This window comes from Meleagris gallopavo, chromosome 21 (assembly GCF_905368555.1).
Source record: "Meleagris gallopavo chromosome 21, MGAL_WU_HG_1.1, whole genome shotgun sequence".
NCBI classification, from domain to species: Eukaryota; Metazoa; Chordata; class Aves; order Galliformes; family Phasianidae; genus Meleagris; species Meleagris gallopavo.
In genome coordinates this window covers 5,053,630-5,604,803 of record NC_139424.1, presented here as the reverse complement: position 1 = coordinate 5,604,803, position 551,174 = coordinate 5,053,630, and the positions used below count along the sequence as shown (strand labels likewise).

At 48.7% G+C, this 551,174-nt stretch overlaps 26 protein-coding genes, 4 long non-coding RNA genes and 4 other non-coding genes across 64 annotated transcripts in view; 20 read left to right on the top strand and 14 right to left on the bottom strand.

Annotated features, from left to right (window-relative positions):
- POLDIP2 (DNA polymerase delta interacting protein 2) overlaps nt 1-2,539 on the top strand; it is a 7,483-nt gene extending 4,944 nt beyond the window's left edge. For both annotated transcript variants that reach the window (XM_085240526.1, XM_010721879.3), the window contains 3 exons: nt 12-137; nt 559-638; nt 2,063-2,539. In XM_085240526.1, coding sequence (XP_085096652.1) covers nt 12-137; nt 559-638; nt 2,063-2,177 — 321 coding nt within the window. In that variant the 3' untranslated portion in view covers nt 2,178-2,539. The remainder of the gene's footprint in view (nt 1-11; nt 138-558; nt 639-2,062) is intronic.
- Nucleotides 2,540-4,526: 1,987 nt separating this feature from the next.
- TSR1 (TSR1 ribosome maturation factor) lies at nt 4,527-10,673 on the top strand. Of its 2 annotated transcripts, none has more exons than XM_085240511.1 (15): nt 4,527-4,690; nt 4,770-4,873; nt 5,065-5,281; nt 5,359-5,493; nt 6,006-6,427; nt 6,749-6,908; nt 7,256-7,410; nt 7,696-7,898; nt 8,201-8,363; nt 8,469-8,579; nt 8,932-9,064; nt 9,473-9,589; nt 9,879-10,019; nt 10,131-10,205; nt 10,297-10,673. In XM_085240511.1, the coding sequence occupies exons 1-15, from the start codon at nt 4,591-4,593 to the stop codon at nt 10,473-10,475; spliced, it is 2,415 nt and encodes an 804-aa protein (XP_085096637.1). In that variant the 5' UTR covers nt 4,527-4,590; the 3' UTR covers nt 10,476-10,673. The 2 variants fall into 2 exon arrangements, with proteins under 2 accessions (XP_085096637.1, XP_010720019.2); XM_010721717.4 differs by having other exon boundaries at nt 4,528-4,690; nt 6,006-6,433.
- Nucleotides 7,968-8,060, top strand: LOC116217370 (small nucleolar RNA SNORD91 family). Its single transcript, XR_004161827.2, has one exon. It is a non-coding gene; the product is annotated as a small nucleolar RNA SNORD91 family (small nucleolar RNA).
- LOC116217369 (small nucleolar RNA SNORD91 family) lies at nt 9,115-9,207 on the top strand. The gene has a single exon (XR_004161826.1). It is a non-coding gene; the product is annotated as a small nucleolar RNA SNORD91 family (small nucleolar RNA).
- On the bottom strand, nt 10,610-13,067 carry SRR (serine racemase). 2 transcript variants are annotated; one of them, XM_010721718.3, is made up of 7 exons: nt 12,856-13,066; nt 12,649-12,784; nt 12,333-12,436; nt 12,129-12,248; nt 11,989-12,063; nt 11,590-11,799; nt 10,610-11,315 (listed from the first exon to the last, which is right to left on the bottom strand). In XM_010721718.3, the coding sequence occupies exons 1-7, from the start codon at nt 13,012-13,014 to the stop codon at nt 11,118-11,120; spliced, it is 1,002 nt and encodes a 333-aa protein (XP_010720020.2). In that variant the 5' UTR covers nt 13,015-13,066; the 3' UTR covers nt 10,610-11,117. The 2 variants fall into 2 exon arrangements, with proteins under 2 accessions (XP_010720020.2, XP_085096654.1); XM_085240528.1 differs by lacking the exon at nt 12,129-12,248 and having other exon boundaries at nt 12,856-13,067.
- On the top strand, nt 13,061-103,780 carry SMG6 (SMG6 nonsense mediated mRNA decay factor). 3 transcript variants are annotated; one of them, XM_085240510.1, is made up of 20 exons: nt 13,061-13,216; nt 14,171-15,935; nt 17,410-17,602; nt 18,294-18,404; nt 19,143-19,249; nt 20,360-20,438; nt 21,673-21,783; nt 22,443-22,655; nt 36,460-36,521; nt 39,530-39,675; nt 56,322-56,426; nt 58,182-58,298; nt 58,768-58,936; nt 66,138-66,339; nt 87,969-88,145; nt 90,043-90,192; nt 96,591-96,744; nt 99,617-99,828; nt 100,052-100,133; nt 101,853-103,780. In XM_085240510.1, the coding sequence occupies exons 1-20, from the start codon at nt 13,123-13,125 to the stop codon at nt 101,981-101,983; spliced, it is 4,380 nt and encodes a 1,459-aa protein (XP_085096636.1). In that variant the 5' UTR covers nt 13,061-13,122; the 3' UTR covers nt 101,984-103,780. The 3 variants fall into 3 exon arrangements, with proteins under 3 accessions (XP_085096636.1, XP_085096635.1, XP_085096634.1); XM_085240509.1 differs by lacking the exon at nt 56,322-56,426 and having other exon boundaries at nt 90,046-90,192; XM_085240508.1 differs by lacking the exon at nt 56,322-56,426.
- Nucleotides 103,781-104,031: 251 nt separating this feature from the next.
- Nucleotides 104,032-108,286, bottom strand: HIC1 (HIC ZBTB transcriptional repressor 1). 4 transcript variants are annotated; one of them, XM_085240514.1, is made up of 2 exons: nt 108,080-108,286; nt 104,032-107,393 (listed from the first exon to the last, which is right to left on the bottom strand). In XM_085240514.1, exons 1-2 carry the CDS (start codon nt 108,129-108,131, stop codon nt 105,418-105,420), a joined length of 2,028 nt encoding a protein of 675 aa, XP_085096640.1. In that variant the 5' UTR covers nt 108,132-108,286; the 3' UTR covers nt 104,032-105,417. The 4 variants fall into 4 exon arrangements, with proteins under 4 accessions (XP_085096640.1, XP_085096641.1, XP_085096643.1 ...); XM_085240515.1 differs by having other exon boundaries at nt 104,032-107,363; nt 108,080-108,284; XM_085240517.1 differs by lacking the exon at nt 108,080-108,286 and adding an exon at nt 107,833-107,931 and having other exon boundaries at nt 104,032-107,363.
- A 10,860-nt stretch (nt 108,287-119,146) lies between these two features.
- Nucleotides 119,147-120,282, bottom strand: OVCA2 (OVCA2 serine hydrolase domain containing). The gene has a single exon (XM_085240529.1). The coding sequence runs from the start codon at nt 120,254-120,256 to the stop codon at nt 119,576-119,578; it is 681 nt and encodes a 226-aa protein (XP_085096655.1). The 5' UTR covers nt 120,257-120,282; the 3' UTR covers nt 119,147-119,575.
- Nucleotides 119,919-133,805, bottom strand: DPH1 (diphthamide biosynthesis 1). 6 transcript variants are annotated; one of them, XR_014887501.1, is made up of 13 exons: nt 133,685-133,805; nt 132,683-132,832; nt 131,761-131,824; nt 126,733-126,854; nt 125,447-125,601; nt 124,873-124,994; nt 123,000-123,068; nt 122,289-122,445; nt 121,450-121,550; nt 121,121-121,199; nt 120,930-121,040; nt 120,611-120,758; nt 119,919-120,056 (listed from the first exon to the last, which is right to left on the bottom strand). XR_014887501.1 is itself a non-coding variant. In XM_085240522.1 (12 exons), exons 1-12 carry the CDS (start codon nt 133,740-133,742, stop codon nt 120,672-120,674), a joined length of 1,275 nt encoding a protein of 424 aa, XP_085096648.1. In that variant the 5' UTR covers nt 133,743-133,805; the 3' UTR covers nt 120,533-120,671. The 6 variants fall into 6 exon arrangements, 4 of the variants coding, with proteins under 4 accessions (XP_085096648.1, XP_085096649.1, XP_085096650.1 ...); XM_085240522.1 differs by lacking the exon at nt 119,919-120,056 and having other exon boundaries at nt 120,533-120,758; XM_085240523.1 differs by lacking the exons at nt 119,919-120,056; nt 133,685-133,805 and adding an exon at nt 133,529-133,673 and having other exon boundaries at nt 120,533-120,758.
- A 989-nt stretch (nt 133,806-134,794) lies between these two features.
- Nucleotides 134,795-163,125, top strand: RTN4RL1 (reticulon 4 receptor like 1). Its single transcript, XM_085240507.1, has 2 exons — nt 134,795-135,240; nt 160,162-163,125. The coding sequence occupies exons 1-2, from the start codon at nt 135,228-135,230 to the stop codon at nt 161,496-161,498; spliced, it is 1,350 nt and encodes a 449-aa protein (XP_085096633.1). The 5' UTR covers nt 134,795-135,227; the 3' UTR covers nt 161,499-163,125.
- A 24,314-nt stretch (nt 163,126-187,439) lies between these two features.
- RPA1 (replication protein A1) lies at nt 187,440-208,939 on the bottom strand. Its single transcript, XM_010721720.4, has 17 exons — nt 208,784-208,939; nt 208,545-208,592; nt 208,376-208,454; nt 207,288-207,396; nt 206,446-206,534; nt 202,538-202,624; nt 201,400-201,532; nt 200,472-200,574; nt 199,330-199,398; nt 198,993-199,185; nt 197,682-197,821; nt 195,901-196,049; nt 194,534-194,666; nt 193,313-193,489; nt 191,923-192,030; nt 188,776-188,862; nt 187,440-188,454 (listed from the first exon to the last, which is right to left on the bottom strand). The coding sequence occupies exons 1-17, from the start codon at nt 208,814-208,816 to the stop codon at nt 188,347-188,349; spliced, it is 1,845 nt and encodes a 614-aa protein (XP_010720022.1). The 5' UTR covers nt 208,817-208,939; the 3' UTR covers nt 187,440-188,346.
- A 25-nt stretch (nt 208,940-208,964) lies between these two features.
- On the top strand, nt 208,965-215,532 carry SMYD4 (SET and MYND domain containing 4). Its single transcript, XM_010721886.3, has 10 exons — nt 208,965-209,173; nt 209,241-209,382; nt 209,558-209,647; nt 210,602-211,766; nt 212,042-212,224; nt 212,520-212,683; nt 213,374-213,506; nt 213,940-214,056; nt 214,408-214,531; nt 215,213-215,532. The coding sequence occupies exons 1-10, from the start codon at nt 209,043-209,045 to the stop codon at nt 215,361-215,363; spliced, it is 2,400 nt and encodes a 799-aa protein (XP_010720188.2). The 5' UTR covers nt 208,965-209,042; the 3' UTR covers nt 215,364-215,532.
- Nucleotides 215,533-216,017: 485 nt separating this feature from the next.
- Nucleotides 216,018-222,915, bottom strand: SERPINF1 (serpin family F member 1). The gene is made up of 8 exons (XM_003211742.5): nt 222,760-222,915; nt 220,129-220,214; nt 219,515-219,713; nt 219,281-219,436; nt 218,319-218,522; nt 217,382-217,524; nt 216,791-217,001; nt 216,018-216,430 (listed from the first exon to the last, which is right to left on the bottom strand). Exons 2-8 carry the CDS (start codon nt 220,204-220,206, stop codon nt 216,171-216,173), a joined length of 1,251 nt encoding a protein of 416 aa, XP_003211790.1. The 5' UTR covers nt 220,207-220,214; nt 222,760-222,915; the 3' UTR covers nt 216,018-216,170.
- A 2,177-nt stretch (nt 222,916-225,092) lies between these two features.
- Nucleotides 225,093-236,004, top strand: LOC146543025 (uncharacterized). Its single transcript, XR_014887527.1, has 2 exons — nt 225,093-225,626; nt 231,283-236,004. It is a non-coding gene; the product is annotated as an uncharacterized LOC146543025 (long non-coding RNA).
- SERPINF2 (serpin family F member 2) lies at nt 226,068-235,420 on the bottom strand. Of its 3 annotated transcripts, XM_085240667.1 has the most exons (10): nt 235,378-235,420; nt 235,078-235,169; nt 232,472-232,535; nt 231,707-231,769; nt 230,294-230,693; nt 229,849-229,992; nt 229,458-229,661; nt 228,471-228,613; nt 227,707-227,911; nt 226,068-227,119 (listed from the first exon to the last, which is right to left on the bottom strand). In XM_085240667.1, exons 3-10 carry the CDS (start codon nt 232,529-232,531, stop codon nt 226,794-226,796), a joined length of 1,545 nt encoding a protein of 514 aa, XP_085096793.1. In that variant the 5' UTR covers nt 232,532-232,535; nt 235,078-235,169; nt 235,378-235,420; the 3' UTR covers nt 226,068-226,793. The 3 variants fall into 3 exon arrangements, with proteins under 3 accessions (XP_085096793.1, XP_010720187.2, XP_085096794.1); XM_010721885.2 differs by lacking the exons at nt 235,078-235,169; nt 235,378-235,420 and adding an exon at nt 233,613-233,725; XM_085240668.1 differs by lacking the exons at nt 235,078-235,169; nt 235,378-235,420 and adding an exon at nt 233,003-233,074.
- WDR81 (WD repeat domain 81) lies at nt 234,741-246,919 on the bottom strand. 4 transcript variants are annotated; one of them, XR_014887526.1, is made up of 12 exons: nt 246,246-246,569; nt 242,192-245,767; nt 241,739-241,846; nt 241,471-241,661; nt 239,795-239,985; nt 239,436-239,601; nt 239,091-239,256; nt 238,090-238,788; nt 237,785-237,930; nt 237,401-237,580; nt 235,378-236,504; nt 234,741-235,169 (listed from the first exon to the last, which is right to left on the bottom strand). XR_014887526.1 is itself a non-coding variant. In XM_085240665.1 (11 exons), the coding sequence occupies exons 2-11, from the start codon at nt 245,757-245,759 to the stop codon at nt 236,178-236,180; spliced, it is 5,742 nt and encodes a 1,913-aa protein (XP_085096791.1). In that variant the 5' UTR covers nt 245,760-245,767; nt 246,776-246,919; the 3' UTR covers nt 234,741-236,177. The 4 variants fall into 4 exon arrangements, 3 of the variants coding, with proteins under 3 accessions (XP_085096791.1, XP_085096789.1, XP_085096790.1); XM_085240665.1 differs by lacking the exon at nt 246,246-246,569 and adding an exon at nt 246,776-246,919 and having other exon boundaries at nt 234,741-236,504; XM_085240663.1 differs by having other exon boundaries at nt 234,741-236,504.
- A 707-nt stretch (nt 246,920-247,626) lies between these two features.
- On the top strand, nt 247,627-255,347 carry LOC116217342 (uncharacterized). Of its 2 annotated transcripts, none has more exons than XR_014887525.1 (4): nt 247,627-247,772; nt 249,188-254,130; nt 254,600-254,777; nt 255,005-255,347. It is a non-coding gene; the product is annotated as an uncharacterized LOC116217342 (long non-coding RNA). The 2 variants fall into 2 exon arrangements; XR_014887524.1 differs by having other exon boundaries at nt 254,906-255,347.
- On the bottom strand, nt 251,525-257,270 carry LOC104913847 (apoptosis-inducing factor 3-like). The gene is made up of 18 exons (XM_085240662.1): nt 257,129-257,270; nt 256,861-256,970; nt 256,664-256,773; nt 256,076-256,120; nt 255,913-255,994; nt 255,680-255,792; nt 255,203-255,289; nt 254,982-255,073; nt 254,627-254,757; nt 253,991-254,106; nt 253,570-253,641; nt 253,177-253,240; nt 252,701-252,777; nt 252,502-252,619; nt 252,307-252,405; nt 251,980-252,055; nt 251,663-251,767; nt 251,525-251,555 (listed from the first exon to the last, which is right to left on the bottom strand). Exons 1-18 carry the CDS (start codon nt 257,188-257,190, stop codon nt 251,525-251,527), a joined length of 1,590 nt encoding a protein of 529 aa, XP_085096788.1. The 5' UTR covers nt 257,191-257,270.
- A 3,432-nt stretch (nt 257,271-260,702) lies between these two features.
- Nucleotides 260,703-266,094, top strand: TLCD2 (TLC domain containing 2). 2 transcript variants are annotated; one of them, XM_085240655.1, is made up of 4 exons: nt 260,703-262,829; nt 263,268-263,350; nt 263,900-263,982; nt 264,892-266,094. In XM_085240655.1, exons 1-4 carry the CDS (start codon nt 262,477-262,479, stop codon nt 265,267-265,269), a joined length of 897 nt encoding a protein of 298 aa, XP_085096781.1. In that variant the 5' UTR covers nt 260,703-262,476; the 3' UTR covers nt 265,270-266,094. The 2 variants fall into 2 exon arrangements, with proteins under 2 accessions (XP_085096781.1, XP_031412259.1); XM_031556399.2 differs by having other exon boundaries at nt 260,722-262,758.
- A 957-nt stretch (nt 266,095-267,051) lies between these two features.
- On the top strand, nt 267,052-285,074 carry PRPF8 (pre-mRNA processing factor 8). Its single transcript, XM_003211741.5, has 43 exons — nt 267,052-267,192; nt 267,282-267,391; nt 267,471-267,639; nt 268,247-268,411; nt 268,508-268,726; nt 269,296-269,508; nt 269,779-269,904; nt 269,982-270,087; nt 270,530-270,720; nt 270,908-271,027; nt 271,105-271,294; nt 271,462-271,581; nt 271,890-272,024; nt 272,137-272,266; nt 272,648-272,844; nt 272,952-273,158; nt 273,248-273,411; nt 273,743-273,869; nt 273,998-274,190; nt 274,538-274,725; nt 274,950-275,188; nt 275,279-275,425; nt 275,674-275,884; nt 276,162-276,278; nt 276,365-276,612; nt 276,793-276,972; nt 277,456-277,591; nt 277,807-277,976; nt 278,279-278,408; nt 278,564-278,710; nt 278,929-279,089; nt 279,368-279,559; nt 280,060-280,297; nt 280,547-280,675; nt 281,246-281,359; nt 281,502-281,675; nt 281,929-282,122; nt 282,309-282,548; nt 282,632-282,773; nt 283,124-283,264; nt 283,533-283,672; nt 283,828-284,030; nt 284,757-285,074. Exons 2-43 carry the CDS (start codon nt 267,292-267,294, stop codon nt 284,909-284,911), a joined length of 7,008 nt encoding a protein of 2,335 aa, XP_003211789.1. The 5' UTR covers nt 267,052-267,192; nt 267,282-267,291; the 3' UTR covers nt 284,912-285,074.
- Nucleotides 285,075-285,128: 54 nt separating this feature from the next.
- On the top strand, nt 285,129-289,256 carry RILP (Rab interacting lysosomal protein). The gene is made up of 8 exons (XM_010721724.2): nt 285,129-285,435; nt 285,723-285,846; nt 286,076-286,197; nt 286,359-286,550; nt 286,627-286,793; nt 286,924-287,046; nt 288,334-288,417; nt 288,661-289,256. The coding sequence occupies exons 1-8, from the start codon at nt 285,187-285,189 to the stop codon at nt 288,803-288,805; spliced, it is 1,206 nt and encodes a 401-aa protein (XP_010720026.2). The 5' UTR covers nt 285,129-285,186; the 3' UTR covers nt 288,806-289,256.
- Nucleotides 289,257-289,407: 151 nt separating this feature from the next.
- Nucleotides 289,408-295,124, top strand: SCARF1 (scavenger receptor class F member 1). Its single transcript, XM_010721726.4, has 11 exons — nt 289,408-290,129; nt 290,811-290,872; nt 291,068-291,169; nt 291,249-291,774; nt 292,137-292,355; nt 292,433-292,561; nt 292,632-292,735; nt 292,857-292,968; nt 293,044-293,168; nt 293,271-293,408; nt 293,722-295,124. Exons 1-11 carry the CDS (start codon nt 289,684-289,686, stop codon nt 294,696-294,698), a joined length of 2,940 nt encoding a protein of 979 aa, XP_010720028.2. The 5' UTR covers nt 289,408-289,683; the 3' UTR covers nt 294,699-295,124.
- Nucleotides 295,125-297,231: 2,107 nt separating this feature from the next.
- SLC43A2 (solute carrier family 43 member 2) lies at nt 297,232-326,622 on the top strand. 2 transcript variants are annotated; one of them, XM_085240628.1, is made up of 14 exons: nt 297,232-297,334; nt 298,965-299,162; nt 305,357-305,546; nt 306,462-306,517; nt 307,224-307,300; nt 312,168-312,260; nt 312,459-312,592; nt 313,002-313,204; nt 313,798-313,941; nt 317,281-317,419; nt 317,837-317,969; nt 318,899-318,972; nt 320,656-320,779; nt 321,633-326,622. In XM_085240628.1, exons 2-14 carry the CDS (start codon nt 299,003-299,005, stop codon nt 321,792-321,794), a joined length of 1,689 nt encoding a protein of 562 aa, XP_085096754.1. In that variant the 5' UTR covers nt 297,232-297,334; nt 298,965-299,002; the 3' UTR covers nt 321,795-326,622. The 2 variants fall into 2 exon arrangements, with proteins under 2 accessions (XP_085096754.1, XP_031412260.2); XM_031556400.2 differs by lacking the exon at nt 297,232-297,334 and adding an exon at nt 297,906-298,041 and having other exon boundaries at nt 305,331-305,546.
- Nucleotides 326,623-327,097: 475 nt separating this feature from the next.
- On the bottom strand, nt 327,098-328,621 carry LOC146543024 (uncharacterized). The gene is made up of 2 exons (XR_014887517.1): nt 328,451-328,621; nt 327,098-327,542 (listed from the first exon to the last, which is right to left on the bottom strand). It is a non-coding gene; the product is annotated as an uncharacterized LOC146543024 (long non-coding RNA).
- PITPNA (phosphatidylinositol transfer protein alpha) lies at nt 327,733-353,310 on the top strand. Its single transcript, XM_085240634.1, has 12 exons — nt 327,733-327,891; nt 333,120-333,150; nt 339,156-339,301; nt 339,865-339,956; nt 343,687-343,694; nt 344,618-344,692; nt 345,020-345,103; nt 346,477-346,554; nt 347,488-347,598; nt 349,002-349,124; nt 349,837-349,906; nt 350,549-353,310. The coding sequence occupies exons 1-11, from the start codon at nt 327,872-327,874 to the stop codon at nt 349,882-349,884; spliced, it is 816 nt and encodes a 271-aa protein (XP_085096760.1). The 5' UTR covers nt 327,733-327,871; the 3' UTR covers nt 349,885-349,906; nt 350,549-353,310.
- A 150-nt stretch (nt 353,311-353,460) lies between these two features.
- INPP5K (inositol polyphosphate-5-phosphatase K) lies at nt 353,461-369,791 on the top strand. Of its 4 annotated transcripts, none has more exons than XM_085240629.1 (13): nt 353,461-353,667; nt 356,135-356,242; nt 356,523-356,631; nt 359,247-359,363; nt 359,634-359,806; nt 360,646-360,757; nt 361,279-361,388; nt 361,948-361,974; nt 363,624-363,816; nt 364,055-364,192; nt 364,700-364,783; nt 366,011-366,115; nt 367,116-369,791. In XM_085240629.1, exons 1-13 carry the CDS (start codon nt 353,615-353,617, stop codon nt 367,212-367,214), a joined length of 1,428 nt encoding a protein of 475 aa, XP_085096755.1. In that variant the 5' UTR covers nt 353,461-353,614; the 3' UTR covers nt 367,215-369,791. The 4 variants fall into 4 exon arrangements, with proteins under 4 accessions (XP_085096755.1, XP_085096756.1, XP_019477433.1 ...); XM_019621888.3 differs by lacking the exon at nt 353,461-353,667 and adding an exon at nt 355,675-355,985; XM_085240630.1 differs by lacking the exon at nt 361,948-361,974 and having other exon boundaries at nt 353,462-353,667.
- Nucleotides 369,792-374,642: 4,851 nt separating this feature from the next.
- Nucleotides 374,643-427,920, top strand: MYO1C (myosin IC). 4 transcript variants are annotated; one of them, XM_085240625.1, is made up of 32 exons: nt 374,643-374,798; nt 406,415-406,570; nt 407,191-407,306; nt 410,537-410,735; nt 411,646-411,726; nt 412,454-412,633; nt 412,838-412,936; nt 413,174-413,287; nt 413,602-413,673; nt 413,848-413,967; nt 414,191-414,273; nt 414,907-415,012; nt 415,395-415,475; nt 415,860-415,951; nt 416,487-416,581; nt 416,809-416,855; nt 417,119-417,199; nt 417,375-417,480; nt 417,977-418,094; nt 418,336-418,449; nt 418,633-418,709; nt 418,800-418,868; nt 419,318-419,402; nt 419,716-419,875; nt 420,346-420,429; nt 421,424-421,517; nt 421,616-421,671; nt 422,045-422,180; nt 423,117-423,187; nt 423,581-423,678; nt 423,905-424,004; nt 425,034-427,920. In XM_085240625.1, the coding sequence occupies exons 2-32, from the start codon at nt 406,445-406,447 to the stop codon at nt 425,058-425,060; spliced, it is 3,087 nt and encodes a 1,028-aa protein (XP_085096751.1). In that variant the 5' UTR covers nt 374,643-374,798; nt 406,415-406,444; the 3' UTR covers nt 425,061-427,920. The 4 variants fall into 4 exon arrangements, with proteins under 4 accessions (XP_085096751.1, XP_085096750.1, XP_085096752.1 ...); XM_085240624.1 differs by lacking the exon at nt 374,643-374,798 and adding an exon at nt 398,015-398,171; XM_085240627.1 differs by lacking the exons at nt 374,643-374,798; nt 406,415-406,570 and having other exon boundaries at nt 407,191-407,317.
- On the bottom strand, nt 384,704-395,412 carry LOC146543023 (uncharacterized). The gene is made up of 2 exons (XR_014887516.1): nt 394,422-395,412; nt 384,704-394,278 (listed from the first exon to the last, which is right to left on the bottom strand). It is a non-coding gene; the product is annotated as an uncharacterized LOC146543023 (long non-coding RNA).
- YWHAE (tyrosine 3-monooxygenase/tryptophan 5-monooxygenase activation protein epsilon) lies at nt 427,181-447,000 on the bottom strand. 2 transcript variants are annotated; one of them, XM_031556401.2, is made up of 7 exons: nt 446,792-447,000; nt 437,825-438,024; nt 433,181-433,287; nt 432,290-432,496; nt 431,421-431,557; nt 429,600-429,646; nt 427,181-428,112 (listed from the first exon to the last, which is right to left on the bottom strand). In XM_031556401.2, the coding sequence occupies exons 1-6, from the start codon at nt 446,853-446,855 to the stop codon at nt 429,639-429,641; spliced, it is 723 nt and encodes a 240-aa protein (XP_031412261.2). In that variant the 5' UTR covers nt 446,856-447,000; the 3' UTR covers nt 427,181-428,112; nt 429,600-429,638. The 2 variants fall into 2 exon arrangements, with proteins under 2 accessions (XP_031412261.2, XP_010720031.2); XM_010721729.4 differs by lacking the exon at nt 429,600-429,646 and having other exon boundaries at nt 446,792-446,999.
- Nucleotides 447,001-448,707: 1,707 nt separating this feature from the next.
- Nucleotides 448,708-464,162, bottom strand: CRK (CRK proto-oncogene, adaptor protein). The gene is made up of 3 exons (XM_085240631.1): nt 463,919-464,162; nt 457,595-458,130; nt 448,708-452,072 (listed from the first exon to the last, which is right to left on the bottom strand). Exons 1-3 carry the CDS (start codon nt 464,160-464,162, stop codon nt 451,935-451,937), a joined length of 918 nt encoding a protein of 305 aa, XP_085096757.1. The 3' UTR covers nt 448,708-451,934.
- Nucleotides 464,163-468,163: 4,001 nt separating this feature from the next.
- NCBP3 (nuclear cap binding subunit 3) lies at nt 468,164-482,218 on the top strand. Of its 2 annotated transcripts, none has more exons than XM_019621890.2 (13): nt 468,164-468,447; nt 469,907-469,972; nt 470,694-470,799; nt 471,737-471,862; nt 473,292-473,420; nt 475,530-475,603; nt 476,518-476,626; nt 477,354-477,453; nt 477,782-477,888; nt 478,368-478,653; nt 479,448-479,605; nt 480,669-480,833; nt 480,918-482,218. In XM_019621890.2, exons 1-13 carry the CDS (start codon nt 468,241-468,243, stop codon nt 481,151-481,153), a joined length of 1,869 nt encoding a protein of 622 aa, XP_019477435.2. In that variant the 5' UTR covers nt 468,164-468,240; the 3' UTR covers nt 481,154-482,218. The 2 variants fall into 2 exon arrangements, with proteins under 2 accessions (XP_019477435.2, XP_010720193.3); XM_010721891.3 differs by having other exon boundaries at nt 468,167-468,393.
- Nucleotides 482,219-485,181: 2,963 nt separating this feature from the next.
- Nucleotides 485,182-485,256, top strand: LOC116217364 (small nucleolar RNA SNORD49). The gene has a single exon (XR_004161821.1). It is a non-coding gene; the product is annotated as a small nucleolar RNA SNORD49 (small nucleolar RNA).
- A 780-nt stretch (nt 485,257-486,036) lies between these two features.
- LOC116217368 (small nucleolar RNA SNORD65) lies at nt 486,037-486,110 on the top strand. The gene has a single exon (XR_004161825.1). It is a non-coding gene; the product is annotated as a small nucleolar RNA SNORD65 (small nucleolar RNA).
- An 8,585-nt stretch (nt 486,111-494,695) lies between these two features.
- On the bottom strand, nt 494,696-541,682 carry LRRC75A (leucine rich repeat containing 75A). 2 transcript variants are annotated; one of them, XM_085240640.1, is made up of 4 exons: nt 540,340-541,682; nt 526,243-526,371; nt 513,773-513,885; nt 494,696-496,995 (listed from the first exon to the last, which is right to left on the bottom strand). In XM_085240640.1, the coding sequence occupies exons 1-4, from the start codon at nt 540,598-540,600 to the stop codon at nt 496,434-496,436; spliced, it is 1,065 nt and encodes a 354-aa protein (XP_085096766.1). In that variant the 5' UTR covers nt 540,601-541,682; the 3' UTR covers nt 494,696-496,433. The 2 variants fall into 2 exon arrangements, with proteins under 2 accessions (XP_085096766.1, XP_085096767.1); XM_085240641.1 differs by lacking the exon at nt 540,340-541,682 and adding an exon at nt 537,073-537,117.
- Nucleotides 541,683-551,174: the final 9,492 nt, after the last annotated feature.

Genomic DNA, 551,174 nt, shown 5'->3' with positions numbered 1-551,174 from the left:
CTTCTGTCCAGTGGCGCTACTGTATTCGCTTGGAGAACCTTGACAGTGAAGTGGTACAGCTCCGAGAAAGGCACTGGAGGATATTCAGCTTATCTGGCACCCTGGAAACAGTCCGAGGCCGTGGTGTTGTTGGAAGGGTAGGTATTGTGCAGCTGGATTGATTGCCAGTGAATTGCTTAGTGGGCAATAGAAGTAGAATAGGAAACAGGAATGGAAGAAAAAACAAAAGAAAACAAAAACAAACATACAAACTTTTTATGTGATGCTTGTATGTGTGAACTGAAACTTCACACAGAATGTTCCTAAATTACTGACATTGGGAAAACTGGACTAATACATGAGACTGGTGTTACTCTCTGGGTGTTTTGTTTTCCATGGAGTTGGGAGTGATGCCGAGCGTTAAGAAACAGAAAAGAGGAACTGGTGCCAAATAACATTTTTGAAGGTTGTGTATGCATCTCTGGTTTTCTTCTTGGTGTGTAAATTTCCTGTTGACACGTGTCTGTGGAGGAACCATAAGATCCTTTGCTGATGTAGAGTGGCCTCTTGTTTTCTCAGGAGCCAGTGTTATCCAAAGAACAACCAGCATTTCAGTACAGCAGTCACGTCTCCCTGCAGGCATCCAGTGGTCACATGTGGTAAGAAACACTTATTGCTGCAGTAGTGGTTTAGATATGGGATCCCACAGCACTCGACTGGGACACGGTTTGCTGTCTGAAGGTGTGGCTTAAAGGTGGGTGGAAGAGAACTGGATGGGATTTGGTAGTTAAGTGGGTCTTTGTATAAGCTTCTTCATAGTAGTAATCCTAGTTAGGGGTAAGAAGATCTGTTGATTTCCTGCACTAAGAAGGCTCTAGGCTAATTTATCCTCCTTCTCTGATCTTTGCTGAACTGGATTTGAAAAGACATGAAGCAGTTTTCTATGAGCTGCTGTACTCAGTTTCCCTTTCAGTCCTTGGCACAAGGCTCCATGCTGGCACTCTCTGGGCAGCAGAGGTGGTGTGCAATGGTGCTCCCTCTTTGGAGGGGGCTGCTCTTTCACTGGGCTTGGATTCTGCTCCTGCAGTGCAGTTCTGTGTTCACAAACAATTGGCACGTGGGGTTACTCCCAGTTTAGGCCAGCTAAGACCTTCAGTTTAACTGGCATCCAGGTTCTCTCTTCTGTAAGGGCAGGTGGGGAAGTGCTCAGCCCGAGTTGTTCTGCTGTATTGCATGGTTAAAGCAGTTTCTTTTTGTTCTGCATTTCAACTAGGTTAGTATATCTAGTGTTGTCTCTGGACAATAAATGTGCAGCCACCTCTTGCCTGCTGTGTGACAGGTCTCTGGCTTGTGTTTTTTGAGTAAATCTGTTTCAGATGTTAAGCTGCCTTGAAACTGCCTTTGTCTGAGTTGGGAAAAGCTTAAGAGCAGCTCTTTACCTATAGGCTATACCCTTGTTTGACATATTATGCATTTTTAATTGCCTGAATTATGCCCTGGGGAATAAAAGTAGTTGTAGTGTTTTTATTTTCCCCTCTTTCATGCATCCTGAAAAGAAGGCAAAGGTTCTGAAGTTCAGGGCAGTGAGAATAATAGGGACGTGGCAAATTCTTTTTGCGTTCGGGAACAGGTAGATTCAGTTCCTCCACACCCTTTCTGAAGGGCAAAGTAGACATAATTTGCAATTGCTTCTGTAATGGGATTTCATATTAACACAGACAACTGCTGGAGCTTCTGCCAAGAAATGCAAATCAGAGTTTACTTGCAATCATTTTGTAAAAATAGTTCAGATGGTTCCATCTCCTCTGGGGTGGGTGTGAGATAAACATTGCTGCAGATGCTTGGAGTGCATTTACCTCCAGGAGGCTCCAATCATGACATCTTTATTCAGGAAATGTGTATTAGAGATGTGATGTAAACTGCCCAGGAGTCTTCCAATAAATGAGTCATCCTGGCAAACAGATGCTGAACCAGCCCCAGTCCCTCTGCAGGACATGGAAGAGCTTGTTTCTTACCGCCTAGCTGATGATTCCTAGCTGTGTCTCTTCCTGGCCTCAGCATGATCTCTACCCTTATTTTGCAGGGGTACTTTTCGATTTGAGAGGCCTGATGGCTCCCACTTTGATGTCCGAATCCCACCCTTTTCTCTGGAAAGCAACAAAGATGAGAAGACCCCCCCCTCCGGCCTGCACTGGTAGAGCAGATTGAGTGCTGAGACCCACAGAGAACTGTGTGTGTTGTAGATCTTTACCTCCCCCCTCATGCTGCAGCCAGGAGAATGGAGCTTTTAAACATTTTAAACATTTCACTTTTAACCATTGTCTAACGAGGAGGGCTCTTTTTTGAACTTTAGTACTGGCTCTCTCGGGCTGCTTGTAAACATAAGCTGTGCTACAATTAACCCTTCCCTTCGTGGCACCTGCTGGGGTTGGACCTGGGCAATGTAGATCTGTGTGGCTGCAGAAGACTGGCCCCCTCGGCAGGCCTGGCCCCTTTCCAATGTGTTGTGAATTCTCTGCAATGTGAGGTTTCTCTAATAAACTGGCCCTTCCAGTTGCAACCAGTCTTCCTTTATAAACTAAGGCCTAGAATTTGCCTCCAGCTCACCCTGGCTTGTTGCTCCTCTTCACCCTTGTGCAAAGCAGAGTCAGCCCAAACTTCTTGCTGCTTCAGAAGTCAGCAAGGAGGATGTCTTAGGGAGAAGAAATGAACTGCTGTACTTCCTGACGAGGCGCAGCCTTCTTGCAATGCTGCTGCTTTCTGGGCTTTAGCCAGCGTGTGGCAGAGCAGCCTGTAAGCTATGCTACTTGCTGTGCAGCTTGCCTGAGCTATGCACTGAGGGGGTGATGCAAAGCCTGTTTTGTTGGAGAAGAAGCATAGAGGGGGAAAGGTGTGTTTGCAGCTGGTGCTGAGCAGGCAGACACAGTGCCTTTTGAGCGTGCAACACTGAGCTGCATGATGCAATAGTCCAGGGGAGCTGAAGGGCACGTGAACAACAGCCCCCTGTGTCCCGAGGGCTTACCTACCTCTAGCAATACATGATGTAGCTCTGTGTTTTCTTGGCAGTTTTTGCTCTGAGAGGAATACTTTGTTTTACCCAGAAAGCAGCAATGAGGTAGTCCTTGGCTTTTGCTCCTGCTTGCTCATCTCAGTAGGGTGAGATTATTATTATTACTTTTTTTTTTTGGTGGTCTGCACATGGGGCCCTGCCAAACTGCAGGCACAGGTTGGTGAAATATCTATAAGCTTACAGTGCATGGGTTTGTGGGAATTTTGCTTTTACCTGTGAAGGGCCTGGTCTACAGTGCACATCAGGTGTTAATTCTCTTCACCAGCTTCAACTGCTCTCACTAGCTCCAAGGATTGCAGGGATTAGAGACATCAGCCTCTTCTGCTGCCCCTGGATGTCCTAGACCTGGCCCTGCGTGACTTGTAGGGGCAGAGGTAGCCTTGTGATGGGAAACCTAGGTGGAAAAAGTTTCAAACCGTGCTCCTTTCCCTGGTCTTGCATTAATGGCAAGGGATAAATAACTTACAAGACTGTTTTTCCTGCTCCAGAAGTATCCCAGTTACCTCATGTCCTCTTCCCTCCACATTTGGCTCTATATGGCAGTGCCATGTGGTCAGACAGTGGGAGAGACTGCGTGCTGCCCAGCAGCTAATGAACACCTGTATAGGGAGAATTAATTACTAATGCTTAAACAGTGTTTATTTGTCACTGGTCTCTTAATTTTGTGACTTCTTTCCTGGCAGGCAGGACATGTGATCTACATTGCTTTTAGAGCTAGAAAGTTTGGACAGCTTGTTTTAGGAGTAGGTAAGGATTGGTAAAGAGCAGCTCTCAGTTGACCCTCCCTCATGTACCACTGTTGTGCTGCTTTCTTTGCAGGAGAAAAGAAGGGAATAACATAGTGCTGGGGGCGGGGGGGTCGTAGCTTTTTTTTCTTTTTTCCTCCTTTGCAATCGTTCAGTGGAGAACAGAGAAGCAGCTGCCCTGCTTCTCAAGTTACTGCCCTTGAGTTACTGACTTCATCTTTTCTGGCAATTGCAACACTATTGTAAATATTTAACCTTAACAGCTCACCTGCTTGTGTTCTGAGGGTGGTGTGGGCCTAATGCTCCCAATAGCACAACCAAGGGCAGTTGTGCTTCTGACAGATGGTGTGGGCCTGGGGGTATGGCAGAACCTCAGCTGTGCCAATCAGTGTGCAGTGCTGCCCACAGCACACGGGGCTGGGATGGGGAGCACGGAGCGCTGCTGCCCAATCTGTGTGTGGAGCAGGGACAGGAGCAGCCCTGGGCCTGGCTTTGGGGCTCTTCCTCAGTCCCTCTTCCCACACCCAGCGGCTCTCCTGAAAGGGGCTTTCCTCTCCTCTGTAAATATCTGTATAAAGAACTCCTCAATAAAGCGCTGAAGGAACGGCTGGGCGTCCTGCCTGTCATTTTCCCCGCGTGCAGCCCGGTAAATGCCCCGCCATGCTGCACGCCCACCCCCTCCCGCCGCCATCTTGAATCCGATCTGTGCTTTGCCGCCTACGCCCCCCCTCACGTCGCCGGAAGTGACGCAAAACTCACGACCGGAAGTGGCGGCGGCGGCGGCGTGAAGGCAGCATGGTGGCGAGCGGCGCGCACCGGCCCGGGCCCTTGAAGCAGCAGAATAAGGCGCATAAAGGCGGGAAGCACCGCAGGACGGCGCAGCGCCGAGCTGGGGGTGAGGCGGGGCGCCCCGTGGGGCTCCTCACCGCGTTCCCGTTGGGCCTTATCGCCGTCTGACCGCTCTCTCTCCGCAGGCCGAGTCTCCGTCAAGGCCCTGCCGCACCGTCGGCTCCGAGATCTGAACAGAGTGGATCGACGGCACCAGGCGCTACAGCTCCGCAGACAGCGCAAGGAGGCGGTGAGGGCTCGGGGGTTCTGGGCCTGGAGTGGGGAACGGCTGGTGGGATGAGGATGTGGGGGTCGCTTTGGGTTTAGAGCTGGCTAAGCCAAGCGTTATAGGGCCGAGCTGTGGAGCTGCAGTCTCGATCAGGGGGGTGGGATAGGGGCTGGGTCAGGGATGGTTTTCACGCCATGAATCTTTGCCCGTAGGTGCTAGCAGAAAAGCGGAGCTTGGGCAGCAGGGATGGGCCCCCACATCTCGTGGTCGTGGTGCCGCTGCACGCCAAGGCTGCAGCACACGATGCCCTCCGCCTGCTGCAGAGCCAAGATTCGGTCGTTGTCCACGTGGATGAGGGAAAAACCGGCAGCTTTGCCATCCTTTGTCCCCGGCTCAAGCAGCGCTGGCGGTTTGTGACGGCGCAGGCAGGTAAGGAAGCATCGTTTGTGTGGGTCTCAGTTCTGTACCCCCCAGCAGCCCCAGTAATTGAGGTGTTTTGTATGCAGGGGATCTGCATGCCGTCATGGACCTAGCAAAAGTTGCTGACTCCCTCCTTTTTGTCTTGGATCCTGTGGATGGCTGGGACAGCACAGGGGAGCACTGTCTCTCTTGCCTTTTTGCCCAGGGGCTGCCTAGTTACGGTGAGAAGAAAATTCAGAGCTTCTAGAGGGGTACAGGTTGAGTGGGGTGACTGAGGGGGGGCTTACTGTTGCAGTAAGTAGAAGCTCTGTATGTTAATAAGTAATCACAGGCCTATTGGCTGTTCTGTTTCTGAGAGCAGGTCAGGTAAATGCTGTCTTATTCTCCTGGTAGGGCAATGCTGGAGCTCTAGGTTTAAGTCTCAGATGTATGATGATTATTAGTATTGCAATAGTTGTCCATTGTGCAGAGCAAAAGGAGTGAGTTGGTTTCTTGCTGAGTTAAATTCCCAGACTTTTATTTCCATGGTCACTTTTAGTCTTAAAATCTTTTATCTAAAGACAGATTTTCTGTCTTTTTTTTTTTTAATGAGTGAAACTGCCTTTGTAACTTGTGTTATCAGACTTTTTTGGTTATTTGAGTTGCAGACATCGAAGTTAGCATTAATGCTTTGTGAAAGGGGTATAAGGAGGTTTGTGCTCAGATGGGGAACTCTGTTCTGTGTCCTTTGTAGTTCTTGCTGTCCCAGGGGGCACTGATGTGCCACCAAAGAAGCGGATAGATGCCAAGAAGAAACTCACCAAAGCTATTGAGAAGTGGTTTCCAGAGGTCAAGCTTTTTCCCCTAAACACAGAGCAGGAGTCCTCAGTGCTGCTGAGGCACCTTGCTACCCAGAAGCAGAGGCATCTTGCTTTTCGGGACAGGCGGGCTCACCTGCTTGCCTATGCTGCTGAGTTTGTGCCCAGTCAAGAGAGTGACCAGGTTGGGACCTTGAAGGTGTCTGGTTTTGTCCGAGGACAGACCCTCAATGTGAACAGCTTGGTGCATATTGTGGGGCATGGAGACTTCCAGATGAGCCAGCTGGATGCCCCCCCCGACCCTCTCTCTTTGAATCCCAGAGTGGTTAAAGGACAGAAGAGGAGTCAGGACATGGAGGTGCAGGTTTGTGGGAGATCATGGCATTGCTGTGCCCATTAAAACAGTGTTTCTAAACTTTCATTCAGAAAGTACGTTTGGTTATGGGTGGTAAAGGGTGGGGGAAAAAGGGAGTTTTATCAAGAGAGGCAGTAGGTTCTTGTTCTGCTGAGCTGTGGCTCCCTTACAACATAACTGACGTTGACACTGGAGGGAGTTTCTGCTGTTTCTTGGATATTTTCTGGTAGCAAGGGCTGTGGGAGGAGTTGTCCTTGGCTTTAAACTGGTTATTAGTTTCAGATGGATAGTTTTATAGCTGGGGACTCTGCTTTTGCTCTTCAGGAAGACTCTGCAAATGGTACTGATGAGATGGAAGAAGATGTTAAAATCCTGATGAAGGCAGATACAAGCAAACAGGAATCTTTACAGTCAGAAGTCGTTCCTGATCCTATGGAAGGGGAGCAGACGTGGCCAAGTGAAGAAGAACTGCAAGAAGCAGAGGGTGAATAGCAGCAGTATTTCTGTACCTTTTCCTTGTCCCTGTTACAAAGGCTGTCAGAAACCATCTGCTGGTGGGATAGCTGAAGGTGGCTGTGGAGAAACAAGCTAGCTGGGAACCAAGGATTTTTTGTGACTTCTGCTCCAGGTTCCCCTCACCTGATAGCAGGGCTGGCTGGTTTGCCTGACATCAGGGTTACATTTTAGCTGCCTTTCCTAGGCTTTGACAAATTCTGTCCTGGGAAATAGTGACTCTGGGCTTTAGGAGTGGGCTTGGTTCTTCTGGTGTAAATGCTGCTGAGCAAAAGGAGATTTTGTACCTGTATTAACCATTGGTGGGAATTCCCACAGCATCTCAGAAGGAGAACAAAAGGGTGGTGAAGGTCCCCAAAGGTACGTCGAAGTACCAGGCTGCGTGGATTGTTGATGATGGAGAAGAAGGCAGTGAGGAAGAAGAAGACGATGATGATTTTGGTGATGATATGATGGAAGAGGCAGTTTCCCAGGTAACCCTTAAGAGCTGATACTGCAATTGATCTTCTGGATACTGTTGTATATCCTAGCTCAGTCCTGTCCTCATAGCTTTCCCTGTGCAAGAACACAACACTGAGATAAGACTTGCTTGGATTTCCACTGTTAAGCCTCTCACATCTATCCTGTTACTTCTGGTCTGCTATACCAAAATGGGGGGCTGTGTTGTAGCTTGGGCTATGAATCACACTTGCAAATACATACGGGATTTGCAGTGCTGCAGAGACATAACAGAGTGCATGTACTCTCCTATGTGTCAGGAGGGAGAAAGCAGTGGGGAGGAAGAAGAGCTTGCAGAGGAGGAATGTGAGACCATGACCGTGTCTGAGTGCATGCGGGATGACCAGTATGATGAGAAGGTGGAGGAAGATGAACAGATGCTGGAGAAATACAAACAGGAAAGAATGGATGAGATGTTTCCAGATGAGGTGGACACACCACGTGATGTGCCTGCCAGAGTCCGGTAAGAAATGACATGCAGTGATGGGAGAGGAGCTGGAAGGGGTTCTTGTCTCTGGTTTGTTGAGGTAGGGCAGGAAGCTTGTGATGTCCTAGCCATGATGTCTGAACCTGACTGAAGGACTCTTCTGAAGATGAACCCTTAGGCTCTGAGGCTTCCAGGGGAGATACTAGCTGAGGCATTGTGCCACTCCCTGGGGCAGAAAGAACATCCTGAGCTGGGAGAGAGAGGAGAAAGGCGAAGTCCTAGCATTAGTCCTTGTGGATTTGTGAATCAATTTGTTTTTCCTGTTGTCTGTCCTTAAGGTTCCAGAAGTACCGAGGGCTCAAGAGCTTCAGGACTTCTCCATGGGACCCTAAAGAGAATCTCCCAAGGGACTATGCAAGGATTTACCAGTTCCAGGACTTCTCCCGAACCAGAAAGCACCTCTTCCGGCAAATAGAGAAAGAGGAGATGGAAGGAGCTTCGGTAACTCCACTTGATGCTGTTCTTGCTTCCCTCTCTAATCCTGGCCTTGTATCTGTCCTTTTTTCCTACTGCAAGAAGTATTCACAACTGATGCTCTGTTGGCAGGTTGGCTGGTATGTTACACTGCATGTCTGCAATGTCCCCGTGTCAGTGATGGAGAGCTTCAAAGAAGGGAGGCCACTAGTCCTGTTCTCACTGCTTCCCCATGAACAGAAGGTGACTAAGTTTGGCTCTGCTGATTCCCTGTATGTGTGCAGCTCTTCATGTGATTCCCCTGATGCTGCATGGGTTGGAGAGGTTTTGGCTGCAGAAGGTTTGGACTAAGATTTCCACGTACTGCTTGCATTTTGAAACAAGATCTTCCTTTGGTCAGAGCAGCCTGAAGCTTCCAGAGGTGTTCAGACCAGAGCATCTGAGTCTGGCTGGTTTGCACTGATGACCAGCAGTCACCTGGGAAGCCAAAGTGAAGGGAATTTGTGCTTGTTGCAATGTTTGCTTTCTGCTCTTGATGTTATTTGCCAGCCCTGCTGTCAGCGTCTCACAGCTGAGAGCTGTGTCTCTCCTGCAGATGTCTGTGTTGAATTTCCTGGTGCGGCGGCATCCAAGCAACAGTGATCCAGTGAGAGCAAAGGAGGAGCTGATCTTCCACTGTGGGTTCAGGCGCTTCCGAGCTTCCCCGTTGTTCTCCCAGCACACATCAGGTTTGTGAGGGGACTGACCAGGAAGTGGAAGTGGGGCCAGGGTTTCTAGGGCAGGAAGCCTGTGATGTCTTAGCCACAATGTCTGAACCTGGCTGAAGGATTCTTCTGAAGACACACACCTGGGCGCTGAGGCTTCCAGGAGAGGCACTAAAAAATGGAGAGTGGGAGTGCTTGGGCAGCATGGTTTTCTGGTTCTGGCAAGGTAGTGACAAGTTCCATGCAGTGAGCTGGCAGCTCAGAGGATCACATTCATTCCCAGATACTCTGTGCCAGTAGGGAAGTGCTGTGTGTAGCCTGCTATCTTTCAATACAGAGCCACTTTACTAGGAAAGAAGGAATTCAGTGGGGTTTCTCAGAGCTCTGAGGACTTTTGTTGGACTGAACTTGATCACTGCTGTTCTCTCCTAGCTGATAAGCACAAGCTGGAGCGTTTTCTGCGCCCGGATACTGCCCTGGTGGTGACTGTTTACGCTCCCATCACTTTCCCACCTGCCTCAGTGCTTGTTTTTAAACAGAGAAGTAATGGTAAGTTGGATTAGTGCTGGGAGCGTGTTAAGAAATAAATGTTAGCAGGCTTTTCTTATACTTTACCAAGAGTGCATCTACTCATAAAGTATGACTTGAAAAAAGAAAAATACATGCTGTTTGAGAAAATTAACTGCTTTCCTTCTCTGTTACCACTGGCACCTTTCTTCCTGCTGAGGGGCTGCTCTGGACCTTGACCCATTTGGTGAAGGGTGTTGTGGTGAGGGAGGTGGTAACGGAGTTGCATTTGGTCATGCTACCCTGGTGTGTTAATTAATCTATCTTGCAGGAATGCACGACCTCATTGCTACAGGTTCTCTGCTGGCTGTGGACCCAGACAGAATCATTATCAAGCGGCTCGTGCTCAGTGGTCATCCTTTCAAGATCTTTACCAAGGCAGCTGTGGTGCGATACATGTTCTTTAACAGAGGTATGGCCTGTCTATGCAGTGGGAAGAGGGGATGTGGAAGCAGAACAACTGTGCCTTGTGTTTCTGTGGCAAAGCCTGTTGCTTACGTGCCGTTTGTGTTTTGCTCTCCAGAGGACGTGATGTGGTTTAAACCAGTGGAGCTAAGGACAAAATGGGGTCGTAGAGGGCATATAAAAGAGCCATTAGGTAGGTTTGGTTCTGTGTTTGTTACGGTGAACAGTATGTGGTTTTCCTGGGCAGGAGTGACAGCTAATGGCCTCTTCTGCTCTCTGCCTAGGGACCCATGGTCACATGAAGTGCCACTTTGATGGACAGCTGAAGTCCCAGGACACCGTGCTGCTGAACCTCTACAAGCGTGTTTATCCTAAATGGACTTATGACCCCTACGTTCCAGAGCCTGTACCGTGGGTGAGGAGTGAGAGTGCACTGCCAGGGCAAGAGGTGGAAATGGAATAAGCCTCCAGGCACAGTGCTAATGCAGTTTGTGCCTCTCCGGCTGCTTTCTCAGCCTAAGCACACCCTGCACACTGATGTCCTGGACATATCAGTGCTAGGGTTTGTACTGGAGCAGCTGTCTCAACAGTTGGTGCTTAGGATTGACTACAGTTATTTATTTTAATGGAAATGTTTTTCAAAAAATATTTAAGTCTCTAAGTCTTGGTGGTGGCCAGCTGTAGAGGCTAAATGGGAATCTGTTAGCACCTTGCTGTTCTGTGAGCCCTATGGCTTGCTGGGGCTTTTGTCTTGCTCTGCTGCAGCAGTAGGTGAGAGGATTTTGCTGTATCAGACAGGAGTTTGTTGGCAGCTGCTGATGACTGAGAAAGGTGAAACAGCAGCTGGGCAGTGGCTGAGTGCAGTCTGCTTCAAGGTCTGTTCCAGAGCAGGATGGCTGGGAAGGGGAGAAGCAGCAGTGCTTTGCTTTCAGGCTCCCTGTAGTCACCCTTTGCTTTGTAAGCAAGTGATTCCGGGCTGTAGAGACCACCTCCATCTTTCCTTACCCCTTCACAGAAGCTTTCAAACCTCTGGGGTTGTTCATCTGGTTTTTAGTATTGTAAAATTCAAAGCCAGGTTCCTGCCACTGGATGCGCTCTTCTGTTCTCAGTCTCCATCCCCAGGGAGGTCTGTGAGCCAGGTCAGGGAGCTCAGGTCCACGTTTCCTCCACACAGCACGATGCAAACATTCTCCACCTCCCGGGGGACTGCCTGGAACTGCTCTGAGAGCACGGCTGCAACTCCCACACCCGCTGTTGGCTCAATCAGCAGCTTCATCCTTTCCCACACCAACCGTGTGGCTCGCTGTTGGGACAGAACAGCAGCTGTCATCCCAGCAGCAACTACGTGCTCCTCTAGGGCTACGGGGGGCACTGCATGTGCATCTGGCTCTGCAGCACTTTGGGGAGGGAGAGCAGAGTTTCCGCCAGCTCCTTCCAGCTGGAAAGAGTGTTGGTGTTTGCACAGCTGCTGTGGTGTGCAGGGTTTGCCCTGAGAGAGTGCAGGGATGAGAATGGAGGAACAGAGCTTGGATGGAGCCAGCTGACAGCTACTGGGAGGAGAGGCAGAGAGTGCTTACCTTGATTTCTTCCTCTGAGACAGTCAGAACATCGTCGACCAAATCCCTGATGATGGGCCATGTGTTTTCTCCAATGCTGGTTTTAACTGCATCAGCGATGGTGACTGGGGTGTGTCGGTTGGGGGTCAGTTCCCCTCTCAGCTTGGACTGGTAGCAGTCATCTGCATTGTGGGGTTCAGCAGCAAACACTTTCACATCTGGTCTCAATGCCTGCAGAGAGTAGGAGAGTCACTGGGTTGCTTTGAGTACCTGCGCTGTGTTGCTGTGCTTGCAGAGGGCTGTGGTGCACACCCCCAGGCAACCCGGATTTCTGTTCTTAGAGACAAGCTGCTACCTGCCTTGGGCGCCCTGACAAAGGTGGAGATACAACCATCATCTCTAAGCTGTGCTGTTACTTACCTTGATGGCCACTGCTATTCCTGCAATCATTCCTCCGCCCCCAACAGGAACCACCAGTGCATTCACCTCTGGTGCCTGTGCAGAAAAGAAACGTGAGCATTTCTATAGCAGCTCTGTACCCTCGTGCTCCATCCCCTCACCTGCTCCAGCACTTCCAGGGCAATAGTTCCCTGCCCTGCGATCACGGCTGGCTCCTGGTTGGGGTGCACCATGACTCCTCCTGTCTCTTGGACCACCCGTGCAGCTGTCTCTGCTCTGGACTAAAGGCAAAGCACAGCAGTCGGCCCAGCAGGGTGGGAAGACGTATCCTCAGCTTTCTCCCCTTCCCCCCCCTCATTCCTTACCTCATCACTGGACTCGCACGGCACCAGCGTGGCCCCATAGGCACGGATGGCAGCTTGCTTACAGCGCGGGGCTGTGCGGGGCACCACGATGTAGGCAGGAATGCCTGTTGGGACAGCGAGAGTTGCGGAGGGAATTTGCATGCTGCACCAGGGGAATGGAGCTTGGGCTGTGCCGTGCCTGGAGAAGGGAGAGCCCTCCTGCTGCTCCTAGGGCTGGGGCCGGTAGTGGAGCGGAGTTAAGCGTGCTGCTGTCTGCCCCGCACGGAGACGCGTCACATCGCGCGCTCTGCGCGTTAACCTTTCCCCCCAGCGTTACCTTCATCCCGGGCCGCACAGGCGAGCGCCTGCCCGTGGTTCCCGCTGCTGTGTGTCACTACGGCTCGGGGCCGCTCCCGCCCCGCTTTCTCCGCCTCCTCCACGAGGCTCCTGACCGCGTTCAGCGCCCCGCGGATCTGCAATAAGACGCGCCGCTGGGATCCGCTCCCCTCCCCCGGCGCCCCGGCACGGCCCCGTCCCCTCACACCTTAAAGGAGCCGGTGCGCTGGAAGAGCTCGCACTTGAAGAGCAGCCTGCGGCCGGCCAGCCGCTGCAGGGACTCGCAAGTCAGCACGGGCGTGCGCCGCACGCGGCCCCGCAGCCGCCCCATCGCCAACCCCACGTCGGCCGCCCGCACCGAGCCCATGGCTGCGCCGCTCCCGGCCGCGTGCGCATGCGCGCGGTCAGCCGCCGGGCTCCGCGCGAGGAAGTTTGGCCCCGCGCGGCCGCCGTCCCCGCCCCGGCGCGAAGCAAGATGGCGGAGGGGCTGGAGCGCGTCCGCGTCTCGGCCGCAGAGCTGCGGGACATGGTAGCCGCGCAGGCCCGCGCCGGGGCGGCAGGAGGAGCAGGTGAGGCGGGCAGAGGGAGGAGGAGGCGGCGGGGAGCCGCCGTTCGGCCTTTTTGTCTCCCCTCGCCTCGGCCGTGCCTGCTTTGTGGGTGTGTGCTGGGCCCGGGGCCGCCGTTGTTGCTGCGGTGAGGGAGAGCGGGGGTTCAACGGCGGCGGCGCGGGGCGAGCGGGCGCGGAGCGGGCGCTGAGGGCGAAACGCAGCGTACTGTGCCCGGGCTGAGCTGTGTCGCTGTGTCGGGGCGGTGCGCTGCGTTCTGTGAGGGGTTTTGGTTATGGGGAGAGGGAGGAGGATGCTGTGGGTTGTGAACACGGAGGGAGAAATGCCACCCTGAGAGCAGAGCGGTGGGGCTGCGCCTGGGGTTGGAGGGTCCTGCTGTGCTGAGCTGCTCCAGGAGCCCCTGGCGGTGCTCCGCTTTGTGGCACAGAGCAGATTGGGCCGGGCTCTGTGCTTTGACTGTCTGTTAACTTGTTGGTTCTCTGGGGCAAAACCTGCTGCGGGATGTTTTGTAAGCGAGTCGGGTTCAGGATTTGGTCAGCTTTGTCAGGCTGCTTCATTTCCTGCTCTTGTTCACTGGTTTCCTGTGAGCCTCAATGGAGCGTTTCACGTGCGTTCTCTCGAAGCAGCTTTCAGGGTGTTTTTAATACTTTGCCTTCAGATAATGTTTCTCCTTGAATATTTGTTGTGAGCTTTTCTCATCCTCGTGTGGTTTGTTGTGAGAATAACTCTCTCTCACATTGGATATCAGGAACAATTTCTTCTCAGAAAGAGTAGTGATGTATTGACACAGGTGGTGAAGTCACCACCCTGGAGGTGTTCCAGAGCCGTGGAGTTGTGGCTCTTGGGGATGTGGTTTCTTCAGTGGGTGTGGTGGGGGTGGGCTGATGGTTGGATTTGATGATGTCAGAGATCTTCTCCAGCCTTAACGTTCCTATGTTTTTCTCTATTTTTTCCTAGAAAACATGAAAGAGGTGAAGGAGCCACGACATCGCAAGGACAACAGGCGCCCAGATCTGGAGATTTACAAGCCTGGCCTCTCCCGACTGAGGAGCAAACTTGTGCCACCAAAGCACGAGGCCTCTGAGGAGAGGAGCGGAGCTGAGGAAGGCAAAGGGGAGAATGGCCCTTCAGGAGGAGGATCCTTCAGGAGAAGGGCCTCCAGTCATGGAGAACTTCAGCATGGTGACAGCCACAACCAGAATGGTCCTTCACTGGGAAATGAAGAGACAGAGACTAAAGGTGATCTTCAGAGCCAGGAGAACTCATGCACTCCGCTTGCTGTGGATGAGTCAGGTGCCAAGACCACGAGGAGAATCAAGAAACCGGACCAGCAGATCTATCAGCCAGGGAAGCGCCTGCATTTGGTTGCTAAAGAAGTCGCCCTACGGTTGGCTACTGAGGAAATCACCTCTAAAGTAGAGCAGCTGAGAGTTGAAGGTGGTGAAGAGACTGAGAAAGGTACTGCAGAAGATAACAACAGGAAAACCAAGTCAATCAAAGAGGACAGAGAGGGAAACCAGGCAGGGGACGGAGTGAAATCCTCTAGGGCGGATAAAGGAAGACGACTAGAGCGAACTGACAGGGTGAGGAGGGCACACGATGAAGTGATGCAGGGGAAGCTGGGCGCTACAAAGCGGTACTCCCGCTCTGACAAGCGGCGGAGCCGATACCGCACGTGCAGCACGAGCTCAGCTGGAAGCAACAACAGTGTAGATGGAGCCCCGCTGGTGGATGGGATGGAGAGACGGCAGGAGCGTGCTAGAATACGTCCTAGGAAGCAGCTCTCTGCATCCTCCACTGACTCCTTGGATGATGACAGAATCGATGAGGCAGAAGCGTATGTCTCTAACAGGATTTCAGACAGGAAAAAGCGTTTAGAGCAGAGTCGAACTTCTAGGAGTGAGAGTGAGCGGAGCAGCAACGGCAGGGAAGCCAAGGGACACTTCCGAGTCACTTTCGACAGCAAGACTATGAACAGGGATGTCATTCTAGCAGACGCAGATAAAAAAAAGCCTCTGAAGGCGTTTTCTGGTTGCAATGACTCAGAGACTCTGGACGCGAGGAGCCAGAGCAGAGAGCCCCAGGGGAGGGGCCGTGGGATTCTGTTCCTGCCTGCCAACACAGATCTCTCTGCCAGCTCTGCAGCCTCCCCTGAACCCAGTCACCCTGGGCCCCGGCTGCTGCTGGGCGGTGCTGGCAGTAAGGGCTCCCGAAGCCGGGGTCGAGGTGGCACCGCTCGCAGGTTGTGGGACCCCAACAACCCGGACCAAAAACCCGCCCTGAAGAGCCAAACCCCACAGCTTCACTTCCTAGACACGGACGATGAAGTGAGTCCCACCTCCTGGGGGGAAGCCCGCCAGGCCCAGACGTCCTATTATAAGTTCCAAAACTCTGACAACCCCTACTATTACCCTCGGGCTGCCGGCCAAGGTCCGCAGTATCCTTACGGCGGGTACTCCCTGCAGTATCCAATGGGTCCAAGCAATGGTGTGTACCCAGGAGCCTTTTACCCCGGGTACCCTGGCCAGGCAGGGCAGTACATGTGCGGCCCGCTCACCCCAGCTCCTCTGAGTCCTGAGATGGAGCAGCAGATGAGGAACATGCAGCAGCAGGAGCTCAGCAAACTCCTCCGTGAGGCTGGGAACCAGGAGCAGCAGCTCAGCAATCTGCTTTCCAGAGACCGCATCAGCCCAGAGGGGCTGGAGAAGATGGCCCAGCTGAGGTTTGTGGCTGAGTCATTTCAAGAGTAAATTTCTGCCAGAGCTGTTGTCCATAATGTTTTCTCATGGGAATTTGGGGGATGGGGGACATTGATATCTGAGGGATTGTGGCTATGGTTCACTATCTTATGATGTGTTGGGGATGTTAATCACGTGCCAGCGGTGTCTGGATATCAGAAAGACACTGTGAGCAAATATCTCTTTAGCCTAGGCTGAGGTTTAAATTGTGGCTTCTCATGGTTGTGCCTGTGCTGAAGGCACGCAGGGGAGCAGGACAAGCACCTGATGCAGTTCTTGGAATCTTCTTTCTTGAGCTGGGCTCTCTTGGCTCCAGGACTTTCATGTGCTTTTGGTATTTGCTGGTGTACTTTTGCTTTATTACCTGCCTTTGATTGCTGATTTGCATTGCTGGCTTCAGCATGGCAGCTCTCAACTTGTGCTTGCAAAGCGTTGTGTGGATTCCTGGTGCTGTGTGGCAGTGACGGCACTTTCTAAGTGCTGGTAGTTTTGTTCTTGACACTGTTCAGCCCTGTGACATATGGCAGTTCCCTGGGGGTGGCCTGGTGAGAGCAGTCTAGGAAGAGGAAAGTGACTCTGGCACTCTGGAGGGCAGTTAACATGACTGGAGCAAGTTTCTACTTGGCATCTACCACATTTACGTGTGGTCTTTGGGGCTTCTCTGCAGGCTTATTTCAGAGCTGACTGGCAGTAAATCTGGCAGCTGAGTTCTTTTCAAATGCTTGTTCTGCATTTGAGGGACTCGCAGTAGAGACCACAGAGAGGGATATGTATGCACTGGTAACAGCACTGGAGGTTTCAGGTTAGGATGAGAGAGGCTGTGCTGCCATGGCTGGTGAGGGCTGCCCTTCCCCAGAGCACGGGTACAGTTGGTCCCTGCCCAGTATCCATTTCATCAAATTGTGTGTAGGAGTTCTGTTCCAGTGTCTGAGCTGGGCTCTTGTTAGTTGGTGAGGGGAATGTGGTTTGTTATTCCAACGTGCATTTTGGTTGCATGAAGTGATATGCAGTCGCTGTAATGGCAAGATCTCTTGCTCTTAGGTGCTTTGTGTGCTTGTTCCTGGCCCTTAGTAGCTAGGCTTTGTTCTTGGAAGCAGCAGAGCCTGGCAGTGTATGCTGTTTTCTGTATTGCTTTCAGAGATAATTAGGTCTTGCTCTTCCCAGAGGAGAGCTTTAGCAGAGCCTCTTTGCTCTTTGGTAAGTTCTAATCCTTTTTTACGCGTGCAGAAAGAGAGATGGTCCTTTCAATTTGCTCTGCTGGAGCAGAAGGAGTGTTTGGTTACAACAGCTTCCATCTGGGGCATGTGTGGAAGCGTCCATTTGCCATAGCGCGTGAGCCAAGCAAACTGCTGACATCTCATGCCTGCAGGATGAGAAGCAGCAGCAGGTGGTTCAGCACGTGCTCCCTGCCTGCTCTGCCAGGCTGTTGTGTTGACCACTGGTTGTGTCTCACTCTAGGGTGGAGATGCTGCAGCTGTACGAGCGGTGCATTTTGACGGATATCGAGTTCTCTGATACCCAGAATGTGGACCAGCTGCTGTGGAAGAACGCCTTCTACCAAGTGATTGAGAAATTCCGGCAGCTCCTCAAGGATCCTCTGGGGGAAAATGCCCAAGAAATTCGGAACAAACTTCTCCAACTTCTAGATGAGGTAAGAGGAGAGAAACGCCCCCAGGCTTTTCTAAACCTTTGACTGGTTGGTGTTTAGAACAGGTTGGTATAACTGGACGAGCTAGCCTTTGTGGTCATGCTTATTGCTGTTTGTGCCTAAGGCCATGCTTATGCAAAAAGAATGCACAGACAGATTACAATTTAGTGTAGCGGGTGTTAGTCCAGGTGGATATTTGTTATAATTTAAACCAGGCTTGTTGTGGCGTGTTCTGCTTTGATGAGAAATTGATTTAAGCTAAAATGAGCTAAGCATCTTTAAATGGAAAGAAACAAGAGCATTCACAGAGGTGTTTGTGCTATCTTTATCAAATTTGCTGAAAAGTCATTCTGTTAGACACTCAGCACCGTTACTCATTGTAGAAGGTAGGCTGACAGATCCAAGAGGATGTGTTTTACAGGATTGTGTTGGCAGGAAGAGACGGCTGAAAGGCTTCAGTCCAACCTCTTGCTTGGAGCAGGACTGTGGCTAACATAAAATCAGGTCAGCCTTGAGTTTGTCTAGCTCAGCCCTAAAAAACTGAAGCTGGAGATCCTCTTGCCTTATTGCTTTCTGAAGAGAACAGCGCAAACCAGAGGGAGGGGGACCTTTCCTGCAGTAACCGAAGGTCAGTGTTAAGATTTTCCGCTTGTCTTTGGAGAAATTGTGGCAACCAAATACATGTGTTCTGCAGGGCACTTCCTTTTTTGATGGCTTACTCCAGAAGCTGCAGGTGTCATACCAGTTCAAACTGGAGGATTATATGGATGGGATGGCCATCCGCTGCAAGCCTCTGCGGAAAATGGTAGGTTGGCTTTCTCCTGGAGTCTTCTCCTCCTGTTAGTGCTATGCTGCGTGCTGCCCTTGCCAAGAGGTGGGCAGCTGTAGTCTGAATAGACAGCAGTGTGTTTGCAGGGAATCTCAGCTGTTAGAGAACATGTTGAACTAACTCCAGTGTATTAACGTTTCTCAGCTTCCTTTGCAAAGACAGAATTTTTCTTTTTGTATCATCTCTTTGACTAGAGCTAATAAGGAGGTGTCAGAGGTACCCTGGCTTGGCCTTAGATACTGAACAACTCGTACTTCTGTATATAGAATTCAGAAAAATGAATGAGGAAGGCTAACAGTTGGGCTCTCTCTGATGCATGACAGTGACTGCCCTGAGCTGTGAGTGCAGGTGTGAGAACAGTTGGAAGAGGATATTTTAGTCAAGCTCCATTCCCAGAGAGATGTGTTTGTTTTAAGCAGTTTATCTTCCTCACATTTCTCTTGAACTGAATGAACCACAGATTCTGGAACCTACTTCCTCTGCACGAGAGCTAGGATGTTGTAAGGGAGTAGGATCTGGGGGGTTGGGTTGCCTTTACTAATGCTGAACCAGTGCTACTGAGCCTTGTCATTTAATTCTGCAGCCTTTTTTTTTTTGATCCTCAGTTTGTCAGTGACTTCCTCTTAGCTCTTCACAGTCCCCATGAACTCACAGGGTGTTAAGGTGAGTTGGGATGTGCAGCTCCCACGTGACGTACCGAATGCTTTCTTTCAGGTGAAGTATGCACTGATCAGTGCCCAGAGGTGTATGATTTGTCAGGGGGACATTTGCCGATACAGAGAACAAGCAAATGACACTGCAAACTATGGAAAGGCACGCAGGTATTGTGTTCTTCACCCCAGGGCTGAGCAAAGCTCTTCCTCTATCTACTTACAAGGGATGCATCTCATTTCATGCTTAAGCTTGCCTCTAGCCAAAGGAGTCTTTTCATGCCTCCTTATTGTACTGCAGTCCTGTGTAACTTAAAGGTACGATGTGAACTGCTTTTCCATCCAAAAAGCAACCCAGCAGATCCATCTTCCTCCAGCTGTGCGTTGTGGAAGTTGTCCTGTGCTGATCCTGCAGCATGGAGTGTTTATGCTTCTGAGGCTGGCAAACTGATATATTTTCTGCTAGCTTCCCAGCTAGGAGAGATTCCCATATGTGCCCATATGTTCTGACTGCATCAGAAGTTATTGGCACCTGTTGCTTCCTATCACTCTTGTTTTGCCTGGCATACAGTTCTTTTTCTGATCTTTTTTATTTTCTTGGAGCAAAGAGTGGTAGTGAGCAATTGAGCCCAGCATGGGGCCCTGAAACCCATGGAAGGTTGAAACAGGGTGGGGAAAGCTGCCTGTTTATGAAGTGAGCACTGTAGAATGCACTGATACCTTACAGGGCTGGAAGGAGCACACATGTTCATTATGCATCTGAACAGTGTTGACAGATTTGTGTGGCATGAAATAAGCTGGATAATACAACTGAGGGGAAATAGGAGGAAGGAATGGGCTGCTTCTTAACGGATGCCCCTTCTTCTGGGATAATTAAATAATGAGCTAAGCAGCCAGGAAGATTTGGTCCCAGCTGCCAAAAAGGCTAAAAAGGGGGAGGAGAAAAAAGCGTTCTGCAAATAGCCTGTTTTCTGCCTGAGGCTGCACTGGAGACAACACTTAGTGGAGCTGGCTAAATGCTCATCTTCAAGCTGAGCCAAGAACATTTCTTTCTCCAGCTGTGTCTGCCTCTCCCTCTTGTCCTGTGCCCTGGCTCTGCCTCTCTGCACTGGGCACAGACTTAGTAGCTGTGCACACTCGTGCAGGCAGAGGGCACTTGTGTAAAGGGCCTGTTCAGTGCTGGGCTGCCAGTGCTGCAGAGGGAACTTTGTGCCCTACGCAGTGAGGAAGGCAACCTGATGTCCTTTCAGTAACTTTTTCCCTGGTTCTTCCATTCCTCAGCTGGTACCTGAAGGCTCAACAAATCGCCCCCAAAAACGGCCGCCCATACAACCAGCTGGCACTCCTGGCCATCTACACGGTAAGATGTTCATCATACAAAGATGTAGCAAGCACAGGAAGAGCCTCTGAGAAAGCTGTGGGATTCCATCTGGTGGAGAAAGACATTGTTTAAGGCAGCACTTCCAGATGTTTTTTGTTGTTTGTTTTTTTTTTTTTTTAGAAGTTGATGGCAGGGTGTGTTCGGTGGATTCCAGCTGTTGGCTTCTGGCTGCTTTGCTAGATACACATTACTGCCCCAGGCTATCTACGTTTTTGGGACTGCTCTGTGGGCTGTTGAGAGTGCACTTGCATCGGAAATGGGCTGCATTTAAAGTTTTGCATGAGGTTTTTGTACTTGACTAGTCTAAGTGACATCAACATGCAGCTCCCTTCGGTTTTAGTTTTGCTGGCTCCTGTAGCCATGCAGGAAAGCTTGTTTCAAGGAAGATTTGCAGCAGATAATGGGGGCATCAGCATGGGGCATGGGGGCTGGTAAGGATCTCATTTGCAATGCGGAAAAGACTTTTTTTTGTTTTGAATAGCAGTTCAGAACTGCGTGGTTTAGAAATGCAGTTTCCTTGTGGCTGGGAATGACTTTTCTGACTCCCCAAGTGGGACTTAAGGCTACCAAGTATCCTGCTCTGCTGTGCTGTTCTGTAAGGCCCTAAATGGCTGTGGGTCTCGATGGGATAAAGACTCAAGGAGTGATGTCTTACAGCATTCCCTGTGGCAGGGCTGTGGGAGAACAGATGCTGAGAGGTGGCTCGAGTGGCAGACTGAGATAAGGAGGGCATCTTTCACCACAGGCAGGAGTCTGGCAAAACTTCCTGTATTCCCGGACCTCTGTGGAGTAATTTCCATATTCATTACAATGTTGAAAGGAGGTGTTTTTTTCTCCAAACTGTCAGGAATTCAGAATTTATACTGATGCCCTTTATTGCTATGTCTGCTGAGAGATTTTTTTGTGAACTTCTGGGTTGGTGGCTTCTGTACCAACCTGAGGGCTAGAGCAAGGTCTGCAAGCTGTCGTGTCGGCTGCCCTCCCTAATCCTGGTGAAATACTTGTGCTGAATGTTGTAGATAGTCGTGAATGTGGATGGAGAAGGGTCCAGCTTGCTTGTAGGACTGCTCTTACTCTGTGAATATCTGTCTCCGAGGCATTGCTGAGGGAGAAGGAAAGTGTATTGAGGAACATGGAAAGTGAATGGCGTGGGGGCTTTGCCCTGAGTTTCCCAGAATGAATGCCAGCTCTAAGTCTGGTTGTGTTTTTGCAGAGGAGAAAGCTGGATGCTGTCTACTACTACATGCGCAGTCTGGCAGCTAGTAACCCCATCCTCACAGCCAAGGAGAGCCTCATGAGTCTGTTTGAAGAGACAAAACGCAAGGTGAGTCTTGGAGCTGGGCTGTGGGATGCTGCAGCTGCCTGAGCTGACCCACAGCTGGAGAGCTGCAACCTGGGAGAAGGGTGATGGTGGCTTTTGGTCTTGGAGTTTTACGAGTCTTACTTGTTAGAAATTCCATGTTGGAAGAAAAAGAAAGCCTTCCAAATGACGGTATCTTTCTGCCTCTCCACAGTCTGATTTTGGGGTTGCTTAGGCAGCTGAATCTCTTAATTCTGTGTCACAAACTGTAAAATGGCCGAGCTCAGTAAGGGCTGAGGTCGCTGCGGTTTGCAGCATGGCCTCAACATGCAGTTTGATCATTGCCTTATTCCATAGGTGTCCCACAGAGGTAGGAAGGAGAAGCTGCAGTCACTTTGTGCCTCAAATCAAAGATGCGGCGTGTTGACTGTTAAACACTGCTAGGAACTGGATACAGCTTTTCCTTCTCCCATTGAGCAATCAGAGTTTAAAAAAAAAATATATATAAAATAATAATCTCTCAGCTGCACTCTCTTGTAGTGTCAGAAATCAAATTCTGGACTGTCAGTGAGTTACTGTGGTTTTTAAGCTGGGACAAGAGCCAATTTCTCCATGTAAATAAAATGATATATTTGTCTTGAACTTTTATCCCCGGATGATCTAACCATGTCCTATCTGCACAGGCAGAGCAGATGGAGCAGAAGAAGCACCAGGTGCTGGAGCTGAGCCCCAGCCATCGAGGGAAAGGCAAGAAGTCCACATTGCGACAAGTTGGAGACGATGCCACACGGCTGGAGATCTGGATCCATCCTTCCCACCCCCGTTCCTCTCAGGGCCACGAGTCCGGCAGAGATTCTGAGCAGGACAATGGTCTTGGGAACCTCAGCCCCAGCGACGTGAGTACTGCAGGAGGAGGCTGCTGGCTTTGGTGTCATGTGTTTGGAATGCAGTGGAATGACACTGGATCTGTTTTGCTTTCCTGTTGCTAAATTTTCCAGTGTTTTGGCTTCCCCTATGGGAGCTGTGCCTGGGTCAGGCTGAGGAGTTGGTGACCTCGTGCCTCTCATGTTTAAAGCATGTTGTTACCATCCATTTCTTGGCAGCGTGCGCTGGTGTGGCTGATATAGAATAGGAGAGGCACAAACAGAAGAAGCAGAAAATGCCTCTTCTGGAGGCTCTAACTTGGGTGAGGTTGCCGGTGGGAAATGAGGTCAGATGCTGGAGACCAGGGTTAATGGTGACCAAGTAGCTCTACTGCATGTTATGGAAGCAGGTCATTTGTCCCGATGCCAGGTGGTTGGAAGTTTGCATTGGGAATGTGAAAACTGTGGTTTTAATTTCCAGGGTATGTGTTGTATTTGCATTACCTGTTCTACTGAGAGGCCAGACTCTCTCGTTTCTTCTGTAAGGATTAAAAATGTGAGTGGCAGCGTCTCTCATCGGTCTGTTTGAGCTGTGTACCTTGTAAAAGGAGCCCGAGTGAACTCTGTTTGTCAGGCACTGGAATGTAGGCAAAGACAATGATGGTTGGAAGCTCATTCTCTAGGAATCCTCACACTGCTTTGGCACATGCGGCCTGCAAGAGGACTTGCCAGGGAGCTCTGGACTGCCTGTCCTAAAATGGCTGTTAAGGATGTGAGTTTAGCAGAACTGGGAAGGCCTTCTCTGCATACTGCGGGGCCCAGAGCTTCTCAAATATGATTGCACTTTTATAACTAGTTTGTGACTTCAGCTGGGTGGAACTGGGGCGAAGTCTTAGGGCTTTGAAAGATAAGCTCTGGCACACTGCAGCAGCATTTTTTGGATGTTACTGCCCTCGGTTGTTTTCCCTCTCCTCAGCTTCTCTTCTGGAGACCTTTGCTGCCTCAGCATCATTGAAAGGAATGTGCCAAGCTTTAGGGTTTCCATAAATCACTGATGCAGAGCTTTTATATAAAATGCTGTGAGTGTTTTTGAGGCACTGGGAGTTTCTCTTCTGCAGTACTGCCACGTGAGGTGGTGTAGCCACTAGCAAAGTGGGGGGCAGTGATGTTTGGTCGTTTACAGTGTGATGATGTTTGCTAGAGCTTGCTCTTGGTCTGTTCTGTGAGGGCTGTGCTCCCTGAAGTGCAGGAACTGGCAATGCATGTTCAGATCTCACAGCTGATTACTACCCTTACTCTTCATCTCTTCATCAGTTTGAAATGTTGGCTCATGGAAAGGTTCTCTCACTGGCGCTGAGAGGCTGCAAACCAGAAACACAGAGGCAAAAAGGCAGGGGAGTGGAGGGTGCAGGTTTGGGCGCTGTGTTCTTTGCAGGCAAGGTTTTTCTACTCGGACTGCAGTGCACCGTTCCACTCACGTTGTTGGTGCAGCTGTTTGTGGAGCCGAACTGCGACTGTGTCACCAAACTGACCTGGATTAAAAATAACCAGGTGAGGAAGACATCTTACATCTGCATCACTCCCAAAGTTCCCTTGTGCTGAAGGTGGGAGCCGGATAAAAAGCTGCAGCAATTTAGGAGGCTTTTCTGTGCTTTCAGGGGGCTGGAGAGAAGTTGAGGAACCTGCGTGTTGCCACTGTGTGGCACTGTTTGGCCTCGGAAGGACCTGCGTGGGCCGGAGGAGGCAGCAGCCTCGGACCTGGCAGCACCTCTGCCTCCAGCAGATGCGTTCCCCATGCGGGCTGGGGCAGAAGGGAACTGCTCTTCTCACGGGGGAAGTGTGCCAGGGCTTGCGTGTCATCATAGGGAAACGAGTCTAAACTGTGTCTTTGCCTCCTGGTACCTTCCTTGGTGTTTTTAGCCCTTGAAAAGGCTGAAGCTGTGTTCTTTTATCTATTCTGACAGTTGAGACCTGCAGGTAGCTCCTCAGGCGTCAGCTATTGCTGAGCCAAAGAATGGAATTGTGGAGGGTAAAATGGGTAAGTGTTCAGCTTTCAGGAGCAGATCAACGTAATCACAGAACTCAACAGATCTGACTGCATTCAGGCAGAGGTGTGGGGAGAGGCTGGGCAGGGAGATGCTGAATGCATCCCTCCTGGGACCTGCACATCTGCACACTGTACCTGTCAGAGTCTCCTCTCTCTGTAGCCCTGTATAAAAACAGAAGCATCACAGCTTTATTTCAGGGTTAGAAGTTAGCTGAAAGGAGTAAATAAAGTGTGACCTCAAGGCTGCAGAAGGGCAGTTCGTGCTGCAGCTATCACTGTGACGAAGTCAGGCGGTGTGCAGGGCTGGCAGTTTGCCTTGGCTCTCTCTGTTTAGGTAGAGGATTGGCATAGATGCTTCTTCCACTGTTTGCTATGTCGTGTTATTGTAGGTAGATGGAGAACTGGAAGCATGTGCCACCTATCTGCACCAAAGGCTGTGTATCTTCCCAGTAATGATTTGGCAGTGCTGGCACGGAGGACATGGGACAAAGCAAGCAGGAGAAGTGTTTGGGTTGCAGCCCCCTTTTTGTGGTTGGGGTTTGTCCGTTATGTCTGCAGCCTTTTGGAGTTTCATTCTGTTTTTCTTTTGGCTGTTTTCTGTGGTCTCTCATACGTTGTGTGCTTCTAGGTGTGCAGTGACTTGAGAGTTCAGGGTGACCCAGTGCCCTGCTTACCTGACTTTGTGTAGGAATCCACTAAGAAAAGCAAAAAAAGGAGACTGAATCAGTGGGCAGCTCTATTGGGCAGCTCTATTGGGCAGCCATATAGCTGTAGAGCTATATAGCTATCCAGTGTACTGGAGAGCTGAGTCCTACTTGTTCTGTGCCACTAGTTTCATTTGCCTTGGGTCTATATTGATCTTAAACATGATAGTACTGTCTGCAGCTTACTGCGCAGGCTGCGAGTTGGTAAAGTAAACAGGGCATATGTGCTGTCAGTCTCTTGAGAAAGTGTTAATATTACACTAAGTTTGAGATTTTAATCACCCCTGTCAGGAAACGCTGAGTTACGGTTCCCACAGTTGCAGTTGCCTGCTGCCCGTGCTCTGCAGTAGATACTTCCTAATGTTATCACGTAGCATGAGTGCACTAATAAAGATTACTGCATAGTTGCAGCCGGGATTATGGAAGAGAGGTTTTCCCTTGGCATAACAGTAATTGAATAATACTTCTCTCCAGATGCCTGAATGCTTTGGAATCATTAAATAATTAAGCCTTCTGGGCTCTGTGTGAGAGGTCAGTCTTGCAGAGCCATCAGAAGGTTGGTAGAGCCACCAAAAAGGCTCGTAGGAAAGCTAAGACCAGAGTTGAGATCTGCTGTCCCAGCTCTGTGCACTGGTGCAGGAACCTTCCTGTTTCTGGTTAGGAACAGAGGTGTTGCTTTTGCCTGGTGCTGGGTGCTCTTGGAGCAACAGCCCTTTTTCATAGGGTCATAGAATATCCCAAGCTGCAAGGGAGCCATAGCAATCATCATGTCCAAGTCCTGGCTCCACACGGGACCACCCAAAAATGTGTTGAAGCTGTAAGCAGCGTGTATCTTTGAGTGTTTGTATTTTCTTTCAGGTGAATGGTGCTGTTTTTCTCAGCTGCTTCCATCTACTAAGTCCTAGAATATGAGATGAGTGTTAAGCATGCAGGGAGGTGGTCCACAATCTGAAACCTTTTGGGAGAAGGATGAGGTCACTGTCTTCATAAAGCAGGGGAGATTGTGAGACTTGCCCTTTTTTTCCTCTAGGTTTGGATTTAGACAACTGAGAACTTATATGACAGTGCCTGCTTGGAGTTATCCTTATGATAGCTTTGGCTGTGATTCTTTTCTTTCATTCTGAGATAAGACATTTGCAAGGATTCTCAACTTTCTTTCTTAGTTCTTCTCCTCTGCTTAGCTTTATGTGACACCATTTGTCTGTACACCATGAATGCTACGTCCACTTACATCTCTGCAGCCTATTCATGGTCCGAGGCAGGAGAAAGGCAGTTAGAGAGCAACTGTCCTCCTGGGGGCTGTCTAAGGCACTGCCTTGATGGGGGGCACGTGTCATTAGCTGGGAAAAGGGTCACTGTCCCAGTCAGCTCCTGCGCTTTTCACATCTGTTTTTCCGTGGCCATGTTTGTTGTTTGTCCTCTGTGTCCTTGTTCCTCTTGGGCAGCAGTTGCTCTGGGCTGGCTCCTTCTTCCAGCTGGTTTCAGGCAGTGCAGCTTTTCCTCTGGGGTTTTCCATCTGGAGAGGAGTGCTGCTAGGGCAGGAGTGGGATCAGACCTTCTGTTTATCCATTAGAAGTTCTGGATAACTTCTGGTGGGTGGATTCTGGCCATTGTGCTCCATCAACAACATGTCCTCTGCTGGGGCCAGTCACACTGAGTAGCAGTAGTGACCTGTGCTCAGTGCTGGGGTGGCCCTACTGTCACTGCCTGCAGTCCTTAGGAGTGTCTGGTTTGTTAAGAGGCTGCTGTGATGCGAACTGAGCATCTGCAAGCATGGCCCAGCTTACCTTGTGCAGATACCCCACAGGAGCATCCCTATTTGAGAGCAGCTCCTTTTGCTCTCAGCTTTTTCATTATTCACAACGAGAAGTTAATGACAGACTGAAGTGGAAATGGTGCATTGCTGTAATGATGTGATGGCTGCTCTTCCATACAGCTGGACAAGAAGCCACTTGGGAGACTCATTAATCTGAGGATCTGCCCCCCCATTCTGCTGCCTGGCTGATGGGTCCAGCATGGCTGGGCAGCACTTCTGGCAGTGTGAAAGCACAGGCATGCAATACAGCAGGCTCTGCATTCACTGCCTGCCTTCCTCTCACTGCTGGGATGCAAAGGGTAACCCTGCAGGCTTGCACGGCGCTCTGAAAGCTCACAGGCTAACTTTTATATGTGTTATTTACACCCAGCATTGCACACATGTGCGGAGAGTGGAGGGAATAGAAACCACGGGACCAGCAGTGCTCTCTGCTGAAGCCTTTTCTCACGCCTGTTATACATTCGAGCCGCACCAGGGCGGTGACATAGGTGTGTCCCCAAAGGGAGGGGACACAGGGGGTGGGTTTCTCTCACTGCAGGGTATACCCAAAGTCTCACAGTGGGGCGGTGGGTCAGGTTGCCATCAGCACCTTTTTTGCAGGAAGGCAGCTGCTCTTAGCTCAGGAAGTTTGTCTACGCTTAGGTGATGCTGTCTATGGTCTGGTGCAGAATGGTCTGCCCTCGCCGTCAGGGGAGGGCAGTGCTTCCCTTCCAGCCTGCTGCTCGCTGCTCTGTTGCCTTGTCTTTGACTGGAAGCTTGGCTGTGCTGCAGTCCTCCTGTGAGCCTCCCCTATGGCACAGAGAGAACCTGCGGGGTGGGAACGTCGAGCGCTAGCAGTCAGCAGAGGGCTGCCCCTCCTTATTCCTCTCCTTTACCCACCACCCACGTGAAAAGGCAGCGGGAGACGCTGAATCCCTAATTTTTATGCCCAAAGCAGTACTTGAGAGGGAGAAACCTGGAGTTCCATCTGCCCTGCCCAGCAGCCTCCTTCTCTCACCCCCACAAGCTGGCAGGAAGCAGTTGGGTTTGGTTACTCATTCGTGGAGGTCAGGACTAGGTCTGGGTTTTTTTTTTTTCCCCTTTGTGTTTAGGAAACGGTTTACAAACTGTTTTGAGCACGGGGGAGCTGGTAGCGTGCGAAAGAGGCTTCTCAGCCTCTTTACTGCTGGACTCATGTTAATACTCCGCCTTGCCTCCTTTCCTGCAATCTCTTTCTTGGTTGGCAGCGTGAGTATTTCTGAGTGCTTTCCCCAACCTGCAACCCCTCCACCTCCTAATACGACCTCAGGTCACCAAACCACCTCGGGGCTTTATTTTTACTCGAGCCGTTTGGTGTCATGCGGTGAGATTGGTTTCTTCCCCCAGCAGTGAGGAGCCTTCGGTGCAGAGGAAGTAAAAGAGTGCCAGGCTGCAGTTGAAACTGGTTAAACACTAAAACCACACTCGTAGCCTCTCTGGGCTTGAGACGTGACATTCAGCCATGCAGCTAGCACTGACATTTTTGCCGACCAGTTGTGCACCCTCTCTGCTTGCATTTATAACTTCTTTAGAACTCTGATCTTTTTTAACTTCTAAAACCTCCTCAGCCGTGGTTTATGCGTTAGCAATCCAACCAAAAAAGCACGAGACAGAACAAGACCCTACAGATCTCCCATTGATGCTCGGCACCGCTCTGCTAGAGCTCCCAGAGCTCAGGACTGCTCCTAGAGCCTGCTTACCCATAGAACGTGTGTGTGCATGTCATGTAGAACCCATGTGTTGCTTTCCAGCACAACCTGACCTTTTGCCACTACCCAGATAATGAAGGCTAAGCTATGGGTAAGAGTTTCCAGAAGTTGGTGCTGATTTTTATTTATTTTTTATTTTTTTTTTACTTATTTTTAGACCACATTGGTGGTTTTATCTGACTGTGAAGAACAAGGCAGGGTCTGATGTTACTTGAAGGGGAGAAACGTCGACGTGTTCTCCTTCCCATAACAAGCATCTGGTGCTAATGTGGAGGAGGGTGGTGGATCGGAGGTGGGAGCCCTACAAAGACATCAATGACTTACCCCTGGGTGAGGGGCTCTGCTGTATCCCAGTGCTCAGAGAGGCTGTGGGGAGTAGGGGGGCAAAGCTTCAAGTTCCAGCAGGCTTCTCATACCCTAAAACCAAGCACAATCAGCCAGAAACCGCCGTTCCCTGTCAGTCACTCTTTCCTCATTTCCTCTCCTGCTGGTGCTGATCAGCCAGGGATTTGTGTGTAACCAAACCCCCTCCTGCTGCTGCACATGAGCCCTTTCTCGTAGCAGCGGGTTGGATGATCCAGGCACTGCAGAGCAGTGCTGGGAAGGGAGGGTTTGCACTTCAGACAAGAATGCTGCAGGAATTGGCAGCACTGGTAAAGGAAGTAAAATGTCTAATAGCAGGACTGGGAAATTTCCCAGAGCAGGGTGAGGGCTGTTAGGCAGTGATTGCTCTTGAGCCTCTCTTGTTAGTCTGACCTTGATCTCTGTCTGATGTTGGCCCAGTTCGACTTTTTCTGTTCTACGCTGGCTGGGTTGGCATCTCATATTCCACAGCCAAACCCTTATTTCTGCCACGGGGAATATTTATTTCTTTCCAGTGTCGAATGAGGCACTTCCAGCCAGATTCCGTATCCACTGTGGAGGTGGATATTCGGAAAGAAACTTCCTTCCGGAGGATCAGGGAGTGGAACCTGCTGGAATCTGTGTCATTTCCTCTGTCCTTGGCTCTACTCTTCCTCCCCAGCAGATTTCATTGCTGTGCGACTCAGAGTGGAGAGGGAGATGCCTGAGTGCCCTGCATTGCATTTCCAGGTAGGAGCAAAGGCTCCGGATGTATCCGAATGCAGCAGGACAGCTGTGTGATGCTCACACGTGGATCCAGCTCAGTCCTGTGGGAGCTGTGCTGAGCTCAGCCTGGTTGCCACCGCCCTGTCCCTCATTGCTGAGCACAGCTGGGAGAGCAGGAGTATGGCGAGCTGCTGCTGCTAACGCTGTCATCCTTCTGTAAGGCTGCGCCTCTGCTCAGCCCGTTGTCCGAATGCCTTCTCTGTTGGCCTAACTCCTGTTAGAGTTACGTCTTTTCTGTCCTCACCATTCTTAATCTCTCTCATTGTCTTCCCACTTTGTGCTTGAACCCCACAAATAATCTGCTCTGGAATAGCGAAGAAGGCTGACAGCATCCTGAGCTACGTGAACAGGAGATTTCTTATGGCCTGAACTCATCGCACGTTTCTCAGTGTCAGTTTTCTATCGCAGGAAGAGGATGCTGTTCACTCCTGGCACACAGTATGTATTTGAGTATGAGCTGCTTTTGCTGCTTGGAGCCGCTTCAGCGCACAGCATGCAGCCTGCCTTACCTGCTGGACAGAGAGCAGTGCTGCCTGGGTCATCTCTCAGTGCTTAACCAGATGCAGTCTGGAAGAGCTGAGCTTGTATCCTAAATGACCTGCAGCACCAGAGCCAACTCGTGAAAAGTTTTGTGCTGAAAGTTAACTTGATATCTCAGCTGAGGACCCTCTCTGGCATGTTTGCATAGATTCATAGAGTTTATGGCCAGCAGGGACCATTAGATCATCTGGTGTGATCTCCTGTATATCACGGGTCCTTAAATTTCACCCGGCTACTCCTGTATGAAGCCAAATAACTTGCATTTGGCTAAAGCAAAACTTCCAGAAAGACATCCAGCCTTGAGAGTCCACCCTCTTCCTGGGGAGTTTGTTCCAGTGATAACTGCACCGGTTCTGAAACGTTTGTGCCTTATTTCCAGAGTGAACATTTCTCGTTTGTTCTTGTGCTTTGCATTCTGCTAAAGGCCCTTAAATGCCACGGAGGTACTTTGCACGCTGCAATCAAACCACCTCCCAGGCTTTCCCGATACACTAAACAGATTGAGCTGTTTAAGTTTTTTCACTGCAAGACATTATTTCTAGTGTTTGAATTGCTTTTATGGCTGTTTGTTGGACCTTTTCCAGTTTTTCAGCATCTCTTTTAAAAACAAGGGCACCAGAACTGGATGTGGTATTTCAGTGTCAGTCTCGTCAGTGCCGTATATAGATGTAAACATGCTCTCCAGTGCCTGCCCTGTGCGAGGGACGCGTTAACCCTTCTGCTGGACGTTGCTCTGGGAATCCCTGAAGCCTTTCTGCAGGAGCTGCCCTGAGCGCAGCCTCCAGGAGGCTGATTTCCCACCATCTGAGATGTATGATGTGGCACTTAGTGTCGGGAAAACCCAGATTATGAAACTGTTATAATAACCTGATGTGAATGCACTGTAACCATCAGTGCTTGTTGTTCCCTGTGTACCATAGGCGGGGGCGACTGGGTTTACTTTCAGTTCATTGATAGCAACCCTGGTAGAAAGCCTCTGCTGACCTACTCCCATCCAGTTTAGTGAGGGTTACCTGAAGGCTGTTACTTTTGAAGATGTTAATTCAATCAGGCTTTAACCTATTTAATCACCATGTACTCTTTTTAGTCTAGTTTTTTATTTGAGAACGTTGCAGTTGCTGATTTAAACGCTCTACAAGCAGCTTAGGTACAGGTCTGGTTGAAAACAAAATCACGTGCATGTAAACACTCTAGCTGACCTGTTTTCTGTAAATCGAATGTGCTACTAGTGGCTTCATGATTAAATCATATCAAATGGCCTTATAGGCCAGGTGTTTGTTTCAGAGACAGCGAAGTCACCGCTGCTCAATTTTGCATTGCTAACACGCACCATGTTCTTGCTTATGTTTCTCCTCTCACCTGCTTCCTGCAGTGATGAAGAGGAATAAATCAAAAGCTCATCGGCTGTGCTGAAGGGCTTCCTTGCTGCCTCTTTTTCTCTTGCTGGGATGCTGCCTTGTAACTCGTAAAGCCAAGAGATGCGTCTTGGAGCCACAGCTGCTGCAGCCCGAAAGATCAGGAAGCTGCAGGAGTGTATCAAATTTTCTTAACCTGCAAATGAGTTTTCTGTGCCTCAGGACCACGGTACATCAGGGTTCCCTCTTTTTTCCACGTCATAGTAAATTGGATTTTCATTCATGCGGTCTCTCATGTTTAAGTATTGGGATTCTCAACTGGAGTTGCTTCTATTGCTACAAAAATGAATCGAATTCAGGGCAGGACGTTGCGCTGCTCAACAGATACCTGCACTAGAACGTGTGGCCAGGAGGAGCAAAGTGAAGCTCTGTATCCATATGCACTTGCAGGTGGTACATGAAGAGGAACTATGCAGCGTCCTTGGTTTCAAGAAGCAGTCTGTGCTCAGTGCTGCTGCGCTGAGATACTGCCATGGGGAGCAGCATCCAGAGCTGGACCTTGTAGGGTAGGGACAGCGTGGGCTAAGAGCTGGGTCGGCATTTAGCTGAAGGATATAAGGGAGCAATAATGGTCAGTATGGGATATCCAGCCCTGGAGCTGGGAGGGAGGTACAGCATGCTTGAGGTGCCTGGATTCCCAGCAAAGCAGCTGTGCCTGGAAAACCCTGGCTGCCCAAGAAACCCTGCAGATACTTGGGATGAGTGTGGTACGTGTTTTGGAGCTGAACTGCGTGGCTCTGTGGTCTGTGTCCCAACCCCTCATCACTGAGGATACCCCAGACTTCGGGGAGCATCCCGCAGTGCTCCAGCCCCTTCCACTCTGGTGGAGGCAGCGTGTTCGTTGCAGGCAGTTTTGCATCTGGTCTCTTGATTAATGGACTTGTCTTTTTGCAGCCTATTTTGACTCTGACACTGCTTTCTGCTCCACAGATGCTTTGCTGATGTTGAAGAAAGTTTGCCTCGCTTGATAAAGACCAGATCCTGAAATTTACTTCCAAACCTGAAGTAACAATTTTTAACTTGAAACGCTTTTTTCCCCAGGAGTCGCTGCTCCAGAATCCTTCCCTTATTTGGTGCCTCCTTCACAGCTGGGGCTGATGCTCAGGTGCCAAACTCTGTGCACTCCCTGCAGCTAGCCAAATGGGTCCGTGGCTCTGCTTCTCGGCCCGCCTCGTGGCACTCCTTTTCCTGTGCACCCTGCTGGCATTTCCTGTGTTTCTGCACAAGGGTGGGAGGCATTTTCAACCCTTTATAATCGTGGCACAGTCTCTTGAGGTTGGGTCTTGCTTTCTTCGTTTCTGGCTCGAACCGTGCCAGACCTTCCTTTCAGCTGTCTGACCACCTCTGTTCTGTGTGCTGTCAGGACATCCTTGTCATGGCTGCTGTGATTTCAGCTGGCCGTTGAGGGCCGTTGCTGTCTCTGCACTGAGGTGCTTGGAGTGGAGTTGTTAGTCACTGTTGATTTCTTCCATGGCAACAAATCCACTTTGGTTGGAGGTGCGGTGTGTGAATGCTCCCCGAGCAGCAGTGGATTGCTTCCTCTGGTGAGGTTGCTTCTTCCCAGGTGGATTTAGTCTGTCTGCACATGCTGACTCATGACAGCCAAAACAGCTGTTTTCAGCTTCAGGCACTACTGTGTGCAGGGACCCCTTCTTCTCCTTGACAGCTGGTTTGTTTTTATAACTAATGCCTTCACTATATGCTCATAACTTCCATATCAGTGATGCCCGCTGTTCAGCTGGAAGGGACAAAGTCTCTTTTTTTTTTATTTTTTTGACGTAACTTTATTGATGCATCAGCATTACTTGGTGGGCTCTTCCCCTGCAACCGACTGGGACCTGCCCCGAGGAGCAGAGCAGCGATGTGCGTAGGGAGCCCTACATCCCAGCATGGCACCAGGACCACTCCGAGGAATCCCTTGGAAGGGACCCACTCTTGGATTGCGCAGTGAGTCAGATGAAACCGATGGAAGTGCTGCAGGTCTCCTGCTAACGGCTTCGGGGCAGCCAGTGGGGCTTTGGGGAAGTGTTCCTCTCCGCCGTGCAAATGCAGAACAGCGGGTGATGGGACTTCCTCCTCCTCCTCCCTGCTGCGGGCTGCTCGGTGGAAGTCGCTGTTTCCCTCCAGCCGTGAGAAGCAGCATTTGACAGGAGGAGCAGAGAGGGCTCCTGCAGACTGAGGGGCAGGTGAGTCACCAGGGAAAGAGTCATTCGGAGAAAAGCCCAGTCAAAGCAGCCCGTGGCCCTGGCGTGAACTCGGAGATGAAAGGTCCAAAGTTAAGTGATGAGCTCATCAAAACCTTGAGGCTGTGAGAGAAAAAGTGATGAAACAAGCACGAGAGGTGCCTGCGTGAGGTGCCACAGCACTGGGGCACACAGGTCTCAGCCTGGGCTTGCTGCTGCTTGCTGAAGTTGGCAAGAGGGATAAAATGCGCTTCTTTCCTAGAGGCGTGCATCCTGCTTCCTTTAGAAAAAACTTGTATTTATGTATGCCCATATGCATGTCCCAATTCAGCACTGATTCCTGTGTTGTCCTTGGGATTGGTGATGAAAAGACTGAGCTGGAAGCTTCCAAAGGATTCAGCTCAGGTCCTCTGGTCCTGCTGCAGCTCTGTCCCTGGGTGAACGCTGTGTGTGTGTCCCTGCTGGGTGCAGAGCACTTCCCATTCAAGGTGGGGAGTTTGGATTCTCCCCCGCTGATGGTAAAGCACTGCAGGCACTGCAGAGCAACTGTTCCCAAGGCTGTGGTCTGTATGTGGGCCTAGGGGAAGGACTGGTGTCCTTATTTCTTATTTTCCATATGTGTGCCGCCTTTGAAGCTCTGAGCTGCCTGGGTGTCTTAAAGAGGATGGTAGAAATACAGCCCTCCTAACATTGCTGGCAAAGTGAATAAGGGCTTAGCTCAGCTGTCCCAGTATTCCCCAGTCTCTTTGGGTTTCATCTGCAGAGTTAATAAAATGGTGGCAAATAAAGTCAGGTTCCAGTGGAAAAGGGCTCTTTAGGGCAGCAGTAAAATAGTGAGTAAGCAAGAACCCCTTGCTGCGGGGGCCAGTTTAATTGGTCTGGCTTGTTTTATGAGACAGGTTTTATGTTGAAACTTGCACATGGCCCAGGAGCGACTCTGCAGCAGGGCATCATTCTCCTGCATGGGTCCTCTGGGAGTGCAGCCTGGGTTAATTACACCTCACCGAGCCGTCCCACCTCGCCAAGCTGCTTGCATACAGAACGATGGGAGCTGGGGAGTTGAGCAGATGCAGGCAGAAGGCAGCTGCCTCGTGTTCTACCCGGTGCCACTTGGTTGGGCACTGCCCTGCCTGCCAGCTCTCTGTCTCTCTGACCCCCCTCGGAAATGGAAAGGATGCTGCTGAGCTTTGCAGAGGGATTCGGGGTATAAAATTGATGTGGAATGGGAGCGGAGTGGCGGTGCTGGACCGGCGTCTCCCCGTGCTGTGCTCTGTGCTCAGGGTCTGGCTTTTCTCATCGTGGTGAGGCTGTGCAGGCGCTGGATGAAAGCTGCCTGCTGGGGAGAAGGTATGAGAGAGGCTGGGCTGCTCCTGGGTGACACAGCCACCTCCAAGGTCACACAGAGTGACTCTCTGCCACCCACAGCCTTCTTCAGAGCAATTCAGATAAGGATGGGGAAAGCCCAGCTTGCTGCTGAGCTAGCAGAGGTGGCCTGGAGCAGCAGTAAGGAACGAATCGAGTTGGATTTTGGTGTTGTTGGACCTCAGCGGGGCAGGAAGCTGCCATCACGCAGAGTGCTACAGACAGCTTGCTCTGCTTCCACTCTGCTCCGCGCTGTGCTGGGAACTGCAGAGAAATGCCAAGCCCTGCCTAGCATCTCTGCCGCAGCCTCGCAGGGGCTTTCCTGAGAAACCCAGGCTCCCTCTTTACAGTTGCTTAAGGCTGGGTTTAAATGAAAGGGGAAAGCATCACCCCCAAACCCTCATGCTTACGAAAGTGGCACCAGCACGGCACAAACGAGCTCCAAACTTTGCAGCTGAGCTCGTTGCAGCAAAGCGTTAAGGAGGATTTCCCTCCCCGCCTCGACCAAAGGCTGCTTCCAGCCTCTGCGGCAACCGCTGAGCGCTGAACCAAATCGCTTCTGTTTTTCCTTTTTCTTTTTCCCATCAGTGGGAAGCGCTGCGTTCCGCTGGGTCCCGCTCGGGGAGCGGAGCGGTGCCCGGGGCTGCAGCGATCAGCCCGGCCCCAGCAGAGGGTGCTGTGCCTCCACCGCCCTCTCCCCGCTCGCATCCAGCTGTTTGGCACTTGCCCTCGCCTGTGTGCATGATGTTTGTAAGAGTTTGGGCATGTCCATTTGGTTCCCATCTCCAGTGCCACCCCCAGCATCCAGGCCAGGTTCTTCTGTCACTGGGGACATTCTTAATTCACAGGAAATCGGGGAGAGTTTAATTGTTTTCTCCTCTCTCTCTCTCTTTTTTTTTTTTTTTTCCCATGCAGCTGAACAAAAGGTTCATCCTCAGTTTTCTCCATGCCCATGGGAAGCTGTTTACCAGGATTGGGTAAGTGTGCAGGATGTTTATTTTATTTTCCTACATTACAAGTCTTTTTGGAATTTAATATTGTTAGCAACTAAGCTGTGTTTGGAGCTGAGGGCACAGGGTGTGAATTCTTGCAGGCCTAGCCTCCTGGTTCCTATTCTCCCTACCCGCCCTGCTGTCCACGATGATTAGTGTTGGGGCTTTCTTCCTCCATCTCAAGGCCTCGTGCACCAGGACCCTCTGGCGCAGGCTGGGCTCAGCCAGCTGATGTGCACCCAGTAGGGCCCGGAGGCTCTTTTAGCCCTTTCTTGCCTTCAAACCGTGCTCCCTCCACTTCAATCTCTGGTGTTGTCCCCTCCTCTCCCACCTCCCCGCTCCCAGCCAGCGGAGTGGTGGTTCTGGGAGCGCTCAGTGAGGCGCAAAGCCAGGAGCAAAACAGCACGGTGGCAGGGAGCTGCTGTCCAGTGGCAGCCTGTTCCCTGAGCCTGTCACCTTCCCTGCATTGGGAAGCAGAAGAATGCAGCACAGCAGCACTGATGCTGTGATGCAGCCTGAAGCCACGGCTCTTGCTCCATGCAGTGCGCTCTCTGGGGTGGCACGTGCTTGACCTTGCACCCTTCACAAAGCAATGGGAAGCAGAAGCAGAGCCTCCACGTGAGGTTTGGTGATGGCATCGTGTCTGTGCTGCAGGGCAGAATGTCCAGGGAGCTGCCGGTCCACAGCTCTGCCAGGCTGTGCTCGCGGCCGAGCTCTGGGCTGAGCACATGCCAGCAGGGGGATTAATGGGGATGTTGCAGTGATTGCTCGCACATTTGGCTCCCGAGACTTTTGTGAAATTAAGATGTAGTGTTAGAGGCGGTTGCTTCCCAGGACAGTCATTTAGAAAAACCCAAGTATGTTTAATGGCAGAAGATCCCCTGAAGTACTTAGAAGGGAACTAGAAAGTAATAACATGACACAGGAAGAGAAATGCGTCCAGCCCTGCTAAACAGCTTCCGTGCTTGAAATAGGTAAAAGGTGAGGAATGGCTGAGTTCTCTCTGGGCAGAGTCTATAGTAATTTATCTGTGAAAAGTATGGAAAAGATGGTGTTGAGCTAATTTTGAGCCATCTTGCTCCTAAAACCACAGGTAAGTATATAGTTAAAAGTTTCTGCTCGGTTCTTGACCTGCTGGTTCTGAACTCAGTGGTGTTACTGCATGCCATTCCAGATGTGCTGTGGTATCCAGGCACAGCTGGCGGGGCTGAGGAAGCCCTCACTCTTCCTTGTTGTTATTCCATGGCAATAATCTCCATCTCCTCACTAATGACCCATCCCACAAAGGGCTCCTCCATCCCCAGCGGCCCGTCTGCCTTAGGAGGATGTTGCTGGATATGTTGGATGTGGTCTGAGATTTCTCAAAATTAGGAAGTATTTAGAAGCAATCATTTTGCTCTCAGTCCCTGGCTGTGCCCCAGCTCCAGGAAAGTTGCTTCTTTGAGAGGGAGCAATGCTTTTGTGCTGGCGGAGCTGCTCCGTTCTGGAGGGCTACTGAGTACAAGGATCCTGTTTGTTACAGCCCACATCTGTGGGAAGGTAACGGAGGCTTTGCATCGCTCCAGCAAACAGTGCCAAGGCAGAGGGTAGCCCTGCTGCTAGGTAGAACCAGTTGTTGAAAGGCATCTGTGAAATATGGTTAAGCAGAAAGCAATTCTGTCATTAAAAATAGACCCTCCTGCTGTCCTGAAAGTCTGTTGGGGAAGCCCAGCAGAATTGCCCATGTGGGTTACCAGAAGTGGCTTGCTAATCCAGTCTGTAGCATGCTGATATCACAAGATCTGAATCTCTCAGGGGGAAGATAGAGGAAATTGCTCTGGAGGCCCTTGAGGTTGTCTGCCCTGGCTCCCGGCGCTGTACCCACTGCTCCCTCCCTTCCATTGCGGGCACATGAGTTACGCTGTCACAGATAAGGAGCTGGCACTTGCTGCAGACCACTGCTCATTTTCGCTGAGTCCAGCTGTGACTTTTTCTAGTGCAGGACCAAGAAGGAACAGAGCAAACTCAGCAGAGGAGGCAGCGGGAGAGGAGAAGTATTTTTTATTTTCCCCACCAGTTTGCAAATTTTTGGCAGCCTCTTGATATAAAGATGCCTTCAGGGGATACCAGGTGAGGGCTCCTGGGAGGGCTGTTGCGGGTCGCCACGTCACCGCCGTTTCTGTGAACTGACTGCGCACTTTGCAGTCGGTTCCATTGCTGACCATACTTCAGCTGGGGAATTGCTGAGGATCCATCAGCTCTGTAAGTAACCTCGGCTAATTCCCCTAGTGACGCCAGATGAAGAGCAGGATAAACGTGTCAGCTTTCCACGGGTGCTTGTGAGCGGTGTTGAAAGCACACCTTGTCCCCGGCGTGGCACTGCAGCTGTGTCTGATGAGCAATAGCAGCTAGCGGGACCAGAGGACTGCAGGTTCCTGTCCCCTGGGCGAGGCAGGGCTCCAAATAGTGAGAGCTGACAGCTTTCTCACTGTGCTGGGAGTGGGCAGCACCAGCACAGGAGCTTGGGACAGAGACTGTTCTCTGGAGGCAGCATGTTCTTGGCCAGTGTTCAACGCACTTGGAATTGCCACATCCGCAATGTGGCACCAGTGTGTGCCGTTTGCTGCAGCCCGTGTTTCTTGGGAGTCCCATGGGCTGCTCCTGGTCCAAGCGAGCTGCTGGCCTCTTGGCACCCCTCCCAGCTTGGTAGAAGTCAGTAGAAAAAAATGGTTGGTCAGAAATGACTCATAAAGGCCGTGTTTTCCTGCCAAAGGAATGCTGCCTGTTGGTTACAGAGCAATCCCTCGCTGAGGAAGGCTTCGGCTGTCTCCCTCGCACCGCCTGCACCTTCACTCCAGAGGCAGCGATTCCCTGTGGCTCTGGGATGGGCAGCAGCCCCTCAGCACCTCGTGGGGGGTCCCTGTTCCCTGGGCAAGGTGACGCGGAGGGAGCTGTGCCACCCTCCCCAGGGCACAGTCTGCGTTCTGCTCTACAGCATCTCTCTCTGTCTGCAGGATGGAGACGTTCCCTGCGGTGGCCGAGGAGGTCCTGAGGGAGTTCCAGGTCCTGCTGCAGCACAGCCCCCCTCCCATCGGAAGCACCCGCATGCTCCAGCTCGTGGCAATCAACATGTTTGCAGTGTACAACTCCCAGCCCAAAGGTACCATGTGCTGCTTTAAGGGAAATGGGCTGGGGATCGCTCGTCTTTCTTTGAGCTGCGGATGGAGAAGGGTGGAGGGCACATACCCAGCTGAAGTCCAACTGGGTTGGATGCCTGGAGGTTTCGGTGTGTGTAAGGATGGCAGAAGTGCCGTAGCTTGTGCTGGAAGGCCTCAGTGAGGTGTTTAATGATGTGGAGTGAGGAGGCATCACGTCCCCCTGGAGCCTGAGTCATCAGGCACAGACAGAAGGCTGTGTTCTACGGCTCTGCCCTCCCGGCGCTTCGCCCGGGTCCTGCTCAGCGCCCACATTGGCACCGTGGGGGCTGGGAGGATCCGGGAGGGCCTGGCTGAGGGCAGAACGTTGTTGTCTGTGTCTATGTGGGTGGCTGAGCCGTGCCATGGGAGATGCTGCTGGAGGCTACGCCCTGTGCTAAGGCACCTGGAGGATCTCGTGTCACTCATCCTCCTCCATCTGCCCAAGATGCGGGCACTGTCATTGTTGGGTTACTTAGTAGGGATGCTACCAAAGCAGAATCCTTGCCTCTGGGTTTGAAATCGTGCTTCCAAGGGGCCCCAGTGGCCACAACAACTGGGTCAGCCTGAGCTACATTTTTGGGACCGGGAAAGGGGCCACACTCCCTAGTTGGGGGAAGCAGCACGTGGCACACTGATGACTTGAAATTTAGCTTCCAAAAACAGATGGACCTCAATCAAAGCTACCATGTGAGCAGGAGGGCCGAGCCCCGCTGTGCTGCTGCTGGGTGATTTGTCCCTTGTGAGTCAGTTGTGGTGCTTGGTGGCCAAGTGGGCTGGGCCACGTGGCTCCCCGTGCTGTGTGCTGCACAGGCACCATCCCTTGGGGAAGCCCTGGAGAAGCCCTGCGAGCCATCAGCCCTGCTAGTGAGGACGTGCCCTCCTTCCTGCTAGGTGCCAACCAGCACCAGTGTGTTTATGTCTGAGCTGCAAAGTACTTTCTGATGATGAGCAACGCCTGTGTGCGGCCCCCCAGTAGGTATATTAATAGCTGTGTCTGTGCTCTCAGGAGCGGGTGGTAAAGAGGAAGAAATCTGTCTGGGCTGTGTAGAAGCCCCTGTGGCAAGGCTGGAAGCAATCCCAGCTCTCAGACCACTGGGCTGTGCTCCTCCATCCGCAGCCGAGCTGTGGATGTGAGTGAGTGAGTGACAGAAAGGGAGCACTTCTTATCTCCTGTGCAAAATATGTCTTCTTGGAGTTTCCTGTCTCCCATGCGAGTAGTTGCCAGCTGCTCCCAGCTCTCTTATCTCTGGAGAAAGCAAACCTGCTCCTGCTGGGGACCTGTGGACCGTACAGGGAGCAGGTGGCAGTGTTGGAGAAGTGCTGTGGGTTGGATGGCACTGTGGCTGCCATCTGATGCTTTGTGCCCCCGAGGGCTCCTTGCTCTGGTGACCCTAAAACGTTGCAAGGAATATTGTTGGCAAAGCAAATTCTGTTGTCAGCACAAACGCTCTGGTGGTCTCTGAGCGCTCGTGTGCTGAGTGCTGGCAGAGCCCGTGTTGGGCTCAGTGCCGACGCAGTGATACTGAGAAGTGCTGGGAGCTGGGTGCAGAAGGGGAAGAGGGGGGGGAAAAAGCAAGCAAAGAACCTGGAGTTTAAAAGGCAAGCAAGAAAGCTGGCTGAGTTATTATTACCGATTGCCCAGCACGGAGCAGTGAGGGTGTTGGCTCCGTCCCCGCTGTGTGGGATGCTGTGGGCAGAGGGCAGACTGGAGCATGTGGCAGAGGGCTGTTGGGAAGGTGCGGGTTTCCATTTCCCAGCACATGAGTCACCTCGCCGGGCTGCAGCTGCATGGGCAGCAGTTGGGTGCAGAGGGGATGCAGGGAGCAGTTCTGCCTTGCGTGCATCCCGACTGCCAGGAAGCCCTGCCGGGAGCAGCGCTTGCTGGAGGCAGGGCTTGGCTGGGTGAGCTCCGTGGGGCTGCACCTAACCCTGCAGTTGGACCGAGTGACCTCTAGAGATCCCCTCCTACTGCAGTCCTCCTGCAAATCCGGGATCGGAGCTGCTGTGTCCTTCCCATGGCACGGCTCTGCCTGACGGTCGCTGCGAGCTGTCGGCAGCAGGAGATGTGTGAGTTTGGGAGGTCTGTCTGAGAGCCTCCTCTCCTCGCTGTCCAGGGGCAGATACCTCTTGAGGCAGGTGCTCCTTCCCTCCCCTCCCATGTTTTTCCTTTCTGTTGGGCCGCAGCTGCTCCTGAGAAACTTGAGGGCTTACTTGCTTGCCCCCTCTGTGTTGTCTAATGAGTCCCTGGTGCTGGGACTGGGGGGTTCTACTAGCACTTGTGGGGTGGTTTTGACGTGGAGAATTTTGCATACTTTAATTCATTGCCAATTAACAGAAATGTCTAATCTCTGACTTGGGTATTGAAAAAATACAGAAGTATTACTAATCAAACTCACTTCAGTAAATACTTCTCTTTCTTCCTCTGACTGATGCCAGACACCCACCCTGCCATTTCCTTACTCTCTCTTCCCCCAGTTTCACTGCAGGTTGTGCTCATTTTGTCCCAAGTCCTTCAACGGCATGGCAGGCTGGTGGCTCGTGCAGAGTGGTTTCTATCTGCTGCTCTTTGCTTTTCACTCATTTTCCTTTGCCCCTGCATTGCAGTGTTTGCAATAATGTCTCCTCCTGCAACTGCTGCTTTCTGAAATCTGTCTTTGCAAAGATGGCCCTGTGCCCATCTGACCATTTTTGGGGGGTAGAGCTGAGTACAGCCCTATGGCTGGTGCTGGCAGCAGGGCTGTGCTCATCCTGCCGGAGCAGGAGCCGGTTGCAGCTGCCCTTGCGACGCTGGGAAGACCCCAGGAAATGGATTGGGGCTGTTGTTTTCTCTGCCAGAGGAAGCCAAAGAATTCCCACATGAAGCATTCCCCTGCTATTCAGCACCAGACAGCACACTGCTCCCTGGGAGCCCAACCTCCCTGTTGGTGATGGGGACGTGCAGCTGGCTGGTCCCCTGACCTCCCGGCTGCCTTATGCCAGGGCAAAGGTGGGACAAAGGTGCTGGTAGCCTGTGGAGCAAGGAGAGCCCACCCGTGGGATGGAAGCAGAGAGATGGTGCTCTGTGTGGCTGGGATGTGCCATTGCTGGAGCAGCCCCACACTGCCACCAATGCATCGCAGGGCGTTGGTTGTTACCAGGGGTTTGGGCTCTCCTGGGCTCCAGCCCCTTCACGGGGTGGCCCTTTTAACAGTTTGGTAGCCATCTGCACCATCAGCTAACAGAGAAGTTCGGATCCCTTTATCCCAACCACAAACACTCCAAGCATTTTAATTTTTTTTTAATTCTGTAATTTGGGGAAATAAAACTCTGGTTTCTGCAAAGACTAATTGAAGCCGTGCTTGCGGCAGGGGCATCTCGGTGAGGGGAGAGAGAGAAACCCCCTCCCAGCCCATCTGTGCCCAATTTACTCCGATCTGGCCTCTCTGAGGCTTTTTTCTTTCTCTCTCTCTTTAATAATTTGTTTTATAATTCCTGGAATCAAACCCATCTCAGACACACTGTTTTATTTTACTGTATTATTGGATTATACTTCCTATAAATCACTGGATGTTATTCATAGGCCACCACCAGAATAACTTCCCCTCTCCCCCCAACAGGCCCGCATTCCAAACAAGCGCACACCAAAGTGGGGGTGCAGCACGGGGCACCCTAGAGACACTTCCCGGAAATCCCAGCAAATTTGCCTGGCTGTGGGTGTGAAGCATCAGGCTGCAGCACCTGGATGCCTTCTGGCACTCCCAGGCCTGTCGCATTGTGCTGTGTGCAGTTTGTTAGGAGGTCGGGCTTAGGTGGAAGGAGGGGGGGCTGCCATATGTGCATCCTCAGCACATGCCGTTGGGGGGGGAAGTCGCATCCCCTGGGGCTGAAGGAGCAGAGGCATGAAGAGAGGCTGTGGCTGAGCACTGCTGCCAGAGGGGGCTTTGGGCAGAGCAGGGTGGCCGTGCTGGTGAGTGGGGAGGGAAACCTGTCGCTTGGACAGCAGGTCGCAGGGAGCATCTGTGAAAGCAGCTGGGGTCAGGCTGCCCTCTGGGAGCAGAGCGAGGTCTGGCTTTTGGTGCTAGAAAATAAGTTGAATGCTGGTGAAGCAAGGCAGGAGGATTCACAACCTGCTCCCTGCTGCAAGGTCAGAGCAGCGTGTGTCCCTGTGCACTGCCACGCTGCGTGAGATCGGTCAGTGCTGCACAGCCCATTGCTGCAGAAACGCTCAGGTTTGTGCAGAACTGTTCTTGTGTGTCTGAGTGCTCACTAATTATAGCTCTTGCAAAGGTTTTCAAATGTTGTACGGTCCTGCTTGATGCTTAAAGACCTACACCAGCTTCTTGCCCAAATCTCCCTGGTAGGTGGGATCCGCACGTTGGTGGAGATCAGCTCCTGCAGCTCCTTACAGGCGTAGGACTGTCCTCCCTCCTCCTGCTGTGGATGCTCAGCCCCAGCCTGGCTGCAGAGAGGCACTGGACCCCCAGGATTCAGACCATGTTTGCTGTGAGCAGCTGCTCTGCTGCCGTCCTGCCACCGCACAGCCCTGCTCTGCCTGCAGCGCGTTTCGCTTTGCTGACCGCAGCTGCTCAGCCTCATAAGCTAAAGCATGAACCCTTAAAATATCCCCGGAGACACTGCGGATGGTGGTGGTGGCAGAACTGGGCTCTGTCTCTGACCATCTCCACAGTGCTGGTTTGGTTTCCGATGGTTGGACCCCAGCTTTTCTCAGAGCGGAGCGCAGCATCAGAAAAAGTCTTGGAGGGAGCGTGTAGCACTGTGCTGCTGCACTCACGTCTCAATGGCTTCTTGTGAGATTCTGACCACATCTCGCATGTTGGAGCGGACTGAGTTCTGATTGCAAGGGAGTCCAGAGTGAGGTTAAAAATAAAGCAGTGCTGTGGATGGCTGCTTCGGTTTGGTGGAGTTTTAAAATTAGGCACAAAGCAAAGCTTAATAAACCTCAGGCTGTAGATAGCAGAAGCAGCAACTTGATCTTCCCCTGTCTGGGGAGCAGAGCAGAGTCATTTTCTCATCATTTGCTTACTTGCATGGTTAAATATGTGTTTCCCCATTGTCTGGGCAGCTCTGCCATCTGTGCCAGCTTAGGGCATGGCAAACGGGAGGTGAAGGCTTTCCTAGGGCTTATATGAGCTATTATCCCATTGGCAGCAGTGGCCCTGGAGCTTGAGGTCCCTCCGCTTCCCCCTGGGGCCTCGTATTTGTAATGCAAACCCCCGCTGCAGGGAGGATGGAGCTGAGCGGCGGTGGGGCTTGGCTTGTCACACAGCGAGTGTGCACTGAAGTGTCTGCACTGAGGTCACCAGCGTGCAGCTGGCAGTGACAGCGTGCCATCGCTGCAGAGCTGCAGCGTTAGCGAGGTGTTGGCAGGCCGCAATGCTTCCCAAGGCCTTCAGTGGAAGGAAGCAATCCTTAAATTCATCCTTCTCCTCCTTTCACGTTGCTGCTCTTCTTTGCTTCAGGTTTGAGTTTGAAGCAGGAGAGGATCCATCTTCCTGTGCATTGCGGTGCTCGTGTGGAGGCTCTCCGAAGCTGCTGGTGGCCACGTCCAGGTTTGCAGGACGAGGTTGACGTGACACAGGCGTGCGTGACACCCACACTGCTCGTGTCAGCCTGCTGCTTCCTGTGCTCACACAGCACCGTGGGGACTACGCACATGTCCGGAGGTGGCAGCTGGCCCTCCTGGGCTTCTCTGAGTGCCTGGAGAGGCTGGCACGGGAACCGCAGGCGCCTTTCCTTTGGGGGAAGGAAGCTGTCTCGGAGTTGAGACTTTGCATCAGCAAAGTTCAGGTAGCATGCATTTGGCCCAGACGTGTCTCAGAGCCTCGCTCCTGGGCTCTGGAGGCTGGTGGCAGCAATGTTTAGACCAAAGTCTTCCTTTGCTTATTCCCCTCTGTTTCCTGTTTAAAAGGCAGATTGTCACATATTTGGGGATTTATTTACCGTAATTGGAGTTATTTTCCTGGCTGCTGGCTTCTGCCCTCTGATGCAAGACTCCTCAGCGAGATGTGTGTCCAGAAAGCCATGTGACTTTTTTTCCCCTTGCCCCAAGTGCCAGCAGGAGATGCAATAAGCACCGCGCTGCAGGGAATTTCCACTTGCAGTTCAGGTTTCTGAAATGTAGCTGTCAGCTTCGGTGGCAGGAGATGGAGCGGGGCTTTGTGGCAGGGAAGGGGAAGGTTTCCAGTGAAACAGAGCACTCACTGCTGTGTGTGTGTGTGTGTATGTGTGTATGTGTGTGTGTGTCAAACTCTCCAGCCTGAGTGCAGCAAAAGTCCCTGTTGAGCAGTGCTGGATGAGCTCAGCGGGGCTCCTGCCCGCTCTGCCTGTCACATGAGCACATCCTTACTGCTGCCCTTGAAGCCGTTCCACCAAACGATACCGAGATCTCATTTCAGGGTAGCAACTAGAGGGAAACGATTTGTAATCCCCAAGCTCGAGTCCGCTTTGCAGCCAAGCTTCTGCCGCCCGAGCAGCAAGTCGGAGCAGGGCCGGGGACGCGCCGAGCTGCGTGCACGTGGCTGTGCCACCAGGCCATGGGCTGGAACACATGTGCTGCCGCTCACTGCGACGGAGCAGCTCTGCTGTGTGCAAAGGGAGGGCAGGAAGCAGAGCGTTGGCACGTGGTGTCCCCGGTGCTCCTGCTGCGTGGTGAGGAAGGAGGTGCCCGCTGCGGCCGTGCTTCGGCACAGAGGGGTGCTGGGGAGCGGGGTCTTGCCAGGTGCAGCGGTTGGGTGAGGCTTCAGATGTTTGTGCCGTGACAGGAAATCCTCTCACTTTTAAAGAGATGTTTCTGACTCTTTAATGTGAGTTGCGCCTTTGATTTCCTCGCGCTTCTAAGCAACGCCGAGTCAATTACTGTCTTTCTATTTAATTCTCCGAGAGAACATTGTATAATTAGGCTAATTATGGTGCTTTGTGAAGTTGTAAAACTCTTGATTGAGCTTGCGGGGTTGTTTTAAAGCGTGCCAGGTGCAGCAAGGCGGGCTGCCCGCCCCGTGCCCGCTCCCCGTGTGGGCCCAGCTGCATTGTGCCAACTCACTGAGCTTCAGCTCCTGCCCCAGGGCTGCCCACTGCGAGCTCCCCTCCTGCAGGGCCAGCCCTGGCCCTGCTTCCCCCTGCTCATGGCACAATGCAAGTGTCCAGCACTGGGCAAGCTTCTGCAGGGAGTGAGCGGCCCTCGGGGGCGTGGGGGGAACTCGTTTTTTCCCAGTGCTCAATCCATAACAGCAGCATGAGTGGGGATGTGTTTCTACTTATATGAGTGTCTGAGGATAGGAGGTGTCCCCCATGCAGGTTTATCTATGGAGACCTTTGATTTTCCATGGTTCGTGTGTGCCCTTGGCTGTGTGGACCCGCACATTAGGCTCTGCCCGTGTTATCCAACGGGCTTTGCATTGGAAAAACGAGAACTGGTTCCATTTGACTCACCTCTCTATGGAAGTGCCTGGTATTGCAGCCAGGACACAGTAGGGCCATTGAACCCCAGCGTGGAAGGTTTGCATTCCAGTGAGCTGAAGGCGCTGGTTGCCGTGCCTTGCAGTGGCTGTGCTTAGCGTGACCATGGGGCAGCATGCAGAGGGCACAGTGACCATCCCACGGATGGAACAGATTTGACATGCGTCGTTGCATCCCACGTGGGCAGCAGTCACAAGCCAGCCCGCGTACCCCATAGACAACCCCATTATCCCCTTCCATACCAGGTACCCACAGGGGCAGCCCTGCCCGCGGGCTCCCTTCTCCCATTCCCTTCCGCATCTCCAACCCCTGAGCTCCCGATGCTCAGAGAAGGGCAGCTTGCGCAAGCATCGCCTGCTCTCCAGATAGCATCCCAGAGAGGAGAGGCTCCAGCTGCCAAGCTCACTTTGGGAACAGCACAAACCCATCCTCACAGAGCCCGGGGAGCCAAGCTCTGACCCGGCCCTGCACAGTACAGCCAGCGGGGCCCCCAGCCCGCCTTGGGGAGCGGCTCGGCCACATGTGCTGTGCCTCGCGAGGCCAGCAGGCAGGCAGGCAGGCAGAAGAGGAGGAAGTGATGCTCTCAGGCCCATCTGCGCGGGGCTGAGACGCGCTGCAGCTGGTGCGAGGCCCTGGCAGCGCTTGGAGCTGCCGTCTGCTGGGGTTTGCTGCTGTCTACGTTGAAACGCGGCGTTGGGGAGGGGGGTCGGTGGCACGGTGCCAGGCCCCGTTGCTTGGCCTTCTCTCCTCCTCCTCCTCCTCCCTCCATGCTTTAAAGTCACATTTCCAGGCCAGACATAGAATTAATCTCTGGGCACTTCACATTGCTGGCAGAGCGAAGCAGGATGTGGGATCTTTTTTTCTTTCTTTTTTTTTTTTTTTTTTCTCTTTCTTTTTGCTCGCTCTCTCTCTCTCTCTCTGCGTCTTGGCTGACTTTTTTACCTCTCGAAGAATTTGGAAGGGCCGTGAGATTCCCCCCGCCCCCCCGCCTCGGTGCCGTGCAGTTTTTCAGCACGCTGATCACCCTGCTGTGGCTTCACCCTAATAGATTTCATATGCTGACACAGTTGACATCAGTACCAAACTATTTTACATGTGATCTGGTGTATTTCCTGAGGAAATCTGCAAGATATTTATTAAGAACTAATAAAATAAACCTCTCCATGAGCTTTTAGGTAGTTTTCAATTTTTCATGTCTCTCTCGTTTCCTCTTATCAATGAGTTTCTATTTTCTCCCTCCTCTCTGACCATCGCGAAAGGAAACAAAAATAAATGTTTTAAACCGTTCCTGAATGGACACTGGGAATATTTCTGTAGTGATGTATTAGCAAAGTCGTATTTTTAGTGCCGTATTGTCAAGACTAAAAATATCCCGCCGCAGTGCATCCTTTTTATAGGTCTTTGTGTGTGTGTGCACGTTGAGTTTGCACCAGCGTGGAAGGGTCCGTCTTTGTACCGCTGCAGCGTTCCCTCCCTGTCGCAGCTGGACTCCATTAGGCCTTGAAAATTAAAGTAATCCTGCTTAAGAAAGAGAAATTAATCACCGCGGCAGAGCCGCGTTCCCCCAGCTGAGCCGGGATACCTGCGTGGCAGCGCTGCTTTGAGACTCTCCGTCAGATGGTCCAGCGCGATGTGCGAGGGCTGCGGGCACCTGTGGGGCTCCTGTTGGTGCTGGAGCACCAGGATGGGAGGGCTGGGAGCTGGGATGTTTTGCGTTGTTTGCAGGAATTTTTACATTTCTGCACATGTCAATTAACTGTATGGGTAGCAGAGAGATGAGGTGGGAGCGGGGCTCGGGGGGCTGCCTTCCTTCTGTCCCGTGGGCTGGAGGAGCCTGCTGCGAGGGCAAGCAACCACACGGGGCTTTCAGATTTCTATAGTGGAATGTATTCACTGCTCTGATAGTGGTGGCCTTAGGGCTGGCTTGGCACTGCAGGCAGCAGGCATCCTGCTTTGGGGATACGCGTCAGTGAGCCTGGGGACACCTGGCACTGGGAACCTCTCGTGCCATCTGCTGGCACACGGGGCTGAGCGTTCCCTCGCCGCCCCGCAGCGCGCCGCTTCCTGTCGAGCAGTTCAGCGAAAGCAGTAATTAGGGCCCGTAAAATTTTATTTTATTAGCGAGAAGTGTTGGTGGGTAATTGGCCATAATTTGAACCCAGCCAGATTGGAGATTAATAAAAAAATAGGAGCAATCTCTTTACCAGAAGCGGCAGGGCTGTTAGCCCTGATCCCTGCCAGACCGGGTGGGATGGGATGGCGGCTGCGCCTGTGCTGTACCCGTCCTGGAGGGTGTTTGACACTGGCATTGGAAGAAAGGAAACCTTATTTTCCAAGAACTCTGCTCTTTCTCAGCTTGATAAGTATTTAAAATAAAAGCTGCACAATTGGAATTGGCAGAGCATCCTCATTCTTTTGTCTGTCTGTTTATTTTTTTCCCCTCATCCCTCGACATGTGTGCTACAGCCCACGGTTGCTACACCCCGAAGAACCGCAGCCCCGCGGCTCGGCAGGCGCTGCCCACCCCGGCCTGGCTCTTTGAAGCCCAGCAGAGCAGCGGGGCCCTGGACCCTTCCCAAAGTCAGGGGGCACGGAGGTAACGCTACAAAACGAGCTTTTCCAGCCCCTTCACTCGCAGGGCAGCAGAAGCAGGAGTCGAGCATCTCGCTGTTTGCAGGCTTTGCGAGAGCAGTCAGAACGCAGCCAGCAGAGGAGCACCCGTGTGTCCACTGCAGCAGCAATGTGAGCAATCAGTGCTTTCTCCACTCAGTGCATGTGGCTGAGCCTGCACGCCCGGCTGTCACGCCGGGTTAACGCTGTGAATCACACCCGGGAGCTGCTTCAGGTTACTAGTCCTGGGTGTTGCTTCAGGTTAGTAGTGCTTGTTTGCGCTTGGCAGCCTGGGCTGGAACCCGGTGGAACCGTTTCCCAAAGAATATTTTTGGTTTGAAAACTGAAGGTCAGCAGTTCGCAGGCGCCGCGCTCGCAGCCAGCTCTGTGGTTCTCCTCGTGCCACCGGGCCAGCAGCACTTGAAATCCCGATCAATCGATCTGCAACAGTATGAAACCACGAGCGGGGCTGCCAGATAAAACTCCCCGTCTCGCCCCTTTTTCCCCACCCAAAGTGTCTTGCTGCCCGTATCCCCTTTCTTGCTGCCTGTCTCCTTCCCTCCCTCTCGGCTGTGTATTGGACTTTTTGTCTATCTTTTTCCATCTCTCTGTCTCTTTTCATAACAGTTTTTAATAATGTTTTAGTTAGTTCCAGCCTTTTCCCTCAATGGATCCCATTGGAAAATGCATTTGAAAGGAAACAGTTATACACTTCCCTTCCTTTGAAACTCTGTTGGCACCTTTTCCAGTGCAGTAAACCATACAACATGGATTTTCAAAGTTTCCAAACACAGACATGCTGGCGTTAAATTTATGAAAAAATATTTTATTCGACTGTATAGTAACTGTGAGTCTCTGAGCTGCTGGTCACAGTGAAACCAAAGCCCGCTTTGGAACTGCAGCAGGTTTTTGAATCTGTGCAGGGAACGTCGCAGTGCTGGAGCTGGGATGCTGCTGTGAGCTGAGCACGGCGGGTCGGGGCTCTTCTCCCTGCACATGGGAGTGGTGTAACCACGGCATCCATGAGTCGTGCCAACCCTGGCTCAGATCGCAGGAGGAAAGAGGATTTTGGCCCGGAGGCAGTGCCTGCCTCGTGCTTGCTGGTGGTGAGGAGGTTAATGGTGGTGGTTAATCCAGGTGTTTGGGGGGCTGTGGCGTTTGGGACCCGAGGTCCGGCTCCGTGTGAGCTGTTGGAGCACTGAGATCATATTTTCTAATATCGGGGCTCGGATGTTAGACTTCCTGGAATCGGTTCCCTGTGTGCTGTGGGTTTGTGCCTGCGGTTTCAGCCTTGCCAGCGGGGAATTGCTCACCCGACACCTGAGAACCTTCCTATGCGTGGCACTGCTCGGAGCAGAGTTTGTTCCAAATTTCCACAGGAGGAGCACACAGCCCCCATTCACCACCGGTGCTTGGATGGGTGAAGCTGGCCGTGTGCGTACCGTTGCAAACCTCAGAGTGTTCTGCAGCTCCTCACTCGCCAGAGGTGTGCTGTGATGCAGACAGGGGCTCTCTGGCAGAGCAGATGATGACGTGGCCAGAAGACCCTGGGCTCCGTTTTGCAGTTGTGCCATCACTTGTGTAAAACTCCTTTCCCTTCCCATGGGATTTCTGCAGAGAACTCGTTGGTTGTTATCACCATCCTCAGGTCCGAACAACTGGATGGCAAAAACTTCTGTCTTGGTTCATGCCTTCTGCATGGTGTCTCTAATGTAGAGATATATATATCAGTAACAGATAATGAGTTTTCTAGATTTAGAGTGCTCACCTTGAAATACAGGAGATGGAGGTGTCCTGAATGCGTTGTCTTCCACTGGTTTTATTCACCTTCAGTGCAGGGCTCTCATTAGCCGTGGTTGTAGCTGCAGTTGCCCAACGTCTGCAAATCTGATCCCCTCTGTGTCACTTCTGAGCTGTTAGGGATGTGCAAATACCGATGTGGTGTGACGTGAGTGTGGGCCAAGTGACTTCTGGGTCCGCTTGGGAGTGCGTGACCAAGGCAGAGACAGAATTGAGTTCTCCTGTAAAGCGCTGAGCCATCTCCATCCCCCAAACACAGAGCTTTTCTGCAGTCCTCAGCCTTACTGTGTTCATGTTTCAGCACCTGAGAAGGGTTCTTCAGGAGGGTTTCTGGCAACCATTCATTTCTGTGTCAACTGGAAAAGCCAGCGTGAGGGCGGATAAAGTGATATGCCAGTAGGGCAACCTTGTAGTGTCCAAGTGTGATGAGCCTGGCTTGAACTTGCAAAGTCTGCTCTAAATCTGGTATTGCTGACATCTGAATGCTCAACGCTGTGTCCGCTGGACATTTATTTTCTGCAGGGTGGGTTGGGGTGGCAGAAGCACTCCCAGACCCCTCAGCCAGCCCCTGCCAAGCTGTTGGGTCCTGCTCCAAAGCGCGAAGGTGCTGGGGATTTCACTGCAATGGTCGAAGAATTTTGAACTTGAGAAGAACAATATATTTTCCCTAACCTCATTCTGGCAAATGGCTGAAGTTTTTTCGATGAAATTTTCCCAATAAATTTAGCTCGAAGAAAGCTTTTGGCATGAGGGATCGCAGCCTAAATGGTTAAAGTTTGGCAAAGTTGTTAGGAACTAAAAACAGGGGCTTATAATGGAAAGTGTTAGGTAAGCCTCAGTGTAGGCACTGTGTCTGGGCTGTGCCCTTCTCACAGGAGTGTCTGAGTGCTGGGAGGGTACAGCACGGGACTGTCAGCACCCGGAGGGGCTGCTGCAGGGGGCGAGGAGGCATTTTGGGTCTGGGGATGAGGAGTCTGGGCTTTGCTGCCTGGTAGAGGAAAGCAGGGGCCGCAGACTTGGCTTTGCATTGTGGTTTTGCTTTGCAAACTGACCCAGCAGAGCTTGGGTCCCTCAGGAAGCTGTAAAAAGAAGAGCAGCAGCAAATGAGTGAATGTGTTGAAACGGAAGCTCCTCACTTTGCTGTTCCTGCCCCATCAAAGGCGGCTCTCTCCAAGCGCTCCTGTCTGCAGGCTCTTTCTCTCATTAACTTTCCCTCCAGGCACAGAACGCTCACACCAGCAGAGGCACGTTGCAGGCTGCCTGCCCCAGCTCAGCGATTGTCCTGCTACAACTTCACTCCAGGCTGGAGTAAACCTCTTGGGAAGCCCTGTTCACACCTCCTCCCACTGTAAATAACATCTGACACAGTGACAGCCGGGCTGGGATGCGTGCAGCGCTTTGTGGTGCTGCCTGATCTCTGAGCACGAGGACACAGGGATGCATGCTGCCCTTGCTGCCCGTGTGGGTGAGGCTGTGGCTCTATCTGTGTTTGGTCAGGAAGGATGAAAGATTGTGCAGACTAAGGGGTTTTGTCTATCAGGCTGCATCGTCCTGTTGCATGTGTCTGTATCCTGCCTCACTGCACTGTGCCTCGTTCCTTTTTATGCTTCTGGTGTCCATGTTTGTTCTCCTTTTGGTGTACCCTCACAGTGTGCATCGATTCGTTCAGATGTACTCTGTGCACAGCCCTGCTCGTGTCTTGCACCCTTTTGCCCTTCAAACCACTTCGGCCCCATTGTGCTCAGGCATCCTGCAGTAAGATAGGCGGCTGGTGCCGGGCTGGTTTGGAGCTGTATTGCCGTGCCAACCTGGATTAACACACTTTTTAGGAGCTGTTCAGGAGCCGTGCACATTTGGGCTGTTTCTGACCCTGCACAGGATGGTGCATATCCAGAAGTGACTCTGCAGCCTCACCGGGCTGCAGGGTGCAACCCAAGGTCCTGGCCCCGCCGCCCGGGTCAGCACCCCAAGCACATTGAGCTCTGAAGTGCTGCTCAGTGCAAGTGGAAATGGCTTCAATCTGTGTTTTGACTGATGGGTCTTTTCAGGAAATTTCTGAGAATAACATTTCTAAAAATGGCTGCTTCTTTCCACTGATATTTCCTGGAAAAGGCCGCAGTTAATTTTAAACCACTATCCTTTTCCCTTTTCAAGTGGAAATGGCTTTGAGCTTGTCCCCGAGGCTAGTGTCATTCTTTGTGCCCTAGCCTGAATCGTGCAGCTGTGGAACAATGTGCTGCTCCCTGGACTCCACTTGCAGGACAGGTCAGTTTGTAGGGCTGCAGAATTGGGGAGGTTTGGGGGGCACACTCAGTGCATTCATCAGCCATCCCTATATTGGAGTGGGCTGGCAGCAAGCAGCAGCCCCAGGGTGCTGGGAGAGCGTGGCTTCCTCTGTGGCTCTCGGGCAGGCTTGTTGCTTGGGGTGGGAATATGTCATTAATTTTTATACCTTCCCCTGTAAACCATCGACCCTTTTTATGATGTCATGAGGGATTCCTTAATTTTGCAGCTGCTTCCTGGTTACGTCAGAGAAGAGCCTCCCGTCCTCGAGCCCAGCGCTGCAGTCCAGAATGGCTGGAAACAAATGAAGTGTTGAATATCTAATGGCTTCCACAGGGAGAGCTGCTCCATCCTCCCCAGGCCCCCAGCATTCCTCACCTCCCTCCCTCGGACAAGATGGGGTTTCAGTGCAGAGCAGAAGGAGCTGTGTGCTCCTGGGCAGCTCTGGGAGTGCATGCAGTGGGTCTGGGTCCTGTGGCTGAGACCCTTGTGGGGCTTTCTGCCTCTCTGTAGGACTGCTTGCTGCAGGGAGATGGGATGATGTGAAGTGACTCTGGGAGGGCTTCAGCCCTCTGCATGCAGGCGGTGGTGTCTGCTTGGCTGTGGGGCTGCGTGTCCTCACTGCTGCCTGTCCTCACTGCTGCCTATAAATGTGGGGTCGGGGAGCATCCTTCCAGGAAAGCTGCCCGGTGCTCTTTGCAGGGCATCAGCCATGGGTGTGTGAGTGGGTTCCCAGGCTGCTTTGAGGGCAGATGAGTGCGTGTGTGACTCGCTGTTCCCAGCCAGATCTGGGAGTGCCCGTGACTCACTGCTCCTCTTCGAGGGGGTGGCAGGGAAATGCCCCGCATCCCTGAGCATCCCTGCTCTGCTGGGTTGTGTCCCATTCCCGGCAGTGCTGCTGTCCTTGCCCACTTCCTGCAGCCGGCCCCATCCCGGTGGGCTGCCAGCAGTGTGTCTGGCAGAGTGTGACTCACGGGGAAAGCACTCACACTCGTGGGGCCGAGTGATAAGAGAGCAACCAGATCGCCTTCAGGTGGTGTCAGCATGGTGGTCACCAGGCTCTCTCCTTCCCCGCAGGGCAGCAGCTGGCTGGTGAGTCAGCTGTCTGTGCTGAGCTGCTGACACATCCACCAGCGAGCCTTAGGCAGGGCTCATCCACAGCCTGTATCGTCCTCAGGGCTGTGCCTGGAGAGCTGTATGCTCAATTGCCTTTGCTTACGGTCCTTTAGAGCATCACCGTGGAAGGTGGGTTCAGCTATTGCTCCCACGGAGCAAAGCCCATCCCTGTGCCAGCACCACTCCAGGCCTCCCAGCTCAGATCAAAGCTCAGGGTAATAAGGATGGTAATAAGGATGGGGAGGCCAACATGGAAAGCATCTTGCAGAGCCCTTCTGACCCTTTGCTGGAGCAGTTCAGTTCCCTGAATCAAAGCGACCTGCTCTCCTTTGAGCCTCTGCTAACGCCTGGTGGCAGCTTGTGTTTTAGCCACGCAGGATTCACCACTCCTCATGCTGTGTGCTAGCTGGGATGGAGGCAGGAGCACAAACACACCATGTGCTGCCTGGGAGCTGCCGCAGCGCCTTGCCCCTCGCTTCCAGCAGCTGAGGCCACGTGGCTCTTGCAGGATTTCCTCCTGCACATGGCACTGGAGCGGCTGTGAGCAGCTTCCTCCAGCAGCTCCCCTTCCCCAGCCACGGCCATCCCCTGCACCGCCGCTCTTTTCCCATTCCCATTTCCTGTGCCTGGTCGTGTTGCCCTAATAGAGCTTTGGCATTGCTGTTTTGCACACCCTAGTGGGAGAGGGGATGTGTTTATCACTTTTCCTGGAGATTATCTGTTTAAGCACTCTCTGACAGTTACAATAACAAGGGCAGCGCGTTGTGTTTCCCAGCAAAAGGACACTCGCTGCTGAAAGATGTATAGCACTAATTAGAAATACATAACATCCGGCCACATGGCAGCCTTCTCCCGGCCGCTCCATTTCCTGAGCTCAGACGACTTTGACGACAGTTGGTTTATGTTTTCCATGAATATAATGTTCTCAGAGAAACACAAATTTCTCCCCTTTATAAAAGTCCCCGCGCTCTCCATCTCTCTCCTTGCTCTCCCCGCACCCTTCCCCTGCAGAGCAGGTAGATTTATGACTGCAGAAAGCCTGAGTCGGATCCTGAGTCAGAACAAAGCTGGCAGCTCAGGCACGGGTTGCATCCGGGAGCCAGGTAGGTGCTTGCAGATGGAGCTGCAAAGGAAACTGCCCCTGCTCGTCGTGCTGGAGAAAGGCCTACACGTGGAGGAAAACAGGAGGGCTTTTCTGCAGCTCTGCAGCTCAGTGCTTTTGTGATCTTCAGAACCACCAGCCCGGCTGTGGTTCCTGGTTGCAGCCTCCGTGTTTGCAATCTGATGCTCATCAGCTCCTATTTTTTCCCATTCCATCTCCCTCGCTGTGCTCTTGGGCTCTCAGCAGGGTCCGCCCTCACAACCAGCAGCGGGGGGCAGGACAAGGACATGGCTTCGGAGGTCCCCATGCATTGGATCCAAACAGTTTGGTCTGCTGAGCGTAACGCAGGCTAGGTGTCAGGGTGGAAGATGGAGCATGCTCAGGGAGCTGAAATCTTAGAAGGTTTTAGCTGCTGAAATGAATTCCTATTGAATATGGAAAAACTGCTGTATTTGAGATGTTTATAGCTTGGCCACGCATGGACAGATTTCTAGTAGGTCAGGAAAACTCTCTGCTAAAAAGGTTATTCTGCAGCTAAACCTCAGATCCCCTTTCCAGGATTTGCAGTTGCTAGATTAGCTCTAGGAAAAGGTTGTAAGGTTTGTTTTTTTTTTTTCTAAAAAGGGTAAGCCACTGTCTTATTTCCTAGCCTCATTCTCACAAGTAGCCCAGCAGTTTTAGCTAAAATATTCCAGAAGAATTTGGGCTGAGAGAGGTATGGAAACTGCAGATCCAATGGTTCAAGTCAGAGCCAAGTGGAAAATGGGGTCTGAGGGCTGCTGGTGCCCACAGTGCAGTGGTGAGGCCAGCAGCCTCATTTGGGGCTTCAGGGGAGGATGCGGGGTGACACCTGCAGCTGATTAGGTGTCAGCAGCAGCACCTGAAGGCAGTTTGGCACGGGTCACCTGAGTATGGGCTGCGGGGTTTTGTTTTATTTGATAATGGGATGAGCTGGAACCATAGGGGAAAGCAGTTTGGGGTGCCTGCACAGTCCTGGGGTGCTACCACTCAGCATACTGTGCCCTGGGGACACAGCAGTGCTCAGGTGGCAGTGGGGTGGCCTCAGTCTGTGCCTGTGTAGGATGGGAAGCGAGGAGTCCAGCACTGAACCAGAGTGACGGGAGGAGGGAGCGTGGTGAAGACGACTGTAATTTCTTGAACTGGACTGTGGCCAGAGCGCTGGGACTAACACTCTTAATTGTGGGAAAGGCTTCATGAAAGAGATTTACTGTCCCGGAGTGGTCACATCTTTAGTTTTATGTTTCCTCCCAAAGCTGACAACCCTGCAGGCAGGCGCTTCCTACCATCGCTCGGCGGCACCGGCACGAGGAGCAAAGCACCCTCGTTGGGCTACCAGAGGCCTCTGGAGGGGAACAGGGGCAGAGGGGATTTGGGGCCAGGGGCTGCCTGTGAGGCTCAGCATCTTCTTTTGCCCCAGCGTGGGCAGCCTGCCATGCCCGTGGTGCCATGCCCACGGTGCCGCAGGCTGTGCTAAATGCAACCCACGCCCGGCTCCAGGCAGCTCCCTGCAGCCAGCGTCCCGCTGCTCGCTGCAGCCTCAGAAGTGGTTTTTGGCTGGGTGTAGATGTGCCGAGGGGATTTGCTGTCGCTCGGAGCCGGCTCTGTTTGGAAGAGCTGTGGTCGTGTGGCATCTACTTGAGTAACAGCTTCAATTAAGCTCTCTTGACAAGCTGTTGTGTGACGGCTGAACTAAATGGGAGGAGCCCCCTCCTCAGCTGCTGAGGTTAAAATTCCAGCAGGGACAGAGATCAAACATGCAGCTAATTACCCTTTTAGCACTTAAACATGCCCTTCTCCTTCAGGGGAAGGCATCAGCTCCAAGCAGCAGCTTCTGTGCTGAGAGCCCCGAGCACTGGCTCAGCACGAGGGGTATTTTTGGGTGTGATGAGGACAGCGTGGCTGCAGCCTCACCCTGCTCCCATAGCCACCTGCTTCTCCCCATATGTGCAGCAAGTGGGCCTGAGGCAGGCGTGAGGAATCACCCATTCCCTGCTGTGCGGGATGCACAGAAGGAAGCTGTGTAGGTGAAGTAAAGAGGGATCATCTGGCTGCTCCCCACTAAAATCTCTTTCTTTCTCATAGAGTGCATCTCTGAGGACTGCCGCTCTGTCATCCAGGAACAGGCCACGGCCCTGGGGCTCTCCATGTTTGCACTCCTGGTGAGGAGATGCACCAATCTGCTGAGAGAATGCATGCAAGGTAAGGGCTCACCACTAGGATTCCATGCTCCCACTCCTGGGGCAGCACTGGGGGGAAGGCTGTGACCTCATTCTTTGCTTTTTTGTGCATCCCTTCCTCTCTGCTGGGGTCCTAGGTTTCTTCTCCAGTATCTCAGGCTCTGCATCACTTGGCATGAGGTGCACTATAAACTGCTAAAAATATTTGGAAGAAATGGATGGATGCAGGGCATGCTTTCTGCCAGATATTGGGAAATCCCAAATCCCAGGGACCTCAGGACCCTGCCTCTGTGATACTGACAGTCCTCATAGATGGATCGGACCCATCCTGGCTTGCTCCGTAGGCCACTCCATGTAGGAAAAAGAGCTCTGCCTTTGATCTTGCACCTCCAAAGCTGGGATGTTGGGGTCTGTGTTGTGCATTCCTTGTCCCTACCTGAGATGGAGGGGCTGCATGAGCCTGGCTCAATGAGGTCCTCTTGTCTTTGTAGTTCCGCCACAAGAGGAGGAGCAGGAGGATGAGGAGGATGACATCAAGATCTCTGCCTTACCCCAGGACCTGAAGGAGCTGCTCCCCAGTGTGAAGGTCTGGTCAGACTGGATGCTTGGCCACCCGGACACCTGGAATCCTCCACCAACCTCTCTTGAGCTCCCCAAACAGTACGTGCATCCTCTGCTCTGTCTTGTAGTGTCTCCTCCCTACTCGGGCTCCTCGTGCCACCTTTCCCCTTCACTCACACTTGTTCCTGGATGTGGCACTCTGCGTGCAGGGGACGCTTGGTGGGGACTCATCACCTTCAGTGTCACAGTGACAGGTGTCCAGCTTTGGACACTGGGGGTGTTAAGGGATGAGGGGGCTCTGAAGGTTCTGGCATATGCCTATTTGCTTCTGGCTGTTAGGAGATGAGCCGTGAGCTGGATTTTTACCTTGTGCTTGGGGTGTGTGTCTGCTTTATTAGGGTACACCTCCTTCAAGCCCAACCGGCTCAAAGACAGAGCCTTCTTCTCTGGAAGGAGGAAAGTCCATTTGCAGCATGAGCATTTTACTGCCTGTTTTTATCTGAAACAGGCAAACCTTGGTCAGGCTGGGCTGGCCTGGAGCCGCTTGCCTGTTCCCGGAGCTCCAAAAGTCGCCTCCCTTCAGCTTCAGACACAGCTTGCCTCTACCCCCGCATCACAAAAAAGGGTTAATTTTCTAAACTGGCCAATTCCAGCCCATTAGTCCATAATGCGGACTAGGCAATTTGCATATTTTTGGACAGAAAATCAAGTAAAAGGGCCAAGTATGGAGTATGCGAAGCAGTGTCTGAGCATGCTCCGTAGCTGCTTTCCCGCAGGATTTTCCATCTGCCTCCGGTACTCCGGATCCAGAGCCTGAAATCACGTCTTATTGTTAATCCAAAGGAGCCAGAACCCAGGGTGATGGGAAGGCGCATTAAGAGTAATCCAGCAAAGTGGCTTAACCATTAATGGGTCCCCGCTCCGTGCGTCAGGTCCAGTCCTGCTCTCCTAGTTTATTGCCTCTACTCCAGTTCTTTTTCATTTGGCTGAGGAAATGGAAATCTCACACAGGAAGTTCTGGGCCTCATTTTGTGGAGATGGAGTCTGTTTTCTGTTTGTCGGCTGCTCGGTGTGGGACCGTTGCCTGCTCATGTGAACCGCTGCCCATCTTTGGGCAGGAACTCAAACTGGGATCTGTCACGTGCGCCTGTTTGCACCAATCCCCCCTTCCACTGCGCAGAGAGCCGCCGAGCCCTTGGCGACGGGCAGCCTCGAGATGGAATTTCTGATCGGGCTCGCGCAGCCGGCGCTTGGCGCCTTCCAGGGATGAGCTGCCTCCCCTGCTGTGGGTGAGGGCTGTGGTGTGGGCGCAGGTCTGCCGCGTCCCCCTGGGGTACTGGAGCAGGTGCAGGCTCCCGGTTGCCCAACAAGGCGATGGGCTCTGCTCCGTCAGGTCTTGGGTCGCCCAACCCAGGGAGGGTCTTTGTCGTGCTGCTTGCCCGTCTGGCGTGGAGGTGGCTGAGCTACCCTCCTCGTCCCGTCCCTGAGTCTCCATCAGGGTATGGGCGGCTTTCTTGAGGGCTCCCTCCGCCTCTTTGGTCCCCCAGCCCTGCCCATGGCAAGGGGATTAGCTGCTTTCTCAGCCCAGAGCTTTGTGCTGACCCAACCTTGTGTACCCAAGTGTTGGTGGTCCGGGAGAAGCTGAGCTTCCCTGGAGCTGCAGGGAACCAGCTCTGCTCTTGGGCATGACCTGGGACTTGCAACGTTTTCCCTAGAGGTAGGAAAGGAAGAGGGAAGCACTCGTTTAGAGTTTCAGCTCTCTATTGACAGAAGCATGCTGCCTCGCCTGGGGCTGCTCAGTAACCAGGTAGAGTCACCAAGTCTGGGGGTTTGGATAGGAACGGCTTCAAAGGAGCTCAGAAGTAAAACATGGGTCAGAGCAGCAGGCGCGCTGGAGGAAGCCAAGGTTTGTGGGCAGGGTGAGCTCAGAAGCAGGGAGAGCATGAAAGGAGCACGCACAAATGCCAAGTTGCAGAACTCCGAGCAGGGGCCTGCTGGGCTGTTGCATGTGTGCTCCTTGGCTTCTGGCAGTGGGACGTGCCACCAGGTCCCCTTAGCAGGCTCTGTTCTTCAGCAGTGCCAATGGAGAAGCTTTGGGGACGTACTGAGACCGCCTCCCAGCACCCTGATGCCATGACTCAGGAAGGGGACAACAAAAAAATCCCTAAAGCACAGCAGCACCCTGCAAGGATGCCACAAATGTGCAAATGTTTCTGGAAAAAACAGGCCCCATACCCACCTGGCAGCCCACCAGGAGCAAAAGGCCTGGCTCAGAACTTGCATCAAAGTGCAGCTCATCCGGGGCCAGCACTGCTGCCAGAATGATGGCCTGGGCTCGGGGCCAGTAGGGCAGCTTGTCAAGCCTCCACCAGAGCCGAGGGCCTGGGCTGCTGAGGCTCTACATCCCGAGGCCTCCACTCGTGCTGTGTTCGCCATGTTCGTGATTGCTGGTTCTTAGTAAGTGAGAGAGCTGGGGGACATTGAGAACGTCTAAACTCAGCCCAGCTGTGGCAGTTGGTTTATTGCTTTCAGCTGGTACTTGAACCCAGGTCCTGGTCTTGGAGTCTTTCCCAGGTTTAATCCCCGGAGCTTTCTCTGCAGCTGTATGACACTGCGCTGACCCCGAATGAGGATAGGAAAATAGAAACGGTGCCAAGCCAGAGTCTCTTTTTCATTTGGAGTCTGGCTGTCTGCCCATGACCAGGGTTACATAATGGGAAACATAGCTGGGGCTCTGGAGAGCCCGCGTTTCACCACGCTGCCCAGACCTTCGCATTCTGATGCTATATATCTTCCTAATTGTAGCTCGGATGCATTTATCACACTGCTGGATTTGAGTCCATACAATAAAAAAAACACCAAATTCCTCTGCTCTCTGCTTTCCCTGTTGGACAGACGAAGGGAAAGGTGCGAGGGGTGAGCGCCGCATGCAGCGCAGAGCCACGTGGGCTTCGCAGGGCAGGAAGGGAATTTTGGAAGGCTCCATCTGTGGGTCTGTGTCCTGGCAGGGATGTGGGGATGGAGCTGGCTCTGGGCAGGCATCTCCTCCCAAGCTGGGCACCGGCAGCCAAGAGGGAAAATCTTTCCCCAAAAGCTCTCCTTGCTCTATCACGTGAACCCAAGTGATCACACCCAGGTGTGACTCAAAGGATGTGTTGAGAGTTGTTTTTAAAAGACCCAAATTGAGATCTTGAGTGTATCTGAGAGGCAGGGCTGTTCATTCCCTCTACCTCTCTGGGAGAGGAGGGGCTCAGCAAGTTTTGCATGGCTCCTCTTTTCTTTGGGTTTTCCAGGATGGGAGCTGAACCCAACTGTGGACATCTCTGCCTCAGGGCTGGTTGCTCCGGACCAGACTACATGAATGGAGGTGTTCCCAGGTCTTCTGGCTGCTCACAGCTCTCACTTCAGTGTCTTAAAACACGTGTGACTCATGGCGAACATTGCACTGAGGTTGGAACAGGAGGTGTTGGAGCAGTGTATGCCATAGCCCTCGGCTGGTAGCATCTCTCAGACCGGCTGTCCTCAGGAGAGCCTTGCAGAGATGGGATGACAGCAAAGCCTAGGGGAGCGAGACATTTCCTAAGGCAGAGATGAGTGGAAGGTGAGCCTCCAGGGAGCTGCTGCTGTTGAGGTGAATGTGTCTCCTTTTGGGGTGTATGGCTGAAGAGCTGAGTTAAGCAAAGAAAGCTTCTCTGTGCTCTGTTTTATTGCTGCAGTGAATCCACTGCTTAAAGCAATGCAAGAATTGATAGGGAAGTCAATGGCTGGACAGACTTATCTGCCACTGGGCTGACCCTGGAGAATCTGCTCTCCTTCCACGCTGCAGTGAAGGGCCTCTCAGTTTGCAGAGACTGTCTGCAAGCATTTAAAAATGGTTAATTTAAACCAAGTATTAAATTGAATCCAAAAGCTCTGAGCTGAGCGCTTTCTGGAGCTTACCTTCCCAGAGAGATCTGCCAGATCTCTCTCATCACATCGGTCTTGCAGAGAAGCGTCACTGAGATGGCAGCCCCCACTGGGAGGGATGGACACAGTCTTGGGCAGGGGTGTCAAGAGTTTTACTGGAGACGGAACGGAAAATCCCTTTTGCAGATTTCAGCCTTGATAGTAATGCTGTCCACCAGAATTTCTCTATCAAGACATCAAAGTGAGGATTCGGAGGAGTCTCGGTAGTGTAAAGCTGGCTGAGAGTGAAGGTAGAGCTGGGTGGAGCAGGAGCCAGAGATAGGCTGCGTGTTAGTGCAGGGACTGGGAGCAGCCGTGCACCTCAGGGAGGAGTATGGTGGCACTTGGGTGACCAGAGGGACCACATGTAGGGCAGAGTAGGGAAAAATCAGTGATGCCAAGGGGCAGAGCGATTGAAAGAGTGTCCCGCTCTGACCCCAAGGTTGTCTCCGCTGAGCAGGGCGAGCTTGGGGAAGAGCTCCCATCTCAGCCTCCTTTTTGTTCCTTGCCTTGAGCCCTGGTGAGGCAGGCTGGGAAGGAGGGAAGCTGGGAGCAGGACGTGGGCTGTGTGTGGTGCTGGGAGGCTCCTGGCAGCGGGCGCATGGCCCCTCAGCCCCCAGCCCACACCGTTTGCCATCTGCACGGCAGCGCGGGCCTCGGGAACACAATGCAGGGCTTCTTTTGCTCCTCTCTTTCCGGGTTTGTTCTGCAGCTGTGGAGTTTGACTGTTAGTGTTTAAACAAGCTGGTATTACACAGGAAATGGCCACCTCCACAGGCCCCCGCAGGCTTGTAACATGGGGTCATTGTACTTGATATTAATCACCAGGCAGCCCGCTCCCCCCGGCCAAGATGGTGGTGGGTGTGAGGGCCCCACTTTGGGCTCTGGGCCTCAGTGTGCATCTCCACGTGCCCCCCTAAGGCCCTATGGGCATCATCCTAAGTGGGGGCCGTCCTCATTGGAGCCCTGGCCACACATCTCGGCCTGCACTTGTGCATGGCCGGGCCGCGTCCCATCGGCGTGCAGCTGGGCTGCGCTCGCACTGACAGCTACATTAAACCTGGAATCCTGAGGCAATAAAAAAGAAATTAACTCTTTTTTTTTTTTTTTTTTCTTTTTCTTTTTCTTTTTCCTTTTCCCCCCCCCCCCCTCCATCCTGGTGGAATAAGCAAATGGAAATGCGTCTGTGGGGAAGTGAATGAACCCCCCGTTCTGAAGGAAGACCTCGTGCTCACCCCCTCCTCGCTTCCTTGCTTAAAAGCTCTGGGATCTGCAGGGCTGGGCTCAGAGTCAGAAAGCATTCAGCCGTGGCCTCAGCGTGTTGGGAAGGGGCAGCAAGGAGAGGGCTTTGGCCAACGAGAGCGGGGGAACTGCTAGGACCCCTCCTCAGGGGGTGGTGCTGCCCTGCGGAGGGGGAAACGAACCAAGGGGAGAGGCAGCAAATGGTCAGAGGTGCAGAAATGTGGTGTGTGCTGGCTGCTGTCGGGCTGCTCGGGGTTGTGTTGTTGCGGGAGCTCGCTGCCCGCCACAGCAGAACTGCGGTTGCATTGAAGAAAACCCAGGGTGGAAACCTAACACATCCAGCCCAAATGACAGATGTGGCCAGGCCCCGCGAAGCTGTAGGGAGCTGAAGATGAAGGGGATAAAGTGACGGGGAATGCTTGTATAGGGTCCAGGGCTGGGGGACTGCAGGATGCTGACAGTGTCAGCTCACAGGACAAGCAGTGAACCTTGAGGAGGGAGATGGCCCCCGTGCAGTGCGTTCCTTTCTTCTCCATCCTTGCCCCGTGCACCTGGGAGCAGCCTGTGCATCGCTGCAGCTCGTCCATTGCCGCAGCCCCTGCTCTGTGCCCCAGCCCTGCGATGTGACTGGGTGCATGCAGCCCAGCCTGGCTGCCAGCAGGGCACTGGGGGAGGGCTGAGCCTCCCAAGCCCTGCGCATCTCCCATGGGCAGAGCTCGCCTTGGAGGTGGCCCAGAGCAGCCCTATCGCATCCGGTGCTTGTCTCTGCAGCCCGGGCCGGAGGATAAACTATCAGGGCTGTGGGGCAGTGGATCATTCCTCTTATTATTTTCTTCTTTTGCAGATAGGGGTCGTGGAAAGTTCAGTTCCTTTTAACCCTCGCAGCTCTGTTTATTTTCCAGCTGGTAGCACAAACGCAACGTTTCCCATTACATCACAAAGGGCCTCGGACAGATCCCTCTGAAAAAACGTGTTGCAACTGTTTATTTTTTTCCATATTTAAACATTTCTGACAGCCAGACCTGGCCGAGCCAAGCGATGGAGCTTTGTGAATGAACCCAGCTCCTGGTGTCTGTGTGCAGAGGGCTTTGAAGGACCTCTTCTCTGCAATGTGCTGGCTGGGGCTGGCTCGGGGACGTGGGCGACTCTGCGTTACATGTGTGCTGATTACGTGCCGGGCTTTGATTAATGGCTGCTCATTCTGCCTGGCTCCCAGGACGCTCTTGAAAACAAGATGTTTCATTTCAGTGCGCTTTCCTGGTACATTGATTCCCGTAAATAACCGAGCGCAGATTCTGTCCACCTGGAGCAGTTCAAAGAGCAGGGGGGGGCCTCCCTCCAGCCCTTGGTCACTGCTGCACCATGGGTGATGCTGGCTGCTCTGTGCTTCTCGGTGCTGCCCCACCTTCCTCTGTTCTTCCCAGCTCATAGGCTGAAAGAACCCTCCAGAAGCGCTTCTAGAATTGGGGCCGTGCAGTTGGCATGGCCCAAGCCACGGGGATGTGTGATGGGGATGCACTCCAATGGGCTGCCCGTGGCCACGGTGCTACCAAGGAAGGTGAGACAGTGCAGGGACAGCTCTGCAGGTCGCTCTCAGGCGTTGAAACCATGGCCAAAAGCAAAGCACGAGTTAATGCCACGAGGCTGAGGTTGAGCTGCAAACTTTCTCAGCTTTAGAGCGTGGCTGCAACGCGTGCTGGCAGCAAATACCAGCCCCCAGTGCTGCCTTTGCCCCCGCAGCAAGATGAGTTTGTCTTCCCAGCAGGCTTGGAAATAGAGCAGCGAGAGGCATTTCTCCCAGCTGGAACGGGCTGGGCTCCCTGGGGCTGCTGGGGAACCGCTTCCCGCGTGCAGCGTGGGGCAGAGCAGCGGGAAGGGCCGAGCCGTTCCCATGCAGGGGGCAGGAAGGGTCGGTTGGAGGGCTGAGAGCCCTGTGGGGTCGGTGCCAGTGCAGCTGTGTGCAGAGCCCTCCCCGTGGGCACGGCTGCAGCGGCGCGGTGCGGGGCGGTGTGCGTTGCCTCGTCTCACCTCTCTGGTATTCGCCGCAGCGTCGCGAGGCAACTCCCAATGCATTCCAGCCCCGAATTGCTCACGTCTCTCCTCGTTCTCCCAGGGTCTCAGTAGATGTGTGGGCGACGCTGGCTGACTTCTGTAACATACTGACCGCAGTGAATCAGTCGGAGGTGCCCTTGTACAAGGACCCAGATGACGACCTTGCCCTGCTTAGCCTGGAAGAGGATCGGCTGCTCTCGGGCTTCGTTCCCCTGCTGGTCGCCCCCCAGGAGCCCTGCTACGTGGAGAGGACCTCGGACAAGGTCAGCAGTAGGCCAAACATCCCCCCTCGATTCCTCCAGACTTTTATTCTTGGGAAGTTTTCTGTGCAAACGGAACACGATTAAGTCATTGAGAAGGGTGTTAAGGGAAAATATCGACCTTTCAGCCGCTGACATCCAGCTCTGTGTCATGAAAACCCCTCTCGACTTCCTCTGGTGTGTGTGTGCTCGCTGGCATGTTGTATATACGATCATTTCCTCACTTGTTTAAATAGTGCAGCTTGTGTTGGCAGTGCTCTCAGTGCACTCCAAATGGTTTGCATCATGCTTAAAGCACCCTCCCCCTCCCCCCAGCCACAAAACTCTGCCTTAGGAAAGCAGCCAGGACTTTTTTCCTTCTCTAAAGAGGAGAGTGATAAATAGGTGACTAGAGAGAAGCAGACACCATGTGTTAACGTACAAAAGGCTTTTAGGAATATGAAGCATTCCCCACTGCCCGCTCTCTATTTTCCTTTCTTTGCTCTAGGAGCCCATTCTAGCCTGAACTTTCCTTCGGCTGTTTGTTTTTAGAATAATGAAATCAGTTCCCTTGTTGATGTGGGGTTTGGGGTCTGCTCTCTGCCACCACCTGGCCAGGAGGGACCTGGGGGCTGATACCGTGCCTGAACCTGGGAGGGGGGGGATGAAGGAGGCACAATGGCATTTGTTTTGCACGCCCTCGGAGGCACGGCAGGATGAGAGTGGCTCTCAACAGTTTCCTGCTCGCAGGCAGAACTGCAGCAGCAGCAGTGTTGCTGTGCCGCTTCCCTGGGCAGTCGGTGCTGTAGGAGGAGAAGTGGGGTGCAGGGCTGGTGGGAGCCTGCTGGTAACAGTGGCAGTGCGTGCTCCCATGTGCCGCATCTTGACATTTTCCTGAAATGACCGTGAGAAATTGAGGACCTTTGTCACAGGGGGGACCCAGGAGGTGCGAATTTCTCTTTCACTTCTCTGTCTGCCCTGCCCGTGCTCACAGTGCTGCCCGCAGCCCCACTAAAACTGAAAGCCTTCCAGTTTTGGGGAAGCGTTTTAGTTTAGGAAGTCACTGGCAAAAAGGATTTTCAAGTCTTGTGTTTGGAGAGGTCAAACAGCGAGCACATCTCTGCCCTAAGGTAGCACAATTGCGCCGTGTGTGGCGTTGTTCCTTTGGGGACAGTCCCATCACCCCTCTCCCTATGCATGGGCTCCTTCCTCCAGGCACTGGATCTGGGCTGTGCCCCATGACGTGTGGGAGGGAGCTGTTATTCCCCAGGGTCTGACTGCTGTAACCACACAGCAGTTCATTCAGAGTGCCATCTACCTGCCCTGCCAAGCACTTGCGCTCACGTGTGTGAAAAAGGAGAAGCATCTCCTGCTGCACCTGAGCTGCAGGGCTGAGATTTGTCACCGTCTTGAGTCCCTTTGATTCTAACACCTCATAAAGAAACCGTGGGAGCTGGTTTCCATCCCAGTGCAGCAGCAGCCATGCAGGGTGTGATGGGGCTGAATCAGTTACACTGAGAAGATTGCACATCCCAGAGAGAAGGAGCCAGGCTTGGATGTCCTGGCCCGTCCACAGCATTAGGATTTCATTTTATTTTTTTGCCTCCTCAGTGGGTTTTGTTTGGTTTGAAGTAACTGACATTAGAACAGCGATCCCACCCAGCACGTCGGGGTGTTGGCTGGAATTTGTGCAAGTCTCAGAGCCCCTGTGGAGTGCTCCTTGTGTTGTGCTGCCTGCTGGTCCCTCTGCCTCAGCACCGGGCACATCACACCCAGGTGGGTTCCTTTCACCCAGCAGTGCTAACGCTGCCCGTGCTGAGCAAAAGCATCGTTGCTACAGGGGCTCTTCTTGATCCAATGTGAAGCAGCAGGTGTGTGTATGCCCTTTGAATACGGGTGGGGGGACAGGTGAGGTGGAGCAGAGAACCCATCAGCCTGACTTCCAGGAAGGAGCTGAAAGAATTGGGGCATTTTAGTTTAGAGAAAATATAGGGAAAATGCGGCTTTCAGCTGGAGAAAAGGCTGTTGTAGGAAGGAGGAGAACAAGCTGTCCTCCAGCTCTGTGCTGAACAGCGCAGGAAGGAATGGGCATAAATTGCAGCAAAATAGATGAAGATTAGGCTTGAGGAAAGGCTTCATTCCTTAGGGTAGTTAAGCACTTGAAAGTAGGCTTCTGTGCGATGTTGTAGAATCTCTTCAGCATTAAGAGACTTGTAAAAGCAGGGTGGGTGGCTCTTCTCGTACAGCTTGGGTGGAGGTGAGCTGCCTTGGTAGCAAAGTAACCTCTTTGAACCTTCCTACCCCATTAGATGTGATTTGGTAATGCTGCAGAAAAGGCACTGGAGTGGGAGCAGTTGTGTAATGACAGCACTGTGACGGCTGTGTTGCACTTTCCTGCAGTTCAGGACCTCGGTTCAACTTAACAAGAGGATCCATGAGTGCAGTCCTCAGTCTCCCACTCTGCTCCCTGCCCTCTCAGTGTGCACAGCCCAGGCAAAACCTCACTCTGCAGCAGTCCAGTCGTGTTGCAGGAAGTTTCCTGTTTGTGTGCTTTTGTCTGTTCCTGATTGACCAAGCTGCAAGCAGGTGAGAAATGGTATTTCTGTGCAGCAAGAACTCTCTTTTCAGTGCCGATTTTACATTGCTGGTTAGCAAGAGTTATTTTTCTGCACCTGGTTGCTTTCGTGTTCTCAGGCTTGGCCCAGTTTCCACGCTGTGTTCACAACAGGTCTTCGCCAGAGAGGCAGACAATGTTCTGCTCTTTGTGTTGTCAATGTGCTGGGAGCTGGGAGGAGAATTCTGGTGTACCATAGTGGCTCTGGGAAGCTGCTGTGCTACCTCTCCTATCGCCTGCATGGCTAGGAAGAGACCGTTTCCTCTTTGCACCAATCTCACCTTGCTTACTGATACTTTTGCACTGCAGTTTCTCAATGAATTTGGGAAAACTCAGGGGAAGGGAATCTGTTCAAAAGCAAGAGTGGAGAGTATTGGGCTTAAAATGGTGTGAGGTTATTGGCTCCACCAAGAGGATGGCTGTTTTGTAAGCTGTAAAGGACAAAACACTGTGCTTCCCACTTCTTTTTGTTTTCCGTGACCCATTTAGCAGATGGAGTGCACAATTCAGCCAGAGTTTCTCAGCAAGTTTTTGAGCATTTGGCCTGGCTCTTATTTTGAGTGAAAATGTTCTGACTCCGTTCGTTGCCATGAAGCTGTGCGTTAGGATTCCTGCTGGAGCCAGTGTGATACTTAGAGCTTCCCGTCGTCTCCTGCACTGTCATTGAGGCTGTAACCAACAAAAGCTGTCTCTGGGGTGAACATAACTTGGTGATGTTTTCCTGGGCGTATGTTGGGCAGATATCCATTGCAGCTTGTGTGATGGAACACCACCGAATGTACCAGTCAACAGCAAACTATGCAGCCTGGTGCCTGGGCTGTCAGACTGCGTCTGCAGCGTTCACAGCCGAAAGAAACGCTGCCAGTAATGGGAGCCCATGGTAAAAGGGCCTCAAACTCACCCAGCATCGTGCCCTGCAAGAGCATGGAGCAGCAGCGTGGCTGAGCTGGGCTGCAGGAAGAGGTGATGGCTGTGGGTTTGCCAGGCAGCGCTGTGTCTGAGCTGGGAGTGGGTCTGCTCTGGGTACGTTCCTGGGAATGTGGGGCACGTCCTGGATTCCTCAGCTCTCATCCTGGTGTCTGGGGAGCATCCTGCTGTGTAGTGTCTCCGGAGTGCTGGTGGCAGGGCTGCAGGAAGGCTGTGCAGTAGGGAGGTCCTCGGTGGCATCGTTCATTGTTTGCAACCCTGCAAGTTCCTCCTGTGCTCAGCATCCCCCTCTGAAAGCTGCCCGGCCCAGAGGCAGCTCTGCCCCATTCCCCAAGCAGGGAGACATGGGGGAGAAAGTGTTAATGTCCCTTCCCACAATAAACCTCCCTGCATGGGGGGTCCTGAAATCTGAGCCTCTCCCTCCTCCCCCAGCCCTGACACACGTTAATAAAAGGTTTTTAAACGCCAATAAAAAGGCAGCAGCCCCAGCTCACCAGGTCCGGGGCCCAGGGTCCTTGGGAAGGCACTTCACAAATGTGTTTTTTGCATTTTCAGGCTTTTGGCTGGTGAATAAGATTGAGGAGAAATACTCCTTCCCCTGATAACAATACAGTGAGACGCAGGATCAGCAGTGTGTGGATTAAAACCAGACGGTGCATGATTAATACGTATGCTTATAGGGCTAGTCACTGTGGTTCCCTCCTCTGAAACAGCGAGGCACTTTTTTTTTCCCCTCATGTGCATGCTCATGTGTGCAGTGGACTGTCTCAGATACTCACCACTCAGCTCGTCTGAGCCCTGCCTCATCTCTCCAGGCAATCTAAAGCCCTGAGCTGAGAGGCTCTGAGAAATTATGAGCAATATTCCGTATTGTGCTGTGCCAGCCCTGGAAATCAGGTCCTGCACAGCTCCTCTGAGCTTTGCACGCTCGGTGTGGTTCTTGTTTCACAAGTTCTTGCTTCCTGCTGTTTGCACCACTCACCTGTCCAGAGTGCCTCTTCGCAGCACACAAATCTCTTTCCTTTGCACTCTCCACCTAAAGGATGGTTGACATTCTATCTTCTCTCTAGTTTCCCCATCAAGCTCTAGATTTGGTGACCTGCTATGTTGTAGGTGAGCTATTTCGGATCCTTTAATTATAGGCTTGGGCTAAAATTAGTCCTTTCTTGTTACTCAACGTATTTACAGTATTTCGGTCTTCTTCAGGCTTTTAAGATATCTCTTGTCAATGTGTAGTAGTGTGTGTGATGCTTCTTGGACAGGGAGCCCCAGGTTTAAAGGTCCAGAAGGAGCAGCAGTCAGAGTGGCTGGGCTTTGCCATGCCTCCACAGACCCAACATTCTGTCCTTTCCAAGGCTGGATGCCATATCAGAGCGGTGGCCTTACAGTGATTTGGGGAGGACTTCTTGCAAGGCAAGAGGAAAAGTAGTGAGACCAGGAGTCAGAGAGCACAGACTCTTCCTAAGCACAGAGAAAACCCCGGTGAGGGAATGTAACTGTTTTCTCAGCATCCTTTCCATATTCCCATTCCATAACCTTCGAGCTTCTCCCCTCCAGCTGGCAGGAGAATGCTCTCAGCCCATGAGAGTGAGAGCTTCCAGCTCAGAGCTCAGTCCAGGGAGGAAAAGGGAAACTGTGAGCAGAGACCGGAGCCCCAAGCGGGAGAGTCCAAGGAGGAGTCATCCTTGAAAAACTCCTTCCGTCCCTGTCTGCCTTTCCAAACGAGCATCCCTGCCACCAACAGTGGGCACTGGGCAGGAGCTGCTGGGGTCGGAGATGGGCTCCATCCCAACCTCCACCTTCCCTGCTGCATGCTGTCCCAGGGACTGCTGCTGCTCTCCTGGGGCTGTGCAGGGCACGTTGTGGTCACTCAGCCTTTGGGTTTGGCTGGCAGTCACTGTTAAGGCAGAAAAAAGTTCGAGCGTATTTTTAAAACTCTTTTCTCCAGCTGAAGGTAAAGGGAACTCATTGCAAACAAGCACTCGTACAGCGCAAGGACGCTGAATACAGCCCTGGAGAAATCTGCAATGTGGAATAATAGTTCAGTCTCTTAAAGGAGGAGGGGGAAGGGGGGGGGGGGGTGAGTTAAAAAAAAAAAAAAAAAAAAAGCTGCAATAAATCTAGTGAGTGGAATCTGAGGGAAATGATCCCATCTGGAAAACTCCAGCGCTGGTGCTGCTGAAGGCTTAAGGAGCGGTGCAGATCGCAAAAAGCAAACCCTGCAGTCTGAGGATGACAGCCTTCTTAATTGATGTCCATTGCAACTGGTACTCTGCCAGTTTACGTTGGCCCCGTTCCAGCGTGCTGTAATTTTGGGGCCAGGTGTGAAGCGTTTCTGTTCCATCTTGTTCCCAAGCACCTACAGAAGCCTCACACATCTCACTCGAGGCTGCAGCCCTGTAGGAAACAGCTGTACAGGTATAGGTGAAAGGAAATGTCACAGCTGGGCTCGCAGTACTCCCCCGTGCTGTGCCTGGGGCTGCGCTGGGGAGGGCGAGCGGGGAGGTGGCCGCTGTCACCCGCACACCTGCCTGTCTGTCAGCAAGCTGCTTTGAACACCCTGAGCTGCTGGGAGGGACGAGGGGGTCCGAAGCTCCTGCTTAAAGAGGAGCACGGGGTGTATGCGTCAGATCTGGAGGTGGGGGTGCAGGGGGAGGCGGCACGGAGGTGGCACATCCATCTCGTGTGACTGCTCCCGTGGGATCACGTGCTGACGGCGCTCAGCCTCCTTCCAGAGGCCGAGAGTGGCACAGTCCGAGCGGACACGGTCTGAGCTTTCTGTCTGGTGGCAAACGGGGGCGAGCAGGAGCCAGTGTCTAATCTGCGGGTTTGATCAGTAAAGGTTTTCTTTGTCCAGGTCACTATTGTTAAGCCCAAGCAAGCTTCCCCGCCAGGACTGCCCTACTGTTCACCCTGACATTTTAAGACCTCTGTTGACCAGATATGAATCCACACCAAATCCTGTGCGCCGTGATCTCTGGGGATTCTCTCCTCCTCCTGTCCCATTCGTATGCAGTGCTGGGGCAGCGAGCTGCTTGCTGGGACCCCGAGCTGTGATCCGGGGCCAAGGGCAGACGCTGCCAGCCCTGCTGCTGGAGGATGCGGCGCTTTGGGCATCGTGTCACCTCAGAGGGAGTCATGCTGGTGGGTGTGAGCCGTGCACGCGTACCAGCATGCGTGCAGTGCTGCTCCCTTCGGCTGTGGTGTCAGCAGAAGGCTTTTTTCAAGTGTTTTCTGGAAGTGTGATGTGATCTTCAGCTCAAGGCGCAGACTGACAGAATAAATCAGCCTTGTCCCATGCCTGCCTTCAGTCCGTGCTGGAGCTTTCTGTGCAGATCAGATGACGCTCGTTGTTGAGCATCTTTGGCTTTTGTCGTCCCCAGGCCAGGTTTATGTAATGAGATGGAAAACTTGTGTTTGGCCCTTTGTCCTCGGAGCTGCCTCCGGAGGTTTGGTGCGGGCTCCTGGGACACAGGAAATGTCCCGTTCGTGAAACTGGCAGAGCACGTGCTCCCAAAGCCAGCGTCGGTGCGGTGACCTCAGAGATGAGTGAGAATGGGAAGGGTTGTGTTTGCTTTGGGTCCTTTAGCAGGTAACAGCCTTGCTTCGGCCACACGAGCACCCATGTGGCACAAAGCCACGGCTGGGAAGGGCATCAGGCCCAGCAGCGCACGGCCCCAGCCATGAAAAAGGTATTCACCGTGGCTGCAGTGTATGCAGAATGACATATTAGAGTTCAAACCTCTTGGAATTTGCTGATTAGTCTGTAAGTATATTGAAAGGCCTCATTAAAGCACCATTAATGCTGGATCTCCTCCCAATGAGCCATCTCTTATTGCTGCCCAGAGAAAGCTGGAGGAAATGGAGAGGCTGCTCCGGCTGGCCAAGCCGTTCCTTGGGCATGGAGCGTGGCTGCAGCTGAGGCACTCTTTTGTGGTTGCTGCAAGACTTGACGTTGTGCTTCTACTCTTGCAGGAGGGCCTGGCTCTCTGCCTGCCTCTGCCTTGTGCCTTGCCTGGTAGATGGGCACTGGAAAAGCTGTGGGTGCCCCATCCCTGGAGGTGCTGTGGGCAGGCTGAGCTGGGTGACAGTCGTCTCACAGCAGGGGTTGGAACTGGGTCATCTTTAAGGTCCCTTCCAACCCAACCATTCTATGATCCTGTGTGCTCCTACTTGGCTCTCAGTCACCCAGCTCAGCCCTCGGCCCATTGTAGCTTCGTGGCATATCTCTGTTGTGTTTCTGACCAAGCAGAATGCTTAAAACTTCCCTGCAGAAGAAGGTAGTGGCTGTGGTATCCACCAACGCAGCTATTGGAGGGACCTCAGGAAACCTGAAAAAAGCCCCAATTACTAACTCCTCATTGTTATCCTGAATAAGAAAGATCTGCATCCTGGGAAGCTTGCCAGAGCAGTAGACTGAGTGGAATTCAGGGAGTGGTCAGCCCAAATAACAGATGGGGATCTACTCTGTCTCTAAGGGAGACGGAAGGTGACCTCTGTCATTGAGCTCAGGGGCTGCCTGCCACCATTGCGGTGCGTTGTTTGGGGCTGTGCCTGGGTGAGGATGGAGAACCCAACGCCCTTGGTGGGTTATGTCCATGTCCTGTCCTGCTGTCCCATCCCAAATCAGGACAAGATATGACTGTGGTCTTATTTACTGTTTCTTTTCTTGCTGTCATTGAAGCCTAAGCGCTTCCCAGGCATTAATGAACGTATCTCCACAACACGTTGCAGCATAAGGAAAAGCAATTTCCTCGTTCAGGATTGGCAGCAGAGGTACACGAGGCTGAGGGACCGGCCTGGGTCCCACAGGAAGCATCAGCTTCAGGATGAGAACAGGCCCCTGATACCCAGCACTTGGGGCCAGTGCCTCAACCCCAGGCCACCCTTGTCCCTTAGGATGAGGGAGAACGAAGGGAAGGGTCACGCAGAGCCTTTGGGTTCTTCCCACCCGTAGGCAAGTAACCACAGGCAAGGAAAGTAAAAATGCTGGGTGTTTAATTCAGATCATTTCTTTTTTTTTCCCCCGTAATATATTTGCATATGTTGACTTAAAAAATAGGTTAAGGGACGTAGTTTTTCAGAATGAACAAAATGTACCCTAAGGTTTTGCACACGAGCATTTTACGTGAAGCATTTTTCCTACTGTGTAGCACTTGTGAGAATCCGTATCACAAAGAGAGACAATAATAACCATCCGTTTCTGTCTATTTGGTTGGCTTTCTGAAAAACATTCTCCAAACTGTGCTGGGGATAGATGGGTGCACATACAAACAGATGAAGGTGTGCACTGAGGTCTGACCACGTGGCCGGTTGCTCCATTCCTGGGCAACAGAATGGATTTACAGTTTGGTTCTCTGTTTATCTCAAGTGTAAATGATGCAGTACGTATGATAGAGCTCATTATTGTTGAAGGAATTAAGATTTATGTGTGTGAATGGAAGAAGGTGGGATTTGCTGACACAGAGCCTATTCCATGTGTGATTTTGCAGAAATACGAAGGAGGACATTGAGATCCATTCCTTGTTGTTCCTTTCGATGCCTTCAGCCCTTTTCTGCCTGGCAGGGGAAGGTCATTCAGCTGCCAGGGTGGCACCTTTAGGCTGTGTAAAGATACAGAGTTTGGCTTGGTGGATCCTTGTGTCCCATGAGGTTTAGAGTTGGGATCTGAGCATCTTTGTGGCTGGATCTGAGCACTTTCAGTGCTGCACGCATGGAGATGGCGAAGCCGCTCTTTGCTCCACATCCTTCCCTTTTCCATTTCCAGGATAAAAGCCACCAGTTGGGAGGATGATTTATTTAAATGAGTTATTTTATGTGTTGGGCTGTGTGTTGTTTTTTGGTTTGTTTTGTTTTTTTTCTAAAATGAAACATCTTGGGCTGGTGAAATGTGAGGAGAGAATTTGCTGGAACTTTGGCTAGACTTAGAACATATGTCCTGGCAATGCATGGACACAGAGCCTGAATCTCATAGTGGTGGAATCCCCACTGCTGCTCTGGGTGACCACATCAGGAGGGGACACCTGGCACAGTGTCACCCCTAGGGATGCTCCGTGTGCTCCCATATCCCTGGGGCAGATCCTCCCTCCCCACGGGCACCTCTCTCCTCTTCTGTAGCTCACTGGGCTCACGTTCCCTCAGGCAGGATTCCCGCTTTTCAGCTCTTCCCAGCTTTCACCTCGGTTTCCCCCTTTTTAATAGGAATGCTTGGCCTCTTGCACTCGGGCTCGGGGAGGAGCAGCGTGTTTCTGCAGCTGGCCTGCTGCCAGATGTCATCACTTCAGGCAGTGCCACGCTGCACATCTTCAGCAGTTTGAAATGGAGAGACAGAGGGAGACAGATAAGATCAGCAGCTTTAGGTGATGGCATTGTTTCAAATAAACCATGCATGACCCAAAGCTTCCACTTCAAATGGGGAATGAAATTGCTTCATCCTTTGACAGCTTGCTCCATGAAAGAAATTTATCTTCACTTAATTGCTTTAGATCCCAAGAGGCTGTGTACAGTAATTTCTAGGAGATAATTATATCAAATTAAAAAAATATGTGACTATCTGACTGCTGAGCCTGGATGTGGTGGCCAGAGAGCAGGAAGGGAAGGAGCAGTGCGTCCTGCTCACAGGTTGGTACTCCCATTCCTTCTCATGGAGCTGAGCTGGGCACCGGGCACCCTGATCCACATCTGATGGGGTTTCTCTGCTCCCATCTCATTGCTGGAGATGGGCAACTTGCTGGGCTCAGCCTGGCACTGCTTTTGGGTGTTCCTTTCTGATAGTGGTACGGCAGCGCTGAGGAACAAGAAAGCTTGTTGATTTAAAAACATGTATATTTAGAAGCAGAGCGTAAACTTCCTGCCCAGGCAGGGGTTGGATTCTTCACTCTGTTTGAGTTTCCAGCTTTCATTTCCTTTGCCCTCATACTTAACATTGTGTATCTCCCAGAGTGTGCCCCAGACTAATCTCCTTAACCCGCCCTCGCCCCGCATCTTTCTCTCGTTATTTGCACATCAGTCCCACTCGGGGCAGGATGCAGTGCATCTCCTGCATGGCTGCTCCTTCGGGTCCCTCCATCCCTGTGGGGCTGACCCCACACCACAACGGGCAGCAAACTCAAGCTGGTTGCTGCAGCGGGGCCAGCAGTTGCCACGTGTCGGCAGAAGACACTCTTCCATTGCTGGTTGGAACCCTCTTTGTGACTCTGGGGCATTGCTCAAGTAATCAGCTCCAGGAGGGGCAAAGCGCTCCATCAGCTGAACCTTCCTCCATCCTTCCCTCTAGGCTTCATGGGGCTCCTGTCCTCCTCTGCTTTCACCCCTATGGGGATTAAGCTCATTCCCCGCAGCTCTAAGACCACTTTGGTGTGAGATCCTGCGTGGGCTCTCACATGGCTGTCGACAACCCGGGGCCAGGAGCGAGCTCCTCCCCAGCCCTGTGATGTGCAGGCTGGTTTTTGAAGTGCGGCGCTGCTTCAGCTGTTCCCAGGAAGTCTGCAGGGGAACTGTGTTTGTACTGAGGAGGTGAAGTCCCTGTGTGTTTCTGGAGGGGATCTACTCAATGGGCTCTTTGATGTCACTGCAGTTTTTGGACTTACATCAAGTAAGTCTGAAAAAGAGAAAGAAATGCTTTGGCTTAGCCTGAAACATTTGCACCTGAGTGAGATGACCTGTGGCTGTCCTTCCCGGTGGCTGGGGGGAAGTGGTGGAGGGTTCTGCTCCTAGGAGCTGCCCACGAATTGGGGTGGTGAGGCAGAACTGCAATTGGAAGAGCGTCTCTTGAAGGCAGCCCCGCTGCTGGTGGCTTCCGTCACCCCACGCTGCAGCCTCTGGGGTGACTGTCCCCAGCTGTCCCTGCCTGCTGAGCCTTGTCCCCTAGTTCAGGCCCCAGGGTTCTGCCACAGGACTCTCGTGTTATCTCCGCCTGCCCGGCGTCAGCGCTCCCGCAGGTCACACATCCTGATCCCGAGCTGCCCGCTGCTTGGACTGCATCTTTTTTTGGATGAGATGTCTGGAGCTTGGCACATGGCAGTGCTTAGAGGCATCCGCTGCTGTGACCTCTGCAGCCCGGATAGCCTTTGCCCTGCTGCGTCCTCGCTCTGGGAACAACCCGGGGCTACTTTGAGGTTTGGCTCCCTTAGTCCCAAGCTCAGGGAGGGGTTTTAAGGCAGCGATGTGTGGTGCAGGGAGCTCAGCCCCAGGGCGTGTTGCCCCTTGGGCTAAAACCTTTCCCACTGTGGGGTTTTTCTATGATTTCCCATACAGGTTTTCTCAGCAGCAGCCTCTCAGTCCCTCTGCTTTTCTCTGCTTTGCTCACGTACTTCTTCACTTAACTCCTTTTTGTTGCCTTTATTGAAGAACGCGTCACCTAAAGCCGTTTGAATTGCACTCTCTGCTGCTAATAGCTCCAAAGGCTGACTGCCCTGACTGCCAGAACGAGGGGCCTGAGGGGATGGGCTGCAAGGGGGTGGGCAGCCGTGTGCAGGAGTTGGCACCGGAGCATTCAAGAAGCTGAGAATGAGAGCAGCCCCCATCTGGCTCCGCGCTGCAGCTCGACGTGATCGGCATTTTGTTTCAGAGGCCGCGAGTGAATGAGTTAATGATGATCCCAGATGGCTTTGGAGTTTGCCTCTTGCCACCCCTTCCCGTTCCCTCAGGATCTCAGATGGTGGCGGAAGATGAAGTAAAATTCTACAGTTTGTTGTAAAGTTCATCTCTCTCCCCAAATCGTGCTGCAACTTGTGCGCGCTGCGTTGGCAGCTTCAAGGGGATGCTACCTGGTAATTAATTAGTTGTCAAAAGACAGCCCAGAGGTTCCAACTCCTTACATCCTTGCTAATAGAAATTGCTCTGATTACATTTTCCCCCTTGGCTGGAGGGCTGCAGCACAGGAGCGTTGCTCCATGGGCAGCTGGAGGAGCCTGAGCGTCCCACGCTGGGACTCGGAGCGTGCTGGCACACGCATGGGTGAGCATGACCCCGGGCTGAGCCCTGGCTTATCTGCTAACACTGCACTGCTCTCCCTCTGCCTTCCTCTGGCCAGCGTTCCCCAGCAGCCCCATTTGTGTCTGACACCTCCAACAGCTTTGTGCTTTCTCTGATTTAGCATCATTCACCATCCCTGGAGCTGTTGGGAACCGCGGAGATGTGGCACCGAGGCTCATGGTCAGTGGGCGCTGTGACAGTGGGATGGAGTTGGACTTGGGGATCTGAGAGGTCTTTTCCAACCTGAATGGTTCTGTGAGTGGGCATGGTGGTCATGGATTGATGGTTAGACGTGATCTCGGCAGACTTTTCCAAGCTTGATGATTCTACGGCTCTGTGATTTGATGAGTGGCCATGGCGGTGATGAGTTGATGATCTTGGTGGTCTTTTCCAACTGTAATGTTTCTATAATTCTATGATCATTGCCACCAAACCCCATCAGTTCAGCTGTGGGTAGCCTGGTGCGAAGGCACGGGGCTGCTGAGCAGCTCTGCGGACCTCCAAGAGGTGCTGGTGGCAGTGCTCTGGTACGGTGGTAGGATCTCAGCTCTCCTGGTGCACTACTGTGCCTCACTCCAATGGAGACACAACCAGCTTACCCCAGAGTGGATGGATGCAGGAGGTGCAGCAGGCAGCGTAGGCACGTGATGTGTGGCACAGCACAGCTCTTCCCTTGGCAAACACGTGCTGGAGAGAAGATCCCGTGGGCAGGAGGGCTGTGTTCACTGCTACCCCGATCCCAGGAAGCCTCCCTCCGGGTGCCGTAAATCCAGCAGTGTGCCGGATGCTCTCACGCCCATGGTGCTGTGCTGTCCTTCCCACCCCCGGGGAGCAGGCTCCAACCCACCTGGTGCTCGCAGCCATGTGGTCCCTTCGCTTTGTGTTTAGTTAAGTGTGGGAGGACGCGATGCTTGAACTCCCAGAGCCTTTTGGCTATTGTGTTTGCTGATACGGCCCCGCAAGCAGACGTGGCATTGCACAAGCGTGGCCCTGCCCCTAACAAAGGCAGCTAGGATTTCTGGTGTTGGAAAGAGAAGCCTGGAAAGGGCATCATCTCATGCCAAAGATGAAGACAAAGGCATTTGGGAAGCAGGAAGTGATGAAAGCAGAGGGCAGATTGCAGGGCACCCGGCACTGCGGATGGGTGGCAGAGCCCCACGACAGCAGCAGGGATGGAGATGACAAATGGGACAGGAAGGCACGGGGCTGCAGGGCCACCTCGGAGCTGGACGTGGTGCAGGAGGGCTCAGGGGACACCGCTGCCATGGTGTCATTACCAGCATGAGCCAGGAGGCTGTGTGCAGTCACAGCGCTCGAGCTGCGTTCCGTGCTGCTGGCTCCCGCCCCACTTGGCTTTTCCAGCATCTGATCTGACTGTTTGTTTGCTTGCAGTGATTTCAGTTGTTTTCTATTTTAGCCCGTGACTCCCAGAGCTTGGGCTGGGGCAGGCAGGCACCGTTTGAAAGCCGCCACTTGGCGGCAACAACTGCTCGAGCAGCACCCATCTAACCCCTCTTTTCACACACTCGGAACTTCCCAAACATTAACCTTTGGATTAAAATTTTCCATGCTTGGTCTCTCCCCAGATGTGATGTCTGAGCTTTGGTTTGGGTTCATGTTTTTCGTGTTTGCTGGGTTTGTGTTATGGGAGAATGAAAGAAATACTTTTCCCATTTGAAAAAATAATACTCATAATTGTAGTTTCCTTTTTTTTTTTTTTTTTTAATATTATTATTTTATTTGAGGATTCACCAAAAATGGCCGAGGTTTGGAGGCTGAATGGGCAGTAATTCCTGGGCTGCATTAAGGCACGCGGTGAGGTGTCCCAGCCCCAGGTGCGCAGTGCCACCAGCGGAGCCCACTGGGACCAGGACAGCCCAGTGTGAGTCAGGCTGAGCAGCTCCGGATTTGACAGAAGGAGAGTGGCTGCTTTTTTGTTTTCTAGCAAAGAAAACAAACAAAAAAAGTTGTTTCTTCAGCCTCCACGTGTAGGATCACAACACACCAGGGTAGCGTGGGCCGCACAGTTCTCTGCTCTGTGCCGTGCCACGGGCTGGTGGCCGTGGTGTTTGGGGTGCCAGAGGGCACAGACTCCGCCTTGTGCCCAACGCTTCCAAATTCCCATTCCTGGTGGCTGCACCTCTCACTGTCCTGAAGCCAAACGCTGTGCTGCTGCTGTTGACACCTCCTCGTGGAGTTCAGGACACGCTCGAGCGCTCGGCGTTTCCCTGCATTCTTTTTTTCTGGCCGCTCCGCTCCAAGTCTGTGCGCTGCTCATCGGGTGGGGACCTGCTCTGTTCACACCAGCGCTTGTAATGTCTGGCCTGCAGCTCTGCCAAAGGCCAGAATTGGCTCTCCGTGCATGGCTGGATCGCAAGGACAACGTTAGATGGAGGGTGGAGTGAGCGAATACCCCTCTCTTCCTACTGTGCTTTCAGGAAATGTCTCTAGCGCAGCTGTAAGTGTGAATGAAGTCAAAAGAATGGATCGGTGCCCCCGCTCCAGCCCACCCCACTCGTCGGGGCCCATCCAGAGTCCCCACCCTATTGTTCTGGTTCAGCTCCCCCGTTTCAGGGCTGGGGCCCTGCTCTGTGCTCAGCATCCCGCTCCTGGGAGGAGGAGCTTTGGAGAAAACAAAGACGCAGCGAAGAGCTGCATAGTTTTCCTCTCGCTGCCAAGCTGCGGTTCTGATCCATCGCTCCTTTCCCGACGTGTGTGAGCAGCTCAGAGGTTTGAGCCACGTGCCAAAAGAGGAGAGCACTGGGTACGAGGAGCTGAGCCCTGCTGGAGCTTGGCTCAGTGCGAGGTGACCTCTCCGGAGCACGGCATGCTCAGAGCAGCCCCACAGTGAGGAGGACACTGAGGCACACGGCTCCTTCCAACATCACTGGGATCACCTTCAGTGGCTGGGAAGCAACGTGCAGCTTCAGCCCTCCCTGCAGCGGCTGTGGTGTGAGCTGCTGCCCTCTCTGCCCCAGCACTGCAATACCTCCGGGCTGCGGTGGCATTCCTCTGGTGTCATTGCATTGCGTCCGTGTCCCCACCCCTCTGTTTTCAAGGGAATTTCGTGGCAGCTGACACTCAGAGGGGCTGCTCCCTGCTCACGTGGCTTTCGCCTGCTTGTTATTTCAAAGCAGAGCTGCTTCTCCTTCCATTCCTGAAGTCGCTTCTCATGCAGGGCAGCTGGAGTGCTGCACCCTGTGATGTGAGCAGCACTGCTGAGCTCCTGCCCTGGGTTCCTGAGGATGGCAGTGGTGATGGAGGCAGCGTTGCAGGAGCACGTATCTCGTGTTCAAAAGCTCTCTTAAAATCAGTGGGCTGAGCATCCAAATTGTGTCCTACGCTTAAAAGGGCTGAAGGAATGAAGCACACACAACTTGGCAGAGTAGAACAACGTGGAGCCTGGGTCCAGGCGTGCTCATGTTAATGCAGAGTTCAAGATGTGTGCTTAAGCATCCTCAGCTCCTCATCCAGCACAGCAAAAGGGCGGCTCTGAGCTCTTTGGCTCGGGGTGCTTAGGAGGAACCTTTGTGGTGTTCCTTTTGTTGTGTTTCTCCTGTGTTCCTACCACCGAGACTGCCCACCCCGGCCAGTTTCCCTACAGTGGAATCCCAGTTCAGCAGCTCTGGACTGTGACCCTCTGAGAACCACTCGTGTTAGAGGAAGTGAAACCCCAGCAGCCAGGTGGGAGCGGGGCAGCCTGGGGGGGTTTTAGTGGTTCTCATTCAAACAATCCTCCTGCAGCCTCAGAAATCCCGAGTTTCCTAAAAGAAGAGGAGAAAATTCCTAAGGCTTTCATCCCAGTTCAAATATCAAGCAGGGTAAGGAGCTGGGGAAGCTGCAGTGGGATCTCAGATGACATTCTCTGAAAAGCAAACTTAATGGAGTGCGAGTATGGGATGGCTCAGGCTGTGCCCTGTACAGCTCTGCTGAGCCTGGGGGCCAGGGGGGGGAACGGATCTGGGGGGGCTGCCTGAGAGCCCCCTCCTCTTCTGCAGCCTTTGGCACCTCTGTGAGATATTTAAATGACAGACAGACATCCAGGGATCTGTAAATACTCCATCAGTGCCAACTCAACCACAAAGAAGATACAGCATTTGTGGTCCAAGGAAGTTTAAATATTTGTGGTCAAACTTAAAATTCGACATAAAACTCTCATCTGCGATGGAAGGCGTCCAGGAACTGCATGGAGAATGTATAAGCTGTGCAAACTCCCAGAAAGGGCTTCGCCGTCGCTCTGCCAGGGTGAGGCAGAACCTTCCACCCTTCCCTCTCCTCTCTCCGTGCCGCGGAGGGCAGGTATTGGTTTTGCATGGTGCACGCTGGGTGCTGCCCAGGTGCTGGATGAGGGCTGCAGGGCAGCATCCTCAGAGCTTTCTGGAGCAGGGAGCTCTTGGCAGCTCTCTTCCTGCAGCCCATGCATGGCTATGGCCACCAGCAGCTCGGAGCAGTCCCCTTTCCCTTACTAAGCAATCCTCCCTTCCTCCACCGAAGCGCCTGCTAACCACTTTCTTATCTCTCTTAACTCTGCAAAACAATCTCTGGCAAGGCAGGCATCCTCTGAAATGGCAGAGGAAATAAATTCCCTCCGTCCCTGAAAAGGAAAAGATTGGAAGCTTGCAGCAGGGAGTTCAGTCCGTGGTCCCAGTTGGTGCCACATTGGCTTCAGTGTGATAGGGATCGTGCCTTCCTCCTCCCGTAGTGTGGGATCTTGGTCTGGGGGCAGATGTACAGGGCTTGATGTTGTCCCTGCTTGGTGTTTTCACCTGCCTGGTGGAAAGCTGTGATTTTGCAGTTCTTCTGTGCTCAAAGACCCCAAAGAGCAGGAATGCCCCAGGTGCTCCCCCCAGCCGGGGGAGTTCCCAGCACCATGCAAAGCAGTGTGTGGCAGTGTGGCACTGGAGCACTTGGCTATAGGAGGAGATGTGAGCGTTTTCCCCCATGGAAATCCCTGCAGGCTTTTCCCAGAGGCGTCATGCTAACAAGTGAGCACATCATGGCATCTTCCAAACATCAGCAAAAGCCGAAGGCTTTGAACCCATTGGAAACTTTCTTCTCCAGGGCTATGGAGCTTTGACTTTTCCAGCAGGAATTGTTGTAGTCACAAGGGATTCTGCGGTACCCTTGGGTGCATTTTGGGATGCACACCTTTCCCCAACCCCATCGCAAGGTGTGACCTAGGAGGGGAAGGAGCTGGCTGTGTTTGGGGTCTGCAGGAGCCATGTGTAGGGCACTGCCAGGCTGTGCCACGGCACGAAGGGTTTGAGGGTGCAGAAGACCTGCAGTGGTGTGGGTTCTCCATTTGGATTTTTCATTTTCTCTCGGCCTAGATGAGTGAAAACTCCGTCTGTATTCCTGCCCCACGGCCACTAGGTGCCAGCCAGGGAGGGTGAACTGGCCCTGGCAGCTCTGGATGCTCCTGGTGGGCATGCCCCATGTTCCTGACCTTTGCAGAGGGGCTGTTGGGAGCACGTGTGCTCCCAGCCTGTCTGCAGGGTCAGCTGAAATCAGCCGAGAGCAGCTGTGGCTGAAAGCCCTCAGCTGCAGAAACCAGGGTGCAACCCAGCTGTGAGCGTTGCTCCGGGCTGTGAGGGTGCTTCAGTCCTACCCAGGTGGTCAAACCCCTGTGACCTGAGTGTGGGGCCACATCCTGGCAGCAGAGGCAGAGCTGGGGTACAACAGGGTTACACCCAGCACAGCTTTTGTGCAAACCCATAGGAGGTGGTGCAAAGCCACCGTTTCTCTTTGCTTTCCTGCTGCTTGCTGTGCTGCCTGCATGCTCCAAGCTGGTCCTATGGGGTACCGGGAGGCATTCAGCCCTGTGATGCTCGGGGGGTTTGTGTGGATGTTTCACCTGGTTTGTTATACGTTGCATGGTTTGGGTTGCTTGGGGCTCACTTGGTTTGGACATAGATCATCCACTTCACACTAACTAAGCTGTGCTTAAGTCAGTGTGGCAAAATTCGGCACTATCCCCATGCTGGATCACAGGTTTGGCTCTGTCCTCCTGGTCCCGACCCATTCCAGTCTCTGAATGTGGGACCTCTCTGTGCTGTGACTCAGCCTTCTCCTGTCCTTTTCTCCTTCAGACTCCTGCTGCTGGGACATGCTGGTGTCTCCCCTTCTCCCCTTTGTACTCAGGAATGCTGAGTGGCAGCGGCAGCTCTGAGCAAACCCTCTGCAGCACCACTGCTTCCTGTGCATGCCGAGTCCAGGCTTTCACCAAGCAAAGCTCAGCACCCCACAGTGAGCACACGGTGGGAGCAGCCCTCCACGTCCCAGTCCTTGCGGTCCCCAAGCAGCTGGCCCAGCTGCCACAGCTCCTCAGGCTAAATGCAGCTGAAGGAGCTGCATTCCTGCTTCACAGTTATTTGCTCTTTAGGACGCTGCGTAAAATTAACAAGTTGTAAAAGCCAATTGAAGGCAGCGATTCGCCTGGCTGCAGGGAGATGCTGAGCTTCTGACCCCCAGCAGGAACGGGGCTGCTCCGTGGCACCCCAGGTGCACGTGTTCCCCCAGACCCAGTCCTCCAGGAGACTCCGATCTCAGCTTCACCTGGAGGCACCACGAGCACAGGGTCCTGAGAGGACTCAAACACAGCAGCCTGGTGTGTCTGTACGGGCAGCGAGCGTGTTAATGTGCGTCCTGCTGCGTCCTGCCCAATGATCGGGGACGTTAACGGGTGAGCCAGGAGCTGGCAGCACTAACGAGCCGTCTCGGCGTGCCACCAGCCTGCGGTTAGCGTGTCTGATCTGGGGTCAGATTAGAAACCTCGCACCTCCAGGCACAGCCGGGTGACACAGCCGGGTGACACAGCGCTGGCACCCAGCACCACCGCAGCCCCAGGTCCCACGCGGCCCCGAGAGGCACCGCAGAGGAACCGACCCGGGTCACGTCGGAGGGCACCGGCCCACTTCAGCAGTTCTCGGTTTCGGTTTTCCTTTGAGAGCTGCTGTGTGCGTGTCAGCCCTATTTTAATACCCGGCGGCGACACGGAGCCAGGCTTTCGGTTCCTGCTGGCTGGCTGCTCGCTCGCAGGGGGAAGGGTGCATGGGGCCGAGGTGTCACGGCAGCATCACCAAATGCATCAGCGCCGTTCCATTTCAGATTCAGCTCTGGGAGAGCGCGCACAGCTCCTGGTGGCTCTGCTGAGCTCTCCCTTAAGCTAGCGCGGAGCTAACGCTGTGCACCCCATGACTATCCCCGTGGTTCTGGGAACGTGGCACTCACGTTTCTACACCGAAACGGGAAGTTTGGTGGCATGTCACGCTCTGCCATTGGCTGCCACTGGTGGGTCACTCCTTTCCCAGCACCCCAGCCTGGCTCCAGGCAGGCAGCCCCGGGGCTCTGGCACGGTCCCGGCACACACGTGATGGAGATGTGTGGAGCGTTCGCTCGGTGCCTGTTTTTCGTTCATGTGGGCTGGAAAAATGTGTTCATGAGACAAGTTGCTGTGGCATTATGTCATGGGCCTTCGGTTGGGCTCTTTGCTCCCTTAGCAGATGATCTGAATTGGAGCATCGGGCTGCACCGGCTTGGCAGGACATTGGGAGCTTACGTGAAAACCTCATGGGTCGTAAGCTAAGTGCAATTATTTTATTTCGGGAGCAATCGACCTCTCCTGCATCCCTTTCCCTGCTGCTGCTGTACGCCCTACGGTGCACAAATGCTCACAGGTGGGTCCCTGTGGCCGTACCCATGTGGGCAGGGATGATCCCAGCACCTTTGACATGAGGGAACTGCAGTCACCAGAGCTGGAAAACCCCAGGCTGGAGCTGCCCTGGCTGAGTCAGGCCGCTCCCTGCGTGCTGTTACCATCCGGCTGAGGGTGAACCTGGCCATGAGGTTTCCACCACTTCCCCTGGGGCCGCTGCAGCCAGCAGCTTTCACAGGGGGTGTTTCCCATGACAACCATTCTTTTCTCTTCCCTTTGGATTTTCCCCGTGGCAGAACCATTCCTACAGGAGTGCCAGGAGGATGGAAAAGTTCCTTTTGTGACATTCGCTGGGCTCACTCCAGGCTGGACGCAGCACAGAGGGGACAGTCCCATTCCCACCTCACCTTGTCCTATAGGGCACCCTTTTTAGGGGCAGGCATGGGGCAGCTCCAAGCACTCTGCTGCCTGCTCCAAAGGTGCCTTGTGTGGGCAGTAACCGGGGTGGGAGGTTGCAGGTCAGAGCAGGGTCAGGTCTTTGACACGCACGGCAGCGACGCGGTGGTTAAAATTAGCTCGTGGAGAGGAAACTGGCAGCATTGTGGAAGAGCAGAAGTTTCCTCTCACGGCAGCATGGTGCTGCGCTGCAGGACACTGCCAGCCCCTGCCTGTCCCCATCCCTGTCCCCGTCCCCACCCAGCATGGGGTGACCCGGGGTTGGCAGTGCCCTGCTGGGTGTCCCAAGGATGGGGTCTGCTCCACCTAGGAGTCAGTGGGGATGCTGGGGATGGGGTCTGGAGCCTGCTTTGCCCTGGGTGGGAACTGCAGCAGAAGGTTCTCAGGCATGAATGTGAATTTTGCAGAGTGGGTGACACTTCCAGGCTCCGTTTGCTTCCCCATGGCTGACTGCAGGCAGCAGGAAGCACCGGAGGAGCAGACTGCAGGTGTGGAGCCCCACGGCGATGGGGGATGAGGAGGGTCATGGTGGAGGCACAGGCAAAGGCCACGGAGGCACCGTGCTCCTGTGCTCTGGAAACTCCATTTGAGAGCCTCATAAATGGATAATTACCTGAGCTATTGAGTTTCCTTCTGGCCAGATCCATCCCAGCCTCCCTGACAAGGGCTCGCCTAACGGCCTGTGGGGCCAGCCTGCAGGATGGGGTCGGGATGGAGCTGGTGTTCATGCCCCTGCCCGCCTGCCCCACACCTGCATCCCTCTCTCCTGCTTTCAGCTAGGGGGGTGCTGGCATTTGAGCAAAAACAGAACGGTAAGGACTGACTGCATCATTCATCCCTCCCTGGGGACGCTAGGCAAATCCCTTTCATCCCCATCTGTAAGGCAAAGGGGACCCCAAACAACTCAGTGCCCTCCATGTGCTGCAGGGCTCTCTGCCCCCGTGCTCCTCTCTGCCTGTTGCTTCCCCTTTGCACTGAATTTGTTTTCCTTTCCCTCTCCCCAACCCCCTCGCCCTCACCCCACAGGTTATTGCAGCCGACTGCAAGAGGGTCACAGTTCTGAAGTATTTCCTGGAAGCCCTTTGTGGACAAGAAGAGCCTTTGCTGGCATTCAAGGGTGGAAAATATGTGTCAGTGGCACCCGTCCCAGACGCCATGGGAAAGGAAATGGGAAGCCAAGAGGGAAAACAACTGGAAGATCAGGTACCGTGCGGGAAGAGCGCGCCTCAGCGAAGGAAGAATCACCCCAGTGGGGCCCAGCCTCTGCCTGCCCCACAGCTCCCACTATTTATAGCTGCATGTGCATTTTATGGGGAGAATCGGGGGGGGCAAATAGTGCAGGGCCCTCGAGCGTGCTTTACTCGTGCCCTTTGCTGCCAGCCCGGGCCCTGAGCCTCTGTCTTCCGTGCTGCTATGAGTTCCAGATGCTGCTTGGTACTGCGTGCAGGGGGGGCCTGGCCTGAACGCCCCTCCCAGGAGGGGAGGTGGGCGAGGGAGCGTCAGGGTTCAGCCTCAAGATCGAGTTGAGAGCCGTGGAGCTGCTTGCAGCAGAGGCCCGGGCTCCAGCCTCCAGCACACGTACAGGAAGAGCTGACATTGGCGCCCCGTCCCTCCCCTGCCTCTCACATCCTGATGTGATTAAGGAATTCAGCTCTTGTTTTTCTGCCCTTGCTTGTTCCTGTAGGCCTTGCTTCGCTCCAGGATCCATGTGTGTGTTTAAGGGCCCTGCCAGCCGCGCTGCAGGTTGACTCTTTTCTTGTGTTTCATCTTGCAGTTTGAAAGGCTGAGGAAACAGCGGTGTGGGGCAGAGCCACCCAACTCCCAGTCTCCTCCCAGTGCCGAGGGAATCGCCCGCTGCCTCCACTGGGTGGCCTGTGATGTGTGTCCCCTGTGCCCCATGAGGCTGACAGCCATGGGGACCCTCCTTGTCACTCCCAGTGAATGGCTGGGGCTGAGCAGGGCATGAATTTTAGGTGTTTTCACAAGTAAAGGGGACCCTGGAGTCCCAGACCCCTGTCCTCCTCTGGAGGCTGCTCAGGAGGTTTTCATGCTGACACTGCAGCCCACGTAACATCTGGGATCTTCAGGTCCCACCAAGGTGACAGGGGCACTGCTCTCTGTTGTAGGGCTATGCGCTCCTGTTTCTGCTCCATAACCACAGCCTCCACGTGGCTGTGGGAACCTCTCCGCGCTTTCCTTGCACAACCCTGGAGCTTCCTCCTTGGGGTCTGAGCACAAGGCAGCTCCCAGCTTGCCAGTGTGACCAGCCCTGAGCCCTGGCAAGCAGAGCCCGACCCGAAAAACCACAGCGGATCTGCACCCGACGTGCCTCACAGCATCCCCCATCCTCTGTGGTCCAGGCTGTCCCAGAGAGGGAAGTGAGCCCGAGGGCTCCCTCTTCCTCCTTCCCAGGGCTCAGAAGTCACAAGCAGAGTGGAGCGCTTGGTTCTGTGGCCAGGCATGTGCATGGCTCTGGGTGGAAGGACTGAGCGTGCAACTGAGCGGTGCTGGGATTGCCGAAATGAAGACTGCAGGTCCTTGCCCACACGTGGCAGCCTGCTCTGGGTAGCAGTGCTCTCTTGTTCTTTTTCGGGATCATCTCAAGATCTGTTGAGGTGCTCCACATGTGTCTGCCCTCAAGCAAGGCAGCAGCGTCGTGGCTGCAGGGCAGGCAGGTGGAGACCAATAGCCTCCTCTCACAGGGATGTGCCAGGCAAAGTGCTATTTCCCTAAATACCGTGCTTCCTACCTCGCAGAGCTGAAGCCTGTAAAGCATCAGTGAGTCACTCAGGGCCGTGGGAAGAGTTTTCCAACACCAGGCAGTTTGCTTATAGAACAGAGTTTTAACAGGGCTGCCCCTGCCCTGCCTCGTGTCTGGCATCTCTGCTCCATTCCATTGTGTCTCATTTTCCTGCATGTATGCCATGTATTTGTGTTGATTGCTTCTTTTAAAGGTTTAGGAATAGTCTCCCATCAGTGTGGGACAGACTGTAATGGGTGGGGATTTGTGTGCTGAGATGAGGGAGAACCACAGCCCCTGCCGCCAGCATCCCTTACAATCACTTCTGTCCTGTTTTTGTCTTTGTACATTTCCTGGAAGAAGGAAGATGATGTGAGGATTGAGGCATTTGAAGATGACTCAGAGGCTGAAGGCAGTGGAGGAGAGATGGACATCAAGGAACTCCGAGCCAAGAAGCAAGCGTTGGCCAGGAAGGTGGCAGAGCAGCAGCGTCGGCAGGACAAGATTCAGGTAGGATGGGCCCACATCCAGCTGAGGAACTGCTTTACTTTTGTACCTGGGCTGATCCTATCTCACTGTGCTGGGTGTACACAGCTTTGTTTAAGGTTTCTTGGGATGTCCCTTAGTCCCACTGCAAAACCCAGCTGCACTTTCAGAGCACAGAGCCAAACAGCATTGCTGAACCACCCCGGGGTAAGCTCTGCCCTCCCAGTGCCTGGGCTGAGCATGCTGGGCCTCCAGGAGCCCACAAGGAGCTGCACAGCGCTTCTCATGGAGTTGCTGGCGCTCCCTGCAGTGCTGACAGAGCTCCTGCTGGTGGCTGCAGTGCAGCGGGTGCCAGGCAGCAGGCTGTCCCGGGCTGGGACAGCAGCTTGGTGGCCCCAGGGCTCAGTGAGGAGGCGGCTTTCCCATGCAGCAGGGCACGGGCAGACTGGGGAGAGGGTGGGACGTGAACGGCAGAGTTCATGTGGGAGCCAACAGCGGGAAAAACAGCCTGCGGATGGCTGCCGCGGCCAGAGTGCTGCTTGCGAAGCGTTGCCATCGTTATGGGGACAAACAGACGGGATACAGGTGATGCTGTGCTGGCCCTGGCCTAATCTTAGCACATCTCCCAGTGGGAGCCTGTGAAGCGAGCTGGGGAGCAGCTGCCCAGCAGTGCCTTCTGTTGCTTTAAGAGAGAGCTGACATGCACGCTGCTGGCCGCCTCGCCGCTCGCAGCCCCTCTTCCTTCAGCCTCGTGGCCCAGATGAGGATTTCTCAGCAGAGGAAAATTCTCCCTGGCTCCCCTCCCCCTCACCTCCGCCCTCTCTAATGCCCAGGGCCCTTCACTTCCATAATTCTTCATTTTCCAGCCTTGAACGTAAGCCAGACACATCTGTCTGGCCATATGCGTGAACTCTGCAGTGTGTGCCGAGGTGGTTGTAAAACAGGGCTGCTGAAGGCCCTACTGGGAGAGCGCACACATGTGTACCCTCCGGCTATTGGCGCCGGGCCCAGAACCACTGCGCTTCACTTTTCCAAACCCACCCCAACCTTTTCAGATTTTGCCTTTTTTTTTTTTTTTCCCCCCTTTTTTTTCATCTTCTTCTTTTTTTTTTTTTTTTTTTTTTTTTTAATTTGCATTTGAATTTCGAGAAATTCTTATCAAGGCAAAGGTATAAATTGTGCCGGGAGGGAGGGGCCGCCCCCGCAAGCGAGTCCATTATTGTTGGCAGGTACCTGGGTCACATTAATACAATAAGGAAGAAAGCAGCAGCGAATGAGTGAGAGATTGGAGAGATGGGCTGTAAATTAAAGCGGCCTGAAGCCTTCCAGCCTCCCAGGGTTGTTAAGCGGGAGGTGTAAGTAAATTCCCCACTTCCCACCGCCTTGTACAGACACAGCAAACAGGAACTGCACATGTTCGGGGAGGGCAGTGCATGCAGATCCCGGCCCAGCTGCGCCGGGGCCCCCGGGATGGCCGCTGCCCCTTCTGCGGGGAACGTGGGGGCTGCCTGATGTGTCAGGGGCTTTTCTCCCCGGCCCACTCCTCCCTTCCTCCTGAGCCTCCTCTCGCAGGCAGAGAGAGGTCAACACGAGGGTGTGGGCAGCTTCGGGGGCTGCACAGCTGAGAGCTGAGGTGCAGTCGGAGCCTGGGTGGAGGAGAAAAGTCCTTGGGGGCTTTGCTAAAGTCAGCCAGGCCACGGCTGGCTGGGAACAGCCCGCAGCAGAACATGTGTGCGGCCCAGAGCTGGGATGGGGAGGCCAGGCTGAAGCCAACCCTGCACCGCACCCCTCGGATCTCCCTGCCTTGACCTGTGGGTCTCTGGTTTTCTTGCGGGATTTGTGCTTCCTGGGACCTGCTGCCTTCTAGGTTTCATCCTGTAGCTCTTGCTCTTCTCTGGGATTCTCGCACTGGCTGCTCTCCAGTTCCCCCTTTCATTACTCAGGGGATGAGCTGCAGTCCCATGTATTCACTGGAGTCCAGCAGATGCAGCTCCTGTGTTAGCACAGCCATGACCCTCAGCTCTCTGTGCTCATCTGTGTGCACTGATGGGGTCACGGCCCAGAGAGCCCAGGCACCCCAGAGCCTCCTGCAGAGCCTGGTAGTGCAGGTTTCAGGGAGAAGCCTCCATCTTTTGGCTACTCGTTCTCTTCCTGGGTGTTTTGATACCTCTGAGGTTTCCCACTGACATCCCTGTGCCATCCCTTGGCAGGGTTTGGTGTGCCCATAGGGAGCGTGGTGTGTTGGCCTCATCTGCACCCTGCAGAGCTGTGCTTCTTTCCACCTTCTCTCTGATGGGTTTTTGGCCACTGCCTTCTTCCCTTCACTGTGCTCACCTCCTCTTGCTGCCCACCTGAGCCACCAGTATGGAACATCTACCCACTGCTTGTCCCAGACTCTGTGCTGGCCAGGCAGCCCTACTTGTCCTTCTTGTGGCTCCAAAACACTGACATTACTGTGGTCATTGCTGCAGATTGAGGCTTTATTGTGTTTCTCTCACTGCTCTGGCTTGACTTGCTCAAGCTGGTGGGGAAGCATGGGTCCAGGCAGAGTGAATAGTAAATAGGGGTGGCCCTTGGGGCCAGCAGAGAGAGCTCAGCTCCAGAACATCACACTGAGCAGATGAGATGGGGTAGAATGGCTTTAGATCTCAGCCTTTTGCAGCCCTCTTTGCAACGGGCAGCCCTTTGCTGCCTGGCTGGGGCTTGCAGGGAGGCCGGGCAGGCAGGTGGAGCTAGGCCACGTCCTGTGCCTCCATCCACCCCCACGCTTGGCATGGCCCTCGGTCCGCGATGCTCGGTGTCCCCTGTCCTTTGTGCCTCTGCTGTGCGCTGGGAGCGGTCGAGTTTCCTGAACGGTTGAAAACATCCCACCTGAAACATAACAGGCTCTTCCTCTGGATGCTGCTATTGTTTTGCTGAGCATTACAGAAGCAGCTTAACCGGGCGGCCAATTATGACATGTCTTCCCAAAATAGCCCCGCTCCTGTCCCTTCTGAGCCCACGGAACGGCCGCCCCCTTAAGATGCAGCCGCTCCTTTGTGGCGGTGCTGTGAGTAACCCGCTAAATATAGCCGCATCCCATTCACGCTCTGCTCCTGGCGCAGGAACAATGCTGCGGTGCACACGCGCTGACACGCACCTGCCTGGGATCGGGTGCCTGCCGGCTGCGGAAGACGCACACCCACCCACGGCGGCTCCGCCACGGCGGCGGCCCCGGCTTGCTACCAGGCACGGGGCACGTTCACTCCTGAGGAAGACGCTGCTGCGGACGAACGTTGGGAGGAGGAAACCTTTGGAGCGAGATGCGAAGGAGGCATTGTTTTCAGCTCCTGGAAAATTCACCTCTTGTCCCCTCCGAGTGCACGGGGACCCAGCGGGCAGCAGCGCCCGGTTGTCCCGCTGCAGATGGAGGCTCGGGCAGCAGAGGCGGTGGCACGGTGGTGACAGCCGTGGCACGGCGGTGTCAACCCAGGTGACCCATCCCACACCCAGCCCTACGGGGCTGCGTCTCCTGGTCTGTCTGGCAGCCTGGCATTGCTCAGGCGTCCAGCGCAAAGCCCGTGCTGTGTTCCCAGCGGACATCTCTCCGCTGTGGCATCGCAGGAAATGCGGCCTCGCGGTTTGTGCATGGTGAGGAACGGTCCCCTTCTCGAACTTGAATCCCTCGGCCAGGCAGCCGGCTTCCGGGGAATCCCCCAGGTGATTCCAGCTGATGGATGAGTTGGGAATTTGGGACTGTGCGAACGGGAGTGTGTGATCTCAGTGCTGCCACCAGCTGGGGCAGCCGGGGGAGCCACCTCCGGCTCCTGCCGAGCTCCTGGGAGAAGTCCCGGCCCAGGGAACCGCAGCCGGGTTAGGGGCTGTGGGTGGACGTGATTCGGTGCCTGCAATGGGAGGAGAAAGGAAAGCTGGGTAGTGCCGAGAAGAGCAGCGGGCTGCTGCTCCCGTGGGTGCCTTGCTGCGTGCCAGCCCCGCAGCGTCCCTTCGCCACGGAGCCGTGCAGGGAGCCAAACCCCAATAAGGACCGAATCCGTCTGTCTTACAGCACTCAAAATAGGGTTGCACCGAGGGTCTCCCACCCCCGCACAGCCCCACATCCTCTCCCAGCATGGAGGAAACTGAGGCACAGCGGGATGGGCGGCTCAATCACTGCCACGACACAGCATCCAGCACCCCGAGCCCCATCCCCGTGCTGTGGGGCAGCGGCCGTGCCCAGCAACCAGCAGAAGGGTTAACGCCGCGCTCGCTCCCCGTCCCGTCCCGCACATGGGCTCCCTTTCATCTCTGGCCGGGGGCCAGCCGGAGTCTGCATGAATCACAGGCCACTCCCCTCCCCCCCAAGCCCCTTGGCCAGAGGCTTCTGCAGCCTTTTACTCACACAAACAAAAATAAATCTCGCTGCCGGCCTCTGAACTCTGCAAAGGCGAGTTTCCCTCTGGCTCCCCGAGCGGCCCGGAGCTGTGCGAGGGGACTTGGCACGCTCCCTGCCGACCTCGCTCTTTCACTCCCGGCGCATCCTGTGTCCTTCTCTCACCGGGCGGCCCGAGGAGCGGAATGGGACGTGACGGCCGGCACAGGCGTCGCTCACAGCTGCCAGGAATCAGCCGGGTACGGCCTGCGAACGCCGACGGGGACGGTGCCACACACGAGGGGCCCAGTGCCGGTGTCGCCTGCGCGGTCAGCCCGGATGGGGAGCATGCAGGGCTGGCCCCCCTTTGGTCTTTGGGATGGTCGTTGCCTGCTGCGGGGTGAGGTTTTGCTCTGGCTTTCTGTCACTTTGGGTCTCTGCGTTGGGTTCTTCTCCGTCGCCTCGTGGCAGTGCCTGGTTCTGCACTGGGCGCTTCTCCATCCCGCCGTGACAGGGCCTGGTGCATCTCCCCACTCCGCTCCCAAACGTTGGGGAGGAGCCCCACCAAACGCCACTGAAACTCTTCTTGCAGCTCCATGGTTGTTGCCATCAATTTTGTCCCCATACCACGCTGTCGTCCCCTCGCCGGTCAAACTGTGTCACCCAGGACAGCAAACCCCTCCTGACTTAGTGTTGCCCCAGCTTTCCCCAGGTTGGGCAAAGGCATGAGCAGAGGCAGCACCCAGCACGGGGCTGTGATGGTGGCCCTGTACCAGGATGCTGGTGCCACCATAGCTGCCCCTCAGTTCCCTTCTGAGCCCATGGGTGGGAGGCACGCGGGGAAGGCTTTGGTTGCTGCCTTGTGGGAGGTGGCAGCATCAAGGCGTCTTGATTTAAAGCCAGATGACAACACTTGCAAATGGATTTAAAACCACTTATTTCCACGGCCACTGCTGGCCTGTGCAGCTCAGTGTTCCAGTGCGCCTCTGAGATTTTGGCATGACATATAGAAGGGTCAGATACACCCCCATAATGCTGGGCAGAGCAGGGCTGGACTCAGCAGAAAGGGCTGGGCAGGGCTGGGCTCCCCTCCTGGCCCTGGGGTGTTCCGTGTGGGTGCAAGCCCTGTTTCACAAGAGTTCACGTGGTGGATGTGTTCCATACAGTGCTGCTGTGCTCCATGGGTGACCGGTTCCTATTAGAGGCAACAAACATCAGCGAGTCAAGGGAAGCTATTTTTAAGCAGAGGAAGCACTAGAATAGCATCCTGAGTTTTTTACGCCTGTGACTTACTGAAGAGTCCAAGTCCTTCGATAGCATCAAAAGTAACACATGAGCTTTTTGATCCCATTTTGGCAAATAGTGTTGTGCAAAGGTCCAGGTACAGCCAGGGAGGGTTTCTAGTAGGACCCAGCAGACTCTCCACATGTGTGTGAGCACCTCTGGTCTCCGGTGGGTGCATGGGGCTCTGTCAAGGACAGCCCTAGGACTTTGCAGGGCTGGAACCCACCTGGTTTCCCAGCTGGATGTTGTTGGAAAACACGCGGCGTGTGCAGGACTTGGTGGGACGGAAAGTGTGGTGCTCAGCCAAGCGTCCCCTCCCCACACACCTCCTGCTCGGGGTCCCATGATTTGGATGCTGTTGGCATGCCTTGTGTCCCAAGCTGGCTCTTTTTCACTGGTGATCTTGTCATCTTGAGATGTTTTCATCCACCCTTTTCCTCCCTGCTGTTTTATATCAGGGTGGTGCGGATAGTCTTGGCAACTGCCAGCCCTATAAAATGGGACAATACCTGAAACAAATCCACTTTCAAGGCTGGTAGAGCCAGTCCAGTGCAGGGCTTGGGCAGGACTGTGTTTTCTTATGAGGGTGCTGCTGGAGTTTTTCACCATCCCACTGTGTCCCCACAAGAGTTGGTGCTTGCAGTGTGCAGGTGGGATGGACACAGCCTCCTGTACACGCCGTCCTTGCTGCAGGAGGCATGTGTGCCAACTAGGCTTATCTTTTGCTCCCAATGTCCACGGGTCACAGGGTTGACGTCTTTCTTACTCATCACATGTCCTTCTCTTCCAGGCTGTGCTGAAAGACCAGAGTCAAATGAGGCAGATGGAGCTGGAGATAAGACCTGTCTTCTTGGTCCCAGACACCAACGGCTTCATCGACCACCTCAGCAGCTTGATAACGCTGCTGGACTGCAGGAAGTTCATCCTGGTGGTGCCCCTGATCGGTGAGTAGCACAGGCACCAGGCATGGGCTTCCTGTCCCTCGGTGCAGGCTCGACCCTCCATGCCAGCTCCCACTCTCCTGCCCCACATGCCCTTTTCTGTGGTCCCAGTGCTTGCTGTGTGTGCTGGACACAACCCTGTTGCTTTTACCTGTTGGAGCCATTTCTCATCCCAGCTGCTCCTTCACCCCATACCATGCTTTTCCCTTCCCTTCCCTTTCTGCCCAGCGTGAGCTCCTCTTCCCATGGTGCATTTAGGGGTGCCAGGGGCTGGGAGAGGCACACGGGTGTTAGAAGGGATTTGGAGGGAATTTTGGAAGGAGCAAGGAGGAGGAATTGTTAAACAATCAGAGCAGATAGCTTATCCCAGCAGAGCTGGGGCTTAGGCAGCCTGAGCAAATGGCCGGCCTGTGTCCCAGCGTCTCAGAGCTGCTCAAGCCCAGCCCTTCTTTTTATCCTTATAAAGCTTGCAGTAAAACAGCAAGCTGGTTCCCGTTATTGGTAAACACTCACCCTGGCAGATAACGGCTGTGCTGCTGGGTGGTCTCCCAGGGTGGCGGGAGGATTTGGTGAGATGCCTTTGCTCTGATTGTTTGATCACTCGCTGGGCTCGCGGTAGCATTCCTCCGGCCGGTGCTGCGCTGGGGCCGGCTGCACCCCAGTGCCAACCTGGCATGGAGGGGAGCTTGGGGGTGAAAGAAAATATCAGGGTAGGAGTGGGGCTGAGCCTCACAGATGCCTCAGGCTGCCCTCATCCCAGCTGCAGCCCCACAGGCACCTCCAGTCTGCAGGCAGCGAGGTGTACGCTCGTGCTGATCTCCTGCCCTGCAGCACACTTCATGCCTGCCCTCTGAGCAGGTGCGGGGCTTCCTCTTCAACTCCTAGCTCCACCGGCCCGAGAGCCAGCATCCAACAGGCCCTTCCTGCAGGGTCTGGCTCTGGAAGGACTCTTAGAGCTGGGGTCGGGACCTCCGGACAGGGGGAGTGGGGCTGTCAGGGAGCTTTGCAGCTTGGCACGGCAGTGGCAGGGCATTGTATGGAAGCAAAGGGAAGGAAGCTGGCAGAGCCCTGGGGGCTGTGGAGTGTGCTCACACCTGGGAATGCTGGCGCCTTCCCTAGAGCCATGGCCCTGCCTCCTCTGTTCTCTCACAAGCATGAGCTGCAGGAGAGCGGGAAGCTCTGTTTCCTTCCCTGAGCCAGGTGCTGCCACGCTGAGCCTGCATAATGAGGGCTGGGCTGGCCAGGATAAGCCAGGGGCCAGTGGCCGTGGTGCCACATCCCATTGCCAGTTCCAGGTGTGAGCTGTGCCCCGTCCCCAGCTCGGGGCACTCCTCACTGCTTATCCCACGGATGCAGCAAGGGGTTAAGCGTGCAGCTTCGCGTTCCGTTTGTTTCTCTTGCTCTTTAACCTGCTCCGTGCTCCTTAAGGCTGACCCCACCATGGAGAAGCCAGGCCTGGTGCAGAAGCACAAACAAGCCTCCCCTTTGAAGCCTGTTTAGCTTGGAAGCAGGAAGGCGGATTTCGGGAGGGAATACCAGCTTTTCCTGTTTGATGTTCCGTTCTTGCAAGGCTCCCCCCACCCCTAACCCAGCCGTGCATTGTGTGGAAATGGCAGCATCAGGTCGCTGAAAGCAGTAGCAAGAGGAGCAGTCAGCGAGCGAAGAGCAAAGCAGCTCCATGCAGCTTTAATTTGAATACCCAGACAGTGAGTGCCAGTCTCACCATGGAACAGAGCGATCACGCAGGCTCCCTGGGCAGTGATTCACAGCACTGGGGAGAGGCCTCAGACCCCGAGCTCTCTCCTCGAACCCCCAAGGAATGCATAGTTCCCACTTGAACTCAGGACTTGGCTCCAAGCTCGGAAACAATCTTCAGAAATGAAGCCATGGCTAAAACACACACTGCGCGCACAGAGGCTCCCTCGCACACACGTGCACACCAGCCCAGCCTTGTGCACACGCATCCCTGTGCACGAACACATGTGAGGATGCTCGTGTGCACATCTGGACACAACCATCATGTGCCCAGCCTCGCTGGGAGCTGCCTTGGCCACACTTGGCTCGCACACGCAGAGCAGCTCTGGGTGCACTGCAGGGTGCGTTCCTCCTGGCGTCCCTTGGGCACTGCTCAGCCTGGGGGGCTGCTGAGGCTGTGTGCCTGCTGCTTGGCAGCCGGACAGGAGGCTCCGAGCCCTGACAGTCTCCAGTGAAACCAAACGGGCTGGGAATCTGCCTGATCCCAGGCTCGAGCTCGGCTTCAGCAACATGTGTCAGGACAGATGTGCAAACTCTGTATCAGCCCCAGATGGGAGAGGTGTTGAAGAGAGTGTCTCCCCTGCAGGCAGCCTGGGGCAGTGACTTCAGGTGTGAAAACAGGGCCAGGACTTGGTGGAGCGGGGGCTGCCTGCTTCTGCATGTGACCCTACTTGCACACGCAGCTTTCTGCATCTGAAAGCAAGCCCAGGGGGCTGGGAGAAGGAGCAGAGCAGGGCGGCGTGGCACGGATCAGGAGGCATGATAGCCAGATCCCCGGACCCATCAGCTTTCTGACGCCCCCCAGTCACACGTGAAGGTGCACGGGTTGGGCTCATGGCTGCATTTCACAGGGCACGGTGCCCTCAGCGAGTGCTGCAGGGCAGAGGTCCCCATGCTCTCAGGGCTGAGCCAGGTGACACGCAGAGGTGGAAGGCAGCAAAGCTTTTCCAGACCTGTAGCCAAGTCCAGGAGCACAGGGACGCTGCGGCAGCTGAACCCAGATTTCCTGAGCCAGCTCCCAGTGTCCCAGCCCTGAGGCTTTGGCAACACGTGCGTTTCAGCAGCGGGTCACGAGAGCACCTTGTCCCTTAGTAACTGTACCTCCTCTTCCTGTTTGAAGTGATAAACGAGCTGGACGGCCTGGCCAAGGGCCCGGAGATGGAGCACCGGGCTGCAGTCTATGCCCGCCAAGTGCAGGAGAGAGCCAGGAAGTCCATCGAGTTCCTGGAGGAGAGGTTCGAGGGCCGTGACAACTGCCTGAGGGCTCTGACCAGCCGAGGCAACGAGCTGGAGTCCATCTCCTTCCGCAGTGAAGACACCACCGGCCAGCAGGTAGGGGTCTCAGCCCCACGAGGATGGAGGCACTGAGGCAGTGCTGCCAGGGCACGCTGTAGGGCTGGAAGCTTCCCCAGGGACCTGTCTCTTTGCAGGCTCAGAGCAGCCCTGATCTCCGCTGAGCTGCAACACCATCTCCAGGGCAGTGCAGAAATGAGGGTGATGGGGCTGCAGGGTTTGGGTTTTTTCTGCTGAGAATAACGTTGCCCTTTTCTTCCAGGGAAATAATGATGACCTGATTCTGTCCTGCTGCCTCCACTATTGCAACGACAAGGCCAAGGATTTCATGCCCTCTAACAAAGGTAGATCATCCTCACATCCTCTTTGTCCCTTCTCTGTTGCAGCCCACAGACTCTGCTCATTTCTCTTTTTGTGGCCCTTGGAGCCCATACCTCTGCATTTGGCCTCTTTCAGCACCAAGGTGTCACCTCCTGCCCCCACTCAGCCCCAGGCTGTGGCCCATCCTGCTGTGTTTCCAAATGCTCACCTCTACGTGCACCTTCTGGGACTCCCCAGCCTGTGAGAAGACCCCTCCATACGCACACAGAGCCACTTTGTAGTGCTGGCAGCACAACTGTTAGTAGTTGTTGTCCCCCAGAGTATGCATCGAGGCCATAAAACCGCGTGTCAGGGCCTTTTGCTTTCCCTTCATCCTCCTAGAGTGGAAAGAGCAGATGCAGATCCAGCTATCTGCCCAAACAGGGACATCTCCTGCCACTGCGTGCCACAGCCATGGCTGCAGCAGAAGGTCAAGGGCTCCTTCTGAAAGCCCCAGTGCCTCCTCGATGGAGCCTTTTTCCTCCTGGTGCCCTGCTGGCAATGGCAGCATGTGCTGGGACCAGACAGCCCCAGTGTGCTGCCAGGGCAGTGTGGATGGGAATTAGATCAGCAGCTGCCCAAGAAATCAACCCACATTTGTCAGCGCGAATTCTTAGCAGCTTAACTTGTCAGATTCACAGAGAAACCGTCACCAAATGTTTATGTGCAAATGATGCTGAATTTTGAAATCATGTGGATTATGGCGAATGGGGCCTGACAAGCTGACAGCCTCTGGTTTGTAACAAGGAGACGCGTCACCAGCTCGGAGCAGAGGATGTTTATTGTTACACATTTCTTAAAGTGTCCGCACAAAACCTTCCGATCCTGCTTTCATCAGCCCTCGGCCCCAGGCCTGCCCTCCCACAGCTGCCCCACGGCTGCCCCACAGTCCCCTTCCTCCCATCACCTCCTCACCATCCTCAGCCCCAACACCACCAGCTCGTGCTTGTCGCTAACCTCCCCTTCCCCTTGGCTTGCTGCTCCTGGCGCGGCCAATCTGGGCCCATGTTGGGCTCCCATAAACTCTGTTTTTTCCATTCCAATCCTGGCTCAGAGGCACTGTGTTTCCTGTGCTCATAGGAACAGTACTCTGGTCACAGGACCCAGCTGCTTACACATACCCCATATGCTTCCCCTGCTCCGCACACACGTAAGCGTGGCTCCCATATCCCCAGCCTGGCGTGTTGCGTGCGGGGCAGCTCATCCATCTGGGGGCAAGATCCCTTCAGTTATTTCTCAGCCTTCAGCTCTGTCTGAGCCTCAGCCAGAAACGCCTCGGTGGCAGTGGCTACTCCAAAAGCTTCTCGAACGAAAGGTTCGTTTTAGATCTTATAATGAGATCACCAGAATAATAGCACCAGCTTCCTGCTGGAGCCAGGGTCGCGGGCTGTCTTCCTGGCCTGGGTCAGGCGAAGGCACCTCCTGTTCCCAGTGCTGAGCACCTCCCTGCTTTGGGCAGCGGGGTTTCGCCTGCAGGGGATGGGCAGAGCGCACAGATTGTCCCCAAACCAGAGCAAGGAGATAGCAGAAGGCCTCCGAAATGAGGCCTCGTCTCCGAGCCACGGTGAGAAACCTCAGCAGGCAGCAGGGAGCCTGGAGCACCGGGAGGCTGCGGGGTTTCGGGATGCAGATCACGCGTGGGGACAACAGGGTACGACAGCCCAGCTCTGGGATTCACTCCACTCTGTTTTTTTTCCATCCAGACGATCCCATCCGTTTGCTCCGCGAAGTGGTTCTGCTGACGGACGATCGCAACCTGCGAGTCAAAGCGCTGACCCGCAACGTGCCCGTGAGGGACATCCCCACCTTCCTCAAATGGGCCCAGGAGGGCTGAGGGGGCCGAGCAGGGAGGAGAGCCCCTGAGTGAGTAACGCAGAGTGTTGCGGTGGGAGACCGGCTCCGCAGGCAGCCCTCGCCGCCACCGCCTTCCAGCCCACAATGAACAATAAACGCCACGTCTTCAACCCACCCCACATGGCCGTGCTGCGAAGGGCCCCCCCCCCGGGGGTGCAGGCGAGCTGGGAAGGTCATTGCCGTGGATGGTTCACGTGGAGGCTGGGATGTTGAGTGTCCCCGTGGCCTTCGGGCGGTGCTGGAGCAGAGCTGGAGAGCCCTGCTGTGTAGGGAAGCTTTGGGTGACCCCGTGCCGGATCGCCGGCCTTTCGCTTGGTTTGCTTGGTTGCAGAGAGCTCACGTCGTGAGTCGGTGTCTCTTTGGGTTTGTAGGCTGTACAGGGCAGAGATTGGGGACGCAACGGTGCAGACTTTGGGATTGCTTGGTCTCGCTCAGCCCCAAGAGCTGAGCCTTTAGGAGATGCTGTGGACTTCAAGGGCGGGTCCCCAGCTGTGTGCCCCGTGCTCTCCATCATCCCTGCCCAGCCAGTTTCTCCTGCATGTCTCAGGCTGCATTGGTTCCCCATCCCATCCCTGCTACCACCCCACAGAAAGGAACGCTGCCTGCTGCTTGCAGAGGTGCTCGTCCTCTCTGGTGCAGGGTTTGCTTTTTTCGGTTTCATTTCAGACTTCAGCATAGGATTGTTTTCAGGTGTGTGCCCTGCCTGCTTTGTGGGGGAGGAGGGCTTTGAACACCCCTGATTCCCCCACAACTGCTTTCTGTTCTGCTCCCTTCCCACAACAGACGTTACCTGTTCCCACCTCTCTATCCCCTACCCCTGCTTCCCACACTGATACTTTTAGCCACATTTTCAGCCCAGGGCTCAGCGTGAGGCCAGCAAAGCCCTCCGAGTCCCCGACGAGCCCAGGACAGGCTGTTTGGGGACAGGGCTGGCGAAGCCTGGGCAGTGCCTGGTGCCGAGCCCAACTGTGAGGGTCCCCTCTTGAGTCACCCCGAGCCCTGCAGCACACCGCTGTCTCCTACACCACATCACGTTGTCCCCACCGCCAAAGCCTCATCCCCATGGCACTACAGATACAGAAGCCACGAGGGAGCGTTTGCCCATGAACTGGCATCCCTGAAGCTCTGTCACGCCTCACTCCCATCAGCACAGAGCAGGACTGACCCCAGGGCCAGCTCCAGTTCCCACCGGCGCACTGCAGAGGATGCAGCAGGACCGAACCCAGTGTTTTCCTTTCCTGCGTGGGTGGCTCAGACCTGGTGTTTGCAACACAGCACGTTCAAGCAGGAAGCTCACTGTCACCCATGCCATGGTGAGGACCGAAGCAGGGCTCAGGGCCTGAGCGGAGCACATGGACAAGCAGCAGTTGTGCTCACCTGTACCATACACGTGTCCTGGCAAAGGGCTCAGCGCAGGTGCAGAACTGCACGGTGCAGATTCGAGGTCCCCAAGCAGCACAGCCACCTGCAGGAGGACACACGGAGTGGCCGCGGTTTAACACGAGCACCCAGGACCCAGCTCGTGCTGCACAGCGCTGGGTGTAAGCAGCGTGCAGAATTCTCAAAGCTGAGTGCATTGGAAATGTGTTCTCACCGCCCTGCACGCTGTGCTGGATGCCCACCCCGTGCAGGGCTCTCTGGGCAGCACAGAGGGGTCTCACCGGGCTGAATGTGCCGGGGCCACCTGCGTCAGCCCTTTGTTGGGGAGGTGGCCGCGTTCGGGTGATTTTGTTAAGATGGTTTTAATCATTTTTAGTATTAAACACTTGTCTGTGCAGCCCGTTGTCTCGCTTGCCATCTGTGGGCACATCTCTATCAATTGGGGCAGTGGGGATGTATGGCAGCAGGATGTGTCCCTGCTGTCCTGAACCTTCCCTGTTAATGAATGGGATTCCGGGCAAACAGAAAAGCTCCTCTCCTCCCCTCCCACAGCCCCACACCACCCACCCGGCGCAGCCCCATGGGGTACATCCCCGCTCCCCATCCCAGCCCCACACATCAGGGCCACCAGAGAAGGACACGAGGCTCTGTGTGTTAATGTCACTTTATTGCTTGTTCCGTTTCGACTATAGAAAAAAGGGCGAGGAGCCCGTGTACAAATTGGACGTGATACAGACCCCGCTGGGCGTTTCCAGCTGTGTTTTGGGTGCAGCTGCTGCCGGTGCTCAGCCCCCAAAATGGGCACAGATGCCCGGTGGCAGCTCTGGCCAGATGCTGGCGAGCCCCGGGGGGGACCTGGGTGACCCCTGCCCATCCCTGGCTGGAAGCTGGCACTTGGGGGCACGAGGCCTCGCCACAGAGCAGCCAGCACAGGTAAGGCACAGTGGCTGCGAGGCTGGGGACAGTCACTGCCCCGGGGCCTCGTGTGCAAAGGAGAGGAGGGGGCACGGGGAGGGGAGAAGCTTCACATTAACCCCAGGCAGAGGGGTCGTGGGCCTGGGTGGGGGTCCAGACTTAGGGAGGGGACACAAGAGGGGTGCTGCGGTGCCAGGGGTGCCCCTTGGGGGCTCGACCCGCTGTCATTGCAGCCCAGGCCGGGGGCTCAGCTCTCCCCAGGGCTGCTCCCGGCCCCTTCCCGCGGCCCCGCGCCTCCGCTGCCCACGTCCACATAGCTGACAAACCCAACCGCTTTGTCTTTGTCATAAACTCCCGGCCCGAGGTTCCCCCAAACCCGACCCGACCCAGCTGTGCTGGGGACGGGGATCTTTGGCAGTAAAAGAGGTGGGCCCGAGGGCACAGCCACCCCACGGGACGGCGGCTCCCGGGGGTCCCTCTGCCCCACGGAGCCCCGGGCATCCCTGATGGCGAGCGCTGTGGGGCAGGGTGCAGGGGCTCAGTCTGTGACAAGGCCCTGCCCCACCTCCCGAAAACACTGGCAGCTGAGGGCTGAGGCCGGGAGCTCAGTGCTGCTCCGAGGAGCATCGTGTTTCCCTGGTCACCGTCCCTGACCCCCACCAAAACCCCGCGTGATCCCTCTCCATCAGTCTGTCCCCGAGCTCCCAGCACAGCCCCGGGGAGGAGGAGGCCCTTCGCTGCGGCCGCGATGGACGAACTACTCACGGCCCCACGGCAGTGATGGCGGCACAGTCTGGGTTCCATCACAGCAGAGCTGAGCTCCATTGGGTCCCACCACGGGGCGGGCAGAGATGGGGACAGCCCCGAGGTAAGGAGCGGGCTCATGTCCTCCGAAGCCTCAGGGTTCGGGCTGGCGGCACAGCGGGGCGAGCCGGGAGGTCAGTCCCTGAATATCGGCTTCTCCCCACCGCTCATGGCAGGACGCGCCATCCAGCCGGCCCGGGGCAGCTCTCATGGGACCCCCTGCTCCGAGTGAGTTCTCCGGGGCCGACCACCTTGCCACCTCCATCCCTGCCCTGGAGAGGCACGGGAAGCCCCAGGGCCACCCCCCGGCGGGCGCTACGGGGGCGAGTAGCGCTCTATGGTCCGCGCGGCGTCGGCGTGGAGGTGCGGAGCCTGCGCCAACACCTCCGCCGCTTTGTCCTGGCTCAGCCCCAGGTGCTCGGCCGTGAACTTGGCCAACGGGTAGAGGCTCTCCATCGCCTTGGGGTCGCTGAGGAAGTGCGAGGTGTGGGACAGCAGCTCGGCCGCCTTCTCCTGCTTGAGCCCCAGCTGGTCGGCGGTGAGCCGCGCCATGGCGTAGACGCTGTCGGGGAAGTCCAGCTTGGCTTTGCCATCGGGGCCGGCCGCGTGCATCTTCATGTGGCTGATGAGGTTGCGCTGTTGGGCGAACTTACCGCCGCACACCTGGCACTCGTAGGGCTTTTCCCCAGAGTGGATGCGCATGTGCTCGGTCAGGCGGTACTGCCGGGTGAAGCGCATCCCGCAGGCGTCGCAGGCGAAGGGCTTGAGGCCGAGGTGGCTGCGCATGTGGCGGGTCATGGTGCCGCGCTGCGTGAACTTCTTCCCGCAGATGGTGCAGGGGTAGGGCCGTGTCAGCCAGTGCGTCTTCTCGTGCTGCCGCAGCGTGGCCGGGTCCTTGTAGGACTTGTCGCAGGACGAGCAGCGGTACGGCCGCAGGATGTCCCCCAGCCCTGCGCCGCCCTTATCCAAGAAGGGCACGGCCTGTTCGGCCGCCGCTTTGTGGTACAGCTCCTCTTCGTTGTGGGCCTCCACGTGTGCGTTGAGCTGCTCGGAGCTGGGGAAGCCCTTCCCGCAGGGGATGCAGACGTACAGGTTGTCGCCCAGGCTCTCGGGCTCATAGCCCAGGTGGTTGCAGTAGCGGTCCAACGCATCGCCGGGTGACGGCCCCTCGCTGCTGCCCGTCTCCTCGCTGGTGCTGTTGTCGGGCTCCAGGTCGTTGCTTTCCACACTGGGATAGCGCGGCTGCGGGGCGGCGGGTGGCGATTCGGCTTTTTCCTCCCTCTCCAGCTCCTTCTCCGCCTCCCCTTCGTCCAGGTAGGGCCCCAGCGGCTCGTGCTTCATCCAGCGGTACATCAGCTCGCGCCCATCGCCGCGGGGCAGGGGGGGCTCGGTGCAGGGCGGCGTGCCGCGGAACGGGTCGGTGGCGTGGGGGTGTCCCCCCGGTTCCCCGCCCGGTGGCGAGTCCTTGTAGGCAGCGGGGTGGCCGGCCAGGAGCCCCCCGCTCACCGGGGGGCTGTCGTGCCGCGGGGGCAAGGAGGGCTCGCGGGGCTCTGCGGGCAGCAGGCGGTCGGTGGGCAGCAGCTGGGCGGAGGGGCCGGTGGGGCTCTTCTTGGAGAGGTCGAGGCCGCACGGCGGCGAGCAGTGCCGCTCGGGGGGGCACAGCCCGTGGGGGTGCAGCGGGGTGCCCTGCGAGGCCGAGGCGTAGAGCTCCCCGCACTGTGTGTTGAGCGGGGTCGCCGGCTCCACGGGCTGCAAATCGACGGGTCGTGGTGTCCCCGAATAGCAAGCCTGGATGACCGGCGTGGCGGCACGCAGCCCCCGGCCCAGCTTGTAGGGCGCGTACCCCCCACGCAGGTGACAGTACTTCCCGCTGCGCTTCAGCTTCTTCTTGCACAGTGCCACCAACCCGGGGATCTGCAGGTAGCTGGCGGCTGCCAGCACAGCCCCCAAGCTCTGCTCGCCGCCCGGCTCGCATTCACCCAAACGCCCGGTGTAGATGAAATCGAGGATGAGGCGGAAGATGCCGGGGCTCACCATCTCGTGGTCCAGGTTGAGCAGGTTGTCGTGCACCACCAGCGACTTGAGGTAGGCGCTGCTGGCCGCCAGGATGTTCTTGTGAGCGCGGAAGAGCGCGTTCTGCACCACGATGATCACGTCGCACAGGAAACCCTTCGTGCGCTGCGTGTTCAGCTGCAGCAGCAGCTGCCGCGAGTGGCTCGGCACCTCCATGGCCTCCAGCATCGCGCCGCGCACCCGCCGCCCTGCAACACACGGCCCCGTCAGCCCAACGCCTAGAGGGGATGTAGGGAGGGTAGGGTACTTCGGGGGCGGGGGAGGGCGGGGGGGGCTCAGCCCACTTCAACCCCAACCCCGGTTCTTTCTCCCCCGCTGCGTTCTGGCTGCTCTGAGCGCAGCTTTCCCTGTGCCACGCTTATATCGGGGCTCGCTTCGCGCCGGCCGATGGGGCGGGGAGTGGGGTACAAACCCCCAGAGGCTCAAATTTAGGCTAAAATATTATTTTTATTTTTTGGGGGGAGAAAATGACATCATCCCCCTCCCTCCCCCCCCCCCCCGCCTCCCCGCCCCCGCTCGCTTCCAGCACCCCCCGCTCCCACCTGCCGCTGCCCTCACCGGAGGAAACGGGGGGGAAGCGGAGAAAAGCGGCCGTCCCGCAGCCCTGCGAAGCGTCCCGGTGCCGCCCGCCCCCCCGGGGCCGCCGCTCGCCGTTACCTGCGCCGCTCCCCGCTCCCCGCAGCGCTCCTCCCGGCTCTTATGGCCCCGCTCCCGGGAGGCGGCCGGCCGTGCCCCCGGCGCCCCCCGCCCCCGTTTCCTGCGAGGTGAGCGGGGGGGACGAGGGAGGGTAAGGAGGTGGGAGTGGGGGGGGGGGGGAAACGGGACCTCCCCTCCCCGCCTCCCCTCCCGGTGCCGCCCCGGTGAGTGCCCCCCGAGCGCCGTCGGAGCCGCGGTGCCGGTTTACCTGCCCGTCCGCTGCCCTCCGCCAGCCAGCCGAGCTCTCGGTGGACTCTCATGGCTCAGCCCCGGGGGGGCCGTCGCCGGGCGCTGCCCTCCGCCCTCCGCCGCCGCTCCATTCCCGGCGCTGCCGACCGCCCGTACGCCCCTCGGAGCGGTCGGCGGCGGCGGTTCCTCGGGGCTCCCGACGCCGCCAGCTCGGAGGTGAAACCCGGGCTGCGAACTCCCCCTGACCCCGGCCTGAACTCCGAGCAGCGCCGCTGGCTGTTAAAGGGACGGCGGGAGGTTTCCTCCTCCCCTCCCCGGGCGGGGCACGCCGCAGCCGGGCCCCCCCTTCTCCTCCTCCTCCTCCTCCTTCTCCTCCTCTTTTCTCCGAGCCCTAATTCCCCTCCGCCCCGGTGGGAGCGGGAGGAACGGGCGGCGCCGCCTCCCGCATGGCCCCACCGCCCCTTCGAGGGTCTCAATCCCGGCGGCGGCTTTGCCCACCCCTCCCCGACTCTCCCGGGCTCCTCCGTCGCTCCCGACCCCTCTTATCTCCCCCATTTCGCCGTGTCCAGGCTCAGGCTTCCCCCCTCCCAGTCCATCAGCCCGACCAGGTGAGCCCCGACGGCGCGTCCGCCGCGCCCCGACGGCACTTACCCCGCAGCGCCCCGTCTCCTCCGCCGCCTCCGCGGCCGCTGCCCGGTACCGCTCGTCGGGCTCCATCTAGCGGCGCCCGCTGCGCTCCGCCCCCGCCGTCGGGGTTTTGGGGTGGGAGGGGAGGGGAGTGAGGTGGGGGTGTAGAGCTCCTCCCCGTGCAGGTGCGCGGTTCCCTCGACGGGGCGTCCCGTGGAGGTGGTGGGAATGGGAGTAGAGGTCGATGGGTTTGGTTTGTGCTTTTTTTTTTTTTTTCTTTAATTTTGGAGGAGGAGAAGGGGAGCGGGTGGGAAGGAAGGGTGGCCCCGGGGGGACACAGCGACGCGGTCCCCCGCTCCTAGCGAGGCGGGGAGAGCTTCGTGCTTTCGCTTCTCCTTTCTCACGGCCGCGGCCATTTGTGTAACCCCGGAGGGCGGCACAGCACCGGGCATCTCCGCCCGGGGTTCACCCCGCAGCCGGGCGCGGCACCCCAAAGGTCGCCGGTCCGCCCGCCCGACCCCCAGGGGTCTGCCCCTAAATCCCATTGAGCATGAGCTGGCGCAGTGCCGGCCCTCCCACTGTTCCCTACGGGCGTCTAAGGGGAATTTTGGCCACAGCGGGGTGGCATCGCGCAGCCCCGAACCCAACCCCGGCGACATCGGGATCCTGGGAGCGGAACGAGCGCTGACCCTCATTGCGGAGCAGTGATTTCATCCCCCCACCCCACCCCCCGGGCACTGATTTCCCCTCGCCCTCCTCTCTTTATATATATATATATCTATACACTTTTTTTTTTTTTTTTTTTCCTGTTCAATTAACGGCTGGAAGTGTTTCAGGTTCTGGCAGGGAGCTCTGGACGTCGCTGTGAGCGATGACTCCCGCGGGCTGCGTCCGCGTAATTTATGGGGCCGTGATGCATCAATCACAGCGGCTCCCCGACAGCTGCCCCCCCCCCTCGGGACCCCGGGCTGCCCCCGCTACCTGCTGAGTGACTGAGCCCGAGGTGGGGGGGGGGGGAACCTCCGACTCCTCCACCTTTTTCTCGCATCCCAAAGGCTGGGGCAGGTGGTGGAGGGGGTGAGCTGAGCCCCGCGGCCCCAACATCTCAGAACGGAGCTGTCCCTTTGCCTTGTTACGCCGCAGGCAGAGCTGGTGAACAGGAGTGCTCAGGAAGAGAAGGAAAAGGAAAAAAAAAAAAAAAAAAGGGGGCATTTTCGCCTCAATGTGCAGCGCAGATTGGAAACAGCTCTGCTTAAGTCATTGGCTCTGTTGGGAGGTCTGAGCTGGAGCGTCTCCCGCCTGTGCCCCCTCCCCACGATCAATCACGGCGCAGCAAATTAGCCCAGATGCCGGGAGATTGGGTTCAAATCCAGCTGTGGTTTGGATCGCGCTCGCACGCCTGGCTTCATGTGGGACCTGGGCTGTTGGACAGGATGCAGCCCCCCGGTCTCCGCAGGGCCCCGTTTCCCAGCGCAGCCTCTCCCCGTAGCCCACACACATGTGTTCGATTACGGCGTTGGCCAGCCGGGCCGCATCCGGCACCGCCAGGAGCCTGGAGCCCCGCTGGCAGCTCACACTTCATTTTCCCGGCGGTGCCGGGGGCACGGCAGCCCCCACAGCCCCTGTGTGGCCCCTTTACAGGGGCTGGGTCCCCTCCCAGCACGGTGGCACTCGGTCCCATTCGTGCACCGGCTGAGGCCGTGAAACTCGTGACAACAGTGAGCTGCCCTCCGGTTGGGTGTGGGCTGTGGGTTGTGGGGTTTCTCTGTGTGCCTGTGCTGAGCTCTGCCAGGTGTCCCCCAGAACCACGGGCCCATGTTCTGGGGCCAGGGGCTGCACTGTGCTGCAGGGTGGGCGAGGGGAGATCCGAATTGTGGGGCGGTGCTGGGGTGGGTGAAGGACTTTTCTCTATGGGGTGATGCTTTGTGGGGCAGTGGGATCTCCTCCTTGTGGGGCAATGGCATGGAAAGTGATGGGGCCCTTTCCCTGTGGGTGGTTGGGGGACACCTCCCTGGGAGCAATGCGCAGATGAGGGGTTCTTCCCCTGAGAGGCAGTGTGCTGAGAGACCCTCTCTGTGGGGGGATGCTCAGGTGAACGAGGGGCAGAATCCCACGACGGCTGAGGTTGGAGATCCCTCTGGTCCCACCCTCTCCCACAATGCAACCCCCAAAGCCAGTGCCCAGCACCACATCCAGATCCCCATGCAGGACACTCCTGAGTCTCCATGTGCTCCCACCAGGACACCGTCACCTTTCATTGTGCACCAGGACCCCAGGGCTGCCAGGCTGTATCCCACACCCCGTGCCCGAGGTTCCCAGCACAGGGCTCTGCACGGCTCCTTGTTGACCTTCAGGAGGTTCCCATCACCTGGATGGGGAGATGGGACTTCTTTATTTGTGGGGTGACACTTGATGGGGCAGTGGGTTCCCCTTCAGTGTGGGATGATGCTCACCCATACAAGCAGAACCCTTCTCTGCCAAGTGATGTTTAATGGATCATTAAGAGCCCTTCCTCATGGGGTGATGATGCTCAGTGGGATGGCAGGATGCCTTTAGGATGACCCTTAGGCAAAGGACCCCATTCCTTTGGCACCATGTTTGGTGAGGTGATGGGACTCCATCCTTCTGGGACAATGGTGATGGGATCCCATCCCTTTGGGACGACGTGTGATGGGATGATGGGACCACATCCCTTTGGGATGGTGCTTCGGGGAGATGATGGGACTCCATCTCTTTGGGACGATGGTGGTGGTACTGCATCTCTTTGAGATGGTGCTTGGTGGGGTGATGGGACCGATTCCTTTGGGATGATGATGATGGGACCCCATCCCTTCGGGTCGATGCTCCGTAAGACAATAGGACACGTAGGACGATGCTCGATTGGATGAGGAACACTTCCAGCAGCTTCCCAGAGGCTGGGATCACCTTTCCATGTCGGGAAGCGCTTCAGACCCCACGGACGACCCGAAACCCCCCCTTCCACCACTACCCCTTCCACTATGGGACGCTTATAGGACAGAGGGGCTGCGGATGGGCTGCCTCAAACCCCACTAGATGGCAGCAACGGGCTGCGCTCCGGGACACAACAACCCCCCCCCCCCAGCCCCCCCTACCGCCTCCCCCTCGGGGACCGGGGGCCGCTTTTCGTCCCGAAAGGATCCCAACGGGGGACCGCGGGAGGGGTGGGTGAGGGGTGAAAAGCGGCCCCCGGTCTCAGAGGGGGCGGCAGCGGCGGCTCCGGAGGAGGCAGTGCGCAGCCGGTACCGGTGGGCCGTCCCCGGTGCTGACTAATCCCGGGGCTGAGTCACGGCTGCGGCGCGGAGCGCTGCGGCAGCGGAGCCTCCGAAAACCGGAGAGAGCCCCGACGGGGCGGGCGCTGAGAAAGGGCTAAAAGTGGTGGGGGGACACGGAGGGGGGATACGAGGGGGGATGAGTGAGTGTGGGTGGCGGGGTATGCGATAGGGTTTTGGGTAGTAGCGGGCTCCCATCGGAATGGGAACCTGGGGGAAGAGGCGGGGGGGGGGGAGAGGGAGGAGGGATGGATGTGGGGTGTCAATGGGAAGTGGGGTTTGGGGTGGGTGTAAGGGGGGTCGCGGCCTTACGCAGCGGAGGGTGCTGGCGGCGCGGTGCTGCTGTCAATGACAACGTTGCTGTTGCCGTGGCGACCGCTATGATGCTTCGCCAGAGCCCAGTGAGGTCAGAAGGCTCCGGCAGGAACCGGGGAGGGGGGTCTATGGGGGGTATGGGATGCGTACCACCAGAGAAACTGTCCCCCCACGTCCTCATGGCTGTGGGTTTAGTCTCACTCTGCTCGGGGTGCTGGCACTTGGGATGGGGGGAGTTAAATTTCGGAATTCACCCAAGCGGGCTCATTGGGAACACAGCAGTTTTGGGGTCTCAGTGCTCCCCTGTGGGATCGCGCCCCCGGCCTCCTGCTAGGCTGCATTAGGGCAGCATGGTGCTGCAGTGGGGCAGCTGCAATATGGGGGGGGGGAAAGCTCCAAACTCCCCCCCAGTACACACACACACACACACACACACACACACACACGTATTGTTGTGCCTCATCCTTCTACAGGACACCCATGGGTGCTCACTGGGGGCACAACGGGGGAAGTGACACCATGATATGAGGGCGAGTGGGCACAGTGCAGGTGCATAGGAGGCACCCCCAGGTTTGGACGCCTCCCTCCCCCCCCCCCCCCGGGTTTCTGTGCGATCCTTTTCTCCCAGAGTGCAGCCCCACAACGCGAACTTATGGGCACGGGGGGAGGTGGGTATCCGTGGGGTGACCCCGTCCAGGGATGTCGGATCGCTCTGTGGGGTGCACCGCCAACGGGAGGAGGGATGCGGGGATCGGGGCTGCCCCTCTGCGCATCCCCACAGGAGATGGGTGGCCGGGGGCGGTGGGGGGATGTCGGGGTCCCGGTGCAGCCCGGACCCCTCTCCCCACCCTCGGGCCGTTGCCCTCCCCCCGCCCCGATATAAATAGTAGCGTCTTCCCGTTCCCTAAATTTCCTCGCTGACGTAGCGCTCACGTCATTGTGTAGGTTGATGCTTTTCTATGAATGAGCCGAGATCCCCGTTACTACGAGCCCGATCCTATAAAAGCTCCGCGCTCTGCGGACAGCGCAGCATCTCCACACCGGCGACGTCCCCGAACCGGGGGGGAACCGCGGGGCTCCGGGTCCGGACCGGGAGGTGTCGGGGTCCGGGGGGAGGTAAGGCTGAACCCGCCCCCCCCCTCCAGGTAAGCGGGGACGGGAGGGGGCAGCGCAGCCCCGCGGCATCGAGCGCTGCACCTGTATGTGGGGACGGGGGGGGGAATGGGATCGAGACGGGGGGGACTCTGCGGCGGGAGGGGGGGCGGATCGGGGCCGCCTGGCGCAGCCCCACGTGCGGAGGGGGCGGTGGGGTCGGGGCGCGGCGCCGGTGGGGGCGGGCGCGGGGGCGGAGCCGCCCCGGGGAAGGGGAAGGAAGGGGGGGGGGACCCGACCGCCCCCCCCACACTTTGCGGTGTTTATGTGAGCGCGTGTGTTTGGACACCGTGTATCCCCCTCCTCGCCTCAGCCCGCCCCCCCCCCCCCCCGCGCTGTTTGCTGCGGGTGACATTGGCATCCCACTGTCTCCGCATCCAGCCCCGACGTGGCACCCCCCGCAACGTCCGTCCCCCCTCCCCCCCCTCCATACCCCGCACCGGGACACCGCACCCCCGCACCCCGCGCTCTGTGTCGCTTTCACCCCGACCGTCGGAAAAGCGTGGAGAGACCCCGTCGAGGAGAGCCCGAGTCAGCGCATCGGCACCTTGGCTCTAGACTGCTTACTGCTGCGTAGGGACAGGACAGTAACAGTCTACAGTCATGGCTACTGAAGCATGACCCACCGGCACCGGCACCGGCACCGCCGTGGGGCGGGGGGAGCGGTCCCGGGAAATGGGGGGAGGGGGAGGGGGGGGTGCAGGAGCTGTCCCGCGTGCTGAGCCGTCGGGGCGGCCGGCAGCGTCCCGCGGGGTGGGGATGGGATGGGATGGGATGGGATGGGATGGGATGGGATGGGATGGGATGGGATGGGATGGGATGGGGATCCGATGCTCGCCTGACCCCTCTCTCTCTTTTCCCCTTCCTCCCCATCCTCCTCCCCTTCCCACAGACACTGAGACCCCACGGCGGACGCCCCCCGCTGCAGCCCAGGTAGGGGTTTCCCCCCGACGGGGCGGACACGCGTGGGCCGGCGGGAGGGCCGGGTTGTGCTGGGGAGTGCGGGGGGGTGGGGAGAGGGCTTCCTCCGCACGCCGACAGTCCCCCCACGCTGCGGGTTGGGGGCGGGCGCGTTCGCTGCGGTTTTGGGGGCCGCCCCCTCGCTGTCTCCAGGCACCGCCTGCGTCCCCTTCTCCTCCACCCCCATCCCCCCCTCCTCGACGTCGCCCGGGCGACCGTGGCTTTAGATTGTTACTGTGCTGCTGGGGGGGTAACAGTCTACAGCCATGGTCGCCGGGCCCGGCGCACTAGCAGCGCGGGCAGCACCCCCCAGAGCCCCCCCACAATGCCCGGGGCAGAGAGAGGGGAGGGGGAGGGGCGCGGCGCGGCGTGGGGGTCCCGTCGGGTACAGCCCCGCCTCCCGCGGCAGTAGGAGCTCACATGCAGGCTGCGTTCGCCGCACATCAACTCTTACTGTTCGGGGGGGCGGGCGCGGAGCGGCTCTTCCTCGGTACAGGGAACAGCGCGGACCCCCCCTTCCCTCTATTCCACATCCCCTTCTACCCCCCCACCCCGCATTATCCCCCCGCCCCGCAGCCCCTCACCTGCCCTTTCGCCGCCCCGACGGGGGCTTCCCCGCTTCCCTGTGCCGCGTCGCGATGCGCACCGACGGCTCCGAGGGGGAGGGGGGTTGGGCGGGAGCACCGGGATCGGAGCGCGGCCCTACGCGGGTGCGGCGGCGGCGGGGACTGAGAGCGGCCCGACGGGGCGGATGGTGGTGGCCGGGGGCGGGCGCAGGTTGCACAACTCGCCCGTCGCGGCCAGGAGATTCCTGAGAGGCGAAGTCAGAGCGGCCCGACCCGCCCCGTTACCGGGCATCGGGCCCTCGGCAGCCGGCGGTGAGCGGTGGCAGTCGGGAGAGTCGAGGGGAGGGGTGGGTTGGCACGGGGAAGGGGGGGGGGAACCCGCAGGAAGCCCTGAGGGATGGGAGGTGCTGAACCCGTGCAGATGGGTGCTGGGGACAGAGGCGATGGGGGGTGACAGCAGCAAGAGGGCAGGATGGGGACAGGGCAGCTGCAACCCAGTGCATGGCTGCATGAGGGCTCTGCCCTGTTCCCCCACCTGAGGCCAGAGCAGCCCATAGGGAACATCCGTGGGCACTCTGTGCCCCTCCCCAGCAGTTCTGCCTGTGCCTGGGTGGGATTTGGGGCAGCCCCATCAGTGGGGGGAACCTACAACTGTGGCAGCCACAGCGGGGCTGCAGTGCAGGGAGGGACACCCTGAGGTGCTACTCATCTCCAAAAGCACCCTTTGCCCCCCAAAAAGCCTGGGGTCCTGTGGTGGGGAGTCTCATGGCCATGGGACGATGCCCAAAATGCGTCCCCAGGTGATGGTCCCCTGGGACAGGGACAGCCCCCAACCTTCATCTCCTCAAAGACTCAAAGCGGCGCTGTTGTTATTTTGAAGGCCAACTTCTGCTCCCAACTTCTGCTCACACATTGGAATTAGTTTTTCTTCCAAAAAAACTTAAAAATATCTCAGATTTCTGACACTGGCTTCCAAGGAGCCTGGCTTCCAAGGAACCGAGCCCAGGGCCAGCCACTGAGGGACAGGGGCCGCCCTGCTCCCGTGCTCCTTGGCCACAGCGGGACAGAGCTTGTGGGTGAATGGGTGCTGCACAAACACTGCCCTATGTTGGGTTGCTGGACGAGAAGCAACACGTGCTCCCAGCCCTTCTGCTGCCAGGATAGGATAAAGCTCATCCTGGGGAGCTGTAGCCCTGCCAAGCCCAACGGTGGAGAATTTGGATGCCTCCATCCTGCTCTCCCCAGGTGGGATTTCCCCATGAAGAACACGTGGCCCCAAAGCTCAGCTTCTGCCCAAAGCCTCACAGCTGCGCCACAGGGACCTTGTGCCACGGAGCTGGTGCGGGCAGCACGTGCCTACAGGGCTGGGAGGGGGGCAAAGGGGGAGAAGGGGTGCTGCTGCTCTCCAGAAGGCAGCACAGCCCCTGGATGCCCCTCACCGTATGCTATTGTTACCATCTGACAGCTTTTGGCGAAACAATCTTTGTGATTCAGCCGTGTTTATCCCAGCCTGTGGCCCAACCCAGCGTGGGTTTCCATGGAAAACTTCCATCGAAAACAAGGAGAAAAGGAGTTACAGCAGGAGTGACTCAGCCACAACTGGAAGCTTCTGCGGATGAGGCAGAGAAGGGGGGGACTCTTCCCACCAGCTTGGTCCCAATTGGGCAGCGGGGCCCAGGGACACCCCCGGACGTGTCCTGCAGCTCTCTCGTGCCTAAATCCCAGCACACTGCAGGTAGGAGCCAGGCCCAAGGGAGATGCATTGTGTAAGCATCCACAGAAACGCACCACCTTTCAGGAGCACCCCCTCCCCAGCAGTCTGCACCTGGCCCTGCTCGCTGCTGGCCATAGGGGAGGAAGAGTGAGATGAGTAAGGCTGGAAGGACGGTGAGACCCGCTGTCAGCGCGGCCCACGGGAGCCCCTGTCTGTGTCTGCCAGCCCTGCATGGGCAGTGAGAGTGGGGAGGGAGCGGAGGAGGGCCTGAGTCAGCAGCAGCATTGGGGAAGGGATGCAGGGAGCAGGCGGTGGGTGTTTGTCAGTGGGAGGATGCTTGGGATGCTCACAGCATCTCTAGTGCTGCTGGTTGTCTCAGAGCTTGCAGCAGGAATGGCAGCATGCAGGGGTGCAGCTGCTCTGCAGGCTGGCACTGCTGTGGACACAGTGGGGAGATGCAGAGAGCTTTGAAAGCCGCTTTGGGGGGGCAGAAATAGGGAGCAGAAGGGTGAACTGCATCCCTGTCACAGAACCCCGGCTCACATTGCCGCTGGGTAAAGGCAAGGTAGGGGGGAAAGCAAAACCCCCACAGATAATGCTCTCAGGGGCAGGAAAGACATTTGCCAGTCTCTCCTTCAGGCTCACATCCCCCCCGTTTTCTTCCCTACCCAGCTCACAAGAAGGTAGATCACAGGAACTAGACCTGAACCAGCAAAAGGTACGTGGCATGGGGCTGAGCTGCTGCCGAGGTGGCAGAAGGCAAGCAGAGGTCAGAGTGGTGCTGCCTGGCATGGGGCAGACATGGCCACGTTTGGAGGGGCTGTGGTGGACAGGATTCCTGGGGCACCCTCCTCTGACCGGCAGGTGATGTCTGCAGGAGTCACTTCCCTCCTCCCATCACAGCAGGTGCAAAAACCACGTTCCTCCCGCACTGCTGACACGTACACCTCATGCAGATTAAGGGTCGGGTTTAATTGTTTTTATTATTTTCTTTAAGCTCAGGGAGAAGACACCTGGCATTTTTTAATTTTTTTTTTATTATTATTATTTATTGAACTCCCTGAGAACGAGATGCAGGTGCTGAAGTATCAAAAAGCCCCCAGAATTCAAGCCCACCCACCCATCAACCTTCCCCCTCCCCTCCATTCTCCCCAAAGGAGCTGTATGGGAAGCAGCAGAGCCCATTCTGCTCACTCACCACGCACACACAGGTCCATCCCTGTTTCCAACGCCAGCGAACCGCTGCGATGCCTCCGGCCGGTGCTGCTGCGGGACACGGGGGCGGGGGAAGCGGCTGCGGGACCGCAGTGCAGGCTGGACCGCGGCGAGCAGACATCACTGCAGTGCCTCATCCGCGCCGTCCCGCGGTGATGGGCTGCGCCGGCGAACCGCCACGGCGAGCTGCAAACTCGGCAATAATCAAACAGCTGACGGCGGGCCGGCCGAGCTGCCTGCTGCTGTCTTTTCACAGCGCCTGGAGGCTCAGGTGGGAAAGCAGAGAGACAAAGGCCCTGCTGCTTTGTCATCACGAGGTTCAGCCTCGCTGTTTTGGCTGCATCCACCCACCCCCTGCTGCTTGGCAGGGCAACAGGTGTGTAGATGCACAGCAGCATCTCTGCTCCTTCCCCACCTCCCTGCAGGCCAAAAGGTGGCTGTCATCCCCCCAGCTCTGCATCAGCCCAGGAAGCAGCCAAGCAGCACCGTGATGCCGGAGCCCCCAGAGCCTCCACACCCTTCAGTTACCCAAGGGCAACATCAGTGTAAATCTGACCTGCAGGGGAAAGCAGCCTCATGCTCTTACTGCTGCCTCCATCGTGCTGCTGCCACACAACCAGCAACAAACCAGAGAGCAAAACTCACACGAATTAAAGCTGCTCGGTTAGTTTTGACCTGCGGCGGTTCCCAGGCGTGTTCACGGCTCAGTGAATGCTGGAAGTGCTTTGGTCTACTGATCCACTCCCTGCGGTTGCCTGAGGCTCAGAGCCAGCCTGGGGAAGCATGAGGAGCCCACAGACTCGGGTGGGACCTTCCCATCCCGTCCTGTACCACAGCAGTGTTCTCTCCTCCTGGTGCTCGTGACCCACCACAGGATTGCCCAGCACCATCCTCTGCTCAGCCCCACCTGTGAGACCTCAGTGCAGCAATATAGAACAGCCCTGACAGCAAGAGCAAACTACCATGTTTAGCATCTACACTGCACTTCATCACTGAAGAAAAAGGGGATCAGAGACCAGGCTGTGAGCTGAAGTCCCTCTGGGTACAGACCCGAGGCTGGTGTACCCCAGCACTGAAGCCACGTGGCAGCCAAGCAGGATGCCTACCAACAGAGCGACAACACCAGCAGCACAGATTTCTGTGTGCTTCTGGAAAATATCAGACAAAAACCTAGCAACAGTTGAGTTTTTCTCATTTGTGAAGGCTCTTTGCACAGCAGAAGATATAACAGATCTCTTCACACAAGCTGAACCAGCAAAGAAATTTAATGCGTGAGGCAAACACCAACCCTGGCACAGCCAGGAAATGTCTTTTCTAGGCCCAGGCCCGCTGAAAAGTTGGCTTCATTTATTTAGTAGGGGATACTGAAAACACAAACCTTTATGGATATAAGAGCTGCAAGCACTGTGTGCTCTGCAGCTGCTTCCTCTGACTGAGATCATACTTTTGAAGGGACTCAGAAAGTCCATCAGGCACAGCTGCATCTCTCTCCTGTCTGCAATCCAACATCACATACATAATAAAGTTGCAAAGAAGAGACCCGGAAGAGTTGACTGCGTTAATATAGCAAAAGAGCACAGAGAGATCGTGACAACCTCTCCAAAGAGCGCAGAAACAGCAAGCTCTGCACCAAGATGCCCCACCAAGCAGCCCACCACAAACTACAGACACCGCTATCACACTGCTCCAGCCCCTGGCTGCTCAGCCCAGCCCCGCCCAGGGCAGAAACGTTCCAAGAAGCGCAGGTAGGCCTCCTTTTGTGCCGCAGCCACGGGGACGAAGTGCCCGCCGGGGTGCGTGACGACGACGGGCTCCACGAAGCACCGCGCCAGCTCAGCGCTGAGGTGCGCGGCGATGACAGCGTCGGCGTCGCCCACGACGTGCAGCGAAGGCAGGGCGATGGGCTCCCGGTAGAAGTGCTCGTGGGCCGGGGCGCGGCTGGCGAAGGCGGCCACCAGGATGGCGAAGGTGACGGGGAAGCGCGGATCCCCGCGGGCCCGCAGGGCGCACACCATAGCGGCCAGCGCCGCACCCTGGCTGAAGCCCAGCAGCCCGTCGAAAGGCCCGCGCTCCTCCAGCGCTCTCGCCACGGCCTCCAGCGATTCCTCCAGCCCTGTCGGCCGATCCGCTGCCTCCGAGGCCTCAAAAGTTCCCGGCCTGGAAAACCACCACCCACGTGGGGGGTCGTCGCTTGTTTCATCCTCACTGCCGGGCACGAGGTGCGGAGCATCGAGGGCTACGAGCTCAGCGCGGCCTCGCAGAGCCTTGCGCAGCGCGCCGGTGCGCTGTCGGAAGCGGCGCTCGCTCTGCCGGTAACCGTGCAGCGCCAGCAACCGCAGCGGCCGCCCCTCCGACATGGTGCCCGCCACGGCCGGAAGTGAGCGGCACTTCCGGCCGCCCTCCCCTTCCCGCCGGAAAGCTACGCGCTGATTGGCTATCGCCTCACGCAAGGAAAGGCTCGGAGAGGACCATCCGCCGGCGCGCCCCCTTGCGGCGGGAGGTCGCGGGGCGGGGACGTGGAGGGGGCGGCCCCGACGGGGTGCCCGTGGAACCGGCGCCGTGCAGTGAGGGGGAATGCGGGGCGGGAGGGGCTGCGGGACCCGCTTCCAGCAGGCAACGAGGCCATACGGGCCGTCTTCAGTTCCACCCCTTTCCATCCCGGTGCTGGTACCAGGGATGCCTCAAATTCATGTGGCCCCGATGATGCTCACCCTGGTGCAGCCGTACCCATGCCAAGTCCCACAGGTGGCAGCGGGGCCACCGGGACTCTGTTCAGGAGGTGGTCGTGTCCTCAGGCGAGTGGGCACTGCGGGACCCCTCAGTGCTATTCTTCAGGCTGGAGGTTGTGAGTGGCTTCTCCTGTGGGGACAGACATGGGGTAAGCAGAGAGGGGGCCACCTGTGCCCCGACCGAAGGCACCGGCTGGGCACCGGCCCCGCTCTCCAGGGAGTAAGCCACTGGGTGGCGCTTGTGACACACGGCACCGAGCACCAAGGGACACAGTGGGGACTCCCACCCCCCAGCGCCCACCTGGGCTGGCCGTGCTGATCGATTGGCCGTCCACGGTCCCAGGGACTGACTGGCATAAAAGTCCATGGGGTACGGCTGTTGCCACTCGATGTCCCCAAGAGCCACCGCTGCCTACGGGAAGGGGATAAGGGGCTGAGTGCCACACGCGGTGCTGGGAGGGGTCCTCCTGAAACGCACCGGGGGCTGCTCACCTCATAGGGTGTCAGCAGTGGTTTGTTGAAGGCCTCCCCCCAGTCGATGGAGAGCCGGGGACAGGCGATCTGCACCCACCTGTGAGGAGAATGGCAGCAATAAAGCCCCTACGGCCCCGTGTGAGGAACCCCAGGATGGCTCTGAGCACCCCCATGAGGAGCTGCTCCCCTTCACCGTGCTGTGTTCCAGGACCAAGAAACATCACTTGGATTTGGGGGCACCACGGAGGAACTCTCCATGACAACAGCCCAGAACTACCTCAGGCCCAGCACCACGTTCCCAGCACGGCTTTGGGGCTCCCCACAGGGATGGGGCCGGGAGCACTCACGCATCCACGCTGTCAAAGAGCTGCAGCTTGCTAGGGAAGATCTCAGACAGCAGCACCCGCACGAATGGCCGGCCCAGGGCACGCAGCCGTGACTCCAGGTGCTGTGGGGAGAAAAACAGCACCGTGGGTCAGGGGCTCACCAGCCTTAATAACCCACACAGCACTTTCCATCCAGAAGGCCATACAGAACCCAAAGCTCAGGCCTCTTGGGAACACAGCTCTGTGTCCCTGTCACATCCAGGGGGGCACACACGGTGACAGGGCCGCAGCTCCAGCTCGCACGCCGCTTTCCCTAGCGCGTGCCTTGGCCTAATGAAGTAATTACTGCTCAATGACAACAATCTGTTCTCGTTAGCGGCTGCCAGCCTTGGGAGGCCTGCCTGCTGCAGGGCTGAAGGCTGTGGGAGGACGCGAGCAGCGTGGCCGTGACCTCAGAGCCACCAACTATTTTCCGTGCCTTATTGTGCCCATCACCTCCCTGAGCCGTCCCCCAAAATCACTCCCAGGGTCTCTGCCCCACATCTCACTGCTGATCCCCCAAATCCCTCCCAACGTCAATGACAGCACCTTGGCTCTGCTCCCCTTGACCGTAGAGACAGTGAACTCAAGCAGGAGTTCATCCAATTAAAACCAAACCAGCGAATTAATTGCTGAGCTGCTCATCCAGGGGGGTCTCCACGGCTGGCCAGTGTTTAATGAGCCCTTGGCCAACCTCCCTCATCTGCTGCTAATTGCCCTGCCCGCACGGCTCGGGGCGGATCGATGGCAGCAAGAGAGGGCAGGCGCTGTCCTTGCCCCTTTCCCAGCCACGTCCCCAAGGTGAGGGGACCCAGCAATACCTGTAGGATGGCAGGGGATCCCTGTCGCCCCAGGGTGCCCAGCAGCAGCCCCCAGCACTGGGCACGGGCGGCGGAGCGGATGGCGGCCTGCCGGGCTTCTCGCATGCGGTCATGGGCATAATGCTCCTGTGAGAAGACCTTGCTGTAGGGATCGTACCTATGGAGCAGACCCAAACTCAGCCACAAGCAGCCCCCAGCCCCACAGATGGCCCCCAAACCACTCCGTGCCCTCCTTCATTTGCACTAATTGGCTCACAGGGCCCAGTTGGTTCATCAGGAGGGCAACGGGACCAGCCCCCCACGCTCAGCCCCTCCCCATCCCGGCTCATCAATTATAAAGGAATCTTTGATTTGTTGCTTTGTTTGACGAGGAGAATTTTAATCAAATCCCACTCGGGTTTCGGCAGCTTCCCCAGCGCCATAAAGCTGACGCGCGCCTCCCGTTCGTAACAAACGACCTACTAAGAAATTCAGATTTCACCAAATGGGCCCTGCCTTTCGCTCTTGATATTTCATCTGCTTTCAGCAGCCTCATCATCGCGCTTTATGGCCTCTGCCTGCAGCAGCCGGGGAGTTTAATGGCTGCACCTCAAAGAGCTTTCACAGGTACTTGTCAAAATGTTTATATTCAGCCGGAGTAAATGGCTGGTGTTCACTGCATGGAGCGTGGCTCCCTCTGCCCTGCTGGGATGGGGGAGGAGTTGGCCCTACCTGTAGGCGGGTATCCCCGGGTTGGAGATCATGATGGACTCCAGGTGGAAGCGGCCGTCCCCCAAATAGCTGTGGGAGAGAGGGAGAGCAATGGGAGGTGGTGGAGTCGGTGTGTTCCTTCCTGCATGCAGGGTGTGGAGGGGTGGATGGATGGATGGATGGATGGATGGATGGATGGACAGATGGATACATGAATGGACAGATGGATGGACAGATGGATGGACAAATGGACAGATGGATGGGCAGATAGATGGATGGATGGACAAATGGATGGATTAATGGATGGACAAATGGACAGATGGACAAACGGATGGACGGATGGATGGACAGACATGGAAGGATGGATAAAGAGATGGAAGGATACACGGATGGATGGACAGATGGATAAACGGACAGACAGATGGACAGATGGATGGATAGGCAGGTAGACGGATGGACAGACAAATGGATGGACACGTGGATGGATGGATGGATGGACAAACAGACGGATGGACGGATGGATAGATGGTCAGATGGACAGATGGATGGATGGATGGACGGACAGATGGACAGATGGAGAGATGGACAGACAGATAGACAGATGGACAGTATGAAGAGAAAGACGGATGGATGGATGGATGGACGGACAGATGGACAGACAGACACTTTTGGAGCAAAAATGGACATGAAGCAGCAGGGCCGGTGCTCCGTCTCTATGGCTGGTTATAGACGTTGCTGCTTCCATTTCTAATCGGATTTCAAGTCAGCAATTACATTTCAAAGCCTTTCATTCAGCTGCCCTAATGGAGTGAGGGCTCGGAAAATGAATTCAGACGTAAAACTTGACTAGATTTTTGCCCTTAATTGGAGAATGACATTTTGGAAGATCAAAGCTAATTTGTCGGCAAAAGTTAGCCCCAGAGACGGGCTAAATAAGAAAATAACAACGCGGGGAGGATGCAGGTACGTCGGGCGTGAGCACCTAGGAGGATTGCGGGTACCATGCTATGGTTCCAATGGCAGCAGAATGGCTCTGCTCATGCCTGTGCCATGCCAGCTTGGTGGCCTTGGGGACAGCAGAAACGCAATGCCTCTCCCCCAGGTCCTGGTGCAGGGCAAAGTCACAGCCCCATCCCACCTGGCTGCCCCACGGCTGGGAACATGAGGATGATCCTCCATCCCACCCTGGGTGGGTGAGATGGGGTTTAAACACCCCCAAGGGTGGGGTCCTCGTATTTATTTATTCTGCAGCGCACTGTATTCACAGTACATTAAGCATTTCCATTACCTAAAATAATTAGGTGATAGGAAGCGAAGTGCTCCCTCTAATTTGCTGTCCTTAAATAAAATTAATGTTGCTGTGATGTTGGGCCCCGGCCATTTGTCTTTTCCAATTATCCACCCGCCCTTCCATCTATTATCTATTCTGATATACGACTCAATTATTTCCTCTGTGCTACGAGCAGACGCCAATCAGAGCAGCTTTAGGAGCCGGAGGGACCCAGCCCAGCCCACGTACACCCCAGGCAGGGCAGGAGAGGGATGGGTAATCCTGGCACCAGGAAAATGTACCCACGGATTTGGGGAGGGCATGGAGATGGGATTGAGGATGGAGTCGGGATTGGAAATGGGGAAAGGATTTGGGATAGGGTAGGGATGGGGATGGCACTAGGAAGAAGAATGGCATTGAGGATGGGTTTGGGGACAAGGTTGGGAAGGGGGAGAGGGCCGCAGATGTACTGGGGATGATGATCGAATTGAGAATGGAGACATGACTGCGGATGGGTTTAAGGATAGAGACAGATTTGAGGATGGGGATGGGGTTGGATACGGAGCATGGCTCCAGCCTGGCTCTCTGCACTGCCATGAGCTGCAGGGTCCTTGGGGTACTTACACAATGGCATCAGTGTCCCGTGCGAGCCGGGGCGATGTGCAGCCCAATATCTCACCAGGGGACAGAGGCTTACACTGGGGCACACACACCTTGTACTGCGACTGCAGCTCCTGTGAGGCCGCCTGCAGAGACATGGGGTCAGCCAGAGAGACGAGATACAGAGCCCAAACCTGGCCAAGTCTGCGACAATTACAGTGCTGGGGACCCTTGGGGCACCTCAATCTGGAGAGCCACAGGGTGCCTCAGTTCACAAAGTAATGGCCCTGTGGAGCAGAGATGCTCTGCCACACTCGAACAACATATCAATTAGAAGAGAAGGGAAAATGCTTAACGCTCCAACAGCCTCATGTTTGGATAGACGTGGCTCAAGAGGCTCATTCATCTCCGCTCAGGAGCAGACAGACAGACAGAGCTGCTGGAGCTTCCCCCAGCACTGCACCGAAATACCACGTGCTCCTCTGCCTGCCCTGACATTTACAGAGCAGCTCCCAGGGGAGCTGGGGAGTGGTGCTGCTGTGAAACATTGATCAGAGTTATCACAAAGCTCTCCATCAACGCGATCGTGGCTGCCCACCTGCACTGCTGCCACAAACTGGATGGTGCTGACCAGGGCCAGGGAAGAGCCTGCGGCGAAGTTGAAGCGGATCGTGTCGAGGAAATGGGACGTGTCAATCTTGATGTCCACGAAGACGTAGAGCATCTTCAGACCACGCGTGGTATCGATGGGGACTGCCAAGAGAAAGAGTGTGAGGATGATTCTGGGGGGCTCTCCTTATGTCCCATAGCCTGGTGTAGGGCAGATGGGGGTCTGTTCACTCCAGGCAGGGGGTGCAGATGGAGCACCCATTCATTTCTCTCTGGATAACGGCAGCCCGGGGGGGATCAATGAACACAAATCTAATTACCCCCGGTGCTAAGAAGCCTGTGTCACCACGATTAAGTGAATAATTAAAGTACACAGAGTCCACATCGATCTGCAGCTCCGCATTCACTTCCCATTTTGGTGCGCTTCGCCTGAGCACAATTAAGTGCAAATTACTCCCTCCTGCAGGGCCGGAGGGATGGGGATGGTGGCTCTGGGGTGGCAGCCCCAAAAGTACCATGGGGATTCCACAAGGATAGCTGTGCTGAGCTGGTGTCAGGGTGGGCAGCCCAATAGATGCCCCCTGGGGTGCTTAATTCATAATGTGGTTTTGAGTTACAGATCTCAACCAGGAGGTCAGTATTTCATAAGGAGCCCAGAGCAATCCTATGAAGCATAAGCATCCCCAGAGCCCCTGCCCAGGCTCAGAGGGGCTGCAGGATGCTGGGAAGACCGAGGTTGCTGCCCAGCACAGCAATTCTACCGATCCACCTTAAAACCCAGAGTGTCTTATTGTTATTTTTGGGCTGATTCCATCCTGGGTGGACTTCAAAGTTAGCAGCATCTGGGACAGCAGCGCAGTTTCCATGGCAACCGGATCCAGAGTACCGTCCGCCTGGGGAGCACACAGCCTCCTCCTCCCTTCCCCTTCCAGCCAGCGCAAAGCCACGTCCCCATTGTCCCCACCGTCCCTATTGTCCCCATCCCCACCAGTAGCTCCCAGGCACTGAGGCTGTGTGCTCTGCTGATGTCAGGCTCAGGGCTGTGATTCGGGCAATGCCACTGCCAAGCAGGCACTGCGGCGCTGCGATAGGGACACGCTCCGCATGCACTGCTGCTCCCCAAATCCTATCCAAAGGCAGCAACCCAATCAGCCCGGCCCTACCCAGGCTCTCCGGAGATCACTTGGTGCCACGGCCCCAAGCTGGCACTGAGCACAGGCACAATACTGGCAGTCCCCAGTGCCACTACACACCCCAGAACCCAATGTCACCTACTCAGGCAGCTGTGTCCATAGTGCACCAAGAAGTCAGCACCCAGAGCCCGCGCCGTGTAGTCATCCACGCAGCACGCGCCGTACGTCACATCGCCCATCACCACCGCCTCAGCATCTGTAAACCTGCAGGAGGGACAAAACAGTGCAGGTGGCATCGAGGTGGCATCAGGATGGCACCGTCACGGCGCACGTCCTCCCTGCCCTCTGCCGGTGTCCCCAGCCCCTCTGTGTCCCCGCCGGCACGTGATGCGGTGCGAACGGGGGACCCCTCGGCACGCAGCGGGGAGGACGAGCACTGGCCACTCTCCGAGATGTCAACATGATTAAAGTGGAGAGCGCTAATCCGCCTCTTCAATTGGGTAAAGCTGTTTGCAATTCAGCGGATTATCCGCTCATCAAATAATACGCTGCCAGTTTCCTAATGCAGCGGCACGGAGAGACCCAGTGCAGGGCCACCGAGCTGAGGATCAGAGCCATTCCGAACCGTGCCAACCCCACAGCAGAGGCCGTGCCCCCACACCCTGGGCACTGCTGCTGCCCTCCAGCCCATGCCTGGCTGGCACTTGGAGACGGACAGCACAAAGTGGCACTGTCCCCTGGAACCCATACCTGGTGCTGCCATTGGGAAATAAAGCCCCGTCGTGTGATTTAAGCGTGCCACCTTCACCGGTGGTTTATTGCACCATTTCGGGGGATTATTAACTTGGCCACGTTCCCGTGGTGTTTTAATTAGGAAAGCAGGTATCGCAGCGACAAAGCCCCATGACTGGAGGGCTGCTTCAACCAGATGCTGATGCCTTATTTACACCAAGGTTGTGCCCCAGGCTGGGTTGGAAGACCCTTCTGACAGGATGGTAGCTGTGGTGCCATCGGGGTCCGGGTGCCGGTGCGGTCCCAGTGACACCAATGCAGGGTTTGGGGACAGCAGAGGCGTCACCCCCTGCTGGCACTGGCTGAGGGCCAGGGTCCCCCTCCCTGAGTGCCGTGCAGGGAGCGTTACGTCGGCGGCAAGAATAGAAGTGGTGGGCAGATCTGGGCAGATGGCAGAAGGTGGAGGAATGGCGGAGCGTGCAGAATATTAACAGCTCCGACCCAACGGCAGCGCTCGGGGAAGGGGACAGGGCACGCAGTGTCCCCAGTGCGGGGACAAAGCCACCATCATCTCCATCATCTTCGTGTCCTGCCCAAAGCGGACATCCCATGGGCAGGGGATGCGTTGGGGACAGCTGGAGGATGGGTGTCAGCACCCAAAGCTGCGGTCTCAATGGCACGGATGGGCACACGGCCACCCCACTGCCCATATGGCAGTGCCATAGGGCTGCTGAATGATCCAGAAGGCTCTTTCCCCACCCCCCGGTTCCCCCCAGCCCCCTTCTTTAATGAGAGGTGATGAGATGAACGTGAATCAGACTCCACACATCTCAGCAAAAGTGGAAAATTATTCAGCTCCTTAAGATTCAGGACGGGGAGGTCTGACTCAGAGCAGCAGCCAGCGCCGCTTAATTTTTTATAGATTAAAATGTATGCAAATTGGCCCAAACCCCAGAGAAAGTCCCTGGGGGTGAAGAGCAAGAAAGTGAAATAGCAACGGTGGAGGGAGGGGATGGCAGAGGGGCACTGTGCTCCCACCCATGGCACATGGCCATACGGGGATGGGGCTGAGCTGCCTGACCTCATACCACACTCCAGCCATGGGGACTGGACAGGGGACATGGGACAGACCAAGGACATTGAAGGACGATGGCAGCAGGCTCCCCATGGTGACGTGGGGACAGCACATGCCAGGGTCACCCACTCCGGATGGGCTATGATGGAGCAGCCATAATCTCCTGAGACAAATCAAAGCAGAGCACGGGGGCCTCCCCTTGATGTTTTAATCAGTTCGGCGTCGCCGGAGCCTTTCATCAAACTACAGAGGAAGGAAATGTCAATTAGCATCCACCTGCCCGCGACACGGGACGCTGCACTGCAATGGGACACAGTCCTTGCCATGCTCCATGTCCCCACTGCCTGGTGGTGTGGTGGCACGTCAGGACGTGGTGACAGGGCTGTCCCCACGGGGCTGCGAGCCGTTCGCTCCCGCCGGGAGCTCATGAATATTGAAGACAAGGGGAGGTTATTCATCTTTTCCGTCCCGCAAACCCCGTTCATTCTGAAAAACAGCCCGGCCTTAGCGTTTTCCTCATCTCCCCTAATTCATTATTTCCTCCTTTAAACAGATGGCTCCCAAAATGCCATTTATAAAGTGCCACGCTCAGCACTGGCAGAGGGTTGGGACCCCCCGCACTGCTCTGCCACGGCACGGCGCAGAGGTGACACAACCCAGTGACAAACACGGGGACCCCATCCCTTTGCCAGCACCCCCCTGGTTTTGCTCCTGCTTGACTTTTCCCAGCAAAACTTCCCACATCCAATCCCTGAGAAGGGTTGGAGGGGAGCCCCTGATCCCAACAGCACCATGGGTGCCCAAGTCCCTTTGGGATGGGTACATGGAACTCTTCACTCGACCCCAACCTTCCATCCCCCTAAAAGCATTGAGCGCAGCCCCAGCATAGAACAATGCGATTAATTAGCAGAGAAGCCCGTCGCCGAGCCCCATTACCAGGTTCCCAACTTCATTAGCACAGGAAAGCTGCACATAATTAAAATAATGAGTTTGCAATTTTACTGCAAGCGGCTCTGGAAGAGCACCGCTGCAGCTGGGCAATTATTGCCTGCGTGCAGCGCGGGGACCCGCAGAGCACCTGCAAGTGGGTCAGGATGGGGAGGTGGCAACAGGGACAGGGTTCCCATCCAACACAAGGATGCACAGCACTGTGACCCCATTGTTGGCCTTTGGTGCATCCTAGCTCTGTGCTTTGCTGGCCTTGAAGCTGGAAAACCCCCCAAAAGACAAAGCTATGGAGCAGAGAACAGCGGTGACCAAGCCACCATGGCTGTCCCACGCCCATCTGGTGCCCATCTCCTTGGTGGCAGCTTCCCCATGGATGGGCCATGGAGTTGCCAGCTCCCCAGGCTCTGCAGGGACACAAGGACATAGGACATGGACACAAGGACACAGACACAAGGACGCAGACGCCACAGCAGGATGGCGTTGGCACGTTCTGACCTCAGGAGGTAGCAGCCCTTTGCCCCACTCGCCCCACGTCGTCACCGCCCCAACCGAGCTGTTCACCATCTCCACTGAAGTGAGAACTTCATTCTCCCTAATGATGCTGTTGTGTGCTTAATGAGGGTGATTAAATCCCCCCTGTGCAGCACCATGCGCTCGAAGGACAAAGGGAACAGGGAGGGCAGCGGTGGCTGAATCCTGCACCCCAAGAAGGGTCCTTTAGGGTTGACACCACAACAGCATGGCCAAGGGACGTGGTGTCCTCATGGTGCCATCCACCAGGATGGGACAGCGCGTGGCACCTGGGGGCTCCCCTCCTTTGCTACTGTGGCCACCAGCTCCAGGGCAGGGAAGGGGCAGAGCGGTGCCACCAGCATGTCCCTGACTCCATCACCTCCCCTATTAGCAGGAGACAGGGGGGATTAGCAGCTGCACAGCCTGACAGCTGATTTTATTAACAAGGAATCAAGAGCCCAGCTGAGCCGCCTGCCATGCACGGGGAAGGAGAGGGGGTGGGGGGGTCTGCTCCTAACATCCCCCTCCCCAACACATGGAGCTGGTGGGCTGAGGGCTGCCCCCCGATCCCGAGCTGTTGTCCAGGCTTTCCCCCACGCTGCCACCCCCTCACCGGCACGAGCTCCCCTCCACCGAATTACATCAGCCACCAGAAACGGAGCCAATTTGGATGCTGCCTGGAGAGCGTCGTGATGCGGCTCCAGCAGCGCACGGCCCCGCCAGCTCAGCAGCCTGCAGGCAGCAGCGAGACCCCCACCTCAACGGGGGCTGCGGACCCCCCACCCCCCTCCACGCTCCACGATAACGACAAACCTATTAGTGCTAATTAACAGGACTTCACACCGGTCAATGCTGTCAGCGTCTCTATTTGAAAGGCTCTGTGTTAAGTGCCCGACGCTTTTCCATGTTGCTCCCATGACATCTTCATCCCTGCTCCCAGCCAACATGATGCGCATGGACCAGGAACCCAACCCTGCTCTTGTCCTCACCATCTGGGTCTCCAACCAGCAGCCCCCTGCCCTTGGCCCCACTGCTTCCCTGCAGTGGGGCAGACAAGAACCCGGCCAGCACCATGTGCACGTTCTCACTCTCATCCCAGCCCCAGGGGATGTTTTATCCAAAGCAAAAAGGGAGAAAAACCCCAGGAGAGCAGAACAGCCCTGGCTACAGAACATGGGACGTGTCACTCTGGGGTTGGTGGCAGCTTGACTCTATCCCCACTGGGACTGCACAGATTTCCATCACATCAATTCCCACCACACCAGAGCATTTGTCCCCAGCTGCAACACGGATGTCACCCAGTGCCCCCAACCAAGGGACAGACCTTGGGGTGCCCCCGGTCAGGGTGCCACCACTGCTGGCAGTGAGGGCGAGGCCGGTGGGGCTGCTGCAGCTCGGGGAAGTGGGGCTTAAGGTTTCATTCAGATGAAAGAGCCCCTTAATCCGCTGCCTTTGAAGTCAGAGACATGAAAGCGGCTGGGTGCCAAAGCCGGGGAGAGGAGGCAGCGCTGCTTAAAGGGACAGACCCACGCAGAGCCACCTGCACTCTGCACCCATCCCCTGCATCCTCCCACCCCTTATGCAGAGATGGGACAGGTGACAAAGCCGGGGTATGTGCCATGACTCCCCCCCCAGGTGCTGTCACCTCCCTGTGAGCCTCTTCACACAAGGTGACAGCGTGCTAACAGGTGCTGTGACCCCACTGGTGGTGACACTGAGGTCACAGCTCCAGGGGATGCGTCACCAAGGGCACTGTCACCCCGACAGCAGGGATGTGTGACAGCAGTGGGGACTGCAGGCGTTGGGGACGTGGTGTGACCATGCTGTCCCCGTCCCCAAGGCACAGATGGTGCTGCATTAGGTTGGGACCCCCCCGAGCCCCAATATCAGGTCAGATCTTACCGCTCAATGATATCTGCAATGGTGCAGGCAAACATGAGCAGCCCCTCCGGCATCTGCAGGGCCACTGGGAAGAGAAAGGCTGTGGTTAATGGGGGATGCTCCTAACTGGGGCCCACCCCATAGCACACCAAACCACTTCATCCCTCCCCAAAACTGAAATCGGGCACTGTGGCCTCAGAAAGCAGCAGCACAGCACAGATTTCCCAGGAACAGCTCACCCTCTGCTGCTCGCACCCACCCCGTGCGAATGCATTTAATCCCTTTCTGAACCCGCCGACACTCCTTGTCTCTCCCACTTCCCGCTGTAATGAGTTCTGGGTTTTAATTAAGCGCTGCACAGGAAGAGGTACTTTCTTCTGTTTATTTTAAACCTGCTCCTAATAATGTAAACGTGTGCCCCTGGTTCTCCAGCTACAAGAAAGAGTGGATAATCATCGCCTTTTCAGCTCTGTACCATTCATAATTCCACAGCCCTCTGTCATATCCCCCCTTCGTTTGTCTCTTTCCCAACAAAAAGAACTAAATCTATTTAATCTCCCATTGTACAGAGCTGTTCCAAACCTTTGATCGTCCTTCACTGCCCTTTCCCTCGCTGCTGCTCTCCCACTTTGGAGGTGCCAGCACAGCTCCACGTATGGCATGCATTTATTCAGTGAGATGATGCCTCTTAGCCCCACTGTCCCCACCTGGGGCTGCCTTTACCCACTGCCACCCAATGGCACTGGTGGCCAAGCACACAGCAGGAGGGTCCTGGCTGCCATCCTGAACCCATCCCAGCACTGACAGTGACCACCCCATAGAATCATTCAGGTTGGAAAAGACATCCCAAATCCCCATCTCCAACCCCAACCCAGCCCCACTGTGCCCACTGACCACATCACTCAGAGCCACAGCCCTCCCACGTCCCCTCCCCACTGCTCACCTTTTTTGGCTCCTGCCTGCCGGATCCTCCAGATGGTTTTGGGGATCTCAAAGTTGTAGTTGGAAGGCAGAGCCCCCACTGCCTCCCGCAGCTCTTCATTATTCAGCAGCTCCTCGGGGACCTGGCGGGCAGTGCGACGTGGGGCTCGACCTGGGGATACAGTGGGAGTCAAGGGGGGAAGCCTATAGGGCATCGGGTCCTTGGGGCCATAGGGACATTGTGTCCTAAGGCCATGGAGACATCACATAGGGCATGCTGACCCAGCAGTCATGGGGACACCGTGTCCTAAGGGCATGGAGACATCACATCCTGGGGCTATGGGGACACTGCAACCGTAAGGCCGTGGGCACAGCATCCTCAGGCTCCAGGGACACAGTGCTCCTAGGGCCATGGGGATCCTGTGACCCTAAGGCCATGGGGACACCAAATCCCTGAAGCCACAGAAAGACCCTGTGCCACATCCCCAGGGATGAATTGCAGCCTCCTTCGCCCAACATGGGACAATAATGCTGTTTTGGGGGGGAAAAAACACCTTTTCTGCCCATTATATCTCAGACCTCTGCATCTATAAGGCCATAGGAACAGTGTCCATAGGGCCACAGAGATGTCATGTCCATAGGGCCACACACGGGGGGATGCCACCCGTGGGGATGGGGTCGAGGCACTCTCAGCCCCCACCATCCCCAAGGGCGATACTTTCTTTTTTTTGGGGGGGAGAGAGGACATAAAAACCAACCCCAAACCCCGACGCTGACACCCTTCCCACCAGTGGGGATTCAGCAGCGTCCTCCCCCACATCCCGGGGGGGGGAGACGGGGGGGAGGGGGGCAGCGCTCCGTTATTCACCGCCGCCACGTCGATCATCGCCCCCCGACGCCGTCATCCAGCGAGCCCACGGCACAGTCGGGACGGGCACAGCCCCCGCCGCCTTCCCCCGCCCGGAGGCCCCGGTACTGGCCCCAGTTCTCCCCCACGAGGCTCGGTTCTCCCGCCGGTGCCCACCTGCGCTGCTGGCGGAGGGCAGAAGGGCCGCGCCGCCGGAGCGCGGCGGTGCCGCCATGGCGCGGGGCCACGTGGAGGCGGGCAGGCAGAGCCAGCCGAGCCCCGAGCGGGCGGGGCGCTCAGACCAGAGCAATCGATAGCCGAGAGAAAGAGAGAGAAATGGAGAGCGGTGCGCACCGCCCCGACGGGACGGGATGGATGGGGCGGGACGGGTGGCAGGGCTGGGTGTGGAGGCTCCGGCACGATGAACGCACCGGTGTTGGGCTGTACGTCGGGATGTGCACGGCGTTGAGCTGTCGGGTTCGTCCCAAGACGGACCGCGGTGATTTTGGGCTGTGCACCCTGTGCTGAGCTCCCTGCGCTGAGCGGGTGCCGCTCGCAGCTCCGTGGTGCGGTTGCCATGGTGACAGCCGCACCCGCCATGGGGGTCCCCCTCCTCTAGTATGCAAGTGCCTGCGAGTCGGGGGACCGCGGGGGAGCGGAGTGGTGGTGGTGACCCCCGAGGGGTAGCGGGGCCGGCAGTGGGATAACGTGGGATAACGAGATCTGCGGTGGGGATGGAAAGAGCCCCAGAGGACTGAGGGGACCTCCGCGGACAGTAAAGCGCCGGGGGGACATCGGGATGCCGGTGTGGGACTGGGAACCCGATGGGGTGAGGGAGGCAGCGGGAGGCGAGGGGTACAGAGGGGACTCGAGGGACAAAGAGCGGGGAAGGAGCGGGTGGAATGAGGGCGCTGGGCGGAGGGGCAGCGGGAACAGCGGGGACAGCGTAAACGCGGGTGGGGCAATGGAAAACAGAGCTCCACGCTGGGACATCCAGTGTTCCGATAGGGGCGGAGGGGACGAAGAGGAGGTGTTTCGGGACCAGCGGGGACGCGATGTGCTGCCCGGCGGGGCGGAGGGGACAGCGATGCGACATGGTGCCAGCAGCTCCCCGAGGCCAATAGAGCCCCGATGGGGCGGGGGGGGGGCACCGGGAGGCGGCGCGGGGAAGCGGAGCAGCGGCACTTTCACGAAGTGTCCACGGGAGGCGGGAGAGGCGGCGGCAGAGTAGGAGGAGGAGGAGGAGGAGGAGGAGGAAGAAGGGGGGGCCCGGCCGGGCTCGCCCAGCCCAACCCAGCCCGCCCCGTCGCTGCCCCGCCCCGCCCTGCCCAGCCCTGCCCGCCGCTGCAGGCACCGCCGCACCGGCCCCGGGCTCCCCTTCTTTATAGGCTCTGCCCGAGGGGGTGGGGGGCGGCGGCGGCCCCAGCCCCGAGGGGGCGGCTCCCCCCTAAAAGCCGGCGGCGGGACGCGCGGCGGGCAGAGGCGCGGCCGGTGCTCCCGGTGGGGCTCCGCGGGGCGGGCGCTCCCGGTGCCGCTGCGGCTCTGCCCGCCATGCCCCCGCGGGGGCCGCTCGTTCGGGCTCCGCGCTCCCGGTGCAGCCGCCGCTGCCGCCGCCACCACCGCCGCCACCACCGTTCCCCGCCGCCGCCGCTCTGAGCGCCGCCGCCGCTCTCCGCCGTTACCGCCGCGCCGGGAGACCGCGCCCCGCACCGGCACCACGATGCTCCGCCAAGGTGAGCGCCGCAACGGGAGGGCAACGGGTACCGGGGACGGCGGGCAAAGCGGGGGATCCGGTACCGGCTCCGAAGTTTGCCTCCCGCCGAAGTTGGGGCCGCGACGCCGGGCGCTCCCCCCGCAACCAACCGTTACCGGAGCCGCCGCCGGGGTGCGGGCACCGCCGATCCCCGGGGAACGGAACCGGGGAGGGATCGGCGGACGCACGGCGTGTCCCGAGACGACGGTGCTCGGTGCCCGATGGAAGGCAGACTCTGATTTCAGCTCCGCGCGGCCGCTCGGGGTTCGGTGGGGGAAGTTGGGGCGCGTTCTTCTTGTTCTCCCCCCCCCATCCCCTCCATTCCCCTCCCGTCGACCCGAAGAGATTCGCTCCGCTGTGACATCACGCTATTTCCATGGCAACCGCCTGGGACATCATAGGGATGCTTTTTGACATCACAGCCGGGGAGATGCCGACCCTCCGGGGGGGGGGGGCGGGAGGGGTCCGCTTCTCCGGTACCGCCGTGCCCGGGTAGGTGCGAGCGGGGGACGGGGAGAAGCAACACTGCCATACAGAGGGACCTCCCCGGATCCTCGGAAGTGGGACAGCACCGGCCCAGCCCACGGACCACCACATGCCCCCCTCTCCGGCGATGTTCCGGCACGGGAACGCGCGGTGCTAGAGGATGCGGGCGCTGTGCCACTGCTCCAAGCAGCCCTGTGCCGGGGCAAGGAGCCCCGCTATCACCCCAGGGATTAATGTAAACACCCGCGGGGTTAATGTCACCTTGCGGCTGCGGGGCCTCGGGCTCTGAGCCTCTTCTCTCCATCTCCGGCGTCGGCTTTGTTCGGTGTATTAACTCAAGCGGGCTGGGTTCGATCCCAAATCCCCGTGCATCCCGCTCGGAGAAATCATCACTTCCCGACCCCATTTCCCAGCACCGAGGGGTGGAGGCAAAGCAGGAGCCGGGCTGGAGAAGTGGAGCTGGAGGTGGTTGCGTCCCACCAGGGGTTGCAACCTGCTTAAGGTCAGGATCTACGGCTTTTTTTCGTTTCTGGAGCTAGAAAAAACAAAATGCAAATGAACAGCCTCTGGGCTCATACAAAACCTATCCTTAAAGTTTTTGTCTTGTTAAGCAAGGAAATAGAGTGCCAAATAGGCTTTGTTAAGTGGCAGTCTAATTAATAATTTAAAATCTTGTAGCTGTCTTTCATTAGAATTTATCTGTACATCAACCACAAAATCAGTCAAACACACTCATTTATAAGTTAATGCCGTTTCTGAATAATTCAACAGGCAGTTAGGGGAGGGCCTCCGTCCCGCCCGGAGTCTCTCCCTTCCCTCCTCACCACGGCCCAAGGGCTCTGGATGGGAGTCCCGGACCCTGCAGCCACCCCAAGGGAGGTGACGTCGTGGGGACAACGGGACAGCAGCCACCAGAGATGGGGACGCTTTGGGGCCACTCTGGGTTTCGATGTGTTGGAGGATTTGGTTGGTTGGACTGGTGCAGGTGGTGATGTTGGTGCTGTCTCCATCCTGCTGCCAGGCAGGGGAATGTGGTTTGGGATCATATGTGCCATCCCCATGTCCCTGGGGGAAGCAGATCTGTGTGTTTGATCTCCCCCCCCCCCCCCCCCCGGTGTCTCCTCCTGCCTTTTTGGGAGTTTCTCTGGTGTCCTCTGAGAGGATGCAGCCCCTTGGGCATGGTGCAAGGCATCACCACCAGTGGGATTTGGGGTGTTTTGGGACGCCAGGACATTATTGGTGAGAACATGGAGCATTGTGCCAAACCTGAGCAAGAGTGGCAGCAGGGACAGCATCCTGCCAGAGGTGGCAATCACCAGGAGTGCAACATCAGAGGTGCAAGAGGAGATTTCCAGGTCAAGGATGCTACCAAGGTCACGGCTGGCCGTATCTTGGCATGGCTGTGGGGCTCCCAGCTCACAGTGCTGTGGGGCCAGAGGAAAAATAACCCCAGGGTTGGGAGAAAAGGGGCCGGGGGCAGCTTGGGGCAGTGCTCTGTGGTCCCATTCTGTAGTGCATCCCACCCAATGAGACCCCAATGAGAAGGGGAATGAGAAAAACGCATCTCCCCCCTCCCCCCTCCCCTGCCCGGGAACAGGGAGGCTGTGCCCTGCAGGGCCAGGCACAGCGCAGGCTGGGCTGCGGTTGCTGCACCGAAGAGCTGAGAGCCCAGAAAACCTTTTTGCTCATCAAAGTTTAATTTCATAAAGAGCAGGGAGGAAGCCACAAGCTCTCTGCGCCCGGCGGAGCTGGGGGGAAGCGGGCAGGACGCGGCGCTGCCTGTCCCTGCGGTGGGGATGGGGGGTGAAGGAGCTGCTGTGCTGTGATGCTCATGATGAGAACTGAGCTGGTGGTGGAGGGGTCATTGCTGCTCAGTCACCTGCAGTGATGGAGCCCAGAGTGGTCCTGGTGGTCCCGTCCACAGTGTCCCCGTGTTGCTCCCAGGGTGTCAGAGGCTGTGGGTGATGCTCCAGATGGCCTTGAAGCGCTGCCCTAGAAACAGCGGTGAACCTGGCAAGGAGGTGTAAAAATGGGTATTTTTGGGGTGTGACTTCACACCACCTCTTCCCGAGGCACCTGGAGGCAGCGGTGTGGGTCAGAGCCTGTGGTTGTGCTCAGGGCTGAGAGGTCTCCCTGAGCTTTGTGGGGTGGGGATGAGGCTGTGATGTGGTGACCCTGGCTCTGGGCAGTCTTGGGATGCTGATAAGGGGCTCTGGCAGCACAAAACTTGAGGGCGATACTGGGCTGGGGAGCACAGGGCCTTGGGGACGCAGTGGCTGGGAGCATTTGGGTGTCCTCCAGGAGAGCATCCCCAGTGTGAACCAAACCCATGCTGTGAGATTAAGCAGCACCAGCATGTCACCACGCACAGTGTGCATGCAGCACCCACGGGTGATGCCCCCCAGCCCCGAGGAGCTGCCACCAACCGGCCGACACTGAGAGCTTTGTTTGCAAAGTGCAATCCTGGGGCTTAGCAGCGTTTGGTATCAACGATGGTTATTAACTGCAGATTATGTCTTTAAAAGCGCTTTGGTGGAGCAGCAGGCAGCAGCGGGCTGGCGAGGCGCCGGCACTGATTGTCACGATCGTTTGACGTCCTCAGGGTGGGACATGGCAGGTGCCACCTCAACGTGTCCCCCAGCCCGGCCCCCGCTGGAGGGGGCTGAGCTCTAATTTAGGATCAATGCAACAAGTGGGGGGTGGTGGGGGCACCGAGCATCATCATCCCCTCCTGCACGGATGGAGCGGCCCTGAGTAGTCCTTCTTTGGGTGGCCAAGGGTAGGGACAGGGGATGAGTCGTCCTATGTCCCTGTGCCAGAAGTGTGGTTGGTGCCATCACCGCTCCAGATGTCACCGCCGGGTCCGATCTCTCAAATCCATCCCCTATCCCCCGTACCATCCCCGCTCACGGCATCTCCATGGAAACCCGCAGCCCCGTGCCTGCAATCAGAGGGGGCCACTTTTAGGAATATTATTTTTACTGATGACAAATGATGGAGGTGCTGACGGAGGAACGCCCGCGCCCAGCATCACCTCCCCAGCGGCCGTCCTTTCCCTTCCGGAGCCTTCCCATCCCACTAAGGGCTCGGCACGTGCTGGTCTGGTGGCAGATGCAGGACAAGGCAGATAGAATGGGGAATCTTCTTTGTGCAGATTAGGATTGTGGGGCTATTAAGCCGAAAATGCTCCATTTGGTGCAGAAAGCTCCTTTTCCCTTTAATAGCACACTGCCTGGCTGCTGCTCGCCTCCCTGCTGGCAGGGCGAGGGCTTTGGCAAGCGGTGCTTTGCGATGTTCCCGTCGGGTTTGTAGGGCCATGACCTCCTGGCTCCGAGCACCCACAGCTGTTTGTGCTGGAACGGTGTCTTAGCCCCTCGCTGGACTCCAGTTGATGGCATCCCCTTGGTATCGTGGTGTGGGCACGGTGGATGCTCCACATGCACCCAGGTCCCAGCGCCGAGGGGTACCTGTGGGCACCAGGTCCTGATTCCCGATCCCTCAGCCGTTGTTTCCCAGCGAGGAGGAGAGGCAGCAGTGGGTTCGACTGCGAGCTGGCAGAGCTCCGTACGGAGGCAGCCCTGCAAACGGAGGGGAGGTGCCAGTGCGGCTCCGCCAGCCCCGTGCCGCACTTGGGAGCCGCGGATCTCTCCTGCTGCGTTCGTACGGAGGCTCTGCTCGTGCACGCTGCATCCCTGCAACCAGCACCAGCCAAGGGGTACAAACCCTTTCACATCACTCAGCGCTTTTTGGGCTCTTCCTTGGCCCAGATGAGCTCTCACCCATGAAAGAATGCTCGGCACTGCTTGGGGATGTGCTTGCAGTGGGGGCAGAGCCCTTCTTGACCACAATATAGCCCCAAAGGGAAGACCCCCAAAGCCAGCCCTCTTGCAGATATAGAGCAGCCCATAATGCTGAGTCCATAGTGCTGGACCAAACGCAGCACAGCCTCTGCCCATAGCCCCTCTGCAGGGGTCTGCGGGGTGGTTTTGCTAACAAGAGTGCCCTATTATAATTTCAATGGGATTATAAAAAAAAAACAAAATAGTCCTCACACAAATGACTCCGCAGTGCCTCTGCCAGGGCCTAAGATCTGCTGCTATCTATTTTTTAATAATTGAGGGTAATAAATATGTATTTCTCTCTCCTTTTTCTCCGTGCTCTGCAGCTTGTCAGCTCCCTGCGTCTCTTCCTCTGATCAGACCGCATCTTTGCTGAGCGGGAAAAAAAAGGGAAAAAGGGAAGAAAAAAAAAAAAAAAAAAGGAAAAAAAAAAAGAAAGAAAGAAAGAAAGGGGAGGGAGGGGAAAAAAAAAAAGAAAAAAAAGATCCTTTAAGCAAAAAGGATTAAAGCCTTGAAAGTAGGTCTGCCCGAGCTGGCTGCGCTTTCCCTGCTCCCATCCACTGCATCCAGGGAACGGGAGCGATGGGGAGAAGGGGCTCTGCCCTATGGCTAGGGATGGGGCAACTTGGGTAAAGCCTTCTGTAAGTGGCTCTGTTTCAGCAATGCATTTTCCCTTGGGTTTTTTTCTTTCTTTGTGTTAGGGGATATTTGCGTGGGGATGGTGAGCGGGGGCTGGGGGCTATGGGGATCCCCCTGGTGCCATCCCAGAGCCACGGCCCCGAGGCTGCAGCGGCCGCGGGGCGGAGGAGGCACAGAGCTGGTGTGAAGGAGGCAGCTATTTATAGCTTCCCCTCCGCTTTTGTTCCTTTTCCAGCAGAGCTCCTCTTGAAATAGAAATGCGATAGTCGGGCAGCTGCTGGGGCGGGGGGCTCAGACCCGGAGGTTCACCCCATAAGGTGATGCCATCAGGGTGAGCATCATCCCCCTCTGTGTCTCTTGGGATGGGGTGTGCTAGGGGTGGGAGCAGCCCCGCTGCGGTGCTGCTGGTGGCCTCAAACTGAAGGTGATGGGATGGGGATGGGAGAATGGAACCCACGGGGTGCAGTGGGTGCAGCCCTGCGGGGTCCCCTCCTCGTCTCAGCCGTTGCCTCTGCTTTTCTCGCAGCATCCGACTACACCCTCCCTCCCTCCTCTGATCAATAGAGCTGGGAAAAAAAAACAAAACAAAACAAAACAAAGTAAATATTTAATACGATCCAGGGAGCCGCGCGGAACGCTTCCCTCCCCGGCCCCCCCCTCCTCGTCTGTCTCCTCTGCCAGCCGCTCGCAGCAGCTCCCCAGCCCTAATGAGCCTGAGTGCAGCAGGGATCGATGGCCGAGGCAACCTCCACACACGGACCAGGCCTCTGTGTCCTCCCTCCATACAGTGCCGGAGCCGGGGCTTAGCCCCTCTGTGCCCCCCACCCCAGCTCATCCTCCTCCTGTTCTTCTTTTCCTCCCTGGTTCATTCTCTTGGGCTCGCAGGGCTGATGAAGGCTCTGTTGCGCCACTGGAGCCATCCCTTGCCCTGGTGTTTAGGGGCTTCTTCTGCTCTTAGATGCAGGGGGGAGCTGGGGTTGCTGCTGCAAGCTCCTTGGATATGGGGACGTGGAGCCCGTGGGGACTCTGGGCACCCTCAGAGAAGGCACCAAGCTTCCTGCATGGTGCCAAAGTGCAGTGTTGCATATGGGGTGACTGGACTTGCTTCATCCTCCTTCTCTCATCCCATCTTAGTGCATCCAATCACATCTCATTTCATCCTGTTCCATCCCATCCTGTCGCATCCCATCCAATCCCATCTGTTCCATCCTGGACATGTCCCACTCAGCCCCTAAAAAACACTTTTTTTTTTTTGCTCCAGATGTGTGGCCACATGATGTAGTGCACCTCTGCTCCTGCCTAAAAGTGGGTCAGAGCCAAATGCTAGCAGCAGCTGCGCTCTGGTGGCTTTGTGGACATTGGGAGCCACCAAAGGGAATATGGCACCAGTAGCTGTGCAGGGCTGGGAGTCCCCACTGTACTCCTCCCCATTCTTTAACACATTTGAGAAGGGGAAGCACCACTCCAGGAGGGGCACAGGGGATAGAAAAGTCAAGTGGGCCTTGTGGTCAACAACAAGGAGATCACCTTGCTGTGCTCATCCTGTCAGGCATGGGGTTGGAATCATCTTGCCAGGCTCATTCTGGTTGGGATGGGGCTGGGAGTGGTGAAAAACCCCAAGATGCATTACTTAGGGCTGATGATTGGATTTCAGAGTGGCCACAGGTGGAAAAAAAACCAGGAACCTCCCGGGGACTGCGCTGGGTCTCCAAGGTGACATTTAGCATCTCATCACCTCTTCGGGCTCAGCAGATGGGGCAAGGGCCAGGGCCAGGGTGGTGCCATGGACCCAGCATCACAGGTACACAGTGGTGGCAAGGTGCCGAGGAAGTTTTGCAGCAGCATTAGAAAATGTTGACATGTTTTTTGAAACAATTTCAGATCTGATATCTGCGCCAGATTGAGTTTGTAACCAGCTTTATTGTTTAAGCCTGCTGGGATTTCATCAAAGGCGTCTGCTGTTTACCCAGAACCATTTCATTGGAGAAAACAGCAAACAGACCTGCATTTCTATCTGATTTCACTTTTTCCTTTTCCTCCTGAATTTAAGTGCTTGTGAAAAGCATGGCTGATAAGGCAGAGCAATGTGGATAAATCCTGAGGATGGACTTGGCAGAGGCTTTCCAGCTGCTCTGTGCTCATTACTAGCACATGGGCACAAGAGCAGCAGCACTTGGGCACATGGGGATCCTGCTGTCCCCATCCAGTTTTGGATCTCCTTCCTTGCTTCTCAGGATGTGATGTCTTGGGATCCCTGCTGGCTTTGCTCCCACTTTCAGCATAACTTTAGATTTAAGCTACAAAGGAGAAAACATCCATCCCCACACAAGGATCGGCAGTGGCCAGGGCTGGAGATGTGCTCAGTGATACTGACAAGGCTCACCAAAGCAAGGCAGCAGATAAAGATGAAGGAGAAGCCAGACCAGAAAGGGGCCCAGAGCAAATCTCATTTATCTTCCCCACACTTGCATCCTGTGGGCTCTGTGTGATGGACAGGAGAGCAGTGGCTGGAAAAAGCCCAGAAATAGGATTCTGCAAGGTGCTGCAAGCCTCCCTATCGTCAAACCCAAGAGTTTTTGAGATGCTCTGTCCTGTGCACCCTTCCCAGTGCTGATCACTGGATGCTCCTCATGATCAGCCATCACCAGGGTTCTTTTCCCCAGGGTTCAGCAGTTTTGCTTCAGAATGGCATTGGCACCTTCCCCTGGCCTTTGAGACCAGGATTGGTAGCCAGCAGCTTAGTGCCAGGAATTGGTCCCATGGCTGATGCTGTGATTTTGGGCAGTGATGTGTTCCTGGCCAAGCTCCCCTACCCCAGTGGCATCTCGTGTCCATCCCAGGGCCAGTAGTTCTCTGCACAAAGGGCTTGTCCATGATATCCATCACACCTGCACAGTGACAGTGTAATTTTTATCTGCGGCTGTTTATTTCTCAGACAGAACTACTTGTAAATTCTGGGAAGAATATATATCCCTGTGCGTGACAGATCCAGCACACAACGATTAATCTGCCCTCTTAAGACCAGAATGCAAAAGTGTCCCAGTGTCACTCCTCCATGGGGCTGGTGGCCATATGCTCACTGACCCTTGGCATAGGGTCCCAACCATGCAATGAGGTCTCCTCTTCCTCCTTCAGCCCTGGATGCCACCTGTGATATCCCCACCTTGGGACAGGACTGGCTCCAGTATTTCCTGTAGGTTTATGCAAATTTTTCTTCTTTTGTTATTATTATTATTATTTTTAATTCCTCGCCGCTGCTGCTCTGTGGTGCCCCAGATACTGAAAGTGCTGAGGGTATGTGTTTGCTGCAGATCCTGCAGGTTTGCTGCGAGAGGAGGATGGAGATGGAGAGGGGACACAGGGGGTGTCCAGGTGGGGACAGAGCAACCGTCAGCACCACGGACAGCATTAGCACCATGGACAGCAGTTAGCAATGTCCCTTAGTGCCACCAGTTACAGACCTGTGGGCAGGGGAACCAGTGGACACAGGGCTGGGCATAGGGCTGTCCTCAGAATCCTGCCCAGGATAGGGATTGGGGTGTAAATCTTTACCCACAGTCCCGCCGGCAACACCCCGCGTGCCATAAAGCTGCTTATTTACAACCGCCTGCTCCAAAGCAGCTGGGAAGCGAAGCGCGTCATTTTCCAGAGAGAGCAAAAATGCTGCATATTTCAGTGTCTTTTGAATTTTTTAGGTTTCCCTGAACTGTGCTAATGGGTTGGCGGTGGAGGGGGGAGGCAGGGGCCCAGCCCAGCTCCCGGCCTGCTTTGCTGCTCCGACGCGCGGCCATGACTGCATTGCTGCTCTTAAAATATTCAGTGCTGTTGGCCACGATTTCACAGTGGGTCAAAGCGCGCCGAGTTAGCAAGAGGAGGGAAGGTGTGACAACGAGATTAACCCTGGCCCCGCAGTCCCGCCGTGCTCAACAGGCTGAGCACGCCACGCTGCGGCCACCGCGTCCCAGGAGGCAGAGAGAGCCTGGGGGAACGGGCACCTGAAATGCTTTGAGTCATCCTGTGAATGTGGCATCACCTCCAAAATGCCGCAAAGGAACTATGGGAGTATCCTTGGGATGGTTGAGAATATCAAAGAGAGCTGAGCATCCTTGGGATGGTTGAGCATCCCAAAGAGGGCTGAGCATCGCGAACAGAACTGAGCATCCCCTGGGCTCCATCGGCCTCCCCAGTTAGGAATTCTGCCCTCCTTGCTGGCACAGCATACACAGTGCCTCATTTCACTGGGCTCAGGGCTGTGGATGTCCCTTGGGCATCCCAGATGCCATGGGTGTTCCTGCACCCCACTGCGTCGTGCTTACCAGGCACTGCACAAACATTAGTTAATGCTAATGATGGAGCAGCAGATTTACGATGCAAAAGAGCAGCAGTTGGAATCCAGAGAGGATTGCGGACAGGGATTTAATAATTCTGCGATTGGCCCTGAGTTTGTTCTGCTGTTGCTGACATGTCTGTGAGGACTTCAGCACTCTTTTGAAGACAGCTTGGTCTGCGGCATGTGGTATGGAACAGAGCAACGATGGAGTGGGGTTGGTAGAAGGGTGTCTGTGGTGTCCAGAGGATGAACATGACTTGTTGAAGAAGCATGCAGTGTTGGCCTGCCATGAATATAAGAGCCAAGGAGGTTCGATTAAACATCTGAGCCAAAATCAGGTGGATGCAATTTCATATTGCATTATACAATGCCAACAAATGAAAGCATGGATTCTCTGCATGGAAATTCCAAAAATCCCTCCTGCCAGGGAAACATTTATCCCCTTGTCCCATTCAAGGGGACCAGAGGTTCCGCCTGAGTTGGTTCCCTGAGTGTCCTCTACACCCAACACCATCACTGAGCAGAGCAACACCCAGCTTGGTGGGGCTGCGCCTTAATTCTGCCTGATCCCCGCTCATGTAGTGGCAGATGTTCTCATTATCCATTTAAACATATAATCCTGCCCCGAATCCTGCTAAGCTCCTGGCCTTGCTGATACCTCATGGCAGTACATTCCACAGGTTAATTACGCATCACTCATTAACCACTGAGCAAAGGGTGACCCATGAATGGGGGGTATCAACCCTAGCCTGGGTGGAGATAATTCCTGATCAGAGCCACCTGGCCCCAAAATGAGCCTTAAAAAGAGCCTTGTCCTTGTCTGGCATTACCCTAGAGCGTGGTCCATCAACTCCAAATAAAGAGCAACCACTTCCCAGAGCTCCCATCCTACCTGGACGAGAGCGAGCAAAGTGGGAGTAGGAGCGAGGCAGAGAGGGAAAAATCACATGTTGTTTTTAAAAGGCATTTTTGAGTGAATGCTGAATAGGGTTTGGGAAAATTGCCTTAAAGGCCTGTTCTCTGCAGGGACGGCGCTTTTCATGGAGCACAAGTATTTTGAAACTTAATTGCACATTTGCACGGGCTAGTGTTTTTATTTCTCTCAGGTCTCCGAGGTGGTCTTTGAAGATTGCTGTCTCTCTGTAATGGTTTTCTTTATCTCAAATAAATTCCACACACCTGCGAGGTGGAGCTGCTTGAAAGAAATGATGTCGAAATTGGCTCTCGATTTAATAAATCTGCAAATGAAGCTGGAATGCAGGGAGACGACACGGCCGGCTGTGCATCTCCCCCCTTCTCCCCATTTATCCCTCTCCCTTCCTCATGTGTGCTGCTGCACCATCTCTCTTTGATCCTTTGAGATGGACTGTGGGGATGCTTCCAGCTCTCAGGGATGCTCTGGATGCTGCATTTCTACCATGTCCCAACACCAATGGCCGCATCACCATGAGCTGCATGCCAACAATCCAACCTCTTCTTCAGTCTCCTGCCTCTACGATGCCCACACGAGCCTCCTATATGATTTTTTCCAGCCATGAGTTTGGCTGTTGTTGATGCTTTTCAGAGCACTAAGCCACACCATGGCTCTCCAGCTCATAAGGTGGACGATGAGCTTGGCGTTGCATTGGAAGCACTGCATCAGGGAAACGTCTGTGGCACAGTTCAGCGTTTCTGTGCTGTGCCGCTGCAGCATGGAGAAACAAATCCCTTTATGGCCTGGGCAGAGCACGCTCCGGGCAGTACTGGCTGTCAGCGGAGAGAAATGGACAGCCTCAGAAGTACACAGACAGGTTAATGGCAGCCGCAGATGCACTACAGCACACAATTGGATTTTGCCTCCTCATTTCTCAAGGAATCAGCAGCTCTTTCTTGCTTAGAAACCCACAGTGGGACTTGGGCACTTTCGGGACTGGGACCATGGAGAGGACTTAAGCCTCTGGATGCTGCAATTCTACAAGAGCAGAAAGCCCAGCTCCACACATACGAAGCACCCAGCAACTCTATTGCATTGCAGCCTTTCCTTTTGCTTCTCAGCACTGTTACATTTGCTGCCAGGAAGAAGCCAACACAGCTCTGTCGCCTCCAACCACTGCCATATCTTGGGCTCAGGCCATATCCCAAGCCATCTTCCCTTCCCAAGCCCAAAACTCACACATGTTTAATTGTTGACCTTGTAGATGCTTTCACGTAAAGCAAGCGCCTTCCCATTTCTCTTCTCTTCTTTCCCGATTGATTGTGTACCTCCGCACTTATCTCTCTGAGTGTCTGTCAAAGTTTTTATGTTGCGCTCATCACCATGGTACCTGAACACCTTGGCAGAGCAGAAAAGTGCCTCCCCATTATGCAAACCCTCCCCAAGTTTTAGTCACGCTTGCCGGTTCATAATGTCAGTTGGGAAGCGGCACTTCAGCTCCTTCTTCCTTGCTTCTCGCACTTCTTGGGCTTACATAAAAACACCTTGGATTCTTCTCATACTGCAGCTTCTTGGCCTCTTTTGTCTGTGTGCTGAAGACAAGGGGCTGGGATATTGTGGGGCTCCTGCTCCCTCTCCAGCAGTGCAGGACTGGGAGCATCCTGCCCCCTCCCTTTCCCCTTCCCCACTCCCTTTGCCTTCTTCCTCTTCTCCTCTCCTTGAAAGGAGGTTGTAGCAAGGTTGAAGTAGGATGAGAGGTAATGGCCTTAAGTTGCACAAGAGGAGATTCAGGTTGGATATTGGGAACAATTTCTACTCCAAAGAGTGGTGATGCAGTGGCACAGCTGCCCAGGGAAGGGAGGGGTCCCCATCCCTGTAGGTGTTCCAGAACTGTGGAGATGTGGCACAGAGGGACATGGTCGGTGGGCATGGTGGGGGTAGGTTGGGGTTGGACATGGTGATCTTAGAGGTGTTTTTTAACCTGAATGATTCTATGATTCTTTCTCCTCCTTCTCCTTCTCCTTCTCCTTCTCCTTCTCCTTCTCCTTCTCCTTGCCTTCCTTCCTCTTCCCTTTCCCTTCCCCTTTTTAAGCCCCTTTCCACCCCAAGCCCACATTCAAATCCCACTGCATCCTAACGCCATAACAGAACCACACAACCATTTCCCAGGGCATTGGGACACTCATTCCCAATCCCATGAAGCTGTCTCCATCTCTACCCGACGGCACAGGTGGCCGAGGGCTCACCACTGATAGCGACAGCTCCTCTCGCCGTCCGCGACATCAGCTGTGCCCGTGATTGAATTATGGGGCTGCAATCCGCTTCCCTCCTGGCTGCGGTGTGCGTGGCATGAGGCTTAGATGGTGAACCCGAGCGCCTTAATTCAATAAGGAGCAGGCAGGCAGTGCGCTCAGATAGCTACTGGGATTTCTTCTTCTACCCAGCTCGCAATGCACTGATTTGTACTGGGGTGCCCAGATGATGCCCAGATCCTGCCTGAGGGTTTTGTTCCTATCAGAGTCTGCTCTTTCTCTAAAGCAGAAATTCAGTGTTTCCAGCCTAAAGCTCGTGGGGGACGAGGAGGGATTTGGTGTTACAGTTGGTGCCATGGCTCATTGATTTGGGTGGGGATGCAATGATGGGAAGCAGAGGATCCCATCCTCCCAGTCACTGGGAATTCACAGTTTCTACCCCAAAGCTCTTGGGGCAACCATTGGGGTGAAGAGGGATTTGGTGTTGTTTCAGACAGTGTCACTCCTTGTCGCTCTGCCCTTTGATTTTGGTGGGGATGCAGTGATGGGGTGCAGAGGATCCTCCCAGCTGCCGGGATGCAGGAGGTGGCAATGAGCTAAAAGTCACAATTAGTAAAGAGCTCACAATGAGAAGGTTCTGTGGGAAGAGAGAGAGAGAGGTGCTAAATGAAACCTGAAAGGTTATTCCAATACGAGGCAGCAGCCTTTCCAGCCCTGATCGCTTCCCTGGGAGCTTGGGGATGAGTGCTGGGAAGGGAGGGGATGGAAGGAGAGGAGCAATGCGGGTGAGGGGGGAGGCTCAGACACCCGCAAGGCTCTGGGGGGGGTGCGGCTGCTCTGTGCCCTCTCTGGGAGCGTGACAGCATGAGGAAATTTTGCAGCAATTTCTTTGTAACTGCACCAGAATGAGGCAAATGGGAGCTCAGCACTTACTGGAGTGAAAAATATCGCTGGGGAATCAAAGCGGGGAGGAAGGGAGGGCCAGTGCTCCCTGAAACCAGACAGGGGGATGTGATACCAGACAGGGGGATGCTCATCAATGCACCGGGCTGGGAGTGCCAATCTCTCCCCAGGGCCATGGTGCAATTGTAAGGATGGGGTGAAGAGACCCCAGTGTGCTCATAGGGCAGCAAATGTGGGGTGTGGATTCAGCCCAAGTGGAGTGCAGCAGCCTGAGATGGAACAGCAGCAAGGAAAGGGGATTTGTTTCCTATTGAAAAGAGGGTTTGACTGATCAGGAAGGCATGGAGAAAGGGCTGGAGGGGAGAGCTTACGGTGGTGGCACAAAGATGCTGCTTCATCCCACCCAGACACCATGGAGATGCAAGGGCTCTGTGCACATGGAAATCATTTAATTCTATAGAATTGCTCTGAAAAATTGGGGCTGTGGCACACAGGAATGTCCCTGCAGGGCTGGGCTGGGGGACTTCCATGCTCCCCCCACTGCCTTCCAAACAGGGTGGAGGGGTTAAACACCTTTTATGTTGCACCTCAAATGATGAAAGGCTCCAAAATGGGACTAACAAAGATGAGTTGTGCTTCAGAACAAAAAAAACCCATGAAAGCAGCAGATGCTGTCATAGGAATAAATTGTATCAGCAGCAATCAGATGAGGAGTGAAAAGTCAGAATGGAGTTGCTCCCTCTTCCCCATTTCCAGCAGAAATGACTGGGCCCTGAATTTAGCTGGAATGGGATAGGATGAAAGGCAGAGCCTGACAACACGTTTCAAAGCCTCTGGGAGCCTCCAGAGGAGATGTGGCCACTTGGATGGGGATCCAGAGCCCCTCAGTTTTAATGAGCATCTCATCGCCTTCCTTTATCCTTGTGCCAAGATCTTCTCTTTTTCAAGAAGCATGAGAGTATTTCTACGGCTCGCAATTTGTTTTAACTTTTGCAAAACGTGCATTCAAGCAACACGATGGGAGGAGGCTGAGGGTAAAGCATTCCTGTCATTTAATAGATGCCGGCGTGCCGCTTGCTGCCTGACTCCTTCCCTGCAGCGCTGGGGATGGCCAGGATGGGGCTGCTGCTGGTTTGGCATCGAATTCCCAGACACAACCACAGCACTGACGTGGCTGCAGCCCCAGAGCCATCTCCAGGGTCTCCTTTGAGACAGGGCTGTGTGTTTTAGGAAAAGGGCAGTGGAGCAGCAGTGAGCGGCGCTGATTTCCCAAAGGCTGAATCCCCCCAGACCACTCTGCACGGTGTTCCAGCAGGATGCTGGCAAGCTGGGAGGGGAGGAAGGGATGTTTACTCATCACACGGGGATCAGGGTTCCATTCAAACCCTTCCAACCACTGTGAGTGGTCATGCCACGTTCCACGCAACACCACCCCATATCTCTGCATCTGCTTCTTCTGCTGACTTAGCACCTCCAAAAAATGGGCATTGCTGCACCCCAGCATCCCCATCCACCCCATCTGCTTCCCCGGGCACACGTTCCCACCACGTGGCCACATCCCTGTGTCCCCAGCCAGCGATATTTCTCCCCACCAGCATTGCTGCTGCGAGTTATAGCTGCCTGCTTCAGGAACAGCTGTTCCTGGAGAGGCTCCGGCATCACCGGCACAGTAATGCACGTGTGCCAGCACACATGTTCACCCCTCCCCACCGCTTCCTTCTTCGGATGCTGCTACAATTTCTTTCATTACATCCCTAATACAACCCCCTCCTCTTGGAGGAAATGGATTGCGGGGGCTCTGATGCCCTATTGCACACAGGGACTCACTGCCATGGATGGCTTTGTGCCAATCCCGAGTCTCCATACATCTCGCAGTAACCGTTATTACCTAGCAAGGAAGGGATCGTAACGGGATTTATAATGGCTTACAGAAGAACAGGCTCTGATTAGCTTGAAGGGAAGGGACTGGAGTCACATGCGGGGTGTGCGTGGCCCCACAGTCACAATGGGGTCCTGCTAGGCATTGATGGATGCTTCCGGGCATGGGGGAAGCTAAAACATCACCTTTAGTTTTTCAGTGTGGATCTAAGTCAGTGCGAAATCACTGGGGCCAGCAGTTCCCATTCACATTCAGGGGATTTTGGTGACTTTGAGGGAAGGACGAGGACAGGATCCAGCCCTGCCGATGGGTAGGGGCACAGTGGGGCCATTTACACTCCTTTGCTTTTATCACCGAGCTTTTCACGAGCTTTCTGCCAGCAAAAAAAAAGTTGAGTGTGAAGCAGAAGTCTCACAGAGCTCTGCTCATCCCATGGGCATGGCTCAGTGTCACACACCCACCACAAGTAGAGACCAGAGGCCTGGGAAATGGTGCTGTGCCCCCATTCGGACTTGGAGGGAGCGACCTGAGGCTGTCCAGCTCCAAATGACGCCATCGCTTTATTTTTATGGGAAGAAAATGTGACAGAGAGGAGTGCTTTGATGCCCGCCCGCCAGCCTCTTTCCCCCCTGCTGCCGGTGGAATGATGTGCTGCTGAAAGGGGAAGAAGGCGCAGCGCCGGCTCCAATTTGCCCTCCTCTCCACAAAACGCAAGGACATGCAGTAAGTGGGAAAGGCTGAGAAAGGGATGAAAGGCAGCGTCTGCAGCACGGCGCGTAATTGGCTCGCCGAAGCTCGGTGGCACAGGACGCGGCTGAGGTCGGGACGTCGGTGGGATCGTGCCTTTGTCGAAGCGATGCTCTCCCTACAAGCTGTGTTGGCACCCCGCAGAAGGGCTGCTGGTTTCGTGCCGCCATCCGGTTATTTGGATATCTGCCCCAAAGCTTCGCTCTGTGCACAGGGAGCAGGCAGCAGAGCGAGCACCCAGAGCCGGGGCAGCTGTCGCTTTCCTCCTGGGTCTCCCGTTTGCTTTCTTCTGGCTGCGTTTCCAGTCCTAAATAAACCCTTCGCAGGTCCGAGCCAGCTGCTGGCAAAGGGAAGGAGCGGGTGAATCTGCTTTCTCTGCGCATTAGCTTGTGCAGCATCTGATACTGATCTGGCTTGTGCTAATCTTGGGTGGTTTTTGTCATTTCATCTGCAGTTGTTTCGCTGTCAAGTGCCGCCGAGATCTTGGTAGCCGCACTTTCACAAAGGATGCCGTCCTTATTACGCCTGTGAATGAGCTATTTTGCATTTCTGTGAATGGGAAGGAAAACTTGTCACCTCGGGACAAAAAGGGAGTAGAAGCATCTGATGATCCCTTGAGAGCCTCAGACAATCCACTAAGCTTAAGTCATCCTCTATTTCTCTCTCCTTGGGGACAGTCGCAATTAGGAGTCCCTTCTCAAGGACCTAAGGAGCTCTCTGTCCTCTGCCAATTCACCTCCTTGCACTTGACTGCTGGTATGGCCGTGGGTTGAGCTGGCAAAGCCTCCACCATGCTGTCACATCAAAAATCTCACAATAACCATGCATGGTTGACTGGATGAATCCCCTTGGTCATACCATCCTGCTGAAAATCTCAGAATAATCATGCTTGATGGTTGGGGTGCATCCCCTTGGTCATGCAAGCACACCAAAAATCCCACAATAACTACACTTGGTTGGCTGAGTGGCCATGCCATGCCATGCCCTTGGCGATGCCATCCTACTGAAAATCCTGCACTAGCCATGCTTGGTGGACAGGGCGCATCTCTAGCTGTAGATGTCCCTGTTCATTGCAGGGGAGTTGGACTAGATGATTTTTAAAAGTCCCTTCCAACTCAACGATGCTATGATCCCCTTGGACATGCCGTTCTGGCCCAGAGAAGCAGAAGCATCATCAGCTTCTTCTATCAACATGGCGAGACCTGATGACTCCATCACCCATCCGCAAGCCATGGATGCTTCTTCCCTGCCATGCATCGGCCTCAGGATGGTCTAAGTGACATGGTGGGACCTTTGTGTGTGATGGGACGAGGCATGGGACCGCAGCCCTGAGCCTTGTGCTTGGAGGGCATTGCTGCAGCGGGAGGAATACGGCAAAGTGGGGTTAAGTAGAGCAGATTACATGCGGAAACATGCTCTACATTCCCTCTGCTTCTGCATAGATCAGTCCTGAAATGAGCATTTAAATTAAACAAGTTTCTATATCCGACTTTCCAATCCCACAGCCGCTCTCACCGTTGGCTTCTTTTCTTCAGCTTGAGCAGAGCGGGGAGGAGGTGCAGCCATGGAGAGGAGTGCTAATTAAACAGGGACTTCCACATTAGGGTACAAATCCTCTGGACCAGCAGAAACCCTGCCAGTTTCTGTATTTATTTATTATTTTTTCAGTACAATTGTAATTTCCAGCGGTGCCTCCAGCACAGGGAAAGAGTTCAGGGGCTGCTCTCGGAGAGGATTAGCGTGCTGGAAGCATTATTGCTTTCCTTCGCTGTGAATTCAGGAGCGATTCCCTGATGGCTGTACTCTATATAGAAGTGAATCGGTGCTAATTTGTTTTTGAGGATCACACATCCACCAACACGTGAAAGACAATCCTGCCTCTCGATGTATATTTCGAGTTGGTGCTACAGCAAACAACGGAAAATAAGGAAGAAAACGAAGCCAGACCTCCCTCGCCCAGAAAGCCAGAGCTGGAAATGAGCGGACGTTGAGATTTTTGAGCTTGAGCCGCCCCTTGCCGAGAGCTTTGGCTCAGCTCCGTGCCTGTGGCGGATGGGCAGAGGGAACAGAGCATCTCTGGCTGGTCCTGGCTTTCTGCAGGCATGGAAAGCCTAAGGGACACCACGTCGGACAGGATGTCAAAGAGACGAAGCATAAAAGGCTCTCTTCTTGGCAACACGTTGGTTGTTTTTTGTTGTTTTTTTGCTTGTTTGTTTGTTTTTTCCTTTTAAATCATCCTCAAGTTTAACTGTGAGAGAGGAATAAATGGCTAAATGGACTAATTGAATCTGCAGAGCCCAGGGGCCGCACACCTGGCGGGCCAGTAGCCGCCCCGCCACCCGCGTCCATCCCTCTGTCTGCATGATTCAGAGGGACGTGGTCCGTGGGGAGGGATCAGCCCCGGCTGAAATGGAAGACAAAGCTATTGTTTCAAACAGAGTTATTGATTTTTACATTATTACACTATGAAATTTATGGTCTGGTTTCAAACTGCAATAGGAGTTAATGATCACGATCCAGAAACTTCCAGGTGACCTTGGCCTCGACTTTGGTGGTGGAAGGGAAATAGCTCCAGATATTGGGTCAGCAAAAGTGAAATAAACCTGCAGTGTCCTAAAGGACTTCATTTTGGGGTTCCACTGACCCCAGCTCTGCACCAAGCTTTGGCTCACAGCGAGCTCCAGGCTGGTTGGCAACAGCAGAGCAGGCAACGGTAACTGGACCTCACCAACTCCAGACAAAGGCCACTGCTGCTGATAAGAGTAGATGTGGCACTGAGGGACATGGTGGGCATCGTGGGGATGGGTTGAGGTTGGACTTGGTGATCTTAGAGGTCTTTTCCAATTGTAATGATTCTTTGAGTTGGTATGGTGGGGATGGGTTGAAGCTTGGACTTGACGATCCTGGTGGTCTTTTCCAATCTTACTGATTCTATGATTCTGTGATTCAAACCATGAGATTCCAGGTTGCCCAAAAATCACTAGGATGGGAAGGAACAGGGCAAGAGGAACCTCAACAGAACGGAGAGCTGCTGCATGCAGAAGGCATGGCCACTTCTGCCACCAACATGGCTTAATGGGCATGCTGGGGATGGGTTGGGGTTGGACTTGTTGGTCTTGGAAGTCTTTTCCAACCTTAATGATCCTATGATTCAAAGAGGGGTTGGGGAGGCTAACAGAGGTCTATACCATTAGCACAAGTGGCACTGATGCTGCAGAAGGTTTTTAGGGACAACAGCATCCCCAGACTAAAGCCTTATCCTGAGTTTTCTTTAAAAGATGCCTCTCAGCACATCTACTGGCAGCAGCCCCTTTCTGAGGCCTTCCCTATCAATATTCCCTTTGAATTCCCTTGCATACATCTCCACCTGGGAACACTTGCTGGCAGAGAGATGGGGCTCCCAGCTGCGGGGGAAGGATTTCTCCTTGCAGTGCCTTCTCCCTGGAACATCCCCAGTGCTGCACCTCAGCTATAGTCGTGTGATGCTGGTAGCCTCCGAGCTCAGCTTCTGCCTCGGAGGTCATAATTGCCATTAAATCACAGCTTGCCTAACCAAATTATGCAAAACCGAAATTATCTCCAATGATTTTTATGTTGCTGAAATGTTCCAGAACTGCTGGGGTGATGGCTGGGGGATTGGGAGCAGCTGTCACTCCATCAGAAACCATAACTCCAAACAGCTGGGATCTGTCAGTTATTTATGATACCGTTTGCAAAAAAAAAAAAATAAATAAAATAATAATAATAATAAAAATGAGGGAAGTGGATGGGTGGTTGTTGTTCTCTGGCTGAAAGGCAGTTCTACCGCATGCCGATGCTGGAGGGAGCAAAGGCAATGAGGATGCCAATGGAGCGCTTTGCACAGAGGCTAGAAGGAAGCTGCTGCTCGCCAGGGGAATTTGATCTCTGTCACAGTCAGGGACGGTTTGTTTATTGCAAAAGAAAAAAAAGAGAAAAAAAAAGAAAATAGGCAGCTCCCAACCACAAGTCTGACACTGCTGTGTCGAACTGTCCCAGATCTGAACTGCGCTCTCAGCTCACGCCCCGTGGCGGTCTGTGCTCAGGCATTGCCTTTCTTCGTCCTTCAGCTGGTGCGTGGAATTATAAACATTTGAGGCTCCTTTTTCCCCCCAAACAATTTGTCATGGTGAGAAAGTTCGTTTCTGAAGTAGGGGTGGGAGGGAATTTTGTCGCAGTTGCATACAATACCAAGAGCATTTTTGAGCTTGGTTTGAGCTTGATTCGCGGAGAAAGGTTGGGTGGATGATGGCAATTCCTGCCATCACAAAAGGGAGTAAGAAGTGTGAGGCAAAGAACCGTGTGACAGTTGGGTTATCCAATGAGAATCTTCCAAAGACCCATCCTCCTGTGGTTTGTCCAATGCAGGGGGTGGCTGAGGTGAGCTGGTGATGGCAGTGGCTCCTCAGAATGATATTTGTCCTGATGGAAGGACGTAGCCCATGAAAGTGGCTGCTATTAGTTAGGAGGAGGATGGAAGTTTCAAAGTGTATTTTCCCCTCAGGTCACAGTTGTATTGTTGTGGCCCAGTGACAACTTAGAAAACACCTTTGAAAGGTGTGGGTGCAAATGGGGCAGGAAGATCTCTCTGTCTACGGGTGGTGCTACACAAGGTGCGAATTTGGCTTCAGAGGAGTGAGTGATGAGTGAGCTTCTGCCTCTTTGATAACACAGAGTGCGAACAGAAGGCAGATGCTTTGTCCCCACTTGTAGCTTGCTCTGGTTAAGTATTATTATTTATATTATGTAGTAGCTATACATAGTGTTTTATGGCAGTAAAGACCCATAAATCAGCAGCCAGAAGATGAGGGCTTTGCTCTAAAGAGCTTATAAATCTAACAGCCTGAGCAGAACCGGTAATGGACGGAGTGAGCAGTCGGACAAGTTGCGTGGAGACATGAGCTAAGATTGGGCTCCCCAAGCAGATGGCGGTTTAGGAGAGATTTGAGAGAGCTCCATCCCAAAGAGCAGATCCTGCTGGGGGAGCGGCAGCCGTGACCCACATAGCAGAGAGGTGAAATGTGGGGCTGGAGGTGACCCACCAGGGCCAGTCCTAGCTCCCAGCTCCAAGCTGGGGACTTCTGATGGAACTAAGTGGCACTGCTCCTTCAGCAAAGTGTTAAAATGCTGGAATGTCAGGTACCAGCATCTCTGCTGCTGCACTGGAGCGTTGCTCTGTCTGGATGAACTCGCTGTCTCTGGGTGTCTGCATTCTTCTGGCCGTTTCGGCTCTTGCACAAATGAAGGCTTCATGCTAAATGCATTACGCTGTATAACAATTAATCCCGCGCTGCATATAGAAAGTCCTTACTCATCAATAATGCATTCAGGAGGAGTGATTTTCACTCTCAGTAATAAGGCTAAGACAATGGAAACAAGCAGGTAATGGGGAACATTTATAACGATGTTAATCTAATAACGGGTATAATGCTGTTAAAAGTAAGACTGCAAACTGGACACATCCAAAGATAAATTATTTCAAGCATTCATTAACTAATGCCTAATTAATGCCCAATTAGGGAGATGCTGCATGGGAAATGATTTGGACAGCCCGATGAATTCATTCCCATCACTAAAACCTGAGATGGGAGGCTGCAGAAGGACAGCGGAGCCGGGTGACACAGCACGGTGGTGGGAGAACGCCAGCAGACAAACACGGCCGTGCTGGTTTGATCCGTGTCGACAAAGCTTTGGTTCTGCTCACTTCACTGGCAGATTTCCATCGGATTTTTACTTTTTGAAGCTCTCCCTCCCTGGTGAGCACCGCCACGCACGCCCGTGACCCTCCATCTGCTGCACAGCCTTTACAAGATGCAGTCAAAAGGTTTGCACTAGGAAGAGCAAGCTTGACATGTTGGCTGCGATCAGACACTGGGGGAGCTGAGGGGTATCATCCTGGGAGGGACAGTCCCACTGATGGCAGCCAGGGACCCAGGTGGCCCCAGCTGCCTTAGCCATCACACCACTGGTCCAGCAGCATCAGGGCTGCTCTGTTCTTTGGTTCAAGGGATCTCATCCCCATATCAAAATGGCAACCAAACCTGGACATCCTGGAGCATCTCATAGCAGTGTGCAATTTGCAGGTCTGTGGGCTGTGGGCTCATCCCTGATGGGACCACACGCCCTGAGCACATCCGCTGAGGAGGATTCCTCTTTCCAAGTCCTGCTCACCATGTTATCGCTGCTTCTGAGCATCCTTCCTTTTCGTTTCCACATTCTCTTTGTCTCCAAACTGCAGCCTGTAGGTAGGATGAAATCCCTGGCCTTCCCTCCTACCATCATTTCTTCCGGAAGAGGAGAACCACCGGCAACACCCATCCCAAAGGAATCCACTCCTCTTCCCTTGGCGCTTCAGCCATTAACTCACAACTCTAATTAAAGAGACAGGCTCAGCTCCTCCTGCCTTTCACCTCCAGAGCCATCGGGGACCATGAACTCCATTCTCCCTTCCAACAGTGCAGCTCCATGCTCCCCATACATCCCATCCATCGCCAAGCATCGCTGGCAGCCGCCTGCCATCACCTCTTAGACGTGAAATTCGGGATGCTATGCAAGCCCTGCCCAGCTCCTCCTCCCACCAGTAATCCTGTTAGCCTGGCAACTATCGTGTCACGGAACAGCGCATAAAACCGGCATTGGGAAGCAATATGTAATCTTCCAACCTGCTGCTCATAGCTGGGAGATGGTTTATTGATTCAAACCCTTGTGATTTGGTATTTGCAATAACAGACTCTGCATGTGGGAGATTGTCACTGTGCTTGTGCTTGGCAGGATGTTACTAATAAATATAAGAGCTACACCACTCTTTGTGGCTCAGTGTGACTCGGGTGGAGCTGGGAACATGGAGCTGTCCCACCACGGCAAAGCATATATGTGGGTTAAAAAGGAACAAGAAGAGCAGAAAGCAATTCTGCACATATCTGCAACTGTAATCAGGATATCCCTGAGACAAGAACCAGAGGGGTGCTTGGCTGGAAATACAGGACAGCCCAGGAGCAGTCTTGCCTGAGTCATGGCCCGTTGCCCCATGGCAAGTGCACGGTGGTGACTTGGAGAACATTCCCTTTCCTACACAGCCGTAGGAGTTGTCGTGAATGAAGCACTCCTGACTACAGCCCTTTGCTGGCAGCACTGCAGGAATGAGCCATCCCTCCCTGCAGCCTTCACTCCTGCAGGGTAGAGCCTGTAGAAAGCCCAAATCCCCATCTGTATTTCTATCCCCGTTTTTATCCCCATCCCAGCAGAGGCTTGGCCCAACAGTTTGGCTAGCAATGGTATTCTTTGGAAAAAGTAGAGCAGTACAGTCAGAGGTGACTGCCTCTCCCCGCTAATTTATGAGAGCCTGAGTAACCAGTTTATCTGAAAACATGACAACTTTGCCTTGAAAGAGTGGGTCCAGATGGACAGGTCACCTGCTATTAGCTCCCCAGTAATAGATCTTTTTCCCTGCAGAAGGCGATGCGAACCACAGAGTTATATTTCAAACAACATTAATAAGAAACCAGTGAGGTTTTTTTTCTTTTTTTTTTGCCTCCCACTCGTATTCAGCTGCAGGCGCTTGAAAAGAAGGACTGTAAAAGCCCAAGGGGTCCAGCACCACAGCCTGTCTTGTGGTAAGGACATGGAGTAATTAGAGGTGAACTCCACTTCCACTCTTGTTTTTCAGATTATTACAAGCAAATCGCGGCACGAGGACTCTGGGGTAGGATGGCACTGGCAGCTGTACGCTGCTCTCATTTTACTCCTTTCTCCCGTGAAGTCCAGAGGCAGAATTCATTAGACATGAGCAAATTTTGTGTGTAAGAGGGAAAGCAGATCCGGGAGGAAATCTGAATGAGAAATGACAGCCTGGTGCAATGAGTCTGAAAAGTCACTCCACGCAGAAGGAATCGCCTGAAAGCAGGCATGGTGTGAGGAGTGGGAGAGCGACGGGAGCTGGGCGGCGAGGCTGGCGCTGGGCGCTGAGCCGAGGAGGGATGATTGCTGCCTGCTCGCTTCCCTGCTCCGCAGCCAGAAAGCCCTGGCCACAGGCAGGCTGTAGCATTGCCATAGGACATCCATTTAAAATGCGTCTGAGCACCAGCTCCCAAACTGGGCGTTCAGCTCAGTCCGTCCCACCAAGTGCCGAAAGCGTGTTTCTGTAAATCACTCGTTTGCAGGGGAATGTGCTGGTGCTAACAGGGTATGGGCGTAGGAACGGTGTGGAAAGCAGCCAGCTCCTCCAGAATTCATGGAATTGTAGAATGGTTAGGTTAGAAGGGATCTTAAAGCCCATCCAGTTCCAATCCTTGCTGTGGGTTGGTTGTACACGGCAGATCAGGTTGCTCAGGGCTCCATCCAACGTGGCCTTGAGCACCTTCAGGGTGTCTTTGCAGGTGAGGAGCCGCAGCCTGCTGAGCATCCTTGTGGCTCTCATCTGGACCCGTTCCAACAGCTCCACATCCTTCTTGTGTTGGGGGCTCCAGACCTGGACCACTACTCCAGGTGGTGCCTCACGAGGGCATAGCAGAATGGGTCAATCCCCTCCCTGCCCTGCTGCCATCCCTCTGTTTTTGCACCCAGGATGCAGCTGACCTAGCACACACACACTGCTGGGTCATGTCAAGCTTCTCATCCATCAGAACCCCAAAGTCCTTCTCCTTATTGCTCTCAGTGCGTTCTTTTCCCAGCCCATACACCTACCTTGTATTGCCCCAACCCTTGGGCTGTGCTGAGATGTGCTGTGTGGTTGCATGGCACAGATGTAGTTTGGGGTGATACACCAGGAGGTGAATTCAGCATGAAGAGGTGGGCGACACCCCATAGATCATGTTCAAACTGTTGCACACAGATAATTCACATGGGCACTGTGTCCCCAAAGCTGGCCTGACACCACTCTCCCCTCTCTCCAAACAGGGGCCCTCGCGGAGCTGCTGCTGGTGCTGCTGGGGCTGAAGGTGCCTGGGGCTGCCAGCTGCCCCACTGACTGCGTTTGCTACCCTTCACCCATGACCGTCAGCTGCCAGGCCCACAACTTCGTCACCATCCCCGAGGGCATCCCTGAGGACAGCGAGCGGATCTTCCTGCAGAACAACCAGATCACCCTGCTGCTGCGGGGCCACTTCAGCCCCTCCATGGTCACCCTCTGGATCTATTCCAACAACATTACCTTCATCGACCCCAACACTTTCGAGGGGTTCGTCAACCTGGAAGAGTTGGACCTGGGGGACAATCGCTACCTGAGGGCTTTGGCAGCCAACACTTTCCAAGGGCTGGTGAAACTCCATGCCTTGTACCTGTACAAATGCGGGCTCAGCTCCCTTCCCAGTGGGATTTTTGGTGGCCTCCACAACCTACAATACCTTTACCTGCAAGACAACCACATTGAGTTCCTCCAGGATGACATTTTTGTTGACTTGGTGAACCTCAGCCATCTTTTTCTCCATGGAAACAAGCTTTGGAGCCTCCACCAGAACACATTCCGAGGGTTAATAAACCTGGACAGGCTCCTCATCCATCAGAATCAGCTGCAGTGGATTCATAGGCGGGCGTTCCACGACCTCCGGCGACTGACCACCCTGTTCCTGTTCAACAACAGCCTCTCGGAGCTGCAGGGGGACTGCCTGGCCCACCTGGGGGCCCTTGAGTTCCTCAGGCTGAACGGAAACCCCTGGAGCTGCGACTGCAAGGCCCGCTCGCTCTGGGAATGGCTGCACCGTTTCCGGGGCTCCAGCTCCAACGTCATCTGCGAATCCCCCGAGCGGATGCACGGCAAGGACCTCAAAGTGCTGAGGGCGGAAGATTTTAGGAACTGTTCGGGCTCGGAGTCGCTCCACCAGATCAAAACTTTCTCAGCTGCAGACAGAGGAGCCTCCAAAGCCCACCATCCCCACCACTCCTCCAAGGAGAAGGGTGGCGAGAAAGGTTTGCACAGCAGCCATCCTGCAGCCCGGCCGGGACCTCGCCGCCCTGCCAAGAACTGCACCAGCCACAAAAACCGCAACCGAACCCTTAAGCCGGGATCGCTGGGGCCGCGCAAAAGCGGGCACGAGTTTCCCGACTACGTGCCTGACTATCAGCACAAATTCAGCTTCGGCGTCATGCCCACCGGGCTCCCGAAACGAAAAGGGAAGTGCACCCGGCGGACGCCCATCCGTGCGCCCAGTGGGGTGCAGCAGGCGGCGGGTGGCTGTGCAGGACTCGTGGCCTCGCGCCTGGTCTTTGTGCTGGTCTTGGTGGCCATCATGCGCTGAGCTTGGCCACGGCGGAGCGGATCTGCGCTGCGACCCGTCTACGAAGGACCAGAGTTTCTTTTCTTCTTCTTTTTTTGTACGTGGAGAAGTCTGCGGGCGCGGACTGCGGCGGGCGGGCGGATGGAAAGGTGTTAGCACACATTGCGGCCAACAGCCGAGCCCTGCACCATGAGACAAAGCCAACCTTACCCAACCGGATCGTGGGGACCGCCGGTGACGACGGCCGGACAAAATGGAAAATTGCAAATTCCCGTTGAGCGACCCTGCCGATGACAGAAAGGAACATAATTGCTGTAAAAACGATCACCAATTAAGCCTACACTGTTTCTCTGAAAGTGAGTGTGTGGACACTTCTACTCATTGTAATAAGGACATTGGTTCTCCCACGTTTTAGCCCTTTTGGCTCCAATCCCCCAGGCCAACGTTGGCTGGAAATCTCTTAGAAGACAATCTCAAAACCCTGAATATCTCAGGCACTACAGCAGAACAAGGCTTGCCTGCTGGGCTTGGAGTAGCCAACTACCAAAGGAAAGACTGGTTAGAAGTGGAATAATTAAAACAAAACAAAGCAAAACAAAAACACACACACGAAAAAATGAACCTAAGGAAATGAAGTACCTGCGAGGAGGTGCGTTTTTTGTAACCGCGTTCACACATCCAACAAACAAATCCGACAAATGCACAGGCCCTCCCCTCTCCTCAATTATCCATATGTATGTCTTATAATGTTTATAAACTATATGGAAACTATATCTTCAGAACTAAGGATTGTATTGTTGAATTTATAGCAGAACAGTATATCCTTTTCTCAAGACCACAATCGGCAGCAGTGCCTACAAATGCTGAAAGCCATCCGGCAGCCTCGGTGCGCGCGGGGGACCAATGTTCTTAGCAATTTAGAGCACTAAACTTTGGGAGGGGGGGGAGGGGCTGTATGCAACGCAACAAAGACCATAGGCAGAGAGCCAGAGCTCACCCTTATGTCCTAATTTCTGAGTGAGGGGAGAGAGAGGCGGCTTAGCAGTGTCCAGTCCCGATGCCATGGGGATGTAGGGGCTGAAGGCTTCCAGCCACATTGGTTACGTGAGGACCTTTATAGCTGGACTAAGGTTTTCACTCAGGCAGCAGGTCTGTGGGATGCAGGTGGCCCTGACAGTATCAGGAGCAGTTTGGTTTGTTTTTGTGTTTTTTCTTAATAGGAACAGGTTTTGGCATGGGGAGTCGGAGAAGTGAGAAGTGCAGCATGCACGGGACCTGTCAGTAGCACTGTGCCCAGTGCTTCTGGTCCACGGTGGGAAAGAGAATAGCCCCAGACAGCTGCAGGAAGAGGTAATGGCCAGCTGAGGGATGAGGAGCAGACTGCACGTTCCCCTTGGCCCTAAATAAGCCTCACATGCGATGCTGGGGTGGGATGCGCTCACTGGGCTTTGTGCACTCACTGGTCCAGATGTGCTCACCGGTCCGCTCTGCGTCGGGGCCACAGCACAGCTGGCAGCAGCACGCAGTGCAGCCCATGGTGCTGCTCCAGTTCTGCAGTCGGTGTCAGTTCCCTGTCAGCGTGGATATTGGAGATAAAACACACTGAGGTTAATGCAACAAGGGAAATAAAAGTGATCTTGGATGAGAACTGGCTGATCTTCATTTTGTGATGGCATCCCAGCTCAGGGGGCACACTCCCAGCATGCAGTCTCTGGGCATGAATACTGTTCTTTGGGGCAGATGCTGAGTGGCTGAGCTCACACCATTCTCCCTGGGACCCCAAACTGGTCCTGGGCGGGGAGGGGGCAATTACACAGCACCTGGTCCCGTGGAGGGGTCTGGAGATGCCCGGGGAAGCTCCAAAACCAAAGGTTGAGATGCACAAAATGGAAAAAGAGGTCCTGGGAAACAGCAGGAGGGATTCAGGGAAGAGGAAGGGAGGGTTTGCTCCATTGATCCCTCTCAGTTTCAGCTCCTATCCAAACTTCTCCTTCTACAGGGCTCTAAACCTCCACTAAAGGGATGTCCAATGCAGCCAGAACAAATAATCCGTGATCCGAAATAGCTCCCTCACGCCCTACTCTCTATAACCAATAGCAACTGAATGAGTCTGGCACTGTCCCTTAGAAGTGGAGAGTGTTGTTATGTTAGTTATTTTGCTTCGTACTCTGGAAATCAAAGCTCTCAGTGGGAGAATGAAGAGGAGAAGCACTTTATTAATTTTTTTTTTTTTTTTTAAGTCTGTGCGTAACTCCTATAATATAAGTGAAATGTCAGCATAGGAGATGCTAATGTTTTATAAATGATTTGGGTGCAGCAGGCAAAATGGAGACTCTTTGAGATGAATTATATTAGAACCGCCTGGCTTCAAGTCATAATTGTATTTTTAGTATCTTTTCCTTTAACATGTAGGAAAAATAAAGGCAACCCCAACGTGTATTACGAGCCTTGTCAATCAAGTGCTCTAACTCCTAGCAATAAAGGCTACTGTTTAAAAACCAGAAGGGAGACATGATACACTGCTAAATAGGAGGTGTCACTTGACACAGACTTCAGGTTTCCGATGTTCCTTCTGCCTTCTCCCGGCCTCCATCCCCCCTGCGCCCATTCTTCCTCTACAACCACAGCTCTCTGAGGATAAACTAAATCTTTATGGCATGCTCTGACACTTCTCCTCAATAACTACCTTCCCATTTGCATGGTGCAGCTCTGCTACGGCCCCTAGTTGGCTCCCGTGTGGTTCTCACGATCTCTTCGTGCAGTGTTGTCTTCATGCATTGTGAAGGTTGATGTGAGGCTGGCAGAAATCCCATCTTCTCACAGGCAGCGCTCCCATAACCCCAAAGTAGACATCTCAAGGCATCCATCCCAAAGAACGCATCCTAAGGTGTCCATCCCAAAGCGCCCACCCCAACATGCATGTCCTAAAGCATGCATCCCAAAGTGCCCATCCCAAAGCACCCATCCCATAGTATGCATCCCAAAGCACCCTTTCCAAAGCATGCATCCCAAAGCATGCATTCCAAAGTGCCCATCTCAAAATGTATATCCAGAAATGCCCATTCCAAAGTGCTCATCCCCTCAGTGGAATCAGGGATGACCAGAGCTGGGCTAGAGGTGACAAGAGGAGGTGGCACTCCAAAGAGGTCAGAAAAGAGAAGGCTCTTCCAGTGTGCCTGCTTCCCCTTTATTTGTTTGCATCACTGAGCTTTAACACTCTCACTTTGGGCTGTTCATGCAAATCCTTCCCATAAAAAAAAACTAAATGAAAGAGAACCTAGAAGAGACCCCACACTGTGCCTCTGGAAATGCGCTCACGGCTGCAGAATCCCGTTTCCTGAGTCGGAGCCAATTTTCTAACCATTGTAGCATTCTTCCACAGTTTCATCCTGTAATTGCTAATACACAGCTTTTCCTACATGCTTTGGAAACACAAAACACGCAACGCTGTGTCTCTCATCCTCCAGGCAGGACAAAAACCAAGCACTTCTCAGATATTGAGAATAAATTTTCAGTGCACCAGGCGAAAGCAGCATCACATGGCACCTTCTCCATTGCTGCCTGGACAACGCTGTGCGCCCACGTTATCTTTTCCAATTTACCTCCCTTGTCTCAGCAAGTTGCTGTGAAATGCACTCCCCACTTCAGAAGGACTGCAGAACTAACATTTCGCTTCACATTTCTCCTCAGCCAAAGTAATGGACCAATGAACCAATTTCTGTCATCCATCAAGTGCAACCTCCCCTAAATCCATCCTGCACCAATGCTTTCCATCACATTTTGCCTTAGTTTCCAGCACAACCCCACAAACACAGCCCAAGATCACACTTTCCATTGCATTTCCTTTTTCTACTGCTTACAATCTCCTTGAGATCTCGTGGGATGATATAATTCCTCTTTGCCATCCCTTGCATCTCGCCCCAGTAAAACACGACTTGGCCAACACCAACAGATGGGAACAGCGATGGGAAACGTGCTTGCATGGCTTGCCACGTTGAGGTCTGTGGGCTGGAAGAGAAACAACAGCAAATACAATAAAAGGACACACGGCCACAGCAGTGACAAAAGGTTTTCTGGGAAGGTGGTGTGGTGGCATCGCTGAGAACCCAACCACCTCCATCCCCACGTAGAGGACGCACCACGATCATCATGCTATGCACATTCATCCATTTGTCCTTCTACATACTCCGTCCTCCTCCAAAAGCAGAAGTACTTTTTGTCTCTGGGTCCACCTCGATAGCTCTGGAGCTGGAGGGCCAAAGCCAGCTCTGTGCAACCAAACGACATAAATAAATCCAATTTCCCCCCATCCGATGGATATGGGTGAAATTCTGCCCACACCTATCCGCTCTACAACAAGTCTTTTTTTCTCCTTGGTTCATTCCCTGTTTCATCTGCTCAGCTTGAGTCCTTTCCTGCAGTGCCCTCCATCCTCTTCCTCCTTTCTGCAAACAGAATCAAAATAACTGTTTAACAAATCAGCCATTACCTTCTCCCATGTCACCAATTCCCCGCTATCATGGCGTAATTGACCAATTTTCTCCTTTACCTTCTCTCTGCTCTGGATACGTCTCGGGAAGCTCTGATTGTGTGTTAAAATATCCTCTCTAATTCACTGCTCAATATCTCTTTCTGCTCTTCTAATTGCCCTTTTAACTCGCTTCTAATTTTTTATAAATCTCCTAATCCTCTTCCTGCGCAGGTTGTTTACATGCACCGTAGAATGTATATGTATTAGCAGATGTTCCCGGGTAAATAATGCACAAAAGGATATTACTGCTTCACACAGACTGCAATTACTCCCTTCCTTCTGAATAAGCCCTGGTTAACCCTCCTGTTTAGGGTGCACACCCCTGCTTGCAATGCTCATCTCCCAGCTATTCCATTTCTTCTCTCCATTTGCTTGCAGTGCTCACCACACCCCATCCAACACAGCTTTACCTGCCAGAGGCTCTGATTTCTGTATTTTCTACTTGAACAACGGAGCTAAATGGCAGGTTTAGAGCCATGCGTTCTGTTTGGATGGAAGGGTTTGATGCAGCAGGTCCTCACCAGTGGCCAGCAGCCCTGGGTGGAGGCATGGAGCCTGAAGTTGTGTTGGGTTGCTCTGGGGGCTCATTCCCACATGCCCAAAAGGCAAAAATCAGAAGCAAAAACCGATCAGAACACTGAGAGCTCACCTTCTCCTCCACTCCAAGCCTCAACTCCATGTTCTTTGTTCCCTTACAGACCCACAGGAACTTGTCTCAGGGCTGCTTTCTCAGTAGTGCACGCAAATTGCTCTCTCTGGGACAAGTTTTCATGGCTGCTGCCTCTGTCAAACTACAGCTGAGCTATCCAGGAATCAGAGCATTTGGATCCTCACTGGTCTCCAGACTGGCTGTCGGGTGAACTGGCTTTTCTGAGCATCTCTCTTGTTTTTCATTCATTCTTAAAAAAGAAAAAAAAGTCATAGTAATAAAAAAGGAAAAGCAGAGTGACACTTTCCACGTGTGGGCTGCCCTGGGATCCCGGGGATCAGGCCACCATCCCATCACCATGCACGGTGTCCTCGCAGGCTGCTGGCTGCCTCCTGCATGTACTTAGCACATCAGAGTGAAGGAGATGGGAATGCACAGAACCCCCACGAAACCAGAGCTAAATATACTGCAGGAGGCTGACAGCCTGACCTGTGAGCTGGTGCAGGGTGCCAGCACCGACACGTTCATGGTGGGGATTTTGCAGGGTGAATGTGGGAAGTGGGACTGCGAGCAGCCCAGGGTGCTTGGGGTGTGATGGTTGCTGAAATTTTGGTGTGAGCTTCCTGATGGCAAACACAGGCAGCAGCTGTGCTGTGTAGCATTCTCTGTGTGTGCATGAGCCCTGTGTTGTGGGCTGCCAAAGTGGGGCAGAAGGCAGCAGTGAAGCCCCATAAAGGGGAAAAGGAAGGAAAGGAAACAGGAAAGGAAAGGGGGAAGGAAAGAAAAGAGGAAAGGTAAGAGGAAAGGGGAGAGAAGAAAGAGGACAGGGAAAGGGAAAGAGGAAGGGGAAAGGGGAAGGGGAAGGGGAAGGGAAGGGGAAAGGGAAAGGGAAAGGGAAAGGGAAAGGGAAAGGGAAAGGGAAAGGGAAAGGGAAAGGGAAAGGGAAAAGGAAAAGGGAAAAGGAAAGGGAAAGGGAAAGGGCAGGGGGAGGGAAATGGATGGGGAAGGAAAGGGAAAAGGAAAGGAAGAGGGAGAGGAGAGGGAGAGGGAGAGCAAGGGGAGATAAAAGGGAAGGGAGTGGAGGGAGGAGAGAGGAGGGGAAGGGAGGAGAGGAGAGGAGAGGAGAGGAGAGGAGAGGAGAGGAGAGGAGAGGAGAGGAGAGGAGAGGAGAGGAGAGGAGAGGAGAGGAGAGGAGAGGAGAGGAGAGGAGAGGAGAGGAGAGGAGAGGAGAGGAGAGGAGAGGAGAGGAGAGGAGAGGGAAGGAGAGGAGAGGGAAGAAAAAAGGGAAGGGAAGGAAAGGAAAAAGGAAAGGGACAGGTAAGGGAAAGGGAAAGGAGAAGGGAAGGAGAATGGAAGGAAAGGGAAGGAAAAGGAACAGGATCTCAGAAATTATTGTGGCAATTATGTGAGTGCAGTACGTGAGAAGTAATCCCAGCTGCTGGGAGCTGGGGGGAAGAGAAATCATGGTGTGATCCAAAGGGGCCCCAGAGAGCGCACGCCAGCAGCGGTGACCTGGTTTGCAGATGGATCCAACGCTCCTCTGCTTCCAAGCCCAACACACCGCCCTGCTCCTGGGTGTCAGCACTGCTATCATGCACTAATCTGTTTATTTCTGTTTGCTTCCTTTCTTATTTTTCCTGTCTTCTGAATTAAAAGCTAATCCACCGTGCTGATTCTCTTAATTTTGAGCTATGCAACAAACAGAGGAATTCTAGAACAGGTTTTTGCTCCCCTGGCAGCATCACTTTCTCCAATGCACGGGAAACTAAAGGCAGACAGCAGAGCAAGAAAACACGACACAGCTTCTGCATCACGCCAGCTCCTCGGGCTTCCAGCACATCTCAACACAGAACTAGAGCAAAAGGGCAGATTATTTAAAGCCGTCACATGTAGGCCAATTTTCGCTGCAGTTCCTTTTGGCTCTGATTTTGCAGGCCCCAGCGGAGTGGTGAAGTCATGAATAAATGCAAGCAAACCGAGCTGATCCACTCTCATTTGAGCAGCGGAGTTTACTCGCCCCATGCTGCTTCAGCTGGAACACCAGAAGGTGAGTTCATAAGGATGGGGGATAATCCAGTGCTGCCCTTGCCCGGCCATCAACATTTCCCCATTGAAACAGAGGCTCAGGACCAAATCCCGAATGCTGCAGCCATGAGGACCCTCCCCAGGGATGCTGCTCTGAGCTCTGTGCGGAGCCCTACATGGATGGCATGCGAGAGCTGCAGAGATAATGTGATAATCATAATGGGTTTAAAAAAAAAAAAAGAAAAAAAAAAGGGAGGAAAAACACCCTGCAATTTTATCTCCCTGCAGCATCCCTTCCGTTTGGCTTCGACCGGAGCTGAGTGACTGCCGTGCTTGTCATCGTGTGGTCAAAACAGTGGTGAGAGCCAGATCCTTCAAAGTTGGAAAAATCATAATAATGGAGTCCCCGCCATCCTGCTGTGTTTATAAAGAGATGTTTTCTTCCTGAGCTACACAGCATGGCGGGCTTAATCTGAAATTTCTTTTTAATCATAGCGGGAGTCCCAATTAACGTGTTGGGTAATCGCTCGAGTAGAACCGGAGCTTCATGGCTGTGGGGATGAGCAGGAATGGACCCTGGGGGCTGGGACCAAGAACACAGAGCATCCCCTGCCACATTTCAGGTGCACAGAGCTCTGAGCATCCCCTGCAACATTTGGGGCACACGTTGCTCTGAGCATCCTCTGCCACATTTTGGGTGCACAGAACTGAGCATTCCCTACAACATTTGGGGTGTACAGAGCTCTGAGCATCCCCTGCAACATTTGGGGCATACAGAGCTCTGAGCATTCCCTGCAACATTTCAGACACACATTGCTTTGAGCATTCCCTGCAACATTTGGGGTGCACAAAGCACCGAGCATCCCCTGCAATGTTTGGAGCCCTGGGCTCACTTAGCTGCAGCAGGGCACAGGGCACAGTTCTGGGCACTGCGGGGCTCCATGTTCCCTCTCCATGCCCCTTCCCAGAGGAGACACACGGTGCATTCCTGCTGCAGGATGCAGCCGTGCTCCAGCGCGTGCCGGCGGGACCGGCCCTGACCTACTTTCCTTTGTTGCGGGAGCTGCAGGCAGGATGCAGGATGCTGTGTGCAGGCAGCGTGCAGTCAGGATCTGGCTTTGCTTTGCTCCTGCACATCTCCTGACATCACCATAACTGCCGTTTCCACCCCAACCTCAATCTATTTAGGCCAATCCCAATAGCAGGACTCTCCAACCCACCCTGTCCATCCGGCACAGAAAACAGCAGCACCCCGCAATTTGCAAATGTTGGACCTACATGGACAGCTGCCCTTTAGCTCTCCAAGGATACAGCCACACTTCCGTGGCAGCCAAGCCTGGCATCCTTGAGCATAGAAAGCTCACGCTACGTTTCTATCCTCCATTCATGCATTGGGGTTGAACCCGGCGCTGCGCTGACCTGGAAAGTGAAGCTCTTTAAAATTCAAACACGTGCACCCGTGGCGGATTTCAGCAGTGCTACGGAGAACGCAGCCCTCCTCCTGCACAGCTCCAGCAGCACTTTGGTCAGGATGCTGAGCTGCAGCCTCGAGGTTCGGGGCTCAGAGGCTCGCCGCAGTCACTGGGGTTCGTGCAAATTGGTCTTCAGAGGGAAAGAGCTCCGCCGCCGCATGCACAAACACTCCTCAGCAACCAACTAAAGAGCTCCACCGGCCACCTGGGTTAACACAGCAGCTGGATTTTGCAGATTTGGAGATAAAAGGCTGCGATGCTTAACTCGCATCCTGCAGCCCTTATAAGGCAGCCATTCTGCACGAGGCTTCCCTCCTGCAATGCTTTAAGGACGGAGCATTTTAATTGATTAGCTCCATTATGGAGGAGCAGAATAGCAGCGGTGCAATTGAACTTTGGTCCTTGAAATGCAGGGAGACATCAGCTTGCAGCGTGCTGGAAGCCTTGGGGGCTCATTTCTGCTGCCCCGTGCTCTCAGCCTGGGACTTCCCTTAAGTACACGAGATGCATCTATACATGAGTTAGGGTAGGAAAGGGGAACTGCTTCACATTGGCATTCAGTCAACAGATTCTAATGATAAAACCGTTTCAAACCTGCACTTTGATTAAAATCAAAGCCATGGAAAACTCATGCTAAGGTTCATCTAATGAATTCTTCCTCCCAGGACTTTAGCAGCAGTGTGTCAGGGACTGAATTCAAGGGGGTGAGCTCAATGTGATCATTGTGGTCCTCGTTTTCACCTCGGTTCCTCAAACAAGCTTAGCGGGATGAATAAATCTGGCATGGTCACCACAAAAATAATCCTTTCTATTGAGCAGCAACAGTCTGCTGGGGAGAGGAGAAGAGGCACTCAGAGACAAAAACAACAATCTCCAACCGCATATATATGAAATTAAAGGATGTACATAATTAATTGTTTGATAAGATAATGTAATCTGCACTAAGATGGGGCTGCATGAGTCAGAGATGCAAGAGATAGAAAACATGTTCATCACTCAGTCCACCTCTTTACCAACACATGTTTTCTAGCATTTGTCCAGTGTAGGTTTTCTGTTGTTTTGAAGTCAGTGAATCAACTTTTCTGATATTCAGCCCGACGCCAAACAGGAGCTCTTGGCATTTGCTGCGGATGAATAACCGACGGGTAACAGTGCCATTGCGTGAGATCATCCAAGAAAAACCAAGGAGAGGTTTCCCCAGGACACAGCTGGCACAACCACGCTGCCTTTCCCCGTGTAGAGGAGCTCACGTCCCTACACACTGAGCTGAGACAACCGCCCGCCCTCCGGCGTTGTGCTTTTGTTGGTGGCTCCCATCTCCCCCAATACCCATCGCCTTGTGTTGAGCGAGCTCCGTGCTCTCACCACCCTTACCTCACTCTTAGCAACCCTGCTATTTAAAGTCGCAATCTGTTGCAGCGAAGCAGCCTGGCAGTCTATAAACAAGCTGTTATGACCCCACTGCAGGAAGAGGAGGAAATGGCCTATGCTTTAAAGGCAGCTGCCTCCAGTAATTAGAAGCGAGGAGACAAACATGAAAGCAATGACGTTTCAATGTGCTGTTATTTAAAGGGTACGCCGGTGCCCCGAGCCCCTCGTTAGCACCCAGGTATGCAGATCGTGTGCAATTAGCCAAGCATAGAGGGGCGGTGGCCGTGGCAGGGGGTCAACACTCATTTTCATTGCCAACAAAACAGGAAGAAGGAGATGCTGGGGGCTTTATTCTGAACCAGCCTTTGTTTTCTTAGCGTGCACCATCAGCTGCTTCTGCTATCAGCCGCCCTGAAAGGTTTTTATTAGTCCTAATGCTCCGCAGAAAAACGAAGAGGTAACAGCACATATGTTCTGCTCTGCCCAAAAGGGCGTGAAAGAGAGAAGCGGTGCTCTGCAACAGCACTGCAATGCTCGCACTGCCGCCAGCTGCTGCACAACCCAGCACAGCTGTGCGTGGCATTGCTGCAAGGCGCAGAGCCGGGGCAGGAGGGGCAGCAAAGGGGAAGGTCCCATCCGAGGAATGAGAGCGTTTCCTTCGGTGCAGTGTAGAGGAGATGATCTCCTTGCAAAAGATTCTGTTCCGCTCCATCTCCCAGATGGGAAGGAGGGAAAAAGGCAAAATCAGCAGCAGCGTCGCACCTGGGAAGCTCACGGTGCAAAACCGTGCACGGCACGTATGTCCCATCAGGCTGCCTTGACATTAGGCTCACAAATAACCCCGAGTGTTTTTAGGGCAGAGCTCTGAAATGGATTTGCTGAGGGCTCCAATGACACCAACGCACGGAGCGGTTCCTCCGGATGCCTTTGGGAACAGCAGCACCGAGGGGAGCAGGAGCTGAGTTGTTCCAGGAGAGATTAAAGATGAAAATTAGCAGAGTTACAGCTTATGCACATACCAATAAAAGCAGGCATTTACCACCGCTTGGATAATTAAAAAGATTTTTCACCGGTGACCGGGCTGACGGGGCTGCATCCCACTGGCTCCCCAAAAAAACAACCCCAATGAGCAAGGAGAGCAAAGCTGCTGCTTCTCCCAGGGCACTCTGACACATCCCTATGGGATGGTACTGAGGTTGGGTTTGTGTGGAACCATTTTTAGGTGGATCCTGTATGGCCAACTACATAGAAATGCTGAGATTCTGAGTGCAATTATCCCAAAAAATAGCATGTTGGGCAGAGCAGTGCCAGTCACCAATTAGTCTGGCTGCATGTAAAGAGGCAGAATATAGGCAGTAGCACACGAGCCAGAGAGTGAGGGATGCGTACTGCATTAAGTGTATTTACAACACATGAGCTAATAGTAAAAGCAATAATTAGCTACTATTAATACCACTGGAAAAAAAAAAAGAAAAAAAAAAGAAAAAAAACAAGGGAAGGGAAGCTGCACCGCTGAACACAAGTTATTTATACGAGGTGCCTAACACAAGCAAGCAGCAAAGTAGCACAGAAAGCGAGGACAGAACAGCAAACAGGGTGGGCTTTTGTTGAATGGCATCGAGCCCATTGCATCCTCATTTCCACACTTCGCATAGAATCATAGAATCATTCGGGTTGGAAAAGAGCTCTAAGATCATCCAGTCCAACCTTCCACCTTCCACCAACGCTGCCCACAGAGCACGGCCCTCAGTGCCACATCTCCACAGTTCCTGAAGACCTCCAGGGATAGGAGCATCCCCATCCTGGGCAGCTGTGCCACTGCACACTGCTTTTTGGAGGAGTTCTTCCAAATCTCCAACCTGAACCTCCCCTGAGGCCACCCTTCTCATCCTATTACTGTAACCAGGGAGTAGAGGCCAACCCTAATCTCACCACAACCTCCTTTCAGATCCTCTGCTTGGAGAACCTCTCGCAAGACTTCCAAGTTAGCCTAACTCCAGCAGCACAGACTGCATCCCTGGGGGTGCTCATGGTTGGGCTGGATGGGGACACGGCCAACCTGACCTGGTGCCTGATCCAGTGTATGTCAACCCTGGCTGCACCTGGATGACCTTTGAGATCCCTTCCAACCCAACCCATTCTACAAAATTTCTCTACGAAATTATGCAGCCCATGGTGGCTGAGAAGGAAGGAGGGCATCCCACCACACCACCCCAAACCCTCCCACAGGCTGGGCAATGCAACGGCACAGAGCAGGAGAAAGGAGCAAGGTTGGCTCCGGCGAGACACAGAGCTTTCATAATGCAGCCCTTTGTTCTGCTGGAAGAATTCAACCGCTATAAATTCATTCCCCTGGTAAATGCAGCAGTTATCAGGCATTTTACCACAGGATTCCTGGTCTCCTAGTGAAGTTAAATGCAGTGCCATTATGGCAGCACTTTAACGTGTAAATATTACATTCCCGGTTCTTTAGGAGATGTTCATTTAGTGAAATAAAACCCTGCTAGTAAAACACCTGATCAAACCCTTCAGCCCAACTGGCCCAGTAATTGCTCCAGGACTGGAAGGAGTCCAATGACTGGTTGCAATTTATGGCCACTTTAGAAAAAAAATCTACCTTGAAGCATCCGCTAAGGACTGAGTTGTAGATGAGCTCATGGAGTACATTTACATCGCTGCCTGCTGCAACATTAAGTGGCCGCTAATTCGTGCTGAGCTCCTTTGTAATCCTGACGGAATCGCATTTGACAATCACATAAATAGCAAAAAAAATTCCTCGGGAATAATGTTACTACAACAAGGAGTAAAAGGCAAAAGAGTGATTCATCTTTCACGGTGAGACATGGCCTTTTCTATCATCTCTGCTCACCCAAAAGAATTCGCCCGGCCCAAATTTCACAGCCGGGGCTGACAGACGTGGAGTTGGATGAGGGTCACTCCGGAGCCACCGCTGTGGTTTGAGGGAAATAGAGGGAAAATAGGAAGCTGTGAGAAAGTGTGAAGACAATTAAACAACAAGATAAGCTGCTGGGGAGAGGTGGGAGGAAAACCTTGATGAAGATTGTGCTGCAGGCGGGGGGTTGCGCTAAATGGCCATCAGCACTGCTGCCCAAAATCCAAAGGTTGGCCATGGAGTTGACAGAGGGAACAGATGCAAAGTGCCCCCGTTTTTACCCATTCCTTCCAGTGTAAAGGACTGAGATGAGAAAAGAAGGGAGGAAAGCACCATGTGGGAATAAGCAGGGAGTCGTGAATGCTATGAGGAGACTGGGATCCAACTGGAAACATTTATCTGTTAAAATGGTGTAAGTGCAGAATAATTTCAGGGTGATTGAAGGTGGGATCTACTCAGCCTGTAAGGGTGTGGTGCCTTTCCCCATTCATGGAGTTGGGGTCAGTGTGAATCATAGGGCCTTCCTTCCCTGGAGGCATTCAAGGCCAGGCTGGATGTGGCTCTAGGCAGCCTGGTCTGGTGGTTGGTGGCTCTGCATACAGCAGGGGGGGTTGAAACTGGATGATCATTGTGGTCCTTTTCAACCCAGGCCATTCTATGATTCTATAGAACATCCCAGGTTGGAAGGGGCCCATCAGGACCAGCTTCTGAAGTCCAACTCCTGTGGGCTCTCTGCATCTCCCCAGCATCCCATGTGAGCCAAAAATTCAACTCCAGTCAGAGCTGAGGACTGGCAGCTCTGGGGACAATGGATTCCCCTTCTGTCCCCAGGGAAGACACTGGGTAAGTGCCCAGATCTCCTTGAGCCTAAGGAGCCCAGGGATTGCAATGAAGGAACCATATTTTGGCTGCCTCAATTAACCAAACAGATTCAAACTTTGTTATTTGCCTGGCGCTGGTAGAAACAGAGTCCATATGCTGAACTAGAAGAAGGATTTGTTTGAGGAGCTGCTGCCTCAACTGCACCATGCCAGAAGGCAGATAGGGGATTCAGAACAGAGCAGGGACGGATCCAGGGGCATCAACACAGTGTGTTGCTGGAGAAAGCAGCCCTGACAAGGCTGGGGAAAGGGTTAAAAGCAGGCAGAGCAGCTCTCTCATCATACACTCCTCGCCTGCCACTAAATTAGCATCAGAATCAGAAATCAGACTACATTCCAGGCTGCCTGAAAATTGTTTTTACACTTCTGGTATGCCCGTGGCCAAAACCAGACAATACACATTTGGTGTGAGGTGATTATGTAATGAACTCAAGGAGCAGAGCCATTAGGAGGAGCAGATCCTCCCGGAGCAGCGGCCAGCAAATAGGAGCAGCGTTGCTGGAAAGCAAACTGTTGTGCACCCCAACCCAGCCGGCACACAGGACAGCACACACAGCCCTCATCCCTTGCTGAAGCTCTGCTGTGAGGATGCACGGTGTGAAGTTGCATTTTCCAGACTCCCATCAGTGCAATACCGATGGGTACGGAGCAGCAGCTGCACCTCTCCTTAGGGCCGTTAATAAAGTTCACCTTCACCAGTTGAGTCCATTCCTCTTTCCTAAAGGGCTGGAAGAGATTTTATAGCAGATTCATCACCTGCACCCTTTAATTCTATTTTTGGAGTCTATTGAACTTTTGCATATGTTGAAATGAAAAGAGCCTATATTAACACAGCCACTTTTTTGTTACTGTAATGAGAGCCTTGAAACCACCACAAAGAGAAACATGCCTTTTAGCAGCTGAAACAAATTATTACAGCAACTGAGTCTTAAAAGGAATTTCGAGTGAAAATATAGTATTGCATGAAGTTGTTATGGCAACTGATGTTGTAGAGTAACTGCACTGGGGTAAGTTTTCCTCCTTCATCCCGCTCAGCAAAGTCTGGGAAAAACTTTGCGATAAAATTATGCCTTAATTAGTCAAATAAGTCATAAATATAGCTTATCCCCAAATCCTTACCATTCCAGCCCCATGCCGTCTGCGTGCAGTTAGCCTGTTAATGAGAAAATATATCTACTAAAGCTCCACTTACCATTAAAAATCCCATCCGATGTTTTCCTAATACAATTTATCAATTTAAACACATGGCGCAATGTAATATTCCACGGCGTTCCATTAAAATGATAAATAGCTCTGGGAAAAAAAAATAAAATAAAATAAGAGAAAAACAAAAGGAAAAAAGCGAGGGATTAAACAGCGTGTAACGTCACAGGGTGGTGTTTCAGTGTAAATAAAAACTTAAGCACGGAACGGGGAGAGAACTGTATGGGGAGGGATGGTGAGTTGGGCTCTGTTGGAGCGTTGGTGGGACGGAGGGTGTGGAGCACTGAGGAATGGCAGGCGACTTCAGAGGACAACAAACCTCCGTTTGGTGTTGTGATGAGGTTACATCGTTGGTTGGCGTGCTTTAATCTGGGGGAAAGAGCAAGCGGCTCCTCGGGGTCTGTGCCGCTGTGCGCCCAAGCAGAGCAAAGCGTTTGGGTCCCAGCGGCATCGCAGCGCTGAGCTCCCGCTCCATGGGGCTGCAAGTGATGCTATTCTTAAAGCTCCACCTGCTGGCTTCGGAGGATGCGCCAACGGCTCTCGGTCCGTTTTTGAGAGGAGGGACGGCAGGTTGGGCTCCTTACAGCGAGCTGTTATCACCAGAACCCAAGCCCAGATTGCGGAACGTTTCCCTTTCCGCCTTAAAAACAAAGCAAACCCCCTGAGCCCCTAAGCGGGGTCTTTTTGAGCTGTCCCGATAATTGCAGCTTGCTTAGGAACAGCAGCAGAGCTCAGAGAGCAAAGGTGTGCGAGCTGCCAGCGCCTGCCTGTTTGAACCCACCTGATTAAGGAAGGACTGCAGGGAGTTCCCCCGTGCTCAGAGTGCAGCCCAAAGGGCAGCACAGCCGGGGAAATGGCTCCATTTAGCGTGTGCCTCCTGCACCATAATTACTTATTTAAATTTTACTCCGCTGCTCGATCCATTACGGAGTGCACTATAAACAAAGGTGATTTGATGCAGACAATAGCTGAGCCAGTCATTTTTAAAGACGGGCACGGAATGACTTATCTCCCAGGATGAGCAGCACTTAGGAGATAGCTGAAACGAGCTTTATAGCTTAAACTCCATTTCCAAAGGTTATTCCAGTGGCTGCAGAATAACCCCCAGCAGCACTGAGCTCCGTGCCCCTCTCACACACGCTGTAGGGTCACTCGCAGCTTTGGGGATGGGGTGAGCACAGACAACACACAGCTGCACGACTCTCTGTGCTAAATCCTGCCACCACCATTCGAAGTGTTGGAAATCTGCACCAAGTGAACAACCCTGGGTGTGCTTGCAGTGTTTCTGCCATGGCGTTGTGTTCTCCTCCAGCAGCAGAGCTTCCTGCCCAAACCACTGCTCCTGGCTGCTGCCAAACCCTCTGCCTTCCTCCAATCTCCAGAATAAAGACAGCTCCTTTGTAATCTGGGCTCTCCGTGCTCCCTCCATGCCTGTGACACCATGAATGCAGAAGCGCTGCCTTCCTGCTTTTGGCTCATCTGCCTGGAAGCCTCAATCTAGATGGCTGCGTTTCACCACCAGTCCTGTTTTTGCTCAAACCAGAAACATTCTTTTATCAATTTGTCTGACAGCAATCCAACAAGAAGGGCGTCTTGGAGTGCAATGCTAATCCGGAGGGACCGTTCTTCAGTTCAAGCATTCATGAAGTCTAATGATCGATTGGCAGAAAGTCATTCCTGTAGTGCAATTAAAACTGAGACACAAAACGTTGCCATTGGAAGTCAGCTGTGCCAAGCAGGAGGGTGGATCGGCTGAAGAAGCAGTGAGGAGCCCCCACCCAAAGCCTCGTGCATTAAGCAAAGGCAGGATGATGGATATGCATTGCAAGGAGTGGGGATTTATGGGCACGGTGGCACGGCTGGCACACGGGGACTGGTGCCCCCAGCTTGATAGGGAGAAATACCAGCAGAGCCTGAATTTCTGTTGGTGGTTGGACTTGAGGATCTCAGTGGTCTTTTCCAACTTGAATGAATGCGATTCCAGAGCGCAAAGCCTGGCACTGAGCACCTCCCTACAGACGTGGCAGGGTAGCAGGCAGTTTGCTGCTGGGGTCTGGCCCCGTCCTCACTGCCAGGTGACACCTCATTAGTTAGGGAGCAACACTAGCAGGCATCATTAAAACACTGTGATCTCTCTTAGCTGAGGGGAAAAAAAAAAAGAAGCTGAAAAGAAGTATGAAAGTTTCGAGAAGGAAATCTACAACCGTTGCTTTGTGATTTTGCTATTGTTTCCAACCACGGTGATTAAAAGGCAGAATTCTCATCAAAACGCAGGTTACTCTTTTCTTTTGTCTCGCTTTGTAATGAGCATGCTCTCTACACAATCTGATACGAGACGAGAGCATAATGAGAGCAAGTCAAGCAAAGCTTTATGCAAGGTGAAGGCAGCTCCTGGAGCTTTGTCACCAGGAGAGCACTGGGACGGGCAGCGCCTTCTGCAGAGGCTGCTGTTAAAGGATGTGCCCAACGTGATGCATTAACACCATTCCTGCCTGCAGTGCTCCTTGGGAGAAATTGGAAAAGTGAAGATAGGGGGTTGGGGGTTTTTTTTGGGTCTTATTAATCTCTTTACACTTGGAGGCAGCACGGAAAATAGGTTAAGGCTCACAATAAGCTGAATGAGTTAAATCAGAGGCAGGCAAGTATGCTGACAGCCAGTCATCGCCGCTCTTAAGCTTACAGGCCAAGGTAAGAGTATGAAGGAAACTGCACTATCAAGTCAGATAAAATGAATGCATTGCTCCTGACTACACTATAAGGAAGGGTCAAGCACTGGCTGGCTGGTGGGACCCGGTGCCGACGTGAAATGATGGGCTGAAGCAAAGAAGGACTGACACTACTTCTCCAAATTATAAATTCGACTTCCCCATCTATCTGAATGGATTAACCTCAAAACATGAGATCCGGAATTTAAAGATTCAGAATTCAGAAGCTATTATGAGTCAAGAGCAGGAATTAGCATTTGAGTTATAAATATGCTCTAACAAACTGACAGGAGTCGGCTTGCTGTTCCTTCCCTTTTTGAAGATGGTGGCATCAGGCTGGCAATATTTAGAGATACAAACCTACGAGTGATTTTCACATCCCAGCTGGATGCTAACAACATTCCCTGTTGGAGGAATGCTGCTTCTTGTCTTCCACCAGCAGCAAGGCGGGTGTTTGTCCTCAGCTCCGGGGTTGGGCTTGGACCACAAACCGAGTCTGCTGGAGCCGTGCAGGGCAGGGAGAACCTGGCACATCACTGCCAGCCCCCCCGGCCCCAGGGAGAGGCAGGAGGGATGCGGACAGCACCGCTATCCCAGCACGCCCTGAATGAACAGGAGCCAGGAATACCGGATGAAGTCTCAAGGCAGTAAGTAATGAAGGCACTAAATAACAGCGCCGGCTCCTCAGCTTTTCTGCCAAACATTAGCCAATTTAAAAGGTAGCAAGAGGCCTCTTACGCAGGGAGAATTTCTTTGAGTGCCGACTTAAAAGCCGAAGTTTGGCAGGGAACTGTCTGAGAAGGATGGGGGAGAGGGAAAAGCCAATTTTACCTGGTAATCTGCAACACTATTTGTGTCCTACCCAGACCACTCTTCATGCATTAGGAAGGCGTTGCATCCTTGCCATGCGCTGCAGCGCGCGGGGAACGGCGGAGCTAATGGTTCTATTATGGGCATGTGCAGAGGGTGGCTGTGGCACACACATCTGTCTGCAGAATGGATGGGAGCTTTGTGAACTGCCTAAACACCTCCGCTCCCCAGCAAAGCTGCGGGGCTGCCGAACGACAGGGCTCGGAGCTCACAGCCTGCACGTGCTCCCACTGCAAATAGCGGCGCTGGGGAAGAGAAGATTTCACAGCCTTAAAGTCGGTGGCTCTAATGAGGATTTCCACACTGGAAAAGAGAAGAGAAGAAAGAAAAAAAAAAAAAAAAAAAGATAAAAAAAAAAAGGAATAAAGTCATCTACACATTCCTCATGCAAAGTTGGGGGGGAAGAAAAAAAAAAAAATCCCATCGAAATAAACAGCTGGTGAAGTGAAATACGAGGTTAGAGCCCTCTCTGATTCAAGTGAAGATTATTAAAACAGCTATAAAGATGGTGTTGGCATCTCTTGAAATGAGTTTGTTACATTCAGAAGAGGCAGTTACACATGACAAACCATTTTCTGTTTAATTAGAGGGTTCTGCGTGGAACATTTCCAGGCGGAGGAGGGGAGCAGATTGCCACCCAGCATCTCAATTACAGGGCAGCACCTCGGCGATCCCACATGCAAATGTTTTTAAGTGACCGCAGAGGAAAAAAAACAGGGCTTTGTCTGTTCAACGGGGTTAAGGAACAGAGCTTCACAGCAGTAACCTTTAGCAGAGAGCTGAAGGTTTTTTTACAGCCCAGAGGAGGAAGAGGGGAGGCCTAATGGCAGCCTACAGCCCCTCTCCATGGCGGCCTATTGCCCCTTTTCCATGGCAACCTACAGCATCTCTCTATAGTGACCTATTGTTCCTTCTTCATGGCAGCCTTTTGCCCTTTCTTCATGGCAGCCTACAACCATCTCTCCGTGGAGGCCTGCTGCCCCTTTTCCATAGCAGCCTACAACCCCTCTCCCTGACAGCCTGTTGCCCCTTCTCCACGGCATCCTACAGCCATCTCTCCACGGTGATCCATTGTCCCCTCTCTGTGGTGATCCCTTCGTTCATGGCAGCCTACAGCCCCCTTCATGGCATCCTACAGCCATCTCTCCATGGTGATCCATTGTCCCTTCTCTGTGGTGACCTATTGCCCTTCCTTCATGGCAGCCTACAGCTCTCTTCATGGTAGCCTATAGACATCTCTCCATGGTGACCTATTGCCATTCCTTCATGGCAGCCCACAGCCCCTCTTCATGGCAGTCTACAGCCATCCCTCCATGGTGACCTATTGTCCCCTCTTCATGGCAGCCTACAGCCATCTCTCTATGGTGATCCATTGTCCCCTCTCTATGGTGACACCTTCCTTCATGGCAGCCTACAGCCATCTCTCTATGGTGATCCATTGTCCCCTCTCTATGGTGACACCTTCCTTCATGGCAGCCTACAGCCATCTCTCCATGGTGATCCATTGTCCCCTCTCTATGGTGACCCCTTCCTTCATGGCAGCCTACAGCCATCTTTCCACAGCAGCATACAGCCCCTTCTTCAGGTGGCCTATTGCCCCTTCTCCACGGCAGGGCAGATCTCTGCTCTCTGATGACAGCAACAGGACCTGAGGGAACCTTATGGAAAACTTGGACATGGAACAGACTCCCCAGGGCACAGCCAAGGGTTGCACTTGGTGATCCCTGTGGGTCCCTTCCAGTTCCATGGTTCTGTGGCTCAAGGTTGATTTCTTTCTGAAGCTTCTGCCTCAACTCTGGCTGTAAAAAAAAAAAACAACACAAAAAAAAAGATTTCTACAGGAGAAGCCATGAGAGCCAGAGGGCTGCCCAGCCCTGGTTAAAAGCTTTCTGAGGTGGTGAAATCACACGTGGCTCGTGAAATAGAGGAGGACCTCAACATGCACACCAAAGCTCTGAGAGGAAGCAGCCATGGGAAGGAAATTCTAGCTAATACAAGTTAAATATAGGTTATGTTAGCTGCATTTTACAAGCACTAAGAATGTTATTGGAGAAAGCTGTCATTTTTAATGACAGCACAAGCGCCAATTACCAGATAGCTGATACACTTGGGAGTTGGGAGTTTTTTTTTTTTAAATCACTTGAAATCTAAAAAAACCTTCATTATCAGCTTCTGAGCTCGATGTAAATAACTTCACCTGGTGCTAAGAACTTTAACATTTCACAGGGCACACGAACAACTGAAAGCCATTTATAAGTGGAGCTCCAGCTGCCTGGCAGTGTATTGCAGTTTATGGAGACTCAAGCAGTGAAGGAGGCACAACTCTGCATCACCAAAGTGAGGGATGATGCAGGACCACGTGCTGGCCATGCAGACCTTCCACCTCGCTCCTTCATCCCGTTCTTCAGGTTGTGTATTAGGAAATCTTCTCCCAAGGAGCAGTGCTGCAGGGCCACAGCTGCACAGGGGGGTGGAGGAGTCCCCATTCCTGGAGGTGTTCAGGAACTGTGGAGATGTGGCACTGAGGGCCATTGGGCACGGTGGGGTGGGTTGGGGTTGGACGTGGGAACCTGACAGGTCTCTTCCAGCCTTAATGACACTGTGATTCAATTCAAGAACAAAGCCACATGTCACCTTGACCCTAAGGCAGGACACACTCCCTGCGCACACCCATCTCACACAAGGGATGCTTTAAGTACACAAATATACAGCGATGCTGGTGCAAAATCCTCAGCAGTAGCACCCTCCCAGGTCTATCAGGATGCCCCTTGGGTTCGCCGTGCCTTTTCACCACCCAGCACTACCAAGTCAGGAGCAAATTCTGCAATTTCACTCACACACACACAAAAAAAAGTAGGAAGCCGATTGGCAAAGCCTGGTTTCCCAGCTGTGAGAAATAGCACTGCGCACATCAACGCCGCAGCTCAGCGCTGAAATCTAATACAATAGGCAGAAAAGCTAAATGCTGAACATTTTAGTTCCCCACAGATAAATGAAAGCCTTACAGTCAGCAAGAAGAACAGCAGCCTTCTAGCTTGTGGCAAGCAGAAAGTGGGATTGAATCATTACTTGAAGAACGTGTTTCAATTTCTATAAATAAAAACCTGCAAGGCACATTGCCAAAGAAGCGCAAGTCAATATAGCTTTTCTATATGCGCTGTCAAACTTTACTTTTAGACAGTATATTAATTACATAGTCAATAATTGTGGGTTTCATTAGTGTATTAAATACCTCAATCAATAATATTTATCCTTCTCGGAGACAGTCTTTACCCCAAAAAAAAAAAAAAAAAAAAAAAAAAAAGGAGTATTTTTTGATCCTGCAGTTCAAAAAGTCAGTGCAGCACACCGGCAAGGCTCTAATGGAAAACATAAAACACTGGAAACGGACAAAAATCAGATTATTACTCTTATTTTTCAGCCTTTTCTACAATAAGCCACAAGGGAATACCAAGAGCTCAAGTGATGGCCAAAAAAAATTAGATTTCTTTCTCTTAATTGCTCAGCAGTGATGTCAGAGCGGACATGACAAATGCTCCCATCCTTCATTTCTCTATCAGATAGCAGCGTACCCAAGGGCTGCTCGGCCAGCTTGCTGGGGGGCACACGTTGGGAGCAAAGAGCCCTTTGCAGGGGCAGCTCTGCCCGGTTGGCCATTGATGTGCAGGGCTCCAGGTGCCTTCCTCATAGCCAGGACCAACCCAGGTACACGGGCATTCCCCATGGTGGCCCATTCCCCATGGTGGCCCACTCCCCATGGAGGCCCACTCCCCATGGGAAAAGACAGGCTCATATGGGACCTTTGTTGGGCCCAACCAGCTGCGTCACATCAAGAAAGAGGAGTTGGGAAGGATTTTATTTAAGCTGTATTGAAACACTGCCCCATAGCCGTCTCGAAAGGGCAAGAAGCTTGGAACAAATTAAAAAAAAAAAAAAGAAAATGCCTTTGGAAGGATGCAGTCTATTTTAAATAACTTGCAAGAGCGGTAATATACAAGGATGGAAAAAAGAAAGCACTACAGCAGGCTAGGAACACTCCCAAAGGCACGCTTTTGGCATGGTAGAGAGGCTGAATTTAACAACAAATCAATGCACTATAAACAGGGGAAAAAAAAAAAAAAAAAAAAAAAGCCCTAAAAACAAACAACACCCCACCCCCCAAACACAGACACCTAACTACCCAAATAAAGGAGAGAAATGCACAACAGTCCTCACAAAAGATCCATCTGGTGATTCAAACCACTTTTTTTTTTTTTTATGTATATGAATGAAATGTAAAAATGTAAACATGAAAAACAGAGCAAGAAAGTGAGACAAGGTCTCTGGGCCTCTTTGCATCCTAGCAGATAATATATTAAAGAGAATTTCCTCTCCCCTGTAATGAGATTAGCAATATTTACTGCGCTTCTCTAATATTTATAAGGTGTAATATGGCACAGAACGTCCTTTCCCAAACAGGATTTTGGAGCTGTTGGAGATGGGGAGAGCTCCTGAACAGCTTCGCTGCACTTTTTGGGGTCTGTTTCACACAAGATGCACAATTCCTATTTCCCTCTCCCATCACAATCAGCACCAGGGATCAGGGCACAAGGGAAGCACCCCCTTAAAAAAAAAAAAGACCTCAAAAGTAAAGGGAAGATGACAAAACAGGACATGGAAGGGCAGAAAGCCTTCCTCCCCCCCTCAAGATGTTACGCTGCATCTCGGGCAGCAAATGCAAATATCACGGAGTATTAAGAATCAAAACATCAGACTCATCAACTTCCACTCTCACACCCGTTACACTAAAAGGACAATCCTGCCGTGCTGGAACATGAATCCCACACACACACACACACTCATGCAAGCTGCCAGGCGTAGCATACACAGTGCAAAGCAGCGACCTACCAAAAACATGCAGAGCGTTCGCTTCAGATCAGTGCAAGAAGACCGTTTATTTTTTACAACAGCTCTTAGAATATATGACTGCTCAAGGCTTTATTTTGGGGGAAAGAAAAAAAAAAAATAAAAGACAAAGAACTGATGGATCTTAAAAATAAGACCTGACTCGAGTGCAACCTCTCCTCCAGAGCCTCGTAAGGGTCACTGTGAATTAATTTCAACTTGATGTATGGTGAAAACTGTTAAACCGTAATGGTGGGAATCCACACAAACAGCCGGATAACTGAGTGCAGCACGATGTCAAAGCACGCTCCACATCTTCCCTCAACCACACAGAACTCCATGTTCCCATCTAATTGCCTTCACACCTGCCTGCCCGAAAGCAGCAGCTGCCCAGTTCCAGCTTTGCTTTGTATGACTACGTTAAAGCGAAGCATTAGCAGCCGTGGGACTCCTCACCCCATCGTGCAGAGGTACCCCAGCATCCTTTCACTCCACCAAACACGCACTCACATCCTGCTTGGATAACAGCTGAAGCCACCAGGCACTAACCCAGCCTTTGGCAGGGGAGTTTTACCATGAAGGGAAAGAAGAGCAGGGTTTGCTTGCCAATAATCCCAATTAGCACCGGGAGCCCACAGACTTCTACTTAATTGGCACAGGCACAAGAGCCCAGAGTGAAGAGCTCCGTTTTCCATGGTCCCGTAGGTGAGGTTGTGGGGATGGAGCAGGCTCTGGGATCGGTACCAGGGCATGGCCACAGCTCTCCTGCTGTCCTCCTCCACCCAAAGGCTGCTGTGGGACCCCTCGTTGACAAACCCCTCGTTAACCAAACACCTTCAGCAGCTCCAACCTGCGATCAGGGGAAGGCAGCAGCCAAGACCTTCGGCTACACGCTCCTTCATCTGCGTTTGCCTTCATCTATGTTTCCCTTCATCTGTTTTATGTAAGGAGGAAGCCATACCCCCTTCTCAGGGTTCATTTTGCTAAATTAGCTCTTCCAGTCCCCTCCTAAAAAAGATCCTCGTTCTCCTACTCAGCGCATAGTCCTCCTCTGTACTCGCCCCAGCTGAGATTCTTTTTTGCCTCTATATGCAGCAGACCAGAACCGTACATTGCATTCGAGATGAGATCTCACACCAGAGGCTTATATAATCCCATCGTACTTGTATAGCTACACTAGAAATACCTTGCTTTACATAGCTTGATGTTTTTTATCATATACTAGCTGATTAAAGCGTGATTAAAACCCTCCAACTCTTCACTCACTAATGAGCACCCACTTTACAGCACGTTTCTTTTTCTTTTTTTTATTAGCCCTCAAATAAATGACTTTTCACACCGACTGCTAAAGTTGATTTTCTGTCGCAGCTCTCAAGGTCACCCAGCTCCTCCTATAAGACACCTCAACGCCCATCAGCACCGATACCTGCCACCTCAAACCCAATGAGAGGGATGTGCAGCCGTTCCCCAGGAGAACGAGCCGCCCCAGGTGTGCAACCTCGGCTCATAAAGCTGCAGAGCCAGCAGCTGCACGCCAACCCCGCAGACCTTCCCCCTGTCTATGGGCCTGAGACATGGAAACGGCCTCAGGGAACGTTTGTGCATTACCCACAAACAGCTCTCAGCTGCCCTCCAAGTGGAAAGGAGGAGCAGAAGTAAAAGACTGGTTAGCAGAGTGGAAAGATAGATGATCACGGCTAACCCACCATTTGTCAATCCGGGGCTGTGCTGAAGACGGTGATTTCCTCGTCAACGCTTTATAAGCAAGGTCAGAGGGAACAGATACTTGGAGAAAAAAATTCAAGGCATCAGCAGAAGGACCCAGCCACCATCCTCAGATCCTGAAAAAGAAGAAGGGGTTGTTTGTGCAATTAATGGGCCCAGGATAACGTCCTCCGTGTCCGTCAGTGGCAGTGGCATTTACAGCTCCTAAGCATAAAGACTTGAGAAGGCAAATAGGAAATCAGGGCACTGCATGAACACACGAGGAAACAGTGCAAAATAAATAAATGCCAGTTTTGCTACCAGAGACCCACTGCAGTACTGCCTGGATGCTCGGAGCTGTGCAGCAAATGCCAAGCTGTGAGCTGCAGCCAGGGAACACATAATTAATGTGATTAGGAGCACACAGAGCTAGCATGCTCTGCTGACTGAAAAGCCCAGTAGCATAATTACTGTTTTCTGTACTAGCTCTATGTCTGAACAAATCTCAAAGCCTGGTTAGTTTTAGACTGCTGTGTAAACGTCAATAAAAATCCCAGAAGTGCCAGCTCATCAGCATTCTCAGGCACAGAAATGGTGAAAATATCACTGCATTTCCATACCGTGAACATCAGGCAAAGAAGACTCCTTTCTTCAGTCTAACCTTAGAGTTAGTAATAAGGTAACGTCTCCCCCAAGTGAATGCTTATTATGAAAGCTAATTAATTGCTTTCCAGTAATGAGAAGTCTTTGGTGTTCAAAGAAAGCAAAATTCACTACACAGGAATTAAGCAGTGTTTATTCAAACAAAGCTCCCCCCCCATTGAAAGACCAGGTTTTGATTAACATCGTTACAAATAAAACCTAACAAACTGAACATACATACAGAACACATATAGGAAGGAAACGCGTGCTAAAAGCAGCCCAAAACCTATAGTACTAATTGAAGTGAAAACTAAAGCAATGCTTTGTAGTTGCCTAGATTTCCCTGGGGGATGGAGAGTCAATGCTTATCTGCCTTCCTCAGAAGAGACAATTTTGATTAATATCAGACCCATCTGACTCAGTCTATTAAACCCTGAAGGAAGGATATTCTTCAGATATAAAAGATATGTCTTTGATTAATAATTCTACCATATTGCCATTCCAAGCATTAACTGCATGGCACCTGTGGAAAGAAAAAGCCTTTGAATTCTACAGAAAATAACTAACTCGTGCTAATAGACCTGCTCTCCTTCGTCCAGATCTGAAGGCTGCATGACACCCTCCCTCCCATCCTCTGCAGAACAAGTCCAAGTGCCAAGGTTGTCACTATTTTCTTGCAAAGACGACACAATGGTTATGTAATTCAGGTTTATGTATAGCAAGAAAGCAGAGTTACTTCAGATTTTCTGAATGCTTTGTCTAAAGATACTGACAATCTGTCTAGAGGATCCTCTATTGTGCTGTCACAGTTTAACAGACCACAAGAGTCTACAGCATCATGGCCATCGGGTGCACTCTTAAGCTACCAGGGGCACATCTTCAGAGAAATGCATTAAATCACTCAGCCCACTACACTGGGCTACCATGCGTGGTGTAACTAATGCCAAATTGTCATACACAGAGCGGGGAAAAAGTCAATGTAACATCCTCTGAGTTTTTCCTGGAAGCCTGTAGCTTTGATCAAGCAGCACGAGCCTTTTCATCCTAGCTGAGCATTTCTCCTGATGCTCGCGATCAACCTCTTGCTGTATTCTCTGTAGTTTACAGGTTTGACGTCCAGTGCTGTAGCCTTAATACGAGATTCATCCTGTGAAGGAGAAAAAAAAATGGCATGCAGAAAGAATACTCGGTGCCCCGAGGCATTTGGTTCTAACCTCTCTGCCCTGGTAACTCACTGTTCGTGGTACCAGGATTAGCTGGGAGAGCAGACAACTCCCAGAGCAGCTACACTGCTTTCATTTGGATCGAGTCACGCTGGAGGAACCAGAGAGGAAATGGCTTTAAAGGCAGCAGATCATCCTCTGGTGCCCAGGATTGACAGTGGTTGCTGTAAGTCATTTGAAACTTCACCCCACAAAGGCGAGAGGAGGAAGCCATCTCCTATGGCAGCACTGTGGACGATACTTACGTTGTACGTCTCCAGTTTTACTCTGATCTTGAACTCATACGTGTTGAAATTTGCATTTTGAAAGACTTCTTCAAACGCCTGCTCGTTCTGTGAGGAGGACAAAGAACAGATACCAGCTGCACACACTCAAGCTGCTGGTAGTGCCACGACCCTTCGCAACAGCTTATCTTTTGCTTGCATTCACAAAATATACGAACTCACTCATTCATGCACACAGATCCCCAAATTTCACACACCAACACCACAGCTTAAAGCTTCTGAAAGTATAGTTCAAGGTGAAAAAAAGACTTTTAGAGATCTAAACAAAATAAGGCAGAATTTGCAGCGAGCCTGCAGCCAAACAGACAGAGCTAACTAATTCACTGTTAGTTGTCTTATCAGTCGTTCAATTTCTTATCCATTGAAGCTGTGTGCATCCTTCATATCCTGACTGACCCATTTAAACAATGATCTATAAAAGAGCGGATGCATGTTTTGAACATCTTTTATAGCCATTAGAAGGCCATGTCACATTTACAACATAAGCTACTTCTAATTGCCATACGAGCACTAAACATAATCATCATTTATTACAGACAATTTGTCAAAACAATAGAAAAATCAGACAAGTTGAAGACCGGAAAGTTTGTTGTTGTAAAAAACACGTTAAAATCTTTGCTGATGTTCCACAAAAATGCTGCAGCCCCACTGTGATACAGACGTGTCATTATTAATACATTCATCTACCAAACACACTCAATCCGTGCATCCAGGAGAAGGTGGAGCATCCCCTTCACTCTCATTCCAAGTGCTAAAGCTGCTGCTTTGAATGTGTGCAGTGCTATTTTACACCACATTGCGATTCTTCTAAGGTTTAGAAAGTGCAACAAATGAAAGCAAACAGAAGCAGCAAGCTGCAGACTGCAAAATTTTGACATATCCTTCCTGAATATTGAAAACCCTTTCCTGAGACCATCACAAGGATTAGAGGATAAGGAAGGTCACTTTATCAAGGATTTGGCTTCCGTTTCCACTCCTGCCACAAGCTGTACCAGCCATTAGTGAGTGGAAAATGCTGCTAGCATACCAGTCACCGCCCCACAGTACTTTTTTGAGTAACAAGTGTGGTAGAAAAGGAGATTAAAGACCTGGCATGCACATGCTTCACACAGTCCCTGGCTGTACGTGGACTCAATAGACACTGTAAGCAGCAGAAAGATTTCCACTGACTTCACAGGGCACTGGATGAGGTCTGCAGAGAAAAACCACTAAGACGAGCTTACTGAAAACACATCAAGTACCAAATCTAAAGCTCGTAAAAGTGTCAAATCAAAAACAATTTCTCCCAGAACACAAAGCATTCCTGCTCAAGGGCTCGTTCCATATTATGCTCCATTTTCTATCTCTGGCCGTTTCCATTAGGCAGCTCTTCAAAAGACATTACATGTTTGTATTGTTGCATAGGATCTGCTGTCTCTCCTCCACTCTCTTTGGCATTAAAAGTGACTAAGAAGTTTTGTTTGAACTCTAGCAGAGATTAAGCATGACTGAACTAAGACAATATTGACAAGATAATAATGTCTGAAAATGGAAATTCAGAAGTGCAGGCACACCTAATTAGAATGTCCTAGGAATACATCTTCCTACAGAACAGAGGTGTCCAGCCTGCAGGATGCCACAAAAACTTGCAGCATACAGACCACAAGCTTTGCATCACTTACAATCCAGAATAGAAGTGTGGGGTTATGGGGAAACTAGCCCTGCTTTACTGAAATGGCTCAGGACCACCAGGTTTACAGCCTCCTGGGATCCCAGAGCCAAGCAATGGGCTAACCAATGACTGGAACAACTGTGGAGCCCTTCTATCAGCCACGCCATAGCCTCAGCGTTGGAGCACAGCAGCATTCATAGGCAGTACAATAACTTAATGCATTTTCCACAGTATTAAAAAATATAAAACAAAGCCCCACAGATATTGTGTAGCAGTCAACTAAAAGCAAGAGGAGATTATTTTGGTGGGAAGAAAGGAAAACGCAGCAGAGAAGCACAGAGACAGAGCGAAGAAAATACTTTCTGTTAGCATTTAATGGCTTACAGCCATGTTAAAAACCATTCTAATCTGCCAAAGAAAGATTACTTAAGCATCTCTGCAAATGACCTATTTTAAAAGTCATGGTTTTTGTACTGCCCTCAAAGTTTCTGGTAATATGTGGTGAAAAAAGAGCCTTCAGAAATGGCCTGACAAGTCCAAAAAGCTTCCTGCCTACTTACAAAGATACATACAAAGTGTTCCGAAGCTTTTTGGTTTTGTAAACAATTTTTTGGAACACATGAGGGATAGCACTGCTCGTATTCATGCCTAGAACTGTTTTGTGCAGATCTTTCCAATCTAGGTACAATAAAACAGTCTGTCCTTTCTACTGCAGTCAGTGTGTTACAGCTGTCAGTCCTCTAAAGGTTGTAGTTCTATGGACAGGAAGACAGCTGTCCCTCAAGGTCCAGATGACAGGGACAAGCTGATCTTCAGTCTAACAGCCAAAAGAGCTCAGAGGTAGACAGACTGACTGTGGGAGCAAACTATGGGGGAAACCAGGCAAATCTCTGTTCTCCAGGCAGATGGCCTGTGGAAAATAATCCTGAGAAGAGTAAACAAGTCCCTGCCAAGAACTTCAGAATAGGGAGAAGCGATGATTTGTGAACTTGTAAAAGATTCTGAAGTCCAACATCTGGAGAAAGCCTTTGGTCACCAGACCCCTGAGTTGGCCTAACAGCTCAGAGCACGAGCAACATCAACTTCTTCTCAGATAAATCCCTTTTCTTGTCAGAAAATCCCTTCATTTCACATGAGCCTTTTGTATTTGTTTTAATAATGCTATTGATTTCTACCACAGCAACATGAACACAACCCAGTGCCCTTGCACAGAGTTATGAGTACAGCAGGTATGAGCACACAGGGATGAGACCATGCTCCCTGCTGCACCAACACTGGTTCTCCACAAGCAAACTGCCATCTTGCCCAAGTTATGCTTTAAGTCAACATCACAGGAATATTTCCTTACCGGGAGGATCACAGAAAGCAGGAAATCTGAGGTCTGCTCAACAGCAAGGTGTAAAACACAGACCCACTTCTCGGCATTTACTACAAATGTAATAAGGTAACTGACTGACCTTCTCCTTCAGCTCTCCCAGGAAAGTAGCACTTTGCCCAAGAATGAATTCTGCTGACTCTTGGAAGCAAGTCACCCACTGGTAATCTAGAGAGTCTGCAATGGTCACCTAAAAAAAAACAAAACAAAACAAAACAAAACTCCACAACAACAAAAAAAAAACAGAGTAATTCCATCCAGTTGTACTGTCTTCTTTGAGCAACAGATACAAGTGGTATTTATTTCAGAGCTCAAGAACCCTGTGCACTTTCCATCACTGAGGGTGGAAGATCCCAGGAGGCTGTAAACCTGGTGGTCCTGAGCCATTTCTGTAAACGACTTTAAACGTACAAGTCGTTTAAAGCACATTAATGTTGTCAGCACGTTGTATCACAAGAAGAGGCCAACAAGATCACTATGAAAAAAAACACTGATGGATATTCAGTTCCTTTTCCTCTATCACGGATGAGCTGCGAGCATGAATAGGTAGCCCAGAACAGTAACAGCCAAGGGTGACACCAGCAAGATTGAGACCTGCATTTATTTAGAACCTGGGCATAAATACCTGTGATGCCACGCTATGAGACAACTATCAAAACGTTCAAAAACAAGACAGAGCAATAAACAGATCAAGTACCAGCCTCAGCCGTGAGGCTGCATTGACAATTAGGAATGCAAAAATAGGAGACAAACTGTTCTTAAGGCCTTGATAACCTCAGTATCCCCTTTATATTCTAGGAGAGTGATTCTGCTACATCAAGTAGTTCATGTATTCCTAGAAGTTATCTGCTAGAAATTATTCAGAAGCAGTTTGTGTTTTAGTGAGACTGCAGGGATAGTTCTCTCTGCATGCCCACCTGGCACAGCATTTCTAAGAAGCAAATACAACTCAAATGTACAGTATAAAAACAGAAGAAGGTTCAATGCTTATGGGGTAAGCAGGCATCACAATAATAATCCTCACTGCCTTCCGAAGCAGGCTCCATTAAAGCCTGAGACAGAACAATACCTACAAAAGAAAACGTACTAAATATAGGTAGCAGCTGTAAAAGTGCAATTACTGCTCTCCAGAAATGCCATTTTACTTCAGTTTATCTTCACTACTGAAGAGGCGTAGGCCATCTGTACTCTGCACTGCATAGTACACTTGGAAACCAGAATCAACTGAGCTAGCATCAACTTTTTGGCAAAGAGAAAAGCTTTTAATTGGAGCACTAGGAAAACAAACTGCTTCTCAGCTCAATGAAACATTCCTCACCCAGGTACAGACACGAGTCACTTCTAACCCACAGGCACCTTTGACAAACACAGCAGCCTAAAAGCCTCTCTTTCTCTCTCTCAAAAGCCTTCAAAGCTGCAGTGCCCACGGAGAGCAGGGAGAAGCCCTGCCTGCCCCTCACCAGCTCACTTACCAGCAGCATCATGCGGTACTTGAAGTTGGGGAACTCACGGTCGCACTTCTCACAACGATACAGTCCATTCTGTTGGTCTATCACTTTCTTATTGCAATCCTGAGAGGGACAGGCCTGGTACATGCAGTTCTCTTTGCGCAGATGTACTATTGTGCCCACACAGCTAAAATAATCCGCCTAGGAGAGTGAGTGTGCAACATTAGCCTCAAAATACTCAGTGTTTTCCAATTCTGAATTAACTACAAAGCAAGGCGTCCATACTTGGATATTTAGGATTAGGAAGCTTAACAGCTATGGATTATCGGGAAACTGTAAATCAACCCCTGTCGCAATCATTTCCAGGCTTCCATTATGTTAAACAAAGCCCCCAGAGCAAGATTATTCTGTGTTTCCATTGGGGGGAACTCCGATTGCTAGGTTTTCTTCAGATAAAGCACATTGGCTTCTCCATTGTGTCTGTTCAAATCTCTACTTTTTCACAGGATTAAGATTCTGCACTTTCCTCTGCTTCTTTTAGGAGTCGGTACAAAAAACCAGAAAGCCTACTGTGTAGTATTACAGATAAGTGTTTGATTAAACTATAGCCCACAGAACAAAATACCCACTCACCACACTACAATCATCACCCTAATGGTTTAAGACCACAGCCAAGTCTTTCAACAGATGAACAGGGGTTAATAACCACATGCAAGAAAGGCACCAGTAATTCAGCTATTTCCTGTGGAAGTTCTTTATCTAGATCAAAGTTTCTCTCTATCCTGAATGGCTTAGTACTAAAATTTTGGAGAAAAAAAAATTAAAAAAAAAACAATTATACGTTTTGAAAAATAGGTTGGAACAAGTCAAGAAGCATTTTAAGCCTAAGAATGCTAGAACACTAGACCTGGGTCTAACTTTTCTATTGAGCAAGTCTGCCTTGAAAACCCTTCCTCCAAATGCACCTGTTTGCCCTACAACACTTTGTGCTGTTCACATCAGCATCTTGGGGTGCTCTATTCATCACTATTTATCCAAGACTTAGAAATCTCTTGCACACATAGGATCATGTTGCAACATCAGCAAGGGACCTGGATTCAGTGCTTTGGTTTGTTTGGTTTTTGTTGTACACAGAGCAAGCACACACAGCCCAACAACTGCACCCTCCCAATAGGCAGAACAGCAAGGTTTTCTTCCCCCCCCACCTCGAACACACAAGGCTTGCAGTCAGCTGCCATGCCTTACCTTATCTCCTTGTCCCAACCTCTCCGATTTGGCTTCATACAAAGTTTTCCAGTTGGTATTCACCCCTGATGCCGACCCACCTCTCACATCAGAGATGGAGGCACATTCCAGAAGCTGTCCCTCAGAGTCAAACCTGGAACCACAAAGATGCACTGCTATTTTTGGATGGCAGTCCAGCTTATCATAAACTTACGTTTAGTTTCATGTACTTAATACATGAAGGATTTTTTTTCCTTAGAAATCAATGATTGCAAAGGAAACAATTACAGTAATTTGTGCATACTGCAAACAAAAATAGCATTTCAGAATAAGTTAATACTCTGACTTAATTAGCATAGTATTTTATAAACCCACAAAAGGAGGGCAGCTTTGTTCTATATAACTGCAATTTGTTTGCCAGCTAGTGGTCAAACCACGCACTGCATGCTTCTTAAAGGCAGTCAGATAACAAGATTTAAGGGCATCAAGATATTTCCATAATTAAAATTAAATTACACGGTACCATTATCTTTGCAGCAGCTTCAAAAGGAAAAGCAAATAGCATTGAAGAAATTATGCCTCCTGTGTTAAAATAAGAAAGCACTCCTCTTCTGAAAAAGGTTGTACTATCATCCCATTCAGCGTCTTTTGTGATTTGAGAAACGCCAATAGAACTCAAAAACAGAATGTAATTAAAATGTGACAGCAATAGCTAAGACCCACAATCAATTTCATCTTCAACAACCCTCTGAAGTATAGAAGCAGCTCTGCTCAATCTGAATAATGGAGAACGCCAACAAATATTTTATGCATGTTTAAAGGATTGAGGCAGAATGAGAGCCCAGGATTCACAAGAAGTGATGCTGTAGGGACTTCACCCCATTAGCACACACACCAAATCTCACTGTGTTAGTAGCTGTAGCAGATAATTTAGCAACTACCTACGCTAGAAGCAGCAACGAAGCACTGAGAAGTCACTTGGTTTTCCTGACAAAAATAAAAGTGTTATTTCACTAATTGAAAATATCTGTTAAGGAATAGACACTAAGAAGTCGACACGGTTCCTGCAGTTCACATTAACAGAGGACAGAACAAAACTCTGTCCTCTCTGTTAATCAGAAAATAGAGTTGGTCAAAAGCCTGATTTCATGCAGTCTTCCAAGACTTTGGGTCAGCATGAGCTACACTATTTTATTTCTTCCAACATCTGACATGGAATTCCAAGTTTTCAAACTGAACAGTGCTTTCAAGGAAGAGAAGTTTCTACAAGCCTGGAACCCACACCCTAGGCTCCCCTTCTTCAGTGCTCTACAGACTGCTCAAATGTAGATAAATAGAATAAAACAAATATTCAGGAGAAACGAATCAACACAAACACACAGTCATACCATCCTCGGAGCTTGAAAGCCTCTGGGCTATCAGGGTTGACAACCACTGTGCTCGATGACATGACAGACAGGCTTCTACCACCAAAATCAGAGACCCGGGCTCCTTTGATGGCTATCACAGGTTGTCTGGAACCATCAAACTTCTCAGCCTGCACGTGTGGAAAAAGCAAACAAAAAAACAAACAAAAGAGAGCATTTGTAAGCATGCTACAGTATACTTGTAGTCATAGTTCACAGATGATGACAGAAGACCAAACCCAAGTCAGACCATCTTAGTGTAGTTGGAAGGTATGATTTTAGACAGCAGCACTGGGAGTTTAGGAAAGGCAGCTAACAGTTTTATAATCCTAACACCCCATTTCTTGGGGAACCAAAGAATCCTACCAGTGCAGCAGCTGTGCACCTCCAGTTTAAAGAAAAGGGACTGATCATCTCCATTAAGAGTTTTAAACAAGGATTTTAGAAAGGGAGATGGGCTATGGGAACAAAGGTTTCTCCAAGCAGGAGTTACTTGGTCAAATTAGTCTCTATGGGACATCAAATGACTCACTTGGCTTGACTGAGCCAATCGTGTCTCTTCACCTACAGCTTAAGCAGCACAGGTATGCTGACCAAACACTTTCCTTAGCTTTCTATTTTCTGTTTTTAATCTCATAAAGCTGCTTTAATGCTGTTCAGTTGCTATCAGTTTGTTATCCAACTAAAGTCTGACACTAACAAAGAATCTCTTGGCACTAGAGAGGTTTTGAAAGGTATAGATTTCCTGGACACCACACCACTTAACAAGCAAGGAAAGGATCATGTGCTTATGGACCACAAATGAGCTGGAGTTAGCAAAAGCACTTGCTGTATCCATGAGATACAAAAAGAACACACATCTTGACAGATAAGGCAATGAGTTATTGGGGAAATATGGATTCTAAAGCTAGGTGTGCCAGCTGCAAGCAATAAGTCACTTCCCCTTAATGCTTACATTACCTTTACTCTACAACAAAGCAAACATTTAACTTTCTAAAATACAGATCCCTGATCTGACAGTTACACAAGATGTTTGTAACTGGTAACCTCTCCAGTAACAAGCTGGTTCAACCCCATAACTTTATGATACTGAGCCTCAGTTTACTTTGTTTACATCAGCAGATGGTTAACAATGTACAGCCACCTACAGTATCAGAGCACTTGATCATTTAGCCACGAGGCACCACTGCCAGGCTGGCAGGATGACTCCCATTTTATAGACCAGAACATAAAACTCAAAGTATCTACCTTGGAAAAGAAAGCAGTTTGTTATCAAGATAAAGGAGCAGTTCACAGTAACTACACAAACTTTCCATTCCCAAAGCTCTGACATTTTAAACTCTTAATCTGAAATACAGCCTTTCAAACCCCTAGTTAAGCAGCAATTTATTCAGGGTAACAAGTACCCTACCCTAAGAATAAAACTCCTCACAAACAAGACATCTGTAGCCATCGGGCTTCTCCATGATCAAACCCCAACTCATATTCTTTTCTAAACCAGAAACCTGTTATCTACAGTCTTTGTGCCTGAGACATCATGTCTGCAGTTGTTCAGAACACATTAGTCAGATCATGTCAGCAGTCTGTCAGAAAAAGGTTACGAACATCACACCTGAATGAAACCAGTCTTTCACCTCCTTTCTACCCCTGATCCTCCAACACCTAGGAGTCTGTCTCAGTACTATGCCCATCTTAGATGACAACGGTGTGTATTTCTTTACACAAAGAAACCTTTGCTTAGGAACAGGTAAGAGAGCACATACCTCATTTCCCCATAGCGTAGCTGTCACCAGTTTCCCTGATGTATCCATCAGATGCACATTCCTCTTCGATACCTCCCTATTGTTAGCTTTCACTACAATTTTAGTGACATCTTCATAGCTCTTACAAATTCCAATTACATCTGAAAAAGAGTTACAATTTAGTTAGTCGCTCAAGGGTCACAGTTGGGGAATACAATACCACAAGAGAAGAATTCATTCCTAGTGTCAGATTTTTACCTTGTAATATCCCAGCTCCCTATTCAAATCAAATCTGATATGGAAATTAAGTGTATTATGGCAGGAGTGCTCCACTACAGAATTCTTCAGTGCTTTAATTTTGTTGACGAATTCATTAAGATATTCATGAATGCAAGCCTCACCACATTAAAGAGATCAAGGCATCACAATCTCTTTTTCCCCTCACATTCTGCCAAAGGACTTCAGCCCTGATTCCTGCTGTGCTTAAACATACCCTTGCTGGTTAAGCAGAAGGCTCTCGGGCACATGGCTTCAAAATGACTAACACAAAGAAGCAACTGGCTAGTGCTCTTGCTGCAGCCCCCTAGACCAGAAGCTGCAACTTGAACAAGTTTTGGAGGCTGAACTAGATGACCTCCAGAGGTCCCTTCCAATCCAAACCATGCTGTGATTCCTGTGAAGTCGGCAAGTTTTGGCAGCAAGAGCTAATGCAATGCCCTCTGCACTCCCTAATAAAACCTATTTTGAACATCATAGGTCTACCTTTAAAATTCCTAGCTGAATGCCTCTGAATCACATGCATCTTGTGCCTGTGAAACCTGAGCTCCCTCGCCCCCACCCAAGCCTCTGATTTTTCCGGAGTACTCTGCCCAACAAATTACAGAAAAACAAACCTCCAATACTTCACAAAGCAAGCCAAAACAGTCATGCAACTTGGACTCGGATGCAATGCACTATGCCAAAATCACTACGAGATAATTAGATAGTGAAAGCAAGCAAGACCATGGAAGGTATGAAACGCACACGTGCTGGGCAAGGACACTTTTCTTTCAACCCTTTTCTGTGGAAAACAATGATTGTAAGACAATAAACAAGTAGATTTACTGTCTTTTGCTTGAAGCACAGTTTGCAGAGAAATCAGTATATATTGTTAGCAGAAGAGGATAAAGACACCTTAACCATAAAATTGCCTAAGGCATTTTTAACAGCAACCACCACAAGCTAAATCCACCCAAAAGTTCCCCTCCTATTGCTCACTGCCTCCCCAGCATTCACAATACTAAAATAAAGTTTCAAAGTCTGATAGCATGTCATTTCACTACTCAGACTGACCGACAATTGAGTCTTTGGGTGTGTTCTCCAAGTCAGAGATGGATACAAAATCAAACTGAACAGATGGAAGATGCTGGGCATCATCACAGGGCACAACCGAAGTCTCATTAGTGAATGTAATCTCATAATCATTCTTAACAGCTGTATATTGCTTGTTAGCAGTCTTCAAATTGCCTTTGGTAAAATAATATACCTAGAGGAGAAAGCAATGAAACAGAGGATATTATCAGAAGTCAGACAGAGAAAATAGATTGTGTTCACCTTTAAAAATCCTTGCTATGCTGAAGTGCCTCTTTTCTAGCTCATGTCAGACCATGAAAGCACAACGCTACCGTACCTTGTTCAGTTCAATGAGAGGAAAGAACTTGTCTGCTTGATCATTGAATGCTGTAGCTCTAATCTCACCCTGCAGGAGAACACGAGAGGCAGTCAGAACTGAAATTCAGCATAAGTAAATAAACTACATTAAGAAATCCCTAACAGTGTTTAGTGGCATCAGTTCTATAGACAGCATGTGCTGCCAGACACCTGAGAAACAGATAACACTCTCCTTACATTTACAGTTATGACATATTCCACACCTGACCATCAATTCTCAGATTCAATCTCATTAGCATCCCTAGAGCTCCAGAATTACTGTCCCACAGACAGCACTGAACTCTTGAAACTAGCATTAGTTGATACTACAGGAAAGAAAAGTTTGAACAGATCACCTAGCTCCACAAGTTAGCAAGCAGTATCTTGAGCTAAGTCCTGCTCATAAACAATGTCAAGTCCTTAAGTAATTATTAATAACAACTATAAATTCCCTAATTTTTTTGTTTTTACATTTGACTACTAAGAGCATGCAGAGAAAACAAATGGCTGATGACAACATGTTACATTATTAACCTCACATTTTATACTAAATATAATCTTGCAGAATCTTGTTTGTTTTCACGACAGAAGGAGGTAATTCGATAAGAGGTTTGACAAACTGCAAGTTTAGTTGGATTAACCAGATACCATTCCCCAAACAAACCACAGATGAAATTTTCAAGAATTACAATAATTTATAGCCTGATTTCCTCACGAAAATGAAAGCTTATAACTTGGAGGCTACGCTCCTTTCACTCCTTGTTTTGTACCGTGTATCTAAGAAAGGGTGAGAGCTCATTCTCAATCTAAAGGAAATGATGACAAACAAAGTATTAGGTTGTCTGTTTCCCTAAACAACCATATTTTGAAGCTGCAGAAATTGAGTCACACACTACAGACTTTGATGAAAAATAATCAGCAACGCCATACATTTAAGACTTCATTCTGGATAAGGACTGGATCAATGATGTTCGAGTTAATGAATACAGAATATGAACTTCAGTCATAATAATAAAAAAAGCCACATTTTCTATAACACGCTTTATTTCTTCTATTCTGTCTTTATGAAGGGTTCATCAGCATCTGGCATCCATTCTCTTTTTCTCAATACAGAACACTTACGCTCTCATCAACCAGCTCTATAGAGAAGAGCTTCCCTTCACCACGGGAATTGCTCCATGTGCGGATCTGCCCTTTTTGGGTAACACGAGCACAAATGGTCCACCTGAAATTGTGCAAGAAATAAGAGCTGTTCCATATCCTCTTTTATTTATATATCTATTTTTTTTATTATTATTTTTAGAAGACATTGAATTTACCAACCTTTGGAACTGGAATGACACTATTTAAAAAGCCACAATTTTTTCCACTGCACCTCAGCAATTCTAACCTGCCTTTCTGCTGCTATTTTAATGTCCTCGACCATTAAAGGCAGAAAGTTATATAGAAAGCAACAACAAAGCCAATCATAAAACATCCAGTAGGACACAGCAGCAAACAATCTTTCTGCAGAGCAGCACGCCTCAAATCTTTCACTCTTCTAGGGTAGATTTCTCATACAACAGCTTGCCTGTTCTGAAAATCCATGCTAGAACTCAAGAGCCCAATTATACGATTTGCATTTAAACTTAGGTAATCAAATCACTCTGCATAATTTAAAAACTGTCATTCACAAAATAATTACATCCTCAAGCTTCTTCAACAAAACAGTAGCCACAGTGAATAGCTTACCGAGACGTTCTGTCATTACCTTACCAGAAAGATCACTTTAGGAAAAAAGGTGAGTCAAACTGCCTCTCAACTAAAATATTTAAAAGCTATCAAGCTCAGCAGGGTAACTTCACCAAGTTTTCAGATTTTCAAAGTGCTGATAAAACAAAACCTGCACTGCTATTTCTGTAGGTTTTATGATTTTGTTGCCCTGTTCTTCTGTACCTCTCCCCTATGTCAAGAGATAAAGATCAAACTTAATAAAGAATGATTCAAGAGATTCATACATCTCTGTAAATATGATGAAGCCAGAAATACCTGGCAAACCATTATAACTCACTTAGATTGGTATGGATTCAAGCTGGCAATGGGCACTACTTTGGACTGCGTTCCCCCTGGTGTCTTCACTGAGCTGGGAGCACTGGCTTTACTAAACTGGTTTGAGGGAGCGTGGTACTTTGGAGCAGCAGAACCTTTCAAAAAGAGAAAATAAAACAAACACAACAAAGCACAGAGCATTTCAGCCATGCAGACAAAATGCAGGTTAAGATCAACTCATTCAACGTGCCATAATATAAAAGTTTGTTGAATCACTCCTACTCTTGGTCACACCAGTTTTCCAGGCTGCAAACGAGGCTCACTCAGACTTTAAAAGCACACAGAGTGAAGACGAAGATGTGGTCAGAGTCAATCTGGTGGCAAACAACCACTTGCCAGTAAATATGGCACACTACATTTTGAATCTACACTTGAACCAACAAGTAAGGAGTGGTACCCAACAATCAAAGCACCTCCTGATGTAAGGCAATACTACTAGTTCTAAACAGAACCTCGTTGACGTCTAGATGTAGGACTTTTTTCCTCCCTGTCCTTAAAGCTGATGATAACTTGTCTTCTGCTGGAATAGCAAGTGTCGAAATTTTACAATTTCAAAACACCAAAATCATTCCTAAACACCAGGGTGAAATCAGCACCAAGGGTTGGATTTCGATAACCTCATCGCTTTAAAAATAAGCCTACAGGTTGCTTGCCTTTTTCAGCATCTTGCTATTTAAAATCTTGATCAAAACATGTCCTGCACCACATAAGCTGTTTGGCCTCAATAGCTCAGCACTGACAACAAAACTTTCAGCCAGCTACAAATTGTAGCTGACTTGGGTGCCCACAGAGCACCTTTTCAAGACTGCAAAATTGCATCAGAGTAGATGTTCAGTTCATGCTGCTTTGTCAGAGCTGTTTCCTATTTGTTTTACCTGGGGAAGGGAGGGAAATGAGGCAGATTTTTTTATTTTTAAGATTCAAATGACAGTGGCCTCTTGAGACAACTCATCTCTTCAAGCTGCAAGTTTGTCTGATGTCGTTTCTCTGCAATATTATTATGGAAAGGGCCTTTTTCTTTTTTTTTTTTTTTAATTTTTTTATTTTAAGTTTTGCTGTGCACAAATAGAAAGAGAAATCCCACCCAGGATTATTCTTACCTGCTACTGACAAATTGCCATTCTGTTGCTGTGGCTTGTTGGGTGCTGTGTTGGCTGTTGGAGCTGAAGAACGTTGCTGTCCCTGCCCTGGTAATCAAATTGAAAGGAACCATTTAGGACAGCATGGAGCAGAGTAATTAAAAACCACCCTTCAGCATTTTCAGGAAATTAGGTTTGCATGAAAACAAGATTTTAAACACAGAACACATGCTAAAACTCAGGTGTTAAAGGACACAGCAGCAGTAAGCTATCTGTTAAACAATATTAACATGGAGGAATTTCAGTCAGATCTCTTTCCTCAAGCAACTGCTTTCTACTTAAGAAGAATTCAGCGTTGACAGTTATTTAAAAGGACAGCACTGAAGTAATCCTGACAACTTCTCAGTTCTTATAGGCTTCTATTGCTCTGACAGGTAGTTTCTGCTACTATCTAACAGACAGCATTTAAAAAAAAAAAAAAAAGTAGGGAGAACTTAAAATTCAGAGAGGCCAAAAAACCAGTGGGTGAAGTCAAACCTGTAGTTATAGAAAACAGTTGCTACATTTTGTTTCCAAAACATGAAGAAGTGATGGGAGGTGATGGGTGTTCTTGGGATACAATGGCACACTGCATAAGGAGCATGCTACAGTGAGTACATCTTGTGTATTTTTTAGGCTACAGGGCTTTTACTTGGATTGTATCTGTAATAAACTACAAGAGAAAGTACAGTGACATACGTAGAAAAACATTACACTACAGAAATAATCCATAGGTCAAAAACTGGAGTAAGTTTACAAGAACAACTATTTTCCCAACATATTTTGCCTCTGTCAGTCAATACCCAACACCATTGTCTCTTAGGACACAGCCACCACTTCAGCCACCAGTTTGCAGGAGATCCTTGGCCAAGGTAGGCAAAGCCTCTCTGATCTGGGGGTGTGGAAAGTGGAAAAGCGAGACTGAATCCATAAGCACTGCAAGGAACAAAGCAGAGAATCCCAGAACAGAATGGCAAGAATTATAGCGCAGAAGGACACTACTACCCTGGTAAAGCACAGCCTGATGCTGCTTGCTCTACACAGGCTGTAACTCTGGTTACTTTTAATCCAGAGCAAGGTAACAGCACAAAACCACCTTGCTCCTCTCATCCCAGCAGAGACAGAAGTCTCCCTAGCAACAGTGTGACGTCAAACAGCAACGTGCACTTACTGCAGAATCCACTAGATGGAGAAACCAGAGTTCCCCCTCCTTCAGCTGCCTCACTTCCTCAAAGGACTGAGTCAGTGCTCAACCCCAAATTCATTGCGAGTAAGAGAAGAGGAAAAAGACACCACTTCAGAGGAAATATGCCTGGCCAGGGAAAGAAGTTATAAGAACAGAAGTGTGCAAATGAAGGAAACCCAACACTAAAAACACCTCATCACTTTTCTGCTATATAGATTGGCTTCATAGAACCCAAGACTTTGGCTACACAGCCCAGTCTAATGTGGAAGCTGTAGTCCCAGCAATCTGTTATCAAGAGGCCCTGCTATGTCCCTGTCCCAGGGCTGAGCTGCAGCACGAATGGAGGAAGTAAGAAGAGATGCACTTTGAAAGGACACACACCAAAAAGCAATAGTGGAAAGAGCAGGAAGAAAAGCAAATGTATAAGTATACAAGCATGTCAACACTGAAAGATTAATGACAGAAATTAAATATAAGTAGCAAGTAATTGTTACAGTAAGAATGAAGTCCAACATCAGAGCAGTTTCAATGAGATTAATGACAGTAATAACATTACCACGTAGCTTTGTGCAAAGAACTAAATTGCTCCATCTTAATTTTCAATACTATAATGAAAAGCTGCCTGAGAAGTTTTTATGGTATGTATCAAGAAGATTGCATCTCCAGCTTCCTCGTTAGGCAGATTAACCACCTACTGCTCAACTGCAAAGTGGCCAAAAGCCACTTTGGAGATTTCCTCACTGCCTGGGTCCTTCTGGGGTAGGAAAGAATATTATTTAATCCTAGGTCTGGCAACTTGAGATCAGTATTTAAAGTAAGACTTGTTTTCTGTAACTGAAATATTATTTAATGTTAAAAACAAACAAACAAGCCCTAACACCATCACTGTGTGTATTCTGTGTTGGTGTTAAAACAGAGCATATCCTGCAGCAAATTTGGCATCTCTTAACCATCTATATTTGAGGCCTTCGTTGCTGAGTACTCCTGTGTGTCAAAGCGAAGAACAGAACTTTCACCAAAATATCTTTAATTTTACCAGAATTTCTACTCTTAAAGATGTATTTTTGGCTCAGTTCTGTAAGACAGAAGATTCTCTGTTGTTTCTAAGCAACAATACGACAAGAACAGCAGAGTTCACAAGAAACGTGCTCCTGTATCACACAGGCAAGTGATACGAGGAAGACAATACAGTCTGCTCAAAAGGTGTTCCAAACATCTTGGTCTCTACAGCAACTGTGAGATTAAGCCATAAAATCTGAGATGTCAACACATTTTTTAAACAGCAATTAGCTAAGTAACTATCAGAGGAACAAAGGATTCTTTAGGCTCATTTAACAAATGCATCTCTAATTCCCCAGGAAAAAGAAAAGTTGATGAAGAAAGATGTCTTGGCAACAAAGTCTTATTTCTACTTCAGTTAGCAAAGCAGATCTTAAACCAGAATTGCAGTATGTACCTCCATTTGTCCAAAATATCATACAGAAATTGCTGTCACTACTGTGTGGTTCCTTAACAGTAAAAACAAATTGATTCATTTCCACCAGGAGAAAGACAAACGGAAAAATTCCCTGAAAAAAAAAAAAAACTATTTGCTGTTGAATTTCAGTCATTATCCGTACGTGTGCCAACAACAGAGAAGCTCAAATATTTTCTTTAAGCATTTATTATCCTCCTTCTTGTCAGGAAAGAAAACTCCAAGAAGGGAGCATACATCTGAACATCTCAGGGGAAAAAAAAATACATTATTTTGAAACAAAAAAAAAAGAAAAAAAGAAAAAAAGACATTTGCCTGAGAATTCATTTAGCACGTGAAAATGAAGAACACAGTTATTCACACAACATAAAACTAACAATTCACAGTAGGTCAGACCAAGGGCCATCCAGCACATCATTTTTCAGATGGCAGGTACAGGTACTCAGGACAACCTGCATGCTGGCCATGTTTTCATAACCATAAGTCACTTATCTACTTTGGGCAATTTCAGTTTCAGTGCTTCCATTCATGCAGAGGATGTATCGTTATGTTTAACAGCCTTTAATGGATTTTTTTTTTTTTTTTTGCATGTAATTGCTTTTTGAACCTGTGCCAGTTTTTGGCACCTACCTCATGCAGCAACGTGTTCTATAATTTAGCTGTGTGCTGTCTGGGAGGTGCAGTACAGCCTTTGTTTTAGAGCTGTTAGTTGATAATATGAGAACTGAAGAGTATCAAATGGATGTAGAAAAGAAAGAGATTAATCATTCTTTACTCATCCCCTCTGTGCCATCTTACAGTTTTATAGATCACTATTATGTCTTCTTCCAGACATTCTCTTTCCAGATAGAAGAAATCCTACCTTCCTTGGTTACTCGCTATAAAGAGATACAGAACAGCTTTCACATGCTCACTGGATCTCTACATAAAGCCCACTAACACATAATACAAACCTGTCAATGCTAACACAAAGCACAGACACTTCTCAATACTCCTTAGAGATGGAAGCTTCAGCCAAGATGCAGAGCTTACAAAAATATGAACAAACCATACTTTGTGTCACACAGACAGCAAGGATTTTCAAGATGGGAACATTTCTGTTCCAAGCATAAGGGAGTCGCACATGCTTGACTGCTTCTTTTTAAATGAGAAGAAAGAAACAGATAGCTGAGAGAGTGTGATAAGAGGCAGCCTGCTCACAAGAGGTTTTTGTTTATAGAGGATACTCACCTTCGTTGTAAGGCACTGGGTTGCCAACAGTCCCACCAACCATATCAGCAGTTTTCAGGACATCTAAATCCATCAGTATAACCACTCTCCTACAAACACAAAATAGACAGTAATAAAGACTCACTCCCTCTGTAAGTCTATCAGGCTCTGAGTATCCTCTCCGTGCAGATATGAGAACCATCCACTAGGGGCTGATTCTTTGTACAAGGGAATATGGAAAACAAAGCTCTCCACTATCAATTTAACCTTCTCCTGTTGTACAAGTAGATTTGAAAAAGTATCCCATTTCACCAAGGACACTGACAGCAGGCTGAATGGGCACACAGAAATGCCTTGAAACAACAGTGTTCTAAAAGAATTAAAACCATGCCAAATTTCTTAAGAGAATCCACTCTGCCTCAAAAGTTGTTGTATTTCCTATACAAAAACATGGAATAAAAAAAAACAGATTCAGAAGTTCAGATCGTGTTCTCCCACACATACATCATTTGTAGTCAATCACTTCTCTCAGATCACTTCTCGTTTTACAGTACCTACCTCAATTCTCTCAAAGTCTCACAAAAGATCAAAGATTTCACACCACGTAACCTTCACTGCTTCTTTTCCACAGCAGGTAGTTTTAAGTGAATTGAAACAAAGCAGTACAATTTGAAGTATTCCACCTGGAGGCCTTCAATTACTGAATTACTTTCTGCAAGTGCTTACGCTGTGTGCTTTCCTTCCTGCACTTATTATTTTCAGAAATACCTAATCAAAAAGATTTGGCCTTCACTTAGTCCCACAGGACAGAGCATCCATTAGCACAGCTGCCTTTGTGTAGAATCACACTTAAATGCATGTACCTTCCATCTTTCAAGCTGTTGACAATGAATCTGTTAACCTGGCAAATACAGTGTGCTGATAAACGTTCCTCTTCCACAAGGGGGTTCAGCTGTGTTGCCAGCATGAATGCTACAGGGACAGAAGAACATTAAAGACATTAACACATGCTGGTATTAAAGGGACTGCCCAGTCCCAGTCCACAAGCATTACATTAGATCTACAACTGGCTCAGTTAATTAGCACATAGAAAACAGAGTAACAGCTAATTTATGTTCAGGGTTACAACTTATTATGTTGTATTCGTTCCCCAAATTTCTAAGAGTGCAATGACTGATCTCATCAGTGTTTATATATATTGAAAGTGTGCAAGCTAAATGGGACCAGGCTTTGTGTAGTGGTGTGAAGCAACAGGACAAGGGCAAAAGGCAAAAACTGGAAAGGAGCACAGGAAGTTCCATACAAACACACAAAAGAACTTCTTTACTGAAGGTGCCAGAGCAATGGAACAGGCTGCTCAGGGAGGTGGTGCAGTCTTCTCATCTGGAGGCATTCAAGAACCACCTGGACATTTTCTTGTTCAACCTACTGTCAGGAAACTGCTTTAGGAGGTAGGATCTCCAGAGATCCCTTCCAACCCCTGTGATTCATAGAACGGTTTGGGTTGGATGGGACTTTTAAGATCATCTAATTCCAACCCCTGTGCAATATACAGAGACATGTCCCACTAGACCAGGCTGCTCAAAGTCCTACCCAGCCTGGCCTGGAACACCTCCAAGGAGGGAGCATCCACAGCCTCTCTGGGCAACCAGTGCCTCACCACCTTCACAGTAAAGAATTTCTTTCTAATATCTAATCTACACAATATGATTTCATGATCATATTCTAACATCAGAAGACGACTGAGCTAGATTACTCTAAAAATCAGTGCTACAAAACCACACCTAGAATTGCCTGAGCGTTACAACGCAGCTGCACACTTCAGGCAGAGCCTGTGCTCCCCATACACACCCTACTTTCTTCAGCACTGGCTTGATTGCTGTGGAACCTGACATTACACTGAAGCTGTAGCACTGTTGGCACACCACACTTACAAACCCCTCATACTCACAGGAGAGCGTGTTCACCCCATCGCTCATCAGCACTCGGTACCGAGGAGGCCCATTTCCTGTGGCGATAGCCCGTGTGTTCTGTGGGGAAACACCAGCTCGTCACTTCTCCTTAATTCCCCAAGCCCTTCAAAACCACACATCGATGCCTTTAGCAACCCCAATACTCACAATAACTTGCAGCACGGGCTTGCAGACGTTCTCTCCCTGCATTATGGCCTGGAAAAGAGAAAAAGAGCCTGAGAACGGTGCCACGCTGCGCTCTGAGACCGAACTCTGAGGGGAAACGGCCCCCCTCCCCCCTCCCGGCCCTCCTCCGCAAGCCCAGACATGACGCAGTCCTCGTGTTCCCCCCTCAACCTTTACACCCCGGACCCATTCCGGCTCCCCCCGCCTTCAGGGCCCCTCACCGCGATGGCGCCTTCGCTCAGACGCCCGCTCATGGCTGCGATCCGCTCCGCTCTCACGCTCCTCCGCTGCTGCCGCCAAATCCTCCCGCCGCCCCGAGCCGCGCTCCTCCTTCCGGCGCGTCTCTAACGTCACGCCGCGCGCGCGCGCACAGTCGCGCTCCTATTGGCTGCCCGGTCGCCGTACGGCGGAAGTGCCTTAAGTGAACGCCGTGCTGCCCCACTGGGCGCCGCCATTAGAAAGTAGAACGGGGAGCGGTCCATGGCGCTACCGGTGGAGGAGTGGCGGCGGAGCGCTGCCCGGCGCTGGGCCGCGCTGGAACCGGCGCTGAGGGAACGGCTGGCGGCGGCCCCGCTGGGCGACGCGCTACGGGTGGGCTGCGGCCTCTTCGGGTGAGCGGGATGGGAGAGGGAGGGTTGGGGTGGGGTTGGCCGCGGTGCTGATCCCGGTGTCCCGCAGGCCCGAGGAGGCGGCCTTACGGCGGCTTTGTGACCGGGTTCGCACGGGCAAGGAGCCGGGGGCCGCTCGCTTCTACCGGGAGGAGGGAAACCGGCGGTTCGGCCGCCGCCGCTACCGCGATGCCGCCAGGCTGTACTCGCAGGTAGGAGAGAACGCCGGTGATGAGAGGGGCTGGGGTGAGAGCTGCTGCCCCGCCGGGCGCTTCGTGCTCCAAACTGCTGGGGAGATTTCTGCGAGGAGAAGCTTTGGGAGCTGCCCTCCTTCCCCCCGCCCCGAGCTGTCAGCCCGCACTGACGGATCCACTCTGCTCCCTGCAGGCCGCGGCCCACGAACCCCCCCGCAGCCCTGAGGTGGCCCTGTGCTTCGCCAACCGCTCTGCAGCCCTGTTCCATCTCGGGCACTTTGAGGTAAGTTGGGGCAGCGGTGGGAGCTTGTGGGGAACGGGGTAAAGAAGAGCATAAGCAGAATCTGAGGTGTTGCCTCGCAGTGTTTGCACGCCAGATTTCAGGTCGCTGCTCCTGCAAACCCCACAGTGGTGTCTCTTTGAGAGTGAGAGCTACAGATCAGTGGCTGACTGGGTTGCGTGAGCAGAGGGTGGCAGCAAGGAGAGGGATGGGATTTTCTCCCTCTGCTCTGCCCTCGTGAGGCCCCATCTGTTGTGCCGTGTTCAGGTCTGGGACTCCCGGCTCAGGAAAGATGTGGAGCTGTTGGAGCGGGTCCAGAAAAAGACCACAAGTATGATCAGAGGGCTGGAAAACCTCTGCTACAAAAACAAGTGAGGGAGCTGGGCTTGTTCAGCCCAGAGAAGGCTGAGGGGATACCTGATAGTGGCCGTCACTGCAAGTGAGCTTATAAGCAGGTAGAAAATAAACTTTTTACATGGGTAGATAGCAATAAGATATGGGGGAATGGTTTTAAACTAAAAGAGGGGAGATTTAGATTAGATATCAGGGAAATTTCTCACTAAGAGACTGGTACGGCCCTGGCACAGGCTGCTAAGAGAAGCTGAAGGTGTTCTTGGCCAGGTTGGTTCTGGGCAACCTGATCTGGTGTCTGATTTAGTGTTTGGCAGCTCTTCCCACAGAAGGGTGGTTGGAGCTAGATGATTTTTGAGATCCCTTCCAACCTGAGCCATTTAATAATCAGGTGTGCTTCTGAAGCTGTGCTTAAAGCTTCCATCATTACCTAGGCATTGCTGCTTTCTTTCTAGTTCTATGTTAGGAGTTTTATCTGCTCAACAGATTGGCAAACTTTCTGTCCATGGCCAGTAAAGAGTCTTATTAAAATGTGCTGAATCTTAAATGGAATAAAAGAGTACATCATTTTCAAGTGGCCTTAGAAGTCCTTATCTTTGTTTCTAGGTTTGTTTGGAAGATATTGCCAGGGCTGAAAGTCATGGCTATCCGGATAGGCTGCTGCCCAAGGTCTTGCTGAGGAAGGCTGAATGCCTGCTGCGTTTGGGGAGGTTACAGGATGCAACAGACACCCTCACTGCAGTGGAGAATAAAATGACTGTAGATGGGATTATGACTGGTCCTACCCACCTTATGCTACTGAAAAAGTTAAATCAACTGAAGACTGAAATACATCAGGGGAGCTGTTCAGAACCTTCACGAGAAGCACATGGTGATATTCAAAGAGAGTCAGAGATTTGGGAAGAGAATGGCAGTATTTCAGGTGCATCTTCATCTCTGAGCTTGAATTTCAATACAGAGAGAGGACGTCACTTGGTGGCCTCCCAGAACATCCTGCCAGGACAGAACCTGTTGAAAGAGAAGGCTTTTGTCAGTGTGCTCTGCCCAGGTGAAGGGGATAGCCTTCTTCTACAGGACAGCAGTGAAACGGTGTGGGATACTCAAGTCACTAATGCAGATCTTTATTGCCACCATTGTCTGAAGCAGCTCTTAGCCTCTGTCCCATGCTGTGGATGCAGTTATGCAAAGTACTGCAGCCAAAACTGTGCAGATGTGGCATGGGAGCAATACCACAGGACAGAGTGCCCCTTGGGAGCACTGCTGCTCGTGTTAGGGGTCTTCTGCCATGTTGCCTTAAGAACTGTTCTACTAGCAGGATTTTCAGAGGTTAGCAGACTGGTGGAATGGTCGCATAGCATAGATGATAGCAACAAGGACCTTTGCAATGCTGAGGCAGGAGATAAACATCCCAGTGAGGCACTGGATACAAGAGCTGGAACAAAAGGTATCCCTGGTTGTAATGATAATGGCCAGTACCAGAGTTCTTACCAAGCTGTGTTCAACCTTTTGCCACATGTTGAGAAGCATAGTCCTGAACATAAGTTCCTTTGCATGCTGAGTATAGTAGCTATGTGCAAAAAATTGCAAGAAACTGGTCTAGAGGCTGCTGTTCTGAACAGGGAGTCATCTACAATGGGATCAGAACAGAAGATGTGTGGAAAAACATTTGAGGAACTGTCTCCAGAACTGATGATTATAGCAGAAGCAATGCTGAGGCATGTGTTGCAGCTACAGTGTAATGCACAAGCGGTCACTGTAATGCAGGAGTTAGGTAAGATAAAAAAATTTAACCTCTTCCTTGTTCTTCATCTCATTTGTGTGAAGCAGAGAGTTGTAAAAAGCTCCTGTTGCAGATGGGAATGAATTGTTTAAAATTTCATGTCCTGTCCCGTGTCAGCCTGTTCGTTGGTGCACGTGTAGATGGTATTTAGCTATTCTTTGGTGTAGCAATATACCAGCTATCTATCTGGTGGTATCTGTAATTGCATAATTGGCATGGGTTACAGAGCATTCATTCTCAACGCAGTGTTTTTTCTCTGTCTTTAGAGTCTGGAGATGGTGCTGTTGTAAATAAGAAGCCTGTGCGCCTGGCAACAGCCTTCTTTCCTGTCCTCAGCCTTCTGAACCATTCGTGCAGCCCCAATATCAGTGTGTCATTTAGTGGGACAGTTGCCACAGTCAGGGCATCCCAGCCAATCCCAAGTGGCCAGGAGATTTTCCATTGCTATGGTAAGTATTAAGACTCTGTCTCAAGACACAGATATCCTTTCTCCCCTCCTTGGCGTGCCTACTGATTGCTAATAATATCATAATTCCCAGTGTAATGCTGCTAGAGTCTTTGTTTATGTATGAGCCTTGATCAGAGACATCAAACCAAGTATTTTTATCTGCTGAACCCAACATGCTTTCAGTCTCCAGTTCTGTGCTATCCAAAAGATGTTGCATTTTGTCTTAGTTTTAACAAAGATAGATTTTTAGGAACTGTACTTGTTAAGTGCTTTCTACCCTTGCTGTCCTTTTGCAGGGCCTCATCGGTGTAGAATGAGGGTTGCTGAGAGACAACAGCTTCTCAGTCAGTATTTCTTTGAGTGCCGCTGTCAGGCATGCCTTGATGAGTTAGAGTCTGATGTCGAGAGTGTGTCCATGAGAAACTCATTCTGCTGCCCTAGCTGCCAGGCTTCAATGCAGGTAGTTCTTCGATGGTTATGATTGTTTAACTTTATCAGGATGTGTAATGTTTGGGCCTCTGGGAAAGTCAAGATTTAAAGGCTGAGTTTATGACCTCTGCTGCGTAAGTAAAAGCCCCTGCAGAGTAAAAGCAGTATTTCACTGTTCTTAACCAGCTTCCTTGCAGTGTTCTTGCTTTCAATCTTCCAGCATTATAGTGAAAATTCTGCCCTTAACAGGGAGTTAAAGTCCCTTTGAACTTGCAGAAGGAATCTGATAATATCATGGCCATGGTTTGTGGGGAGGACGATATTTGGGAAAGAAAATGGATCCTGGAGTCTAGAGCTCAAGATGTTACCTGCAGGGTTTATGTGTGGTCAGAATCACACTCTCTGCAGTTCACAGGATATAAATGGAAAACAAATGTAGCATAGATGATAAGTCAACAGAGTCTGTATTTTGTACGAACAGTAGTTGTATACTTCTTGACCTTGCTTCAACCTATGGTGGGCTGAGACTGGCCTGCGTAGCAGTCATAGCTATTCCTGGAGGCTTTACCTAAAACCAGAGTAAGTTAGCAGCAGTTTACAAGCAAGCCACCTGGTTTCTCAACTATATTTAGCATCTCTGTAGCACAATACGGAGGTATGGAGATGGTAAGCAAGTTTGAGTTGAATGTGAGCAAGAATGATCGCAGGGATGTTTTCACAGGGGGAAGAAATGCTTTGTTGTTCAAACGAAGCCTGTGCACTCTCAGTCAGCAGAGAGAGATTGTCACGGCGCTTACTGGACCTTCAGCAGCAAATGGAGAAAGCATTGGAGCTGCTAAGAGACAGCAACGCTGGTAAGGCTCAGCTTTCTGTTTTAAGGTCAGCAGCTCTTGGTACGCATCAGGAGGCTAGTTATAGCCATGAGATGGCACTGTTGCTTATGTAGTTGGGATCTGCTGGCATGAAGCCTGATGTCCCTGGGGACTTGAGCTTTATTTTTTTTTATACCCCTGATCCGGGTGTTAATCTAGGTCACACGTTGTTCCACGGTGACTAGAAGAACTCAGGATAACTTTGGAGTTATGCATTCTTGGGCCTCACTTTCCTGAAGTGAGTCTGGCCAGCTCCGTGTTAAGAGTAAGCAGGGCTGCAGAGGAAGTAGATGCTGAATCCTAACCAAATCCAGATATAGTTGTGTAAGATGCAGGAATGACTGAGTTTATTACATGACTCATGGCAAGCTGGGGACTGGCCAGTAGGATGAATTTTTCATATTCTGTTTTATAGATGAAGCTATCAGAATGCTCCTGAAGTGTCAAATGGATGCTAGAAACTTCTTGTCTCCAGAGCATTTGCTGATGGGAGAGCTGGAGGACCATCTGGCACAGATCTATGCTACTCTTGGTACGGCATTGTCTTCTCACTCAAAATTGTCTTCAGTTTTCTGAACTGGGGATTTAATTTGGCTAGTGTTTTCCCTGACTAGCTTTTTCTCTTTTCTACTACTCCATTTCTCTAGTTTTGACAGCAGAGCTCTCAGAAGGACTGCTTTTGCCAAAATTACATTCTTAGCAGGCAATGACCAATAATGTGATCTCATGTTCTTGTAGTTTCCTTGTCCTGGTTCAGAGAATAGCAGCCTCCCAAGAATACTGGAGACACTGTTCACCACGTTTTGCACAATGCTGTCAAACTCTTTGTATGACAGTAGCTGTAAAAAGTAATTATTAATAGTTCTGTTTGTTTTTCTATTAGGGAAGTGGCAGGAAGCAGCCAGACACTTGGAGAGGAGTATTCAGCTTGTGGAAATGCATCATGGGCCATCAAGTGTAGAAATGGGTCATGAACTTTTCAAACTGGCACAAATTCTCTTCAATGGGTAAATTTGCTTTCATTCTCTCTCCCATCCCCGCGTCTCATGTGTGTCCAACACAGCACTGTGGCAGTTAGTCCTTGGCATGTTGCAGGGCCCTGGGCAGTTTGGTCCAGGTACAAAAGTTGTCCAATACTCAAGTGCAAGTCAGTGGAACCTAACGGGGTTCACTTATGCCCTATGACTCTCTTTGGACCCATTCCTCAGCTTTTTATCTGTCTACTCTTTTATTCCCTGACTTTGTTTATTCCCTGTCCTATTTTATTCTGACAACTAATCACCCTTGGTGTTTGCACTTCAATTGAACAATGTTGTTGACATCTTTTCAAATAAGGAAATAAAATCTTGCTCTATTTTGGCCCTCCAGTTAATCTCCTGATTACTGCAAATCTTCTAACAACACATCCCTTTAACTGTTTGAATTTTAGCATGAGCTACAGTGCAGAAGAAGTGGGTACATATACTCGAAGATAATGTTTTAACTTTTTATCCATTTCCTTTCTTTATTATTTTTGCCCATCCTCCCTTTGCAGCTGAAACACTTTCTACTTTTTCTGTTGCTGAAGGGTGGTGGAGGGTGGGATTCATAGCCATGAACAGGGTGAGGTTTCTTGGGGGGAAGGTTTGAAGTTTGTGCAACTTCAGGGAGCTGAACTAATTATTTTGTATACACTTTCCCTATTTCAGATTTGCAGTTTCTGAAGCTCTGAGCACAATTCAAAGAGCAGAGGAGATTTTATCAGTGCACTGTGGTCCGCAAAGTACTCAGATCCAGGAGCTACAAGAAATGAAGACCTGTCTGTTAGAGCTTCCCAAAAGCATCCTTCAGAGGACTTAATTTCCCTATCAAAGGAAGATTCAGTGTGATCTTTCATCAAAGCTAAGTTTCATGTGGTAACATTGCCATGTAGTACAAGCTGGAAAATTGTGTGTAACAATAACTCGAGTGAAATCCAAGATGCTCTTTAGAGATACAATTGCAAATAAAATGACCAGTTCTAACATGAGAGCTCTGCGTGTGGTACAGTGGAAATAGATGCTGCTGTAGGATTTCTGCATGTGGGTGAAGCAAATGCTTGGGATGCTTATGTGTATGTGTGTTTTTAGAGGTATGAACCTCCCATGTGTGGTATTCTGTTGGTCATGAACATTCAGTCATCCAGACCAAAGTGCCTTTTACTTCTAATGACGCGCTTCCATTCTTGTCAGCACGAAACATAAATGGTTGGGATGGATGAAGCAGCTGGCTGGGAAGTGCAAACTCACGAGCTGTAAGAGAGGACACTGCAGAACTTGGAGGGCTACCAGAGCAGATCCAGCAGTGATTAACAACTGGCTTTGGCTTGGTAGATGTGTTAGGGGAAAATGCGGTATACACTAAAGTAATGTCTGTATATAGGAGGGAACTGTACTGGGAATCCATCTAGGGAAAATGGGAGTGTGAAGGTATATGACATAGACAGGACAGTCTCTCAAGGGAGAATACAGGGGCTTGTGGAGAGTAATAGCAAAAGCTCTTTTATTGCAGCATAAAGGCATAAGATTTGCAAGTTGTGTCTTTGTGCAGCAGAGCAGGGAGCCAATATCTCTCCCAGTACCATCCTTTCCACTCAAGCACTACCACTGCAGATTACTGTGAAGGGATCTAAACACTCCTGGGGTCCAGGATTTTGCCAATGAAGAGGAGGGTTCCAGTGGTATCATCTCGCAGCACAAGAAGAAATGGTCTGTCCACATGATACTCTATGGGGAAGGTCAGACGAGCAGCATTCACCCCAGGATTTGGTGTGGATTTTTCCCCATCTTCATTAAGCTCCAAAACTGCCTTGTGTTGCACATGAGATAGCTTAATAGGTTTGGCAGATATCTTAGTAAAGTCGGGTGATGTGAAAAGTGACTGGAGCCCTGGAGGAAAGAAAGAAAATTCCATTAACTAAAAGCAGGTGGGAAAGCAGCACTGCTAATGCTGTGATCCATGAGGACATGGCTGTTCAGGCAGAGCTTAATGGGGGTAACAGAGAGAAGCTTACATCTGTTTGTACTGTGCTTCTCCCTCTCAGAAACACTGTATGAGCTTGGTGGAAATATCTGATAAAAAGCTGAGGAGTCCTGGACTGAAGTGGTTTAGTTGTTGCTGAAATCTGTACAGACTGAGAGTGGTACCAAACTAATAACCCACCAGCATCATATTCCCTTGTAGGCAGGAAGCAGCTTGCCTACTGCTTTCAGACCTGACAGTCTGCAGAGAGAATGTAATGTACATACTTGTCTCCTTTAAAGTGTTGCCAAGTGCCTCTTCGTAGTTCAGCTTCAGTTTGGGCAAGCTTAGCACAGCATGCACTGTCTTCAGCTCCCTGTCTACATCGTGAATAAACTCAGAAGTGAGGCTTTCCTCAATCAGAGTCATATTCTGGGTCACCTTCGTAGGCAGGAAGAACATGGCGCTGACTCCTTCTGTCAGTGGCAGCTGGGCAATCTGGAAGACCAGTTATAAATAAGAAAGGGACATACCCCATGGACCAGTACGCCTTCTTTGAACTCATACTACAGCAAAAGATTTGTTGAAAGAGGTAAAGATTGAAAAGTTGTCTGTCCTGCCCCTCTTGCCCAGCTTTAAGTAGACCAAAACAGGCTAGTAGGATCTGTGCACTGTTTGAATTCTGTGCTGGTTATCACACAGCCAATGTAAAAGCAGAAAGAACATTCTAAGAATCAACAAACTGCCCTTCAAAATAGGGATTGCAAAACTAGCCTGATGGGTGGAGCAAAGCTGTCTTGTGGAATGGCTTAACAGCTAAGTGTAGCTGAGCCTGTTCCTCAGTAGGTTTAGATCTTGTGCAATATTTGCTGTCTGACCTTGCAGTTGAGCTCTGAGTCAAAACCGTATCGCAGTATGGCTTTGGGGTCTGACATCATGGACACTTTCACAGTTCTGTCCTCATCCAGATGGAAGTCGTTCAGGACGGTCCTCTTGGTGTCAAACTTGGTTTTCCAAGTCCCTGTTTTTTGAAAAGATAAAATGAAAGATTTTCTGGAATGTTAAACCAGTCTTATATGCGGCTGAGAAATCCTGTGCTTTATCTATGATGTAGTATTTGTTCTTTAAGAGTTGAGGCACAAGTGAATGACAGAGATGGAAGCAGGCTGATTGAGCTTATTGATTTACTGCCATTCTTAGGCCCCTCCTTTTCATCAGAGAATTGACTAAATGGGAAATAAAAAATCAAGCCAGTATATGGGTGGAGTAGCTGTTGGGAAGTTGATGTCTACTTATGTAATTACAAAACTATTTTAAAGGATAACAATTGTGTCAATGCACAGAAAGCACTCCTCTCTCCACCTTTGTTTTTCTCCTTGTCTCTAAGCAATAATTCTCTGGGACACTGGATTGTGTAGGTGCTGGCTTGGAGTGTTCTAGAACATCTCTCCAGTATTTCCCTACATGCCTTCCACAGCAACAGTAGGGCTCAGCACAGCCTTTAACCTTTGCCTTCCCTAAATATTAATATTCTATCTTTTGCCATTGAGTTTTGCAAGTTTAAGCTTTCTTCTCTGGTCTGTTACGCCAAACAGGTCAAGTTTCAGCTTCCCAAGAGCAATAATTCCTCCGCTGACAACTAGTTCTGCTCAGGTAGCATGAATATTTTTCCTGCTTATTAAACACGTGTTCAATCACTTTCTTATATTCAGTACTTGGCACTTTATTTTCACTGATGGCAGTGAGGTCATTCCTTCACATATCTTCTAAAGTGTGCTCAATAGACCTCTGTAACAAAGTGCACAGCATCCTTACCCTTGAAGTATGCAGCCCCAGCAAGGAGAATACTGACATCTGTGGGCATATCTTTCATGAACCGCAGAATCCTCCCCCTTGTCTGCTGCCGTACCCAGTTGTTGATTTCCTGGAGGTCTAACTGGGTGTTGCCACTTAGTGCCCTCAAACGCATTTTGTAGGACTTCTCTAGTTGGCTGTGGAAAGTAGATTTCACCCTCAGTCCTGGGAAACGAAAAGATGGATGTTGCAGTTAGCACCCTTCTCAAAACAACCTCGAGGCAGCAAATCGCAGCCTAAAGCACTGCAGCAGTTCTCCCAAAACAGATCTGTGGCTGTGTGTATGCTGAAGCCTGCCATGAAAAGGAATGACTGACGGTGCATGGAAGAAAGTGAACCAAATCCTAAAACCAACCATGCTGGAGTATGGAATAACTGTACTAAAAAGTAGAGAGGTATGAACAGAAGGCTTGGGTACAACTGCATCACTCTTCTTTCTCTAGCTTGCTGTATGAGCACAGCTTACTCAACCTATTAGATTTTGGTTTCAAAAGATAGCTGCTAGTTTTTTTCAGATGTTCACTGCATATCTCAAATATTTCTGCAAGGAACTAAACACAGAATGCTGGCTGAATGCTGTCACCAAATAGGAAAATGTAATTTGTGATTCCTGATAGTTAGCAGCATCTGCCAGGAAACCTGGAGTGAAAGCAGAATCCGTACAGTGAGTTTCTTCTGGGTCTTCTGCATGCTAGCTGCTCTCTCACCAGTATCTTTTGGTGCATGTTTGGTCTTCTCATTTATTTGCATGTACGCAAACTTTCCAAGGCTTTATCTGAAGCAGGAATACGTTCCATGCACTGCCTGTCTTGTGGCTCAACGTTATATCAGAGCCAAGCTGTTTGTGTAGTGTTACTTGTTCAGTGTTTTCTACCTGCTGCTAGTTATGTAGGTAAATTCTGATAGAGGGAAAGGACTTTTACTTTTCTCCACGATGATACGGGAGGCACTTTTCAGGCTCTTCTCTGGCCCAGTCACACTGGCCAGTAGGTCCTTGTAGGTGTTGTGGACCTCAGCTTTGTTAAGCAGATCATAGAAGAGGGCACGAGAAATCACATCTTCTGTTCGTTCTCCAGCCCCTGCCAACAAGAAGGACAACAGCATAAAGGAAGGCCTCTCAAATCAAACAGCATGTGAGGAAAAGGGGCAGAACTCACCAAGAGAGAGACCAGAAAGAGCAGTAGCCAGGCTGAATGGGGACAGCAGCACGTTGGCAGTGGCTGTCCGGCTGGATTGCTGGCGGTACAGGTCATAGCCAAAGTTGGAGACTGCAGCTGCCAGCTTGTTTACAGGGGTCTTATAGAATGGATCTTCCTCCTCAACCTCACCAACAGTTCCATCAGTGGTCGGAGAGTTCTAGCAAGTACAGGGAGCACTCTGTTTAGACTTGAAGTTTGCAAGAACGAGTACAGTTACTATAAGCATTTCAAAGGCAAACAATCTGCGGATACTCTCTTGTAATCCACAGAAATATTAGCTTGATCTTACTGATACAGAGAGAGTGTAGGAATAGTGACTTCACTTTAAAGTGTCCCAATAAAGCTGAAGGTGGTGCTCAGGTTAGAATCCACTGTGTCTGCCTCACATTCATCTCCTGATGTAAGCACTGTGGCTTTAACTCCGTAAAGCAGTAGTTAGTCTCATTATGTTGCTAAATGAAAACCTAGTTAATTTAGGAGGAGGGTGCTTAATCCTTCCTTAAGACTTTCTAAAATTAAATAATCTTCTTCAAGTATCTCTGCCTCATTCTCTGTTGCTGTCTTCCACTTACCTGCCCAGTAGGTGAGTTCTGGGATTTACTTGGGATGGTTAGAAGACCCAGGAGAAGGAGAATCGCTGGAATCTGCATGCCTGAACCTACAGAGTAAGAACATGACAGTTAGTTTGAGTAACATTGAGAGGAATGCATCTCCACCACTACTGACTGCTGTATCTCGCTGTGACGGGAGGAGTGATGACATGCTGCTGCTTGTCCTTCTTGATTGTGAAATGCACACCTGATTTTTGCTGGGTTTTCTTCTCCTCTGGCTTGAAGTATTCAGCCAGCCTTGGCTCTGAGAACTTCAAAACTGGGCAAGCACTCATGCCTGGGTGTGTCTAAACACATAAGCAGATGTGTGTGGCCCAAACCACACTGATGCTGGCAGCTAGTGAGTGCTAGGGTCCAGAAAAGCATTAAATCATAACTTCTCAGTTCTAGGCTAAAAATTAAATACATCAGAACATATAGAAGCTAGCAAATCTATACTGTTAAATGAGGCAGAAGACAAAAACTATCTACTGTTCTGGGAAACAAGTTCCTGTCTCAAGCAGTAGTTTATCATGATTCTTGTGTCTGCAAGTACTTAGAAGGCTATAGAGCCTATACGAATCCTTTGCTTCTTATTTGCAGTTGGACAAAGGACCAAGAAGAGCTTTCTTAAAAGCCAGTGAAGAAAGGGCAGTGTGTAAATACCTAATGCTGGGCCAAATCTGGCGAACAGATGAAAGTCAGAGCTTGGCTTATTCAGTATTTTAGAGGTGAGAGAGAAATACCCAACTATCCACGGCTGGTAAGCTTGTTCCTGCTGGAGAATCCACTTTTAATCACTCCATTGTTGGCATATGTGACTCTTCCAGCCAGGTCTGGTGCAAAGGGCAGTGTGTAAGCCAGGGTTTCACTGTGGGTGCAGAACTACTGCAGAAGTGTCATGCCCTCATGCCCCAGAGAACAGACGCCACTGCGGCTGCTCTGAAGCAATATTTATACAGATTCCCAGAAATTAAAGGAAGAGAGTTGTGTTTAACTAACCCCTGTGATCCAGGCATCCAGTGAAGCAGCAGAAAGAACATGTGTTTCAGATTAACTGCAGCTATAAAGGAAATACGCCTACTGGTAGAAATACAACTTAAAGCCACGTGGCTGCAACAGCCACAGGTCAGGACCTGGTCTGCTCAGGCAGAGGCTTTCCTTCAGTGAAAGGCTGTTCACTGCTGCTCTTTCCTGCCAAAACCCTTTTCTTCTAGAGGTAGTTCTGCCTTGGAGAAAACCGTATCACAGTGGAGGTCATAAGTTTTCACATACGCTTAGACAGCGTAACATAGCAGTGCCTTCTTCTCCCTGTGCTCCTGTACCTTGTGGCCTCTTGCTGTACCAGCTGTTGAGTAGGTGAGATTTTTCTGGTGCAGGAAATGCAACTCTATCAAGAGGATTTACCACGCTGGAAGAAACCAAGGTATTTGGTGGTATGATAGTGGTTACAACGTTGGGATTGCTTCTACTGTTGCAGAGTTCTAAAATGAACAGGCACCATGCTGAAGCAGAGAGGCTCAGTGTGCACCTAAGAGCAGGTCACTGGCAGGGCTCTGGGAGGATGCCTGCACCAAGCAGTCCTCGCACGCTAAGCGGAAGAGGTTTGGCACAGTCCAGTCTGGAGATGAAGGTTTTCCATAGACCATAACCTTTTCTCTTGAAAAATAAAAAAAAAAAACCAACCTCAACACAATCTCTGCTTCCAGCTATACTGAGCTCCTGGGAGTACAGCAACGGAGATCGGTTCTGCAGATCTGTTCTGTTTTTGCCAGTACTGTCACCAGCTTCGTATTTCTCAAACTTTGCCAAAAAACAATTTCCATTTTAGAAAGACAAAGCCTTTTTGCACTTGAATTAGTCTGAACATCTGGATTCTATTTGCATGTCCTTTAGCGCACAGCCAGAAATGCAGAGAGAGAAGAATTTGGTGGAGCAAAGGTGGGATGGTTTCAGGGGTGCTATTAAAATCTGTAGCTGCCTTTAGAAAGAAGAGAAGGAGCAACAGCATGCAGTGTCTGATGTTACAGTAAGAAAGATACAGAAAGAAAGTGCTGATAAATGAGCTGAGGAGGAACTTTGTGCCAGGCAGTTGTCCATCTGTGCAGGCCTGCAGGTGCTGAGTGAAACGTTTTGCTTTCCTTCTATAGTGATACAAGTCTCAAGTCATTTATAAACACCTCTGATTTTAGGGGTCCTAGGAAGAAGCACTGATGAGTTCAGACTGTGATTGCTCCACCCCTCAGCATTGGCTACTCCTGAAGCATCGTGCGACCACTAGATTTAGAGGATCTGACTCCCACCAAAATTGCTACCTTTGCAAAAAGAAAAAGCCTCTTCCCAGCTGCAACACAGGTACTAGCAGGGCAGAAAAGGGAGGAAAAAAGGACTCCCGCTCCCTGAGCACACCTCTGCTCCAGAAGCACAGTGGTGCCCAAGGATGCTGCTGGCTCCCAACCCTTGGTGATGCTGCTCACCTGATGGCACTGCCGCTCTTTGACACCTGTGCCCCAGGACCCACCCAGAAGCCCCCAGCCTCATCCTTGTGCCCTCTGCTTCTCTGGCTGCTGGCTGCCGAGCTGGGCAGCACACGCAGCCTCTGCTGCCCCTTACCTTGGGCTCCTCTCGGCCGCCACTGCCGCAGGATCCCAGTGAGTGTGAGCCGGGGACGGTGCAGGCTGAGCGCAGCCACATCTGCTTTTTGCTGCCTCCCCAGCCCAGCCTTCAGCAGGCTTCAGGTTACAGCTTCCCAGGGCGCTCTTAAAGTGCTCTGCTCCCATTTTCTTTTGCTGTGATCCTCTTGCTAAACTTTCCAAAGCAAATGTGCCTTCTGTGATAAGGGCTTTCTAACAGCTGAAACGTGGGACTGAGCCAAGTGTTCAGCCTGTTCTTCCCTGCAGTGTCGGAGCAAGTCTTTTATTCCCTCACTACTGCCCTGTGTCACATGAGGGAATTTCTTCTCTCTGCTAATGCAGCATTGTTTAAAGATTTAATGGAGAGGCTTGTGAAGGGGAAGCAGGATTCATCTGCAGCTTAAAGCAGTTAAGGGGAAGAACTTCAGAAGTGATTCTACCCAGTGACAGTTGCTGGTGAAGAAGTTATTAACGTATGTGTCTCAAAGTTTTTGGCCAAAAAAGAAAAGAAGGCTTGGTTAAAAAGAAAAAAAGAAAGTTAATGAAGAGAATGTTGTAGGAGCTTATGGAGTGTTAAGTGATCGGGAGGAGGGAAGAGGCAGAGGTCGTTATTTTTCATAATAGAAGAGTCATGGGGAGCACTCATCAGTATCAGTATGGTTTTGGTGAGGTTTGTTTGTTTTTTTTTTTCTCCTAAGTATTAAACTGTAAAACTCATTGTACCTCAATATTGAAGAAGATGAAAGATAAATGGATTTTTAAAAAGTAAATGATAAACTAATGGACGACAGGTTCATTGAAGTCTAATGATGGTCGGACATCACATCGTGCTCAGCAGCTGGGAGACACAATAAGAGAACAGTTGTTTTTCTGTCCTGAGTTCTACTTTCTTGGTTTTATTCCTCAGTCATTTGTTCCTAGCTACTAGGAGAGACTGACACGTCACTGCCTGATCCAGTACAGCTGTCTGGAAATGCTGAAAGTAAATTGTGCAGTAACATCAGTGTCCCCAGTCTAGGTTTGTAGTGGGACATGTTTTGGGCTGCCAGCCTTGCTGCTAGGAGGTAACAAGGAGTTACTCAGGGATGCTTGCATTGGCCTTGTACAGTCCCTCAGATAAGAGGAAGGGGTGGTTTTGGAGGAGCAGTAGCAGCTGTTTTTGCAAGTGGGAAAAGCAAATCAGAGAGCCTGCTCTGCGATTAGTCACTGCTTCAAAGGTGGCCCTTTGTGACACGAAGAGCTACAGCTCTGCTCTCAGCTGCTTCTTGGCTTGTTCACTGAGAAGTCATCAGCAGAGACGTTTGTACTTGTTAGACTTCCATCGTCTGCTGGAAAAGGAGAGCGTGAGCTGTGGAGATAACTTCTGATGTTGTCTCTTCTTGATACAAATACAGTATTAAAATACATTTTATGGAAGAACGTAGAGAATGTTTTTGTATCTTGTCTGTGTCTTCAAATGAAAACCCTTCTTTTTAAATAAAATCTTGGTGTAAAACCATTTAAATTGGAGTAGCGATTGCTTGGAATGCTATAGCCTAAAGCAAGCTTTACTCCTGCAGGTAGAGCAAGCATATCCCTGAAGTGGTGTATTTGTTAACCCCCTGATTCTCATTGCATAAATATCAGTTCTGTTAAATCAATAGAAATATTTTACTGTTGGTTGTTTTGGATTCAAGAGAGCAGGCATTATCCTGCCTGAACAGCGTTGTGGAAGCTCTGATATTGACGTGAATTTGGTTTAGTAAGAAAAAAAAAGTGTGTAATATTAAAGATATTCAGGCTTATTTGGTATTCTCAGCCAGTGGTGCAGGTGAGTTATGGAGCAGATGCTCTGTGCTAGTCATGTTGCTTCAGAACAGAGCTCAGTCAACATGAAGGCTTAGGAAAGCGAAGTGGAAATTCCTGAGTGGAGACATTAATATTACTTTGCATTTTACAAAGTGCCTCTTCTGCAGAGTCAGTGGAGTCTTAAGGTTGGTGTAACCCATCATTTGTGCACCAAAGCGCAGTCATGGGAGGCTGCTCTACTGACAAATAAGATGAAATTAATAGTTTGACAAGAATAGCTTGGAGGAGGAGGAATGGCAGAAAGAAGAAAGATAGGAAATAAGAGCCAAAGCTGTTCAGGAGCCTGAGAATGAGGGGAAAAAAACTTTACAAAAGAGAGGGGACTGGAGGGCAGAGTTGTGTAAAGGAGGGCTTGCACTTTCGCACAGGTTGCAGTGCAACAGAGTGGAATGACATTGCATTAGGAAAGCAAGACTTACCCAAGGCATGGGAAGGTATTTCTGAATGTTAGAGATGAATCTGTATAAATAAATGAGCTGAAATGTACCCTGTGGGCTAGAGCTATGCCTCTAGAGTAGAGCTAGATTCTTGTGGGTTTTCTTGTTGGAACTATGTGGCCCCATAATTACACCCTCATTTCGAAGGGGATGTGTCATTGCATTGGTCACAGGGGTGGGCATTAACTTTAGCCATTTTTCCTCTTTTAGACTACAAGAAATGTGTAATTGCAGCTTTGAGCCAGTACTTTTTATTCTCCAAAGTCTCCTGCGTCCCTGAAATTCATGGTTAGTGAGTCAGTCCTTCTCTTATTCCAGCAGATGGTGCAGACTATTCAGGGACGGAGGCTCCCAGAAGCATTCTGCTCCTTCCTTTGAGGGAAGACAGACTTCCCGTGTTAGGAAAACTCTGCCAGAAGGATGGCCCTCGTGCTTTGTAACTCTTATTTCACAAAAACAGAGCACCGTACTTTTTATCCAGACGCCGAGGGAGTTTGGAAGCAGAATCTGCTATGGACAACCATTGTGTTATATATAAATAACTGCAACATGGCAGGCAATGGTGAGTTGGTCTAACATTTTCAAGTGGTAATGGATAGCTGTGTGGGGTGGAGGGTTCCCAATAATTTTACATGGGAAGTTGCTGCAGCTGTGCACAGCTGCATTAGAACAAGAAGCCAGGGAGCTGTGCCTTAATTCAAGGAATTCTGCCCATTTCACAGAGCCAGCTCTGAACAAGTGAGTCAAGCACACTCTGCAAGTGAACTAGCAGTTATTAGACTCATCCTTTGACAGTCTTTACTGATTAGCAATTGTACCTCATAGCCTCCCTTATCCTCTGTGACAAAGCATAGCAAAGAGCAGCTCCTTTGCAGGGCCTCTCCTAACGTTGTATCTTTCATGCCCAGACTATTTTTTTCTCCTAATCTTTGCAATTATTCAAGTTGCTTGCCTGTTCCCTTTCCCCGTTGAGTCTTTCAACGCAACACCATAAGCAAACGCATTCTGCTTTACTCTTTATTATTCTGCCAACATAAAAATTACTAAAAAATGCTTTATAAAATAAGCCTTGAAAAATCTAGCATTACTCAAGAAACTAGAATTATTTTCCAGGAACAGGACTGGAGATAAAGGGACTGAGTCCCTCGTTGCAGACCCTCCCACAGCAGATCCTAATAGCCAAGGAGTGGGAAAAGGCAGCGTCTGAGAAGAGCTTGTGCCTGAAGTGGCTCTGACTCATCCCAGAGAAGACAACTGGTTACTAGTCCACTTGATTTAGAGGTCATTTCCTAGGTGGGTACAAACAGACAGTTTATAGAGGAACACTGTGAGGAAGGCATGTTCACAGGAACCAAGGAAGGAAGAGCCATATTAATATTTCTGGCTGCTGTCCAAGCTGCCAGATGCTAATGATGATTTCAGGCTATGCTGGACTCTAATAAGAGCTTAATAAAGACTCTAATAAGAGTCTGGGGACACAAAAATCTCCCTTCCAGGACTGAGAGGCAAAGCAAGCTTTTCAGGATCAGCAGAGGGGAGCTCCAGCCAAGAAAAGCTCATCAGGGCTGGAATGGGATATCCCAGGACTGGTCTGTAGGGATCTGGAAAGGAAAACAAGCAAGGAATTGCCTTCTGTGGCCTCAAAGGGAGATCACCAGTGGTAGGAAGCCTCTCTTAGCTGGTCCAGAGGGTCAAGTAGCAGTCCCAGAACACAGGTTTTGCTCCTCTCTTATTTGGGCATGGGGTACTCATTGTCATCTGTTGCATCAGGCAAGTCCTGTAGCTCTTTTATCTGGGGAGCAGCATTGGGGTTTGGGTTCTTTACACTGCCTATAAAAAGTGGGATGCCCATTTCTTCTTCAAATATAATGAAGATAAATGGCCGGTCTAAGTTGAAGGCCGACAGCGAGCGTGATATCATGACGCTGGTAGCAGCAGAGGCTTCCACCCCATCTTCTTTAAGCTCCATGGCAGACTGATGCTGTATACTGGACACAAAGAGAGGCTCATCTGAGATCTTCTGTAGATTTGGGTTTATGAACAGCTCCTGGAGACCTGCAGAGAAATGAGCCTAAGTTAACCTCTCCCACCAGCTCTGATTTTTGCCAACGCTGGCTGAAGAAAGCAGCTCCCTCACCTGTTGTTACATGTATTGTTACGTGTTGTTATTTATTTTTAAGCAGCTTGCAAAGCAAAGTGAATTCTATTTATTCTCACGCTGAGACTCATAGCACGGTGTTTTATTTCAGTGAGCTCTCAGTTCTAAGTTTTGTGATCTGCAATCTCTTCTGACAGTTTTTATGCTCTGGATCCATTTTCAGTTAGAAAAAAAAAGAGATAAGTTGACACATGGCAGGAAGTTGGTCTTGGCTACGAATAGGAGAAGCTTGTAAAGATGGGAAGGAAGTGAACACTGCCTTCCCTATAGTATCATCTCATTGAAGCAAAACATTTGGTGCGAGGCAAGCAAAGAGTAAGGAGGAGGAGAGGAATAAGGAATGTGAAGGGGTTTGATGTTATCTGGAGCAAGCTGTGAGGCACAGCTTTCGAAACAAGGATGTCAGTTTTTAGTGCTAGTGAACATATGCCACAGAGATTGATCAGATTCACTTATTCTACACAAATCCTGTTAGAGGCCTTACCCATGTGACTGAGAACACTGTTGAGTTCCAGGTGGTAGTCCAGTTTTAGTTTGGGTATCTTCACTGTGGTGGGCACCTCTTTGGGGAAAAGCCTGCATAGTTGTCCATAAGGGAAGTTCTCCAGCACGTGAGAGGTATTCCAGATGTACTGGTTTGGTACAATGACCACAAAACTCATGTTACCCTTAAAGGGAAACTTGGCCACCTGGAAATAAAACCAGCCAAAAGAATTTATGGAAGAGGAAGGAAACACCAGAAAGTGACGCTTTAAATTCACTCTGATTTGTCTACAGAGCCAGCCTAGACATAGGACAGAAACAGCAGCTGGGAAAGCGTCCAATTTCTTCTAGGGGGGGAGGTTTGGTGGAGTAGCAGCATCAGATTTTGGTATTTGGCCACAGACTGGTCAGGAAGGAACATGTGTCAGGATGGAAGCTCACAGACACCATAGCCGTACTTTTAGCTGCATCATGAAGGATTCCAACAGTAGATTGTTTAGGGGAATTCCATTATTTCCTCATTCATTTTTAATTCCGAGCTTTAAAACTCCATTAGTTCTCACTTAGTGGGAATACCTGTTTGTGTTTTTTTTCCAAAAACTGAAAGCAGAAATTCAACGTTCTTACTGGAAGCAAGGACAAAGGATGCTCACTCAAATGTTATGTGTGCTATCCTTGTTAAAAAGTACTTGGTTTTTGGAAAGAATAGCTGGAGACTGCGAAATAAAATAGCAAGAGGAAATTCCAGTCAAAATCTGTATGCACCTGAATGTCCTGGGACTCCAGTGTAAACCAGCTCAAGGGGTACCGCTGGGCTTTCATCATCTCAACCGAAACCACAAAATCATCATCGAGGTGGAATGCATCTGGTGCAGTGAAGCTCGCATCAAACTTATTCCTCCAAAACCCTGTCAAAATTCAAGTTGAGAATCCAATGAAGTTTCCTTTTGGGTAGGAAAACGGGACCTACAAACTGCTTAGCTGATACTCTTCCTGTCATGAGTTCTCAGACAAGGCAGCAAGTGGCCAGGCACGTAGGAATGCAGCGAAGGCAGTACCAAGGTGCAAGAACCCTAGCAGCTGGAAGCCCTTATCTTCCAGAGGGATTATGGAATTACAAAAGGAACTAGGATTAATCCTGATGCCTCAGCGTGGGAGATGACTGAAGGCTATGGAGATAAGCAATGTATGTTTAAGTGCTTTGAAAAAATGAAGAGTGTTGCCTTTGTGCTGTGTACAGTGAAACAGTGCTCCGAAACCAAGCAAAAACATTTGCAGATTTACCATGGAAGTGTTTGGCCTTTGTTTTGATGCACAGCCCTCAGGAAGTTAAAAGAGGAAGATGCACCCAACCACCATCTGTAGTCAGGAATCCAAAGAAGCTGCCTCTGAGCTGTTTGGTTGGTGCACAGTGGGTTGCATGTGACCTGGTTTGGTTAAGTTGAGCAGTGATGTGCTGCTGTCTGGGATCCTGAACCCAGGATGCAAAAATACCACAGGTTCCACCTGCTGTATTCTGGCTCTGCAGTCAAGTAACATTTTTAGCACTTGTGAAACAGTTGGGGATCATTACTGTAAAGAAATCAAAGTAAGAGGAACAGCAGAAGAACGAGAAAAGAACAAGCAGATTGACTATCTGGAAGCAATAAAAGGGGATGCCACGCAGCTACAGCGTTGGTGGAAAAAAAATAGTAGATTTCTAACTATTCCTCGAGATGATCAGGCTTGAGATGTAAGACCTATGGAGCTCACCGTGGAAATGGATTGCATTGAGCAAGAGCATCACTGTGTCTCCAGGGAGCTGCTGTAGGAAGGTGGGTATTTGCCCATTAGTTGCCTCCTTTACCCACTTGTTTATGGCTGTGAGGTCATTCTCACTGCTTCCAGAAAGGGTCACAGGCTTTGCCCCATAGAATATCTCCGACTCCTCCAGGAACTTCTCTTTGACCTCAGATCCTGGCAGAGAGGAAGAATTGCATATGAAGTCACAAGACCTCCTAAAAATGCACTCAGTAAGCCAGCCAGTGACATGCCACTGCCCAGGGAGAGCACCCAGGGAAACAGACATCTCCCCAGGATGGCACTGCACTCTGTCACCGAGTTTTGTCCTGCATCCCTGTGGCTGCCCTGCGCCAGCTCTCACCTTTCTGCAGGTACACACGTGATGCAAGGCTGAGCGTGGCTCCTGCCAGCCTCCTGCGAAGGCTGCTTAGCATGTGGTGGAGACAGGGCACGGATTCCAAGTGCATCACCTCCAGCAGGTGCTTCTCTGTCTGATTTGCTGCTCCTAAAGCAAAGTTAAATCCCTGTTAGTTCATGCCTATGTAGTAGAAAATAGAGACATTAATTTGAGTGCCTCATTCTAGAGACATACTGTGTCGTGCAAGAGATTAGAGAAATCTGGAAGTAGGAGCCCTCTGAGGGCAGCTTCAATTGTAATAGTACCTAATTAAAGCTGCAAGAATGAGATTAAGTAGAAGGTGACGTATTTAATCTTTGAGTTTTGCACACTGGTTCCCAGTGCCTCCATCTGGGAGGGAGGGGTACAGGGAAGGGCAGAAACAAGTGCTGTTATAGTGAGTAAGTACCTAATGCCAGGTTAGACAGAGCAAGGGCAATGCTGAGGGGAGACAGGATCACGTTGTTCCTGTTGGACTCTTGCTGGACCTCTCTCAGGAGATCAATGCTGAACCTCATCAGCCCATTTGCTAGCCTCTGGCTCTTCTTCCAAGTTATGTCACAGCTTTCCTCTTCATCTTCTCCCTCCTCTTCAGAAGAGAGGGTTTCCCCAAAGGGTTCCTGTTCATGACATCTGCCAGCCCCAGCTGTGGCTTTATTTCCTGGGCTCTCATCATCCCCAGTTTCATCTGATGTGGAGATGGAAGGTGATGTTCCATAGATCTCCCAGGTGTCTGCCAGCTTTGCATTTGGCAGGCTTGGGATGGCTCCTGGCAGAGCAGATTCTTCATCTCCACCATTTTTCAGGTTCTGGGGAGAAATGAGAAGGTTACAGTACTGGGAAAGCAGGAGTCTTACCTCCTTAATAGGTTTGACTATATAACTAAACAGGTTGAGAAAATAACATCTCTGCTCTCACAGAGTATTTGCTTCAATTTGTCTTTTAACCCTGATGTTAAGAGCACCTTGATGACTTTGGAAAACCACATCTTTTATGCCAGGAAAATGGACTTGAGTGGGGGTTCCTCCTCTCCTGCCCTCAGGACCCCCTCCAGGCTGTGGGGGTAAGAGCCACCACCTGCTCAGCACTTGTCCTATGCTTCACTGTTTATAGATCCATCTTCCTCAACCTTGATTTCACCTTCTCACATATTTTGGGACTGCAGATCTGCCTCATGCACTGGTCAGCACCCTGTGCTGCTGTCACAGCCTTGATCCATTTTGGCTCAGATCCTCCTCCAGGCATCTGTCTCTTCTTGACTTGTCTGGTTTATTCCATCCCTTTTCTCTCCAGATTCCTCATTTTCCAGTTGTCTAAGCTTTAGCCTATAGCACTGCTGCTGCTGTCCTCACTTTTGTATGCCCTTAAACACATTCTTTTTTTTTTTTTTTCCCTCAGATCTTTCTGTTCCCACCAGTATCCGGATGACTTTCCCTTGCTGCAGGAGCGCAGCACTATCAGAGCCAGGCACAATGGGTAGCATCAGCTATGAGTCTTCCTTCTTCTCACCCTCATATCTAGCTAATTTCTTCGTCTTCCCTTATCAAAGGTGAAATAATTCACTTACCCAGCCCTGTGCAGTCAGACACTGACATTTACTCCATGTGCTGCCCAACTGCCTAGTCTGGAGCTTCCAACACAAAGGAGCAGAGCAGCAGTGGGTGAGGCAGGAAGAGAAGTCTGCACAAAATGGACTTTCTCATTGCACTGACACTGCTCAAAATGGACTTTCTTATTGCACTGCTTGGGCTCATCCTGGAAAACCACTGCAAGTATTACAGTATAACAGCAAGTCCTTTGGATGGAACCAGTCATTGCTTACCTTCAGATCCACAGCTTTGTCTGAGGAGAGATGCTGTTGCTCAACGGCTTGTGCCAAAGGAAGCTGGAAAGAAAAACAAAGTCAGCTTTCAGATATTTCCTCTGAATTTCCAGAGCCAGCTGACTCTGCCTTCACTCCTAACACATTCCCCTGGAGCCAGGTCAGAAACTGGCACCAGTCTGGCTGCAGCAGTCCTAAGGTGCTATAGGAACGTAGGGGCAAGCTTTAGGATGCAGAAATGGAGACCCCCCAGAAATGGGGTCCACCGAGGGGACGTGGAAATGAGCAGGAGCTGGGGGAGGCTGCAAGCACTGGGTTTATTTAGAAAGAGACTGGGTCAGAAGGGTACAAAATAATGTATTCTGTAGACAGTTTTGCAATCTCAGATCTGACAGGGATCCAGGTTTAAAACAGAGAGAGAGAGAGAGAGGGAGAAAAAAAAAAAAAAAAGCTGTTATTAAAACAATGTCCTGCTAAACTCTGAATGTCACGGTCACTACAAACAATTGAAGCCAAGTTTCCAAAGATTTTCTGCGGAAATTCACTTGGGTAATGGAGATATCTACAGTAATTATAGATGGGAAAACCTGAGAAACCTTTCCCTGCTGGGGTGCAAGCCTACTGCAGAGCAGAGGAGCAGTCTCCTCCACCACTCAGCAGAAGCACTGGGCAGTGTTTGCCCCGCAGGCTGGAGCACAGCTTCTCTGCCCTTGCCCTGTGCTGGCTTGGAGAGAACCCCAGGATGGCTGGAGGGGAACAACTTACCGTTGGATGACTGTGCAGAACAGATAGGGAGAGCAGCAACAGACCCCAGAGCAACACCATATTTCTGGAACAGAAGGACCAGCCGAGAGAGGAGTTATTTCCAGCTGCCTGGCAGCAGCAAGCTGAGCCTAGTCAGGTCTACAGGGAGAAAATTATCAACCTGGCCAAACAGGTTGGCGCAGGAGCTTGCAGAAAGCAATAAGGAGATGAACAATGCTGCACAGAAACAACACAGGACTCCTGGGTCCAACGCCAAGGCAGCGAAATCAGAGAGGAACAGGGACCTGCACCAGAGCAGAGCCGTAACTACAGCCGGACTCTTTGCATGACCCTCTTCTGCTTGGAATCTGTGCTTCTGACCCCAACACCCTCATTCATCTGGGTTGCGAATGGTATTTCCCTAATCAGTCCTACACACACTGTGCATGTGGGAGAGGACAAGAGCTTCTGCTCCTTCCCTATGCAAACCACTGAGGTGTGGGCACAGCATCGTGTTGGCTGTGCCCAGCTCTTGGGAGAAGAGATACTGACCTGCCCTAGCAAGTGCTGCCTGGAAGGGGCTTTGCAGGTAGAAAGCAAGATACCAGAGGGATTTACCAGCAATTAGTCCTGGAATAGAAAATCCTCCCCTTCCCAGCACTTGCCTTCCCCCTTTGCTGGCAAACCCAGCCTCTCCCACCCCCGCGCTCCAGTTCCAGTATGGGACAGTGGGAGCTTCCAGGGCAATCAATGAAACCCCACCCACTCCCTGGCCACAGCTTTGACCAACTACTTTTCCTGCTCAAACAGAAATAACCCATCTTCTCCTTAACATAAACACTACATGCCAAAACCCAGGCGTCGGCATGGCTGCTATCCACTTAACTCCTGGGGCTGCTTTTCACTCCCGGAGCAATCCCAGCTTCAACCCACAACTCACTGGGTTGTGACTACTTGCCCAGCAGAGGCAGCAAAACTTGAGACCTTTTCATTCCCCCTTCACCCGAAATCCTGCTGCCATAACTCCCTCCAAACACCCCTATCCCCCCCCATGGTACCAAACCTTTAACTCTCTGCCAGTTCACTCTCTCCCTGATAGAACCACTAATGCTCATTGGAAGAGCCCCCATTTACCATCGAATTCTCCTTCTTTTCTCCTTACCTGAGGCTGTTGGTGTCCACGTTGGAGCTGGCACCTTCGTTAGCTGGACAGACAGCTCTGTGTGGGGCACAGCCTCCTGCCCAGCCCAGCCCTCCTACCCGCCGACCTTCAGCACCACCTCCTATTTCAGAATTTGGCAGGCAAATATTGACTTACAGCATCCTGTTAAACATTTGTTTGGGGCAGGAGATGGAGTTTGCGGTGTATTTGGGGATGGGGAGATACTTTATGATGCTGTCATTGCAAGGCAACGTTAACCTTGAGTTTACCAGCACAAATCACATTTGTGCTGATGGGAAATGCCAGCTGTTCCTAGCAGCAGCAGCTCTGCTTTCCACTACTCCCTGTGCTGGGAACGCACCCTTTTATTCATAACTCCAGTGCAAATCTGGGGCTTGGTATTTACTGCCACAGGGCTCTCTGGTTTTGGAATTTTCATTGCAGAAAGCCTTGGATGCTTCCTCCCTCTGGCCTAGATGCAAAAACGAGGCTCTGTGTTCAGCAGATGGTGGGTGCCCAAGGCCCCACAGCAGCATACCCAGGCAGCATGCATGGGCATCTGAGAGCAGCTGGTGCCTCCCCAGGGCACAGCAGGAACCAGGGCCCCACAGAAGTACAGGAGAAAAGGCTCAGGGCCAGGCAGAACTCCAGCAGGGCTGTCCAGGCATATGTGCTTTTGTGCTGCATGCAGAAAGAACAGTAATCCCTTCCCAGCATGGGATATGGCTCTGGCCATGTCCTCGGTGCGATGGGAGATCCTAAGGAGGATTTTAGCACTTGCTGTGATCCTTTTCGTGCGATAGGCTCATGGTTTCCAAACACCCCGAGCAGTGGGAAGGAATGGAAAGTACAGATCTGTGTTCTGCTACCAGAAACTACACCAGGATGTAGCACTGCAACACGGGGAGCTACTTCCCTTTGGAAAGCAGGTCGTTTGCAGCAGAAAATCCTACCTTACATCCATGGCATCTTCACAGCATCCCTCCTCCAGGAACACAAGCGATGCCTGAATGCAGAGCTTTAGCCTTGGGTGCCAGAGCACAGCTACAGCCACTGTGCAGCATCGCTCCTGGGCTCCCCCAGCACACCCAGCCCTGCACGCAGTGTCCCCACACGCACTTCTCTGCATCTCTTTCAAAGAGTTTATTAGAAGTCAATATTTACATCTATTGCAAATGGTTAATAGGCAACACGGGACTAGGAGCTTCCCTTGGATGGGGAAGGATAGCCAGAGCCAACTGCTCACCACCACACCCCTCCCTGAAAGCACAGGGCAGCTTCCCAGCTCCCTGGCAGCTGGAGGGTGCCCCTCTTTCCACTCTCAGGACAAATCACAGCAGACTCCTCCCCTGCTCAAGATAAGAGCTTCCCGCTCCCCTGATAACAAGAGGGATGGATGGGAAAAGGGCTGCAAGAGAAGTGAGGCAACTGCTCCTGCTGCTGGGTCGAAGAGCACTCTCCTCACCTTTGGGTCACACAGGAGTGGGAGCAGACAGTGCTGTCCCTAAGGGAAGGTCAGAGGAACGCCATTCTGGTTTGTGATCTCAGGTTCTCAACCTGTGGTGGGAAGGGGTAAAATTGAGCACCTTTTTGCTGTTCTGTCTTCCCCGGAAGCCTGACCAGCACAAAGGAGATTGGAGAGGATGAGAAAGGAAATTTCTTGAGGAATGCTGCCAATGCATAGCACACAGAGCATTCCTCAACCCGCTGATAATAATGAGATGCAGTGCAGCTAGGGTAGGAACCAGCAACAATCCATCCCTACCTTGCAGCTCCAGAAGCAAAAATCCTGATAGAAGCATCCAGTTCTGGCCTTCAAAACCACCCTTCTGCAGTTCATTCCTAAATCACAGGATGAAGCAGTACAGCAGAATGGGGGGTTGTGCCTTGGCTGACTTGCATTCCTGCATTTGCTCTGGAGCCAGTAAGGCAACAAAAGAGCTCTAGTTAACCTCTCCTCCTCCTATGCAGGCTCTCTCTCAAACAGCAGAACCTAAAGTTAACAGAGTGGATCCTCTGGGCTTTGATCCCACCCCAGCAGCACGCAGCTCCAAAGGAGGCAGTGCCCACTAATGCAATCCTTGTAGGACTATTCAGTGGTTCAGGAGCAGAGTGTGAAGGGTAAGTGCAGATGGCAGTAGCTATACGTTTCTATTTGTGTTGAGGGCAACCTCTTACCCCTTAATGGAAGGGAGGGGGATGCCCATGGTCCACGTTTCTCTGGAGGGCAGCTCACAGTCCCCTGGGGATCAGGCACACACGGTACGGAAAGCTCCAGACCTCTCTGCAGGAGTGACAGTGACCTACAATGCCCAGTATTTCTCCCAGCAGCAGTGGAGGTTTCTCAGCTATGGCTTTTTTTTTTTTTTTTTTCTTTTTTCTTTTTTCTTTAAGATAGAGAAAGAGGTTAGGGATGCTTAACCGAGTGCTCACTAGCAAATACACCTCCCTCCTTCATCCTCCGTTCAGAAACACCTAACTCTGGCTCTTCTATCAGCAACACTGCTGGCTTTCAGCTCTACTACCAGAGCTGTGGGACAGCTACAAGCTTCTGGGCTGGGGTTGCTATGCCAGGAGGCGTATCACACCATTGTCTGAGCCCAGCAGGAGGTGACATTTCATGGGCAGCACTGCCAGGCTGGTCAGAGTACCCCGGAAATTCTCTGAGCTCAGCTTGGTTGTGCTGACAGGCAAAGCTGAGGACTCCAGCATGGAGTAGACACCAATCTTGTTGGCCACGGTGCCAGTCACCACTTCATTGCCATAGAGATCAAATGCATGGATGGGTTCGGATGCAGATTTGTAGTGGTGCAGTGGTTTCTGTTCCAGTTCCTTCCAGACGGTCATGGAATGATCTGAAGAAGAGCTGATTAGCACGTTGCCCTCTGCAGCCTGGGGGAGAAGGAGAGACACTTAATCAACGTTCTTACAGTAAAAACCCCTAAGCTCACCCTGGAAATGAGAGGTAGCTGCCAATTGTCCAGCAGTCCCCACTGCAGTCCCCTAAGACAGCCCCAGCCATTTCCAAGCAGCTGGTAGTACTAAACAGTATTAACAAGGCACGCAGGTGGACACCACAAAGTACAGGACTCTGGTTGCTGTTAACCTCCTCCAGCACTATTCAAAGTGTTCAGGAGATGGGCCGCAGCTCTTCTCATCAAGTTGCTGACACTCCTCTGATTTATCACCTGTTAGTACCGCAGCAGGAAGAGATTATTGCATGGCATCCCTCTCCATTAAGCCACCTGCCATGTTATTTTCCTTCTCATGCACAAGGAACTGGGGAGCTAAGCAGAAAACACTGCCGAAGACAGAAGCCTGGCATGCTTATTAGCAGAGCTAGTGAGAGAGTAAACAACCCACCCCGGTGAACTTTGTTTAAACTGCATTGGGTCGAGGACACGAGCCCAAACCACTGCTCCCCAAGTGGGTAAATATGGACAAGAGTTATTCATTAGAGTGATGCTCCTCACAGGGAGCTGACAGCCCCAAGCAGAAAGCCTCCACCAGGACACGTGGCTACTCCCTGCCCATGCTGCAGACCTGCAGATGCTTGGGAGGGCTATTTCTGTCCAGCACAGGTTGCACCGAGAGCATCTGCTCATAGCATGAGCCACAGGGCACGAGAGCCTGAGCAGACACTTAGGGGCACAGCAAAGAATGGAGGAAAACCCTGAGCTCCGCAGGATGGACTGATAAGCTCTGCCAAGCAGCACATGTCAGAAGGATCAGCAAGGCCCAGGAAGCAGCCCCCCCACCCCGATCCCTGCAGGGATCACCTTGCTCACCTTGATCTGCAGGATGTCTCCCTCGTGGGCAGGCCACCCCCGCATGATGAGTCCCGTCCTGGTGTCCAGCAGCACGATGAAACCAGAAGAGAAGCCAGCCATAACGCTGCGCCCGTTGGGGCTGACAGCCAAGCAGCGGATCAGCCCAGCATTCACCCCGCTGGCCAAGCGAAACTCATGCTGCAAGACAGAGAGAGAATCCAGCTACCAGTGGGCTGAAATCTTGGCCATCCAGCATTTATAAGATAAAAGACTCTGGGGCACAGCAGGCTTTCATGGAGTCACCACATCTGGCTTTGGACCAGCCACAATTGCATTATTCAGCACATGGATGCCATGGGGGAGCCCAAAGGAATGTGGCTTGCAAAACAACAGCCTCCATACCTGTAATCCTGGCTTCCTGTGGTCAATGAAGCGCAGCACAGAGTCTGCACTGGCCACAGAAATGCTGTGATAAGGAGGTGGCATGGTGGTCACAGCTGTGATGGGGGCTTTGCTATCTAACTCATCAAAAGTCCGGATAAGTTTGCCTGTGAATACACGAGAAAGACGATAGAGCTGTAAACGTATGGAGAAACAATATGGCAGATCTCCAGTCCCTACGGTGGGGAGGCATCAGAATTAAGGCCCCCTGTCTACAAGGACTGGACCAGTTCATTCCAGGCTGCCCTTTCCCTTTCCCTTCTTACCTGTGAACTGGTCCCAGATGTGCACAGTCCCATCACAGCTCACTACGTGCTGCGATGCCTCCAGCTGGCTCACGTAGAAAACAGACTTCTTGTGTTCAGAGTAGGTGAACCGCGGTGGCACCTCGCTGGTACCATCCCCATAGTTGTACAAGGGCCAAAGGCGGACAGTTTTGTCCTTGCTGCCACTAAGAAAGAAGTCCTCACTGCTGAGTGGTGCCACGCACTTGATGGCCCCCGAATGCCCTGAGAAACTCTGCAGCTTGATCTGATGGAAGTGGAAGCGGGGGTCATGCTGGCTCACCCCAATCTCATACTGCCAATATGCCAGCCAGTTCCCACACAGCATGTGGGTGCTGCGAGGAAGGTCGTGCTTCAGAGTGTTTTCCTCACAGGATGAGCTGGGAATGAAGCCATCAGTGCCAGCACTGAGGCGAAGGAAGCCCAGACCCTCACGCTGCGTGTCCACAGGAACTTGGATGCGGTTCCCTACCAGCACGCTCCCAAAAGTACCAGAGTGACTGTCCTCCTGGGGGCTGGAGAACACTTCTGTCCCTCGCATATCTTGGTCTGAGCCTGCCATGCTCGGTGCTTGCTCAAGGCCAACCACCTGCAGGTTCTTTGGGTTCACATTCTCCAGGTAGAGACTGGCCAACTTCTCAACCAGCGAGTGGTTGGGCACAACCGTCCGGATAACATCACCTGAAAAAGAGATAAAATAGCTCCCAGGGAAGGAATCTCCTCTTCATCTCCTGCTACCCACAACAGAACAATGGTCAGCACATGGCTATTGAACACAACTTCCCACCAAGCCAGCCACACGCTGCTCCCAGCCAAAGCAGCCTGAACTCCCAGTGGGCTTCCCGACTCCACAAGCAGACCAAACCACCATGCAGAAGCTGTGGGTTTTCCCAGCCAACTTACACCCTTTGACTTCCCAAGTTCAGGTCAAGCATGAGCGCACAGAACAAGGAGCTCTAAGAAAGAAGGTAGCCAAGCCATACCTAGCAAGCAAGAGAAGGGGATGTAGGTGATGTAGGCCATCTCAGGGTTAAACACCTTCTGTAACTCCATCAGCACTGCCGGATCCAGAGCCAGCAGCTTCCCTTCCATGAGGGGCACCTCCATCACCGGCACCTCGCAGCCACTCAGCGACTCCACTGTCAATCCCTGGTCAGGAGAAAACAGGAATATTCCCAAGCTCAGATGCTCGAACCACATTATTACATAAGCACAGCCTGGGCTGGGCATTGCTGACACCAGTGCTGATGTGTGCAGCAGGTATGCCCACCACATTTCTGTGGCTGTGTGCTGGGATGTGGCAGGAGCACCCTGTGCATATCACTGACCTGGTCCTGCAGCTCCTGCAGCAGTGAGAACGCTCCAAAGAAGGTTCTCACCGTGTCACTCAAATGCTGCTGCACCATCTCCTGCCCGATCCGCAGGCAGATCAAGGCAATTAGGCTGATTGTCTTAACACACAGGACAACACGGGCCTGGGCACCACTGGGGAAACTGAAGAAGACATCCATTACCAGCTTGTCAGACACATACCCCTTTTTCCCTCTCTGCCTCCCGCTTTGTGTTTTCTGGCATTATCAGAAGGTCTTGAGCAGCACAGGTTCTACAAATGAACCATATCCCAGAGCAAGGACAAGCTCATCTGGGTGCAAACAAACTTGTGCAAACTGGGGCTGAAGGCACTCACCCGACAGACAGGGAGGTGAGGAAGCCCAGGACAGGGAGCAGCACCTCCTGGCTGATCTTGGGGAGAATATCCATGAGTGTGGTGTCTGACAGACACACCACGATCTTCTGTGTCAGTGTCACAGCAGCCAGCAGCCCTGCCTCCTTACGGCTGTTCAGCCGGCCGCCGCTGGACCCACCACCAGGTGCAACCTGCAAAACAAGTTCCAGGATCATCTGAGCTCGGCCTCAAAATCCAGCATGGCAGTGGTAATGGGAGAGGAACCCAAGCAGCAACTCAAGGCTTGCACTCAATGGATGAGCCTGAACCGACGGATGGATATCAGGAGAAAAGAGGAGCCTGGAGAGTGCTGAATTACAAATTACATGCACGATCTGGGGGGAGTCTCCCTGCAGGCTGTTTCTGCAGTTGGGAAATTCATAGAGGAGATGGACAATCCTGAACCAGCCCAGAGCACCGCCAGCCTGGACAACACGGGAACAGAGCAAACCTATGACGTATGAGTGCCTCACTGCAAGAATGAATGTCTTCATCGCACGCTACGGTAACCCTGGTGCACAGATTGCTGAGGAACAGTCCGTGCATGAAACATCCAAGGCAAAGTCTGGGCAAACGTACCAACTTCTGGAAATCCAGCTGCTAAGAACTTTGTGAGACAGGAGCACATTCTTTTTTTTGGTCGAGAACCACCACTGGTTACAGCGATGCCCAGCAGTTCATAACATCAGTAGCAAGACCAGAAGATTTGTCTACGTTGTCCTCATCCCTAACTCCTCAACAAACCAAACACCCAAGAAAAGAGTGCCAATAACAAAAGCTACAAACAATTCCCCATTTCCTCTCTATTTCTTGTACACCTGCCATCTTCCAGCTCATCACAGAGGCTCTTCCCCTCGCAAAATATCCACTCTGCCAAATGCTCCAAGAAGGACTGACTTTATCCTATCTGCGATCCTCCAGCTTCATCGCTTTCATATCAGGTTGCCAAATGCTATTCACAAGAGCATTAACCCCCCATCACCCCCAAGCAACAACTTGAGTAAAGCAAAGCACAACAGCTGCAGCTATGATTGCAACTGGGTGGAGAGTGATTCTGCACAAAAAATGGGATTTCTCCCCCACCCCATCAAAAGTCTCCCCTTCCACACTGGAAAAACTGACAGTGCTTTTTTTGTTTTTAACAGCTGTGGCCTTTTTCCTTCTAAGTTTTAAATGATCAAAAATCTATTGAAGTTGTGTTTTTTTTTTCCCCCCACATTTAAACAAGCGTCAGCAACCAAAGCGTTTGCAATCGCTAAAAAGGAGCAATAAAAAAAAACAACATGCCTGTTTAAAACATTCAAAAAAAAAAAAACTTTTTTTTTAATGAAAAATCGGTTTGTTTTTCAACCAGCTGCATTACACACATTTTCTTCTCGCTATTCAGCAAAGAATTTCAAGCTGAAAAAATTGTAAACTTTGCCAGTATTTTTTTTTTTTTTTTTTAAATACAGTTGAAAACCCTCCTTTAACCTCTCCCAGCCTGTCCCATCTACCCACATCTAACCCTGCTTGCTCCAGCAGCCTGAGCTGCCCACGGTCACCAGCCCACCCCACGCCAGCTGCCCTGCAAAGCACGGTTTTTCTCCACGATCACACATGCCAACAGGCACAGAAAGAGAAGAGCTTACACTAACCAGGTAACTGATGTAGGGCAGGTACTGGTAGGTGAGGACGGGCTCTCCGTACAGGTATGCCACGTGCAGAAGACAAGCCAGCACCGGCTTGGACACCTGATCTCCCAGCACCGGGCGCTTTTGGTAGATGTTCCCAGTGCTCAGGGGGCCGTTCTCATCGTTGCTGGGGACAAACTGCTGCCTGGTGGGGCCTGCAAGGAGTCAACAGCAAGAGCTGAAGCAGCAGCCAGGAGGCACCCAGCACAGCCACCCCAGGAGCAGACATTACCGACGTAGCAGGACGTGAGCAGACGGAGCAGGTTCCTGGCGATGAAGCGGGATGTGACAGTGGGGCCCAGCTTGGCCGAGAGCCACCTCACCATCTTACAGGCTGTGTCTGCAAAACAAAACCAGTCGCAAGGACAACAGCCTGGCACAGTGCAGATTAGCTGCTGCCCGCTGCTTCCCAGACCCTGCCTGCCCTGCGGGCAGCTCCCTGGGTCTCTGCTCTGTTGGCAAACTGGAGAGAGCTGTGCTCTCACCCTACAGCAGCCCTGCAGCCACGTAAAGCCTGCACTCTTTAGTGAGGATTGGACCTTTTATGCTGGTTTCACTGCTGTCCCCAAGATGGGACTATAGACACACCCTGGATCCACTTCTTCCCCTACGGGTCTGGCTCTTCCCTTTTCCCAATCCTATTTGCCACACCCAGCAGAAAAGCAAAACACTCGCAGGGCCTTACCCAGGAGTATTGTCTGCTCTTTGTCATCCGAGTGATCTGGCAGTTCCTCTCCCTCTCCATCCTCCGGCTCACTGCCGTCATCAGCCAAGGTGACGTCCACAGAGGTGCCAGCATCCACCGAGACACCAACATCCACAGCCCCTGCCAGCTCTGCGTCAGCCCCAGTGTCATCGTGCTCCTCTTCTTCACGCTCCTCTTCCTCCTCCTCCGAATCCTCGCTCTGTTTCAGGTCCTGGCTGCTGTCCACTGACTTCAGGCTGCTCTTGTCCTTCTGCGAGTCCCCGTCTGCAGGCCTGTCCTCTCCCAGAGACACCTCACTAGCACTGCTTTTATCACTCAGCCGCCCCAGGCTGAGCGACTCCTGCTCCTGGGGCTGCAGGGACTCCCCGACGTAGAGACCACTTTGGAAGTCCTCGCCCTCAGGCAGGTAGGCCTGGTCGTGGAAGCTGACCCCGGAGGTATAGTCAAGGAGGTCAAGCGCAGCGGAGCTGTGCTCCACATCCATTTTGATCTCCTCCCCGAACACGCACGACATGGGGCTGCCCCCTCCGCTTTCATCATCTTCAGCCGCACCGAGGAGGGATTTGCTCTCCTCCCGTGAGCTCTCGATGCCGACGAGAATCTGCAGGATGTGTGGCAGCAGGTTCAGGATGAAGGACTGCAGCCCCAGGCGCACGATGAGCTGGGCCACAAAGCAGTCCGTGTACAGGTAGAACCGGCCGTGTCGGGAGCAGGGGGTCTCATAGGCTCCGATCAACGGCTTCAGGAGGTATTTGTTGGCATTCTTTGGACCTAGAGATTTAGCTATAGGTTCAAAGAGATACCACGCCGCGTAGACAGCGGTATTCTCCTCAGACATCAGAGATAATATGAAGGGCAGAAGAATCTCCAAGCCTTCAGGAGTGATTTCAGAAAGAATCCCTTCCAGCTGCTGCCACAGCTGGAAAACAAGCTCCCGGCCCTGACCTTCATCTTCTATCTTCTTCGCCTGATAGGTGAAAATGAATCTGTGCAGAGCTGGGAAGTACGTGGGGAAGGGAACGATAGAACTGAAGGGACTGAGGAGCTGCGTGGGACAAGGTGGAGGGAGGCCCTGGGAAATGGGTTTGTATTCAAACAGCTGTACAGCGTCCTTGCCCAACCTGGTCTTTAGAAGCTTCTCCACCGGCACGCTGAGCTGCAGCAGGATGTGCAGCACGTGCTGCAGTGGGGCCGGGATCTCCTTGGGGTGGTAGCGGCACAGGTTACGAACCATCAGGAACCGCTCCAGCAGGGACGCGTCAGGCTTTGAAGGACGGATCCTCGGTGCAAATATTATTTCAGCAATCAGAATACCCAATGCTTGCATATCCCTCTGGAAGAGGTCAGAGAGACCCAGCAGTGGCTCTTCCCCAGGTTGCTCCATCAGCTGCATATCGCTGCTCAAGCCTTTAACCAGGAAATTGTCCAGTTTCTCCAGTTCTTCCAAGGCCTGGAGCGGATTGAAGCCTTCAGGAAGCGTGATCTTCATGTCATCCCTGTCTGCCTGATCTGCAGCACCTGCCTTGCTCCGACGGAGGGGTCGGACACCTGAGGCTTTACCTTCAGTGGGATAAGCAGGGATGGTGGAGGGCTGTGCTGAAGAGCTGCTGGGCTGATCAGGAGCTCTGCTACTCACGGAAATGGAATCCAGTGCTTCCGTGCCTTGCTCTAAATCATCTTCACCAGCGATGGGTTTCTCCCCAGACCAAGTGGTTTCAGTAGGAGTAGCCTCCAGGACCAGCCCATTAACTGCATCAGTCACGGGGCACTGGATGTCCTCCAAAATCACAGTCTCTTTGATATTCTGGAGGAGAGGCCGAGCAATGGCCGGAGCTTCAGCAGGAGTGTAGGCAGGTCCCACCATGCGCCTGGGATGTGGCTGGTCAAAGAGCTGTACGACCCCGTAGGTCGTCAGATGCGTGTGGTTGTCTACCAGATGGAGGCAGACATTCTTCTCCTTGACAGCATCCTTCCCTTGCAGCTTGTACCCGAAAGTAAGATCAATCCAGTGATGGAGGTCCTGAGACACTTCCCGACTCTCGAGCAGCATGCGGTGGACTTCGATGAACTCCTCGTAGGAGCTGCACCATGACGGCACGTCCAGGTCAGGCATGTCGGGATGGATGGATCTGAAGATGGATGGGTCTGTATAGAACTCTGGGATACACTCATCCGGGGTCCAGCTCTGCATGCGTTCCATGCTGGCTGGATACTCGTTGGGCTCCCACTGGGACCTCACATGACAGCACAGCACTGACTTGGGCGTCCTGCGAGCTGTGTACACGTAGTAGGTGATATCTGAAAGGACATCAGAGATGTGGTGGGGGACATGGAGCTGCTCCCCACTTGACCCGCCAGCAACAAATGCTTGCTTGGTCATCTCATAGGTGAAGTCCAGTTGCTTGTCCCCCTTATTGAGACGGAATTTGGATTTCCTTAGGTCCCTGAACTTGCCATTTTTGGTTGTGAAGTCTACCACCCATGGAAGAACCGGGTGATAATTGGGGTCTCCCATTCTCCTCCCAGCCAAACTGTTCAAACGCATAAGGTAGTCGAAGTTGCTGACCCGGCCGTGCACCCACTGCAGCACCAGGTCCCGTAGCTCCTGCTGGCAGGTGGAGCACCTCGCCGTGTCCCCTCGCATCCCAGCACCGCTTTGCTCACTCACTCGTTCCAGATCGCTTCCTGCATTTATTTCCTCCTTCCTGGGACCTTCATACTCCCTGAAGTTGACCCGGAGCCGGCTGCAGAGTTTCTCATCCACAGCCACGTCACGAAGGGAGAATGCCCCACAAGCCAGTCCTGCCTGGTGACATGCCCTCATGGCCTGCAGCACGTGAAAGAGCAGGAAGAGGATTTTGGCATGGCTGTTGGTGAGCTTCGCTGGGCTGAAAGTCACAATGTCATGCAAGCAGTACTGGACGTAGGGATAGATAACATAGAGCATCTCAGCCGACTCCAGCAGAGCTTCTGCTTGCAGCACGTTGGGGCAGGAGGAGGGCACAGAGGATACCCCCTTGGCCGGGGAAGCGCAAGGCACGCTTCTGCCCACCTGGAGGATGGGACAGCCGTACGCTTTCTGCAGGGCCGCTCGGAGTGCATCCAACACCGGCACAGCGGGCGGTGCGTGAGCGTGCCGGTAGGGCCGCACGTAGAGGCAGTGAGCCCGGCCCCACAGGTTGCGGTAATTCTGCGATGCCACGCGCTGCATGAAGCCGTGCAGGGTCTCGGCGCTGCCGCCCCTCGGGTCCGCAGCAGGTGGCACACGGAGGGGCCGCATCAACCGTTCCTTGCGCAGCCCGTGGATCTCCACCCGGGTCCATCCTGCCGGCAGCTTCTGCACGGAGCGTTGCAGGAATGTCCTCACTTCCACCTCGCTCAGCCCCTCCGGACGCGGGCAGAGGGTGGGCAGCGCCCGGCGTTCCCGCAGGTTGGCCAACCATTTGTGTGGGACCAGAGCGGTGACGTGGGTGCCCTCGGAGGCGGCTGCCAGCTGCCAGCGGTCGATGCTCAGGTCCTTCTCCACGCTGCGTAGGAGAGCATCCATGGTGGCTCCTGAAGAGGGGAAGGCCAAAAAAGCCACAGGGGGTAAGCGGAGGATTGCAGCACTGACCCCATAAAATCCCAAATTTCACTCTGCAGGGGAGATATTCCCATCCCACCCAAACACTGTGTTGTGAGAAGGGGGTCAGGAGGGGACGGGGCAGCACTAATGGTGGTGGATGGGGCTGGCAGGGGAAGCTCAGATGGAGATCAGGAGAGGACGAGTGCACCACAGGCCTTTGGCAGCATTAGGGTGGTGGACAGAATACTGGGGAGGCTTTCGCTGCCCTCCTGCCCCCTACAACTGGCCCAAACCACCGTATTTGGGGGATCTGGGACGCAGAGGAGACACAGCAGACACCGAAGGAGTCCCCTGGGGAAAGGGCCCACGGGGAGAGGCAGCCGCATGCCGGGGCCGGGCACAAAGCCACTCCCGGAGCTCCTCCGCATCCCCGGGCTCCGCCGCCGCCGCGGAGTCCCGCACCGTTACCTGGCAGCGGCCCCGCAGCCATGTTGGTCAGGTGACGGCGGTCACATGCGGCCGCCACCACACCATGTGCCCGCCCGTACCCCCCGCACGCCCCGTACCGGGCTCGGCTCAGCTCAGCCGGGAGCACGGAAGCAGCCCCGCGGGGAGCCCCGCTCGGGGCCGGGCGCGGAGCCGGGCTCCCTCCAGCGGTCGCCGCCCGCGGAGCCGCCGCCGTCGGTGGGGGGGAAGCGGGGCCGGGGAGCGGTGCCCGTACATGGGCAGAGCGGCGGGGCCCCGCGCGGCGGCTGAGGTCACGGTGACGTCAGAGCGCCGCGAGCCGTCAGCTGGAGCGGGGAGAGGCGCGCCGGCGGGCAGCAGCCTTAAAGGGGGCGCGCGGGGGGGGTGGCGGCGGGTGGACCCCACCGGCGGCAGGTGAGTGCGGGGCGGCCCTGAGCCCCCTGCCCTGAGCTCCGTGCCCCGAACACCGCCGGGGGGAACGCAGCGGAGCTGGTTCTGGCCGGGTGCTGCGTGGCCCCGACCCTAGCTCTCACCCCTGTCCCGGGGTGTCCCAGTGTCGGGCACGTTCCCGCAGCCCCGCTCCCTCCAGGTGGTCGGGGTTGCTAAAGGCACCCGACAGCCAGCACCAGCCTTAGCTTTTCCCCGCGCGGCCCCTTTAAGGCCGCGGGAGGTTCCCGCCGCATGTCGCGCGTGGGAGTCACGTGGGCGGGACGTGGAAGCAGCATATTGGCTCCCCGCCCCCCTTACATTGCAATCAGCTGTTACTGGGGCGAAGGGCAGGAAACTGCCTTAAAGGGGCAGCGCGGCGCCGCCCGCACCGCACTCCCAGCTTCGGGGCGCGGCCCCTTTAAGGAAGTTGCCCAGTCATCGCGCGGCGCTGCCAGCCTCCGGGGTCAGGCGGGTTCCCGAAGCCCCGCCCCCCACGCGCTCCCATTGGTGCGCGGGCCGTGCGCTCACTTCTGATTGGCCGTCGACTTGGAGCAACTTCTCGGAATCGTGGCTGTGTCACCAGTGCGAGCGCTAAAAGGCGCAGGCGGCGCCGCCCCGGGCGGGAGGGGGCGGCCCAACGCCAGCTCCGCACCGCGCCGGGGCCGGGCCCTTTAAGACCCCCCTTCTCCCCGCCGCCTCCTCACCCTCTGGAAAATGCCAACTCACAGCACGCGGGGCATGCCGGGAGCGCCGCGCCGCACTACACATCCCGGCATGCCGCGCGGCGGGGCGGGGCTGACGGTTCCCTAGGCAACCGCCGGCCAGCGCCCAGCGGAGTGGGCGGGACGGACTGCCGGCTCTCTCTCCTTATTGGCTGAGCGTCGGGTTGAACTCGTTGCCTATTGGCAGCGATCGCGAAGGGGGCGGGAGCGGCGTGCCGGGCGGTGATTGGTTAAGGGCGGGGCCGGTGGGTGGCTGCGTCATGACTCCGCCAGCTGATCCGAGACGGGAGCCGGCGGCGGCGGTGCGGTGCGGCGGGGGGAGCGGCGGGGCCGGGCTGGGCCGCGGTGTGCCGGTACTGGGCTGGGCCACTCCGCTCAGGTGGGTCCGGCGGCACCGCGGGGAGCGTTGTATGGAGCCGGGGCACGGTTGGTGTTCTGTGCCCCGTTCTATCCGCTGGGAAAGGTCACCTTTGCCCGGGGTGCAGAATGGGGGTTCGATGGGGTTCGGTTCTATGTAGGGCTGTGCGGGCGCGGTCCCCGCGTCGGTGCGGGGGGGGCGCGGTTACCTCTGCGGGGGGTCCCGGTGGGGCGGGCGGGGCTGTGGTCGGGGCCGCCCCGCGCCGGGCGGTGGCCGCCCCCGGGGGTGACCTTCAGTCCGGGTTCGGGCGGGGCAGACTTTGACCCGGGGCCGCTCCTCGGGCGGACACCGAGCGGAGCATCCCGGGGGGCGGAAGGGACCGTGGGGACCCCGGGGATGGGGGGGGGGGGACGACGACGAGGAGGGAACCGAGTTCCCCGTAGGGCGGGAGGCGAAGCTGTCCTGGCTGCGGGGATTGCCTTTACCAGGCTTGGGTGGGCCGGTTAAATCGGAGCTGGGCACCCGCTGGGGGTACGGTGGGGTTTTACAGATGGGGGCGAACCCCGCTGAGTCTCCTCCTGGGCTGGGAGTTTCCTCCCGTTACCGGCAGAGTTCCCCCCCGGTGCCGGCGGGGCCCCTCCCGGGTGCTGATTCACGGCCCAGCGGGGGTGGAGCAGGGCCGGGACCGGCGCTGGAATCCGGACCAGATGTACCCGGCACGCCAGGAATGCGCGGCATCCCCGCCGCCCCCACCCGGGACACCCCGACCCCGTGGGGAGCCCCGGGACGTTTTTTGGGGGATACATCGGTGGGAGGATGCTGGGGGGTGTCCCCCGTGTGCTGCCTCTGGTTTAAGCCCGGTTATCCTCAAACTGGGGCTGACTGCCCTTCTATTGCTTAGGGGATTCCCGGAGCTCGCCCTATAGTTCAGACAAAGTGAGGGGGGGAAAAAAGAGATTTTTCCCATTTGGAAGAGAGAAGAATTGGGGCCCAACGCACCCACCGGGTGACTCCAAAGTTCCCCACATTCCCCCGGTGCTCCTTTGGCACCAAATCTCTCCCTTGGCTGAGTGCTGCTGGCCCCCGGCCCGGTGGGACCTTGCCAGCACGGTGCTGGAGGTGAGAGCCTGGGGAACACCATACCCACCCCATCCTGCCTGCAGAACCTCGCAGCCCCATCCCTGTGGTGGCAGCCTCTGTGATCTGGGCTTCTTATCTCGTGTTTTCCAGCCGGAACGGCCTTGGTTCCCTGTGTGGTAAAGGGGAATGCTCTGTAGCACCTGGCTATGGGGAGAGGAGGGATGGAGCTGCCCCCGCGTTCCCTGGGCTGTTGTACCCCCCATGGGATGTCAGCCCCAGCTTTGGAGGGCACTGGGAGGGTACATTTGGTGTAGGCAGTGCTGTGTGCTGGCTCTGATGTGTTGTTTCCTCCACAGCTGCTGCCCCTCTGCCCGCTCCTGGCTGCCCGGCAGCAGTTCTTCAGTGGCAAGCTTTATGTCCTTCTCTAGTAGCTAAAGCTGCCAGTTGAAGAACTGTTGAATGTAGCCACGCTCATCGCTGCGACGTCGGATGTCAGCTGCAGCCGTGCCCTGAGCCAGCGGGATGAGTGAGCCAACAGCATCCCATGGAGGCACCCCCAGGGAGCTGAGGATGAGCCCAGTGGGGATGACGAGCCTCCAGACAAAGCCAGGGCTATAAAACAGGGAATGGGGTCTCACCCCATGGTGAGGTGGCATTGAATTGAGACAGCCAGAGACATTAAACTTTGTGTTTTCCTGAATCACTCATTCGTTGCCTGTGGAGTGGGAGGATGGTGGTGACTTTGGACTGTGGGGTGGCAAGGAGGGGTGGCAGCTCTGTCCCACGGGGGTCAGTGGGCAGAGGGTTGTTTTTTAGGTCCGTCACAGCAGGGCTGATCTGTGCTGTTACAGGGATTGGCACTGCAAAGAGTTGGGTGGTGGGATGGGGCTGCCTGGGCGGGATGGGCTGCGGAGCTGCTGACTCAGGGCCGAGTCATGCACAGCCCAGGGAATGGCTGCCCTGTTCTATGACCTGTGCTGGGGCAGTGCCAGGGCTTCAGGTATGCTGGGTGTGCTGTGTCCTCCCTGTTTGAGCTGCTGATGGTAGCACCAGGAAGGGTTTGGGTAAAGCCTTCTGGGATCCAAAGTAATGGGGTAAAACGTCTGTGTGTGGACCCAGCAAGGACAGCAGGAGCCTCGTGCTGGAGGCTGCACAGTTCTGGTTCAGTCTCCCTGTTTGGGTGTAAGGCTGCTGCTGGATTTCTGCACCTGGTGATGTGCAGAAAGCAGTTTGGTGTCCCTTAACTGGCAGAAGTAGGGCAAATCTGTTGCACAACGTCCTTCATTCTGATAAGAACTTGGCATGCATGTGCTGATGGCTGCAGGAAGTGGAGTTTTTTGGGGGGCTACTGCTGCCTACTGCAGGGAATAGGGCTACTGAGCCCCCCTGGACCAACTCCTGCTCAGTATTTGATGATGGAGGAACGCCTCTGGCTGCAGGCAGCACCGTGCTCTCCCAGCCCAGCTGCAGAACTGCAAGTTCCTACAGAATCAGAGGAAAGTGAGGGGCACAAAGCAGCTGCAGTGAGTGCACGGGGCGGGAGGAGGGGCAGCTCCAAGGCATGGCTGTGCCAGAGCTGTTGGTGTGTGGTATGGAGGAGCTGTGTGTTCCTTCCACTGAGTTTCTGCCCCTGTGTGTGTGTGTCAGCACGTGGGGAGTGCTTAGGGTTGCTGCTTCCTCCTGTTGTTGTGACGTGCTCCCCTTGGGTAAGTTGGGGCGGTTTCAGGGTTGAGAATTGCCCTGCACAGCAGCACTGAGCCCAAAGAGTTTGGGGATTTCATGCTAGCTTCGTATGTGAGAAGGTGCTGGGGTGCAACTTCGAGTGTTTTACACAAAAATGGTGCAATGTTACCTCACTTGCTGAGCAAACCGGCTCAGCTCTGCACTGAGCAGAAAAGCAGAGGGATTGAGGCTGACACGGTGTCCCTGTGGGAACTTGCCTGACACTCAGAGCTTACCCTTCCTCCTGCAAAGTGCCATGTGACCGGTGAGTAAGTGCAGTGCTTCCTGTAGAGTGCACAGCCTCACTTGCTGCTGCCTTGCAAAACCATGCAACTCTTTCCTCCAGCACTGAGGCTGCGTTTCCTGCAGCATCCACCCTCCTCCTTGAAGCAGCCAGCACTGGGGATGCCGTGCTGCGTGCAGCTGGGCTGGGGTTGCTGGATTGGAATCAGTCGCTGCAGCAGCTAATGCAAGATTCACAACAGCTGTAGCAATGCCAGCAGGTGCTGCATGCTCAAAGGTCGGCTCGCAGCCTTCTGTCCTTAGGGGTGAGTTATTTGGCATCAGCTCTTGCACACAGACTGTCTTGTTCCCAGCTGTGAGAGCAGCTTGCCTCACTCAGAGTTCCCCTCGCTGGGAAAATGTGCTTCTGCAAAGCAGAAGGTCAGCGTGACCGGGGTGTGCTGAATGAATGCTCCCTGCCAGAAGTGAGCTGGAGGTGGTGGATGGAGGCGGTGGACTGGGGACCTTGTGTGGTCTCCTCTTGCTCAGCCCAGCAGGTCCCTGGTTAAGAAAAAGCACATCTCTGTTTTGCCCCGGAGTGCAAAGAGCAGCTGAGGGCTGTGCAAACACAAAATGCATGTACTCAATCCACTTGCTTCCACTTTATTTCTCTCGCAACAACTTGAGCTTTAACTCCTGGTTGATGCTGTTCCCCCTATGGCAGTGTACAGGTGAAGCTTAGCTTGCTGTCACAAGGGTATGCTGTTGATATCGTAGGCCCTGCAAACAAGAGGGGCACTGGGGAACTGCAGGAGCTCAGTGCTGTGCTTATGGGCTCTGTGTTTGTAGGGGGAAGGCATCACCCTGCTGCTCAGGGCATCACTTACTCTGCTTCTTCTTTAGATATTTTTTTCCCCAAGTATAAAACTTCAGCAATCAGAGACACCATGGGGTCGCAGTTTAGGCTGGCAGCTGCCGTTACAAAGCCATCCCTGGAAGAGAAAACAGAAGGATGCAGAGCTCCTTGGTGCACATAACACAGCATAGCAGCATCCTCCTGCAGACAGTGGGCTGAGGAGAGCTTGGGGCAGGGGGACGTGGGGCACCAGGCATGGGAGCAGTGGGGCAGAGGGAATGGGAGTGGGTGCCAGAGTCCCTGCATTGTTGCCCCATTCTGGTTACACTGTAGTGTGGCTCCACTCACTTGAGGTAGAAGATGAGGAACTTCTGTTTCTCCAAGCTGCCCTTCAGAACGGTGTCTGTGTAGCCCTTCCCACAGCCTGCAGAAGATGATCATGGGGTCGGGGAGCTCTGGTACAGCAGTGCCACCCACCCCACCTCAATGCCACCTGGGGTCCAAGAAGAAGGAGAGGGGATGTGACTCTGGCATGGGGCTGGGAGCAGGTAGAGAGACCCTGGACAAGCAGAGCTGACCCAGAGGAGCAGGACTGCACGTGGTCCCAAGTTCCTCCTTGGCTTGGAGAGAGACAATTGTGCCCTTTCATTCCTCTCTCTCTCTGCCCCATCCTACCTGCATAGTGGATGCTTCTCCCAAGCATTGTGGTCCAGAAGAAGGGGACAGTGTACAACTCCTTCTGTTTCTTCAACATGTTGAAGGCAGCAATGGAACCTGTGGCAATGGACCATCAGCGGGAACGTTTTTGTTTCCTGGAGGTCCTGAAGAGATTGCTGATTGTGTGAGGGGAGCTGGGAAGCACTGCCTCACCGTGGGCCTCAGCAACCTGTTGGTGATGGATGCTGGAGTGGTCCCCGTTGAGCAGCGCTACGGGAAAGGAGACAACATCCCCCCCAGCAAAGACGTTTGGGATGTTGGTTTGCATGTGCTAATGGGACAAAAAGCTATTAAAGCAACACTGAAAAGGAAAGGACTCAGAATTAGCTGTGGGTACTCAGCTGGCACGCACCAGGTCCACCAGGATGGCACCACTGTTGTCTTTGGCGATGGAGGTGCCCTTCAGAAATGCAGAGTTGGGGGTCACCCCTGCAAGGAAAGGAATAAGAACAAATGCAGCAAGGCTCTGTAAAGGCAGGGAGTAACTTTGGCCCTGAAATGAACATGTGGCCTTGGTACCTGCTCAGCCTGCCTGGACCAGGGCAGCTTACAGCAGTGACCAGCAGTTGGGCTGGTGCTGAGCTAACCCAGCGACAATAAAACCAGGACCCAGAACAAGACGTGCTCTGATAACACAGCATTGACCTACAGAGCTCAGCAAGCATGCCAAAGTCATATCAAGGCTGTAAGTCATTTCTTTCCTCTTGCCTATTTCTCATAAGCCCCTCAAGTGGGTGGGACCAAAAGGAAGGACTGGGTAATGGGAATGGACTGAGATGCTCTCCCCATTTCCAGAGCTGCCTCCCTCTCCAGCTGGGCTCACTTTACCTATTCCCACCACCACCACATCTGCAGGTAGTTTTTCTCCACTGGCAAGAATGGCTTCTGTGACCTGGAGAAGAAGCAAGGATCATTAACAAAGGGCTAAAAACGGTGTCCTCATTCCCGTAGCCTCTCTGATGCCTTATTCTTTGCTCTCCATTTTCTTTCTCAGGCTGAGATGACCTTGTCCAGTTAATGTGTGTTGCTGGGAACATAAGAGAAAATCAAGGAAAGCAGCATGCTGTTGCCCTCTGAGCTCAGAGCTGTGCTCTGTGCAAGGAAACACGAGGGTCTAGACATGGGAGGAGCTAGCCTAGACATAGACACTGGGATACACCTCAATTTGAGGGGGGTGTCCCCTAAAAATAGAAGTTCAGAGACCTCAGTGGCATGACTGACCTTTCCATCCTTCCCTTTCAGCTCATGGAGTTCTTTTTTCATGTAAAACTTGACTCCTTTACTTTGCAGCATCTGAAAAGGAAGAGGAAGCTGCTTTGAGTGTTCTCTAGGAAATTCCAAGCTCATAAAAACAGCAGCATCCAGCCAGAACCCAGGCAGACAGCTTAGCTGCTGCTCCGTGCTGCAGGAAGATTTTATTTGCAGGGTACACTGGGAGTCTGCCTCTGCTCTGCCATCCCAGTTAGGACCAGCATGAGATTGGGCTTAGGGAGGGAGTTGAGCTAGGAAATGTAATGTGTGCATGAGGGAAGCTGGGGGTTTACATGTGAGCTCTGAGCAAGGTGGCCAGGCACTACCAGGCAGCAGCTCCTGGGTGGTGGTGGATAGCAGGGCTGTTTGGATAGCACTGGGTTTTCCTAACCTTCAAGACAACACCTCCGACCTGAGGACCCAGCGTTTTCTGGAAAGGGAACTCATGTTTTTCCACCACCGAGATGACAGCAGCCTTGTCTGAGAGGAAGGCAGCTGCCTCCATTCCTGCAAGTGAATGGCATGTCTCAGGTAAGTCTGCTGCAAGTGGGAACCTGCACCCTCCTCCTGGGGAATCTTTACCCCTTCCAGACAAGAACAGATCTGATGGATAGCCAGTGCTTAACTGCTTTTCTTTGTGTTTATGGGCTGTTATATTTCACTTTGTTCTTGTGCACTATGGACCCAGATATTAGGAAATACAAAGAGCAGCTCCTAGCTGCATAGCTCCCTTCTGTACCTTACCCCCTTGCTTCTGGACAGTCCAGCTCCTCTGACAGACCTTTTCACAAGGCACATTTCCCTCTGCCCTGGTCCAGGAACTGTATATGGCTCAAAGTTTCTGGCCATCAAGAGAAAGGTTCTGCTGTGTAGCTTATAAAGCCCCAAGTACAGGACTCTGGTGTGGGACCATGACAGGCAGTGGATGACCCCCTTCCCTGAGGACCCCTAATTAATAAGCTCACACAGCAGAAGTGCATTTCAAGGCCCACTTTTTCAGGACCTAATAGCCCCTCCAGCATGGTACCTATGAATGAAGCTCCTACAATCACCAGATTCTTCCCAGATGCCAGCTCTAAGACCTTGCTAGAATCCTCTGGGGTTTGAAGATGACACACGTTCTGCAGGTCTGCACCTGGGACTTTGAGGAAGCTGGAGCTGAGAGGGAGAGAATCCAGGTATGGCTCATGATTGTAAATAAAACTGGGATGACAAGAAGGGAGCACACAACCCCATGCAGCCTCTTGGCCATTTGATCCCATCATTTTCTATCATCTCCTACTCCCTCCCCTGTGTGTGTTTCTAGAAGAGCTCCATCCCCACAAATGAACCATTTCATCCCATCAGAAAAGTCGCATGTGACAAATGCTTTGTGAACTCACTTTCCACCTGTTGCAATGAACAGCTGGTTGTACTTCTGAGAGGATCCATCCATGAAGCGAACCTTCTGCTTCTGGAAATCCACTGACACTGCCTGCAGGAGAGAGGAGGTAAAGATCAAGGAGGCACTTTCCTGGTCCACTTCTGTCCTGCCACATCAATGCCCCTCCTCATTGCAGGAAGAGAACCACCCACTGAGGACTGATCTCAGCTGCTTTTGCACCTCTTTCTCTGTCCAGAGCTCTATGCCATGAGCACAGAAGAATTCAGGTTTCCTCAGGTAGATGTCCTCAGCTTTTAAATTCATTTCCTGGAAGCAAAGCAGAAGTATGAAATAAAGCAGTTCCTATAGTCAGCAGTGCTCTTGCAGTTTACTGGGAAGTAGGTTTGCATTAGAAGTAAATCCTGCACTAGTATATCACTGCTACTCGCACTGTCCCATCCCCATCACTTCCATGCTCCTCCTCAAACATCTAGTGGGAAGAACTTGGCCAGAGGATAAAACCATTTGCTAATGGTGTACTCTGATCAAAGACGTTTCAGGAGGAAGTGAGACATTAGCTGGAAATGACAGCCATTTTCTTGCCCAATAGCTGCCTTGCCAGAATGGATCACCTGATCCCTCAACCTGGTTCTGAGCATGGGCTGTGCCCCTAATTCACACACAGTACCCAGGCAGAGTCCTTTCTCACCGACAAACCTTGCTCAACTTGGACTTGTCATACGGAGCATGTTTCTCTTTGGTGGCCATGATGATCCTGCCAGTAAAGCCCTCTTGGCGAAGTGTCTCTGCACAAGCCAGGGCAGCCACACCTATGAGAGATGCTCATCTCAGCCCTGTTATGCATCACTACAGAGTGGGAGGAAAAAGATGAGTCCTCCTTAGGGATGGAGTGTCTGTGGTGAGGATGTGCTATAGACCACTTCACTGACCTCCCCCCAGGAGAAGCATGGTGTTCCGGTTGAGAAGGCATCGTTTGCTCATGTCCTTCACCCTCAGGCTGCTTTCAAGATCCTAGAAGAAAGTGGAAGACAATGAAATTGTACCCAGCCCACGGTGCTGATGGTGCTTACTGGCAGCAGGTGTGGTCAGTACCTTCTTTTTGGCTGTAACAAACACCTTTCCATCTTCCACTGTTACCTGGGGAAGGGGGAAGAAGAGTATATTTAGGCACTGTGCTGATAGGGTGGTGATAAGAACTCTCATGGGAGAGCCTGTTCAAATGGTGACTTAAGAGCTTTTGCAGGAGTCTTACTGTCCTGGTAACAGTAAGCTGTTGGGAAATTTGGGGTCTGGTTGGAAAAGGATGTAGGATGCAAGGGTAGAAAACTGTAGAAAGATAATGGAGCCCAGCTCTAAGGAGAGAGGATCAGCATCAATAGGAACTCATGGTCCTGAGCTGTTGGAGGACAGCAATCTCTGACGCATCAAGAGCGGCATGTGGGGTTCTTGAACATCAAGTGAGTGCCTGTTGGTGCTGGGGAGCTCACGAGCTTTTCTGGCTGTGAGGGATATCAGGATGTGTTGATTGAAAGGATCTGTAGGATGCCTGAAGTCATTCCATGTGCAGCTCTGTGTGACCAGCGCTGTGTCCAGGGCATGGCCTTTTCAATCACCATGCTTGTAGACAGTGGGTAGCAGAGGGGACACGGATCAAGCAGGGGGGAGGACACCAGATATCACCTTAAAGCAAGGTAGGCAGTCCAGAGAAGGGTACTCCTCAATATCTCCAGTTTTGATGTTGAAGCAGGAGCCGTGCCAGGGGCAGCGCAGCCTGTGCCCTCTCAAGACCCCTGCAATAGAAACCCCCCCCCCCAGCCAATTGGTGAGAGCTTCCCCAACCAGCATGGCTTCTCCCCACTACCCCCCATAAGCACTACCTTTGCTGAGCGGTGCGCCATAGTGTGGGCACCTACTGCCCAGGGCGCTGAACTCCATCTTGTTCCTCACTAGCAGCACCGGATAGCCAGCCACCATCACCTCACAGAGTCTGGGCACAGCAGGGAGCGGGGATCAGCCCCTCACAGCCATGGCGATGCTCCCTTCACCAACAAGATGGCGGCAGCCAACATGGTGGTTGTTGCCATGGCAACGCTGGCCCTGTGGCCTGCATGGCTCATGGTGGTGGGCTCTCCATGGGCTACTCACTCTCCATCCCCAATGTCATCCTCCTTGCAGACTTCTGCGGTGACGGTGTCATTGCAATCCATGCTGATGGACACAGGGAGGGGTCAGCCTCTGTTCCTCCGAGATCCCACCCCAAAATGTGCAGCCACTGCCACTCAGAGGGTTCCACGCTCAGCTGAAATAAAAAGGCTATGATCAGCAGAAAGTACACATTTTCCCTATTTCATTTTATTTTTTGGTCTCCAAACCCATCCATTCAGCCATTCTTTCTCTGACTTCACCCAGGTCCTGTTTGCATATGGCAACCCATTAAATTCGGCTCATATAGCGAGTAAGCAAGGAAGGCTTCCAGCAGTTGTGTCAGAAATCAGTAAAATGACTTGAAATTATTTATGGCCACTCTGGGCACGATGCTGTCAACGAGGCCTGCAGCCACCCTGCCCTGGGGTCTGCACCTCCAAAATCCCTCCCATGCTGGTGTTGAGGTGGTATTGGGGTAAGCAGAGAAGGAATTAAGATAATAATCGTAATGAAAAGCAGAAATCCCTGCCTGAAGTGGATGAAAGAGGAGCAACAAATCTTGGTTCTTGCTGTTGTACAGCCTCTTGGCTGTTTGCTGTGTGTTTGGAGATTTTCCACTCTGTTTTGGAGGAAAAAATGGAGATAGAAGGGCTGCTCTTGGCATTCCCATGGACAAGTGGTTGGCAAACATCAGCAACTTCACCACCAGCCCCAAAACCTCAGGAAATCCCCCCATCGCCACCCCTCATCCCAGGAAAAAGCTCTGATGGATACTCACAGCCTCGTCGGGAGGTGCCACCATCCATGGATCTCTTTCCCATCTGTGTGTCTGTCCCCAAAGCCAGCTCCCCCAGCCCACGCTGGGCGATGCTCTCCTGGCCGTGCCCACCACCCCCGGCTGATGGGCGGCAGCGGGGACGCGGCAAATCTGATTACTGCAATCACTCCACACTTCATTCCTTTTTTTTTATTATTTATTTATTTTCTTCCTAATTGAGGTTTAGAAACTGCTCGCCGAGGAATTAAGGGCACTTAGGGCTGATGGGGCAGGTGTGGTCTGAGGGCTGTGCCCTTTCGGAAACAAACTGAGTCAACGCTGAGACGTTCCTCCTGTTTCTCAGTGGGAAGAGCCGTCGCTTGGTGCCCGCTGGTTTTGCTGCACTTTTCTCTGCTCCTGTGTGAGTTTGTGTTGGTTCCTGGGCGTCCCAGCACCGCTGTGTCCATGTGTGTTGCACGGGGTTGGGTGCTGCTGATGGTGCTATTTTTGCAGCCGGGTGGGAGCTGTGAAAAAATGGGAGTGACGCCTCCGCTGTTTGCGTCTCCTCCAGTTCTTATCTCTATTTCACAGTCAAGATGTTTCAAAACCTTTAAATATGCCTCGAAACGCAGAGTGGGGATAAATCCCCATTACAGGGAGCATCATCCTGCCACGCAACGTGCTCCCAAACCCAGCACAGGGGGGCTGAAAATCCTCCTGGAGGTGGGCACAGCCCTGAGAAGAGGATGTGCACATGGATGCTCAGTAAGTACACAGCTGCTCCCAGCAAAGTGCTCTGCTCTGTTGGGCCTGCAGAACAGTAGGGACACTTCGGGTGCTGCAATGCCAGGAGCACTCCCAGCCCACGGGTGCTGCACACCCACGATGGGTGCAGGTGCAGAGTGTTTTCTCGCAGTGCCAAAAAGCAGCTTTTGGACTCTGCCTCGCTGGCCAGGCGCCTGAGCGTGGAGCAATTTGGCTGCCAAACGGCCCTGTTTAAACTCCCTGTAATTATTCCCCGGGAGCACATTCCCACGTGGAGAAGCGGCAGCGGCCCTCACAGAGGCATTCTCTGACTCAGCAGAAATGGCTGGGAAGTGTTTGCTCGGGGATGGGAGCTGCAGTGTGCAAAGGTACAGGGGTGAGAGCCAGGTGGGACACAGTGCTGCCTGGTGGCATTGACACAGTGGGGCTGAGATGCTGCTGGATGCAACCCAACAGCCTGGCAAAGGACTCTTGCAAAATGAAAAGCAAAGCAGAATCCCCACCTCCGCTGGTGCAAAGGTGATGGTGAAGGGATCTCATCCTGCTCTGAAGGTTGGGAAGGGCACTGAGCATAAAGATTTGGGGTTGTTGTAGGATGCTGCTCTGACAGCTCACACCTAGGAACATGCAATACCTCCTTGTGGGACTCAGGGAATAGGATGTTATGCCATACTGGTAAGGTGCTCTGTAAGCATCTTTTGGCTCTTTGTTAGGCCTGTCCCCTCCCTTTGAGCCCCTGCTGCACGCTCTGGCATGCCATAATGCAGCTGTGACTGTGCAGATGTGTTCTCATCCCCATCGTGCTCACATTGGCCCTCCCTTGCAGCACACAGGGTTGAACATCTCCGAAGAACAGAGAGCAAGCGAGGTGGGGAGGCAGCAGAGCTAAAATGATTAATGGGACACCGTGCTCAGAGCAGCTTGGTTTGTGATATTAATAATGAGAGAATTCAGGAGGGAACATACTCCATGCCCAGCTGTGCAGCCAGCAGCAGCAACTGTGAAGATCTATTTGCAATGCAGGAGTGATTGAGTGGGCTCTGCAACATGCGATGTGCATGGAGGGAGTGTTTGCACCCTGCAGGGCTCATTCTGAACCTGTGTGAACTGCAAAAAAAAAAAAAAAAAAAAACCAACAACAAAAACACAGAATCATAAATACCCCATAACAATGTCACCAGAAAGCACATCAATATCTGTCAGATATGGCTTCAGGTATGGCTTAAGCTTGAAGACTGTAAACTGGGCATGGAAAGTGTATTTAGCTTACAGGGGGAGAAGGCATGAAAAATGAAATATTTAGTAGGAATTGATTTGCTGATAGGGTAAAAAAAATTATTTGTGATGTTTCATGTATTCTTCCTGAGCATTCAGGCCTGGCATGGCAATAAGGACTGGGCTTCACCACTCACCATCAGGTAGAAAGGAAGGGATAAGTGGTGGATGCAGAGCTTTCCTGCATCATCTGACTTGCTGTGGGCCAGCAGAGCAGTGACACACTTTGGAGAGGAAAGATGACAACTAATTATAATCTGCAAGCCAGGAGGAGCAGACAGACTTTACACCTCCCTGGCTGGAGTAAAGCAGATGAAGGGAGCAAAGCTTCCCAACAACTGGAGCAGGGCTTTGGCCAGAGGGATTTGGGGTGTCAGGAGCTGCTGCTGTGAAGTCCCTGCCATGGGACGAGCTGTGTCCCCACAGCGTTATGGGGTGGCGGAGTCCCTGCCCTGCTGGGAGCGGTACGGTGTGAGCTGACCCGGCGCAGAATGAGGCTTTCGAAGGAACTGATGGAAAACTTCACTAAATCCGGGTGAAAAAAGGCAATATCTCCAAATAAGGTGAGGATGGATGCTGAGCGCTTTCGGAGCGCGTCGCCCTGAGCGGCTCTTCCGCGGGTGTGCGGGGACCTCTGGCGGCAGCGCCTGTCTCTGCCCGAGCCCGTGCGGGGCACGGGGGGGGATTTGGGCTCCGGTCCGGTGTCAGGGGACTGTTTGCAACCGGACTTGGGAACTTGTGTCACTCAAAGTATCTCTGGTTAATGGCATCGCTGCAGAAGGAGGGAGAAAAGCATTATCTGAAAATTAGGGGTTTTGTAGGAAACGCCGTGTCTTTGGAAAATTAAGGAAAATCTAAAAAGCTAAAAGCAGCTGAAAGATAGAATGTGTGTGGCTGCTGCTGGTGCTCCAGCAGTGGGATCAGAGCCCCGGAGCCAGAGGTGCCCTTATCAGAGCTTAAATTCCTCCCACGAGGAAGTGGCCGTGAGAGCCCTCCAGTGCCCGGAGACACGTTCACTATTCCCGAACGGGGCCAAAGTGTTTCATAACCCAGAGAACAAAGCAGCACGTGGGGCAGCGTCACAGCCAGGACAGGCAGTGCCAGACCCACAGCGTTTCAGGGGCCGGGGCACTGCAGGGTCAGAGCTTCCCTTTGGAAAGGGACAGCGTTTCTGAGGCTAAAACATTGTCAATAAATGAGTTTCCTACTTGGTACCCCGGGCAGCCCAGCAGGTGTACAGTACAGCTCCATCTGGGTGCAGGCAATGCACCCATCCCTCTGCATCCCTTTATGCTAAGCAGAATGAGCTCTGTGCTTGGCTTTCCCACAGCTGATTAGCCTGTGTGATCCCTCTGGTCCTAATGCACGAGGTTATATATAACCTCCCCAGCACTGGGTCTGTGGATTACTCCAAGCAGTGTCTCCCTCTCCACTCAACTGTGATAAAATTCCTTTGTCTTTCTGGCTTTTAAGCAAATTTCTGCAGCATGAGATGCTTTCCTATCAGCAAGGACTATCTCACCCCTTTCCCTTGACACTGATTTATTCCCTCTGTAACATTTCTCCCATCAGCCCATCACTTGTTGCAGTTTCAGTGCTCATTGCCCCAGACAGCAGTGACGGTGAGCTCAGACTCCACGCTTTTGTACTTAAGCAAAAAGAATAGATGATCTCCCAGATTAATACCTCAAAGGAGAGGCAGCCCCTGACATTACTCAGTGTGCATGCTGTGATTCATCTGAATACGATCTGCGTGGCATCCTCGCTCCTGGCAGAGACGTCAAAAAGCAACAAGAGATCATCAGATCATGAGCAGCAGGAAAAGCAGTGCCATGGTGGGATGGAGCTGAGGAAAGTGTGGGTATGTGACCCTGAATTTCTACACAGAGCAGATCTGGAGTGTCTCAACAGTAGGGAGCTGCTCGTGGGATGGGATGTAGGACACAGGGATGGAGGGCAGCAGTGTGGTGGGTGCAGCATTCATATTTCTTTTTTGGTAGAGGAACTGGAGCTTTTCAGTCAATAAACCCACAGTGAGACTCGGTGTTTGCATAGGGTCTGTGCCCGTAGTGAGGGACGGGACAGTGGGGCAAGCACCAGGAATACTTTGGGGTGAAGCGTCACTGCATTGGGGGGTGGAGGTTGTTGAGTCCCCTGATGCCACCGGGGTGCAGGAGGAACCTCGGCAGGATGAGGAAGGTGTTCCTATCTCCCAACCTCCCCCTCTCCAGATGTTCCCATCTCCAGATATCCCCATCACCAGGCATCTTCAGCTCCTAGCGTCCCCACCTCCCAGTTTCTCTGTCTCCAGGTGTCTCCAGCTCCCGGTGTTCCCCTTTCCAGATGTCCCCCTCTCCAGATATCCCCATCTCCAGGCGTACACATCACCCGCTGTCCCAATCCCGGCGTCCCCATCTCCAGATGTCCCCACCTCCCGGTGTCCCCAGTTTTGGTGCTGCGATCCCCAGCCCTCCTCTCCACTTTCACTCTTGCATTTCTCTCTCCTCACTTCCGGACCGGGCGATACCCGGTAACGGGGCGAGGCGATGCGATGCCCGGGGCGGTGCCGGTGCCCGGGGCGGGGGCTATGGGGCGAGGCGGAGCCGTCGGTCAGCGCATTCGGTGCCCCCCATGGGAGACAACGGATGCCCATGGCTCTGGGACCGGACTTGCTACTGGTCGCCGGTTCTTTCGCCGCTTTCCGCTTGTTGAACCGCGGGGTGGAGCGGCTGATGCCCCCGCCGCCCTCGGCTCGGCGGAACCGCTGGAAGTGGCGGAACATCTGGACGTCGCTGGCACACAGCGTGCTGAGCGGCGGCGGGGCGCTGGCGGGGTGAGCAGTCGGGATCGGACAGCGAGGGACCGCGATGGGAACGTAGGGCCGAGGGGACAACGAGGGAGGTTGTGCGTATGGGGAGGGGGAAAGGGCGTCGGGAGGGCTTTGGGGGCGGAGTAGGGACGGGTTGGTGGAGCCCTAGGAGGGTGTTGGGGAAGGGAGGGTTGGGATCCTAGGGAATAATGGGGATGGGGTGGATGGGATCCTGGGGTGGTGTTGGGGAGAAGATCCTAGAGGGAAATGGGATGGGGTGGGTGTGGAGATGGGGAGGTAATCTGGGGTACAGAGGGATGGAGGAGGAACTGAGGGGTGCAGGGGGATACTGAGGTAGCAGGCAATAGGAAGACTCGTGGAGGACAGGAGGGTAACATGGCTATGGGGGGAGGCAAAGGGGAAAGAAGGGTTCTAGGGTGTCAGCAGTGCCCACTGAGCAGAGTGGAAGGAAGCCTTGAGGGAAGTAGGGAGCCAAAGGCACTGCCTGGCACTCACAGCTCATCTCCCCACAGGTTCTGCCTCTACCCTGGGCTGCACGAGGATCTGGTGGGCACACACCCACCCGGGGCACACAGCCTGGTGGCCGTGTCTGTAGGTGAGGTGGTACCCGGGGGTCCCTGTTGGTGCCTAATGCCAGCCCCCCACCCACGTCCCGGGCAGCGACGTCTCAGGCACCACAGACAATTGCCTTATTCTTGGCAAGGACAGAGGCTCCTTTTTGTGCCCACACACCCAGAGCTGGGAGGTACTGAGCTGCCCATCACCATCCTCATCGGGCAGCCAGGGCTTGGAGCATCCCAAAATTGCCTGTGATATGTGATCGGTGTAACTTCCCCGCAAATCCACATGCTGAACTTGCTAGGAGTTTTGAGTCCAATGGCCATCCCTCTCTTTGTCACCTTGCTGCGTTTCTGTCACCAACCATGTGGTCGGTGCTAACAAGATCCCCAGCACTGCTATGGCTTAGCAAGGAGGTTTAAGTACATGAAATGCTGATGTGGGGTTGTTCTGGTAGGAGTAAATCCTCCACGCTGCAAGGAATTGGGATCCAACCCTGGGGTACTAACATGGGTAAGGGTCCAAGTGCTGCCATACAGATCTTCCTGGCCATCCCCTTCCTTGCTGAGAGCCTCTCTGTTCCCAGGTTATTTCCTAGAAGACTTTGTGGACATGCTATGCAATCAGAAACTCCACCAGTCCTGGGAGCTGCTCTTTCATCACTCCGTGGTGAGTCTGCTGGATGGGAGTGGGTCTGGGGAATGTCCAGGGAGATGGTAAGGTGGGAACAGACAGATCCATTACCTTAATTTTCCAGCAGGCTGCAGGGGAGCACAGGATTCTGCAGGGCCCAGGGAGGGAGAACAGGAGAGGTGGTGGTGGGACGCAGCTGGGGCAGGTGATTTTCAGCCCTGCAACTCTGCAAGCCACTATTCATGAGTCAAAAGGTCATCCACACAATAGAGCTAATTCAGGCTGAGACAGTGATTTAGCAAGCAGATAATCTCATTATAGAACCAATACACAGAACAGCATTAATGGTATAAACTGAAGAAAAGTCTGAGTGGTGTAAGGCACAGGCAGGCAGAGCCTGTCCCCTGTCACCACAGGGAGGATGCAGGGCAGGAGTTGTACCCGCTCTGCCCCCACAACCCCATCCTGAAGCATCCCTGAGCTTCCTGATGGGAGTGCACAAGGGCTGTCATGCAGCAAAGCCATTTAATCCTTGCAGTGTACCTGTCTGGGGAGGATTTCTGAGCCAGCAGCAGCTCTAGCCCCGGGCCACACATCTTCATCCCTACTGCAGTGTGCAGAAAAACCTGCTGGGCCACCATCCACTGCATGCCCCAGGCCATAATGGCAGGGTTAGGGCTGGCTGTTGGGTTTCCTCTTTCAACCTGGAGTTTATAGAAGTTTTTTCCACTTGCCCTGCTGGAAAATAACAACATAGTATGGTTTTGTGCAATGGTGGGGAGACTTTATCTTGTTTATGGAGCTGCAGAGATGTGTGAAGTGGTGACCAGTGGCTTGGCTCCGACATGACAACTGTTTCCAACTCTGCTTCATACTGTGCCTGAGCATGAAAGGCTGTACAGTAAGCAGTGCCTGTGCTCAGCCTCCCTTCTTTCTCTTTCCCAGGTGATTGTCTGCTTTGGCATTGCAGTGCTGCTCCATCAGTACGTGGGTTTTGCCCTCGTGGCCTTACTGGTGGAGATTAACTCCATCTTCCTCCACCTACGCCAAATCCTGCTCATGGCCGACCTGGTGCACACCACCTGCTACCGCCTCAACAGCATCATCAACCTGGGAACCTACGTGGTGTTCCGCATTGCCACACTGGCCTGGATGACACACTGGCTGTTCCTCAACCGGCAGCACGTGCCCCTGGCCACATACACTGTGGGCACAGTTGGCATGGCAATCATGACCCCCATGAACATCATCCTCTTCTATCGCCTGCTACGTAGTGATTTCTTCAAGTCCAGCCGGGACACGCGCAGGGAGAAGGAGAAATAGCATTGAGCAGCTATGAGCTCATGGAGGAGGACAGCAAAGAGCTGTGGGGAATAAGAATGGCTGTTTCAGTGTTGCTTGGACTTATGGCTGTGGATCCTGGGCAGAGAAGGTGCTGGTGGATCAGGCACTGGGGGCTCTGCCCTCCAGCACCTTTGGATGATGTGGTCGAACAACCAGGAGCTGCTCAGACAAGCCCTGAAGGCTCTAACAGTCCTGAAACAACACTGAGAAGGGAGCAGGGAGAAGAGCATTGTTTCCCCATTGCTTTTCTGGATACACAAACACCACTGTGAGTTTCTAACCTCTTAGGCGCTGCACCCTGCGGGGTCCTATTGCCTAAGGGACTCTGTGATACCTCCACCACTTCCCTTGGGAAAGCACCAGGCAAGAGAAGCTCCAAGGCTTTGCCCTTGAGGCCAGGGCTGGCAAAAGCCAAATCCTGCATCCATCCCCGATGAGATTGTGCCAGGTGAGCGATGAAGGCTTGGACTTGTCCTTGTCAGATGCTGCTGGCACTGGACTAGGGACAGTGGGAGCTACAGTGCCATACTTGGGGACTGCTGCTAACTTCAGACAACTGGAGTTTTCTAGTATTGTTTTGTTCCCAGATCTATTAATTCCCCATAAATGAGTGTGGGAGTGCGTGAGTTGCAGACTAGGATGGTGTGTGATAGTTGCTTCCTGTAGATGAGATGTTTTCAGATGGGCCAGATATGGGCATCTATGAGGAACGAGAAGTCCTGCTGCAGAGCCCGGTGTAATGCTCTCAAGCAGCAGCAAGAGCTCTTACTAACACAGGCTTTCAATAAACGGCAAATGAAAGAGCTCAAGTGGAAGAGGCTTAGAGGGAAAGAAAAACTCTGCATCCTAGCTTGCTCCAGACGTGTCACTGGCTTCCTGTCCTTCATCTCCTTGCTCTGGGATAAAAACACACAGTGTGCTGGCTCATGCCTGATGCTGTGTGCAGCAAAGCTGGTGCAAGGAATTGGAAGATTTGAATGCTGTTTCTCTTCACATTTCCCACTGATTCCCATACACTGAACCCTTCCATCAGCCCAGCAGCATGTATGAGCCCACCTCAAGCAGGGCTACATGTAGTTGCTTTGAGAAATCCACTGGATCTGTCGTGTTCTCTGCACAGCAGGCAACTTTTTACCCCCAAACCACTCATTTGCTTTGGAAAGCTGTGGGAGAGGCTGAAAGTGCACAGAGTGCCCCTGTCAGCAGTGTTGGCTGCCCACACCGTGACTGCTGCTCAAGGCCTCGATTGTCACCACATTCCTGCTGCCACGCCAATGCCTCACACTGCAGGCCTGGTTGGGAGCCTGCAGGGATGTCTCACAGTGGTGGCATGGCAGCTCTGCACAGCCCAGTATGGGGGAACACACTGTGGGAATGCCCTGTGTGTCTGCCCTGAAGGAAACAGGGCCCTGCTTTGGGAGAGGAACCTTCCCCTCCTATGGGGACAGAGGCAGAAGGACAAGGGATGGCCTCCCTCTCACAAAGCAAACCCAGGTACGAGGAGGGGCTGCCCGAGGAAAAGCCCACACGGCCTTCGGGGCTGTTCGGCCCCATAGCGGGGATCTGCAGCCGCAGACTGATTGTCCAATCAGAGCCGGCGTCACGCTGTCACCGCTTTCTCTCTCCACCAATCAAAACCGGCAGAGGGCGGGACCGGAAAGGAAGAAGCAATCAACCGGAAGCGCACTCTAGGCACAGCTTCCTTTTCTTTTCCGCGCTTGATCCTGCCTCCTGCCCTTTCCGCGCTCTGATAGGCTGTTCTCGCCGTCTGTCAGGCTGCCCGAAGACTGATTGGACGAGCCCTCTGGCTGCGCACGCCGCCCACATCCGGGTCTCGCAGGCGCGGTGGCGGTGGGCTGCGCCGCCATTGTTGTTGGGAAGTGCGGGACGTCGCAGCGGCCGGTGTGTGCGGGTGGGGTGGGCCTCAGGGACGTGGGAGGGTCCGGTGGGAGCCGCGATCCCGCTTTGAGCCCGTTCTTCCTTCCCCGCAGGTGCGTCGCCATGGCCGCCGTCTTCCCGTACCGCGGCGGCTGCGCGCCGGTGCCGACCCCGATGGCACCGCTGCCCGACTACATGTCTGAGGAGAAGCTGCAGGAGAAAGGTGCGTGAGGCCTTTCCCCATCCCGCCTAGCCAAACGGGGCGCGCCTGACTCCATCCCGTTGCTTCTCTGTTCCCGCAGCCCGCAAGTGGCAGCAGCTGCAGGCCAAGCGCTATGCGGAAAAGAGGAAATTCGGCTTCGTGGACGCGCAGAAGGAGGACATGCCTCCCGAACACGTCCGGAAAATCATCCGCGACCACGGTGACATGACCAACAGGAAGTTCCGCCACGACAAGCGGGTCTACCTGGGGTACGGAGCTCCCCCTGAGGGGCAGCGCCTTCAGCGCAGGGCTCCCGGGGGCAGCTGTGCTCAGACAGCAGCATCGCAGCACGAGGGTGTCAGCGGGGTGCAGGAGAGGATAAGCTGAGGAAGTCGATGCTTGGAGTTCTTAAGGGAAAGCATAGTTCTGAATAGCATATAGCTTAAAACAGATTTTGGGGGGAGATTATGAACTAATCAGCTTTTTTTGTGTGTGTGTGATTAAAATGTTCTGTGGGTGTTTCTCTGTTGTTTGGGCTCAGAGAACTGTCTCGTGCAAAGCACAGACTGTTGCGTTAATGTAGAATTACCCATAAAAACTCATTCAGTATTTTTTAGTGTTATTATTCTTGAATGTTTTTAATCTATAACAATCTCTCTGAAGCCAACCAGTAGAAAAAAACCCTTTTGGTAGTGGAATCTATGAAGCAGGATAGTAAAAAAAATTTGTGGGTTCATCACTGGAGGCCTTTATGAGCAGGTTAGCTGAGCAGTTTTTAGGAGTGGGAGGTATACAGGTGACTGAACTTGCTGCAGACAGACAACTGTTCTCTGGAGATGCCTTCCAACTATGATCTTCCTTGATTTCTGGTTGTAGTGCTCTGAAGTACATGCCTCACGCTGTTCTCAAGCTCTTGGAGAATATGCCTATGCCCTGGGAGCAAATTAGAGATGTTCCAGTCCTGTATCACATCACAGGAGCCATCTCTTTTGTGAATGAGATTCCCTGGGTTATAGAACCAGTGTACATTGCACAGTGGGGGTAAGTGCTTTTTCCCTAACTCTGGGGGGACACTGTGAGTGAATAACTGTGCGTCCACAATAAAGGCAGCGTGTGATGGTCTCTGGTTTCTGCCAGGTCCATGTGGATTATGATGAGGCGAGAGAAAAGGGACAGACGTCACTTCAAGAGGATGAGATTTCCCCCATTTGATGATGAAGAACCTCCTCTGGATTACGCTGATAACATCCTAGATGTGGAGCCCCTGGAAGCAATTCAGCTTGAACTGGATCCGGAGGAAGATGCCCCAGTACTGGACTGGTTCTATGACCACCAGCCACTGAAAGACAATAGAAAGTATGTGCCTGCCTGATAGCACAATTCACTGTGGGGATTTAAGAAATTAAACAACAAAATCTTTATGTGCTATGTAAATTACACGTATGCAGAAGTGCATTACTTTTGCTTGTATAATGTTGGTCTATGAGTGATGTTGGTGGGATGAGAAGACCTTCCCTCAAGGATAGGAGGGGCAATCTGACTGCTGTAAAGTCATCCCTCTGTCTGAGGGAAGGCAGTCAAGGCCTCTCTGTTCAGGCAGGTAAAAATCTGATGTTTCTTGCCACGCCATAAAAATGAAAACCTGGATCATCTAGTTTATATTTGAGTTTATATATTAAATATGGAGTGTGCTTGCACGCTGGAGGCTCTTGAATCTTGTCAGACATTAGTTTGGATATGGAAATGGAGGAGAGCTGGGCAGATGCAGTCCAAAGAAATCTTCAACAAGCCTGTAAATTTTACTTTTCTGTCTGAAGGGGGACAAGAGTTAGCTGTCCTTAATATTTTCTGCAAGTAGCAGAAAGGTAAAGGACCAGTTGTCTTCTGGCTGTGTAATGAGTGCCCTATGCTTTGTTTCTCTGCAGGTACGTGAATGGTTCTACCTACCAGCGCTGGCAGTTCACTCTGCCCATGATGTCCACGCTGTATCGGCTTGCCAATCAGCTGCTCACTGACCTTGTGGATGACAACTATTTCTATTTGTTTGACCTGAAAGCATTTTTCACTTCCAAGGCTCTGAACATGGCTATTCCTGGAGGTCCCAAGTTTGAGCCTCTTGTTAGAGACATCAATCTGCAGTAAGTGTTAAATCTCGGAGTAAAGATAGGCAGTTATCTGGGAAAAGATCATGAGGGTCACTGATCTGTTATCATGCACCTTTTGTTGGGTTAGTTAATTCTGAGCATTTGCTCTTTTAGCACTGTGATATGCTTGTTGCTTTGGACAGTGGTTCTTACTGTGAACAATAAGCTAAAGGAAAGGCACTGATACTGCATCTTTGGCCAAGAATATTTGTCTTTTTGTCTCCCCAAATGCTTGTGTGACAATTTCTTTTTGCCTTATTTGAGGGATGAAGACTGGAATGAGTTCAACGACATCAACAAAATTATCATCAGGCAGCCAATCAGGACAGAGTACAAAATTGCTTTCCCATACCTGTACAATAACCTTCCCCACCACGTCCACCTGACCTGGTAAGCGCAACAGTCTCAAGGGTGAGGAGAGGAGGGAGAAGCCACCAGCATGCTCTCATACTCGTTATGTGTTGTAGGTATCATACTCCAAACGTTGTTTTCATTAAAACAGAAGATCCTGATCTCCCAGCTTTTTACTTCGATCCACTGATCAATCCCATTTCACACAGACATTCTGTTAAGGTGAGTCACTGTCCAGGAGAGCCTACGATAAAAAGTGTGTGGAGGCAATGGGACTTTGGCATCTTTTTGTAACCTTGTTTCTGATAACGGCATAGATGCATACCTATTTCAGGAGAAAGCACAAGTGCTTTCACAAAGAAAAATCTCATGCAGTTATCAGCTGCTTTCTGTCTTTTGTAATTGCTCAAAGCTGTGTCCTGTGGTCTCTAGGATAAAGTTCAGTGCCTAAATTGCAGTGTTATTTTATGGTCTTCTGACAGGTAGCCAGAGGTAATTCTGTCTGTAGGCACCTTCTAGAGTGTTTTTTTGCTTCTCAGATAATCAGCATTGTTGCACTTATTCCCTGACAAGAAAGAAATGCTTTTTACTCTATTAACTTAGAAAACTAAGCTGAAGCATTGAATCATCCAGGAAACAAGTGTTGTGTGTTTTCTGGTTTCAGAGTCAGGAACCGCTGCCTGATGATGATGAAGAGTTTGAGTTACCAGAGTTTGTGGAACCTTTCTTGAAGGATACCCCACTTTACACAGACAACACAGCCAATGGCATTGCCCTGCTGTGGGCCCCACGGCCATTCAATCTGAGGTCTGGGAGGACTCGGAGAGCTCTTGACATCCCACTGGTCAAGAACTGGTGAGTTCTTCCTGTGGGGACGGCATATTCTAGCGATTGTGACATTAATATTAGTGGTATGTTACAGTGAGGAAAAAAAGGGATCTTGTGAAGTTTGCTTGGTTTCTAGAGATATTAAGAGAGTCTGTAGACTCATTTTTGAAGGAATGTAAGTTATCTGAAAATTTGAAGTCTGTTTCACCCCTAGGTATCGTGAGCACTGCCCAGCTGGCCAGCCAGTGAAAGTACGAGTCTCCTATCAGAAGCTGCTGAAATACTATGTTTTAAATGCCCTCAAGCACAGACCCCCTAAGGCCCAGAAGAAGAGGTAAATGGGACCTATTCAGTGGGGAACTGCTGAGCTGGGTAAAGGATTCAGCTAATTAAAGACTATTCTCTCTTCAGGTACCTATTCCGCTCCTTCAAGGCTACGAAGTTTTTCCAGTCAACAAAGCTGGACTGGGTGGAAGTAGGCCTGCAGGTGTGTCGCCAGGGCTACAATATGCTGAACTTACTGATCCACAGAAAGAACCTGAACTACCTTCATTTGGACTACAACTTTAACCTGAAGCCAGTGAAGACCCTCACCACTAAGGTACAACCCGTGTTCTTAACAGTAAAGTTTACTTGAAGATTTAAGTAGTAGCTAATGTAATACTGACTGCAGTGACTCAGTTGTTCTGTTGTTGTACAGACTAAATTGGAGCTGTTTGACTCTTAGGCAACATTGTTACAGAAATACTGAATCTCTTTCTTTCCCAGGAAAGGAAAAAATCCCGTTTTGGTAATGCTTTCCATCTGTGCAGAGAGGTTCTGAGGCTGACTAAATTGGTGGTGGACAGCCACGTCCAGTACAGACTTGGAAATGTAGATGCATTTCAGGTAGGCCTGATTCTTTCTTCTTTTCTTTCAAAGGTAGGGAGGGGAAGTTGAGAGAAGGAATATCAGGATGGGCTTATACAGAATGCACAAAATGACTGATTGTTGCAGTGTTTTGGAGAAGAAGGCAGTGGAGAAAACATACAGTGTTGTGTGAAATTCTGCTGTTAGCTTACATTAATTGGTTATCTCATGAGTGACTGGTAGGAGCTTTGGATGCACTCTATTCCTAGTTACAAAATAAGCCTGGCTTCTTGAGGCAATGTGTGTAGCTTTTATTGTTATCTCTGACTGTGTCCATTGTGTTTCAGTTGGCAGATGGCTTGCAGTACATCTTTGCCCATGTTGGTCAGCTGACAGGGATGTACAGATACAAGTACAAACTAATGAGGCAGATTCGTATGTGCAAGGACCTGAAACATCTCATCTACTACAGGTTTAACACAGTAAGTTCCACTTTTCTAGTGAGGTGGTTGACCTCAAGTAAACTGAGCAACAAGAGAGGTGTTTTGGAGTGTCAGCAAATGAGTTGTTGTTACCATGTCTCTCTTCTTCTAGGGGCCTGTGGGCAAAGGTCCAGGCTGTGGTTTCTGGGCTCCAGGCTGGAGAGTGTGGCTGTTTTTCATGAGGGGCATCACGCCACTGCTGGAACGCTGGCTGGGGAATCTGCTGGCCAGGCAGTTTGAAGGTCAGCACATTGTGTAAATCTTGGACACGAGGGGTGTCTGGTAAAGATTAATGCTGTTTGCTTGCCAGCTTAAACTTCAGATTTCTCTTCCAAGTGGTGGTCTATGCCTGTATTCCACATCAGTCCCAGTGGCTGTTGTTCTCTTTAGAGCTCTTACAACACCAGCGTATCCACAGTAGTTTCCAAGTGGAAATGGGATTCTCTGATCCATAGCACTCTGGAGTCAATAGCCTCCTGATCATGTATTCCAACATCTCCAATGATGTAGCAGTTGAATTTCTTCTGGCATCCTGCACCTCTCTGGAGGATGCTCCTTTAATACAAAGAAGAGCAGCACTGCTCAGTAATGTCTGAACTGCTGAAGTATTTTGCTTTTTGCAGGCCGTCACTCAAAGGGTGTAGCAAAGACTGTCACAAAGCAGCGTGTGGAGTCTCACTTTGACCTGGAGCTGAGGGCAGCTGTTATGCATGACATTCTGGACATGATGCCAGAAGGGATCAAACAGAACAAAGCCAGAACCATCCTGCAGCATCTGAGTGAGGCTTGGCGGTGCTGGAAGGCCAATATCCCCTGGAAGGTAAGTCCCTCTTTTGGCCTTTCTTTCAATTGTAACATCTGTCAGGCTGAACTGCTCTTACAAGGGCTCCTACTTCTCCTGCCCTGATGTTACTTCTCCCTTCCCAGGTTCCCGGGCTGCCAACTCCTATTGAGAACATGATCCTGAGGTATGTGAAGGCAAAAGCTGACTGGTGGACAAACACAGCTCACTACAACAGAGAGCGTATCCGTCGGGGTGCCACTGTGGACAAGACTGTCTGTAAGAAGAATCTGGGCCGGCTGACCAGACTCTACTTAAAAGCTGAGCAGGAGCGGCAGCATAATTACCTGAAGGTACTTCTGTATTGCCTGAGGTTGCCCAAGTTGGTGCTGTATCCACAGGCAAACTTTCGCTGACTAATCATGGTGTTGTGGTTGTGCAGGATGGGCCTTACATCACCGCAGAAGAGGCCGTTGCTGTGTACACAACCACAGTGCACTGGCTGGAAAGCAGGAGGTTCTCACCCATTCCATTCCCCCCATTGTCCTACAAGCACGATACCAAGTTGCTCATATTGGCCCTGGAGAGGCTGAAGGAAGCTTACAGGTAAGCACTGGGAAGTGACCGATTTCTCTCAAGGGTCAGACATCTGCTCTGGGAAAGGCTTCTGAAATTATTTTGTTATCCTTTATTCCTGGAATTGAGTACACTGTAACATTTATCCAGAATGGGCAGGTTGAGACTGTAAGGTTGTTGTACTGCCAAAGCTGCCTGGGCATTCTTAATGTACTCTGCCAATTGGGGCTGACTGTGAATTGTGAGGAATTAGAGATCTTGTTTTGAGCAGCTTGGTTGAACACTTACCTTTCATCAGTTCAATGCAGCAGATATTTGTTTGTGCTTGAGTGCACAAACTGTTGTTCTTTCTCACTTTCAGTGTGAAATCTCGCCTGAATCAGTCACAGAGGGAGGAGCTGGGCTTGATTGAACAGGCTTATGACAATCCTCATGAAGCTCTGTCCAGAATCAAACGACACCTTTTAACTCAGAGAGCCTTCAAGGAGGTAAGTAGCGTGGTGAAAACCAGAGAATACAAAAAAACTTGTACTGTGTTCAGGTACAGAATGGCAGCAAGGCTATCAAGAGTGTTCTCTGTTAGGTATAGGCTTCAAATTTACCTTCTCTTTTCCAGGTTGGCATTGAGTTCATGGATCTCTACAGCCACCTGGTTCCTGTTTATGATGTTGAGCCCTTGGAGAAAATCACAGATGCTTATCTGGATCAGTACTTGTGGTATGAGGCTGATAAAAGAAGACTCTTCCCTCCTTGGATCAAGCCTGCTGACACTGAGCCTCCTCCACTATTAGTGTACAAGTGGTGCCAAGGTTAGTGAGGTCTTGTGTTCCATGGTAAAATGAGCTTATTTTTTTTTTATCAGGAGCTTGCTGTTGAAGAGTCCACTCAAAAGCTGAATTTTGATACTTGCAGCAGTAATATAATTTGTTGCTGCACTCTGAAGCTGAATTTTGTAGGTTAACACTGGGGAGGAAGAGAAGTTCTGTAACATTTGTGGTTGATTACATATTTCTGTTCCAATTTCTGGGTAGACTGGAAGGAAGAAAGGAGCTGAAAAACACTACAGAAAATATGCTGACTTCTCATGCCTGGAAAGCTGCTTCTGCACTCAAAACTTCCACGTCATGTAACATGACTCATTTATTTGTCTCCTCAGGCATTAATAATCTGCAAGATGTTTGGGAAACAAGTGAAGGTGAATGCAATGTGATGCTGGAATCTCGATTTGAGAAGATGTATGAGAAGATTGACCTGACATTACTCAACAGGCTGTTGCGTCTTATTGTTGATCACAACATTGCTGACTACATGACAGCAAAAAACAACGTGGTGATCAACTACAAGGTGATGATTATTGTCAGAAAATGTGTGGACTGTATAATTGAGTGGTTTGTGACCCATGGGTGGTGGTGGTGGTGCTGAAGGGGGAACTGGGATACAGGACTTGCTGGGGAAAGATGTAATTAGGGAGTAAAAAAACCCTGTTGGGCCCTGCTGAAAAGCAGCTCCTCAGATAAATGTTTTTGGGGTTTGTGACAGTCAGGTTTCTCACACTTCTTTTTCCTCAGGACATGAATCACACAAACTCCTACGGGATTATTCGTGGATTGCAGTTTGCTTCCTTCATTGTCCAGTATTATGGGCTTGTGATGGACCTGCTGGTGCTGGGTCTGCACCGTGCCAGTGAAATGGCTGGACCTCCCCAGATGCCCAATGACTTCCTCAGCTTCCAAGACATTGCAACTGAGGTGGCCCATCCCATTCGCCTTTTCTGCAGATACATCGACCGCATTCACATCTTCTTCAGGTGAGAGCTCTCTGGGTCCTTACCTGTGTGGGCAGTCCATCTGAGGAAGATGTTTGTGTCACCACAGATCCTCTTCTGTTCATTTTCTAGGTTTACAGCAGATGAGGCAAGGGACTTGATTCAGCGGTACCTGACAGAGCATCCAGATCCCAATAATGAGAACATTGTAGGCTACAACAATAAGAAGTGCTGGCCTCGGGATGCTCGGATGCGCCTCATGAAGCATGATGTCAACCTGTAAGTGATGCAGCCTGGAAACACAAGGAGTAGAGTGGTGGGAAAATTAGTTGTGATGAATAAGTATTCGAGGTTGACAGGCAAGTACTCAAGAAAGGATGAAGAGATGAGGAGATTTTTGTCATAGTTTTGACAGAGAGCGATTGATGTGAGAGACCATAGTGCTGAGAAAGCAGTGAGAACTTGTCCAGTTCGCATTTCACCTTAGTTTCAGGGCCTGGCCTCACTGTGCCTGCCTTCTGTTTCAGTGGCCGTGCTGTGTTCTGGGATATCAAGAACCGCCTGCCTCGATCCGTCACCACAGTGCAGTGGGAGAACAGCTTCGTGTCTGTTTACAGCAAGGATAACCCCAATTTGCTGTTCAACATGTGTGGTTTTGAGTGTCGCATTTTGCCCAAATGCCGCACCAGCTATGAGGAGTTCACCCACAAGGATGGTGTCTGGAACCTGCAGAATGAGGTAGGGGGAGAGTTTGGCAGGCTGGGAAAGCAGTCCCTGCTTTGTCTGTACCCAGCATCAAAGCAAGGCTTGTACCTGTCTGGGGGAGTGCTTGGCAGCATGTGTTTGTCAGCTGTGTAGCTGAGCACATCGACAGGTGGAACTAAAACTAATTTGGGAGCTTTCTTTCCTGTGAGGGATGGGAAATCATTGAGGAGCGATAAGGGAGGACACAAAACTGCTTGGACTGTTCCCTTCCTGTGCTTTGTAAGTAACCCATAGCCCTGTGCTCTCGCAGGTCACCAAGGAGCGCACAGCTCAGTGCTTCCTGCGCGTTGACGATGAGTCTATGCAGAGATTTCACAACAGAGTGAGGCAGATCCTCATGGCATCTGGCTCTACAACCTTCACTAAGGTAAGGTGGAAGCGAGCTGTGTGACAGAACTTCCTGCAGATGCTTGAAAAACGAGCTGAGAACTGATCCTTTGCTTTCCTTTTTAGATTGTCAATAAATGGAATACAGCTCTGATTGGCCTGATGACATATTTCCGGGAAGCTGTTGTAAATACTCAGGAGCTGCTTGACTTGTTGGTGAAGTGTGAGAATAAAATCCAGACTCGAATCAAAATTGGTCTGAATTCCAAAATGCCTAGCCGTTTCCCACCTGTGGTGTTCTACACCCCTAAAGAGCTGGGAGGTCTGGGCATGCTCTCTATGGGACATGTTCTCATCCCACAGTCTGACCTGAGGTGAGTAATACTGCCCTATCTGAAATGCCCACGTGATTTAAGTGTTGTTAGATATTCTTTCCCATTAAAATATTTGGGAATGTTAAGCCACAACCTGCTACACAGATAGGTCTTTGCTGTAGGTCATACCAATGTGACTGGTGATGTCCCATTGCTCATTCTTCTGCCTCTGTGCTCCAGGTGGTCCAAGCAGACTGATGTTGGCATTACTCATTTTCGCTCAGGGATGAGTCACGAGGAGGACCAGCTCATCCCAAATTTGTATCGTTACATCCAGCCGTGGGAGAGCGAGTTCATTGACTCACAGAGAGTGTGGGCAGAATATGCTCTCAAGCGACAAGAGGCCATAGCCCAGAACAGGTATATTTCCATGTTCAATTAGATCTGTGTTTGTCTGCTGGGGGGCAGGCAGAGTTGGGAAACCTTGCATTGCTTGAGTTGTGCAGACCTTGCTGGGCCTCTGATATATGGTACAAACTGCCTGCAAAGTGCACTCTTACCTCTGGAGAAGGCATGAACTCTGCAAGCAGTACAGCCTCGGCAAAGCTGAAGGCAAATGATATGCCAGGTGGTGCCAGGAAAAGCTGATGTCAGACCCATTTCCTTAGTTCTGCTCTCTCACAAGGGCAGGCTTTTCCTTTTGGCTGTTTGACATCAGCCTGTTTATAGTGATGGCTATGGATGCTTTTCTGAGCTTCTGAGTGTCAGTCATTTTAGAACCTCTCCTGCCAGAGTCTTGAAATCTGTATTCTTTCTGTGATCTCTTGTGATCGCCTGAAATATTAATGCACTGCCATAAAATTGAGAGGTAACAGAGTGTGGGGATGTTTTTTTTTTCTTCAGGCGTCTGACACTGGAAGATCTGGAGGACTCTTGGGACAGAGGAATTCCTCGTATTAATACCCTTTTCCAGAAGGACCGGCATACCCTAGCTTATGATAAAGGATGGAGAGTCAGGACTGACTTCAAGCAGTATCAGGTATTGACAGGGAATTTCTCAGTGTGAATTTCAGGCATCATCTTAGATACTGCCTATGAGGTACTAGCCAAACTTGTAGATGAGCTGTGTCTTCCAGAATTGGGTGTATGAGGCTTTTTACTTGTTAGCTGACATCATCTTGGTTCCTGAAATTAGTGCAGCATAGTTAAATGATCTGAATGCAGAGCTGCTCACTGGTGGGCTGTTGTTTACAGGTCCTGAAACAGAACCCATTCTGGTGGACACATCAACGCCACGATGGGAAGCTGTGGAACCTGAACAACTACCGCACTGATATGATCCAAGCACTGGGTGGAGTGGAGGGGATCCTGGAGCACACTCTCTTCAAGGGCACTTACTTCCCCACATGGGAGGGTCTCTTCTGGTAAGAGAAACCTTGATCTGGCTTTGTGCAAATTGGAGCTTAGCGATGCACCAGGAGGAATTCTTGGCTCAAGCTACACTTACTCTGCTGAGCTGTCCTGTTTTCCAGGAGCACACCATATAGTTCAGTTTGAGGGTACCTGGCATTGCACCGTAACTAGATTTATGCATGTGATTCCATGAAAGTTCTTTACACTAAGCAGTCCTTGCTCCTTGTATGCTAGTGCCTCGCTTCTGTTTTATGTGGTCCATGAAAATCAGCTGTGATTAGGAGCATCTAACACGGTTGATTGTCTCTTCTAGGGAGAAGGCCAGTGGCTTTGAGGAGTCCATGAAGTGGAAGAAACTGACAAATGCCCAGAGGTCGGGTTTGAATCAGATTCCAAACAGAAGATTTACTCTGTGGTGGTCTCCTACCATTAACAGAGCCAATGTAAGTATCTGGAATTAGCCTTTAGGAACTTGTGCTGAGTTGAGAGCAGTTAAACTGGTTCTTTAGGTGAACCGTAGATCTAAGCCTTCTGTTCTATTTTCTAAACTTCACCAATTGTGCTGTTACATGTTCTCACACCTGTTTTTCATTTGCAGGTATATGTTGGCTTTCAGGTGCAGCTGGATTTGACAGGTATATTTATGCATGGCAAGATCCCCACGCTGAAGATTTCTCTCATTCAGATTTTCCGAGCTCACTTGTGGCAGAAGATCCACGAGAGCATTGTAATGGATTTGTGTCAGGTGAGCAGTGTGTTAACTAGGTTTGTTCAGTGCACGCTCAGTCCTTGTGTACTGACAGCCTCCTGGTCATGACCTTAGCAAAGCAACTCCTCTACTCAGTTGACAGAGAAGGGGAGGAAAGTGGATTTTCCTGCATACCTGCTTATGTCTGCATTGTGGATAGGCTCTGTTAGTTGAACTGTTTGAACACAGCTCGCCTTTGACTGCCTTTTCCCCAGGTGTTTGATCAGGAGCTGGATGCCCTAGAGATTGAGACAGTGCAGAAGGAGACAATCCATCCTAGAAAATCATACAAGATGAATTCCTCATGTGCAGATATCCTCCTCTTTGCTTCCTACAAGTGGAATGTGTCACGTCCATCATTGCTTGCAGATTCCAAGTGAGTGTTTCCCTTTTATCTCTGCAGAGAAGAGCTGCTGAGCTTGTCCCTGAGCAAAAGGCCTTATATCTTGGCAGCCCAGGGCTGACATTGTTCTCTGGGTATGCAGGAGGACATAATCATGCCTAGAAAGTGCAGGGCTGGTATGGGTAGATGTTCTCTTTTCAATAGAGTGTATTGTACCTGGCTTCAGTGATCAGGCTTGGTAGCAGTTACTCTCTGCCAAAGAGATGTGCAGCAACTGTAGGAGAGTTAATTACTCTGGCTTGCTTTCTTAGAGATGTGATGGACAGCACCACCACTCAGAAGTACTGGATAGATATCCAGCTGCGCTGGGGAGATTATGATTCCCATGATATTGAGCGCTATGCAAGAGCCAAGTTCCTGGACTACACTACAGACAACATGAGTATCTATCCATCTCCCACTGGCGTGCTCATTGCCATTGATCTGGCCTATAATTTACACAGGTAAGAACTGCACTGTCTGTATTTTAGCTGTAATTGATAGTTTATGGATGTCTCTTAGTGCATCTTCACACTGGGCCGTGTGCCAGGCAGGAGTTGCTGTGATAATGGTTCAGCTCATAATCATTTGTGTTCTTAAGAGATCTCTGTCAGATGGGGTTCAGGGACAGGCCTTGTTTAAAGGCCATCTGTAAGAGGAGAAACAGCTGTTCTTCATGAAAGAGCAAGGCAGAGGTGTCCCATCAAGCAGACCTCTCTAGTAAGACACTTGAAGAAGATGCAATTCTTGTGGGACTGCTGCACGTGCATGCTGTGGTTTCCCACTGAAGGGAAGAGTAAGGAAAAGAAGTAGCTGAACAGCTCCAAGAACATCACAAAAGAAATCATCCACTAGTAGACAGCAGGCAGGAAGGTGCCTGTCCGCTGCACATGAAGACTTGTGCTGTTGTCCTTTCATCTTAAACCTGATGGCAACAACTGTTTCTCTCTGTTTTCCTCTTCAGCGCATATGGGAACTGGTTCCCTGGTAGCAAACCTCTGATCCAGCAGGCTATGGCTAAAATTATGAAAGCAAATCCTGCACTGTATGTGCTGAGAGAACGAATCCGCAAGGGCTTGCAGCTGTACTCATCTGAGCCCACAGAACCTTACCTTTCCTCTCAGAACTATGGAGAGCTCTTCTCCAACCAGATCATCTGGTTTGTGGATGACACCAATGTGTACAGAGTGACCATTCACAAGGTAAGGCCAGAGCTGCATCTTAAGGGGGAAGGATAGGGGCTGTAAATGTCCTTTGCTCAGGTGATTGAGGAGGTGTGCCTGAGGGAAAACTAGGAATTAACACGCACCCAAATTTTCTGCAGTGTGCACAGAGCAGTCCTTGCATTTCCAGCGTAGTTCTTGTTCAAAGCTTTTAACAGTCAGCTGTTGTGTAAATGCTTGGATAGGCTGCATTCATCTCACTGGACTTTCCACTTCATATTTTCTCAGACTTTTGAAGGGAATTTGACCACAAAACCTATCAATGGAGCCATTTTCATCTTCAACCCTAGGACCGGACAGCTCTTCCTGAAGATCATCCACACATCTGTGTGGGCAGGACAGAAGCGTCTCGGGCAGGTGGGACCTGGCTGCTTTTTGTGCTTTTGGCAGTGAGGCAGGGACATGCACTGATGTTTTGAAATACTCAGTTGAGCAGAAAGCATTGCTGAAGGTCTTTCTTCCTGCCTTGAAACAAGTTTGGAGCCCCTGCTGCTAGTGCATAACCTGTGCTCTGGCAACCAATAGCATGAGATAAAAAAGTGTAAGAATGCAGACAGTGATGTCGTGATGTTTTGAGCTGCAAAGAGCCTGTGTCAAGCAGCACTTGAGAAATGGTGCTGTGCTCACTGGTACAGCAAATCACAGCCGAACATCCTGTGCAGTGCAAAGACTGTGAGGTGCTGAAGCCAGGGAGGTGGTGTAATCAGCTGTTTTTGCAAGCCAGTCAGGAGTAACTGAACTCTAGGAATGGGAACTGCCCTCTGTGATCACTAAGAGGGAAATGTTAGGCCTTGTCACAGGTCTGGAACAAGCCATAAATTTCTGTTGTATTTTTAGAATTTGGTTTGGGCGTCTCTGATTCCAAGAGATGCGAAGACTTTGCTGTTAGCTAGGAGATATTCTTCTAACCCAACTGTCTCTTTGTAGCTGGCCAAGTGGAAGACTGCTGAAGAGGTGGCTGCCTTGATCCGCTCGCTTCCTGTGGAGGAGCAGCCTAAGCAGATCATAGTGACTCGAAAGGGCATGCTGGACCCACTTGAGGTAACAAAGCACACAGTGCAATGCAGGGGCATTATAAAATCTTGGTGAGGTTGCAGAACAGTTCTGTGTTCCCGGGAAGGGCTTAATCTGGACTAATATTTTGCATAATTGTGAATTAATTCCTCTTCTCAATAAACTCCAGGTGCACTTGCTGGATTTCCCCAATATTGTGATCAAAGGCTCCGAGTTGCAGCTACCTTTCCAGGCCTGTCTAAAAGTGGAGAAATTTGGTGATCTCATCCTGAAGGCTACTGAACCTCAGATGGTTCTCTTCAATCTCTACGATGACTGGCTGAAAACCATCTCTTCCTACACGGTGAGGATGTCATGCATAATCTGCACTTTGCTTTCCCACTGGCACAAAACAAGAGCCAGGCTTTCAGAAGTCCTTCCATGTTTGCTCCAGAGAGCTTGCTCTTGGTCTGCCTGAATTCTTGTTCAGATTGATTTACTGATAATTCTCACGTGCTCTCATTGCGCCCAAGCAGAGGAGTGGTGTGATGGAAGAAAACCAAATACATTGCTCTCTTTCTGACAGGCTGCATCTTTTGTTTTGTTTTCTCTCCAAGGCATTCTCACGTCTGATTCTTATTCTCCGAGCACTGCATGTGAATAATGATAGAGCCAAAGTTATTCTGAAACCAGACAAGACAACAATAACAGAGCCTCACCACATCTGGCCAACCCTGACAGATGAGGAATGGATCAAGGTGGAGGTGCAGCTGAAAGATCTGATCCTTGCTGACTATGGCAAGAAGAACAAGTAAGCTACTGTCCTGCTGCAGAATCCCATCAGCCTTTCCTTATCTTTGTATCATGTGATTTTTTTTTTTTGTCCTTCCTCTTGTCTCGTTTCATTTTTCTGTAGTGCCTTGTGTGTGCCTTCTGAGCTTTTGTATTTGTGAGATGGATCTGATGTGTGGCTGACATGAGGGATTTTCTCTTTCAGTGTGAATGTTGCATCCCTAACACAGTCAGAGATCCGAGACATTATCCTGGGCATGGAGATCTCTGCCCCCTCTCAGCAGAGACAGCAGATTGCAGAAATTGAGAAGCAAACCAAGGAGCAGTCACAGCTGACAGCCACACAGACCCGCACTGTTAACAAACATGGGGATGAAATCATCACCTCCACAACCAGCAACTATGAAACCCAGACTTTCTCCTCCAAGACTGAGTGGAGAGTCAGGTAGGAGGGAAGACAGAGCTGTTACACAGTTGGAAAAGATGAGATCTGTGGGCCCTGTTATAACCATCTCCTTTTCTTCACAGAGCGATTTCTGCAGCCAACCTCCACCTGAGAACAAACCACATTTATGTTTCATCAGATGACATAAAGGAAACAGGCTATACATACATTCTTCCCAAGAATGTGTTGAAGAAATTCATCTGCATCTCAGATCTGCGAGCCCAGGTAAGTGTGTAAGAAGGCTGTTAGGGTGTCTGTGCATGCACCAGTCCTAGGCAGGCAGCTCCCAGGGCCTCATGATGAAAGGCTGGGAGCTTGCTGCTGTTTCTGGGCTGGAGAAAGACATCCATTCTGTGGCTGAGTGCATCCCAGGTCGAAAAGGCTTTTTCAGGCCAGATTCAGTGGCCTGAAGAGCTTTCAGTACAGAGCATAACTATGGTGTGACCTTACTCTAGTGAGGAGCTGCTGGGCAAGAGAAACATGCTGTAGGACGTAAGGTCTTGCCCACCAACTTTCACATGGTTATAGGAGGTCTCTTCTAGGCTTGTAAAGTAGGTGTTTGCTTGTGTTCCTAGATTGCAGGTTACCTTTATGGAGTGAGCCCTCCTGATAATCCCCAAGTGAAGGAGATCCGGTGCATTGTGATGGTACCCCAGTGGGGAACACACCAGACTGTGCATCTCCCAGGGCAGCTGCCTCAGCATGAGTACCTCAAGGTGAGTTGAGCTTCTGCTCCCGGGGAGGGTGGAAGGTCATCACTTCCATAACAGACCCAGGTGACAGGGGAGTCTTGCTGCCATTCAGTTCCAATGTGTTTGCCTCAGTAACTCACATCTGAAGTCTGCCCAGTCTGGGATCAGGTGAAAGGGTGAAGCCTTTAGTCCCTGTGTACTTTGTACTATACTTAAGCACTCTTAAAATACCTTTCTCTTGGCTTTCAGTTTCTTCTTGTTGAGTAAATGGTTTTCACTTTCCATTCTGTAGGAAATGGAACCTCTGGGGTGGATTCATACCCAACCAAATGAGTCCCCGCAGCTGTCACCACAGGATGTCACCACCCATGCCAAAGTCATGGCTGACAACCCCTCCTGGGATGGGGAGAAAACTATCATCATCACCTGCAGGTGAGAGGCAGCAGGGCTTCTGTGCTGTGGTCCCTTCTTGGGAACACACTAAGGTCTCAATCTAAAAATGTGGCAGAAAGGGTCTGTTTACTCGTTTCTTGTTTTCCTCTGTCTCAAATTAATGTAACCCACATCGTCTCTCTGCTCTCCTTCAGTTTTACACCAGGTTCCTGCACACTGACAGCCTACAAACTGACCCCAAGTGGCTACGAGTGGGGCAGGCAGAACACGGACAAAGGGAACAACCCCAAGGGCTACCTGCCATCCCATTATGAGAGGGTGCAGATGCTGCTGTCAGATCGATTCCTTGGCTTCTTCATGGTTCCAGCACAGGGATCCTGGAACTACAACTTCATGGGTGAGCTGACTGCCCAGGGAAGGGGCAGGAAGAGAGGCAGCATGAATAGCTTGGGGGAGGAGAAGGAAATAGCTCTTTAAGGGGAGCATTCCTTATGTGTCCTGAAGCTTGACCTTCTCTGAGTAGCTGGCAGGGTTATATTAGCATTGTAGTTTGACCTTCCCTTGGTGGCCGTACTGGGATGTCAGTTCTTAATGATTTGAGGCAGCAAGAGAGCAAACTCTGATACAGGGGAAAAATCAGACCTGAGACCATCTTCTGTTGCTGGGTTGTAGTGTCTGGTATATTGCCACCGAATAATTAATGTCTGTCAGGAAGAAGAAATGATAATGGAAAATGCAAAAGAAAAGCTGTGCCCAGCAGGGGAGGGTAGTGGGGGTCCTGGAATGAGTACACCAGTTTGGTGAAACCACAGACAGCTGCAAAAGGGATCAGGAAATGAAGAGATGGGCAGACAAAATGCTTGACTTCCTCTACCAGAATGGATCATGGTGTCACTGCTTCTAAATCTCTGAGGGAGGGAGCCGTGGAGCACAGTGTGATGATTTTGTGAGTTTGAAACTTCCTGCTGCTCTGCTTAAAAATTCTCTCACGAGTGTAGAGGGCTCCATTAAGCTCCTGATGGGCGGTGAGGACAGGAGGAGCTTCCATGTGGATAAAGGATCATAGAATATCCCGAGTTGGAAGGGACCTGGAGTGCTGGCTCACATGTGAACTCTCTTCCAGGTGTTCGCCACGACCCCAACATGAAGTACGAGCTGCAGCTCGCCAACCCCAAGGAGTTTTACCACGAGGTCCATCGTCCTTCTCACTTCCTCAACTTCGCCCTGCTGCAGGAGGGGGAGGTTTACTCCGCCGACAGGGAGGACCTCTACGCCTAATCCTGCCATCCCGACAACTCTTAGTACTGTTGATATTCAACATCCTCTCCTGCTTTTCGTGCCCCCCTTCGCGTGTTCACGTTGCCCCCCATCTGTCCCAGCCGCGACGTCCCGTTGGTTGTACCGTCTTAGAGTGGCTTAATAAATTTTTTACAAAGCTGAACGCTGCTGCCTATGGAGGTTGGTGGGACGGCGCCCGCCTCGTCGGGGCGGCTCCGGACGGGGCGGGACGGGGCGGAGCGTTCACGGGGCCACGTCCGGTGGCGGCGGGGCCGATGGCGGAGCCAGCGCAGGGCACGGAGCCGCTGTGGCGAACGCCTCCGGGCCGCCTGGCCCCGCCGCACGTCTACCGCATGGCGGAGGCGTTGGGCGCCGAGCTGCGCCGTCTCTCGGGCCGCTTTGGACCCGACGCCGTGGCCGGATTGGTGCCGCCGGTTGTGCGGTTGCTGGAGCTGTTGGAGGCGTTGGTGGCGCCGGTGGGCTCCGAGGGTGAGGCACTGCTGGCCGAGCGGCAGGATGAGGAGGTGAGTGGGGCGGTGCTGGGAGCCTTGGGGAGCAGGGAACTGTTCCCGGTGCCTCCCCGGGCGCCTTCCCTCAGGGAGGTGCTCACCCCTCTGCCGTGTCCCTGCGGGCAAGTGCCTCGCGTGGCTCTTCTTCCTTGGCGTTTATCCTTGTGAAGGTGTCCTCGGGGGCGGTGCTGTCCCTTGGGGTTGGCTTAGGGCTGACTGTCCTTCGTTCCTCGGCGTGGCTCAGACCAAGCTGTCGCCAGCCCCCCAAGCCCGGCCCTGACCCAGCTGTCCCTGTCCCCCAGGACCTGGAGCAGAGGCTGTGGGAGGCCGAGCGCCGGGAGCGAGCCCTGCGAGGCCGCCTGGCCCAGCTGGAGGAGCAGAACCAGCAGCTCCTGGGGCAGCTGGCGGAGAGCCACCACCAGGAAGGTGGGTGTCTGGTGAGCTTGGGGTGCTCTCCCACCACCGCCTGTCCCCGTGGGAGCGCTGCCTTCTGCAAGCCACGGAGTCCCCAAGACTCCCATAGGTTTTGGGGCGGAGTATCTTTGGCATGAGTTGAGATCCCAGGAGGTGACAGGAGGGTGGTGGGGACGGGCATCCCAAGGATGTCTTTGGGTCCCTGGAGCTGCTCACACTCATTCCCCCGTTCTGGGCACAGACAGCACAGTGCGGAAGGAACGAGAGGTGATGCTGCGGCTGAAGGAGGTGGTGGACAAGCAGAGGGATGAGCTTCGTGCCCAGGCTCATGAGATCGTCTGCAAGAGCCGAGACACGGAGGCGGTGAGTGCCTGGGGACCTGCTTTCATGTCACCTCCCCTGGGGCTGATGTTGCTACTCGTGATCCCGCTGGGGCAGATGCCATTCCCACACTGCGCTGAGGTCCTGGGTGGTGGCCAAGCAGTGCTGCTGTGCCTCACTCCTGGTTGTCATTGCCCTTCCAGCTGCAGGAGCAGCTGCACCGCTTCATGTCCATGAACGAGGAGCTGCGGCACAAAGTGGCCGTGGTGCAGGCGCAGCTCAAGAGCACTCTGGAGAAGAAGTCGGACCTGGAGGCCGCTGTGCTGCAAACCCAGAGGGAAATGAGCAGGAGGAGCAGGGCTGCCCCCGAGGCACCGCTGCCACAGCCCAACCAGGTGAGCTGGAGGACCTGGGGCTGCCAAAGCACGGCTCTGGGGGCTGCGCTTCACCCCTCATGCTGCCCATCCTCAGGAAGGAGCAGCACCACTGCCTGCGGAGCAGCCGCCGTGCCAGGATGCGGGCAGGAGCCCGGCTCAGTGCTGCTTCTCCATGGAAGAGCTGCAGCAGATCCTGCAGGAGCGGAACGAGCTGAAGACCAACCTGTTCCTGGTGCAGGAGGAGTTGGCCTATTACCAGCGGTGAGCCCTCCAAGAGCCCCATCCCTCCTGTCCCTGTAGCACTTTATGGCCCATCAGAGTGCTCCTGGCAGCCCCAGGCAGCATTTACTTGCAAAGCTCTCAGCTAACCCGTGGGCAATCCCTGTTCCAGGGAGCTGCTGAATGAAGAGAGAATCCCCAGCTTCTTCCTGGACGCAATGAAGTCGACAATCAAAAAGCAGAGAAGAAAAATCAGAGCCAAGATGCTGGGGACGGCAGAGGAGTCAGCAAGTAGGTGAGTCGAGCTGCAGGCAGCATGGAACGTCCTGCACACTGCCCCTGGTGCTTCTGTGCACTCTGGCACTTGTGAGAGATCAGCCCTGGGCTCTGGCCTCGTCCCTGCCTCCTGCCAGAGAGCAAAGGTTCAATGCCTGTGCTGGGTGCCCTGGCACAGTGCTGCGGGGCTGGGCTCTTTGCTGATGCTTTCACATCATTGTCACATGTCACATGCCTGCTCCATGTGTGCTGCTCTTCCTTGTATGGATATGACAGCGGGGAGGAAAGGTGGTGGGGCACGTAGTCCATGAGCTGTGGAAATCGCACTGGGGATGTTCCCTGCAAGACATCTTTGGGTAGCATTTGTTCCAGATCTGCTCAGCACCAGGAGGGGAAGCAGAGCTGTATCTCACTGCCTTGCATGGGTTTTAATAAAGGTCTCAAGAGGGCTGAGCTCTTCTCTGCTATTCCAACCTCCTGCAGCTGCTGCTTGCATTGGGGTGCACGGGGGGTCTGTGCAGCCTGGAGCAGATCTGTGGCTGGAGCTGAGGCCACATCTCAGCCCGTAGTGGTCCTGGCTCTGCTGTTGGTGCTGCATGGAGCAAGCAGGGCAGGTTTGCTTGGCAACGCTCATGGCTGGGGCTTGCTGGTCTGGGCTGGTTGGGGTAGGGATGGATCCTCCCCACCTGCCCAAACCCTTTATGAGAGCTGTGGGAGAGGCAGAACAAGATTTTCAGGAGAGCAGGGGGTTTCCCCCAGTCAGCACAGCTTGTTTTTTCCTTATTGTTTTTCCCTCATTGGTGGGAGCTGTGCCCTTGTATGCCCAGAAGTCTGAGACACTGCTCACCTTCTGCCCACCCAGAGTGTCTCCTGCTCTATGAGTTCCTTCCCTGCCATCCTTTGGGGTGCCATCCTGCTGTTTTTCAGGTCTGGCTGTCCCCAACATCACCCCATGCTGCAGCTGGTGTTGCTGATGGTACCCCTGAGGCTGAGCTCGAGCACAGCCCTGGCATCTCTGCAGGGCTGGGGATGCCCTATTGCAGCCTCACCAGGCAATGGCAGCAGCCACAGTTCCCCGAGCAATGTGCCAGGGCTGGGTGCCCACAGGCTGCAGCGTGGGCTGTGGCTTCTGCTGCTGCGGCCAGCTGGGACAAAGCAGCTGCTGAGCAAGTGTTGGGCTTTGGAGCTGCCTTCTGAGAAGAAATCTGTGGGCTGGAACAAAGCAGTGGCTTTGGGAAGCGGCAGATGGTGAGGAATTGGGGAGGACAGCACTCAGTCTGGGTTTTGTTCCCACTTTGTGCTGCAGCGACGAAGAGGAGGGCGCCTGGCTCCCTGCTCGAGGTGCAGACTGTGTGGATGCTCCGCCTCCAGAATCCAAAATCAGGAGCTTGTAAGTTCCATCCCACACTCAGGTACTGGTGGGGTGGAGATTTTTGGCTCAGCTGTGCGCCCAATCCCTGCTGAGCTCAGTGCCTATCCCAGGACACTGCTGCAGAACAGGGTGTGCTTGGATCCTGGGGGTGCCCCTTTCCTTGGGGCTGCCGCATAGCTGCACACATGGAGGGAGGATGGGATGCAGCTGCTTCCCAGAAAGACTCCTCTCCCCCACGCCTGCTATCTGCTCTCTCCACAGCTTTGGGTTATGGTATCAGGGCAGCAGCAGCAAAGACCCCCCCATACCCAGCTGCTCCGGAGCCTGGGAAATCATCGACTCACTGGACACACAGCAGGAGCAGGTGGGAGAGCACAGACCAGAGCAAGCCACACCAGCACTCTGACCCTGTTGGATCTGACCATGGCATCACCTGCAGCCACAGAGCACAGTGTGGTGCACAGCTGGGATGCTCAGCCGGCACAGAGCAGCTCGGCACCTCCGGGCACCTTGCCCCATCCTGCCCCACGTGGGTGTTTCACATCATCCCTTCCCAACATCTTCCTATCCCTGCAATGTGAAGATGGAGGGCTGTCTGGGTGCTGCCCTGCGTTCCCTGCGCCGGGCTGAGCACGCACTGGTGAGGGCTGGGTGGCCTTTGGGAGCACGTTTCGGATGTGGGTAAATTGGTTTTGTGCTGGGACTTGTTCCTGCTTCTGGAAATTGGAAAAATTCAGCAATCTTCGTGCTTATGGGGGCACAGCCATCCACATGGATCAGGTTCTTCCCAGCTCTGAGACTGGAATCAAAAATAAACTGGGCTCTTGTTTCTCTGACGAGGTGCCCACTGCAACCTCTGCTCTGTCTTTGTATTGGAAGGAGTCCGGCAAGCAGCTCAGTGGGCTTTGGGGGCTGTTCCCCAGCACAGCTGTGGTTGTGCCATAGTCCATACACAGAACTGGGCTGGGGACAGAGGTTCTGGGTGCTCCTAATGAACCATGATGGGAATTGGGGCCACCGGGGCACAGCGTTGGAGGCGCACGAGTTAAATCCCATACGGGGAAACCCCGGCTGGCTGTGCTCAGGAAGGAAAAAGGTGTTTCCTGTGCATCTGCTGACACAAAGCTCCTGTGGGACGTGCAGTGGGATGGAGTCAGCAGCGGCAGCAGGCCCCGGAGCCTGCCTGGATTTAGGCCAACCCAGGGCACGCTGCGTTCCTGGGGGACACCCAACTCCATCCTGGACCTGGACTGCAGAAAAGGGGTTGGCTGTGCCCTGGGGTGGATGGCAGAGGGGAGGGGGATGCCTTGGGGACATGAAGGACATCGGCTCAAACAGCCTCAGGGGGCAGTTGGGTGGGCCATGGGGCAGTGCCCGGCGGGTGCTGTTCCCTGTGTGAGGGGGCTGAGCCCTGTGCCGTGCATTCCCTTGGCAGCAAAGGTCAGAAACAGACAAGGCCATGGCATTCTCTGCCTCCTCCTTCCCCCTGCACCCTTGGCATGGGGCTGGGACGCCTCCTCCCGCGTTTCCTCAGGAAGAAACCAAGGCTGGCGGGAGGAAGAGGCTGAGCCACAGGAGAGAAACCCACGGACAGACAGACGGATGGACAGACGCAGCCCCGGCGGGATGGCGAGCACCCGCCTGCTGCTCTGCCTGCAGCTGTGGCTGTGGGTGCAGGGCTCTGCCCAGGAGCTCGACCCCAACGGCAGGAATGTCTGCAAGGTGGGCAGGTAGGTGAGACCGCATCCCCTCTGCCTGCCCCTGGGCCTTCAGGTAGAGTGATGTGGGATCCTCCGTGTGTCCTTCTGTGCGTGGAGCCCAGCAGCTCAGGGCACGGGGAGCACGGCGATGTCGGGGGCTCTGGGCACCCAAATCCCTTCTCTGTGGGGTTGTTTCCCATAGATCAGGAGAGCGTGGGGACCATAGATCAGGAGAGCGTGGGGACAGAGGGGGAACGCGGAAGTGTTGGTAATGCTACCACCATTAACGCTGTCAGAAATGCAAAATGGAAGCAAATCCTAAATGGGATTGGGACAGATGGCCGTGCTGTTTTATCTGTTTCCTCTCCCATTGATCTCCATCAACGCAACGCATTTGTGTCAGTGTTTTTAGGTACTAGCAAAGCTCTCCCAAAATACCGGGGGATCCATTTGGGCTCTGTAGCTGCAGTGCCAGCAGTATTAAGCACTGCTGCTCCAGAAGCCAGCCCTGAAGCTCAGCAACGACTTAAATTTCCTTCTATTTTGCTGGCTTCCTTCCTGAGCGAGCCCCCGCAGCCTCATGGCTTCCCCGTGTGTGAGGCCGAGCCCGAGGGGAGCGTTCCTCTTCTGCTTCTTGTTCAAAGCCCTGAAGCTGAAGGCAATGTCCCCAGCCCTGGGCAATGGCTGATGTGCCCCCACTCTGTCCCACAGCCCTGCCGTGAACCTGGCGTGCTGCCCCGGCTGGAAGCAGGAAGGGCGGGAGTGCACAGCCGGTAAGTGATGGGCGACACTTGAAATCTTTGTCCCCTAAAAATCTTCATCCCCACCTTTTTCCTCCTCGCTGCCCACCCTGTGGTGTTGCAGGGAGCCCCGGGTGCTCTTTGTGCTGGTGGTGAGAACGGGGGAGACCCCGCAGTGGATGGGGTGGTGGGGTCCCACCCGGTGACATGCCAACCCTGCTGCCACAGCTCTCTGCGAAGGGGAGGACGCCTGCGGGCCGCGAGAAGTGTGCGTGAGACCTGGGCTGTGCCGCTGCAAACCAGGCTTCTTTGGTGCAGATTGCAGCTCCCGTGAGTGCTTCGTCTCCCTCCTAGCAGCCTGCCCTGGGTGCTAGGTCATCTCCTTATTGTTACCTCCTTCCCTCCACAGCCTGCCCTGCACAGTACTGGGGTCACGACTGCAAGCGGCTCTGCCTGTGCCACCCCGGTGGGACGTGTGAGGCGGAGAGCGGGCGCTGCACCTGCAACCCCGAGCGCTGGGGAGAGCTGTGCCAGTTCCGCTGCCCCTGCGGCCCCCACGGCCGCTGTGACCCCACGACTGGAGCCTGCCGCTGTGAGCAGGGCTGGTGGGGTCCTGACTGCAAGAGGCAGTGCCAGTGCAACCTCGCCACCTCGCGCTGCGACCCTCTCACCGGGCACTGCCATTGCCGGCTGGGCTGGTGGGGAAGGAAATGCAGGTTCAAGTGCTCCTGCAACCTCTCACCCTGCGTCCAGGAGACGGGCAATTGCAAATGCAAGGCTGGTTTTTGGGGGTTGGCTTGCCAGTGGCACTGCGACTGTTTGCACGGCTCCTGCAACCCTCTCAACGGGCATTGCAGCTGTGAGCCAGGTTTCCAGGGCAGGAGCTGCCAGGACCCCTGCCCAGCAGGGATGTATGGGTCCCAGTGCGTGCACAGGTGAGCTTGGTGACAGCAGGGACACGGGGTGGGGGTCGGTGTGGTTGCATCCATCCCTTTGGCTGGGCAGGGAGATGCATCTGGAGGTGGGGGTTCAGAGTGGTTGCAGCGCTGGTGTTGCCCCTAAGAAGCATCCTGCTAATGCTAGAGGAGAACTCTGGCATCATCCTAAAATCCTGGCACCATCCCTAGAGCAATAATACAGTGTTTATCCCTGCTTGGCTTCTGCCCTGGGGTTATTATAGAACCTTAAATGCTGTCAGGAATATTCACAAAAACCCAAGTGCTACTGAATGCAACTGTGGGGGGAGAACTGCGTTTGGGAGGGGTGTCAAGGCTTCACTGCCCCTGTGTCCACGCAGCTGTGGGAACTGCAAGCACAACCAGCCCTGCTCATCCGTGGATGGCTTCTGCCTGGAGTGCCAGCCTGGCTGGAACGGGACCCTGTGTAAGGAACGCTGTATGCCTGGCTTCCATGGCCAAGGCTGCCTCCAGCCCTGCCCACACTGCCGGCAAGGGGATATCTGTGATGCAGAGACCGGTTCCTGCCCACGCTGTGAGCCTGGCTGGACAGGACCCAGGTAACCCCGTAGGAGGGGCAGGATGTGGTGTTGGTGCTGGTGATGGGGGTCCTGGTGACATCTCTCTCTCCCATCAGCTGTAACAGCTCCTGCCCTGCAGGGACATTTGGTGATGGATGCCAGCTGCTGTGCCCCGAGTGTGTCTGGGGGAGCTGTGACCCTGTGTCGGGTGATTGCCTCTGCCAGGCTGGCTACTGGGGAGCCAGGTAAAATGGGGAGCAGGGCTGGGAGCTGCTGGTCCCGGGGGTATTTCCCCTCCTTTCCTCTCTCTTTCAGCTGTAATGACACCTGCCCAGAGGGCTTTTTTGGGGTGAACTGTTCCTCCCCCTGCCAGTGCTCACGAGGAACCTGCCACCCTGCACAGGGCAACTGCATATTGAGTAAGAGCAGCCCTAAATTCACTCCTTGGTGCTGGGTGAGGGTCCGTGACATCCTCATCAGGGATGGGGATGCTGCGGTGGATCCATCTGTGGACACGCTGATCCCATCTTCCCCACACAGGTGTGACAGACCATGCAGCTCTGGCTGCTGCCATCCTCATCCCTCTCCTCCTGCTGCTGCTTTGTGTTGTTTGCTGCTGCTGCGGTGCTGGCCCTGCGGATGCCAGAGACAGGTATCAGTGCAGGTATTCCCCTTCGCTGCTAAACCCTTTTTCCCCTTCTCCCATTCATGCCACATCCCCACACAGGGCGGCCGTGCCGGATGACGATGTGGTGGCCAGGATGAAGCACCATGTGCATGTCGTGCTGGCCAATATCAGTGCTATGATGCCTTGCTTCGCCCTCAACAACTCCAAGCTTCCCAAAGTCACAGGTGAGAAAGCAGACCTGCTGCCAGCCCTGTTTTGTGGCATGGAGCCTGCCCGGCCCCTCTGCATGGCCACCAGACCTCATCTACTTGTTGTCTCCTCCCCAGTTTCCCACCACGATGCAGAAATCCCCTTCAACCCCAGCTTCATTGAGTCGCCATCAGCCGCGTGGGCTTCAGACAGCTCCTTCTCCTCCTTCGACACCGACAACGAAGGGCCAGAGTACTCCGTCCCTCCCAGAGAAGGTGAACATGGCTCCATATCCCCTCCCTGCTGCACAGTCCCGCTCCCCACAGCCCTTGTGCTTTCAAGGATATGCACTAGGCCCAGGCCATTATTTTTATTCCCCCATTTTCCCCTCCGCAAGGATGAGCCAAGGCCATACTTGGCCTCATGCAGTGTGATGTGCCCCGCAGCCCCATTTCCTAACGTGCTCCTGGAGGCGACCCTATGGCACCAGCATCCTCGTCCCTGAGCCCTAATGTATCCCCATCCCCAAGGCCTAGGGCTGCCCGTATCCCCACCCCTGGGGTTAACACCCCCTCCTTGTTCCCACAGGGGTCCCACTGCTGTCAGGGGCCGAGCTGCAGGCCGGGATGCCCCCTCCCAGCGAGGCGCTCCCTGACCCCACCGCCTTCAGCTCTGAGGATGTCTCGCAGCCCTTCACCATTCCCCGCACCTCCAGCATCGCCAAGGCCAAGCGGCCCTCTGTCTCCTTTGCTGAGGGGACAAAATTCAGCACAGCGGAGACCCCCAGCCCTGGGCGGAAACCGAAAGCCATGTGGGGGCCATCCAAGCTGTCCCTGCAATCAGGAGATGTGGGGATGGAGATCTCCGCTGAGCAGGCAGCCAGCGATGGTTACGAGAGCCCTGATCCCCTCAGCAAAGGGGACGAAAGCCATCGGCCATCACCTCGGGCCACGCCGGGGGGCCGCCGGCGGATGATCACCAACACCAGACACGTGGCCCAAAGGGTGGAAGCCCTGGAAGCGGCTGCAAAAAGGGGCAGCTGGGATGGGAAGAGGAAGGAGCCCAACGTCACCACCATCTACATGACGGTGGGGACGGCTGGGCAGGACCCCAAAGCTGAGGGGGGTGTTGAGGGTCCGGTGCAGGCCGTGCTGAAGCGACTGGGCAGCTTGCAGAGAGGAAGGTGGGCTGCCAAGGAGGAGCCCATGGTGAGGAGGAGCATGGAGGGCATCCAAAAACCACCCCGCCGGGCCCTGGCACAGCGTAGGGATTCGGCAAATGGCTGCAAACAGAGGGAGAGTGTGCCGGGGGCTCCTGGTGAGCTGTGCCCTGGAAAAGAGCAGCATCCTCCTGGGAAGAGACAGTCCTTCCCACTGGAATCGACAAAAAGCACTGGGGGCCAGGATGGGGTTGGTGAGGGCCTCGGTGCTGCAGAAAGGGGCAAAAGCCTTGAGCTGGCCCTAAGTGTGGAAACGAAGGGCCAGGTTGCCCAGGAGGAAGAGCCAAAATATGAGAATGTGAGCAGCAGAAATGAGGACGCACCAACCAACCCTGCGACCACCTGAGCCCCCAGACCCGAGGCTGAGGCACAGGGTGACTCACAGGACCCTTTGGGTTGTTCCCAGCCTGGGGGAGCTGAGATCCCCCCAAGCTGGGCATGTGGAGCCTTCCCCTTATTGCCCTTCCCTTCGTGCCGTGCTTCATGCAGCATCCAGCTGTGTGCAGCCCCAGCAGGTCGTGGTGCTTCGGAGCTGTTTTCCACCTCCTCCATTCTTTGTCCTCCACAAAAGCTGGATGGGAAATGACTTTTTGTGGGTGCCCTACCCTGCATCGCCACGGTGCTGAGAGGTGGTGAGGATGCTGCCGGGTGCTCGAGGAGCCACAGCCCTCCCAGGAGCTGGGTTTGGATGTATATAGGTGCTACAAGTTTTGTGTACATCCTTCTGTTATTTCAAGTGGCACAATGTGGAAATAAAATGTGGAAATAAAAAGGAGTTTGGTTTCCCAGCTGTACCCAAAATCAAGACACGGTTAGGAATATTTCCCCCAAGTGGGGCAGCTGCCAGCACCTTTAGGCTTTTGTTTTATTGTTTCAATTTCTGGTTCCGCTCAAACAATTCTCAGCTCTCAGTAACAGGGATGAAGAGCACAGGGTGGGATGGGAGGGCACACCTTGCTGATTTGGGGTTCGGGACAGCTGGGCAAGGAGCTGCTGTGCAGAATGGGCTTTGCCTCTTCTCCTTTTGCTTCCCATGGGAGCCTGCCTGTGATGTGAGGCACCCGATCCCCATAGGCTCACACAGAGCAGCTTCCAGCACTCCTCCTCCTTAGGATCTCATCAGCATCGTGTGTGTAGCACCAGATATTCTGGGACACAAACAGGACGTGCAGCCCTCAGCTCTGCTCAGGCCACTCCTTGTTTTGAAGCTATTTTAAGGCAAGGAAAGACCCACGGTTTATTTGGATGCAGCCTTTAGCAGTTGAATACGTTCAGCCTGAAGTCACCACCATGTTGGGGATCCACTCTGAGCACTGCATGCAGACAGCTGGCAATGTCCCAATGTAAGAACAAGTGTCCTGTTTTGAGAAATCACTACTGCTTGCAAAGCTTGCACACTGATGTGCCCAAAGCTGAAGTACCTGCACCCCTCAGTGATGGCAGGAGGAAGACAAGCAGATTTTGGCCACAGCACAGCCCTGCAGTGCCTCCAATGCCCCACAAAACTTTATCTCTAGACGTGGAGGTGTGAGCCAGCCAGCCAGGATGCCACATCCCACTTCCAGCCCCAGTCACTCTGTGTCTCTGTGCCAGCACTGCTTTCCCTCCCTCCCTGCTGTTTACTCATTCCCTGGTGTATTTATAGAGGGCAGCAGATCACCCCACAGCTCCTCGTTTCCTTCCAGAGCAGCAGAGCCAAGTCCTGCTGCGCTCCCTCCAGCACAGCTCCATATCCCTTCACCCTCCCAGCACCTCCCGTGTTTCCGAGCTCCCGTGGCCTCACACCAACACCCTCACCCCTTCCACCAGCCCTGCACGGCTCTGTTTGTTTGCTTTGTGCCTTTTCTCTCTAATTGCTCTGGCCCAAAGCCACCACCCCGCTGTTATAATCCTTATTTCCCCAGCAGGGAGCTTCATTTTGCACATCCACCGCAGCCCCATCAGCCCTGGTGGGTGCACATCTGTCTGTCTGGACTCTCTGCATCCATCTGTCCCTTGGCATCTGTCCATCCAGACCTTCAGCTTTTGCTGAACAAACCCGTAGACGCTTTCTTGCTCTGAGCTCCCTTTGGCCAACAGAAATCCCCTCCCATGGTGTTTTCTCTGGGGATGGGACCTCAGATGGCAGCAGGGCCACTGAAAGATAATAGAAGCTGGGAAGTTACTGCAGGCAGTGTCCAAGCTATGGGGCTGGTGGGATCACAGTCCCACAGTGCCTGGTGTGGGAGCACACATCCCTATGGGATGGGGTTGGTTTTATCCCATTCATTCTGAGGGTCCACAGAGGGTGCATTTTCCTTCCTCCATTCACTTTGGAGTTCCAAAATGGGTCAATTTTTCTTCCCCCAGACACTTTGGGAGTCCACAAGGGATGCATTTTCCTTTCCCCATTCATTCTGGATCTCCATAAGGGATACATTTTTCTTCCCCAATTCATTCTGGGGGGTCCACAAAGGGTGGATTTTCCTTTCTCCACTCACTTTGGGGGTTCACAAAGGGTACATTTTCCTTTCCCCACTCATTCTGGGGGTCCGCAAAGGGCGTGTTTTCCATTACCCACTCACTTTGGGAGTCCACAAGAAGTGCATTTTCCTATCCCCATTCATCCTGGGGATCCACAGGGGGTGCATTTTCCTTCCTCCACTCATTCTGGGGATCCACAAAGGGTGGCTTATACTTCCCCATTCATTGCAGAGGTCCACGCCCGGCTTCGTCCCGCCTGCGGATCCCCGGGGGCTGTGTTGGAGGGCCCGCTCAGTGCTCCCCACGTGCAGCCCCGGCGCGGTACCGGGAGGGGCTTTTGGGGAGAGGGGGAGGGGGAGTACCGGGGGCGCGCGGCCCGGCACGTGCGGCGGCGGCGGGCTCTGCTATTGGTCGAGGCGGCAGCCAATGAGCGGCGGCGGCTGTTTGCTCCGGAGGGCGGATAAAAAACACCGGGTGGAACCGCGGCGGCGCGCACAGCGGTGGGAGCGAGGCTGGGGGGTAAGTGGGGGCGCGAGATTTTTTTATTTATTTATTTATTTTTTTAATCATCGTTTTTTTTTATTTGCTTCGTTTTAGTTTTGTTATTAGTGTTTTCCTTTTTTAATTATTTTATTTTTTTTCTTTTTTTCGTTTATTTATTTATATGTATGTATATATATTTTATTTTTTTTTTCTCTGGGAGGGCAAGATAAGAAGGGGATGTGCGGAAGGAGTTAAGAAGAGCACATCCTATAGGAGACGTTGCACGGTGGGAGTGTTCTGGGGGGGTTGCGTGGGGTGCGGTGAGTGGGGTGGGGTTTGCATAGGGGAGAATATCGAAGTGCAGTGGGGTTGGGGGTAGAGGGGTGTATCTGTGACGGGGTTTGGGGATGGGGAGGCAGGGTGAGGTGTGCTTTAATGTGGGGAAGGGGAGTGGGGGGGATTGGCAGGGGGCGTGGTGTTCTGTGGGGTGGATGCGTTAAGCAGGGGAAAAGGGATGCACGGGGAGATTTGTGCGTGGGGGGCAGCGTGTGTCGGCGGAGAGAGACGGAGATTGGTGGGGAAATGGGGTGTGGGGGGGCTTTGGGGGGAGATGAGGGAGAGGGGAGTATGTAGCGGGGATTGTGCATGTGCTGGGCTGGGGGCGGTGGGCGAGTGGCTGCATGGGGTGAGGATGAGGAAGAGGAGGCGTGGAGGAAGCGCGTTGTGGGCCTGCGCACTGATGGGTGGGTGTGGGGGGGCTGCTGCTGCTGGGGGGGCTCTGCAGGGTGGCCTTGTTCTCCTGCTGCCTTATGCTGGGGCCTCAGCCCCGTGGATGGAAAGCCCCGAGAAACCTTTCTGGGCTGCAGCGTGCAGATCGCTGATTTCCCCATAGCGCTTTATCAGGGCATGCTCTAAGCTGGGGGGGGTGGGAAACAGCTTGTCTAAAATGGCCACTTGCTGTATGAGCTCAGTGCTGAGTTTCTTGGGGCTCTCTGGAGCTCCCCCGATTACTCAGGGCTGCTCCTCCATCTGCTTTTGGCCCCAGGAACTGGGACAGGTGGGGCTGGAGCTGTTAATCCCCAGCATCTGTGGGCAGCCTGGGATGCCAGTGTGCTGAGATGGAGCGGCACGTGCTGCTATCCCAGCCCAGTGTGCCCAGCCATCTGCACGGCTACTGTGGGGCAGGATGCATCCCGCTGTGCTGATTAGCAACAAGGGCTTCTTGCCCATCCCTCTGTGCTGTAAACACACATAGGAGTCATGCTCACAGCCACCTCTCAGCACTGATCTGTGCTTCTGACCCAAAGCAGAGCTGCTGTAGAGCTGCAGCCTCCACTCTGGCACACAGTTCCTAACTACCCTATAAATGGATGGAATATTGGAGCAGGCTCTTGCTGTGCTTTCGTACCTGTTGTTCAGGAGGTGGAATGGTTCCCTGCATGTGGCTCTGGCACACTGAAGGGCTGCTCCAAGGGCACCCATGCTCCATCTGCCTTCCTGGTCACCCAGCAAGCCACTACCTGCAAATTTACTCTTTATACCCAAGTGCCTTTCATTCATTTCTTATTTTCCAGTGGAGAGATTTCCTTAAGGCAATTTTTTTTGCACTCTTAGCACAGCGTATCCTGTGTTTGTCAACTCACCACCATTGTTCTGCTCCCTGCAGGTTGAGGCTCGGGACAAGGCTGCACTTCCCACACAGCCATGGCACCCACACTCGCTACCGCTCACCGCCGGCGCTGGTGGATGGCATTCACTGCCATCATAGAGAATCTGCTCTTCTCAGCTGTCCTGCTGGGCTGGGGTTCCCTGCTCATCATGCTGAAGGCAGAAGGATTTTACTCCTACCTGTGCCACGAATCAGGTAAGGGTACTGCGAGGAGCTGGTGGTAGAGCTGGAGGGATTTGGTTGAGTGGGCACACTGGGGATGGGTTGATGGCTGGACCAGATCTTTCCAACCTTAATGATTCCATAAGAAATGGCTGCTGGGGTTCACTGGTATTATTCCCTGCCTTGGGGTGCTGTAGGTTGATTGAGGTCTGAGGCCTTGGTTAGTTTTGGGATGGAGAGATGGGATGTGTGCTCCTTTCCAAATTGGTTGGCATCCTTGTGATGGTATTGTGTGGCTGGGGTTGCTGCTGCTTTGCAGAGTGAATGGAAAAGGAGCTTTTCTGGACAGTCTCTTCCACTTGGCCATGGGTTCTCCATCTGCGTGGACACCTGGCTGACCTCTACAGGGAAAGGCCAATGGAACACTGAGGGGTTCTGGGGGATGATGGTTCTTGAGGAGGGTTAGTGCCCTGAAAAGGGAATGGAAGGGCAAAGGGGAGGCAGGGGCTGAGTACTGGGGCTGCATCCAAATGTGGGCTGGCTGCATAGGAGGAGGAAGCAGCAAAGGGAAGGGAGCTGGAGAACAAGGGTGTGGACCCAGAGTCACAGTAGGTAGTGGCTGAGAATAGGGGGCAAAAATCTGAGAATGTGGGGAAACCAACTTCAAGCAACAAGGGGCTGTGAATAGGTGGGATGATACTTTGTTCCTTCCCTTGCTCACAGTGTTTCCTGTTCACCAGCTGCTTGTGAGGATTGTTTCTTTGTGTGGCTGCGGTCACTGAGCCTGGGTGGCTGCACCTGGCCAGCACACACAGCGCTGGTTGTAGCTCAGGGCTTGGTTGTCTTCCTGCCCTGTGTTCATGGCGTGGTGATGCCTTCGCATCTACAGAGCATACAAGAGACAGCCTGTCATTCCAGGCCTCTGTGTTTCCACTAAGGAATGGTGACTGTCACAGACCTGCGTGAAAGACCCCATTAAACCCAGGTGGAGGCTACGTGGCACCAAGATAAAGCACAGAAGAGCTGATAAGCAAATGCTGACCATCTCCAAGCACAGTCGCTTTCCTCTCTGTGCCCAGAGATGGTAGCCATGCTTTGCTTGAGTCCCACGTTGCTGCTGTTTGCTTTGGTTGCATTCAGTTTGCCCACTTCTCCCAGATCAGTGAGGTTTGCCTTGGCCTCTCCTTGCTGACTGCAGGCTGTGGTCTACCTATGCTGCAGGGAGGATGCAGACATGGGGCTGGAATTATGCCCTGGGGGTAATGGCTTCTCCTAGGTGCCAGACTACGCCCTGGGGTGGGACGGCTTCCTCCTTAGGAGGAATTCAGGTATTCAGGCTTTTCCATTGTCCTCAAATACTTGTGTCCTCAGATGTCCTCTGAGGCAGCGATGGGCGTGGAGGACCAGTTCTGCCAACTTACCCTTGCTTATTCATTTTCCTTTATTTGTTTTTGTCCCCACTGCCCTAATCTCGGGGATTAGGTAGAGAGGAGCCAGAGCTCACAGTATTGGGGACACGCACCCTTGGTGCAGCCTTAAGTGGCTGCAGGGCTCTTGGCACCCAGCTGAGTTTGACCCCTGCTGAGTTTAGGGCATCCTAGTGGTTTCCTTTCTCAGCATAACCCAATGACTCGTGCAGCCCTTGGCTGGCAGATTGGTAGAAAGAAAGAAATTATAACTAGTAGCCTTTGGGCACTTGTTGTTCCTAATGCTGCTGTGTGCATGCGTTGCAAAACAGAGAGGGGGGGGGGGGGAAAAAAGACTTTTCCTAATGAGCCAAAGGTTCTTGGCAGAACTTTCTGTTTGTCAGCAGAAGCTCTGTGCTTCGTGGTATCTTCCAGCAAAAGACAAAACTAGACCTTGTCCTTCCTGCAGTCTCCTCTCTGCAGGTAGCAGCAGCTGCCCAGGAAGGGACTGCTGTTCGTGAAGGTCTCATGGCCTCCCCTTTGAGATCCCCCTGTCTCCACCTGCCTTCAGCTTCTGGTTCTGAATTATGCTCATCCACCCCACAAACACAGCATGTCCATTCTGTCGTATGAGAGTGGAGGTGGGCATCCACGAAGCTGACACTGAAGTAGCAAGTATTTTAAAGCAGCTGTGCAACAGGGTTTGAGTGGAGGGCTCTACCCGTTCCAGCAGGCAGGTCTGACCACATTGAGAAGTATGCTTGAAATTTGCTGACAAGGAGTCTGGTGGTGGCACTTTGTTCCCATTTGCATTTTACTACACTACTACTTGGCCTTTAACCAGCTGTAGCAAATGCTGATTCTGCGCTCTTTATCATCAGGATTTGGGCCTTATCAGCTGCTGGGAACTTGAGCCGTTCGGGGACTCGCAGTGCTGGGATGTGGATTGGGAAGCTCAAGTCTTGGGCATTCCTGGAGCATGTTAAAAAGAACACTGAACTTGATAATTAGTTCACAAAGAGCAGAGATAAGGAGCCAGTTGGAAGGGGACCTCTAAAATGGGGCTGTGGAAAGCCAAAGAGATGGGATAAGCTGATTCACTCACCACAGGTCAACAACACACCTTAATGCAGGCAAGGGCAGAGGGTGCAGAGCTTTGGCTTTGAGCTGTAGCCAAGGGTGGGAGCTTGGGATCTGAGGTGGGAGATGCGGCCTGAATCATAGAACCATGGGATGGTTGGGTTGGAAGGGACCTCAAAGATCACTGAGCTTAACCCCCCCTGCTGTAGGCTGGGCACCCTTCCCAATTTAGGCTGCCCGGGCTTCATCCAGCTTGGTCTTGTGCCCCTCCACGGATGGGGCACCCACAGCTTTTCTGTGCAGGGAAAAGAATCTTTGTACAGCTGCATTTCACCTATTCAAGCTGGTGAGATGTGATGAGTGCTTGTGGAAAGGTTGCGTGTGCGACCCTGTAAACAGGAAAAGCGTGAGCGTGGTGGATGTTTGAGCTCCGCAGGAAGCACGCCGTGCTGAGCTGCAGCTGCTGGCTGTGTCAGCGTGGGGTGAGAGCTGCTGTGCAGTGGGGCCACGGCCAGGGAGCGGATGGGGGGGGTTAAATACCCCAGCACTGTGTGAGGTTGGGAGTTCGCCAGGTGCCTGGAGAGGTCCTGGAGGTGAAATCAGAGGGAAACCCAAATCGATGGTGTTTGCAGCGGTGTAAAGCAAGAACATCTCCTCCCAGTTCCCAGAACTATGACACCATCCTGAAAAAGAGAAAACATGTTCTTATGTGGGCAGGCTGCAGATCGGCTGTTTGCACATGCCTTTTGCTTTGACTCTTTTTAACCGGTGCTCCCAGACTTTGCTCCTGTTGGTTTGTTTTTCTCTTCCCTGCTTTTTTTTTTTCTTTTTTCTTTTTTTTTTTTTTTTTGCTCTTTTTCAAAAAAGAGGAAGGTGAGGCCCCGTGTGCTGTGGTTGTTACTGGGGTGGCTGGGGCTGTCTCGCTCTCTGATCTAAGCTACAAGATGAAAGGGATCCTTGGTGCTGGTGTGAGATGGCAGCAGCCCCTGGAACAGCCAGGCTCATTCCTGCAGACTCAGAGAGGTCGGCAAAGAGCAGTTAATAATTGACCCTCTGCTGGAACCGACAGCTCTTAATTTGGGAGGAAGGATGGCTTTAAACGTTGCAGCCTGAACAAATCCCAGAGATGAGCTTGACAGAAATGATTACCAAGGCAGCCTTCCTCTCACCTAAGCTCTACCATGCTTTAAATAGTAACTCCAACTACTAATTGGGCAGCAGAAATCCTGCTGCTTGCAGGGGAGAGCTGTAAAAGCAGGCACTTTGCTCTTGTAATTGCTGATAAAGACTTGCAGCCTCTTGCTTGTTGGTCAGAAAGCAGTGACCGTGCATGGCCTGAGCCTCTGTGCTGCTGTGCCCAGTGTCAGTTTGCATGGCACACAGGTAGGCTTGCATCTACACCTCTCCACAAATGCCCTATTTACAGTGTCAGCTCCAAGAGGATGAGAAGGTGCCAAGGGCTGCTTGAATCATTTCCATTACGCCTCGCTGGATTTTCTCTCATTGCTCAGGGGCTGCTGCTGTTTTCACAAACAATTTGTATTTCCACATCGCCCAGCCCCTCCTTAGAACTGGCAGAGAGCTGCTGTAAACAAGGTGCTGGGTGCCCTGCTCCATCCTGCTGCAGTGCTGCCTCTGTCTCTTGCTGTTCCTTGGGGTCAGGTTGTGACTGTGTCCATCGATATGTTAACATCAATACATTTGCTCCAGCTCTGAGCGTTTCTGCTCTGAGGTCCCTTTAGGTTTGAGGGCTGGTGACACGTGCTGCTGTAAGGTCACTGCACTGCCTGTGTCTCCCCACCCTCCTTCCAGGCTCTGCAGAGTGCTGACACATGGAAATTGCTGCAGTTTTGTCACTCTTTCCCCCCTCCCCTCCTTGTTTGTCTCAGTTCAGCCTGTAGTCCACTTCTGCTTGTTACGAACTTGCAGAGAGCTCGAGAAACTGAGATGCTGTGGGTGAAGCCCCTGTCCCACAGGGATGCTGCCAGGCAGTGGTGCTCAGAGTCCTGAGCCCAGCCTAAATCCAAGGATTTAGGGGCTCTGTGCAAACTACAAAGGCTCCCAGCTCTGCCTAAAGCTGACTTTTAAAGGCACACCTCAGGTCTGCTGTCCACCCTACCACAGGGATGCTGATGGTGGGACATGGGGCTTCTGAGGCCTCATCTGTCACTTTGCATATCCACAGCTAGGATAGCTAGAAAAGAATGGATTAATTATCCACCAGGAGCAAATGGCGAAGGGAAGGAACAGTGATCACTGATCACAGACAGTTTGAGATCACCATGTTGCAGCAAAACGAATGGGGACACCTTGCAGAAGTCTGGGAGGGGGGAGAGGAAAGTTTGATATCACCTCTGAGCTGCTGCTCAGATGTGACGTCTGCGAGGTGGTTTGTTTGCCATTGACACAGAGCCGGGAGGATTGTTTGGGCAAGCAGGGTGCAAATGGGAGCTGGGAGAAGCAGGATGAGACCAGTCACTGCTGTGATTCCAGGGCTGGGCAGATGGGGATGGGGTGGTGTGATCCATGGGGACATGGGTTGGCACGAGGGGATGCTGAGCACAGCAAGCAGAGAGCATTTAGGCACTGGGATATGAGGGATTCCTGCTAATTAACTGCAACTCGTTGGGAATCTCCTGTTTTGCTTCATGCACGTAGGTGTCTCCTCTCTCTAATTTTCCTTTAGTATTGAACTTTCTCAGATCAATTATTAAATATGGAGGAGAGAGAGTGCTTTCTGTCACTGGTTTGCTGCAGCAGTATTAAAAAAAAAAAAAAAAAGAGCAATTGCTTTGTCATCCCAGCAAAGGTTACAGAAACGTCAGATAAGTGCAGGGAGAAGGAGGGGTGGAGTACATGAGTGCTCTGGGTTAATGAAAGTCTAAAGGCACACATGCTTGCTGTAGGGGATGTAAGCATTCTTGGGATGGACTTGTGACAAGAGGCACTGAAACTGCTGCTGCAGGGGAAAGGGAGCTTCTCTCTTTTTCCTATATTTCCCCGTCCTGTTTCTGTGCCTGTTACACAACACGAGCTCTGCGCAGCGTGGGAGTCTGCATGCGCAGCTCCTCATGCAAAGGCATGACCAGAAAGCCAGAGGTGTAACCGATCTGCATGGCCTAGACCTTCTGAGAAAGAAGAGAAAATACTAACGATGGGGCAGAAGCTGTGGGTTCATCAGTTCGTTAGTGACTGGTGAGCTGCATGCCTGGAGGAGTGGAGCTCGTCCCATCCGGGTGGCTGTGCCACCATGTCCCTGCATGGCGAGGCCAGGAGGCTCGTCCTTCGAGCTGTGCCAGCTCCTGTCAGCTCAGTGTCAGGGCCTGAAATAGCTGATTTGGATGCCGTGAGATCTTCCAGTTTAGCTCAGAAAAAAAATCTGTGATGACACACTGCTCAGGGAGGGCTTTATTTTTGTGTTTATCCCTTCCCGTCCTACCGAGGCAGTGCCCTGTGACTGCAGGGGCCTCATTTGATAAATGAACAAAGCTCTGTCCTCAGGTGGTTCTGCCCTGTCCTTAGGTTGTTGCCCTGCTGCTCCTTGGTGGGAGATTTGTTCCTGGTGCTCCCAGCTGAGCTCATCAACTTCCCCTTCTCATGCCCCTTTTTTCTCTCCTTTTTCCATTTCTTACTGATTGTAATCAGAATTGAGTATCCCCATACGTTCAGTGAATCACAGGGTTTATCTCTATCTCCCCATCCCAACACACTGCAGCGATGCTCCTCTATCACCCCGTGCAGGAAACTTCACCGACAGCCCCGAGTCTGAGAACAGCACCACGACAGAGCACAAATGGCCCTCGTGCAACGCGCAGGATGAGATGCTGAACCTGGCCTTCACCATTGGCTCCTTCCTGCTCAGTGCCATCACGCTGCCCCTGGGCATTGTCATGGATAAGTACGGCCCTCGCAAGCTGCGACTGCTTGGCAGGTTGGTGTCCTGGGCACAGGGTGGGCTGGGGGTGGATGGGTGCTGTTTGGGTGCTTTGCTTGTTGGCATAACCCTACAACCTCAGGAACAATGGGGTGGGGGGGGTTGTTCTGGGAGTTGCTGGCTTTGCACTGGAACAGCTCCGGGATGGTTTGGGGCTGCACGGTGAGTTGCTCCATAAGGGAAGGGTTTGAGACTCGGTGTCCGAGCTTCAGCTCCCTGGACAGATGGAGCCTGGGGGAAGAGAGGAGTCACTTGTGAGTCACAGTGGGTAGCTCTTTCCTTGGGCTGGGAGCTGTGTCCTGAGAGGCACAAACCCAAGATGTTACATCAGAGCTTGCAAGCTGGGGACTTAACCCCAGGATAGGCACGTCCTGCCTGCCTTTCCTAGGTCCCTTTTTTTGCCAGTTGGCATCCATGTTGCTTTCTGAGTTGGATAACAAGATCATCTGCAGGTTTTGTAATAGCATGTGGGGGTAACAGTGACTTGGACCCCAGCATTGCTGGGTTTTCAGAACTAGAAACAAGGCAGGGTGGGGAAAACAGCGAGTCTGACTCAGAGCTACCTGAGAGGAGCTGTGACTGCAGCTGAGTCGCAGGACCAGGGCTGCTGCTGCCTTTGGTCACCTCGAGGGGAAGGCTGGTAAAGCTCTATGCTGGAAAACCAACAGTGCTTTTGGGTCCAGACAGAGCTGTGTCACAGCCGTGGGAGGGAATGTTGCTGCTTCAGCCCTTGTGCAAGGCTTCTCTGTAATCTTTGGGTATTTCCTTAGGTTTTTCTTTCCAAATCACCAGCTCCCTCTTACACAAATTATACAGAGCTTGCTCAACGAGGTGCTAAGGAGGGAGAGGGAGATGTGATTTAGCCCATGTCAAGCATTCTGCAGGAGACTCATAGTTCTGTTTCCCTTTCAGTGCCTGCTTTGCTGTGTCCTGTGTGCTGATCGCATATGGTGCCAGCAACCCCAACTGTGAGTCGGCCTTAGTGCTGATTGGGGCAGGTTTTGGGGCTGGGAGGAGGCCTCAGGGTGGGCTTTGGGGCCATGGTTGCATTTTTGGGGTGCACAGAGCCGTGTGCTCTATATGCAGATCTGAGATCCTCCTCATGATGAGCTCATGAGCAGGAGGGAAAGCAATTTTTTTACACAGTCTGGTAGTGATAGTACAAAGGCAAAAGGTTTTAAACTAAAAGAGGTGAGATTTATGTTAGATATTAGGTGGGAATTCTTTACTTAGGGCAGTGAGGCCCTGGCACTGCTGCCCAGAGCAGTGGGTGCCCCATCCCTGGAGGTGCCCAAGGCCATGGATGGGGCTCTGGGCAGCCTGAGCTGGTAGGGAGCATCCAGCCGTGGCAGGGCTTGGAACAGGGTGGGTTGTAAGATCCCTTCCAATCCAATCATTCTATGATTCTAGGACCCATTCAGACAAGCTATATCAGCAAACCTACTCACCACAGAATAGAGACCCATCCATCCAAGAGGCCATTGCACCCAAGCCATCCTTCTCCATGTGACTGGGAAATGGGTGCTGGTGGGATGAGCTGGGTCAGGGGCAGCATGGCACATCCCAGAGTGCTGAACTACTGCTGAGGTTTTGTGTCAGGACCAAAGTCCAGGGGGCTCAGTGGTCTCCCTTCCCTCCCCACCCCATAAAAGCACTTGGCCTTTGTCATTACAGCTCTGTCTGTGCTGATATTCATCGCGCTGGCTCTGAACGGCTTTGGTGGGATGTGCATGACCTTCACATCACTCACGGTAAGCAAAGAGTTAACACCTGACTCCTGATTTATTCCTTACCGTGGCTGGGAGCTGGGCTAGCAGGAAGGAGCAACGTGGATCTCTTGCCTGCAGCTTGATGAGCACGTGGGTTTGCTTGGTACAAAGGGTCAGTCACTCTTTTAGCTGAAGGACTGGGTGTTAGCTGGTTATTCCAAGGCTGCTTTTCCTTTACTTCCCCCCCTTCTTGCAGTGGGTTAGAAGCAGCTTCTTGCGAGTGCTTCTTGCATCCCTTCCCTAGGAGAATGGTGGTTCTTTGGCACAAAAGGGTGAAAGTCCCATCCAGGTTTCCTTAGAAATGCTGAGCCACCGAGTGAATTGGGCTCTGTCTGCCCAGCCACGTCAGTCAGCTCAGCCCATGGGTTGTGTCAGGAGCATCGGTCTACAACTGTCAGCTGTGTTTTGGGGTTCGTGTTGCCTGGAGATGGGAGCAGTATCGTTCTCCAAGTAGCTGCTTCATTTTCCACCTCATTACCTATGTCAATGAGGCTGAAAGAGGGCTGGGCAGAAAATCTCCTAGAAAACAGCCTGGGAAGCATTGGTTGAAAACTCTGATTTCAACTGCATTGCCTTGAGCTCTCTGTTAAAAGTTAAACTGCTAGTTAAGGTTACCTCTAATTTAACATGAGTTAGGTGCTGCCTGACCTCCTGAGACCTAAACCTGGCAGGGGCTGTTTGCAGATCCCTGGGTGCACTGTGATGTTGCTGCTTCTGTTGCTTTTGTATTCAAAGCTTTCAAAACTGTGTGCAGATGTCAGTCTCTTGGACGTATGTAATGTTCTTCACTGGAAGCCTTGGCCGTGCTCCCAGAGATCTGTGGGGCAAATGTCATCCTGCTTCAAATACAAGCAAGGAGGAGAGAAGCACATTGGTGCTACTGGGGGGAGAGGACAGAATTCCCATCTCATGGCTGCCAGCAGTGCTTCTTGTCTCTCTAGGTGGTTATTAATGGGTCACTGATTATTTTGGAGCCACTGGTGATGATGGGAGGGCAGGGCAGAGACTGGATGTGCTGTTCTGCGGCTGTTTAGCAGCAGCAGAAATAAACAAAGCCACTTATTAACACCCTCATTAATGAGCCAGTTTCTCAGCTCTGAGGAAGTACATCTGCGGGGAAAAAGGCGAAACCTTCCGAGAAATGATCCAAGTTGCTGTCACAAGCTGCTTTCCGTGATGATATGGGGCACTCCTGCAGGTCCCTTCCTGCTGTGACCTATAGGGATGGAGTGTGATGAGGGAGACACATGGGGACAGCAGGTTGCTGTGTAGAAGTGGCAATGAGCACACGTCAATGCCTGCTGCCAAGCAAGCTTGGGCTGGCTGATGCAGGTCGCAGCTGCTCGGTGTGCATGAGTCAAAGCAAGGTGACTTTGTCCTGCTAGCAACCTGGAGCACTCCAGGAAATGGGTGAAACACACTTGTGCTGTTCCCTGTCACCCCAGGGTGGTGAGTGGCTGGCATGTTCCATGTGTGCAGTGGTTGGGTGCTTTTTTGAGTGCTGGGGACTGGCCTGCATGGGCACGATGTGTTATGATGGAGAATCTGACCCTCTGTGCTCCTATAGGAATTGAGGGATAAATGGGATTGCTGAGGATTACAGCGTGGAACTGCAATCCATGATAGCTGTCTCTTGGGGTCGGAGGTGTTTTTGGTGCTGAGTCCCCAGGGTTTGCTGACAGCACGTGGCGTGCTGCAGGGCCGGGCTGCCGGCCGGGGAGGAGGGGGAGCCGTGATGTTCCTGCTTCTGGGAACAAGGTCAGGCTGTGCCTGCTGTTAAAATGCAGAGGGGAGCTTGCTGCCTCGTGACTTGCTCTTAGCCAATATACGGTGGAGATTGGAAATGGAAACAGATCCGTATTGGTGGCTCTGACAGCAACGCAGGAATCTGGCACTGGTTCTGCTCCGAAGCTATTCCATGCAAAGAAATAAACATGTGTGATAAATTACCACAAAGAGCCTTTTATAGATTGTTTTCTGTCCTGTTTTCCTTTCAAAGAATTGCAGCTGCTTTGCTCTCATTTCTGCTACAAACAGCGCCCTGTAGTCGGAGCGGGGGGGGCATCTCTGTGCAGGGAATCTGCTCTGCTCAGAAATATTAGCAGCATTTAGGGCTCTGTGATCTTTTGTTTGTTGGAGGACGGGAACAGGAGTCTCCATATGTGTAGGACAAAGCAGGCAGTTTGAGGCTTTCCTGGAGAACATGTTTTTATTGTCTGTATTATTTCCAAATATACCCCCTGATAGGGAAAACAAAGCTTAGCTTGAATGGAAATACCACTTCCAAGTCCAGTTCTCAGTCCCTTAATTTTTATTTATTGATATATATTTTTTTTCTTTCTTCTTCTGTTCTTTCAAACAGTCCCTGCAATAGGAGGGAAGCTGGCTTTGGTAATGCCACTGTGGTGTTTTTTGTGGTACTTTTTGTATAGGGAGTGTGTCCAGGGAAAAGATGAAAACATATAAAACTAATTAAAGGCCTTATTATAGGGCAAATGAGGAGAAGTCATGCAAGAGGAAACGAGGAAGTGATTTTTATCAGTTGAGGATTGCACACCTGTAGTAAAGGGCTCCAGGAAAAAACAGCTCCGGTGTGGCAAAATCAAGTCGGTGTCTTTCAGACAGGGCATGAAGTTAATTATACCTGGAGTGTTAATGACCTTTAAACAGAAGATGTAAGACATTTCTTCATGGTAGGTCTTCCAGAATTGAGACACTCATACCAGCATAGGCAGAAGTCAGTGGAGGAGTCAATTCTGGCCTGCAGGAATAAGGTCAGACTGAGGATCAGATCCTTCTGTTGGCAGAAGGCAAAGATCCTACTTGCACTGTGGTTTCTGTGTTTGTTTTCTTTCTTTATTTTCTCATCCCTAGGGTTCATGTTTTTCCAGTGCTCGCTGCTATGCTGGAAATCTGGCTTAGTAAATACTGCCTGTTATTTTAGTAGCTGGTCTTCAGCCTGGAGTCAGGCAGGCACTGCCAGTGCTAACGCTTGCAGGCTGAGGGATTTTCTGTCCAGACCCAGGCTGTTTTCCCTTCCCTCTGTCCCTTCAGCTCTCAGGTTTCCTTTCCTCCTGAGTGTTCGGTGTTAGCAGTTGCACTTGATAAGATCTTATCCAGCCCACTGAATCTCCTCTGTCCAATTTTCTTTAATCCGGCCACTTGCTTGCTGCCAAACAAGATTTTCCAAAGTCTCAAGCCTTTCTAGGACTTGTCCCCACCGAAGCAGAAGCAGATTTGGGTTTCCCAAAAGTAGCTGCTTGCTTTCAGGCTCACTCTGGTTCTCTGGTACCCCCAAAGCTGAAGGACCCACCTGGGAGCTGCTTATGAAAAAGGCTTTTTGTCATCTCTGAGACTTTGGGGAAGAGCAACCCGAGCCAAGAAGCAGCTGTGTTTGTGCAGCTCTCGCCCTGCTCACAGCTCTCCAGCAGCAGCAGCTGTTTGTTGTAATTTCTGGAGATTATTTTCGGTTTGGGGTATTCAAGATTATACAAACACCCTGCCTGCTGACAGTGGCCAGTCCCTGCAACCTGCAGATATTTATTTCATCCTGCAGATGCTCTTTTCTAGGATGGTTTTTTTTAGGCTAGCGCTTTCAGGGAGGGATTTCTATGCCTGGTAACAGACCTTCTGGATCCTTGGCCGCTTCCTGCCTGCAGCTCCCAAAAGCAGCCTGCTGGCAGCTCTCCCGGGTGCAGGGATGTGGGGATGGGTGTGGGGTTCCTTGCTGCAGAGAAGTGCAGCGTTTTCTGCCTCTGCCTGCCTGCTTGGGGCTCAGCGTCTGCTGCTGCTGTTCTCTGGCTGGGGTTATCCGAGGACCTGGAGGCTGTGCTGCATAGAAAGCTCCGCAGTGAGGCAGAGGGATGATAAACAGCCAGATGGATCCTCAAGTGTTCCTGCGCAGGAATACTTGTGCTGTAAACACGCCGGTCCCGCTGTGACACAAGCCTGATTCACTTGCCTTATATGTTGCTCCTGGAAAAGATGGATTTGTTTTCCAGCACCGAAATGAGAATGAGATGAGAGCATTTGCTTGCTCAGACTCGATCCAATATTCTCCAAATCATTTTGTTGTCTTGAAAACTGCTGTTTAGCTTTCAGTGCTTGAAGGCAGCTGCAGTGTCCTTGGAGACCCCCAAGGCTGACGTGGTAGTGATGCCTGAGTGGATTTGGGGACTCTGTGACCTGAAAGAGCAGGAAGGAAGCAACAAAATCTCACTTACACAGTCTGTCTGCATGGGGGAACCTGGCTGGCATTGGCAACGTAGCAGCAACACAGTTCGTGTTAGTTCCTATTCCTTCTTGTTATAGCAGGAGCTTTCCAGTCTACTGCAGAGATTATGTGCTGACCCAAGGTGTATAAACAAAGCTGGCAGCCCAAGGTGTGTTAGGCATTGTGCAGCTGTCACAGCCCATCTCTAGCAACTCTTGGCTAAAAGGAGAGTGATTGGCAGAGAACCTGAGCACGGATTTTTGGAGAGAAACAGAGGTGGTGGCTGTAGCCTTGGGGAAAGGAATCTTTAAGGAGAGCACAAGGACTGGAACAAAGGATCCTGTGCTAAAGGTGACCAATGCAAAGCATGCTGTCAGTCTGGAAGGAAGCAGTATTGTTAAGCACATAAGTCGTGGATTGTAGACATTCCCTGACACTGGAGATACCAATACAGCCTGCGGATCTTCATCCTGATGAGCTAAGCCATTCTTGATCAAAACTGCTTGTTTTTTTTTGGGTTCTGGTATCCAGAATTCTTAACTCTGAATGCCAGCATCTTCTCAAGAGGTTTCTCCCCTCCTTTCTTCCTCCCTTACCTGGTCAACAACCTGTTCCAACTGATTTTTCTGTCCCCAGCTGCCCAATATGTTTGGTGACCTCCGTTCCACGTTCATTGCTCTAATGATTGGCTCCTATGCTTCCTCTGCTGTGACCTTCCCGGGAATCAAGGTGAGTATGTGGGATTGTGACTCATTACCGGTTCTGTTTAGCTGGAGATTTGTACCATTTAGCAATGATGTCGAAAGAAAGAGGGATGAATTGTTAAAGCACTTTTTTAGAGATGTGCTTTTGCAAGATTCAGTTCCTGTCTATGTTTACAGATTTTCTGCTCTTACAGCCAAAATCATATTTCTTTCTGCTTTCTAGGTTATATATGACTTTGGGGTCTCCTTCATCCTTATTCTGCTCGTCTGGGCAAGCTGTGCAGGACTAGTTTTCCTCAACTGCTTCTTCAACTGGCCACTGGAGCCCTTCCCGGGACCAGAAGACATGGACTATACGTAAGCATCATCTAGATGAGCCCTGGGGGCTAACCTTCCTCACAGCCAATATAGAAGAGTGGGCAGGGAATTCCCTTACATGTTGCTTATTGCTGCCAGCTCTTCCGAGGGTGAGGATTTATGTCTCACATTAGCTTTATATCTTGACTGGTGAATATCTGTGAAAAGTTTTACCTTCCAAAGCATTGGAACCATGAAGGAGAATGATGTGCCTGTAACAATAAGCATTCCTATACTGACTTGTGCCAAAGTGGTCCAGGTACATCTGTCTGCTCTGGATCCAAATGACTTGTGGATTTGTAGGTGGAAACCTAGTGCCTTGCATCCCCCCACACCCTGATTCCCACAACTCTGCTTCCTCTAACTCCCACCCTGTGTTGCAGCCCTCGTTCTCTTTACTGCCCAACAGGGTGAAAATAAAGTTCAGCTGGCTGGGATTTGACCACAAAATCACTGGGAAGCAGTTCTACAAGCAAGTCACAACCGTGGGACGCCGACTGAGCGTGGGGAGCTCCATGAAGGGCCCCAAAGAGTCAGCAGCCTTGCAAGAGAACAACAAGCTCTGCCTGTCCACAGTGGACCTTGAAGTGAAGTGCCAGCCTGACAGCACAGGTGTGGTTCACCACGTGCCCTGGGGGATGCTGGTGCATGCAGGAGCTGGTGCTCTGCTCCAGGCCTGTTTACGTGAGACAGAGTGATACGCGTTCCGTATGTTGGCAGGGCCACATGCCAGGCACTGCTATATAGATTTCAGTTACACAAGGAATCCTGCTTGTGTACACCTGCTGAAGTATGCTGTTGCCAGGTGTGGATGACCACATGGGTAATGGTATGGCCATAGGGCAGCACATTTGGTCACTGCTGTCTCTTAGACTGGCTGCTGCCACCTTCCAGCCTTCCTTCCTCAGGGATATGGCAGAAGGAGGTGGCTTGAAGTTTCCTCTTGCTTTGCTCACCAGAATTGGGTGAGACTTACTTTGCCGCAGTTTGTGGTGACCAAACTCCTAGCATCTATCACTGTTCAGTAAGGAAGTTTGTAAGACAGCAGAACAGCTGCTCTCAGCAGATTTGGGGGCTGCCACTGGACCATGCTGGGATGATTGGCCAGAAGGTCTGCTAACCCAAGATCTGCAGCCTCTTCTGAAGTCATGCCTGTCTATAAGACCATGCTGCCTTTTTCAAATACTCTGTTTTTCCTTCTGTAGCTTCTCCTTCCTTCATGAAGAGTGTCTTCAGCCCCATCTTGTTGCTCAGCCTTATCACCATGTGTGTCACTCAGCTGCGGCTCATCTTCTACATGGGGGCCATGAACACCATCCTTGAGTTTCTGTCCGGAGATGAAAGCCAAGGTAGGGTGACTTGGAAGCCAAGTCAAGAAGGGTGACTTTAATCTGCTTCCTTGGAACTGGGTGCTGACCCAGACTTGATCCTTCCAAGAGGTCAGCATGACTGATTACTCAGCAAACACACCATGTACAGCAATTACTGGTGTGGCTGACTGATGGTGAGGTCCAGTGGAAGGCTGGAGGTGGCCCAGGACAGAGGGACAGTGAGGTGGACACTTGAATGTCAATCTAATTTTAGCCCAGCGTCTGTTAAATGCTATTCCATGATATTCCTTCCAATAGCTTGTTGAAAGTGGTCCTCTCAGGGTGGACTGTGGGTTTTTTATTTTTTTAATTGGGAAACCTATTTCGTCAGGTATTTGCTTTACTTATCCTAAGCAAACACAGCATACAGAGCAGCTGACTCTGTGACCATTGGCTGGGCTGGGTGTCTGGTCCCAGCAGCAGGGTGGGAGAAGTGAAGTCATGGCTGTTTTGTGCAGCCTGTGTGTGTGGGGAGGCTCAGGGGCGCTCACTGTGCTGGACTTGTATTTATAGCTCTGATTCAGTACATGGAGCAAACAGGAAAGAGTACATTAGTTGACTGTTGTTGGAAATACAGAGGATTGCAAAACAAGACTTAGCTTTTTTCTTTTTTTCTTTTTTTTTTTTTTTGTCCTTTGTAGTAAGATCCAGTTTGAACTTGTTAAATCTGGATTGCATGAAGCTGATAAATCAAGAGGCACTCCTCTGAAAACAGGAGTGAGCTCTGGGGGAGGGAAGGAAACTCCAAGCCCTGGCATTCCCTGAATTGCTTTGTTTGAGCATTTGACAGCCTGCAGCATTCAGCTCTTTATCTCCTGGCTCAAGAGCCAGTTTAGGCATTAAACAGTAAACAGGACAAACTTCATGCTGCCTACCTTTCTCAGCACAGCTCAGTTTTCTGCTTACCTTGTAATTCTTGTACTGTGATTTTTTTTTTCCTTTTTATTTTTTTTTCCTCTGGTTTGCTCTGTTTATTTCCTCTCCCTCTTCCCAGTATTTTAAGATTAATATCAATTTATGCTGCCAATTCTGTTTCAATCAAGTTCTATGCTTTAAAAAAAGAACTTGTGTCTATTGGGTGAATTGTCCTTTTATGCCACCTTAAAGATTTCTTCCCATTCTCTCCCTCCTCCCCCAAATGCAGCCTGGGCTTGCAGTGCAATCCACTGTCTTGGTGTTTCCATGGCACCAGCAAAACAGTGGTTTTGTCTGATCACAGCAGTGTCAGGCGTGCAGATCTCTAGAAATGTAATTCATGCCCATCAGGAGAGGATGGGATGCTGCTCCTTCGGATTCCTTGTTTGTGCACTGTTTACTTGTTTGCTCAGAGAGCTCCCCCCACCTGCAATACTCAGCAAGGGGAGAAAAGAACTGACAGTGTTGTTATGGTCAAAGAAAACTGAAATATACCCAGGAGAGAAGGATTTAAGGGCAATCAGAGAGCATGAAGTCTTGAAGCTGCAGTGAAGCACTGTGTTATTGGAAGTCCTGCTTCCTGTGCATCTCATGTTGTGAAACACTGAGGTGGAAAAGCAGTCAGTGTGTGGCTCCTTGTCTTCTGGAAACCCTCAAAAGGTGGAGGGGAGAAGCCAGAGAACACAGAAGCTCTCTAAACAACCACATAACTGTACCATGGGAAGGCAGGAGAGAGGAGACCTGTTGTGTTTGAGACTTTTAATTTGGCTTTGTCTTTCATAAATTGTCACCTCGCTTCCAAATCTGGTTGTACTGGGAGACCTTGGGAAGAACCAGGACAGGCTGGAAAACTTGGCTGTATTCCTCAGGGCAGTTTGACGTAATGACTTATAGAACAGTGGGTATAAAGGGTTGTGCCCACGTCTGCAAGCCTTTCTGTTTGCTCTGCTTCTGCTGTAGCTGCTGGTGTTTGCTTCATATTCTTTCCTCCTTAGGAAGTGACAGTTTTTATGATAGATAAATTGAGGAGATTGTTCCTATAGGACCTCTCCTCTTGCTGTCCCCATAAACTTCGTTCCCTGCTTGAAGCTGGCTTCTGCTCCCAGAGTTTAGAGCCTAAGATTAAGTGTTCAGAGTAGCACAGAGAAACAAAACTTGACAGCATGGCTTGCTTCTTACCCTCTGTTAAAAAATAACCACGCAAGAGCAAATCAGCTTTGGGAGTGTTTGTAGAGGGCGATGCCACCTGTTTCTTTTGGCTCCAGCAGATGGGATATGGGGCCACGTCAGGGCTTGCTTGTGCAGAGGTAATGGGGGCAGGAATGTGAGTTCAGAGGCTGGAGCTGGAAGTTCCTCTTAGTTTCCCAGCCAGCAACTGGAGCCAGGAAGGGATCATCTGGTGCCATGCCTGGGCACTACGAGGCAGCCCTGCTGGGGTTTGCTATGACTGCATAGGAGAGGAAGGCTTCTTGGAAACCTCTCTCCCAATACCACCTTGATTTTTGGTATAAGTCATGGCTGTACTGTTTTGAGAGCCCCAAGCGATGCACTGGGAGGGATAAACTAAAATTCTTCTTGGCTGCTTTTGCTTACAGTGCTGTAACTCATGAGCGCTCTGTGCTGAGATAGTCAGTTTTGGAATCACATCCTTATTTCAGAGCTGTGGTACAGTGACTCACCAGCCCTTCTGTGTGATGCCTGCAGATCCATCATGTGCAGAGAGGAAGTGGGAAAAGCATTGTGGGGTGGGGGAACTGTCTGATAACAGAAGGGGAGAGGTTTCTTCTAAGTCTGCTGGCATCAACTTTCCCCTAGAGAGCCATGTAGACACTATTCCTATGTTTAATACGCAGGGAATTGTTACCAGTTTGAAATTTTAATGATTGCTCACAGATGCTGTGTTACTTGCTGCTGATTTCCCCCCCATAGAGGCACTTCCTAACTAATCCATTCTTCACAAAATGGCATAGATTTCACCTTCCCAGCATGGCTTGTCCTTGCATCTTCTGCAGATCAGAAGCTCCAGCATCTGGAGATCCCTGCCAGGCAGCAGAGGAGATGACTAAGGCAGGGATGCTGTGCAGGATGCATCACTTGCAGAACTTTCCCTGCTGCTCCTAGCCAGCAGAAACCTCACTGGCCCAAGGCAGTTTTTTGGGTGCCCCTGCTGGTCCTGCCTGCTGTTGGGCTGATGCTCCTCTAACAATACAACAGAAGGAGGACTTCTGCATCCCAGCTGCTTTCAGCCCTGCAGGTTAATCTGCAAGTACACGGAATCTGGGCTTCTAATAGGAAAGGTGAACAGCGAGGAGGAAGTTTTTGTCCTTTTTGTTTTTCCTGCCAATGTTTATCCCTTGAACTGACACCCTTAGCATCTTTTCTTTATTTTTTTTTTTCCTGCAGTGAGTCTTTACACTTCCATTTTTGGGGTACTGCAACTGCTGTGCCTGCTGACAGCGCCTGTGATTGGGTACATCATGGACTGGAGGCTGAAAGAATGCGATGATGGCTCTGAAGATAACGAGGAGAGCAACGCTGAGCAGTGAGTAGTGTGCACCACGCAGGGCATGCAGCCATGTAGTAGGCCTCTTCTTCTGATGATATATAGAAGACTGAAAAGGATATTGGTTCACCACTATAGAAAAGAAAGCTTGAAGGAAGACTTGATAATTGCAAGGAAGAAGGGATTGCATCTTCCATGTTTGCTAAGATCAGTTAAGAGGAGCAAATCTAAATTGTAGCACAGCGACTCAGACTTTCATTCTAGTATGACAGCAGCAGCACTGAAATAATCGCCATTTGTTCCTTACTTTTCACCGATGGAGATCCCTTCATCTCCATAGCCAGACCTCTAGACAAAGTGGTTTAGATAGTTGATATGACATGCGGAGAATCTTGCTGTGAGTTTCAGCAGCTGCTGAAAGTGCTTTTCCTAATGTAGGTTTTGTTATCTTTCCAGAGGCGACAAGAAAAAGAAAAAACGTGATCGTCAGATCCAGAAAATCACCAACGCCACCAATGCCTTTGCATTCACAAATGTCCTGCTGGTTGGATTTGGAGTCACCTGTCTCATTCCCAATCTACCGCTGCAGGTGAATAGGTCTCAAATGGAGGTGTGCTGGAGGGGCTGGTGGCATGGGTCCAAATGCCAGGCACAGCGATGCTGGGACAGCTGGCAAACCAGCAGAACCAGCTGATGGCAGGAGGGTGTTCTGGCATTGCTGGGAGATCTCTGTGCTGCTGTAGGAACCCCAGCCTTAAAGCTGAAACAAATAGTACCATTCAGTTTGCACGTTGTGAGATAACTACATTTGCTTCTCTAGGTTAAAATGGCAGAGTTGATCTGTGGTTTATACATAGAGTTTGTGCAGCTGAGCTCTGTAACTGCACATACTTCCCTATTGAGGTGCTCTTAGCAGTGCCTATGCTTTTGACCTGGACTTGATTTAAGCTGCTGACTGTGACGCCAGTATATACAGCAGGTTATTTCTGCATCAAATGCTATGCCCAATGGTACCTGTGGGATTATAAACCTGTTATAATATTTATTTTGTGACACCACCTGCTTTTGGCAGATGAGTTCAGTGATTATTTTTTTTTTATACTATCCTTAGACGTACCCTGGTGACATAGGCAAACAGATGTCATTTGTTCATATTTGCATATTGTCTGCAATAACTTGTGGAAATTTAACTAAATTGGACACAAGTTCAAAAAGAGAATGTTGTGACACTTGCTACTGTTTCCTGGGTATGTGTCTTTGCAACAGTGCCATCTACAAAAGGGAGAGGTCTTATGCTCTCTGAGGTTAACTATACATGACATGTCAGCAAGTAAGGAAAAACACTGCTTTTAGAGATGAATACAAGTTATTTCCTTGTGCCTGTCTTCAGGTTTGGGCTCTGGGCTGCTTAGGTCTGCCTATGTACTAGAAAGGAGAGCAGCTTTTAGGAATGGCTGTGTGTTGGGGTCTGATACCCCTTGGCATCTAGCACTTGACATTTTATTCTTCTCTTTGCAGATTCTTTCCTTCATATTGCACACGATTGTGAGAGGATTTATCCACTCAGCAGTGGGAGGCCTCTATGCAGCTGTGTAAGTCTCTGCTTACCTATAACATGAGGCTGGACAGATAAACTAGTTTGAGGTGATAAAAAGTCCTGGTGAGAGGAGATCGGGAATTGAAGTCTGTCAGAGGGGAAAAATAATGCAGTTTTCATTCCCTGTCCCTGCTGGGCATGATAGTAGCTGGACGGAAGTCCTGGCTGATACATTCCTTCTTTGGAAACTGATAACCCCTTTGGCATAACTACTGCCAGGACAAGAGGCATAACTTATCAGTTGTGCAGGTGACACTAGGCATTGGCACTATGGTTATATAGTAAGAGCTCAAGGCTTTTTTTTATTATAATGGGTAGCTATGTGTATGTGTCTGGGTAAAACATTGTAAAACATTAACATAATTGAGCATATTGCTGCTGGTCTGCTCTGAAATTGCACTGGTAAAGCATTGCCCAATTAGTGAGGCATACTCCCTTTCCCAGGTGGATCATCCATCCTGCTTCCAACTGATCAAAGCTATCGATAGCTGGATCTAAATACTCTCTTCTTTAGTAAGCAATGTTTTTCAGTCTGAAAACAGATCTGCCTCTCTGTCCTGAGCTGCTGGGCAGAGAACAGGAAGAAACTGTTGGCTTTCAGAGGATCACAGACTGGTTGAGGTGGAAAGGACCTCTCAATACCATCTAATCCAACCACCTGCTCAAGCAGGGTCAGCTAGAGCAGGTTGTCCAGTCCTGTGTCCACTTGGGTTTTGAATATCTCCATGGATGGAAGCTCCCCAGACTCCTTCTGTGAAAGGCTTTGGTCTCAATGCCTGTGTATTCCAAATTCAAAAACCCATCTCAGACATTAAATCAAAAACATACAAACTTTTGGTTCTATGGTAGCTGGAAGCAAAATGTTTTTGTCCCCATTGTGGTAAATGTCTGTTGTTGTAGATATCAGCTTGTTTATAAGCTAAACCTCTCTCACCATTGCAGCTCTTTCCAACTTCTTTATTTTTGGTTTCAATTTGACTTATTTGAATATTGGAAAATTTTAATTGGCTTTTTTCCTTCCAACCTGACTTTTTCTAAACACTGTTCAGTTGTGAAAAGAGACAGATGTTAGACTGCCCTTAAGATTTATTTTTCCATTAGTAGTATCTGATATTCAGCACTTTCCAATGAGCAGTGTTGTTTAATTTGACATGGGATCAGACTTGTCCTCTAAAAAGGAAAACACACACTAACCTGTTGTGCAGGTTTCACTCACTTCTAAATGGAGCGAATTGCTGTGGCCAGATGAGAATGATTGCATAGCTGCTAGTGCTGTCATCTGGATAAAGAGGCCCTGCTTTTTAACTAGTAAATGTCAACACTCTTTTCCCTTTGCAACAGGAGTAGTTGTATAAGCACTTCCATCTGTCTTACAGTACAACAAAACAAGTGCTAGATCTGGTATTTCTTAAGTTTTTGAATTCAGGATGAGATCAGACATCTGTTCCATCACTAGGTGTGCTCTGATCTAGAGAGCACTGTGCTCACCACCACATATAACTGAAATCTCTAGAATAAAAGGTAGCTGTACATAAGTTCAGGAGAGAAAAGTTCTTCATATTATGCCTCTCTTGGGACTGTATTCTATTGTGCTAATCTACTGGGAGTGCAACCTGAGCTGGGTGTTGTGAACAGTCAAGGTGACATATAATAATGCTATTGCTTTTTCTGTTGACAGATACCCCTCTACTCAGTTTGGTAGCTTGACAGGCTTGCAGTCGTTGATCAGTGCCCTTTTTGCCCTTCTGCAGCAGCCTCTGTTTATGGCATTAACAGGACCTCTGGAAGGAGACCCTCTCTGGGCAAGTTATTCTCAAATATAATACACAGGTTCAGTGGTGAAGATGATTTGGGTTCATTTCTTTGAAAACAAAAACACCCCTGTGCGTGGACCAAGGTTATAAACAGCAGGGAGTGTACGTGTCTCTCAGTCTGCTGTTACCTTGGTGGTGTCCAAGAGACCCTTTTCTGTGTGAGTAATGAGGCCCTGGGAGGGAATGGCATTAACCCTTCACTGGTGTGTGGGAAGGGAGAAGGCTGCTGTTTATTTCCTCGCAAACAATTTGCACAGATTTTGAGGTCAAAATCTGTAAGGTAAAAATGAGTTAATTTGTCCTGCCCTCAAATGCAGTAGAAATTCACTATTCTCTTGATAACAATAAACTCTAATGATCAGTAAATTTTGACTTGTTGATGCTAATGTTGGGAAAGCCAAGTGGCTTTTGAGGGTAGGACAAATGTGTGATGTATTGTTGAGAGTCTGGGCAGCTCACTGACACTGTAATGTGTCAATTTTCTGAAAGGTCTTGATCTCTAGGCTGCATGTGCCTACATCTGCTCTCCAGCAACACATGGCACAGTGCTGCTGGTGGAAAAGAAATGCACCTTGAACATCCCTACCTTGTTGTGTGCAACAAGAGACTCTTGCAGCCGAGATCTAGAGCAACGAACTCTTGCATTATTTAATCTATATGCATGGTGCTTTGGGCACCGGAGTATAAATAAAAATACAAAGGATGTTGTTGCCAATACAGAGAGCAGGGCGTCTCCTGGTTTGCCTGTAGCTGAGTGACGTGAGCTGGGTTTTGACCAACTGGGCATGAGTGACTTGGTTGTTGTTGTTTTAACCTGCCTGTTTTGTCTATCTTCCTGCAGGTGAACGTTGGCTTGCTTGGTTTGAGCTTACTGGGTTTCTGCCTTCCAATCTACCTGGTCTGCTACAGACGCAGGCTAGAAAGAGAAAGAAAACAGAAGATTGAAGATTCCAAACTCTTCCTCAAAATCAATGGCACTCCCAATGAGGAAGCCTTTGTTTAAACTGGTGCTTCAAATGCAATCTCCCCTGTACAGGTTCCTACCATATCCGTGGGTTCTACCTGTGGTGTAAGCCAGGCTTTTTCTCTCCTGGCTCTGTTCATCACTGGAGTGAGGGCTGGACATCATGACTGAGCTTTCCTCAGATATATGGCAGGAGGAGACTTCACACTCCTTACTCCAGAACATACGACTTTTTATAAAGGCCACACAGATATTGTCTTAAATTATTCCCTGATCACACTCTTCAGCTGCAGAGGCTCTGCATAGGAAACTGAGAAGGAAGAGATGGATGGGGGAAGAGGGAAGAAAGACCTTAATTTGAATTTGCAAATGTAACATGCTGTTCTCTCTCCTCTTCTCCCAACCTTGGCTGACTGTCTCAGATGTAAGTTGCACTCTCCTCTTTTCATTGAGGCTTCATAATGGTCTTTCTGCTTGATATGTAGCTGGACTCAGCAGTTTTACTGCCTATCCAGAGATATCTCAGACTGTTTCTGAGGCAGGGAAGAGGATTTATTCCTTCGTATGTAAGCACGGCTTCAGTGTATTGCTAAACGTTGGCTGCTAGCACTGACAGCTCGCAAATGTTTTATTACTACAATGACACAGACTGTGAGCAATGGATCTGCCTTCCACACAGAAATGAAGAGCCTACTGAACTGTTCTTGGTCCTACACCAAGCCTTCAAAGGCTGGTATTCCTCTCTTCTCGGCCTGTAAGCCACCTGTACATGTTGTAAACTGCTTGCAGTCCTGGAACTGTTGAGATAGGAACTGGATCTTGTTTACCGATGAAGTGCTTTTGAGACTTGTTGCCTTTTGCCTCTTCCTCCCTCCAACGTGACCTTGGGAGGGGAGCAGCAGGGTGTATTTACTAAAGTGGAGAAGCTTCTTGAAGCTGGTTCTGGGGCTCCAAATACCTTGGTGTTCACTTGTCGTAAGCTGACTTCTTGTTGAAAAGAGTCAAGAGTGCAGAACACTCCTTGTGTTTGGTAACTGGATCCTGTGGATGTATGGCAGGGTGATGTGGCAAAGTAATTCTTCCTCTAGCCATAGCTTATCTACTTTGTTCTGACACAGGCTCCAAGCTGCTGAACACCAGGTTACTCTGACTGACCAAAAAGCTGCTGGTTTGGCCGTATTAAAAGCCTTCTGTGTTGTCGGTGCTTTGTCTGGACAGAGTACGTGGTGACTGATTGTATGGTGAAGCTGACTTGGAGAGCAATACATGTGGGTAAAGGTGCCCCAGGGCCTATCCGCCATAGAAGGAATACAAAGGGAATTCTTAACCCACTTATTTTTATAATGGTTTTCCTAGGCCTTGCCTAAAGTAGACATTCCCCCCTTTCACCTTCTCCTCGAGGTCAGCAGCTCAGCCTCTGTATCTTGTGACTCATGTCAGCCACCACACGTTGTGTGCAGCACTGCAGTGGCTGAACTAGTGACTGCAGGGAGGTTGGCGGGGAGAAATAAATCAATTATGAAGATGGAGTGTCTTCTGAACTGCCAACTCCGGGTTACCGGGATGATGGGCTGTGTGGGACGGCAGCGCCATCTTGAGTTGCTGCCCTTGGCACCCGGTGGCAGTTCAGTTGGTGCTCCACTCACGGTACCTTTTAGTCTCCAATAACTTATTTGGAAATGAATTGCCACTTGAACATTTTACACATCTGTGGATTTTTTTTTTTAACATGTTGCCTTTATTAAATGCGTTTGTTCCAAGGCAGCCTTATTGCCTGCTGTCAACACTATGCTGTTCTGAAGATTTTCATTTTTCTGTTTGGCCTCTAGCTTTGGTGATGATTTGCCCACGTTCCCAGCTTTACATCCTTTGTGTTGAGTGATGATGGAGGCAGCCTTTTAGTTTGATTTTTCTCTTCTCCTGGTACAAGTCTAGAGACCCACCAGCACTAGTACAGCTTTGCTAGATTTCCAGAAGGTTTTTGCAGGTTTCTGCATTCTATATTGTTACACTTCTTCTGAAACCGTGGAAAAGATTTCTACTTTTGCTCCAAGATATTTTACATGACAATGACATTACGTATCTTTTTTTTCAATGAGCTCTCAGACAGGTGAGCGATTCTGAGCCGCATCCCTAAGTAGACTGATTGGAAGGACGGCTGTGTGCTAACTCAGCAGCACCTCTGTTTCAAAATAGTGAACGTGATATCGTCCTCTTCCACTTGAATTCCTGACATAAATGCCTCTGCAAAATAGAGAAGTACAGAGAGTGACACATTTTCATGAGGGCACAGTGGAGATGCAGCTGCCTTTGAAGTGCGTGTAGCTAAATTAAACAAAGCACCCTTTTATTCCTGCCATCTACCTCCCTACTGCAGTTCTCAGTTCCTGCCCTTTATTAGGGAAACTGTCTAATCTGATATTGTTTCATCTGATAAAACATTGGGTATATATGGTTGTTGTCTCTGCCGATATGTCACAGTGTGTAGAAGCTGCCGGTCAGCTGTGAAGAATAGAGCTCATGCCTTTTGAGTCATGTGTTTTTTAGGCTGTGTTTTAGACTAAGAGTAAAGTGTGCCTTTGGCTTGCAGTTTTAAGGACAGGTGGGTACACAATGAATTTTAGTTGTTTAGGGTTAAGCAGACTAATGGGAGTGCTTTGTCACAGCAGCCCAAAGTCGATCGCTGAAATTTATTGCTGTAGAACGTGATAGAGAACAGATTATTATTGCTATTATTTAAACACAAGGGACTCGTTAAACAATGGCTTGATGCATCCAATAACTCAGGGAGATTTTAGTTGCTGTAAATAAGAAAGTTACACCAAGAAAAGATTAATCTTTTTCTCCACACTCCATCTCCAAGAATATGTTATCAAAGATTGAGGAAAATATACGCTGGGCTGGGTAGAATGCTGATCTGACCTCGTGGAGTTTGACTCTGACAATTGTGAACTAAACTAATTTTAAAATCAGTCTCAAACTTACCTATCTACAAATCTGTATCTGCATGTGAGATGTGCACCAACTGTGCTAATTCTGACATAATTGCTTAAATGCTGAACCTTATGTAGGCATGGGCTCTAAGAAGATGAAGTATTCTGGCTTCAGCCTTTTCTAAACATTGCCTTGGATGCTACAGAAACAAACACTGTTGAGATGGTCCTGTTAAGTATGATTGTTCAGGAGTAGTTTGCCTTGTTCTTTGATGCTTGTGGAAATGTAACTACGAATTCCTTACATTTGGAATGGCAAACAGCATCGCTGCTGCCTAGCCAAGTGATGCAGGACTAAGAAAATTCCCAGTGCACTTCTTGGTGTGCATGAGCCACCCATGTTGAAAAAAAAAAAAATAAATAAATAAAAGGACAACCAAATCCTGGAGAGACACATTAATTAGATCAATGCATTTACCTGTAATTCCCCAATACATATCAATATGTGTTATTCCTAAAGGCTAGAATGCCTTGTTGAATAGGCATCCAACCTATTCATAGGAATAGGTTGTTTGTTTAATTGTTTTTGTTTTTTTTCTTCACCTCACTTATATCAGAAATGTGAAGGAATGGTCCTGGGAAAAGCTTCATCTTCTCAGCAGAAGCATCCCCATGTGAATGTACTGAAGTAGAAACATGATCTGTGGGTGCCTGCTGTTTGTAGGAGCCTTCCATCAGGGATGTTACTGCGTGGAGGTGGTGGCACCTATAAATGCCACTTCACTTACCCCTGGTCTCTGGAAACTCTCATGCATTTAATGTTTGGGTTTTGTTTGTTTTGTTTGTTTGTTTTTTAAGAGAAACTGAATGGGGATGGAAGGATAATAGATTTTTTCCTTCCCCTAATTTGTCGGTACCTAAGCTTCATCAAGAGTCTTCACAGTTGTAATGCAACAATGATATTGCAAAGAAAACCTGTGCCGTTTTTTCTTATTTGGAGACCTGTAACAGCATCCATTGTCACAGTATCTGGATCCTGAAGATGTAACTGGATATGAATATATACAAAAATAAGAGAGAATATCTTGCTGACAGTCCAACTTAACAGCAAAGCTACAGCAACAAATGTAATATTCAGCTCTCATAACAAAGCCCAGCAAATATCCTCTGTCTGCAAAGGAAACGTAGGATAATAAGATTTCTTTTCTTTTTTTTCTTTTCTTTTGGTTTAAAAAAAAAAAAGACAGTAAATCACTAAAATGTTTGCAAGTAGGAGATTTCCCTCTTGACAGCTGATGGATTTGGGAAATATGTCGTAAAATATAAAGCAGATACTGCAGGGGAAAAAGAATGGCATCTTAAAATCTGCAAGTTCTGTTGTTTTGTTGTTCCCTTTTGTTGTGTGGTTTTTTTTTTCAAATGTTATTTTCCTGCATCTGCAGAGCTTTTGCTATTCCCCTACCTCTTTGTTCAGAAATGCATAGTTCTGCATAATACAAGCAAATATCACACTAGAATTCCAGAAAACAATAGAAATAAAGCCACTCTGGATAACATTTCACCATGATCACATTTGGAAATAGCTCAAACAGTGCCGTGTTCTGTAGGTGCAGTCTGTCATGTTAACTGTAACTCCACAGCTCCTTATTTTTCTACCTGTGCAGCTCTGCCTGTCATGCAATCTGTTTTTATCAGGTGTGCTGTGCTCCATGCTGTCATCCTCCTCTTCCTCATGCCTGCCACTCCCTTATTACTCCTGAAATAACCCAATTATTCAGAACCCTCCTCCTGTTGCCAAGATTTTGGTTTCATAGCGTGTTCGTCAACACTGAGATGTAAGCACTCTGTGGCAGGCCGGTGTCACCTTTTACGTGTCTGTAAGGTGATGTGCGTTCTCACAGTGCTATCTACAAATAAATATGGTGTTAAGTTAATCGTTAGTTTTCCTTCTGAGGCTGAGCATCGTGAAAGCATCTCTTGCTTCCTAACAAGACTATGAAAGCATGAGCACTTCATGTGGTGCCATCTGCCAAATTGCTCGGTTGCCCTCTGAACGTTTCCTTGTGCTTTTCTTCTCTGGGTGGGAACTAACAGCAGGATTTCAATCTGAGAGAAGAAAATCTTACCCTTTAATCATTTTTAGTAATTGTTAATTATTTTGCCAGCAGGTTGAGAAAGAGATCGGTGTTTATCAGACAGGGTGAGCTGGTATTGAGGGGTGGAAGATGAACGTGTATGGGTTGAATATGTATGGAAAGATGAACACCTCCATAGGATTGAGGCTCTGGAGTGTGTCCAAAGAGGGGCAATGGGGCTGTGAGGGGTCTGGAGCACAAGTCTTATGGGGAGGGAACTGGGGTTGTTCAGCCTGCAGAAGAGAGGATGCTTCAGGATTTCATGATCTTAATGTTGTGTTGTTTTTTTTTTTTTTTCCAACCTTAATGATTTTAATGATTCTGTGGGTCGTGGTGTTACACGATGGTGAGAACAAAAAGGTGCTTCAGTCACTCACGAGTGATCTGGGTAATGCTAAATGTACAGCTTTATTTCCCCACCAAATAAAGATCCATGCTCTGTGTGGTTCCAGCGACGAGGTTATAAAACCTTCAGCTAATTTCCTCCATCAAATAGGGCACAGGTCACACAGAGCCAAAAAAAGCCTTTTTAAAGTGCCTTTCGGAATTTGAGGTCACCCTTAATACCGAGTACAGCTGATGCTGCTCTGAGGCAGTGCTGAGGATCAGCGAGGAGCTGCAATCGCAGTCATCTGCAGCCACCGCAGAGCCCCGGTTCCAGCAGGAAGATGCTCGGACCGCAGCTTTCTGCGCTAACACAAGCGTCGTTTGTTGGCTCCCTTCAAAATAAGAGTTTTTTAGCGACTGGCTCTGAGGAGCGGGTTGAGGGGGGAAGCCCTGAGGGAAGCACAGAGAGCGCGAACGCCTGCTGCCCGTCGACCCCTCCCTCCGCCACACACGCAGCGCCTCCCGCCAGGCGCGCGCGCTGCTGACGTAAGCACGCCTGCGTGGCGCCGTGACGCAGCGGTTGCCGCAGAAACGCCCCGCCCCTGCTCCCGCCGCCCTGCCCCCTCCCGCTCCCCCCCGTCCCGGTGCGGCGCGGTCCAGCGGAGCGGCCGGAAGGCGCCCGTCACCTTCAGCGTGGCCGTCCCGGGCGGGAGGCTCCGCCATGGTGCTCATCAAGGAATAGTGAGTGTTGCGGGCGGCCCTTTTCCCCCGACTCCTCTTTTCTCTTCGCCCCCTCGCTTGTCCTCCCCTCACACCGCCCCCCCTCCTCTTCCCCCGGGACATGGCGCTGTGAGGAGGCGCGGGGGCGGCTCGGCCCCGCACTGCGGGTTGAGGTGGGGGTGGGGGGGGGCGCTGTGTGAGGGCCGCGGCGCCGCCGGGGGTGGCGGGAATGGAGGAGGAATGGAGGAATGAAGGAATGAAGGTCACGGCGGGCTGAGGGGTGCCCTCCGCTCGGGTATCGCTGCGGTTCTGCCTTGAGGAGAGAGGCGGATCGCGGTGAACCCCCCCGGGAGCACAGCCGGCGGTGCGGGTGTCCCCGCGGCCTTTGGTGCCGTCTGTCACCGCTGGGTACGGCGTTTCGATGGGATGCTGCGGTGCTGGCGATTCCCTCCTCCCCTTCCCCCCCTCCAGTTGGTTTTTTACCCATTCCTCTCCTTTAGCGCCTAGCTAGCAACTCCAGCTGAGACAACTCAAGCTGAGACCCGGCCTCTCATCGGGATATTTGGTGTGCAGCCCTCACCTTGCTGTTCCCCGAGGCTGCTGCAATTTTCTGCCTGGAGGTGGAAAAGGAGAGGTAAAAGGCAGCCTGGTGGATCCGTCCCAGCGGTGTGTGGCAATTAGTCACACTGCTGCTTTCAAAGTCTTTTGTTCAGCGTCTTTATGCATGCCGACACGGTGGACTCCTTTGGACTGATGCACTTTGGCTGGGTGTCTGCAGGCTGTGCCTGCTGCTGCACATCTTCCATCCCTTCCCCCCACAGAATCACAGAATGGCCAGAGTTGGAAGGAAACTCAAGAATCATGAATCTCCAACCCCCTGCTACATGCAGGGCCACCAACCTCCACATTTAATACTAGACCAGGCTGCCCAGCGCCCCATCCAACCTGGCCTTGAACACCTCCAGGGATGGACGGGGCCTTTACAACCTCTCTGGGCAGCTGTTCCAGCACCTCACCACTCTCTCTGTAAAGAACTTCCCCCTGACATCCAACCTAAATCTTCCCTTCCTCAACTTAAAACCATTTCCCCTTGTCCTGCATCTATCCTTCCCCCTCTGCCCTTTTCCTTATGGAAGATAGCTGTGACCCTAATGATAAAATGTGCTTTCAGTCCTTCTGTTAGACATATTTACCTATGCAATGGTATCTTCCTTAGAGCAGCTTTACCAGATCGTGGACCTGGTCTGGATCTAAATGTTAGAACTCTATTGAACATTGTGGTGATCCTTATAGTTGTCTTAAAGCTTGACTAACTTTTTTCTTTTTTTTTTTTTCTTTCTCTTTTTTTTTGCTAATCTTTAAACCCTTGCTATTTTTATCCAACAGTGGAGATGTAGAATTCAAGGACTGGTCTGTGTAACACAGAGGCAGTGTTACCTTCTGTAGTGCAAGCAGGTAGAACCACAGCTGAGCACTCTTTTTCAGATGCATGAGAAGTAATGTCTTCTCTAACATCTTTTTTGTGGATGTTTTCCTATAAATTTAGTTGGTAAAGGTACTTTGCTTTTAAGAGTACCTGTCTGGTTTATTTCTGTTCAAGTCCATATATCTGTTTTCATGCTTCTGCTTAGAGTTTCAATTTCTCGTCCTGTACTGCGGTAAAGCTCACTTGCCAGTGAGCTGTGCTGCCTACAGGGCATCTGGTAAAGATGGAACATATGTACCTAAAATGTTCAGACTTCTGAGTGTATGAGAAGTTAATTTTGGTGAGGATGACTTCCAAAAGTCATTTTACTTGGAATTATCATTTACACCACCAGATCAAAATACCTGCTGGTCTTTTATTCTGCTTCTTCCAGAGATCAAGTGTGGAGAGTAAACATTACGACTGAAGGTTAAAAGACAGGAATTACTAAATGTGTTTATTCTTACAGGCTTCCATTTCTTTTTTTTTTTTTTTCTTTTTCAGTAGGGTCACCAAATCTTCTGAGCTGTATTGTCCTGTTCTTTTTCTCCTTTGCGTTCTTTGTGTCTTTAAGATGTACATGGCTCTAAGGACACTCAAGGTTGAACTGTGCTTAAACATGCGTGCATGTATTCCTCACTCTTTGGGATGCCCAACTAGCTCCAACAGTTCTCTGTTCTGAGCTGTCATTGTTGGTGCTGGTGTTTGTTAGTTTTCCTTGACGTTGCATGTAAAAAGTTGCCCATTTTGCATGCTATTAGAGGTGTTTTTAGACTGTATCTTATGTTCTGGGTAAGAGTTGCTCAAGGCATATGGAAACTACTTGTGTTGACATGACCTGGATACTCAGAGCCGTTCCCTATTGCTGGTACATACAGGTACCTCACTGCCTACCCAGCATAAGTGATAAAAATAAAAGTGAGCTGCAGCTGTGTGTCACCCAAGCAGATTATTCCTCCATCTCTGTGACCCCTCCCTACTAAATCAAAAGGGTGTTTCTGTGTGCTCCAGAGGTATTTGAGGAGACATTGTGGATACAGAACAGTATAATAAAAAGTGGTGTCACCTCTTTTATTGTCAGTCTGCATCGTCTGTCTTTTCTGTGCAGGTTCTTTTACTGATGGTTGTGCAGTGGTAGCTTTAAAGTTTTCATTTGATGCCCTAATAGTCTTTTGGGCTTATCTTTCGTTTATACCTAGCCATGTTCCAGATAAGCTTTGTGGTTGTTTGTCTGCTTGCTTGCAAGGTTCATAAATGGTGGCTGAGGTCTTGCCTGCTTGCATACTCTCCCTGTTTGGATTTAAACTGCATCAAAGACCTTGAGGAGAATCTGAGCATGGAGACTTGCTTCCCTTTCCTGCGAAGTGACGATAACAACACTGACCTTCTCTGTAGCAGAACTTCCCTTTGCTGTCAGTTGAGGCATATTTTTATTTAGGAGGCATGTTCAGTGTTCTTCATTTTCCTGCCCTTGGTGTGGCAGGCAACCGCACCATAATCATTTCTCATCATTTGATCCATCTCTGCCCCAGACTGAGGAGTCTTTGTTCCTCCTGCTGCTCCTGGGAGGCTCTTTCTCTGGACCCTATAGAAGAAGAAGTAGTTCTTCCTCCTCCTTTATCACTTGATGACCTATAAATGTTGGTCATCCCTTGCATTCTTTGTTTGCTAGGCAAAACAAGCTGCAAACTACTTAACTTCTTTGTGTTTCTGTTTCTCCATTGGTGAACATCATACTATAAGACAATATTCAGATCTGGTGCTTTTTGGTTTCTTACATAAAATTCCATTAGCTTACATCAGTCTTTTTGTGCCAGATCCTCAAAAGGCATTATTTGAAATCCATTCCAACATCACTTTTTCTTCCTCGCTCCTTGCTTTTTCACCTTTGCTTATCCTATCCCTCCTCTTTTAATCCTCCAATTCACCAGTGCCACGTTTGGTGGCACGTTCTACTTGTGGCAAGCCATTTTCCCATTTTAAACTTCTCATTATGTAAGGAACTTCATCCTGAATTGGACCGAAGATCCTGTTTCATCTTGCCTTCTAGCTGATATTTGTAGGAAACAATGTATATTGAGTGGAGCGATCATTCTTCAGTGTATCCTTCCAGGAAGTGGCATATGAACTTCCATGAACTGTTTCAATCCCATTTTACAATTGCTTATACTTCTTGTGTTTGGCAAGGAATCGCATAGCTTAATATGCATGATGTAACAAAGTACACTTGATTGGTTTAAAATCTGTTACCTAATGATTTTTATTCTGACCTGGGTTCCTGTTGTAAGACACAAGCATTCCTTCTCCATTCGCTTTCCAGCACCATTCGTGGCTCTGTAACACTCTACCTTATCTTAACCCTCTGGCTGTCCTTTCTCCTAAGATGAAGGCCTCATACAACTGCTCTGTTGTCACACAGAAGCTTTTTCCCATCTCACATAATCTTTTTTTGTCCCCCTTCACTTGTTCTGTACCTTCTTTGAGGTGAGGTGACCAGGACTACATACAGGATTCAAGGTGCTGATGCATGGGAGATTACAGTGGCATAACTGTCATTTATTTTTGTGTATGTAGTGTGCTTCAATTTCTGATGTTTCATCTATTTTTTGAACGCTACTGAACTGATAGTTTCAGATGCTTTCCCATAGCAGCACCAAGATAAATGTTGGTGATGGTATTTGGGGCTTGTTACCCCATGTGTTGGGGAAAATGAATGCCTGTAATGTATTATTCAGCTTCTATTGATGCTGAACTTCATCTGCAATTCTCAGTAGCTCTTCCTACAGTAGTGTGCAGCCAGCATAAAGAGTTGCTGTCATAAGAAGTCTTGCAAAATCTCTAAACTTTTGCCCCTCTTTCAATTTCTTTTGCGGTATCTTACTGGTAACATTCCTTTAGTGTAGGAGAAATGTTCAATTTTCACCAGTTGTGTTTAAAAAAAAAACCAAAAAACAGTTATTAATATAATGGACTTTTATTCTAATCCCAATACATCCTAATTCAGAAGGAAATGAAATTTCTTCTACTCATAGTAACTGTGCCTTGTTTTGGTTCCCTGTTTCAACATCATCCTTACTGAAAGCAGAAGTTGAACTCAAATCTAATTTCAGAGGAAAAAGAAAAGCTTTTTATAAAAATGCCTTAAAGTTCATGCACCTGTCAGCTTTGAGTTTGGATTTATTCTTGTAGTTTCAAGAAATCACAGTAGTCTACAGAGCAAGACCAGCCAGAACTCAGTCAGTTGATTCAAAGAGGCGTCCAGGAAACCACAGTGACTCATATATAGAAATGGCGGCGCCTTCCTTCGCAGTCAGCTCTGAGAAAGCCTTCCATGTACTTCTCTATGTGGTGTTCCTTCCTATGGGGTAGAACATATAAACAAATCCTGCCATGACTTGTAACTAAGACAAATCTGTACAAAACTCTTGAAGCACTTAGCAACGCCCGTCAGCAACTTGGAGAGGATTAAGACGTGACTACTGAAAGGATGTGGTGAGAAGGAGCATGCAACTGTTCTGATTCTGCATGGACTTGCAGAGTAGTAAAATATTATTACTAGTTGTAGTGTAGGATTGCAGTTATGCTGTATCATGTCAGTGATTTTCTCTGAGGTTGTTATATAAATAGTCTTGAAAGTAAGGATTAAGTGTGAGGGGTGCTGGTACTCAGTAGACACTCGAGTTATGTGGGGGGGGAGAGCTGTGTGGTTGTTGCTATGAGAAATGTGCCCTCTAAATTTTGCAGCTGTATTTGTTAACTTTCTTGTTTCTGTATTCTCTTTCAGCCGTGTTATCCTGCCTGTGTCTGTGGAGGAGGTAAGTCCTTTTCTTGTTGCTTCCTTTCTCTAGGACTGTAAATAAACTTGTGATCAAAGCAGTTTGAACAAAAGCTGCAAAACGCATGAAACAGATACACCAACTTCAGGACTTCTGTATGATCTTAACTCACCGTGTATCGATCAAATAATTTCATTTCTTAAGACTGAGGTACAAAGTACATCCAGATATGATGATAAATCTCAACTTGTCAGACTGTTCTGAAGTGGTTTCCTTTTGATTAATGCAATTGTTCTTTTTCTTTAACGTGAAGAGAAAGCTTTAATACAAATTTAAATTACACTAATTACGCTTTGGTCTGTGTTTTCCTAGAACTCTTTTGTTGCTCTTTGTGAATTGAAATCAATTCTTCTGTTCTGTGAGGGTGGTATAGCAAAAGAAAGATTGTATCTCTATGTCATAGCACTTTTAAAAACTCTTCTCTAGATCTTGCAGAAAGAAAGCTTTCTTGTTCTTTATATAAAGTTCTAATTGAAAGGAGAAATGTCATTTATAATGCAGGCAGTGATTTTGATTGCCAAGCTAGCCAAGGAATAGCTGTGCAGAATCTGTAGCTGATTCTCTGCTCTTTTCTCTGGGTGTTGCAGCTTCCCTTTCCTCTTCTATGTTGAACACTGCTCTTGCAGGATATCTGACTGTGAAAAGCTTGTTGCTGTTTTCTTTTGAGTGTGTTTTTTGCAAGTCCTGATGAAGGGCTTGCTCTAACTCTTAGGAGGAGCTGCAGTAACAGGACTCTTGTTTGTGTTTTCCCTGGATATGGTACAGAGAGTGGTAAGCTGGATCATGGCAGCACTGTTTTAAGCATACTCATTTGTCAGTTCCATACTATTTTGACAGAGCACACTTCAGAACTTTGTGCAGTGTATTTCAGCAGCCATGAGACTGCTTGGTAAAAAAGAAAACATCTAAGCTGAGTTTCATATTCCTGTGGCTCAGGAAGGCATCTCATGCTGATGGCAATCTAGGCTTGTCACCAAAATGATTTTAGGTCTGCATATTATCTTGGTGCAGGATTGGGACATACCAAATTTCTGTCTGTGGTGTATTCCATACCTATAGCTTGTATGTTTTCTGCATGATTCTGTTTCAAACAATTCTAACAGAAGCTTTACTGAAGTATTAGGTATGTATATTTATCTTCTGCTGTGCCTGAATGCTGCTTGTGTGAGGAAGTCCTTGACAAAAGATGAGCTAACACAAACTTCAGCAGGTAAACAAGGAATGCAAACTTGCAATCGGCAGAGGAAGTGTTTAAGAAAGCTGTGTCTAAATGGTAAGGTACTGCAGAGCTCGATAAATGGAAGTCCTTAGCAGGAGCTCTGCCTCATAGTGATATGCCTCTAGGTATCAAGCTGTGTAATGAGCAAGTTATAGCATCAGTATACAGATTGTTTCTTTGAGGGGGTTAGATTGGATGGAACCCAGCACAGGATTTTTCCGAGTTCTCTGATACTGGGATTAAACTTCATCCAGTTAAAGCGAGTCCCTCGCTGTGCTCTTTTCCCTCCCTTGCTAGCTGTTCAGTGCCAGGCGTGTTTTCAGCCTTGTGTTCAGGCTGCGTCTGTGGAAACTGGGTTTACAGGCTGTATGTAATTGTGTTGCTCTCTTGCAGCCTCCTCCTCAGAGGATGCTCTGAGGTCATTCCTTTCCTCTGGATCCAAGGAGTTCCAGAGAGTTGAGCAGAGTGAAAAGTCTGTAAAATGCAGTGCGAATACAGTTAGAAGAGAAGAAATGAGAATTCTAGACGGAACACCTCAGTATGCTGGGATGAGGAAAATCCACAACTTATTAAATGCTATTTTTCCCCAAGCTCGTATATTGTTACTGTGTTCCCTTTCCAAGATCTGGTGGTTCTCATGTGATCTGCAGGCAAGGTTTCAGGAAACAGTTCCCTAAGCAGAAAGTTCTTACATTCACATAGCTTTGCACAGGCACTTGCAGCATATGGTAGTTTTAAAGGCATGCTTAAGAAGAAAGTTTATTTCCATATTAATTGAAGGAATGACTACTGCTTTGGGTCTCTGTTTCTTCATTCTCCTTCCTGTGCAGAGAGATGCTGATACATCTGTGCATCTCTTGGTCACTACTCTGTTGTCTGTACTACAAAACAGATATTACAACTTTATTGCTTTCAATAATTTCCTTGCTTGCAGAACTCTGAATAGGGCTCTGGAGACTTGTCGTAGCTCTTTGCTGTGCAGCTCCTCATTGAGCATTTCTGTCTCTAGGAGATGTAATAGGAGGAATTTTTATTTGAGGGTCTGAGAAGTTCACTCCTTCAGCATGCAAATTGTTGCTGGAAGTATGGTGCTCATACATAATGCAGAGAATGAAAACAGTTGTGTCTTTAAGGCATTGTAATAGGGCTGAGGCAGTCTTCTGTGTTCCATGATACGCCAAGGATTCCCTGTTCAGTCCTTTCAGCCCTAACAAATGGAGCTTAACTGATAGTAAGGAATTCAAGACAAAAGCAGTGATCAGGAAGATCGTGGAGAGGTGTTAACAAATTTAGAGTTCAGTGGAAAATAGTTAGCTATGTAACTGCTACGATGGGGAATAAAACAGTGCAAGAGAGTCCCTGGTGATGACTAAAACTTGAAGGCTGGGGTGTAGGAGTTAGACCATAGCAAACTGTCTTCTGATAGGAAACTCTGCCAAAATTTGGTTCTGCATAAGTGCAGGCTGCAAGCTGCTCTCCTGTGTTATTTTATACATTCTTGTACTACAAGGAACAAAAAAAAGTTAAATATCTTGTTGTATCTTAGGTCTTTACCTATACTCTTCTGTTCTCTGACCAACGTTGTGTTGCACAGTGCCAACTTTGAGAGCGAGATCTTGAGCTGCTGTGTGGGTGTCTCACCAGCTGCCACTTGGAAATGCTGGTATGGATTAGAGCTGTGTGTACACATTCTGTGCTGCCTCTTTGTTCCTCTCACGTGGGAAAGAGCTTGCCAAACACAAAAGACTCTTATTTATTAATTGTTTTCAAAGCTGCTTTCAGGAAAATAACTGTTCTTGAAGATGGCTACATTGAGATCAAGCCTTCTGAATGAAATGTGGTGCGAAGAAGATATGCTGTCTGCTCTATAAGAGGTGATGTGACACACATTGAGGGAGGTGACTTCCTGCAGGAGAAATGTTTCAGGGCTGAAAGGATACGTCTGTCTGGTGCTCTGTTCTTCATGGAGCCAGAATCCATTTTTCTGTTAATTTTCACAAGCAGATGTTCATTGGGACAGTTTTATCTGGGCCTTTTCCTCTTCTATCAATGCGATTAAAGGATCAGAAATAACAGTGGAGATTAAATGTTGAAGATGCCAGACCAAAAGGCTTATCCTCTTAGAGTCTCAACTTTGACCCACGTATTTAAGAGGGAGAAGGAATGAATGAGAAACTGTTACTAAGAGGAATTAGTTTGTGCCTCTGGAGACCTGTCCTGAGACTTGCTGCAAAGCAGTCTGCCCCTCTAGTGCTGTAGTTTCTAAACTCATGTTCTCCTCTCCATAAGTGTACGTGTGGCTTTTACCCTACTAAGTCAACTTACTTCTAAGATTTCACAACTCTCATGTTTTGCTCTTCTGGAGGAAGGTGAGCATTCTGTTCCCTGTGGGTCATCTGCAGGGAAGTCATAAGGAAAGCAGTGTAGTGCATGAAATGTCAGAAGGCAGAGAGTTACACTGCAATCCAAAATCCAGACTGAAACCCAATCTGCTGGTGTCAGTGCAAGAACCATCCAGCCAAGTGAGGGGTGCTTGTACAGCTTGGGCCTGCTCCTTCTGGAGAGATGCAGCAGAGCTGTTGCTCTGAGCTAGGAGGAGGTGCTCAGTAGATTGCTTTTGCTATAGACTACTTTTATTGGATGGATGCTTTTTCCTCTTTTTTTCTTTCTCTTGATAGGCTGACTACCTGTTAGATTTCCTAATTAATATGCTTCTGTGGTGAGTCTGAGTCTGCATAGAGCACTTGTTTAAGTCCCTCTGATGTACTTTTTGCTCTGCTCCAGATCCTGAGGCCAGGATATCTAACACTGTACCTTTGGCATATCTCCACTCTCCCAGTACGAATAAGCATTGTCTTGGAAATACAGCCTTTGTTAGCACTAGTTGGTACAAAAGCTGTAGAACTTGGGTTCTGTTTTTATTTTAGATGCTCTGACAATAAAACTTAACCATTGGAGGTGTCTTCCTTTTTCCTGAAGGTGTGTCAGCCTAGTGATGCATTTCTGGGTTGTCAGCTCTGAGTAGTTTTCCACTTTTCCAGCTTGAGTTCCCTTGTATAGTGTTAAGTGCCATTCCTGATTCTTTCTGCACAGCCTTGTTCTAGGGAGATGGGAGAAGGCCTAAGCAGCATTCCATTGCTTTGTGGTAAAGTTTTCAGATTTTTTTTCTTTTTGTCCCTGCATTTCTGATGTCTATCTCTGTGGTTTACCCATTCACACAGCCTCCCTATATTGCCACTGGCAACAGTTGTTTTGATCACTTTTGCGTTCTGAAAACTGCTTTTGTTTCAAGCACTTCCCTTCGACCTTTTGTTTTAACTTCATTCTCAGACCTTGTCTGTTCACCTGACTTTTCTTCAAAAAGCTCTGCATGAATTTTCTTCTTTTCAGCACTTTTTTTTTTTTTTTTTTTTTTTGAGCTCTACATCCTCTTTAGCTAGAGGCAAGAGTGTATTGGTCTTCACATCTTCTGCGGATGGGAGAACGTTCTCTCTTCTACACATTCTTGATTTTCTTCTGCTCTTCCCTCTGAAACATGTGGATGCTTCTTCTGAAAGAGATTGTACAGCAGGAAGTAGTATGAGTGATTTCTGAGAATTAATACAGCCAAGAGAGTGTCTGTAAGTGGCTAAAAAATGATTTTTACTGTATGTTGAAATGGTGTTCTTTCCCTGTTAGTGGCTTGATGCTCCTGACTAATAGGAAGTGTGACATAGAGAGGAAGCCAAACCAAAACCCTACACTAAACAAAATTAGTAGGAAAAATAGGAGGGGTACAGTGAGAGCATGGGTCCCGTGGGTCACTACTTGATTCAGTTATTTCATTAAATAAAGTTTTCAGAATGAGATTGCTAATTGAAATAAGAGATCATTTGGATTTGGAGAAGAAAGAAGATGCATTATTATGGAAGCCCTGACAGAACTGAGTTTGAACTAGACTCAGAAGGGAAATGGATATTCAACGAAGACAAATGACCCCATGTGATTAGGATCAATTTTGACAAGAGAGGTCTAAGTATATTAGTATATCATGAGGGCTAAGAAGAGTAATTTCACCATATTCAGCCTTAAAAAGTTGTAGCATGTTACTGGAACCTTTCTGGTGCAGAGCACCTCTTGATTTCAAGCTGCTAACTTAGTTGTTCTGAATTGCATTTGCAGGATCCTCATCTTTAGCTCTTCTGGGCTCTGAAACTTTGCACATCTTACATTTGTATCTTAGAGGACATAAATTTGATGCTACAAGTGCCTTTTGTCTTCTGTCTTCAGTTTTTTCCTACCTTCCCTCCTACACTCCATTTTGTCAAAAAATATTCATATGGAATTCTTTGGGATAAATTAATGTGTTTATTAGTTTAGGACTATCAGTGTATTATTCTCCTTTTGACTTGAACAATTGGGACACCTGTGTGCCAAAGCATGAAGAAAAAAAAAAAGTATGCTGATATCTCCTATATTTTCTTTAAGTGTTGTCCTGATGCTCCTTTCATCCATTTTATATTTTCCTAAATTTGTGTTGGTTCTGAGTTTGAGATTTAAGGGTTAAAGGTAGCTCTCTTATCAGCAGTGCTTTTCTCCTTACTACCACTCAGGTTTTTTATATCAACATGAAATGAAATGAGATGCTTGTCTGGGCACACAGCTGGATGTCCTTTTCCCTGCCTTCTCCCAAGAAAACAAATTTATCCGTGACTATTTCTAGTAAGATTATTATAACTTCTGCTGTATTACAGCAACTACAATAACATGTCTTTAACTTCTTTAGTATCAGGTGGGACAGCTGTATTCTGTGGCAGAAGCCAGTAAAAATGAAACTGGTGGAGGTGAAGGAGTAGAGGTCCTGGTGAATGAACCTTATGAGAGAGATGGAGAGCGTGGGCAGTACACACACAAGATCTACCACTTACAGAGGTATGTGAAACATTCCCAGAGGCAAGCAGGATTAAAAGGCAAAAGCAACTGGAGGAAGATGGGATGGGATTGCAGCAACTGTATAAACTATAGAATTTATAAGGGCCGAAGGGCATGGAAATAAGGTAACAACAGCTGGCAGACAGTACAGCTGGAAGAGAGCATTGCTGGAACACCCACCTGCTGCTGTAGGCAGTTGTGGCTGTTGTCCCCAAGAAAATCTATCTGTTTTTTAAAGCAAATGGAATTCTGGTACCCAGTATTTTGGTACTTCAATTTGACAAAAGATAAATGCCTCCTAGATATCAACCTGTGTTCAGCCTATATATTTTCTTTTTTTTTCTTTTTCCTTTCTTATGTAAATAAGGTTTAAATTAACCTAGCCATCAGTCTCTGGAAATCACAGCACTGGGCTGAGGAGAACCCCACCAGTTCTAGCAGTGTATGAGTCTCTAGGATCTTTATTTCTGGTCATGTTCTGCACATCTTGCAGTGTCTGGGCCACAGCTCTTGCTGCATGCAGTTCTCATCAAAGCTTTTCTTCCTGTTTCTAAATTTTGCAGCAAAGTGCCAACATTTGTGAGAATGTTGGCCCCTGAAGGAGCTCTGAATATACATGAAAAAGCATGGAATGCCTATCCCTACTGCAGAACTGGTGAGTGTGTGGGGAAGGGCTGTGGATTACTGGCTTTTGGGTCTTTTTTTGGTTGGTTGGTTTTAGGTGGGTAGGAAGGAAGAGGGAAGGAGGCAGTCAGTAGGGGAAAGCATTTCAGATTTTAGATTTCTATATTTTACATCCCTTCTGTGGTCAGGAAAAGCAAAATACAGGGCTGCAGAGTTGAAAGAAAGCTCCATGTGTGCTGTGCTGCTAATGAATGACAGTGTGTATACATTTCAGTACTGGAAAAGAGCAGACCAAGAAAGGGGCGTTATTCCTACCAAAGAAACAACTGTGCAACACTAATGAAATGGATGTATGAGGAGCTCTTCTGTACTCAAGCACAGCATAGCCTGGTGGAAAAAAATGGAGAGAAAAAAAAAAAAAAAGAGATGCGAGGGAGAAACAGGGAAGACTTTGATTGTCTCTTCAGTGCAGTTTGGTGTCACGTAGTTGGTATTTTCTTAACTGTGGGATCTAAGATTAGCGAAGGATGAACAGATAATGCTACAGTTGCTTTAAGGGTGGGACCTTGACACTTATCCAAAGATCATCTAGCAAGTGTACGTTGTAACTCTGGGTTGAGGCTCTTGGAGCTGTGCAAAGTGCTGGGATGTTTTATTTACTCACTGAAGTTGGCAGCTGCAATCTTTGACCACTGATGTTTTTCAGACTGTTGCTGCTGTGGGACTTGCAACTTTAACTTTGTCTCCAAACTTATGATTGTATCTTTGAAGGATGCATTTTCTGCAATTTGGCAGAGATGCAATTGCAATGGGAACAGTAAGCTTAAAAATTCCAGCTGTTCTTGAAACTCAGTATAGAAACATATATTCTTTTTCAGCAACTTACTTAAAAGAATTTGAAATGAACTGCTTTAAAAGAAAGAAAAAGCTTTGTGGTGGGGGAGGTTAGTATTACTTCAGTACAAGAATTTACCTACAGCAGTGACAGTGGAATGAATGTTTCAAATGAAGTTCAGTTGCTGCCATCAACTGCAGAATGAGGTTTTAACGTCTCTCATTGTTCATTATGCCGAAGCACATTTATTTGCAACCCAGCTTTCTCACTTTTATGGGGTTTCCTTTCTGCATATTACTTAAATTAGCTATTAGGTACCTAGTTTATTTCCATGCCAAGTACACTGAACTGCTTTAAACTCGAACAGTTCTTTCAAATTCTTGAAACCGTAAAAGTAGATCTAAGTAGACTTCAATAGATTTTTTTTGTTAGACATAATACTCATCTGTATTCCCCTCCTCCTTTTCTTCTCCACCTGTTTCTGATACAAAGGTGTGGAGTTATCATGTTTTCTTACTCCTAGCTGCTTCTGCAATTCCACACTGCTAAAATTCCACTGAAGTGAAAGAAATGCCATACCAAAGTCACATTCAAAACTTCCTATCGCAGTCAACAGAATTTTAGGTTTTGGTATGCTAGAAATAACAGTGTAACAAGTGAATAAATAAATAAGAAAACCTTAACTGTAATAAACACCCATATAACATGAAATAGAAAATGTATTGATGTGGGGGTTGGAGCAGAAGGCAGTTTTTTATGCAGAGGCTGAAAAATCTGTTTAGAGTATCTGCCAGCATGACATGAATCAAGAAAAGCTCAGAAATATTACAGAAACCTTCACTTGCTAGCACTGGGCAGGAGGGAAGAAACCACCATGTGTGTGTTGTGGGCTGCCTTTAGCGCTGTCATTGTACAGCCAGGTATTTGTGCTGTAGGCCAGTGGTGATGGCCTCGTGTGAATCTTTGTGCAACACAAAGCGCTGTGCTGGCTGCCAGCAGCTAGCATGGCTTTCAGTCCTCTCAGTGGAATTTGAAGATTAAGAGCCAGGGGTGCATGAAGAACTAAACCTGGTTTGACAGTGTAGGACTTAGTATTACTTCTGCACCAAGGTAATATAAGTATCCTGTGCTCTGGAACACTGCTTACTTGCACACTAGCCATTGCATGCAGCCCTTTAAGTTTGAATAAAACAGCACTTTTTATTAATAGTGCATCACAGTATTATTTTTTAAATAGACAAGTTGGTCATCCTTACATTTTGTGCTGTATCCTCAGAAAAGCTGTTACTACTTTAATACACATATTATACAATATGTTGTCAAAGAAGTGCTGCAGACTGAGGAAACTGAAATGCCTCTCTTGTAACTTTCTGCAGTTCTGCATGCTGTTTGCACTGTAGTGAGCTGTTTTCAGGTGCTTTGAATGGAAGCCTTGTTTTGGTCCTTTGAGCAAATGTAACATGAAATTGTTGCTGTATACATTTACTAAGTAAAAATGAAGTGAGGGATGCCTGATAGTTGTAACCATGGGCTGGTGCCAAGGAGAATGGTGGTGTTTTGGATTCTTTCCTGCAGTCTGACTTAGATATTAGTGTCATTCAAATGCTTTTAGAAAAGCAATTTGATGTGTTCCACTCTTTTGGGTGTCAGCATGAGTTTTCTGTGGTCAAATGTCAAGAAACCCAACGGTTATAAGTGAAGCTGGGATATATAGGCACTATTGCTGTGACACCTCAGGTTCAGGCTCTAATTCGTAGCAATTTGAGCATCTAAGTTCTAATGGCTATTTCTGAAGAGATTTGTTTGTTCACTGTACAAATGAGAAATCTTTCCTACAGAGGAGAAATTAGGAAGGCAAACAAATCTGTTCTCAAGCAGCTGCTAATTATGTTGCATAGCTGTGGAAGAGCAGGCTGTCATGGGAAGGTGGGAAGGCTCTGGCTTATTATTGCTGGTTTATTCAGTGTTTCGTGTGGACTAGCAGGAGAGAGTGAAGTGTTCTTTAAGATGAAATTCAGCCTTTTAAAAATCAGCTTCAGCTCTGCCTGCTTATCCTCTCTCACCACCCCAACAAATCAACCCAATTAATCAGCCTTCTGTAAAAAAAAAAAAAAAACAACTTCAAAGGGCTGGGGTTTTAAAGCAGCCCAAGGCCCAAGCACAGGCAACAAGGAGAGTTGGATGTGTGTGATAGGTGGTAAGATACTGTCTGCAGTAAGTCATAAATTCAAACAATGTATTTACAGCAAAATTACTCCTTAGTGAAGTCTTCATGTCAAACTTCAGAACAAACCACCAAAGTTCAGCACCAGCTTCAAACATTCTTAGAGTTGAATTGTTAACGTACTCTGATGGCCCAGGTAGGACAGATGCTGACTGTCACAGGATCTTTAATTGCTATTCTGTGTTGAATAATTGAGCCTTACTATCCAGGGAGCTCAGTTACCACGAGCAGTAGAGATGCAGAGGGTCTGGTTACTGCGTGCAGGAGTGATGAGGTCTGCTCTGGCCTGAAATCCAGCGTGTGTTCACTTCAGAACTGCAAGAGGTTTCTTATCTGCAAGCTGAGAAAGGATTGGTAAAATGCCGTCAGCTGAACAAACTTATTCCATCTTCTCATCCAGCTGGCTGTACTCCAGAGAGCAGAAGTGGCAGTACATAATTAATTGCTGCTCTTCTGGGTGTCTCCAAGTCTGAGAATTTCCAGAGGGGAGGGGGGTGAAGTTTACTATTTAATTTATTTATTTATTTGTACTTCTAGGGTTGTTTTTTCAATTCCGTAGTGTTTGCTGCTCAAGCTGAAGTTGGGAAGCTGAAGTGTCCCTGTTTTGCTGATAGTGGGAGGAGGGTGATGGTTGTTGCATGGTTTTTTTTTTCACTAAAGTACTGTATCTCTTTCTTTTCATGTGTTGATTTCTTGGACCAGTTATTACAGTAAGTATTGTTTTTACTGATGATCTGTGGAAGCATGTGTAATGTCTGAAATGAAGCATTCTGGGTAGAAAAAGCTCTTTAGCTTGAGCTAAAGGCATTTTAGCTTTTGTTGTACAATCACGTAGGTTAGACCTTCCCAACTGTGGCACATCCACAAACTCTTCATAACAATGGACAGAGATCCTTCTTTACTACAACGAATCTTAACTTTACACATGGGAACTTACCATTGCCCAAATAAACTGTTTGAAAAAGAGGAGCTAGGTCGTGGCATCATGTCCAAGTAATCTGTCTTCTGAATTTGATATTTCCTTTTTACATGCTGAGTGTTTCAGAGGCTTCTTTTTATTTCTATCCCTTGAGGGAGGGTAGGGTTACTTTTGGAAATCCTTTTCTGCTCACAGTGATAATGAGAAATGGAAAGTGTTTTTGCTTACTTGGGAAAACTGTGCTTCTTGTCCCTTCCTTTCACAGTGTGAAAAGCTGTCAATGCATCAGATTAATACTGAAGAATTGCATCCAAATATATACTCAGTGCTAAAGCAATACTGTGTTTGAAAAGGCAATTTCTGCCTAGTTAATGTTATCTCTTCTAAATTGTATTTAGAGTAGCAGAAATTCCCCTTTAAATAAAAGCTCTTAATACATAGGGGGAAAACTCAAAACATTTCATTAAAACAATGGAAGTTTAGCTTTTTTTTTTTTCACTGAACAACTTGAGGTTTATTTAATCTTACGTTATTTGTTACGTTATCAAACAGCTTTTCTAAAAACAAGATGCATTTACAGCTAAACCTGATGTTCCCTATGTCAAACTCCTGTCAAGTTTTAACACGTTGAGTTGACTTTCCTGCTGCTTACATAGCTAATAAGAAGACCAGTTATGTATGCAAAGATAACAAGAAGCTTTATTTTGATGACAGAATGAATATATGAAGGATGACTTCCTGATCAAAATTGAAACCTGGCATAAATCAGATCTTGGAACGCAAGAAAATGTAAGTACTTGTATCATGGATTTTATTCATGTCTAATATCACAGTGCTGCTTTCCCTGCTAGATTAGAGGCTTGCAACTATTAGCAGTGCTCCTGGGTTGGAAGTGCATGTTGCACTAGCAAAGCAGAGACTCCTGCTTATATGCTCAATTGTCCCCAAACACTTGTTCTATGTGAACACCTGTGCTTCCTTACAAGATATTGAATGTTTACTGTGTGTACCTGAAAGAGGAGCAGTCGATGTCTGCCTCTCCATATGGTTTTTATTGCCTCAGAGTGGGAATGTTGTCACTGAATCAATGACATCAGTCTCGTGCTTTCGCTGTAGGTTCATACACTGGAGCCAGATGTATGGAAGAATGTAGAAGCTATTTACATAGATATTGCTGATCGATCTCAAGTACTTCCCAAGGTACGGTAGGTGGGTAAGAGCTCCCTGGTGTGGGAGGCCTTGTGCTAAAAAGAGGGATAATGTATAAACTGTGTTCCTTGGGGTGGTTGCAGGTTACAGGACAAATAAGAAGAAAAAAAGAGAAGGAAAGGCATTCCTTAAACATGTTAAAGCAATCTAGAAGAAGAGTTGTTTTGAAAGCGTTGTCCAGGCTGTCTGTAAAATCTGTTGCTTGGCCTTGTAGTACATGTAACAGTGTATTATGTGTAGTTTTACAGCTCTGCAGCTGATTACAGTGCTGAACAAGAAAAAAAACAGAACTGCCTTTTCTATGCAGCATCTTGTTTAAACCGTTTCCTTTTTGAAACTGACCTATGGCTTCACACTGGTGTCTTGAAATTAAATAGCTAATTCTTCGTTGAAAGAATCACTGTGGAGACTATAATAAGCTAATGGATGTTTCTGTACTCTACTGGAGGAAAACAGTCAAAAAAACCCCAAACAACAAGCATGTGTAAAAATGGAATGCTGTTTGAGGTTTCCCTAATTAGTATTTCTGAATACACTTCAAATATGGCGAATTTACCTGCCCACAAAGTTGCCTCTGAGTGTTAAAGCACATCCAGTATTTTTAGTTTTTCTTTCCAATAGAAATGAATTGGAAGCACATAAATAGCATCTGATTTCCAGTAGGTTAGGCATATCTGCAAATACAAAATACTCTGAATTCAGTGCTGTCAGAGAGCAAACAAGAGTTTACATGAAGCAGAAGACTCTTGCTACTGGTTTGTCACTTCTTGCACTGAACAGATGATGCTTTGAGTTTGTTTTCATTTCAGATGACATGGAGGTAGGAATCGGATACACACCTCAGTCTTAATCCAGTGTGGATGAAGGGAATGCTGCAAAACATTTGCTCTGCAACAGGAGGCATAACTAATGTCTCTTTCTTTTTTGTAGTGGTTGTGAGGTTAACTGTGCTTGTTACCTAGTGTGCAACACAGGATCATCATACTCATGGTGCTGTGAAAAATACTGGATACCACAGCTCTGGAGTGCATAACTATATCTTGCAGCAGTTGTATTTAGTTTCCAAAGAAAAGCAATTACAGGAATAAGAAAGCTCCTGTGAGCTTGCTTATCCTCTGCTGGTGTTACTACAAGGAGTTCTTACAAAGGTCATTTTGGTTCAGTATCACTTCTTCACGTACATCTAGGACACTGCACAAGGGGAAGAATTGTGTTTTCTTGAAGAGTGCCTGACCTGATGTTAAAGTTTGAAAACAGAAGCTCTTGAGAAAGCAGCTAGAAGTTAATCTTTGCCCACCTGAAAAATACATCCCGTGTGACTGTGGGCAGGGTGATTTGTTTAATCTTGTGTGTCTGTCCAATAGGATTACAAGGCAGAGGAAGATCCAGCAAAATTTAAATCTGTCAAGACTGGACGTGGACCTCTGGGTCCCAACTGGAAGGTATGTTGTTCATGACTTCAGGAATCATAGCAGTTTGCTTGTTTCTATGCTGGGGGTTGGGGCCAGTTGGATATGTTTGTTGTGTGTTTGATTTCACTTGCGCAGAATGAAGTGCTCTTCAGCTGATAACCTGTTCTGATGTTAAAGGAAATGGAACAGTTTGGTGCAAATAAAATAAGTTCTAAGAAATTGCCAGAGCTGTCTGTTCTTCAGCCCAAGAGTTCAGCCAGGAGAATTCAAGGATGAAGTAGCTGAGTTATGAGCAGCAATGTTCAACCTTTCTCTTAAATTCCTGTAATCTGGAAACTCTATTTGGGCAAATATGATACCAGTATTTAAAAGGGACTTTAGATGGGATGTGAGGAGCTACAGGTGTGCAAGCCTAATCTCTAGTATGCACGCAGAACAGAAGTTGGGATTGATATGATTGATATGATCTGCTTGGGAAGAATGTATACAGCTTCTGTAACAGAAAGTAGGAAAGCCTTACCAACCCTGTGGAGTTGTTTGGTTTTTTTTTTTTAAGGCTTCATGATTGTGTGGATGACCCAGCTCATGCCATCTGCATAGGTTCCCAAAAAGTTTTAGATAGGGACTTTGTCAAAAGACAAAGGAAATGGAGTAGCCACATCATAATGGTGAAGATTTGTAAGTCACAAATTTAATAGAGAAAAAAAATAGTGGACAAAGGAGAGGAAGTAATGATCTCTTTTCAAAATGGAGGGAAGTCTACCTGTAGAGGTAACTGGGGTTTATTTTCATTGTGCTCCTGGGTATACTGCAAAAAGGATGAGCAAAAAACTGCTTGTGAAAAGACAGTGAAGGTGTAAGGTTGCAAGATGATTGTGAGGAATTGTAGGTTATGTCTGAAGGAGCTGCTTTCCTGGAAACATTTGACCTGAGTCCTGAATGACTGTCTTTGTATCTTTGCAGAAGGAGCTGGGGAAGCAGACAGATTGTCCATACATGTGTGCTTACAAATTGGTAACAGTCAAGTTCAAGTGGTGGGGTCTACAAAATAAGATTGAGAACTTTATACAGAAGGTAAGTGAGCTTTGTGCTGAAGAGAGATGTGGAAATTAGATGTTTCATCTCCCATCTGCTTTAGCATCTCAGGTTGCTCTAATAGTGCAGTCTACCAGGAGATACTAGCTTGAAACCTGCATTCACCTCAGCGATATAGTCAAGGCTTTGCTTGATACACTGCAATCAGTTGGATTAAATTTGTAGCTAATGCACAGGTAAGGTTAGTTGATAATTATCTGAATTGTTTATTGAACTGTTTTGCTCACGGGCAAGACTTTGTTGTGAAATGGTTACAGCTTCGGTTATCTGACCTTAATCAGCTGAGGTTTTTTCTGGCAAGTTATAGAGCTCTCAACATCTTTTTCCGTTACCATTCTGCTGCTTGAAGAATCTGTGTTTAAAAAATAAGCAGATGGTTGGAAGTTTCATTAACTTAAAATATGAATAATTAGTATCCTGAAAAGAGCTTTTTCTGTAGAAGAGTTCATAAGCCATGAACTGCAGCTAGAAATTCTAGACCTTGGAATTGGAGGGTGTGGTCATCCATATTCATGAAATGCCTGTGACTTCAGATTCTAGTGACTCCTTGGTAATTAATGTTGATAAACTACAGTACTGCTTCTGCAAAGGCAGGAATCCATGCTCACTAAAGGGGAATGATCACACTGCTGCAGGATTTCAAGTATCAGTGACAAAAGCCCTGAACAAATTGGTTTTGATCAGTTTATCAAATGTGAAACCACAATTGGTAAAGCTGAAGTGTCCTTACCTAATGAGAGCTTTCCAAGAGCCATTATATACCCTTATCTAGCAGTAGTCCTGCCTAACTTATCTCCTGTAAAATGCCAATAATTGCTCCTAACTTGGAGCAGCTTGTACACATCAGTTACTTCTGCTGAAAGGGTTTCAGCTGTGGAAAACATTATTGTTTAGAGGGCTTTGGGGGAGGTCACTGCAAAACAGAAAAGCAAGGTAGGCGCATGCCAACTCTTTGTACTTGCTAACCTCTAGTTTTTAGCAATTACTTTTATTCTGTTTCCCTTTTTTATGCTCCTTCAGGCCAACTATCTTATTCTGAGTAAGCCAAGCCTAAAGTGCTTCATTCAGTCAAAACAATGCCATCAAATCAAAGGAAACTAGTAAAGCGTTCACTAATTTTTTCAAGGCACTGTGTAGGCTGCTGCCTAGGCTTGAAAAAAAAAAGTGCATTTCTGTGAGGAATTCAAGGCTCTAAATATTCTGTTTAAAACAAATAAAACTGAGCTAGCACCAGTCTCCAGTTTTGGTGGCTGTGTAGAAAGGTAGGTTAGGGAACTGGTTCTTCAGTGAATGCATCTCTAAAAGTTAAGATCTAGGTAGATCCATGTTAATTGCCTTATGAATAAGTTTGCTTGTGTGTTTTATTCCTCCTCCTTTTGCAGCAAGAAAAGCGTCTCTTCACAAACTTCCATCGGCAGCTCTTTTGCTGGCTTGATAAGTGGGTTGATCTGACTATGGAGGACATCCGTAGGATGGAGGATGAGACCAAGAGACAGCTGGATGAGGTCAGTGGAAAAGCAGGGCACGTGTGGGTTGTGTGAGGAACTGTTTCTATCCAGTGCAGAGGAAAGACTGTTGCATTGTCATAGCACAGTGTGTATTGTCCTCCTGTTATTTAGGTCATGCTTCTTGTGGTTTGAATAATTGGCTATGACTCAGTTGTGCTGGCATCTCCTTCAAATCATTAGGGACTTCTCAACTTGTTGTTAGGCCAATAAACACAGTGACCCACAGGTAATGAGGGTATGAGTGTCAATGATTTATTTATCACTTTAATACTTTTAGTGCTTGCTTAAATCTGAACAGATGTGTTTGTCCTGGTTTCCAAAAAGAAGTTCACTAACAGCATTTTTAGCTCTAAGTATTCTAAGCAGGTAGTGGGGGTGTATCTCTGGTTCCTTACCATGAGAAACACAAATTTGATTTTAATGAGTCCATTGGCTCCATGATTTGTGTCCCACACCGCTCCACTCCCTTCCTTCACCTCAGGGTAATTTCACATTCATTCTTCCCTTTAGATGATGGTTCCAGATCCCTAACAGACCTGCAACTTAAACAGAAATTGTTCCTGGTTGTGCATAATCACAAAAACTGTTTTGTGATGCTTTGATATTAATAGTCTCACGTAAAGTAGGGATGCTAAACTTTTTCAACACCAATAAATTTAGAGATTGCATCATGTGAGAATGAATACTTGAATATTTTTTCCTCTTTCAGATGAGAGAAAAAGATCCAGTGAAAGGAATGACAGCTGCAGATGACTAACGTGACTTCTTCCTTGTGCACTGTAGGTATCAAGAGAGTTTGACAAAACTCTTGTTTTCTTCCAGAATTATTCTAAAGGAATGTTCTAAAGAAATATTTGGGTGAGAAGTATAAGAAAACTGTTCTGGAACATTCTGTAGATTCTATTGATGTTCTTATTTCAGTAATATATGTGTTTCCATGACTTGAAGCAGAAGTTGTGGCTGCAAATACTTGGAATGCACTTAGGAACTGCAAATCCCTTGTAAATGCATTTAGAATGTATGTATCTGGCACTGCATCTTAATAATGTTTAGGAATGGACCAAGGCTTAGAGCAACCACTTGCACATCGCTGGGAAAGAAGAAGCAATGACAGTTTTAATTTTTTTTACTGATTTTTCATATATTTCATTATGAATATGCTAAGCTGGGAGAGACAAGGCTGTAATACTGGAGAGCATACCTGAATTTGTATTTGCTGGCCAAATCACTAGTCAACATTGTAAGCATTGTGCTGGGTTACAACTCATAAGCAGTGCTGAGGATGTTGAACCTGTGCTAGGGCACAGAACTGGTGACAGTGTCTCACATTTGCTTTCTGAAGAGTCAGTCTCCCTCTTCATGTGGAAAACTGGACTTCCAAAGTAGCTCTAAAATGTTTTCCTGTTCTCTCTTTACTTCAGTTTGCAAGACAGTCATCAGGAAGGCCTGGGGAATCCACACTGTTTGACTGACGGACCATCTCTGGATCAAGCCTTTCTATATCCAATCGGCAGGCGATTTTAAATCTCCCATAGCTAATTCTAGATGCCCTTTAATATTGTGAGCAAATAGACCGTCTGGTACCAAGCACTCCAATGTTAGCACGTGTATGAAGGAGGTAGCTCCTTGGAGACGTGTGACTTAGAGATCGCTGTATTTACGACTCCTCCCTCCTTTTTTTCATTGTGTTCAGACCAATTTCCATGTGGCCCTGTTTGATTTCCAAGTGACATTTTTAGCTAAAATAGTCTTGTGATGTGGTGACTTAGATTTTTTTTTTTTTTTTAATTATTATTATTTTTTCCAACTGGGATAAACTGCCACCTTTGTTCTGCCCAGCCTTCACCATTCTTTGAATGTCTGTTTGGAGAGGGAAACTGTCAGCATTTTAGAGTGCAAAAGTATTCCATAAAATGATAGACTCTAACCCTTGCTCCCAGGGTAGCAAATTTAACGGCATGTGATCTGAATACATAATCAGGAGTAGCCAGATATAGTTCTTGGTCTGCAATGAATTATCATGACATGTGGCTTCTGCACGGCATTACTTTGTTCTGTCTTGGTACACAAGAATTCAAGACTGATTAGAAGCCTGTGCTCAGCATCTCCATGCTAGGGCCTTCAGCAGGTGACTGTTGAACTTCAGTGTAGTGATACCTGGTCTCTCTGGCCCTGTAGCTACGTTGTCCTTCAGCTGTGTGTGTCAGTCTTACAGAATAATTACAAAAAGTTGCCTGACATATGTTGCAACTTCCTGGTTTGTTCTTTACTTAAGATTTCTTGTAACTGAAAAAAACTTTAATTATTTTGACTAATAATAGTGTGATTCTCCCTGGACAAATTGAAATGTAGCAAAAAGCTGATGTGCAAGTGAAGTTGTGGTATCTGAATGCATTCAGGTGCCTGGGTCAGTGGTTCTGCTCAGCAATAATACTCTTCCCATTGCAAGACAGACTAAAGCATCTCTCTTCATGCTGTAGAAAAGCAACTTAGGAGAGACCTGCAGTTGTTTCCCAAGTTATCTGTCAGTTGTTATAAACTGCAGAGGATACTGCTAACTGATGTGAAGAGCTCTGGGTATTCAGCGAACTCAAATACTTACTGTAACTATCTGTATGTTGATATCAGCTTTAGACAATCAAATAAGCAGAACAGAATCAAAGAAATGCTGCTTTATTAAATACATATGAGAAAACATGAATTTCCTTGCTTATGCGTAAGGCCCAATATTTGGTTTTATTTATTCCCAAGAATAGCTTTATCTTCCACTTCTGTATTTGGCAGCACTGACAGGGAATACAGAATGTCAAACAGACACAGGTGTACTGCCACTCTTGAGAAGTCTGTTTGGCACTCTGCAGTACCTCCAGCTCCTTCAGCCCTTCGTGTCCCTGTAAGCAGGAGCTCCTGCAATAACCCAGGGCTGTGCTGAGCAGGGATGTGCCAGGATCTGGCCTGGTTTTGGTGCGAGGGAAGATGGTGCATGCTCTGGAGGGAGAGGATGGCTTCTGGTTTCTGGGGAGGGGGCAGTTTATCCCTTTATTTTTAGTTTGTTATTTTGCCTTACTCATGTCTAAGTGCAATAAGCTCTGAATTGTACCAGTAACTCTGGCAGGCTCTTCTCAGTGACCTCACATGGCTTTGCGGGGTGGGGAGGGGTGAGGGATTTTTAGCAATGTCACCAGGCAGAACTAAAATTTATTGTAAAATAGATGAAGATACTAAATTTTAATCTGTAAGGCTATTTGGGACCAGGATGTTTCATGACATCTCCTGTAGCTGTTCCAGAAGTATTCCAGGACCGTAGGCCCCGCTTTAAAGTTTCTTCAGCTTAAAATATTTTTAACTGAGAACTTCTGCACTGACTTTGTTGATGTTTGTCGCTTACGTGCTGAGGGATTCTTGCACTTGAGGACAACCTGAGAATACACAGCACGCTTGTTCTTTAAATTTGTGTTACCCAAGAGGCTTTCCATCTGATGCCACTAATCGCCGTGGAAGCAGATTGTAACATTCCACCCTGAAATCCTTTTTTGATCCTCTGATTTTATCGTAAGAGCTTTTACACAAAGCTTTCCTGATTAGTGGCAAAACTGGGAAAAAATGCAGAAATCCAACCTGACTCTTCCTGTCACACTCCTCCCCTTTTGCTTTTTTTTTTCCTTCTAATTTAATCCCAAACGCAAGCATCCCTCAGCCTGAGGACAGACAAATCCTGTAAGTACCTTCCACTCTCAATGCTTGGATCCCACGGGCGAGCAGAGCGAAGGTGCCGCGGCGCTGTGGTTGCTGTATCTGTGATGGATTTTGGACAGGCCCCCCCTAACCCGCCGTGTCCCCGAGGTGTTTCACTGGGCTGCTGCTCTGCTTTGGGGCCGTGGTTGTGCTGTGCCCCGATCCCTGCTGCGTGGGGTCGGGTTGGGGCAGGAACCTCGCTGCAGCCTGGGTCTGGTCGGTGCGCCAGAGGTGCCCGTCGCCCCCCACGCTGCACCCCTCTGGGTTCATCCCCGCTGGGCCTCCCCCCATCGGTTCATTGTGCTCTTTCCTTTGGCAACACACACTTCGTAGAAATGGGTTAGATGATCTCGTTGTTTCTTTCAATGTGAGTTTGTGCCTTTTTTGTCTCCTAATCTTCCAATACAGGCATATTGGAAACGAAATCTAATAAAAATACTAGACAGAGCTTCCCGCCTCCGCAATTTTTCTTTTGGGGGCTGGGGGCGGCTGTACCGTTTACCCTCGTTGCAAAGCGCCCGCAAAGCGCCGTCAACGCGGCGGCGGTCCTCCCAGCCGCGTGGGGGCGCTCCCGCAAGCCGCGGCGCAGCCCCGGTCCCGCCCTTCCCCGTCACGCGGGCCAATAGGAGCCCAGAGGAGCGCTGAGGCAGCGGGGCGGCGGCGGAGGCCCCGCGCTGGGCCGGGGGAGACCGGCAGCTTCCCGGCGTCCCTCGGAGCGGTTCCCGACCGGATCCCTGGCCGCGGCGACGGGCATGGAATCGGTGCAGCATTCTTCGACGCAGCGAGACGCTGTGAGAGAACTGAGGTGAGCGCTTTGGGTGGGGCAAGGTCCGAGTGCGGCTTTTCGGTAGAAAAGTAGTTAAGTCTTTACTTAATTACCTTAGTATTAGTGAATCGTGGTTCTTAAGGGAGAGTTACAGGACTTGGCGAGGTTGTGCGGTCACATGAAATACAGCAGAAAAGCTGATTTGAAAACGTTGGGGATGGAGAAGGCTGGGGGGGGCGGTGAGCAATGAGGGTCCGGGGCGGGACGGCGGGAAAGCGGCGTGTGGGGAGCGCGAGGCTCAGCGCTGTGAGGACAGGGCGTAAGGAGAGCTCTGCCTTTCGCTGTGTCTTGTTGGTGACTTGTGGTGGCTAAAGAGAGCTTCTGCTGAAAGGGCATTTGAGTGGCTACCCGTGAGAGGAAAAATATTTCTAAAAACAGGCGAAAGAAACAACCCCACAGCCGTTTACTCAGAGGTGTTAAGACTCTTCCTGCATAGCATTGTAAACGTTATGACTAAAAGAAGCTCTGCTGTTTGGTCGTTGCAGGAGTTGGGGGCGATGCGTGCTGCCTTGGCTCCTTGTTCTCCAACAGCTCACGGGGCTTTGGGTGCTGCTTTCCCTGTGGGAAGGTCCGTGTATGCTGTGCAGGGACAGCTGGTGCTGCTCACACAGCAGATACAGCCCTGGGGATGCTCACGGTTCATTGCCTTGCAGAGGTGCATGCATTCCAAACTATACGTTTTTCCTGCGTGCATAGTCATGATCTACAATGAAACTGAGTTTTCATATAAGGATGTACTTGAAACTTTTGCTGTAATCTTTCTCATGTTCTTTAATGGTTTTAAGCTCAAGGAGGGAAAGTTTAGATTGGATGTCAGGGGAAGTTCTTCACAGAGAGTGGTGAGGTGCTGGAACCAGCGCCCGGAGAGGCTGTGGGTGCCCCATTCCTGGAGGTGTTCAAGGCCAGATTGGATGGAGCCCTAGGCAGCCTGCACTGGTACTAGGTCTGGAGGATGGTGGCCCTGCCTGTGGCAGGGGGTTGGAACTTGATGATACTCGAGGTACCTTCCAACCCAAGCCATTTTATGGTTCTGTGATTCTTATTCCCAGCGTGGATGCTGGACGTTTTGAATTGAATTTCCACCTATGATAACTGTTGGCTTAAGCGTTAATTCAGTTTTGTTTCCTCAGATAACTGTCTGAAGAAATTAATTGACAGAGTTCCCCAGTGGTACATCTCTTTGACAGCAGGATGAGGTCTGCAGCATTACTGACCTTTTTTTTTTCTGTGAGGAATTTGTTCTAGAATAGCTTTTGGCTGACTGCAGCATATAAAGAGAAACTGTTGTTGAGAGGAATTGTGGCTCATTGGCGCAGTGAGGGATGCGAGGTCTCTTCCACATATGCTGTGTGTCACCTCGAGCAGGAAGTCGAATGGGACATAAAAATACTGCTCTAATAAGGGGTGTCATTTTGGGATTCATTATTTAACCTTCTAGCAGTGTTTGTAGGGTTCTTTGAGGCAGATGGTAAACGTCTTTTTGTGTGTGTGTGTGTGTATATATATTTTTTTAAGGTTCATTTATAACAAAACTGATAGTAAAGTGAATTCCTTTTTAAAAGCTCTGATAATAAAAATTACCATCTTACTGAAAACAGAACCAGGATACATGTGTTTTGGTGGTAGTTGAGAGGTTTGTTTGCTTTTGGTTGGAAGTGTGTGCTTGATGATTGGAAGCTGGAGATTATGTTTGTACTAACCTGCGGGTGAAGGCACATGATTGATTCAAAGCAACAATAAGTTCTTTTAAATCTTGAGCTTATAGAATTAACCACATTAAATCTACTAGGGGGAAACAATTGGGTGTGTGAGGTAGGATGTAGCTGCAGCTTTTGTAACAAGCCTTTGAGTGTGGTGATAGTGCTACAGTGCCGCATCTGCATTTCTCCTCCTGCATTAGAAGAATGCTGAATTTCACACGAGTGAAAACTTGACCTGAAAGATCCTTAGCCTTCTGTTTCCTTTATAGCGAGGATCCGAATGGGCTAGACCTTCAGAGCTTGGTTACTTTCTCTTGATCAAATGGCATCCTTGGGTAGCGAAGATGCATTTCAGGAGTCGGCAGCCCTTTCCCTGCATGATTTAGAAAGCCTGCACACCTTCCGCAGCCGTTCCGCGAGTGTCAGCAGCGCAGGGTCCAGCGGCCGCCTGCAGCTCCGGCAGCGCGTAGCCCAGTTGATGGCTTGTGTAGAGGACATCAGCTCCGATGATGAGGTTCATGAAGAAGTGTGTCGCACTCTAGATGAAGCTTTCCTTATTTGGGGGAAAAAAATGAAGGACAAGTGGCGAGAATTCAGGTTACGTTCCCTCGAGTTGGTTGTCTTGGTGTTTTAAGCTTTGTGTTGGTTTGAATGCTAGTTAATAAATACATTTCTTCTCTATCAGTAGAAATTCTGTTTGCATTTCAGTTTTAGCATTGGTTTTCTGTGATGTTGTTTGTTTGTAGACTACATTTAGTGACCTGGAATGTGGGCACAGCTTCTCCACCACCTGATGTCACCAGTTTACTTCAGCTCGATTCACTGAGCCCTGCTATGGATATGTATGTTATAGGGTAAGTAAATGTTAAAGAACTTCTGTTGTGAGTTTACTGCAAAACTGAGTTTCTGCACTGGAGTCACTGACTTAGAAGAGAGATGCTTTATACCAAGAGAATCTTCTCTCCTTTCTGTTGTTTCATGACAAAATACAGAATAACTCTTTTTAAAACACATCTAATATTGCTTGTTTTCTTTGTTGGCACCAAGAGCATGTTCATTTTGATACGCATGTTATCCAGAATTCAGCGTGTTGTAAAGAAGTCAGTGCAGGAAAAGTAATCTTGATGTATTCAGGTTACAGGAAGTGAACTCAAGAATCACAAATTTTCTGTCTGACTTGGCATTTGATGATCCATGGAGCATTTTCTTCATGTCCGTGCTGTCTCCATTGGGATACATCAAGGTAATGAGTTACGTCTCTTTACTGTTGCAGCAGTGAAAGAAAATGCTTTCCCTGGCTTCATTTATCTATTGTTTTCCCCTCAAATTCATTCTTATCCATAAAAGATAAGTTGATGGTGCATTTTGCAGGTGTCAGTCATATCTGTAGGTGAATGTTGGAAATGTTTCTCTGACAAACTCATATTTTTCTGGTTTATTGATAAAGGCATTTAAAAAAGGTCTCTTAATAATAATCATGTCTCTAATTTTAGCAGCAAAAATTGGACTTAGTTTTTCATTTCTCATTTGGAACAGTTGGGCAGCTTTGATGTTTTTGCAGGTCAGCTGTTCGAATACACTGGCAACATCCAGTTTAATTGCTGTAGAAGCATGTGATGAGTAGAAAAACATTATCATAATGAGAACACATTCTCAAGGGGCAGAGAAGTGAAGATTACTTACAATCAAATGAGCTGTAAACTTATAATCAACAGCATACTTCTTGTAGCCACAATATCTCTCTCTCTCTCTTATTTGTAGTATTTTTTTTGATCTGTGCGATAGTGGGGAAGTGTGTTGTGATGCTTCTAATGTAGTCTGCTTAGTGCCTGCCTTCACTGTAGGTATCCCAAGCAGTGCAGTGATTTTCATTAAGATTGGTAAGGTTTCTTTTTCTTTTTTCCCCATCTTCTTTCCAGGTGAAAATTGATTGCATATATGTAGAAACAGGATTTTAACAAGTACAAAGATTATTCTAAAGGCTTTACTTCAACTGATGATATGATAGGGTAGTTTAAATAGCAAGATTTTGTGGTAAAACATGGGGCATGATCAGCTAAAATGCTGGTGTTTCAGTTATGTGAACAGTAAGTGTAGGAGGATATCCTGAATATCTCTAACAAATAGAGATCAAAACCCTTTGAATGGTTTACTGGTTTTCTAAATCAAGCATTATTTTAGGGTGATTTTGCTGAGATTATTATATTATCTGCATGCTAATCAGACTCAGTAGCTATTCAAATCTTTTAACTGTAATTAAACAAAACAAAGGACCCATTGGGAATTACAAGAAGAAAAGAAAGCATAGTTCATTGTAGCGTAAGTCACTGCTGATAACCTTTCAAAAGCTGGCTGCAGGCTGATGTTTGGGCACTGTGTACAGTTGAAAAGAATTCCCAGCGGCATGCGTGGTTGGTTTTGAATTTTAATTTGTTAATGCAGCACTTTGGACACAGTAATGCTGCCACCTAATGGCTTTCAGCAGGACAGGATTAGCCCTAATAATGAGAGGTGAACTAGGTCATGGACATGGCTCCCATGTTACTGGCAGGCCAGTTCAGAACCAAACAGGCGGGTAGGAGAGCTTATGCAGGGATTCATCTGGAAGTGGGCTGATTTAGAGGGGAATGGTTACCTGTTTTGTAGTGGTCTGTTGGTCCTGAGGAGTGTTTGGGGACAAATATAGTAAATAAACATTGAGCTTTGGAAAACAGAAGGAGCTGAGCTTGCGGACAAGATCCCTCCTTTAAAAGGGCTGAAAGATTTCGTGTCTCATGTAGGTAATTATGTAAAGGCAAAGAGTGCTTTTACCCATGTCTGATATTTTTGCTACCTAGTAACTGTGATGCATCATTTCAGTATTGTATGGTTAGTATTTCATTGGGTTCAAGGACAGTGCAAATGGTATCATGTATTCAGAAATCACTGAGCAGCATAGATGAGGAGGCAAAGAATGAAGGAACTCTGTAGTAAATTTTAGATCCAGTTGGTGCGCTTCTGCTGAAGTTCTTTTGTTGATCTTAAGATCAGTTTTTATTGTAATGTAGTCTTTCCCTAAGTTCAGCCAATACAAAATTGAAGTGCAATTAATATATTTCAATGCAGTTTAGTTTCAATTGTATTGTTGTCATTAAAGCAAATACTTTATCTGAGTTCTGACTCTCCTGCCAGGAATATCATAAAGTTTATAAATTTTTAATGGTCAGCTCCATTAGACTGCCTTCACCAAAAAAACACAAAGCAAACAAACAAAAAAGGCAACCATACCTCTAGTTTAAAGCTGAAAGAACATCTCAGCTGCTAGTTGAGCATCTTTGCTTTGGAAGTGTTCAGTGAATTGTTTTCTTCAGGCTATTGCATGCAAGATTTAATTCTTTATAGCTCAGAGTTTTGTGGATGCCTAGAAATTATTGCTATGCCTTCTGGGTATTTTAATGGCATTTAACAACTTTCTTCTCCTGGAGGACTTGCAGGTGTGCACTGTTAAGATCATGGGTGAAAAGAGAAGGATTTGTTTGTGTTACTGAATGGGATGATTAAAGAGGGAGACAGGAGGTGGTGGGGCAGTCGTTAGAAATGTATGGGCGAATAGTGGTTTGAGTTCAAATTTGCAGTATAACACACAGCCTAAGTGATAGATTCATCAGAGGTTGTTTATGACAGTCTAGCGTAAGAATGTGTGCTTCACAGCAGTGAAATGCATCTCCATGTGCAGCATCACAGCACCATGGCCAGGCTTGGTGCAAGGGCCGCATGACTTCTGCTCTGGTGTGCTTTACCCAGCAACTCCTATGAAGTACATCCAAAGAGTTTCAAATACCTCTCTGGAAATGAATGACCATTTTGTATCTTTCACAGCTCTCCTCCGTCCGCATGCAGGGGTTACTGCTGCTGATCTTTGTGAAACATGCCCACCTTCCTTTCATACGGGATGTTCATACCCACTACACACGCACGGGCCTGTATGGATACTGGGTAAAGAAATATTCACTACCTAATTTCACTGATTACTTATGCTTATGGTGCTTCGTACCTCTGAACGGTTTGGTGGCTTGAACCTGATGTTCAGCACAGACCATAATATTTTGCCAGTTTATTACTGACATACAACAACTTATGTAGAAAGAAATTGTATTCATTTAAATAGAAATAGCAGGATTTGAAATTTGATACGTGGTGTTAACAGCTGTGTTTACAGGTGTTGACTGTAGTTTTGGACAATGTTGTTGATCTTCTGTGTTCCAGGGGAACAAAGGAGGAGTCACCATTCGGATGTCCCTCTATGGACATACAATTTGTTTCATAAACTGCCATTTGCCAGCACACATGGAGAACACAGAGCAGCGACTGGATGACTTTGAAAAAATTCTGGAAATGCAGTTTGAAGAAGAGAATATTCCAAATACATTGGATCACGAGTGAGTCGTTCTGACAGTATTCTGTCTGTGTTGTATTTATCTCTTAAAAGTGCCTGTGTAGGGTTTAGCAGTTTAATTATTAATGAGTCCATTAAAATCAGGTAAACATGCATGAAATATGAGTTTAAAAATCATTAGTTTTCCTCTCCCAGTATGTGTTTGATAATTCTGTTTCATTTTCTTGGTAGTGCCCATGGGCTGGTATCATAACACCATCATGTAAGAAAGTACAGATGTTAAATTTAAGTTCTGTTGCTGTGATATCGAATGGAACCACAGCCCCTGGATAAAACAATAGCAGTGGGGATTTCCTAAGAGATCTTTGTTTATTTGAATAGGCACCTTTCCTATTGTCTAAAGCATTGCTGTTGGTACACTGCAATGCTACGTAATAACTGCTTTCATTCCTAATAGCTGCAGAACACCTGCTTTGTACCCCTGCTTCCCCAAGGTGCTCCAGATTAACATTGCCAAGGAGTGAATAGGTCACAAATTTTGTTACTTATTTTACTGACTGCGAAAATTGAATTCTAAATCTGTTTCTATTAGATATGTAAGTCATTAGGGTGCTTGGGATAAGTTAATACGTGGGCAGTAATGAGCAAGCAACAGGAATGCAAAGGGCTTAATTGACTGTTTCAGTTCCTTTGAATTTCTTGTTTAGCAGGCTGTACCTCTGTAAGCTTATCTATAACTTAATGTTTGTGTTTGTGCTGTTCAGATTAAGTAATCTAAGTGATTAGGGCACCTAATTAGCATCATGGTTTATGTTCTATTGAATTCTTCCCCTATGAGTTAATGAATTCCTACGGATCTGCTGTGGTTGTTTGCTTGTTTAGTGTTCTCTTCTGGTTTGGAGATCTCAACTTCCGAATAGCAGATTATGGCATTCATTTTGTCCGAGAATCGATAAACAACAAGCGATACAATCTGCTGTGGGAGAAGGACCAGGTAAGCTGTCTTAATTGTTGTGTTTTTATTATTATGGTTAAATGGATACAAATACGAGGCAGTAATTAACAATAGCTCTCGAATTGCTAATTTCTGTTTAAAAAGAGAAATTCTGAGTAGTCCTGAGGTGGAACAGTTCTACCACCTGTTCATTCTCAGTCATAAGCCTCAATTAACTGCAAACTTTTTATGCTTTTAATTTCCTACTCCTAATTTCCTGTTTGGCTGAGGTTTTTTTCTTATCTTCATGGTCTGTAAATTGTTCTTCACATTAATTTCTCCTTTCTTCTGCTCCCAAGGATTATCTTTAAGAGACTCTTATTCTGGAATGAATTAGAAACTTTTAAACAGATCGTGTCAAGAGTTCTGGCAGTAACAAATTGACACTTCTGAATTTACTTTTCCAAGTGTGATGTATTGACTGAGATGTTCAGTTCTTGGAAAATGCTTTCTCAGGTCCTTTTCAAATAACCTTTTGGGCTCTGATTTTTAATCATAACTTTTAAACTTTATTTCTGCAGTTAAATATGGCAAAAAAGAAGGAAGCATTTCTTCAGGAATTCATAGAGGGTCCTCTGCAGTTTAAACCCACCTACAAGTTTGACCTTCATTCGGATGTGTATGATACAAGGTAAAGGCACACAAAGATGTGTTCAGACATGGAGTATTAGAATGAATAAAGTGCTTTAGTCGCAATAACCATGCTGAGCAAGCCAGAATTTCCTGAGTATGCTGATTACCTGAAGCTATTGAGCTGTTCTGCTTGGCTCAAAATGTGAGCAAATGTGAAATGTTTCTGAAGAAGCCCAAATCTGCTGATCACATAAGGGAAGCAGGAGTGAATCCTTTTTAGAAAGACTAGATTAACAGGGCAAACTACTACTCAGTTATGTTTGTTTTCTTGAATGTTAAAAGCACCCTTTGGTTATCAAAAAATAAGCAAAAGGGGAAGAATAATAGCCTGCACTTTTTCTTTTCCTTCTCTGCTTAAGCATTTCACTTGTTACTGTTGTCATTTGAATATAAATGTAAATATGTCTTTATAAATAATTTCAAGTTGTGAAATGGATTATTTTAAGTTTCCATAGTACTAATATTTGTTGTTAAATATTAGCCTTGTGTTTCAACAGAAGGATAAGTTCCTGTCCAAACAGAGGTTTTTTTGTACTGACATATTTCTTTATTTCCAGAGAGCAGAAGTCCCTGTTTTGGTTTAAGTAAGAAGATAACCTTCTGGATTTCGTAGATTTGTAAATATTTCAGAATCAAAACAATGCTCCTTCTGAGCTTTTGATTTGATTTCTATGAAATATTTGAAAATCAGATGACAGCTGATTTTCTGCAGGGATTTTCTGAGCCTGTCTGAAAGCTGTAGCGTTGTCTGCTCTGCTGCTGCCTGTGACCTTGGGAATTCACTCATTTGGACCCAAAGACATTTTGTGAAGAGATATAATGGAACCAGAAATAATTCAGACAATAAAAAATATCCATAGAAATCCAAACCTCGAAATTCTAAGAATGATTCACAGCCAGATAGCCTGTGTTAGTTTATTTGAGGAAGAAGAAGAATGCTTATGCATGCTGTTAGAGCTGGTCAGTAAACCTCAAGGCACTTGTCTCTTTTAAGCACCATTGAGAAGTCTGCTCTATAAGAAGCACATGAAAGCACACGATATTTTGTTATCTTCCATACTTTCTCAGTGTAGATGTTGAGTTTTTCTTTCCCTCCTAAAGTGCCATTTTTCTCTAACACAGTGAGTGTGTTAACTTGAGCTGTTCTTCTGGTATTTTCTTGCACAGCAGAGCAGACATATGGCATCTCATCAAGATTTCTGTCGGTTTACTGAATTACTGAAATGACTGGGTACAGCCCCTCAGTCATTTAAGATCTTACCACCTTTTTAAAGGTGAATCTGACTTCTTATATGAGAAGGGCTTTAAAAAAAAAAAGTGTTGCATATTGAACCAAATGTTATTTTCACTTGATGATGATTCTGATATTTGAAGATATTAAACTGACAGTTGTCCTTACACATCCTGCTCATTAACTCTTATAATTCAATCCAGCCCATTCTAATTCCTCTTCCATAGGGTATGATCTTTTCTCCATTTCAATTTGAAGTGATACATCCATACAGAGAGTTGCTGTTAATCTTCCACTACAGAGAGAACCACGAAAGGCTCATGTCTTCTGTTGTTATTGATATGGTATAAAAGGAAACTCTGAATTATGATTACAGTTTGATGTATATTACAGTTACAGACACAATTTTATTAGTTATGGGATTTTTCCAGCCTCTTGTAATGGGACAGCAGTAGCTTGGAGACTTGAAATACTATCTGGTACAGGTGTACCATACTGCAGTGTCATGTATGATTAATGTCAGGTACCTAAAACTTGTCCAGTTCTAGTTTTTAAGTTGTTCTCAAAAATTCTGAGTAATTTCAAATATAATTCAGACTTCTCCTACGTCTTTAAAGTTATGCCCTTTTCTTCAGAATGACTGTATAGCTGAACCTTATGGCAGTCATTGTATCATCTCAGTGTTCTTGCATGTTCTCAGGGAGTCTCTTAGGAGAAAGTATCATTTCCTGTATGAAGCTGACTAACCCATTGGAATGCACTTCTCCCCTTCATTTTACTCCTCTCATAATCCTGTGAAACTTACCTCCTGTACATGGAGTTGCATTCAAATTAAAGAATTGTTAGTTGTAAAGCATGTTGAACAGAGCTGTAAAATGAAGCCCGGATATGATTGCCTTCTTATATTAATACTCATCTGACAGTCTTTCCAACTATGAGTAGATTTAGCTTTTGGCAGCTGCTTTTTCTTCTCATTTCACTTTTGTACTCTCATTTCTGCAGTGAGAAGAAAAGGAAGCCAGCATGGACTGATAGAATTCTTTGGAGAGTGAAAAGTCTCTGCCAGCGTGCATTAAAAGAAGATGATTTCTCTGAAGAAGAGCAGACCATTTCTGTTACATTAAATAACTATATCAGTCACATGAGCTATGGCATCAGCGATCACAAACCTGTTACAGGAACTTTTGAGCTTGAGGTGCTGTCCCTTTTTTTTTTTTTTTTTTTTAATAAAGTTTAAATCTTACCTTGCAAAGTGTAGGAAAACGGCTTCTGTAAGTCCTGGTCTCTGCAATTAAAGTGAAGGCAGCAAATTGCTATCAGGCTATTCCTATTCGGTTAAGAGTATCACAGCAAATGTTGCAGAGAATAACTTGAATGGAATGACTGAAAGGCAGACAGACTTGGCTGACTGTAAATTTGGTTTTCTTGTCTAGTTGAAGCCTCTTTTATCAGATCCTTTGGTCACACTGAGTCCTGAGGGTGAGTGGAGTGCAGAACACGATGTTCTCATCAGCTATTCTGCAGTGCCTGGATTCCCAAGCAGTGCTTGGGACTGGATTGGACTCTTCAAGGTAATGTTACAGCATCGTGACTTTTTAATGAAGATGGTGAATATGGAGAAAGAAGTTGATAATCTTTTGGCCCAGGACATTGTGGGAAACTCTCAAAATAGTCATGTGTCCTTATTGCTGATAGTTCTGTGAGCGAGAGTTTGGTTGCCTATCAAGATGAATGTGGACTTTTTCCCACTCTTTAAATTATCTGCTAAGATAACGTAGGTTTTGATTAAGTAATGGTTGACAAAAACTGTAAAAGAGAATTGCCCTCTCCTGATGCCTGAAGTTTAAAAGATTTCTACAGGAGAGAAGGAAGTGTCAGTGGAAGTGTGAGAACAGACAGTTCACATCTTTTCATAAAGTAAAGATCTCTGCATACCCCAAAAATGTTTTGCTCTTAAAAGCAAAGCGTTTTAGCTGCTTCAATGAAGCAATAAATCTGTATCTTGCATCTTGGAGTTTTCCATGCAGTCTGTTTTCTGTTTCCTTCAGAAGGCTGATGGTTTGTGTCTTCCTTCACAGGTGACTTTCAGGCATGCGAATGACTACGTTACTTATGCTTGGGTAGAAGATGATGAAATTTCTTCTAATGAAGACAGTAAACAAGTAATTACATCTCTTTCTAATGTAGTTCCTTTCAGAGAAATGTTCAAGGGTCTTTTTGTTCCATATCCCCTTCTTCAGGATTTTCTCCTCTTCCTTTCCAGTCAAACATATGAAGTTACTGTTTAAAATATCTCTTATTTCTTCATAATTTTTAGGTAGTCCAGCATCTGTTCTCAGATCTACTCTTAGTGTTTACAGTAACTGATGAAAATAATTATCTCTGTGGTAGCTTTTAATTATATTGCATCCTACTGTCATGTTATATTTTGATCTATTTCTCCCACTGAAACAAGTAACTGACCTTTTTTTCATTTGATTTTTCAAAGTTTCTTGAAGACCTTAAATGCTTACCATATGATTATTTTATTTTATTACCATGTTAAGTACCTAATTCAGCAGACACAATTAGTTCCAGGTATCGAACAGAGCTACAGATCAGTGTTTCTTAGACTTCTCTTCAGTTTGGCTTCTGAGTGCTTTGGCCCCTGTTTAAGAACTTCTGTCTATTATGTAGCTTTCTAGTTATGATTCCATAAAGTGACTTAAAAAATAAGTAGTAAACAAACACCCAAATGTATTTGGAGTACAAATGACCTGTTTCCACTGGTATTTTTCCATACAAATAGGAATTTAATTTTTGAGGCACGATCAGCCTCCAGTAATGGAAAGCAGTTATTTCTCACTAGAGGTTGCATAAGTTAAGAATCAAGTTTTTAAGAAGAGCCCAAATTGCCTTGTATTTAAATCTGTGTTCTGACTCTCAAAATTTCTCTCATATCTTGCTTTTACATTACTAAGCTTAAAAATCTGAGCACTGTAAACATTATTTTAGCAGAATACTGTGGGCTGCAGTTCAGGAACCACGTGTCTTTAGGGTACTACAAGCTGAGGTGGTGGCATTGCTCTTGTTCGTGTAACTCCTTATTGCCACAGGGAGGCAGGTCATCTCCTTCAGTGCTGCTTGTATGGCTTTGCCCCTTCTCTTACAACAACTCTTGACTTTTTCCTTTCTTGCAGAGCCAAGGCAGCTTGCTAACATGGTGAAGGATATGTCCTTCCTAAGTTTTCAAATGGTTTCAGAGTTATTTGTCCTTTTTAGCTTACGTTCAAAAATTTGCTTATAAATACTAAAATTTTATAGTGTCCTGAAAGGCAGAGACTGCTTTTTTGAAAGTTGCTTTCTCCGTGGCAATTTCACGTTGCCTCTATTCTTATTCTTCTTGACAGGTTTACATGAGTGCTGCAGAAATACCTGATATGGGAGGAGAATTTTTGCTTTGTTATTACAGCAATAATTTGCAGTCGATAGTTGGCATCAGCCAGCCTTTTCAGGTAACATATTTGGAAGATTTGATTGGAATTTTTATTTCTTTTGCTTTCTGTGCATCCGGACATAGGTGTGTACAGCTGTTTAACTTAGAGGAATGGCAGCAGTAGTAATTGCAAAAAGCTATAATGGAAATGTAATAAGACAGCTTTCTCAGCTTTCAGTTTTTGGAACTTGAGGTTCTGTCAGTTAAATGTAAAAATGAGAACTCATCTCAGTGCTACCAAGTTTCTGACAGACCGTAAGTGAACTCCTTGTGCTGCTTTCTGTGGCAGACTTGTACAGATGTGCTTCCTGTGCCACTTAAACCTGGGGAGGGCAGGACAGTTGGAAGTCAGGTTATTTATTTAACAGGACTTGTTTTATTTTTGAAAGGACGATTTGACCTTAATAGAATAAATGAAGTGGTCAATCACTGTTTCTTCTAAGCTCGAATTTTGCTTCTACTCTTTGCCAAAATTGTTTTGTTTGTGCACAATTGCCCATGCTGCTGTGGTTATGCTAATGTGTCATGCAGTGGTTGAAATGGTCCTGCATTGTTGCTGGATGAAGCAGATTGAGAAGGCTTTGACACTATTACCCAAGGGGATATACTAATGAAAGTTGCTGGGCTGGCTGGTAAATCTCAGGGTTTCTGTTTATATTTTACTCTATATACTGGTAAGAAACTTCAGGGAGTCTGGTGTTTCAACTGTCTCTGAGCTTAAGAACTCCCACAGACTCTACAGCGTGGTTGTGGACATATATGGATAAACACACCATATTAGAAACCAAATCATTTAGGTTACCTTTCTTTTTTCATGATGCTTAATGTTTTTATATGTTAAACAGGTTTCTTTACTCCATTTTTTAAGTTTTATAATTTCTGCGTATGTGCATCACTTCTGCTTATCTTAGTTTCTAGCAGGTATGTAGGACGTATTACATGACGACATATTGATGTTCAGAAACACTGGTGTTCTGTGCTGTGTTAACCTGTTGTTTTAACTCTTGTTTTTCTTCTAGATTCGGCCAAACAGAACATTGATAGGAAAGGGTCCGGCCCAGGAAGAGAATGCTTGGCTGCAAAAACCTGACAATCTAGAATCTCACAATGAGTTCTGAAGTCAGAAGGGACGTTTAATGGTCCTGATTCAGGAGTCAAATGATTCTTAATGTCTTGATGATTATAAGCTTTTACTCTTAGAAGATGGAGTAATACAGTGCAAGTGAGACAGGTAGGGCTGTTTGGAAACTGAATAAGCTCATAGATGAAAATTAGTTGTGGATGCAGATATTTTTACTGTTACAGTGAAAGTAACTTTTGCAGTGAATAGGAACTGTACAAATAGCACCTAGTGAATGCTCTGTGATTTAAGATGTTTTTAATCCAATGCTTATCCTAAGCAAGCTGCATTCTGTAATAGGTTTTTAGGCCTATTTTTATTTTTGTAGAGGATATTTTATTTACAATATAATATATTTCCTAAGCTATAACTGCTTAATCACTGATTTCCAATTTTTGAGTTGAAGTTATTTAAAAGTTATTTATTAGATATGGCTAGCTAGTTTATTTTAAATTTTTATTTGACTTTTAAATGTAAAGTAATTACATTTTGGGAAACACATGTGGTAACAAGTCATACAGCAACTCAATATTTGGAGGACGTACGTTTTCCTTCTGTAGTAGATCCATCTTCTTTATGCCTTACTGATACTGGGATTTTTCATTTTAAATTTTTCCAGATTGAGATATATTTATCAAAACACACCTTTTGTGTGGGTTTGCTTGTGAGGGGGCAGTTCTTTTACAAAATAATTCAACAATTTGCCTGTTCCTTTCCTCCCTCTGATTTAAAAAGGTAATGTAAAAATACTTCTGTAGTTGTCCCTGCCTCAGGGTTAGCAGGCTCCCAAAATTTCTGAAAGAAATTGCTTCAGTTGAGAAATGCTTTAGCAAAGATGAGCATATCATAGTTCATGAAGCATTTGTTGGCAGAGCTGCTGAACATCACACTAACCCTGACTCTTCTCTGCTGTCACATTTAGAAAGCTAAAGTCATATTTTGGTTCTTCCCTGATACTACTGTGACACACTTCTGCTGCACACGCTGCAGAGCTTACACGAATGGGAAATTTCAGTGGAGTAAGTTCTTCCTTATGGCATAATCTGTGCTGACAAAAAATTGTTAAACACCAAATGATAGCAGTCAGACTGCAAAATTGATTTTTATTGGTGCTTAGATGTGAATGTATCCTGTGCAGTTAAGGATGGAAATAGAATGAAAAAGACCAAGTACTGTTAAGAACCTGAAAAGCAGTTTGTGTTTGTTGATGAGGAAATAGGGATCTTTGGGAAGGATAGAAGGCACACCAACATTCCACAGAATCTCAGAGCACTTGTTAGTTAGTCTCTCATTTTCTGGGTACACAGCTTTGAGCTGCTGTGCATGGTAAGTACAGGTAGCAGCTAATCACTGTCTTGTTAGTTATGGGTGGAAAAGGAAATTCAGTTCAAATGAAACAGTGAAGCAAAGGATGCTGGTGTGTGTATTTTGGAGTACTGCTTCAGAACTGAATGGATACTATTTTATGCTCTTTCTTAAAAAGTGTTAGTTCTTTTTGTTAGGACTTTTTGAGAGAGAAAATGAATACTTTGATGTGAGAATTCTTTTGCAGTTGCTTCTGTTATTCACTGTCTGAAATCTTCTGCTATCCCAGAGTCTGAGTGCTTTGGAAGCTGTAAGATGAGTAAACGAGCTAGATTGCTGTAGTTTGGGGATTAAGAGCACCTAGCCTCTGTAAATTTTAGTTGCATCTCTGTGTAATGCTTGGTATTGGAAACTATTTCCAGTAAATGATCAGGGCAGGTTCAGAAGATACAGTGTTGATTGCATGGATTAAAACTGCCTTGAGGTTTACAGTTTGTACATTCCTGTTACACTTCGGAACAATGTTAGAAACCATTTTCACATTTGTAGCAGATCTAAAATAATTTGTTTTGCACTAAATTTTGCAAATATGTGACTTTTCATGGCAATTACAGCATCAGACAAATCCCTACTGAAGTGCAAGTAAGACGCAGGTTTGGGTTGATACTCCGCTTCTGATTTTTTTGCTTGTGTAACCGTAATATTGAGACTCTATGCAAGGAGAACCCCGTGGAGAGCTCAAAGAACTGTGGTCTTTGAATTCCAGACCACAGCTGGTGATTTATTGCGGACCAAGATCCAGTTTCTTCTAATCAGGGTGCATCTGCCATTCATGAGCAGCACAGAGGCGGAGCCGTGCAGCCGCTTCACATGGGCGAGAAACTCAAGCTCCTTAGTGTTGTATGAGAGCTGGTAACTCTCAGCCACTGGAGAGAGAAGCTGCATTTTGTAAACTAATCCTTTGCACTGCAGGACTTGGCTGAAAATGCCCTCAGCTGCTGTGATTGAATCTTCTTGTGTGTCGGTAGGATGCTGCACAGAGCCGCTCACTTCTTTCTTAAGTATTGTGCACACAGTAGCAGTTTTGTTTACTACTGTTACCTATGGTAGCTTTTCTGATTATTCCGTGACCTGTAATGATGCAATTTCTAGTAAAATTTATCTTTTTTTAAAGCACCTTTGATTGGATGTTATGACCACTGGAAATGTTTTTATACTCATGTGTTTTCTTTTCGTGTACGACTAAAATAAATCCTGGCAGTGAAATGTTCTACATGGCCTCAATTAATTTGAGAACAGAGTCGTTGGTTTGGGTGGGGAGAATGAATTCTATGCGTGCTAGTCTTTCTGCAAGATATTTTGGTGATGTTTAATATTCATGCACAGTAGTACTTCTGTAATACATCCCGTAGGGCTTTGGACTGAAAAAGAAGGCCAAAGACAAATACTGTCCTTGTTTGTGTGATTGCAACTCGTGATTACAGCTATGGATTTATGCTTGCAGATAGAGGGGCAAATTGGAAACAGTTTTGGCCTTCTAATGGGAGGCAGCGAAATATGGAGTTGTTGAAAGTAAGTTGCATGTTTGTTTCCACAGTTTCTCCTAGTATATGGTCTCATGGAAGAGGCCAGTGGGGAGGAGTGGAATGAAAGATAGTTGAGAATGACACAGTGAAAGACAAAAATTCAAGTGCTGTTTTGCTGGGGGGAAACAAAGAGAAGAAGGAATTGATTACAGTTGCTTCTCACGAAGCATTCTTAAATCTATTACAGCTCACTTCTTTATTCCCTGAGGTTTTGATTGCTGAGGTTTTGATATTTTCCTTGTAAAAATGCTCAAACCACTTAAATTGCTGTTTTAACTCTTAGGAAAGGATCCTTCTAAATTGACTTACTCACAGGTTGTGTAATTTCAGACTTTTGTCTTTGTAAAAGATCTGTTATATTATTCTTCATATTTCAACGTTTGTATTTTTAATGTAAAATTACTATCAAATAATTCCATCCAAGGATAACTTTTCATAGCTCCTTACTGGGAGAATTTATTTTAATTAAAATAGGAAGTATGTCTACCAAGGGATGTTCCTCAGTATAGCCTTATTTCACTCCAGTCTGTGTGATTTGTAGCTCCCCTCAGGATACGCAGTGTATCACTGCACACAGATAGTAGAACAGCTCGGGGTAAACAGGAAATATTTCGAAGATGTCTTGCGTGTTTGTTGGACCCTAAAAATACCCTTTGATAAAGACTATTGTTTCTCCTACCACGACTTCCTTCTCTGCTCTTGGACGCTGAGTGACACTCGGATGAACTTGTCTTAATGTACTGTGGTTGAAAGGCCAACAGAACAAAGCTAGATTTGGCTTTCCTTGAGAGAGGAAATGATACCCTTTCTGAGAACTGCATTTCTAACGAGTATTTCCAGTGTTTTTTTTCTGTCCTCAGCTGGAGGGATCCGCTATTGGAAAGTGATTGAAGTCCTTTGGTAACAACGTGATATTGAGATCATCGAAACTTGCTGGTGCCTGTCAAAGCAGGAGCACCAATATTATCCAACTTTGTAACTCGTACATTAAGCTGATAATATCCGTGTTTCCTTATGCCTCTTTTTTCCTTTATGCTTATTTTGAAAGAGAATGGGGAAAAGGATTTTTTATGAAGGTGGAAATGTTTGAGGCCAATTTTCTATTTGTACAGCTTTCTTTCATCTTCTTATTCTTTAACTCTTTTCTTCAGTGGCAAACTCAAACATTAGAGTTGTGTGTCATACAGCATGCAGTGTAAGCTATTCTTTGTGTGGCTGGTTTATTTAACCAAGGCAACGACACTCAGCACCTAATTAATCTGTACCATATACATTGTGTTTGGTTACTCTGGAAACTGAGCTTTCAGGGGAACTATTCAGAGTTTGTTCAGTAATTTCAAGTTAAGAAAGACAATATACGAGTGCATATATCCTACCTTTCCTATTGTAATGGAACTGTCTTCTTCCTCTCACAAGGTCACTGCAATTAAAAAAAATGAGAACATCTCAGACGTGCAATGTAGAAAGTAGTGAGAGAGCCCATGTGGGAGCGTTTGGAACACAGGTTGGAAGAATCACTGGAGGAAAACAGTGAAGAGAGAGGAAGTATGAGATCTTGGAACACAAATTGGTGAGAGGAAATAAGGGGTGCAGGGACAGTTCAGAAAACAAGAACTTGCATCACAAAAAGGAAAATATAGTAAATATTTTAGCATGTTAACCATAAACTGATCAAAACTGAAAGTTACCAGTTACAGACATTAGATGTAGTTTTAAAGTGCAGCTCTTGGCCTTGGCAGAAACCACTCTGCTCTTCTTTTCCCTTTTCTATATATTTTTTCAGTCCCTTTCTGCTTCGTCTGCCCTTCTTTTAGACCTTGTTCTCCCTTGTAGCCAACTCCTAGGTGTTTTTTGTTTGTTTTTATACAGAATTCTGGCATCTGTGTCTCAAATCATTCCAGTTAAATAACCTTTATGTCCTAGACCATTAATCTTTGTAATGTCCCCATGCATGAAGGGTAGATAAGACAGACAAGGTATTGCTCCATGTTTCTGAGACTGGAGCAGTTTTGTTTGGGGAAGTGTCAGAGATGCTTGCTTTCTTTTTTAATGTGATAAAAGCACTTTTTCAGTGAAACATTTTATTGGAAAGTAGGTGATCCAGGAAATGATTTTTGGACTGGGCCAATCTCCTATATAACAGCAAAGGCCAGTATAAGAATGATTCCAGATATGAAAGTCAGAACAATGACAGGCCATTTCTTTTCAGTAAGTTCTTTGTTGTGTCTGTTCTTGAAGCAGCATCCTCTGGAATTCATCTGGAGAGTTGAAAAGTCAAGTTTGGCTCTCCAGAAAAGATTGAAGGAATTGTCCCATAATAGCAAGACTTGAAATACCTGATGTTCAAACCAATGTTTTATTTTCTGTTGTCACTGTCAGGATTTCTGCATCTGGGAGGGGATTGTGGATGCATATGTCTAGATGCTACGTTAGTGAATGATACAGCTGTAGTAAAGAGCTGTAATTGTACTTAAAATAGTATTTACCAGCTTATTTTTGTCAAAGTTGCTGTGGGGTTTTTTGTGTAGTACCATGCAAGCTGGTTTCCTTTGCCCTGCTTAGCGACTTGAGGATTCAGTTAATAATGATTTCATTCCAGAGTAATTTGAAGAACTTCCTGTAGTTACCATGGGAGCCATCAGTATTTTCTATCTACTAGAAACCAAATACCGTAGAGCTGAAGATGAAGAATCTTTTCTCCATCAGATTTCTTGGTTCATTTATAAAGTTTACCATATTATTATTTCATGCTAATACCTATGGAATGGCATCCGCAGCAGCTTGGCTTCCCAAAGTCACTGGGACAGAACTGGAACACCAACAAAGTTTAGAGCAATAAACACGAACATAAATTTATGTTTCTTGGAACTGTCTCCACACATTGTAACTAGTGGAAACAAGTCTTGAACTTAATTGTTTCAGCTCACACCTACACGTAGTATAAATACAGAGGTTCATCTCTTCCTCTCAAAACAGGGCTCTGAAGCAAAGACTGCAGCTAGTTGAGGTTTTCTTCTTACTAACTTACCTTGGAAAGATGGAACTGCAAATTGAATGTATTCCTACAGGAGAAATCATCCGCGTGGTTAATCGCAACGGAGAACGCAAGACTGTAAGCCTGCTTTTTTATTCTCTGCTCTTTTCTTGCATGGTTAGTTGTGTGCTAAACAATTTAGTAAGGTTGTCCTGAATTGAGAAATACTCATGGGGGGAAAAGAAAAAGCTGGTTTTCATAAGTGTTAAGTGCTCTTTAGCATTGGCTGTCCATGCTGCTGGATTCCAGTTAAATGCCAGCTGGCGTCCAGTTGTCAAAGTTTCGTTTTCTGCACTCAAAAAGACAATTACTGATCGTGGTTAATAATGTCACTTATATGCTTTCTTTGAGGTGAACAAACAGTCATTTATACTTAAATGCAACTGTATTTGTAGCTCTTCGTCATAGATACTTATAAAGTGCTTAATATGTCTTCAGTTCTGGTAGCAGATTGCTCAGAGCAGAGCCAGCACGTACTGAAGCACACATCTGTGCGTACTGCTCCTGCTTCCGAGCATTGTCTTTCTAGCAAGTAATCTGAAACTCGATCTGAAAATTAGCTAAGCCATTTACTGTGCAGATTACACAATTGTGAGGTAGTCATCTCACTTCAGAAAAACCTGAGAGCTCTGCCTTGCTGGAGGATGAGATGGCAGCGATTCTGCTATTCTTTGGCTTCCAGTAAATGGTCCCGGAATGGCACTCACTGACATGCAGTGACGGTAGAGGACACTGGCTGGACTGACTTGTTATTCCCAGAGGGAGCTGTTTCTTTAAACCTCACTCTGAATAACAAGCGCCAGAATCCTGGGGGAGACATCATAGAGAAAAGCTATTAGTTCAGCTTTCTAAAAAGCCTTCAATACTCATTAACAGTCCATAAAACTGTAATTTGCTACTTTGAGAACGGCGCTCAGTGTTTAAATACTGTTGGTGCTGCAAAGTGGCTTCCGATGTACTGTGCTTTAATACAAAGGGAAGCTTGTAGCTGGAGATGCTTTGAGCTGGTGCAGAATGGGATGCGTGGAGCTCTGCCGTTTGAGCTCAGGGCGTTTCGCCCTGTTAGGAAATGCTGTGGCTCCTGACCCTCCAAAAGGTAACGTGCCTGGGAGCTGCACCGAGCTGCTACTCGTCTCTCCGAGCTGCCAGAGGTTCCTGCCTTCGCTCCAGAGCTGAGCTCGCCCTTTGGCCTCGTCGCAAAGGTGGGCTCTTGGTGCTTCCCCCAGGCAGCCAGCGGTGAGGAGGGGACGGAACAATTAGCATCGGCGTCCGAGGTTTGTATCTGCCGTGCGTCTGGACGAGACAGGTGCTCCTGTCGTTTAAGCGACGGGAACGCGAGTCGATGCGGGAGCAAAGCTCAGCTTAGGGGGACGCCGTCGTCCCGAACGACGTCAGCGCCACGAGCCGTTCCCGCCTCGGGCGGAGCCGCCGCGCCCGCGGCTCGGGGGATGGCGGAGGTGCGGGGAGGGCCGCGGCTGACGGCAGGTGAGGGCGGGGCAGGGCCGCAGCCACCCCGCCCGGCCCGCACTCCGCATGCCCGGCGCTCGGACATGCTCACTAGCGGCGCGGCGCGGGCTCCCGGGGGCAGTCGGTGCAGAAGCGCTGGCGGAGCCGCCGCAGGGCCCCGAGCGGAGCGGGCGGGGGGCGCGGAGCGCAGGTGAGCGCGGCGGGGGAGGGAGGGAAGGGCGGACGGTAGCGGCGGGGCCGAAGCTGAGGGACGAGGACCGTGGACCGCCGCCGCCCCGTGCCGGGCTCGGCCACATGGCCGCGGGCTGCCCGGAGCGCAGCGCTGCCTGCCGCCTGCGGGACGCGCGGGGGGGGGGAGCCGGGACGGCGGCGGTTCCGTCCTTCCCCCCGAAGTCAGCGGCGTTCCCGGAAACTCTTAACATTTCCACGGTAGAAACAAACGATCCTTTCACGGCGGCGGGCATCCTGGCGGCTGCGTGGCGCGTCTCCGGCAACCCGGAGCAACCCCCGCCCTCCCCTTCCGTAACGTTACTAAACGCGCCTCGGCGACGTTTGTCTGACTCCGTCCCGAAGCGGCGAGCCGTCCGCCGGGCTGCGGGGCCGCATGGAGCGGGCAGCCGGAGCCGGGGGGTGCGGCCGTGTCACCGACGGCTGTCACTGGGGTCCCGCCTCGTTCTAATCAGTGAGTTTTTGTACGTAGAGAACTTGTTTTCCGCGTTCTTGCGCGGTTGTGCGACCGTCGGTGGTACGGTCCGCTGCGGATAGCGCTCGTGTTCGTGCTGGGATAATTCTTGTTCGCCAGAGGCGGTACAGGTGCCTAAAAGCACTTCCTTCTCGAAGCTCGGTATTTTTAGTCGTCTTTTATAGTTGGAAATGTTCTCAAGGACCATAATTTCTCCAGTTTGCACCACGTGTCTGAGATCCCCCTCAAACTGAAGGGTCCCCATCTGTTGTGTTACTTCGTGCCATTTTCCCCCTTTTCTAATACACCTGGGTTTAATTGCTGCAAGGGACGGTGGGAACAGTTAGGGAAGGACTTGGACTCTTTGCTGAATTGATTTCTTATTCTGGTAATTTGAATTTTCCAAGTAACTCCGCTTAATCTGCATCCTCACATTTTGGGGGGGGAAAAATGATTCTGAGATACGAGACTTGAGAAGATGAGAAGGAGTAGCCTCGTGTTGTGCCAGGGAAGATTCAGGTTGTGTATTAGGAAAAGCTTCTCCAAAAGAGCAGTGCTGCAGTGGCACAGCTGCCCAGGGAGGTGGGGGAGTCCGCATTGCTGGAGGTGTTCCAGAGCCGTGGAGATGTGCAACGTGGTCAGCATTGGTGGTCAATGGAAAGTTGGACTCGATGATCTTAGAGGCCTTTTCCAACCTGAATGATTCTGTGACAGAGACCGTTCTGGTAATTATCCTTTCTTTATTGCTGGAGGTGGAAGGCTTCTCCAGAACTTCTTGCAGATGACAGCTGCTTCATTCTAGTAAGTGACAAGTGAGAAAAATTTGTTTGGTTGGTGGGACAAACCCTGCCATGAAACAGAACCAGATCTTAGAGCAAGCTACAATAAAGGCATTTTACTTTCATCTCATTTTGGAGCAGTAGACAATTACCAGCTGTCAGCACTTTTTAAAGCTCTTTTAGAAACTGCCTAGGGCTTAGAGAACTGATGAGTTCTTAATTTTTACAATAGGCCCTGGTATGGCAACCTCTGTCATGACGCTTAGGAACGGATGTTCAGTTTTGATAGTGGATCCCATCTTTTAGGGAGGGCCTGCGTGAGTATAAGTCTTGTCTTCTGTTCTGCCTGACAGTGGCCAATGGAGTGCAAGGCTACCCTAATTTATCCTAGGATAAAGGACAGATCTTTCCTCAAAAAACAAACCAACAAAACCAAACACCATAATTCTGAGTCATAATGTACCAAGGGAGTGAGAGATCCCTTGTGACTCAGGAGTCGGTGTGCAATTTCTATTCTTTGTTGTCTTGCACAACTGACAGTGGAGAAACTTACGTGGCTGAAGACTTCTATGATGTATCTTCAGATTTTACAGTGTGCTTAAGAGCAATGAGGTGAGTTCTGACCAGATCATTCAAATAACAGAGAAGACTTTTTTAATGTTTGATCGAAGCCTACTGGAGGAAGGATGGTAAAAAGAAGTGGGGGCCAAGAAAGCTTAAAATCAGATCAAATATAGTGAGTTTTGGGTTTTTTTTTCCCCCTAAAAAGAAAAAGCTGAAACTCTCTGGAGACCTTTATGTAAAGGTAAAATAGTCTTTTTCTAGCAGTAGGCAAGCATTAGGAGCTGTTGATTGTTTGCAGTGTCACTTTGCTTATGGGATGTAACCTTACTGAGGTGCAAACAGTGTGCTTGTTAGGAACTGTACAAATTCCTCTTCTACTGTTAAAAAAAAAAGAAAAGAAAAGAAAAAAAAAAAAAAAGACAGCCTGTATCAGATGAATGAGAAATTATCTGCAGCAGCTGGCCACAGCCACAAAGCAATGCACAAACCATCACTTTCCTGTGTTTTGCAGCCATGTGCTCTCAGCTGATGCTTTTGAACAGTTCCAGCATGCAAAGTGTTGAGGATCAGCAGGCTTAGAATGCACTGCCTCACAGTTTGAAGGAGTAGTGGGTGTGTACTGCTCACTGGGTGCTTTCAGACATCTCATGTCTTCTGTAGAATGAGTTTGTACCTGGAAAAAATAGCGTGATGTTGGTGCTGCAGAGAAAGAGATGAAGAGCTAAAAGTACAGCACATCTCCCTGAGGTTGGTGTGTCCTGCTGCCCCTGTAAGTGACGCAACTGAAACTAAGCCACTTCTCCTTTCATACAGGCTGAAGAGCCATATATAGATACATAAATATAAATGTGTATGTGTATATTGTTAAAATACTGCTGTGGGAAGAACCTCTGTGGAGGAGTTTCCTGGCTGAGCACATTGTGTGAGCACGTGGACGTGGTGACGCAGGAAGAAAAGGCTGGGACTGGGGGAGGCAGTGGTGCTTTGTGCTGGCATTCAGTGACTGCAATCATAGCACAGATTTGTCTTCTGTCAGGGGTTCTGCTGTGTTTGACTCTCATCCCACTATAAGCAACTCATGAGTGATGTGGTTGATTTTGACTAGGATTACTATCCCTGACTTTGATTAGGAACCACATATCTAACCTTCTATCATTATTTCTAGTGGATGAGGCTTGCTTTGGATTGCCTTTCTGTGAGATTAAACACAGATATTTTTTTCTGCCTGAGCCTCTGGATTGTATGTTCTCTCTGGGAAATATCATATGTATTTTGTGTCCTTTGCATTCTTCTTGCTTTGTTGATGCATTAGTGAGGTAAGTGGGCAGCTCTTCCCAGAAAGCATTAACAAAGCTGTAAGAAGCAGTAAGTCCATGTGAAATGCTAACGAATAGAGTGGACAAATCTTAAGTAATTTGTTGCAACTGAGCCCTGTTCAGTTGGGGTGCATAGTGGGGAGGAAAGCTGAAAGGATCCTTTAAAGCCTGCCCCTGCCTTAATTAAATATGCAGTGCAGCAAGGAGCAACAGGGCCAGTACTTTTTCTGTTTGATCTTCTATATAGTCTGTCTTATATTAAATTCCTGTACTGGAAGACAACAAAGGTTAGTATTTAGAATTGATGTGTTCATTCGTGCATGGATGGATAGCTTTCCCTGGCAGCTTAAGGAAAGAGCTTGGTCACACGTGATGACCAACGAGCTGCTCCTCACTGTGACATGGCAGCCCTTTAACTGGCACACTGACCTTGGTTCAGGTAAGACACCACCCTTCCTGTAATTGAGTACATGGACAGAGATTTTTAGCATTTGGCAGTGCCTTTGGGTGCTGTGCTGCTTGCCTTCTAGGCAATAAGGACATAATGCTGTGAGATGTTACAGCCTTCCGTCACTGCAAAGTTTTGTTACTGAATACGCAGGGTAATTGTTGGTGCCAAAAATAGAAAAGGATATTATGTCAGAGTGTCTTCTGACTTTTGCCAGGTACTGGGTAATCTTTGAATGACAAAAGAAAAACAGACATCCCCAACACTTAATTCCTGCCACTCCAAGCACGTTTTTCTCCATAGGGGAGCTTTCTAAAATCTTTATTTTAGAAAATTTTTGTTGTTATGCAAAAAGATGTACGTAGACAAAACAGGTGCAGTGACATTCAGCCTGCTGTCTGGATGCAGGATGAACTTTGCCCTTGCTTTAAAGGGCTGTATCTTTACATGCTGATGTCACTGACTTTTTTTGAGACTTTTCTGGTAAAAGTTTACCCCGGATGTTTGACTCTTTCCTTGTAGCGTTCTGGTGTCTGACCAGAGATTTCACCTCCACGAAAGGTAACATAGGGCTGTGTGGCCCCAATCTTTGTGCCTGCATGTACTCAGAGCTGGAGAACAGCCGTTGGGAGATCTTAAGACTTCAGGGAAACCTTTGTGTCTCAGAGTCTAGGGTTGCATTTCATTAGTTAAAGTGATCTGTGGTACCTCGTGCCAGCTGACAATCATCAGATGTATTGGCCATTTTGCTAATGAAGCAGAGGATTATAGAAGGAGCTGTAATTCAACTGGAGACCTGTATTTGTCAGAGGGTTGAGGTGAGCTCACAACTGCATGCTTTTCTTCGTTACCATATGCTCAGTACTTTATAGTCTTCTGTTTTCATTACGCCTGTACCTGGTCTGAGTAGGACATTCCTGTCCAACAAAGCATCACCTTTAGCCACAATGAAGAATTGAGAACAGAAAAGAGTAAATTCAGCTCTCACTGTGGTTATTGCTCATGGCTGAAATGTCTGGATAAGTCCATTTCCAGTTGTGTAATAAGGAGATAGTGGTCTGTTTAGCTTTTTAGAAAATTAAATTCCACTGAAACAGTATAACTGGAAGCACAGAAGTAGGAGGAAAACTATTTTCCATTTTGAAATACATCTTTGTATAATGCTGTGAGTTGAGTTGTTTTAAACTTGCTAACAGTAACTAATAACTTTTACATTATACAGTCCACACTGAGTCATTGTTTACTCACGGAACTGACTTTCAGCAGACAGACTTGCTTGCTAACTTTAATAACTGAAATATGCAGTTCCACACATCACAAGGCAGCACACTATAATCAACGTTTTTTGAAAACAGAAACTGGTACGTATTTGCAGCACTAAGGTGTTGCATTATAAGCAGTATTCCTGCAGTTCAGATTTTTGTCTGCAGCAAAGGCTCGTGTATCCCATGGTACAGCTCTAAGAAGAGAGAAAACTATTACACAGAAGTATTGTAGTTTTTTTTCCCAAGAGAATTGTATTGAACCTTGCAAAGTAGAGACCAGAAAGCCTTGTTCTCTGTCCACGTCTCATTGTTTTAAATAACAGGTTGTTTTCCACTCCTAGGCTTTTGGAGGCTGTTCAGAATTGCTCCTTCTGCATCCTGGGAGGGAAAGCCACACCTTTGCACCAGGAGTCCAGGAATTCTTTCTGACAGAATTGGAATGTAGTTAACAAAACAGATGGTTGGCATTTTTCTGCCTTAATTTAAGCAAATAATGAATTTCAGTTGCGAATCATTCCCTTGCCTTTTTATGACTGCTTACCTGCTATTTGATGTTAGCACATCTATTTTCTCACAGATTTTACAGGTAGCTTTCTTACACACCCATTACATCTATTAATATTGAAATAAGTGGGATTTGTTCACCTGATTGTTTTTCAGCGTGCCGAACCAGCAGTGCCAGGTGTGTGCAAGGCAGTGTGACAGAGTTTGTCCACTGCTTTGTTCACGTGGGAACGAAGTGGGGGCAGCTCAGCGTGCCTGACTTGTGCTTGAAGGGACAGTGTGGGGAGAGTGTTTGGATGTTAAAACGCTGGTGGATAACAGCTGTGAACAGCAGCTTATGGAGTCATTAGCAAAACTAGAACGTATCTATTTGTTTAAACAAGTCTGGTGGTGATTTGCATCACCTCTACACCTTACAGAAGCATCGCTCTGATTTTATGTCAGAATTTCTCTTTTTTGCTTTTGTTCCCCCACTATCACAATTAACTGCACGGTGCTATAGTGATAGTCCTGGCAGAATTTGGATTTACTGTCAGAGTTAGAATGTTTCCTTCGGCAAAAACTCATGTTTTTATGACTGTAGGATGTCAGGATGGCAGCAAGCACATTTCTGGTCAACTAGAGTATGTCTGCACATATCCAGGTGGCAGTGTTCATTGCAGAGGGATCTTACGCATACGTAAGCTTTGGAAGATTTGAATATTTTCTGCTGGCTGAAGCCTGTAATGTAGATCAGACCAATCTTACTCTGCTCTCCTTTCTGTCTCCTGAAGACATTCCCCACAGACCATTCAGTTTAGCTGAAGAAGATTAGTGCTCAGCTTTATGGAATAACCTAGTGACAAATGCATGTATTCTAGCTGTCCTATTAGTACAGATGGTGCTTTGCTGCAGCACTTAGAATTTTTGTTTCTAGTAGGAAGTATTTCTTTGAATCATTTGCAATCTTAGTCATTACTGAAGTACAGCAGCTCTATCTGTTGGCTAGATGTTGGCTGTATTAAAATATTATCCTTTAAGATCACCAAGAAGATGACTCTTCAATTTACAGAAGAAACAATGCTCTCAAGACTGCTTATGAAGGGAGTGGAGAAAGCTAGGAGTAATTTGGAATAATAGAAGGGGTAATTTATGGACTTTTATGAGCTATTTCTAAAACAGGTGTGTTAGTCCTTAGAACATTTGAGAAAAACATGTGACTACAGGATAATGCAGACACAGTACGTTTTCTTTTTGCATGACAGAATTGAATGCATGGGTTGATGGCTATAGGCCATTTGTATGTTTTGGTTAAAGCTTTCAAACATTATTTGTCTCAAGTATAAACTAATCTGATTTGAGACAATTGTGTCCTGGTACAAGGAAGTACGAAGAGGAAAAAAATCCGAGATGAGTTGCTCTTCCCAGATACTGCTGTAGATGGTGACCACTTTGAAACCTTTCTTGACAGAGCCAGTGCATGCTGCCAGAGAAAAGAGTGCGAGGTGCTGAGAGCCTGCAGGTAGGGAGTGTTGGGAGCATGGGCTTCTGTGCTGCCCTGGCAGGTTGGTGATGGGGGCACCATGTGAAGAGGAAATGTTGCAAGAGATGCAAAGCTCTGTATGTGGAAAAGAAAAACCAACAAAAAATGCTTAGAGAGAGGGAGGCTGTGCTTGATCTCTCTTTAAACTGAAACCTGATCAGCTGCCAAGTGTCTTTTCCTGCTCTGATGTTTCAGTGTCTGGGCAGGGACATAGGGGAGCTCCCTCCATCTTAAGCCTTGAATATATTTACCTGGCAGCTGCTATTACCCAAGCCACTTTCTGTAGCTCAGCTTGCACTAAAAGGAAAATTCCTCATAGTAGCTCAGTGTAGGATGAGAATGTGAACTATGCCCAGGCTGAAGTCCATAGAACTCAGAAGCTGCAGTCATGTAACTGTTTACTTTTTTCTAGAAGCTTCATTTAAATTGTTTGTCATAGAATGCACTTTTGCCTGAAATACTGATTGTTTGCCATCAGAAATAAGTAGCCTCTGTAAGAGGGTCATGTTGCCACCTGCGTGGAAATGGGGAATGGAGGAAAATCAGTGTTGCTGTGGGTTGAATGCAGTGTCTGAAAAAAAGTTTGGAACACTGCAAAAGCAGGTTATTACTTTCAGAAGAAAAGTTTTGTTATGAAAAATCTTGCTTTTAATTTTGGATAGGCTCGGAAGGAAAATTATGGTCTCATGGTCTAAAAGCAACTGTCAGCCTGGTACCTGGCCTTCAGTTTTGGACAGTGAATTTCTCTGATAACCTCTCTAGCACTGAACTCTTGGAAGTGCTCTTTAGGCTGTGCTTTCACTGGCCCCAAACCAAATGATCTTAATTGCAAACCACTTATCTAAGCTGATGATTACTCAACACAAATGTGACACAGGGCTTGCAGGAGTAAAAATTCAGGCAGTGTTTAGTGTGGGCTGGATTGACATTTGCAGTTTGATAGAGAATGGGAAGGTTCATTTGGGTCAGTAATGGGTGTTGATGGGTGTGTGAAGGGACCATCATCCCTCCTTTTTCAAGCACCTGCCAGAGAGCATCATTGCTCCTGTTGAACAGCAGACAAGTTTACTAGCAAGGCCTATTTCTGCTGGCAAGTCTGGTGTGACAAACATACTCACGTGTGTCGGGTTAGGTAATTTATGGTGTTGACTTCCTGATCATGGAACACTACAGCTGTCAGCCTTGTAGCCTCTCGTGTCTTTCGTGGGCTTGTCCTGGAGGCTGCTAGTGGTGGTAATACATGTGCATCACTTTCCAAGGTTTTAGACTTCAGGAGGCATGAACGTGTAGGGAACATATAGGGAACTAAGCAAGCATCCAAGGAGTCTTAGAGCTTCATCCACTTCACTTTCAGTGCAATGCCCTTTCTTTACTTGTGTGCCAGGAGGATGTGTTCTTCTAGTATCTAAGATAAGCTTGTATAAGATCACATGAAGCTTTAATTAAATTGGTTTTGCCTGTAGTTCTGTACTCTCTGCCTTGACTTCAGTGAAACAAAGTTTGGAGAACAGCAGACGTTTGAGTTCCCTGAACTCTCACTACAGAGCTGAGCAGATGTCAGTCCCAGCACTGAGGCCTGAACAAACACTGCTTGGGGCAGCAGATGGGCTGCAGCAAAGCAATGTTGGCTGTGTATGTCAGCTCCCAGCAGCAGCGTGGGGCAGTGCTGTGGTACCTCAGAGGGTGCTTTTCATGTACAATAAGTGCTTGTTGTATCCCTGTGGTTTGTTCAGCCATTCTTGTTTTACAGCACTGGTTTTGTATCCCTGAAGTCAGTGGTAGTGAGAAAAAGTCTGAATTTACTAGAAGCTTCTGCAGTCATATTCAGAAGCTTGTGTGGACTGATTGGCACTAAGACCTTAAATTTGTGAATATGGAGCTAGCTGTGTAGAACATGAATGGTAATTAGCTGTCTTTTAAATGCTGGATTTATTAAGATTTACATGTAGAATGCACTATCTCTACTCCCATGTCCTGGGGATTCCCAAGCTATGAAACTTATTATAGCTCCTAAGCAGTACAGTAACCATCTGCCCATGGAGTGCCTACGTTGCCCATAAACATGAGATCAGGTCAGGAATAGAGACATGCTGATAAGTCCTGGTGTGGGCTGCCAAGGTAATAGCACTGAGACATTGAGCCAAGAGAAGCTGGTGTCTGTTCTGCCTCTTACCAGAGCACTGCATGCACTGGCTGAGGTTCAAAGTGGGGTCTGGCTGGGTGCTGCTATCAGATGTGTTTTGCCTTCTCTGGAGACAGAACGTCTTTGCTGCTTCCCAGAGCAGTGCAGTTTGTGGGGTCTTCGTGTGGAGGGAGTCCCCCTATTGAGCTGGGAATGTGGAAACACCCGCTTTTACATTCCTCTGCAACAGGTCTAAATGTTCAGAAGTCATCTGGGCTCTGCTGGGACTCTTTGGCAAGGTAAACGTGGGACAGTAGCACAAGGTTACCCAGTTGTGGTATCTGAGCATGACGTTGTAATCAACGCAGGCAGAGAAGGGTACAGGAGAAGGAATGCATTTTGCTGCCAAAACCTTTCGTGCAAGAGGTTAGATCTGGATGTGTGCCCTTCCTGAGAGTACATGCAGGTTCCTGCAATTTGTAGCTGCTGTTGCTGTCACCACCAGTAGTGGCACTCAAATAAACAAAATTTGGGAATGCCATCCCACGATAGAAACTTCAAGAGGCTATTTCTGGATGGAATTGAAGCTCCATGTGATTCAGTGGACTGTAGCCTTATTGTCAGAGTAGAAGTGGTTTTAAATGGAATTCTTTATATAGTATTGTTGCTAACACATAAGTGGGCAGTTGGATTAAACTATTTTGGAACTGTATTCCTTTTTGATACTATACTAGCACTCTTGTTAAAGATGTTTCGAAACAATCTGAAATAGCTTGGCAAATGCTGGTTGCGAGACCATACTCTTTACATGCTTCATTGTTTGTTTGTTTGTTTTCTTTATTTATTTGTTTTTCTTCCAGGAGAGAGAGATTTTGACAAAAGGAAGTTAAAGATACAACTTTAAAATATGTGTATTAAATACAAAAGTTATTACCCAGCAAACAAGCAGAGGCAGTAGAGAGTTAGCACTTGGATCAGTGAATTTTGGAATAGTGGAGTTCAGCTTCACAGGAAAAGAGAGTACCTGCATGTGATTACTCCTGAGACCTATCAGCTGTTCCGGTAATTCTCCAGAATGTGGAATTTGTAAAACGACCAGACAAGTGTGTGCTGCCTATCACAGATACCAGGAATCCCAAGAACGTGCAGGATTTTCTCTCAAATTCCAGTTGCGTGTGCTTCCCTTTCCAGTTCCTTCTCTAGGGGCTAGTGGGAGCAGGAAAAGAGGTCAGTCTTGAAACACGAAGTCAAAGAGGAGGAATTTGTGACTGTAGAGCAGATAATGCCCATTGCTCGCTGTGCTTTGCCACTCCCCCACCCCCCACGCCATTGTGGAAAGTATGATTAAAGTCAGCCCCTCCGCCCTGACTGTCTGAACCATACATACATGCACAAATGCCAGATTCTCTTCATTCCAGGCTGCTGACTTCAAGAAGGACTTGCTCTGACAAGCTGGAAATGAGGACTGGCAGCTTTGTCTGCAGCTCAAAGGCTTTATCTCTCTTAGACACTCTTCCTAGCATTTCCCACAAATACTGTTCTGCTGGTAGGATCTGTTATATACACAGGATGCCATCAGGTACTTATGAATAAAGTCCTACATTGTGTAATTCTCATTAGAACAGGCAAAGAAAACTTAACAGAGCGATTGGCACCGGGCCCATAGGAGAGCTTGCTCTCCCTGTTGCTTCAGCCTCATTAGCTGGGGAGCGGTAGGGAGAGTCAGCTCAGCTTTTTGATTCTCTGTCCACCTACCATAAGGTGCTGTTCTTTCCTCCACAAAACTTAAACAGAGCTGCCTTTGTCTCTCTCTTTTAATATTTCCATCAACAGATCATATTCAGCTTCCATAGCATATCCCTGTGGTCTCTCTTTGCTGTGCTGAACTCCCACCTGGGTATCCCTTTGCTTCTTCCCCATTTCATGTGGGCAGCACAAGTTTTGACTTCTAGGATCTTCTTACTCCATCAGCAACTTGTCTGTTTGTTCTTGCCTTTTAGCATTATTGCTTCACTGATGCTTCTGCTCAGTGAAGGATGCCAGCTGTCTCCACCTGCTAGGCTTTTTTTGCAAGCGCTTTTAAGCTGTCTGCCTATGCTGCATATGCAGGGCTGTTTTTTGCTTAGAATATTTATGTTCCCTGACCTATCTCAATCAGCTGATAAACTTGGACTTCAGTAAATGCTTTCCTGGAGCGAAACTGATTTGAGATATGTTGTCGTGGCTGTAGACGGACCCTTTACCACTAAATACAAGAAGGCCAAGCTCTTCTTTAGATGATATTTTGGTTTCAAAATGAGCATTAAAGCAAGTATATTTTCACATTTATATAACATTAACACACGAAACTTGAGATAGCTTTAGTCTTGATGTTGTAAAATGTACACCCTGTAATAAAAATGTCATAAATCAAATTGGAGGAGCCGTGGTGGTTGAGATATGATTTCTGCTAGAAGGGGATCCCTGGTGCCATCACTGTACTCTTTCAGAAGCATCTTGCCAGTGTTATTTTAGGTTGTGGAGGGTGTGTACACACATGTCCTTCTTATGGTATTTAGAAGATATACCAGTATCAAATGTCTGCCTACTGCTTCGCACACTGCATGATTTGCTGCTGGTAGACAAAACTTACTCCTGATTCTTGAAGGAGGGATGTTTTTTGCAGGGCCTGTAGCCTTGACTTCTGGCCATATAACCAAGTGTGTTGAGCAGAAAAGGGGTTTTCCTGATCACAGTTCCAAATCCTCTCTCCTGACCATGGGACTTCACTTTCTGGACATTGTGTGAAAAAGACTGGAGAAACAAACTCTTATCTTCTCCTTATCTGGCTCAATACCTGCAGAGAGCTCAGAAACAGTGACATAAGAGAATTAGAGTAAGTGCTGTAATGAGGATTTCAAGTGAGAAGCTGGCATGAAGAAGCACCTGCAGCATTTAACTGCTGTGTTTTATTCATCCTGAAGCAAGTGTAATTTAAAGGGACACCTCTATAATTGATGAAGTATCTCTTTACTGTTTGTTTAATTACCAGTTTCAATGTCTAGAAAGCAGTGGATCAATAATTTACAGTGATGAACTCCCTGTGTCCCTCTAGTTCAGCCACACAAACAATAGCTCCGGAAACAAACACTTTTAAAGTTTTGATGCTTTTCTTTCTCTGTAGTTGATTTGAAAGAGCTTAACCCTTTTTTTTCCTACCACAGGCGTATTCCAGTACTGCTGAAGCTGATGGCAGAGCTCCCACTGACAGCAGGGAAGCGGGGCTAATCTAGGGCATGCCATGAGCACTGTATCAGCTCTCATCTTTTTTCAGTCTCCTTTCATTACTGTAAAATGGCTAAGCCTGGGCTCGTGCTGTTGCTACGATAGCTGATGATGCTGCTCACCATCTGAGAACTGTTAAAATGCAGAATTTCGATGAAGGAGTTGAAGCTGCTTGCCTGAATTTTGTATGGTTTTCCTGCATTATATGCTCTGTAACATGTATTGATTTTCTGTGGTAGATACCTTTTTTTTTTTTTTGAGACTCTCAGACCATCCTTTCAGAGCTCAGAATCCTCAAGACTGAATTTCTCGCTTTCTGCAGGGGAACCTCAGTAATGTATGCCTGTAGAATCACAGGAACAAAATTGTTCTCTTCCCATTGGTATAAGATATCTGGTGGTTTCCTATCATTGTTTTGGCTGCCACGAACAGTGGAGCTTGATCAAGAGTAGCAGAACAGAAGGTAACCAATTTTGTGAGATCTCCAAACGTGTGCGCTTCTAACATGATGCAGTCTTACGTCTACACGCTGGTGGCCTCAAGGTAGAGGGATAACTTCACTTTTCTGCCTTTTGTAAGGATGTTCTCATTGTCTCCATCGGCACAACTCTTCTTGCTTCTGATTCTTAGGGGTGCTGATCCTCATCTTCTGACAGAGAACAGAAAGCTGTGGGACAGCTTATATTGTTATGAATGTCGCATCTGTCACATTCAGCAGTTTATACCCGTGTAACAGGAACTATGAAAATTACCTCACGATCTCTCGTTTGAGTTGAAGGTCACAGCCTGAATGTTTTCTTTGGTATGGTAGCTGTAAAGAGTAGAGAGCCGTGCATGTCTATGGCTGCCTGTTTTGTGTGTGTCAGCAGGATTTCTGCTGTTTTTCAGCCACCGTCCGTATGACCATAGGTAAATCGGAAAGAAAGAAGAGGGGAATGAATGTTTCCATTCACTGTATAGGCCTGTGTTTATCCAGATGTGGAACGTGCATTCCCGAGGACCACAAAAGGAACAGGCCCCCAGTTATTCTTTGTATATTTTGTCTTTGGTTTTGATTAAATCTATGCTGTTGATCAAGCAGAAAATCTCAAAAACGCTCTGAGCAGAATAGTGTGGCCCTCCTGAGTGGGCAGAGTTACAGCTGTGTCGTAGAGATGGGGTGTTCCTCATACTTCACGGGGGGCTTACTGAGTTGCACGCCAATGGTTCTTTTTCACTGTGGCTGTTCTAGAAGTCTTGTCTCATCAGAGCTTTGACTCAGTAAGAGTATAAGTTTTTTAAATGTGGGAAAACAATATTGTGGATCATTTGAGGAATACAAGCCAATGTGGGATGCCCTTCTGAAATGATGTCTGTGTTTTTCAGGCATCCTGGTGTATCTTTGCCAAGATGACTGTAACTCATGATTTGCTGATTACTGTTAACTGAAATAGATCTATTTTAGAATCAAAGTGTGTACGATCCGTAAAAACCTGAAAGGCTTTAGTGGGAACGTCGTGGTGCTGTCAGACTGGTCAGAAGATTACTTCAGACGATACCCTTCGTCTGGTGGCTTTTACTCTCCTTTTCAGAAGCAGCAGAAGAGACAGGGTAAAGGGAAGCAGCTCAGACATAAGCCAGCTGTGAGCCCACGTGCTCCTGTTGGCTGCCAGGCCTCAAACCTGACACGTTGCCAGATAGCCAGTTTGCACTGTGTGTCTACTTTTCTTTCTGCTTTTGGAAACTGCTTAGGCCGCTTCTTTTAGGATAAACTAGAATCTCTACAAATCAATGGATGTGTTCCTGTTTTGGGTTTGTTATCTAGTTTTATTCCAGACTTTTGAAGATTCTTTCCTTAAGCTTATCGTAGGGGCCTTAAGCCATCAAAGTAAATGCAAAATGCTTTTGGTTCCCTTGCAAAGAAGGGTATAAAGGAAGTTCTGTGCCATATGTGTTCCTAACAGTTTGTTGGACCTTAAACTTTTCACTGTCCCAAAATAACTGCCAAACAAAGTCAGTTTGGGACAGAAGGGAAAAAAAAAAAAGTGGTGGAAGTACAAATTGTGCCTGTAAACTTTAGGCTTAAAAATCATCAAATGAAAAACTAGTCCAGTTGTTCAAATGTCTAAAGCATTGAATGTGTCCTTTTTCTATGCTCATGAAACTTGGCTCCACTTGGTAGTTCATAGTTTGCTTACAGGATTGCTATAAGAGTCCCACCCAGAAGGAAAATAAGAGTGTTGTTATGCTGTCTCTCCCAGGTGTCACTTGAATGTGGTGTCAGAACGAAATGTCACAATACTTGCAAACTGGTACGTTGTGATTTTATTTCCCTCAGGGGAGCTGTAGACATTCTATGACACGAACCTTTGATAGGTAGTATTGTACCAATATGAAATATGTTTACCTCACCATTTCCCTTAACTTGATAACTTCAAGTACAAATTAGACTGACATAAATCTTAACATTGCTGTAAACTTCCTATATTGCACTTAGCAGGATGGGGAGTAGGATTAGCTGTTGAGACGTTCTTCATCTGCAAGCTATTTTATAAAAACAAACCATTTCAGGAAGTATATTCCATATGTTATCCCCTCTCCCATGCTTTTTGTAAAGTTTCAGCCTTTGAGCCTTTGTTTTTGTGACATTAGGAGCTTGAATTTACCTAATATAATCTAGTTATAACTTGCATTCCAGTCTCCTTATGGCAGAATTGTTTTGACACCTGACTAGGAACTCACCATTAGCTTTATTCGGACTTTACCAAAAAGAAAAGCTTCATGTTGACTAAAAGAAGCAGTTTCTTTTAGCTGTTTTGGAGGGAGATGTTTCCTTCTTAAACCATTTCTCATAGCATCAGGTGTCTGGTTTTGGATGTGGTTTGTTTTGATGCAAAACTGCATTGATTAAAACTGTCAATTAAAGAAGAGAAAGAAGAAGATCAAGCATAGGACAGCTGAGTTGTTTCCTATAGAGCATCTTGAGATAACAGATCTGCTATTTTGGATTCCTCTAAATCAATACATGTTGACACACTTAAGAATAATATCATTCTCTAGATTTCAGAAAATAGGACAGCTTAAACTTACAGTTTTGATATCAGCATTTTTAAACAGGCAATCCTGTATTGGAGAAGAATTTTATAACTATTGGTGACGAGTTCCCCCATGAGGCACGGACTGTTATCTCCACGTCAGAGTCCTGGTTTCATACCTGTGCTCCTTCTAACTTCAGAGCCAAAACAAATATCTCACTTATCCTGAAACAGACTTTATGAAACTGAACAAACAATTTACTGACTTTATCTTGGAACTTAGTACCAAAAATAAGGAGAGAGGACAGCAGTGTTAGGGTCAGACTTAATGCTGAGACTTTGTACAGACGCAGATGCGTCCTGTCATGAATGCAAGAACATGAAGTACTTAATTGGGCAAAAAAACAGAGGTCAATTTTAACATCTTCAGCAACTAAGATGTCCCTAAGTGTAAATCAAATATGAAATGGTATCTTGGGACAGCATTGCTATATGCCCTGGACAGCTTTGCACACCCTTGACTGCATGCTCTTTTCTGGGCTGGTGATGTAGGGACAAGGGCAGGTTATGGGCAGCTGGTGAAGAATGTAGCTGAGACCTGGTTATGCTGGAGCAATGCTCTGGAACAGCAAAGGGAACAGTAAATCTCAGCTCCTTCTCAACAGGACTGTGAAGCTTCTGATGGTGTGATGAAGAACAGTGCTCCTGCTGTCCAAATTCTCTCTCTTGGTGTCTCAGCAAGGAGTTCTCCATAAGGATAGCCTGCCTTTCTTATTTTAAGTCTCTCAGCTGCACTTTGCTGATTTGACATCAGGTTCTCCTATAAATTGTGTAACTCTGCAGAGGCTGTGTTTGTAGACAGGAGAGAGGTAGGCAGGAGGTAGCAGGCCTACAGCCACAACATTCTTTCTACAATTTGTCACAAACATCTGTTCCATTCAGAAAAGAAGTCTAAGTGATGAACCTGCCTAGGAACTTGCCTTGTATTCATTTTCATGACAGCTATGGGACTGTCAGACTGTTTGCTAAGCAAGCTTCTCTACACTGGGAGCTGAGAAATTCTGCCTTTATCTGAGGACAAAAGAGATGGAGGAATACCACTCACTGCAGAGCACAGGGAAACGTTCCTGTTATGTCACTTTACCCAACATTTGGCTAACGCTTTGTTGTAGGAACTCCCTTTCATTGGTATAAAAAGAAAGAAAATCTGTTTTTTAACTGGGCTTGCCGGTTTGGCATCTGTTCAAGTGACAGTAAGAAGTGTGCATTGGGGCTGCAATTAAAGCTCGAGGCAGCAGGGAGTCTGACAGTTTTGCTGAGATGTATGTGGCTTGTTGTAGTTAGGTACAACTGTTTGCTGCTGAAACTGTTGGCCTGCAAGACGTTCTTGCATACAGTTATGTAGGAATGCTTTGAAAATTAAATTAAATGGCTCCTTCTACAGGTGCCCAACATCCTTACAGTTTAAAATAAAATAAGAGAGCTGTCCCATTCACAAAATGAAGCAACAAACTGTTGTGCTCCATGGATCCAGGAATGCTGTCATCTTCTCTTCTGCATTACTGCTGGCACATCGTGTGCTAGGACAGGCTGTGTCTTTTTCTGCTCTTTGTGTATCATTGATGTGCTCAGCCCTGCTTTGCAGGTGTTATAAGTCTCTTCTGTCTGTCCTTTTGCTCCCAGGAAGAAAAAGAGCTAGCAGCTGCAATTCGTGCATTTTGTTTTCTTTTTCAGGCTATGGGAGGAGAGGCTCCTTTCTGCTCAGGAGAGAAATATTGTCCGTCTCCTTAGAGAGCAACCTGAGGTTACTGCACACTGCTGGTGTGAGAAGAGCCCTGCTCTGCCCATTGTGTCCCTCCTCAGCGTGCTTGTATGTTCTTCATTTCCAGACTGAAAGCAGTTTAGTGCTGATCTGGCCTTATATAGTAATTTCCTATTATTAGAAACATTTCCTTGGGACCTTGTTCAGGGAGTAACAGAGGGAAATCCTGTTTCCTTCATCTAACATGCAGGCAAAGCACCACTGTTCACTCTTTCCTTATCTAGTGTCACTAGAACAAGAAGCTTTTATTATAACATGCTTTTCAGTCCGAATCCCTTTCTAACACTAAGCCTCTTTCCAGAAATGCAGAAAAAGAAATGTTGAAGGAATAGGAACTGTCAGTCACCAGTGTGAGCTGTAGAACATTGCCTGCAGCCTGTAAGTTTTGCTTGTTCTTTCTCAGCCGTGTTTCTCTCTCTCAAAATGAATCTTCCTAACACTTTGGAAAATTGATGTTGACTTGTGTGAAAAATAGTAGGATAGGATGCTTCACCTGAGTCTGCCAGGGTACCTGTAGAAAGCTAATGGCTGTGGTTCAAGAGAGGAACAATTTTATATTAAGGAGGGAGATGTTTTTGTTTTGTAAGCAACGTGAACAGATTTTTAAAGGAGAGATTGGTTACTGAAGCACAGAGACATTCAAAGGCTTTGAACGCTTAATTTTTCCCGTGAAAACATTTTTTCCCCTTAAAAGGAAGATGTAGGTCCTGCCACTGGGAGTGACTGTTTAGAAAGTCAGTTGAGAGGAATGCACATCAGCTGAACTGAGTCAGGCTGTTTGCATTAACAGCTCAGTCAGAATGGCTCTTCTTGTCCTTGCCACGGGCTCTGCAGGGGAGCTGCTTAAAATGATCGTATCAAAGTGAGGGCAGAGCAATCAAACTGCGTTAACTGTTGTTTTCAAACTCTTTGCCGTTGAAGTTAGTACAGCAATTACTGCTGGATCCAGAATGGGTAGGCTGTGTTTGTAAAGTCAGTCGAAGAGACGAGTGCCCTGCGGTTGTGTAAAGCAACCAACAGAGCCATACGCAGGGCAGTGTGCAAGCGGGGCTAAGTGAGAGTGGCCACATGCGTGAGACAACTGGCATAGTGGTAAGGGCATCTGGTATCTATAAAGCAGGGCTTTGTTCTGATGGTGGCTGTCAAAGCCAGTCATCCATTTCTGTCTCTTTGGTTCAGCAGAGAGCAACAAGAAGGAGAAATGATCTTAATTTGTTACATTAACCCAGTTTCTGTTTTCGTTCACGTCGTAGAGCCAGGATTATTGTGTGTGTGCGGGAGCCATAACTAAATGTGAGTGCTGTGTAGGTGCTTTTAACCTGCTGTTTTTCAAACACTTCTGTCGTCAGACTTGTCAAAGTCGTGAACAGCACTTACAGGGAAAGCATAGGAGTCCAAGGAGACAATCTTCATTTTCTGTGTCGTTCCAGTTTTTTGTATTATTCTTGTTTATTTGTGAAAGACTGAGCTTGGGAAGAAGAGGAGTTTAGTGTTCTCACTGTTGAAGCTTCCTTGAAACAAACAAAACCAGTATTGACAGTTTTAGGCATTACAAAGCATAAATTAGAATCCAAAATAATAATTTAAATATTCTTTGTCCTTTGGGTTTTGAACCCTTTTGGCCACACCTATCATACTTTTAAGCTTTTGTCTATTACTGTGCTAACACATTCACACAGAATCTGAGGACTCGGAGAAGGTGATGTCATGAAGTTCTCAATAAGGTGAAGGAATTCTGCAGTCTTGAGACACCTTTGTAGTGAGTACAATGGGCTTTTTATTAAACCTTCATAGGTCTGCATTCTCCTATCTGACCAGGAATGCTGCATCTCCTGGGTCCAATATCCTGTGTCCATGTTTCTGTTGCACACTTCTTGTCTGGGGGGACATCTCACTGCTCTCTGCACGCTGGAGGGTGAATTGCATCAATGTAAGCAAAAAGGGGGTAGAAAGCAGGTGATTGTTAGCAGAGCTGATGGTGCAGGGGAGAGGTTCTGCCTTGTTATCAAGCCTGTTAGAACAGTTAGCATTGCATCTTTGGCAGGGCATTGAGTTATTCAGTTGTGTGGTCAGATGTTTGTCCTTTGCTGGTTTTTTTCCTTAGCAGTGGGCCAGATGTCCTTCAGAACCCCCAGGTCCTGCTGTAGGGCATCTTGGAGATGCAAGGCACTGCGGTCAGGTTTTGATCAGTGCAGTGCAGACAGCAGGACTCGTGTGGAAGGCTGAAGAAATGTCTGCTCTTTGCGAAAGACTTTCCTCTGACCTGCAAGGAGACTCGAATTCCTGGCCTGTTTAGGGTGGTTTGTTTCCCATGGTGTCTTTGCCAAGTACTTTCTAATTATGGAATGTGTGTTATTCTGCAATTCTTCTGCAAGGCAGAAATAATGACTATTATAAAATACATATATATAAGCATTTATAAACGAGCTCAACATCTTTTGGTTTTGGAATAACGTAAATACGACCTACATTCCTTTTTGAATAAAAAACACCAAAGCCAGAATCTCTTACCTCCAGATTTATATTGTGTGGTGGAATCTGCACAGCACAGGAAAGGACTGTGGTTTGCTTGATGCCAGCTCTGTGGGGCCAGGCTTTTTTTCAGGAGAGCCACTGCTTGTGGGCAGCGCAGCGAGTCACGCACTGCGCCCTGAGCCTGCTGGAGCAGGGCTGGCAGGAAAGGTTTCCAGTCCCCTTGCTTTGAATGTGAGATTGTATGCAGGGAATCAGCTGCTTATCAGCAACGAGCAGAGCAATCCCAGCGCTCTGATGCAGGGTTTGTATGACTCATTTCTAACTGGTGTGGCCTGGAAAACTTGATTCATACCTCTCTGCCTGTAGTTGCCTGTATTAGTGATACAGAGCTAGCTAGCCATCCTCAGCAGAATGTGCAGACAAGGGCAGGGCTCTCTGTTGCTGGAAAAGAAGAGTGAGCTTTTCACTTTAAAAGTCTGGGATCAGAATCTTACGAATAAAAATTATGTTGGTTATCTCTGTTTTCCAAATATGTATTTTTTCCTCCTAATTTAGTCTAACCCATGAGCAGGAGTGTTTTCCTCACCAACAAAAGTTGGGCAGTAGTTTGGCTAGAGAAAAAGACTGTTTTGAGTAAAGGTCTTCCCAATACATAAATATATATTAAAAAAAAAAAAAGGTTCTGCATTTAAAAAAAAAATAAATCCTTCTGAACATACCTGTGTGTTCTCCCATGTGACATTTGCAGCTGTAAGATACGTTCTAAGAAGGATTGTTAGAAAGTAGTAGAGACAATGGGAAAGGTGAGGTTGCAGATGTGGAAATAACTCCATGCTAATACGTAACTTAAAATGGTAACATGAATGTTACAGACCTCTGTGTAGTTTGCCTATAACCAGACTGATCTGAGGGATGATAATAGAGGGTTGCCATTACCCTCCTGAAGAATTAGAGCTGCTAGGCAACGTTTCTAATTAGATGTGGAAAACTCCATGCTCAAGGCTTGCTGTCATGCTTTGGTGATGGCTGACGTGGCTCAGTTTGGGAAATGTAGCTTAGATGAGCTTTGATCTTACCTGTGCTCCTGCACTGAGCAGGGCTTTGGAATACTGCTTATTTCTTTCATTGCTCTAAAGCTGACCAGTGCTAAACCTGCCTTTGAAATGTGTCCTCAGGCTCTCAGAAGGTGTTCCACGAGCTTCACTGCAAGTCCTCAGAAGCGTTGGCTTCTTCTTCCCCTGATGGATGCCAGCACAGGATCAATGCTGGGCCTTGGGTCAGAGCTAATTAGAGAGCAGCGCTGAGCACTGAACCGCTGACAACATCTGCTACATTTCTTGGGTTTTAAATAGCTTCCTACTGAGTAGTGGCCATGCATGGCCTTGATTTACTTAACTTGCTTTACTTCAAAGCTTTTTAGCTTTTTGCTTTAGTTGGTTTCATAAAAGAACGACATCAAGCAGAGCTGGATCCAAATAGTGCCAACCATGAATTATCAGCCGTCAGACTTGGGGGTAATTTTGTAGCTCTGTTTGTTCAATGGTTAGAGAATCTGCCATTTGGTGCTGCAGAATTTGGCTGATGAGTGCCACGTGGGACCACTTTAAATGGATTCCCACAGCTGAGCTGCCTGTAATGTTGGTTCTGGGCAGATGAGCAAAGCAGGGTTCATTCCGCAGTGCCGGTCCTGCACCCGTGTCTGATCCCAGACTAGTGCACCTAAGGGCCAAGGAGCCTTTTTAGAAAGAGGAAATCCGATTTCTTCCTGCTTTCTCCTTTTATCCTATGATCAATATAGAAGCCTTCCTCACTTAAAGAAAATAAAAGTGCTGTCTTCGTGTTGAGGGAAGGACGTCATTGTCTGCCACCTCTGTTCACTTCTACGTGGTAGCAAAGTGATGTCAACTGCCATTCAGTGGGTGATGCCTTCAGTGACACCTGGATTTCAGAAGTATTTGAGCTGATGCTACAGTCTCCTCTTTTCAGAAGACGATGCAAGAAAGATTCATTTCTCCTTGATCACGTCCCTTTGAGAACTATGGCTTCAGCTTGGATTAGGTGTAGATGTGTGCATTTACAGTGAATGTCATCTGAATATTCAGCTGATGGGTTCGTAATGTCACACCAAGTTTGAGACCTCCGAACTGCAGGTGCAACTTAGGTGTTTTGTGTGTGGGCAGTGCTTTGTACACTGGATAAACCTGCACTGAATTTGCAGCCATTTGTCAAGCTCCCTGCTAATTGTAGTCGCATATTATGGAACATTTGATGAGAGGGGCCTGTTAAGAGCGTGGTATAAAGGAGAAATGGGTGACAAATGCTTTGTACAGATTGTCACTATCTGTGTCGTGAGACTTGCAGACAGAAACCCATCTTTTCCATTAGCCACTAAGAGTCAGATCGAATGGATGACCAATTTTTTTGTTGCTGATGCTTGGAAATGGCAGAGCATGGGACAGAAGTTTGTGTGCAGGAGTCTGTCTGCCCGCTAGGCAGCTGGATAGCTTAGACCACTGAGGAGCAAAATAACAGAACCACTGAGTAGTTTGGATTGGGAAGGACCTGTGGGAATCCCTGGTGCAACCCTGCTTCAAGGCAGGGCTGATTTACATCAGATTTCTCAGCCCTTGTCTGATTGAATCTCGGGTATTTCCAAGGATGGAGTTTCACAACTTTCGGGGGCCTCTATTCCAGTATTTGATGGCTCTTATAGTGGGGGGGGAAAAAAAAAGTCATAATATCTCCTTGGAATTTCCCTGCCCTCAGCTTGTGTCCATTGCCTCTTGGCTTTTCACTTCCACCTAATGCATATGCAAAGGCAAATATACATTTTGATTACTGTCAGAATGCCCTCATCTCAGGGCACTGGTGGTTTCCACAGCCTCAGTGTAGCAATGGCCAGTAATTTTTTATGCGAGACCAAACCCTGATGACCTGCAGGGCAGGGAAATGTGCCACTTGTGATTGCAGTGCAGGGTGACTAAGGGCAACAGGGGCTTCACTGTGCTCTGTAAGGAAGGGTTCTACGTGGCACTGCTGGTTACTTGGTGATGAGAGCTTCCATAGAAAGTGGGTGTTCTGAGAGTGGGTGTCTGCAAATGCTTGGGAATAAATATTGCTGAGCAAATATACTGAGTCCAAAGACAGACAAGGCAAACTGTGTTACCCGTGGACTCTTTGTGCTCCTGTGATTTGCTGAGAGAATGATGACAAGCGGAATTATAATTGCACTATAATTGCCCAGGAGGTTCTGCTGTGGTTGGGGTGAGTCTGGAGTGGATGTGGGGAGCCCTCTTGATACAGCTGCTGCTGTTTCAGAGCAGAAAGGAATCACCGTAGTGGAGCACATGGCTTCCTGTCCTGTTTGCTGTGGTTTGGCTTATTGGGCTGCACACCAGTTTTTCCATCGCCTGTGATTACTTTTCTTTCCGTTTTTCCCCCATTGGGCTGCAGGGACCCAGGTGCAGGCTGAAGGCAGAGGACAGCTGACTTCTTTTCCCTCCGACTGCCTCTCCCCATGTGTGCTGTGTGTCCCCTCGTAGCGAGGGGAGGAGAATTCCCCTCCCTTCCCTTGTAAAACGCCCTCTCTGGGATGCTCCAGTAGGAGCTGGTGGGAGGGAAGGAGTTCTGACTGCACCGAAAATGTCATTAAAAGAAAAAAAAAAAAAGGCAACTGACAGAAGAGGGAACTTGTCCTCAGATTCCTGCTTTATGCAGCGGCGTAAACCAAAGCTCTGAAAGCACTGTGAGAGCTGGAAGGAGTCAGAAATGAAGTACAGAGGCGCGGTAAGATTTATTTTACTGCTTTGATATTTGTGCAGGTTTCAGGCGTGCGCTTCTCCTTCTTGTCTAGCCTCTGTCTAAGGGAAATAAGTTTAGAAGGTTTCAGCAGGAGAGTGAAATGTTTGAGCCTACTTTGTGAAATGCACGGTAGTGGGAAAGTTACTTGCAAGTGGTCGGGATGGCACAGAAGAGAAATGTTTTGAGGCAACAGTGAAGGTGGGAGTTTGAAAAGCGAGGGCTTAGCGGCATGCTGTGTTAGGGGAGAAGAAAGGGTGGAGCTTTTGCTTGGGTGGAGGGGGCACGAGCCTGCCCACCGTGGTGGTGGGCACAAATTGTGTCCTACCCAGGGACTGTGCCCGTGACCACTGCCACAGGGAATGGCAGGAAATACCTGCTGAAGGACTCACTGCCACTCAGTCCCTCCGGGATGTATTTATTTCAGCAAAACTTTGTGTTTTAGTAGCAGCCAGGAAGCCTGAGTTTGTGTGCAGCACAGCAGAGCTACCCAGAGCTTTGAAAAGTGTGGCAAAAGATGGAGGAAATTAGGATTGTTACGTGGAAAAGATGAATAAGGGAGGAGGAAATGTAACACACGCAGTAGTGTGACAGGCAGGGCAGACTGCAAGCTCCTGTTCTCTGGGCAGTAACATAGGAACAGGGGCATTCCATTTGGTTAAAAGCTGTCAAATAGCTGCAAAGATTACTTTCATACAGTGCATAGTTGTGCCACAGAATTCACTGACCCTGGAAGATGCCAAGGTCTAGAATTTAACATTATTAAAAAGAACGAAAAAGTGGTTGTGGGGTTTTGTCTGGATAAGAATGTCCAAAGCTTTAATTGGTAAAGCTAGCAAATTTGGGAGGAGAAGGACTGAAAACAACATGTCTCTAGGTTTAAACAATTCTCCAACTGTTGAACTGGGGCCAGAGTATCCCATAATTGCTCAACCTGCGGATCCTTGCATCTTTTCCCAAAAAGTCCATCTGATGCTGAGCGCTGCCTGAGGAACTCTCTCAGTGCTGAAGGGAAGCTTGTGGAGGACCTGCCTGCCTCTCCCAGCAGCACGGTGCATTTGTAGATGGATTATGCTGTGCCTAAGGATTGTGGTTGTCTTCCTCTTGGCACAGGGGACTGTAGGAGGCAGCCAACCTGTGTCCAGCAACAGACATAGAAAAAGGGTGATTTTTTAAGGTGATAGCAGTGATGTTGTCTAGGGTGGTGGTTTGATATTTTCCAAGAGAACGTGTGGGTGTGGAAGTGCCCTTCACATGCACGGGGAATGCACTGCAGCTTGCCCTGGTTGGAAAGTTTTACTGTCTTTGAAAGGACATAATGGTCTGAAATGGTTGTGTGGGGCGTGTGGAATCCAGAGCAGAAGGTGGGAATCTCTAGTGTGGGGAAAGGCAGAGTGCACCAAGAATAACAGTGAGTCACGCCGTGTACAAATATGCAAGAGAGAAGAAAGAATGTGTGCATTTAGAGAGGACTACAACAGCAGTTACCAAAGAGCAGGGAATGGGGCCACGAGGTCAGCACCCCATTGCTGCAGGCTGGGAACAACTCCAAGCTGTGATGCTTATCTGTGGGCCAGTGTTTGAGTTTCTGTTTCCTTCTCACCTGCTCTGTCTGATGTAGAAGTGGTGGCAGAACTTCTCTGGAAGTGTCGTGGAAGGGCAGAGATTCCAATGTTTGCTCTTTATGCCATCTGTTTGTCTTCCGAAGCTTCTGCAGGACCTGAGCTCACAGGTAGCACTGCTACATATACTGAAATCAGGAATGTCTATTGACTAGCAACAGCTTATGTCACCTGTTCAGGAGCAAAAACGTCCTTCCTTCAATACAGGAATTCAGTTTATTCACATTTCCAGCCTTGGTCGTGTTCCTGCTTTGCCTCACTCATTTTTCTTACCACTATTTTATATTGAGCTTGTTGATGGAAATACGAGCATCCCTTCTTAGGGTAAGCATTTCTTTCTTTCCTTCAAATTAGACCTTTAAAAGTTTTCTTTTCAATAATAATTGGTCCTCTATTTCCAGTCTTTCTTCCTCCATCCCAAAAGTGCATCATCTGGAAAATATGTTTAAATATCGAACAAACAACATTTCCTGCTTCTCGTGCAAATCTCCGTGGCTCCCTTTGGTCTACAGTTAGTTGTTATTTGCATTTCTAATTTACATTTGGGCTCCTTAGATAGATTTCCACTATCTAAATATTGCAAGTGTCAAATGCCATTGATTGATATATTAGGAGTGGTAATTAACTGCAGCAACATCCACACCCTGCATTATTGTTTTTCAATGGAATGAATTTTACTTTCACAGTTCTATCTCCCTGTGACCTACATGCATTTAATAGATACTTAAAATATGCACACAGTATGATTGCATTGCTCACATTTCCCATTCTCCTTTGCATTTTAGGGTGGGAGATTAAGTGTAGCTTAGGGAAGGGGAGGCAGGACTTCTAGCTTCTAGGCAGCTTGCTACTAGAGATGTCATAAATCTTGGTGAGAGCAAAATAAGCTCGCTTCCCCTATATTTCTGATTATGTCAAGTTTTAATGTACTCCAGCTTGTGTCTACTTAAAATACGAAAGACTTCAAAATAAATACTTTACAGGAATTAGGCAAGGAAGTGGCATTTGTCTCTCCTTAATACAATTTCTCGCATAGTGGATTTCATCGTTAAATCCATTCAAGATGTGTTTTAGGATCAGGAGGGAAGCATCTGAGAGGGAGAACCAAGTTCTTGCATGGGCAAAGTGCACCCGACTCCAGACATTCCTTTGCTGGAGATGTATTGCTCTAAAAGAAGCAAGAATTAAAAAAAAAAAAAAAAAAAAAAAAAAAAAAAAAAGGATTCTGCTATAAATGGTCCTTGAGTGGCAGCTGCTGACACAGTAATTTTTTTGCAACTTGAAATTGTTCCCTTTATATCTACTATTCCATGTTCTCAGTGTTTTTATCTGGCTTTGATCTCGTTCAATCTGACCATCGTGATTTTTCCAAAGTGTTTGACTAAGATCCCTTGACTCAGATCCACTTGTTGTTTTCATAGTCACTTTCTCAGTATGACAGGGAAGAAGAGCTTTCCCATTCTGCACCTCCGGAATTGAAGCCCTGGATAAAGTAGTTGATTTTATTCTGCTTTGCTGTTTAGCCCATGCCCTGTCCAAACCCTTTCCCAGGCTGTACAGTACGGTAGAAATCAGAGATTTTTTATTTTCCTTCCTGCAGCTCTGGAACGACGCTGAAGAACGTTATGCTATCCAAGAGACAAATGTGTTTAAACTGCCACCTCCCCACAAGAAGTTCATTATTGGTTTGGACTTCTTATTGTCTTCCAGAATCTAATCTGCGTTTTCCTTCCCACTTAAATTTGGTTCTTGCCTGTACTTCCGTTCCCGGCTTCGGAACTATTTCTGGAACCCACAGATCAATCATCTTTCACTTGATACTGAGATAAAGATGCCTCTTTCCATATGCACCAGCTTCCTGCAGCTCACTGCAAGTCTTCCAGTCTGCTGAGTGGTTAGTAGCTAATCTGTAACGGTGCGTTGTCAGAGGAAAATACTAAAACATACATTTTAGATTCAGAAGGAGAAATCCAATTTATGTTGTGTGATATTTCGTTCTAAATCAGATGATTATAAAGCTCCATGTAGGACCATTCACTATGAGAGCTCCAGGTGTTTTCTCACCAATCGTTCAGGGATGCTCCAGGAGGAGGGAGAGCTGCCTGAGCCACTGACAGCAGTTCTGGGTCTGCAATTGCTGTGTCAGTGCTGACCACTCAGATACACCTGTGGGAAAATGGAGGTAGGAAATTGTGGTATTAAAGACTCCTTCCAACACGTTGGGATACTGCACACTGCACTGCCACAGACAGCTCATGGACGAAGCTGTGATGTGAGTTACTTGCTCAGTTCATGTCAGCCCTGATCTCCTGTGCTGGTGGCAAAGAGTTGCCCTCCATCTTCCTTCAGAAAAGGAAATTTCTGAGCACCCTAGTGCTTTGGAACTTGTTGTGCTGAGATCAGAAAGCCTTGGGTTTTGTTTTCAAGGTGTATTGGATCTCCAGGTCCTAAGCAGAGGAAAGTCTTTACCACACTTTGGCAGTTAACATAGTTTAAAAGTAAAATATTTGTTTACACCTTCAGAATACCGAGTCAGAAATTTACTAACTCAGTGTAGGGAACTCAGTGCTATAATCTCAAGTGCTTTTGTACTCCGAGGAGCTGCTTGTAAGGGTATTTTCTGGTCTTGTTGACTCTTGTATGAACACAAAGGAAGGCTGGAACCTCAGCCAACATAAACCTGGCTCTGCAGGCTGCATTGAGCAGCACCAATTTACATCAGCTGAAAGTGGCTCCCAAAATGTAATCGCACGGAAGAAAAAGGCATGTGGAAGTTGCACTGCTTTGGTAATTGCACTGGCTTGGTCCCACCATTCAGGAGTGACAGCTTTTCCTTTCCTGGCAGAGAGCCACTGTTGTGCTGATGGTTCTGGATAAGAGATTAAAAGCAAAAAGTAGGTTAGAATAGTGTGGGAATGAGTCCCTTGGAGCTGTACCTCGGGGTGGGTTCAAGAAATGCAGGACTGCAGTCGGTTTGTACTCCTTCAAGCAGGAGTGACCATCAGGAGCTGGTTTTAGTGAAGGGTGAGTTTCAGTCAGAAGACACGGGCACTCCTAAGTCCACGGGCACTAAGATCAGGTGAAGGTGGCTCAGATTTTTGCAGTTCCCTGCTTGCAGCCCATGCTGGGTGTGAGAGGCCCTGTAAGGCATTGCTGCGGTGTGTCCTACAGAGGTAGGGATCCTTAGCCTGATCCTTTTGATTCCTGTAGGCATGTTAAAAGTGCACGTGGTTGAGGTGACCCAATGATATGTTACTGTTACAAGGGGCACCTGTGCTCCCTTTCCTTCTAGCCATCAGTCTGGCACTCACCTGATCCCATGGCAGAGTGATTCAACTCACTAAGCTGATAGAAAACTACCTGCTTATCATTTTGCAGGGTGAGTTGCAGTGCTTCAAGCTAAAGCAGTTGCACAGAGGGCAGGTGGGACAGCCCCTTTTGTTTGCTTTGGCACTGTGAGAACAGCTCATCCACCACTGGGCTCTCGTAGCAGCTTCAAGCAAAAGTGATTTTTCACAAGAAAGGATCTTATCAGACCCTCACAGTCCATATTCTCCTAATTATCAGAAATAATTTACTCCCTGCCACGGGGCTTTCAGAACTGTCCAAGCTGATCATAGGCCAGAGGATGTTTTAAATGAACAGAATGTCAGCTGGAGGTGTTTTGGCAGAGATAAATCTCTATATAAAAACAGGTCTTGCTGCAGAGATGCTGAAAGGAGCCAGTCCTGTTGCTGCTCTAATAGTCAATTAGCTTCACTGAAATATTCTTTTAACCCCTCGACAGGGTTCTCTAGCATTAATTTACAGCCACCAGATTTAATGTCTGCCTACTAACATGAAATAACTAACATCTTAGCTATTTAATTTATCCACTGCCTTACTGTCACGTTCATCGGTCAGGAGGAACAGATGCTCATCTTTGTGACTATTTTCTTCCCTAAATACTATCTTTTTTGCCCACTTTCTTCCTTCAGCATACTGTTCTCTTTCCATTTTTAGAAATAATTTATTTTCCCCTCCTTCAACGTTGCATCTGTTGAAGTTATTGGTAGTGAAATAGTTGGTGCGGACACTTCAAGTTGGTGGTAGACATGGATGTAAGCAATAAAATGCTGAAGTGGTGGCACAGAGGAGCATGTGTTGCTTAGCAGTGGTTTATGACTGGCTTATTGCATTTGCATTGAATTTAGGCTTGGGGAAAGTACAGTGCTATCTGAAATTTACCCTCTTTCCACGATCCCAACTTTAAACTGTTCACATTTAAATATAGCTAAAAAGTTGCATTTCCTTGTGGGTTGTTTTTTTTTTTTCTATAACAGACTGAAAAATGCGGGTATCTGATCTCTGATAGAGATTGGACTTCAGTGAGAGGAAAAAAGCATGGAGCAAACTGGAAGCTGCTTAGGCTTAAATGCCTGTCCCAAAGGAGGCGGCTGCAGCAGCGCTCCGTGTTGTAAGTGGGACAGATTGCTTCTTCCTTCGGCTGCGTGCAGCTGGGAGCAGTTTGTCCTGAGCTCAGGGGAGTGGCTGATGAAAGAGCTGCTGAAACTGCTAAGTGATGTTTTCTGTGGAAGTCTTCAGAATTATATAAACTTGGATTAACTGTGCGAGGGTGGAAGTTTCTCCTCAGTCTTTTCTTTTTTTTTTTTTTTTGAGGTAGCTGTTTTAAAACTGCGTTCGTAAGCTCAGCCACTTGGAAACTACTGGTTTTTCTTTTGTTGCCACCTTTGTTCCCATCACCTTTTCCAAAAGCTGCTCCAGAATGGCGTGGCTATGATATAAGCCTTCTAATTTCTAGGCAGAGTTTATTTGTATGTAGTTTATCCCTATTTTGCTTGTTGTTTTTCTTTTGCCGACGTTGTCCTCTATCTCACCACCTTTCCTCTTTACCTTGGCAAAAAGGATAGAAAAAGTCAGCAAAGCTCTTTGCTGAAGGCACAGAGGAATTGGTTTGGAAAGCCTGGACATATGAGGAGGATTGCTACGCCAGTACCTGCAGAATTCTCCTAAACTTGATCTTTGAGAGCTTATAAATCAGACCTTAAGACCAAATAAAAACAAAATAAAAAGGAAAATTGAAATTATGTTTCTCTCTTATGTTTGAGCCATTAGAGTGGATCTGGATTTGAGATTTCCTAGTGGTAATTTGGAGGAGCTTGTTTTTCTCTTCAAAAGCTGCTGGTTTCATGCAGTGACTTATGCCCGGGCACTGAGCTTTCAGGAAGGGAGCCAGTTAGAACTTGCAGAAGTTGGAAAAACTTTTTTTGCCACTGCTAGGTGAGTCTAAGCAAATGCAAGCTGAGGGGATTTGCACTCCTTTGGGCCCTAATTTATGCTTCAGTGGGTCTTTCCTTTATTACTATTTAACTCAACTTTCTTCTGACCAAAGTCGCTTTTATTTTATTTCCCTGCAAGCCGTGGCTCCCTGTGCTCTGATCACTGTTGTATCTTGAGAAAGAGCAGAAAGGAAATACCTGGCAGTGTGAATCAGCAAAAATGATGCACATCATTGTGCAGGAGGAGGACTGTGTTTTAGCAGCAGGTCAGCGTTCCTGGGGTGTAAAACTGCTTTGGGAGAAGATGACTGGACATTGCTGTTAGTGCATGAGCCTGTGTAGGAACAACTCTGGTGGCATTTCTGCCAGCGAGGGAATATCCCAGAATATAACAGATACTCTGCAATGCTGTAGGGAAGTGACTGAAGAGAAGGGTGCCTGCTGTGGGAAGTTTGCAAAGTATGAAGGATTTAAGAAGATGATAAGGAAATGCAGGCAGATGTGAGGCAAATTGTTTTATACCTTGTATCTTGTCTCTGATTTGTGTTGTCTCTTGTCTTTGCCTTGTACCCTGCATCTCATTGCCTGTAGTAGAAATTCTCCCTGCGAGTAATGACGGAGTCACTTGGTGCACATTTCCTCCCTTGTTTTAATATGCGAGGTTGAATGAAATAAGAGGTCAGCAGACCCATGTTTCCCAAAGATGGCTGAGTCTGAACCACATTAGACTGAAAATGTAACCTTTAAAAGAGTGTCAGGGAATAGAAGTTTCCTGATGTATGGGATGGATGTTAGTGTCACAGTCTCAATTCGTAACAGTGGAATGGGATGCAGAAGTGCCCTTTATTCTTAGTTCTGTATTTTCCCAGAATTTCCCACTGGGGATCTCACTAAGCTTCTCAGCTGACCAGCAATGTGAAGCTGTTTGCTCATGAGATGAATCACTGTTAGTCATAAAAGGTTCCGTACCTCAAAATGACTTCCTGTTAAGAAACGAGAGAGAAAGAAGAGAAGAGAGAGCACAATTCAGTCTCCTAGTTTTATTCCCTTTATGAAATGCTTGTTTGATTTATTCATTTATTTAAAGTGATTGGAAATTTGGCAACGACTTCTCCCCAGTGTTGGCTTCTCTTCCATCAAAACAATTACTGTAAACTAACTGATAAAGCATTAGTATGCATGAACTAACATTTTTCAGCAGCACTAGGGTTATTCTGATCTCCTACTTATAGGTTGACTGTGAGCAATTGTGTTTAATCGTTCTTATGGATTCAGCAAGCTGCAGAACAAAACCACAGCTCTCCTAACCTCGCTGTGCTTTTTCTTGCAGGGAGCAGGGACTAACGGCGTTCGATTGACCATGGAAAGCGCCCTGACAGCCCGCGACCGCGTCGGGGTGCAGGATTTTGTCCTGCTTGAGAACTTCACCAGCGAAGCAGCGTTCATTGAAAATCTCCGCAAGCGCTTCAAGGAGAATCTGATCTACGTGAGTAACGGGAGCAGAAGCCAGAGTGTCCATGTGTGACCTGGGTGTGGCTTAATCAAATACAGAAGGTGTAGCACAGCTTTGTTCAGTAGTTGGAGGAATTTGGAGATGATGGAATAGGCTTTAATAGACCATGATTGCTTGTGTCAGAAATCTTGAAGAGTGTCATGTTAATGCACGTAAGGGACTCATTTGCAGTGCTCCTGTTGAGGTCTACTGGTGTTTACAGGTCCTGCCAGCACTGAAAACCCAATGCACGCCACATTTCATGAGTTCACTCCATAGTGGATTGTCATTAACGCCAGGCTTGAACCCAATCCCAAGCAGTATATGAAAAATAACCCAGTATTCTCACTTGTTAGAAGATCTAAAACCACTCATGGGTGCTGTTTGTCTGGCAAGGATGACGTGTCTAGCATAACTCCTGCAGTGTCATGCTGTGTGCAGACGTTGCTTCTTCAGCACCCTTGGTCTCCCTGGAAGCCTTCAGCAGCATCCCCAGAGCTCTGCTGCAGTCAGCCCTTGTTAACAATGTGAGCCTTCAGAGCCACTCTGTGGGCTCCCAGAGAACCCACTACTGCTCCTTATGTAACCTCTTTATTTTGTGTTCTCTTTTCCAGACATACATTGGCTCAGTTCTGGTGTCAGTTAACCCGTACAAGGAACTGGAAATCTACAGCAAACAGAACATGGAGCGATACCGTGGTGTCAGCTTCTATGAAGTTTCTCCCCACCTGTGAGTGGCCTGTGGGTAAACAGTGCAGTTTGTGTAATTCCCATGCAGGCATGTGCAATAGTGACATGTGAAAGCAAGCAAATAGGACTTCTCCTTGTCCCAGATACAGCCCTAAAATCATAGGGATATGAGGGATCCTTTAAAGGGTGTGGCGTATGGCTCTTTCTATTCCTGTTTCCCTCTCCAAAGAGGATGAGTTGCCTTTGCAAGAGCAGTATTTGGAAAGGGAGGTGGTTCCTTCCTGGCTGGAGGAACAGAGCTGCTTACCCAGCCCTGGCAGGACAGGAGTTCATTGTTCCAGGGTTACTTGGGGTCTGCATGTCCGGGTTGTGAGTTTCCCCTGCTGCAATATCACTCATTTAGCATGAGGTTAATTAGGGGAAAGAGTATGTATATATATGTGGTAGTTTCTTTCCTACCTCTGATGTTACAGCCTGACCAATATTTATCTGGTATTTCCCCTGTTGCTAAGATACCATGTGCCTGTTGGAACAAGGAATGTATTTATTTACATGGTCTGGCCTGGTGAGCATTCCCAATTTCCCATATTTAAAAAAAAAAAAAAGAGGACTGAAAGTTATTTTTGAAAGCATTTGGATTTTTTTGTCAGACTGAAAGAGAAAGATGACTGGGAGCGGAGGACATTTGGCTCCAAAATGCTTTCTTTCAGTGCCAAGGGCCAAACTCTGAGCACTTTTTGGAGAGAGCTTTTTTTTTTTTTTCTTTTGAGATCTTGGAAGAGTAAATGATATTATTTTTGAGCAAACTGTTTGGATTGTTTCTTATTATTGGCACATAATCCAGAAGAGTAAGCAAACCAGAATGTGCTACAGGCACGGAGAGGGAGAGACGCACCATTTCTTGGGAAAGTCTGAGCATTTGAAGCTGTGTTTGCTACAATAAAACTGTGATTTTTACAGTGCTTCAGACTTCTTTCGTGGGTCCACATGGAAGGCAGTTAAACCTGAATAACCAAGTTCTCCCCATGAGCTGGGTGTTAAGTGGTGTACGTTTTTTTCTGTGCTCTGAGCCTTAACTCTGCCCTGCACTCTTGCAAATTGCTGTTGCCGTGTGGGCTTCCTTCCATTCTGCCTTCCAGGCAGAGGCCTGGCCTAGACACAGCTCTTTGGCTTGTGATCTGGGCACTCTTCAGGGCTTTGTTGTCGTTGGATGATAATATTTTGGATAATTGTTGAGTCTGTAGCTTTATTTTTGTCTGCAGTAGGCAGAGGACTGAGCGCGATGGCAGTGGGAGTGCGTGACACGAAGGGCCAGGCAGCTCTGCTTTACACACAGTGATGGAAATCACAGAGCAGCTGATAATTTCTGATGCTGTCTTCTTCCTTGATGTAACCCTGTGGGAAACTGTAAAATCTGCAGCTTGGAAGTAACAGCCCTTGAGAGCTGTGATACCAAATACCAGCGCTGCTCCAACTGGAAAAAGCAGTAATCATTGTCAGCTGTTGCTGTCATCCCATTAAAAGTCATTTCATCAATGGATTATTAATACCCTTTTAAATGTTCTGAGTGGTGTGGTACTCTGAGCATCTCCTTTTGCACTACTACAGGTGTCTTCTTCTTCTATATCTTGTTCTAAACCAATCATAGAAAGCTGAAATACTACACTGTTTATATTAAATACTCTGCTGTCCTGGTGTCAAAATAGTTTGGCCTGAGCAGTGGGTTTTCTGGGAAGTGTATCGCATGCAGTCATTCAAAGGGGAAGATGTATCCCTTGAAGCACAGCAAACTTCCCAGAGTGCTGTGTCACATCCTGCCCTATTTATAGCCTGCTGTGGGGTTTGGAGATGGCAGCTACAAGTGGGACAGTGAGCATCTCAGAGTGAAAGGAATTCTGTAGGAGGTACACATGACTGTGAGCAGAAGACCTGCAGTGAAGATATGCAACCTAGAGACAGTTCTTACAAACTAAATGAAATTTGTATTTATTCAACTGACTTTCAAAATAGTTCAGGGACAGAACTTGAATGGGAAGACAAGGAGTTGATGAGTTTAATAGGGGTAAGTGTGCACTTGTGTTGCTAGGTAGCTTGGTGGTGTTGCCTTAGCACCAAGTATTAATAGACTTGAGAATGCCACGGATGTTATTTTGGTGTGATCATTTTTAATTAATTTCACAGCATGAGAGTTTAAAAAAATAAGTCAGAACCCAATGATTATTAAAAGATTAGTAAATATATGAAGGCAGGTTATGTGCTTGATAGCTGCGTGTAAGACAGCTGAGAATGTTATTATTGAGGAGTTTCTTATATGTGTGCATTTTGAAGAGCTAATGTTCCTCTCCTTCCTCTCTTACCTTCTCTCCTTCCATCTGGTCCTTCTTTTCCTCTCTCCTTCCATCATGCTACCACTGTTTGTCAAACCTTCTTTCTGCTCTCTGGTGTTGAGAAAGTACGAGTGATTCTTGGTAGAAGAACATGTCTGATCTACTCCGGGGAGGAAAGTAAGAGAGAAAAAGAAACAGGAAGAAGCAAGCATCCAGGGACAGCAGCAATAAACCATGGTTGCATGCAGGCAGGAGGAAACGTTGGGTATTTTGGGTAGTGTTTGGCCCTCTCTGGATGCTTGTTAGTCTGTTCTGGTTTATTCCCATTGTTTCTACAATCCAAGAAGAGCTATTGGAAGCTGAGTTGTTTGGAACGTGGGGGCTGGGTTGTCCAGATGGTAAAGTGCAGTTGTGGCCTTCTGAGTTTGTCATCACTTAAAAGATAAGCTAGAAAAAAGACCAATAGAAAACAAGAGTTTTAGTGAATGTAAAGCTTGTTTGTTCTGTGGGACAGAATTATGTTTATCTGCATCATTTAGTCTTCTTTTGTGGAAACTTTTCTCACCTGAGTAAGTGAATGGGCAGGGAGAGCAAATGGTTCAACTCTTTCCTCTTTTACATCCTTCCATATTCAATGTCAAATAATTTTAACAGCATGAAGACCTCTAGCAAAAGAACTGTTTTTAAGGAAATTAATTTTGATAGATTTACGTTATGACCCTGCAAAAAGCAGGCCCAAGGATTAAGGTGTGTTTAGAGATGCCTGAAAGCATTCCCAGCGATCTCCTGTGTCATCAGCAGCGTGTAGAAGCAATATGCTCTTACTCAACCCATGGACACCTGTTTCTTTTTGAAGCATCTCTGCTAGGGGCTCACAATGTGGGATGGTCTCTGCCCTTCTCTTGTAGAAACAAACTCACACCTGCTTCTCACTGTCCCGTAGCTATGCTATTGCTGACAATTCCTATCGCTCTCTGCGCATGGAGAGGAAGGATCAATGTATTCTGATATCTGGAGAGAGTGGGGCTGGCAAAACAGAGGCCACCAAGAAGATCCTGCAGTACTACGCCGTGACCTGTCCAGCCAGTCAGCAGGTTGAAACAGTGAAGGACCGCCTGCTGCAATCCAACCCTGTCCTGGAGGTATCTCTAGAGTCTGCAGCACTGGAACTTGACATTGAGTCAGGCCAGCAGTACTCACATTTTCCAGCTGTGGGGGTGGAGGCAGCTGGACCCTGCTTGGTGTGATTAAGCTGTCTCTGTGCAGTAGATAGCATATCCTGGGAACGCAGGTGGGCAGATCATCAGCACTGCACACAGGGGAATCCCAGCCTGCTCCCAAGCCAAAGAAATGGTCATCTGCTGCCAAGCTCTCTCGGCCCTTTCATGTCCACCAGGAACAGCTCAGGCGTGGCCAGGCTGCAGAAGAAAAGCATTTGAAGTGGGAAGAGTCCTGGTGTGCTGCCTAAGCTTGCAAAGCCAGAGATTGACACATCTGTTATGGGCAGCTTTGCCCACTGATAAAAGCATTTGAGGGAGCATTTTCTAGTGCTGTGGTGTCCTCTAGTGTCCAGCCCTGCTCTGTCCTTGTTGTTCCCTTTGATATTTCCATTCTGTTTCAATCCATGCTGAGCAGGGAAGGGTGTGTTCCCATATGAGAGGGAGAACCCTGAGAGGCCTAAGGCTGTTAGGATTGTGCCTGCTGTGAGCAGCACTATGAGATACTGGACACAAGTAGCTGAGATGAGCAAGAAAGCTTTGAGAAGACTGTCAGACTTGATGTGTGTTGTCAGTAGTGAACTGGCCTTAAAATAAATTTGGTGGGGGGATGGAATTGTTTTCAGAGGTGTGCTCCATCTGCAATAACTGGAGAGGGTGTAATAATCAGCATTAGTATTTTGGATTGTAATCTGTTTTCATCTTGCTTTTGCTTTCAAGAAGGACAAACCTAAGCCTTAATGGCTGTAAATTGCAATTGACAATTTCATGGAAGTGTTTATACATTATGTTATTTGATACTGATTTATTTTTCTCTAATCATTTCTCATTTCAGGCCTTTGGAAATGCGAAAACCCTCCGGAATGATAACTCCAGCCGGTTTGGGAAATACATGGATGTGCAGTTTGATTACAGAGTAACTTAAAATCTGTTTTATACTTCAGAACTGGTTCCAGTCGTAGCAGGTCTCTGTTGCCTGTGCTTTATTGCACTGATGTGTGCATGGAGTGCCCGTTTCCTTGCTGGCCACGTGAGCTGTGTCTGTAGTAGCAAAGTTTGGTTCTGGAGGATGTTACAGAATGCACTTTGCTTTCTCTCCCTCCTCTCTTTAGAATGAGAGGGAGAGATTGAATCCTCTTCTTTCTAGGGCATATATGCACTGTGCAAATGGATGCTCCCAAACTAAATCCATTGTGAGCCATCCTGTGTAACTCTGCATAATGTTTGTTTCAATCCTGACCCAAATTGCCCCACATGAAGGAGATGAACATGGTGCAAAACTGAGTAGCTGGGTGTATGTTTTATTAAACTTGTCAATATGTAATTCCTCCACACTTGCAGTTTTACTGTTTTTCTGTGTGTGTGTTGAGTGAATTCCAAGAGAGAAGAATATACAGGTTAGGATATCGTTCAGTATGCACTGTAGCCATGATCTATGTCGTTTTCTATTATTTTCACTCGATAGCTCTTTTTACATACACCTAAAAACTCAAATTGATGTGTATTTGCCAAGATAGTGATGCCAAGTTACAAATAATGTTCTGCCTTTCTGTAGTCAACTGTTTTGTATTCTGTTCTGCCGAAGAAGCAGAATATTCTCCTTTATGTTAATAAAATATTTCAATGTATCTGGTTTGATTTAGGGGGCTCCTGTTGGGGGCCACATCTTGAACTACCTCCTGGAGAAGTCTCGAGTTGTGCACCAAAACCATGGGGAGAGGAACTTCCACATTTTCTACCAGCTGCTAGAAGGAGGGGAAGAGGACTTGTTGCGAAGGCTGGGCCTTGAAAAGAGCCCACAGCAGTATCACTATTTGGTAAAAGTGCGTGTTAGTTAATCATTCTTATAACAGAGTTATGTTGTAGAACAAATACATTCACAGTCTACTTTCTGTCTTCCTTATGTCACTGCAGAAATAATACTGAAATAGCTGCTATAGAAAGAACCACATGGCAGAAGAACACTTAGCATGAGTAATGCATCTTTGACAATTATATGCTTATTATGTCAAACTGTATGTCTTTAGGGTCACTGTGCCAGGGTCAGTTCCATAAATGATAAAAACGATTGGAAGGTTGTGCGAAGAGCCTTGTCCATCATAAGCTTCAATGACAACGAGGTGGAGGTAGGACTTATTTATTAGCTCAGCTAATATCCCCTCTCCTAAGACTTTTTCGGCCTAATTCCTGACCAGATGCAGCCTTTAGAGTGAATGTATTCCCTGCAAAAACCCTGAAACAAAACACAGAATGTGTTTGTGCAGTGTGATAGCTACTGCAAAAATCTCACTGCCTTTTCTATCATCATTCTGTATTTGCTTGTAAGTCATAATCCTGATGTCTGCCTGTCGCTTCTGTCCTAGGATTTGCTGAGCGTTGTAGCTAGTGTTCTGCATCTGGGGAACGTGCAGTTTGCTGCTGATGAGCAAGGAAATGCTCAGGTCACTACAGAGAACCAAATTAAATACCTGGCACGGGTGAGTATCATCAGTAAGACACATATTACATGAAAGGTGTTTGAGATTCCCTTGCTTAGAACTTGGTACCGTTGTATCATTTTAAAATATATAGAAGTTGTCAAAAATGCACTTTCATTTGGCCTAAGTACAATGCAGATGTTAACATCCAATCATTTTTTAACTGACAGTTGCAAAAAGTCTGGCAGTGTGAATAGGGAATGTAGAGTTGCTTCTCTGTATTGTGGTTTTTTGGGGTCTAGCCTTCCTGATCTCTTAAAACTAGTACTGATGAACTGCTTCCTAAATGCATTTATCATTCTACTGCTTTGCAGCTTCTGGCAGTTGAGGGCTCTGTTCTGCGAGATGCATTGATCCACAAGAAGATCATAGCAAAAGGGGAAGAGGTAAGAACACAAATGGGGGTCTGGGTTGCACATAAATCAAGCCAGTGCAATCTGGGATGCACATACAGTTTCATCAGGCCAATGCAATGCCAGCTCTTTATTAACCATGAGACAGGGAAGCTTAATTTCTCAGTGGAATGGCTGTCTGATGACTCTTTCTCCTTCTGTATGCAGTTAATCAGCCCTCTGAACCTGGAGCAGGCAGCCTATGCGAGGGATGCGCTTGCTAAAGCAATCTATGGACGCACTTTCTCCTGGCTGGTGAACAAAGTTAACAAATCTCTTGCTTACAAGGTAAATAAATCGTTTGTTTGTTGATGAACAATCCTGCCTGGAAGGCAGTTTCAAATCTTTAAGCTTCAGCAAGTTGTTCTGTGCTGTACAGTGATTTCCAAATTAATTTGTTTCCCACAAAGAAGAGGGTAAGGAGCAAATGCTACAACCAAATGGGGGAGATATGATGGTGGGTTGTAGCCATGGCTGTGACCACATATGAACACTTTGTGCCCTATTGCAGGAAGGAGAGTTTCCAGGCTGGAGAAGCACGACAGTTCTAGGATTGCTTGATATTTATGGGTTTGAGGTTTTCCAGCACAACAGGTTTGTTTCCCTTGGTGTCTTTGAGTAAGCTCTGCATGACTTCCAGAGTGTTTTCTCCCCATTGTGTAACAAGACTTTATTCTGTCTCTGGTTCTTTTACTAAGTCAGAAAGAGATAACATCTCAGCAATCAAGAGAATGGCAGGGCTTGTAACACAACATCAGATTGTACTGAGCATTCCCAGCAATGCTCCTGGTGTTTCAGAGACATGTCCCTTTTGGGGGCATATTCTTGTGGTTGCTTGCACCATGCCTTTCTCCAGCTCTGTGGAACAGTTGTGGCTGTTGTTGTGGTGTCTTTCTTGGTTGAATGGGAAAGCAGCTGTAGAACAGTATACAGAATAATACCAGAGTCTGGAAATTAAGTGGGAGGTAGCAATGAACTGAGACTTGTAGTTTTTATGTTCCTTAGCATTCCACTGCTTATGTCAGTCTTACTCTCCTCCTTGGAACTCATTCATGAGATTCACTAGGTAATAAATTCAACACATGTATAGATTCACTAAATAATTCACCAGATCTCTTGTATTTTTCTTGATTACACATAGATGCATTAATTCCACTATGCACAAATTAAAGCTTTTTTTAGTTGTGATACAGTATTAATGAATATTTTTCTGATTTCTCTTTGCAGCTTTGAGCAATTTTGTATTAATTATTGTAATGAAAAATTGCAGCAACTCTTCATAGAGCTTACATTAAAGTCAGAACAAGAGGAATATGAGTCAGAAGGCATTGCGGTAAGAACCAAATCACCGCTTCCACTGTCTTCTCTGTAGCGCCTCCTGCAGGCCGGAGGACAGATAACTAGAAAAGGAGCTGTTATTAATGGTCTGCAAAGTAAATGATGTTTAAAAACTTTTCTCTTGCTTTCTTTTTGAACTGCATTGGGAACGGTGTGCAATTCAGTTAGAGAGAATCATGCTATCCCAATCTTTTGTATCTTAAAAGATGTGTTTTAAAGGGAATGTTAAGAAAATACGTGTGATGAGTGAAAAAGCTTTATTTTTCAAATGACAGAAACTTTATTTGAATAAGGTGCTGTCTAAAATATTCAGAAACTTTCACTCTTCTTCCCATCAGGAGTTTTTGTCACCAAAGTATGATTTCTTGTCTTTGCAGTGGGAACCGGTTCAGTATTTCAATAACAAAATCATTTGTGATTTGGTGGAAGAGAAATTCAAAGGCATCATTTCTATTTTGGTGAGTTGGCACGACCTTTTAAGGGGAAGAACGCAGGAAAAAAAGGCCTGAAATTCGATTAGGATTGTTTGGGCAGGTGGGGAGAGCAACGATACACCCAACAGTGATGCCATTAAAAGTCGCGTTGCATCATCTCCATCTGCCCTCAGGAAAGAAGCCTCCAATCCAGGCAGTCTGGAGGGAGGAACTTGTTCTCCTTTTCAACTCAGCAACTCTTCATTCATTTTACTAAGTGAAATGGAGGCATGAGGTGGCCTGCCTATTAAAAGGCCAAGGGTTCGAGCTGGGAATGTGTTCTGGTGTGGCAGAAGTAGAGTTGAACCATATGCTTACAAACACAGAGAGAAATCAAGAGCAGCAGAATGCATATGTTTTTGTTTTCAGGATGAAGAATGTCTGAGACCTGGAGATGCCACAGATACAACATTCTTGGAGAAACTGGAGGAAACTGTGAAGAACCACCCTCATTTTCTCACGTGAGTCCATAGCTGAGGCAGCTTTATTGGTGGGTTCCACATGTGTGACAGAGCCTGCAGATTTAATGATTCCAAAGTAACTTTATACCTCATTGTGTCTATGGCAGTGGCATCCCAGATAGACTGGATCCCACAAAAAATGAGAATGTTTTCATTTGCAAAGAGGTTAGACTGTGAGTTATGGTAATACAAGATAAGCAATTATAACAGAGCTGGAAAAGATGTGTCAGGCTGGCAGGAAAGAGCACATCCAATTTATGCACTGAATCTTATTTCTTCTGTATTTGCATATTGTCCAAGCCTGAATGAGGTGTGTAAAGGTCCTCCCTGGGTAGATTTTATGACATTTTTATGGCTTGCTGGTTGGTAATTCACCGTTTTAACTTTTGATCTTGAAGAACAGGAAGCGTGATTCCCTCTCCCCCCCGTGTTCATTGTGTCCCACTCCAGGATCATATGCCATAGTGGTTCTTGAGGTGAATCCCCACATGATGCTGCTCTTTGTCCCTCATGAAGCTGCTCTTTTTCTCACCAGGCACAAGCTTGCTGACCAAAAGACTCGCAAGTCGCTGGGGAGGGAGGAGTTCCGGCTTTTGCACTATGCTGGAGAGGTCACCTACAGTGTTGCAGGTAATGTGTGCCTCGTCTCAGCTCTCTCTCAATCTTTTTCCCTCTTCCATTCCCTTCCCTTTGAATTAAAACAGCTTCACTACGTAGCAAAGACAAATCTGGGTATAGAGTACTCCCATATACCATTTGATTAACTGGATTAATTTCCCATCTCAAATTCCTGCATTGTTGTTATGAAATTCCTATGGAACAGCAGTGGCAGCCTGAGCCATTTTTTTTTCTTCCAGGTTTTCTAGATAAAAACAACGACCTTCTCTTTCGGAACCTGAAGGAGGTGAGTATGGATTGGGGTTGTCTCCAGTACTCAGCAGAACAAGGAGTCTGCTTCAAAATCGGATGGAATCCGAGGGAAAAGGTTTTTTTAGTCCCTGTCTGGAGAATGCATGATAGAACTGCATTAAGAAAAGATAGATTAAGGTTTCCAAAGTTTGTTTTGTTAAAAACAACAACCCAAACCCCTTTTATCACATGTTTTGTAATAGTTGTCTGAAGTTCATTCTCTGAAAATTAGTCTCTGAATGCTGTGTCTCTCTGCAGACCATGTGCAACTCTGAGAATCCTATCATAAATCAGTGTTTTGACAGGACAGAGCTGACAGACAAGAAGAGACCCGAAACGGTAAGAGCACAAGAGCTGCTGGAGATGTGGCTACTTCCACTTTTTTAAAGACGTGTCCTGTCTAACGTGGTACCTCTTACCTTTAGAGCTGGAGACTGTCAGATCTGTTCTGCTAAGTCACAGGTACAAGCTGTACATCTTTGCTTCATACCTGGTGTTCTTTCTTTTCTCCTAGGCAGCAACTCAGTTTAAAAACAGCCTCTCTAAACTCATGGAAATCCTGATGTCCAAAGAGCCCTCCTACATCCGTTGCATTAAACCTAACGATGCTAAGCAGGCTGGTATGTCCCTGGCTCGCTCCTCCTCTCTGTGCTTTTCTGCAACAGCTGCATAAACCACTGGGCCCAGTCAGCGGGGCACAGAAAAGAGCCCAATTGAATAAGTCTTGTGAGATTTCTCATTTTGGGCCTGTGCCTGAGCTCCTTGCAGGAAGGTGGTGGTAATGCCAGTCAGGAGTCAGAGTAGAGGCACTGGGATTGGGCAAAGTGGTGGAGTAGGGTTATAGCCAAGCATTATAAATCTACATTATTTCCTTTTAATGATTGTTATCCTCTCGTTTCCTTCTCCTATCTGCATACAGTATCCTAAAGGACAACTTATGTTTGAAAGTAGATATATGGATACTAAGAGAGGGACAAGAGTCACAAAATAACTTATGTCAGGGCGGGGTAGAGGTTAGAGATAAGGGTCTAAGAGAGAACAGTTCTGAACATTCCCTTCTTCACACAAAGAGACAGACGTGCATTAATGCAGCTTCTCCATTTTCATGCTCTCAAGATCGATTTGATGAAGTTCTAATCCGACACCAAGTGAAATACCTGGGGCTGATGGAGAACCTCAGAGTGCGCAGAGCTGGCTTTGCGTATCGAAGGAAATACGAAGTTTTCCTGCAGAGGTAGGATTACCTTGCACTTACCTCTCCCTCTTCCTCCCTCTCCCTGATCTTGGCCCCACAGATATTGAAATGGGAAAGTGTTCTGAACAGCAAAGAGCAGCCCTTATGCCTGAGAGAGTTATTTCCTTGAGGGAGCCGAGAGGAAATGAACTGAAGGAAGCCCCTGTTCATTATTCTGGATGAGTTGGATATCTCACGAGTTGGAAATCTCCCTAAGATTTCTTCTGCTGTCAATTTGCAGATATAAATCACTTTGTCCAGAAACGTGGCCTACGTGGGATGGACGGCCCCATGACGGAGTGGCTGTGCTGGTGAAACATCTCGGCTACAAACAGGAAGAATACAAAATGGGACGGTTAGTTCTCATTATTTTTTTTTTAAATTTGAGGTTATGAATCATTGGACATCAATGTCACTGCTCTTAAATAAGGCACGTCTGTTTAATGGGTGGGGAAAAGATTAGAGATCCCAAAGGGGATGCTAAGGGCAGGAAGCAAACTTCTCTGGCTTGTTAAACATGCTGCATTTCTATTTCTAGAACAAAGATTTTTATCCGCTTTCCCAAGACTTTGTTTGCAACGGAAGATGCTCTGGAAGTGAGGAAGCAGAGCCTGGGTGAGTCACACACTGCAGCAGCTTCATGGATTGTTTGGTGATTTAAAAAAAAAAAAAGTTTTCAAATTGCTGTTTCTCTTGCAATTTCAGCAACAAAAATGCAGGCCACGTGGAGAGGTTTCTACCGTCGGAAGAAATTCCTGCACATGAAACACTCAGGTATGAGGGAGAAAGGAAACTGCAGTGCTGTGTCACTGCGTGGTTTGAAGTGGCCAGTGTTGTGAGTGAGAAGTCAGAGGTGAGTTGATTTTGATGAACCAGAAGGGACATCCCCGAAGCCTTGCTGGAAGCAGAATGGAAGATGCAAGGTGTGCAGTTCTGGGTCCTTCTGCATTATTCCTTGAGACCCTGAGTAAGAGAACTTAACTTGTTCACCCAACAGCCTCTGTACAGCAGTTCCTATCTATCAGTGCTTGTCACTGCCATTTATCCACCTTATTATATTGTTTAAAATTTGAATTGTATTCTTTCCCACGTGCCACTGCAAAGTCTGGTGGTGTTTTGCTTTGAGAGAGTGCATTCTTGAGCGCGCTGTTGGCAGTTCTGTGTGAAGTCAATATTGCAGTGAAGGAGCTCACTTAGTGTAATGTTTTTTGTGTTACTTGTAGCAATAGCCATCCAGTCCTGGTGGCGGGGAACCCTGGGCCGCCGAAAAGCTGCCAAGAGGAAGTGGGCAGTACAGACTATCAGAAGGTACGTAAAGAGAAACCGAAGCCCCTAAGTGGGTGCTTATTTCCTAATGAGGGGGTGGTGAGAATGAAGTTTCTCGTCACTGCAGCGTCAGGGATGTTTGTTAGTAAGTTGCAGCTACCAGATAAAGCTCAGAAATATGGAGTTAGGCACCCACAGAAGGTTGTTTTGTGACAAGTATTTCAATCTTTTGTAAACTTTGTGTACCTTGGCTATAGCTGAGAGTTCACTGGGGACCCAGAAATGGTTGGATTGGAAGAGACCTGTAAGCACCTCTTATACCAACTCCTCCTGTTTCCATCTTTCCCTTCCTCAGGTTCATTAAGGGCTTTATTTACCGGAACCACCCTCGCTGCCCAGAGAATGAGTATTTCCTTGATTACATCCGCTTCTCCTTCCTGATGAACCTCAAACGTAACCTGCCAAAGAACGTCTTGGACAAATCATGGCCAACCCCTCCTCCATCACTCTGTGAGGTAAATCCAGCTGCACAACCCCTGGCATAATGAAGGCTGTGGGCCACCAAAGGCCTAAGGGAGACCTTCTCACTCAGGTTTCACATTAGATTAGCATCTCTGCTAGTAGAACTAAAACACCATCATGTGTGTGTCGCTAGCATACCTATAAAGGTATTGGAGATACAGTACTTAACTGCACGTGACAGAGAAACAAAATATTGCAGAAAGTCCCAGTTAGCTTATCCAAGGGCCCGTGTTTGTTTGGACTGAATGTAGAGTGGGAAGCAAGGAAGGACATAACCATGTAAAGTATGCACCTTAGCTGGAGAATGGTGCAGGACAAACTGTCTCAGAGGGAAAAAACTTCCTATTACTTAATTCTAAAAGTATATTAATTCAGCCAGGAATTTTCTGCAGTTGTTTCCCTTGTCTTCACTGTTTGAATTGGTTTGTCAGTATTCTCATGTATTTTGTGAAATCTCCTTCAGGCATCCCAGCTCCTGCGCCAGTTATGCATGCAGAACATGGTCTGGACTTACTGCAAGAGAATCAGCCCAGAATGGAAGCAACAGGTATGTGACAATTTGCATTCCTTCACAGACTAAGATGATGTTATGGAGCTATAATTTCTATTCCAGAATGCTCTGTAATGTACAGTACAGAAACAGAGTCTTTCTGCTGGCACCACTGAAAGTAGAATGAGAATTTGCAGACTCAAAATGAGTCACTGACCAAACAGAAGTTATGGGAACAGTTTTCTGTACCATTGTGTTTCAGCCTTGTTCTAGAGTTAAAAATAAAATTAATACTGAAATTTATTCATCTTGGTCTTGGTGGAGCAATTATTTTTCATATTGAAAAAGCTCAGTGAAAGGTGATAATAGGAACTGTTCACATTAAGCAGCATAGATGTTAGTGTTTTGAGAAATGACAGTAATTAGTTCCCTTAAGGCTTTTTTTTTAATTGGATAGCATACCATACGGCTTAGGGAGGCCTGTGAAGTATTAAAAGTGTGTAACAAAACCCTGAGTCAGTGGCTGAGCCCGTGATTAAGGACACAGGATTAATAAAAGCCTTTACACAGGTGGGAATGCAGCAGAATATACTTCTTCCCATGCAACCAAGACTTACATTCCTTATCCACATTTTTACCTGCAAATCAGCTCCTGTACTTCATACTCTGTAACAGCATCCATAATGTTCAATTTACCCTATATAAAGCAAAGGCATTTCCTGGTTCCTCGTTCCTTGGTTTTGTTCTTATTCTGAATGGGCAGGAGTCAGACCTCACAGTACTGGTCATACTGACATCCTGGCACGCTGAAAAGGACCAAAGGTTTATGGTGAATCACCTTCTAAACAGGAACTCCCAGGGCAATACAGCAGCTAACGATCTTACTGTTTGTTAAAGGATAAGGGAGAGAACACTGAGGAGATGAGGGAGTAGGAACAGACGTTTTACACTGCGCTAATAAGGACGTAACTTCTTTTGTCCCTTTGAAGACAAACATTTTATTTGAACAGAGGTTTTATATTTAACAAGAATCCATCTTTTGTCCTTGCAGTTGGAACAAAAAGTAATTGCCAGTGAAATTTTTAAGGGTAAGAAGGACAATTACCCTCAGAGTGTTCCTAGACTATTCATCAACACACGACTTGGTGAGTAGGGGGTGCAAAGCTGGGAAGAAGAAGGGGAGATTTTTTACTTTTCTCTTGCTAGAAACTTCTTTCTGATCTTTTTTTTTTTTTCATTTTAGGTAATGAAGAGATAAATGCTAAAGTCCTTCAGGCTTTAGAAAATGAAGCAATTAAGGTGAGATACACGTCCTAATAGTTTTATCAAGTTTTAGAATTATTCAGCAGAATTCAAGTCTTTGTCAGAAGGTTAGGTTTCTGAATGTAGCAGGAAATATACATTAAGCTTTGACGTTTGTCTGTGTGAAGAACTGATGGATCAGCAATACAATAGGAAGGTTTTCCCAAGTTCTGTTAAATAGAACTGAAAGGGCTGCAGCCAGCACTGCTCTTCATGATGCTTTGAGATACTTAAGGAGGAGAGGAAGAGAACGATCCAGAAAACTACACAAAGTGGAGCAAAATCTGGAGTTTTCAAGCTCTCTAGGCTAGCGGGGAGGCAGCTGCCAATTAAACAAAATGCATTTTGGCACTGATAACACTTATTTCAGTATGCAGTTCCTGTGATCAAGTATGACCGGAAAGGATACAAAGCAAGATCACGGCAGCTGCTTCTCACCCAGAATGCAGTCATCATTGTTGAAGACTCCAAAATCAAACAACGGATTGACTATGCCAATCTGACAGGTGAGTGTTAACATACATGGGGTTTAGCTCACTTCATCTTAACCAATGTGATAAAAAAAAAAATAACCAGTTGGTCTTTGTCCTGACAAGAAAGAAATTATTACAGAAAGTACTTGTCAGTTTAAGATATCTTGAACTTGGGTATTTCTAAAATTAAATTCCATAAAATGTCACTGAAGTTACTCAATTCAACTCTCCAGAAACCTCTCCAAAGCCATTTCCCAACTGCAGGAAGTTGCACCATTATTGCACAGCAGCTGCAGGGATGCTGGCTGTCAGCCTCTCACTATTTGACATGGATTTGATCCTTTTAGAGGGTGAACTTTGTCAAAGAAAGCTGCTCTGTGTCTGATACACAGCAGCCATTTCTTTGTCCTATCTGAAACTTCTCAGCTCCAGCTGCCAGCCTTGCCAGCACTCATCCTTGCAGCCAATTCCTGACCATCATTTCAGTGTTACCCTAATGCAATTATCTACTGCACTTGTAACTGTCACCATTTAAAATGGTTTCTACAGCCACCACTAATGTGGGTTTGCAGGACTCCCTTAAGACAGTACTACTGCACATCTGTGTGTTCATTTCTGCTAGGTTACCTCAACTTGCACAGCTAATCCAGACATCTCTACTGTCAAGGTTTTAAACCAAGTCCAGACAGCAGGCACTGAGAACACCTTCTTCCTACTTCTAAGGGGTAGAGGCACATAGAAGTTTTTTTCATATGAAAGAACACAGCTATAAGCTGATTCTCTCACCTTGCAGCCTCTTCAGCCTCTCTGCTGCCATGTTAGCACAGTGCTTCCATGGAGCTTCTCAGCTGCTGCGTTTCTCAGTGTGGGAACAGCAGTTGCTGCACTCCTGGGAGAGGTTTTGCAATGCACACAAGAGCTGGCAGAGTCAGGTTGGGAGTGAAATGGTGGCTCTGCTCTCTATTGCAGGCATCTCCGTCAGCAGCCTGAGCGATAACTTGTTTGTGCTGCACGTGCACTGTGAGGACAACAAACAGAAGGTAGTTGGACTCATCCAGCATTTCTCCAACCATCTCTAGGAACTGTTTTAGAGGCACAAAGAGCAGAAGATCCAGGGTGGAGGTGGGTGGGGGAGAAGCACACGTGGGGGTGTGTACAGGTGAACAGCCCCACTGTGAACTCACTTTGTGCCATCTTTAAGTAGAATTTCACTTACGTGGGATTCACCAGTAACTCACAGGAATGGTCCTGGCTCCCTGTCTCCATTACTGTTACCTTGTAAATGAAGTAACTGCTGTCAGTGCAGTGTGACCCGAGAGATGCTTTCCATGCTAACCTGTTGGGAGATAGCTCTGTGAACTTCTTCAAAATAATTATCTTGGTGCTGTCACTGAGAAGCCACAATCACAGGTCATCATTGATTTCCATCCTAGGGAGATGTTGTACTTCAAAGTGACCACGTGATAGAGACGCTCACAAAGACAGCCATGCGGGCAGACAAAGTTAATAACATCAACATCAACCAGGGCAGGTGAGTGAAGCCATGCAGGCCCAGCCCTGCTCAGGAGCTGCTTCATTTTTGTGTTGGTTCTGCTTCAGCATTACGGGGCTACGTATGTTATCAGAACATAATTAAGATTAACTAAGTCTCCATTTCCTTGAGCAAGCGCACCTATTGCAATTAAGCACCAATACAGTGAAGCCACTTGCACAGAAGGGAGTTACACATTCTAATTATGTTTCTTACCTATTTGTAGCATAAAATTTACAGTTGGTCAAGGCAAAGAAGGCGTCATCGATTTTATATCGGGATCAGAACTGCTTATAGCCAAAGCCAAGAACGGCCATCTAACTGTGGTGAGTACAGGCCAAGATTGGTAAAAACGTTACTCACAGTGCATCAGAACCCAGACCTTGTCACTAAGCCACATTCACTGCAGGCAGACACATGCCACAACTTCCTTGCTGAACACACTGCTCTGGTCCAGGAACCCTCTCCCCAGTTGGATTTCTGCACTGCACTTCTCCTCCTGCAGTCCTAGGAGGCTGCCAGGCTTGCTCAAACTCATCAAGTAATTGTCCTATCAATCACTTGGGTTCTTTCACATGATTCTGTCTTTAGTGCAAGACAAGTTTTAGAGGTCTTAAAAACACAAGAAGCACAATTCCTCTTCCCTTTTGGAATTGTTTGTAGTCTTCCTGCTAACCTGATACACACATGCAGCTGATTTATGCTTGGTCAGATTGAGGCTTGCTCAGAAATGAATCCAGAACCTCTTATTACAGCACCAGTGCTGAAAGATCAACTCCCCTGCCCTACTGCAGGATGACTGCTATCAGAAACGGATTCAGCATTTCCACTTTGCTCAAACAAATCCTCCCTGTAAAACCCGCAAACGCAGTCCTGTCAGAGGCTTTCCCTGTTCCATGGAACATCTACCAGCTCTACCCAAGAAGATTAAATTTGCATAAGCACTGAAGTGAGGACACACCTCTCTCTCCATCTGCTATCTGTATCAGCAAACCAAACAACTTCCTATACTAAGAAAAAACACATCCTTTTTCCACCAGCCCTTTCGGGCCATCCCTAAGAACATTCTTCCCGTTTTGCCCTCCCTCCACTTCCCACAGATCAGTTCTCCTGCAGTGCTGAGCCTAGGCAGGTTTTCGGGATAACCACGGGATCACTTCTCTCAATGAATAGCCAGTACCTGCTTGTTTCCTGCTGAGAGCAGCCAGTTTCAGTATTCCCACAGAGGGAGCTTTATGTACCCATAACATCACCCGTGGCTCATTCTACAGGCCAGTCTTTGGTGAGCTTTAAGGATATTCAGGAGCTAAAGCTACTGCAGTATCTGTTTCTAGCTTGTCTGTCTTCTCCTGCAGGTTGCACCTCGTTTGAACTCTCGATGATAGATGTGCCACCATCACAGAACCCCTTCTTCCATCGTTCTGACTACGCCCCATCCATTGGCTGGACGTTGTTCCCAGCAAACTCCCCGCCTCCTCCTTTGCTTTGCTCATTTTGTTTATTGTTACCAAAGACCTGCACTTTCAGAAAACCCACAAAACGCATCTTGCTTTCTTGTCTTAATACAAAAGTTCCAAAAGAAAGGCCTTCTCTTCCTTACCTTAGTGGCAAACAACACGGGTCCAACATGATGTCCATGAAACCGTGGCTCACAAAACCCTTGGCCGGGCTTTGAGAGGTAGTTCTGACTCTGTTTGAGTTTAAGCCTTGATGAAAACGACCAAAATTTGTGCTTGAAGTCATCGAAAACCACAATCAGAAGAAATGCTGCTCCATCAGCAGAGTCAATGAAATGCCAAACTTTATATTCAAAGTGTTTTATGAATGACTTTGAGATGTTTTGATGCTTTACGTTACAATATTAAAGCCATATTGTGTAAATGAATAAAACCCTGTAAATACTTTATAGCTGAATATGAGAGATGTACTACAAGAAATGGCACTGATGTGGAAACTTATGTTTTAGATTTGGAATTTTTGTTGTTTTTAAGTTTATGAACAGACTATATTAACCTGAGAAACCCATCATGTAACTTCACTCATCTGGATACAGCAGTTTTTTCTTTTTGCAGTCACCTCTCCCATTTCTTGCTGTATAATGATATTTTTATACTGTAGTACCATAACCACAACCCTTCATTCAAACAAAATCTAAGTACCACAAACTGCAGAGGTCATCACTTCTTCATGCACCTCTAGGCTGTAAATGCAACCTGTAATCTCAGCCACAGGCTGTGCACGTGAGCTGTGTTCCTGCCCTTCCCACACAGCCCATCTAGCTCCGAGCAGCACAAAAACTACTTCCCCATCTAAACTTTTCAGGGATAACTGGAAGTTTGAGTTCTCACAGTAGAGCTGCAGTGTCTACCAACAGCTTTCACAACTGCCTTAATGGGGAAGAGATGGCTCCTTCAGTGCCATGGCCTCGCCGAGCAAACGGCCATCTTCCCACAAGAGCCATCAGCACTGTTCTGACCCCCAGCCTCCAGGGCCACAAAAACGCCCTCAGGTCTCAACCTGCATCACAGAAGTTAACACCGATCACCTTCATTTAACAACGAACCCAAACAGCCCCACAGTGGGCAGCTATGTGTCAAAGTTCCAGCTGACAGCACATCACAGCTCCAGCTTCCGTTTCCAGACCTCCAGCAGTGCATTTTGCACTCAACCTGCCTTACAGATTTTTCATGTGCCACCCCATCCTGTAGCTCCAGCAGTCACACTAAGCCCTGAATAACACATAACCAAATGCTGCCGCTGACAGAACCATCAGCTCCATCTCATTTTGTGTTTCTGACATTTTACAGTTACTGAACACTGCCCCAGGCCTGGAATGCTGTATACACTGTACTACATATACACCATATTTCTGTATATGCCATATAGTGTATATATTATACAATGCTGTATACGCTATTATATAATCTCTTCAAGATTACACTAAATAAATTTTTATGAAGGAAACTTGTCTTTACTATAGAAGCTGTTTCAGCATGTTTAATTTCGGGAGGGAGAGGGGTGATTTCCCTCTGTTTCACACACAACCCTTGGACATCGCAGGCCAGTCAACCAAGTTCCCGGGTCCAAACCACGTCATGGGCAGTATTCCTGCTGCCTTCTGCCACGCAGAGCAAAGCACCCCTACAAAGATTCCCAGGGCTTCAGCTACTTACGCTCTACATTGACATGTTTCTCTTCTCCCACTCAACTGCACTGGAAAAGTCGGCCTCTAGAGGCAAGCAAAAGAAACAGGAATAGTGCTTTGTGCACTGAGTTCAAAGGAAACCTGACTGAGTGGTGTGGAACAGCTCCAACTCCTGATGCAGTGCAGGCTCTCAAGGAAGCTGGGCTCGACTGTAAGCCTCAACTTACTTATCTCACAGAAGGAAAGCAGTGCTGTTATTCCTCTCTCCTCTCTTCCCCCCTCTCCAAATGTTCCTATTCAAAGCAACAGAGGAAAATTATTCTTGCTGAAGTAATATAAAGGAAAGTCATAGTAATATTTGGCATTTTTAATTTAGGTTTGTTTTATTTAAGTTTAATGTTAATTCCATGCTGTGTTTCAGTAAGAACAATACAGATTCTGTATCTGTGGCTCCAGTCAGATATCCAGTAGTACAAATTAGCTTCAAGTTACACATACTGAACAAAAGAGGTTGAGCGAGCGAAGGGAGATGGGGAGGGGGGAGGGAGAAAAGAAAAAATATTGAACACGCATGCAGGCTTATCAATGCCACCTTCAATGCTAACCTGCTTTGAGGAAAAGTAAAGAGTAGGCAAGAATGAGCAGCCACGGATTGTTGAACTGTTACCAGCACCATGTTTTTCAGCAACATTTCAGCAGTTTGGAAGGATTTTTTTTCCTTTTTTTTTTTATTACAGTAACCCCACTACAATATACATCCCAATGCAACCTGTAACTTCAAGCTAAACATCCAATTAATTTTAAACATTGGTATAAAATTCAGTTTAAACAATTATAAAAAAAGAAAAATGCCACCACATGCATGCTACCTCGTGATAAGGAATCTCTCCCCTACAAGTCTAACAGCCTCCAGGTGTCACATCCACTTCTAATGGCCATCACCACGGCTGGCAGGAGACAACACAGTAATGCTGAAAAGCCTTTATGCAGTCCTGTTAGTGTCTTAAAGAACCTAAAAGCTGGCACCAGTAAAATCCACAGAAATTCACTCTTGCCTTTAAGAACTTTTAAACTGTGTAAAAAAAAATAAAAATAAAGAAACCCAACAGGGCAGGAACCTAAATTCTGAGACCCAATGTAAAAGTCAGATTTGGTGGTTCTCAGAGTGACACTGAGGGTTTTTGTGGGGAGGGGGAAGGGTGGTCAGAGATGGGTTCTCTTGTTGGCCTTTGTGTCTCACTGGTTTTCATCTTCCACATCCTGCAGCGCTTCTTTATTCTGTTCTTCACCTATGGAAGCATTTAGAAGTAAGGAAGAAGTTAGCTTCTAAAAATGAGACCTGAAGAAAGCCTTACCAAGCGTCTAAGATTAATACTTTCATGCAATTCCACACTCACTCACACTTGCATAAATGGCACACGCTCATAACAGCCAGTTCTGGAGCAAAGCGCTTCCATGGACATTAAGCCTTGGAACCAACTGCTCACACTTCATACCATAACTGCTCTGTTGTAAGGACAGACAATGAACCACCACCCTGAAAGCTGAGGCTGTGTGTGATCAGCCCTGTTGTTGATCAGGAGATAAACAGCCAGGATGAAAGCCATCAGAATAGCTGTAGGTCCACATCCTTTAATCACGGAATACCTTCCTATGGAACCTCATTTCTACTGTGGAGATCACTAAGGACATCTCAGCAACCAGCTACCACAAACTGTACACCAAAAACACTGAAGAATGCCAGTATTTTTTCCTGTCCAAGTCCACTCAGCCTCAACAACTGCAACTGACTGCAGTCCAGTTTACACCAGTGACACATGAACGCCCTTCCCTGCTGTAAAAATCCAACATGACAAGAAATCCTGGGCTTGAGCTGATTAAGAATGCTCTGTGGAAATTCATGTCTCATGGAAAAGCAGCCGGTTTGGACCTATCCAACCAGGCTGCAGCATGCAGTGCAATGGAAGCCCATCCGTAAGGACTCAGGCAGGAGGTGCATGCAGTGCTTCCTGCACAGCTCTGCTGCAACAGGGAGAGGTTACCATACTGAGCTAAGGCCACAGTGCATGCAACATTAAGCTAAGTGGCAGGAAACTGAACAAACGCTTTCTTCACAATTATCCTCAGCCAGGTGACATGGCACTGTCTTAAAGGCACATAACAAGAACTGTCCAAAACATCATTTGCAATAAAATCCACTCAGATGAGACTAATGACTTTTAGTACATCATCAGAATGCCTGCTCAGAGCATATCCAGGTTCAGAATTACCACCAGGCACAATGCAAGGCAGAGGTGGTCTCCTGCTCTGGCAGGGGGGTTGGACTAAGATGATCTTTTGAGGTCCCTTCCAATCCCCAACACTCTGTGTTCAACAACAAAATTTACAATCAGAACTACAAAAACAGATTATTTAAATGAAGAATGCCAAGGCTCTAACCAAAGATGATGATTAGAAGATCTGAGCATGCTCTAGCCAATGCACTTAAGCAAATAGTCCTGTAACAGGCAATAGTGGAAGTACTTTTCATGCCTAAATATTCTTAATATTCCATCCAGGTATGCAGCTCAATTCCCAAACACTGGGGTTATGTTGGAACTTAGTTACATGTATCAGACCTGAGCAACAGCTCAGAGATCAGAACATTGCTCAGCCCTGGAATGGAGCCCAAGATACAAGCAGTTGTCAGCAGCAAAACAGTGACAGAGGCAAGCATGATTAGTGATCAGAGGAAAACTGAGGCTGCAAAGCTCTTTGAGCCATGACAAGGACTTACAAAGTAGACTTTTTAGGAAAAGAACAGTTGGACTTTCCTTTAGGAATCTATACAGCAGGAAAGAAGGGGAGAATAGGAATCATATGAAGACGACATCACAAGCGTGGAAGTAAACTAAACAGCTTGTCTATGGCACGGTTAAGACATGGTACACGAGATGAAAAGGTGCAGCAGCTGAGTAATGCTCCATTTCAGAATGTCACTGCAATCTACACAACTGAATCCAAGGGTGGGCAAAATGGTCAAAAGGCTTTTTTAAAGTCACCACCCCCCCTCAGGAAAGCAGTAACAGTGAGCACCTTTCTGAATGCCACGATTAATGTCTGCCTATACTTAAAGGCTCTAGGCCATTCTGGGGCACCGAGTTCTGGAAATAACTGCTTCAAATGCACTCAGTGCATCTACTGCATGCTGTAAGGAAAACACAGCTTTGCACCTACATGTGTACACATCACTCAAACACTGCATTCTTTGGGACCTTGAGCTGCAGAAGAGTTCTAAGCAGTTCTGCAGTATTTACAGTTTTGTAACCAGTCCTTCTGGAATGCATCATGAACAGTAACAACATGATTCTGAACTGCTTCAAGAACAACAAAAACACTGGTTTTCTGTGCTACAGAGCTAATGATGATATGAGCTATTTGAATGTGGATTATGCAAAAAAGGGAGGTGAAGAGCCTCTGCAAACAGTCTTGTTAAGTTTCTGTGGTATGAAATGAAATGTCACACAGCTCACATGCAAACAAAGGTTACTTCTGGAAAATGTTCCAATGCTGCTACCTCACGTCAGCCATCCAGCTTGTGAGCTGTGCTGAAATTTCTTTCCCAGTGCCTCAGCACAGGAAGGAATGCACCTAACAGCACTGCAGTGTTAGAGCAGTGTCTCTACTGATCCACATACAGTACATGTAAGTCCAAAGAAATCGGGGTAACATTTTAACTGTAGCATCCACGTGGTAACATGCAGAAGTTTGCAATGCTACAGCTGCTTTCAGAGGGATACAGCACTGGAAAGAGAAGCCCTCTGACTACCACCATGGTGCAAGTAATGTCTTAAATAAGCATCCTACAGTTTTACGAAGTATCTGAAGTTGGAATGTTGTTTCAGAGCTCTGAGTATCTAAGTGTCTAATGTACTTCAAACAGGACTCACATTCTTCTCTTAAGGTAAAAGAAAAAACAGTTTTAAAAACTTCTTTCCAGAACTTTTTTTCTAAAAAAAAAAAAAAGCACAAGTTCTCTCTCTTTAGGTAAAGAGATGTTTAAACTGCCAGTAAGTGGGACAAGGCAAACAATGCAGTTTACACCTGGCACTGTATACCAAACTCTAAGAGAAAACAGCCTCCTTAGAACACCAAATAAGTGCCAGATGTCAGTAAGCAGCGCTCCCTGCCCCATGCTGGGGACACACTCCAGTCTCTGCTCTGGCAATGCCCTCTGTAGAGGCACAAGCCTACCATCTGATGGGAGTACTTCAAGAAGGAAAAGCTTTTCAAACATCCAAATATCAGAAGTGACCTGAGAGAAGGGAACAGAACCAAACCACTCACAATACTTCCTCCTGCACTGGAAATTCATATCTGGTTGAAAGGGGAGCTGGAAGACCAACATGACAAGCCACTAACGAAACAGACTAATTAAGCCACTGCTTTTAAAATAATCACTGATGTTTACAATATTATTAATCTCACACCTTTAACTGTGAAGCTGAAAGTTTCCTCGTTGGTGTTTTTACTGCTGCCTTTCATGATCTGAATATTTCCTAGATGTTTTCTGGCCAGGAATGAGGAGACGCAGCAGTTCAGAGCTGAGCTCACTTACCATCACCCTGCATGTCTGAAGTCCATAGTGTCAGGTTATCACGTAACAACTGCATGATAAGTGTAGAGTCCTTATAGCTTTCTTCACTCAGCGTATCCAGTTCTGCAATAGCATCATCAAAAGCTGCTTTCGCCAACCTGTAAGCACAGAACAAATCCAATTTAACATCAACTAAGAAAGAGAATTCAGAAGCCTACACACCGAACCTATTAGTCAGAGAACCCAACTTCTAGTTGGCTGTATGACAACCACAGCCTCTATGATTTTTTTTTTTCCCTTCAAAACTGACTGCTTTGCCTGCCTAAGAACAGTACGGACTCAATCTGTTTCCTTAAACATTACTACACCCTGCAGTGCTGCTGTTTGCTAAAAGCTTTAAAAAAAAGTATTTACCTAACCTGCAATGACAGGTCTGAAATACACCGTTTGCTTTGTTCCTCATTTTTATGTCCATACAAACTAAATCCCTCAAGATAGATGAGATCATAATTCTGTAGATGTCACTCATTTGTGACCATGACCTCTCACATGTTGTGTAAGACTTGTTTAAGAGCCAGCAGCAACAGAGTCAAGTTCAGTTACACTTCTTGCAGGATAAAGACGTGCACAAAGTTAACGTGCAAGCTGTCAAGCTGCCACTGGTTCACTGATTCAAAGTTAATGTTATTCTGCTTCTCCAATAATCTACTCTCAGATAAACAAATACATATGGGCTGAAAAGGAAAAGCTGAAAGCTTTTCTGATGTCTCGTCTCAAACAAAGCAAGAAAAAAAACAGCCCAGTGTTTGAGTTAAAGGCATTACACCCAACTGGGAATCGCATTCAGCTTGTTGAGCATTCACAGAAAATCCCCCCATCTTCTCAGTCACCTGCAGGCACGATCAGGAGAATTAAGAATTTCATAGTAGAATACAGAGAAGTTGAGGGCAAGTCCTAGGCGGATAGGATGTGTTGGTGGGAGTTCTGTCATTGCAATATCACTAGCAGCCTTGTAAGCCACCAAGCTGTTCTCTGCAGCCTCCTTCCTGTCATTCCCTGTGGCAAACTCAGCCAGATACCTATGGTAGTCCCCCTTCCTGAAAGCAAGAACAGAACAAACAAGAACTCATTATTTTCACACCAGCCACAAAAACTGCTTAGTTTCAAAATCTACTTTATACATTTACACATTAAGGGATGTTGCTGCTGAATTACTGTCCAGACAACAGTGCCTCAGTACCTCAGTAAGTTTCAAACCACCGAGGTGTGAGCAGGAAAAAGTTTGCATTTAATTTCTGTTGCACTGGTACAGAAGTCATAGTACTGTTCTCCCCATTACCCACCTGTGCAGCTGTACAAGTGTACCTCATCTAAAACTGTGGGGTTTTTTAAACCTGCAACAATAGAGATACTTCAAATAGAGGGGATCATTTAAAGATTGCTCCAAGACTGTAATGACAGCAGCTCATACAAGAAAGCACTAAAGCAGAGATGAGATCCTGTATTATCTCAAAGAAAATGGTCAGTACATTTAAAATCTGCACAACAGCCCCTGAGAAGCTCTGACCATCTTATTCTGAAGTGGCCTAAAGCTCCTGTCTGCCAATAACACCCCAAATGCAGACAAAAAGGGATATTCATTACACACAATTGAACTGCCCTCTTCTAGAAAGAAATTACCATCCTTGACTGTGCAGAAAAACAACCATTTGTAGCTACTGTACTCTTGTTATCTATTCCAGCTACAACATGCAGTCCTCGCCTCACATGGCAACACTTACATTTTGTAATAGAAAACCTTGGACTCGCCAGTGTTAGCTGCTGGAATGAGGTGTTTGTCCAGTACATCCAGAATGTCACAACAGATTAACTTCAGTTCAGTCTCAACCTAAAAAGAAAAATAACCGCAACGAGGCGAGGTCAGCACTGAGACTAAAAGGCTGTTCAAAAAATAATATCAAACAGGTGACAAAAATCCAAGGAGGGGGAAAACAAGAAAAAACAATAAAAGATTCAGCTGTCCACAGGTACATTAAACAAAAACAGCACGAGGCAATTAGCTGGGACCCAGGGAGGCAAGGACTGATGGATGATGAAATGCATAACTGAATAACGGAATTACACATTCCCTGGAAAACATCTTGCTAGACAGTTGCATTACGTCTGTCTCAGCATATAATTCCTTACTGCAAGACTTGCACGACCAATGCCTCACATTTTTGAGCCTGGAAGGCTGCCCTAAAGTGGTAATGGTGAAGGGGAACAATTTGAATGCAGTTCAAAGAGGTCAGCTCAATTCCATCTCATCCTCGGGGTTAATCTACACATTCACAACAGGTTTTCACTGCCCACCTGGGACACACAGTCTAACAGAGAGCCCTACAACAAAAATCCTGTAATAATAGATCCAAAATGTCACACACAGAAGAAACAAAGCCAGAAAAAATACAAACTTCAGAAGCAGGCAAAAAACAAGCAAAGCATAGCAGAAACAATAAACACTAACAGCAAGGTCAGCAACAAAGGAAAACCAATAAATAAAGTCTTATATGAGGACTTTAATAGCCACAGATGGAAACGATCACATCGCTTTTTCTTCCTGATTTAGAACATAAAGCAAGGGTTATAAGGTTGGTTTATACCATAGGAAGTGTCACACCTGAAAGCAAAGAAATGAAGCATCTTCAAGAAAAACCACCTAAAAACTGTCTTTGCACATCAGCATTGCCCACAAACAGATTTGTTCCAAGCATTCCTCGTTATTCACAGTAGGAGGGGTTGACAAAGTGCACAGCAACCCACTGCTGCTCTCTCACAATTCAGCATTAACTTGCATAGTAACAGCTAGAGACAACTTTGGCTCAAACCACTGTTAGGTTCCATAAAGCAGAGGTTTTCAAGGGAAGGCATCAACATCAGCTTCAATGAACTGCCCCAGGAGCTGCACATCCCACACCACAGAGCAGCCCATCAGCCCACTGCCCTTCTCACCCCTCCACCCACGCAGTTTTCTTTCACACAGCGATGCTCTTACCATGCAGCATCACTACAGAGCTCCCAATTCATGGTCTGTACCCACATCTAACCTCAAGAGCTGTTATGCTGCAGATCTAGAAGAAGTTAAACTGGCACATTCCAATTTGTACCAAGTTACAGACATGGAAAAGCTCCTTTAGGTAAATTCATCTACAGCAGATGTCGTGTACACAATGTTGGGATGCCCTAAAACTCAAGTGGGGAGTTAAATGCTATACTTAGTTATGTGACAAATGCTTAAGGAAGTTGCTGAAATATGGTTACTTGAAGTATCTACTTCATATATTCTTGTGCTACAAAAGCTATAAAACCTTTGCCAGCAGTCAGTTCCTGCAAACTTCTTTCCTCTTGATCCTCTTTCTCAATGACTTCTTTTGCAGAGAGATCTTCAGCAAAACTGCAAAGAATTAAATCAGTTTCTAATCTTCTTTTGTTAAACCACACATGTACAAAGTTCCATTTCATCCCAGACCTTTTTCAGCTGTGTTTCAAGGATCACTCACACGAGTTACCAGAGATCAGCTGCTGACCAGGGCAACGTATTTACCCTGATCAGGCTTTAAACTTTAAGATTTCATACAAACTGAGTTAAGAACAAAAAAGAAATCCCCCACCCCACTCCTCCCCCCTCTCCCCAAATCCTAAGAGATCTTTTATGAAAAGAATCTTCTCTCAGACTGGATCACTGAGCTCTGCAAAGCCAGCACAGGAGCCCACACTAAGCCTGTTCAGAGCACTTGGAACAGGCAGTTTTACAGCTCAAAATACAACACGCAGAACTACAGGCTCTGACTGGCAAGGAGAGATGGCTCATCCCAGTAGGTGTGCAGTGGTCCCTACTGTGCTGCTGTGCCTCCTTGTTTTAGTAGCAGTGCTGGTTTAAGCAGATTTCAGATTGTGTTCTCAGCCCTGCAGGTACAGAGCCCCATAAACCACCTGGTGACTCCAACAAAGAAACTTACTGGAAACCACCAGGAGGTCGGGGCCTGTTCTAATTCCTCGCCCTAGTTCAGTATTTAGCCCACAGAAGAGCTGTGCCTCATAACTGAGATACAACATGAAACCAGTGCAATTGGCAGCAGTTGCTGAAACCTGTGAGCTGCCTTCCTCCTCGTGCCCCTGAAAAATAAAGAGCACATCAACACACAGCCTAATGTGCAGGCCATGTATGAAGAGGTGAAGGCAGCCCTGCAGCTTTCCCAAAACACAGCCCAGCTTGTTAAGCACAAACACTAGAAACAGACGTAAATACAGACCTGAAGGGGAAGGTGAACACTTGTCCTATGCTATTAGTGAAGGGATTTGCTCTTAGAGCAAGGATGTGAGCTGCATCGTCTGCAAACATACGCTGCTTCATCCGCTCAAGGACAAGCTAAGAAAGCCTGTGTTCTCATCCACAGAGATGCAATGGAGCCAGGAGCTCCACTTCCGCACATCCACGTGGCCACATGCCCCCCAAAAAAGCAGAAATCACATAGGCAGCATTTTTTCCACGTGATTACAATGTGTTATGCTACATCTGTCTTAATATCTCACACCATCACCCCTTGAGATCTTTCCCAAATCATACTGGCTAGTAACTTCAAGTCTATGGAGTTTGAACACAACCAAAAAGTGTTAAATTATAACAAATACCAATACAGACAAGAAACATCCATTACTTGCACACAAACTACATCTTTTATTTCAACTCAAGCAGCAATTTCTGGCTCTGCCAGCCCACTGTTGGTTCTGGTGATAGGGGAGGATTTCTCCACCAACAGTGCCCCTCTCCACTCCTCAGCACTTTAAACTTGGCCTGTTGGTCCCCAAAAAAGTTCTTTTTTTTTTTCCCCTTCTCCTTCCTCATAGTCTTGCAAGCATAGGAAGGATCTCTTAACAACATTCAATTTAAAATGAGAAATGAAGTAACGGTATGTATTTGTTGACCAGACAGGTAGTAAGCAAAATCATCCCAACTCTCCAGACCTTATCTGCTCCCCCAAGCACTGAGTATGACAGCAGGGCAGTTCTGCAGCTCTCATGTCTGCAGCAAAAGAGAGAAGCTGCACCCAAACCTCTGCATATATTCTTTAGGCCTTTATTGCTCAAATTCCGTCTTGACAAATCAATTAATGCTCTCCACATACCAGATAAGTCTTCCAGTAACTACAAACAGGACGTGGTCTTCAGCTACAGCCAACAGCACGAGCCTCTTGGGGCACCCAGGCTAGGCAGGCAGACACATCTACTCTTTCTTCAGCATGGAAATGCACTCCTGTGCTCCCCACTGCATTCTTCACCTAAAGCCTACAGCACCCAGAAGGACCTGTGATGCTCTTCCCTTGAAAAATTTAGCAGATGAAAGTACTGTTGCACAGCAGTGCACTCTGTGTGGCCCATACATTTATCTCAATACACTACTCCAAGGACTGTATATATTTCTTGCTCACCAGTCTGTTCTGCACAGCACTTGCTTGCTTTAAATAGAAATGCAGAACAATATATTTTACAGTCCTTCCAGAGACAATGAAAAGTCTTTTCACTATTAAAGGATCTCTGGAAAAGATAATAAACTGCCCACAAAATGTTAAGCAAAGAAAAAAAAAAATACCAAAACACCACAACTTGAAAGCATGAAGTTTGAGATAAATGATACTGCCTTAATTTATATGCTCTGCTAGGAAGATTTTAGATACCCATCAAGAAATGGTATTTGGGACTGTATGTAACTGGCAGAGCTTCACCCCATCAGCACGCCAGCATAAAATTAGAACTTGAACAATTCCATGGAGCAAACAAAATGCTATGAGTCAAAAGAAAGCAGTCCAGAGCCATTCTTCAGAAACGACTTCCAAGTCAACATCGTTTCCATTGACAGTGTATGAATCAGTGCCAGGTAGTTAAAAGAGACTCCACTGTTTCTCTGCAAGTGAAGATGGGAACCGTGGAGGCACTGATCCTGCAGTGATGGATCTGAAGTCTCTGCAGAAACGCGTAGGATTTCATTTCTATAGGAGAACGTCTGCTCCACATTAAAGCATCACTTAAGGAGGCCTGGGTGGGGGGGAGGAACAGCTCCCTGTTCTAAGAGCCGACGGTTTCATTAGTCCTCACTGATGAAAGGCTAAGCTCACTCCAAGTTCTCCATTTTAGGTAAAGCTGCACAGGCTGACTAGACTCACCATTCAGTTATTTCCATCTATTCTTCCCCCCTTTCTGAAGGGAGAAAATAGCAAGGCCCTACAGCTCATTACACATCCAAGTTTCACAGCTGAGATGACCACAATATCTTAACATTCCCTGTTCCTACAAACATGGGAGTGCTTAAACTTAAGGGTAACAAACCCAGAGTCCAGATTTTTTTTTTAGCTAAATGGCACGATGCTCCAGCACCAACTACACCTTACCATTTGCCGATATTCCCGAATCATTTTTAATTTATCTTCTCCTCCTTTGTTTTCTTCTTTCTGTTCAATGCTGCTGATTATTCTCCAGGAAGCTCTTCTGGCTCCAATCACGTTTTTATATGCAACAGAAAGCAGGTTTCTTTCTTCCACTGTCAACTCCACATCCATTCCAGCCACTTTCTTCATTGATTCAACCATTTCTAGGATGAAAAGGTCACGCAGTTATTCTCAACATTAAAACACCTTTCAAACCATTCAAGAGAAGCTGTGCATTAATGATAACTTGTCAAAATAGGCTCCCTCCTCCTTTCATACAGTTACACCTTGCTTTTAGAGAGGAATGCTCCAAACAAGCCAGTGAGCACCTACACAAAGGAACTGCCTGATGCTCTTTTAAATGCATTTGACAGGGGTACCCAAAACACCCTTAAAGGCAGTTTGAGACACAAACAAAACCAGCTTAGCAGTAGGATTCCATAGAAGCAAAGCAGCAAGAATACTGCCATTAGGGAAGCAAGTCCAAGTTCCAAGTGGAAGCCACCAGAAGAAAAATTAACTGCTTGGAGAAGTGACAAGAGCCCTCCTGAGGATAAGCAGAGCAGCACCACCTAGCCATGCCACGCAACTATTTGCACTGGAAAAATAACACACTAAATGTAATTCGTATTTATAGCTTAAACCATTTAGAAAAGACTTCCAAACCTCAGGTGAAAAAAAATGATTACTAAATACAGCTTTTCTATATCCAAATGAAAGTAAAAGCCTGAATTACTTAAGAAAGGCTTTAATCCTTTCATTACCTCATCACATTATAGTTTCCTATGACACAACAGAAAAATAAAGGCTGAAATTATTACGTATGTGCTGAGAGCCTAGTCTGAGACACCCAGAAGCCCTAAGTTATCTCCTGCCAAAGAGTGCTTCAGCTCATTCAACCTTTACCTTTCAGCTTCTAGAGCAGATGAGAATCCCACAGACAGGAAAGCCATTAATGAGTGAGACTGAGCCCCCAGCAGCACCCTAACCCTACCTCCATCACATCCTCATCCTCCCCTACCCCCAAACCTTCACATGTTCTGCTGTATAATGGCAGTAAGTAAGAAGATGCAAGTGAATCTGAACTGTCATTTCCTCCTCCCATCAGGTGCCAAAACTCATCACCTTTGCAGGCAGAAGCCATTTCAGTAATAGAACTCTAGCCTCAATTTTCTCCCCTGTAGGAACGCTGTTATCAGTCTCCAGCAGGTTGCCACATATGCAGGACAATTTAATAGCAGCTCTGTTCTCATCAGGAGAAAAAACAGCCCTTCCTCTAACAGTACATTCTGCTGCTCCAGCTCACGAAGCAACAAAAAGTGATGCCAGGATAAAGTGTTTATCACACCTTACAGTTTTAAAATGAACTCTTTTTGATGAAGATTTCAGAAAGTCATCCTAAACCACTCTACTTAACATAAGCACACAGTTTCATAATTTAAACTAGCTAAGTCAAAAGCCGTATTATATAGTTACAGCAAGCAACTTAAACAGTGCATGCTCCAGGATTTATTTCCTAAAGGGTGACTCTACCATCTATTCAAATCATTTCAGAACTTGGATTTTTTTCCCTTAAACTATGAGTTATGCTCTCAGATGTTGATGTTCCTTATGCAGTAGAGGTACATTCAAGGCAGTCTGCCTGCCACAGTGTTTGCTCTTGTGAAGGACGACGAAAGCCAATGAAGACTTGCAGTCCCTGCTAGTTGGTATCTCTGCCAAGCACCAGCAAGAACCATAAGGCTTGTAGTTTAGCTTAATGTTTAACTGCCCTCAGATAAGAAAAGTAATTGAAACTGTACGCAGCTTCAGCTTGAGAAATTAACCTGTGAATGTAGCTGTGAATGCACAGCCCTCCTTTCACTCGTTAGTCACAGACATTCATGAGCTGAAGAAATACCCTCTAGAAAGTAAGTGCAGAAAACAGAGGAGATGGAAATGCTGGGCTCTTCCTCTTCCACGCTCACTTCCAGGCATCCATCATCAATGTGATGATCTTTGTTCTGATGGAATATGACCACTACCCTTTAGCCAAACATTAGTGTGTAAAGCTTTGCATCTCTTCATACATTAGTGTGATGTACGTAGGCAATTAACTGCTCCAGAAACATGGAGGTGAGAAACACCTACAGCAAGTTTCTGGGCTCTTACATCCTTAAAAAATGAAAAAGCACACCTGTACATTCACCAATTGGGGAAAAAAAAGCAGCCTTGTTCTAGACCAAGAAATATTCTATACAAAGACAAGCCCACAAGCAGAACAAGTATTTTGTATTCTAGGTGCAGCTTTAGCTGTCTGGAAGATCCTACGCAGAGATGAAAAGCTTGGAGACGGTTCATGACAAAGTACAAGTCTCAGATTACATCTCAGTAAGGAGGATTATGGCAGCAATGACAACTCACTGCACACCCCATCTGAAGATGTTAATGCTGCATTAAGGAAGTAGCAGCACTACATGGATTCCAAAAGAGCTCATAATTAAGTGGTTGAGTTCCAGCCTTGTGGCTGTCACCATATTATACCACTGGCACATTGTGCCACAATCAGAGCAGGAAATCCCCAAGTACGAATTGAGAGGACAGGAGAATATTCTGGAGATCTACAGACTCCTATCCTTCCCCAAGCCTCTGCCATGGGTTGTTTTTGAGAATTATTACAAGAAATGAACATATCTGACTTAGCAGGTAATACCATTTATATATTTTATGGGGAAAAAAAAAGCATTTCAGAGAGACACAACACTGCCTATGCCTCCACAGCAGTCCACACCAAACCAACGTGGGCACTATTAGTTATCTGTCCCTCAACACTGCCAGTCCCACGGTTGGCTCTCACAACACCAATGTGCTGACTGACCTGCAGGGACACAGCCACAGCCTGTGCAGCACAAAGGAATAGGGCAGAGGCTGCCACACTGAGGGCTACTACCTACAGGAGGGTGTGTGCCTCGGGGCTGGGCCTTCTGTTTTGGAGAGGAGAAAGATTACAGCTTTAAGTCCCGAGATACAGAGTTTGACATGCCTGTAAATCATAATGAAGCTTTCTAAATCCCTTAAGCATAACTATAGCTTTTCCACCTTTTCCAATAGGTAGAGGAACAGCCAAAACTAAAGTTTTAAATGCTGAAGGTGTATCCATTTCTTTAAAAATAAATAAATAAATAAATATATAGTCAAATGAACTGATCTAAAACACAGTGCCTTGAAAGCACAACCATGGAAAAAGAACAATACAATGCAGTAGTGTAGTTCTATGGGAGGACTGCAATCCATCACAAAGCAGAGAAGCCTCCAGAACAGACAACCCTTGTGCAAGAAGTAGAGCCATTTGCTTTAAATGCTAATGGATCCATACAAAGCCACAAAGTTAATTTAGCGTGCACTAAAAAGTAATGGGGGAAGTTTACAAGAGTTGAGAAGCACACTGATAACCATCTATTAGGGCACAAGTGATGAGGAAACATACAGAACACATACAGAACAGAAGAACAAATGTCTCTTTATCAGGGGAAAAATAAAAGAGACACTCCAGGTATTTTCTGTTCCTCAAACTCCAGAAGTCCCAACAATTCAGGAACTGGAGCATCCCTGCGTAAAGAATAGAAGCAGGCAACACGCTGCACATTTTCTGGAAGAATTACAAGCTTTCCCAAACAGAATCCAACATTTAACAGCAGACCTCAGGAAGGAGCAGCACCATGTATCAAACAATACCAGAACAAACCTGACAGCTTTATCATTTATGCTATTCAGACTGAAAATGCACGTCTAGGTCAGTAATTAATACAAGTGGCAACAGAAACCACTTGGCCTGAGCTACGGCTGATGTGGGAAGACAACAGCTCTTCCTTAGCTCACCTGTGTTCACCACAACCAGTATTGCAGTACTGGTAATGGCACAAACCAAACAGCCAGTAACACACCAGAAGGACCCAGAATGCAGTACCTGATCCTCAACACATGCATGTTCTCTAAGATTTCAGCAGCAGAAGAAAGAAGGCTTTTAAGAAACATGCCAGCAGACATTAAAGGAGAAGTGTTATTAACCTAACACTTCCAAGTGCAGTTATTTCATTTAAAAAAAAAAAAAAAAGAGTGGATCATAAATGCTATATTGAAGAGTATGGCTTTCTGTAAGTGCACACAGTGCCCCACAGATCTACTCGTGCTCTGAGCAAGTCACACACATGGACAAGGAGGACATGACGAATTCATTGTACCCAGATTTCCTCGAGGTATTTGTCAGGGCCCCTCACCAAGGTTCAAGAAACTCTACTGCTATCAGATACAGATCAGATCCTCTTATGGACAGACACTTGGCTTAAAGAGAGCAAACAGGGTATGAGTATAGGCTCAGTGCTCAGAGCAGAGTAAGATCACCAGTGGAACCACACAGTGATCAGTGCTAGGAAGTATGCTAGCATTTGTAAATGGATCCAGAAAAAAAGAAAGAATATTCAACACTAATTTAATAGTCACAGCAAATTGCTAAGAGTAATAAAGACCAGAGAGCAGGAGAAATAATGGCACATGTGTTTCCCTATTAAGTGATGTGTAACCATGAGAACTACAGTCTATAGATCTCATTCTCTCCAGACACGCAGCCCTCTGATCCATTTGATATCAGCAGGCACCATCCTATTCACTGCAGTGATCAGCTCCAAATCCAAGGCAAGAGAAACTAAGGTTTTAACTGTTTTAACTGCCTGTGCATCCCAGACAACGTCAACATCTGTATGACTCTGAACCACACAGTTCTACAAGGCATTTGTAACTACTTTAATGCTCTTGAAGATACACGTGATCTAGGCCAAATAATCCAGGTAACAGTGGCATTTTCTGCACAATCAATCCTACAGGCTATCAACACAACTTCTAAGTCATTTCTACATCTTCAAGTTGGAAAGATGTGTTTTCCTAAAGCAAAGAGGACTACTATCTAGAGTTAGTTTGAAATCATACACAGGCAAACATAAGGACTGAGTCTCATCATATGTTTCAGTTTGACTGAGATCTGCTACTAAAGAGTCTCCTTATACAAGAACTTGAGTGAGTTAATGGACACTAACCCAGTATGTGGGCTCCTTGCAGAGCACCAAGCCATCTAAGTTTGGATGCTCAACACTTCTGGTATCTCAGAAGCTTCAAGAAGGAAGTTATGGAAGGTCCTCTCACAGAACTCTGTTGGGCAGAGGGGAATTACACCCCTTAGATACATGTACATTATTTACTTGAAAGAGGACCACTGCAAACTGAAAATAATGAACAACTTTAATGATTAATCTGTATCACAAATGAGAATTTGATTCTTCATCAGGCTCTAACTGCAAGTCCTGCTACCATGAGCCAACTCATTCTACAGTGTGTTCAGATCTTGGATTCAGTGTACTAGCACACCTTACTGCCTTCAGAGTGAAGGCTTGCTTTTCTGGCAACGAGTTAATAGCAACATGGGAGTTGCATGTTGACTTGCTGTACTGGTAGTCAGGAGAGCTGCCAATTATCTTCTTCTCAGCTGTAAACTGACCTATTATCCTCACCTACTTCACCCTGGGTAAGTTTCAAATCATATTTCAAGATCTGTGGCACAAAACTGCTAGCAGGACTGAAGCACCCACAGTATTCACCCAGAGCTTACCTTCTATCCTAGCATGCTTCTCAATTGATGAGAAGAAAGGTGCTACCTAGCTTCTGCAACGGAGAGTTAGTTTTGACATTCAGCAGTCCGTGAGAACGCAGATACAAACAATCTCTTGATGTAAGAAAGTAAAACGTTAGTAAGGTGATTTCATAAACCAATGCAGTTTTATCTACTCCAGTTGTTCCCCAGAAAAGACATTTCATACATACATTATGCTATTAATAACAGTCTTTGAAGGAACTCAGAGGGTTTTCACCCAGAAGGTGGTGACACACTGGAACAGGTTGCCCAAGGAGGTTGTGGATGCCCCATCCCTGGAGGCATTCAAGGCAGTGTGGCTCTGGGCAACCCGTTCTGGTGGTTGGCAACCCTGCACACAGCAGGGGGTTGGAACTGCAGGATCACTGCGGTCCTTTTCAACCCAGCCCATTTTATGATTCTATGAACTGCAGGTAAGTGTGATTTTTTTTTTTCTGAAGTATGATTTGTCACAAAGCTTACTCTAACACAAGTAAGCTTCCTGGCATTTTGTGATCTGTCATGACATGCCTACGTAGATCTGTAAAGATAGTCAGACACCCAAATCTCTTCCTATCTCTAGAGATCACAGCTTAAGCGTTATTTACACTGCAAAAGCACCCAAGAAAGATGTCCTCTTAATCTGGGCCAATATACCCCCCAGGGGCTGTACAGACACAGGACTAGATTCCCAACAACTCGCAGGCACAGCTTGCAAGCTTCAGAACTTAAGTGGGTCATGTAACTAAAAAAAAAAAACACCAAAAAACTTGTTAGATGCCTACCTTAAGAGCTGCCTTAAATGCCATGGACCATGGCTGTTCTAACCACACAGCACGCTGAGTCTCAATGAGAAAGATGGGGCAGAATGTAATGCTATCCTAACATTAAACATTAGAAATTGTCATTTTACATTCATATTCAAGTCGCAGAACAGGTTTCTATTCCAGCATATTTGTAGCCAGTACTTACCATCAGTAGTATCTGAAAGTTATTAACTGTTACCTCACCATCACGTATCATAAAGATAAAGCTAAACAAAACTAAGCATCACTTCACTTCCCCACACCATTTCATTCACATTGAGCAGCCTCAGCAGAAATGCAGTATTCCATATGAGATGAGAACAAAATATACTTTTCATTTTTTAATTGGTTCCAACTGAACAAGAATACAGAATTAGATGCTAAACCTGCACCTGCAGTACATATTTTTCCAGGCCAGGGACGTGAGAAAGGAGGACACCTTTAGGACAGCCAGGAGAATTAAGGGATGCACCTTAAATTTGTTGACTCAACCTGACGCCAATAAATTCTGCAAGTCTAAAATCCACAATATTGCTTTGAAGATAAGAACACTGAAGTTATCATCACCTCCTCAGTGATAATGTTCTCGTTGCCATTCAGAAATCACATAGAAGTCCTCAAAATTCTGACCTAGCCAACTCATTCTGCAAACACACATGGGAGCATTGGGATGGAAAGCCCACTGACAGAAATGCCACACAAAGGCAATCTCTACCAACCCTTTCTTTTCTGTCACGAAATCAGGCTGCGTTGTAGATTTCTAGATGGGTAGGATCTGATTACTTTCCAAAGAAGTGATTTACCATTTATCTAGGAAAGCATCAGACAGTTATACCTCAAAAGCTCCCGAAGATAATGTATCCCCAGACGGCTGGTTTGGGGTTCCAATCCAACCACAACCAGGGCTCAGTGCTGCACTGACACTCACCTGTACCAGGTGGACAAACCTTCCCCCACCCCACACACAAACACTCAACTCCAGCAATACTGCTGGATTTGTGGTCTTTGTGGAAGATGGCAGCAGGGAGAACAATGCACCTTCCCATCCCACACTGCTAAGGAGACAAAAAAAAAAATCAAAAATACCCCAAATTTACAACCCCCTCCTCAACCACTTGTACCCATAGATGTTGCACTCCTACTATGAGCTGCATCTTACTTGGAGGGGTGGACCTCAGTCACCCCAGAATATCAGGTTTGGGGGACATTTTTTCCCTTTAACTCCCTACATTAACAGTGAAGAGACTTTTGGCTGCTGTCACCCAGTGGGATTCTTATTCCTACCCCACTTCCTACCAGAACATTCAATGCACGTGGTCTTAATTACTCCTCCCTTCTTCATTTGAGTTTGTTTTCCCCCCCCAAAATGTGTATTTTTCAGATGTTTTGAAATCACGTTATCAGAAGTTTTCTAAGCAATAACTCGGAGAACAAAGCCTAATTCTCACCAACTGACTCCTCTGCTCTGTGAAAACTGTGACCAATTTGAGGATCCATGGCATCTCCATACTTCTAAATGAAACCTAACCGTACTCTCACCCTTTACACACACCAGTGTTTCTTCCACTTGAAATGCATAAACACGGGTCTAAGGGTAGAAGGAACAATCCCAGATAATTAACACCACCGAGAAAATTAAAGGCCCTTTCTGCTATCGGCAAGAAAAGCACCTTGAAGGGAACATTTATACGGCAGACATTTTGGGGGCAAGAAACACCATCCGGGGCTGCCAGCTCCTTCCCACCGCCCCTTTTTTCCCCCTGCTATAAAGGGATCGGGCACGGAGCTTATGAAGTTATTCATAAGGTGAACAAGAGGGGAGAGGGGGGAAAGAAAAAGGACAAAGCGGCAACGTAAAACGGTTTGTAATGATTTCCAGCGCGTAACGAGAGCATGTGCTCTTCCTTTAGGTAACGACGGGCAGCGCTACAGGGTGAGAGCTGTCCCTCTGCAGGCTCCCGTGCCTCCAACGGAAAGCAAGGGGAGAGAAAGAGAAGCGCCATCCCCTCCCTCGGGCCCCTCCGGCATCGCCTCCCGAGGGCCGGCGCGGGGCGTTGTCTGCGGCGAACCAACCTCAGCCCCACAGCGCCGAGCTCCGCGGGGCCGGAGGGCGGCACGGCCCCGCGCCGGAGGTGAACCGCCCGCAGGACGCGGGGTCTCTTTGTCGGACCCCCGAGGCGGGGGCGGCTCCCCCTTCCCCCCCGGGACTCGCCCTTCGCGGCCGCCATTTTATTCCCGGCTTCTGCTGCCACCGCCCCCCGAAGCGGGCCACGCCCAGGCCGCGGCCGCCCGCTCGTTCGGGGCCCCCCATCCCCGGCTCCGCGGCCCTCGGGGCGCTCCCCGTCGCCATTTTGTCGGCGCCCCCCTCCTCCGCCCCTGCCCCCCCCACCCCCGCCCAGCCGCCATTTTGTGGCCGCTCCCTCCCTCTCCCTTTGGCCTTGCGCGGCCTTCCCGGCCGGCGCTCACCATCGTAGCGCTCGGCCTGCTCGGCCAACTTAGCCTGATAGACGAGGTCCTCCCGATCGTCCATGTCCTGCAGGCGGAGCGGCGTCGGGGAGCGTACGGGGCGGATGGAAGCCGATGGGTCTGGGGGGCTCAGCGGCTACCAGCTCGCTGCTCTCCGGGCAAATATGGCGGCAGCACCTCCCGCTGCATCCGGGCACTTCCACAACCGCGCGCATGCGCCCTCCGGCTTCCCATGGCAACAGCGGCTCCTTAGCAACGGGCGGGAGGCAGCGGCGGGGCCGGGGTTGGCAGCGCGGCCATTTGCTCCTGAGCAGCGGCCGTGGGACGGCAGCCGAGAGGTGCGGAGGCGCTGGGGTTCGGGGACTCGCATGGAGCCCTGCTCGCGTGAGGGAGAGCAGGGAGCAACGGCCGGGTGTGTGTGTGTGTGTGGTGGGGGGCATCGCTGGATGTGTTCTGGGTGTAAGAATGCCTAGAAACGGTCTGTTCCCATGGGACCTTTTGGAGCCCAACTGTTGTTCAGTCCTCAGGATTATCTGATCAGAATTCCATACAGGAAAGCAGAAAGATATTAACATCTCTGGACTGAGGTCAAAATTAGGTATCAAGTCCAGGAAAAAAAAAAAAAAGAACACAAAAACTATTTCCAGTCTGAAGGAAATATGATCAGAAAATGCAGATTTTGTTGAAACAGGGAAACAGGATATACCTTTGCCTCTTAATTGTCCGTAAGGACGCAGTACAGTTACCAAGGGTTCTGGTAGGCATCTGAAAAATCCCAGCAGTATTCAGTCACTGTGTATTTGTGTAACGTTGTACAACTTAAAATCACCTCTGCACTTCATAAATCTTAATCAAAAAAGCCTATTTTCTCAGCAGCTAAGACTTAGTTCTGTGTGGGAGTGTGCACGATAAATTAGATTTGCCTCAATGTAAGAACTTTACGTGATCCTCAATTTCCTGATGCAATCCTTGCCTCGTCCTTTGCACCCACAACATTTACACAAATCGATGGGACTGCTACTGCAGCACAAAATCACCACTGCAAGGAGCAGCAATAGTTCTCTGCATAAATCCTGCACGACAAAGCCACAGATTTGCAAATTCCAATACTGAGGTAGGTGAGCAAGGAGTAAAGCTGAGGGCAGTAATTCTGCCTGTGGAAATTTATTATATGAGGCTGATGGGCTTATTATGTGGAGGCACGACAGGAAAACTGGCATCTCAGTATAGTTAAATGCAAAGTCCCACATGAGGACTCCACCAAACAGTACTGATGAAGAAAGTTATGTGTAGTAACTTGCCAACTGAATACTAATTAACTAAAATGCTTTAATTGTGATGTAGTGAAAGAAAACATGCCATTGTTGAACTTACCAGCAAGAAAGAGGATTACTGACCATCAAGACTCCTCCCTGCACATTCCCAGAACCAACATACAGTGTAGTAAACAGTGTTTTAATTGGGAGTATAAAATATGGCCTATTCTATGCAGCAAGGGCCTTGTGAGCTAAAGAGCACCTCCAGACGGCCAAATGTTTGGGGGGATTTTGATTTAAGTCATCTAAAGAATCCCCAAACTATCTTCCAATGCATCCCTCTAGTTAGAAGTGAGACTGATAACTGACAAGTCTCATTTTTACTTTCTTCATGAGTCCTTTTGCAGTGAGAATATTTTTCGCCCTCCCCCTGGACTGAAGGAACTCAGTTACAGACATTCACCTTGCTTGAAAAAGGCTGTGATATTTTCTGGTTGATAACTTATTTTAGTCATCTTGTCTTTCTTCTGCAGGTGTTAGTTTTAATTGTTTTAATATAAGCGTGGTCAATTAAAAACAGACTTAACAGCACTTCTATTTCTATATTCTTAAACGCAGGTATTACAATGACAGCTGATTGAGAATGACACCAAGCCAAAGTTTTGGCTATACCTTTATTTACTTCACATACTATGAACATATACATTACATGCTACAAAAAATAATTAAAAAAAAGACTTTAACTGTCAAGAAAGTGGATAGTGTTATAATACAATGGCACATGTTCATATTTCTCTTCAAACTGGTTTGGTTAGAATCCTTCCCCAAAACCATTAACAAAAATGAAGTGTTTTATTCCTAAGATGATTAGAAATATTTGCATTATTAACAAATACAATTCAAACAGATTAACAAGATTTAACCAGGTCAAATATTAGTAAAAAGGCTGGGGTTTACCAAAATGAAATCTATATTAAAAAAACATAGCAGCCAGTTGTACTTTTAGTGTGATATAATGTGTAAATGCACCAGAAGAACACAGTGTAATTGAGCATTCTGCTTTCACGGTGTATTTCTAGAAATGATTATTCTAGTTCTAACACCTGCCTATGCACAACAGAGCAAAACCACAGCCAGACAGAGACAAAAGATTGTGACCAACGTCTTCGCAATGATTCTTTGCACGCACTGGGAAAAAGGGAGAGAACAAACAGAAGAGGATAAACAAAGGCCACAGAGGATTTAATCTACATGATCATGAACGTATGTTCTAGCTATTTTCCTTTAAAAAAGCTCAATAAGTTGAAATGTCTATTTTGCACAAATGCAAACATTAATTTCTATCACCTATGAAAAAAAACCTCACATTTCAGCTTAGAACTGAATAGTGGAAAACAGCTGCATGGATGTATTGGTTGACTAAGAAAAACTGCTTGACAAGAACTTAAGATTCTAGTGCAACAGCAGCTATTAAGACTCCTCTAGTTTCTTTTTTGCTCTTTCAAAGTGTACAAATATTTGCAATTTATACAGTCTTCACAAAAACACATCTACAAACTTTGCAGGGTATTTGCTAGTCAACAACTCCATTTATGTCTTTCGTATTAAAAAGGCAAGGTTTGCATAATAAAATTCAGGAAAAAAAAAAGTTATTTTGCTATCTTAAAATAACTGCTGATTGGAAAGGTATAAACGTATGGACTTCAATTAATTGCAATTGGAAAAAAATGCTTCAAAACAAACTGCATCACTCTAAGAACAGTTTGTTGTACTGCTTCTGTAAAATCTGAAGAAAAGTATTAGCATATATGGGCAACTGATAAGCTCAGTGTTAAGCCCTGCATTAGAATGCAGCAGTGAAAAATCAGTGGCAACAAGCAGTAAGACCAGAGGAAAAATACAGCTTAGCCTTAAATACACCAATTTGTTCCTGGCCCTTGAGTTAGGTTCTGAATTTGTTTCCTCAGGGGAGACTGAGTACAGAGCTAGAAGTGATCTCTCAATCAGAGCAGCAGATCACCCTGACCAGAAGAACCATCCAAGCTAGAATAGCACTGCAACTCCTTCCTTACTGTTATTCTTGGGTCACTGTTATAACAACTATCAGTTTGCTAATCATCTTTAGTACTGCTTAAGGGATTGGTGATAGAAAAGTACAATTAATGTACGTTGGCATTAATTTACAGAATTATCAGGTGCCCATTACCTGAAAATTAGACTTGCTAATGAATTAGTTCTGAAGGAAAGCAACTAGTACTTAAATATAACAAATATTAACGCTTCCAGCATGTTACACAGTTCTGAGGTAAAGTGTTACCAGTATTCTGTCTGCTGGGTCGGTGCCTTGCAGCAATGGCATTTGCAGTGGGAAAACTGGCCCTCACAGCATTTACAGCCAGTGAGACATTCTGGTCTCACATGGTTTGTATCAACCACATTAACATCTTCAGTTTGATACTATTTAGAAACAGCTGTTCTGTGTGGGTTATAACTTAGTCAAAGTTACAGAATTTGTTTGCTTGGTCACTAGAGTGCTGTATTTGGAAAACAATCCAGGGTACAGACAAGGGTTTCTTACTTCAGTGTTTAATTTCAGTTTACAAAACTTACTGAATCCATTCTGATTTATGTTAGAGAAAACCAGATAATTAGAAGAACAGGCTTAGAAAACAACAAACAAAACCAACAAGCAGTGCATAATACAACTATCCAATGCACTGATTTGCATTGTGAGCTATGAAGCCATAGTGACTCTATTACTCCTTTTGAAAATCAATCCAGAAGCACACAAGTATTTTCCATTAGTTTATTAAAAATAAAATCCTCATGAATTCACTATCAAATATTTTACAGATGAGAATTAAGCCAGAAGAGTCCCCAGAGTGATTTCAAAATAGAAGTAGTATTTGCTTTGTCAGTTCACCACTTTTGACAATGATTTGTACTGTAATGCATATGGGTATTGAACAGTTCGAGACTAGTTAGACTGGCCCTATGGAATTTATCTTTTTCTGAAAGCAGTGTAAACGTTTTAGTACATTTAGTGAATCAAACACTGCTTTAAAGCTATGCCTTAAAGTGCTACACATTTATTTTTCAGCACTGGTATGGATGTTTACACTTCAATAAGCGTTCTATTTGTGGATAAAGAGTTACTGGTGTGTTAATAGAAATCTTAAATTAAAATTAGCTGCTATGTCTGAAGCATCAACAGTACTGAATAAATCAATCTAGTGTCCACCAGCGTCTAGAATTCTGAGGTTGATTTGTTCTGTCATTTACCATTAAAATGGTATATATTTGTAAATCATAAGGCTGTCCCCAGTGTGCTCTAAAAAATCTGTACTGTGCATAGTTCACTCACCATGCAAAGTACTACATAGCATTTCTAGGACAGAGAATTCAGGATGGAAAAAATAAAATGGAGAAAGCTCCAGGATAAATTTGTAGGGAAAAAAAAACCAACCCAAACTATCTATACATTGAATTGTCTAAGGTTGATGTTCATTGCCTGAGGAAGAAGCAACATAAAGAAAAGGACTGGAGAGAGCTGTAAATGCTGTCCTAACATCTCCGTTACTGCTCTCTCCAGCTGATGCTCCTGGCAAGGTCCAGTCTGCTGTGCACATGGACATAAGCAGGCATTACAACCTATAATCATGTACTAGTTCTGCCACTTGACACACAACTTATCTACCGTCGTACCCTGAATTATGTGACCCTTGATTAAGGAATGGTGGTATTCAGTCCCAGGGGTTTGCAGGTTATCAGAATGCTTATACAAGCAATACCGCTTTCAGCCTCTGTCAGAACACAGTCTTGATGGCATCTGCAATAAAAACAAGTTGAGATTGTTCCCATCTGCAAGCGCAACTGTTGAGCCACACTCAGCTGAAGTCCTCATCAGGATTCTGTTGATCCAGCAGGCGGACATGTGTGAATGGAAAGTGACCACGTTTGCCATTACATTCTCCTTCCCACTGACCACTCATGTTAATCTTTGTGACCTTTACCAGCTCACCGACCTGCAGGGGAAGGAATAAGGAAAGTTACAATTCACACACACGCACAGGATGAGCTGCTGCTCCTCCCCCTTGGTGTCGTATCAAGTGTACCACAGATAATGCTATAAAACCAGTTTCAGTCTTAACCATTTTTGATGCACCAGCCTACTACCTAATGTTTCTCACTCATGAAGAACATATAGAAAGAAACTAGCTAGGCTAGGTGAGAACTGCCCTCTAGTCTGCAATCCAAGACCAAACGTTCAGAGCACATCTGGGCCCTGACATCAGCTGCTGTCACAATAACTGGATGTGGCTGAACTGACAGTGGTTTGTGCTCTGCTGTACTGCATCAACGGCCCCACGAGGGAAGGGAGTGAGGGAATGCAGGTAGATGAAGGAAACACTCATCTACAAACTAAATGGCTCCTTAAAGCTGAAATTCGTCCAAGTGCTCTCCAGGTAGTACTGAAGGAGTTTGGGATAACTGGGGGCTGTGTTTGTGGAGTCACAGATTATAAAGCACTAGGAGAATGTTTGGAGAAGTACTGCCTTAACATTGCACTTACTCTCTGAGCATCCACATCAAGCCATTACCACAGGCAAGGCCAGATGATCTTTCAGTCTTTTGTCCACAGATTCCTCAAATAAATTCCATGGGTACAGTGAAGACAATTGATGCTCTCCTCCTATTATACCCAAAATATTTGACTAGAAAAATAATAGTTACTGTGGACTAACAAAACAACATGCTGTGTTTAAAAGCACCCAGTTCTATGTACTGCACTAACTAAAAGCACAGTAATGCATCTCATCTTCTGATCTCCAGCATAATTCATAACCAATTGAATTTAAAGGAATTGCCTTCCTTTGACAAAACTGCACAGCAGATATTTTCCCAAGGCCGACTTCTTATGTCGTTCCATAGTTATGTAGTTCCAAGCAGGGCCACAACTGCAGGCCTGATCATTCCTCAACTCCTCTGCATCTTAAAGGATACATGAACCAGAACTTGCACAACGATTTACAAAGTCAGTGAAAGATATGTGTGACATCGAAAAGCTGCCTACCCATTTCTACCCCTCTGTGTACAGTTTTATCAGTAATCTTATTTATGAGGAACACAACGATCTTCAGAATTCTTTCTGTGTCACAGACAGAAAATGCTTTGGGGACAGATATACTCTATTTTCTTTCACTAATGCTGTAAATAAACCCTCAAGGCACAGCTGCAGTGTCTTACTGCATTTAACCTAGAAATTCACTGAATATACAGTTATGTACATACTGAGCACTGTACCCAATTCATCCAAAGCAGAAGCTCATTATTCTCACTTCCCAGGCAGTGAATGAAGAATAAGGAAAGCAATTTCAGATGCTAGTAGTCTCTGTTAACTGTACAAGTTCTAATCCCTTGCAATCTCTTGCCAAAGCAGCTTTTAACAGTGCATACATTTAAAACACTGCATGGACATTTAATTAAGCTTCCCATAACTCTGATGATTACTTATCTGGTAATGAGAGGCACACGGGGGCTCTTGCTGCAGCTGTTTTCTTTCCCTTTGTAGTAATTAGCATAGACATTTTCATGAGCCATATTCTGAAGAAAATCCTCTTATGTATTTGCTAGAGGCAAAAAGGAAGCTTTCCTTGATTTCTGAATGCTAGCTTCAGCTCTTTAGGAATTTAATCACGCAGTGTGTATCATTTTGCTACTGCTAATAATCACTGGGGGGCTGTAGCAATAAAAATACTCTGTTGACCAAAACAATAGAAAGCTATAATTTAATACGGAGAAGATTAAATGTGACTATAGTAGAAGCAAAAAAATTCTTTCCTAATCGTAACCATTACAAGAACACTATCCTAGACTCCCTAAATTACTTCAGATCTGGATACAGTGCTTCAACAGCAAAGCATATGACCTCCAAACCAATATGAATGAGAAAAAGCACGTCCTCCTGTCTAGCTGAACAGCCTGACTTATCCTGGTAGAATCAGCAATTAAAGAGACACTTGTAGTCATCTATGCTTCTCTATTGTATTTTTTCAAGCTAGAATTGTATCCTTAATAGATCCTGGATAATCTTACTTCAGTTGTTTTTATTTACAACAAAGTAACATTTAAATAGCTAAATGTGCATGCACTGCTTTCATTTGTTCTCTCAGACTTCCTTTCCTACCTGTATTTTTCTCTTTTCCATCCTTACTGAAGATAGAAACATTTCTATTTTTATTGTGGGAGCCGTTCTCCTATATTCTATGGACCACAGACCAAGTCACATTCTATCTATGGGCCCACATCCAACACAGCTCACACACTACTTACCCATGGTAATGTATTAAAAGTGATGCAATGTGCTCACTGTGCTTAGCAGAACTGTATGAAAACTTCAAGTGGTGTGGCATGGGCAATTCTGCCTCCATTAGGTTACAAAATGAAGACAACACAGAGAAACTTCTAGCAAAGCTACCCATTATTACAATTGCTGGAACTTCCACATTTTTACACCAAAAGAGGATGTTACCTTTTAATTCTGCTACTTTGACTAATGCTATTACCAGCACATCATCCCACCAAGCCCAGAACCCCAAGGAAAGCACTGTACTCTGCTATCAAGCCAGACTTGGAGCAGTTCTCTTAAGCATTTTCAAAATGAAATACACTCCACATGCTGCTTCAAAGCAAAAAATGAAGCTTCATGTAAAGACTTTTTTATTCCAAGCACTTGTCTTTTGAAAGGTGAAAATGGTAGAGTCCTGTACTGTTACTGAGGGGAGGAGAAACAAACTAAGATGGAACGATCTCAGAGTCATTAACTACATAGATTTTCCCTATACCCAACAACTTCTTGAAGAGGTCCAGTTACAAGCAAATTAAGTGTGGTCTTAGGTTAAAGCTTTCCTCCACAACACAGCACAGCCTTTGTTAGAACATAATTTGCTTTGATCCTCTTCTAAGCTCTTCAAACCCGTGTTAGTTTTAACCTAATAGCACAGATAGTTCTGTTTGCAGTTTGGGCCACAAAACTGTTTGATGTTAACAATTTTATTTGCTTAGGACAAACACTGGGATCAAACCCCACCTACAAATATCACCCCATTTAAGACAGAGTTTTCATTTGGAGGAAACAAATTTAGATTTATAGTTAAGAGGTTTGGGCAAAAATGGACTGAAAAGATTTTCATAATGCTTTCTGGTAAGCCATTGAAGAAAGAGATCTCTGAATAAATGAAGAAACATCATGAAGTGAAAGGGAATGTTAAAAACAGAAAAAAAGACAACGAGAAACAGTACTTGGAGAGACAGGATGAAGAAAAACTGGGGAGGGTAAAGAGCACACAGTGGCCTCTACAAACACTGAAAGCAGTTCAATAACATCGTGATTTGATATGATAAAGAGTAGCATAAAGGAAGCACAATTAGAAGCAGGGATAAATGCTAAAGTAAGTTTTCCCAATATTAAATACAGAATAAAGAACTATTGCTCTTAACAGATTTATTCAGTGCATAGCAGGATGGCTGCACGTCATCCTCTCTGAGAGGCCCAACCTGCCAACCAGCAAATGTTCCAGTAAGATGACATGGTCCATGAAGATCCTGCTCTAACAGGCAGAGGTGCTATGAATCTTATTTCTATCCTCACACATGGGCAGAACCTGTGGACTTGTCCATTCCAGCCCCTGCACACTTCTGCTATGCAGCATATTAGCATGAGAAGACCACAGCAGAGGGAGGTGGTTCAGAACAATGAGATGCCCTCCATGAAACACCACCTTCCAAAAGCACAACATACTTGACAGAACATGAATTTGAGTGAAGAGGATAAGAAAACCAGCCACAGCACTCACAAGCTGTTAGCCAGCGGGTAAGGAATTCTGCTTTCACTCAGATTTGCTCACAGCAGCCCAGATTATCAGTATTTTCCTCATCCTCACCATTTTGCTCTATGCTACCAAACTAGAATTTGAGTGGCATGGTGGAGTTCTACTTTAAAGGAAATGAAACAAATTTAAGCTTGAAGAAACACTGGCAGCACATTGGAGTTAGTTAAAGCTTAAAAACAAAATCCAGAAAGAAAACCAAAAGATTTTGACACAATATGCAGCAATCTAGAATGCCTCTAAGAAAATCTGATTGGAACACTCCATGATGCTCAGAAATACTCTGAAGCTCCAGGAGGCGCCTAGGTGAAATGGTGAGAAAGAGAGGAAAGGAAACAGCATTTCAGGTATTATAGAAATTGGAAGGTTAAAATCTTTGTATATTTCCCCAGAATTTGTTGAGTTGGCATGAACTTCCATATCCACGCTTTTCAACCCCAAAATCTCCATTCCGTATCCTGGCTCTCAATCCAGAAGTGCAACAAAACTTACTATAACTCAGAATATATTTCCACTGCTTACCTAGGCAAATTTTTAGGTACAGTGGGGAAAAAATTTCAGCTCTCTCAAGTTATACATCAATTACCAGATCTGTAGAATGTGCTACATTTGCCAAATGTGTACTAAAGACATGTACATATGCTTGCCACATTGCTGAAATATTCAAGTGCATTTTATGCCACACAAAATTAAACAAATTATTAAGAGTGCAGAGATGTTCTGACTCAGCACAGAAACTGTTTTTTTTCCCCAAGTACTTAAAATGTCGTATAAACAGGAAGCCAATTAGGTATCAGGAAATTCCAGAGTGTTTAACTCAAAGAAAGCCTAGATTAAAGGATACCATTTACATATCATCCTAAGGCAAAGGTCTGCCACTTAGAATACCTTGGCCTCAACTTCCTCAAATGTAACTTGGAGGACAACTATTTGGTGTGTAGAGATTGAGCACTATTCTCCTTTTTAAGAAGGGAAAAAAAATATCAAAAAGAGCACGGATAAATATTTGATCATATCAAGAAGTGAATCAACATTAGGGAAACTCATTGCTTTATTACAAATAATACTCCATCAGTCACTACTTTTCCTCCCTAATGAGTTATAATATATGTTCATGATTCACAATCTAAAAAAATGAAGCAATCTGTTTGAGGTCAAGACATTAAAATAAACCCCTACGCGGGATCATTATTGCCTCAGTGTGAGTAATTTCAAAGTGACTATCAGTGCTTCCACTGATTGCTTTTAAAAGGCAGACAGGATGACAGAACAACTCAGCGCACCTTTAAAGGCTGGGGTGGAGGCACGCAACATTGAACACAGGTTCAGACACACAACATTATGAGCCGCACCCAATCCCTCCCCCGAAAATAATGACTTCAGAAGTGAAATGTGGATGGGGAAACATATGTTAGTGATGTTTGACAAGAGACAACACTGGATCAGTAACCTAAGCATGCTTATAATCAAGCTAGTCTATAAGTGACTTCAGTCACTTATTTAAAAAAAAAAATGCTATATCAATAACTTATCAATCATGATGCAAAACCAGCTTTACAGGGAAAAAAGCACTTTCTTATTCCTACAAAACTATAATGTGATGGAAAGGGAAATCCCTTGAACAGATCTCTTCTTTCTAAGTTTTGCCCATTATGTACCTCCAAAGCCAAGGCTGTCTTGTCGTAGGCATTAGGGACTCGCTTCTGGATAACCCGGGCATAAATAGGGCCATTCTGAAGGTTAGGGAGCGGAGTGTTGATGCTGGGCTGGGCATAGGGCCCTGGCTCCGGCCCACCCAGTGGTTGTGGGTGGGAACTATCCTGGTTACCTCCAGTCAGAGTAGATACTGAAGCAGAGGAAGGTCTACACTTCTCGACGTAAGGAACAGGTATCATTCCCCTCTTTCCTTCGCTGTCTTCTGCATTCCACCATTGCTCTTCAGGTTTATCCCGGATTTTCAGTATGTCTCCTTTCTTAAACGGAAGATCTTCGTCATCGTTTCCATTAAAGTCAAAGAGAGCTCGCACATATTCAACTTCCTCCTGTCTGAGGATAACGCCGCTATTCTGCCTGGATCGGGAAACTGGTTCTATCAAGGTTGTAGTGTCCAAATAGTGTATTTTGTAGAATTCCAGTAAAGATGGCAAAGAATCAAACTCCTGGTCACCTATTCGAAATCTGGTGGGATTCAACCCTGAAAAGAGAAAGCAAAATGTCAACAAAGAGAGTGAACAAGAGTTACAACTGTAAATTAAGCATCATTAGAAGACTAATTCCTCTACAGACAAGTAATTTACACAGATTTTGGTCATCCTTAGATCAACACTCGTATTCAGCTCTTCTTGGTATTTTTAATTTAAGGAAGCATTATATTGTTAATGAGGATAGAGGTTTAAAGATTGTGCTCATGATACCAAAGTATGTAACAAATTGTTTGACACTGCCAAACTTCCTAAATTAAGACAGAAGTATCTGGAATCCTGCAATGTTATATGGACCTTCAGTTCATCTGCACTTCTCAGAAGCCTATACAATTTTAACTGAACAGGCAATTCGTTACCACCAGAATTACTCTAAATCTGGACAGCAAAGTCCTGGTATAATTTCTAACAGCACGGACACTACAGAAAAACACTTAGCACAGCAAAGCAACAATACGTTCTCATAAGGCTTATAATTCATTCTTTTAATCTCCATTCTTATATTTTCTGTGCCATATTTGTCAGATGGAGTCTAAGCTGCAAATGCGGACCTCAAACACATTAAAATGCAGATGATGTTCAAATTCAAGACATCAGGAGTATCAAATTGCAGATAATCCATTTCAGTTTTCAATCTGAGAGCTGCACTTCTTTTTTCTTTTCATTTTTATGCTCAGCTGGGGAAAAACATATGTATGATGTTCCATTTCCACCATGCACCATATACTGTGTAATCAGTTATGGGAAGAATTGTGGAAGGCTGGGGGAGGGCAGTGGAGAGGAAAAGATTTATGCTTTAATGAGTAACTCTTAGCAAGAAAGAGATGCTTACTTTGCAAGTTTGCTTCTCTGCAGGGAATATCTAACAGTTCTGAGAATGAGCTCTCGAGTACAAAGCTAGCAGAATTTTTCAGGCTGTCGCTGATCCAAAACTCCCTTCAAAGTAGCACCGTCAGCACGACAAGCTAATGTTACAAGAAGGTCTTTCAAGAGAGCAAAAAGGGGCTCTAACAGAGAAAGGACAGATTTGGTAAGATCAACACAAACAGCCAATAAATAAGTTCTGAAGTTCCTGAAGGAACAGAAACATCAGTTAAGTTGGTTACAAAAAATTCAAAGCAGCAGAACTAAGCCATAGGAAAATGCACACTGAGATGCATCAAAAGCTGAAGGGCTTTCAAAAGAAATCAGCCCCACTGCAATGAGCCAAAAAAAGCAACAGTCTCAAATAACTACAGAAAAACCCCAAAAGTAACCAAAATCACACTGGCTTCACCAAGAGATAAGAAAACTAATGTAAATATCAGTGTGAGGTGTGAACCTGGCACAGAAAGAGCAGTAAGACTCTAGAAATAATGCATAACAGCCTGAAACAGCTGCCAAACGTACCTACATAAAATTTACTCTTAAGAGGAAAGTCCACTGATGTCCTGTATGCGAGGAAGGAGTGACTGACATCAGTGCACAGCAGCCTAGAAATGAGCCTTCCAAAATACATTTGGCATAATTGAAGAGTGAGGGAACACAGCCCCTTCAAATACATTTTAAGATCACAGTGATCAATGTGCTCCTGTGCTCCTGGAAGGGACGAAAAGGAGCGACACCATTTGCACAAAGGGAACACGCCCAAAATGCCACATGCTGATTCTGATTCTTTTGTTTTAAAAGCAGAGGGCAGCTACAGCAATTTGAGGTCTGGAAAACAAGAGCTTTGCAGCAAGAAATCCACGAGCTTAATTCAAATTCTGAAGAACATAAAGGCAGCAACCTGGTCACTGCCTGAGAAACTTTAATGGGAAGGTTCCTAAAAACACCACGACAAGACTGAAGAGTTCAAAGTCACAATTTGGAAAACACAGGTTGGAAATACAACCACACCTTACCAAGCAGGTGGTAATCTCTTCATCAGTTTAAGTCTTTGGTGTATACTCTTGTTTAGCTACAAAGTTAACGAGCTGAGTGATGTCACACAGCAGGGAAATAATTCCATGCATTAGGAGCTTCCAAGTCCTGCCATTCCCTGCTATAATGAAACTCAAAGATTAACAGATTTCAGGCTCAGAATTCTTCAGCTTCTTGTTTGAATTGCAACACTTCTCATACCTGTAGGCTAGTGGAAAAACTAAGGCAAGATCTACCACAAGGAAGTCAGAGCAAAAGAGCTGTTTTGTTTTTTTTTGTTTTGTTTCTCTGGAGAAGCAGAGCTGTTTTGCTTCACAACCCTGGAACAGCTTTCTTGAAGGCACAAGTTCTAGCAGCATATTGTCTGCATCTTCCGAGGGCTCTCAGGAAAAGCAGAATGTGTGCAAAGGTAAGCCTAGCTTCTAGAGGAACTTTAGTCACTTCCTATTAAAGTTGGATAACTGAAGAAATCCTCTTCCCTCCTCCCCAGCTCTGCACAGCCAAAGGAAGGACAGCAGCTCAGCTCCTACCTCCGGCTGCAGGACTGCTCAGCTCTGTAAAACAGCTCCTTAGAATCAGAAAGGGAAAGAGCTGCATATCATCTCTCCTACTTACTCCATCCTAGCTCCATCTGTGCTAGGACTTACTGTGATTTCATCCACTTGGAAACAGCTAGCGAAACCTCTGCTCCCAGAGGGGTGATGAAGGGGTTAAAACCAAAGTAGCCCGTAGTTAAAGTAAGTGTTAAATCTGGACCCTGACTGATCTCTGTGACACATGGGCCTTCCTGACAGAGGACTTTTACACTGGCTTGGCTTTATGTCAGTGTGGAAAAGATCATTCACAGAGGTGTTGAATAAAACACCTAATATTCTTCTCGAGTGCGTGGGCAGGTGGCTTAACCACAGAGCAGCTTCAAGCTTCATCAGACCCTCAAGGGTTTCACATTTCTCTCTGCACTCCCATTTTGTCAGTGCCACTAGGCAGTTTTCTCTTTATCCCTAAGCTTTGGTAAGCTTTCCTTTTTAGGGCATGGAAGACTTAACAGGAATATAGGTTTTCAATTTCATCTCTAGACACACCCTGTAAGTCCCTACCCCCCGTCTTCAAAAACATGTTTGGGGAAAGAAAGGCTGCTCTTGGTGCTCAGGGTGCTGAGACACAAGGCTGTCTGAAGAGATCACACTGACATATGACAGTTTTCCTCCTAGAGCAACTGTTACAGAGGCAAAACATTCTGCCTGTCTCCCCCCACCTTCATTCAGATGCCTTCTTTTCCTTGTTCTTCAGTGCCTCTTTGCTTACTACTGAGCAAAACCGACAAGCATCCAGAAATGCTCTATAAAAACAGTGAAACCCAGCTCACTGGTTTCATGAGTCCAGGAAGTACAGTCTGAATCTTTCAAAAAATCACAATGGAGTGCAGTAAGCGTGTTTTTAAAAAGCATACTTACTGAAAACATCACCTTCCACTCTGTCACACTTTTCTATGTCATAAAGAAAAATGTTATGGATTTGAGGTTTCTGGCCTTCCAATAAAAAACACTTCAGATGTCTTTAGATGTTCTAGGCATTTTGTTTTAGTGCACATCAAGCATTTTCACCCTATGCTTGTATGTCAAACTGCAAAGACATGATGTGTTAAAATATTTCCTTCTGTACTGAAGCTAGGTTCCCACTGTCACCTGCACACAGCAGTGTACAAGCAGTCACGAATCACACGTGCACTTCAACCACCCGAAGCCAATAAATCAACGCAGGAACCTGACCAGGCACATCTAGGCTTTTCAGTCAGTTGTGTGCATTTGCCAAACAATGAATTGCAAAAAAGTATACCATATAGGAAAAATAACATAGTAAAGTTGTTTTTCCTGAATAGCTATCTGTGAACATTTACCTCATTTCACTGTGCTACCTTCCCCATCCAAACCTGAAATCATCTTTAATCTTCTACCAATAATAACATGTCCTTTCCTTTAAAGAACCTTTTTCCCTATTACTTTTCCTGAAGAAAACTCTTAATTAGATGTTAAATGCAATTTACTACACATACACTTTTTCTTTCTTTGAGTTTGAGTGCGAAAAGAGCGCAGCATCAGCATGACACTCATCTAAACCCACTAGAATTTCAGCACAGAAATATCTTTGGTGCGACAGTGAAGCAGTACCTATTCTCATAACATCAAGGTGGGAAAAAAAGTGGACTTCCAAAAAATAATTAAGCTTTTTAACACAAATCAAACCTACTGCCGGAGCAGCCTACGCAGCGATGATAGCAGCTGGTCTTCTAAAGCAGATGTTTAAAACAGAAAATAACTACATCAAGCACATTTCACAGAGTCATAGAGTGGCTTTGGTTGGAAGAAGCCTTTAAGATCACCTACATTCACTGAGGTGAACTGACAGGAACGTAGATTATACATCCAACAACATGAAGAAAACTGGTTTTCCACAGATGAACCACCTTACAGAAAACAACTGCCCAGAAAGGAGGCAGGCACACACACTTCAGTGTTTTTCATCTCCAGCATCTTTAAAATCCTATCAGGATGGATTCCACTACAAATCACCCTGGAAACTTATTCTGCTTTGTGTACCAGTCACACATTTCACATATTAAGCCTTCACAGACCTATGAAAATAAACCTTTGCCTTTATAAGACACGAAATGCTGAGGAAGCGACCGTGTCTTGTGGTAAACCACTTCACTACCTGCTTTGCTTCCAGTTCAATGCAGCCAACTTTATCTCCTGCATTGCAGAGCTTTCTGTGACTGGAGTGCACCTTACAGCAGTGGTAGATTCCCGTGACCAACCCAATGACTTCAGGCTTTCATCAATGTGCCAATTCTAAATGTTTCCCCAAGCAGGAGAAATCATTATAAAAGGATGCAAATCCACAAACAACAGATTAGTTCTTTTTTTCAGATTACTTTTTCACCAACTACAGTCTGCACAGCCTGAAAAAATCCATTCTTTGTCCCCGTAGCAATTCATGTACTAACTTCAATCCTTGTCAAGTTCATTAGATCTCCTATTACACAGCTTTATTACACGGATTTTCAAACTTTGTAGTGGTTTCTGTCTGAGATGCCAGCAATACGCCCACATCATTCTGTGAACGCTAATATCCAGACAGGAGTGGCTCCACCACCAACTTCAGCAATGTCCCCAGCAGGGCTGCTGTTTAGTTAAACCTTCTCATCACACATCTACAGATTATACACTGCTGGGGGCTCTTGTTCCCTTAGCTTCACTTGTGCATTCAGAATCATTGCTTTCTGCAATACAGTCTTCTCCTCTACAATGTAAAAGCAACTCTTCAAGGGTTAATTTAAGTATATTGTTTTTGTATTAGAGGTTGATGAGGAATAACATCAAACCTCCCCTTACAACACAAGGTGTGTGTAGGAGGGGTAGCCCTGCATTCTATACCTAAAGGAACAAACGCTTTCACACTCCTGAGGAGCTCCCACTACTTATTAACCCACCCAGCTCTGATTCACGACCAAGTTTAACCTCACAACCTGTCTTCTTAACGCTAAACTACTCCAACCGAATTCACCCTTTTAAGTGACACTTCCACAGATCCATCTCCAGGCTCAGCTGACACACCGCATCCACACGTTACCATTCACAGCTTTATGAAGAAAACAAATCAACGCACAAAGCTGTAAAACCGTGACGGCTCCGGGCTGCGCTCTGTCCCTAAGCTGTTTAGCTGCGAGGCAGGTGCAGGCTGCAAGACGAGCCTCAACTCCTCTACAAAGAGCAACGCGACTCGCAGCGACGCCCGTGAGGAGAGCGGAGCTCCCGGGACACGGGACACAGCGGGGCCCGCAGCGGCTGAGGGGCACCGCCAGCCCTGGGGGTCACTCACCCGGGGCCCCAGGGCCCTCGCCGCCGGCCCTCCTGCCCCCCGCCGGCCCCAGGCTGGCACCGATGTAGTGCGAGACGCGGGAGCACTCAGACACCGAGAGCCCCAGGCCCTCGGGGATGGTGACCGAGTCGCGCCCCCGGAAGGTCCCGTGGCGCTGACCCTGCAGTAGCGAGACCGCCTCGGCCCGGCTCAGCCGAACCCAGTACCAGCTCGCCCGGTCCTCGGAATCGAACTGCCCGGCCATGGCGGCCGCCCCGCCCGCAGCCCGCACTCGCTGCCCCCGTCCTCCGGGCCGACGCCGCCCGGGGTGCCCCGCTCCGCGCCCAGCCCTGCCCCGCCAAAATGGCGGCCCCTGCCCTGACCTCACCCACCGGAAGTGCCCGCCATCCGGAGACGCGGGGGATACGTGACGTCATCTCTCCGCGCGGCCCTGGGGACGGGTGGCTCCCGGGGGGGGGGGGGAACTGCGCATGCGCTCTGGGGAGATTGCAGAGCACCCGAGAGCGGCAGCTACCCATTTCCAGGCTGCTTTGTTCATACCCCAGATCTTTGTCCAGTGTGTGTGCTGTGAGGGCGGCAGGATCTGTGTGGGCAGCTGGTGCATCTCGTTAGGAGGCAAACGTAACCCCGACTGTCACAATTACCCGTGGTTTCCCAGCTCCTAAAGCTTACTGAGATCGCTCGCGTGAAGCCAGGTTGGTCTGCACACAGGCAGGCACGTTGAGGATTGAGTCCGCTGTCTTTTTTTCTTCAGAGATATGCCGGCACCCGCAGTTCCTGCCCTCACCTCCCCTGCCAGCTGTATGCTCCCACCTCACAGCTGTGTCGGTGCAGCTGTTTTCATGGAAAACCACTGAGAAGCGTCTTTCCAGTGAGATGTTCAGTGTTAAGTATAGCCATGTGAAAGAAAAAGCTTGTTCTGAGCCTGAGATCACTGACCTCGTGGGCCTGCAGACAGAGAATTGCTTAACTTCCACTTCTGGGGAATATATGTGTGGGTGCATGCACCATTAAGAATGGCATCTCTAAGGATGAAGAAATTGGTACCAATTTTAGATTGTTCTCTGAGTTCTTCAAGTTCCAGTATAATGTCTTCAGAGTCTGGATAACTGCACAGAGAATTCCATTCCAGCTCTGCTCAATTCTGTAAGTTTTTTTTTCCTCATAGGAATGTGTTTTTACAACTGTGTGGCCTCTGTGTGGCAGCACTTGCATAAACACAGAGCACAGCTGTCCTTAACTGTACGAGTGCCATGTTCCTGCCTGGCTGGCTCACAGCCCTTCTGCTTTCTTGTAGGGCACTGTGAAACCTTGAAACTCTCTCATGGATGGGGCTTTGCTATTGTGTCAGTTAACTAGTTTTGTATGAACCTTCCCAATGAAAAAAATATTCTATCTTACAGGTGGGAGGCTGCAGTTTGCTAAATATATAAGAAAACACCAGGTGTTTGACTTCTGCTTATCTGATGGCTTAACAAATGAGCATCCTTCCTTTGCTGATCCTGTTCTCTCTCCAGATGGACTGTAGGTAGGAGCCAGTCATGATCTATTTGGAACCTACAGTCCCAGTTTCCCTGGTGACGCATGGAGTTTGCAAGCTAGCTGCAGAAATAGCACACTTCTGTGCCCAGGTTTTTCATAGTTTTGAAAACCTGGAGATTCTTATTGAGAGCCCAGGCTAGGAGAATTAAATCCCAGCAGCAGGAAAGTGTGGCCATTCTATGTAGTGTTTCACAGGCTTCAAATAAACAAGCCAGAACTCTCTTGCAATGGTAAAAGTAATCATTTTTAGACTCCTGTCAGATCACTGTTTAAAAAAGAAAGAAGAAAAGCTGCCTTTTGACTGAGAGTCTGCTGGCTGATTTTTTTTGTTCTTTTTCTCCTTCCCCGTTCCTCCTTTTGTACCCCATCTTCCCTTGTTTTACAGCTGACCCACAAAACTACAGGAGTTGGAGGAGTTCATCAGGTTTCTTTTTCAGTTGCTAGCAGTTGGGAATATTATTGCAAGAGTTCCCTCTGGTGGTCAGTAATGGGGAAATGAATAATACTTCTGCTGTAAGAAGCTTTTTTATACTGGAAGGATTTATTGTTCAGTCACTCTGTTCAGTGTTTTTAACAACCTTTCTTTACTTAAGGCTTCTCTAGATAATAACTGGTAACCTTTTCCAAATTCCTTTTTCCTCCCACTCCTCAATAGCATTGATTCATCCTTTCTGTACAAAGGCTGCAATAAAGGTGGAGCTTTTCTGCCCCAACCTGCATTCTTTCACTGGCCTTTTATGGGCAGAGGATGAAGTCTGAGGTGAGTGGAAAAGAACAAAGCTCTTCGCTGGAGACTTAAAAGAATAAAATTAGATCAGTTTGTAATTGTGAAGAATTCACAGTTCATAATAATATTCTAAAAGAAAATATCAAGAGAATATTTTGTTCACCTACCTAGCAGTAAAGACCCTGCAGGCACTCAGGCCTGGTTTTCCTCTTCTGACTTGATTGTTCTTGCCAGTCAGCCTAGAGGTGATTTTTTCCTAAGGAACTCTAAAACTTTGGCTACTTACCTAAAGCCACAACTTATCAGTAGAAAGTTTTATGCTGAGTTCAATAAGCAAGTCATGAGATCATGTCAAGCAGAGAGGGTTGTGGTATGGCTATATAGCAAGGAACTGTCCTAGGCAAACATTCCAGGATTTTAAAACAAAGAAAGTAAGCACCTGGGTGAAGTGATGGCTTCAACTGCACACTTATAGCAGTAGTGCAAGGCAACCTGATGTCACAGAATCCTGCTCCAGCTATTACATTGAAGGGTCAGGCTTTGTAAATGTGGTCTACATCATATACAGATCTAGATCACTGCGTTCTACTTACAAGATGAAAGTCAAAAGGAGAAAAAGATGTATCCTTTATTTTCTTTATAATAGCATTTCTGTCACGGAAGTGTTTTCTCTAGCAATTATTTCAGAATCTGCTGCTCAGAGCAGGTGTTTCTGCCCTGTTTACTTCTCACGTTTACATTATGCATACGTGGCTTCTCCCATAACCATTCACATCTGGCATGGAAATATCACCTGTGGTGATATCACTTGGTGGTTCCTGCCAGGTGCTGGCTGTGTGATGTCAGCACCAAAGATAGTTCTGGCAAAATAACTAACATTAACTATTGTTAAAGACCTCAGTGCAGAGGCTGTTAAAAATAAATAAATCTAGAGTGTGTGATGAGTATGGATGAGGGGAGGAGGTTTTATGTTGCCAGCTGCAAAATTTCTTTATACCAAAGTTAAGATCTGCTGTTGAATTTTAGAATCATAGAATTGTTAAGATTGGAAAAGACCTCTCAGATCTGCAAGTCCAACCCCAACCCACCCCATCATGCCCACTGCCCACGTCCCTCAGTGCCACATCCCCACAGTTCTCAAACACCTCCAGGGACGAGGACTCTCCCACTTCCCTGTGCAGCTGTGCCACTGCAGCACCACTCTTTCTGAGAAGAAACTGTTCCTAATATTCTACTTGAACCTCCCCTGGTGTAATTTAAGGCCACTACCTCTTGTCCTAAGGTAACCTATCACAGGGGGTGTGCTGGAGGACTGGTTCGAGAAGCAGCAAAACTGAGGAATGAAGTAGGATGGGAGGGTCATGTAACCAGAGAAATATTAGAAATTTGTGATGGAATTAGCTGGATGTGATGCTGGTGACCATGAGCTGAGGAAATACAGCTGTAGAACCATCAGCTGTGTTATGCCACGGATGCCAAAATACTGATGCTATTGGCCAAGGCAGGAGCAAGCCTTGAGATACAGCAGTTCTGTACCATTGTGTCCAAGGGGGATAGCTATGAACTACAGTGAGCAATTAGGATAATTAGCAAAATAAAGAACTTGTTTCGTGAGAATTGCGGAATGGAATTGTAAAGCTCATTTAACATAGTGAAGGGAATAATGAAATTATTCCTATGACTCTATAAGGCTTCTCTCGACATATCCCCGGGTGGGAAAGCAGTACGTGACAAAGGGAACAACCGAGCTGAGAACAGACACATACAGACACACTGCTCCTGAACAGCACAGAGGAGGAGCAAAACCCGAACGTCTGCAGAAGCCCGACCACCTCTGCTACTATCATTGTAGCATGGGAAAATGGCGGCGAGCGGAAGAGCCGCTCTTTCTCTTCGTCTCTATGGCCGCGCTGAGCGCGTTGGCGCCGCTCTTGCAGCAGCTCCGGGCGGCGCTCTATCCGCGTTGCCGTCTCTGTGGTGGCTCCGGGCGGCGGCGCTCTGCACCGCGGCGGGGCCGTCTCGTTGGCCGGGCGGAGGGCGGGCTTGGCGAGCCATGGCGGCCGTGCGGGGCCTGCGGATCTCGGTGAAAGCTGAGGCAACGGCGACAACGGCAGAACCCCGCGGTCCGGAGCCTGAGCCTATGGAGGTGGAAGAAGGCGAGCTGGAGACCATCCCCGTGAGACGATCGCTCCGAGAGCTCATCCCGGTGAGGGACGGGCAGGGGGAGCGAAGGAGGGACCGGCACCTGAGGGGGGGCAGGGTACGTAGGGGCGGCGCTGAGGCACCTGGAGGCCCGACTGTGAGGGAACGGGGCTTCGCGGGGCGGGAGGGAGGAATGTGCGGGGGCTGAGGGGAGCGAGGGGGCAAAGGGAGGAAGAGGGAGGTGAGGAGAGGAGAGGGGTGGGGGGCTGTGGGGAGCTGAGGGCGGGGGGAACAGGCTGAGGAACGGGGGTGTGAGCGGGAGGCGGTGCGGGCTCTGAGAGTTGTTTCTTGTTCTGTGTCTTTTTTTTTACTCGCTTTCCTTAGATAAGTTCAGGTACGGGCAGGTTGAACGTATGAAAGTGGGTCAGAGTTGATCTCCGTTCCTAAGTAGGCTTTTGTTCTGAAAACGCGTGTGGAAAATGCTTGAGAAACTAATCTCTAATTAGCTGGTTGATTGACGTGCTTCAGCTTTTACCAAATACGTGGCCTAAGAGACAGCACCCTTCTGTATGGACTTCCTTGTGCTCCGTCAGTCACCCCAAACAGTGGTGGTTTGGTTGTTTTTTTTTTCCCATTGAAAAAGTAATCCGTTTATTTTGCTGTTCTCATGTCTTTTAAATATCTGCAACTTTAAGGGAAGTTTGGTACTAAGAAAAGCTGTTAGGCTCAGTGTGTGACTGTTTTCTAACTGACTGACCTACTTTCTAGAAAAAGGCCTTTAGCCAAAATAATTATCGAAGCACAAGGGTAAACAGCACATTTATCCTTAGAGATAACAAGACAAGATATGATCCTCATGTCACAAACCTTCCCTAGGAGGAGGTTGTGAGGTTTCCAGAATGGAGCATTGTTAAACATGCAGACAGGGACAGGGCTGGGTCACTGCTCCAAGGATCGTGTCGTTCACTGCAGGCTTAGATTTCAGCAGTCTCCATTGGTGGAAAGGAGTTTTATTTGTTCCTTTCAGTCTGTAGCCTCCTATCAAACCAGTGATAATTCATATTGCTGTTTTTGGAGCTGGTTTTAAAATAATGATTAAAAAATAGAAGTGAAAGACATTTGCTGAACTGTGGAAATGGTTTGACATTCTGACTTTCTTCAAAACTGAAAATGGCAGATTTCAGGAGTCGCCTATGTTTATAACAGGCCTGTTAAATCTGTGTGTGTTTTACAAGAAAATTACACCTGACACCAAAGTGGTGAAAAGTGTAGTTAGGAAAAGGTGTTGGATGGCTTTTGCTGTGTTGCTGAGACAAAGTAAAAACCTGAGCAATTAAATATTGCAAAAGCACACAGTTCTCATAGTAGAGGAATTTGGGTTCACTTGATGTGCTTTAAATCTCACTGCTGTCAGTGAGGTTAAGTGCTTGTTTACCTGTCTCTGTAGGGATGTGTACCTTGGAGTAAGGATCAAGGGGAAGAGGATGGATTTCTCATAGGCCTGATTTGTTTTAGCACAGTGATTATGTCGCTGTCAGCATTCATTGAGTTTTTGTCACTGTTTTGCTTTGTTTCAGGACACTAGTAGGAGATATGAAAACAAAGCTGGAAGTTTCATTACTGGAATAGATGTAACATCCAAGGTAATTTTTGTCCTGTGATTCTTTGAAGTGTTTTAATTATTGCTGCAGGAAAGGAGGAAATGCTTCATTTCTTTCCTAAGAATGCATGGAAGCTTTTATTATGAAAACACTGTTTTCTATAACTAGAGAATTCTCCTTTATGGTTTGCAAATGACATCTGGATAGGTTCTCTCTTGTAATTTTAAAGTAGCAAAATTTGTGTCCAAAACCTGAAAATGTTTGTACTGAAATTGCACTGATGCCACTCAGTATTGCATGTTTGAGAGAGATGAGCCTTCTCTTTTATGTGAGTGACAATATTTCAATATTGTTAAATGATGAATGTTCATTGTTTAAGATGGAGAAAGGTGGTGAAAGTGCTTATTTTAAGGCAGGCTTTCTTTTTTTTTTAGTATATTGTTTGTACATTTGATAGGAAGGAAAAATAAATTTTAATGTTTCATCATGGAAGCTGGGCATGGGTTCAGGATAGTTTGTCTTCCACGTGTCTTGATCCTCATTACGCTGCCAAACTTGCATTAGAAGTATTAAATGGCACAGTAACATTTCAGTGAGTTCTTTTTGTGTTCTGAAACATACAGATCTCTTCAGAAATAACAGAATTATTAATATAGATTGTAGCTGCTTGGTCGGTTGTATTTTAATTATCCAGTCATATGATGTAAGTTGCTGGGAAGGCTGTGCTGTTCCTCTTTTGACTGCATCGTTTTGCATTTTGCAGGAAGCAATTGAGAAAAAGGAACAAAGAGCAAAACGCTTCCATTTTCGGGCTGAAGTCAATCTTGCCCAAAGGAATGTAGCTCTGGATCGAGACATGATGAAGAAAGGTAGGAGTTTATCCAGCAATCAAGAAGGAAAGATCCCTTTGTTTACTTCTTCGCAGTTCCTTTATTTGATTTATACTATTTTATTTCCTACATCTCCTAACCTTTTTCCTAGATAATTTTCAAGAGAAATCACTTTATTTTAAAAACGATTTTTTGAACTACTTTGTAACAGTGCTTATCATTTTCACTCCTTACTTTACTGACACCAGAAAAGAAAACATTTTTTATTTAATATTTGGCAGTGGCACCTAATGTATATGTCCAAGATCTGTCTTCAGGACCAGTGCTGCCTTAAGAATATTTAAATTCCTTGAAAAGGCCTTAGACAGTGTTTGTGTGTGAGCATAGGACTCTGTCCTGTGCATAGAAAGATCAGATTCCATGAGTGATGGCACATGTGCTGTAAGATGACAAGCTGGACGTGCTGGAGTATAAGCAGATAATCTGAGAGATGTGCACACACAACAGATCGGCATTTTTGGCATCCAGTTTGTTCCCAAGGCCTTTGTCCAGCTGGCAGCTTGGCCCAACTAAGCTATGGCCTGTAAAATCTCTCCATGAGATGTGTACAAAACTTATATTATGTCCTGGTCACGGGTCTCATTAGTATTATGTCTCTTCAGTACTTAGTGGAATTACTTTAGTAGCATTTTAAAGAAAAAAAGAGAAGAAAACCTCTATAAGGCAGTTTGATGCTTTTCAGTACCTGCAGCTCCCAGTGTTTGTAGTGTTACAGCCACCTTTATCTCTTTTTAATTCTCAGTTAACATTTTACAGTGTGGAGTAACTCAAGTTCTAGTGTTGTAGATCGATGAGCATCATACTTCTACACCTTTAGCTTACTTTAAATGTTTGCTTTATAAATCCATATATTATGAACATAAATGCTTGCTTTGTAGAAATGAGTGTCAGTTTGATCTCTCTTCCTCTTTTACAGCAATTCCTAAAGTGAGACTGGACACAATTTACATTTGTGGTGTGGATGAAATGAGTACACAGGACATCTTTGCCTATTTCAAAGAATATCCTCCTGCTCACATTGAGTGGTTAGATGATACTTCATGTAAGTAAATGGAATCTTTTGTTTGTCATTCTTCATCTTTTATATCAGTGGAAGCTGTACCTTGGATGTCTTTGTGGCTTTGTCTGTCTGTTTCCCTTTCATTAACCTTAGCCAAAAGAGATTTATAAGGAAAGAATTAATAGCGTGTGGTGAAAATCAAACCCACTGTCTGAATGAGTATTTAGAAAGAAAATGATTTAAAAATGACCTAAGTATCTTAGCATTACACACATTACTGCCACTGAAGGAGACTCAAATAAATACACTGGTAGATAGAAGGGTGGCCAGTGATCAAAGTGTCAGGGCAAGAGAGTCACTTGTGGAGGATGTGAATTGTATTCATTACAAATTAAAGTGGTGGTGTTCAAAATATGGTGCTCTAATTAATACAGTTAGAAGTGCTGAAGAGGGAAGATGACTGGTGCATAGAGAAGCAAGTTAGAAAACGGAGTGAAGAAAACATGATGAGGAGCTGTTGACAATCTGAAATTATCAGAAAGGAACAACAGAAAGTAGTTCTGATGTGGGAAAATATGGTCTAAAAATGTGCTGCTTGCATTTTGGCGCAAATAGTGTATCTGCTTGTGTCACAAAGGATAATGTTCAGAGAGGAAATTATTTAACTGTATGCAACTAGAGAGGTTGGCATGGTTTTGTGCTGGGAAGGAGCAGTCTTGTTCCTATGTTTGTATAGTTCCTTCTCAGGGAGGAATTAGTGGGAGGAGGAAGCTGGCTGATGAATGAGACATGCATAGATTGGAAAGGGAATGCAAATTCACATAGCAGGGGCTGTTGTGAGGAGTATACTTGCAGTGAGGTTTGCAGAAGGATAGAAGATTCTACATCAACATGTATGAAATGCTCTTAATGGGCCTAAAGTTTTACTTCAGTAGCACCTGCTGATACTTGAGACATCCATGAAGCACTTACTGACTCATGTTGTTAACCTGTGCCTCTAAAATGCTTGAGCAGTCTCTTATTTTTCTGCTCTTTGGAAAAGGTTAACAGAATTCTGTGCTAAGGTCCAAGGTTTGGTTAAATTTAAATAAAAAGGAGAAATCACCCTTGGGTGGTTGTTTTTTCTTTTTTTTTTTTGTTCTTTAATTACATTTCTGTGCTAACACATTTAAGATATACAATGGCTGTTATTCAGTATTCTTTGCTCTGATTTATAAATGTGGTTATGCATTTTGGTGGGTTTGGCTATGATGAGTTGTGTTTTTGTAACAGGATGAAAGCTGTGTCCCCCAGGTGAACAAGGGTTGAAGAACAGGAATTCCCTTATGAAAGATGTATCTGATTACATTTTAGTCATGTCCCATGATAAGAACGTTTCTGAACTTTTGTTTGCAGTTTCCCTCCAGTAAGGCAGTGCATGTGGCACAAACTGCATTTTATTTTTGTGTATGTTTCTATCTGTATGTCATAGGCAATGTGGTCTGGCTTGATGAAGTAACAGCAACACGGGCTCTAATAAACATGAGTTCCTTTCCTGATCAAGAGAAACCAAAAGGCAGAGAAAACAATGAAGAGAAGACAGCTGAAAAAACCAAGAAAGGTAGATGAGATATTGCATATACAGATGTCATCTGGTTAAATCAGTTAAACTTTAAACTTGTGCTTGGGTACTGCGTAATCTAAATTACTGAAGGAGCTTCTATCATATAGTTTCAGGTAAATGTATTCTGCCACTTTAAAAAAGGCTTTCATCTTGGAAACCTTTTGAAGAAACTACTTCTTAAAAGGTGGGTTGGAGTTAGACCAACAGCAGTAATTTGGTCAGTACTGAACATGTTAGATGCAGGGTTGGATTCAGATGTGGTGGTACACATTGCACAGAAATAAGTCTGTTATGTGCTTGCAAAGGCAGTGGAAGGATGGATATTTTAACTGTGGAAACAGCAGGTGTAAGAAAATGTGCTGGTTTTGAAACACCGTGGTTTATTCTTTGGCTTGATACCTCACCATCCATGCACACCATCCACACTGCTGTGCTAAAGCACCACCTCACTGCTGTGTGTATCATCTCTAAATTTGACTGTTTTACTTTTGAGACAGAAGCACTCTGAAGGGTCACTCGTAAAAGAGCAAAGCAGTGAACGCACAGCTCAGTGTTGTGACAAATTTGGTATCTGAATGCTTTAGTTGTAAATTCATTCTAGAGGTGTAAATTAAGAGTCAGACCAATATGATAAATAGTTTCAAAGTACTGTCCTGAAGAGTACAAAGTGAAGGGAGGTGTTTTATTTATGAACTCTTCCCAGATTTTGCTTTGAACAAAATGCAGATGGACAATCTCTCTATTTTATATTCACAGTGCTACCAAAAGCCTTTTTGTAAAATTTGGGCTTTAAACTTGGGGATGCTTCTAACTCATTCCCTTTTCTTCTTGTTGCTTTTCTCTACAATGCAGTGGCTCCTCCATCATCCATGTGACTTTAAAATATTGATAATGCTTCAAGTAAGATTTGTTACAAAATTTTTACAGATTAGTGAATGTCTTTTTAAAATGGAGCATAAAAATATGTATATTAATCTTGTTGGCTACAGTATCCACATTGCATCATCAAAATCATGTCATTTAAATTCCTCCTGCATAATCTTACTCACCTGTTCAGCTGGAAAAGTGGGATACTGGATGGAGTACAAGCTGTGCAGATTACATCTTAGGTGTGAGGTGCTTACAGATATATTAAAGTAGCCTGGCTCAGGTACGTTTCATTTCTAAATAAGAACTTGAGGCCTATGTAGACATTTAGGGTTGCAGGAGACATGTCTTTACAGTGAGAAGCTAACATAAAATCAGATGTTTGAATGCTGTTCCCTGATAGAGGTCAGCTAATGTTTGATTTTGGCTGATTTGTTTCCTGACGTTCTCTCTTTGGAGTCAGATTGGTTCATTGTGCTTTACTTTTTCCTTTGAACTTGGGTGTAGTTGTTAAGGTTTTTTTAATAGCCGTGGTTCCATATTAGAAGTTGTCAAGTCCAGTCAGAGGAGATTTAAGACAAGGAACTGTGAAATATAGAAGAGGGTTTTTTAGTCACATGTCTTTTAGGGAGGCTCAAAAACAATTTCCAACAACAATTTTCTTCCTGTGAGCTAAAAAAAAAAACCAACAAAAACCAACAAAAGAAAACCTGAAAAACCTATTTAGACAACGCACAGTATATGCAGTTCTGGAAGTGTGTGCTCTCCTGTTAGCTATTTCACTTCAGAACTGAGTCACTGAGTTTTTCCACATCTCTCAGAAAATGTAAGCTTTTGAGTAGTAACCTGTTTCACATTGTGAATATTGGATACCTGTAGGTACTTGCAGCATTTCGAAGGAAGGTGGAAGGAAACAGGCTTTGCTTCACCTTTTGCAGTCTTGTCCTTGCTGATCTCTGTCATGCTTAGAAATTACAGTGCAACTTCATTTGTTTTCAGTTAAGTAAATTGATAATCCATACCTCTGGCACTTACCTGTATGGGGTCTGTCTGGTTAATGTTAATCTGTGCTCATGTGTGCTTCAGATTTCTGTAGACGTTCACTGTTTTGATCACTCTAGGCTGCACAGAGGAATTGATAACACCTTCAGTCTGATTTCAGAGACTGTAGATAATAATATTCAAATGAACCAGAACATTAAAATGTAGATTTCTTTTCTCAATTATTTTCCTCTTTAGAAAAACAGGAGGAAAGTACTGATGATGAGACAGAAGAAGGAGAGGTTGAGGATGAAAATCCAAGTGACATTGAGGTCAGTATAGAAAGCAAATGAAAACCCCATTATGGGAGTTCTGCTCTGAGTGATGGAAAGTATTCATGACATAGTTTTTACCATATATGCTCATAATTTACAATTTAATTATCAAAGTAAATAAGGTGGGGAAAAAGGCAGGAAGTGCAGACGTGCTGCTGGTGAGAACAGCCTCACAAAAGTGCTTTGTGAAAGTAATTTTTGAAGACTGATAGGGCAGCCAGCATGTAAGAGCTAGACTGATTGCTCTATCCTGTTAAAGGAGACAATGCAAGAAAAATAATGGAAGGCAGCAGCCTTTCAATATAGAAGGCAGTGTATAAAGTGGGGAAAAGAAAAAGGGGATTTAGGCTGCCTATAGATTTGTGTGGGCATCAGCATACGCATTGATGTTCTGTATGGAGTTTAATCTTCACTGGTTGAATATATATAATGGGTGTCATTAGTATTTTCTTTAGGAATGGCTCAGCAAACACTCACCCAGATTATGGAAATCTGAATTTTAGCTTATGGAAAGCAGTTATAAATGAAATAAAAAACAACAATGCCTGTCACTGTGAGGGCAGGGGAACCCATTGGTGAGACCATTTGTAGATGAAACAAACAAATAAAAGAAATCAAGTCTTTCTTTTTCAGTGTCCAAGTTTATTTATTTCAGTCATATTGTAGTTTCACTTGAAAACTTACTAAATAATAATAAGTGTTATGAAGAAAGAGACAAAAGTATTTAAAACCTTTTGGCAAAAAAAAATAAATTCAACTACGTAGTAATTTGTCAAGAAAGACGTGGAGTTAGTCTGAACAGAATCTGAAAAGTAATTTAATAACCAAGGGGTTGCTTTTCTGCAAGCAATCCATTTTCATTCAAAAGTAATTTTATTTTTGAGTCCAAAATACCTTTTTTGCCCCCAAAGTTGGATGCCCTCACCCAGGTAGAAGAGGATTCTCTCCTGCGTAATGATCTTCGCCCTGCCAATAAACTGGCTAAAGGAAACAAGCTATTCATGAGATTTGCTACTAAAGGTAAATGAACAAGCATAATGAATTAATTGCTTGTTGCAGTTTTATTTGTTGACTAATTAATTACTTGAAGTACCTAATTTTTATTTGCAAAATTGTTAGGTTTTTTGCTAATTATTAGGTATTAAGATTTTGCTATGAATACACATTTAGTGTGTGAATTAAACCCAGTTCATGTTGTATGAAGATTACTGTACATAAAATATTATCTTGGGTTCAGGGCATTCTTCCCAATACCATAGGATAGGTTTTATAATGCACTTCTCCACAGAGGAAAATTTCACATTTTATAAATACGGAAATCAGTTGTGATGTTTATGAGGTACTGATGGAAATTATCACTTAATGCAGTTGAGATATTAAATTATATTTATGAATAAAATGAAAATGCATATAATTTCTGAGCCATGTGGAAGGTGGCAGATCCATAAAGAAAAGAAAGGTCAGGAATAAGGTAAGTATGGCTTCCAGCAGTTGCAGTGGGATGTAACGCTCCTTTACGCTGATATGCAGAAACTCAGAGTCTCCATGGAATTGGGCACAAATAAAACTGTGGGAGAAATTTCATTTGGGTTGTCAGCAAAATTGTATCATCCAGAAAGGAAACTGAAATACCAGGGACCTGTAACACATAATCAGTCTTCCTTTCACTCTGTGTGTGTCTGACTGGATGCTAGCAAAGCATATTCAAGGAGGAAAGGAAATATTCTTTTAACTTATGTTTTTTCAGATGACAAAAAAGAACTGGGAGCTGCAAGGAGAAGCCAGTATTACATGAAGTATGGCAATCCCAATTATGGAGGCATGAAGGGGATTCTTAGTAACTCTTGGTGAGTGCAGGATGGAGGAATTGGAACGCTGCAGATACTCAGACAAGGTGGTTCAAAGCTGCTGTAATTTGCAGATTTTTTTTTTTTCTTCTGGTTTCTGTAGATATATCTGAAGTGTGAATAATGTTTTTGCAAAGTGATGATGTATTTGCTGGGGAGTATTTTGTTGTTAAAGTAAAAAGTTTTGTATTCAGAACACACGCGCAGAACGGTTCTCTGGCATAAATGTCTGTTACTGAAATGAGTGATAATTGCACGTGCTTAATCCAGGATTGGTTACAGCTCATTGCTTTGTGATAGGAACATCATTCTTTTTATGGTGTTTCAGGAAACGGAGATACCATTCACGTCGAATCCATCGGGATGTGATAAAGAAAAGGACATTTATTGGGGACGATGTTGGCCTGACTCCTCCTTACAAACATCGGCATTCGGGTAATTGCTGACAACGTGTCAGAGCTGTACAAATGTAACTGGGGAAGTGGAGGGCTGGATGCATTATTTTTGGTGTTACTACTTACAGGAGTTGAGAATGATTCTCATAAGCCAGCAGTTGTCACATTAAGTCCTGCAAGCTGATAGGAATTGTTATGTTTAGTTCAGCACGAACTGCCCCCGCAACAAGAGGCAGTTATACCTTGTGTGTTGAGTCCATCTACAAGCTTGAGCAGTATCCTGAGGTAGTGGAACACTATGGGCTTTTTTTCTCCTGTAGTGATTTTGTCCCTCTTAGGTTATTCTGTAGTATAGATTCCACTTAGAATATTTTGCAAAATATTCTCTTTTTAGCCTTGAAGAACTACAGAGACTCATTTTTATTGCATCATTTCTTTACAGTAATAATTTTCTGCCTTGTTCTTATCTACGATAAATGATAAACTTCAGTTTCTCAGAATCTGTTTGTTTTGCTGTAGGCTTGGTAAATGTTCCTGAGGAGCCTATTGAGGAGGAAGAGGAGGAGGAAGAAGTTCAGGATATGGATGAAGACGACAGAGTTGTTGTAGAGTACCGTGATGATTTACAACCTTTCAAACAGTCCCGAGACCGCGGTACGGCGAGACGATCGAGTGCCAGTGGGTCTGATTCTGATGAAATGGACTATGATCTTGAACTGAAAATGATATCGACCCCCTCTCCCAAAAAGAGCATGAAAATGACAATGTATGCAGATGAAGTGGAATCGCAACTGAAAAATATTAGGTAAAGGTTCCCTGTTCTTTAGAAGTGTCAGTGAAAAGGCATTTAAAATGTAATCAGTGACAGTACTGTCAAAGCTTAAAGGCAAACTGTTGAAGCTGCTGTTTCAATTCTTAACATAATTTTGCAGTAGACATTTTAGAGGTGAAATGCAAAATACAGAAAAGCCTGTATCGGTCTTCTCTTTCCAATTAATGTATTTAAAATGCAGCTTCCTTTGTAGATTTCTGCAACCCAGCACCATGATGATAATAAAGCTCAAAGTGGAATCAATGGAAATGTAAGCAAGCAAAATTAAGCTCTTGCATTTCATAGGTAGGGCAGCCATCCTCAGGCGTAGATGAGAAAAAAGTAATTTATGTTCATTGTGGACTCATTAACCAAAACTACACATACTGTGGGCAATCAAAATAATTTTAATACACATCCCTTTGGCAGTATGAGTCATTGTAATGGTTCATTATAACATCAGACCTTTGTACCAATTCTGAGGTTGTTCATTTGCTTTGAATTTTGATGCAGAGGGCACAGCCTTACAGAGACAAACTTGATATTATTGAGACAAGCCTTGTAACGGATACTGAGGAGTTCATGTGATTACAGTTAGATTTTGGATTCTGACTGAAAAACGTGCTCATATAAGTGACATTTTTGGGTCTTTTTGTTTGTTTTTTTACCTCTGTTTCTCAGTAGAGCAATCCTGATAACACTGTTTTCTATAATTTTCCATACAAGAAGATCCGAGAACTGCACTAGATTTCATTTTGCTTAAGGGACTTTATTATTGTTTTATTTAGGAATTCCATGCGAGCAGATAGCATAGCAACCAGTAATGTGAAAAACAGGATTGGCAGTAAAGGATTATCAGACAAGGTTGTAGATGTACGACTACTGTTAGAAGAAAAACGTCAGAATAACAATGGGCTGCGCCAGCCAAACAGCACTGTAAAATCAGGTAATTTGAAACCCTTACTTTGTGCAGAATTATGACTGTCTTATTAATAATTGATGTAGTCATTTCACATCAGTCCTCCAATGCAACTTAGAAACATGAGGAAATTCTATTCAGCAGCAATTTCTGCATTCGAATGGTTAATTTATCCTCACAAAGAGGCAGAGTTGGAGGTTGCTTTGAGGGAAAAGTGAAGTACATTTAAGTGAAAGAGTGACATTTATTTTTATCTAATTTCTTTGCCTGCATTTATTTCCCCCCCCCACACACACTTTGTCCCTTTTAATTTGCTTACTTAGTGAGGCAGATTCTGTATGACATTATGGGAACCTGTACTGGGGGGGAGCTCATGTGCAAACTGAAACGTGAGGCACTAACTACATGAAATAATACACATATGGAAGTATATATGCATATACCTGTATATATGTGTATATGGAAGTATTTTTTCAAATGGCAGTCTTTATTTATTTATTTTATGCTAATTGACTTGCTTTTTTTGGCTTTTTTTTACACACAGGTGTGTGTAATTACAGCTACTTCTGACACAGATAGTATCCAGAGAATTATCTGACTGATCATGGTTTAAGTGTCAGTATATTTAGATTTGTATATTATTTCCATTTAATTCTGTAAAATATTGAGAGGTATTAGAACTTTAAGGCAAAGTATCTGTAATCTGAAAAAAAAAAATCATTGAAGGCAGAACAATTACCTTATAATCGTAGCTTATGCTGGATACATATATGCTGGGCTGCTAAAACAAATGCAGCGAGCCATGGAATAACAGCTAATTTTTGGGTCATCTGGACAAAATATTAAGATGAAAACATTAAATACCACATTTTATTGCCGGAGAACAGCGGAATCTGGGTAACATTTTATTGCAAGCATTGCTGAGACTGAAATCTGAAATGAAGGACTTAGTGAAAAGAGGATAGAGAAGATGAGAACATTTGTGTAGTTCTGAATTCTATGAAGTGTGCAATGAGTATCAAATTAGCAGGCAGAACTAAAGTAAATGCAACGTGATCTTTGTTGTTCTAATCACTGAAAATATCCCTAGATGTGCGGCAAAGACTGGGAAAAAGACCACATTCCCCAGAAGTTAAGCCTCCAAGCAGCATCTCTGCTCCTCGTCGAGAGCCAATATCGGACGTACACAGCCGGTTAGGAATCCCAAAGCAGGATGTAAAAGGCCTCTACTCTGATACCAGAGAGAAGAAATCAGGTTAGTTTTGTGCTGGAGTACAAGTTTAAAGAAAGGCAATACATTCCTGTTATTTTTCAATGTGCTTGTTTTTCATCTTGTTAGGTAATTTATGGACCCGATTAGGGTCTGCTCCGAAGACACAAGAAAAGACTTCAGATAAACCTGAAAACTCCGTGGCATCTCCAGAGGAAGATGATTCAGAGCTCCAACGGGTTTGGGGTGCTCTCATTAAGGAAAAAGAGGAGTCTCGGCAAAAAAAGAGTCGATTGGATAATTTACCATCTCTACAAATTGAAATCAGCCGAGAAAGCAGTTCTGGATCAGATACTGAATCATGATTTTACACTTTGATCCTCAAGATCGTGACTCTGCAGTGTGGCAACATTTCCTTTGCCCAAAAGCTGAACACTGGCAAAGACTCTGCAGTGAAGGTTCCAGAAATGTCTCAGTTCCTTTTATACGAAAATAGAGATGCATATGCCACTTGAAACCTAAAGCAATCATGTTTGTCTGGAGTCTGTGGTTGGCCCTGTGTTATGGAGGGCGTTGTCTTATATGTTAATTACAGCAAACCTGTAGTTAATTCTAGCCAAACACTTTTCCCTAACCTCTGAATTTAAAAGAAGAGGGAAAAATACTCTGTATTTTTAAGAAGATCTTTTTGTTCTTAATATTTTTAACATGGAATCTTTTAAGAAAATATTTTACACAGTTCATCCAAAGAACAGGGCATTTCACAGTCAGCACCATTGCCTTGCCCTTCTGGCACTTACCAGCACCTTTCTTCTTAAAGTAATAACAATAATGCTTCCTGGGTAAGCAGCCAGCAAGGAGAAACATGAAGGGACTGCCACGTTCCCTTCCTCCAAAATAATGAATGTAAATCCAGTGTTGTAGTATAGTGAGGTTTCATGCAGTATCCATATGGCATCACTGCTCTCCAGGAATTCATTTATTTGTTTTGGTGATACTGTGTTCTGCTGTAGCAAGGATTGCAGTGTTTCAGACTGCAAAGTTGGTTGAGAGAATTGTGCAAATTCCTGAAGGTTTTTTATCTTTTTTTTTTTTTTTTCTAGTTACATACTGAGAAACTATATTTCTCTCATTCAGCTGTATTATGTTTTGAAGAAATCTAACAGTTTAAATACTTACATTTTTATATTTGTGGAAATTTCCTGTTGGCCATGGTGAAAAAAACTATAGTGACGTTTTCCTATGTGCTGTTTAACTATACATATATATAACTGAAAGAGAAAAGGAAAACTATAGGATCACTGTCCCATGTCAATATTTTTGAGTGTTCTTGTATAGTACATGTGGATGTGCACATGGTTGACCTGTTACATTCAGCTTTTTTTATTTACCTGCCTATCCACTCTACATAAAAGTTTGATCAGAGTGCAGCTGCAATTTTTTCTTCTTGTTGCCTGTGGCATATATCTTGATTGCCAATAATTCTAAATGAGAATTAATGATAGCACGTCGTGTTCTGCTGAACAGAACAGGTCGCAAAAAACATTGTCTGCTATGTTTTTGACAGTCTGAAGATACTTGCTTTGTCTTTAGGAGAGTGTTCATCCTGGAGAAGAGGACGTTTGGGGGGGGATTTTATCAACATGTGTATAGATACCAGAAGGGAGGATGCGAAGAAGAGGGCTGTGCTGTCTTCAGTGGTACCCAGCGTTAGGATAAGAGGCAGAAGGCACAAACTGGAACACAAAAGATTCTGTCTGAACTTCAGGAAGCACTTCTTTGCACTGCGGATGATGGAGCGCTGGCTGCGCGGAGAGCTTGTGGAGTTTTGACATCCTTGAAGATGTCAGAAGCTGCCTGGATACGCTCTGGATGGCCCCGTTCATGCAGGGGGTTGGCAGGTGACCTCCAGATGTCCCTTCCAACCTCTCAACCATTTTGTGATTCTGTCCCTACTTCCCGGGTTCTGTCAGTCCAAATTGTCAGTATCTCTCTCTTCTCCTGTCTGCCTTTTAGCATTTTTTTTCCTCTTCCTCTCTTTGTTTTGTGTTTTTGTTTATTTGTGGTTTTTGTTTGGTTGGTTTTCTACTAAGTTGAAGTAGGTTTGAAGTTTCACAAAAGTAAGGAGTCTGCAATTAACTTTCTTACTGCTTTAAGCAGCATGTAAAATGAGAGGTGAAGTGAAAGGTACAGTGATGAGAAATGTAAGCCAGGGACAGTCTGGGCTTCACATCTTTCCTTGTTTTGTGACACCCTGCAGTTTATATTTAATTATTGAATATATAAATATGACTCATAAAAAAAGTGCTGTTGAGAGTAAACGACTGCAATGTCTGATCACTGTAATAATTCATTTCAGTGTGTGCTTTCATTAATATCCCTTCCAAAGCTTTAAAATAGAATCACACCTTACCCGTTCCTCAAGACCCTGATGAAATTCATTTAACCAGTCTCTTTTTGCCAGTAAACCTTCGTGTTATGTTACTGCTTTGAATCCATTCTGACTTTGCCTTTTTCTGAAAGGAGGAGGTAGGTATCAACCACGCGTTGTGTCTGTGAGCATTGCTTTCTGTGTTGCTGTGAACTGAGGTCAGTGCCTGGCTGTGGCCTGTTCTTCACATTCCTGATAACCACTGTGCTTCCAGGTAAATATTCATCACTTGAGCCTGGTGAAGGGTGGGTTGCTGGTGTGAAAGATGGAATGGGAAGAGAAAATCTCTTCAGCTGAGAGCTGATCTGATGGGTGTATGAATGAGAAAAGTGTGGGCAGTGGCTGGCATTCAAGGAGGAAGAGCCATAAGCACTGTCTGTCTTCCATGTAATCATAATTAGAAATGCATCTCTGTTTGGAAGGGAGGATTGTGTGTTAATAACAGCACAGGATCCCAGCTGCAAGGAAATAGAAGTCTGCTGTTGAAGGGACTTACTGAGAGGTGTGTTTTTTTCCCTTTTTCCATTTTTTCCCCCTTTTTCCTTTTTCTTTCCTTTTTTTCACTTTTTCCATTTTTTCCCCCTTTTTCCTTTTTTCCTTTTTTTTCACTTTTTCCATTTTTTTCCCCCTTTTTCCTTTTTTCTTTCCTTTTTTTCACTTCTTCCCTCCATTTTCCCTTTTTTTCTCCTTTTCTCCCTTTTCCCCTCCTTTTCAATCATCCTTTTTCTTTTTGCAATAAGAGTGTTTGCCTGGTTTTCTTTCCTGATTTTGTACAAAGAGGCCTCGGAAGGTATCTGCTGCTATCAGGAATGCTACTTCTGTTCTTCCTTAGTTACCCAAATATGGATTTCTGTGTTTTAAACCCTCAGTGGGCGCTTTATCATAACTAGGAGACTGATAGAAGAGTTTCCTGCAAGTCCCTTCTTTCTCTCTGCAATCCGGGAGCCAGACAGCCTCCATCCCCTAGGAATTAGCTGCAGCCCCCACTTGAACCCTGCCCCCCTTTCCCCCACGCTGCAGGAAATGGACGCCTTGCTCCCCCGCCTCGCCTGAGCAGTGGTACAGCCTACCCACCTCTCGCGAGAGCAGTGCGGCGGCCTGTCCCTCTCTCGCGAGAACAGCGGTGCGGCCTGCGCCCCCCGCCGTAGGGTGGTACATCCCGAGCCTTTATAAGCGGCGGTAGTAGTTCTTTCCGCCCTTTCTCCTCGTGCGCCTGGTGGTGGTTGGTTGTTTTGTGGAAGGCGCTCGGCAGGGCTGAAGTGAGGGCTCCTACCCGCGGGCAGCAGTGATGTACGCCGTGCCTCCTCCCCCCCCAAGGCGAGGCCCGATCACTCGAGGCGGCAGTTCAGAGAGATGAAGGAGTACGGGCCTCGCTCCTCCCCGGAGGCCCTCATGGAGGCGGATGGCGGCCCAGGGCCCCACGCAGTCCGTCCTGAGGTGAGCGGGGCTGGGAGGACTTGGGCTGGGGGAGGTTCTTAGTGCTCAGCCTTCTGAGGCCTACTGTGGGTTTTTATTTTTATACCTCCTCCTCACTTCCCTTTCCCCCCTCCCCCCCCTTTTTTCCCCTTTGATCCTTCAGAGTCTTCTTACTGTACCAAATGTACTTCTGTGATTTTCTAGAACTACTGCTGAGGAGTACTCCCTTAATGCTTGTTTGGTGTCTGTTCCCCCAGCAGAACGATGCCTTGAAGCAAAGAGTAAGTTATCTTTATGTTCTGCCAAGGTGTTAAGAACATTCTAGATTTTTCCTTGTATATCAGTGATGTAAACTAGCCAAGTGCAGGGCTGCTAATTGAAAATAACCTGTAACAGTTTTATATTAATTAAACATATAAAGCTATGAAAAGCAAACGTTACGTCCTGATAACAGAATTAATGTTTTATATTAACAAGGGGGAAAGGGTACAGTCAGTTCAACGTGAAGCTGTTCCTCTGTGTATTGACCTATCAGAGTTGCTGGCTGTTGATGATGATACCCCAGAATAGGAAGTGCCGTCAGATGCGAGAACTGACGATAACCTTCTTATTTGTCTGAAATACAGCTGCACGTGTGTGAACTTAGAGTCGTCTGCACCTTGTCTGCTAGGACTAATGGGGCAATGTTTATTTGCTTTGCAGAACCTGGGATTTCCAGGTGATGTGATACAATAAGGATGGGAGCAGGTATCTTTGGAGATGGCCATAATGTGAAGGTAGGTGGTGAATTTCATTGTAGAGATTCCTACCAGGCAGAATCTGTTGAGAATAAATGGATCTTATTGATCATTTCAAAAAAAAACAAACACAGGAAGCGTATTTTGTATGGTTATCCTTCATAGCTTGAATCAACGTACTTTCCTTCCTCTCTTACTTAAAATGTAAAGCTTATTTTCTGGGATCCTTAGATATAATTATCACTTGCAGATCTCTGCTGCCACATACTCACAGCTGTTAATGATAGAATCATACTGATTAATGTCTATTTATGTTACAGCCCTTCACACGGCCCTGGGACAGAAGTGAGACTGCAAGAGCAAGAGGTTGTTCTGGGTGAGTTGTAATACTCTGTGCTCTTAGTTCACTGTGGTGCTTTTGGGCTGCAGTCTCACAAACGTTGTGTGGTTGAGAGCATTTTCGTTGGCCATCTTTTTGTTTCTGTATATTTTTAGCTCTGAAACTGATTGGTGAAGTTGTAGGACAAAACAGCACTTCATTGGGCTGAAATACTGAGGGTAAACATACAGGAGCTGCTGTCTTCTGCACTGTAGTTTTGTTTACAGCAGTATGGAACAAAGGTGCTACTTGTTTTAGAAATGCATCAATGTATCTGAGGATATCATATGATGAAATTAACCAAAAATTGCTGGAATTACCGGCAGATTGACTGGTGGTGAGCAAAGGTTTTTCTGATGATATCACTTAAATTAAAAAGGTAAGCAACGAATGTTGGATGGTCAACTTATTCCTGCTGTTGTATTGCAGGTGTTGATGCTGAAAGCACGTTTGAGGAAGAAGGAACCCAATGGAACATGAGGGAGCTGATCTTTGAAAACACCACCTGTATTTCTGTGCATGGACCTTTAAGATAAAACAACGTTCATACAGTTTTGATCACACATTAAAGTTCTAAAAAAAAAACTTCAGTCTGCTTTTGTCACTCATTGCATAAAGAAATGACACTTTATTACCCAACGCATCTTTGATACACGTGCATGATTCTATGATTTGTGTAACATGCAGTAGATGTATACACGATACAGTGTAGTTTCTGCAGATTGTGTGAACAGGCTTCAGTTGTGAGCATTCTATCTGGTGTTTGATTGTTTAAGCAGTTTAAACACATAGTGCTAAAATTGCTACTGTGCTTACTGTCGAGATTAGGCCCTAATGCCCCAACAGCAAGAAAAGCAAGTATTCAAGTAGGGCAAATGCAACTGTTTTGTAGCCTTTTCAGGCTTGAAACTCAGCCTCAAAGTCTGATGGGGTCACTGCATGATCTGTTTCTGCAGCAGAGGTATTTATTCTAACTAATTGTACATGTCTTCTCTAAATACTGGTTCCAATATGAACTGATTTCCAGATGGGAAGAAAGGGAAAAAGATCCTCTGTAGCTTGACAGCTGTCTTTGTTGTAGCTGCTAGAGAGTAAAGAAGGCAGATGTTGCTGACTGTTTTGCCCACTTGGTGTCACCAAGTGAAAGATTTTAATGTACTTCAGAGCGTATGTAGAAAGAAGGTAATTATATTAATGAACCAATAGCATGTGACTGTATGCTTATGCAGTGGGAATGGGAATCTAAAGCTTTTAGATTAGCTGTACAGCTCCAAGTGGAACACAGATTGATGTTGCTTTTGAAAGGGACAAAACTTCCATCTTATATGAAGTTCTTAGGATGTGTGCCAAGAAACAGCCTTTCAGCAAGGCTGACACAGCAGCTGTCAGTCAAAAATGGTACTTTAGAAGTAGCAAGAAGTTAGGAATGACCTAGGAGCCGTTTTGTACAGTTCATTTGCACCCTTTGAAATAGCTGGTCAAGTATCAAAGTTGAAAAAGATAAACTGAATGAATATGGCTCTGTCATGTAACTATTTTCACCTAATTTTAAGAGCTTTTGTATTAGGACTTGTTGACAGAAGATGATTTTTAGCTGCTATAAGCAGAAAGAGCCTTTCAAAATCAGTGGAGTCTGATTTAGTTCTAGATGAGGTTCTGCACACCATTTACGATAATGGTGGTTAGCGTGGCCACGCTTGTAAATGGAAACGAAGCTTTTGGCTCAGTTGTTCAATGAGCTACAAATGGCTGAGTGCCAGCTCATAGCAACAAGGGAGATGCTGATGTTGTGTCGTAATTCATTTGTGAGAAAGCACAATGATGATGACACGTGGTGCTGCTATCCACCAAAATGTGCTGTAACTGCTGCCCTGATGTGGAGGGGCTGCTCTAACAGACCTCGCATTCTTCTTCGTGTCTGTCCTGCTGTACTGAGGCGGTGCCAAGGATGCCAACTCAAAAATGCCCTTTGTGATGTGAATAATCGCTTTGTGGTAAGAAGACAGGAATCCTCAGACTCTTTTTAATGTTGGGCACTAAACAAGACGAGAAGGGGCTGACCTGTAATCTCTGTCCAGAGAAGGAACAACAGGAGACTGAGTTTCAGTAACGTCATGCACACGGTTTGCAAATGCCATTGAAGGCGTGTTGGTTTCACGCCAGGTCCTTTCTAATGTTGCATGAGGAAGATGTGGAATAAGAAAGCAAAGATGGTGTGGTGAGTGCAGGGAGATGGCTGCCTTTCCAGCATGGTCATAAACTGCAAGCTTCACATTTCATACCAGTGCTGGCTATCATTTCTTGATTAGTTATTGTAAGGCAATTGTATGTACATAAGCATTAAATTAAGCACTAGTGAAACCATGAATTACTGTAATTAATATATTTCAGCTATTAGTCTGAATAACGTGCTCTTTCATGGCTTGGTAGCTGCTGTTCTGGTTGAATCACTTCCAGCTGCCTGTATCCTCCTAATGAGAAGGGAGGAAGTGATATATTGCATATTTCACAATAAAGATGGTTTTTGACTGTGAAGTTTCACTCTATCTCTTGAAGGTAGATAGAAGAGCAGTTAAATTTTAAACTCTCTCTCATCATTTTAAATCAGTGGAGGAGAGAGCAAGGCACTGCGAGAGGAATTGCTGTTTTCTAGCAGGGAATGACTAAAATGACATTAAGTGTCATGCAAGGAAAACTGAGGGGTTTGTTTACTTCCAACTGCTGCCTTAACAAATGCTTTGCTACAATTCCTCAGCTGCCAGAGACTCTGGGCTACCTGAGGTGGAGGGAAAAGACTCCAAATACCAATGAGATCCTTGGCCTTCCTCACCCTTATCCAGAGCTCAGCTCAAGGTCAGGCCAGCCAGGGCTCTGGGCACCTGACAGAGCTGAGGGCATCCCTGTTCACCGCAGGGGGGTTGGACTTAAACCATTCCATGAATGTTCATAGCCCCTGATTGACTTTTAAGGAGCTAACAGGTGGCATTTGATGTAGAGCATGCACAAATAACACATTAAGAAAAGAGTAAGCCCCTGTGCTGTAATTCAGGAAGGCTGAGGAGAACACTGCAGCCAGGAGTTCATGCAGTGAAGCCCAGGTGCATCTCCATGGTGGTGAATGTTGAGCTCCAGCTCAGCTGAAACAATAAACACCTTTCAGCCTAACACCTGCACTGAGAAACCTGAGCAAATTACAAAGCAGTAAATAATTCATACTGGCATTCAAAATCTCTGCAGTTTTAATCAACTTAAAATGCTATCATCTCCCATAATTTAGAGGGTTTCTTTGTCAGATACTTGTTCAATTTTGCAATTAGTTAGATTTTTCATAATCAAGTTTTCACTTGTTATGGCTTGTTGTAAATTAATTGCATAGCTATTCTCAGTATGAGCCTCTGACTTCTTTTGTGAGCTCCCTTTGTTTTTTTATCACCCTGTTTTCTGGATGTTTGAACGACCTTCTCACTTCTGCTTTTCCAGCTCCCTTTGGGGGATGATTGTGCTCAGGTTTGCTCAGATGATCTCTTATTCAACTCTAGTTTAACAGATGAAATGTTTTACATCTCTTTTGCCTCCTTCAGATAACCTCGAGATGGTCTGCCAGCATTCCCATGAAGCTGTGTCATCTCCATATTACAGAGGAAGAGTTTGGGGATCATAGATTGAAAGGGAAGGGCTTGGTAAGGTGTTGCTAACACACTTTTGCTTAAGTGTGTTAAATCAAGTATGTGTTACTTTCGGCTGTAGCAGTAAATGAATAAAATCTTTATGCTGAGTGCTCCTTGGGATGGCAAATATGCAGGGAACCTGCTGTGAAGATGATGAGAATTGTCTCAAAGCAAGATACAAACCTGCAGCTATGAGATGCCACGGTGATTTTAGAAAATAATGGAAAGTCTCGGAACCAAAGTTGGATTTAAAGTGTGTCCAGTCCCCTTGCTGAGCCAGCTGCTTCTGCAGCAGCACCTCTGCAGGGCTGCTCTGAGTTTGCAGAAGCCTGTGTGTCAGTGCTGTGCTGTTTGGTAACCCAAACCACATCAAGGAAAAAGGTTTCAAAGCCGCTGCCTTTAAGCTTCAAAAAGGTCTTTGGAGATGACAGCAGCGCTGGATCACTTGGCAGTGTGTCAGCAGCTGAAGGTGAGGGAAAAGTTGGCTTTGGGGGCAGAGAACAGCAGAAAACGGCAGCAGTTACACCATACTTGGGGAACATCTGCCCTCTCCTTGACACATCCAGAAGCACTGCTATGGGGAGTGAGCAGTGGGGGTCGGTTCACAGAGGGTATTATTGCAGAACTGCAAATAGAATTTCCCCCCTGCAACCTCTGACAATCTGGTCTTGAGGACAGCAGGTAGCTGTGAGGGGTGGCACAACCTGAGTTGGAGATTGGAAAACCTCATTAAACACGCCAAACCTCATTAAAAGCCAGGAGGCTTGCAACAGGGCTTGAGCTTCACGCTGGCACAGCTGGTGCTCGTTGGGGCCCCAGGTGAGGCTGTGCCCCTCCTCCTCGTTTTAAACTCATGTCCCCATTTAATGCTCCTCAAAAACAGCAGCTTGGGCACAAGGCAGGGTTCTTCTTTCTTTCTTTAGTGCAATTCAGTGGTCTATAAAAAAAGTAGCGCAACATTTATTATCTAATCTGCCCTGCTGAGTGGTAGGATCAAGCAGCAAGATGGGCAGTGCTGGCAGCTTTGGGATTCGGGTGGAGCAGCAGCAGCAGCACAGGTGACACTTGGTAGAGGAGGAAGAGTTGATGCCAATCTCTGTTGTGAAGACAAAATGCAGGTAGGAAAAATGGTGGCTTCCCGGAGAATGTGGTGTCTGATTCCACCTTTTAGGTTTTCCTAGCAGTGGAGGAGGGAGGAGGAAGTATCAATGGGCTGCAGATGGTGTGTGGGATTGCAGGAGGAGCCCCTTGTGTGGGGCAGTTTGGGTGTTGGAAGAAGGTTTGGTGGGCTGGAAGGGAGGGGGAATGGAACTGGTGAGCTGGAAGGGCACGTGGGTTAAAATACAAGGCTCTCGAGCAGGCTCTGTTGTGATAGGACAAGAGAAAATGGTTTCCAACTAGCAGAGCGGAGATTGAGATTGGATTTAAGGAAGAAGTTGTTTACGATGAGGGTGGTGAGGTGCTGCACAGGTGGTGGTGGTGCCCATCTCTGCAGACCCTCAGGGTCAGGCTGGATGGACTGTGAGCCCCTGGTGGAGCTGTGGGTGTCCCTGTGCACTGCAGGAGTGGGACCAGATGGCCTGTTGGGGTCCTTTCCAACTCCAACCATTCTGTGAGAAGGTAGTAAAGACTTCTGTACACAGAAAAAACACAAAATATCTCATGTTCTGTTGTACTTGCTTCAGAAATACCCTTCAGAAACACTGGGACCTCATTTTCTATCCAATATCACACAGTGCTTGAATTCTGCAAGTAGTCCTTATCAGAGAATTCTGCTTTAATCCCTTTCATGTCAGTTGTGTTGAACGTGCTGATGCTGACACCAGGCTCGTGTTGCACGTGTGCAGTTTCAAGTCTTAGTGGGAATGGGTGGATAGTTGGATTGGAGCATGCTTGCAAAGCCCCTCTTGCTCTTTGTCCATCTTGAGCAAATATCTGAACATAGCTGTCAGGTCTGCCTGGCAAATGGAGACAGGCAAAAGGCACAATGTGGAACAGAAAGCTGAAATTTTACATTTTAGCTTTCAGCTCTGTGAGAAGCAGTTTCCAGCCCATGTGTTGGAGGGGAGCTCTGAGCTCGCAGTGAAGCACAGCTTCCCCCAGAGTGCTTGGAAAATTACTTACCCTTTGTATTTGTAATTTAAGAAGCATCTGTCTGCAGTGGAGGAGGTGAAAAAGGCAGGGGAAAAAAAAAAAAAAATGAAGTTCTATTGGAAAGCCATGTGTGAAGGCAGCTCTAAGGTGGATGCTCTTTCATTTTGTGTATTTGAGTTTTTTTGCCTGTACTTCTCTGCACAGAGTTCAACAGGAGTTTGTTTGGGAAGAGCTGGATTATCACTGTGTTCCTGAGCACAGTGCTCAGATGGGTTCTTTGCTGCTGCCTTATGTATGAAAACTGCAGGTCTTGCCAGGAGGAGAGGTGGCTGCAGAAGAGGAAAAGGGAGGCTCATTCCTGTGTTTTAAACCTCGATTTGTTTCCCAGTTTTATTAAGGTCCCCATCCCTCCCTTATGTTGTAGTATTGCATATAACCAAACTGGGTCACTGTATGTGTCCCAGCTGCTGACACAGAGGTGCTGTGTTAGGATGCTCTGAGGTCTCAGTGTAGCTCTGATTTCCACTAACAGCACACAGAGGGAGCAACAGGGCTACTAGAGAGCCATGGTGGCAACCCATTGCTTGGCCAGATCCACCAAGTGCAGCTTAGAAAGGCCTTCCTGGGGGCTGCTATGTAGACTCCACTGGTTTATTTTCTTCCCCTGGCATGGAGATGACCAGAAAGCTGCTGGGTGCTTCCCTCTGGGCTGCTGGAAACATGGATTTTTGGCTGAAGGGCAAATCCACAGGGTGGGGGGAACCCTGCAGGAGGCTGCTGATGAGTAACAAAAGCAGTTTGTGTTTATTGCAAAGCTGAACAGTTTAATAACTTCCAGCAGAGATGGCTTTGCAGATGCTCAGCAGACATGAAATGAGAGATCCGGAGATGTGCCTGTCTTGTTACTGATAATTCCTATAAGGAGCAGAATGGCTTTTCCTAAGATGTCAGGTTTTGGTTTCTGAGCTTTGGTGCAGGAACAGCAACTCCAAGCCTGATGTGCCTCAGATGCATTTAGTGCTGGTAGAGCATGCCATGATCTTGGTCTGCCAAGGGCAATTGCTGTTTTCTACCTGGGCACTGCATCTCATGTGCTGCTGCAAGACCCAGGGTTGTCCCTTCCCAGTACAACTCACTGGGGTTGTTTATAAGCATCTCCTGCGGGAGAGCCCTGCTCCTGGCCAAGACCTGTAGCGTTACCATAGGCATCATAACAACATGAGAGACCGAGTATTTTGGATTGTAGTCTTAGCAGAATGGAAGTGTTGCAACTGGAAGGAATGTCTGCTCATTAGAATACAGGGGATGATTGATGGGAATGGGAGGATGACCTGATTCATCCATCCCTGCTCACAGAAGCTGATCCTTCCTGCTGCTCCATATCTGCCATGTGGGCCCTGCAGTGTTCCTATTGCTCCACCAAGGAAAGTGATTCCAGTGAGAGCTGTGCAGAAAGGGCTGATGCTCCTCTGGTTGTGCTGCTCAGTGCTTTGTGTATCACCCAGGTGACCCTTAAGGGATAACACTTCATTACTTTTCCAGCTGCTGCTCTATACATTTTCCCCTTTTAGCTGAGCTCCAGCAGCAGCTGTGCTACCTCCACAAGCAGCACTAAACACACCATTGCGAGCTGCCAGTAAATAATGCAACAGATTCCTCTCACCAGCACTTTTCCTCTTGCTAACAAGGTGAAAAATGTCAGACCCCAGGCAGCATGGCATTGCAGCTGCAATCTTTAACATAACCTCTTCCAGGAGCTGATGTTCCTTGTGATGACCACGGTATCACTGTAGCATTTGTTATGGCTGAGCTGCAGCCCCCGAAATCCTAAATAATTGAATAAAAATATAGAATATCCTAAGACCCATAGGGATAATCGAGTCCAACTCCTGGCTCTGGGTGGGACCACCCAAAAATCAGACCAAAAATCAGTGTTTTCCATTGGCTACACTCTGCTGTTAGCTCACGAGACGTGTGCCATGTGTAGAAACCTTGCACTGTCCCCAGAGAAGCATGTTTCATGCTCCCAAGCACCATATTTTCCTGCTAATGTGTATGCACGTCCTTCTGTACTTCTGTGGCTCTTGAGGCCCCAAAGTACCAATATAAGCAAAAAAAAACAACCCATACCCACCACCTCTTCTGCTTTAATTCCTATTGCATTTCTCTCTGGAGTGCTTGGGAGGGAATAAAAGAAATGCATTACAAACTGCTTTTTGCTGAGACAAAGAGCAGGGCTGCAGCAGAGAACCCCTCCTTTTGCAAGTGCCAGCAAATCCTCTGCTCAGCTCAGTGCATCGCACTGGAGAGGTTACAGGTTTGTTAGTTTCCATCATTCTGTGAGTACTGCTAATAAGGTCAATCAGTCTCCATGGCAACAGCAGCTAGAGGTGAGACAGTGCTGGTTAATGGGATGTGGGGGGGTTTTGCTTTTTTGAGGGCACAAAAGCAGCCCGTGTGTGAGCATCCTCCTCCAGTGCTGAAATGAGGTGCACTGAACTGTTGGGAAGTGCTGGAACATCAGTGCCCAAATGCAACATCAATCCCAGTGAGTCAACCCGGAGTTGTGGTCTGTCCTGCTGTGATGCTGCTTCCACCCCATTTTTCCCTTTGGTGACCAAGGTCCATTTTTCCTTTCCCCCGCTGTGGCTCTGGGCATCTCCTCTGCAACCCACTGAGCAGAAGTGCCAAAGTGTTCCTGGGCTCCTTGGCATTCCTAGTGCTGCTTTGGTGCTTTTCCTCCTTCCCACTCTCAGGGATGGGTGGCTGCCACCTCTCCAGCCCCCACGCCTGCCCTGCAGTCTCAGCTCCCCCACTGATATAATTTCTCTAAACGAATAATCAGCCTTATTGCTGAAGGAATGCATCTTCTTCCTATAGATGAGCTTCCTCCATGCTTCAGCAGAGCAGCCTGGTGCTGCTGGGGGTAACTAAGCCCAGCACCAAGATATTATTATGGACATAACGATTTTAAGGTGAATGTTCCCTCCCCACCTTGATGACAAATGACCTCAATCAGCATTAACATTCTAATTTTCAGCTCTGAAGTTCTTATTCTTAGGTCTGTTTAAGAGCTGCTGGCCAAAACAAACAGCCCTCTGTACTAGGGGAAGCACTGTATATGGCTTTGCAGGCTAGACCAGGGATGCTGGGCATCAGCTGTACAGAGGAGATCTCAACACTTTATTAAACATTGGCATTTATTTTGATTACAGATAGCTCCTTTATTTCAAACAGAACAGTTGATTCACTGCAAAGTGTTTTTCATGCCAGTTGAAAGTGTTAGCGTTAAAAAACAACCAGACAAACAAAAGGCTTAGATACATGCAAATCATACAGAACTTTGCTAAATGTATTAAAACGAGCAGCAGAGCTTCTTCTAAGTTACGTACTTGGAGGAGAAACAACAACTGTCAGCATGAGCCCCCCTGCAAAAGGCGTGCAGCTTCCTGGTGCAGCCATGGGAAATGAGGGACAACCAAAAAGTCTGAGTGCTTACTGTGCTGTTTGCACTCAGCAAAGCAAAACCAGAGGTCACTGCTCCCAGGTGCAAAGCAACGCTGCAAAGCTGTGCAGGGGAAGGGCTGCAGGCAGAGGCAGGTGAGCTCCCTCTTGGGAAGGGAAGGTCTGTTTGGTCTGTGGAGTGTAAGGGAGGGGAAGTGTTTCCCACTCTCCCTTGGGTTTAGAATCATAGAATCATTCAGGTTGGAAAGACCTCTAAGATCATCTAGTCCAACCATCAACCCAGTGAATCACATGAAATTCTGGCTTAGAAGCCAAAGTGCCAATTGCCGTGCTCTGTTGGGAGCTGTTTTCCATCCAGAAATAAAAAGAATGTTCCTAAAAAAAATAAAATAAAATAAAAACAAGCCAAAAACCAAAACGGCATTGTACAAACAAAGCACTTCTGGACCAGGGAGAAGGATGTGGCCAAGTGATCTGAAAGCCTTTGTGTGCTTCAGACCTTCAGCTGGCTGTATCCACCCAGCCTGAATGGCAGTGATAGAGGGAAGTGCCCCAAGGTTTGTTCTTTTTCTTGTATAAACCTTCAGTATTGCGGTCTCCTTTGTCAGCAACAGCAACGAGCCGACCTGAGCCCCAGCTTCAGACACTACATCTTGCTCCCCAAAACACGCAGAGAGCTCTGGTGCAAGAATGGGAAGCTGTGAGGTCATCGCAGCAGCTCAGCAGGTGAGCAACTGGATTTTAGGGCTGGGTGAGCACTGGGCAGGCAGCAGGGCCAGCCTGAGTAAAGCTGGGCTCAGTAAGGCTGGGGAGCAGCACCCAGGTGATGAGCATACTGCAGTCCAGCTCCGTGCCAGCACAAGGAAAGCAAAGCTCTGCTGTGGGGCTGGGAGTGGGAACACCCTGCTTGGAGTGGTTCCCTTAGAGAGGGATCAGGCTTTGTGTTGATCTCACCAGGCACGCTATTCAGCAGCTCCTGAAATTGGTATGGGAGAAGGTTGCAGTTCTGTGCAGTGCTTGTGGGTGAAATCTGTCCATCTGTTGTGTGGGGGTGACCAGCTGGGATCCTCCTGGATCTAGTTGCCTTCCTGCTCCCCTTTGTGCTTCGAAGGGCCTCATGTTCCAACGCTTTGGCAATTCGTATTTGGATACTTGGAGAGGTTAAAAAGCATAGCGCTACCATTTAAAAACACCCTCCTGGCTTTTCATAGAATCATTTGAGTTGGAAGGCACCCAGCAGGGTCATCTAGTCCAACTGCCCTGCGATGAACAGGGAATGAGATACAAGTGTACAACACCATCCCATTTCTGCATGATGGGAGCAGCACTGATATTCATAGGGGAAGAAGGCAATGTGCTCCCAGAGCATCCCACCGCCTGCATCCACCCATGCCAGGACCTCTGATGAGGAGATCTTGGGTTTGTCACCCAAATGTACCCAACGTGGAGCTGATGTCACGTCTGCGGTGTCTCAGTGCCTTGCTTCTCCACTGTCCTGCCCTCTGCTTTGCCCAATGGGGTTTCATGGCAATTTTCACTCCGCAGGTCCTCCTGGCCCTCAGCCAGGCCATCCTGGTTCTCCAAATCGCTGACCTGCCCTTCGCCAAACTCCAAAATGGTGGGCAGGTTACCTTGCTTCGGACATCTTCTCTTCAGGCTGACCAAGAAAGGTTGAGGCAAGGAAAAGATGTCCACGTTGTTCCCGAGGTCGATCCAGGTGACACTGGGAAACTTCTTGGGGTCTTTCAGGGTTTCGGTGAGGTCCCGCAGGATGGCTTTGGTGAGCCGGTTGCCGTTGAGGGACAGCGTGGTGAGGTGAGGAAGGCCACACAATGCAGGCAGCAGCTGCAGCAGCATCTCATCCGTCAGCTCGGTGAAGCACAGCTCCACCGTGTCGATGTGCTCCGAGCTGTGCTGCAGGTACGACGTCACGCGCTCCAGGTCCTTCAGTGTCAGCGGGATGCCCGACAAGTCCACCGTGTTGTCTTGGGGCTTCCCCATCAGCACAGCTTTCAGACTGCATGGGAAGGAAAGGAAAGAGGTGTGAATGTGGGGGTATTGTCTTGAGTGTGATTACGTGGTAGGACAACTGTGCACCGTCAGGTCCAGCCAGCATTGGAGATGATCCAGAAGAAGGCCTTGGAGATGATCATGGGGCTGGAGCACCTCCCCTGTGAAGACAGGCTGAGAGAGCTGGGGTTGTTCAGCCTGGAGAAAAGAAGGCTGCAGGGTGACCTCATTGCAGTCTTTCAGTACCTAAAGGGGAAATGGTTTTAAGTTGAGGGAGGGAAGATTTAGATTGGATGTCAGGGGAAAGTTCTTTACTATGAGAGTGGTGAGGTGCTGGAACAGCTGCCCAGAGAAGCTGTGGATGCCTCGTCCCTGGAGGTGTTCAAGGCCAGAATGGATGGGGCCCTGGGCAGCCTGGTCTGGTATTAAATGGGGAGGTTGGTGGCCCTGCATGTGGTGGGGGGGTTGGAGATTGATGGCCCTTGAGTTCCCTTCCTACCCTGGCCATTCTGTAATTCTGTCCTGCGTGACTCCTTCTGTGATCGAGTGACTGCATGGTAGATGAGGGAAAGGCTTTTGATGTAGTCTACCTGGGCTTTAGCACTGCCTCCCCCAGCTCTCTCCTGGAGAAGCTGGCAGCTCAGGGCTTAGGTGTGTATGCTCTGGGAGATGAGCACCATGGCCAAATCCATAGATAAATAAATGAGTGCTCCCAGTGGCCCTACAGAGACTCATTAGCCTGAGTTTGACGAGGTCAATTTATCTCCCAAAGTGAATCAGAGAGCACATCTACAATCAAGACCTGTCAGAGGAAGTTGGCATTGAGGTTTTTTTTTTTTTTTTTTTTTTGCTGATGAATTATTCTGACTGAGTTAGGAGGAGGGAAGAGCCCAATGCATGCTAATAGCTCCTATCAGTCCGGTGCTGAGCCCCTGGTGCTCATCCAATATGGTGTGCAGTTAAAAGCTTTGCTCCATGCAAAGATGTTAGGGAAGAGACAGGGAGCACAGAAAGCCATTTGTGTTCAGGGAATACCCCAGAGGAAAGAACTAAGTTTCTTTTTGATTTGTGGCTCCCTGATCCCTTTACAGGCTCACGTGGAGCGATGTGAGTTTTCTGCTCTGATAGAAAGGCACCTGCCTGTTGTGCTGGAAGCAAAAGGACTGAATTTCACCTAAATGAGGCTGTGAAATGTGAAGGGCTCCTTTAGGAAATCATTTTTCTCCTCTCTTCGTGGCCCAGAAACTTCTCATCTGCTGTGTGTGTGAGTGGAAGGACCAAGAGATACATTGCAGGCATCCAGAGAGCACAGCAAGTCTTCCCAGGAAACGCATGGATGGCACCAATCCAAATGGCAGCTGCACAAATTAATTTCCTGGCCTTACAACACAGGATTGTGCAGCAGTTGGCCAATTCTTTTTTCATTTAGCCAACGTTAAGATGAGCGTTTGACTAATCCTAGATACCTGGGGGACTGGGGAAGTGACCATCCACCAGGATCTTGGACTGTCACCAGTTCCTGCAAGCTAGAAATAAGAAAAGCAAAGACTTGGTGCTGAAATAATGTTATTTATTTCCACCACGAGGGTCTTCCCAAAGCCCTGCTGCTCTTCAAGCCAGAGCCAAGCCATCAGGCCCTGTCCTGCTCTTTCCATGACAGGGGTGAGACTGGGTGAGCTTTAAGGTCTCTACCACCGCCAACCACTCTGTGACATCAGTGGAAGCCATGGGACATTTGAAGAATGACAGAAAGCTGGGCTGCCTGGCCAAACCATCACCTGCATCCATCTATCATGAGATAAGATGAGAAAAGTATTGTCTGTCAGCAGCAGGTAAGGTGCACTCTGTAATGGGAATCTTAAGAACAGAAACTGGGAGGGAAGGGATATATCATGCATGGTCGGCTAGGACACAGAGTGATGAATGAGCCAAGAGCTGCTCAAGAGAAGCCAACGCAGCTGGAGGCAGAGGGAATGCCATCTTCTGCATGTGGTATCAGGAGCAAGGAAACCAGAGCCAACACATGCTAAGGTTTGTGTATTACATACTTAATGTGCGGTTTTGCTTCTCCTGCTTGAACAAAATCCAAGAGGGTTCTCCAGCTTATGTCTTACTAGCTTTAGTCGACATGAAGTGAAGCCTTAGCATGCAGTGCTGCTCCTGCCGGATCCCACACAGTAGGATTTTGGGGTTAAAACCCAATATCCCTACATGGGTTAAGCCAGTGAAAACCATAAGCACAGCTGGCTGCAATTCTCTGCATTGCTTCAGGCATCCTGGCTGTGATCTGAGGAGCACAGCCCAACCTGATGGACGAGCCACCCTTGTGCTGTGAGCTGAGGGGGCTGTGCTTCCCCACAAAAAGAAACCCCAGCCTGTAATCACCCTCAGCAGGCTCTGAGGTTTGCTCATAGGCAGGCAAGACTGACTGGAAACAGGCTTTCTCCTTTAGCAAATCTTGGATCATTAAGCATGAGCGTGTCTCATGGTACGACCCATTGGGGTGAGGGCACAGTGGGGATTGGGGCTGGGAAGAGGAAATGACTAACAGGAGCTGCTCCCACCCTTCATCGTTATCTGTGTGTTTCAGCTGCCAGTTTGCCCTGGGGAAAATTGTTCACTGAGTGGCCAGATGATTTTTATAAGTTCAATGTATTTTAAAAAAATATTAATTTTGATGCAAGACTGCCATTAGCATGCTCCCATCTGAGCTCCTTATCCTCCAAAGGAGCATGCATCTGGCTACACCCCACTATGATGCTTTCCAATGAAGCATTTGGGAGAGGGGTGTGCCTCAGGACCAAAGGAAATGTTGGTCAATGAATTGGTGCCAATCCCTCTGCCTACAGTGCTGGTCCCATGGTGCCCTGCCATAGGGATGTGTTTGAAATCTCTTCTGGCATTTTTTTTATTTTTGGGTGGGCAACAATAGGAATCAAGTGGATGAAATAATGTATTTATTGTTTGAAAAATGATAATTGCATTCATTTGCTGTCAGAGGCTTAAGCTGAAAAAGCCAAACCGCTCTCATCTTGCAGCCTGGGAGCTCAAAGCTGGATACACCAGGAGCTCATAGTGAGTACAGCATGTAAAGTCCCTGTGAATGAGCGATAACCCCTTAAAAGCACAGCAAAAAGAGCATGCAAGCATTGAGCTTTGCTTTATCCAGTGTAGAGCAATGCTGCCTGCCTTGGTGTGACATTGTCCTATTGATGTATGCATGCAATCCCTGCCACGATGTAGGAGCTCCCGAAGGACCTCTTTCCAGCAAGAAGGATCTGGTGGTTCCCCACACAAATGGATTGCCTTGCACTGGCACCGTTCATCCTGAAGTCATCCTGAAGACTTGCAGCCTGTAGAGAGGAATTCTCTGCAGCCCATTTTGGGGCAGCCCTGCTCCAGGATTGCTGGCTGCCTCGTATCTGCCTACATCCCCTTTGTCCCTCAGGAAACAAGCAAACCAACCACAAACACTATTAGTAAAAATAGCTTTGGAGGCTGTGAACTGTCTCACGGCAATGAGTGGGGTATAATGTTAACAAACAGCTGTAAAAACTTCTATCCCTGCCATAAAATTTGCCACAGAATGACCCCAAATCTCTATAGGAAGATCGCAGCATTATGCAAATCCCTGTGAGTTACAGTGGAGGATCACTTACACCCACTTGGTTTCATCCTCTTGCTTTATGGGGATATTCCATAGGGAAAGACACAGCTTTCTTCCCAGATAGAAACTGGATATGGGGTTTTGACCCCTATGATGATAGGGTTGGGCATAAAACCATGCCCTAAAGCCCTGATAATGCTTTGTTCCCCCATGCAGAGCAGGATGCTGGTTTCTACTGAAAAAGCTTTCTCTGACAGCTGGTTTGTGTGCAGCACTAGATCAGCTCAAAAAACGTTCCCATGGACAAGAATGTTGATGTTTAGATCAAAGAGAACTAGAAGAAAGGGCTTTCCTTGTCATTTAAATTCATGACATGTCCCTAGAGCATGACTAAGGACACCCAACGCCAACGTGTCTCATAAAGTGTAATTGGAGAATTTAACCACTTCTTGGAGGGCAAAGGAATCAAGAAACAAGAAGAGGCAGTCCCAGAGAGTGAAGAACTGCAGAACTGCAGTAAGAAATGGAGATGAATGTCACCAGTGAGCAAATTATCTCCAGAAATGCCAGCAAAAATTACTCAACATGAGATGACATCAGCCTTGAAAACATGCCTCATATTTTGGGCATTTACCTTTTCCAACTTTTCCTCATAATACCAAGTTATTAAAACACGAAAGCTACGATAGCCTTCATCAGCATTCCTCAACTCTGCTGTGATGGTTCAGCAGTTGGGTTTGTGCTTTGCTTATTGCCATGGGAAGGGTTAGGGATTATGAATGGTGCAGTATGATGTCTAGCTTGCAGAGCCTTTGCAAATGAATAGCTGGGAAAGATTTCACTCCTGTCCTTAGAGAGATTTGGGGTAAAGAGGATTTTAAAATATATAAATTAAGAATACGTAACGTTAAAACTCCTTTAGGGCTTACCAATAAACACTTTAAAAATTCCTAAGTCTTTACTATTAAGAAGGAAAGTACCAGTGGGGATTAATTTGTTTAGTCTCTTCTTGCTCAGTGAACTTTTTGCTGAGGTTTGCAGTTTTCAAACCATAACATGCCCACATCCCTGCTGTCAGCATCCTTCCCCTGTTACTGGAATTACAGATCAGTCCTCAGCTGAGCACCGTGAGCTGCAGGGAGAGGTAGGGCACAACACTCAGCCTGCAGCTCTTCACTGTGGGCTTCACTCCTCATTTTACCCCTGATGTGTGACATCAAAATGATTTTTCTTTTCCATTTATAAAGCATTCCAGCTGCTGAGAACCATCTGTAAGAAAGACATCACAAGACAGCCCTACATTCTATTACGCAACGCTGGCAACGCTGAAGACTAAACATCAGGTTATTTCTCTGCTCTGGTTCTGCATTTTTCAAGCATGTCATTAGAAGCACAGCTGCAGGGTGTTCTGCAGTTCTCTCCCAGATTTCCTCTTGCAGCAAGCAGGATGCCCAGCTCTGCATGCAGCACACTTCCCCTGCGTGCCCGAGAGCAGGGCTGCTCCAGGAATAGCTCTTTGTTTTCCTTTCCAAATCCAACTGAATTTTCTTTGGCTCCTCACCAAGCTATGCAGGCCTGTTCCCCTCCTATTGCAGGCTCACAGCTCACTAAATGCATGGGATAGTTGATGGGAAGAGTAGTTTCTGGGCACCCAAAGGCATCCCTTGCACCTAAGAGAGCTGACAAGCGTCTCAGCTTCGGCCACAGTGCATTAGTGGATGGGCTGTTGGCATCATAGACTGTTTTGAGTTGGAAGTGACCCAATAAGGATCATTAGAAGAACCTTGACCAATAAATCCTTCCCATCACAGTGAGATAAGTTGAGAACCTCTGGTTTACATTTCATTACTGAAGATGGACATTGCCCTTTACCCATACAATCTCTCTGTGGATATACTACATTCTAAAAGCTCACGACAGAAGTAATGAGGAAAAAAAGTCATTTTCATCCACGGTTGAGCACCGACCCTCTCTCTCCATCAGCTCCTGCATCACTCGATGGAAAGCCATCCACTAGAGAGCAGTGTCACCCAGCCCGTGGTGCCTACGAGCCACACGTCTCATTTACAGCTGGCTCTAAATGCACCTAAGCATCCTATTAATCAAAACAACGTGTGCATGGAGGAAAGAACCTGCTATTTTGAGTGCAGTGTCTCTTGAGGGAGGAACAGCATTCAGATGAAGAGGACAGAAGAAGCAAAGACTTTTGGGGCTTACATCTCCCCACATGCCTCCAATTCCAGGAATCTGAGGAAAACCCATCTGAGTCCAACTCCCAGAGCTCACACCCAGACTGTTGGGGAAGTAACTGCTTTTGGGGATTTTGGTGACCTACAGGCACTGATAAGGGTACACAGCAGCAACCCCCAGCACAAGTGGGTGGGTTAAACCAAGCCAAAGGTCGGGGATGGACCAAAACTGGATGGTTGGACTTGGTGGTCTTATTCTGACCTTAATGATTCTATGGAAAGGGCACCCACTGCTTCCCTTGGCCGTGCCATCAGAAAACCACACCTTCCCTGCACTGAGATCACTGCTGTGCCCGTGGCATCGCGTCACCCTGATGTTTAGCAAAAGAACCCAATTAAACCTCTAGAAGCAATGAGACTCTCAGAAAACGAAGCGCTGTTAGCAGAAGATGCAACTTGATAAATATCGCCAGCAGGGATAATTAAGCAGAAGAACAGCTTTCATTTGCACGTCGCACAGCCAGCTCCTCATCATGGTCCGGAGCTGAGGTTGGATCTGAATGGAAAGCAATCATTCTCTATGCAAAAAACACCATTTATGTGTTATACAAAGAGGGATTTTTCCCAACTTGTTTTTAATTTCCTGCCAAACAAAATTCTAAAAATAAGCATTTGGCATCCATCAAAACACTTTGCTGTAATTATAGCCCTATTTAACTTCTCGCAGAAAAATGTAAATATTTCACTGTTGGAGTACTCCTTTTCTTCTTCCCTCATTCTCCCCAAAATGAAACTTATTTATAGCCTTCCTTCTATGCTACATTTTGCACTCCACAAACCTGCGTTTTCCTATAGAGAAAATGTGCTGGAGTATTTCCAACAAACTCTACTCCGGCGTAATAAGAAACTGCAGCTGACGCCCCATTAATAACAGGCATTTGAAGGAAAGGCAATTTGCACCACTGCCAACAGAAAACCAATCAAGAATTTAAAAGAAAACAACATATTGGGTTTGTTGCTTCTGTAAATGACCTCCTGGAAGAGAGTTTGACCAGAATTTGAATTTCTTCAAGTTTGCATTAAACAATAGGAATATTTTTCTTTAAATTCTAGCATAGAAGAATAATAATAAAAAAAAAAGCTGAGAAGGCCCTCAGAAAGAGAATTTTACAATTGAGTGTATTAAATTTAAAAAAAAAAAAAAAAATCCAAGTCCTGATTGGGTTTACATGAGCAGTTCCCCAGAACAGAGTAGGGAGCTTGGTGAGGAGCCAATGTGATCGGAATAGAAGACCTTTGAATTGTGTTTTAGTCCTTAGCGTCTAAAGGGAAGAGGCCACAGGAAAGGAAATCATCAGTAAATCGATCATGAAAGCACACTATTTGCTGCCAATATTTCAAAAACAGATCCGAAATGGTGAATTGAAAGGCAGAGGGAAGGAAAAGGAAAGGAATGGGGAGAGTGGGAGAAAGGCAGGGCCTGGGATGGATTGGATGGATGGATGGGGTAGGAGGCTGATGGTCCACATGTGGAGGGAAGGGGCTGGTGCTAATTATCATCATCTGTTCCTGCCTGGGAAAGGTTCCACAAAAGCACACAGAAAATAACACACAGAAAACGAAACAGGATTTCACTGGAGGTTGGATGTTCACCCTTTGTGGAGCTTATTTGCCCTTCCTGCTCCTTAACATGAGTTACATTCCACCAGCACGAAGGGAAGGCAGACAAGGTTGATGTTTGGGGCTGGGGCTGGAGAGGAGCTTCAGCTCTGCTCCTCCAGCTCGGTTTTCTCACCAGAAACCAGCTCAGGGAATACAAAAAAATCCCCTCTCCCAACTGCTCTTCCTGCAATTAGCGAGCGATCAGCTGCTAGAGTGTATGCCTGGGGTTTCACTTTCCCTAAACTGTTTATTTTATTGGAGCACAGATCACATTTGGAAGAGTTCAAGCAGGCAGGAGTCCCCCGCTGCCTCTACTGTGCTGATGAGAGCCAGAGCACGAGCAGCAGCCTGGCTCTCAGGACTCTGCTCCTCGCTGGGACTGATGCCTTTGATCTTTTACAATAAGGGTATTGAAGCACTGGAAATTGCCCAGAGAGGTGGTGGATCCCCACCCGCAGTCAAGCTGGAGGGACTCTGAACTGTGGGTGTCCCTGTGCATTGCTAGGAGTGGGTCTAGATGGTTCTTGGGGGTCCCTTCCAACTCAAACCATTCCAACCATTAAAGCTGGTGAAAACCTCCAAGATCATTTAGTCCAACCAACCACCCATCCCACCATGCCCACAAAATAGAGTTACGGAACCATTAAGGTTGGAGAGGAGCTGTGGCACCGGGACCTCCATGGTGAGAGAGGCTCCATCACAAGAGTAACTTGCAGCCAAGCAAAGAGGAGGTGGGCAAATGGAGGAAACCAGTGTGAACACTCTTGACCCAGCCTTTGCCCTTGCTATTTTCCTTTTAACAGACCCCTTCCATGAGCCTGGGGTGCAGCCGCTGCCATTTCTGGGGACACAAAGCCAAATGGAAGGAAACAGGCAATGAGGAGCATATTTAACCAAGCCCAAAGAAAATACGCTCTTCCAACAGAGCTTCATTTCTTTTGGCAGACCGTTGCCCCTCTAATGGTGGGGATTTCAGCCTTCATCTCCCTTAAGAAGATGAAAACAGAGCTAATATCAGTGGGGACGTGAGTTGCCAAGAATTCCTTTCAGCTGGGCACAGCAGAGGTAACACGATATGCTGTTCCGTGCTGCAAAGCTCACACAGCCCCTCCTGGGCTGCACATTGTGCTGGACAAGCAGGAAAACCACAGAGACTTTCCTTCATTTTCCCTCCCTGCCTGTTCAACATCCTTGCTTTTCTGACATGAGACAGGGCCTGCTATCAGCTATATCAAATTTTGAAAGCTTTGGAAAAAAAGAACAACAAATGCAACCATGAGCAGGGTGCCCTCTCCAATTCAGCTTCCCAGCTGCAAACGTTTTGCCCTTTCTGTTTTCTGTACCCATTGGTGATGACATTTCACATGCTCTGAGCCAGCTGTTAGAGCAATGCTAGAGAGATCAGCACAAACCTTCCCCAGGTAACTCATCTATATTGTGTGAACACATACACACATATTCTGTTTTCCAGCCTTCAGGATCATGAGCTGCATTTTAACACCCAGTGTCCCAAATGACCAAAAAGCTGATGAAAGCAGGAGCAGCTCAGTGATGCGTTGGCATGATATGCAAAAGCCAAACCACACAGTTTGGCACTGAGGTGCTGGCAGCCCCTTTCTAGGATGCAGAAGCCCCACCTGCACTGGGTTGAGCACTGCCAGGATGGATGCTTGGTCACCATAGATGAGCACATGGCATGAGGGGCTTTTTTTTCCTCCTATTTTTTCCACTTACTGGCACATTCAGACAAGGGAACACACTACATTTAATTACAAAGTATTCGACTTGAAGGAGACAAGTCCCACATGTGTATGGGTCACTGCAGGGTGAGCTGGGATCTCATCATAACGCTTTCATCACTCCCAGTATTATTTAAAGCATTATTCTCATACAAATCGGGCAGCAGCAAACCCAAAAAGCTGAGCAGAAGCACAGCCTGAAGCCCAGAGCTCATGTGATGCATGAGCTCACTCAGCACCTCCATTTACTAACAGTGCACAAAGTGAAAGGGCCTTAAAACACCAACTCAACGCTCTATCAAAGCTTCATCATAAAGCTTGATCCTCTTAATGGGGGAACATAGCCGGGGGCTGCCCAGGAGCTGGCTGCATTGGGCACTTCTTGCAATGGAAAGGAATAGGGCAGCAGCTGCCTGGGACAAGGCAACACATCACAAGGTGCTTGGAGGGCTTCCAAGGAGGGGAGGAAGTGTGTGGGGGGAGTTAATTATCTCAGCAGCCAGTTCCTCATTTAATAACAATTCTTTCTAGTTGCTTTCCTGAGTTTTGAGGGTGGATTCAGACGACGTACTGAAAGCAAATCTAATTTCCACTCCCTCCAGACACAGAGGAAGTGGAGGAGTAATTATTAAATAACAAAAATCACACTTTTAATAGTCAGAGCCTTTCCTAATCAGGCACGGAACCAGGAAACACATTCAAAGAGCAAGGGACACCAGTGGGGCTGCTGGTCCTCCTCCCTCCTCACCCGCCCAGGAGGAAAAAGGAAAGGACCAGAGCACAGCTCCAGCTCCCTTCAAGCCAATTATCACCTACAGATGTTCCCTCCAAGGGGAGGAAAACCCTGGTGCTCTAAATCACCTCCTTCCACCTTCACTGTCAGGAAAGATTTCTTCTCCTTTAGGAGATTTTCTACCACTTCTGGCTGTCAGTTCATTTGTTCAAGCTGGGAAGAGCTAAGGCAATTCAAGCATTTGGCAAAATCAGTATTCAATAGTGGAAAAAAAAAAATAAATGGTGCTGCACCGTTTGGGTTAATTGTTTTAAATTCTGGAGCATCCCAGTAGGTTTGCATAGGGCAATACACAGGGAAAGGGCTCAGTTTACAGTGGTTGAATGGAAAACACAAAGCCCCTTCCAACACTACATCTCACACGCACCCGGATGGCGTTTCAATATGCATGCATAATTTACTATTTAGCTCCAACAGGCTTAAAAATTAGGTCTGTGTGGCAGTGGGAGCAGCCTCGGTGAGCTGTGATGTGTTGCTGCAGGGCTGTGTGGGTGAGGGGAACACGAGGCAGAAATTGGAATCAATGGAAATCCTCATTGCTATGCATGGAATAATGACCACGTGTCTGTATGTGCCACGCTCTGCAAATGAGAAATCCTGAATGCTGCAGAGAGAAGCACTCAAATGCTGGGAGATGCTGACCCAAGGGCATTGAGCTCCACTGCAAGGCAGGGCTCTGGCTACCCTGTGCAATGGGACACGTGGACACAAATCCCAGCCAAAATCAGAGCTGGCTGTCACCCTGCAAAACATCCCTACCAGGAGCTATTTCAGACAGCAGAAAGCCCTTCAAAGAGGCACTTGCTGTCCTAAGCAAAGGGGTGCCGTCCATAGCAGTGGCTTAGGCAGATTCCCTATTTCCAAGTCAACTGATACGAATTCAAATTAGTGCCCAACTTAGAGTAAATGTTTGTGGGTTGGATGGATGCTGTTCAGACCTCACATGGCACACAGCCTCTTTCCTCCGCCTGCCATGCCTGAGTGATGCACACCCAATGCGTGCCCACATTGTTCTTCCCCCAGATTCGGCTGAAAGTTTGCAAATTCACACCCATCTCATACCAATACCCATTGGCATTCCCACTTTCTGAGGTCTTGAAAGAGTCCCAGGGCAGCCACAGTACTTTCTGATGGACACTGTGCTCCTTGCCCACGGCCAGGAGAGCTCTGCAAGAAGAAACTCCTCAGCTTCCAGAAGGAATTTCTGGAGGGGCAGTGTTGGGATTTGGCCTGTTCAACCACTGAACTATCTGCCCCAAATCCCATCAGTCCAAATATCTTGAAGCTGCAAAGCCCCAGCACATTCATACTGTGAAAACAAACAGCATAGGAGCTGGGATGAATCTCTTTGGACACCTCAACCCAATTCCAATGTGTGGTTTTGGCATGCAGAGGAGCACAGCACCCCTTACCTCCACTGGGGCTCATGCTTTGTCCCAGCAAACTGCAGCATCAAAGGCAACACCACACCCTTCAGAGCTGTGCTAGGCCATGAACAACCTGCTGGGCTGCAACAAACAGCTCGATGGAGCAGTTGGCCTCTGCCAGATGATATAAACTTATAAGCATCTGGGAAATTACAGTACTTCCATCTCTGTTGCACAAAAATGGGCCCCAGGATGAGCAGTGCTGTTTGGGAAAGCTGAGGGCAGTGACCCGGAGCAGTCCCTCCCACCAGATGCTGCTGCAGAAATAATTCGTTTCCACCCTACAATTGCGTATCTGGTGGCCAGATAACTCCCAGTGGGAACAAATGATGGAATGGGGAACTTGCCACCTGCTGATCCTCTCCACTGGGATCTTTTCGGGATGTGTTGATACCCCAAGAATCACAGACTCATAGAATCATTAGGTTGGAAAAGACCTCTGAGATCCCCAACTTCAACCCAACCACGTCCCTCAGTGCCACATCTCCACAGTTCTTAACACCTCCAAAACTTCCTTCTGTTTGTTTCTAGTTTGCAGCTTGCTCATGTCAAATCTTCGATGCAACAACAGCACAACTTGATCCCTCTGGCTGGGTCCAATGTCCTTTTGCAATGTACTATGGAAGGGGGGGAGGCAGGCAGGTTGATCTGGTCTATCTACGCCTTGCAAAATCAAGAGCCACAGGTAAAACTTGTAAAGCAGGTGAATTCTGCCTTCTTTCATAATTATGAAAACATTCTTTGTTTCAAAGAGATCATTAAAAAGTCCTTTAAGCGTTCCTAGTTTGCTGCCTACTGCAGGTATCTGCCCATCAAACACCCAAAAGCTCTAAAAAGAACACATTTAGTGCTGTTTTCCAGCAGAAGAACTTCAAAATGCCAAGGGAGCTGAAGAGCAGAAAGGTCACAGAGGGGGAAAGCTTAAAAAAAAAAAAAAAAAAATCCTTCAAATGCCAGCTGGCTTTCCTCTTCCTTCCCTACAGGGCAGGCATGGCACTGGCTGAGCCATATGCAGCTCTGCTGCTGCTTCCTCTAGAGGAATCGTGGCTTATCACCATTCCTCAATGCTGCTGCTCTTACAGCCAGGGCAAGGAGTGATGAGAGAGGTCATGAATAGGGCTGAGCAGAGTGCTTTGAGCTAAGAGCACACCCAATGCTCAGCATGCAGCCACTTGGGCAGACCAAGCACCCCAGGGGACCCTGCATGTCCTCCCCTTGTCTCCCACTCTCCCAAAGCTATCACTCCCATCCATGTCACACCAGGTATTCCCATCAAATGAAGCCATCCTGCTGTTCCTAGATTACTTCATCTGCAAAACCCAGGGGACAAGACACGATGTGAGACTCTTTTGGTGGCCATTTGGTTTTCCTTTGCTGTCTTGGCCAGGTTTGAGAGCCAAAGCACAGCAACACACAGATTAAATCCTGATTTCCTACCCTCTTAGTACAACCAATGGCAATAATATGGTATGAGGAAGTCAGGCAGACTCTCCTGTGCTTTTAGGGCAATTAACAGAAAAACAAACAAACAAACAAAAAAAACCCATAGTAAATAAGCACAGTATTTCTAATGCTCCAGGATGCACATGGGGATGAGCTTCACTCTGCCCCAGCTCCCACTGTAACATCACACACAGCAGCCAGCACTCAGCTTCTGCCTGGAAACGAATTGCTTCTGCCTGCAGACAGCCTTGGAAATCACCTGCACTGACTGCAAAGCAATCTGCAACACAGCTCAGCAGCAAAGCACCGTGCAACCTCCCAGCATGGATTTCCTCCATGTGTTGGACCACACAGTCCCCACTCCACCTCCTCTCACTGATGGGTGGAGGCTGGAGGTTCTGAAGGAACCATTTGTTGCAAGAGCTTTAACTTCTGCCATTGCTCGCCTACAGACTCCCAGCACTGCTGAGGATTTGCATCCACAAATATTTGGTCGTTCTCTGTTTACAAAAGGAAGGGCACATTATTCATGCACCAGGCTTCTCCTTGTCAAAACTGTTGATTTCTTTTTTTCCCCTCTTGAATTGCTTCACAAGGGTTTTGTATAGAAACATGAGCAGACACTGCAGCAAGCATGAGCAGTGGGCAGCCAGCATTCCTCTGGAACAGAAATGTTTTGTGCTATTGATGAAATCAGGAGTGGGATTTGAAAAGACCTCTAAGATCATCCAGTCCAACCATCCCCAGTGAATAGAAACAGAAATATTAAAGTTGGTAAAGACCTCCAAAACCATCTAGTCCAACCACCAATCCACTCACCATCATGCCCACTAAACCATAGAACCACAGACTCATTAAGGTTGGTAAAGAGCTCCAAGATCATCTGGTCCAACCATCCACCCCTACCACCATGCCCACAGAACAGAGTTATAGAACCAGTAAGGTTGGAAAGATGCTGCGGGGACCTGCATAGTGAGAAAGGCTCCATCACAAGAGTAACTCATGACCAAGCAAAGAGAAAGTGGGCAAATAGAGGAAGCCAAGGTGAATGCTCTTCACCCATTGTTTCCTACCAATAATTAAAAGCTGCTTAACCTCCACGAATACACCACTGGGTCAAAATACACTTCTAACAAGCCAACATCAGCAGACTCTTTCACTTCCCTCCCTTTCCTTTGGGCAGGTTGAAGGGGGCTATAATAAGGAGGGACAGATTCTTGAGCAGGGTCTGCTGGGATAGCAGACATGGCAGCGATGGGCTGATGGTTGGAGTGGATGATCTCAGTGCTCTTTTCCAATCTTTGAGTCAATGACAGGACAAAAGGAAACAGTTTCAAACTAAAAGAGGAGAGATACAGATTGGATATAAGAATAAGTTCTTTACTAGTAGGGTAATGAAGCACTGGCTGCTCAGAGGAGATGGATCCCCATCCCTGGAGACATCCAAGGTCAGGTTGGAGGGGCTTTGAGCACCTGATGGAGCTGTGGGTGTCCCTGTTCATAGCAGGGAGTGAGGTATCAGATAGCCTTTATGGGAGCCTCTTCCAACTCAAATGATTCTATGGTTTCTCCTCAGTGTGTATGTGTAGAAGCTCTTTGCTAAAGGCATGATGCATCCTGACCCACTTGGTTGGAAATATTGCTTGGGCTCTGCCTGGAAAAAGAGATAAAACCCAATCCTTCCTGCAAAAGTGCCGTTAAAATATTTCAGTTAAAATAAAATATTTCAGTTAAAATATGGTAAGACATGTAGGACATTTTTCCCAGCCATGAGAAGAATCACCTGGCACTGAAATGGTGCTGAGATCTCCCAAGGAAGAAACTCACTGTTGTTATAGCAAAAAGAAGGAATTTTCTGACCCTAAAGAAAAATTCCCAAGCAGCTTTGACACTGAAGCTCAACAGGAAGCATTCCTCCTCAGTGAAATGCATTTTACTGGCGTGTTCCCACATCTGTAATACCCTGGGAAACAAAGCACATAGGGGTGGCACAGCTGGAGGGATCAGCTGGTTTGAGGAGAGCTAGAAGGGACAGGCGGGGTGTGTGGGTGCTGCAGATGGAGCTGGGAGCTCTGCCTCACACAGGGGCAAAACACCTCCAAGCAAGCAAAGATAAGCCCAAATGCAGCAACAATGGACGCAGAAACAAAGGAAGAAAATCTGCTTACCTCTAGAAGGCCTCAGGTATGCTGAGATCTCCAGCAAAAGATACCTTTGCTACCACTGTCAGCCCTTAAATGAGGTCTGGGAAGGGGTGGATCCTGGCTCCATGCCTTCCAGTCACTCAGGTGAATTGCTTGCACCTGAGCTCTGCTGTGTTGGCCCTGCCTTCCACCAGGTGCTCAATCACTGGTTCAGGCTGTGACTTAGCATTTCTGCTACAGTGGGGGATGGTGGGGTGGGCTGGGGATCTTAGAGGTCTCTTCCAAACCGAGTAATTCCATAATTCAATGAAATGTATGGCAACAGCTATGAAATACCTGCTTGCTGCATTCACTCCATTCACACCAACACCCACACAGGGACAGAAAACGCCAGCCAGTGTCAGACACTTTTATGATTACACACATCCTCCATCTCAGAGATTTACATCCCATCCAAGTTAAATTTCCTAACTTGTCCCAAGAGAAAAATGATGGATATTGAGTCACAAAACTTGCAGAACTGAAGAAAATCATCACTGCGGGAAACCATGAACCAAAATGTGCAAGATGGGCACGGGAGGAGAGCAATAGTGTCCTGCACCAGTGGGGTGTTCCTAGGGCCTGGAGCAGTCCCTTAGCCAAACCCAATAGCTGTTACAATAACATCACAGATCAGCATTAACAAGAATATTCCTGGAGTGAACTGGAAGCAATGTCATTTTTTCACTGAATGACATTATAGGATAAGGCATAACGGAGCTGGAATGTGTTCTAGCATTGACTGGCACTACTCGTTGGGCAGAGATGAAGGGATACTCTGTTTAAACTGGAATTCAGCCCAACAAGACAGAGTCGTGAAACAATAAAGGGATTTTGGGGCAAATGGAGAAATGTGGGCAGGAAGCACATAAGGGAGGTGGCTGCAGCTTAGGGCTGCTGACAATTGGATTTAGAGAAGCTGCGTGGGCATTACAGCCAGCTGCTAATTACATTGCAGAGCAGAAGAGGAGTGTTGTTGGGTTGTGGATGGCCAAGAGACACGTGCAGAAAAAAAGTGAATAAACACAGTATTTGAAAATCCCTTAAGCATCTGACAGCAAAGTTGAGTCAAGCCAAAGCTGGGGACAGGATGCCCTTGTAGGTCAGACAAGGCGCTTGCAAAGACAGCAGGGTGCAAGGGATGCCGAGCCAGGACTGTGGGAGACATGGTCCTAATCCTATTTACCCCCCAGTCCTTTATTCCCTGAGCCTGCTTTCCTCCCCTCTTCTCTTTTCAGACTGAGCTTTTTCATAGGATCAGTCTCTTGCTATGGCTACAGATAGCATCTGCTATGCCAGGAACCAAAACTCTCTCAGGATCATAAGCAAACACCTGCATAGAAATCCTAACCCTGCCAGATTCCAGTTTCTTTTGCATTTCTCACTTTTCTCACTTCCTTCAAAAATTACATATGTAATGCATCACCTCACTGAAAGCAAAGTGACCTTTCCACCCCCATCAACCTCTTTCAGACATATTAGGTTCCAAGCAGCAGAACATCATTGGCCAAGATCTTTGCTGAGGACGAGGGCACTGGTTCATTTATTCTCCATTTATTCCCATGGCTGGGCATAGCTGGGTTGATTTTCAATGCAAACAAGGATGCAATGGGGAAAGGAAAGTGGAAAATGAGAAAATGCCTCTGATTGAATGTGAAGGAACTTGATGACCCAATGATGCATGGGGGAAAGAGGCAGGGATGGAATGGAGATCAATGGGTGGCTTTGAGAGCCGACTCACCAGGACTGTGGCTTCCTTTTCATGATGCCTTGACGTCTCCACTGTGAGTGGGGGCTGAGGTGGTAGGTGAGCTGCCGACAGAGCTTCTCCATGGCCCCAATGTTGTCTCCCTCCTGCAAAGACAATGGGAAGACAATAGGTGAGGTGGCTGCAAGATGATTATCCTTTCAGTGGGATGCTCTAGTCACGTCACAAAGGACCATGCTAAAACTGCAAGGAAGGAGGACAAAATAACCCCAAGCAATGATTGCTAGGATGCTGCAAGGACTTTGTTGCACCAAGAGAAAGCACACGCATGGACACTGTGAATGGGATTCTTCTGCAAATCCATTTCCAAACACAGATGAAGGCTGCAAGCAGCAGCTGGCTGCCCTGCCACAATCATAGAATCATTAAGGTTGGAAAGACCAATAAGATCATCCAGTCTGACCTTCAATTCATGGCTGTGACTGCTCTAGACCACATTTCTCAGTGTCAAATCCTCACTTTTCTTGAAAACATCCAGGGATGGTGACTCCACCACCCCCCTGGGCAACCTGTGCCAATATCTCACTCATGAAGACTCATACAAAAGGAACTGCCCATCGCATATCCATTGCCATTAAAACCATTTTGCAGAAGAACATGAAGAGATTTGGGAGCTGATGGAGACCTCAGAAAGAGTGCTCACCAGAAACTCCCCAAATATCTATTTGATAGGAAAAAGAGCTTCAAGGAAAGCAGTGATTTTGATGGAATCTTCTCAATTCCAGTTAAAAATTCCACGCAAAAGGACAGCATGAAAATGAGAATGAATTGACTCAAAAAAAAAAAAAAAAAAAAATCTCTGAATTTGGTCTTAGGAATTCATTCTCAGCTCACCACTATTCATGCTGATTGCTCAAGGTCTTGCCCTTGACATAGGTGCTGCTGGAGATGCCATGTCTCACCCATCAGGATGCCCAATTATCACTGCCCTCCCGCCCCCTCCTTCAGCCTGGCTGAGAGCCACGTGCTTTGCAGTGTGATTTATGCAATGCTTTCTCCCACCTCACCTCGCAATCAGTGGAGCACGACAGGCTCTATAAAGACATTATAAATGTTATATTAACCAAAGAGCAAACTGGATTTTGACTAATCACATCTGGGCGTGCAGGGAAACAATTCCATCAGGTTCTTCTCAAGTGAAAAAAAAAAACAAAACAAACAGAGGACACATCTGCAGGGGCAGAAATATCAGCATAGGGCTGTAACCCTATTTTTCATCACTGTATTTAACATCACACTTAACTTTAAATAAGGGGTTTAATCCCATAGATTTTTATTTTGGTAAATGTCACTGTTTAGCACAGGGAAGAACACACAGCCCACCTCAGGGGCTGCACTCTTGGACCTGCCCAAAGCCACCACGACCCACCATCAGCAGCAGCACATGGGACAGCATTTCTATGGGGCTGGGTCCTGAAACCCATGTACAAAAGTCAGCCTGTGCTTCCCCAGCTCGAGCTTCCAAGCAGTGACACAGTTGAAGTTGTGCCAAAATCAGAGCTGGACGCTCACGCTACAGTTTAAACAAAGTGTTTTTCCCTGTTTATTATCCAGGTCTATTAGGAAATAATCAAAGCTGGCACACTCCCTGGTGGGACTGAGCCCAAAAGTTTGTTTGGAAACTGATGCAGCTGAAAGAATCAGTGCAGCTCACTCGTGTGGAGGAAGTAGAACCTCGCTTCCCTCTGAATGGGGACTGCTGGGCAGAGGGGCTTTGTGCACCCACAGCAATCCCCCACTCTTTCCCTGCTCAGCCCATTGTAGGGCTGGGTTCTTATAGTCAAAGGGCATGAAAAATCTCAACCTGGAAGAACTGAAAAGCACAGCACGTGCCTTCCAGTGTGGGAGATGTGAGGCTAAGCGTGGGACAAGTGGAGAGCAGAGGTTGGGCCCCTCACAGGGCCCCTCTCCCCTCCTCCAGCCCTTGGAGGAGGAGATTCATGAGGCTGCAATCCCTTAACCAAATGCAGCTGGGGCAGCCATGGCCATGCTACCCTCCTGCTGTTGTGATAGGAAGCAAAGGGTTGACCACCATGGGAAAGCAAACATCAGAGAGCTTTGTTCTTGCTGGGGCTCAACAGGGGCCAAATCCCTGTATAGAATAACCCAAGCTGGAAGGGACCCACAGGGATCATTGAATCCTTGCTGGGTGTCAGGGCCAGAGTGTTTGGGATCATGAGCACAGGGATCCAGTCCTACTGGCATCACTGTGATGGGACCACACTGCCATCGGCATACTGGGCTGAAGGTAATCCCAAAAATGACTCCATGAGAAGAGAGATGGGGTTGGGTAATAACCAGGTGTGGGCTTGAGCTGGGAGGGAGAGCAGTGTCATTGACTTGGATGGGAAAGGATGCACAAGGCTGAAACTGTCAGGGGTTCCACAAATATCTGCCCACCTCACTCCTCGTAGCACCTTGCAATAAAGGCACGATAGCAGATATGCTTGTTTTCATTAAGAAGCCAACCATCTACTCCTCCTCCAACAGCAGAGCCTGGGGGGCAGCCCCTTGTTAAATGGGTCAGCAGTAATGACCAGAGAGCTGTGACAAAGCCCTCCTGCTGCAGCGCAGCGGGGCGCCGGCCCAAATTAGAACAATTAGCCATGTCCCACGACAGGTTTTCACTGGCATTATTACACAATCTCATGTTGCTGTCACTCCCAATCAATCTCCGGGCAAGAAAAGGTGCTGCACTGCAGATCTTATTGTGCGACAAGTCCCAGAATGGCCTTCCAAATGAGGATTTGGGCTTAATTAAGCTCTGCCTGTGCACAACCCACTGTAACCACTGCCCAGGGAAGCCACACTCATCCTAGGCGCACATCTCTGCACATTTGGTGCACAGATCCCCAGCCATGATTTTCTCCTTCCTATGGGTCAGTGGATGTTGACCATTATAACATGACCTATTTCATATCCCTAAACAAGGGAGGAGCTGACAGATTTCCCCCTACACACTCCTTGCTTTATTTGTCCTAGGCGATTAGCTAGGATTGTCCTTCTTTTCCTTTGGGTTATTTCTAATAATCCAAACTGTTTGGATTATTAGTTTGGATTATTATGAGGAAAAAAAGTAGTCAAGAGAAAAAAATCATGCTCAGAACGGTAAACAGAGCTATTACTCAGTAGCACAAAGTCATAAAACAGCGAGAGATGCTCTGGAAAGCACTGAGACGGATCATTCTAAATGGTTTTTGGCACACATCAGAGCAATTCTTACAAATTAGCAGGCAGCCAAGAAGAGTAAACCCCCAGCAAACCACGCTGGGACTGGAAAGGAATGGCAGCAAAACAAACCTGCTCCCACCTAATTTACCTGCAAACACGAAACGTAAAACCCCGAGCCAAGGAAGGAAGACTTTTCTTTGCAAAACACCAAAGAAACAAAAGTGATTCAGCCGCTGTTTATGAAGATGAACAAAGAAATAAGTGTAGAAGGGAAGGGAAAGGTTTCAGCACGTGGGTCCCTCCCTAAATGCCTCAGCAGTGTTTAGAGGGGTGAAGCCAGAATTGTGATGAGTTCAGTGGTGACTTTTCATTTATTTTGACATTTGGATGGCTGCAGCAGGATCCTGGCATTCAAAGATGCCTTGATTAGCTCCTGGGCTTGTCACCTATGTCCCTTCCTGTGACACCTATGAATGACCCTGCCCCAAAGGGCTTTCCTCACATCCTGCTTTGATGAAGCCAACACTGCTGAGCTTATGATGCCTCCCCTTTCAATGTAGTCATGCGGAATTGAAGTCATCTAATGGGTTTCTGGTTTTCTTTTTTTCCCTCCCCGTTGAAGCACAGGGCTGAATTGCAGCCTATTGTTGCTTGCAGACATCTGCGGGCAGAGCAGCGCCAGATTTGCCTTTTGAAGCCCAGAGGGACTTTTATCCAGCAGTCAGACAAGTCCTCTCATCCTGCCTAACTTCCCATAGGCACACAGCCCTGGGCTGCCCACTGCCTGTGATCCCAACAAGATTGGGACCAGGATCATCCTATAGCTTCTGTAGGGGAAGAATGCACCCCTGAATTAATTTGCTTTATGAAATGGCCAAGAAAGGACCAGCTGGAAGAAAATGAAGGTCTCCTCTGTGAGAAGATTTGCCTTTTTGCAGGAAAAAATGCATTGATTTTGACATGGGAAATTCAGGTTTGGGCTTGCTAGCCCCTCTCAGCGTGGCTCCAGCAGCCATGTCCATCCCAAGCTCCTCTTGCATCCCATCCCATCATCCACAGAGCAGCAGGAGCCTCCAAAAGTCATCAAAAAGTCAAGAAAAATAAACCAGCTCCAAATTTCCCACTGCAGAAGGGCACTTGGTGGTAAAGCCGGCTCTGTGGGGTGTAGGATTCGGGCCATGGACCTGGGAACAGCGGGTGGGACCCCATCAAAGCACCATTCAGCACTGGTTCCCCTTCTGAGAGCTAACCCCCTTGCTCCTGTTCTGCAGTTTTGTATTTTACAGTGAACACTGCTCACTTGCCAGGAACACAGTAGAGCTTAAAGATAAGCAAAGCATCCAGTTAGATGCTACATCTTATTTCAAGACATCTAACATAGGGATGTTTTTGTATACAACTATCTGAGATATTAGGAAGGGGTTTGTAGGAAATTCTACTGAGAGTTCTTTGAAAGTTGCATAGAAATAGAGACCCACGTAATAGGAGTTGCACAGAAATGCAATGCAAAACCAGCAAGCAGAACTCCAGATCGTGTCTGGATAAAATATGTTGGATAAGGACAACTCCCTTCCTTCTGGTGTACTCCGATGGAGGAAGAGCATCTGGGCACTCATCTGTGGTTATCACCAGGTGTTGAAGACCATCTCAATTAAATCTTGGCCCAAATTAGGACCTGGTGATGCTGCAGCAGTAGCAGAGCACTGAGAGAATAAATTTGCAGAAACAAAGACAAGAAGTAGAAACCAATTTTGCAACCCTAATGCTACTATAAGAAGCACTCAACACTTGCCTTGACAAAAGGCTGAAGTACAACACGATGGATTGGGTGTTGACATACTGAAATGAAAAGCAAGGTACAATAGGGCTTATCAAAAGGACCAGGAGTACATGATGAATGGGATTGCGTTGACTCAGGAAGTTATTTAAGAGAATTCAAGAGTAATATTACACATGGACTTTGGAGAAGCAATTAAAGAAGGCAATAAAATTCAAGGTGAAGGATGGCCCTGAGGGGAGCATATGAAATAAAAGGAAATTGCAGAAAGGAATATAACAATCTTGTTCAAGATCTACTGGAGGGCACCCAGCTCAGCTCCTGCTGCAGAGGATAAATGAGCAGCCATCAAAACAAAGTGGGGAACAGCCAAGGACCTGCAGTGAGCACTGAGTTTGGGATTCAGTTCCATGTTAGAAACCACTGCAATATTATCATAGGACCCTGGGTTGGTTCAGAAGGGACCTTAAAGATCATTTAGTTCCAACCCCCTTGAACAAGAGCATGCGAAGGGGAGATCAAGTCCCTCCTGCACCCACAACCCAGAGTGTGAGGCAGCGACTTGCTGGACTTTGCCCAGAAATCACGCTCTCTGCTATCCAAGAGCAATCACTGAACTTCCCTCTGGCAGCCCTTCTATCTGCAAGACTTTGACTCTTTGCATTTCCTTCATTCCCTTTCCCCCAGCAGAGATAGGGCAGCGGTGTCACCCCGTGAGGAGCTGTCATATGCGTGCACCCTGGGGAAGGACATGAGAGCACATCTCTCTCCATCAGCACGCCAGTCCTGTGGCTTCTCACCCACCCCAAATCCACAATTCAACAAAGAAAGTGAAATCTGGGGCACAAGCAAAACAAAGAGTGGTGAGGTGCTGGCACAAGTTGCCCAGAGAGGCTGTGGATGCCCCATCCCTGGAGGTGTTCAAGGCTCTGGCCAACCTGATCTAGTACCAGATCTGGAGGATGGTGGCCCTGCCTGTGGCAGGGGGTTGGAACTTGATGATCTTGGAGTCCCTTCCAACCCAAGCCATTTTATGATTCTATGAAAGAGATTTTTCTGCATGGCTCACTCCTCTGTCCTTCTGCCCTCATCTCCCCATATTCCTCAAACACTAGGGAACTGCCCCTGCGATGGAATCAAACAATCTTTTAGAGCATCTTTCATCAGTTTGGATGAATACTGAGCTGGGTTTTACTTGTGAGTCCATGTGCCCGTGGCAAATTCCTTAGCAGCATGCTATCAACACTCTGAGATTGTCAGCAAATCCTCCTTATTAAACCATCCATTTCTGCAAACCCCCGCTGCAAGCAGACCGTTTACTCACTTAATATTCACATTTGTAGGAGTGAGGCTCAACCAGATATTAAAACATCCATCCACGTGCCCAAGGCACCCAGGACAGAACCTGTGAGCAGCCATAAAAAATCCCAATACGTGCTCCAGGTACACCAACACCACTCCCATGAGTTGCCAGGCAATCAATAAGCTTCCTTCCTACATGGTAAATTGTATTCTGATTAAAAGCTAAATGAGCTGAACTCCAATGTCAATTACCATCAGAAAACATCAATAAAACACGTTGTTATAGTTTAATGAGCTACCTGGCTCTCCATCCATCATTTCCCTCAGGGACACTCAGTTTTATCTGCAGAGGCTGCAGGTGGGGGTGTGCAGGATGGGAACAGCTCAGTCCCATGGTGGTGGCCTCATCCACATGGCATCAGCTGTGGGCAAAGCTCCTCTGCCAGGGGTGAGGTGTGGAGGAGACACCTCCTGAAACGTGGCACAAAGCCCCACACACCCACAGGACTGCAAACGCTCCTTCAAATTATCAAGCAGCACATGGTATTACTCACAAGATAACCCATGAGTGTGCCAGCTCTACTGAAACAAGCTCAGCAAATGCCTTCTTCCATCATTCATCCTCCTTTGTCAAATGTTTTCCAGTCAGTATTCCACACGTGAGATTCTCTGGGAGCAAGTGGCAGGACCAGAAAAAATCTTCTTGACTCAAGCTGGTTTTATGGCATGGATTGCATATGAGCACTTCTTTGACATGCTTCCCAGGTGACATTTTTTGGAGGGGAGCAATGCATTGAGTAAACCAATGAGAAACCAGGGACTTGTCTCAGATATGGGGTGGCTGAGCCCCAAATGAGACAAATTGCTGAGCCCCAACCCATCAAACAGATATTACAGCGTTCCCCAGGAGCTTTCACTACACCAAAAGGGAGCTCTGTTAGTCATTACCAGGATCTCATGGCATTTTGTTGTCCACAGTGAAAGGAGGCCACCAAAACACGAGACAAGAAGAGCCCAACCATGGGCTTCAATCATGCTCATCAATGAGCATCAGCAGGAGAGCCAAAAGTGGGCACACTGCAGAGACAGCTTGGGTCTATCATCTGCTGGTTGGGTTTTCTCTAGAGTAGAAGTAGTTGGAAAGAAAAACAACGAACTGTTGAAGAACAGATGGAATATTTGCTGGAAGAGCATCATGAAATATCTTTTGCTTTGGGTTCCTTTCCTTAATCACCTGTTCCAGTCCCAACTCGTGCACCAAAGCCCTTGCACAGCACCTGACATTTTGGAGCTCTGCAAGATCTGTCCCTGAGCTGACAAAATCCACTCTGTGGCATTTGGGAGGGTTTGCAGACGCTGGTGCAGCTGTTAGGAAAGGTCAACTTATTGTTATGGGAACGGAGCCGAGCGTCAAGATTTTGAGTTGAAGCAATGCAAAGCAGAGAAGATGATAAAAAATTGATAAGAATGACCTGGCCATACTGCACGGGACCAAGTGGATGAGCAGAGAGAAATAAACATTTAAAATTTATTACTGTTATCTTCTGTTAATGCAAACCTCATCTAGCTGTTCCAATATCACAAATGTGTTCATCCAGCCTCCTACACTCAGAATGGTGCTGTGCTGCACTTCAAGACTCTGGAATCACAGATTCCCCATTCATTGCCCCCACATGGTATCGTTTAGGTAGTGAGGATGTGAAAGGCTCTTTTGTCTCCCCATGCTGCAGCAAGAGCTGCACGTGCTGCCGGGCCTTTGCTCAGTTCCACAAATGAATCAGAGCTTTTAAATTTAAGGGAATTCTTCCTGTTGCTGGTAACACCACATGTGGATGGGTTTCCCCTGGCTTTCCTACACTGAACACACTGAATAGCCATCGTGTGCAGAAGTCTGTATCTGGGTTTCTGATTTCCATAGGGAAAGTTAAGAAAGAGAGAGGGATATTGCCTCTCTCTCTGCACCCCATTCCATATTAAAAAAAAAAAAATCACAATCTTCCCCAGCAAATTTGCTGGCATTAGTGCCATCACAGCCCATCTAGACCTCACCATTATTCACATTTAGCCTTGATGTTAAAATAATTGCAAAGTGCAATTGCCTTCTGTGCAATTTTCTCATGTTTCCAAGGCACTCTGCTCAGCTTTAGCTCTTGCACAAAGGCTTTTGAGAACATCTCTCTTTTTATAAAGAGCAGAGGGCACAGCCCTTTAAATCGAGATAGAACCAGAGTTGTTAGCAGAGCCTGAGCTTCTCAGCCAGTTTCACGCTGCAGGATATTTTAATGTATTGCAGATGTCTTAAATACCCACAAAGTGATCTTCAGACTTGGAGCAAAACTGACAAAAAAGAAAACCTAAGCCATTAATACAGAATACAATTGACTTAATTGGATTCTCTTTGCTTTTATATCAGATATTTGGGGGATTTACAGGTCAATGGGTCACCACTTATAGTAGCTTATGCTACTACAAAAATAAGTGCGACGTGTGACGTCAGAAACTTGTCAGACAATTTGAATTCAAGAGCAAATACCAACAAGCATGGTGGAGGAGCTGGGTTATGAGCTTGGTTTTGATGGTCACGGTATTCCAGCTATACTCACTCCATATAAGCTGAGTTTGTTAATACAGACTCTCCCACGTGTCACAGCACACAGTGCTGTAAATAAGAGGAAAGATGCTCATATTACTTTCAGCACAACTCCATCAGAAATAACATGCTTTAAAAATGCAGGGCATCAAAACTCAGCATCATCTGTAAGTCAAATCCTCACGCCCCTGGGCTGAAGATGAAATAGACCATTTCAATCAGGTCGTGATAACTACTACTTCTTTATGCACTTTTTCTTGCTTTCATGGTTGATGATCCATATAATCAAACCCACACTGCAAACCTGATCAATTTACAACTCACACAGGAAATCTGAGCCAGGGACCCATGGATTCTCAAATGACACAAAGTGCACAAGAGAAGAGATCTTCACTCTAACAGGCCCTGCACAAGGAAATCCCATCCTGCTTCCCATCTCAGCCCATCACCTCCCTGTTTTCAGTGAGGAGACAGAAGACCACGTTTTCATGCTGACCTGTTTGTCCATATCCAGCACCCTACAAATGGGATTCCATTTCTCACCTCTCTTCTCAATGGGCTTGCAGAGGAGCAGCCAGGCAAAGCTGGATCGGGAATAGGTTTTTGCTCAGCTGCTTTGCCAGCCCTTGGCACCACCATGGACACAAATGTCTTCTTGCAAGGCCAGCCATGGGACAGCAATAAGCAAAGCCAGCACTTCATCTTGCATTTACTCCAGCTTCCCCCCAGCAGCTGTAAGAGCCAGAGGAACCACTGCCCCAAGGCAGCAAGGGCAAAAGCAGCTGTCCCCCAAAGCTTCACTGTCTGTTCCCCCTCAAGCCCTGCTTGGTGCTCATCCCACATCCAACAAATCCTCAAGCAGGGGAAAGCCTGACTCACTCACTATCACAGTCATCAGTCATCCATACATATGGCTACTGTCTATGGAAAAAAGAAACCGCTTTAATTTTCCAGTAGTTTATGGCCAGATATTCCTGTTGGCAAAAAGAGCTGATTTTTTTTTTCTTTTTCTTTCGCTAGGGCCCTTTCCTCCTTGCACATGTGTGTTTTCAGCTCCTTTGTCAGGAAAAAACCTAAATGGGTGTAAGGAAGATTTGGAGCATCGAGTAGCCCATGTCCTGTGGTGTTGCCACCACTCTTTGTTCCATTTTCCCATTCAGAGCATGACCCTGGACAGGCAGACATTGCACCATAGTGTCTGCAGTGCTGCAATCACCTCTTGAACCCAATGGGGGTTTGGCAATGGCTTGGCTGTGGGCTGTGCCCAGGGCAGCAGAAATGCACTCCCAAGCATTTTGCTGGCTCACTGCCACGGTGCTGGGGAGAAAGAGAAACTGCAAGATAAAATACACAGCCCCGAGGTCAAGGCTGTGGGGAAGGAAACACTTGTTCAAATGTCTTTGATTGTATGCAAACGTCAGTCAAATTACGTTATTCATCTGCAATATAGGACTGAGCAAATCCAGCCCTTGACCTCCAGGAGTGCCAGAATAAAGCTGGTGCTCCTCTAGCAAAAGTCACCCAAGCTCCAGCACCTCAGAGATCTCACAAGTGCAGAGCCCAGCCTGTGCTCCAAACACGTGGCCATCCCTACGAGAGCAAACCCAAAGGCTTTCCATGTTTGAGCTCTCCAGCCTCCCCCAGCCTAGGCTGAGCATTTCCCCTTGCTGCTGGTTTGAATTTGCTTGCTGGAAGCAGGAGCTGCTCAGCCACGTCAGAGAGCCCAGGCCAACTTTTCCTGGCCATGCAAAGCAGAACGTGTTTACCCAGAGCTTGGAAAAACCCATTCCATCTTTGTTTTAGCTGGGAGGAGAGGCCAAGGGGTCACCTTTAAGCTAAGGTGGTATAAATAGAGGCTGAGCGTTGGGGTCTGCATCTGCTTCCCACCTCCCTGTGGGCAAGTTCACAGCTGCCTCACCCTATATGCATGTACAGGAGATCTAGGATGTATGTATATTTGTGCCAGGGGGTGCTATGGATACCTTTGGCTCCTGGCCCCATGTTCCCTTGCTCTCGTGTGAGGCTGCCAAATCTCTGCCAAAGAAATATTGGAAGAGCAAGAAATCTGGAGTCAAAGGGCTGGAAAACAGCCCTGGTGGTGAAGGCATGCAGCCTGTTGGGGGGCATACAGAAAATCGGGGGATGAGGACCATGCGCGTTCAGCAAGAAGCATCCCATGCAGAAGAGATCCAGTGCTGCATGGGCTGCCATTTAAATGTGTTTAAAATCAGTTTCCCCCATTTTTCAGTAGAGGTGGAGGTTATTATCAAGTGAAACACCCACAAGGAATAGCAGCGAGTAAACCTCATGTATTTTACAGAAAATGAAAGAGGCAATGCTGCAGGTCCAGCTAAGACCCCTGCATCCTATGGATGGTCCTTTCCAAAAAACAGCTTACAAACAAAGCATGCACTTGGGATACAGAGTACAACACGTATGTTCCTGGCAGAAATTCAGAGGCCTGATGAGCTCATGCAGAGAGACACACAGTCCCTCCAGGAGCACTGGGACAACACCTGGGGTGCACAGGGCGATCCCCATGCTGGGCTGGATCTTGCTGTCCCCCCAGCTGTCCCCACAGCTCTACAGAAGCTATTGGAATGCAGACGTCCCACCAGGACACCCCTAACTCCTCCTCCACGCTTAGCAGAAAGCATCCCTCAGCCTCTTCCTACAGCTCACATCATTTCTTTTAAGCACAATTTGATGCACGACACGTCACCGGGACACTGCACGTCGTTCTAGGAGAGTTGTGCCATCCTCCTAAATTTACAGGTAGGGGATTGAGGATGGGAGATTAAACCCTCGGATCTGCAGTGTCTCTTGCAATCATGTCTGGTAGCTGCTGGTCTTCCCTCCTCCCCTCTCCCCATTACCCATTGCGTTCTGAGCAATCAGACATCTCATAACACTCTTAAGCCTACGCTGTTTTCTGGATCAGACACTGACAATATTGCTTATTTAAAAGGAAAGCCTGAGGAGAGAGAAAAACCCTAATTATCCTAACAGCCGGCGGCCACGATGCAGAGCCACATTTATCACAGAAGAGAAGCGAGCCAGCATGGGATTTCCAAAAGCCCAAACACTGCTATTGCTGCCAGGAAGCAAATGGGGCTGAGGGGTTTGAAAGCTCCCATCTGTGTGGGGCTGTGCTTACGGGAGAGCCCAACCAGCAGCCCACAAACTGGGCTTGTTCAGAAGCCCGTCCTTGCAGGACAGCCAAGGACTCTCTTTGTCATTTGGGGTCACGATAAATATTGCACAAGGGTGAGGAAGGATCTGGTGTCCTTGCAAGGCAGAAATTGTTCCCAACAGGACAAGTTCTTTAGCACAGAAATGAGTAAAAGAAAGCAGAGATAACTTGCAAAACTAAGTACCAAGACCCAAAGGACTCACATTAGGTTAACGTCACCACAGTACCTGGAAACCTCATTATCCTGCAGTGAAACCACAATGCCTGAGCACATCCTCTCTGACCAAAGACCCATCAGCACTGAGTTAAGGAGGATGCCTTCTGCCTGGCACTTGGCAAAGCCTTATGCTCCCAGTGGAGACATTTTCCAAGCCAGCAGCTGTGGGCTGTGACAGTGCTGTGTTACCTACCGGCTTGGGGCAGTGGATGTACCTAGCCAGGCTGATGATGAGGTCATGAGTGATTGGATCCACCAGGTTCCGAAAGCTGGCATATCGGTAGAGGACGTCATCCAGAGAGGTCGACTCCATTCCTAAATCCTGCAGAGACAGAGTACAGAAGCAACATTAGACACAACACCAAAGCCAATAGCTAGCATGGATCTTAAATTCCCCTGCACTGATCATCATAGAATCATTGAGAATGGAAAAGACCTCTAATAATATCAAAGACGAACACCAACCCATCCTCACCAAGCCTGTTAAACCACAAGGAGGGAGGAATGAGCCTACATTTGCAGAAGGGGAAGCAGAAGGATAAACTCAGAAGCTGTGGGGTGATGAAGCACTGGAGCAGGCCAGGGAAGGGTGGAGGCAGGGATGTGTCAGGAACAGTTCAGATGGAGCTAATGCTGCCCTGGGGAGGGTCAGACCACTTGAGGGCCCCTCTAAGGCTATTTTCTCTGATTCTCAATCTTTAGACATAATAATTTGAGGAATTTTGGCAGAGAACTCATCATTCTGTGAAAGACATTAGCACACAGGGACGAGGAGAGGAAGGGTTATATATAGTGTATTCCATTTGCTTCAAGTATTCCATCTCCACAGTGTTTTGCTCTTTAAAATCAGGGAGTACAACTGCACTCGGATGAATGCACATTCCAACGAGGTTTTTCCTGACACCCCAAGACCTGAACAGCTCCCCAAGAAGCCTCACAGTAGAGACACAGCCTTTGCCCATACAAGAGCAGTAGGGTTGGATGCGTATAGCAGGGGGACCCCCAAAGCCAACTCTTCCAGCCCATCCTCGTAGTAATGTAGGTCGGACTTGGGGATCTTAGAAGTCTTTTCCAACCCTAATGATAATATGACTGAGCAAATACCAGGTCAGAGATGGATGTGCAAACAACACTACCGTAGAGGCTGATTTTGGGGCTAGGCAGCAGTAATCCCACACATTTTGTTTTCAACACACCAGGATCTTTCAGGATCACACCAGGCTTAGCATCTCGCCACTTCCCTTTGAGCATCTCAGAAGGCTGGCAGTTTTCAGCTAATATTAAAACACAGAACCAACCAATCTGAGCATTTCTCTCTCCTGGGAGAGCTCACGTCTTTCGCATGGAGCATCCCCTCCTCCCTCCCCATACACATTCCTTATCTGCAGATGTCTTTCTCAGCTGCTCCCTAAATCTCTCTGCCACACCAGCACTGTCTCTTCCCACCACATGTAATATTTTAAAGCCACTCAAGGCTGAAAACTTGTCCGAGGCCAAGCGATGAGCTCATCTGCAATTTAATAACTTAGCACCAGCTCGTGCTGTCAGCAAATCACAGATTGTGAACTTGGGAGAACACGCCCAGCATCTGGTTCCAATCACAGGGGTTTTTACAGCACGTTCCCTTTCCCCAGAGGATCCTTACCTGGACAGCAAGAGCAGCTTTCAAGTTGTAAGGGTATATGGGTGAAAAACGGTGGTATCTGGGATCCAATGAGACTACAGCTGTCTGGGTTTTGGCAGGAGGGGTGTTTTCCTAGCATACGCCCAAAGACAGGCATAGGGCTGAGATGGTTTGTGGCAGGAGAGGGGATATCTACATCCCTGGTACCCCCATGGCAGGAGATCTCAGTGCCTTGTCCATGCACAACCAACAGTCCTATACTGATGTCCAGGTTTAGATCCTGGCTGAAAGCACAGCCCTGCTCAGCTCATCCTCCCTACCCTCACCAATACCCTTTCTACAAAGTCTATGACTTATTTCATGCTTTAGGAGGCCAAGAGAAAGCCAAGATGCCTTCGGTCCCTAGTGATGAAAGTAGGAATTTAACTCTTAAGTGCAACAGGAAGAAACAACTCCTCCTTCCAAAGCATCCAGCAAAGGAAAATTCCTGGGCACAGCGACAAAATGCACCACCAGAACCCGGTTATGTTGGAAATCCAGCAGACCTGGGTCCCCCCTTTTGCAAGCAATCACCAAGAAAGAACCCAAACCACTGCCCAAAATCCAAACTCAGAGCTCACCATTGTTTTCACCAGGCAAACACTACATGAGCAATGCCATTTTCCCCGTGAAAAAGGCAAAATAAATGCAAGCGAGGCATCTGGGAGCCATAAGCCTCATTTATCTTTCCCTATCTCTGGGCACAACACCTTGCTGTTCCCCTCCTGCTGCCTGCCAGGAACTGCAGCACAGCAGTCAGCTCTCAGAGCTCCACAACCCAGCATTATGGGATGCGCCCTGGGCCACCAGCAATAAGCACTGGAAACCAAGCATGTTTTTCTCTTATTAAACCATTGATCACTGCAAATTGAATCACAATTAGAGGAAAATTCAGCTGGTCCATGCAAGAAGTCTTGAGATAAGGCGTGCTGCTCGGTTGCTGCCTTTATTAACTCAAAGGGAATGCAGTTAGCGGGTGCCCAAATGAGGTTACTGTGCAAAACACCGCCCAGAGCTCCTGCTATCACTGCTGCTCATAAATAGCCCCAGAGCTGCTATTTTGGCAAGCACCCCTTCCAACACTGGGCCTTATCTCCACCACAAGTGTAATGAATTGCTGAGCAGAGAGGTAGTATTATAAACAAGCAGTGAGCGTGGAGGAAGAGAAGGATTAATGCTGCGTGCAATCCATCGTCCTTGGCAAGTTATTTGGGAGAAATGACTGCACGAGGTGGGCATCAGCGAGGCTGGATTGGAGACGGGCATGGGAGATGGACTGCACAAAGGCTGTAGGGCTGTTTTGTAGGGGGAGAATGAATGGGGTCCAGCACCTGCATCAACCCCATCCACCCCATAACCATCCCCATAGAGAAGGGTGCCACAAATTTGTTTGTAACCTGCAGGACTGGTGCAAAACTGGAGTTTAAGTGCATGGATATTTTCTGCTTAGGAGAAGAACAAATTTTGGTTGGGAACCAGTGATTGCTCATCCAACCTCAAGTGAGGGTACATTTAGCGAAGAGTCAATGTTTAAGGGAGGAAGTAAACATTTGCCTGGCAGATTGACTCCAATAATAAATAGTGGCAGCTCAACCCCCCTCCAGGAGGCTGCAGGTTTGGAAAGGAGAAGAGACAGATTAATGGGCAGAGATATGATGCCGCCATCCCAATAATAAACAGCTGTGAACAAGAGATTTGCTGAAGAATGTGCCACATTTATTTTAAACTGCGAGGCAAATGTAATTACCCCAGCTGGATTTTGGCCAGACCACAGCTCACAGACTTTTTCAGGAAAGTGCCTGTGGATATTTAATGAGGATGGATGGTCTTGGTTGCCCATCCCATCTTGGTGTACAGTGGGATCCCAGTCTCCAGAAGCTTAGAAACTTCACTCGGGGAAGGCAACTCCAAATAACTTAAGTCTATAATAACACAGGGCAGTTGCTGACCTTGTGCAAGACCAGACTTCTCCTCCCTGGCAAAGAGCTCTGAGATCTCAGCTGGAAAACAGAGCTGGAGGATGGGATGCATCTCATCTCCTGCCAGGTGAGGATGCAGCCGCGTCACATCGCCCCGATCTGCTGCCAGCTCGTGTTAAGCTGATGATTCACCCAGTTCCGAGCAGCTGGGCTGAGTCAGCCCCTGGATGTGGCTGTCTCTATCAGTTAGCCGCCAAGAAAAGCCCTTCTAATTAGCTTATCTGAGACAGTTCTAGCAACAAGAGCAGGAATATCCCACTTGTGCTGCTCTCGCCTTTATTTTCCAGCCCAGGAAACGTGCAGCTTAACTCTCAGCTCTTCCATCCAAGAGCAGCCCCAGCTGTTTTGCAGCAGGCCGTTCACATTCAGGAGTATCGGTGAGGTTTTTGGGTTCCATTAGGTCTCCCCTGTTTTGCTGGAGGCAAGCAGGAGCTCAAACACCTTCTGTGTTTGGGAGGGGACAAGAGATGCCCTACAGGCACTCAAGACTTTCATTTACGTATGCAGTTGTTGTCTTCATATGCACTGAATACTGTCTTCGTAATAAGTATTTACAGAAAAGGAAAGAGGGTTCCAAGCAGAAGACAGAGATGACAGATGGGGAGGAATCACTCTCTCCATAACTTCCCCACAGAGAAGCATTCAACATCGCATTCCTTTCCCATTGGAAATTACAGCACATTCTATGACCATTGAGAGTCATCCAACCTCAGTAACGATCCATCACAGCCAGGATGAGTGACTGCTGTCTGTCTCCTTCCACCTCTCTGTCTTCCCTAAGGAGCCCCAAACGTCAGCCAGTTTCCTCTGACAATGGGAAAGGGGCAAAAATCTCAATGGTAATTAAGTTCCCAGAAATTATGGGGAATCGATGTCAGGGAAAGGATCTGGAGAAGGATCCTGGCTGCAGGACACCCCACATGGCAGCAGATGGACAGATATCAGGACAGATGGCCTGCAGCTGAGCCAGATGTTACACAGCTGCTGTCAGGGTTGCCCAGCTGGGACCACAAAGAAGACACTGGGAGAAGCGGGGTTTCCCAGAGCCAAGGTTTGGATCAACCTGCAGGAAAGCCAGCCTCACTTGCCCTGCATTGTCCCCATGTTGTGCCCAAAGTCTCCTGCACCTTGCACTGAACCTACAGCATCAATATTACCATGTCACTGGGGGCCTATTGGACCTTCTCTAGTGCCCAGAAGAAAACAATCCCTTCCTGCACATATAATAGGGGCTTGCAATCCAATAACAGCTATCTAAACTCTGGTTTCACTTCCAAGCCCTAGGTTGATTATTATTGCATTAGCTACTGAGGGACGTATTGTGACCATTCAATAAATGTAAGCAGTACTTCAAAGGGACCAAATTTCAGTGGTAGAAGACTATACAAATGTTTTGACAATTGCTCTGGGATCCTCCAAAGCAGTTAGGTGCTAAAACAAACCCCAAAATCTTCCCAGGATCACAGAATCATAGGGGATGGAAGGGACCTCTGGAGATTATTCAGTCTAATGCCACGCATGAGTAGGTTCCCTATCAATCCTATTGATACAGGCTTTAGTAAAAATGAGTATCGCTTATTCTTCAACACAGCTCACGCCCAGAGAAGGCTCTTCAAGGGAAGCCATTGAAAGCAATGCTCAGAGAGAGGGACCTGGAATTGAGATCAGACCCCTCTGAGTTCTGAACGTTCTACCCAATGTTCTTCCCATCAGGTAGAACAGCAGTGGAGCAAAACAAGCAAATCCCACAACACTGACTCATTTTCTTACCTAGGATAGAGCAACAGGAATAGAATAAATGGTTTCCTCAGGTTCTAAGGGCTTGCCAAGGAGGCCGGCGGAGCACACGTAATTAATATGGACAACATGAATTTCAGTTCTTTCATTTGCAAATCCAGCATCATGGTTAATCTCAAGCATGGACAAAGTCCATTAATAAAGCAGATTCTTGTAATGGGATTCAAAGCACCAGTACATTGATATATAACACCCTTGTGTGGTGGAACAATCTATGCTTCGCATAACAATCAGAGTAACTGTACTGCTGGGTATTTATATGGAGACACCCTGAAGATCAGCCCAGGCCACCTAAGGAGCTCAGCAGGATGTGGTCAGGTTGAACTTCCCAGCAATAAACCCTGATAAACACGAGCACGGAGCAGTTGCAGAGCAGGGAGGACAACCAGGGAGGTCATTATTTCACATGCAGGGCTGGCACTCCTAACGTCACCACCCAAAAAAATATATATATTGTGCCATCTCATCTGCATGGGAACGACGAGAGGAGGCTTCCCAGATCGCTCAGTATTGGTAGCGATCCAGTGCTTTGTTTTCATTCCGCCCATGGCCAATGGAAAATTAACAATATATTAATATACATTTCACTTTTCCCAGCTCAGCATGACAGCACCCGGCCCTGGGGCTTCTCTCCTGTGGTTTCTCTCTGCAGCCTGTTGGTTCTCCCTAAGAGGACCACAGCACTGCGTGATTTCCCCTTCACATGCATTTCTTGCATTGCTAATTCGTCCTCCCCAAACCTCCGTGTGAAGCCTCTGGGTCTTTCCCCTGGGGTAGGAGCTGCTGTCCCCTTGGGAGGGCACTAAGAAACGTTAAAGTTTTCCCTGATTTAAAAAAAAAAAAAAAAAAAAAAAAGCAAATATTTCTGTTTGGAAAGTCAGTTTCAACACAGGCTTTTGGTTCTTGCAGCTCTGTTGCAAATTCCCTTCCACCCAATCACCATTGCTTGGGTGCAAGAAGAGGACCAGAAGGACACACTCTGCACACACTCCCCATTGGAAAAGCAAAGCCCTCAGCCTCCATGCCCTGGCCTCTGTTCCCCATAACCTTACACTACCCCAGGAGCAGAAATGTTGGCAGCAAGGGAGAACCTGATCCCATCCTGTCCTGTGGGTGGCTGAGCCATCCTGGGAAACATTACCACAGGTGCTAGAACAAAGCCTTCAGCTCCCAACTCCCACCACATCCCCGGTGGTAGAAGCTGGGAACATTTACTTTCCAACTCCAAAATAGCCAACACTAATAGTTCTGACTGCCAGCTTTTCCTGAAGTTAACAACAAGAGGAAGAAGAACCCGAGAAGCCTTCAGGATATGGGATCAACTCCTTCACAGTGCTTTCCAGATACAACAGCAGGGCTGAATAAGCGCTGAAACTTGATGCAAGACAACGAGCTGAGCAGGAGCAGAGCCAGGATGAGCTCATTGCACAGCCCCAGCATTGGCTGAGCCTTCCTCTCTGCTCCCACCAGGACGACCATGACCCTGGGCTGAAACATCTCCATTGGCCATCAACAGCCGATGGTAAATGGGAAGTGACCTCAGCATTAGGTCCACGCTGAGACGTGAATAACCACCACCAGGGGACCATGAAACAATTGGGTTGGGAGGGACCTCAAAGCACATCCAGCCCATCTCCTGCCTACTTAGGGACACAGCGAGCACGGTGGTGAAGAGCTGATGGTTGGACTTGGTGATCTTGGAGTCTTTTCCAACCTTGATGATTCTGTGACTTGTGCTAAGCACCCCACACCCAGCCAGAGCTCAGGCTCCAAGCAGTTCCCCAGCAGTGCTGTCCCTGTTGATGCTGTCCCCATTGCTGTTGTCCCCAGTGAGAGCATGGAAATCTGCACTCAGTGCCTCTGGCATGCAGGCACGTGGCACAGCAGTGGTTATTTGCTTCAGGAATGCAGGAACAAAGCACAGGGATAAAAGCCCTCACAGTGCAACCATTGTCCAGAAGCTGGAGGTGAGGTTTTGGCTGCTCGCAAGAACACCCATGTCATATAAATGGCATTTTAATCCTTCACGTCCAATTACACAGAAGTTTTTGCAGCGTTTTTTAGGATGCTGTAAATGTAAATAAGAAAGATGACAAGCTGCTGGGGGTGGAGAAATCTGCAAGCCCAGTAGCGAGGTGTCACTGCTCCTCTGAAATCAAGGAATGCAAAATGCCCTGGGTCTCTCCTGCCCCAGAAGTGTTTAATCCCTTCAGGGTCAATGCAGGTTTCCATAGCTTTGCTCCAGCACCATTGCAGCAGGGAGGTGCGAGCAAACATGAGTCCTTCTTATAGAATACATTTGATTTACACAGTGCAGAAACACTGAAGGGGATTTAAAAAAAAAAAAAAAATGGTTTTCAGGAGAGGAGTTGTGCTTATTTATTTTCTTTATGTTTGCAGAGAACAGCAGCTGATGGGCACGAGATGACAGCAACGCACACAGAGATTCCTCCCCACGTTTCAGGGCATTAATCTCAGCTGAGCTGCTGCTGTCTGCTGAGCGGGGGAGGGTGCGTGGGTGCAGCTGGGCTGCCCCGAATTCCCTCTGCAGCTACAGGGTGGGAGGGAAAGCAGCCTGCCACCGAGTGAACAGTGCCACGTAGCAGGACGCTGCAATGAAAGCAGCCACTGCCTGCAAAGGAGCAGGGAATGACAGCGTTGGGCATTGCATTGACACTGCAATCGCAGGTCAATGCACTCAGGATATTTAGAGCAATCCTAGAGCCCAGAGCAACCTCGTATCCTGCAGCACAAGGCAGCCTGGCAGCAGTGACCTCATCAGTCTCAATCACTCGTGGCACTGAGGGGCATGGTGGGCATAGCTTGGGGTTGGACCAGATCATCTTAATGGTCCTTTCCAGCCTTAATGACTGTGATCTCACAGCCCAGCAGAGCTGCTACAGGCAGGAACAGAACACCCGGGACATTCATCCAACAAGTGGTGGGTCGGGGTCTTTTCCAGACCCACAGCAACACGAGCTCTGTGCCACAAGCAATACTTGCAACCTGCTTGGATCACCCAGCCTGGGGGTGCTCTGCTCCTAATACTGAACACATTGAAGAGCATTCTGCATTTGGATTATAAAAATCGCTTTCAACTGAAGAGAGGATGGAAAACACAGCCCAGCTCCCTGCAGTCGAGAGAAGAGAAGGCAATGGCAGCAGGCACAGCATAACACCTGCAACAAGCCGTGCTGAATGCTCTTAATTCCTCTCCAAAGCTCTCCTGCACGGACAAGCTGTACTAACGCAGCCCTCTGCTTAGTTTACCAGGCAGGCAGGCTGTAATTCTCATTACACAGGCTGGTAATGACCCCCATAACAAGGCAGTGATTTTGTCTGCTGAGAAGAGGGTTTCTCTGAAAACAACCTGAGATAAGAGGCTGGGAACACTGACTGGGAAGGCGATGGTGGAGGTGAAAGCTGCAGCAGGTTAACCCCACTTTTCATAGAGTGCTCTCAAAGCCTCCCAGTTTCCCAAAAGGACCCTTCAACATTTCAATTTTTACCACTCAGAACTGGGAACCTTGTACCCATACATGCATATATATATATTTTTACATATATATATATATATATATATAGTTGAGTGAAAACACAATTTACTCTAAACCATGCATTTCAAACAAGCAATTGAAGAGGCTGCCCAGGGAGGTGAAGGGATTACCATCCCTGAAAGAAACAGAGATGTGGCACTGAGGGATGTGCTCAGTGGGCATGATGGGGTTGGATGTGGGGACCTGAGAGGTCTTTTCCAACCTGAATGATTCTATGATGGCAAGCCACAGTCAGAGTTTGCCTGAAATACTTATCACACTTTGAGATTTTATCAGATCAAATCCCATTTAAATGCTAGTTTTCTGTGTTTCGATCCCTAGTTTTCATCTCCACATAACTTGAGTTGCAAACAGAACACAAAAGCTAACAATCAGTCACGTGAACCCCAAATCCACCGCTCCTCACCCCACATCCAACCCCAGCCCACCCCCACCATGCACATTAACCACATCCCTATGGCACTGGAACACCTCCAGGGAAGGGGATTCCCCCACCTCCCTGGGCAGCTGCACTGCAGCACCTCTCTTTTTGAGTTGTTCCTAATATTCAACCTAAAACTCCTCAGGAAATGCTGACCCAGGGTCTCTACCAGCTGAGTAAGGAGGAGACTTGTCCAGGGTTTGCCTGGGTTCTCCTCATAATGTCTTTGCAGCAAATGGAGCCTGTCTGGGTGCTCTGCATGCATTGCATTAATGCATCCCCCAACACCCTGATTTCTGTGCACACACTTCCTGATCCTGCTGGAGGCACAGGGAGTTGTGGGACTGAACCAGCAGTGAGTGCACCGCATCTGCCCTCCTTCCATCCCTGCATCTCAGAATCCCACATTTTTCTTAGGACAAGCAGTAGGAGCCTCCTCAGAGGGTTTTAATTAAACCAGGGCTGTTCAGATGCCGAGCAGACAGCAGGGCGCATCCACCCACACATCCCATAGGGAAAGGGAAGAGAACAGAAGGAACCACGATGGGAAGCAAAGAAGCAGAGAAAGGACAGTGCAAGTGAGCAGCTTGCAGCAGAGCACAGCAAGGAGACCAGAGCTGTCATCATCTGCTGTCAATGCTTCCAGCAACCTAAGGGTTAAAAATAACTGCAGGGAGCACTGTTTTCATCAGCAGCTGGGACCAGAGGAAACCAAGCAGCAGTGTGCAGCTCTGGAGCCTCTCAGGCTCTGTTGCCCAATTTCCACCTCTCTATGTCACAGCCACTGGTGTCTCCAGCCCAGTGCTGCCAACTTCCTCCTCCTGTCCCCGGTGCTCAGCACTCCTGGGGCAGAAGTGATGCTGCTGGGGTCTGACAGCAGGGGCTGCAGAATGGATGGTCCCCAGGCCTGGCACATGAGTAGGCATGGCACATCCAAGTGGTATATTCAACCAACTGTGGCACCTATGGGGCTGAAGTCATGCTTCAAGGATGGTGTAAAAGTGTTTGGGGCATCTTTAGGACAGCTGGTTTGAATCTTTGAAAAGAAGGCACTGAAAATCATCCCTTTCATCCTGCCAGCACCTAACAAACAATCACGACCAGTTCATCACACACAGCTATACGACACAACAGCATCTGCCTCCCTAAAAGGCAATTGGGGAAGGAAATAACCTGGGAACAATCTGGCCCATCACAAGCGATCCCAATGCGCTTCTCTGCCAGCTTCCCTCTGCAAGCCAAGAGCAGAGCTCTGAAATGCAACCAAAAAACAGATGGGGAGGGACTAATTAAGTAGAAAAACACCACTTAGAACAACCAACAGTAAACACACAGCTGAAACAGAGCTCTGAAGCCACCCATGCCCTACTCCAAGGAAGGCCAACCGCAGCATCGCTGCCTTCCCCCAGTGCACCAAATCCTGCTGAGACCCAAAGCCCCAGGGCAGGGAAAGGGCTCACTGGGCACCAGACCACATTTAGCCCCATCTCATTCCTCCAGACCAAAGCTTGTGGGGTCTCTCATCGCTCTCCCCAACCCCTTTGCAACCCACAACCACCACAGTGCCAGCAAGAAGCCACTCGCAACTCACGAAGCTTTGCCACACCTCGGATCTTGCAATTAGGCTTCCATCCATCTTCTCCCTCCTGATGCTTTTTGGGAATGCTTTGCCCTGTTCTCCCCTTTTATTTCACTCCCAGCCCCTCTGTGCCCCACACAGGTGACGGCTGAGCCCTGATGAGAGTAGTGAGCTGAGCCAAAACCAATGGCAAATTCCTCGAGTGAGACGTAATGTGCTGGGAAGTGCCTCACCACTTCGCTTGGGAAAATGATCCGTTTGGCAGCCGAGAGGAGGAAAACATGCTTTGTTTTACAAATCCTCTCCCCAGCAGGAGAGACACTCCCAGAATTTAATATACTGACAGTGCTTGGCTGCTTTAACCACCGAAACCCAAGAGAGCTTCAAAAAAGAGAAAAAGCACAAAGCGATGCTCTGTGTAACACAAAAGCCCATCATTTCCCGCAATGGGTGATGGGCACAGCCATCCACCAGCACAGTTCTCCCACCTGTGTGAGCTGCTGGAGTTAGGATGATGGGTGAGAGAGTGGATTCAAGGTTTTCCTAAGTGCTGACACCTCCACTAACCCCGTTTTCACCATCTCCCTGTGGCAATTGCCTATGGGAAAGCAGAGAAGCTCACAGAACAAATGAGGTTGAAAGGGACCTCAAAACCCACCCTGTTCTGATCAGTCTTGGGCTGGTTGTCCCCCACCAGCACAGGCTGCCCAGGGCCCCATCCGTGACACTGTGCACCTCCAGAGATGGGGCACCCACAGCTCCAGGCAGCAGTGCCAGGGCCTCCCCATCCTATTGAGTAAAGGATGCCAACAGGTAAATCTAGGAAGGCGCCTTGCAGCAGAGAAACTAGATCCAGCAGAAGGATAATCACCATGAGAAACCAGCAGCCCCATCCCAGTGACTGGGAGGTTCTTGTGGCCATTGCACCCCAAGCGTTGGCCTCACTGCAATGAAAGTGTTCCAATGTATTTCCACTTCTCCCCAGCTGCATTTAACTGCCAAAAGCAAACTATGTGGAGCACAGGAGGAGGACTTGCAAGAAAACACACATCATCAAAAGAGCGCAGAGGACAGAGCTTTTCAGGGAGGGGATTTTAATTCTGCAGCCTGGGGTTTGGGGTAGACCTGCAGGCTCTGAGGAGATGACAGCATTACCAGCACAGAGGAAATAACAAGAGGGATCTCCAGAAAAGAAACCATCAGTATATCAGACTGAGCAAAAGGAGCACAGAATGGCGTGGGTTGAAAGGGACCTCAAAGATCACTTTGCTGTGGGCAAGGTGGCCATAAGCAGGGTTTCACTGCCCTGCCATCTTGCTGATCGTTGGACCCAATTTTGGGGGGGCTGGCAGACAGGAGGGGTTCCCACAAGCCTCTTCTTGCAGCCCATGGATGGGGCAAGGAGTTCAGTCAAAGAAAACCAAAAATCTGCTGCCTGCCAGCATGCTCATCCCACTCAACCCAAGGATGGAGCACCTCCAGGAGGCAGGGACGCTGCCACCTGCCCCCACAGTAGCAGGCTGAGCTCACTTCAAATCTCGATGAAATCAATTGGAAAGGCTCCCAGTGACCTAAAACAACAGTCTCAATGCAATTGAGAGCACTAAGTCACTCGGTTTGCTGGAAAAGCCCCAATTTCACAGCTTCATCAGCATCCCCACAGCCAGAGGCAGCCCAACACAGCCCACAGCACCGGGATCTGCTCGGCAGGGCATCCCACGGCTGCTACCTGGAGGCGAGGAATAAAGCTGCCTCATTACAATGTGCTTCAGCTCTATTATAGTATCTAGGACAGAGCGTTCCCTATTTTGACACTCTAACATCTATTTTATCAGTGGGAGCTCTTCAGAACCGCTCGTGCACAAAGACTGATCTGACTCTAACAGGTTCGTCGCTGCCATTTTTCAATGGGTTTCTAGCTAGAGAGTCCTTTTTTTTCCCCCTAGACAGACAATGGGAAAAACCTGGACCTGAAGCAGAGAGAATATAGAGTAAGTCATGCTATTTCACAGGCACAGAGATTATTTCTTGTGAGAGGAGGCAGGTGTGATACAAACACCCTCTAAAATTAGCACCATTCTAGAAGGATGAAGCTTTGGCATGGATGAGGTGGTGGAACTTTAGGGCATGGAGCTGCTGTCAAATGGGGCGAGGGCACACTCATCCTAAACCAACAGTGAGGTGCAGAGCCATTCCCATAAGGGACACAAAAAGAGCTGAAACCATTTGGGTTTCCCAGCTGGGCTGCTCCAAGGCTGGCATTAAGTCATGGATACCACTGGGATGCAGTGAATGGAAATGTGCCTCGGGGTGGGGCAGGTGATGGGGTCAGAGATGTGAGCTCAGTGACATGTGGAATAGAAACATAGAAGAGAATGGCTTTAGTTTAGGAGGGATCTTAAATATCATCCAGCTCCAACCCTCTGCCATAGGGCTGCCAACCACTAAATCAGGTCATCTAGAACTACTTGCAAAAAAGTTAACAGGACCAGAAAATGGGGTGAAAAAACGCAAAAAGCAAAGCGCCAACACTAAAACAAGAACCACATGGGACCCTGGAGCAGCTGTGCTTGATGTGGACAGGCTGACACAGAGCAGAGCCACAGGGCTGGGAGCTGCTCCTGATGCCCAGCAAAGTGTGGAGCACTCCCCAGCTGGTAGAACAGGTTGTGCTGAGCCCTGGGGATCTGGGCAGAGAGAAATGCAGCTCAGTCTGCTGTCTGTTTGCATGCAAAAAGTGCAGTTTTTCAAAGCTCAGCATGCCCCAGAGCCCAGCTCTTGGGTCTCGTTATCGCCTTCTATCAGCAGAAATGGTTACATGGTCATTTGCTGGATGCAGCGCACCACTGCTCTGTTTGCTCAAATCAACTTTCTGTAGTGCTGCTCCTCAGCTGACGCCCAGCTCAAGCAGGATTCCAAGGGGAAAGGTCTCAGGCTCTGAGCAATTCACCCCCTGCTCCCAGCAGCCCCAGCCAACGCAAGCAAAACTCCACCGAGCGACGCATTGAAAAGAACGCACTAAAAAAGCCAACTGCCAACTGTTGGCATCACTAAGCCTGGAAGAAAAGAACTGATTCTCCAACGCTGCTGGCTCTGATTGCCTCCGAGCTCTGCAGAGCTGCTTCAAACCAGAGAACTTTTGGAAAGTTGGGTGGGGACCTCCCTGAGTGGGCTGTGCTGCAAAGCCCAGATCAGCAAAGGGAGGGGAAAAAAAGCAGCCAGGAGGGCGACCCTAAATCGGTTTCTCCCCACCCCAAGCAGGCAGCCCCCCTGGAGAAACCAATGCATCCTCACCTGCCGCAGGTGCCTGAGCAGCTCGGTGGCCTCCTCCTGCTTGCCCTGCTTCACCAGCCCCAGCATGTCCTGGATCATGCAGATCCTCCGGTGATATGGGGGGAGGTTGCCAGCCCCCTTCCCAAACTTCTCACCCGATTTCACCACCAGCGAGGCGAGGAAGTCACCCCTTTCCCTGGAGGATGTTTTCTTGCGGTGATGGGCTGGGGGGCTCTCCCCAGCACTGCCTGGCTGGCAGCCCTTGGTCTGCTTGGTGCCCATGGCGCGTTGATCCCACACCCTTGGGGCTGCATGCAAAGGTGGGAGCTTGGGGCTGGCCGACACGGGGTGGGGTAATAGAGGGGGGCACAGAGGGGATGAAGAATGGGGTTATGAGCGCATAGGGGGTTGCAGAAAGGGATGGAGAGATTGCACAGAGGGTTTGGGTGTGCACAGCAGGATGCAGAAGGGGATGGGGGTGTGCATGAGGGGTCTTGGGGTGCACAAAGGGGGATGGAGAAGGGGTTTGGGAGTGCAAAGAAGGTGGCAGAAGGGGATGTGGGGTGCACAAAGGGTTTGGGGGAATGCACAAAGGGGATGCAGAAAGGGTTTAGGGACACAAGGGGATATAGAAGGAGTGTGAGAGCAAAAGGAGTTACAAAAAGGGCTTATGGAGTGCACAAGGGGTTGAAGTAGGGGATGGGAGGAGACCACAAGGGGTTTGGGGGGGATGCACAAAGGGAATGAAGAACCAATTTAGGGTGATGCAGAAGGAGTTTAAGGAAAGGCACAAAGGGGGTGAAGAATGGGTTTAAAGGGAAGCAGAAGGAGTCCAGGGAGATACGTAAAGGGGATGAAGAATGGCTTTAGGGGGATGCAGAAGGGGATGCACGAGGAGTTGGGAGGTGCACGAAGGGTTCGGGATTGAGGACGGGGCTCGCAGCCCCGCAGCTCAGCAGGGCGGTGGGTGCCCGGCGGCGGGGCTGCTCCTCTCTTGTAGTTGGAGAAGAGAACGGCGGAGCCCGGCGGTGCGGAACCGCCCCACGTCCCCGCAGCTCCGCTCCATCCCTCCGGCGCGGTGTGAGCGGGGCTCCGCGGGGCTCGTGCCCCGGTACCGGGCGGCGGCGGTGCTCAGCGCTGCGAGGGGGCGGCGGCGGTTCCGTGCGGTTCTCCCCCTCCCCTCGGAGTCTTTCCGTTCTCCTTCTCCCGGCGCTGAAAGGGCTCTCCCGGCCGCGATGCGGGGCAACTGTTGCACAGGGCTCCCCCCGGGGAAGCGGCTCCGCTCGGGCTGCTGCGGGGTGCGTGCGGCGGGGAGAGCCGGGGGAGGGCCGGGGGCGGGCACCGAGCACCGAGGCAGGGCTTGCGGAGGAAGCTGGAGCCGGACGGGGCTCTTCCTTCCTCCTCCTCCGCCTCCTCCTCCTCTTCTCGCCCTGCAGAGCTGGGGTTGGCACCGGGGGATGGGATGGAGGGGTTCCTCAGAGGGACCTCCAAAGGGAGACACAGCTCCACGGCTGCTCCACTCCCATCACAACCCCCGAAACGCACCCCCGGCATCACCTCCCAGCCCCCTCCATGCGCTCTCCATGCTCCTGCCAGCAGCTCCCCTCCAATATTCAGTCACTCCTTATCTTCCCTTCTTTTCGGGCACGGATTACAGCTTCCAGATAAGGACCGCAGCGAACAAGCAACGCTCACCGGCTGCAGCACATGGATGTCTCAAGAAATACCTGGGAGGAATGAGCTTGCATGGCCACAGCAACAGCTTCAGAGCTGCTCCGGGTGCGAGGTGCTGCTTTCCAGCCACAAACTGCACGCAGCCACCCCCACGCTGCTGCTGGGCTGGAACAGTGCTGGAGCTGAGCACACAACACCTGGGCAAGCAGTGGGGAAGATGCTATGGGGCATCTTGCAGCTGTAGCAGAGGAAAGCCTGCAGCAGCTTTGCATTCTTTGTGCCTCCTTTGCATCCTGTCCACAAACACACACACACAGTTCGTTATGCTGATGAATAAAGGGCAGCCCTCCTCCATACCCAAATGGCTGCATAGCTGCGTTAAAACCCCAAAGGCCAACCGCCATAATTCATTTCCATACCACGAGAAAGGTGCAGAATCCTGTAGACCTCAATAGGGTTTGGCTCTGTCTTGCAGAGCTATGCTACATTTCCCTCAATGTCAAACCCAATACTTTCTCATGAGCTGCATCTTTTATTGCTGCCATGAGATAAAAGCTACCTTTCACTGCTCCAGGCACATCAAGGCAAACCATGCAATGAAGCATGCAAGATGTACCCGGAGAGGGAGTGGTGCCCATCTCTGCACACCCCCAGGGTCAGGCTGGAGGGCTCTGAGCACTGATGGAGCTGTGGCTGCCCCTGTGCATTGCAGGCAGTGGGACCAGATGGCCTTTGGGGGTCCCTTCCAACTCAAACCATTCTGAGATTCTATGAAACAGGTTGTAGAAACCACCAGGTTTTGCTGAATAGTGATTCAGGGGTTCCCATGTTGGAAACCCTACTGAAGGAGCATCACTGCAGACCTGGTGCTGTGCCATGAAGTCAGCGGGATGGGACCACTTAATTTTCCCCACTTACAATGAGTCTGCTTGGGCCAAAACCCCATGAGAAGCCACAGCTTTACGGGCACAGGGATAGCAAGACTAGGCTGGATGGAGCCCCGAGCAGCTTGATGTGCTGAGGAGGCACTCAGCCCATGGCAGGGGTTGGATCTGTGGTCCCCCCCAACCCAACCATCCTATGGTTCTCCTGCATCTGGAGCTGCGCCCTGGCAGGAGAGGTGGCTTTGCACAGCAACCGTGGTCCAGAGTAAATAAATAAAGCACGACCTTTGCACTTACGACACTCCTGTCAGCAGGGCGGATAGTTTATCTGCTGCTCCTGATCACACTTATTTATAGCACAGAACAAAGCCAGCAAAAAAAAAAAAAAAAAAGCCACCGAAAGCATGGTGTGTTCTCTCATTACACCGATGCAAAGCAGCCACAGAAGGGACCTGGCCTCACCCCACTGCACACAGCAACAGGCACCATTCCCCATCCACAAATGGAGCACACCCAGAGCTCAAGCACTGCAACCTGGCCCATCCCTGTGGTGTTCATGGGCTGAACTCCTCTCTGCAGCTTTTGGACCAACCAAATGTTCTGCAAAAGTCATTGGATCTGCAGCCAATGAGCTTTTCTGACTGAGAGCAGATGTGTGCAAACTGCAAATCAATGACCACAGGAAGAATTGGCTCTTTTTGCGTTGCTTTCTTTTTGACACATTCTTACCACTTAATATATATAATACAAAGGATGCATTAGAAAAATCCACTGCTCTAAACTGAAGTACCTTCAGAACACGAGGGCGCAGAAGGAGACAGTTTCTCCTCTCCCACCAATATCAAATTTAAGAATGTTCTTGCTTTTACATGAAAATGAAAGCAAAAGCACTCAAGGCAACATACCAGAGCCAGGACACATCCACAGCCTGCCAGCCAGCAGCCCAATGCTATGAGCCAGCCCCCAACCCAGGGACACCTCTCCCTAAGCTGGGCATGCCAACCTCTGCACCCACACACTCAGACTGAGAGGGGAGGGTTCATTGGGTAGAAAAACCCTTTTTGACCTCAGACTCCAACCAGGGCTCACATCTTAAATGGGAAAATCCATTCTGCACGTGCATGGTCCAAGGTGGGCATTGACATGAAAGAAGGGGACAGACTCGTTATGGGAGGGCTGTTGTGATAGGAAAAGGGGAAATGGTTTCCAACTGACAGAGAGGAAGATTTAGGCTGGATGTGAGAAACTTGTTTACAGTGAGGATGGTGAGACACTGCATAGGATGGTAGTGGTGGTGCCCATCCCTACAGACCCGCAGGGTCAGGCTGGAGGGTCTGAGCACTGATGGAGCTGTGGGTGTCCCTGTGCACTGCAGGCAATGGGACCAATGGCCTTTGGAGGTCCCTCCAACTCAAACCAGGACCAGGAGGACATTTCTCATGGGATCTCTGAATGAGGGCTTTGCATGAGTTCCCAACCACCACTCCTACATGCAGCCCATCCCATCACCCAGAACCCCACAGCCTGGCATCAACTCCCCCACCCTGCAGGTCCAGGGGTTTCTTTGCTCTGCTGTTGGTGCTCACAGAGCTGCACTTCAGAGGGCAGCACGTGGTGTCCTTGCTGGGGATGGGATGGTTTGGATTAATTCTAAATGTCACTACCAGAGTTGGGTTAACGCTGCGTGGGGAGGGCTAAGCTGGCTATCTGAAATACTGCTTTCAAGATGGCATTTACAGGGAGCCAAGAGTTAATGAGATTTGGTCTCTTACTTAAAAAAGCAGCCATGCTTTCAGACACCATCAACCCCAGCCAGAGGAGAGCCTGACCCAAAGAGCACCTGCAGGGAGAAAGGCCCAAATGAAAACGTATCTGTTTAGAAGAACAAATGTCTACCCGTATCCCAAGCTTTGCTCAGTTGGAGGCTGACAGCAGAGAGACAGCGCTGATGGAGCGCAGAGAGATGTAATTGTGGATGAACCTCACTCAGGATAAATGGGGCAATATAATTATAAAGAAACATTACATGTACTCAGAGCGGTTTTTAAGGAGAAATGAAAGAATCTTGCACAGATGCAGTATGTTTCCTCCGGGCAATGGATGAAGTTTTCCCTATACACCTTGAATTCGTTCTCCATGATTGGTTTCAAGTAGAAAAGGCAAACAAAAAAGATGAAAAATATATCCCTGTCTCCATCTTCCACAGCAAAGGGAGCACAAAGGTAGCAACATCGGTGCAATCCAGAGGGAAGCCTTCCTCCTCCTCCTCCTCGCTGTCTGAAAATGCCAAGAGCTGCTCCCACCATCCTACATGCTCCACTCCCAGGTGTTTGTTCCCTCCCACTGTCACCTCTCTCCGCTCCCACATTTCCCAGGCAAAAATATGTCCATACTCAAACCCTTAACCCCAAGAGAACATAAAAATACTTAAGCTGCCGGAAGCAATACATCTTCCCTTCACGTGATGGCTTCGGCTTTTTTCCACTCCACGATCTGGATGCTGTGTTTATAAAGGCAGAAGACTGTTTACACAGGGTCCAGAAGTTGTTTAGCAAGAGGTTGGAGCTGCCAGCAGGGCTCGCTGGATGTTTGCATGGAGACATCTCACAAAACACCCTCTCCTTTCCCTCCAGCCCTTTGCAGATAGGCAGGATTGAAACAGCTTGGATAGTTGTCTGCACTTCGGTCCATTGGGAAAATTATAGCCTCGCCTTGCTGGTTAGAAATAATCAGTGAGTATTTTGATAGAGAATTATCCCTTTGTGCTGGTAAGATTTACTGCAGAGGAATGGCCAATTCGATGGGTCAGAAGCCCCGGGTTGCATTCTGGTGTTTTTCCATAAGGCTGCTCCATGCCTGAGCCACATCACCACCCTGTCCTCTCAATGGGACACGAGCACACCCCAGTGATGGTGATATCTTTCATTCCTTCCTAGCTGAGGATGGTGCCTCAGCACTCTGCTTACACCCAGCACTCATCCCCGTGCCATTCTCTACTGAGTTGAACCCCCTGAGCCATCCCCATGCTTGTAGGGCATTTTGGCAAGCTTGAGCTTGAACCTTTCCAAATGCTTCCCAGCACTGCATTGGAGACAGATGGTTTGGAGCAGTCACTCCCATCCATCCCACCAGCCTGAGATTTTGGATGTGAGGCCATCCATCACTCTGGGAGCTTCGCCCACTGAGGCCATTGAACACGTGGCTCTGGATGACACACTCCATTTATTTACTCCACAATTTCTCAGGGTGAGAAATCTTCATCACAGAGCCTGTGTGAAGCAGTGCTGAGGTGGTTCTGGGGACAACATGGAGCTACAAAGACTTAACTCACGTTGCACCACAGACAACGCACATCCAGCCATTCCCAGTTTGGATTGGTGGCTTCAGAGGGCTTCACAAACCACAGACACCAAACTCATCAAATCTCAGCACCAGAGGCAGCGATGCTGTTCACATTGCCTTCCCAAAGGCATCCAGTGATTAGCAGTGGGGCTCAGGCTGCCTTTTGTTCAGAGGACAGACATCTCCACCACCACTCAGCCTGCAGGGAGGGCACAGGAGGGGCTGAGCTCAGCGGTTGTTTGTCAGAAACAAACTGATGCAAATCCTATTTGTGCAAAGCCGCTTAAGTGCTCTCACTGGGAGAGCAAGCTCCTGGCTTGGTGTGGGGCAGGGGCTGGGCAAGCTTGGGGAGAAGGCTCCCCAAGGAGCAAGGTTACAGCCCAAAGGTCACATCCCACAAAGGCTGGGAATTTGCTGCCCTCCAAAGATTAAAATAATAATAATTGACAAGGTCTAGGCTCAGTTACTTGTTTTTCAATGGTGCCTGAAAGGAAAATGAGTGCAGATGGGAAGGGTGGGTAATAAATAAATCGCCATCATTTCATCTCCCATTTGGACTGTGAGCACCCATTGACTGTCCGTGTCTCCAGTAAGCTGTGCTGCCATCAGGGGCTTTATCTGGGATGAAAAACTATTTTCAGGGCATTTGAGAGAACAGAAAATTTAGGCTTAAACTCACGGTTATGAGCAGCAAAATCCATGCTGCACAGCACAACAGCACAGCCTTGGGTCAACTGCAAAATACAAGTTTGACCCTCCTCATTTTAACTTTGTTAGAGCTAGCATATGTATTTATATGTTTATATATCTATACACACACACTATTCTGTTTACAAAAGAGCCTGGAACAGCATTTTCAGGCAGTAATAAAACCCCTGGCTTGGGCTGCACCAAGGTCCCAAAGCTCAAGGTGAAGCTGAGATCCAACCTGGACACTTCCTCTGCCCACGAACCAGAAGAGATCCATCTCCTGAGCAGGAATGGGTGAAGCTTTTTGTGTTTGCAGCTCAAGTCTCTCAAGCGTGGTGTAGAACTGACCTGAATCCAAAATTTCCTGGCCAGAGCGAGGCTGAAACCACTGTGTGTTTTTTCCAGCATAGAGTGAAAAGCTGTTATTTCAAAAACAGCTATAAATCAAAGTTTAGCTTGCTTGTGCAAGGAAAGCTTTCTGATTTTGGAAGTACTGTTTTACTTATTGGCTCTCTGCGACAAAGCAACTCAAAGCAAGTCAGCTGCCACTGACACGATGCCGTGTTTCTCTTTAATAATACATCTCCTTATGCCTTCCTCCCCTGGGAATAAACAACAGCTTGCATCAGGCAACGCAGCAGCAGTGAAATTCAATTTCATTTCATTGAAATAATCAAATGCTTTGGGGTCACTTCGGTAGAACACAGTCATGCAAGTCAGGTTGATCTGATCCAGAGATACATCCACGCTGTGCTCCTGGCAGACAACACAGCAGTGCTCAAAGTGGGATTTGTAGAGCCCTCTGAGCACCAGTTTGCTGCACTCCCTCCCACTGCAGCAAAGCACCCAGAGGCCTTGCAAGTCCAAATCCACGTGTGGTTATACTTGTGTATTTGCAAACCATCCGCACGCCCATCCAGTGCCCTCCATCACTCCAGTGCCCGGTGGATGCAGCTCTGATTTCAGCCTTTCCAATGAACCTGCTCTGACCAGCGCTTCCCTTCTCCCTCCCTTTCTCATTAGAGAGTGAGAATTTTTGGTAGGATTGAGGATTTTCCCATTTCCAACCCAATGATGAAGCCAAGAGCCTCACGCCCAATCGCCAGCTCAACACAAGGCCAGTAGCTGCTGATCCATCAGCGTGCCAGTAAAGTCTTTGGCATAAATATTACCAGGAAGGTAAAGAGGGTAGAAACAGCTTAAAATATTCCTTAGGATGTCTAAATAATGCAGCCCAGGCAGAAAATGGGCTTGTTAAAGGAAGATGCCATCACATGCTCACTACATACCAATGATGTGGGAATTCCAAAGGCAAGGAATGGCAGGGAAGCAGCTCAGGTCACATGGCTCTGGGAAATCCCAGAAGGAGCAGAAAGTGCTCTTCTAAATGGTTTTGGTTTTTATTTTCATTTTTGTGTGCGTTTTGTTGTTGTTCTGTGCTTTTTTAAGCAACACAAATGGGATGAATATTCCTTGAAGAGGTGGAACAAGACAATAAGAGCTCAAGCCTGCAGGAGAAGGCAGGAGGAAGAAAAGAAGTGACAGGTTTCTCAAGGAAACATCAGACCAGCTGAAGCTGGCACAGATCAATAGCCCAACTCCTTGCACATGTAAACAGAGAAAGTTTAGGGCTGGGATTTAATAGACCAAGCTGGGTACACATCTTGCATCCCTTTCTTAGGGGATTTGGGCTCTTTAGCCTCTGAACTTTGCTTCACAGCCATTTTAGAAAGACAAGTTGTGCAGACGAGCTGCAAATCAAAACGTAGAGTGCCCAGAAGTCTCAGTAAGGAGACATGAGAGCACAGCTCCATTGAGCACCAGATGGCAGCAGGGCTGACCAAACACAAAGCCCTCTTCCCTACTTAGTCTTCTCAGCCCTAATCTAAAGCCCTTGCATCCTCAGCAAAGAGCTTACTTTCCTCAGTAAGAAGATGAGGCTGTTATATCTTGGAGAGCCGCAAGAAAACTGTTATTTGGAGGATGAGATGAGACATCCCAAGACCCAACAGTCTCAGGCCTTGCACCAAATATCCCCAGTGTTGCTCCTCTGTCAGTGGGAGCAGATCAATAGGTGGCCTGGGGTAGCCTATGCTGAGCAGAAAAGAGGTAAAGCTCTTCAAAGGAATTTCAGGTGACCCTGAGCAGAGCTCACAGCCCCAGAATAACTATTTTGCCAACGTGTGTTGACATTTGGGGCACAGGTGTGCAAGATATCCTGGTTCCCAAATACTAAAACAAACCCATAAGGGAAAGCTTTGGGTTTCTCTGCATTGTGCTGAAAGCTATTAACAAGGAAAGAGCCCAGATTTCCATACAAAACCTTCAGGAAAAAAAAAACCTGTGCTTGGTCACATTATGAAAAAGGCACATCAGGCATCGGAATGTCAACCCACAGCCACACCAGGCTTCCCCCTGCCTTGTGCAGGATCCCCCTGGCCATAAGTAGAAGGAAAGACCTCATGAAAGCATCAGAAAGCTCCACTGCCAGGCACCTTCTGGTCCTCACTATCAAGGCAACAATCATCACAACCAGCCACATCTCCAATGCAAGCACAGGAGCGAGGCCAGCTGCCTGCAGATAAGTTATGAACAGAAGGATGGGTACTAAGGAGGGAGGGAAGGTTACAGGCATGATTCTTAGAAGGCACGAGAAGAAAGAGATCAAATCAAAGCTAAATGCTGCTGCTCTTCCTCTTGCTATAGCCTTTGGTGCAGAAATAATCCAGGAGTGCTTTGAATTCCAGCTGCTCCTGCAGAGAAGGTTTGGAAGCACCTTATTTGGGATTCAAGCTACAGCGCAGAGCAGGGAGCACCAACAGCTTTCATCCACAGCACATGGGGTACATCAGACCCTGCCTTTCCTCTTGGCCAGCCAGGGGAATTGTATTAATCTTGACACCCCCAAGAAACCCTTCCAACTTATAACCACTCATTTACCCAAAATTGATGCAGAGAGACGTGCAACCGCCATGAAACAACCACAGAGCCTCACACAGCACTGCTCCATGCTGCTTTTATCCACCCTGTTCCCAACAGGGGCTCTTCCTCTCTTCTCAACCATAGGGCAGAGGGCTTTTATCCCCATTTTTGGACTCAAAGCACAAGGCAGACCTGAGCAGGAGCACGTGGTGTTCTCCAGTAGCCAAGCTCAGGGTCTCCATCAGCCTCACCCTTCCCTGATCTCATGCCATTGCCAGAACTACAGGCCTGATTCCTTTTCTACAAAACCCCAACTGCAGAGATACAACAATGCTTATTCAGAACTGCCTTCTCCTGATGCATCCCTAGCAAGGCATTTCCCAACTAGCAACAGCAGCCTTAAATTCTTCATGAACAGCAGTTAGTCTCGCCGCGGTTTCCACTGTGTGTCATGAATTTTAATAGAAATACACACAAACTGCCATCCTTCAGCACCAAGTGATCAAGAACATGAGGTTTGTACAAGGTGAGAGGTCCTACTGTTGGTTTTTCTTCCCTTTTTTCTTTGTTGCTGCCTGTTTTTAAATGCAGTCACAGCAAATTTTTGCAGTGGGTGAGAGCATGGCTAAGCAGTTTGGCAATCACCTTGGTTGGGTCGTGCATCACAGCAGGGCATCCTGCACCAGCATTTGTCAAGATTATGACAGAGCAAAAGAAAAGATTCAAAAAGCAAGCAAAAAAAGAAAGAAGAAAAAAAAAAGCCAAACCAGTGCCACCAGCAGCCCTCACTGTTAGCAATGCTCCTGCATAAGGAAGGCAAAATGTCCCAAACGTACATCCTGAGCCAACCCAAAGACATTGGAGATCTTAAGTGCTCTTTCTACCACTGCTGGGGGGCTTTGGTAGTAAATAAATCAATCCCTTTGCTTTTCCCTTGTGTCAGCCTCTAGGATGGCCCTGTTCAGACACTGTGCTGGTACCACACAAGCATGCCTTCCCACAGGCAATGGTGATTCACACTCTGGTTTCAGCACTTCTGGAAGTATGAGAAATTAAGTTTCCCCAACATATCCTTGGCATCTACTCCCAGAAGGTTAAAACAAACTAATAAGCAGAAACAAACACTTTCTTTGCCAGGAGGAGCAGCAATCTATGCACACACTCAGCACGCTCCTAATGGAGAAGCCTGGGTGACGTGATGGGCTGACAGTTTAATGGAGATCTTCCCATTTCCAGGAATGGGCTTGTCGAAGGTTGCGTTCACTTCAGCAGCTTTCTGCAGCAACAGAACCCTCAGATGCCTGTGGTTGGAAGTGACCTATTTTGGACCGACAGAACAATGAA

Excerpts from the sequence above, each read along its gene's own strand:
- SLC43A2 (XM_031556400.2), top strand. The coding sequence starts at position 297,944 with ATGTGCTGGGCTGGGGGCGGTGGGCGAGTGGCTGCATGGGGTGAGGAT. Across the intron at positions 299,163-305,330 it reads CTACCTGTGCCACGAATCAG|CGATGCTCCTCTATCACCCC; the intron begins GTAAGGGTACTG and ends AACACACTGCAG. Across the intron at positions 313,205-313,797 it reads GTGCCAGCCTGACAGCACAG|CTTCTCCTTCCTTCATGAAG; the intron begins GTGTGGTTCACC and ends TTCCTTCTGTAG.
- HIC1 (XM_085240514.1), bottom strand. The coding sequence starts at position 108,131 with ATGAGAGTCCACCGAGAGCTCGGCTGGCTGGCGGAGGGCAGCGGACGG. Across the intron at positions 107,394-108,079 it reads GGAGGGCAGCGGACGGGCAG|GCGTTGGGCTGACGGGGCCG; the intron begins GTAAACCGGCAC and ends CATCCCCTCTAG.
- OVCA2 (XM_085240529.1), bottom strand. The coding sequence starts at position 120,256 with ATGTCGGAGGGGCGGCCGCTGCGGTTGCTGGCGCTGCACGGTTACCGG.
- TSR1 (XM_010721717.4), top strand. The coding sequence starts at position 4,591 with ATGGTGGCGAGCGGCGCGCACCGGCCCGGGCCCTTGAAGCAGCAGAAT. Across the intron at positions 9,065-9,472 it reads GTTCTCCCAGCACACATCAG|CTGATAAGCACAAGCTGGAG; the intron begins GTTTGTGAGGGG and ends GTTCTCTCCTAG. Across the intron at positions 9,590-9,878 it reads TTTTAAACAGAGAAGTAATG|GAATGCACGACCTCATTGCT; the intron begins GTAAGTTGGATT and ends TCTATCTTGCAG.
- RILP (XM_010721724.2), top strand. The coding sequence starts at position 285,187 with ATGGCGGAGCCAGCGCAGGGCACGGAGCCGCTGTGGCGAACGCCTCCG. Across the intron at positions 286,198-286,358 it reads AGAGCCGAGACACGGAGGCG|CTGCAGGAGCAGCTGCACCG; the intron begins GTGAGTGCCTGG and ends TTGCCCTTCCAG. Across the intron at positions 287,047-288,333 it reads GCAGAGGAGTCAGCAAGTAG|CGACGAAGAGGAGGGCGCCT; the intron begins GTGAGTCGAGCT and ends TTTGTGCTGCAG.
- SRR (XM_010721718.3), bottom strand. The coding sequence starts at position 13,014 with ATGGGCTCGGTGCGGGCGGCCGACGTGGGGTTGGCGATGGGGCGGCTG. Across the intron at positions 12,785-12,855 it reads AGCGCACCGGCTCCTTTAAG|ATCCGCGGGGCGCTGAACGC; the intron begins GTGTGAGGGGAC and ends GTCTTATTGCAG. Across the intron at positions 12,249-12,332 it reads CGTGCGAGTCCAGTGATGAG|TCCAGAGCAGAGACAGCTGC; the intron begins GTAAGGAATGAG and ends CTTTGCCTTTAG.
- PRPF8 (XM_003211741.5), top strand. The coding sequence starts at position 267,292 with ATGGCCGCCGTCTTCCCGTACCGCGGCGGCTGCGCGCCGGTGCCGACC. Across the intron at positions 273,159-273,247 it reads GGCAGCATAATTACCTGAAG|GATGGGCCTTACATCACCGC; the intron begins GTACTTCTGTAT and ends GTGGTTGTGCAG. Across the intron at positions 280,676-281,245 it reads GACAGAAGCGTCTCGGGCAG|CTGGCCAAGTGGAAGACTGC; the intron begins GTGGGACCTGGC and ends GTCTCTTTGTAG.
- SERPINF2 (XM_085240667.1), bottom strand. The coding sequence starts at position 232,531 with ATGGTGTTGCTCTGGGGTCTGTTGCTGCTCTCCCTATCTGTTCTGCAC. Across the intron at positions 230,694-231,706 it reads ACAAAGCTGTGGATCTGAAG|AACCTGAAAAATGGTGGAGA; the intron begins GTAAGCAATGAC and ends ATTTCTCCCCAG. Across the intron at positions 229,993-230,293 it reads TCTGTCTAACCTGGCATTAG|GAGCAGCAAATCAGACAGAG; the intron begins GTACTTACTCAC and ends ACTTTGCTTTAG.
- WDR81 (XM_085240663.1), bottom strand. The coding sequence starts at position 246,267 with ATGGCTGCGGGGCCGCTGCCAG. Across the intron at positions 238,789-239,090 it reads CCCCTTCTCTTGCTTGCTAG|GTGATGTTATCCGGACGGTT; the intron begins GTATGGCTTGGC and ends TCTCTTTTTCAG. Across the intron at positions 237,931-238,089 it reads CATCTGGGACCAGTTCACAG|GCAAACTTATCCGGACTTTT; the intron begins GTAAGAAGGGAA and ends GTGTATTCACAG.
- SCARF1 (XM_010721726.4), top strand. The coding sequence starts at position 289,684 with ATGGCAGAGGGGAGGGGGATGCCTTGGGGACATGAAGGACATCGGCTC. Across the intron at positions 292,736-292,856 it reads ACAGGGCAACTGCATATTGA|GTGTGACAGACCATGCAGCT; the intron begins GTAAGAGCAGCC and ends TTCCCCACACAG. Across the intron at positions 292,969-293,043 it reads CCTGCGGATGCCAGAGACAG|GGCGGCCGTGCCGGATGACG; the intron begins GTATCAGTGCAG and ends ATCCCCACACAG.
- PITPNA (XM_085240634.1), top strand. The coding sequence starts at position 327,872 with ATGGTGCTCATCAAGGAATA. Across the intron at positions 327,892-333,119 it reads ATGGTGCTCATCAAGGAATA|CCGTGTTATCCTGCCTGTGT; the intron begins GTGAGTGTTGCG and ends ATTCTCTTTCAG. Across the intron at positions 344,693-345,019 it reads ATCTTGGAACGCAAGAAAAT|GTTCATACACTGGAGCCAGA; the intron begins GTAAGTACTTGT and ends CTTTCGCTGTAG.
- RPA1 (XM_010721720.4), bottom strand. The coding sequence starts at position 208,816 with ATGAGCGGGCGTCTGAGCGAAGGCGCCATCGCG. Across the intron at positions 208,455-208,544 it reads AGCCCGTGCTGCAAGTTATT|AACACACGGGCTATCGCCAC; the intron begins GTGAGTATTGGG and ends GTTTCCCCACAG. Across the intron at positions 188,455-188,775 it reads TAAAACTGGAGACGTACAAC|GATGAATCTCGTATTAAGGC; the intron begins GTAAGTATCGTC and ends TCTCCTTCACAG.
- SMYD4 (XM_010721886.3), top strand. The coding sequence starts at position 209,043 with ATGGCGCTACCGGTGGAGGAGTGGCGGCGGAGCGCTGCCCGGCGCTGG. Across the intron at positions 209,174-209,240 it reads GTGGGCTGCGGCCTCTTCGG|GCCCGAGGAGGCGGCCTTAC; the intron begins GTGAGCGGGATG and ends GGTGTCCCGCAG. Across the intron at positions 212,684-213,373 it reads GCTGCCAGGCTTCAATGCAG|GGGGAAGAAATGCTTTGTTG; the intron begins GTAGTTCTTCGA and ends ATGTTTTCACAG.
- SERPINF1 (XM_003211742.5), bottom strand. The coding sequence starts at position 220,206 with ATGCAGATTCCAGCGATTCTCCTTCTCCTGGGTCTTCTAACCATCCCA. Across the intron at positions 217,525-218,318 it reads TGGGGCTGCATACTTCAAGG|GGACTTGGAAAACCAAGTTT; the intron begins GTAAGGATGCTG and ends TTCAAAAAACAG. Across the intron at positions 217,002-217,381 it reads ACTCAGAGCTCAACTGCAAG|ATTGCCCAGCTGCCACTGAC; the intron begins GTCAGACAGCAA and ends CTGGTCTTCCAG.
- LRRC75A (XM_085240640.1), bottom strand. The coding sequence starts at position 540,600 with ATGGGCACCAAGCAGACCAAGGGCTGCCAGCCAGGCAGTGCTGGGGAG. Across the intron at positions 526,372-540,339 it reads TGCTCAGGCACCTGCGGCAG|GATTTAGGAATGGAGTCGAC; the intron begins GTGAGGATGCAT and ends CTGTCTCTGCAG. Across the intron at positions 513,886-526,242 it reads ACATCCACTGCCCCAAGCCG|GAGGGAGACAACATTGGGGC; the intron begins GTAGGTAACACA and ends TTGTCTTTGCAG.
- MYO1C (XM_085240624.1), top strand. Across the intron at positions 407,307-410,536 it reads TATGAAGTTTCTCCCCACCT|CTATGCTATTGCTGACAATT; the intron begins GTGAGTGGCCTG and ends ACTGTCCCGTAG. Across the intron at positions 412,937-413,173 it reads TCAATGACAACGAGGTGGAG|GATTTGCTGAGCGTTGTAGC; the intron begins GTAGGACTTATT and ends CTTCTGTCCTAG.
- TLCD2 (XM_085240655.1), top strand. The coding sequence starts at position 262,477 with ATGCCCGGGGCGGTGCCGGTGCCCGGGGCGGGGGCTATGGGGCGAGGC. Across the intron at positions 262,830-263,267 it reads AGGGGACAACGAGGGAGGTT|GTTCTGCCTCTACCCTGGGC; the intron begins GTGCGTATGGGG and ends ATCTCCCCACAG. Across the intron at positions 263,983-264,891 it reads TGCTCTTTCATCACTCCGTG|GTGATTGTCTGCTTTGGCAT; the intron begins GTGAGTCTGCTG and ends TCTCTTTCCCAG.
- INPP5K (XM_019621888.3), top strand. The coding sequence starts at position 355,711 with ATGGCATCCTTGGGTAGCGAAGATGCATTTCAGGAGTCGGCAGCCCTT. Across the intron at positions 361,975-363,623 it reads AAGTCCCTGTTTTGGTTTAA|TGAGAAGAAAAGGAAGCCAG; the intron begins GTAAGAAGATAA and ends TCATTTCTGCAG. Across the intron at positions 364,193-364,699 it reads ACTGGATTGGACTCTTCAAG|GTGACTTTCAGGCATGCGAA; the intron begins GTAATGTTACAG and ends CTTCCTTCACAG.
- NCBP3 (XM_019621890.2), top strand. The coding sequence starts at position 468,241 with ATGGCGGCCGTGCGGGGCCTGCGGATCTCGGTGAAAGCTGAGGCAACG. Across the intron at positions 468,448-469,906 it reads GGCACCTGAGGGGGGGCAGG|GACACTAGTAGGAGATATGA; the intron begins GTACGTAGGGGC and ends GCTTTGTTTCAG. Across the intron at positions 479,606-480,668 it reads AAACAGCACTGTAAAATCAG|ATGTGCGGCAAAGACTGGGA; the intron begins GTAATTTGAAAC and ends AAATATCCCTAG.
- CRK (XM_085240631.1), bottom strand. The coding sequence starts at position 464,162 with ATGGCCGGGCAGTTCGATTCCGAGGACCGGGCGAGCTGGTACTGGGTT. Across the intron at positions 458,131-463,918 it reads CGAGGGCCCTGGGGCCCCGG|GGTTGAATCCCACCAGATTT; the intron begins GTGAGTGACCCC and ends TTCTCTTTTCAG. Across the intron at positions 452,073-457,594 it reads AGACAGCCTTGGCTTTGGAG|GTCGGTGAGCTGGTAAAGGT; the intron begins GTACATAATGGG and ends CTTCCCCTGCAG.
- YWHAE (XM_010721729.4), bottom strand. The coding sequence starts at position 446,855 with ATGGACGATCGGGAGGACCTCGTCTATCAGGCTAAGTTGGCCGAGCAG. Across the intron at positions 438,025-446,791 it reads GCAGGCCGAGCGCTACGATG|AAATGGTTGAATCAATGAAG; the intron begins GTGAGCGCCGGC and ends TTTTCATCCTAG. Across the intron at positions 428,113-431,420 it reads TTCAGACATGCAGGGTGATG|GTGAAGAACAGAATAAAGAA; the intron begins GTAAGTGAGCTC and ends ATGCTTCCATAG.
- LOC104913847 (XM_085240662.1), bottom strand. The coding sequence starts at position 257,190 with ATGGATTGCAATGACACCGTCACCGCAGAAGTCTGCAAGGAGGATGAC. Across the intron at positions 255,074-255,202 it reads AGCTCTGGACAGAGAAAGAG|GCAGTGTCAGTGGATTTCCA; the intron begins GTGCAAAAGCAG and ends TCTCTCCTGCAG. Across the intron at positions 252,620-252,700 it reads GTGCCATCCTGGTGGACCTG|CACATGCAAACCAACATCCC; the intron begins GTGCGTGCCAGC and ends TTGTCCCATTAG.
- DPH1 (XM_085240522.1), bottom strand. The coding sequence starts at position 133,742 with ATGGCGGCACCGCCGCGCTCCGGCGGCGCGGCCCTTCTGCCCTCCGCC. Across the intron at positions 132,833-133,684 it reads GCCCTCCGCCAGCAGCGCAG|GTCGAGCCCCACGTCGCACT; the intron begins GTGGGCACCGGC and ends CTGTATCCCCAG. Across the intron at positions 121,200-121,449 it reads CTCTTTGACAGCGTGGATGC|GTGGGTGCAGATCGCCTGTC; the intron begins GTGAGTGCTCCC and ends TTCTCCTCACAG.
- SMG6 (XM_085240510.1), top strand. The coding sequence starts at position 13,123 with ATGGCGGAGGGGCTGGAGCGCGTCCGCGTCTCGGCCGCAGAGCTGCGG. Across the intron at positions 17,603-18,293 it reads TTCTCCAACTTCTAGATGAG|GGCACTTCCTTTTTTGATGG; the intron begins GTAAGAGGAGAG and ends TGTGTTCTGCAG. Across the intron at positions 66,340-87,968 it reads TGGAGAGGACCTCGGACAAG|GTTATTGCAGCCGACTGCAA; the intron begins GTCAGCAGTAGG and ends CTCACCCCACAG.